The sequence below is a fragment of the Triturus cristatus genome, chromosome 5_2, assembly GCF_964204655.1.
Source record: "Triturus cristatus chromosome 5_2, aTriCri1.1, whole genome shotgun sequence".
Lineage (NCBI taxonomy): Eukaryota > Metazoa > Chordata > Amphibia > Caudata > Salamandridae > Triturus > Triturus cristatus.
The window spans coordinates 772,560,781-773,137,496 of NC_140588.1; the positions used below are offsets into that span (position 1 = coordinate 772,560,781).

The 576,716-nt window shown below is 43.7% G+C and overlaps 2 protein-coding genes across 9 annotated transcripts; one reads left to right on the forward strand and one right to left on the reverse strand.

Annotated features, from left to right (window-relative positions):
* Nucleotides 1-5,985: 5,985 nt before the first annotated feature.
* On the reverse strand, nt 5,986-454,642 carry KLHL13 (kelch like family member 13). 5 transcript variants are annotated; one of them, XM_085607880.1, is made up of 7 exons: nt 454,433-454,642; nt 198,499-198,640; nt 122,583-122,715; nt 104,986-105,182; nt 100,717-101,512; nt 14,124-14,237; nt 5,986-7,537 (listed from the first exon to the last, which is right to left on the reverse strand). In XM_085607880.1, exons 1-7 carry the CDS (start codon nt 454,489-454,491, stop codon nt 7,050-7,052), a joined length of 1,929 nt encoding a protein of 642 aa, XP_085464006.1. In that variant the 5' UTR covers nt 454,492-454,642; the 3' UTR covers nt 5,986-7,049. The 5 variants fall into 5 exon arrangements, with proteins under 5 accessions (XP_085464006.1, XP_085464005.1, XP_085464007.1 ...); XM_085607879.1 differs by lacking the exon at nt 454,433-454,642 and adding an exon at nt 279,266-279,946; XM_085607881.1 differs by lacking the exon at nt 454,433-454,642 and adding an exon at nt 279,270-279,743.
* On the forward strand, nt 384,203-393,630 carry LOC146829246 (uncharacterized). Of its 4 annotated transcripts, none has more exons than XR_014962211.1 (4): nt 384,203-384,795; nt 384,912-392,026; nt 392,187-392,286; nt 392,557-393,630. XR_014962211.1 is itself a non-coding variant. In XM_085607876.1 (2 exons), exons 1-2 carry the CDS (start codon nt 384,250-384,252, stop codon nt 385,560-385,562), a joined length of 1,197 nt encoding a protein of 398 aa, XP_085464002.1. In that variant the 5' UTR covers nt 384,203-384,249; the 3' UTR covers nt 385,563-386,204. The 4 variants fall into 4 exon arrangements, 2 of the variants coding, with proteins under 2 accessions (XP_085464002.1, XP_085464003.1); XR_014962210.1 differs by having other exon boundaries at nt 385,623-392,026; XM_085607876.1 differs by lacking the exons at nt 392,187-392,286; nt 392,557-393,630 and having other exon boundaries at nt 384,912-386,204.
* Nucleotides 454,643-576,716: the final 122,074 nt, after the last annotated feature.

A 576,716-nucleotide genomic window follows, 5' to 3' on the forward strand; every position in this document is an offset into this window, starting at 1 on the left:
TAATTTATAAAAACATCTTGCAGTAAAAGTGTGATAAAGTGTGATAAAGTCTGTTAATAATTCATTAACATGCAGAACTGTTTCACCTCAGTTTTTTTAAAGTGATAGTTTTCAAACATGAACTGAGAAACATTTATTCTTCCCTACACCCGATAACAATGCCAGTAGTTTATAGAAGCGGCAAGTCAGTTGTCATGTGCACCTTTTGGGGCTGTAATTTCTATTATACATGAACAACATATAGTTTATTAAATCAAACACTGGAAAAGGCTTTGTACAGCACATATACTGAAGTCATGTATTTCGTGGTCCTTATGTACTAATGAAGAAAAAGGAGGGAAAGTGTAACAAAATAATTACCAAGGATCACACAGTTTGGTTAAGCAGAGAAGTCGGGATTAATCCCTTAGTAACATCATAGATCAAATTTGTGGCCCCTGGTAAAATGCCTACGAGTACCCATGAACTAAAGTAACCCCCTCAACGCTATGTACCCACAATAAAACAAAGACATTCATAGGGCAGGAGGAATAACCTAAAGAATTAACCTTAAGCAGAAACGTGTCTGGCATTCCAATAATGGATGTGAGGGAGCTAGATTATTTCAGCATCTATGGTAAACTTTCCTCAGAATTCTATTTTATGGGAGTAGTTAATATTGTAGCCTTTATCTATCACGCAGAAAATTACTGCAGCATACTGCATGTTACAAGAAATCATTTATGCTGTTCATAATGGTTCTGGTAACGCTTCGTGCTCTTGTGCTGTTAATGAATGCAGCTCATGTCAGCCACCTGTCTGTGCTGAAATGCAGCTGACAGGGAATTGAGTTCATATTGGGACTGGTTATCAAAGACCCACTGCCAGCGTGGCGCCAGCTCGCCACTCTCACACTTAGAGCATGGCTTCAGTTTGTGGGTGGTGGAATAATAGTAGTGGGCGGTAAGGGAGAATGGCAGATTGCTAGGCATTTATGTTTTTACATATTGGTACGTGGAATGGGGTGATCATTGGTGGGACAGAGTGGAAGGCTAAACAGTGTTTGTGGGTTGAGGCGAGTAGAGGACACTCTAGCATATGACAGCAGGCTGCCAGGTATTTTTTTTAAATGTTTGGGCAGGAAATGGGTCAATGACCAGAAGGTAGTGTATGTGGGTGAATAGGAGGGTAGCAGGTATATACTATTTTGTAGCACGGTTATGAAAATATGGGCTGATGGAGGGGAGACTAAGGTGTGCATGGCGCCTTTCATAATTATTTCACCCTTCTGCAGCTGTTCCATGGAATCAGCAGCGCAGGAAAAGGCAGTGTGGGGGTGTAAACAAAATACAATTGTACAAGAGTATTTGTCTATTACATAGAGATTTCCAGCTCCAGGTTTCAAGCGAAATCATAGAGAAATGGAGCTTTGTTTGTATTATACATCTGATGTCAGTTAGAAATCGTCGTTGAAACACAATCCCACTTACTTCCACTTACCTTAATTTATATAAAAGGTTTTATAAGCATTCACATATGACCTGAGGGGCCACTTGTAAGCACTTGAGAGGAAGGCAAGGAAGAGGAGAATGCAGTGAGAGAGGACATAGAATAAAACTAAGAAGCAATATATATCGGAGCTTAATTTGTAAAAGAGTGAGTGCCGGTGCCCCCAAGCTTTGCTCCAAAGCTCACAGCAGGCGCTTTTAAATATAGGCACTCTGATAATGTAGTCTTGAATTCACCTGCATTTTTAACCCACTACAAGACACACCTCGTCCTTTTATCTCACTCTTGCCAGGTCTTGCATTCCCCTTTTGCCACGTTTACTGCCTTTCACTGCCTCCTCCTTTCCCCTTTGTGTGTTTTCCTTCCATTGGTCTCGGTCAATGTCTGATGAGGAAAAATAAGTGCTGGTGGGTCCCACTGGAAATCCGAGCGCTTCAAATTAAGCACTGATATATACTACTGAAAAGAAGAGAAATGGAGAGAACTACAATGTTCTAGTACTATCAAACTATGAGATTTAAGAGTCCAGTGGTGGATGGAGGTAAACTTCGGTCTTTACCTAGGACTGATCCAGATTTATGGTAAATTGAAGTTCTTTCTTAACAAAAAGGTTTTGAGATTTTTCTGGAATTGAGAGTAGTTTCCTTGCTTTCTAAAGAGGGAATCCGGGTAATACCAGAAACAGGATCTTTTGGATATCTGCTAAAAGACTTGTGTTACATTGGTGAGCTAAGATCACGTAGGTTGGTACATGGAGGCCAGAGATTGCAGTTAGTTCTGTCCTTTTTTAGGACGTGCCTTGCATATGATGCATAAAACCCTTGAATATGATGCTCTGTTGTACAGCAAGCAACAAGCAAGCCCTCATGGCCAATGATTAGGGTTCACATCTTCGGAGGCAAACAGGTACTCGCTGCTTGATTTTGCATCCTCTGCAATTATGAGTTGAGATTTTTATAGATCTGCATAGATACAATTGCAGTACTCCTATATGGATTTGGAGTTTGTTAATTCAAGGAGGAAGATATTTTTTCCGAACACTGATGTATGGAATTTAGATTTGTTTCTACTAAAGAATTTATCTGAAGTTTGAATGACATTTCTTCATCAAAAATGATTTCAAAAAGTGTCAGATTTTGACTTTAGCAGGAAGGATTCCAAGGATCTCAGAATTTGACTTTGGGAATAAGGGTTGCCACAAACCCACAGGCCAAATGAAAGGCAGGGTTAGGTTTGGTTTAGGACAGTTAATGAAGAAGAGGACCTTTGTTCTATGTACCATTTAGACAACGGAAGATCCTCCTCATCCACTAGACTGTGTATTTCAAGCAGAGGAGAAAGTTGGTTAGGTCTATTGAATTGCTTTGTAGTCACAGTAAAATGTGGGACTCATACGCATTTAATAGGAACTGGCATTGGTAATAAAACAATTTGAGCCAGATGACTGATATGCTCTTAACATAACAAAAGTGATGGAGATGAGCTTTTTATGAACGTGCATCAGACAGATTTCCAGACGGATTCACCGGACTCTAATGTTGAGGAATGCTTTGATACAGTCTGACACTGAACTAGAAAGGTATATTCAGCCTACAAAGAAGGATCAGTGCTGCTGGTTGGGTTGCGTCCATGGATTAGAGGATGTTTTCCCAGATATTTATTAGTGCAGATTCTATCCTTCTTCCTGCCTGTATAGAGGTTGTATAGGAAGTCATCAGTTTCCAGTTGATAACTGAAGTTGAATTGTAATTTCCTTTTCCAGAATCTTGATGATCAACAGAATACAGAAAATTAGAGACTGGTCTAAATATGGATAATACTTTTTTTTAATACGAAAGGCATGATTGAAGCCACTATTGCTTGTTGGCTAGAGGCCATTTCAACATGAGAAGCCATTGTGTGGAAAAACAATTCTTGATTCATCCTGCTGCACAAGGGATGACAGAATGGTTTCTATAACTCTCCATATAGTTGTTAAACCTCAAGCCATCAGAATGTGAAAAGCAGCTGCTTCCAGAGCAGAATATCAAGTGCAACTGATTCTTCATCAAAATCGAGGAGTAAATGTGTTTTCAAAACAGTAATGGAGCTGGAACACCTCCATGTTTCACACAAACCTAGAAGAATGAGGTTCCTCTTCCCACGAAGAAAACCACTTTCGTTTAGGAACAATTAGTGCTAGAAAGTGAAATTCTAAATCTCCCAGATTATCACAGAGGCGTGAATCATTGGTATTGCACAGTTGAATACGAGAATCAAGAGGTTCACTTTGAATGGTGAGAAAAAGCAAGCAGTACAAAGTTTCTCACCGTAGGGATCCAAGTCATGTGTGAGAAGGTCATTGCTCCAGGAAAGTGAGGAATCCAGACACATTAAAAATTAACACGACCTCAGTCTTTCCAAAAGCTAGTAATTGCTCACCTTATATTATTAATCCATGATGAATGTTTTGAGGTGTCCTTTAATAAGTCTGTGTTTAAAATTCTTTGCTGAATTTTAAGGAAGATTCAGACGATAAAGATCTTTGTGGAAACAGTGCCTTATGGCTATTTAACATTGTAGTAAGAAGTACGATTGACAAAGTTAAGTTTGCGGTTAAGAAAAGGTAACTGGGCAAAATGAGGTCCAAAATAGTGTTTCAAGCTAAAATAGATATTCGAACAAAAATACCAAAATACAGCTGTGTCAGGCTTAAGAAAGTTATAGTCAAGAACATTTAAAGAGCAACTGAAGATACTTGTGAGCAGACACACTCCACATGTAGAGGACGATAGATGAGACAAACACATTCTCAGAAAAGTACGTGACTGTATAGAGAAGTGTGCGAGGAAGAAACAAATAAATCAATTGCAGAAATGTGTAACAAAGGCAGGCATTAAAGTAAAAGGTAATATTAGTGAAGGAATAGTTAAAAGGTGAGTAGAAATATTTGAGTGTAACTATTTGGGTAGGAACATCAGAAATGCAAACATCTATAAAATGAATAAACATGTCAGGGAAGCAAACTAAATATTAGCTTAAATCCATCCAAAATCTGAGTATATCAGCCATCTCTCTCTTAATGAGCTGCCTACTTTTTGAAGATAGATTATGTTTTAAATTTGCTGCCTTCTTCATGAGCTTTCACACTGACCACTCCATCTGGTCAAAAATTGAACATGTCAGCTATGCAGTACGGACACCTCAGAAAAACGTCTTAAATGATCATTACACCCATAACCAATTATTTTGCAGCTGCACACCCAAGTTTGAAGTTCAATTTCATTGCTGTAAAAGCACCTCCTTTTCTTCATGCCAAGGTCAGCTTAAGTAAATACTGTTCTGGCTGTCTCACACTCCCGTCTCGCTTTAACAACAGGCCCTCTTTCCATCTCTGTAGGAAGAATTATTTGACATGATCAGTAAATATTAGCTAAACGGGAGAATGCCTTATGTTCTTTGTAATGTATATATACACACACACACACCACATAAATTACCTGTTCTGTGCCTTTCTCACAACTGTATATACCTGCAAATATTATTCGTATTCCGCCTTTTCATGTTGTTCTTAGTGCTGAGCCAAATATATTTTGCCAATGGTCCAGTCTTATCTTCTGTCCACCATAACACCACCTAAAAACATTTCTGTTCACAATACAGAAGTTTATATTTAGTCTACATATCGGTATACAGAGGAAGGAGCAAGAGACCAAGAAAGTAATGGAGGGTTGGTAGCTCAGTGAACTACGTCCAGTCCAGAAATCTGCGCCTGACCTCATGGTCACAGGTTCTAAAATAGAGCTTGCCTTACTCTAAAGGGAAATGCAGGTCAAGAGTTTGGGGACATTGTGAAGTTACTCGGCCTTCGGTATCGTTCCTCTATGTAAACCAGTGCAATTTGCTGTATTTTTTTACAATGCATGTGATAGGCTACCTTAGCCGATATTTACTGTGCGTAAAACAAGCTCATTCATACATAGGCACAAACAACTTGTTATATATACTAGGATCATCTTCATTCTAACCACTGAGGTAGGTCAAAACATTTGCATATCAAGCAGCTCGCGGTTTGAAAACACCAGACTCTCCAATGAAGCATCAAGTAAGCCTAGACGCTTGGCACAAAAGAGATTGTGTTGAAAAAAGTTTTTCTTTTAACTAAAATTATACCGTGAATTACAGACGTAGAGCAACTGTATCAAGCATTTGATTCCTTCTTGTAAATGCATTTAAAGAAAGCAGCACGACACTGCTGCATTTTAGCAGAAGCTGATTTTACAGGGCAGCATTCCAGTTTAGCTGCCAAGCCAAGCTGAAATGTATATTTCGGAAAACGGCGTTGGAAAAAGATGACAAAAACACGTTTCTCGAATGTAGGTCAGATCCAGGCTCATTTATGCACTCGTTTCTTAGCAAACGCTGCTTCCCACTTAGATACAGAGAACATGTATCTAGGCAACGGTGATGCAGCAGAATATAAAAAGTGCATTAATGAAGCATCTCACGACTGAATAATTGCAGTTAAAAGTTTTATTGAACAAAAGAAAGAAGGAAAAACAGTAGTTCAAGTTCACTGAGCAAAAGCAGCCCTCCCGCTGAAGCTGCAGGTTGTGCTAAATAACCTTATTCAACTGAGACTGTACATGGTATGGAAGTTATTTCAAAGGTAAAGGGAGAATAAATTCAATCCTTCGATCAATTTGGTCAGTTTAGAAATGCTATTTGTTTAAACTTTCTAGCCCTTAGCTAATTGAATTACTGTAGCTGTAGAAAAGGTCATCATCCGTATACACTAAATTGTCTTATAATTTGTGCTTCCACAACAGCAGAAAAAAAGAAAACGAAAAATATTTCCACCCATTCAAATTGCAGTTCAAATCTTAGCATGTAATTTCAAATCAATTCCCAAACTAATACATTTAGGTGAAACAGGTACAAAAAAAAAAAAAAAAAAAAAAGGGTGGAACCAAAACTGGCGCTTTGTAAAATGATTTCCATTAATTGATCGTTTTAGGCATTTTGTACTTCCTTTGTCACCTAAGCATCTACTTATGCTTCAAAATTGCACAAAATTAGGACATTAAGTGATATGTCAGACGTACTGTGAGGAAAAGGGAGGTAGCTGATTCTCCTTAATGCGTTACGTGGCCTCATTTCATTGTTGGCCTTAACCATTTGCTGTGACACATGAAAAAGAAGACTTCGAAGCAAAAATGCCCCAAAAGTATCATTAACAACGTCATACATCTGCTACATTCCTTCTGTGGTTTGTATTATTGGGCTAACTCATCATATAAGGTACTTGCACCAACATACAATCTTAAAAAGCGTACCTAATTTACACATTTCAAAATGACGACCCCCTTAAACTATTAAACACTTGGCTCTGCGGAACCCATTTTTATAGTTTCTGGACTCTATTCGCAAACATTTTAGGTTAAATTGCAAAAGTAGCCATTGAGTTTCATTTACGCGAATTGTACCAATTATTGTAGGCCACGCCTAACAAAGTACTGAAGAAAACCGAGTCCATGATGCAGTGCAAAAATATTATTAAAGCATCTTAAGAGAAAAGATGTCTAGGGTGCTGAAAGAGGCGATTCTCTACATGGGGACCCTGTATTGTCCTCTGGTGGAAAAACTGTAAGAGTGCACGCTCGAATGCCACCAAGGGATTCTGGGAGGTCAAATACTTTGTGCCATTCATCTTTTTCCGGATCATATTTCTGAACAATTTCCACCATACAACGGTTATTCCAAGAATATCCTCCAACGACATAGATTTTATTCTCAAAAACAGCCACACCAACGTCACTTTGTCCACGTAACATGGCAGCTATCGGAGTCCACTGGTCGATAGATGGTGAATAAAATTCACAGCTTAGTACGTCATCATAATCACTTGTTCCTCTAAAATGATTTCCGCCGATTACATACAGCTTATCCCCAACAGTACACATGCAGTGCAGCCCTCGGACCGTCGTCATGGGAGCCTTCTGAGTCCACTTGTCTGTGTCCGGGTCAAAGCACATCAGTTCCTTTTGGAAAGTATCATGAGTGATTCCACCTGAAACAACACAAATGTGTAAAGGTTAACACCAAAGAACCTGCACATTTTCATACAAGACAAACCTGTGTCACTGTGTTCTCTTCATCAACAGATCACTAAAGTGTTAAGATTCAATGTTAAAAGCAATCTAATTAGCAGAAGTGTTTAAAGATTAAAAACAACTAAGTCTCTAAACTTGTTGCTTCAAAACCTCAGAAAAAAATGTTTAAATTACGCCAAATTCCCAATTGTCTCAATTTTCTCATTGGAGCCAAACTATGAATCATGCTTTCAGCGTGCGGCAGATCAGACATGACAATGGTCCATTAAGAGGTTAAAGGGCCTGTTGAAATGCACTTGAATATAGTCGGGGGGAGGGCGATATTTCCACAATAAGATTTGATCATTTGGACTAAATTGAAGGTCAATGAGTTTGATATGACCATTATCAAAAAGGAGGCCCAATCCTGTCTGTGTACCCCTGAATATCATAGCATAGGAAGCAGAATATCAAAAACCTTCTAATGGTACAATGAAAATGGCAACCCCAATTATTCATTTTCATGCTTTCTAGAACACTAGCCTGTATTGGAAGCCATTTCTTACTGTTGTGAAAGCTAGGCAAAATGTTCAAGGGTGACCCTGCCCCCTTCCACAGGAGAGGGTGAAAGGGACTAGAATGCCCCCGGTGTCACATGTTACTCTAATACAGACTTGTTCAATAGCTATAGTACACTTTGGATCACTGTAGCTTGAGGAGGGGAATAGACCAGGCAGTATCACTGAGGAATGAAAAGTCAATTTGAATAGAAAGACATTCATTTTTTTTCTTAAACACCGTCACATAGGTGAGAATCCTAGGATGCTTTCTAGAGTCTGGACACCCAGCATCCAGGGCAATCTCCCTCCGTGTTTCTTGCGACCAAATCTCACTTGTGCCTCACCTGATCTTTGGTTCCTGATGGATCTGTACACAGGAAGAAGAAACCACAAACATTTGGGGCCGCGCTGCACCTATGCTAGGAAGATGAGCTGATAATCTTGAATTATTTTTTATCTGCTGGAAGAAGCCAATTAAGCCTATCAAATTATTTAACTGGTAGAGAAATGTGAACCAATTCTTTCAGTTTGAAGCAGAGTCTGGCTGCTTGGTTTATGTAGATCCTGTAGCTTTGTGATCTTGTCCTTGTTGTGTCCAGAACAGAATATTTGCAATAGTCACATCTTGCTAACAGTATTGTCCTTGTAAATACAATTCAGTGAGTTGCCTGGATAGGTAGGAGGCTCCTTCACAGTAGCATAATGTACAAATCGGTGATTTAACAACTGTGGAGATTTGGTGATGAAGAAAAGCTATACATAAAACCATACTTGTAGGTTTTTAATGCTTGAGCAGTGTTGTATGTGGCTCTGAAGAACAGCAGACTTAAATCTACTGGTTGTCCCACTCTCAGGATTCTGTAGATGGTGGCTTCCCCAAAAAGTCCCTCTATCTTGCACAGGATTTCAGCAGAAGTTCAGGGTGGAAAATTCTTTAGCTTAGTGGAGAAATATGGGAATTTATGGACAAGTAACCATCGTACAGGCTACCGACAAATCCTCATCAATGTTAAATCACATTATGGGAAAATACTTGAAATGGCCACACGCCTGCTTACATGTTTCTTGCTGTAATTACTAAGGCATAGATTTTAAAGATCTGGATTAAACAGTAACGGATGGAATTAAAATTAAGGCCAGAGAGCTTATATGTCATAATACAGAATCTTAAGAGGTAATATAACCACGAAAGAAGTTTATTACCCTAATCGGCAATTAACAATATGAAGAGAAACGGCAATAACGGACAATTTAAATAATAAGTATTGGGTCATGTTTTTCAAAGCAATGTAGTCATCCTCATAGTTGATGATCAACAAGGTCTTATAAAGGGTTCATTCCGTGAGCCGAAGACAGCGTCAAGGGAAGGCGAGACACAGGCCAGTAGCAGGAAAAATAATGGCTAAAGATACTAATGTTATTTGTAATGTATGTATGATATGCATGTCTGACAAAATATTACAGGATTACAAGCCTGCGAATGCTAAAAACATGGGGGATTGTTGACAGACTGATTGAAAGCCAGTATAGTTACCTGTAAGGCATCATTAATTACAGGGAAATGTTAGGGCCAGAACAATAGAGAAATAACACCTCGTGACAGAGCTGCGGCCCTGTGCATTAACTATACCCTGTAGTTATTACCATTGAAACTTCCAAACACACTTGTAACACGATCTTATAAGGTTGAGTGGATCTGTGGCCTTTTTATCCGACTGAAGGGATACAAAAGGTTTTTGGTTACACATTTCTTTACAAAATTCCTGCTACCTTTTAGCCCTCTTGTTTTTGGATTACTCTCCACATATCAATAAAGTCTATACCACTTGAACACAAACAGTATTCCTTTATCATTTTTAAGAAGACACGTTTGGCCTGAGGATGGAATCTTCTATTCATGTTGAACTAAAGAAATGTTCAGTCACTACTTTTAAATTCGTTTGCATTTTAAAGAACTGGAAGAGGGATTTCTCGGACAAAATGTTAGTTCCGGATTCTGTGCACCTACATATCGTCTCTGATGTTTCAAAAGCAATATATATTGTATAGAAAACGTAGGGTGTTGTGCTATATGGTCAGTGACTCCTGCAGCCATTTGTTTAGTTGTTTATTAATTCATGGCTTTCGTACAGTGATTAAACTGACTGACGGTGATACCAGAGAATTTCACAAAAATAGTGAAAAACGTACAGCAGGCACAAGGAAGAAGCAGAAGCTGTGAAGTGAAGCTCAGCAGCATAAGAAACCATAACAGTCCATAGACACCATAGAACAGGGAATTATTTTAATGGATTTTTGGAACTTAATGAGGGGATGCTCAATGTGGGTAAGAAGCAAAAGAGGGTTTCTCAGTCTTGAATGCGAACGTTTATACCTTTAAATCAATTAACCTCATTTTCAGGGAGATGTCAGGCTCTTTGATATAGACCGCGCCCCCTGGTCAGCTGGTGGGGAATAAACACCCAGAAAGGCAGAAGCAAAGCCATCAAATGATTCGTTAGTAAAGCACAGCATTTAAAGCTAGGGCATTCAATGATCAATAGCCAGCAGAACAACTGACTAACTTAGAAGCTATGGTCCTTGTGCTTCAGGCCAACTACCAGAGTCAGAGAATGACCATCTGGACCTTTTAGTTTTGTCAAGTGTTTGCTTGAGTCCATATGTAGTAGCGGGTTGTAATATTGCCTCTCTAGAGTATAGCATATATGCATGCTGAGGGAAATGCAATGGTAAAATTACCAGAGAATATGCGGGAAGAAGATGAGTAACAGGCAGCATTCACCTAGGACACACAAAATAGCTCAGTATCAGAAGAGAAGTCCCATTTATGCCGAAGCACTTTAACAAGGAATTCACTTTATACAACTGTAAGGGAGCCCTACAGAACTTGCTGAGCGGGGGTTTGCTGCACCTTTGCACAGATTCTTCAGAGTCCGAACTTCAGTTGTTTAATGAATATAAGAGGCATTTTGGAGTGGACAATGGCGAGAGATTTAGGTATCAATCATTGTGTCACGAGGGACCAAAAGGGAGGCAGTAGGTAAAAAGCTATTATTATTTACACAGTATCAATCCACACCATCCATAAGCGAACCAGACTGGAAATACATTAGACAGGAGATAACCCAAGATAGGGTCTGTTGTGTCAGAAATGTGGCATGTGAAGAAGACTGCAAACGCTTCTCTTTGAGGGCAGTAGAAAGGCTAGACATCAGGCTGTTTATCCATGGAGAGGTAAAGCCATCATTTTCGGAACCACTGGACTTTTTCTGGACAGGAAGAAAATTGCAAATGTGTTTTGTGGAGGGAACATGATAGCAGGCCAGAAAGTCTGATCATATAATTGAAGATTATAAATAGGGATATGTGCTCGGCAACTAATACGGCAGAAGTATTTTGTAGGAACTCCCATTGCTCATAAAAAGATGTGGTGGTGGGAGACAGAGAACAATATTATCCAGACTGGAAAAGTAGTTCAGCAGAAATGGATTACAATGGAAATAATTATTTCAGGGTTTAACTGAGTCCCGGAGCAATGGAGGCTGAAAAACCATTGAGCTAACAAGGACTCCCTTTCCTTGGCATAGATTTGCATGCACATAATGTGATGCATAAAGTAAAAGAGAACCATGTTGAACCGAGGAAAGAATACAGCAGATAACACACATGATGTGGCAAAATCAATGTAGCTCTGCAAATTAAAGGGGGATAAAGAAAATGGTGCAAATTCACATGAGATGCATCGAGAAGGCCCTGTTGTGTTTCTCTGAGACCTAGAAGACTAGTGTGGACTTTGAGAGTCCACAATTGTTAAGACCACCGCAGGTTCCTGACTGATTTCTGAATACAATAATTGGTAATTATGGAGGTCACTAAACCCTCCCATTTGAGATATTTGACCTAGGTGGCGTATACCAGGAAGATTGTGGAGGGTAGCACATGCAGTCTTGGAGACATTTACTGGTGTTTGCTCCTCCCTGAATCACAGAGTGAAGGTCCCTGCCATGATCGCCCTTTATCAACTACCAACTAATATCTTCTCGGATACCCATATGGGGAGCAACTTTAAGGAACTTCGCATCCTCTTTGCTTTCATCCTACATTTCTACCCTACCGCCACCTTCCCACGACATTGCATTCCCACAAAGTTTCAGTAGTGGCTCCCCATTTGTATGCTGATCTTCACAATGACTTTGCAAGCACCACCTAATTTTAGGAGGAAGGATGATCCATGTGCCTAAAGCACCCAAATCATCTACTGACATCGGGGAGCATGGACTAATTTGGAGGACTACTAAACAAAGAAAACGCCATACTTCATAAGTTTGACTACTTGAGTTATATCAGCAATGCACTATCTTTATAAAGAAATACTTTGCGGACAAATGAGGGTATCTCCGTGACAGTGGGCTTATGAGGCCTCTACACTGTATCTTCAGCATTGCTTAATTTTGGATGTAAAGGTTTGCAAAATGCTAAAAAATACTAGGTTTAAAAAGAAAATACGTTTCCTACGAGGTCCTTGGTAGTGATATTGCCATCTGCTAGTTGGATAAGTAAGTAGTATTCTTTTGCTCAAATTAAGTGATGTTTACTCAGTCGTGTATGGCATGATGCACAGTTACTCTGCGATTCGATATTTCACTACTGCACTTCTAAGATTCCATTCCATTGTTTTTACTTTCACAGGTTAGTCAGTAGCCTTTAATTGTCTTGGGCTATGGCATTATCATTCTTTGTATGTGAGGTAATATTTAGGACAGGGATGAGAGATTGTCATCACCAGCACTTATAGGAGGACATCTACCATAAAACAGTGAACAGAACATGTCACTGAAGTATTCAGTTTCAACAAATTTTAGGGTTCAATACAGGAAATAGTTGGTGGGACAGCACTGCATTTATACTTTGAACGGAGCTCAACCTTTTATTTACTAGTCGGTGAGATTACGGACTGACCAGGAGAGCGGCTGGTAGCCCGCAAGCTTGAGGGTAGTAGCACAGCCTGGAAAAGCATGATTTTTTTCCCTAGAGGATCCTAGGGTATCCATGCTGATGTGCAACTCCATAGGCAAAGGAGATGTTTTGGCCACCCACTAGATATGCACCTCTCGTTAGATACAAGAGATGCTTAGTTGGGGTCAAGTATATTGTAGATCTAGAAGGTAGTTAATGTTAGGGGATAATAAACTACCTCACACTTTAGAGTGTGAGTGAGGATAGCAATGCAATTGAGCAGGTTATTTCCAAGGACGTTTTAGTTTGACCCCAGTAGCTCCCTGATGGTGTAGATCGACATTATGCTTAAGTTGCTCTGTTTTCTGGAAAATTAGGTTAAAGTTGGCTGGTAGGAATAGGATATAACATGGAAAGGAGGAGTCTAGAACTCCTAGAACTAGATATTGGAGAAGGCTAGAATGGGTAAGATAAATGAGAAATCACACTGTACATCTTCATCGACTATGCAGCTCATTTTATGTTGAAGGGAGAAATGGGAAGGGTGGCTGGGCTGAAGGGCAACAGAGAAGGAACACTATCTGTGGGGGCAGCAACGGGCTAGTAGTTTGACCTTGCAACTTCCCTGGATGGACAGAAATTTAAAGACATTTTCATTTGGTTCTTCACATTTTACTGTCTGCAACTAGGGCTACTGGCAACCAGAAAAGCTGAATGCTCTTAGTGCAAAGCGAGGAGATTTAGATTTTCGGGTGAGAAATGAGGAAAGTAGGGTCAGGTCTGACATTTCTACAGCTAGAAAGAGGACAATATTGCTGTTACGAAGTAGAACTTTGTATGTCTGGTACAATATACACAGCTGAAGTGCCTTGGTCAGCAGAGGAGAAGCAAAGGCCACAAAGATGCATTTGTAGTGAGGATTGAATGTAATACCATGCATTTTTTCTCCGTTGTAAAATGAAGAGTCACAACTTTTAAAACTATACTACACTTTAAATTTTACAAACTGGTAAATGCAAAACGTGTTAAGAATTTAAACCAAATGTACCTGAAATATACATCAATCCTCCAAAAACTGTTCCAGCGTGTCCATAATGTGGCTCATTCATTTTAGCAACATAGTTCCATTCGTTCATTCGTGGATTGTAACATTCCACTGTAGCTGTTGAAATAAACAAAAAATATCTTTATTGATACCTTCAAAATAATGCAAACCAGACTCAGAAGGCCATCAGACATCTGCACATCAGGAGAGAAAATATTTTAAGTTTCACATGGAGGAACTATGGAAATCATTGAGCGGGTAGAAGATTCACCTAGCAATAAAGTGAACATTACAAAATATCAACAATAATTTCTTAAGAAGCCATACTTGGGGACACACGACAGGTCAGGTTATAGCTGGTTCAAAATAGGAATTCATCAGATGCTAAGTGGATAAGGTAATTTCTGATAATGTGTCAGTCAAGTAATGCTGATGAAAAACCGAGGTCAGGATTTGGATGGACTATTACTTTTTCTTAAAGAGGATGGTGTCAAGCAAGGTGGTGTTGCATTTGAACCCACTGAGATCTATAGTTGGGTTATAGTACTTGATCCTTATGTTGACAGTGGGTGGCCAATCTAGAGTATACAGAAATTATAAAATGTCTTTGATATGCTATAGAGATCTTAGTGAGGGAGCAAAGGCACTCTTTTTAAACGGTGAACACAACGAAAATAGACCGCCATATGCATATTAATTTAGATGGTATGAAGCCTTTATAACGCTGTCATTAACACGTAGCTAAGTATCACATATGTACACACACATACATATAAACACACACACATACATATGTTTTACTATAGTATATTTGTTTTCTTTTAGGATGCCATAAAAATGGAGGTTTAGGGATAGATTCAAGGGGTATTAAGGGGTTTTAAGGGTACATGTGTGGGTAATTTTAAGATGTGGTAAGACTTTTCTAGATTTCAGGAGTGGGTAGTTTTAATTAATTTTTAGGGTTCGGGGTAGGATGTGTATAGAGGTTGTAGGGGTTTTTATGGTTCAGGGCTGGGTAGAATATGGGTTAGTAAGGAGTTATTAGGATTCAGGGGTGGGCAGTGTATATGGTAGTATAAGAATCCTATGTCTACAATCAGAAAACATTTAAAACCACACACCAATAAATGGGTCAAAAAAGCAAACAAAGGAAAATCTGAAAATACATTTGTCCACATTCATAAAGTTCCATAATAGCAGTCAGTATGATCATGCTAAAAAAAAGACAAACAAAACATTTCAACACTGTGTTTTATTGCATACATTATGTAAAAGTGCCAAATATGCTACTTTAATTACAAAGTCTCTGGTTTAGCCCAATAACTTGCATAGTTAATGGGTGTTCAGCAGAATACTAGTCTATTCAGTAATACAATAAGGTGCCCTCTAAAAGTGAGTAAGTGAAGGATGTTGGAAAAACAAATTTAGTTAAGAAACAATTTACAGAATTAAACACAAAATTGCTAATGTAATAAAAATGTCTATGATATATCGGTGTAGAACATAGGTTATTCATATTTGTTTATTTATATGAAGGGTCCTACATAGAAAGATACTGTTTCAAAATAAATACATTACCATAATGATGTAAGTTAAAATGTACACATCAGCAATATCAAAAAAGCCCATAAAACATCATGGTATCCAACACTGCCCGCACAAGATAAAATAAACTACTTCGTGGCCAACACAATTCTTTTACAAATACATTTAAGAACCTTTTTAGAAGTCTTATGAGCCAGCTGCCCTTTCAAGACGGAGAAAGACAGTATGCAGCCCTTCAACCGTGCAGGTCACTGCAACAGACCTTTTAGTGCATGCACTGCAACAACTAGAACAAGCATTGGCATAGCCAATAGGTCTCGCTTTTGGGACCTTCTAAGTATTTAGTTATGCAGCACAATATCCTTGGTGCAACCACATCAACTGTTGCGTGGCTAACCACATATAAGTTCCCAAAGGCAAGACCTACTGGCTATGCCAATGCTTGGTGTGGTTGTGTGTGTGGTTGTGTGTATGTGGTTGTGTGTGTGTGGTTGTGTGTGTGTGTAGTTGTGTGTGTGTGTGTGTGTGTGTGTGTGTGTGCGTGTGTGTGTGTAGTTGTGTGTGTGTGGTTGTGTGTGTGTGTGTGGTTGTATGTGTGTGTGGTTGTATGTGTTCGTGGTTGTATGTGTGTGTGGTTGTGTGTGTGGTTGTGCGTGTGGTTGTGGGTGGTTGTGTGTGGTTGTGTGTGGTTGTGCGTGTGGTTGTGGTTGTGTGTGTGTTTGTGGTTGTGTGTGTGACAGTAATACTAAAGGCATCTCTAAATAAAGGAACACAAACATCGAGTTTGTGGAAAGAGAAAGCACGTTGTAAGTCAAACGGGCGCAGCAAAGCATTAACACAACAACAAAACAAACAAGATCACTGAGTGCTGATAATGGATACACACAGCCCATCATCTTAAGAGTTCGATTGCAGCCAATGGGCACTCAAACCTACCCCCTCCTTGTGAGTTGCACCCCATATTTCATGCTGCACCCACCATAGCACTTTGAGATCTAAAGCGCAACATAGGTCTAATCGATTAACCAGTCGCCAACATGCTGTGCATTTAAAGAGAATGTGCCAAAAGTTTCCAGCTTCCTCATCATGTCCTCATGAAAGCGCCAATGAATTAGGGGGTTGTATAAGTGGTGGGGAGGCGTGCGATTATTTTGCAGACAGTATGGTGAAACGAATTGTGCAAGGTTTTATATGTGACTGTGCAAAAACCAATAAACTATGTTTAAAAAAAAAAAATGAAAGCGCCAATGAAAGGACTCCCTGAATGGTGCAACGGACATGAAGCAGCGGCTGCGATCAGAAATAAACACTGTGAACGTTGTCCAGTTTCACAGTAACATTTCCTTAATGTTCTTTAAGTCACAAAACAGTAATACTAAAAGCATCTCAAAATAAAGGAACGCAAACATCGAGTTTGTGGAAAGAGAAAGCACATTTGTAAGTCAAACGGGCGCAGCAAAGCATTAACACAACATGTTCCTTGATGTTTGATGTTCTTTGAACGAGAACATCAAAGGGGCGCTGCGAAAGTGATCGCGGGCGAAAGTGATCGCGGGCGCTTAATGAGCATGACGAGGTTTGCCAGCCTCTGCTCCTAAGCGCACACCCGCGCACATGCACTGTAGCTCTAGGCTGGCCACGGTAGCATTTTTTGAGCCCTCACAAAAAGTCACGCCAGACCAGCGCATGCGCTGGGTCAGGCGAGACCTAAAAACTAAGCAGCATTACCGGATGGTGAAATGTCAGCAAAGCCACAAAGCAGGGATATAGGGATCATGACCGTGATGAGTGGGAGCATGCGGGCGTCTCGTAAAAAAACCTGAACAAAAGGCTGAACTAGCTCCAGCAATTCAACGTGAGGAACTGCATATAAAAAGACTTGCACCTAACAATTTGCATAAGGTGCAACATATTAAAGCAAGAGTAGTTGTGCTCTAGAAACTTAGGGTATAAAACAGAATCAGGTTCAAGATGGTGGAATAACTGGACAGAGAGTCAAAGCTTTCTTCTATGATAACCCCATCATGAGTTAACCTTTTTCTCTCATGCATAACTATGACCGATTCAGGAAGAGTTGGGCTGGATTGTCTATAAGCTGTTAGGATAAACTAAACCGAGCAGCCATAATGTGGTGCTTCACCTAGTTTTGTCACCCCTTGCTTGAGCCTATCACTCGATATCTGAGAGTTTTATTTTTTTAATAGCGCTAACTTGACCCAAGTGTATCAGAGCACTTTACAGTTTGCATAGAAAACATTTACAAGGAGTACACAAGAAAATATAATAGTCATACAAGAAATAATATAGCATACAAGGTGGTGTAGATGGTTGAAAAAGTTTGGAGGTAGCGAGGGAGGGTTGATTCAGAGATTGGAGGAATAGATAACTAGACATCTCTTGAGGTAGCGATGTTCTGGCTCTTGGATGGTGGGGGGGGGGGGGGGGGGGGGGGAGTGTATTAGACCAAGTTGATTATTTTAGGATGGTGTGTTCAGGTATTTGTGGAGAAGAAATGACTTCAGGTTTGTTTTGTTTTTGAAGTTTGGGAATGACTGATGGTTACGTAGATTTGTGACAGCGTGTTCCAAATTTAGGTGCATTTCCAGAGAAGGAACAGGTGAGTGATTTTTCTTTCTTAAATTTAGCCGGAATCAGAAGTAGAGTATTTGAGCTTCACAAGTACTCTTTTGGCCAGCTTTTGATAGTTTGGTTGTGAGATTGTTTTTTTAGTGTAGAGGGTCTTATGGGTTATACAAGCTGTGTTCAATATGCTTCTTGCTTCAATTAGGAAGCCAGTTAAGTTTCTTGAGTGTGGGATTGATGCGAGCATACCTTCTTTCCCCAGTGAGAATTGTCCCTTTAGTCTGTATGGCAGTCTCTGATCTGACTAGAAATACATAGAGGAGTCATTCAATTAAGTCTTTATGAGGCAGTGCAAAATCTTAGATACAATAATTAAGCTGGTCTTTATAAAGTACTGGGCAGAGTAATGTTCTAAGTACATGAGAAGTGATGCTTAAACACGAACATAGCTGTTCTACAAACTAAGGTGGGTAAGGATCAATCTATAAAGTATTAATCAGGACTTACTGATTCACTGACCTAGCACATTTAATCATGAGGCACTGATATGCAAGTGCTAAAAAATAGGATTAAGCATAGTAGTCCTGATGGATCACTGAAGAACACAGAAATCACAATGTTTCTATAATTAAATTTCAAAAGTTAGGAACATGATTGATCCCGACAAAATCTATTAAAATAGGCAGGGGTAATAAAAAGATCCACTATTATTGTGATGAACTAATCATCATTAATGTTGTTCGAATGATGATCAAAGCACAATATAGACTTTACTTTTCCAATCCATACAAAACACCCAGGAGCTGCTCTCCACCTAAACTTGGGAACTACCCAGAGTTCTCTGCTTCTTAGTTCCCAAGTTTAGGTGGAGAGCAGCTCCTGTATAGAGAACCCTACAACACCAGCGACACTCTGAATTTACTCACCTCAAATGTCTGGTTTTCTATCAAACGATTCAAGCATTGGATTTCAATTACAAAATATAAAGATATATATATAGATATATATAATTGTAACATCCTTTAAAGAAAAAAACCATTTTGTTCTTTATTTTATTTCCCTACCACCCAATACCTCTACCCAACGCTAAAGCCTAAAAAATACCCCTACCACCCTTTACACCATACGACTACTAAACCTTTAAAATAACCTTACCATCCGATACCTCTATCCACCCCTATAAACACCCTGGCCACTAAATACCCTTACCCAACCGAAAACCCTAAAAATACCCTTACCAACCTATACCACTACCCAACCCCTAAAATGCCCATACCACCATATACCCCTACCAACCCCTAAACCCTAAGAACACCCTTACCACCCACTATACCCACTCACCTCGAAACCCTAAAATACCCCTTACCAGCCAATACCCCACCCACCCCAAACCCTAAAAACACCCTTACTACCCAATGTCTCAACTAACCCCTTAATTCTAAAAAAAAAAACCTTACCTTCCTATACATCTACCCACCAAAAAACCTTAAAACACCATATAAGCTCTAAGAAATGGGCCTCATTTGTTTGCCTTGTTGTGATGACTATTGGTGAGCTGCTCCATGCTCACTGTTCCATGAGGCCGCCCTGAAGGGTCGGGGGCTCCTTGTGCTTGGAGACTTTGTTTGTGATTTTGATCGGGAGCATGACCCACTACAGTCACCCCACCTACAATAGGAAATGCCACGAGCGTGAAATAAGATGACTGTGTGGAAGGGAGTCAGACGGGATGACATCCCGCTTTTGACCGTTCTGAGGAGCAATGATTTTTTACGAAGACCGACGTTGATTGTGAGCACTTGCAGGAATAAATAAGAACAAACATATGGCTGCATGAGTTATACTGCCACTGAAACAATGCAGGTATTTTGAAAGAACGATTTTTGCACATGCTTAATAACAGATCTACTGAGATTTTATGTGGAACATTTTTAAACTCAGTACAATGCATTGTGGAACCTGTATTTTTTACGAACTGGTCATGTGACATTACGTATTTAAAGCATGCACGACGCACTTTGCTTTTTTAATCATTTCCAACCTGTGATCAAGGCATCCGCCGAAACGCGTAAGGAAAGGAAAATGTGTGCTGCTGCCTTCGGAATAAATGACTTGCTCTAAGAAATGGGCCTCATTTGTTTGCCTTGTTGTGATGACTATTGGTGAGCTGCTCCATGCTCACTGTTCCATGAGGCCGCCCTGAAGGGTCGGGGGCTCCTTGTGCTTGGAGACTTTGTTTGTGATTTTGATCGGGAGCATGACCCACTACAGTCACCCCACCTACAATAGGAAATGCCACGAGCGTGAAATAAGATGACTGTGTGGAAGGGAGTCAGACGGGATGACATCCCGCTTTTGACCGTTCTGAGGAGCAATGATTTTTTACGAAGACCGACGTTGATTGTGAGCACTTGCAGGAATAAATAAGAACAAACATATGGCTGCATGAGTTATACTGCCACTGAAACAATGCAGGTATTTTGAAAGAACGATTTTTGCACATGCTTAATAACAGATCTACTGAGATTTTATGTGGAACATTTTTAAACTCAGTACAATGCATTGTGGAACCTGTATTTTTTACGAACTGGTCATGTGACATTACGTATTTAAAGCATGCACGACGCACTTTGCTTTTTTAATCATTTCCAACCTGTGATCAAGGCATCCGCCGAAACGCGTAAGGAAAGGAAAATGTGTGCTGCTGCCTTCGGAATAAATGACTTGCTCTAAGAAATGGGCCTCATTTGTTTGCCTTGTTGTGATGACTATTGGTGAGCTGCTCCATGCTCACTGTTCCATGAGGCCGCCCTGAAGGGTCGGGGGCTCCTTGTGCTTGGAGACTTTGTTTGTGATTTTGATCGGGAGCATGACCCACTACAGTCACCCCACCTACAATAGGAAATGCCACGAGCGTGAAATAAGATGACTGTGTGGAAGGGAGTCAGACGGGATGACATCCCGCTTTTGACCGTTCTGAGGAGCAATGATTTTTTACGAAGACCGACGTTGATTGTGAGCACTTGCAGGAATAAATAAGAACAAACATATGGCTGCATGAGTTATACTGCCACTGAAACAATGCAGGTATTTTGAAAGAACGATTTTTGCACATGCTTAATAACAGATCTACTGAGATTTTATGTGGAACATTTTTAAACTCAGTACAATGCATTGTGGAACCTGTATTTTTTACGAACTGGTCATGTGACATTACGTATTTAAAGCATGCACGACGCACTTTGCTTTTTTAATCATTTCCAACCTGTGATCAAGGCATCCGCCGAAACGCGTAAGGAAAGGAAAATGTGTGCTGCTGCCTTCGGAATAAATGACTTGCTCTAAGAAATGGGCCTCATTTGTTTGCCTTGTTGTGATGACTATTGGTGAGCTGCTCCATGCTCACTGTTCCATGAGGCCGCCCTGAAGGGTCGGGGGCTCCTTGTGCTTGGAGACTTTGTTTGTGATTTTGATCGGGAGCATGACCCACTACAGTCACCCCACCTACAATAGGAAATGCCACGAGCGTGAAATAAGATGACTGTGTGGAAGGGAGTCAGACGGGATGACATCCCGCTTTTGACCGTTCTGAGGAGCAATGATTTTTTACGAAGACCGACGTTGATTGTGAGCACTTGCAGGAATAAATAAGAACAAACATATGGCTGCATGAGTTATACTGCCACTGAAACAATGCAGGTATTTTGAAAGAACGATTTTTGCACATGCTTAATAACAGATCTACTGAGATTTTATGTGGAACATTTTTAAACTCAGTACAATGCATTGTGGAACCTGTATTTTTTACGAACTGGTCATGTGACATTACGTATTTAAAGCATGCACGACGCACTTTGCTTTTTTAATCATTTCCAACCTGTGATCAAGGCATCCGCCGAAACGCGTAAGGAAAGGAAAATGTGTGCTGCTGCCTTCGGAATAAATGACTTGCTCTAAGAAATGGGCCTCATTTGTTTGCCTTGTTGTGATGACTATTGGTGAGCTGCTCCATGCTCACTGTTCCATGAGGCCGCCCTGAAGGGTCGGGGGCTCCTTGTGCTTGGAGACTTTGTTTGTGATTTTGATCGGGAGCATGACCCACTACAGTCACCCCACCTACAATAGGAAATGCCACGAGCGTGAAATAAGATGACTGTGTGGAAGGGAGTCAGACGGGATGACATCCCGCTTTTGACCGTTCTGAGGAGCAATGATTTTTTACGAAGACCGACGTTGATTGTGAGCACTTGCAGGAATAAATAAGAACAAACATATGGCTGCATGAGTTATACTGCCACTGAAACAATGCAGGTATTTTGAAAGAACGATTTTTGCACATGCTTAATAACAGATCTACTGAGATTTTATGTGGAACATTTTTAAACTCAGTACAATGCATTGTGGAACCTGTATTTTTTACGAACTGGTCATGTGACATTACGTATTTAAAGCATGCACGACGCACTTTGCTTTTTTAATCATTTCCAACCTGTGATCAAGGCATCCGCCGAAACGCGTAAGGAAAGGAAAATGTGTGCTGCTGCCTTCGGAATAAATGACTTGCTCTAAGAAATGGGCCTCATTTGTTTGCCTTGTTGTGATGACTATTGGTGAGCTGCTCCATGCTCACTGTTCCATGAGGCCGCCCTGAAGGGTCGGGGGCTCCTTGTGCTTGGAGACTTTGTTTGTGATATATATATATATATATATATATGTCTGGAAGGTTTGTGGAAGCAGATGCGACTGATGAGGTATTCAGGGTCAGTGTTAAGTAGTGCCTTGAAAGTGTGGTGAGGAGATTGAAATGTCCTAGTTTCTGTAAGGGGAGTCATTTGAGCTCCTTCATGTATAGTGTAACACGAGTGCGGCGTGGGATGTATACACACACACACCTTAAATCCACTTACTTTAAGTTGTAAAGGCATGCATGGTAATGGTATATGTATGGTAAAGGCAGTGCGTGGTAATGCCTGCGTTGTAAAGGCGATTTCCATAGTTAATTAATGATTCTTACCTTATATGTTCTAAAATGCAATGCATATATAGAGGTCTATGTTTAAATATATTTAATATTCAAAAGAGAAGATTCCATGACACTAATGGCTATGGAAGTACTTTATGTTCTTTGTTTTCCAGACTTGTCTCAGGTGCTCATTAAGCCTGGCCACAGAAAGTTAATTTTCAGATGTCTGCACTTCTTCCGATCAACCACACCTTATTGAGCTATGGATATTTGGCATACTGTACAATGGAAATGGAATCTCAAATTGAAGTTTAACCGCCAAAAGAAATGAGAGTTCTAACAATGTTGGGCTACAGTTACAATACAGACCAGACTAGTACTAGCAAGCATTTATCAAAAGGATTAGCTGCACTTTTGTTTTGTGAGCTGTCTTCTGTCTTCACCCAAATAGATTCATATGGCCTCCTTCTCTTCCAACATGCTTCTCTTGGGACTGCGCTTAGATCGTTGTTTTTTGTGGAACTTGATAATTTAACACTAGTCCAGTGACAGAGGTTATTATTTTACAGAGGGCAGAGCAGTATATAATATAGAAAGACTTCTGAAGCATCAGGGTTGCAGTGAAAGCTTGTGACTTCCATTTCTAGACCTCAAAAGCTTGCTGTGGCCAGAACTCTTAACAAGAAACAGAACACCAATATTAAAAGAGAGACTTTGGGTCAAGCAGCCTTCACTTATTGTCTTGATCAGGTGAGCACTTTTCAATCATTGCATGGATGGATGGGTTCATAATAGATGAAATCAGCTTATGCATAAATGTATAGCTGGAGGAGATTTAGAGAGCCGCCCAGGCATGCCTCCCCGCCCCAAGTTTGATGTAGTATTACACACATCACGACTAGCCTGACACTGGCTTACGAGGAGGCACCTGTGAAGTGTTCTCCCCCAGGAGGGTCGTATGATTGCTGCCACACCTTCACATAAGCACAGACAGTGATGGAGCCTAACTTAGAGGCAATCCTTGCCATTGTACCGCTTCAAGCAACAGCCACATAGGGTGATAGGGAAGCCCATATAGAGAGGACTGAGAATCATGCAAATAGAGAACTACTGGAGAAGGAGGAGAATAAAGCGGCCCCCTGCTCCGCCTCTAAAAGGCACTAGTCGACAAATTTATTTTAAGGCAGCTGTTCAAGTTCATTTTCAGGAGGTCTGTGGACTCATGCACTATCCGCTGCGCAACTACTCCTACCTACAGTCCCAATCACTGAAGCTCAGCATCATTCTGTGTCCTGTATGCTCCCCACTGAATGAACCACAGTCTGACAGAGCCTCCATCAGACCACAAATGTATGATCCTATCCCTCCCTCTTAAAACGCACATCCCTGTAAATCTTAAGAGCGCATCAACCAGTGCTTTAAGTAAAACACCAAGTGTTCCACTGATGCAGACACCTACTGCTCTCTGTACTCTTTACCCAATGCTTCAGGGAATCAGAACACCTCAGAGCTCTGCTGTCGCTCAAGGCCCAGAGCTCCACTACCACACAGCGCCATGTGCCCCCATCATGCATCTCAACCTTCGCTCACAAGGTACCCAACACATTTGCACCGCTCCCACCAGTGCGCACAACCCTGCGTTTCACTCACGTACATCAACCTGGGCATCTTGTTGCACTGGATTACATTTGCGTATACAATCTACTGGCAACTTATTCAATGAAGGAAAAATTCTGCATAAGCTTTGCAAAACCTGTGCAAGTCATTATGCAACAGATTTTCAGACATGACATGGTCGGCATCAGACAGCTAATTCAAATTGTGCCGTAGGTCAATGGTAAAACCGATCAGCATTTGTCGAGGAGCAAACCAGACACTTTAACACGAGGCAAAGCAAATAAGTAGTAAATATTTCTTGGTATAATATGTGACAACAGCTGGGATACACCGAAAAGAATATAGTGACTTCAAGGGTATTGCACAAAATGGAACTCAGCATTTGGACCATCAGTTGACTTTTACTGAAGCTGTGAAGTCGGAGTGGTTGAGCTGACTGACGCGCCTATGCATTTAAAGTGCACTGAGGCCAGTTAACATTGATGGGAGCTTAGGGTTAAGTTGTGTGTAACAAAGCGGGCGTGTATTTCGTCAACTGTAAGCATTCTTTTTTGTTACAAACATTAATCCTTAAGCATCCCTAAAAACATAAGACTTTCCAAACTCGTTAAGAAAATATTTTCAAAATGTCCAAGTGATACAAAGCATAGATAGCTACACTCTCCAGTTCATCCCTTACAAGAAAACATAACCCTCGGATTTTCTGGCTGAATTGTTTATTTAAGTGGCACATGCCAAGCAATACCTCTTGGAGATTGGTAAATATAACTTATTTAAAGCTTTCGCTTTTCTCACTAGAGTGACTGCAAATAAAGATGTATAGAGAAAAAAAACTTTTTTCAATATGAATAAGCCTTCATACTGAAATACTAATTCAGAAAAAAGCTTTCTGTACGAAATCGAGGGCATGGGGAGCAGCGAGAAAGAATAGTTCCCTGTGGAGGTTGCATTAAAGAATGGTTAGCATGGCAAAGGTTGGATTGTGCAGGATAGTCTTTTAAATGATGCACCCATCAGGAAACATACAATAAAAAAAAAAAAACATACAGCATGGCATTTCGTGAAGTGCATAAAATAAAATCTCGAGTACTGTCCTGGAGCAACATCACACATAAAACGAAAACAAATATTGGCAAAGCCAAAAATTCACGTTTATAACCTACTGGCTATTCTAATGTTTTTCAACCATACTGTACAGCATTCCCGATGCTGTGCAGCATGACTACAGGAAATAAACGTAAAAAAAGGCGCTATAACGTGACAGTTGCGTCATTTTGTAGACACATGGGCTTACAAAACGATACAAGAAATATTTTCGTTTATTGAAGCGCCAGTGGGAGATGAGCAACGGAGTGTGGGGGAGGCAACACATAGGGTCAAGGTGGAGTGGAAGCAATATGGTAGGAATTCACGTGAGAAAGGAGGAGAGTGCGGTGGGAGGAGGCAACACAGATGGCAGGGTTAAGGAGGGGAAGCAACAGACAAGACAGATGTGGAGCGGGTGGGGGAGAAGTGCACAAGCAAGATAGAGCAATATGGACAGCAGGCAGGAGAAGCACTCTGTAGTGATGAAGGTCCACGCAGGAAAGATGTAGTTCAGGAAGCTTTATTGATGATAATTACATGTAGAATAGTCCCAGTACAGCAGGTAGTAAAGTTCTGTAAAGCAGCCCAGATCATGTGAAGCAGCGACCCCAGGAGCAGCCTGCTTGCTGCTCAGCCCATTCTCAACTGTGACTCCCAACCTCTCAGGCACCCAACATTCCAATCGCATCATCACTCATTCCATGCAGCACACACACAAAAACACACTGAGTGAGCAGGGGATGAAAAGGCATAACAAGAACACGAGTAGGATACTACATAGCCCCCTTTCTTATAAAACGGAATAAATAGTCCTATGTCTAAAAGAGATGTAACAATAAAAACCCAGTAAGGAAAGAGCTGAAAGGAATGCAAAAGCAACAAAGGAATTGAAGTCAAGAAAAGGACAGAAAGGTACGAGCGAAGAGATAGGTGTGGGAAAACAAAGAGTATAACTCATCCTCTCCAACAAGGAAAACAGTAATAAGTCGTAAAAAACAAGTAAAAAACAACAAGTAAGTAAAAGGACAAAGTCGCACCAAAGACTACCACCAAACACACCCACTGGCCAGGCAGGCAAGCAAGTAAGGAAGGACAAGTCACAACGCGTACTGAGAACAAGACTAACACACAGACACCCGAAGAAGAGAAGGAAAGATCTCCTAAGGAAGAAAGAGAAAAACACTACAGAAAAGGAAAGACTAGAGGCAAAGGAAGAATAACAACAATGGTTAAAGTTCAGGTTCAAAGGATGAGAAAGGAATGTAACATCACGTGGATTACTGAACAAGTTTGAAAACAGAGGAGAAGAATAAAAATCCAAACAAGTATAATTCAACCTCCCCCACTTTCATAATGATAATAAAATGAAAATGAGAATAACGTTGCATGTACAACAATGTGATATGATGTAAGCATGACCTTGCAAGAAAATGACAGTAAATGGGAATGAAACCCATGACTGATACCCTAGGAGATGGTAAGGATGTGCGAGGACATGGGACATAACCTCATGACCGACTCCTACCCCGAGGAAAAGGGGTGAGAAACAAATGTGAGTGGGACTGAGACCCATGAAATGATAGCCCTAGAAGGGACAACCCCCGTGTAGAGGTCAACTACTGTGTAATGTGGTAATGGGACTAAAACCCATAAGACACACCCTGTGTGAGGGTAACAAGCGTAACAACAGAAGCTAACGTAAATGGGACTGAACCCATGACCTATCCCCAAGCATAGGGAAGGTTAGCGCTGTGAATGGGACTAACAACCATTCAGCGATGCCCTGTGTGAGGGTGAGAAACCTTAAGTAGCCCATGTAGACAAGTGTATGAGAGCAAATGGGGCTAGTACCCAATGCTATCCCTATGTAGAGAAAAAAGAAGTGTAAGGTATACACATGTGAAATGAACAAATTAACCCCTAGAAGGTGTGTACCCCAAAGTCCATGAGCGTAAAATGATGAGCCCAAAAAACCCACCAAACAATCCCATGCAGGATACATGTGAATAAAGACAGTTGCTGTATGAAATGAACAAAAAGCCAAAACATAAATGGATAATGTGTAATCACAGCCAATCAAACAAAATACTTGAATTACACATCAGAATAACATTACAATTGGTGAATGTAAGTGATTTGGATGTGGGAGTCACCGTAAAGTTGATACCCTCTGATAAAAACATCATAACATTGAAAAAATGTTTACAATGAAAGCATACGGAGGTGTGACTTGTAAGCAGTCAGGTTCACGACCTCTTGTTCTTCATAACAGCTGTCTTTAAATGCCAAACAGGCAAGCAAGTATAAGCCGATGCAGTACGGTCAGGACCTGGACAACCAAACGCAGAAAGTGCTCACGATTCATCACACATACATGAAGGTGGTATAAACGTGTTCCTCAGAAGTGTCAGAGTCCACACATTGGGGTGAACACCCACAGACGACCATAGAGGCAGTACATGGCGGTTGACGTAGTTAGCATAAATCGGAGAAAACATGCCCATAAATGTCATAATGCGGCTGGTGCATGGCGGTACCTCCGGAAGGAAATTCAAGTCCGCCGCTTCCGCGTTGAAGTTAAACACAATATGGCGGCACGTAAAATGCTCAGTACCGGTTGGCTCCCAGCACGTCTTAGCTGTAATGCGTCCCCAGGTGGCAAAGACTGTTACGAAGAATACGTCACAGAGGGTCCCCCTGAGGCACCGCGCGACACCAGCTATCAGGCAAGAAGCACGCGCTCCCTCAAAGTTCGAAAATGAGCACGCAACTGCCAAACTATTAAAACGGCACAACTGTTGTTTGGTAAAAGGTACAACAAAACTTACCACAGTGTTCAACTTACACATACGGCCCAATCTTACTGCCAGTACAGAGAGAACAAAACGCATAGTGAACAGGTCCAGAGTCTATAACTCAGTAAATGTAATTCGCATAAAAAGGCAACACTACCACGCGACGCCAGTCATAAAGTCACTCACCAAATTTGCTCCAGAGCCAGAGTCAATTTAGGCCGCACGTTGTGAAGAATTTGTAGCATGTATAATCTTGAGGTAACACAGTCACTTGATCATATAGTAAAATGCCTCAACTGCACAAAATCACGATAGTAGAACACTGTCGCAGTCAATAGGAGACATACCCTTCACAACAGAGAGTTCACAAGCACGGATGAGCTGTGGTGTTTGAGCCCAAAGAGGTTAACACAGCAGAAAGGCTCAAAGGCCTCTAATAACACATTTTGGCTCTGAGGAGCTTCATGCCACCACACACCGGAGCACCGTGGTGGCAGGTTATTTCCAGCAGCAAACACTGTGTTGAAGACAGGATACATTTGCGCTGCGTCACTTGCTGTTAAAGATAGTGGGAAGAGGATATTCTTTCCAACCTTGTTGATAAACAGAATGATGGAGGTCATGCTGACAGAATCACTGGTAGTAAGATTAAAAGTCCAAAGAAAGTAAACCAGATGAGCACAGCATGCCTGGGCTAGGGCTGTACAATGGTGACGACACTGGTGGGGCTGAGGGGCATAGTGCTTCATCCTAACTTGTTTCTTGTTGTCTTCTTTGGTTTTCAGTGAAGGATTTCTTTCTTCCTTGTTGATGTCCTTGTTGTTCTGTGTAGAATACCCTTTTATTTTCTTAGAAATGTTCCCTTCCTGTGGATACCTCATTGTGTGCTTTGTGTCGAAAGACTCTGTAGGCTCTGTGGCTTGCTCCATCCTCAGGTCCACGTTTGTACGCCAGATTCCTGAGAACCACTTGTATCACGTAGGTTAGTCACCAGCTTGTCGTCAAATAAATGTAGTGATGAAGGTCCACGCAGGAAAGATGTAGTTCAGGAAGCTTTATTGATGATAGTTACATGTAGAATTGTTCCAATACAGCAGGAAGAAAAGTTCTGTAAAGAAGCCCAGATCATGTGAAGCATGTGAAGCAGCCCCACCAGAAGCAGCCTGCTAGCTGTTCAGCCCATTCTCAACTGTCACTCCCAACCTCTCAGGCACCCAACATTCCAATCGCTTCATCACTCCAACATTCCATGCAGCACACACACAAGAACACACTGGCTGAGCAGGGGATGAAAAGGCATAACAAGAACATGAGTAGGATACTACACACTCTTGTAGAGTGCTTGAGACAAAAGAAAAAAGTAGGTCCATAAAAGTGAGAAGGGGAAGGGCTCAAGTAAGCTAGCAATCCTCGAGGGCTGGGACAAATGAGAGATGGAGAAGGCAAGCAGTCAAATAAGAAGCAATCAAATGAGTGACAAGAAAGACAACCAATTGTAAGCAGTTAGGGGGCTGCAAGTTCATAGAAAGTTGGCAATATGTCTTGCAGCAGACAGTGCATGCGGTCTGTTATGCATAAAAGATTGCAGTCAATCTAAATCCAATGATGAACACTGCAGATCGGTGCGAGTGCTGCTTATGAACTGAAACAAGGTGTACTTATATCCATTACCTCGAGGTAAGAGGATTGACTTGTCGTCAACTTATTTTATTTCTTTTTTAAATCCAAAAGTAGTCTCTTAGCACTGTAGAAAATAATTAATAGGAGCCGAAGCAGAGTGCAGCAAATAGTGGATACCAAGAGATTGGACTGCAGAGAGCCATCTTTTTAGAATTTGAGGCGATGGCTCACTACCAATCTACAGATCGATAGTGTTTCATTGCTTCCCTTCTTGAACACTAGTGGCTCTATTTCAATTTAGGATTTTCTAGCGGAAGTCTCAACTTTCAGAGTAGCACAGTTAACACATGGGTTTAGATATCTGTGAGTATTAGATACATCTTAAAAACGACTCCAAACATTATCTGCTTACTTATATGGTAGCAATGAAGCAGTTGTAAAGCATGTGACACACAGCCAGATTTCTTTACGCAAAGGAGAGCTATTGTTCTGTATTTAATGGAGCTTGACAATGTTTGTTTTGGTAGGTCAAAATTGGGCAGGAGAAATACATTAGTACCGTAAAAAAAAAAGATAGACCCCCGCCACCCAAGTCTAACACTGGGAAAATATTAACAGTTTTTGGTTGTTAAAGCAACCTGCTTAGTCTGACTGAGATCACAGTCCAAGACTATTCCAATGTTCCTAACAGAATGAACTAGCCTAGAGAAATAGCCCAGTGATTGAGACCATCATCTGGCATCCCACACATTTAGGGTGCAATTTTACAAGAAACCCACATGAAAGCACTGTCATTCTATTGTGGATGTCTTTTGGTGAAACATCCGGCTTGTGCAATTATTTTCATGCTGGACTTAGATCTGGAATGTGGAGTATAGTGATGGTTATTTTAGTTCTTGCAGGCATTGTAATTACTAAAGATGATGGCTAAGTCAGCACACTTATTTTATTAAATCTATCATCACTCGTTGGAACTTGTGTGGCTATTTGAGATAGTAGGGAGGCGCTGTTGAATTTGACCCTACAAAAGATGTCTTTTTGCTAAATAAATGTGTTACTGTTATACTGGGAGAAGAAAACGTAAGCCTACTATATTTTGCTATCGGATTCATAACCGGGATATAAATAATTGAGTATACTTTAATTTGAACTAGTAATTGGATACAATGTTTACTAATCCTCTAATTAAGTGATCAGATGTGGAATTACTCCTTCGGGAGTCATTTTGTGTTTGCAGTCGCATGTACCTAGTCTCCTGAGGGATTACTAGGTTGCTCTATTGTGTGTAACAACCTTCTAAATGTGTCATTTTCAGAATTCCGTCTTAAAATTTGACTTTAAAAATCCCGGCATCCAACGAGAAGAGACACGTTTTTGTAGAAAAGTTTTGGGTGCCCCAATTTCGTCCTCTGAATTTATCTGCCATAAAGAGCTAAACCTCCCTTACGTTTGTGATTTCATTAGAAGCAGACCAGTTCTATTCTGGTTGAGAATTTGGAGGAATAATGCAGCCTCGCTAACACAAGACATAATCAAAGACTGTCTTAAATGTGATCATGGGCTTTTAATCCCATGGTTAGCGGGAGTTTCAAAATCATTAAGCGCCGTGAATAAAGGTGATCTCTTTGTAGATCCCTCCAGTATTGGATGCCAAGACAAGGTAGAGGTCAGACAAGCACTATATGCACTTTATGAGGCAGAACGGTTGGAAAGGGAAACATTGAAAGCTACGGTTATTAGATATATCGAGAATGACCTGCCCAGGCAACCTCTCCCACTTTATCTCACTCTACCTATGACTAGTTGGGAGAGGTCTCTGTTATTTCGATTAAGGGCCGGCACCATAAAATTCATGCTGGGTTTCCCTTTGGGTTACAATTTAATTATTGACCGCAACCCGTGCCCCTGTGATAGCACCAGTAAGCAGAATGAGTTACACTTTTTATTCTTTTGCAAATTTTACTTAAAATATATCAACTGGTTTTTAACACCTTATTTTAGGAAACACAGACCCCTTTCTCTTATGGAGTCTTGTCAAATGTTACTCTCCCTGGACTCTGAGGAACTGATTTTCCGTACTAGCACCTTTCTAAGACTAATAATCCGTGTACGCAATATGATGGAAAATCCCTGAAAGATTGTTGTTTTAATTCCTTATAAAAATTTTTAGAGATATTGTATTGTATATTGTAATGATGAATTGTTTTTATGTTTGTACTTTTATGAATTCAAGTAATTCGAATAAAGGTCTTTTGAATTGAATTTGACTTTACCATTAAGGATCCATTAAGGATGATTTTAAATTACATTTTGAGTGCAAACAGCATATATCTATCTGCTCCCATTCCAGAGTTAGCACTGTAATAAGATAACCCAGTAAAAGTCAATGGGAGTGAACTACTTTTAAAAGTTTTACACTGACAGGACATGTAAATATTAAGCACACGTGTCCTAATTTTAAAATGCACCCTGCCCTAGGAGCCTTTAGGATTTACCTTAGAAGTCACTTGTAAGTATTAACAAGAATTTGCAATGCAATAGGTCTCGCATTTGTGAGAGTTTGAGCTATTGGCATTGAAAATGACAATGCCTTTTATGTATGTGTTTTAAAAACTTGAAAGCGGTCGTAAACACGCACTTTTCTACTTATAGTTGTTGCTTACGAGAACCAAGGCTGGCAGTAACTGAGCCTCGTTTACTGCCAGACTTGTTTGTCATAAGCAATGACTACAAGTACAAAGGGACTCATTTATGAGGCCCCTTGCGCCATCGGAACGTCACTCTTTGTGACGTTCCGTGGCGCAGAAGCCTGCGTGATATTTATCAGGCAGCACAAAGTCACTTTTTTTGACTTAATGCTGAATGATAAATATCCGTCCCTTAAACACAGTGTTCTGCATTAAAGGGGCGTGTAATGGGTGTTGCTGGGGGCGTTCCCAGCAACATCCATGGCCTTTTGATACTGCCCCAGATTTACGAGAAATCGTAAATCTGAGGCAGTGCCAAAAGCTTACGCCTCCCCAGGGGAGGCGTAAGGGAGGCGCAACTTGGAGAAATAATTTTATTTCCCCTCGTTTTTCCTTTTTATATGTGTGCTGAATTCTGCAGCACACACGGAAAGAGATAAAGACTCTTGTGATTATTTTTTAACAGAAAGGTTTCCATTCCTGTAAAAAATAATAATCCCCGCAACGCAGCCACTCTTGGAACATTGTGCAAAGGTCAGCCAATTGTGCACTGGTGCAGGGGAAAAGGACAGGAATGCTCCGTATCATATAGATACGGCGCATTCCTGCCCTTTTCTTTTGCCGTAGGGAGGCGCAGCAGGCCTGCTCCGCTTCCCTACGGCAAAACCTCATAAATGAGTCCCAAAGTGCTTATTTACACACCACTTTCAGGTTTTCAAAACACATCAATAAAAGGTATTGTCATTTACAATGCCAATAGCTCAAACTCTCGCAAATGCGAGATCTATTGCATTGCAAATGCTTGTTTTTCCTGCCTTGCTTTCACTGTCTGGCTTTGCTGTGCTCTGAAGTCTAATTGGGTGGAGTCTGCGTTATATACAAAATAATATATATAAATAAATGCACATAAAAAAGCAGACATATTGGGTGGAAGTTTATCTAGAGAATGTCTTAAAGGCTCTGCCTACCCCACTGCTGTTGACCCTGTGAACGCGGATGCTTCTCTAACCAGCCCTGCTTTTTAGGAAGAAAAGGCTGATCCTGCCTCATAGAGTCCTGGAACAGACTGGAGCCTAAGGAGGAACTACTGTTCAGTGCACTGGCATTATCTTGGCATACATGCCAACCCTCCCGATTCAAGCGGAAGACTCCCGATTTGAGACCTAGTCTTCCGTCTCCCGATTCATGGTTTCAGAAATCCGATTTTAAGGAATCTGCTGCTTGTAGACAAGAAGGCACAGAAATTATTTATAACCTCTGTCAAGCAATTGTCACCTCGTATCTTGAGCCTGTCCTAAAGCCACATACGAGCCTCTATCACAGGTATAACACAAGCCTCTGCAACCCCTGTGATGCAGGGTGGCCCCATAACCAATCAGGGTGCCCCAATCGACCATGGTCAATGAATATTTGTGAGATATGGGCCCCTCAGCACATTCACAAAGGTGGGCATAATTTTGTGTTACGCCACAGGCCTCTGTAGGTTTAGATGTGGGGCATAGACTGGTGCACGGGCGGGCACTGACAGTGGCATCAAGTGTCTGCTTATGTGCTGCCCATGCCTCCACTTGGAAGGATTCAGGTGACTGGGAGTGGTCCGACTCATCCGTGTGTGCTGCCTGTGTCCTGCTGCTGTAGCCTACCGACCTGCCTGGAGGCCTTCAATGCGCTGTGACATTCAAACACTTGTCACCCTCTCTGACAGGCACTGTCCATGCTCCTGCCAATGCCACCCTACAGAAGCACACTATCTGTTGTGAGGAGCCCACATGTGCCACGATTAGATCTTTCTTAGCCTGCTGCTTCCCTCCAACCCAAACCAACACTCAACCCATCTCTGCTCAGAAATCAGACAAAAAGTAGTTGCACGCCATGCCAGCCCTAATCACGAAATGTGCACTCCAGAGCTCTGAAGTTTTCAGAACCCATTAAACAGTCACACATTCCATGAAGATGTGTTCTTTGTATTCTGGTATTCGTAATCCTGAATTGTATACATTGGACTATGAGTACCAGAATGCAAAAGAAACAAGCTGCCCAACCAGCCCTGCAGGTCGGGAGCTGGAAATGAAAGTGGAAGTGCCGTGGACCGATGGATCCAGGCCAGGGTTTGCCGCCCACCCGCCCGCCAGCCGGGCGAGGTGTCACTTGCACCTCGTGCACATTGGATGAAAGTTTGCAGCTGGTGCGGCCGAGGGAGAGACACACTTGTCTGCGCACCTGGCACCGAGAAACATCACCACCGCCGCACGGCCACACTTCAAAACAACTTCCTTCACCGCAGGAGCCCGTGAGGGAGGCAGGCGAGGCCGAGAAGGAGGCTGGCGTGAGAGAGAGCGAGCCGCGGCGGACCCACGGAACAGGTCTGTGCAAGGATGTGTGAAGAGTGTGGCTGGAGGCTGCGAGGTGCCCTGCGCCCTGGTGCGCACCAGCTCTTGTCCGGGTGGAGAGGCGGATATCGCCTCAGGGTAGCGCTTCCAGCTTGGTGGCTGCAGACGGTGGCAGACCAGCTGCCCCTGTACACATTAGCATTGATGAATGTACGTTTTACATGCGAACTCTCTTCACTTCAAAGCACTTTGTGAACAATACGATTCTCTTGTTTACAAGGCTAAGAAGACAGCGTGTTCAGTGAGTGAGGGGACTCCCATATGGCACAACAGCTAGCTGAAGCGCTTCTAGGCGCTACCAGTCCGACCGGAATGGTTCGAATAATTGTCATCTTCAACACAACTCTGCAGTCGTGGTTTGCTTATCAGACGCTGCTAATATTTACGGATTTAGAAAATTAGGTTCAGCGAGAAAGTTCACTTTTTTCACATGAAAGCAGTTTTGGTCGACTGCGGAAGCTGAGATTAAAACAAGCAAAACAAACCAGTGGTGGTCGCGCACCACAGAGGAGCAGGGCCAGGAATTGAAACGAGTGGTGCGCGCGCACCACAGAGGAGCGCGGCAGCGAGGCGAACGCGCGCTGCTGCGCGTGCTAGACATGGACGGGAATGGATGGAGCAAAGGCGGGACATGCGCCCGCCTTTGCCCAATTGCGTGCCTTATTGTTGTTAAAAAAAACACGCGAAACCCAATGGCAGCCGTGGAAAGCCAGATCACACGCACGAGTGTGTGGTGAGCTTTCAGAACCCCGTACAAGAGGTCTCGTGCTACGCACTGCAACGCTAGGCGCGAGACATAAAAAGGAAGGTTTAGGCCTAGCAAAAGTTTTTTTTGCCAGGTCAAAATGGCAGTTTAAAACTGCACTAATGGCTGCAGTGGCAGACCCGAGACATGTATTAAAAGGCTATTTTGGTGGGCGGCACAATGAGTACTATAGGTCCACTAGTAGCATTTAATACATATAGTACCATTAAATGTGCTACTTATGTGTAGGCCAATTTTACCATGTTTGAAGCAGGGAGCAGAAGCACTTTAGCACTGGAAAAGAGCACACAGTTCCAAACTCAACGAAAACAAAATCAGAAAAACAGGAGGATTGAAGGTAAAAAGGTCTAGGGAATACTACGCCAAGGTTGGCAGGTCTAACAGTGGACTAGTGTGCATAGCAAGTAGGATAGAATTCCAGATTTTAGAAGCGCAGTCAAAAAAGATTATGAAAGTAGGAGTTTCCATGTGGAGTGAGTGAGAAAGTGAGCATTTGCAGAGATTTTTACATTTGAATAATGGTAGTGAGGCGATATTGAACAAGAGATTTTGTGGACCATTCTGACTATGTTCAGTGTACACCTTGCTTAAATTAGTCACTGCTGGATACAAGATAACCTGAAGCATGGAGGGCACAAGCAAGGAGTACTCAATAAAAAGTGAGGTGGGACTATAATAAGTATGTTCTATTTTACTGTAAAGTTATGCAGACTAAGGAACTGTGCCTTAAAACCATGCAAATGCTTTAATGACAGATGTGATACAGTATATTGTGCAACTAGCAGGGTACAGGAATGAAAATCCTGCTTACCCTGTAAGCATCTGTTCTTACTGTATAGTGCTGTAGATTCACATGCTTAGCATAATCCTGCCATCTAATGTTGGGCTCGGATATTACAAGCCGTTTTTCTTCAAAGAAGCTTCGAGCCACTTGCTGCTCTGCAACTCCTCCCTTAGTTCAGAACGCACATGGACACTGACTCCACCTTAGATTGTTTTTCATTCGGCGAGTGAAAGGTGAGAATGGAATGTTCAATGAAAGTATGTATACACAGCATGTGCATGGATATTTGGCAATTAATGTGTTTTCGTGAAAAAAATATGCAATATCACTGACGGCTTTCCTGAAGGAGGGTGGGTGCATGTATATCGACACCACTACATGCTACAAACAGATGCTTTAAAGGCTGAGAAACAATTTCCATTTTCGGAGCATGTGTGGCTGTAAAAATACATGCTTTGTATAGATTGCACAGTAGTTTTCTCCCAGTGGTAGCCAGTGGACAGATGATACAGATGTTTGAAACAGAGTCCATAATCCAGTTTGGCAAACCATAGATTGAAGATCTCATACCTCCACAATCTAGTGTAAGCCATGGAGACTCATCTTCACATGTAGAGTGAGAGGAGGTGAGGGTAGTACATGTTAAGCCCCGGTGTAGCAAGCTTGAATGCATTTGACAATATACCTTGAGATGCCGGCTTAGTGTGGTTAATATTGTACATGAGCATGCTTAACATCTAGAGTGTGTAACACCCTATCTTTTACAGAATCGGGTTGCTGAAAGAATAAGGGCAGTCTGATTAATTTGGAAAGGTTTGACTAACTTAGTTAAGAACTTGGGACTGGTTTTAAGGACTACTCTGTACCTGAATGAATGGTTCTTGAGTAGTAAGAGCTTATAACTCACTGATGCACCGAAGTAACGCCATGTTCCAGGAAAGGAACTGTTAACTGCATAAGGTCTGCACTGATTGCAAAATTCTTGAGTGGAATGATGGACATTTCCAGTAATACCGATTAGTAACATTTATATAGGGCAGACAACTAATCCTAAAAAGATTACTGGACCCTGAGGTAGACATAAGATACTGTAACACTCTCTGCTTATTAAATCAGAAAGCGGGTGTAGACTGAGGAAAGGAGCCAGATTAATTCCAGGGGTGGCTCCTCCGTTATGGCAGAGGAGTGTCGCCCTACTGAAACATAAAATGCTAGTAAATCCAGTTTATTTTTCTTAATGAGTCAATTGCCAGTCTTGCCGCGGCGCCATCTTGACGGAGCATCGCTCAGCTACAGGGAGGAGGAGTGGTGGGTACTATAAGTGCGAATGTCAGTTTGGACAGCTATCATAGGACAGGCAAACTGACATGCACACTTACATTTCTACAACCTAGCAGTGTTACACAGCGGGGTGGTGAAATGGCAGGGGCTCCCAGTTACTGAGCGAGCGTCAAGTCAGCCTGCTAAGGCTATTACCAGCAGGAGAACAATACCGTGATTGGCCCACGGGAGCCTGTGCAGTATGCCCAACGTTAGGAGAAGAGCACCAAGGCGGCAGCGGCAGATAAGTGCTTTAATGTATTATTTTACCCGCAACCTCCTCCCCACCCCTCATTGTTCACGTTGCCCACCACTTTGACGTTAGAGCAGCTGCCACTTCCTGAATTATAGCAGGTTTGGTTTTAACCAGATGGTCAACAGTAAAGTGTTCCATGCTTCTGTTGTCATGACACCCGAATGCCGTTCTCCTAGCCAGACTGAATTTAGGACCATGATAAGGCCGCTATTGGTAGATCTGAGTTCTCTAAGAGGAGTAAATGGTGAAAAGATAAAGAATTCATACAGGTCATTTGATTATTGAAATAAATGGTTTTATGGCACAGACAGAGTGCTTAAGAAAAGAGAATCTTTTGTTCACAGAAATCCAGTGTAATTCATCCAGGTGTGTGGAGATGGGAGCATATATTTTGCGGCCTATGATCAATCTAGCCGAAGCACTTTAAAGAACTTGGAGGTAGTGAATGTGTGTGCATCTAGCAGAAGGGAGTTACAATAGTTGATGCAGGAGATAAGTGTCTATACGATGTCCCTTCTCATTTACCTGGGTATATATGGCAGAATAATTTTGAGTACGTGTAGCGATCTAAATACGATGGCACAAATGGATTTAACACAAACTCCAACATTTAGGTCCTTGTCCATCACAAATCCAAGTTGTGGGCCTGGGGAGCTGGAACTGCCAGTTCTCTGAGGTCTTTGGGCCACCATTCAGCAGACAACTTTTCATATGGCCCAAAAACTAGCACCTCAGTTTTGCCTCCATTAAGTGTGAGAGAGTTTGTATGCATTCAGCTCACCACCTTTTGTAAGTGTGTTAAAACTTCAGAATGGCTCCTCTGATTTCCCATCTAGTCTGACAATCAACTGCGTCTCATCCGCATAGGTGAGGTGTAGAATGAAATCCAAAAGGATTCTATTAACCATGCCAAAGGGGTCACGTTTTGAAAACAGTCAGGCTCAAACCTGAGTACTGAGGGATTCCTCTAGAAATAAGTGTAGGAGATGATCTGAAGTTCGATAGATGAACAGTCTGCAACCTTTCTTGCATGAATGACTTGATTCACTTCAGTACTGAGATGCCTGATCAGAATCAAATGCAAGATGTCAAATGCCGCAGACAGGTTCTATAAGATAACGATTCAGACACCATCTGCAATTCTGATCTGTCTGATGTCAATCACTTTGACCAGGCCAGATTCTGTACTGAAACATTTGTAGAACTTAGACTACTGGATGAAATAAACCACTGGACTGTGTATGGGATTGAGTACCAGGGCTGTCTAGTCTACCTTAGTGCCACTAGGATGATGGTTGTGGAGACCTGGATCATTATTCTGACTAGGTTTGGAATGAGTGAGAAAGGCGGAAAAGCGTAGGCAAATATCACAACCAGTTCTTCCATAGTGCACTGCCCATGGAGTGTGGGTGTGGGTACCCGGGAGGCAAAGCCTAGACATTTGGCATTTTCTGTGGTGGGTTGATGGCAGGGCCCCCTGCTGCTGGAGGACACTTAGAGGTAGAGTTCCTACTCATAGACAGCTAGTGCCAGATTTGTTGTTCCAGAGCAGAGAAGGGAGGGGCGGGGGAAGGAGAGGAGTAGGGTGGGGGTGCCCCCCTGTTTTTGTATGTAATACATCACTGCAATGTTGTCGTTTGTTACAATCTCCACCTTGCCATGAAAAAGTGAGTAGTAGAAGACTTTGAAGATGAAGAGAAGCCAGGTTCCTTGGACAGTCATATCGCCAAGCTGCACACCCAATTTGATGAGCAATGCATTGGTGGTAATAGTCACCTGTGGAAGATGGTCCAAGAAAGGCCTGTTTAGCAATAAGTTGTTGCCGTTCCACCATGCAGACAGCATCGAGTGCTGGCCTTTTACCAACACTAGATCTTCCCACTAACCCTCTGTTTGTGACCACTGACTAGTGAGGCACTGTTGCAGTGAGTGCATGTGAAATCTGGCCTACGGTACAATTGCTATGCAAGATGCCATCATACCCAACAGCATCATTACAGTTCTTACAGTTAATGTGTGAATAAACTGAAAAAGAGGCAGCAAGTGTTGAAATGCCATCCCTCTCAGCTGGTTGGGGTATGCTTTTCCTATGACAGCAGTTATAATCGAGCCAAGGATGGTTTTGGTTGGTTGTGTGTTAGACATCTACGCCTGCTGCTGCTGTTGATCAGCCAGTCATCAAAATAAAGGAAGATGGGGATGCCAGCTCTGTGAAGTTGACAGGCCAGCGCCGCCAAACATTTGTTAAAGACGTTTAGAGCTGTGGTGAATCCAAAGAGTAGTACTTTGAATTGGTACTGCTGTCTATCTACCACACACCAGCGGTACCGGTAATAGGTGGGTTGGACAAGTATGTGGAAGCAGGCATCTCGGAGATCCAACGTGGTCATTAAGTCCCTTTGCTGGAGCTGTGGGATGATGTTCTGCAAGATTGTCATGTGAAAGTGCTCCTACAAGATGTACTGACTGAGCTGCCAGAGATATGGAGGGTAACTTCCTTCTTTGGGACAACAAAATACATTGCGTAAATGCCCTTTTCTGGTTAGTATGGGGGCACTGGCTGGAATTGTGTCCTTTTGAAGGAACGCTTGGACTTTCTCTTCTAAGAGAATAAGGTGATGATGACTGAAGGCACATTGGTGTGGTATGATGGGCGGATGGTGTGGAATTCTAAGCAGCAGCCCTGTTGAATTACAGCTAGCACCCACTGATCACACTCCGATTGATGAGAGAGGAAATCCCTTGGTGTTTCCCCCATTGATCTCCCCACAGGATTTGCATGATTGGGGGAGGGGTGGAAGGCTGTGTGGGTGAGTCATTGTTTGGGAGCTGGTGCTCCTTTCCTAGAGCTATTTCTACCCCTGCCCATGTGCCCCTGTACCCTTCCTCCTAAGTGTATGCTACTGGGCTGGGAATAAGGAATCACCTGTTGTCACTGGAGCCGACTAGCTGGTGTGGTCGTGCCTCCTCCCGTAGACTGTTGCCTACAAATAGTGTCTCTTGAAGAGTTAGGCTAGAGAGTGCCTACAAATTTTGGAATCTCTCGATCTTACTTTCTCCAGCATCACCATCTACTTGGGTTCCAAAAAGAAATTTCCCATTGAATGGGATGTTGAGAAGGTGTTACTGGACATCTGGTTGGAGCCAGAGATGTGAAGTCATGCCTGTCTACAAAGCAGGGATTAATACTTACTCTGCGGGAGGGAAGTGTTCATTGCGTCCACGGCATAGCAGAGGTTTGCACTGGAGATAATTTTCCCCTCTGCATCCAGCTCTTCACCCCTTTCGGTGGGTGTTGTACAAGTGTCTCCATCTTCTACCAGTGCAGCCTGCCATACCTCAACAGCAACTACACTGAATTAATAATGCGCCACCTGACGGCAGTGGCAACTGCTACTAACTTGCCTGTGGAGCTGAGGCGTTTACTTTCTGTATCTGGGTGTACGGCATCTCATGTTGCCTGTGTGTAATGTGTATGCCCTATTTCTGTCAGTATGCACCATCAGGGATTCAGATGGGACCTGACCTCTAATGTAGGGAGGGTTATTGGGAGAAGCCTTGAACTTCAACATTTGTGGTGCTACGACTCTGGCCCTACCTGGATCTTTGAATCTGTCAAGGGTGGACTGGAGCATACCCCGGAACATGGGCCAGAATTGCTCACTGCATTCAGTCTTAGAAATTCTCCCCACAAGAAAGTAGTCTTCATTTCCTACAACATGCATGGCAACGCTACGGTGGCTACCTTTCTCTGAAAGACAGCATGGTGCATCATAAGGTCATGCAGCATAGATGGTTTAGCTTGGTAGGGCTCTAGATCATCAGGAGGCCGTTAATGCAGTCGTCCCATAGGTCACCTCTTCCCCCTGCACTCATACTTCCCCATATGGGATGCCTTGTTCCAAAAAAAAGGAATGTACTGAACCGGTTGGGGGGGAAGGGGGGTTGGAGTGGTGATAGTTGCTGTGGTAGTGGTGCATGCCTAGGAGTGGGAGGTAGTGAAGGTGCACTTTTTAGGCACTGGGTGTCGAGGTGCCTCCAAGATAAAGCTCCCCCTCAAACATTATCCTCTGGTGTTTGGAATTGGAGGCAATGTGCTATATGGCGTCGGGTGAGATAGTTTAGCCAAAATTCTGTCTATCTCAGGGTGAATACAGAGGTAGTTTTGTATGTGGTCTAATTGTTTGGAAGGACTGTTGAGGATGAGAGCCCTAGGGGCCTCAAATGTCTGCATCAAAGGGGTCCTGAGTTATGACTTAATGGCGTGTTTCGGAGACCGATTTCGGCGCAAGGTGGAGATTAAGTGCTCTTCGTGCAAGAGGGCATTGAAAAGGAGCATGGATCGATGTCCTTAAGCGGATGGTGGTTCAGCAAAGAAGACTTGTCTCCAAGACATTCAGAGCCCAAGAACAGTATCGGACCGGAAACTAGGGCCTCTTTCTTGGCTGGCTGAAACATGGATGAGACACTCCTGCGGAGCAGTGCTCTGCCTCAGTGTACAGCAGTTAGACTGTGCAAGGGTTGCTCCTTTGGTCTGGATGGTTATTACAGCTTATGTACCCCCCTCACCCCTCCCCCCGTGCACACACGTGTGCGCACCCAACCTTCTCCCAGTACTCACGGTCTTTTTTTTTTTTGGAGTATGCACCCCCAGTACACACCAAGAGCCCTCACCAGGTGCTCAATTAAAATGATGAACAGCATTAAAGTTACTTTTATCCAAGTGCGCATCAGCACTGCCTGCTCTGTGAGTGGTCTTGGGGAAGGGTGGAGCTACCTGGGGCCATTTAAGTGCAGAAGCAGATAGCTACTGCATACAATGTCCGCCCCAAGTATTTGTCTAGAGGGGCTCAAAGGCATTTCACAGCAGAAGTCTTTTGAATTGGCCACCTGGTCTGGAATTTGTCTCTAAGGTGGCAAAGGAGGCTGTTGTGCATTCTTGCATAAATAAGCTGCTCTGGCGTAGACAAGAGCAGCACATTGTGGCCAGAGTTACACCATGAGGATAGAAACGGTTACTGTGTTTGTACACCATACTTCTGAGACGAAGGCGTAGGCATGAACGTGTGCGTTTAAGTTTTCACTTTGAAGTTTGAGACAGAGCAAATGAGACACAGTGTAGTTTCCAATAATGATGTTAAGAATATGTAAAATGGATTCCAGGGAGTTGATTTGCAGAAAATTAGATGATGTCATAATGTACCACCGTGAACCTGAATTTTTGGCTAAAGCAGATAACATCCCATTTCTTTTAATTTGTAGAATTCAACACAGCTGTACCAACATAATCCTAAACAAGCCAACTTCTAGACTTAATGCTATGACACATGATACAGCTAATAATATGACAAAATGCAGCAGAATTTAAATACTGCATTGCTCCTCATCAGTTTGTGTACATACTAGGGAAGAGTCATAACACTCAGGTTGTAACCGTGGTCACAGTGTGCCTCAACCGGACACTGCCTAGGGAAGCCTGCATGGTTCCCAATTTACAATTGCAGTGCTTCTGTCAGTTCATGATTCATTATTCTGGTTATTTGCTAATGTGCTTACTCAAAAAAGAGTATCTGCAGTGTTGAGCTTTCCTGCTAGTGTGCAAACGTTGTCAAGTACAGTACAAAATAAAAGGTGCATACTTTTTGATGTGCCAAATGGTGATACCCCAAAACAGGTCCCAGGATGCTTGTTTTCGGGGTATGGAGGAGCTGGCCTGGCAGTTCGGGCTGGACTGTTCTCATGGGCAGCAGGGTCAAGACTATTTTGCATATGGCTGGGTCCTAACTTGAATGGCATTGCGAGCAAGAAAATGCTGGATTTAACCCAGATATATGTCAGATTTTTTCAGCATTCCGGCCATCATCTGTTGTTTTTTTTTTAACATGCATATTTCAGCAAAGACGTTCTTGTTCGCACAGGTAGACATCACACCAGCTGCTTTTCTTTCAAGCAGTGTTAAGTGTTACAGGGGCATAGGGAGGGGGAATAGGGAGGCGATGCCTCTTAAAAAAGGAATCACATAACTGGAGACTTGGAAGTCCCATACACTGTTTTTCTGTGAATCAACTGAAGAAAGATTCTCTCCACCAAACGCAATCTGATCAAAATTCCCATTCAAAACTATTTTAGGTCGAAGCCTACCACACAGCGCAGCTGTCTGGTTTACTAAGGACACCTTGGGGAAATTCAGAAAGCTTCCCTGGGAATGCATTCCATCCGTTGCTTACCACTGGCTATGTGGTTTGTAACTCACATTCTCTGGCATCCTATGTGCTAGCTTTCTTTGTTTTAGACTGTTCAGTTGCAGTTTGTCTCTCCAAAGGAGCAAAGCTTTTTCACACTACCTCTCGTTGAATTCTTCCACGAGTGCTCCTTTCTGTAAACGGCCCTGTAAATTGTCACATTTGCTGTGCATTCAAAGACAGAAGTCCAAATGTCAGACTCAATCTTCTGAGGGAGCTTGATGTTTACTTTTCTTTCTATGACTTCACAGTGAGAGGATTTATGTGAAAATCTTGCTGGATACTGAGAATAGGGTTTATTCTACAACACAAGTATTTCAGAATATATCCGCATTATCAAAGCACAAATGAGGCACAATGTTTGTTACTTCTGAAGTGTGCTGGAAACAAATACTTTAATATGATCAAAACAGATCTATACACTAGGTGCACCACTCCACTCTTCGCCACTTGACACTACTCTGCACCGCTCCACACCACACCACTTCACCCTACTCTGAAACAATCTACTTTACTCCACTGCACTCTATGCCACTCTACACCACTACTCTACCCTGCAACACTCCAAGCCACTTCACTCTACTCTGAAACAATCTACTCTACCCCACTCTACACTGCACTCTGCAGCACTCTCCTCTACACCACTCTACTCTGCACCACTGAACTCTATGCCACTCTACTCTGTACTACTGCACTCCATAGCACTCCACTCTAAGCCACTGCACTCTATGCCACGATACTCTATGCCACTGTATTCTACACCACTGAATTCTATGCTGCTCCATTTTAAGCCACTATACTCGGCAAAACCCTACCCCAATGCACTGTAAACCAGCCCACTCTATGCCACTCTACTGTACTCTACCCCATTGCACTCTACTCCACACCACTGCACTCTACTCCACACCAGTCGACATAACTGCACTCTACGCCACATTTCTCAGTGATACTGCATTCAATGCCAATGCACTTTACTCTGCATCATTCCATACACCACTGCACCATGCAGCGCTTACTCTAAGCCATTACACTGTATGGCCCTTTACTACATCACTCTAAGCTACACCAGTCTACTCTGCACCACTTTCCGACACTGCACTCTTATGCCACTCTACACCACTGCACTCTATGCCTCTCTACTCTAATCTGCACATCCCTAATCTATGCCACTGCATTCTACGATGCTGCACTGTATGCACGCTGCACTCTACGCCACTCTATGTCAATGCAATCTACATCAGTCTAATCTACTATATGCCACTTCACTGTACGCCACTTGACTCCACTCTATGCCATTCCAATATGCAACACTGTGCCCCACACTCTACTCTTCACCATTCCACTTTACGACACACCACTCTCCTCTAAGCCACTAACCTTTACCAATTCTGAACAGCAGCCACGCTTGTGTACAACATTGCTAAAACACATTAGCAAAGCCATTAGCTCTTGCGTAGGCAAGACCTATTGGCTTTGCCAATGCTTGTTCTAGGAGTAGTTGTGACTTACTCCTACCCTTGCTTCTCAGAGTATAGGAACTTGTTATACCTACTAATGTCTAATCAGGTGAATTCAATGTGGTCATGGTGGCGTCAATGATCATGTGCATTGTGTACTAGGGGAAGAGTCGCTCAGCATCCAATGACTCAAAGATTCTTCCCAGAAAATCAACTTGTAATGTCCTAGCACAACACTAGATTCATGGAATATGCAAAGCATGTGCATCTACAGCCACACAAGCTACGAACACTTATTCTCACAAGGTATACTGCAAATAATGAGACAACAGTACACACTGCCATCACTTATTGTGAAAGGGGAGAGGAATCTTGAAAAGATGACAAATGTTTAATGACCTGTGAGGTGACAGAGAAAGTACCCTGTATTGCCAAATACAGATTGATATGCTTTAAATTCATAACCACATACTTTTAAATTCTTGCTATACTGTACATTCTGCACAAGTAGGACAGTGAACTTTCCTAGATAGGACAATGAGAAGACATGTCGATGCACACAGTACAACACTGACTTCAGATATCCAAACTGTAATAAACAGTAAATGTAATCTGGCAAGGATACAAAGTCAAGTGAACAGATGAACAGCCAATCACCAAAAAAAGAGTTACGTCACATTGTGAGGACTGAACACACTTTAATGTGTACCGGTCATACTTTTATTCACGATCCAGGTATATATCATTGGACTATTGCTGTTTAAAGCCCACCAGAAAAAAGGGAAAAAACTAATATGAATATCCAATTTATGTAGGTCTGAAAACCGAGGTCATCAGTGAGATTGGTGCCGGATATGTGCAAGGTGAAATGTTTAAAAGTGGTATATACTGAAACTCTGTACTTAATGTAATACAAATGTGCATTTACATGCTTGTATTTGTTTTGTGCTGCTCAATTTCCTTAATTTATATCAGCAAGTGGCACAACAAATCTGAGTGCTGGATCAACGCACTGCAGGGAGAGAAAGCGAGAGCAGGAATAAGCGGCAGCCAACTCTTCCAGCAGCACCCGCATTTCATCCCTGGGATCGAAACTCACTCCTCTCTTTGCTTCAGTAAAGAGGCAGACCTATACAAGGTCAGCCAGGAAGAAGCGCAGTCCTGGGAACTGCAGCCCAAATTAGTCCTTCACAACGTCCCATATGTGATTAGGTTAATCTCATGCGTCTACCAAGGCCTGCAGTCTCGCTTACAAAACAGGTTGTAGTACTAAACATTTTGTCTTAACTTTCTCTCAAATTTCACCTTGAACATACATCAGCTTGATACATCCATCAGTCATGTAGTCCAGTACGTAGTAAGATTGTTGATCGAAATAACAAGTATATAACATCACACTGCAGCGTACAGCCAGGGAAGTACTAGTATGCAATTAGTTTTGACTGATCCATGCAGTTTATGTCAGCTTTGCACCTACACCATAATTGTCAATAGTTTTAATGACTACTTCTCCCCATGCAGTCAATAGCCGTTGGGGAGGAATGGGGGGGGAGGGATGTCATCTGATGTGGGTGGGCCAAGATGGCGGACTGGTGAGGAGCTCAAGAAGGGAGCTCCGCTGGCTATGGATCGCTATTGCCTCAATATCCTTGTTCGCCCCAGCAACATCAACCAAGGAGCTTCATTAGCCTCAGCCACATCAACCAAGGAGCTTCATTTTTCTTTAAGGAAATAAATAAAGGGAGAAATTAAGAAACTCACGTCCTCTCCATGTCGCTGGACAGGATACCGGAGGGTTAGCTGATTGAGGCGTAGCACCGGTCATCTCCCTCAAGGTCATCTTTCACGGGCGAGGTCGACACTGAGAGACGATGAGGCGGACTTCGAGTCAGGCGGACTTCGAGTCAGCCAGACCTCTCGTCGCTAGTGGTGGATTTCTGGAACCTCAGAGTCCAACTCACTTCACCAACGCCTTGGCTGCACCCTGACACACTCCTTGCACGCTCGCGACTCAGTTTACTCCTGTGTGCCCACGATCACAAGGCACGACTTCTAAGGGTCCCAAGCTGCAAAAGCAAGCGCACACCGCATTGCTTGGGACTTCTCCGGAAACTTTTATGTTCCTGTGTTTCCAAACAGGGAGCCAGCTCACCTCGGGCCCTTGGGGTTCAGGACACAACACAAAGCACAGTCCTGCTCAAGAAGGGGGGGAAGGCACAACCCACTGCAATGTCACTTCAGTCGCTTACTTAGTAAAAGCTACAAAGTGCAGGCCAGCCCCTGATCACGAAGCAAGGGTCAGTCCTATCTAGCAGTCTCTTCAGCAACTGCTTCCTTGGCAGAGGTTCTTCTTGATCACGAAAGAGGCCAAAGCCTTTGCAGACTCGACCTGTCCATTTCGCCATTCAAAACTACACCAAATTCTAGGGGTTTCAGTTCTCTTAGTTACACCCCTTCATGTCTTTGAAGTTCTTTGTGATCAGGGGTCCCTGACCCCTCCCTAAATCAGTTCTGGGTGTCTCCCTCTCAGTGTCACCTTTCTCCCTTTGATACTGGGGGTCTGGATCCTTAATCACTCAGCTGGAGATGGGTCAATTGGTTTATAGCACCAGCCCAGGCCTTTTCACCTCCCGGGCTTCTCCTCCCCCCTACTCTCCAGATGCAGGGCAGCCTGGTGCCATCTCAACCCCTCCCTGGGTCAAGACCTCTCCCGGCTCCTCTCACCTCACAGATACAGACAGTCAATCTACATTCAGCAGAGACACACAGAAATGCTTAAAGCACAAACGTAGCCACTTTCTAAAAGAGTGGTTTATGAACACACAGTGACAAAACCACTTCCACAGAAAGATGTGTTATGACACTGTGAGTTCATACATACTAAACCTACAGGAAACTAGGCTACAAAAACAATACCCAGCCTCCCCCATTCTATCCTATGGGCAGAATGGCCTTTCACCAGTGAAAAACGAAATGGAGTGTTTTTCACTGTCAGGTCATAACACACACCTCAGTAGATGTCCTGCCTTTTACATACACTGCACCCTGCCCAGGGGTTACCTGGGACCTACCACAGGGGTGCCCCATGTGTATGCAAAAGGGAAAGTAAGGCCTGACATGTGTTTGCACTTGTCAGGACAACATGCTGACTTAGCACTCTGCGCCTAGGCCCTACACTGAAGGCCTGAGTTCCCTTCTCTGAGCGCCTTTGCATTACTAGCCCCTGCACACACAGTGCACATCACTAGGGACTTTACTAGTAAAGCCAACATTCTAATCATGGCCAACCAATTACCACTACACTTTACATAGGGAACCCTTGTACTTTAACACTGATTAGCAGAGGCAAAGTACCCAAGCATCTAAACTGGCAACTCTATGTCAGGAAAACGGTCTAGGGGGAAAGCAAAAAGTTTAGGGAACTTTAGCCAAAAAGGCCAAGTCCTATAGGAACCTAAGGAATGCCAGCACGGACTTACTCACATCCTCTAGTGTCAACCTCTTGCTTCCCCCTATCTGATGTATAAGCTCTGATATACCACTACTTTAATTCTATGACCACGGTAATAGAGAGTTGCTCCACTACAACTGAAGAGGCTCTCCACAAAAGATTCGAAACCATGGTACGACGGCAGACTCAATGAGGACAGACGTTCCCTAAGATTAATCGAACGTCGATGGAGATCATCACTGTCCCCTGATCACCTTAAGCTGTTAAGAGCTACCAGAAACTCCTACTATAGAAATATCAGAAGGTCAAAAGCAAACTTTTTTAAGGAACCAGTTGGACCAAGCCAAAAATCAACTTAAAAAACTATCTGAATTAGTCAAAGCACAATTTAATGGCTTACCTTACTCCCCTCAAGTTGGACCAAGTGCACTACCCAGCTGCGAAGAATTTGCCTCCTCCTTCACTGAGAAGACGGAAAACATGAAGATGGACCTACATAAGGCCTTTGTAATTCATACTGACACCTACAAAGACACCACATCTCCCTCTCTAGCAACCCTTAAGATATGCACACCAAAGTTCACCCTCAAAAATAACCAGTGGCGTAACGAAGGTTGAAGGGGCCCCCCTGCAAGGTACACAGAGGGGCTCCCGCTCCCAATTTAAGTGGGAGCTCTCAGGCCTGACTACAGTGCTGTATGCCCCGCCCCCGCACCGCGGGGCCTGCGGGGGCCTGTAACACCCCTGAAAGTAATGCCGCATGGTCCTGCTTCAAAACTTACAGTGAAGACGCAATCCTAAAAGCGCTTACGTCATAGAACCCCTCTAACCACTTCATTGATCCTCTTCCAGCAAATTACTTAAAATAGTTCATACCTCTGCTACTGCCACAATGGACCAAGATTATCAATACATCTCTGCTTCTAGGAATTATGCCAGAAAACCTTACATCTGGGAAGGTGTCCCCATCCTAAAAATCCCAACAGCAGACCACACCGACTTAAATAATTACCGCCTGATCTTTAACATCCCAACTCTAGCTAAACTTCTAGAAAAATTTGTATACATCCAGCTGGGCAACTACATTGACCATTTCAACCTGCTCAACCAATACCAATCCGGCTTTCGCGCAGGGCACAGTAGTGAGTCAGCAATGACCCACATAGTGGATGATGCACTAAAAATCCTAGACCAAAATGAAGCCTGTCTGCTAATCCTGTTCGACCTATCTTCGGCATTTGACACTGTCAAACATGACAATATTCTGGACCTCCTGAAATATAGAAAGGGCTTATAAGGATCTGTACTAAATAGGTCCACCTTTTTCCTTCAAAATAGATCCCAAAGATTTAATATCAATCAATACTCATCCATGGCCGTCCCTGTCACATTAGGAGTCCTGCAGGGCTCATCCCTCTCACCTACACTTTTCAACCTATTTATGGAACCGCTCACAGATATTCTCAGGTCCTCAAACATCCACTATCATATGTATGCAGACGATCCACAACTATACTTGAAGGTCACTTCTATGAAGGACATCAAATCTCTCAATTTAAATGTACAAAAAACTCAGATTTGGCTGGCTGAAAACCACTTGAAACTAAACACCCTCAAGACCGATCGCTCCACCCAAACAAACAACCATCATAGAAGAATGGCTTAAACAACTAACTCAAATTATTGACTTCGCGAAATAGCTGGGATTAACACTTGACAGGAATCTAAAAATGCAGAAACATAATGCTGCAACAAAAGGAGCAAACATTCAGATGAACACTATGAGAACATTAAAACCCTTCCTTCCCGCAAATGACTACAAATTGGCAGTACGAGCACTAGCAATCCCCAGAATAGACTATGGGAGTGCAACTCTTTGCAGAACTCCCCAGATCTACAATGGCCCCTCTAAGAGCCTCACTCAACTCAGCGGCCAGGCTCATTGTGGGCTCTGAAAGAAACTGTCCCATTACCCCTCCTCCCTCCCGACCTCAGAGCTATTAACTGGCTACCATTCAAAGCAAGAATTCAACTAGAATTTGCTTGCATGACTCACAAAGCCCTTCATCACAATACCCCCAGTTATCTGGCCCAGAAAGTGGTGCTCTGATGTGGCAACATATCCTCCAGAAGTTACAGCAATCTTCTTCTGAAACCACAATGATTTGCTAAAAAGAAACCATACAACCGGGCCTTCTCCGGAATCGCTCCTAGGATATGGAATGCACTCCCCCAGAAACCCGACTGAATCCCTCTACTGCCGCTTTCAAGAAAGTAGAGTCTCTACTCATGAGTAAACTCACATGAACAATGTATCTAGCCCTCATAACGGATGTTTGTATAGCAAGACATAATTATGGCACACAGAGTCCTTTTGCTCATCTTTCTTCCGTTGTAAAGTGCTCGGATACCCGCATGGGTCATTTTCGCGCTATATAAAACCTTCAAAATAAATAAAATAAAAATCTGATTTTTGTGTATACTATTTTAGGGCTGTTCCCCTTATTCGAAGGCAAGACACCAAGGTGTTCTTGCAGATGCATTTTACAGAAGGGTTATGTCGAGTAACACACTTTCCACAAGTGGTTAATCAAAATCTTGTTTATTACAGATCTATATACAAGGAGCAGACACCCAACATCCACTCACAGCAGTACCCCAGCTCAACTGCCAACCAAGTTTCAACTGCATACTCAACAGTCTAAGTGACCTATATAACATTCTAAAACATAAAACATTCCCCTTTCTTTAAACAATATGAACAACAAAAAAATCACATTTTACCCCCTTTCCTTCCCACCAAAGAAAAACATATATAAAGGGAAAAATTACAAAAGGAAGGAAGACAATGAAGAGAAAAACTAATATTAAATATCCTTATTGTAAAGGAAAATTATCACAAATATCCTTCAGCCACATAGGGGGTTTATATGACGTTTAGACAACATAGATGACAAATCCTCATTCTCCTTTGTAGAACCACCTATTTCAAAATCCCCTATAGGCACTATGGGTAAATCCACAATACCTCCATCCATATTAGAATAATCTCGGTTTGTAATGAACATTCACATTTTCGGGCAATATGTTTTCCAGAGTCACGTGTACTGCTATTGTTTTACTAAAATTGAAGGCACTATCAACATCAAACATTTTTGCCAACCATTCATATTAAAATCAGACATGTTACTGTTATTTCCATTTACAAAATCACATCAAAATTGTCCAAAGGAGGAGTAACAGATACATCCGGTGTTGGACATTTAGCTATTCTCTTCAAGTTCCATACTTTTGTATCCACCTAAAGTACAGCATTTTTTAACACTTTAATTAGTTCAACAGGGTCACAGAATTGAATCTCCCCTTTCAGAACCATCCGACATTTCTTTACACAAACCCACTGACCAACTGCAATCGTACAAGCCTTGACACCATGTTTAAGATCATATTGTGACTTTCCTTTAATCCAGGTAGATTCCATATGGTCACAAGCTTTGTCTTTAGACCATTGGATCACACTAGTTCTTAATTACCATCAAGGATTATATCGGGCCCTCGTGGTTTTACCCCTCATCAATAAGAATAAGACACATGATAAGCCCAAGCAGTTTTCTCTAATTGTACCTCCCACTCATAATAACTTTCCATAGCCAGATGGATGGTGTTCCTAATAACTCCGTTGAAACGCTCAACAGTGCCATTGCTGCTGGGATTATATAGGAAGTGGTTCTATGTGAGATTTCCAACCGCACAAAATATTCTTTAGCTTTCTTGAAAATGATATGCACACCACTGTCACTTTACAAATTAGATAGAATGCCATAGATCCAAGAAAAACAAAATAGTCTTCATCTGCTTTGTCCACCATGTTAACAATGGGTCAAGCTTGAAAGCATGCCAAGTAACACAATTATGAACTTGTGCCCTTGTTTAATTGGACCAACTATTTAACTGCGACAGACTCCCATGGTGGGAAATATATCCATATGAGGTTTCAAAGACTTAGCAGCATGTTTACAGATTGAACATACACACACACAAATCACTCCATTTCCATGTCCATGCCCGGCTACCAAAATTAAGCTTTCACAGTTTGCTTTGTGCTCACAATTAAAAAATGACACTCATGGCATGAATTCATAAGATATTTGGCAGAAATACTCTTTCACCTCTCCAAACACCACCACCTTGCTCAAAAAGTCTTATCCTTTTTTACAAAATGGTCTTAAATTAGCATCCAACCCATGCTTATCTTGCCTTCCATTCCGAATGTAAACCAAAACTTGTGATAACAAATTTTCCTTTTCATACTCCTGTATCCACTGATCTTTCTTTATACTCATAGCACAACTATCCTGCACATATGCAATCTAAGTATCATTCCACATTTCATCCTCACAAATATCCAACTATTGCGGCAATCGGGAAAGTAAATATGAAACTATTTCTTACCAGGCACATACTAATTTTTATAATTATAATCTTACAACCTTATGGATATTATAGCAACCCTTGCAGGCACATTGATTGTGTCTTCAGTAGTAAGAATTTTGATGAAAGACTTGATGACATTTTAGAGTGATAATCTTACCCCACACAAATGCTATAAAATGATTTGCAGCCCATGCTAAGGCATGTGTCTCCTTTTCAATAATTGAGCACTTTTCCTCCGTAGGAGACCATTATCTGAAAGCATATGCGATTAAACACTCTCTTCCATCCTTCTCAACCGGAGTCAGTACTGCCCTAATCCTTTGCACCTAGCGTCAGTGGTGATGACACAAGGTGCTTCATGATCCAAATATTTTAGCAAAGCAACATTTGCTATACACTTTTTTATGCAAGAAAATTCCATGTCACATTGCTTCACCCATTTAAATGCACACATATTCTTTAGTAGCTGTCTACTATGAAATGTATTGGATGCAAACATCTGAATATACTTAGAGGAGAATTCTGCTAGCCCAAGAAATTATCTTACTTTTCATTACTATTTGAGGCTGGTGAATTCTGTATAGCATGTACCAAAGATGGCTTGGGTTTTATTCCTTCTCCATCAATTACGTGACCCAAATAAGTAAAACTGTCCTCAGCAAACGAACATTTAGGGAATTCTATAGTCAAACCCCTCAATTCACAAATGCTTAATACTTTCTTCAAGCTTAGATCATATTCTGATTGATTTTTCCCAAATTGCAGTATGTAATCTTGAAATAATTTTACGTTTTTCATTTCCCCAAAAAGCTGATGCATCAATCATTGAAAGACTGCAGCAGCTGATGCTAAACGAAATGGCATCCGTTTAAACTGAAACAGCCAATTGGAGTAATAAAATCAGTCAATTCTTTGTACTCCTCTGATAATGAAATTTGATGGTATGCTGCTGACAAATCAATTGTTGAGAACCACTTAGCACCTTTTAATAAGGACATCATCTCATTAATCCTTGGTAAAGGAAATTGATTCACAATAATGTTTCCATTTAAATGATGAAGATCCACACAATCTCAATTTGCTGTTGCTACGACGTGCTACCACTATAAGTGAACTCCATGCTGATGCCTCAATAGGCTCAATTATATCAGCTGCCACAAATGTTTCCAATTCACTTTATCCCTCAATGAAATGGGGATATTCCTATGGTTGCATATTTTGGATGCAGCATCTTTTTTTTTATTTGACCATACGCTCAAATTCAATTAAATGTCCATTCTTTTTGCTAAAAACATTTGGAAATGTCCTTAACATTCTTTCTCCCACCTTCATCAACCATCAATACTTGCTTTTTGCAAGTAGGGTCCAATATAAAATGTAGATTTTTATGATCGCGCCCCCCCAAAACAGACAGACCTTTCCTGCCTACATATATAGCTTGTCATACGTATGTCGATTCTTGAACTCTAATTTAAACCAACAAAACCCCACCATATCAATTGCCACTGTACTCTTCAGGAGCTATATCTGTGGAGAATAACTTAGATCCAACTTTCCCTTCAAAACATTCCTCTCAAACACCCTTGTTAATTATGGCGTGAGGAAAGTCAGAATCTGCAAACATTTGCAGATTGACTTCCCCAATCTTCATCTACATCAAACATTCTCGCTATTTGTTTTAGACCAAAAGACATACTTCTTAAACATTTAATATCAACATTTCCTTAATATTCATAGCACTTTCAGATAATTCATCCTCACTCTTCCCCAGACTGTTCTCCACTACAGTCCTGAGCTGTCACACGTTTGACCTGCTTGAATATCTTTCTGCAAATCTGTGCATAATGGCCAATGGTTCCACACCCACTACATTTTTTTGTAGGACATTACTTAGCAAAGCTAAGTGGTCTGAATTTCCACATCTGTAGCATCTTGGTATATTTGTACTTTTTAACTTGCTTCCTTCTACTTTGTATTAAGCTTAATCTTGGACACAATTTCTGACTCCTTAGTCTTAGCCCTCAGAGTACTTGTGCATCTACCAGAAGTGTCAGCCTTCCGAACAATTGGTAGCACGTCATTCAAACAAGCATCTCCATTCACCCATAATCTTTCTTGAATGGCTGGATTACACATGTGCATCTCCACTTAATCTCTAATTAAATCCTTTTGTATTATACCAAACATACTATCCATTGCCAACCTCTTGGATTCACTCACATACTGAACATTAGACTCAGTATTAAGTAATTTACCTTTAAGGAACTTCTATCGTTTAATGCCTATGCACACTTTAGGAGCAAAATACTTATCTAAATTTTCTGTAGCAACATTAAAGACATTGGCATACCTACCATCACAAACAGCTTTATGCATTTGATAAAAATTATTTAAACCTTGCAGGCACAAACAATGTATAAATCCGTTTCTTTTGTTCAGAGGACAAGTTACCATCAACAGTCGCAATATAATTCAGGAAATATTTTTTCCACTTACTCCGTCGTAACAACGGTTTAGCTACTGAGGGCCAAAAGGCATAGTGAAAATGTTTGTTGGCTCGTGGTGAAAATGTGTGTGGAAATTGTTCAGTGCCCTCGCTTCACCAGTAGCCCCTAGATTAGTCCACTGTCCTGTCTTCCCCACTTAATGAAAACAATGAATTAAGGATATGCACTTCCTTCATGCAAATCCCAAAGAAAAATAAAGATTTACAAGCTGGTATAATAAGGACAGATCATCAGACAGCTAAAAAAAAATACTGTAGCGCATGTAAACTGAGAAACACCATGAAAATTGTCGATAACTCTGAAAATAACAATAATATAGCTGCTGTTCCAATCCTAAAATGGCTGCAACGTAGAGGTCAAGCACTGAAACCTTGCATGTGCCGCATAAGCCCGACCATTGTGGTTCCAGTCTTAAAATGGCCACCACACAGAGGTCACGCACCGTAACCTCACATGCGTCATATATGCGAGACAAGTGAAGTGGTGTGCAGACTTGCTATGAAGATGCGCCGTACGAGCCTATGGTACAGTTTCCTTGCCACCACGGAAGCCCACGACTGCACAAGCAAGGGCTCAGGCGCAGAAATGAAACTTTACACACAAGAAACAGTGAGTGCTGACACTCCCACATACTGGAAGCACAACTGCCAATCTCTGAAAAGTAACTGTATGTAAGCAATGATGAACACTTACCTGTAGCCCCCCGGAAAGAAAGAAAGTTCTCACAATACTTTTAAGAGAGCATAGAGAATCCTTCAAATTGTACCAGAATTGTACACTGCCTGCTCCTGAAAGGTATCTTTCCTTGTTACCCAGCTCGTCGCCAATATTGCCGAGTAACACTTTCCACAAGTGGTGAATCAAAATCTTATTATAGATCAGGGACGGCTCCTCCATTAGGTCAGAGGAACATCGCCCCACTGCTTTCTCACGGTGCGAGAAGCAGAAACATAAAATGGTATTTTTAATATCATTTATGTTTCTGCTTCTCGCACTGCGAGAAAGCAGATGTGTATGCCTGGTTGGGGGAGGGCAGGATGGGGAGGAGTGGCTTGCCCAATGCTGTGGGACCTTACTGTTTGGTCGGCCCTCTGGGGCTGACCAAACCAGTCATGCCCACTCCGGATTCTCTCTATGTAGGCTGCACGCAATAGAGCAAATTGCCTCCCCATAGGCGCCCGGCTGGGCACCGTCCTCACCAACTACAACGCTGCCATTGCAGAGTTGTGATTGGCTTAGGGGAGGGAGGGAAGCCCTCCGGTAAGGTACGTTTAAAAAAAGAATTCTCAACCCCCCGTGCGACCCCTCCCACCCGCGAGTCTTGCCGGACGCGACTGTTATAGATCTGTATACAAGGAGCAGCCAGCCAACATCCACTTGCAGCACTGCCCCCTACTCAACAGCCAACCAAGATTCCATTACATCCTCAACAGTCTAAGTGACCTATATAATAATCTAACAAATATAACATACTAACACATAACAGGCTATTGTCGCAGTTGCCCATTTAAAACACATCTGATCTTCAAAGCCATAGTGCTTGTGCGGACTTCTAATCCAGGATTATTCTTCTCTTCGCTAACAGTTGTGCCAAGTCAGCAAATCTCCCCTTAGGTTTTTCAATCCCCACATCTGGAAACATCCACAACAGGCAAACCTCTAGTTTAGAGGCCAATGAGATAAAAATGTACATATCCTTAAAGAAAAACAATTTCAACAAAAAAATCAGATTTCCAAGCCTTTTTGTGATGCTGTTGGTAGTACAAGTTTCTCACTGCCTTTCTCTTAGCCATAATAGGCGATCGGACTATAATTCTCATTCAATACTTGGCCTTTCTGCAAGGTCCACTGAGCGATGATCATATATGTCATAATTCTATGGAAAGTGTGGGAAGGAGACACACAGATGAGGAAACTGCCCTAGACACTGGTGTGTGCATAAGGCACCCAGAGGAGCCCTGTGCCCAGAGCAGCTTGTTTGTGCAGGCAGTGATGGCTGGCAACAAGTGGTCTGGCAGGAAGGTGATTTTTGATTACCATTCAGCAGAAACCAATTGTGAGTGTATCTGAAGTCTGCTTTTTGCTCTGGACCAATGGGTTTTGTGTTTGGGTGTTGTGATACACATCATTTGTCTCTGCTTTTCATGTGTGGGGCTCGACAAGGGTGATAGCAGCTGCACCTCAATGTGGAAAATCCCTTGCAAACTTGAATCTGGGACTGCACAGGAAACAAGCAGTGCGTGCAGGACTCTGTTCACTGAAGCACAAGTGGTGCTTTTTCTCTCTTTGTGGCTTTTTGCTTGAAATTGCACCTTGCTCTTGCATTTCACAGTAATATGACTTGGTTGTACATTGGATTGTGGCTTGATCTCTCTGCTACACTGTTATTTACCAGGCCAGAAAATATCCCAACTTGCGTTGTTTACGGTATGGAATTAAGATCCTTAATTCCAGCAATTCTATTCCACAACTACAGTAAATAAAACTCGATGACTGCTATATATGTTTACATGTTTGCTCTCCTGCTTTCAAGTGCCCTCCCCCACAGGAGCCTAAACCTTTGGAAATCTTTCAGTCCTCATACTCCATTGTAGTAAGCGATACTCATTCCAACTGATATACAATGCATTATTGAAGGAGAGAGCCCGGCGGAATCGAGATATGCACTATTAAGGAGCATAAACTAATGGAGCACTGGAGGAGCATTGGGGAAAGAATCAATGCAGGAGACTGCAGTAAGTGCCTGTGGATCCTAGAGCATGCCTCTCAACCTTCTTAGTCTCAAAGGGGGGTGTGGGCAAGAGGTTTTGAAGGGTGATCCCATTGAAACTCAAGGAGATAAAGAGCAATTTAGTAGGTTGAGAAAGGTTTTTACGGTGGGTGATCCCATTTAGGTTAATAGGAGGCATTTTGCTTCTTTGGAGAATAGAGTTAATCGACAAATGACACTCACTTCCAGGTGAAAGTGGTTTGAGCGGTATATCCTAGAGGGAAAGTGTGCTGCAGAAGTCCAGAGGGTTTGAATAGTGCAAGAAGGGAAGGAGAGCTGCAAGAATAAAGAGGAGGCACAACAGGCATTTAGGCTGAACAAAGTAAGTTCATGCGGGACTTGTGTAATCAATGCAGGAATCAGCAGTGACAGAGAGCTGAGGGTGATTGGACTACACAACCAAGAACAAAGGGCCACTCATGCACCCCTCATACTCTATCAAAATCCTAACTGCACAATACATTGAATAAGCTTCCTCCCATAATAAATAACCTGCACTCCTAAAGACTTCATCCACCCACACATGTCCACTTGGGGACAGTGGGAGGCACAAAAACATTTTGCTCACGAGGGCTCAGCATTATGCATTATAAAGTTTTAAGACCACGTCTCTAATGGGTTACCGACAACAGCCAAGCCATAAAGACGCCACTGGGAATAATTAAAAAAAATTGTCCTCTGTGATTACTACAAAGCAGACTAAATTTTAAAAAACACATCAAAAATGGCAACTGAAAATATACCTAGAAGGCTTGCCAAGAAAACCAGTAGCAACCTGAACTTGACTTTTACTTGCACGCTACAATAATTAGAGTGCTTTATTTAAAAATTTGACGATTAAGTAAGTGAATCCACACATGCACATTAGTCAGAGTGAGCTAATGGTGTCCAGTCATCTGCTAAACCTAGTCTACGGACTTTTAACACCATCCGCTAACAAATAAAACAGCATTCAAGTGTACTAATAAAGGGAGGTCATTTGTGCAGCTGGAAGATTATACAATTATTATGATTTAACAAAATGGATAGCGAGGGAGCATTATTCACCTTGTTAGGGCGGCACCGAGCTAAAGGGGAGGGGTGCAGCGACCAGAAGGACAACGTCTAAAGGTAATTACAGCATACCTAAGTAGCTCCAAGTAATAGAAACTGATCACAGGGAGCTTCTTAATAAAAAGCATGGCTGTGCTACTTTGAGGTTTAATGCAGCCACTGCATTAAGAACCATCAAATTCATTATCTCTGCTGTCTTGTTTCACAAGCTCTTGGATACAAATATGCATACATTGGAGACATCTTTGATGTTACTCACCCCTCCCAAGACTTCTTATAAAGCTATCACCTTAAGAACAAACACACATCCACAGCTATCTTGTGGAACATCCCTGTAATGCCACAATTCACCATCAAAACAAGACTCACCAAAAAGTCACACCAAAAAGCAATAGTGATGAGGAGGAAGAAAGGCTCAACGGACTCCAAAGGATGAATCCTGTTGACCTTCTAGTGTCAGTGCAAGCTTTCCAATTCTATTTTTAGAGCAATAGCTATTAGATTGATGATTCGCTGCCAAAACCTGATGGCTCACACCCCCCAGCCCCCACCATCGCTTCACAGAATCCCAGAGAGCAGTATTTCCAGCCAGCATGTCCTGAGTTCAAGAGCTCTGACTTTGCCCTTGAGAAACATTTCACATTCACAGAACATAATCCCCAAAACAAGTCCAGAAAATTCCTCCATGGACACGTGTATAAAAGTGTAAGAAGATGAAAAAGCATGTTTTGACATTTGGACTAACCTGACTTTTTCAGAAGGAAAAGTAAAATATACAGAACTGATACTGCGAGAAAGTTGGTTTTAGGCAGGCTTTTGAAATAGATCGTGCAATTGCATGGTGAGCACAGTAAGTCTCCCAATTTTTTTTTTATCAGAGTGGATATGTTGAAGTAACTTAGCTGTGGCGCCATATTCCAAGCCAAGTACTAACAAGCTTTTGTCTGGCATATGGAGCCCATTTCTTACTCATCCAGTACAATTCGAGACTGCAAAACAATTAAGCCAGCCTGACTAGCTAATTTATCAAATTGAGACAACTTGATCATTGAGATGCTTAACAGCAGTGCAGATTTAAGAGCATTATTGAACCATTCATCCGTGGTTAGTTTTAGCCAATAGGACGATAATAAAACAAAGCAAATTTAAGAGTATAGCATTTAAATTTGCACAAAAGGATTACCTAAAAAGGATTTAGTCTCTTATGTGTGTTTTTCCGTGCAGCACTGAATGCAGCCACAAAGTGTTCTTATTCACACTCCATAAGCACGCCATGTATTGACTTCCATTCTAGAAATCTTTACAGATCAGGCACGAATATTTAATGGTTATTTAACTAGCAATAGATAGCACTGGCAGCAGTATTTGCATGGACCATTTCTTGTTTCCGTCTAACAGAGGTGAGTTTTCCTAGGTATTCAATCAACTGGGTAAATCTAAAATGAAGTACTAAGACAAGAGTTTTCCTATTGTTTAAAAAAAGTGGTTGGGGGAGTACATGTGGTAGCATGCATGCGTATTATAAACTAGTAACCAAGAAACCAATGGCAAAAATGACCTTTCATATTTGCCTTTTTACACTAAAAGTCCCACAAGAAGTAAACTCCACTTGGCAGTTTGGTGCTCAATAAAACATTCAACAAAGTAAAAAACCTTTATAACTACAGAAGGGCCACGATCCCCTTTTATTTCAGAGACATGACTGCTACAGGTGCGCTGCAGGAATTTTCCATTCTATTTAGATCGAAAGTCAGTCAGTCAGTCAATATTCTCTATTCGGCTGAATGCCAGCCATAAAAGAGAACATCTTAAAAACATATCATGTGAAAAGTACAATATAATCAATGGCAGTATCAATTAAAAATAGCCCTGTGTCAAATCTCTTGTAACAAGCTGATCACTGATAAGTATAAAATCAAAACTTAGCAGCGTTTTGGTCTGCTCAAGACCGGGCACACGATTTAACATCTATATACAAAAACCATTTGAATATTACTACTAATTCCCCTATAACAATTTCATCATGAAAGTATACAATGCAATACTAGTAAAATAATAACAAGAACCCACCGGCCTTACTATACATACAACGACGTATATGCACAATAACCAAATTAATGAAAATCTACATAAACAGCTAGCGAATACCATTGGTGCTTCCTAACCAGGAACCCTCTAACCAGTGGGTTGAATTATGGGGGGCTTGGTTCTTCTCATGCGTATCAACCAAGCACTACCAAGGAATTTTGCTACTCCACACACCATGGCTGAAGAGGTCGTGTCAGTGCAAAGAACCCGCAGGGCCATTTTATGACATCTTAAACCCATCCCCTTGCATAAAGGTTTTAACCATATCCTCCTGGCCACCCTGTAGGCGGGGCAGGCAAAGAAGAAGTGCGCCACGGACTCACTAGGGGCTGCCCAACCCGGGCAAGCCTTCACTATACCTCTTTGGTTATTCCACCCGGAGGTGAAGTCATTTACTGGGAGAATCCCAAACCTGGCTTTTAGGTAGAGTGATCTGTCCAGGGGTTTCTCTATAAAATCGAGGAGCGGTTCGAGAGACCTGAACCATTTAAACTCCAAGAACCGCTCTGTGAGTGTACCCCCTACACCTCTACGGATATCCTCCGTCTGAACCCAGTCCCAGTACAACTTCTTAATGACTGGCTTGGGAGGCGGTGTTTGGCTCTTCCATGAATCACTCAAGCCCAGTTGCACAACCAACTGCCTCAGATTACTCAGCCATTTGATCCTATTACCTGTGTTAAGCTGAATAAGTTCATCTTAAACAGCTGCATAATTTTTAAGCTCCCCGGTCCTTCTCAGTCGAACCCAAAAAAGTAATGGGCGGAGGCGCACTAAGTCTTTGAGGGGACGCCTACCCATGTCAAGACGTAATGGAATTAACGGAGTGGAAGCAGGTAGAGCTACCAAGTCTCTCAAAAATTTATTTTCTGAAATAATTAGCTCCGATATGTTCTCGAACCCCCATAATTCGGAACCATATAGGGCAGATGGTAATACTTGTCCCTCGTAAATTGCGAGAGTTGGTGCCACAGGTTTACTCAATGACTCCCGCTGTTCTCTCAAGACCGTCCCTGAAACTCTTTTAAAATTTAGTGACATTTTGGCCAGATGGTGACTCCAACTCATCCGACTGTTTACCCTGACACCCAAATAATCAAAGGAGTCTACCATCTCCAATAACTCGTCATTAAGCGAGAGATTATTCCTAAATCTCTTAGGAGGGTGAGAGGGCCATAAGCTTTGTTTTAGAGGTATTGATGGTAAAACCTCTGTCACTACAAAACGCACTAAAACGATTCAGGAGCTTTTGGAGGCCTGCTGGGGATTTAGAGATCAAAATGGTATCATCCGCAAAGAGTAGGGTGGGTGTTTTTTCTCCTGCCAGGGAGGGCGCGTCTGCCGGTTCCTCTTTCAGATGGTCCACCACTCTATTCAAAAAGAGAGAGAACAGTGTTGGTGCCATAACACATCCCTGGCGTACTCCCCTCCTCATGGGTACCCTCTCAGTCAGTTGTCACCGGGTGCCCCATCTGATCCTCGCGTAGTTCCCCTCGTGAAGCCTCACATTAAAATCCAAGAGTTGTCCTGGGAAGCCCATCTTCTCTAAAACATCCCAAAGCCTTGCTCGAGGGACCAGGTCGAACGCCATTCTGAGATCTATGAAGGCCAGGTAGAGACTACCATTGTTGATGGTCACAGTCTTCCGTTTTTTTGCGATCTATTGGAAGACCTGGTCCATCGTGCCCACCTTTTGACGAAAGCCGGCCTGAAAATGAGAAAGAACGTGCTCCTCTTCCATCCAGGCACCCACCCGCAGGATAATGACCCTGCCAACCACTTTCTGGATCACGTCAATCAGACTGATCGGTCTATAATTGGCAGGGTCCTCTCTGGCACCCTTTTTGTACACGGTTATCACCTCTGCTCCCTTCCACGAATCTGGCACTGGGTGTCCCTTGGAGATCAAATTCATTATTAGGGCAATAAGTTTGGCCCAAGCTACAGGTTCTTCCAGAAGGAGATCTCCCGGGATTCCATCGGGGCCAGCAGCCTTCTTCGGAGTCAGATGTCGAATAGCCAAAACTACCTCGGAAGCCAAAAAGGGCTCTGCAAGCAACTGTAAGGGAGAGACCCTTCTGGCTGAATGGGAAAGAGAAGGGCACATCTCCTCCCCTCCGCCATACAGAGCAGAAAAGTGCGAATACCATTGTTGACTGGTTATATGATTAACTAATGGTGGCTTGGTGCGCTGCCTGGCCTTATTAATCAAATCCCAAAAGAGCGATGCATCCTTACTACTAGATGCACATTTGAGGTCCTGCCAGTATTGTTCCTCCCACTCTCTTTTGGCCCGCACCATTTCCTTTGCATACTCCTTCCTGGCTACTCTGACCAGAAACTGATTCTTTCTACGTAGGGCAACGGTTAGCTCCTTCCTTTTTGCCTTACACTGGTCAGAGTACCATGGATTACTAGTTTTGGGCGGTTTATTACTCAATCTGCCACTTTTACCCTGGATTAGAAAGTATTTACCTACTTCCTCAATAGCATTCTTGTAGACCAGGGCAAAAAGGGGCTCCTGGGCGCTACCTGTTCCCGAATCAAGTCCCCCCAACTCTGCAGTCAGCTCTTCTATATGCGCCCTAATCCTCGCCAGGTTGTCAGTCTGAAGATGAACCTTGTCCCATTTCAACCTACGGTTACCATTATAAGGGACCACCTCATTTGTTAGCCTCAAGGGGGCACTCATCGAATCTCCATTTAGATTACCCCACCTTAGCTTCATACATAGGGGATTGTGATCACTATCCTGCGAAGGAACCACCTCCATGTCTATTAAATCACGCCACAAAGTGACGTCCAATAAAATATAATCAATTCTGGACGGGCCACTAAGCCTATTAAAAGTCATTGCTCCGGCCCTGTCAGAAGGTGATCTACCATTTAGAGCTCTTAGGTTGTATTCCACTGTGAGGGCATTAATCTGTATTGCCTTGGATGACCATTTTTTAATTGGGGCTAGTGACAAGGCAGGAATGGACCAGCTAGAGTCCTCATCCTCTGTACCCAAGTGATCATCCCCACTAAGGGGTTCAAATGTACAATTAAAATCCCCACCCACAAGAATTTTGGAGGATGGGGGGCAGTTGGCTAATGCCTGTTCTAGAGTCGTAAAAGTACATGAGGTTTTGTCTCCCGGGGTCCCTCTAGAGTAGATATTAAATAAATAAATCCTGCTGTCCTTCTTTTGGCCTGCAAATGAAAGATGCTGAATGTCCCTGCTTGCTAGTTCATGGGTAGAGACATCCCAATTCAGTTCAGTTTTTACCCATACGTGTAAACCGCCTGCAGGTCTGCCCTTCCCACAGCTGTAAGCAGGCGACCAAAAGGTTGCGTAGCCAGATTTGTGGACGGGGAGCAGGCTCCACGTTTCTTGGAACAAACATACGTCAAACTTTTCAATAAAGTTGTTCCATTCTGGAAGAGCCATCTTTTTTTGCAACCCGGCCACATTCCAAGGTATCAAGTGTATAACCTCCTTACCTCTAGTAGGCTTGACAGGGATAACCCCCTTGTTACCACCCAACACACTTAAAGTGGGGTCGATGGTAACTTCAATACGATGTAGTGGGTTTAAAGGTTGACAACTAACACATGTACACCCCAAGGGCAAAGAGTGAATGGTGGTTAGGGTCTTACTAATAACAAGTCCATTGGGAACCGGTAGAACCTCGTTCCCAACATCGGAACCAGTAGCCTCTCCATGAGCCTCAAGATCACTACCCACTTGTCTAGCAGCTCCTACACTACCCCGTGTACCCAAAATGGACTGTGAACTTCAATCACAATCGTCCATACCGGCAAACACATCGAACCTATTCCCTGTCTCTAGGGGGGTAAAGGGTCTCCTGAGGTCCATTCTCCAGTGGGTATTTCTACTAAATCTAGGGGGAACGATGTTCCACCCTTGAGGGTCAGATACAGAATGCCTAGTGGTGGGTGCTATAGGGATCTTGGAATAAGGTGCAGCCTGTTCGCTATTATAGGTTGGAGGGAACACCAGAGATCTAGGGTAAAAATAAGTCAAGGCACGGGGGATAATGCAGTTGTTACCATTTCCCGAGGGCCAGTTCAAAATATAATCAACTATACCTGGGTCTCTAAAATTAATCACAACTATGTCACCCTCGATATCTTTGCATCTGCCTCCAAGCCAGGAGAGTCGCCTAACGTGCAGTATCTCGCCGTTGATGTTCTTATTGATTGGTCTATGTATACTTAACCAGTGCATAATTTTATTTTTCAACTGGGTAAATCCTTCCCTCTTGTTATCTGGCAGTATGGGGACCCCCGTCAGAACAACCACCAAGGGCACAGCTTCTGGGGGTAGTTCTACCTGAGGCCCGTGGTTCGCTAGAACCCTATTTCGACTGGTGTTACCCCCTTCTTCCCACATATTCCCTGTGGGTACCATTGAATTCCCTCTCAAATGATCGCTAACAGATTTAGCAACCGATTTTATTTCATTCAAAGGAGGCACTAGCCTGCGTTGATTAAGTACTAACTGATTAGTTGGCTGTGATGTGGCTTTGCTGGATCGGGGGATGTCCTTAGGTGCGTTAGGGATGGGTAGTGTAGCAGGGGAGGTACGTGGGGAAGCCGTGTACATCTGAGCCTCGACCGAATTAACCTTACAGCTTAATACGGACTCAATGTTTGTCAGCCTTTGCTCCACCCTCTTCAGGCTCTCAATGATAGGCGAAATGAGGGATCTAATCAGGTCACCCAATTTGACCAATGAAGCAATAGGGGGTACTTCCAACTGCAACGGTTCATCTGGTATAGAGGGGGCCTCAGAACTATTCACTGCTTTTACCGGGCCTGCAGAAGGGGAAGAGGAAACCAATTTAGGCGGAATTCCTAATGCAGCCACTAACCCCGATTCAGTTCTATCGGTAGTCTTTGTGTGCTTCCCAAAATCAGAGTGACTGGTCTTGGGTTTAACCATGCCCGCCCCCTCCTTACGTCTTATTTTACTGGGTGGAGGGCCATGAACCTTACCCCTTTCAAATTTCTTTGACGTCTTCCTAGTCGCTTTACCGCGGCTAAGGATCTGTGGTTTAGAGTCAACAAGTGTACTGCTAGAACTATGGGGAGGGGTATCACTAATATCCTGAATAATTGGGGCACAGATTGTTGAGGAACAATCTCGCGGCAAAAGTGGGGCCCTCTCCTGAAAAAAAGGATCATCATTACCACTATGACTACCTCCATCACGTGAAGGCGCCTGGGTGGTAGAGTCATTAGGAGCCCTGAGTTTTAAATTTTCAACAGAGCGACGGCGCTCTGTTCTACGCTCAGCCATTAAAGTCTCCCTCTCCTCAGCCGACTGGACCCGCTTAAAATAATTATCCAGGGAGCCATTTAACAAACCCCCCGGTTTTACCACACTGACTTTGTCCGGGCTCTGGGCCATAACAGCACTGAATCCTCACAGAGGGACGGAGTCAGGGCGACAAGATAGGTTAGTAACCAGGCCCAGCCCGGCCTCACCCTCTGAGGGCCTAAGAGGGCCCGCCCTTTGCCCGGGCTTCGCCCGCGCTGCGTGAATACACCCACGAGATTAAGTCTCTTCACGGGAGGCGGAGTCAGGAGGAAGAGGCAGCAGCAGGAAGGTGGAGGGCTGCTGGACCTCGCAGTCCTCAGGTCAGGGCTCCTTTGCGGCAGAAACAGGCTCCTGAGCGGCTCCCGCGAAGCGGGGGCCGCGAGGCTTAAAGAAGTATCCAAGGGCGGAGTCAGGAGGAAGAGGCAGCAGCAGGAAGGTGGAGGGCTGCTGGACCTCGCAGTCCTCAGGTCAGGGCTCCTTTGCGGCAGAAACAGGCTCCCGAGCGGCTCCCGCGAAGCGGGGGCCGCGAGGCTTAAAGTAGTATCCAAGGGCGGAGGCAGGAGGAAGAGGCAGCAGCAGGAAGGTGGAGGGCTGCTGGACCTCGCAGTCCTCAGGTCAGGGCTCCTTTGCGGCAGAAACAGGCTCCCGAGCGGCTCCCGCGAAGCGGGGGCCGCGAGGCTTAAAGAAGTATCCAAGGGCGGCGTCAGGAGGAAGAGGCAGCAGCAGGAAGGTGGAGGGCTGCTGGACCTCGCAGTCCTCAGGTCAGGGCTCCTTTGCGGCAGAAACAGGCTCCCGAGCGGCTCCCGCGAAGCGGGGGCCGCGAGGCTTAAAGTAGTATCCAAGGGCGGAGTCAGGAGGAAGAGGCAGCAGCATGAAGGTGGAGGGCTGCGAACCTCGCAGTCCTCAGGTCAGGGCTCCTTTGCGGCAGAAACAGGCTCCCGAGCGGCACCCGCGAAGTGGTGGCCACGAGGCTTAAAGTAGTATCCAAGGGCGGAGTCAGGAGGAAGAGGCAGCAGCAGGAAGGTGGAGGGCTGCTGGACCTCGCATTCCTCAGGTCAGGGCTCCTTTGCGGCAGAAACAGGCTCCCGAGCGGCACCCGAAAGTGCTTTCTCAAAATAGAAGTCATGAGCCACTGCTAGGATAGCTTTACGCCAACATATAGCTACCTATCAGGAAACATGTATGAAATCCAGACAAACGATGCTTGGCTACAGTGCACAACATGATCCAGAAGTGTTTGGGCCTAATCACGTGCCATATGACCATGGTAATCTGACTATGAGACCTACATTCAAAACGTTACCAATCAAGTTAGGATCACAGATTCTAACCTTAGGCTCTCACTGCAACTTTGGCTTACATTAAACCCAAAGAGTGACTGTTGGCAGTTAAAGCTTTATACAGTCTGTACTACACTATAGTGAAATATTTGCTTTAGGAAATGTAACCATCTGCAGAATTAATTTCTGGAAGCAAGGACTTGCACGAGGTGCCTAGAATATAGTTGCCGGAACACTTAAGGAACAAACTTAGCATTTAAAAAATGGGCTTGCCTTTTCAATATTCAGTATTTTACAGGTTTCTAAAACGTACAGATTATAAATTATGTCTCAATTGTGCCGTGATTATGTCTAGAATGGACGCGATAAAGGTTCTTGAACAAAAAACACGAGGTTCACCCTCCCAACGTTGTTATTTTACAGTATTAAAACATCTGCGAATTAGATGTCTAAACGATTGTACCTGGGGAGACATTTCTACTGAGCCTTGGCATCTGATCACTATGATAATGGGGTGAATACTCTAGTCCCTTATTTTACATACAGGGAATACCATATTGGTGAGTGGAAATGAGTTTACTTTAAGGACTACAGAAACCTAGCAATATAGAAAAATGTTAAAGCCATGCTAAAGGGAGCCTATAACTAATTTGCTTATGGATTTCACAGAAATACCTTTCAGAAAACATATCAAGCCAATATGTGGTCTATATCACATCTTTGCAGGTGTGATATGCTTAAAGATTACAAGCATGTTCTGCCCCCTCAAAATAAAAAATAAAACGGCTTTGAGGAATCAAAAAATCCTGGCTAGTGCGGACACTGATTAGTTATGAGTGCTTCCCAAACATGTCCAATGAGGAGCTGGTATCTACCGCCAACTTGCTTTGCAATTCAAACCTAACTGGGGCAATTGATTTATTTCCTATTTTTGTATCTGATTGTACTGACCGGCATCACTATTCATTTGTAGGTCAAGCCTAGGCAGTGCTCAGGCGCGGTCTTTAAGACATGCTATACTCACTATGTGGGCTTATAGCCCACCTCTACCTTTTGACTGACATTAGTCAGTGTCCTTTAAAAAACGTTGCTTTTAAGTGGATAGTGGTTCCTTATTGTCCCACCTTTTTCTCAATTGTTAACTCCCATGGAGTATCACCGCAGGAATTGTCCTCTTCCACCTGTGCCACTGTATTTTGTGTCTCTGGAACTTTTTTTTTACATTCAGACCGAGCACTTCCCACTTAGCACGGCACCCGATTCACAGCTGCCACGCTTCAATATAATCAAGTACTTCCCTCATGTGTCTGTTGTGGCATACGCTTCACGAACTTTGAGCGATGGTCACAATGGTCTTTAATATACGCTTTTTGGCGTCTGAATGCTTCCCACTTAGCGCAGCACCAGAGTCTTTTTTATTATTTACATCAAACACTGCTTAGAAGTGACTGCACCTTGAAATACTGGCTTCAGCGCTCCGCACGCTTTCTACACAGCCCCTTTAATTCACAGTCAAGTAATTAGACAGGAGCTGCAGGGAGTGGCAGGGATGTGGAATTCCTATAGCCCAACGCCCAGGACATATTGTTTGGTGTCAAGGGCAACTAGTTTTCATGTGTATTTTGTCCTTGGGGCAAGTAGGACCAAACCCTGCAGCACAAACCCTTTGGCTGCCAGTTTGCAGTACCACATTGTGGATCAGGGAAGGGCACTGTCTGCAGTTAAAGTAATATTTTTGTCCATATGTTAATGCTGTTCAAACTTGTATTTATGTTTCGTTAATTGAAAGCCTGTATTAGGTCTCGCCTGAGCCAGCGTGAATGCGCTGCTCTGCGAGGCATTAAGTAAGGGCTTTCGAGCTCTGAACGCACGCTCGTGCGTGTGCTTTTTTTTTCTTAGCCTGCAATTGGTCTGTGCATGTGTCTTTTTTAAAAACACAGTACGCAATTGGTGCAAGGCGGGTGATTGTCCCGCCTTGTTTGGTCGATGACCTAGGGTCCGCAGGAGCGAGCTTTAACCCCATCTGTTTCCAATTATTGCGTTGGCGTTAACTGCAAACAGATGATGCTCGCGTTTTTTTCTGGTTAAACTCTGCGCTTGTTGTCCCTTTTACTGCTGTCACTTTCAGTCTCCTCACTAGCAACCGAAAACCCTATGGGTATATGTACATTTTTAAATCGCACCTCATTAAATACTGGCGTGTGCAACATATGTTGCGATGTAAGGCCTGTTACGCATTCTTTACGTGTAATTGTCTGCCTGTTGTACACTTTCACCATGTGGAAATTAAAGCTTTAAATCCCCTTTCTGGGTGATATAAAAGTGTTTTGCTCAGAGTCGAAGTTGCCTCCAATGTTCACTAATATCTGCAATAAAGGGAAAGCAGGGCACACGGAGAAGGGTTAGGGCGTGAGAACCCGCCTGTCACAGTCAGAACAATGCGCACTGACTGACATTCCCTACAGTTTCAGAGATGGATTCACGCTGCAGCTTTGTACAAAGACGGGCGGCGAGCACTACATGAACAAGACATTAGTGTGTATTTTTAGATGTAGAAATGTCTGTGTTGCTGCTGGTGTGTCATCCTGAAGCAAAAAGCGTAACCACAGCATCACTCTGCGCCACCACAGCATCACGCAGCACCACCACAGCATCACTCAGATCACTCGGCGCCACCACAGCATCACTCGGCGCCACCACAGCATCACTCGGCGCCACCACAGCATCACTCGGCGCCACCACAGCATCACTCGGCGCCACCACAGCATCACTCGGCGCCACCACAGCATCACTCGGCGCCACCACAGCATCACTCAGCGCCACCACAGCATCACTCAGCGCCACCACAGCATCACTCAGCGCCACCACAGCATCACTCAGCGCAACCACAGCATCACTAAGCGCACCACAGCATCACTCATCATGACCACTGCATCTCAGTGCCACATAATTACACACCACATAATTACACTCTACTCAATGCAACATAAATACACTCAACATGCCAGCCAGTACCACATAATTACACGTCACATAATTACACTCTATTCAATGCAACATAAATACACTCCACATAACACTGTGCCACATAACTGCACGCAACATAATTACACTCTACTCAATGCAACATAAATACACCCCACATACTAAGTACCATATAATTACAAGCCACATAATTACACTCTACTCAATGCAACATAAATACAATCAACATAATACCACTCAGTACCACATAATTACACGTCACATAATTACACTCTATTCAATGCAACAAATACACTCCACATAATACCACTGTGCCACATAATTACATGCCACATAATTACACTCTACTCAATGCAACATAAAACACTCCACAAAATACCACTCAGTGCGACATAGTTACACACCACATAATTACACTCTACTCAATGCAACATACACTCCACATAATACCACTCAGTGCCACATAATTACACGTCACAATTACTATATTCAATGCAACATAAATACACTCCACATAATACCACTCCGTGCCACATAATTACACACACCTAAACATCACCTAAGCATCACGTCAGTCTGCCCTCGGAATCTGGCATCTGTTGATTCTCCCCTAGTGTCAGTCCACTGCTCATGTTCTAATTAAATTACTGTTTTCCAACCTCCACTCCCCCATTATTTATGTCCCACTCCCCCATATTTTTTTATAACAAACAAGCATGAGAACAGGCAGGAAGAACTTGCCAGCAGTGCAACTACAAAAAAACTAAAATACATGTTAAAATCATTTGTTAATCAGGTTGTTCAGTTGTATATAATGTCGTCTTGGTTTGCATAAAAGTAACAAAAATGCTTAACACTTTTTAATATAACTTTTCAGCATGATGCACAGCAGACACAATGCTCTACAACATAGCCAAAAGTTCTGGCTAAACACACAAGGTCCCAAAGGTGAGACCTATTGGCTATGCCAATGCTTGTTATTAGGGCGAGCGCTCAAAGTAAATCTTGTAAGCTCTGACTGCACTACTGACAGTGGTTCCAGTATAAAAATGTGTACACACATTTCCAAAGTTTAGTAATATCAAGCTATGTATAATGCTCCTGGAATGTCTCCGACTTGATGCACATATTTGCAGAAGCTTGAAAGCAAGATTGAGGAGTCTTTGCTTTCAAAATAAAATGTTTATTAAAAAAAAATGAAAGCAGGATTTATTTTTTTTGCTAAACTACTGTAAAATTTCAGATACCATTTCTTTGCAGCATCATTTAGTAATGTGTGTTGATGTATGCTAGTATTTCCCAAAAATATTCATAATGTAAAATCAGTGTAACCAGTTTCAATAAGATTATGTCAATGTGTGAATTGTTTTGGCATGGTTTTTGTAAAACCTTATTGGTGTGGGAGCTGGTGGGCCCTCCCCATTATAACAAACATTGGAAAAAACATTTTTGACTAAAAAAGCACACCCTGCCACAGTAGTTACCAGCACTTAACAAAACTACTTTGTGTGCCGATATGCTCCTTGTGAAAGAGCAGATGGTTGTCACTCAAAGTGCAACCAGCCAATACAGAGAGAGAGACAGAATTTTAAGAAAATCTCCAAAGTGCACCCATGGTGTATGTCCTTACATCAAGTGCAGCTAAATGGCTTTCGTGAATTCCCGAGAATTGACAGAAGTAGGACAAGAAATAGTACTCCTAGAAAATATTTGTGAACTGCATTTTAGCATGAGCAAATATGCATGTGTAGATTTGCTCATGCAAAAATCCGAGTGTTTGCAATTTCACTGTCCCTCCAACCACTTCCCCCTCCCCAGTCATTGTCAGAAGTAGATTTCCAACATTGTTCAGTATGGGAAGAGATTAGAGAAGAGTTGTTGAAAACCCTTAAAACATGCACGTTAGTAGGTTTGCACAGCCTCTAGAGGCCATTCTAACCCTGGAATTATTGCTTACCAGTACCTTCAGCACGAGTATGCGGATCTGCAGAAAAGTGCAACATAAGAGGATTGAAAGTATTCAAACACTACTATGATATGATCCCTGGCATAATCAGAGAGGCTATATCAGAGCTCTTATATAATGAGATTGCTGCCATAATTTGTCACCGCACTACATGGCACCAAAGGGACAAGTGGATTTTATTACAGGACAATTAGAGCTATGAAGCAACCTGCCCCATGGACAAGTAGATATGTTATTAAATTCCACACCCCTGTGAGTGGAGAGGATTCTTCGGTGAGTGCCCTTGTTGCTTGTGTTGACTTTAACAGTGTTTGTTCTTTGTTTTTTTTCTCTTTTCTTTTTATAGTCCTCATTTATCTAGATTTCGCTTCAAAATCAAAAATAAAGTGCATAAACCAAGACCATTAAACTGGTGGTTTTTTTTGTCCCCGGTCACTCCGCAAGGGAGAGAAAGGATGAAGTTCATCTCCGGGTCAACAAATTAGCCACTTGGTTTAGGAGAGTCACTGAATCATGAGTTTTTCTTTAGAGAGGTGCTTTTCTCAGTAGCAGTGTCCCTACCCCCAAAGCAACCTCTTTAGCTTATTGATAATCATTGGGCCATAAAAATCAACCAAAGATCAACAAAGGGAAAAGAAAAAAAAAAGAAAAAAGTAAACCAAGTGCGTGCTTTGTGTGCATGGTACTTACTGATGTGAATTTAAGGTGAAGTTCTCAGCCCAGTCATCCCATATTTCCCAATATTTTGTTTTCTTAACCTGTTTACCCAAACGATCTAGCAGGGATACCCTTTTAACGGAATAAATCCATTCCTCTTCCATAGGGGGACAGGGAAGGATCCATTTAATACATATTTGCCTCCCAACAAGCAGAACCTGTGTGATAAAAGGGCTTTCTGATTTTTGTTAAGATTTGAATATCATCCCCTTTAGGTGTAACGGATGGGAAAAGAAAATCGGACTAGATGCCGACGACCTTATGATATTAACAGGGAATCTAGAGCAAACACTGCCAGAAATATGGGAACAGCTGGAGAGTTTCGGGAAGGTGTCCGGATATATGATTAAAAAACAGAGCTGATGAAATGGAATATTAAATACAAGAGTGACCTTACAAAAAAGTAAATCAGATATTTAGGTTTCCAAATAGTTCATAACATTGATAAAATAGCTCAGGTTAATTTTGATAAAGTTACAAAGACGATAAAATTACAGTTGCAATCATGGGGCGCCCTTTCACTCTCCTTTCTGGGCAAATCCAATCTTTTAAAAATGACACTTCTCCCTAAATTTACTTTTTAGTTTAATAGAACGTTAAAATTCCCTAAGATATGGTTTAAGAAAGTGCAGGGGGCCTTTTCTAGCTTCATTTGGGGAAATAAAAGCCCAAGAATATCGCTAAAGAAGTTCAGAAGGAAGAAAGCTTATGGGAGGTATCGCCACCCCAGATTTGTATTTGTATTATTGTGCCTTCCACTTAAAGAACTTTTGACAACTATTGATGGAAAGCTCAATGTTCTCTCCACTTTTCAAGGCTTTTACGATTAGCTTTGCTTATCAGGCATGATTTTTTCTCCTAAAGTTTGGCCACCCGAGATTCTTCAAGAAGGTGAGACTGAAGATTTTGAGGGCAGCAATTAAGCTATGGGTTCAGGTGAGAAGACTTCTAAATATCCTATATTAGAGTGTTGCGGCACCTATCTGTGTCTCCCCGGGCACCCCGGCTTGCTTGGAGGACACCCTTGCCATTCCACCTCGAGCATGTGGTATATGCACATGGGAGCAACTGATCGTGGACTTTGAATTAATCTCATGGGATCATTTCTCCATGATATGCGATCATTCAGTCTCGAAATTTAAATACTTCCAATTGTCAAGTTGGGTGACATCTTTAGGAAAAGAGCGAGAAGGGGAGGCGGACATGGTGGCAAAGATCCGTTCAAGCCACACAAAGCAGAAAGAAGTTGCAGAGTGGTATTGGCTTCTTTTCCAAAGTGGAGAAGTTATGAATGTCGCCTTCACAGAGATTTGGAAGAGGGATTTGCCAGATGTAGACCTAAAAAAATTAGTATCTATGTCTCTTTTATGGTGACGTGTGAAGTCTGCACCTTTAAAAAAGAGCCATCTTTTCACAGTACATAAAGCATATTGGACACCACAGAAAATGTCCAAAATGGGAAGTCGTGTGACTAAGATGTGTCCAAAATGCGGAGAAGATGGCGCCAACGAGGTTCACATGTTCTGGAGATGTCCCTTATTACAAGTTTTCTGGCAGAAAGTGGGTAAGACCATATCAGATATCATGGGTCAGGAGATGGAGCCAAGTATACCCTCTATAATCTTTGGGGTGGTACCAGAGAATTCTGTTAATCAAATCTTAACAGTGCTTGTTCTTAGTTGTCAAGGAATACATTTTGTAGTTCCTCTGTAACTGGGTTGTGTGGTTTAGTGGCTACACAGGCACCTTTGCCATTTTGACAAGTACCACTGACTTTTATTTGTTTAGCGGTCTGAGCGGTCTCAGGGCCACTGGTAACTTTGTGGTTGTTGTGGCCTACAGGAGTGGCTTCAGGAGCACCGTATGTTTCTTTCACAATTGTATGAAGAACGTCTCTACCTGGATGAAGGACAACTCCTTGAAGATCACACAGACAAAGCTGAAGTTCTGATCTTCAGCAGACACACTGCGCTCTGGAATGACTCCTGGTTGCCAGCGGAGCTCGAAGCCACTACCACGCTGGAAGACCACTCCCACAACCTCAGAATCACCTTTGACAGCAAACTCGCCATGAAACGTCAGGTCAACTCAGTTTCTTCAGCCTGCTTCCACATGCTCTGCAACATCTTCAGGTGGCTCCCCACCAGCACCAGGAAAACGGTGACACAGGCCCTCATCACCAGACAACTTGATTATGGCAATGCACTCTATGCAGGCACCACCACTGAACACATGCAAGGATTCCTGATGATCCAGAATGCTGCTGCCAGACGGATCCTCAACCTGCCCTAGAGGACACACAGCACCCAGCACTTGAAGGTCCTCCACTGGCTCTCAGTCCAGTTCAAGCTTCTGACCCAAGCCTATAAAACCCTCCACGACCAAGGACCCACATACATGAACCACCGCCTGCATTTCCACCGACCGACCAGCAATGTCCGCTCTGCACACTTCTCCCTCGCACAAGACACCACATATCCCCCCGATGCGCAGGATGATCCTTTCCCCACCTCGCCGCCAAAGCATGGCATACCCTCCCATTCGCCTCTCCATCGCACCCTCATTGACCCACTTCAGGAAGTGACTCAAGACCTGGCTCTTCGACTGATACCTGCAGCACAGTGTGCCTGGATGCCCTATTGGGTGATAAGCTGTGGTATACAAGTACTACTTGATATGACTTGATGTGATTAGAGCAGCTCCAGGAGTGGCTGTAGGAGCGCTGTGTATGACCTGCTTGGAGTAGCTACAGGAGCACTGTGTATTTTCTGCTTGGAGCGGCTGTGCCAGCACTGCGATCTGCTCTAACAATAGCTGGGAGCACAACGTTCTTTACGGGGTGTGGCAGCTGTGAGGGTGCGGTTCTGTATTAAATTAGAAACTGCAGGAGGGCCTCACTCTTAGTTAAGTAGGCAGCTGCGATGTCTCAGCATATTTTCGAACAGCATCATCGGCCACCGTATTTATCCCTTACTATCTTAGTGCAAGGAGGAATATTATTTTCCTGGTGTGTAGATGGGGATAAATAATAAACTGGTTTGGAATTTCTCTTACCAGTATTAAGTTCTGCACATCAGCCACTTAGAATTAAGCCTTTACAGAGTTCATCCCAATTCCTCCTTTTAAACCACTTGTGGGATTTCGTTTCACTGCCTGTGCTTTTAGACCTTATTTCAAATGGTATTAAGCAGGAATAAAAAATCTACTGTTCCCTGTCTTAGGGGACACGTTTTGGTCATGCTTTGTGCTGGGAGGATGCATTTAGTCTACTTTCTACCAGGCAGATTAGTGATTTATTATGTAAGTCTCCAAAGTCTATATAGAGAGATTCTATATTACTACCTAACTTGTCTATTCGAGACTTGCGTTGTAACCATGGGGAAACATTCACATGAAATTCACCCGGATCTCCAGAAGGTTATTTCACTGTGTTCGTAATGGAGGTCGACACCATTATCCTCCTGTGACAGAAAGAGATCAGAATACTTTTTTAAGAATGCAGTGCTATAATATGCCTATTAGTGTCAAAGCTTCTTTGTTAAAGAAATACACGTATTTGAATTTTGAAGAGATTATCATATTTTCATTAAATAACACAGAAGCCCATTCTTGGATGTGTGTGGCCGCTACCAGTGGCACGTGAAGTAACAGTAAAGGTTGTAGCACCTAAGATAATGTGCTGCATGGCTAAATACTTATAAGATCCCATAGACAAGACCTAATGGCTATGCCAATGCCCACTGCATGCACAGTCTGCAGTCATAAATGACTGTGAAAGGCATTGTATAGTTTGTGCCTGCAGTTATTAACTTCAAATCAGATGCGTCAGCAATACCAGAAGTCAATATTTTGATTGGCATCAAGGGAGTCAAATTCTAGTAGGGGGACTTCTAGCTAGCAGATGGCTACAACATCATAAGCTGGTTTATTTTATTCATTTTCCTCACATTTCTTAAATACACATAATTATGTCCCTGTATCTTCAGCTTCTAATAAGGAATTAAAAATAATTCCAACCTCTAGTTTCGAGGCATTTGTCTATTGGGGACACTCTAGGTCCGTTCCTTCTGCCTTCTGGTTTACCAAATACTTAAGTCCATTTGTTGTAGTGATTCCAGCTACCTTCAAAGTGCTAAACACTTTAAATTTACTATTACGCTTGAGTTCAAGAACAACCCCTTTCCATTCACTTGTCTATTCACTTATTTAGCATAGAGGCTTCGGACTTCTACAACTGCTCCTTTTATAAGTAAACAAACTTTGCATGCACATATAAGTGTGTTTACAGTGGATATAATTCAAGCATTATATTTAATAAGTATAACATTCCTCAAGTAACAGTATCAATTTTTGTTGGCCCTATTGAGAGGGGCTGTATATTGTTTTGCATACTGTTTTTTCTAGAAATTTTTCAGTGCATGCAAGATGTTTGCCAGTTTATGCGCACTTGAACAGGCCTTTGTTGATTATGCTATCAAGCCAATGATTAAAGGCTTTAGCCCATATTGGTTCAATGGGAAAAGTTACACCAGATTCCACGGATTTAATTTGTAGGCCTGATTTACATTGTTAAAAGAATGTATTAAAAGCAACAGGGTTTTAAGGGTAGATTGTTATTACACTTTGCTAAATCCAGTAGGCAGGTATTTTGTTACATGGAGTATCACAGACTACCGTAGTAGGCAAGGGTTTTGGTGTCCCACCAAACAACCAAAGGGATAAAAGATGTGCACTACGATAATCCTTATTAGGTTCTCTTGAGTGGTATCTTAGATTATTTAGTACAATGCAATTTTGTATAATACGTTTACATTGCAAAGGTCTTCCAGGCTGCACTCCAGACACAACCTTTGTGTAGTGATGCTCCTCACAGCAGGGCTGACTCCAGCCTGGAGCACCCACAGCAGTCACAAAGGGGTGTGAGGGCTATGCACTTTAGTGTGATTAAGGCAGACAAATGTTTGGTTTCACCTAAAGGGTCCCATTCAACCTGCAGCTCCAAACCTACTCACCCATTGCATTTCCAAAAAGGGCAGTGATTCGGGCAGTCAAATCAGCAGCCATTTCCTAATAAAAGTATTTATTGAATTTGTAAATTGTAAAGGAAGCCCTTTCACCATTTCCTCACTCACACCAGTATTTGCATCCCCTGCAGTCCAGTCACTGGAATGCTAGTAATACACTTCCACTGTCTGGGAAGCTGGCCTCATCTTCCATCTGGTGCCAATGCAAACCAGAGACATTTTAATGTATCCCACTCCACTGTATAGTTAAAACTCTGAGTCAAACCGGAGGTGAAACGCCAGGAATACTTTTCAGTGTGTACTTTCCCCCCCCCCATGTATTTTCTTGACGTATCAGTCCAGCCATTACTTTTTACATTTTTAACTCTTCAGCTGATGTACACTCCCCATCCAGTTCTAATGGACCACTTACTTGCTGCTTATTTAATCTGCAGAGTGCCACATCCCACGTGGCCTTTTCCTCTAAACCAGGTAACCATTTTGTAATGCGGTTGTCTACGGCGTATCATTATTTCACCATTATAAGATGACCAGCACATTAGTTCTAAAACTGGTGGCAATGCTGGAACTTTTAAACAACGATAGACTATGTACAATACCACAGCAAGACAGATATCCACTCCTATGTTTAATTTTTTTATTGCAAGAGCAGGCATATTCCAGGTGTGTTTAGATGGCAGCAGTTTTTCTACTTGTATTTTTTTTTTTTTTATCTTGCCTATGTTGAGTTTGTGTATGTTTTTGTGAGTGCCTCAGAGGGGGCGAATGCAAAAATGAGTCAGTGGATGAAGAATGGATGGATGGATTTGAGTGCAAAGAAGAGCACATATATATTGACTTACTGAGTATCTAAACTCATCAATAACACTATAGGCCTATTAATTCATAAGCAAGACCTATTTGTATTGCCAGTGCATGTTTATTGGCTGGTGTTCCATTAATTGACAGAGCCTCCATAGTTCTGGAGAATTGGGTAAAATCTAGATGATTATTCAATTTCTTTACGACAAACTTCCGGATGCGGACCATTACCAAAAATGATGGCAAATTACTTTTTTTCACTTAGTTTTCAATTCTTGGGATTGTCGAATGTGATTTATTTGTTTTGTCATAACACAACACTAGTTTTATACAGCAGGCTTATTACTAAGCACTGCACTGGCATTTAGAAATGTTTGACCATTGGAGCAATTTTAGGGCACACTGCGTAATAGAAAGTGGTCCTCACTCAAGGTCACTGAATAACTTGAAGTTATCAGAAAGATACCAAACCCATGGTCTTATCCAGTACGGTTTTTATTTTTACTTTGTATAAATACAGATTCTCAGTGTGTTTGACCGGTTTTGAAAACTGGTGACATATTTAACCATACCTAACAAATGTTTAGACAGTACAATGTTTATTGGAGGTGCTTGTCTACAGAATTACTTTTTATATGTGGCCAGTTCTCTAAAACACCACAAAGACATATTGAAACTCATTGAAAAGATCTCACATTTCTGACAATTCTCTATACCTATTACTGGACAATTTACTTACATTCGGTTACGCCTTATCTGTTGGAGACATGATCTAGCTGCAGATTCCTTACCTGTGAACTTCCCAGACGTCATTTTTACCATTCTAAGAAGGCCTTTGTTTGCATGTACATTCGTGCACCCACATTACGATGCACCGGCAGTAAGTTTCGCCATGTTGGGATGGTGCATCTGTAAACAAGCATTGGGAAACCTAATGGGTCAGTACTCACCTTCTGAAGGTGAGATCAATGATCTTTGCCAGTGGTTGAGGAGGTGTTAGTTATTGGTTCTTTCTGGGACTGCCGGTGCAGTGTAATACGGATGCACGCATGCACCCGCAAACAAAGGCCATCTTAGAACGGTAAAAATGGCAGCCACGTGCTTGCATATGTGCACATACATTTTGGCACATGCAGGTTGTGACATAACAGAAGCCATTTAGGCCTTTACCATTTTGACATAGCTGACAGACACATACGATCAGTAATCAAAAACGAAATAAGCACTGGCAAAGCTAACAGGTCTGGCTTTTCTATACCATATGCAACACACAGGAAAGATACGAGACACACTTGAGCACAGACAACGTACATCTAAACACAAATACAGAAACCACAACTCAAAAGCAACAGTATGCATACAGATACAAACGCGCTCATCATACACATGAATATCTTGCGTAATGTTTCAATGATACAAGATAAACTGCACACTCTGCATCCACATACAATCATACATGCACATTCACATGCAAGCATACATATAACATATTCGGTAACATATTGTGCACATACACACAAGTACCATGCCCCAAACTACTAGAGCTGTGTACTCTGCTAGTTAAAAAAGTAATTATAGCCCAAGAGTAAATAATGACCGATCAAGAACACAGCTGCAAAACAATAAAACAAGACCTGGCATGAATCCTGGACTAAGTGGGTTGTATTATTTTCATCTGCAGCTGTGAACCCCTTAACCCACACCGGTCATCGTCCAACACTCATGGAATGCCCATCTTGGCTTTGACCCGGGCTGCACTAGCTCCGAATGTTCACTAGAATGAACAGACATTAATGTATCTGTGTGCAGAGGTGTAGTTGAGTGTCTTTGAACTTGTTTTGCATATGTATGTGTTGGTGTGTGCATGTATGAGTGCACTTGTGGATTTCTCCTAATGTGTCTGCTTTTAAATATGGGTGTTTGCTTAGATGTATGCCTTGGACTGCGCATGCACTAGCACACTTTGAGGCAGTGAGGAGCAGGCTTGGTAAGCACCAGCTCTGATGAAGCTTCACTGTCCAACCGGAGGCCTCCTTGAAGGCAGCACTCAGCATTTGCTGGTAGAGAAACTGTATACACTCGTATTAGTGAGGCTTTTGCACTATATATCAGGTAGTTCCTAAACAATAATTGTCCAGAGGGTTTCGAGCTTTGTCCAATACTCACCAGGTTAAGTTCGATCCTGGTGGGACTACTTCGCCCTTTCATCAGTATGAGGTCATTAAATTAGTACCTCGGAGTAGCAAGTTTCTCTTTTATGTTTTTGTAGTGATACTAAAAAGAAAATATGCAGCAAGTGCTGTGCAACAAAATATAATTTATGACTGATACAGTGACTTGCCCAATATATTTCTCAGTGTGCGGTTTTGAAGTACTTCTTGTACAAATATACTGGCAGTCCAAACTATAAATAGCTATATCCAGCTCCCAGATGTGAATAAGATTGCAATGTGTGCTGCTATACATAATGGCTAGTTTTATTTATTAACCCCTTCAGCGCGGCGCGGATTTCCGCGCCACGCTGAAGGTTCCGTGCGCGGGCGGGGCCATGACGGAACGGTTCCGTAATGCGCACAGCGCAACCGACGTGCATGACGAAACCGTTCCGTCATGCGTGTCGAACGGGTTAATATTATGTTATGCAACACAGCTATAAATAACATGGTTAATCTTCAATTTGGATATTGTTAAGTTATCCAAATAACCATCTACAGAAAATAGGCACAGCTGCATCTATGCGCTCGAATGTGTGTTTGGATGTCTGTACATTTGTGTTGCATATAAAGAATGTGGGTGTAAATGAGTGCATATGTGTGCACCTCGGTGTGTTTTTGTTTCTGAATCTGTGTCACTGGGGTCAGTTTGTGTAATCTGGCCCAGCATTACCAAGCAGACTATGGAAAAGCTAGAGGCCATACAAGAGCTGCGCTTGTGGACTAAGTAGGTCCACCCTGTCTGTGTCTGTTGTCAAAATCTGCATTCATAAGGCTGCCTGTAGACACAGAGGCTGCAAATGGCATTTCACAGTTTAACTTAAAGATATGAACATTTATGAGACTCCTTTCCCATGAAAATAAAAAGGAGCCAAACTTTGTCTTCTTTCTTAAATCACTGTGTGGTGTTAGGATTCACAACAGGTGGCCACAAATGGCTTTTATTTTAGGAGAATCATAATATTTTCAGTCAGGGCCAATGCTGCATTTTTCTTATCAGAAGGAGCAAAGTCGTTTATTAGAAGCTTTCCATTTAAATTGTGCTTGTGTTATAGTAAAATATATAGTACCATATATAATGCCAGAGCATTTCGCTAGTTATCATCAACATGCACCGGTGTCTCTTGGCTTATGCGGCCTGTCAGATGACAGTCTCAGTGCCGTGACACGGTGACGCGTATTTGTTTACATTTGCTTCGATGATCCCTCCAAAGACAGCAGTAGCCTAGAGTGATCCTTCTCCCCTTCCAAACCTGTGCCTATTTATATAATGCAGTGTCTAGCGTGTATATAGAGAAAATCATTTGACTATTAATGAAATGGTATGTGCGCTGGATATCGAAATCAGTCATCACGCTGAACGATGGAGGAATAAAAAAGACACATATAGTAAATTAACAATTCAATTCAGGACATTTATAAAGCGCACTACTACCACCGAGGTGTCCCGGCGCTAGCGGCCCGCCCGAAGAAAAGAGAGGACAAGAACAAATTACTTGGCTATCAGATCAGAGTCAAACAGGAACGTTTTGAGATTGCTTCTGAAAGCTGATTCCCAAGGAATGTTATGTTAATCAAACTTCTTAAGCGCAACGGTTACCCTAGGGTGTCCTGGCGCTGAGCACTGCCTAATTGGTTGTTGAGGCAAGGGGGACCTATAAAGTGAATAACCAAGTTTTCAGCCCCTTCCTGAAGGAAAGGAGGTCAGTACAATTCCTAAGGTGGAATGGAAGGCCGTTCCAGGCCTTGGAGCTCAAGCGATAAAGCTCCTACCTCCCTACCTTGCTTTTTTAACTGGAGGAACTATCACTTGTTTTGTTCCTGTGGACCGAAGTGTCCTTCTGGGGATATGCCAAAGACATTTTTGTCTTAAGTAGTCCGGGTCCACTTCCTTAAGGGCCTTAAAGAGCGTACAGAGGACTTTAAAATGAGCCCTTTGTTTTACGGGGAGCCAGTGAAGTTGTTTTAGTTCTTTCTTAACCAAAACAAATTTCGGTATCCCTGTCAGCAGTCTGGCCGCTGCATTCTGCACAATTTGAAGCCTGTTAAGGTGGGTTTTTTAAATGTTCAAATAAAGACTATTACAGTAGTCTAGCCGTGACATGATGAGAGCAGTGACCACTGTCCTAAGACTGTCTTCAGGAAGAAAGACCTTTATTTTCCTTATAATTCTAAGAACCAGGAAACATGCAGAGACCACCCCACTTATGTGATCCCCAAAGGTAAGCCTGTTGTCCATCATCATCCCCAAGTTCTTTGCTTTCCTAGTCAGTGCAGGGCAAGTTCCCAGTTCTTCCGGCCACCAGTCTGACGTCCAGAGGTGTGGATTATTCCCGAACAGGATGACCTCTGTTTTGCCCGAATTAAGTTTCAGACAATTAGAGAACATTCATCCTGAGATGGCTTTCATACAGTCACTGATCCAACAATAGGGCAACCCACTCAACCCCAAGGTATTGGGTGTAATATGTAAACACAAAAAAAATAAACCTTGAGGATTTATTCTGCTCTTGCTAATTATTTAAACAGTCACTGTAGTGAACTCAATTTATCATAACACTCAGACATAGACAATATAGTATACAGAAGACATAATTCATTCTTTTGTAAAATTTTTATGAGAAATTATATTTTGAAATATTTCGTTAGTTTCCAAAAGCAATTTGAACACTGGCAACTAGAGACTACTGTTACAATGTAGAACCTTGACAGTAGTTGTTGACACTTTTTGTATGGATATGTACCACTATTAATTGGTCATACGACACAAACCACTGGTTCAGATAGTTATAACATATATGAACATCAAATGGCATTTCATTGCATCAAAACAGTGTCACAAGCGTCGACGTTTCGGTCTCCTTATCTGAAATATTAATCCACGAGACCATCATCAGGACAGAAGTTGCGCCATGTATCTAATATAAAAATACATATATATAAATACATCAACTTTGTAATTCATACTTTTTTCGATTTTTTTATTTTTTTAAAAAACATATCCGAGTTAAACTTTGAAGTATTGTCAGTACACTGAAGGAAGACAGAAAGACAGGTGTATCCCAGTTATACCACCCATAAGTGTAAAGGTACCCACTCCCTAGTTAACGTGAAGTGAACCAAGGCGTGGAAAAATAATATATAAATACCACTCATCTACCATCACCCAAAAGGTGAAACAAATACTTATATTTGCACAAATATATCCATGAGTACTCATTCCAATGCTCTAATCCTTACTCTTAAATTTGTCTCAAATATCACAGAACCACTAAAAACCAAAGAAACAACATCCAATGAAATGTAAGAGAATAACTTCAAACCAATCACCTAGTACAGAAAAGGCCATCAGGCAAAGACGTTGTGAACTTACTCAAAAGCAACTGCTTGTATCTGTGCTTCTGTATTCTGAAAGCAAGCAGTCAAAACAATCCAACTTAGTATGATCAAATCGTCATTAGTGATCGAGTCAACCCAGAATCGCCCAGCAATGAGGCGTCTGTATTTCTAAATATTTGCGGCGTATACCACTTACTTCATTAGGCACCTGGATAACTTCTCCGGTTGTACTCGCCAAATCTAGTCCGAGCAACAACTCGGATACGGCGGAACCGGTATTAAAACACCTTTAAACCGGAAGTTGTCACAACAATGAAACGGGGATAGAGAATGGATAGAAAACAGAGTGGCCATCTTGGAATGTAGTCCACACCAATGTAATCCACACAAACGGAACGGGAATAGCCAGAAAAATCAGCAGATAAGCAAAGATTGTAAATTTACTTTTAAGTCTCTCAACAATCCCTCGATGCATTGAAATATATTATACACATACAACGATATATAGTCCATCATAAAGATGTCCTGTGCAATGTAATGGCTTATATAAGGTACGTCAAGATTGTACACGAAGAAAGTGCATAAACGCCATAAATTAATATTGGGTGTGTCGCAATAATTATGTAGCTGTATTCTATAAGGTCCCTTAAGATTTACGGTATTGTAACAAGAACCAGTCAATCAACTACATGGAACCCTGAGGTACAATCCACAGGTGTCGAATATACCAGCTAACCAATGAGAGATTCAATATGATTACACATTAGGTAAGCTAGATAGTTCATAATGTAGCCAAAGTTTGCCATTCGATATACGAATTTAATCCCATTTCTACTGTTTTAGCAGACCAAATCCACCTGTTTTCCTTCAATGTAAGTGCTCTGTCCACATTCTGTCTGCGTTTAGTATTCTTTACAGACTCAAGGACAAACCATTTCATATCTGAAGGAGTGTGGCCTTTTTGCATGTAATGTTCCACTAAGGGTACTGCGACAACTTTACATCTAATGCGAGATTGATGTTGTATTATACGTTTTTTGATCTCCTGTGTTGTTTTTCCAATATAGTAAAGCCCACATGGACATTCTATACAATAAATGACGTTTTTTTGTAAGACAGTTTGTATGTTGTCGCAAAATCCATTGTTTATCGTTGATAGCACAGGATTTTACTACAGAGGTTGTAGAGCAAGCTATACAGCTACCACACGGATAGTGGCCAACTAAGGGTGGTAAACCCCAAAGATTAGTCAGGGTAATTGGAACCGGTTCTTTGTATGCTTTTACCAGGGAGTCCCTTAGGTTGCGAGCCCTTTTAAAAGCAAAACGTGGTGTTGCCAACTGTGGTTCTACTTTTTGAATTAGGTGCCAATTCTTTGTCACGATCTTTTTAATAGAGTTTGATTCAGTGCCAAATGTTGTTACACAAGTGATGATTTCTGATGGTGGCAATTGTACATCCTTACTCTGTAAGAGTGCCTCCCGGTCATAGTACCAGGCCCTCTTAAGTGAACGTTTGACCAATCTATGTGGATAGCCCCTTAGTACCAATTTCATTTGCAATATTTTGGCTTCTCTGAAATAATCCTCCCGTCTGGTACAGTTTCGTTTAATTCGAAGGAACTGTCCAAACGGGAGGTTGTCTCGTAAGTTGCGAGGATGATGACTGGTATACTTGAGTAGTGTATTTCTTGCAGTTGGTTTTGTGAATAGGCTTGTAGATAATCTGCCTCCATCATTCCATATCCGCAAGTCTAAGAAATGTATTGCGTGTTCATCATATTCCAAAGTAAAATTAAGATGATTACTTTGTTGATTGAGCCATGTTTCATACAGTCAGTCATGAAATCTTATCCCTGTTTCCCTCTCTTCCCCATCCCTGAGAGACAACACTATTTGCATGTCATCCGCATGGGAGGTACGTTGGAAACCAAATGATCTTATCAGGGCCGCCAACGATGCAGCGGAGACTGAGTGGCAGAGCGTTCCATAGCCTAGAAGCCAAGTAGGAAAAGGAATGACATCCTTGTCTACCTTGAAGTATGCGAGGCATATGGAGAAGCTTTAGGCTGTTGGATCTCAGGGCCCTGAACTGAAAGTACGGGCTCAGTCTCCTCCTCAGATAAAGAGGGCCCTTGTGATTGTAGGGTCTAAAGACCAGTGTGAGAGCCTTAAGCGGAATTCTCTTGATCAAGTGAAGCCAGTGAAGATGTCGTGAATGAGAAGAGATGGACCAATGTTAGGGAGTTTTCAGAATGAGGTGCCGGACAAATTCCGGATGAATTGGAGTCATAGCAGGAAGGCCTGGAGCCCTAAATAAAGACAGTTAGCATAGTCCAGTTTGGCTGTGACCAAGGCAGGGACAACCGTCTTCTGAGGGTCCATCAGAATATGGTAGATTATTCTTCTAAGACATCTCAAGGTGGTAAAGCGAGAAGCCGAGTGAGATTAGACATTTCACATCTTTTTTTAAAAAAAACATACTGAAAAAAGAAATGCAGAGGTGGGAGGACAAAGGAGAAGTGGGAGAGAGTTACTGGGTTGGGGAACAAAATAGGAAGTGGGAAGGGGCCACGAAGGAGAAAGCAAAACAGGCGGGGGAGAAGAACATGAGGGAGACACAAAGGTAGACGAAGGATGCAGGGGCTAGTACACAGAGTGAGCAGCCACGCAAGAGAGCAAACACACAGCAAGCGGGTGAGGAGGAGGAGGGCGAGGGGAAAAGGGAGCGAGCTGGGAAACAAATGAACTCTGATGAGTGGTTAACCAAAACAAAAAAAGTAACGAGTTCTCAAATTCCTTAAAAGTAAGCTGTTGATGGGTTCAAGTAAAGAGGCTATGCTCTAGGGAAGGAGCAAACACAAGTGGGACAAGCAAAACCATAAAAAGCAACAAGCAAAAATGACAATGAAGACAACCAGTTGTAAGCTTTGAGTGGATCTATGCTGTTGTAAGTTCTTGGTAAGCCCACAATATGTTTCTTACCACTAGACAGCTCGTGCTGTCTTAGAGGCTTGCCCTAACAAGCCCCGGCAAAGCCAATAGGACTTGCCTTTGGGACCTATTTGCTTTGTCAATGTTTTTAGTGCAGCATGGCTAAATAGGAAAAAAAGGCTATTATGTCATTCTATAGGCACCACGTTTCGTGCGCCTACATAATGAGGCGGACACTTTGTTTTTTATTTGCCAATTCTACTTGGATCTTCCAAAAAAAAAAAAAAAAAAGTGCAGAAGCATCACCCGTAGGGGTTGAAGCAACATTGAGGGAATGGGAGGGAGATGCAAAACAGAGGGCACGGGGAGCAAACCGGCGAGAAGGGGAGCAACGTGGAGTTGGGAGGGAGTAGACACAATCATGTGAGAAAGCAATGTGGGTGGGGGAGCACACATGGGCAAGCACTTCACAGAAGGGGTGGGGAGAAGCACACTGTTGATAGAGAGCAGCATGGACTGGGGAAGTGAAGTACACTAGGAAGACAGATTGAAAACACATGCACTCTCATGGAATGCTCAAAAAGAACAAATTAACTGCCTGAAAAGGCAGAAGTGGAAGGACATGGTTGCATCCATGCGCCAGGGTCGGACAACACAAAAAGAGGAAGCTAACAAATAAGAAGTAAGCAAATGAAAGTCATAATGAAGCCAACTAATGACAAGCAATGGGTGAACTCAAAGCCCACTGTAAGCTAACACTATATCTCCCAAAAGGCAGCACTAGTACGGTCTAGTAGGAGACACCTAAAGAGGGGAGGGGGGGGCACAGGAATACACTATCCATAACATCAGGCTGCCTTCTGGTGCACCACAGAGGAGCAGCAGGAGGGAAGAGACAGGGTGATTGAGGGTGGAGAAAGATATTGGAATGCTATTGCTAAAGTGGGCAGAGACCAAATGAAGCACACATCCCATTTAGTAATCAGCAGCTGCAAGTGCACCATTTCATCTAGAAAAAGCAACCACAAGATGGTAATGCACTATTACATATGGTATCCACAGCAGCCACAGGCTCGTAATCCACTCTTCCACGTGGTAATCAAATACTTCCACTCACAATGATATACCTGCAGTTAAGAAGCTCTTTTAAAGTCAGCTTGTAAAATGGACAGGTTCACGTTAGTAGGCATGGCTGCCACATGTGAAAGCGCAACAGATAAAAGAGGAACTCAACCGACAGGCCTTGTTTTGATCAGCTTGACAAAACAAAAATGCTCCGCACAGAAGTGGCCTCCACTCTTGGTAGAGAGATTCTGTTTAGGAGAGAGACCGCTGGGCGCTTAAAAAAAGAAATGCTGAAGGCCAGGGGCTAACTGAGGTGGACAAAGTAATAAGGTGCCTTTACCTCCTGCATTAAGATGCAAGAACTCAGTGAGTGCCTGCCACTGCTCGAGGCACTATAGGAATGGGAAGCACCATGTGTTGCATGATATTATCAGCTCTCGGTCACCTGGTATCACTCCGCACACACATTGATAAAATTAGGGGATGCTGTCAAATATGCACGCTATGCTCCTGTTTATTAATGTAGCTACCTGTGAAATAGTAGTAAAATGCTGAATTGCGTTAGAGAGGGAATCACATTCAAACTTTCAAATATATGAGAAACTGAATTATGGCATTTCTGAGAGAAAAATAATAAACATGCACCATCTAACGTTCAAGAAAATATGACCAGACAAGAGACTTTTAGTTACAGCATCGTAAAAGCATGCAGAGAAGAAAGTAGACTAGATTAGATCATTCGTATAAATAAGATATATTAAGAATTATTAATTGACAAAGTACTATTTTTCATTAACAGGTGCTAGAAATGTGTAAATGGTGAACTTTCATGTTGTGGAGTTTTATCTCTAATCATTCTTTCTTTCTTATCATTTATATGTGTATATAACTTATGGGAATTAATATAATATTAAGAATGAACCTGAATAGCATGATAAATTCCGTTTAAATATATCTTTTGTGTAAACGTGTGCACTGAAACAATAAAAGAAAATTGTTGCTGCACATCCTTAAGAGATGATGCACTCGTGAAACTTCCAGAGACTGTATTTTACACATATACAAATTGTATACGCCTAAAACAAGTTTAACACTTTCATTTAAAATTTTACACGATAGTACCGTCAAAGGAAGTAGCGTATTATATTGACATGTGTTATTTGTAACCACATTAAAAGATTTCAAACGCATCAGTGTTATTTAAGAATCATGAGATCTTTATATTCTCTATGAACATATGTCCAATGATCATATATCTTTTACGTTAAATTAGCTTGATTTAATGTGAGCCTGAGTAAAAACGTGAAAGTCCTTTGACTGCTCGTTAGAAAATTGCTCAATATAACCAATAACTTGAAACAGTGTTTTCTTTCCTTAGTCCTCATGTACTGTACAAGATACTCTGATAAATTTTTCGTTACAATCCTGAATAGCTGAAAGGGAAACTGCCCTCGAATTCCCATATGTGCCTTTGCTAAAGGAGCATCGTTTCGATGTTTCACTTATTGGATTGCTTAAGGACTGTGTAATTGTCCCGCCTATTTCTTCTTTATGTCGCCTGACACTCATCCTGTACGCACAGACTAATGAATTGAGTGATCTAATCAGATAAGGTGACTCCAGGAGGTGTCACCCCGTGGAACTTTAAGAATATAATAACGCCCGATTGAATGGACGGGGGCTCTGAGCTGGTTGACAGTTGCTTGTTGGTGCAAGCACACATGCTGATTGATGGTGATGGATGAGTTGCCGCTTATACTATAACGAAGATTTGTGGAACTTTCTTGGTAATTTTGAACTCGCCTGATGTAGACTCATCGGGTTTCCCTTTCGAACTGACACATATGCCGTATGTGACCTGGTGGTCTCTTCCTCACTGGGAGACTGCCTGAACTGGCATATTTCATGTCCATTCTTGATCTCTTGAGCTTTGGTATATCTATTTAGAATTTGCCCGAATTATCTTATGATCTGATGCAAAATTACTGATGCATTTGTTTTACCTTAACCTTTGATAAACTATACTAACATGTCCATATCAACTCAGCTATCATGATCATTTCTATCCAAGTGAGTGTGCATTCTTAATCTGGGTTTATCAATGATCAGGAAAGATCATATTGGAGAGATCTCAGAGCATCAAATACTAATTGCTTTAACAGAGCAGCTCTTCAAGTGTAAGATTTTGGCTTGCCTATGTTTCTTCAGGAGATTTGGGCTTGCTGTGATAATCCGTTACCTTTATAGCATTGTTTTAAGAGCAATTTACACAAATTTAATTTCTAGTTTGCAGCTCAGTTATCCAATTCCTGGTCCTCACTGGATGACTGTTGGGACCCTTATATCGAACACCTCTCGGCACAAAACAAGGTCCATTGGAGGACCAAGAGAGTAGTATAAAATACTGGACAGGAGAGAAAGAAAGAAAATTTGTTTTGTGGGCCCAGTAACGCTACAGCAGTGTTCTTACTTGAATATTCCCTGCGTAACAAGGATTGCCTATTGATGTCTGGGCGATACAAACTGCGCTGTGTCAGAAATAGAACACTTAAGTCTTCTGAAATCATTAATTTTAAGAATCCTTCTCATAACATTCATTTTCGATTTTACTGTGCTCAGTTCTTAAAGTTATACGCACTGCTAATGGAAACTGTACTGTAAGCTTTTCACTATGCGTATAAACAATGCACCACACTGCAAAGTACTTGTGAAATGAGAGGCTTGTAGCAGTATTGGCATGAAAGCATGCATGTTTGGGTGCCGGAAGTAAATATTAAATTAAAGGCGAATAAGGGGGATGCGGAACACAGGAGTTTAGGACAGGCAGCAAGACACACACACACAGGTGAGCCTGGAAAAGAGGGCTGGGTGAGGAGACAGCGATATTCAAGCAAATGTAAACATGAGGGGAAGAAAACGAGAAGCCAATTGGTGGGCAAGGAAACAGTGGCTGGACCCAGCAGGGGAATGCCATGACCAGGGAAACTGAAGTGAACAAAGGACAAGCAGTAAGTCACACCGAGGTGTGAGGCAGGAAAAGACAGAACGGAAAGACCAATTTGAATTGGGGGAAAAGGGCAGTCACAGGGGCACAAGAGGCAGTGCACAACACTGAAGGAGCCGAAGGCAAAGAGAGAGCAACAGGGGGTTAGGTGGGATAGCAGAAGCACAAAATGGACACAGCTGGAAAAAAAGCATACATGCTAGTGGAGTGTTTAGTCTAAATGAAAAAAAATAGCCCCCAAAAATGTAGCTGTGGAAGAACACATGCTCCAGGACAGGGACAAACGCGAGGATGGAAGATCATGGCAGCTGACCAATGAGAAGAAAACAAATCAAAGTGAAAATTAAGCCAACTAATGGTAAGTATTAGGGAAGGCTCTAAGCTCACTGTAAGTTAATAATATGTTACAAAGAGACAGCACATGCACTGTCTAGGCAAGACGCAAAAACATAGGGGGCTCCACTTAGTTCTGCATCCTCTCTGCAGGTTCCCAGATCTGAACATCCACAGACACAGTTTAACACAATGCAAGAAGAAACTACACCCCCAGAGCTATGAAGGTGAATAACAAAAGTAAATAGCTGCAAAAGAATGGCCGTTCTTGGAACATTGAATGAAGGCTACCTATTTTATCAACCAACTTCCTCTCAGAAGAAGGTCCAAACGTAAAAGCAAAAAGCATTTTTAGGTCTCGCCTGGCGTTAGCAGCGCGCATGCGCTGCCCACGACATGCGAGGGCTTCTTGGAATCAATATGGTTCCAGAAGTCGTGTCTCCGCTCCGCCCATAACTTTGATTGGCATGCGTCGTTTGTCGTCAGTCATTATGCCAAACAGAGTTCATTGATTGGACCAGAGGGCTTTTAGTCCCTCCTGGTTGCCACCCAGTCCTCTTCAGGCCCCGCCCACCGGGATTGGATGTTTTACTGGCAGCGTGAGACGGTGGGTTTAATATTTACTTTCGGCACTTTTTTCTTTACTATTGCATGCGTCTTGCGTGTCTTCAGGCGCGGTGTCTTGCGTGTGTAATGCATTTTCTTTATTATACGCTATCTTGTTAGTATACGCTAGTGGCGAGGTGTCTTGCGTATGGGCAGCATTTTGTTACTTGCTTACTGTTTAACTGATTTTTTTTTTGATCGTGAAACGGTGGGTTTAACGGCTTGATTTTCAAGCTCAATTTTTTCTTGTGTGTTAAGCACTTCATAAAGTGCCTGTGTCCTAAAGCAGTCTTCCTTGTGTACTTTTCTCCCTATGCACTTGTGTTGCTCTTTGTTGCCTAAGTGCGTCTTCCTGCCTGTTGCTCTCCCTCGTGCTTCTTCCCATCACCTTTCCACACATTCCGTGTTGTTTCCCTTAACCCCCATTTTGATTCTCCATATCTGTGTTCGTTTCACCTACAGTCCTACTCTCCTCTGTGTTGCTTACGCCCACCCTCCCCGCGTTGTGTCCACTTTCCCAGTCTTCCTTCGTGTTGCTTCTAAGGTCCCCTGTTGCTTGTGTCCAGATTCCCCGCGCTTGCTTTGAATAAAAACAAAAACATTTGCGCGGTTTATTTTTCTTTACACAACTTGGATCGGTAACCAAAAAGAAAGGAAAAACAAGCATTGAAAATGCAACAGGCCTCGCCTTTGATTAAGTTAAAGCCATTTGCTTTGCTAATGATATTGCATAGCAAAGCAAATGGCTAACTTAATGAAAGGCGAGAACTATTGCATTTTTAATGCTTGTTGTTATCTTTCAATAGATAATTGACCACATTCCAGTAATATTTACTCTACATGTAACACAAAGCCATATCGGCATAATTCTTCCACTCCATTTTCTGTCTGAAAGTGAATATTCAAATATCTTTATGTACTAATCTTGGACACCAGGCATCGTTCTTAACTAAGCGCATCAACATTGAGGTTCTTGCCTATCATTATGGCTGGAAGGCATTTTATTTCCCAGATTATACGCACTTGCATAAATGATCATCCAGGAAGAGTACATGCTTTTTATCAGAACTCTTTCTAGATTCTCACCACTCATGCATTTAGGTTTTCTCTTACTTGCAATGTCGATGTATGCCATAAACTATACATGCATAACAATGTCAAAAATAGCAATAGCAATGTTGATGTACGCTATGACAACTGTACGCACAATAATTATTTCGGGGAAGAAAAGCTATGCCGATGAACGCTATAACAACTGTACGTACAATAATGTGAATGTTGGTAAAAATGATATCAATGACCGGCATGTTTTAGGCGCACGCAGTAGCAAGCACTTATCACTGCTGTCGAATTCACCCGAGATGACCTCCCCATCAACACCGAGTCAGAGCTATGTAGTCAGACGGACCCTGTGACCCAAACCCAGGCCCATCAATTGATAGGTCACAGATGGGGTTACAGTCAGCACGAAGACAAACGTGCAACCAGGCAAAAGCCTGATTGATCCCACAGAAAAGCAGCTACACCACAAACGGGTCAGAGGAAATTGGCACCCAAATAAAAACACATTTGGCCAAAAGCTCACGTTCCTAAAATACCACAAAGATAAATGACACAAATAGTTAGGAACAGTCAGCCAATCAGGACAGCACGCACACCACACGTATTGATCACACGCTCCGTATGCTGGATATCTGGACACACACACACTGGCCCACACTAGCTTTCCCCGAGTTAGAGAGCAATCTCTGTGCCGGTTATCAGATGGTTGCACTTATAATTTTTGACTAGGCCTGGACCCACATACTATACAAGAATGTGTAATCGATGTACTGTACTTAAATAAACTGTATAAAATGCTGGCCAAAACCTCTGTACATTGAGACCGTCTTCAGACGCTACTCTATTGATGCTCTCCCGGCCACAGTGTTTAATTAAACCAACTTGTTCCTGTTTAGCAAAATGCCTCTTTTCTTTTCATTTTTTCAAAGTAAATTCATATCCAAGAAACATTTGCAATTCTCAAGATTGGGGGAAAAGCAAGCTTTTCAGCAGCTATGCAGGAAATGCGCCTTTAGATACCAGGAAACAAAACTCTTTCAGTGTCCCTGCCAGAGAAAAGGTCCATGCGCCAAATGCATTGTCCAAATACACCCAAGCCTGAAATCCTAAACCCTAGGTATTTGATTTCACTTTCACCTACGCCCTACATGGTTGAATGACCAAGGTCTGTCCAGCTTGCATTCGTTGGGTATCGTAAAAACAAATCACCTCTCTCCTTGTGTACTTACAACCAAACTAGTATGCACACCCTGTCTGGAGTGTATGGCAGACCAAGATGCACACTCAAAACATGATTCAAAAGTCAACATCAGGAAGCGGCCCTAACGAACAGGACAATGACACAAGATACTCTACTCTTCCGTGGCAGGCAGAGGCAGAGCAGCTTGAAGAAAGATTTATAACCCATACAATACGAATTCACCCAAGGCAGACTGCATGTTATTCAATTATCTAGACAGTTTCCATTATATAGGTATGACCGAAGAGATTAATTATAACAAACATTTTTCAGAGACCTTGCTGCCTGAGAATTGCCATTAGGCAGCCTTTGCATACAGGTTCCTAATGTATTTGCTACGGCCTACATTTTATTGACCAAGAAAGGATGAGTTATGGAGTACAATGATTCAAACCTGCATACTGCAAAGGTATTGCTGCAACGGGATAATTAAACCAGTAATATCTACCTGTGTAAAACTGAGATTTTTGGTCCCCATGTTTCATAATCAGGGAGAAACAAGATCAATGTTCTAATTAAGGCATAAAGTGATGTGGCAGATTGCGACACCGTTAATGTTCCAGATCAAGGTTTATAAAGAAGCAGCACTCTTAGTTTGGATGTTTATATACAATAATGTTGATAGGGTAATAAGCAACCCTGTAAGATAAAAAAAGGATGGCATAATTTAACCAAAATATTTCCCCAAGCACAGAAAGAGCCTCTATGGCAGTAACTCAGCACATCATTAAAAAAATCCTAAGCAAAGTTCAAGCTGAAGTTGGGTCATATGACTGATAAACGAAATGTCGGGTTTTCTAAAATGGAGAGGCCCTTTCTGTAATCTTTCTGAACCTATGAAGGGCTTCTGCCTATAAAATTATGGTAACTTTAGGGTAGACAACTGAGTGGGAACGGGCTTATAATGGCTGATATAAGACTTCTGCTCCAACAATACAATTTTTGTCATTCTGTTTCTCCCTTTTCAATTTACAATATTGTATCCTTAGAGCACGTCTGCCTCAGGCTAAACCGGTCATAAAAGATACTCAATCTCGCTATAGGCCCTCACCTGCGACTCAGGCCTGTAACTCTGGTTCAGGGCTGTTAACAACCAGTATAGCACATGCCAGCGGGCTATGAGATTATATTACATTTCCTAAACTGTAAATTCAGGTATTGGTGTCCAACACACGGAAGCTGTTCATGTGAGATGCAGGTTTAGAAAACAAAACCTTAAATAAATGAAGAATTACTGTGCAATCTCATAAGCTGCTTTAGAAACAAAATAAGAATGCACTGAACGCAGCATCCAACTTCCAAAAAGGCTGGGAAACACAATACTTAATTATCAGATACCAACAACCACAAACTGTTCCACACTTCCTTTCTCTCTTTGAGACCAGGTGACAGCGACATGTAGTAGACGTGTCTGCATGTAATTATTATCCTTATAACACCAAATCTCGAGCTCCAAATTTATAACTGAAGCTTAAACCCAAGAGGTTTACTTACTAACAATAATTCATATTTGCTGTGAAACCGCACGGTCTCGGGACATACACTTTGGAAAGAATTTGCACATAACATTTCTAAACAGGCCTGCCTTATGCAGATGCATTAGAAATGTCAAAGCACATCTGCAAGAGTTTAAAGCAGGACAATACTATAAAGTTCTCTTAAATATTCAACGAAATGAATCAATGTTTCATAATGAACGCAATGTGACAATTCCTGGCATCAAAACAGGACTGTAAGCCCGAATTGCCTAACGAAAATACGGAAGAGTTTGCTTTAATTTAAAATCAGTAGGAAAATAAAATACTAACTGCTCATAACATGTTTTTTGCACAATTCTTTGCTAATGACACCAGCCACACAAAGCAATTAAATGATCATAAAACAGCACCAACTTTTTATGATCAGAAAATGTACTCTGCCTGTACAAACTCACAAGAGATCATAAAATCAGCAGTTTCAAAAATACTCATTTTTTGAAAGAGGCGTTTGAAATCCGAATGGAAATTCGCACAGTGTGAAGGGGAAGCATTTTCAGCAATTGAGTACAAACAACGATTAGAAAGGAAAATCGGTGTTGTCGATTTGTTAGATGATTTGGCTTTTATCCAAACAAACCACTAAACTTTGTGCAAGGTCATGTCCTAGGTTTACAGTGGGTGGGGTGCGGATGCATGAATTTGCATCAATCAGTAAGCTGTGCAAATCAGGACAGATCTTTGAACCACTTCTGCCTCGAGGGCAGCACACTCATTTGTACCGGGTAGTTCTGCGGGAACAGGCTGGTACTCGAAAGGAAGTACTGTTTTTTTATTAATAATACAACCCGTCTCCTCGATACTGCTATAAACACGAATGTTCTATGTATGTACTCTTTCGATTGCGTATATAACAGGCAAGCAAAGCATGACCTTTCCCTCACGCTGAATATTTTAATACAGGCAAACTGCTTCTCTCAGACTGCCCACGCTGCAGGCAGGTTTTTTTTTAATGTTTTAAAATAATTGCACTGCATTTGAAATGCTTCCAAGATTTAAGTAAAAGGCTACATACACGGCCATGCAGAAACATGAAGTGCCCTGCAAGGTTAAATGCAAAAAAAGTTTGCCGCACTGCATATGCGGCTCCACAGTTTCCACTTTGGGCTATAACTTTGAGAGGACATCCCACATATCATTGCAAGCTTGCAATTGGCTTGAACAGCCCAAACTGTTCTGTAAATACTCTTAGGTTATTTAGAAAATAACAATTATTTCAATGAACGAATATGGTAATTAATGCGATTGAACAATCTCATATGGAAAGTTGAAAAAACATCCTTGCTGCGGTTGCCATAGATACTAGAAAATGCTTGAAGTGGCAGGACAACAAGTTTTATGTTTCTGCATAAATTAAATATCTACCAAGAAGATTAAAAAGTATCGGGAAAAACATATGCAATGTTTATTTGCCTTGCTGGCTAATTGCAGGGCAAGATGCGTATGCAAAAGCCTTCAAGCGACAAAAGAATCAGTGATTTAATGTCTGGCTCCTAAGCAGAGTCCAGGGTTTTGTGAGATGATGTTTTTCTACATTCTTGTTTCAAAAAGATGGAAGGACATTTAGCTGCTTCCCATTTTCAGCGACGGAGATTAATCCGCAGGAGAAGAATTGATGGAAATGTCTGACTGGTGCAAATGCTATCCTATCATACAGTTGGGTCCTGCTAACTTGAGGAATGCACATAAACGGTGCTTACGAATGTAGGTGTTACTGGCTCAGCCTTTAAGGCTTTCCAGGCTGTAAATCTACTGTACTGTGAAACCTCTTGCTGTCCAACTGTTGTCCTAATGCTAAATTTAGTATTTAGAAAAGGTAACATGTCATGCCTTAATGTCTGTACAAAGCACCAGCGTGTCTGCTTGAAATGAATTAAAATGAAATGCACCTGACTGCATTAAGGCTTGCTAATGCTAACGCCAAAACGCTTTTCTCGTTCGTCTTAATTTCCAACTTTGATGGCTTCTGCAGAAACATAAATAGCCCTTACAGACTATCTCCAGAAAATGTAGCCACCTACCATGTTTTTCTGATGGGAAATGCACATAAAAAGGAATGCACACGTGTAAAACTGGTTGAAGAAAGCATTTGATTTTTCTATTTTTCAGTGGCCTAATGTTTTAAAGCAGAAACAAAAAAAGAAAACAAGCGTTCAACAAGGGAAAACGTAAGTGGGTGTTCAATATATTTTCTAATCAACGTCACTAGTAGCCCTTTTGAAAATTTTGTCTTCGCTTTTTACAAACACCTAAACATGTCATGTTCTCGTTCGTTCTTTGGTCAAAGTATACTTAACAGTTGTTAAAGTTAAAGCAAAAATTGATCTGTACTCCTTGTGACCTTGGAATTTTATAAGGATAATTTGGTGGAGATTTAAAAACTTTCTGAACACAATAAGTCTGAGATATTAGAAGACCAACAGGATTAATGTCAACCGTGATTTCAGTGCAGTGTGAACTCATATTAGGTTTTGTTTTTCAAAAGTTTCTAACAAAGCAAAGGTTGCATACTTTCTAGAAATAGTTGATAAATGGGATTTAAAAAGCAAAGGGCCTTTTGGCAACACGTGCTATTTTATATAAAGAACAGTCACTATGTGTTTGCGTATGTCGCAGTCCATCAAGACTGAGGACTACATAGAATCACGGTAAGAAAACACTTCCAAGAAAATAAAATCAATTTTATTCAATACAAAAATGTATTATTCTATGTTTAAGAACACAACATTACGAAAGCTACAAACACTTACCCAATTCACCAGCTGCATTTCTTCCACCAACAGCATATAAATGTCCTTTAAGGGCACTCAGGTGAAAGAAGGTGCGCTTCTCATTCAATGATGCCACTTGCATCCACTTATTATATCTCGGATCAAACCTGAAGACTGTGTCCACCGCGGTTTTCCCTTTTGTATCATAGTTGCTCTGACCTCCTACCACATAAAGAAAGTTTCCAATAACGGCAATTCCATGCTGGTACCTCGGAGCATCCATAGGAGCTAAAGATTTCCATTCATGAGCTTTTTCATCGTACATGCGCAGTTCTTTGCTGACAACCAGCTGCTGCCTTAACACGCCACCCAATGTCACCAGATGAGTGCTATCTGAGCGAATGGCAGTTCTCTCAGACTGCATAACTGGCTGCATGAATGGCATCATTTGGTAATTGCTGGCTTCCAAAAGTAGATTTACACAGGTATTGTCAGTCCTCATGAAATCCACAGTTTGGACGTGATTAATAAGATCCTGTGGTGCCATCAGTGGAAATCTAATATTCTTCATTAATTTTGCAGCATATTCCATTCGAGTCTCCTCATACCGTAGCCAACGGCAAGCGGCCTTGAAGAGTTCAAGTTCTGTACAGTGCTTAAGGCTGTTGCTAGAAAGCACAAAGGCAAGACGATCAAAGGGTAACTTCACAAACTCCCCTGTACTTAACAAAGGAGGAAAGTTCTTCAGGATAAAGTTATTCACATATTTGTCCACTTCTGTCAGATTGTAGGTGTTAGCAATACGCCCAACCTCCACACAATTGTCTAAAGAAACCTAACGAAAACAAAATCATGAATTGTTAAATTAATCAGCATAATCTTGCAGTACAATTAAACTCTATAACAAATTTGGAGCCGTACCAATTAAATAAGGTTATTGACTTCACATATTCTTAATCTTGCTTGGTGCTCATTAAGATTTAGGAGATTAACAAATAAGAATACTTTAGAAAAAGGATTTGATTAAGTGTTATAGAATGTAAAACATATGTTACCAGCAACAATTTGGTCATGGGTCAGTCTAAATAACATCTTTAATGCTTAGTCAGGGGGCATACCAATTATATTCGACTAAAGATAGCAAGTCCTTGCTTAGTAATACCAGATGCAAACAAAGTTGTATATGCTGTGTCATATATATTCCCAGAAAATCCATAAAGATAAGTAAAAAAAGATAGCAAATCCACCTAGAATGACGAAATGTGCACTTCACTTTATAGCCAAGCAATTTGAATATATCAGCGCATTTATAGACCACCATCCATTAGAGATTTAGGCAAGTAAAAAGTCTGCCATTAACAAGGAATACACTTCATCGTAAATATTATGTAAAACTACATTGTATGTAGTTCTTATAATTTGTTCCCAAAGAATATCTATCTGACATAACACACAAATCAATATTTGTGTTACCTAAACATTCAAGGCCACACTGCTAGTATATTTTTGTGAGTTCCCGCTCTGTTCCACTACTTGCTAAAAAGAACCAATAGTTTATTTTCACTGGCAACCATTTAATATGAAAATCTGAGGTAAAATGCAGAAAGGCTGTGGCCACGACAGATATTTCAGATTCTGACTACTTTCCCTCCAATATGGAACATCAATAACATTAAGTTATATTTAGCTAATACATCGGAGTTTAAGTTTCTGAGACAATGGTATAGGATATATTGTTTAAGATCATGTTTTAAATTAGAATTGCTTAATTGGAGGGTTGCCCAAAAAATGCTTTAATAACGTTCAAGGTGCCTGCGAGAATCATTATGCTGTCTAAACCATACAGGTGGATACAAGTATATGTAACATTAGATGTCGGAAGCTGGAATCCAGCGATAAATATGCAAGCCTAGGGTACGTTCCAATGAATATATGTTCATACAAATTGCAGAATGTATGATTATCTATCACACAGATGTAGTGAATCTTTTGTACATCATGTACATGATTTAATTTCAGAATGGTGAACACAAGCCACCACATTGTTTTTCATTATGAAAAGAAACGAAATGTGGAAAATTCAGTAGATCCAGGTTTTAAAAAATAAATGCTTATTGTATGCAGTTGTTAAATTTGGCAGTTAGAGCAACAAGGAAACTGGGAATTTAAGACAAATAGTTATGCTCTCTCTAGCAGGTCTGCTGTTTAAGAGTATTACTTGGTATATCAATTATCTACCCAAAATAAAACAATGAAGGACAAGCTATGCTCAATTTCAGAATCAAAACACCTGGCATGTCAACGTGACAAACTCGCTAGTCATAAGAGGTGTCGTAACAAGGCCCAAGGATATCCTGGTACAAAGAGCAGTGCCATCAGAGTAATTAGTGTCCACGCCATTCTCTTGCCTTGTACAGAGCAGATGAAAGTAATTCCTTTTTTAGGTTGATTGCTCAAACGAAATTGTTGCACTGATGCTAAAGAACCATGACTACAGTATCAAGATGAGAAGTCCATCTGCAACTGAAAAACTGCTTAAATATTTAATTTTTTTCCTGGTGGTCTGACCCCAGAAAGAGCATCTTATTGCTTTACAAAACCTGGGTCGATACTCTAAATCTAAAGGACTCACATTTGGTAGTCTCGACTCTGCAAATGAGGGAACAACCCCTCCTAATGGTCCTGCTAATGCACTTATAGCGCAGGCCCGACCTGTATTACATAATGGGCTTTGCAGGCATTTCTTGCCCCTTCTGTAATAACAACGTGCCCCAGATGCAAAGAGAGAAAAGCACATGCCCTTCAAACCCCCATGGAACTTAATGCAATAAGGTCTAAGGATACTAAGGCACAGAAAAGCATTTTTGTTAACTTTAGGCACAAGGTTTATGTTCACCTAATGTAGTCAGAAACTCTATGGAATTTCTCTTTGGCGTTACCAAAGGCCTAATGAATTGTTAAATACGAATTGTGAAATTATTCACATCACTCACCTCGCTCAATTGACTACAGCGGTCTATTATAAGATATTTGAGTGTTGCACAGCAAAAGTAGTACACTCACAGTCCAAACACATGCAAATATTCCTATGTTAGTCTCAGAAAATGCCAAGAGCTCTTTGGGTAAAATTAAGGATTGAGTGTGCACATTGGAACAATAGGGGATAGACAGTAATGGGACTGCACACACCTCTCCCCCCCCCCCCGCCCACCCCAAAGAAGGTGCTGCACTAAAGATGATATCAGCATGCATTAAAGCCACTTACTACCAGCTCAAGGACTCGTTACAATCAAGATAGTTGGAAAGTTGAAAATGCTATGTGTGAACATAATTTGCTATGTCCCAGTGGAAATATCAAGAGTCTTTTAAACTTTTACGATCAATTCCTGTTTAACCTTTCACCAACCAATGTTTCATCAAACATAATGGACAGTGTGTGGACACGTTTTCAAATGATTAAAATGCTTGCAATGCTACACGTCATTTTCCATATTTGGCAGAAGGAGCTCAACACCCCAGTGAATATGAACTTCCTATTAAGATTGGATAGTGTCAATGAGACCAACATGATGAAAGATTTTAGAAAGGCCTCGACAGTCAAATTGTTCGGAATGAGGAGCCTGGAAAAGAATAACTGAAACCAGAGACCACCATTTAACCACAGACTTGATGTCTCACTAGTGCCAACCTGCTTTGCCATATGGAGAGGCTGCCTTACATTACAAGGAGAGCCTAAACTATAAAATCTTGTAGTGTTTAAATCTAAATAATGACTAAATGCTTGTGCTCCTGGGGGTACAAATCCTATGCAGATAACTTATTTCAAATATAAAAATGTTTTTGGTGCCCAACATGCATTCTTCTAGCAATGTCAAAACAGACCACATTGCTTTGTGAGTGTTGTAGCGTAAACATATTGGCCCTCAAATTATTTTATTTTATTTAGTTTCTCTTATCTACTTAAATCACTAGTTGTTTGTGCACTTGCAAACATATAAAATACATTGTTTGACTGGTTGTGTGTGCTTGCAAACATTTAAAATGCATGGAATTGTCCAGAATGCATTTAGAGTAAAATCCTTCACTACAAATAGATTTGTGGGTTAATAGATATTGTGTATGCATATTATCTTGATCCATTATGGGATACTAATTTGGAAGTTCAAGTCAGATGGTGAAGATATCAAAGGTTATAGAGAACTTTTATACTTCAAAAAGTATAATGAGCAGGTCCATCAAGATATTTTTGTATTCGAGGCCACTCAATGCAAGGCAGCAGAAAACAGAAAATGCTAAACCAGGTCTTACCCCAGATATGAGGAACACTTTACAGAAGTCCAGAACAGGCAAAATCTGTAAAAAGCTGGCTGCTTCTAAGGTATCCTGAAGGTTGTCCATATTGAGAGACAACTTAGCAGTATAAATGAAATCAATGATCTTCTTTAAGCCAATTTTGTTCACACCATGAAGTTTAATGCATAGCAGATCTTGCTCCTTCATGCCACCTGCACAAAACATGAATTGTGTTAATAAGTGAAGTACAAAGTAAAATGCCAAAACTGTGTACTGTAAACAAACATAATAGTAAGTTGTAAAGCAACTAAATGGCACATTTAAATAGGAATAACAATCACCAACTCACAGTTCCTCACACCAATCTTTTCGTAAATACTGAGAAATATCTGCAATCCAGGATAAAATACGAAAAACATTTTGGAACAAATATTTTGCACCACAAAAAGCAAATCAGCGAACATATCTAACTCAGAGGAAGCAGTAACTCTTGTTTAACTACAGATAAACTGAAAAAGCTGAAATTTCTCCTAAATTTTACAGTAAACTGTTTACCGATTGTGTCAACAAACTCGATACTATTTACACATAATCAATGACTCAGTAGTTCACAGTTATGTATTTACAATATTAATTTAATAAACAAGGTACTTACCTTTGGTAACACTGCTTTGAAGGGTACTTACCTTTAGAATATTCTCAGGCACCAGGCTAGATCCAGAGAGTTCTTCCAGCAACACTCTCTCACGCCTTTATATGGAGCACCATTTCTCCACTGTGATTCCAGACCACCCAAAGTGTGAAAATGGCAAAATACAAGTGCCAATCTGTTGCCTAGTTTCTTGTGCCGTTCTCCTTTGACAACTTTGGCCGTGGAACACAGAATAAACTATCTGGAACAGTGAGCGGATTCCTAATTCGTGAAGTTTTTAGAAGTTAAGAAGGCCCCTCCACAGAAAGGAGAGGGATGGGGTTGTGTGAAATCTGTGTTTAGATAGAGAATCCTCCAGAAAGTGTGTTACTAAAGTAAATAACGTATTCTTTTGACTAATACTTCAAACCACGGAATCCTTATCTCTAGAATAGCTACCATTGTAGTACCTCCCAAAGGTGGAGGGCTGGGTAGTAGACTTGGACCCAAACAAATCCTACAGAATTGAGCTAAGAGACCTTCCCACAAAGACTGTCTGTCAAGGCACAAGGCAATAGTCTTTAGTAAACATTAGCACCAATGTCCACGTTGCAACCTGGCAGATGTGTAGAACAGACACCCCTTTCCCCAAAGCCCTTGACCGTGGTTGAATGAGACAACAGGCCCTCAAGGAGCTGCTTCTTTGCCAGTGTCTAGCAGATTGCAATACCCAGGTCTAGTCACTTTGCATAGCCTTCCCTTTTTTGCCCAGAGAAACCCACAACAAGCTGATCATTTATACAATGGAGTTTTGTGTGGTTTATGTAAAAGCTCAGAGCACTCTCAGGGTCAGGTCAAGTGAACTTCTTTTCCTCTTAAGTAGAGAGGCAGAGCAAAAAAACACTGGCAGAGTAATGAACTGGCTAAATGTGGAATGAAGTCCCAACCTTCGGAAGGAAAGTCTTTTGCCCTCATTTCAGTCGATCCAGATAGAAGAAGCTGTAAAACCACTGTAATGGGAACTTCTGTAGTTCACTCATGCGATGTGCTGATTTAATAGCAATGACTATGTTGAGATCCCAATTAGCCAATACAAATAGTGTTTATCTAACACCAGTGTGGTTAACTCCCCAGCGAAAGTGTGTATTCCAACTCTGGAAGTGAAATAGGCAGAAGAACTGGTTCTTGTTTTTCACTGCCTACTGCAACTTAAGACTGACTGTCCAAAAGGGTCAAGGGAATGAATAGAAGCCCTCCATGGCATCCCCAAGTCAAGAGGTATTGCTAAAGATGCCCTTTGTTGTGTTAACTGCTCGTCTGCTCCCATTCAGCACATCCCTGCTAGGTGCTCAGCAGTTAGCACCCATTAGCCTTTCCTGGGCTTACAGGCAAGACACTGTCCACGGAGCCAGAGTTAACTCTCCCAGCCAAAGATGTATACATCAGCACTGGAGTGGTGATGACCTCATAACTGGTTTTAAGCCAGTTCTGGCACAAGCAGCCTAAAGTAAAATTCTACAAATCTACTTTTCTGCTTAAGATATCAAAATTCTGACTTCAACATTAAGTCAGATTTTAAAAAACGTAACAATTAATAACAGACTAATATTTTTAGGCCTTTCATAAGTGGAAGTTGAAAATCAAGATTTTAATCCCATGTAGGACTATTTAGGGAGAAACTTAGCCAAGCCTAACAAGCTTTTGGTTTATCTTTCACTGTCAGGGTAAACTAACTCCATTATGTAGTGTGCCGTATTTTTATATTTGAGCGCCCTGCCCAGCAGGGTTACAAGGCACACTTTAGGGTGACTTAACATAAAAACAGAGTTTTCTATATGGCAAAGGCGTTTTCCCCTGCCATGAGACACTGCTTAAACTACATTTTAGCTAGAGCACAGTGGTGCACCTAGCAGATATATATATATATTTGCCATGTATTTGGGTTGGTTTAAAACACTGTAGCCCACATGTGCCGTTCAACTTCCATGCCATTGATGCACTTAAGGCACCATTTACAATGGACTTATAGGGAAGTTAAGTAAAATAAAAAGGCCAATAGGGAGCTCCAGTATACAGCATATGTTTAAAAGGGGACCCACAGGCACTTTCCTACTGTTTAACAATGGTAAGCTCAGAATCTTAAAGCCAGCAACATTTTGATCATAAAAAAATGGGGTGCCCATGAATACAGATTTGCTACAAGCACCTTAGAGAAAATTCTAAAGCTCAGAAATGTTGACACCGCGTGTTGTTGATGGTGCCTAGCAGTTCTAGCCAGGACATGCCCCATTGATCTAAGACGATTTGCACTTCCTCAGGAGAAAGGTGCCATTCATGATCTGTCAGTCGACACCAGCCCAGTTCATCTGCTCCAGCATTTAGGTACCTTCAGAGGCAGGGCGCCTTCCAGCAGAGGATCCAGGATTCCTCTCAGCCCTGCTTGTTGCAGAACCAAATGGTTGTTGTGTTGCCCTTGAGGACCTACAACCACCTCCATTCTGATGAATGGGTGGAATATTTAAGGGCTGCACATAGATCACCCAAAGCTCCAGAAGACTAATACAGAGGTAGTTCGCCCCAGACAGCAGAAGTCTCTGATATCCTCATCTCCTAGAGGGTTCCCCCAACGGAGCAGTTGTGCATCTGTCACCACCACTGGTCAGATTGACATCTACTAGCCACCAATGGTGATCCTGCACCATCACCTTTCAGATTTGAATGGAGTAGGAAATGTAGCTTGGATGTTGGGACTCCTAGGATCTGAGGATTCCCTACAGACCCAGCATGTGCCCTGTGGCGTTTAGGACAATAAGGAATAGACAAGGTCAGGAGGCCAAGAACCCTAAGATACCATCCTTAACGAAATCCAGGACTGATCCCAAAACATTTGGATCATATCCTGACTATCTCTGACTTGCTGCAGCAGGCAAAAGGCTTTGAGCACCACTATGTCAAGAGTTGCCCAGATGCATGGAATGCTCCGTGAGAGACTCCGCAACATCACCTTCAGCAACCACTATTCGAGTTATGGGAATATCCGTATACCACCGCCAACACTTTGGTGAACACCCAAGAGATCAAGGTAAGGTCGAAAGGGAGAAAAGTAAATTGAAAGTATTCCTGGCCTACACTGAACTATAAGTAGAGCCTGTGGGACTGCAGGACAGGTATATGTAAATATGTATCCTGCACATATAGGGACGGAATACACTCCCCTGCATCCAGAGCCGACAGGATCAGTCGGAGGGAGTATTTTGAACACATTATTCCTCAGACAGGCATTCAACCAGGCAGAGGAACAAAATAGGCATGAAACTGCAGTCCTTCAGAGCAAGAAAGTAACACAAATACTATAATATTACCTTTTTGGAGTCTGGTAACCACGCAATTGCACATTATACAACAGAATGGAGAATGTGGAGTAGAGAGGAGAGGGTGTAGCCCCTTTGAACATTCTGAAGAACCAATTATCTAAAATGATGAATCTCCAGCAGGGTAGAAAATGACATTCTGTATCTCACTGGATAAAAATTAACCTGGGAGGCAAACTAAAGCAGATTGGCAGCCGCCGTGGCAGGGCAGGAAGAATTTCAGGGCACGGAAAGAAAGGAACTTACGTCAGCATGTAGAAGTGGCACTTATATGAGGCTCAGCTTCATCACTTCTGTGTTAGTATGGAGTCACCACAGAATTAGACAGTGGTACCCATAGACGCACTGGAGCATTGCTAAAGGAATTCACCTGATCTCGTCAGATGCCTGAGAATATCATGAAGGTGAGGAATCAGCAGTTAGAACTTTCTAGCAGAAATTAGTCCACAAAAACTAGTTTTAGAATAAAATGTTTAAATGGCATGATGGATTCTCGACATCCTTGCTCAGTCCATGGGTATGTCTATTAAATTACGGTGAGCTTGTGCCATTCAACATACTTTGAGAGAAACATGCTATTAGATGTACTCTAAATATTAGAGTCAAAAGTAACAAAAATCTGTGACTTAATTACCATCAACCTAGCATTCTCACCTTATTCCTCATTACATTGCCTCCACTGCAATCTGCATTGAACAGAGACAACACATTCAACCGCCTGAAAAATAGGATGAGTATGGGTAGCCCTTATAACAAAAACCTACTGCACACCTGCAATGCCTTGCTCAATCACATGAATGAAACATTCCTCTCCTCCCTTGAAGCAGATATCACCTCCCTTGAAAATTATTAAACTTCCAAACACACCACTGTCCTCCTTCCCCTCCCCCCACCTAAAGTAGGGTGAACCGCTGCCCCACACTGTAGCGGGCAAAAGAAAAAATGTGAACGAACAATGGCAGATCAATGTATGGAAAGGGCTGGGTGAAAGCTAAGTGTATCATACATATCTAAGTAAAATCAATATGTCTTGGTTAATGCCAGACCTAAAATAAATAAACACATCGAAGAGACAGATTTTTCATTTTATTATTTTAATGGCGGAAGAAGGGAGATGGTGCTCAGATGTTGGCTGCTCTATCACCTACAACAGTATTGTACTGTTTAGAAACATTAAAGCTGAACTGTAATTTTCTAAATGGTAAATCAGTATGGATTTGTGTTCTCAGATGCATCAGTGGTACATTTTAACATTCAAGTTCAAGTGCATTAGACTAGCACTAGAATGCCTCAATACTAAGGATACTTACATATTGCTGTCATATTTCCATAATAACAGAAAAATAAATAATTATTGCAACCTCAAAATGCAAATTCTTTTTCAACATACTTTACTTTTCAAGAAGTGGTGCCTTTCTCAGTTTCATGTCCTTTGCGTACCGCCTCTGCCATTTAGCAGGATCACAGAAACAAGATTTTTGCAAGCCACAATATAATTGATAAAATAAGTGTCAATTTGAAAATATATACTCAACCTTCAAGCAATAAAAGCTCAGCACCGAGGCAGCTAATATGTTCTATGTGTGTCTTCAAAATCTTTATTGTTTTATAAACAATACTAATTCATTAAGATCACAAGGCTGGTTCAGATAATTAGGCCCTCACAAAAGCATCACCAGCAGGCATACTTTTGGGGTAAGATCATCATGTTTAAACTACACTAATCAAATATAAGGTTATTTCCAAATTGTAACACATTGGGTTGTGGTATCGGTTTTCATCTTCATGTATGTAAGTAAAAGGAACCTCACTCAAATATGTTTTCCTCTAGTTCTAGACCAATGTGACTGTGTTCTTGACATCACTGCTGTCCTAAATCTGGGACCACCATAGTTTAAAGGAGGGGTTCACCACCAGTGAAATCAATTTGAAAGCTGGTGTAGTTCTATACCAATAAAATAAGTGCACTATATGTAAAGATCATTGTCAACTTTACACAAATGGACAGCAAGAGGTCAAGATTCCAATAGTTGGTAAATGCTAGTTATGGAGTAAATTCAAGCCAGCACCGACTTCCACAAGGCCAGTAGCTTGTCACGTGATGACCAAATATGCTACATCTTCCCAGTTGATTACAGTCCCTCCATCAGGTTGTGCGAATGGTTCTTATTTCCCCATGCTGACAAATCAAATGCTACCTTTAACAAAGGTTATATGAGGTATTTCTGTAGTTAATATATGCCCAATACTTGGGCACACAATCAGAGATACTTCATCAGGTACTGTGTGAAGTGGTTTTGTTCAATTCACTTATTGCTTTTTTCATGTATGAATAACTTTATACCGATACACAGAGCTTCACTGCTTCATAAAGTAATGATAGGGCTCTTCTGGATAGATATTTAGTTTACAGAGCCTGGTTGTAGGCAAGACAGGAGTTAAAGTAGAGCATGGGTGTCAAGAAGATGGTGTTTTCAGCTCAAGACTGAGGCTGGACAGTCTCAGGTGATAGGTCGAGAAGGACAGCTTATGTTTGCACTCAAAGTCTTTTGAAAAGTGAGCATTTGTAATGGTGTGGTACTTCGATGGAACATCCTTGTGGTGTCAGAATTGTGGATTTTACTCAAAAGACAGTTATGGTCATATGGATGATTTTATAAATTAGGCAACATGACCCGATTAGGATGGGCGGTGTTATATAAGCCAGTGGAGTTGAGTTTGGGAGGAAGACATTTGAGGATCAAATGGGCCTTTGTCATGTGTGACTCTAAACAAATTAACTAACTTAGTTTTTGCTAGCACTAGTAAAACTCAAAAAAGCCGCAATCTTACTACAAATGTTCTGGACAAGAAGCCAGGAGGGAACAGTTTGCCACTGGCATTTTTCTAAACTGGTGGTGAACACATTTATTATTAGTTACAGTTTATAAGACGGTGGAGGAAGTGGGTACCTCAGGAGAGATCTGGCAGATAAGTGCGCTAATGCCATACTAGGGATGGTTTACATTATTTGAAACAATTTCCAGCCTATCTCCTTGATCTATGTAGAAACATCCCGGCAAATGTTAGGTAAAAAATAGTAGCAATTCAATGGATAGATTTATATATAAATAAGATACCACTCTAGGCTCCATATCTGGGTGCATAAACAGGAATACTTGTTTTTTGTACCTGTAAATATGAATCCTCCAGTTAAAAAAAGTGTGAAACCCACTGATACTGCTCATTTATGTAATTTCTTCTGCAAATTTCACCCGTCATGCTATGTACTGTACTGCGTGAGAGTACTTGCTCGAAAGATGGGTCCATAATGAATAACTATACAAGTTGCTTGTTGGTCATGGCAGACTCTCCTAAGTCCTTCTACTAAAGATCGTATCATAGGTATCCAGAAAAAGGATGCCAGTTTTGTAAATAGTCTACAATAGCCTTCAAATAAACTTCTATAGCTGTGTAAACTAGGCCTGTAAGGTTAAGAGGCATTTAATAAAATCTTGTGCTGTTGCCTGAAGAGGATCAATTCCTATTGTAACAGTAGTTAGCCAAACGTTTCTACTTTACTACATCGGATGTTCCTACAGTTGGATATTACACTTCTTTAAAAATAACCACACACCAGCGAGAGGATGCTTTAAATAAACAAATTCTAGGTTTCAATGTGACAAGTCATCAGACTCTCCGACTATAGTTGGAATTACATGATTTCCTACCAGTTGGCATATCAAGGCTGCCTGATCTGGTGACTTGCTGAATGGATATAATAAAATTTCCAGTAGAAAGAAGAACCATAGTTGACACACCAACAGCAAATGTCTCTGAGCAATCAAACCACAGAGCATTATCCAGTGACTGGGGCAGTGGGAATCTGGAGGTATAACATTGGTATTATCTGATGTCGCAAACAGATATGATAGGTCCCCCACTTGTGAAAGGATTTGTTAAGATGTAATTAATGTGCAATTACGATTTATGTTCAATAAGTCTGTGGAATCATTGTACACCCCTGGGCAGATGCTCTGCAGGAACATAAATGTGATGCCATAGCCCAGTCTTTTGAACTAATCCGGATAGCTGAAGAGGATATGTTCCTTCTAATTTTCATGTGTAAAACATTGTTGCCACCTTGTCATGCATGTTAAGACTTATTTAGCATAATAACATTTGAAACACTTTGAAGGTTTGCGGCACTGCCTTAATCTTCTACAGGCTGGTATGTTTTTGGGCTTCGTTCAGCACCACTTGTCCTATAGTATCAAGTTGGTCAAGTAAACCCTCCCCGACCCAATCCCATATAGAATGCATCTGCTGAAATGGTAACATGTGCCCAAGAGTCTGCAAAAGGACTTGCGCAATAAAATAATAGGCTTTGTCTACCTCTGGTGTCTGTGCTGTACTCTGGCAACAGCTCCTAAGCCCCAACTGCCTCTACGCTTTGGCTCGCTAAACACTGTTGCAGAGGATCCACTTGGTATTCGTTATGCCATCAGATATAAAAGTTTTATCAGATTCCTCACTGTCAGAGCTGGTGATAAATGATAAAGAACAATTAATTTCAGAAATTCCATTTGTCACTCCCTCTGCTCTTGAGTAAGCTTTTGCTGCAACTGAGACGAAGGTTGATCCTAAAATGTTTTAATCTGTGATAGCTGTAGAAACGATTTTTTCACATCAGCGGAGAACCCAAGATTTTGCACCAAAAAATGCAGCAGTTACACCTGTGTGAGCCCTTTTCTTAGCAAGGCTGTCAAAGGTTACTAGGTCTCAACTACAACAATTTAACATGGTTTACTACTGGTGCTTAGTCTGCAACATTTATGTACTCCACTGGATGACTATGTACTCCTGTTTAGTAGGTCACTCTAGGCGTAATAAGATCTTTAAGTACTGGGGAATATTGGGAATGTTAGTCTATGAAAGTGGTTTGCAAAGCTCATGGAAGCTACCAAACACACCACAGGTCTCAGAGATGCACTCCAAAAGTTGAAGTACTGATCTTTGGATTCAAGTTATACAGTATTTTAATTTCAATGGTTTTATAATTAGCTTTTGATAAGGTTTCAAACACACATTAAATTGATTTCAATACATCTGCTACAAAACCTTGCTGGAATTCATGAATGAATGCAGATCCATATTTCAAGTCTCTTTTAGGCTGCAGCACAAATAGTCTAATTAAATGGGCTCTTGGACAGCTATTTTAAATTTACTCTCGAGTAGAGGAGTTAAGGACCTTGTCTTCAATTAGTTTTTCCAATTCTCTGATGTGGAGTGCCAACCAGTTCTCAGCACTAGAAAATAGTGTAACACTTTCTCAGTCCTGTTTAGTGTCTCAATCACGAAAGCATATTTCTACTCTTCTGCCTGCACTGCTTTTAAGAAGACCTCAGATAAGAGGATTTGGCATTAAGGCATGTAGTAGTATGTGTATCCAAACACACATTTTCTGTCAAAAACCTAAATACTAATTCCATGCTTCATTTTTTCCCCTTCCAGCTACTAAAGGTAATTTGTTTGTATTTTTACAGAGCCTATGTTCAAAATCAATCGTCAATGAAGTAGAAGCCTACTTGTGAGGTCATTCATGTTGTAGGAGTTTGAGACACTTCAAGTTCATACCTCCTTTGTAATTATAATCTAATTTCAAGGTTGGTTTTGTTGACAGTAGAGCTCTTTTCTGAGTTGTCTTCAGTATGGAGTCAACTCCTTCCATGATCGATACTCATTTGGAATTCCACCTCTGGTGGCAAAGTCAACTCCTGTGGAAGGACTGGTATTTGTTCAAGGCTGATGGTGCTGAACAGGTTTGCTTTGCACACGGCTTTCGTGAAGACTATTGTGGGTGGGCAGTGCTGGCTTCGGCAGAAAATCTGCAGAAACTTTTAAATAATGCCTCTGCTTCTTGAGAATCCAATTGGCTTCAACCCTCTTTGGCCATATCAATTATCATAGATATTCTGCCCACAACCTCTTGATGCTCCTTAAGTGTCTCCATCAAATTGGGGGCGGAGCTTGCCTGGCCTAAAGATGGTCCTGATTAAGCGAGCGCCGTAAGCCGCCACAGCAATCTGGCAATTTATCCGCTGAAATGATACCTGAATCTCGCTCGAAGAACTGGGCAAACTGAGCCATGTAGACGGTGCCCTGAAAGCTGGCAAAACGAAGACGATTGACCCAGACGTTCCATAGAAGGTGGACCAGACGCTACACTCCTTCGTTGCGAGCAAAGTCGCGGCCTGTGAGGGCGGCGCCTTCTGCTGGGACACGACTGCGCGATCTCCCGGCCCTCGTGAATCTCGGCTCAAGGAACCGGCTGGGACCACAACTGGGCCCCAGCCTGGCTGCACTCATTCTGGGCGAGGATGAGGAGCCTGCGGCTGCAACTGAGGACTCGTTGATGCCACGGTGGCTAGTAGCGGATGAGGCCTGAGCTGAAGCACGAGGCGGGTCCCTGGTGTGCGGCCTAATCGGCTGTGGCTTGCTGCGGCAACCAGACAGTGAGTAAATAAAGCGTAAATCCGGTATTTGTAAAGAGCAAACTACTCACCCTTATGGGTCTCAAGGCGCTGGGGGCCATTGTGGAAATTAAGTGAGCTATTGCCCAGAGTCACATGGTGCTGAGCTGATCTGCCGCTGGAGCAGGGGATCGAACCATAGGCCCTGTGTGCCGTAGTTAGCTGCCCTGGCCGCTGCACCACACTTCTCCACCCCCGTGCTGGAAACCTGTGCAAGACTCTGGGGGTGTGAAGGGAAGATTCTGATCCTCGGCCCGCCTGACGCTACTGAATTGATTGCCGGGTGCGCGTGGCCCCTTCCCTCCCGGCAGATCCGATACCGCACTGGGCTAAGAACTTGATTGCGCTGGGACCCTGGATGGGTTTACCATGGAGGCTTGCTCACTAGATGAGACAGCTGTGTTGTCTACCTGCCCCATGAGTGGGACACTGCACTGTATGTCGTGAGGCCCTGTCTGACTCCCTTCATGAGGCGCGTGGTCAGCACAAGAAGGCACTTGTATTCACTGGTGCACTAGCTGGGATTGGAGAAAGCGTAGGCCCTGCACCATTTGCGACGACACAGTGTCGAGCCAAAACAGGGAAACCGGACAAGACACAGCCTAAGCTGAGCTTTGAGCAGCGAAAGTCCAGACATAGGGAGGATGCCACGGAATCTGCTGCGTCGGAGTCTGACACATAATCTGAAGACACCATCGGTGACATTAAAACGATGCTTGCGTCCATGCAGAAAGGCCTGTCAGCGATTGATGCAAAAATAGATACCTTGTCCTACAGAACGGACCGCATATCTGAGAGGGTTGATAAACATGCGGAACGTCTCGACATGGCAGAACGCAGAATCAGCGAAACTGAGGAGGCTCAAACTGCCTAACAGCGCACAGAAACAGATGGAAAAGATTCTGGTCACTCTGCAGGACAGAGCTGATGATTTGGAGGCCAGGTCTAGGCGCAGCAAGCTGCGCATTATTGGCCTTCCTGAGTCCACTGCAACAGGCAACATGGAGGTCTTTATTGAAAAATCACTCACTACTTTGCTTGGTGCTGCTACTTTCTCCTCCATGTTTGTCGTTGAGCGAGCGCACCGCACACTGGGCCCCACGCCTCCCCCAGGTGCCCCTCCGCGGCCTGTCATAGCGAAACTGCTGAACAATAGAGACAGGGATGCGGCACTGAGGAAGGCGTGAGAACTGGGTAATTTACAGCACAAGGGCTCTTCTCTCTCCTTGTTCCTGGACTTCACACTCAAGGTCCACGAGGCTAGGAAGCAATTTGCACCACTGAAGCGCAAGCTGAGAAAGTAAAAGGTGGAATATGTGTTGCTGTATCCGGGGCGGTTGAGGGTGATGGTGAACAGGAAAGCAAGGATTTTTTCCAATCCTCAGTCTCTCCAAAACGCCCTCAAAGACTGGGACATGCTCGGTAAGCGCAGGAAAGGCCAGACGGAGGGGGGCCGGGCAGAAGGTGAGAGTGGAGGTCTTGACGAAAACGACTAATGAGTAAGCTGGGTGCTAGTCCCTAGCAATGAACCACCCTCACGAGATGTCCAACTGAACCGATCTGAGGTTATGGGACTTGAAACTCTAATGGTGACCCCACTAATGAGGATCATCAACTTATATCCTAATTGTCAATTTATAAGAAGATGGGCAAAAATACTGCCCGTCAGCTGTACAAGCCAGTTTCACTGTGATGGACAATTGGTGTCTTCTTGAGCAAGAGACACTCCGCATCAGGAATTTTTCGCTAAGCTCACTAGGAGGGTTTTTCCCTCCTGTGGTAGTCTCACACCTTTTGGCTAGTGGTGGTGCAGAACTGGTACACGCAGGAGTGTTAGCTGGTAACATCCGCCCCAATGCGTTCCACGCCTAATCACGAGTTAATCAGTGTTTGTTGTTGCACAACTGTTGTTCTCTTTACATATGCACTGGTAATAGCTAGAGAGGAGGGAAGCAGACCGCCTATGCCTAGTTGGGGATGGCATAGAGTGGGTGGGGGAGGGGGGGGGGGAGGGTTTTTGTTTTTCTTTTAACAGTTCACAAGAGCATGTGGGTCGAGAGTGATAACGGCAACCTACCTAAAACAGCAGCTATGGGGGTCAGATCATACATTACTTGTACATGACGCAATGTGGAATAGGTCAGGGACATAGGAGTAGCCTGCGGCTACTGACCTGGAATGTGAGGGGACTGAATGATCATAGAAAGTTGTGTAAAATACTGGCGTACTTGAAAAGATAGGAAGTAGACATTGCTCTGCTCCAAGAGACACACCTTGCCCCAAATAGTGCTATGTTGACAAGACGAAGTCTACTGGGTCTGTTCCAGGCTGCTGGATTCACCTCACACTCAAGGGGTGTGCATACTTGGGTGAAGCCTAAATCAGGTATTTTACTTGAGGAGCACAGGGCGGATCCTGCCGGCAGATATGTAATTTCACGATGTCACGGTAGGGTGCAGAGTTCCAAATTGTTAATACATAGGATAACCCTCAGTTCTACAATCCATTGTTAGCACTTATGAATGATTGCCCTTCATTGCCACTAATCTGGGGTGGGGATTTTAATTGTGTACTGGACCCTGCGCTTGACCCGTCGAAGGGCCCCCCTAGGTGCCCATCTGCAGCTGCCAAGGCCACTGCTGCTATTGCGCTACAATTAAATTTGGTAGACATTTGAGGAACCAAGTCCCCGGGAAAGGTGGGTTCACGCACTACTCCGCATACCACGATATACACACTAAAATAGATTAACTATTAACTAATATCGGAGGCGCTAGTGTCCCGAGTGCGGAACTGCACAATATTAGCTCACTCCTTGTCTGAACATTCTCCCATATTGTTAGAGACCGAAATTCCCCCGCGAGGGCCCCCCCTTTCCTGTGGCGATTTTCCCCTTACTCTCTCCTAGACACGGTATTTAAAGCCGAATTCGCTGCAGCCATTACAGAATTCTTTGAAACTAACATAGGTTCAGTCGAACACTTTGCCACGGTATGGGAGACATTTAAGGTGTTCCTAAGGGGGGTTGCCATGAATAAACACTCCGGGGTGCTCCCCTCAATTAGAAATAGACTCGCTTCACTAGAGGACCGATTGGGTGCACTGGAGAATGAGGCACTGAGCAGGAACAACCCCCAGATTGCAGAGTTACTTAAAAAAACACTAGAAGAATACCACAAGGAAGCCAACAGTGAAATAAAGCACATGGGGGAAATACGCATTGGCTAGAACCTATGGCGAGGGAGACAGACCGGGCTCAGTACTGGCGGCAGTGGCTCGCCGTCAATGTGATTCAGGAGTCATTAACGAGTTGATCGATGAGGATGACACTGTACTGAAAGAGCAGGCGGAGACAGTGAATAGGTGCGGCAGATACTACCAGGACCTGTATAGCTCCAAAGTTACCCCAGATGATGCGGACATATTGAACCCCTCAGAATACATACAATTACCCTGACTGACGGATAGTCATAGAGAGTACCTATTGAGGCTCCTGGACGCTGTTGAGATACGAATGGCACTTAACTCCATGCGGGATGGGGGCGCCCCAGGTCAAGATGGGCTCACAGTGTCCTTTTATAAAGCCTTTCGTGACTTACTGGTTCCACATCTGAGCACCCTGTTCCACGAAATGGGTTAGACTGGCATTATGCCCCCCTATATGCGTGAGGCTCTAATTGTAACCATATTGAAACCGGGAAAGGCTCCGCAAGAGTGCCTGTTTTACAGACAGCTATTGTTAATAAATATCGATACTAAAAAGTTTTGCTAAAATATTGGCCAATAGACCGACCCCCCTCCTGCCTACTATGGTGGGCCCTGAGCAATCGGGCTTCGTGCCAAGCCGCACGTTATCATATAATCTACGAACAGTTTTAGGGGCCTTACAACATGTTACACTAGATGTTAAGGCGGCAGCAGTGTTTTTAGACGCTGAAAAAGCCTTCGATTCGGCCGAATGGAAATTCATGCTGGTGGTGCTAAGGCGCATGGGAGTCGGAGAAATCTTTCTTACATTAATCTTGGCCCTCTATAACTCACCCACAGCTCGAGTGCGCTTAGGGGGATGTTGTCTCCTCCCTATCCAGATATCTACTTTATGCTGTGGCTGCAGAGCCCCTGTTGAGCGCACTTCATGAGTACCATGGCAATAGAGGCATACGTTTCCCCAACTACAATCTCATGGTCTCTGCTTATGCGGATGATATGCTATTGTATATACGGGATCCGGACACTAATTTCTCTCCAACAATACGGGAGGTTTTGAGATTCGGCAGCATCTCGGGACTTAAAATCAACTGGGATAAATCTATAATCTTTCCATTAACCTCGGTCACAACGCAGACAGCCTTAGATTATGCCCTTCAATGGACATCAGACCCGGTGAGATTTTTGGGGATACAGGTCCACTCCGATGCGGAGCAAGTCGTTAGGGCAAATTACGGCAGAGCAATCACCAAGTTGGAAGAAGACATAGAAAGGTGGATTCGCCTCCCTGTCTCGCTGGTGGGTCGTGTGTCCTTGATGAAAATGATTGTACTTCCTAGATTCCTTTTTCTCTTTGTCAATATCCCTATTGTTGTCCCCCAACACATCTTTAAAACACTATGGGCTCTAATGGGTAAATTGGCATGGGCTGGTAGAACTCCGCGTATCAAACTGGATATCCTAACTATGCCCTACTAGGCGGCAGGCCCGGGGGGCTGCAGATCTAGAACTGTATTATAGGGCAGCGCAAAGCTCGCGTGCTCACAAATGGATCCACGGTCCGCACAATTAACCCCATCTCCAAATAGAGGAGGTAGCTGCAAGTCCTGACCCACTCCCACGTTGTCTGTCTCAAGCACCTATTAGACGATGCAGTGTGCTAGATTCGGTTAACTCCACCGTGCACGCCCGACACGTCTTACTAAAAAAGCAGGCCGGTGCTTTGTTGTTCTCCCCCTTATGCCCGCGGAATGGTGCCACTGACTTAGTATTAGCTCCGAAAGAGGCGCGCTCAGCTCGCTGCAAAATGCGGATACACGTGATGGGTGACTCTTTTAAGGAGAGTTGAGTGTGCAGAAGGCAAAAACGACCTTACCCCTTTAACACAATATCACTTTATTTGAATCAGTCATGCATTGCGAGCGCTGCTTGGAGATGAGCTACAAGAACCTCCGGAGCTACCCGCCTTCTCGTTACTACTGCGCTCAGAATCTCCCATCAAGCTAGTCTCGAAAATGTATGCCACATCACAAGCTTTTAAGCACACACAATACACTAAAGCTAGGCTGGAGTGGCAAAACGATATTGGGGTGGCACTTACCGATGTAATCTGGCGTTGCTGCTGTGAAGCCATGCAAAAGATCTCACTCAATGGTAGGCACAGACTGGTCCATTTCAAATATCTCAATAGGGTACACTACACTCCGAAGAGATTATTTCGATATGGGCTCAGGGACACGGACTGCTGTGAACATTGTGGGGAGGCAGAGGCAGGTTTTCTACATGTGGCATGGTCGTGCCCAAAGTAGCGGAATTTTGGAAACACATTTTTCACACACTTAGTGCCATCACAGATCAATCCTTCTCCCCAGACCCCCTGCTTGCACTTTTAGGGTACACAAAGCCTCTTAATAAGAACATCAGGAAACTAGTCTCCATGGGTTTATTATTGGCTAAGCGTAGGATTGCAATGCAATGAATGCGTGGTCCCATACCAACTGTAACGGAATGGGAGCAGGACATGCTCCACTGCAATATCCAGTTAGATGTTTATAATGAGCTGTTGCCCCCCGTAGTCGACCAAAAAGTTTCTGGGGTCTATACATGAAATATTTAATTGCAAAACAGGGTGAAAATGAGGACAATGAGAGAGAGAAAGTTGTAACTATGGAGGCCCAGGAAATACAAGCACTATAGTAGGTATTACATTAAATTGAATACGTCAGTTGTATACCAAACAAGGTAGCCGCTTGCACTTAGTCCAGTAGGTTCCACAGACTGCAATATTGGAATACTAGAGAATACTGTCCTAGCTTTCCATCCTTGAAGAAATGTATCGCCACTACTGTGAAATGTGTTAACCGCTGTTGTCGGGTAATTGGCTGACTCATGTATATTGTCTATTATGTTACGTGCATTGTTGTGAACTGGTTTATGAAAACTAATTAAAAAAATTTTTTAAAGTGTCTCCTTCAAATCGCTATTCAAAACTACCTTGCTCTGACTCCCTTTTGGAGTAATTCACCCGGTGTCCTTTTCTCTAGAGCCAAACTTTCTTCATAGAGCTAGATGGGAAATAGCAAGTGCATGCATACATATTTGATTTAGAAGTCAACTGACGGATTTTAGTCGATACTGCATAACGGCAAACTTTGAGAAAAACTTGCAGCATGCTATTTTCCAAAGTAAAATGGGTTTTTAGCACTTTTGCATTATATGCCAAATTGCTGTCCAAACTGTTCTTAAAATTACCAGAGCCCCCCACTTCTGTCAATTTGAAAAAACAGGCAGTATTTGCAGAGAGAAAGCAAACGAGCTATGCAGCACCATTAAAGTGGTGCAAGTAGGTCTCTAATAAAGAGAGAAAAATAGCATATCCTTTATGCACTTGGCGAATCAATAACTGGTCTATCTCTAAAATGCATTCTAGAAGGCTTGTTTCAAGCATAAGCGTTAATCTTCTGCTACAAGAGTTGTCGGAGCATCGTTTCTTGGTCTAAAATTGACTGTACAAGGCCAGCTTGCAGCAAAGTGCTTCCACATAATGTAGGAAGAATTTCTGTAATAGAGGCCCCCTTCCTCTTGACATATGACTAGACCAGTGAACATCTGTTCCTTGATGAATCAAGCCTTTAGCTTCCTATGGAGCAAGTATTGTGTTATGATGAAACAGCAAATTAAATTTCTGTCAATGCTAAAGTATAGAATGTAAAGAGATGGCTTGTTCTCAGAGGTACAGGCCTAGTGAACTGAGGAATAAAATCTGCATACACCAGTAAAGGAAATGCAAAAAGGTATAAGCCACAATAATTTGCCAAAAGAGCCAACTCACACTGGTGCTAAAACATTATGCAGAGCAAGAGCCAAAAAGCTTCAGAAAGGAAACGTTACCTGTGAACATAGCCTTGAAGTAATCACTTGCTGATGCCATCATAGCCCGGTGAACAGGAAATACTTCTTCGCCATCTCCAGGTACCAGTGTCACATCGCACAGCAAGCCCTCTAGACGTAACTGGTCAAAGCCCTAAAACAGTGCAACAAGAAATGGACATTTTAAAAATGCCCACACAATTAAAAGCAAACCAAGAAAATTGCTTGAGAATGGCTCTGAATTTGTCTATTATGCAATTAAAAATGTTATTTAAATGAGTGAAGGTGTTGAATTCATTCTGTTCAGGGACATAACTATGCTTGGGACCATAGAATATCGGCATGTAGGGACTGAGTCACTATACCACCTCAGTGTCCATGAGCCAGAGTCTGACTAGCTTTAGTGCCTCACTTGCCCTCCTAAACTTACCAGAGAAGCAAGGGAACTGGCATGCCAGAGCAATACTTTTGATGGATCGCGGTAAAAGGACACACCCTTTTCCCCTCTCACTTGTACCAGTCCACATTACAATAACCAACAGACATGAAGTAAGTTTAGAATATTTACTTAAACTATTGTGTCCTAATATGCAGCATTCGTGCCACAATTAGAAAACAAATGCATACCAAAAATACTGTTAGCATGGTCAATAAACCATATGGCATGAAAAGCCTTGCCATGTTATAAGCTAGAGTATCCACAACCCACCCTTCCCTTCGCGTCTACTGAAACTAAATGATTATATATCAAAGATCTCTGGGATTAGTGGCGAACCCCGTACCTTGGCACACCCAGATGGACGTTCTACATTTCAGCTGACGTAGCAGTCTTTTCTCAGAACCCTCACTCAGTGTGTTTTCTTAAACTCTTGTGCTCGGTTATATGACAAGGCATATGTGCTCACAAACAGCAGCTGCGTTCTCTTGCTGTGTCTAGGTGCTACTGCCTGACCAGAGAGAATAATGGTAATGTTAAGCAAGGATTTATAGAGCGCACTGCTACTCGACAGAGTGTCCCAGTGCTAGGACAGAAGAGACGAGAGACCTAAAACTCAGAGACCGAGAGGGGCTAATTCATTGAGGTAATTGTTGGAACATCCAAGTTTTTAACTGTTTTCTGAAGGCCAACAGGGTCGTGGTCTGCCTGAGTGATAATGGAAGGCTGTTCCAAGCACGAGCCACCTGCACTTGAAATGAGCGACCGCCACAGCGAGCTCTACAAAAGCTAGGCGCCATAATTAAATGTTGGTGTGCTGATCTAAGTGGTCTGCGTGGCACATAGTAGAGAATTCTTTTCTTGATGTAATGGGCCCCCAGCCCATGAAGTGCTTTAAAAGCGAGAACTAGGGTTTTGAATAGAATTATGCACCGAACCGGTAGCCAGTGAAGTTTCTTCAAATGGTGAGAAATCCGTTCTCTGGTCTCTAACTTGAGGACTGCTCTGGCAGCTGAATTCTGAACAATCCGAAGCTTGTTCAGTAGGAACTCCGGCAGGCCCAGATAGAGGACATTGACATAGTCCAATTTGGAGATGACAAGAGCCTGCACCACCATCTTTCTATGCAGGATCGTTAACAGGTAGAGAAATTTCCTAAGCATTTTCAGGAGTCCAAAGCACGTGCCAGCCACTGTCTGAACTTGTGTTTTCATGGATAGCATGTCATCCATTTTTACTCCCAAGTTTTTGACAGTGTTAACTGCCATCTGGGGGGCGACATTTCGCCTGGCCACCATTGCTTCCAGATATCCAGAGGGGGGGTACCAAAGAAAATAATTTCTGACTTCTCAGGGTTGCATTTAAGTTGATTAAGTTGAAACCAAGCAAACACTTCTGTCAGACAATTTCTAATCTTTTGTCCGTTAAGATCCTCCCCCTTCCTACATGTGAACACCAGCTGAGTATCGTCCGTGTCAGATATAATCTTCGCCTCACCAGCTTCCGCCAAATTGGCCAGGGGGGACATGTAAAGATTAAATAATACTGAGCTCAAAATGGAGCCCTGAGGGACCCCCATGTTCAAAGGAGGAATCCTGGCTGCGAAGGGAGGGGACCAGACCTCTTGCTTTCTATCCTTCAAATAGGAAGCAAACCATTTCAACACAGTGCCCCCTAAGCCACACTCCTGCATTCTCTGCAGTACGCGATTGTGGGGCACGGTGTCGAAAGCTGCCGAGAGGTCCAACAGAATCAGTACAGCTTTCCCTCCCTTAACGAGAGTCTCTTTGATGGTCTCAGAGACCTCAAGTAGGGCCGTCTCTGTACTAAAATTGGAACGGAAACCTGACTGGCTTGAATGGAGAAGGTTATTTACTTCAGCAAAGTTGGAAACCACCAAGTGTGCATATTTTTCTATCGTTTTTGCAAAAAACGGGAGAAGAGAAATGGGTCTATAATTGGAAAGTATTGTTTGGTCTGCAGAGGGTTTTTTAAACAGAGGTATCACTTTCGCACTTCTCAGGAAACTGGCCAGTGCTTAGAGACAGATTCAGGATACTATTAACTGTAGTATTAAGTATCTCAGCCATAGAGGCCAAAAATTTAGCGGGGGGCAAGGATCTGAGGGGGAGCCCAACTTCAGGCCCTTCATTATTGTTAATGAAGTTTCTAAGGAAATAGGGGGAAAGCAAGAAATATCTTGATTTGACAATCGTATAAAAAAATTAGCTAGCTGGTTGATCCGATCCGTGGAGAAGGAAGGATGGTTAGACCCAGCATTAGGTGATGAGAAACTTTCACAATACTGAAAAGTTCTCTACTTTTATTACCAGTGGATTCAATTTTACGTGCAAAAAATGATTTCTTTTCCTCCTAAATCCTCTTGTGATAGGCTTTTATAGTTTTTTTAATACTTTTCTTTATTTTCCATGCTGAACTCTTTCCTCCATGCTCTTTCCAGACGTTTACAGTCCTTTCTATCCTGAATCAACGTGGCATTGAACCACGGAGCAGAGCGTCTATAGGGTTTGAACGGGCATGGGGTCAAAGGGGCTAGAGCCCACGTGCCTTGCTTAACCCAGTTTTCAAGGGATTCTACATCTCGCTCTATATTCCCACACAACACGATTGGATGTCTGGCTAGTTCACCTTTAAAGGCTGCTGGTGCAATTCTATGTAAAGGCCTATATAAAAACGGTGCCTGCCTCAACTGGGTCTGCCGAACTTTAAGTAATTTCTGGACCTTAAAACCAATTAAGAAATGGTCAGACCATGGTAAAGGCTGAGGTGCATTAGTTTGAATAGCAATATTCGCAAAAATTTGATCAAGGGTATGACCCTTGTTGTGTGTGTGGGATAGAACATACGGGAAAAGATTCAGAGCTTCCACGAATTCCAACAGAGAGGTCGTATCGGCCATCTCCTTATTGTCCATGTGGATATTGAAATCCCCAAGGACAAGGAATATGCTATTTACCAGTATGCATCTGTTCTTGGCACGTAGAGCTGCAGAGCTACACACTGTGCATAGATCGCCATCTGGTGTTGGGCCCGGATGTTTGCAGTTGTTTTTCTCTTGGGAAGTCTTTGGAAATCACGTAGTATGTGACTCCTCCTTTGGATCGTATTGCGCATGGGCTTCGGCTCCATCCTCAGATTATTTTTCGCCAGCGGGGAAATGATGGAGCTTTGTAAGAAAGAGGAAAGATGCCCATGTGTGCTGTATCTAAATAAACTGGAACAGATAAAGGTAGCCGGGGAGGCGGGTGGGCGTGTGTAGATCTACATGCCAAGAACAGAGGCATACTGGTAAGTAGCATATTCCGTTCGAGGCATATGAGCTGCAGATTACACACTGTGCATAGATTATATAGCAGTACTCGCTCCTAGCGGCGACCACCAGTATCTGTTGCAGTTGTTTGAAACAATGTTTTGAGGACAGCCTGGCCAACACTAGCTTGTTGCTTAGTTTGCACATCTACACAATAGTGTTTAGTGAAAGTGTGCGGTGTAGACCATGTAGCTGCTCTGCAGACATAATCTAAGGGGATGTTCCCTAAAAATGCTATGGAAGCTCCTATCTTACGTGTAGAGTGGGCTTTAGGGGGAACAGATAGCGTTCGTTTTGCTTTGTGGTAGCAAATCTGTATTCATTTAACAATCCACCTAGCTATCCCAGATTTGGAGATGGGGTTGCCTTTGTGTGGTGGTGAGAAAGACATGAATAGTTGTTTGGTCTTACGAAAAGGTTGTGTTCTCTCGATGTAGTAGAGTAAAGCTCTTTTGACATCTAGGGTGTTTAGAGCTCATTCTGCAATAGTTTGTGGCTGCGAGAAAAATATGGGCAGTTCAACAGATTGATTGAGGTGAAAGGGAGAAATGACTTTAGGAAGGAATTTTGGATTAGTGCGGAGAACAACCTTATTATGATGCACTTGCAGAAAGGGTTCTTGAATGGTGAGTGCTTGTATCTCACTGACCCTTCTGAGCGAAGTAATGGCTACAAGGAAAGCAGTTTTCCATATTAAAAATTGAAGCTCACATTTATGTAGAGGTTCAAATGGAGGCCCCATTAGTCTGGTGAGAACGATGTTTAGGTTCCACACAGAGGAGGGTGGCATTCTGGGGGGAATTATGCTCTTAAGGGGTAGTCTAATAGACGTGTAGGCTAGGTTGTAGAAAGTAGCCTATGATGTGTTGGATAGACACATCTAAGGGATTGACATTATTGTTGTGACAATAGGTCACAAAACTTTTCCACTTGGCTGCATAGCAAGCTCTAGTGGTAGGTCGTCTAGCTTCTTTAATGACGTTCATACAGTCAGGGGGGAAGATTAATGTGAGCTGAGCTGGGTCCGGGTGTCTGATCTCTCCATGGTTCTGGGTTAAGAGGCGTGGAGAGAGGTGTAACTTTTGGTGCGGAACTACAGAGAGTTCCAGCAATGTGGTGTACCACGGTTGTCTGGCCCAAGTCGGAGCAACTAGGATGAGAGTTAGGGACTGTTGCTGTAGTTTGCGCACCACTAATGGAATGAGTGGGAGAGGCGGAAAAGCGTACGCAAATCTGCCTGACCAGTTCATCCATATCGCATTGCCTTTGGACAATGGGTGTGGATATCTGGTGGCGAAGCTTGGGCATTTGGCGTTTTTGTGGGTGGCGAAGAGGTCTATCTGTGGTTGCCCCCACATTTGAAAGAATGGTTGAAGAACTTGTGGATGAAGTTCCCACTCGTGGATCTGTTGTGTTTGACGGCTCAACAGATCTGCAATGGTGTTTTGGACTCCTGGGACATGTTAGGCTAGGAGAAAAATGTTTTGAGGTATGGCCTACCTCCATATGCTCTGTGCTAGCTGAGAGAGCTGCAGAGAGTGTGTGCCGCCCTGTTTTTGGATGTAGTACATAGCTGTCATGTTGTCTGTGCGGACGAAGACAGCCTTGCCTGAGACGTGTGTTTGAAAGGCTTTTAGGGCTAGGAATATGGCCAGTAATTTCAGATGGTTGATGTGGAGTAACTTTTGTTGAGGTGTCCACCTGCCCTGCATGGTGTGATGTAGTAGGTGAGCTCCCCAGCCGGAGAGCGATGCGTCCGCAGTTAGAACTATTTGAGGAACCGGGTCTAGGAACGGTCGCCCTTTGGAAAGGTTTTTGGTGGTCCACCACTGCAGAGAGCGATGGGCACGACCATCTACCAACACCAGATCTGATAATTGACCCTGACCCTGGTTCCATTGGCGTGCTAAGCACTCTTGTAGAGGACGCATCTGGAGTCTTGCATGAGGTACTATGAATATGCAAGAGGCCATCATACCTATAAGTTGCATAAACACTCGGGCTGGTAGAAAGTGTAGTGGTTGAAATTTGGCGCGAAGAGCCTGTATGTTTGCTATCCTGGCGGGACTGGGGTAGGCTAGCGCTCTTGAGGTGTCTATGGTGGCACCGAGGTATTGTTGTTCGTGGAAAGGATGCAGATGGGACTTGGCGTAGTTTACTGTGAAGCCCTTGTCGTGAAGCAACTATAGTGGCGTGAGTGTGTTGTACACACTGGTTGTATGAGTTGGCTTTTATGAGCCTGTCGTCTAGGTATGGGAAGACGTGGATGTGTTGTCTTCTCAGGTGTGCTGCCACTACCGCTAGGCACTTGGTAAACATGTGTGGTGCTGTGGTGACTCAGAATGGGAGTACTTTGAATTGGTAGTGCTGACCGTCCACTACGAATCTGAGAAACTTCCTGTGAGCGTTGTGAACGGGAATGTGGACATAGGCGTCCTTGAGGTCTATGGTGGCAAGGAAGTCGTTCTGGGAGAGCAGAGGAAGTACCTGCTGGAGTGTGACCATGTGAAAGTGGTCTGAGTGTATGTATTGGTTTAGGGGTCTGAGGTCCAGAATGGGTCTTAGAGAGCCATCCTTTTTTGGTATGAGAAAATATAGGGAGTAAACTCCCTTGTTTTTTTGGTGGGTAGGAACTGGTTCTATTGCACTTTTTTGTAGGAGGGAGATCACCTCCTGCTTTAAAAGTGACAAATGTTCCTGTGACATTGGGCGCTGTTTGGGTGGAATGGTTGGGGGGGTAGATGTTGGTTCTAGACAGTAGCCTGATTGAATTATCTGTTGCACCCATCTGTCTGAGGTGATGGTAGCCCAGACAGGAAGGAAATTGTTAAGTCTTTCCCCGACTGGAGAGGAATAGTCTGGGGGGAGTGGAGGGAAGTAACTGGGTGGGGGTGGAGGCAGAGCGGGAGGTGTTAGTTTTGCCACTGCCTTTGTTGTTGTTACCCCTGTAACCGCCTCTTTGGTAACCCCTAGTGAAGGTGGATTGGGTAGGGGCCTTGTAGGAAGTGGAGGCGCTATCGGAGGAGTAGCCTCCGGTTGTGCTTCTAAAGGAGGAACGGCGAAAGGAGCGCGTGGGAGGTTGCGAGTGCAAGGCTCCCATAGATTTTGCCGTGTCTGTGTCCTTTTCCATTTTTTCGAGGGCTATGTCGACATTAGGGCCAAACAGGTGTTTCTCATCAAAGGGGTGGTTGAGGATGGAACTCTGAACCTCAGGTTTGAACCCTGAAATGCGTAGCCAGGCATGCCTATGCAGAAGGACGCTGGTATTTATTGCCTGGAGGCGGTGTCAGCTGCATCGAGGGCACAACGGATGGAGGTATTAGTGATGGTTTTACCCTCCTGAATCAATTCGTTGGCCCTATTTTTGTATTTGTCAGGGAGGTGTTGCATTATGGACTCCAGCTCGTCATAATGTGCCCGGTCATATCTGGCTAGGAGCGCTTGGGTGTTAGCAATGCGCCATATGTTGGCCGCTTGGGACGCCGTGCGCTTGCCAGAGGCGTCCAGGAGTTTAGACTCCTTATCTGGCGTGGAGCCTCACCTGATGCCTGGGAATTGGCACGTTTCCTGGCATTGGAGACTACCAGGGAGTCTAGTGGTGCGGGGCCTCTAATGTAGGTGGGATCTGTTGGGGCGGCCTTATATTTTTTTTCAATGCGAGGGTTGATGACCCTGGCCCTAACCGGGTCTTTAAAGAACTCTGGTGCATGCTTAATAACCCCCTTAAGCATGAACAGAATTGAGGCGGACCTCTGTGCAGTGTCAAATGTGTCTAAGAGGAAATCCTCCTCCACGGGGTCTGTGTGGAGATCAACCCCGTGGTAGTGAGCAGCCCTATGGAGTAGCTGGTTAAAGCCCATTGTGTCCTCTGGGGAGGGGGGAGGTCTGGAAGGGTAAAGATCGTCCTGCGGGACGTTTGGGACGTCTGGGATGTTGTAGTCGTCCCATGGGTCTGGGGAGCCCGTAGGAGTAGGGTCCCCTATTGGCTGGTCGTCCGCTCCGTCCCCTGTATCGTAGCTAATGTCATTATCATCCTCATCTGGAGATGGTGTGGGGGAATGATCGGGTGGGGGAGGCGGAGGAGGAGGTGGTGAAGGAGGAGGAGGAGGTGAAGGAATCCTCAAAGGGGAGGTGGCAAAGTCTCTCCTTTTTGGTGGTGGAGCTGGTGCAAGTTTGTCCAGTGATCTTTTTCTGGTGCTAAGCGTCAAATGCCCAGTCTTTGGATCCTTTACGAGGGTTTTTTGGTAAGGATCGGGTCGAAACAGTTGATCTGCAGGGGGCAGATCCTTCGGTGCCGATGGTGTCGGAGCCGTGGGTTTTTTAGGTGTCGATTCGGTACTGGTTCTTTGTTTGGAACCGCGGGGGTTTAGAAATGTCTTTTGTCGGTTGGTTTCGGCTTCGAGGCTTGGGAGTCGAGGCTCTTCGGTTTCTTGCTTGGCTCCCAGGATGTTATCGGTGCCGACGAGCCGGTGCCAGTCTTCGGCGCCGAGTGCTTCGGTGTCGAGCTCGGCGTGGACGATTAAAGGGGCGTTTCTTTTTCGGTGCCGGTGTCGATGAGAGTTTTTCGGCACCGAGGGTAGGCTAGCACAAGCCAGAGCCGCCTGAATGCTTGGTGGGCCTTTTAACCGGGCCCAGAAGTGAGGTATGGGAAGCAGTCTCTCGGTGCATACCTAGGCCCGAAGACGAAGGCGTGACCGAAGCCTTTTCAATGGCGTGGAGGGGGGTTTGGGGTCGGGGTCGACGTCTGTACTCACGCTCCTCTCTGCCGGAGTGATGTCCTCTATGTCGGAGTCGTCAGCTTCAGAGGCGCTGACGAGGCCTTCTTCGGTGTGCTGTTGTTCGGGAACATCGACGCCTTCTTCGAAGATGTCGTCCTGGATCGAAGTCGACGAGTGAGCCATAGTTCTCCTTGCTCGTCTGTCCTGAATCGTCTTCTTCGATTGGAAGGAGACGCAAGCTGGACAGTCCCTTGCCTCGTGTTCTGGAGAGAGGTAGAGGTTGCACACCTCATGTAGATCAGTGTGGGGAAACTTCGACCCACATCGAGGACCCTTTTTAAATGGCGTCCTTTCCATCAGCCAGGACAGGAGGCCCAGGTAGGCCCGTAGGCCTTCGTCGACGACAGAAATCGAAGACTTCGATCGTTGCGTCACGCCGAGTGTGGAGAACGCGATCGAGACAATACCGTCGAATGGGGAAGGATTGCGTGTCGAACGGGAAAACTGGAACCGTTCCGAACTGGAGCACGAACACCACATCCGAGCCCGATGGCGGAAAAAAACAATATGAAGATGGAGCCGAAGCCCATGCGCAATACGATCCAAAGGAGGAGTCACATACCTCGTGACTTCCAAAGACTTTCCAAGAGAAAAACAACTGCAAACATCCGGGCCCAACACCAGATGGCGATCTATGCACAGTGTGTAATCTGCAGCTCATATGCCTCGAACAAAGGGTTTTAAATCTGGGGGCCAGTGATGCAATAGTACCACCAAAAGTTTTCAAAAAAGCCCCTGCATATCCTGGGGGTCTGTAAATTAGAACACCGGCTAAGCATTGATGGGGGAGGGGGGGAGGGGGGAGTGTGCACTCGAAACTGAGGCATTCTGCCCCTTCTATATCCTCCATAAAAATGGGGGAAATAGGGAGGTCCGTCTTGCTTATAATTGCAATTACACCCCCTTTGCTGCCCACACGGTCTTTCCTCAAAATAGAGTAGCCAAGGGGAATGGCCATGGCTATTGTAGGGTTGGAGTTTTCAGTAAGCCACGTTTCGGTCAAAAAAAGCAAATCTGGCTCTAACAATAGGTCATGAATATACAAGTCGTGTTTATTCAAGGAACAGCAATTTAGCAATAGGGCACTAATATTATCTTGCTTGTCTGTGCCCTCAGTCGAATTATAAAGAAAACTAGTATCTAAATTACTCTCTGAGCCACCATTAGAAACCCCCCAGTTACAGTGGTTACACCTCTGAATAAACACATCTTTAGGTGGAACAATGGCATATCTGCAGCTCATTGCGTTTCTAATATCCATTAGGGCCTCTCTGCTATTACATATAGTCTTCCCAAAGGGGCATGTAAAACAGGCAGAGTGGCCTGCGGCTGGCGCCTCCGGCACGCTGCCGGCGTGGACGCTGCATCCGGTGCTTTGTAGAAGTGAAGCCAAAACAACTAGAACGCTGACCATAGAAGGCGGGTCCGCTCTAACAGGAGGGCACCGCAGCCATGCGTTGCAAATGCTAAAACTAAGTTAAAAACACAGTAAATTCATTTGTTTTCATTCACACTAATAAAAATTCTAAAAGAGCAGTTCCTCACTGGGGCTGAAAGTGCAAAATGCAAAACACATAAAAAATTAGCCGGTACACGCGCCCATGGAAGAGAGCCAAGAACTCGGGCTCAACTGTCACAGGCTGCGCGGACGCTGCATCCGGTGCTTAGTAGAAGCGAAGCCAAAACAACTAGACCGCTGACAATAGAAGGTGGGTCCGCTCTAACAGGCGGGCACCGCGGCCATGCGTTGCAAATGCTGAAACTTAGTTAAAACACAGTAAATTCATTCGTTTTCATTCACACTAATAAAAATTCTAAAAGAGCAGTTCCTCACTGGGGCTGAAAGTGCAAAATGCAAAACACATAACAAATGGAGATTAATGTAATGTCCACACAGGTCAGAAATGTTCGGGAGAATAATATTTTGACACAACCAGAGGATCAATACCAGATTTGAGAGCATTCGAAATTGTCCCTACCACTGTATACAAAAATATAAATGCTTGGACCCTACTGGTTTTGTAGTACGATTAAATAAACAAAGAAGAATAACACTGGAGTTGTTGTGCAGCTTAATCTGTCAATTTAGTACAGATCTCTTTAGACATTGTTCGGATGCGTGGTGTAACCTCTGAAAGCTGCACCAACTCCGTGAGGTGTTCATGGTGCCCATCACCATTGCCGTTATAAATATTTACTGAAAAAAACAAAGGTTAAAGGGGCATCATAGTTACGTGAAAATGTCAGTTAAAATATACTATTTCAAACTAACAAAACCACTAAAATTCAAAAGTTCGATCATCTCAAGTAACTATGACTTGGCCCTAAAGTAACTATAACTTGTGCCCCCACCATCCACAGAATTGTCATCAATGATGTAATTTCAGATGCTGCAGTAGTATTATCAATGATGTCACTGAACATGTCACCAGTGATTAATATAGGCAGTAATTTGGAGTGCATGGTGGGGCACTAGTTAAAGTTACTTTAGGACACGAGTTTAAGATCTAAACTGAGATCTAACTTTCTGCCATTTTTGGTGTAATTCTGTTCAGCAGTTTTTGCACTATCACTGTTCAATTTTCCTATTTTTACCCCAGCCCTCATGACAATGCCGTTAATGAACTTAAAGCAAGTCAGTGGTCATGTGTATCCTATATGTGGCTAGATTTGTATTTAATATGGAGCAAATGTTTTGTCTATTATATCAAACTAAAGTGTTTTATGTACAGCAGACATGCTGAACTAGCGTATTTGAAGGTGCTCTCATATCTGATAAAGATGAAAATGGCAGCTCAGTGAATTAAAATATTTGTCCGGGATCACATAATTTTAAACCAGTTTATGGGTCAAGAGCACTTAAATTAGGCCGAGTAGATTATTTAAGTCACTAGACCTGAAGGTCTAATAAAAGTTTTGTGATTTTTCAAGGCCAGGTTGCAGATCGAGCTAAACCTTGCTAACCCCTCAGCAGAATAACACAGTACCCTCTTCACTATTAAGCAAAGGAGGCCATTCAGCCGGAACAAACCTCAATGATCTCACATGGTATAGTAGTCCCAACATGGAGCCCGTGAAACACCTCAGTTTTACCTGGGAAGGAGAGCTACAGATTTATACAGGACCTCAGGACGCAAAACAAATTACCCTAATGTAGCTGCCCTAATAGATGACCTTTAACTCCCCTATGAAATTGCAATCATAAAGTGTGCCGCCCACCAATCTGCCCATACATTTACTTGCGAAACTGCTCTGGCGGATTTAGCAGCTAGAGCTGTGGCCCCTTTACTTCCCTAGGGTCCTCCGATGCTTGCTCTCCGCTCCCATTGTGAATCCCTAATGGCAACCTTGCAAGAGGTTGCTAAGCTACAAGATAACACATCCGAAGGGGGGAAACAGCAGTGGAGGCCCTTAATATTTTATCAGTTTTGATATTCTAACCTCCTATTAAAAAAATATTTAAACAGAGTCAACATAAACACAGGTTTGCTGCGTCTCTAATGCCTCCCTTTGTTGGGCCAATAGATAGCCGATTTTGTATGCCAAAATTCAGGCATCTGCAGGACACTCTGAAATAGTGGAAAGTTTTAAAATACAAACATAAAACGCAGTTTCTTCCCCCAACCAGTCTTCCCTATCTAGTAGAATTTCATTTGAGAAAAGAAACAGTCTTCCACATACAATAATAATGGAACATTTTACCCACTCAAATGTATTTGTGATGAGACAAATGCTCACAGTTACAATGCAAGATATGCCAATTTGTGGGTGGTTACATATGGGTGAACCCTTTTTTAAAGCAAACGCATTAAAAAGACCTAAACCACAAAACATATTAGCAAGGAACCGTGTAATGCATGAGAAGTTCTCCTTGGTAGGAAAGACTCATTGACATTATGAGTGTTTCAAAGCAGCAGGGTCATTTGCATGTCTTTAACTATAATGAAGATCACAGCATTACGATTTATGAAACATGCTCTGTAAACTAATCAAAATCATCACCCAAGGGATCCTTGGGGATTCTAGTCTACTAGGCCCAGCTCTGCTGCTCCCCTACTATAATTCTAACAGTTTTAAATTAGTCAAGAGATAGCTCTGTAAGACAAATGGTCTGCGATGGAGAAACTGAAAGGTATAAAAAGGAGAGGGCTCAATTCACATACTTAAATGTAAATGTAATCCTGCATGTTTACAAATAAAGTGGAAGTAGATTCACTCTTTTGTCAAATTTGAAAAGGTTTCTGTGAACCCCACAGCCACATGAGAAAATATATATGTGCACATTTGAGAGTGAAAATTCACAAGCACGTACAAAAGCTCTAGTTATTTTTTTTTTTCTCTCAACAGGGAAACTATTTTCCCCAAGGAAAAAAGTCTTCCCCTAGAACTTCCCCTTAAGGGTTTACTCCAGCCCTTGCCATTAATAAATAACCAACTGTTGCCAGGGTGGGAAATGGAGAAGAAATATTTTGTGAATATCTAAACTCACAAGGTTATGAATCTCCTTAAACTTTCTAGGGTATTGATGACCTAAATTCCCACTCAGCTTTCCTGGGAAAAATGTACTCACATGAATATCTATGTCAGACTAAGTAAATTTACAAGTGAAAAACCCAGTTCTCGGAATCAAATATGGCAGTAGATCTGCAGAAAATTTACATTTATAGAAGTCTTACATGTGCAAATGCTTTTTGGAATCAGGCAATTTATGTATGTGGGTTTAATTTCTGCAGATCATAATTAGAAAACATGTTCCCAGGATTCACTTGTATTCTATAAAACTATGAAAAGAGACCACATACGATCATTCTTATGAAGATACTCACACAGCTTAGAAATGGGATGCTAGGTAAATGGGAATTTGTATTCTTCCGAAGATCCAGTGAATGGAATTCTAGGCAAATAGGATTTGGCATTCTTACGAGATGCTGGTTCAACTGCACAGAGTTTAACATAGCAACAATTCAACTACTGAGTAAACAGTCTGGTCTATCATTTCTTAAACTGAAGGTGCTCTTGTTCAGTAAGAGTTTCGCTGGCAGATCCTAACTGAATGGAAAGGGAACTTTTCCCCATTATTATATTGCATACAAATGTAGGCGGTACTCAAATGCAAAGTACTTTCTAGAGCATAGTACTTTAGTTTTTCTGCAAGGAGTGACAGGCCAATGGATTAAGAATCTCAAATGGCCAAACCTCATTATGACTGAATTTGACCCATTCTGTTTTGGGTAGCCAGTGCATACTATTTAAAACTCGAGAGATTAGTTTTCTTCATGTTCTTTGGAAACCCCTCTACATTATTTACAGTTCTGTAAAAGAAAGTATTATTTTAGCAACAGTAGGATTAGAACCTAGGTCTATACCAAAACTGGAAATTTGAATTAAGCATCTTGGAACACTCAGTTATGCTACTTGCCTGTTGACTGCATTTCAAGACTATGAAAGGTTGACTTTAAGAAAACATGGTCTTTAAGGAGTAGTACAATGGATGCATAGCAAGCTTATAGGAAGGAAGGCCATTTAAAACAAACAAATACCTGTAGTAAAGGTTGAGGAAAACGGTTATAACACCTTGCTCATTAGAGCAGTCACCCTAAGGGGATCCAAAATAGTAATTCATATTCAGTCGTCCACTTAACTGTCTACATCATTTTCCCACTACTGTACCAATTTCCACCCTCTATCTGGAGTATAGCAATGTCTCTGCCAGCAACCTCCAAACTGGTCCTTAAACAAATGAGTGGCTTAGTAGTGTACAGCATAGATTGGACCAACTCAGAATCTGTCAATATAAACTCCGGTATGCATTTGGAGTACTGCCAAGCGGAAATAATTTTCTGTCTTGCATGGCCCCTTAAGTTAGCCAAATCATTATTATGCATCATGGAAGTCAGCGTTCTCACAGATTCATGCACAGGTTTTATTAAATGGACGGAGTCATCCATCTTCAGGCCAACATGGTAATTAAGGTCATATCTCACAACTTGTGGAAATTTCATAACCTTCTGCCAGCCCTAGCATTAACCAGGCAAAGGCACATCGGGACTAGGGCACTCATACTACCAGGTAGAATCACTTAGAATACAAAATACCATCTACCATAATTTAATCCAGTACAATGGGATACCTGTATGGCTCCAGATTGCGACATCTGTTGCCTATGTTGAGAAGGGAACAGAGAAGAACTACCCTCTGTAATTCTTCCGTCATCTGAGCTTTTCATAGAAATGCTACTTGCATTCCTCTCGTCATAGATTTTAAGCCTAGCCCACTTTTTCTACAGTTCAACGCCTTAATATTGTATTTTAGCAGATTATTTTTTTCAGTTAATATCTCCATCATATCACACAAATAATTTCAATACATGTCCATCAGACCACAAACCATTTGGTACCCCTCTATATCTCAGTGCTGTCAGGTCAAGATCTCTACCATCCAGTCTAGCAATGCATACTACTTGCTTCACCCAGTAGGGTTTGTTCAATATATATTGATGTTTCAGTCCTGTGTGTGTGCAGTATACATTTCCTAAATTATCTGCATATACTTTTTTTCCATTGAGAACTGTGTACATTCCACCCTCACAAAGGATGCTTGCTAAAGAACCACCCATTTACTTCAGCTTCCATTACATTAGCTGCACTCCTTCAGAGCTCTCTGGTCCCCCTTAGTATGGACTTCATTGGGTTTTCTCCACTGCTCCAACATCATCTCGTTATGGATGCCAATCAATCACACTTGTAACTATTAGCTCTCACCCTTACCCTGATACCCTGATTCCAATGTGATTTAGCTCAAGACGTTTCTTATTTACCTTCCCATTTGCCATAGTGCATCTATGATAATAGCCGCTTCTGGTGGCTCAGTGGACTAATACTTCCAGAGCAGAAACTTCTGTTTAACCTCATGGTGACAGGTTCACATTCTGGCGGGTCTTTCTTCTTTTGCTACTTTAGTGCCAATAAACCAGCCGGTACACATGCGCTATGCAAAAATCTTTAACATAACTTGTGGGCCAAGTTTCTCTTTTGATCGTCTCCCACCTCCCATGCTATCTTGATGCAGCTGCCTTGTCATAACAGAACGTCTTCAAAAGCTGAAGCCTACTGTCAGTCAACCCATCGTCCTCACCCTTGTTGCTTATGCTTACATGCCAACTTGCATCACAAACAACACCAGTAGATTGGGAGAGGGTTTATTAAATGCTCACTGGGAAACAAACCCCCACTAGGAGAATATAAAGTTGGATTGTTAAGCCCTAGTCTGTTTGGTTCAACCCCGCTACAGGGAACCTTCAAAACCACCATTTCATGACATCATCAGGTAAAATCTATCTATCAGTTTTCTCAAAGAAATCCAACATGGAACTCCTCCACAGCGTTTAATCTGTGTTTATTACGATTTCCGCGATAACGGTTTCGGCTATGCAGCCTTTCTCAAGTGTAGGTTCAATCCCCCATTGAAAACAGACTATATAGTCACAACAAACCAGTGACATTGATTGTTCCTCATCATATAACTTAGATAGTTCAATTATGTTGTATTTCAACATATCCAATTTCAGGGTTTTCTTGAGCAGTACTTAATATTTTCTTAGTCAATTGGTATAATATGAAGATGGGTCCTCTCACAATTGTTTTCGCTAATCAGAATTATATTTCCTTATACTGGACATTCATTGTAAATCTCTTATATAATCCTTCTGCCCAAGTGGGCCCTTACATGGAACAATTATCAAGAGACCTCCCATACATATGAACATTATGCTGAAATGGGCAACAACCTAATGAACGAAGATTTCATTTGTCAAACTGATTATCTACGTATGTCTGTTATATAATTACTCTATCCAAATGACCAAGAGTTTTACCAATAATCTTGAATATTAGAAACAATGGGAGAGGTCATCAAATCCCAAGTGTACGTGCATTTTTGTCCCAGAGGCCTTTTACATTACAACTCTACAACTCGGGCGAAACACCGCCTGGATTGCTTGTGTTCTGGTTCAGGGAGTACCTGGCAGTTCCGGATTTGTGACTGTTCCCACGAGGAGTAGGGACAAGAAAGATTTGCATATGGCAGGGTCCAAACTGAGGTGGCATGATGAGCAAAAGAACAATGGGTTAGGATGCAACCCCGAGCGATTGCCAGTGGTTAGACAAATTGCAAGCCTTCCTGCCATCAACTTTTGTGTGTTTAGTGCATAGGCTTTAAAGCAGTTCTCTCAGAAAAGCTGTGGCTAACCTGAGGAAGTTGCAGTAGATTGAAAAAGTATACAGAGAACTGCCTGGCCAACATTGGCAAGTTGGCGGGCTAGCACATCTACACAATAATGATTTGTCAAAGAATGTGGTCCAGACCAGGCAGCTGTTTTACATATATTAAACCAACAAAGGCTTGGCAGCAAGAGGATTCACAATTTTACTTAGGACCTACACTTAAGTGGGGAATAGTTCTCTCCCTTCAATTCCTGGTATTGCATCCAAAATGGTTTAGTCCTAGACCTCTAATTTAAATAAAAATAAAAACAACTATAACAGCCCTGCCTTGGCCTGACAATCACTCCTCCACAGTGAATAAATCAAGAAAAAGTGTGTGAAAATGAGAGGGCACCTCACGTACGCAACACCAGGAAAGTTACTAGCCGGTTCTCGCCAGTATGCCCACGTTTTATCATCATCGGTTGCCCACTCAAAAAAGTCAGGAAATTCGTGTCCAGTGAAAAGGAAAAGGGAACAGATCAAGAAAGAAAATTTACTGTGCCCATCGGAGGAAAAAAGAAAGAAAGAACCCCGTGTATTGCAAAGAACCAGATGTTCCAAGCAATTATTAAGATTGAGTTATAGACTCACTTAAAGTAACCCTCTTTATTCAAACTAGTGAGTCCACCCAAAGTAAAAGCACTCAATGTTGCTAACCTTTATAAGGAAGGCCAACATGTTTCATTGCCACTTGACATTGTTCTGGCAAATTCATCAGGGCATGGGGTTTCAAACATTTGCCTCAACGGACAAATATTTTAGTATTTGCGCAAGGACTGTTAAAAACAAAAGAAGAGACAGAAAAGCGATTGTCTATTCTGTTGTCACTAAAAACGGACCAACCAAATGCATTCATAGTCAGGTATATTGCAAACCAATTGCTCATTCCATATGGGGGTATTTACCATGTAGAGGCCGAGGGCATTCGTACCAGCCTCCACTACACCCAACGGGGTTGTATTGAATACTCTTTCACCGGTTATTTAGAACAGCACTATCGCTAATTCGTGTTCCACCTGTGGAAGGAAAAGAAGTTTTTATTTTTTTTAAACTCCCTTTGTCATTGTCCTCCATACTTCATATCTCACTCTCTCTTATGTTATGTGTGTTATCTACTTTGTATTATGGATCCCTGTTTTATCCACAAGAATCCTTTCGTTACTCATTTAAGCTTGGCTGTGTATTTCTAGGGTCAAAGACCAACTGTACACTTCATATAACACTAGTCGACCTTCGAAAAAGTCTCTGCCCGACATTCATGCAATGATGTGAGGATACAACTATCTATCCCTTTACCACTTTCTTATGGGCCCTGCTATAACTGTGTATGAAGTCGACATACAGCCAACACATCAATTCATCGTGCCAACGTCCGGCGTTGCCCACGGGCACACCAAACACCAGCTGTTTTACATATGTCAGCTACAGGGATGTTCCCCAAGATGGCCATAGAGGCTCCTCCACCCCCCCCCCCCCGAGTGGAGTGGGCTTTAGGAGAAATGGATAAGGTCCTTTTAGCTTTAGCATAGGATGTCTGGATGCATTTTACAATCCATTCTACAATGCCTGATTTAGATAGAGCCTTCCCTTTGTGGGGTTTGGAGAAGGCAACAAAGAGCTGTTGCGTCTTCCGAAAGGATTTAGTCCTGTCAATATAGTACATGAGGGCTCATTTAACACCTACGGTATGGCAAGACCCTTATGCAACTGAGTCAGGCTGAGGGTGAACAAAACAGTAAGTTTAATGAATTGATTTAGGTGGAACTGTGCAAACACCTTAGGGAGAAATCTGGGGCTGGTGCGGAGGACAAATCTATCCCTTTGTACCGGGAAGAAATGTTTTTCCAAGGTTAGTGCCTGAAGCTGACTGACATGCCTGAGTTAGGTGATGGCGACCAGGAATGCTAAATTCTAAGAGAAAAACTGGAGGGGCAGGAGTGGAGAGGTTCAAATGGAGGGCCCAAGAGTCTTCTTCATACAATGTTGAGGTTCCATGTCGGGGCTGGAGGGAAACGAGGAGGAAAGACTGTTGAGAATCTCCATAAAAGCTTAACTGAAAAAAGTGTGTTGTCTGTTCTGTAGGTAGACAGCTACAGCAGCTAGGTGTAGACGTACGGATGTGAAAGCTAAACCACAAGTTTGCAAGTGAAGTACGTTGCAAACAATATCTTGTACTTTGAAGGGGTCAATGTGCTTTGAATGACAATAGCAGATGAACCTCTTCACTAGGCAGTGTAACAGGCATGAGTAGTGGGTCTACGCACTTCTTTGAGAATGCTCATGCATTCGGGTGGAAAATTAAGGTACTCAAATTCTGCGTGAGACGGTCTGGCCTGTTAAGAAGCCTCTCATGACGAAACACAGAGTTCGAGGAGGGAGGTGGACCATGGTTGGCATGCCCAGGTGGAGCCATCAGGATGAGGGTGAGTGACGTCTCCCAAAGCCTCTGAACCACTAACAGAAGGAGAGGGAGCCAGTGTGGAACCTGCAGGTGAACTTTGGGCTTTTAGCGTTTTCTACTGTAGCAAAGAGGTCTATCTCTGGGAGTCCCCAACCCTGGAAGAAGTGGTTGAGGACTTGCAGGTGAAGTTCCCACTAGTGGACTTGTTGCTGAATCCTGCTGAGGAGGTCAACAAAGTTATTGTCCACTCCCGGAAAGTACTCTAGTAGCAGATGGATCTTGTGTCAGGGACCCCACCACCAAATGCTCCGGGCTAGGTGAAAGAGCTGGGGAGATATGGTGCCTCCTTGTTTTTGAAGATAATACATGACTATCATAATGTCTGTCTTGATGAGGACAACTTTGCCAATCAATTAGAGGAACAAAACCTTTCATCGCAGTGAGAACAACTAGCAGTTCCAGGTAAATGATGTGGAGATCCTGTTGTCAGGGTTCCCACTTGCCTTGGACAGTCGGATGCTGTAAGAGCACACCCCATCACGTAATGCAGGCATCCATGTAATGGTCCTCTCTGGAACTGGGTCGAGAAAAGGCAGCCCCTGCAGCAGGTTGGTGGTGTTCCACCATTGCAGAGAGTGACTAGTGGGGCAGCTGATCAACACCAGATAATCCCAATGACCTGCCACTTGGGACCACTGGTGCGCCAAGTTCTCCTGCAATGGACATATGTGTAACCTGGTAGGAGGCCATCATGCAAAGGAGGTGCATAACTGTCCTGAACATCACTTGGTGGCCTGGTTTAAAGATAGGAATTAGTACCTGGAAGGACTGTATCCTGGCAGCATTGGAATAAGCCATGCTAAATTGAGGACTACCCCCAGGTAGGGCTATATATGGAGGGGTTGGAGGTGAGATGTTGTAGCATGGATAGTAAACCCTAGAGGTTTATTGTGAGCGGAGTGCTTTCGCAACGATTTTGATGAGTGGCATTCTTGACGAGCCAGTCGTCCAGATAAAGGAGCACCCTCGGTGCAGTGGTGACCCCGAAGGTGAAGACCTTGAACTGGTAATGCCTTCTGCTGACTACCAACATGATACCAGCGATGTGCCAGGTACACTGCTATGTGGAAATAAGCCCCCTTCAAGTCGAGAATGGCAATGAAGTCGCCTTGTGTAGCAGCGGGATAACATCCTGAACAGTAGCTACGCAGAAGTGCTCTGAAAGAATGTATATTTATTAATGGGCTGAAGGTCCAGAATGGGTCAAAGAGACAATCTTTTTGGGAATGATTAAGTACAGAGAGTATTCTCCCGCGCCCTGCTGATGGTAGGGGACGGGTTCTATGACCCCTTTAAGAAGGAGTGCTTGAACCTCTTCCCTGAGCAGCTTTTGATGTTCTGGGGAGGGTTTGTGTTTGCAAGGTGGAATGGTGAGAGGCGTGGAAATGAGCTCCAAACAATAACTATGTTGGATAATATCCAACATCCATTGGACCAGAGACGATGTTCTGCCAAGCAGGAAAGTACCCTGTAGGCCCCCCACTAGTTTTATATGAGTCGGGGTGGTGGTGAAGCGAGGAAATTCAGGACTTTGGCATGGCAGCTCCTTTGGGGGAGCCATCTTTACCCCTGCCTTTGAAGTTGTTGCCTCTGTAGTACCCTCGTGAGTAGCCTCTGGGAGAGGACTGTTGGATGTGTGGCAGTTGGTATGAGGTGAAGGCCTCGGGGTAGGCGGTCTTTGAACCTCTAAGGTGGGGTGTGTAGCAAAAGGGGCTGCAAGGGGTAGGTGTGTGAAGGGCACCCATCGCTTTAGCAGTCTCCGTAGCCTTCTTTATTTTTCCTGCATCAGGTCAACCTGTAGTAAGAACAGATGTTGGGCATGCAAGGGCAAGGATATGTAGGAGGAGCTCCTCCATTTTATCCCAATGAGCACAATCATAGCTAGAGAGTAGCCCAATGAAACTGGCAATCTTACCTGCAGCATCTACTTGTTTCCTCGCTTTATCTGGTGGAGTTGCATTACCAGTAGTATGAGGGCTAGCCCTCTAACTGGTGGTAGCGATCAATAGAAACCTACCAATAAGTTCATGGTAGGACGTGGAGTTGTCAGGAGGTGAGGGACGGGCACGGTACAGGCTGGGATCCGAGTACCCTTGTGGGTCAGCATCATAGGTGTCTCATGGATCCCCCTCCAGAGGAGTGCCTCAAAGGTATCCCCTCACCCTTGCCCCACCACCCCCAAGTCTGAATGAAGTGACCACTGAGGCAAATAAGGAACAGGGTTTCCTGGAGAAGTGGGTGGGGAGGGTGAGTGCTATGGAGCAGGATAAGGTGGTGATGGAAAAGTAACATGCAAAGAGTGTTGTCGCATTGTCCAATTTCTTACGCTGCTTGTGTGGACGTGGCATGTTCAAGGCTTCCTCAAAAGGACAGCTGGCGTTTGGACGGCCAAGCAGCAGATCACAGTGAGCAGGTGAGTTTATGGCCCACATGGAAATGCACCTTCAAGTGCTTCTCCCGGGTGTCAATCTCCTCCTGAAGTTTATGGCGAATCAGCTCGACAGTCCCCAAGTCGTGTTCGGTCTTGCTGGTGGGCGCGGAGGATCTCAGCTCCGATGCAGATTTTGATGGCGAAGTTGTCGGCTCGACTGTCAGCCCGGCTCCGAAGGCAATGGTAGCCCAGCTGTCTGTCTCTTGTGCTTTGCTGACCCTTCGGAAGGGCTCTAGTCAGCTTGGGATCGGTGTCGAGGGGTAGGAGCACTTTATTCACGGCTGGCTGCGCTGGTAGAAGATTCTCAAATTCCAGATCAAAGCCAGAGCTATCACTGGGTGAGAAAGACTCCTCATCTGCGGTAGTCAGTTGTGAATGGTGTTCCCCCGCGATGTCCTCTGGGTTGAAAAGATCTGGGATGTCGTCCCCGCTCCTAGGTGACATCTCGAGATGTCCGGTCCGATGGTCACAGAGGGTTTTATTAGACCAGAAGGAGTGGCAGGTGTTGCAAGCAACCTTGTTCTATCCAGGAGACAGACACAGATTACAGACCTGATGGAGATCGGTCCAAGTGTGGAAATATGGATTTTTCTGGTCAGTTATGTCCCCTATCTTGGACCCCAACGGTTCTATGTGCATGTTACAAGTACATGTATGTTCCCTCCAGTTCCAGTTATGAAGACGCAAATACATGTGCGTCCACCGTCAACATGTCCTTTGACAGATCCGCCATGAATAGGCCGGATATTCCATTCCTAAATATGAAAGGCCACCGGCTTTATATGGTTCACTTATGCCACTTTACAGTCCAGGCAAGTAGGCCCTGATTCTGTCATCAAAACTCCTCTTGCCTTCTGCCTCTGAAAGCTCCAGTCCAGCCTGCATCTGTGACCATGAACTTTGTCTCATTCTCTGCGCGGCTCACGAAGCCTGACATCAGCCTACTCTCTGCCAAGAACTGTATTTCACCTTCGAATTATCTGCCTCCCCCTCAGCCGATGCATTCCTGCCTAGTAGTTTAAGTAAACATTCTTCCAGTTACCAAGCAAAAAGGCCCATCTTCTCTGTCCTCATGCAAGTAATTCATAGCCCTGTTACCATGGAATATTCCTACCCCCTCGCATTCAGTGTAGACACTTAGACGCTTGTACACGCACGCACAGTCAGTATAGAATAGATTCTGTCCGAGAGTCCCTCTTTTATGGATAACATAGTTCTTTAAACATAGGATGTTAGATATGATTTGGGATTAGGTTGACTTGACCCCCCAGACTTCTCGTCTCCACATATAGAGCTAAATGTCAAGTCCCCGTCACCCCCTAGTTACACGTCAATTACACGTCATACTGCTGCGCGCGCATCTATGCCAAGTATTATCTTATAGATCCACCTATGTATTACATCATAACCAATCATGTTCCTTTTTACTCATTATTACACCCATTTTTCGGTTACGCAGACCAAACGTCAATGTCCTTATCAATTGTTACGCCTACTGTATTCACTTCATTATAATGTATGTACTATAAAAGTTACTTCTTGTCAATAAAGTATGTACTTCACTTCCTGAACCCCCGTGGTGATGGAACTTGAAGCATCCGATTATAAATCGGTCACCGGAATAAAGCCCATTCCGAAACTCTAATATCACGGATTCTGCCTCTCATTTTACTGAGCTATTTTATAATGTTTCTGTATCAAATTCAGTCCCGGTAAAGGAATTTTTATTTACCACATGATGGCGCCCGAACAGGGACACTTCCTCATCTCACGCGCCGGCGGTGAGTAGCAGGCCCGGTCTCCTGCCACAGCTGGACGGACAATAAACGCGTACCAACAGGATTTCCTGTATCTCCCTCCGGTCAAGCGGGGGCGACTGAGACTGCGATCAACACCCAGACGAGGCGGTGAGAAGTGCGAAGTATCCCGACCAGAGCCTAGCTGAGAGAGCAAGATCCGAGGTACACAGAGACCCACCAGTTCGAAGTCAAGCCCAGTTTCCGACGAGGCGAGTCGAGTCCAGTCCGGTTCAAGTTCAAGTTACCGAGGCCTTCCGTTTCCGAAGCTACCCGGTGAGTACCATTACTGGGGAGGCATTTCTGACGTGCACATAGGTTGTGCCGGTCAAGACGGGTTTGGGTACACAAATCCGGTCTGCACTGTTTTAGCAGTGTATCTGTACTGTTTAGCAGTATATCAAGTATTCCGAAGTATCTAGTAAGTGTCAAGAATCAAGCATGGTGATTTAGTTATGCAGACGATCATCATTGTTGTTTCAGTTAAAGGTTTAATGTTTAATGTGTTAGACGTCCTGCATATTGTGGTATGAATGGTTGTCCATTATTGTGCTTTTGTATTTAGTATGTTCAAGATTAAGTATCAGATCAGATTGTCAATATGCCGCTCTTCTCGAAATTAAGACAGATCACTACTAGAAAGGGGGTACTTGAAGAAGCCGTCCCTATTCCTCCTAGGGATACTCCAGGGCACTTCATGTATCACAAACATGGCTTAGACGCTATATTATTTCTTGATTTATGGGTAGACTACACCAAGGGATTACCAGAAAGTCAGAGATGGCCCGCAGCGGGAACCTGGGATGCAGAGTGCATCATGAAAGTCGAGGAAGAGTTATGGAAAAGGAAAGTCAGACAGTCACAGAAAGACGCCGTTGAGCTATGGCGTAAAGAATCTCATAGACGTACAGAAAAAGCACGTAGACAGGAAGAGAAGAGTAAAGAGAGCTCAAACAAAATTCAAGAAAATCTATTAATTGAGGAAGGTATCCGAGTGAAATCAGAACAAGTAGACAGACAAAGAAATGCCCTTATGAATGGTATGTATCCCCTTCTGGCCGAAGGATTACCTAAGGCTACTCCAGAGATACCGAAAGACTTGCCACCCCCATTATTCCCAATCAAGGTACATCCTAAGGGGCATCCTAGAACCGCAGAGGATGTTTTTCTTTCCTCATATTTAGATGACGCAGCTCCCGAGTATGCTAATTCCGCCCCACGTAGACCGCATACCAGGGAGGTCCAACGCCAAGATCCAGCACCCGTATCCCTTCAGCAACAAATCGAGTCACAAGTTCCGGCAAGCGCATCTGTTTCTGCATCTGTTCCTACAGGTACTTCTATAGCTGAGTCCACGCCTATAGTTGCTGTGTCACGTTCGACGAATCCTTTCACACCCGACGCCCCAGACGGGGCCACGGGAGGTGCTACCAATATTTTTTCTACGCCACCTAGAATAAATAAACTTATTTTCCAAGAGTCAGCGCATTCACGTACACCGAAATTCGTAAGTGATCGTACGCTTAAGGAACTTCTTATAGATTGTAGATATGACCCGGTGCTCGGTAAAGAGGACGAAATGATCCTGGCATCATTGCGTATCAGACGAGCCGCAGGGTATTTAGCGAAGCTACCAGGAATGACTGCGTATCTAGATAGAATATATCATTTTGTTCAAACAGGGCGAGATCCAGAATGTATTAACAGAGCTATGGAATACCAGAAAGTAGAGATACAGGGGGAACTGTTGCGTTTCCTCATAAACTGTGTGATCAGAAATCAAGACCGACCGGGGGTAGATCCGGAAGCAATGAAAATTCTTACAAAATGGAGCCAGAATATATCAGAAGGGAGACACGATAAGCAAAATTGTATAATAGCCATGTGCCGAAAGATCCGTAAAGAAATAGAACGCCTACACGAAGAGAGATTAGAGACAGACGAGTTCGAGCAAAGCGAGGAAGAAGGGTCAGGACTGCCCGCCGGACAGTCAGACACCATAGCCTATGTAGGTAGAGGAAGATCTTGTAATAGGAATCAGACTAGATGTCATACCGACCCAATACGTCCGATATGTCCAGATAATGACAGGAATTTCCAAATACCTATAATTAACATAAGGTCTAACGAGCATTCGTTCCAAACCGCCGACAAACTACTCCGAGAACGAAGGGGTTATCATTTTCTCGATTCTATGGATGAACAAGATTTAGCCAGGGCAGCTGTCCATTGGGTGGACAGTCCCGGAAAATATAGTGACGAGACAGTAGTACGCACATTTTTGAATCTCACCCCAGATGAGCAGAGGTTAGCTGGGATTTATATGATTCAACAACTCATTATACTATATCAGAGTCAGCATTCGGACCCTGGTCCCTTACCTGACATATTGACTGAATTGCTTATGAATAAATGGAGAGGTCCAGGTACCAAATTAATTAAAGAAATTCTAACATCTAGAAAGCAGTATATTCTTTTTGTATGCTCAGAGCATGTCTCATTGCCTGTCAAGGAAAGAACCACGTATCACCTGGATAGACAGAATCCCTTACGAGAAGTACACCCAATAAAAGGCGAGGACAATCAGTTTAAACGTGTATTCGTATATACGCCTATATCGAAAATAGAATTGTTAGAAATGAAGAAAGTAGTACCCAGTCATGACAAGGACCCAGCGGGTTTTCACCGAGAAATTAAAGACATGTTACTCATGGGAGAGTATACCTACCCCGACATCATGACAATATTAAAGGTGTTGATGCCTGCTGGCATTTATGAGAAACTCAAGGAAAAAGAGTGGGAGGTAGGTGATCAAAAGATAGACTGGTCAGCATTAGAAGCAGAAGAAAGGGCCCGAGGTCCAGGTTCGGGGCTTGGGGACAAAACTAAAGCACTACCAGGTCTACTAGTACAGGTACTGCCACGTTTATTAACTACGAAAAAGGAAGATTGGGGTACAATTTCAGCCTGTAAACAGAAGCAAGATGAAGACACTAGCGATTACTATGCCCGATTCGAGAAATGTTTTGGTATAAATAGTGGCATAAGAGCAAGTAGCGAATCATACCCGCATCTGTTTGTAACAAAATTAGTGGAAAATGCCCTGCCCCCAGTAAAGAATAGAGTATTAAAATTCGAGAGTACCTGGCAAGGTAACACTCCAACACAAATGTTACAAATGTTACAGTACCACCACAATAGAATTAAAGAGGAACAAGAACATGAACACAGACGCATGAAAGACACGAAAATGAAAATGCTAGTTTCCCAGACAGTTCCAGCTGAAGGACATAAAAAGGGTATGACACATTCCGATTCAGCAGGACCTGTAAAAGGGACATGCAATTATTGTAAAAAGCCAGGTCATTACGTACACGACTGTCCCGTTTTAAAACATAATATCGCCATAGGTAAAACACAAGAAAGATCACGGCCACTAAGACAAGATCAGAATGAACAAGGAGCTACGCAGCATGCCCAGGCCATACCAGCCGCACAACAGCCAATACAGTTTGTGCCAGCTGCACCACCGTTGCCTGCTGCTGCCACACAGACAACAACACGACAAATGTATCAGACTGCACAGTATGAATATCCGGAGTATCAACGTTACGCATGAACTAGCCTAGAGAGGGAAGTTGACTTACCCCTTATCGAGATTCCGGTAGATCAAGAAGGACCTTATGTACATAGTGAATTATTAGGTCAAGATAGAAAAATTTTACTCGATACAGGGGCAAGTCGAACAACTATAAAACGTAGTGAAGTCCCAGGGGCACCCCTCTCAGGCTCACAGAATATTTCCCTTGGTTTTTCAGGAAAACCTATTGTTAATGAAGTGTCACAGCCTCTTCCACTTACGATAGGACCTCTGACCCGAACTACAGATTTATTGCTTACTAAATCATGTCCAGAAAACTTGTTAGGAATAAAAACGTTGAAAGCCCTAGGAGCCATAATATGTTGTTCTCCGGAAGGAGTAAGGTTGTTTTTACGTGATTTTAAAGGTCACTATGTATCTAGAGACATGGATCCCCGACTGCAGACTTTACCTACACATCTATGGGCACAAGGCCCTACTGATGTTGGTTGCATGAATATTACACCATATCGAGTCACCCTAAAGGCAGGAGTGGTGCTACCACGAATGCGACAATACAAGCTACCACCAGATGCTGTAACGGCTTTACTACAAATCATTGACGAGCTTATTGCCCAAGGAGTAGTTGTAGAAACAGACTCCAATGTATGTAATTCACCGATAATTCCGATTCTTAAACGAACAGATCCTACAGCGCCGCCAGTATATCGATTGGTTATTGATCTGCGCGAGTTAAACAAATGCATTGTGCCACAATTTCCTGTGGTCCCAGATATCTCGTCATTATTGACAGCTATTGATTCCGAAGCAACATTCTTTACTGTAATTGATCTCAAAAATGCCTTTTTCAGCGTCCCAATAGATCCGGAAAGCCAATATTTGTTCGGATTTAGTTTAAATGGGCGTAGCTTTAAATTCACCCGCGCACCTCAAGGATTTACAGAAAGCCCCAGCATCTATAGCCAAGCACTGAAACGAGAACTTGACAGTATCCACATGCCAGTTAACACTGCTCTGCTTCAATACGTCGATGATCTGCTGATCACCGCTAGAAGCGAACCTGAATGTGAGAAAGCATCACTGACAGTTTTACAATTTCTAGCCGAAAAGGGGCACAAGGTGTCCCCTTCTAAGCTGCAATTCTGTGTCCAGCGAGTTGTTTATCTTGGACACTCGCTGGACAAGGAGGGAAGGCAGCTTACACCCGACCGCATTCAGTTGATAGCTAACATGTCAATACCCAAGACACAAAAGGAGGTGCGGGCTTTCATAGGCCTCACTTCATATTGTAGACAGTGGATCCCTCAGTATGCATTTCTAGCAAAACCACTCATTCAATTGACAACACAGGAGGCAGCCACACCGACTGTTCTCCCTTGGACTCAGGAACACACACAAGCTTTTGAAAGCTTAAAGAAAGCTTTATGTCAAGCACCCGTTTTAGCAACGCCATGTTACAGAAAACAGTTTACACTCTTTGTTACAGAACGCGAAGGTACTGCCTTGTCAGTACTCACACAGGAACAAGCAGGAGCACACAAACCATGTGCTTATTTTTCTAGTACATTAGATCCCGTAGCTCAGGCTTTGCCTGCATGCCTAAAATCAGTAGCAGCAACAGCTTTAGCAATCAGACAAAGCGATGCCATAGTGTTAGGACATCCATTGACAGTTCAAGTACCACACGCAGTAGAGGTTCTTGTAAATAGAACGCAAACACAACACTTGACTATAGCGCGACTTACAGGATACGAGCTTACATTGTTTCAGCCACATATAGAAATCAGACGCTGTAACACATTGAATCCTGCCACACTTTTACCAGTAGTCGGAACAGACCCACTAGCCCACGACTGTATTGAAGTTATTACTATAACGACAAAACCCAGACAAGACTTGACAGATGTCCCATTGTCAGATCCAGACCTGACCTTGTATGTAGATGGTTCATGCATGAGAACAAGTACAGGAGAGTTAGTAGCCGCCTACGCAGTCACAACAGATACTGAGGTCATTGAAACTAATCGTATAAATACTTTGTCAGCTCAAGCCGCAGAACTTATCGCTCTGACACAAGCCTGTATTCAAGCCATGAATAAAAAAGTCAACATATACACTGATTCACGTTATGCATTCGGAGTTGTACATGACTTCGGCGTGCTGTGGCGAGAGAGAGGTTATTTAACTTCCCACGGTGCCCACATTCAGCACGGACCCCTCATTCATGCATTATTAGATGCAATACATCTACCCACTGAAATATCAATTATGAAATGTAAGGCCCATACAAAGGTTACTGATATCATTTCCCAAGGCAATGATCTAGCCGACAGAACAGCTAAACTGACTGCTCAAACTCAAACCCCCGATATGACAAAGACAATAGCCCCGACACCGACACATTGTATGACAGTTAAAGATCCTACTCTTGACGTAATTGACATACAGACACATGCTACACCAGACGAAATAAAGAAATGGACTGAATCAGGAGGGATCCAAACGGACCAAGGATGGATGATGAAGGAAAGGTCTGTGTGGTTCCTTCCTGATTCAATGGTCCAAGTTATAATTAACACTATACATAGTCCAGCACATCTAGGAGAAAAAGCTATGCTAGACAGCATTCAACACATTTGGTTCAATAAACATTTACGAGCAGCAGCAAAACAAAAGGTCCGTACCTGTATGATCTGTTGTCAGTTCAACCCAGGAAAAAGCGTTCCCGTAGAACAGGGTGGATTTCATACCCCTAATCATCCTTTTGAAGTACTCCAGATGGATTATATCCAGATGGAACGATGTCGAGGATTCAAATATGTTCTCGTAGTTGTTTGTGCTCTGTCCCGTTGGACGGAGGCATACCCGGTTTCAGATTACACTGCCCCGACTACTGCCAAACAGTTGGTTCGAGAATTCTTCCCACGATACGGTTTACCACGTGTTGTCTACTCAGATAACGGCCAGCCGTTCTCATCCGAATTAAAGAAACACGTTTCACTTCTGTTAGGATATCAGTGGAAATTCCACTGTGTCCGACACCCCGAGGCAGCAGGTCTCGTAGAAAGACATAACCAGATACTGAAAATCAGAATGTCCAAAATATGCAGAGAGAAAGGTGTCGACTGGGTAGTAGCGTTACCAGTTGCACTCTTTTACATGAGAATGGTAGCACACTCTCGAACAGGGCTATCCCCGTATGAGGTGATCTTCGGCAGACCACCAAATATGTGGGGGACGCCTATACCACGCAAAATAACTGATGTTGACTGTAATATGCTGACAGATTACTTGGCTTCCTTGATGTCTGCACTACAATCTTCTCGTTCACAGGTAGCTGCAGCCTTTCCCGACAACACTGAGGTGAAATCCCATGACGTTGTTCCGGGTAATCTTGTCTTTGTGAGGAATTTCGACCGAAAGACTCAGCTGGAGCCCAGGTGGAAAGCACCCAAGTTGGTCCTGTTGACCACAAGAACAGCCGTGAAGATCGAGGGCCGCAAGGGCTGGATTCATTCAAGCCATATCAAGAAATTTCATGGACTATCCTCGGATATAGACATTGTGCCCTGCACTCCCTCACAGACTGATACAAAACTCCCTTTTGTTGAACCGAACAAATCTGAAAATTACAAACTAAAGCTTAGGCCCAACCAGTCGAGCAATTTGATTGTTTAAGTCCTCTCCAAGGTGAAGCGGTTGAATTGTCTCTGACATGTATCCCTTGGACCTGAGTAGAGAAAATACCCGAAAAATGTTGAAACGACAGGCGTATTATAAATCACTGCGTAGCCACTGCATAGTGACATTATTAATTTTGTTTTTATTGAGTCTTTTAATAATCATTACAAGTATGTTGTTGCACATATATCACCCTATTTCTAGACATGTTTATAATGTTGCTGCTGAACATTCTTTTAGTGATTTACCTCCGCATGAATTGTCTTATAGACTTGCGCTGCGCAATAACACTTTCATTAGTATGTTACATCATTCCCATCAGACTAGTAATGCCACCAATTGTTGGGTGTGTGGCCGACTCCCTCCCTATCAGAATTATGAAGGAGTCCTGCCTTTCTTTCCACATCCATTTACACATAATGGCTCCTGTGGAGCATGGTTTAGCTTAATTAATTCCATAGACTCAGACACAGCAGTTTACCAGATCATTGGGTATGGGGAAATCTGAACCTAGCTTTACTCAAGGTCTGTTACCCTGACAAGGAGGGTCGCCCCAAAAGAACAGGAACTGATCTAGAAAATGAAGTATATGGATTAGGTAATTTTACACCTAATCTCATGATTCTAAATGTCGTATCTGAAATTGAACTAGTCTTACCCACCATGTCAGTATTCCCAGTGAAGGGTGAATTATGTGTAAGAAAGGTTGGTTCCATGCATATGGGCCATAGTAAATGCACTACTATAGTAGAATTCAGTGATCAAGGAAAATCTTCATTTAGAGCTTCTCGCCACTCCTACTTTATATGTGGTCAGACTGCATATATGCGTCTACCTCTAGATTGGGATGGTACCTGCTACATTGCATTCCTTTTGCCACCTGTTTTCCTAGCTCCTCCTGATTATTACAGAAATATTCATTTAGTACACAACAGAGAACGGAGAGATCTCCCCATTGTCGATTACACTGAGACGGCATGGGACAAGTATGTAGATTTTAATAAAGGCATCTTTCCCTATATAGGTACTGTTACTAATAGTAAGCTGATACGTAGATTAACTAGAACCCTTGAAGCAGTAGTGAATGAGACTATTTCCGCCTTAGGCAATTTAACGGAAGAGCAGTCTGCTATGCGGATTGTTGTGCTTCAAAATCGTCTTGTCCTTGACGTCATCCTGGCTGATAGGGGCGGAGCTTGTAGGGTCATCGGATCAAGCTGCTGCGTATTCATACCAGAAAATTCGCCATCTGTATATAAAGCCATAACTCGCCTTCATAAGATTGTAAGCCAGATACACCAGAACCCAGGCACTTGGACTTGGTCCAGTTGGTTTTGGAATGCGGTATCAGCCTGGGGATGGAGAGTTTTATCCTTCCTAGGTATTGGCCTTCTCATACTATTCAGTTGCTGTCTATGTCTACAATGTGGACCAGCGATTTGTGGTCTGTGTGCCACATCGTGCATTCCACATCAAGATTTTCATTCAAGACCCCGGAAGAAGAAAGAAGAACAAATGATGCTATATGAACAGATCAATGGATTAATGAAGATTGATATCTCTTAACGGGCAAGTAGGGGACAAGGAGGGAATGTGGAAATATGGATTTTTCTGGTCAGTTATGTCCCCTATCTTGGACCCCAACGGTTCTATGTGCATGTTACAAGTACATGTATGTTCCCTCCAGTTCCAGTTATGAAGACGCAAATACATGTGCGTCCACCGTCAACATGTCCTTTGACAGATCCGCCATGAATAGGCCGGATATTCCATTCCTAAATATGAAAGGCCACCGGCTTTATATGGTTCACTTATGCCACTTTACAGTCCAGGCAAGTAGGCCCTGATTCTGTCATCAAAACTCCTCTTGCCTTCTGCCTCTGAAAGCTCCAGTCCAGCCTGCATCTGTGACCATGAACTTTGTCTCATTCTCTGCGCGGCTCACGAAGCCTGACATCAGCCTACTCTCTGCCAAGAACTGTATTTCACCTTCGAATTATCTGCCTCCCCCTCAGCCGATGCATTCCTGCCTAGTAGTTTAAGTAAACATTCTTCCAGTTACCAAGCAAAAAGGCCCATCTTCTCTGTCCTCATGCAAGTAATTCATAGCCCTGTTACCATGGAATATTCCTACCACCTCGCATTCAGTGTAGACACTTAGACGCTTGTACACGCACGCACAGTCAGTATAGAATAGATTCTGTCCGAGAGTCCCTCTTTTATGGATAACATAGTTCTTTAAACATAGGATGTTAGATATGATTTGGGATTAGGTTGACTTGACCCCCCAGACTTCTCGTCTCCACATATAGAGCTAAATGTCAAGTCCCCGTCACCCCCTAGTTACACGTCAATTACACGTCATACTGCTGCGCGCGCATCTATGCCAAGTATCTTATAGATCCACCTATGTATTACATCATAACCAATCATGTTCCTTTTTACTCATTATTACACCCATTTTTCGGTTACGCAGACCAAACGTCAATGTCCTTATCAATTGTTACGCCTACTGTATTCACTTCATTATAATGTATGTACTATAAAAGTTACTTCTTGTCAATAAAGTATGTACTTCACTTCCTGAACCCCCGTGGTGATGGAACTTGAAGCATCCGATTATAATCGGTCACCGGAATAAAGCCCATTCCGAAACTCTAATATCACGGATTCTGCCTCTCATTTTACTGAGCTATTTTATAATGTTTCTGTATCAAATTCAGTCCCGGTAAAGGAATTTTTATTTACCACAGCGAGGCAGCGAGGACAGTAGCGAAATGGCATCAGTTCCCTCAACAGGAGGACATGGTGGGGGGGGGGGGGGGTGGCGGGGGGGGGGGGCGCGGCTGGCAGATGGAAGGAGGCCCCGAAGGGCTAAGGTGAACGGCGAGCCGCCAGGCTGAAACACAAATTGTCATCCCAAAACAAATGGAAAAGAGAAATGCGATGAAGGAAGGAACCTGTGTTAACCGAACAGAGCACCATGACTGTGCCGAGCTGGAGCACATGTCCGAACCAGACAGCAGAAAGAAATCTAACAATGGAGTCGATGACCATGTGCACTAGCAGCAAGAGGAGTCTCAGTACCTTGGGACTCTTAAGACTTCTTCGAAGAAGAAAAAACTTGCACACATCTGGGCCCAAAACTGATGGTAGGAGTATGCATAGTATATGTATCTATAGCTACACATGCCTCGAACACACATATACACATGCACATGCGAAAGGCCTATTAGATGATGATGAACTTAAGTATCTTTTAACAACTCAACCCATTACTCCAACTATTTATGTTTGACCTAAAATTCATAAGAACCTGGAAAATCCTCCTGGATGCCCCATCGTAAGCTCTTGTGGTTCTCTTTTGGAATATACCTCCAGGTTTTTAGAAAATTTCCTTTTTCCCTATGTTGAAAGTTTACCTTCATACATTTGTGATACAACATCAAAGCATACAGCATTCCAACTTGAATTCACCTATGCCAGTAGTCAACAGGAGATAGACTTCTTAGATATACACATCTATGTAAAGGACCAAATAATTTGTACTACTCTTTTCTGCAAACCAACAGCATGTAATTGCATTCTCTCTGAATATAGTGCTCGTCCAAAATCTCTCAAATTGAGTGTCCAGTGTGAGGAATTTTTACATGCCCGGAGAAATTGCTCAGAAGACAATGAATTTCTATCATAGGTAGATCAAATAATTGGTCTTATAGAATGCTAAATCAAGAGCCATGAAAAAGAAAAGGGAATTTCTGCTATACCCTAAAAGTCGAAAAGAAAAGCACAAGAAAGATTACGAAGAAAAAGTGAGATTCATTACACAGTTTAACTCCTCAAGTGGAGTGAATCGAGATGCACTACAAGGTCATTGGAGAGTACTCTCGAAAGATGAAGACTTAATGACCTATGCCTCAGACCATCTAAGTATCACCTATAGGAAGGCATCATCATTCGGGGACTTATTAACACAGTTACTTTCAAAAACCAGAAAACGTAGGCAGTAAAATGCAGTGGCTGAGAGCAAAGTTTTTTTCAAATGTCCCAAATGCAAAACATGCAAATATAGACAAACCCATCAAGAAACAGTGACCTTGACAGCAGAAAAAAATCAAGGAGAGAATAACATGTGAAACAACACATGTAGTGTATGCTCTAGAGTGTCAATGTGAAAAGCAATACATTGGAAGCACTGTAAACAAACTAAAGTGTGAATTCTACAGCACCTAAGAGCAATTACCAACAAAGATTTCTCTTATGCCATATCAAAACATATTTGGAAAGATCATGAGTGTAATTTAAAGAACTTCTCCTTTTATGGTATTGAACATGTCCCTCGGAATTTGAGAGGAGGGGATTGTGAGCTTGTACTGCGAAAGACTGAGTCTAAATGGATAATCATGATGGGAACAGAGATACTGAACTTCACACATTTTTATAACTTATGTACTAAAATATAACCAGTTTAAGTTGGGTCTTCTTGCAACATGGACATAGTGGATATTTGGCCTGTACCTTTATGGTCTCGAATTATTAGAAAGAAAGATATTGAAACCATTTGCTTTTTATTAGTCATGGACATGTAATTGAATGATCAGGGCACTAATTGTTTCAGATACTTTATCAAGTCCACAGTATGGTTTAAATCATGTTTTCTGTAACTCGTACTTGGCACCAGCACTTTAAGTTAGAGTGGAATATTGGATTATTTCTTGAATGACGAAGACAAAGTTGAAAGATGCGTGAAGGAATAACATGTAAACGTTCACTTTATTAGATCTGTACTTTACAATAACATTGAATATGATCACAAGGGATCATAAATACTATGTTATTCCTTGCACCTGCACTTTTCTATAATTCAAAATGATATATTTTGGAATTATATGTTAATGGTGAGAGAAATACTTTGTACTTTCAATTTACCAGTATACTTTTTTTACATGGATACACATGTACGTTCTCATTTATTCCATTTGCACTTTACTCTCAACGATAGACATGGAAATTATGAAATATTAGCGAGAGGAGGCACTTGCACTTTATACAGGTTCTCACACAATGAGATATGTATACATGTGACCATGTAAGAGCAATTGATACTTTACCAGCAAATATGTCTCACCACCAAACTACATAATATACTTTGTCTTAAAAAAACTTTTAAACATATTTCCACAAACCCTTATGTGCTGATAAAATCATGTACTGAATGCTGAACCTAATGGCTTAAGTTAAAAAGATTAGGGGAATGTTCTTCTAATAACAAAAAATCTTGGATGGTGGAGGAGGGGTTGGTCAATCCCCTTTAAAATACACACTTCACTTTTGACTATGTCCCGGACGAAGGCCTCTGGCCGAAACTGTTAGGTCATTTTTTTCCTGATGCACTGATTTTTGCACTTTGTCAAACTGAGAAGTAAAACAATGAAAAAAGAATAAAACTCTGAAGAAGCTACAACCTGGACTGCTCTCTGTCTGCGGATTGCTGCCTTCCTTGGTTACGGCAGTGGTGAATACGAAGGAAATAATATATATCACAAGTTTGCCATCCGGTGAAAATGCACTCCTCGAGCAGTAAATTTATTTTAAATGGGCTGCTTCGAAGGCCGCAAAAACAAAGCAATGCCTGACGCGTTTCAGAAATTATTCCTTTCTCAAAGGCTATGAGCACAAGTACCGGCAACAAAGTTCCAATTTATCCTCTTCTCATTATTATTCTCAGGTGAGTTGGCAAAGTGCAAGGAATAATGGGATGGGTAGTTCTGTATCGCTCGTATGAGCTGCCAGTCTCAAGCGTTTTACACATACTTTTCAATGTTAATGCAGCTCTCACCCAAGTCGCCCACTATTGTCATTGCTACTGATCAACACAATGCAGGCTAAATGAACATTCTGTGGTTCGCTCGGGTCTCGCACGGGTACAGATTTGCGATAGACATATTCACTTAAAAAAACCAAAGGTTACAGGGACGTTACAGTTAGGCTCAGATTTCACTCATACAAACCATAGCAATTCAACAGTTAAAGATAGCTGAGCTAACTAGAAGTTACGCCCCCGCAATGCACTGCTTATAATCTCGCATATTACATCACTCATGACATGGGGTCAGTGACATCGCTGATGACATCTCAAATTACATTACTGGTGAAATCATCCAGAGAGTGTTATGTAAACTGTTCTGAATCTCAAAGATATGTAATAAGCTACAGCATAAATTAAATTACTATTATTATTATTTTGGTACTAGTAATAAGTCAAACTATTTCTAACCAATCTCATCTGAGTGTCTGTCTGACTGTCTGTACGGGTGTGTGAGTGGCTCTATAGGTGAGTGAGTGGGTGGGTGTATAAGTGGCTGTATGGGTGTGTTATGTGGGTTTCTGAGTGGCTATATGGGTGTCTGAGTGGCTGTATGAATGTGTGTTAGTGGCTGTATGGATGTGTTTGTGGGTATGTGAGTAGCTGTATGGGTGAGAGTGGTTGTGTAAGTAGCTGTATTGGAGAAAGTAGCTGTATGGGAGAGGGAACGGGTGTGTGGGTGGCTGTATGGATATGTGAATGGGTATATAAGTGGTTTAGAGGGTGTGAGTGGTTGAATTGGTGAGTGAGTAGCTGTGTCAGTGGCTGTATGGCTACATGAATGGATGTGTGAGCAGCTGTATGGCTACATGAGTGGATGTGTGAGCGGTGTATATTTGTGCTATGCATTTTCTAGCTTACTGTGGCACATTTACTGCACATTAGAGCACGCTAGTTAAAATAAATATTTTAAACTTATTTGCAACTGTCAGGATGTTGTGTTCTGGGGTGTCTAATCAGTTGTTTCTCTGTGAGTGAGTAGGAGAGCAAGTGAGACACTATAGCCAGTCGGTCCTTGGCTCATGGGTACTAAGGTGGTAGGATGACCCTGTCCCTATGCACTACGGTCCTACGCATAGTTCTGTGTTTGTGCAGAATCCCTGCAACATGGCACCGCCAAAGTTTGGTCTGGTACTTATTCACAAGCCCCCTGAGTTGCGCTTATGCTTGTCCACAATACCCTCTCACCAATTCCTGGAGATGTCCGTGGTGGGGGGGGGGCTTCGCCTCCTGCATTTGTAGGGTACACCTATTTCTGTAGGTTATTCAAGCTTAAAGTTTAAAAGGTTTTTTGACCCATTTGCGCTACCATTTTATTGGCTCTTTACGCTTTCACATGGCACAACCGGTTGCTATTATGGCACACAGACAGGCGGCGGTTATGAATTATTTGACTCTGCATGGGATCCCCAATGCGGGGGCTACCTTTATTTTCATGGTTGTAGCGGATCCAGCATACCGATTTGAAGTGTTTTATTCTTGGGTTACATTTCCCACAGTTGATGCTAATGATAATTTTTTTCATACTTAAAGAGCCGCTGCCCCTCCGGTAGCGTATCGTCCTTATGCGATGCTTGAAGTTCAGTTGACGTCATCAGAGCATACTATTTGGTTTAATGGCGCCCTTCCTCACCCTGTCTCTTTTGTTCGAATGGGCCCCTTGTCTATTGATGGGGCTACTGGGCCTGTTTTGGCTGGTTTTACACCAAAACCCAATTATCTCAATGTTACTATCGTGGAGCTACGTCTGATATACACAGTTAGTTCATCTTCATAGAAGAGTCATACAGTTTATGAATTGGGCACTTCAGGCAGCTCCAGCTGGAGCTGCTCCTCCAGCAACGGGTCAGGGTGGAGGACTTGTGATTAGTCCTGTCATGATTAACTCGGCGAAGGGAATATGTCCTCAGAATAGTGAGGACTTACCATTTTGGATCGCACAAAAAATGGAGCAGCTTGAGGCTGTTTTCCACATACGTCTCCTGTTGAGGAACACAGGATCCTTACGATGAGTTTACGCAGTGGTCTGATTCCTCCTTTGTTGGACTGCAACACCTGGGGGACGGAATTTGCTTCAGTGTATACACTGTGCTCTGGCACACCCTCCATGAGCATACTGGCAAGCGTTCTGCAGAGCGTTCTTAAAAGAGTAAAGGATGAACACCGGGCTGGGACGGCTCTGGATTTGGGGATGAAGTTAGTGGGCATGTTCCCTATTGTCTCCGATATGATGCTGGCCAACATTAAAGGTGAAGCATTTTGATTACAGGTGCGCCAACGCCTGGTGTCGGTGGTGGGCGCTGATTGGGAGCGACAGTTGCGGATTAATATTGCGGGTGTATCGTCCTTAGGTAGCAAAAGTTTGGGGATCTGACCATTTACACAGACACAGGGTAAACCACCTCCAGAAAAGGAGGGTCGTCCAGTCTTTCCGAAAAAGACATTGAATAAGAATGTGTGACAGCCACAACAGAAGCCTGGTTCTTGTGCTGGTTCGTCTCCACCCGACGCTCCTGAACGTAGATATAGTTTACGTGATCACTCTAAAAGTAAGACACCTGAGAAGTTCCAGATCTTCGTTCGCCTCATTCCTTTCAGGAATCGTCGGATCAACAATTCAGCGGAGGAGGGAAGACAGGATCACAGACAAGGCGAGTCCACGCAGGTGAGACGTGACCCGCAGCGCCAGTTTGACATAAAAGTCAAGCAGGAGGAACCACTTCAATATCGAGCCCCATTTCTAAAGAGAAAAGTTGCTTCTTTGACTGCAAAGTATGCCTCAGACGATGAGAACCCTCCTCCATGACAGGAGTTGGGCAGTAACCCTCCTCGAAAGCGTGGCGGAGGTTACCATAGTGCAGCAGACACTCCACCACTGACACTTGTGTTGCCCCTCCTGATAGGCTTTATGAAGTGAGGGTGATATTATACGCACGGTTAAAGCAGTCTTTTGGGACAATCTAACATCTTCTTATGATATTTTGCTTTCGGAGGTTGATTGGCCTCTCCCCTTTGTCCTTGCTTCCTCTAGGGAAGAGGAGGTAATTCTACCGTGTTTTTCGCAATATGTCCCAGAGGAGGCTAAAACTGCTCCCTTGGGGATTGCACAGCACAATTGGCTGAGTTACGTGCTTTGGTTTTGGCTCTTGAGTTTGCTGATCCTCAAGTGCCTACACTTGTAGTGTGCAATTGCTTTTACTGTGTACAATCTTTTCATGACAATTTGTTCTTTTGGCAACAAAATGATTTTCAGGATTCAAAAGGTAGCACAATAAAGCATAAAACCCTATGGGTCTGAGTGGCCACTCTTAAGGAATGTTTCCCTCTCACACATGTTATCCATTCATTGGACCATCAGTGTGTGGGAGCACATGCCGTTGGTTATTCAATGGCTGATGAGGCAGTCAAATTTAGTGTAGCCACATGCTCAGTAGCTGCCGTTGCTAGGTCTATGCCTAAAAGTGATGATGACATTTTGGCAGCTATTGCCGCAATGAAGGAGGGGACACAGTTTCCCCAGGGATTCCCTTTGCAATACACTTAGCACTTAATGCCTGATCAAATTCCATTTGTAACCATTCAAGTAGTTGGTGTTCGTTTGATTCCGAACGAGGACCGCAGACTTACTTTGATTGTGGCTGCTCATGAAGGCATGGCTTCTGCACATGCCGGAGTGATAGCGACTATTTCGCTTTTACAGCAACGTTTCTGGTGGAGTGGCTTATACCAGCAAACGTGCAAATATGTTCTTTCCTGTAAAATTTGTCAACAGATTAAATCTTCTACAGTTTCACGACCACCTCATACTCAACTTTTCATTTCAAATCAACCGTTTGGTTGTATTTATCTTTACCACTGTGGTACTTTGACATCAGACAATGCTTTCAAATATATATTGTGCGCAGTAGATTTGTGCACTAGATTCCTTTGGGTTTGGCCGCAAAGCAGTGCTGATGCTCGAACTGTTATGAAAGATTTGCATGTCTTTGTAGGGACATTTGCCTGTGGCACCTTCCATTCAGACCAAGGTCCTGCTTTTGCCTCCAAGGCTTACCAGGATGCGATGAAGTCTTTGGGGGTTCAGGTGCAATTCTCGTCTCCATATCGGCCTGAGGGCAATTCTGTTGTAGAACGGATGAACCGTGACTTAAAGCAATCTTTAACTGCAAGGGTATTAGGTACTGGTTGGGGCTGGTTAACTCATCTATATGGAGTCCAACATGCACTAAATCTCCCGAGAAGATCTCTGGGTGGGCAAACCATATGAAATGCTCTAAGATGTTTGTGCCAAACCGTGATGGTCTAGACGTGGCGGCTGCTGCAACGTTTGACGTAGATAACCACTGTGCTATGTTACAGGATCTACAAAAGAGTCATGACATTCTTGTGAAAACTCATTTGCCCTCATTGACAGATGCAGCAGTGCTGATCCCGGTTTCTGTCTGGTTTCCTAAAGTTGGTGATCTAGTATGACAGAAGGTGGAAAACAAGAAAGAATTTGGTCCCTCGTACCAAATTCCCAGTCATTGGTGTAAAAGGCCCCGTACTGTGCTCTTACCTCCACTACCTGATCACAAGGAGAATCGTTTAATTTCCATTAGACATGTCAAGTTACACCATATGGCCGATACTTAATAGTATGTTTACAAGCATTGTTTCCCTAAATTCTCCACAGCAACTGGAGGGGGAAATGGAGTCTTCAATTGATTTATTGCCTGTTTTGCCTTCTACATCCACAACTGTGGAAAACGAGTATTCTTCCCCACCAGTTGAACTTACAATTGATATTTGATATTACTGATAGCATAATACATTTGCCTTCCAATGAGGAACAGCCCCCATTGTTTCAGCTCAGTTCCAGTGGTTATTATATGGCCAGAGATGATGATTATTATTATTATCTCTCGGCGCCTTGGTGGCACACTGCAGGTTACCCATGACAGCTAGAACATCCATGTTTTAAGCTGTTTTTTTAAACTGCACAAGGTTTGCACAGGCTCGGACCTGGCAGTCTGTTCCAGTGGAAGGGGGCTAGATGAGAGAACGCACGACGACCCATTTTAGTTTTACTGATTTTCCGGGGACAGAGCTGTTTCCGATTACTCTATCTCAATTGGCGCACGGGACGTAGGGCATTAGCTTCTCATTTAGGTACGTATGGCCAGTCCCTTGAAGTACTTTAAACACTATACACAAGAGCTTAAAGACTGCTCTCTTCCTAATGGGAAGCCAATGCAATTGTCGCAAGAGAGGTAATGACGAGGTGCGTACCGGTTTGTTGAGAGCCAGACGTGCTACTGTATTTTGAACTACTTGCAACCTTGATGTTAGATCTTCCCTCATTCCTACTAATAGTGAATTACCGTAATCTAGTCTACTGACTAGAAGTGCCAGCATTAGGGTCTTTCTGGCCGCAAGGGGAATCCACGGGAAGATCATTCTCAACATCCGCATTAGTCCGAAGCATGTGCCTGAGACTGTCTTCACATGATCCTCCATAGAGAGTTTGTCATCGATAATAATGCCCAGGTTCCTTGCCTGCTTTTTTTGAGCTAGGTGCTTCCCCAAGTTCTATAGGCCACCAGTCCGCAGACCACAGTTCCTCAGCTTTCCCAAACAAGAGAATCTCTGTTTTGTTGGAGTTAAGCTGAAGGAAGTTCTTACTCATCCATGTGGCTATTTCCAACATACAGGTCTTAAACTTTGCTCTGGTTACCGTGGGATCCGTCTCAATGGGGACTATCGCCTGAGTGTCGTCCGCATACGAGATCGTCTCAAAACCGCAAGATCTAATAATGGCAGCCAGAGGGGCCACATAGATGTTGAACAAGGTAGGGCTTAAAATGGACCCCTGGGGGACCCTCTTGTCCACTAACTTGGTCTGTGACACAAATGTATCCAATTGGACACATTGTGTTCTGTTGGTCAGAAAGCTTTGCAGCCAGGTTAAGGCCATTTCTCTGACACCAATCCCTTGTAGCCTATCCAAAACTATCCTATGAGAGATGGTGTCGAAGGCCGCCGACAGGTCAAGGAGCACTAACATTGTAGGGATCCCCTTATCCAATGACATCCTTATTGTGTCTGTTACTTCCCACAAGGCAGCTTCGGTGCTGTGACCTGCCCGGAAGCTTGACTGTGAGGGATCCAGTAGATTATTCTGCTCCAAATATCCCGAGAGTTGTTTATTAATCAATGTCTCCATGCCTTTGGAGCAGCAAGGAAGGAGAGAAATCGGTCTATAATTTTGCAGGTCAGCCGGATCTGCCAGTGCATTCATCAGCAGTGGTTTAATGTGCGCCTTCTTCCATTTAATGGGGAACGTGGCCGTGGCCAATGATATGTTACAGACTTCTGAGAGCGAGGAAGATAAGACCGGAGCTAGTTCTGACATAATAAAAGGCAGAGCCCGGTCTAACGGCGAGCCTGACTTTGTGTGAGCTAGTACAGACTCTACTTGCTCTGTGGTAATACAAAAGAATCGAGCCTAGGTAGTGAGGTATCAACCAGGGGAGGGACTGCCCCTTCGATACCTCTATCTACTGCACCCAAGGAGCTATACATTTTGTCGATCTTCTGTTTAAAATGGTGGGCTAGGTCGTCACAAAGCCTTTGCGTAGGCGGGAGGGAGGGAATATTAGCTCTGGGGTTAGGGAACTCCTTAAGAATCTTAAAGAGCTCCTTAGAGGAGCTCTTTGCATCCGATATTCGAATGCCTAAATAATCTCTTCTTGTTGTATTACAGCTCTTTAAATAGGCTCTATGTGCTGATTTATAGGCCAGTTTATCACCCTGCAGCTTATTTTTTCTCCATTTCCTCTCGCTACTTCTACACATGGCCTTTTCCTTTTTAAGGCTTTCCGAGTACCAGGGGGCTGGAGCGGCCCTTTCCAGAGTTCACTACTCTGAGCGGGGCAATGATGTCTAAGGTATCTCTTATGGAAGCCTCCCATCTTTCTAAGGATGTGTCACTCTCAGCACAGTTTTCAAATGAGGGGGTTCTATACGCCGGACTAAACGTGTAACTTTCCTCCATTCCCTGCGAAGATTTTCTCTGCATTGGGACTGGCTTCCTTCTGGCCTTCTAAGAGAATCTTAGTGCCAGATGATCAGTCCAAGTTAGCGCCAGAGGAGGTTCTACTGTTAGATCATAAATATCCGTAAAGATGGTGTCCAGGGTATATCCCAAAGACTCCATGGCCGACAGTAGACACGCAGACTCTACATTGGAAAGAGCCTCTAAATGATAATTAAAATCCCCTCCAAGTAGAAAATTATCTGCCTACAGGGTATAAGGGGTTAGAATTTACAATAGTGATGTGCAGAACATTTCTTTGCTTTCTCCCGGGGATGATAGATTACTGCACCCATCCACCTGGTCCCCTGAAAAGGCTCCAGCCGAAACACCATTCATTCAATACTTGGGGTAGAAACTGTGTCCACCATTTTAATGTACTGAGGAGAGGCATGGCTATAGCCAGACACCCCCCCTTTTACCTATCCTATCTAATGTCGTAACTGTGTACTCTGCTGAAAAGGCAATCGCCTGGCAGGTGTGGAATGGAGAGAGATAACTTTTCTTCTGATACATCTTCATTGTCTTCGTCTGTGGCAGTGCCTCCTACACGGATTTGTGTTTTCATCTCCTGGTTAAAAAGAACTTACCTAGTCCTGCCATGGACATACATCTGGATTGTGTTGTCGATAGTGTTCCTCTTGATGTGGACTGGCTTTGTGACTGTCTTTTTCCTTTTGATTAATGGCCATTACTTACCTGAACGCGCTGCTGCAGACTTGGTTGACGGAGTTCTGGCCCCTCATACTTCATCTCTTAAAATGAAACAAGATCAAGCCCTAGTTCACATTTCGGCTTTCCCAGTTGCTGATGGCATCGTTTGGGTAAAGTGTCATTTGATGGACACGGTCCTACAGAAACCTTGCAAATTCCATATGTCTTCCGGATTTCTTTGAGTGATGTCGTTTTACCTAGAATGCACTCCCGACGATTGGGATGGCAACGCTGTTTATTCACCGTTTTCTGATTTACAATATTACACTGTATTTTATACTGAAGAATTTTATTTAAATTCCGCAAATTATGCAGATTTGTTTTGTTACCAACATTATGGCCATCATTTTTTGCACTAGACCAGTACTTAGAGACTGCAATTTAGTTGCACAGAATAGGAGCATTGCCCAATACCATTTAAGGGGAGTTCAATAACACAGAAAAGAAAGTTTACATATTTTACTGGTTACAATTTATCGGAACCGAAGTCCTATTTTACAAATTAAATATGACCACCTGCAGCAAATACATGCTTACCCACACTAAATTGGTTTATTCTTCGTCCTTCATAACCGAGTTGTCCCTGAAAAGTTATGATTATTGGAAGGACACGATTGATTTATAGTCTATTTGGGTCACAAAAGGTTGGCAGGTTCAGGGTATTGAGTCCATGCATTGTGCATGTTGAATACCGTCTCAGCTAATATTGTTGATTCAGACGGTTCAGCAAACCACCTTCTCCGGTCTGGCCATTGCTAAAAAGTTAAATACTCCCTCAATTCCGTCCTTGGCTGAATATGGCACATGGCATACACATACCAACTACACAATTGAGGATTTCACTGTTATGTTTCAAAACAGTATTTTAATTAATTTGCTATTGACCCTTCGGGTTGGGTGCTGTTGCCCACGAACACCAATACCTGTCATTTGCGCTTCACAAATGCCACAACAGGGTTCACTCAAAGTAGACCCAACCCTTGTTATCCCCAATCTCATACAGATTCCACATATTCTGATGATAAATTATAATGGTTCGGTGGAGGGTTTGGATTAAGACAGGATGAAAATGGTGCTCAAGCAAATTCGCAATTGAGTGTGTTAGATGTGAGCAATCAATACGATGCTAGCAGGTCAGGGGAAACAAACCCAAATAAAAACCCCTGCGAGTGTGTAGGAAAGGACCCACACTGCAAATCAGAACTAAGTCCTGTGCTCACGTTTAGGGTATTGGTTTTAGTGTAAAAACCACTATTCAAAGTACTTTTTGTGCAAAACATTATGGCAGTCGACATCAGAAACGCTTTAAAGCAAAAAATGTTGGCGGACTAGAGCGTTAACCAAACTAAGAAATAACGTGCCTGAAGTGAGTGAGCCTAGCACGAGGGTAAGAAAAAAAACACATAACACAGGGGACTAGAGTTATATTACGGAACATCGTAACAACTCGTCTCCTTAACCAAACGGTGGAAGGAGACGCACTGATATCAGATTAAAATGATTTTGCTGAGTTAAATAGAATGCCGTAAAATTACGGAAGTCTGATGCCAGAAGTGCAAATAGGGCATTACAAAGAGATGTGCAATGGAGAGGAGTGGCGATCTCAACGTCCAAATGGCATAAAGGTAGTAAGGATTGAGGTTTAGAGGGCAGAGCAGGAAAGATGACAGATAGAAGTCAGTGTGTGGGAAGAGGAGAGAAAGCAAAGTTACACTGAACGGTCATAAATCAACATTTGGTACATGTCATATTGATGTTCACGAAAAATTATATATAGAGAGAAAAGAGCACCAATTAGAAATCCTGAGCACACTCTGTGATGGATAAAACTAAACGGTCATAAATAAACATTTGTTACATTTCATATTAATGTTCATGAAAAATGTATATACATAGAGAAAGGTGCACCAATTAGAAACCCTAAGCACATGATGTGATGGGTTTACCAATTAATGGCAGAATCTCAATGTGACCTATCGATAAAGGTAAAGAGCAATATCCAGAGTCTGAAGCTCGGCATCCTTATGTACTAATATGATAGTGGCGAAACAATAAAGAGAAACGGTACAGCATAATGAAATTGAGAATTATACATGTAAGCTTTGTGATGGGTGTGAGAAGTTGGCCTGATGTATGATGTCACTAGTTCTAGTGTACACCTTATATCAGTCCAAACAACCCTTATGGTGATTGGTTGTAAAGTCAACCTTATAGACCAGCTATCCTAGTGGTAGCATGGACAAGAGCAGTCTTAGGCTAAACTCTGAATGGCATGTGAAGCCAGCTGTGATACCATATATAATCCCTTGAATACCAAATGAAAGGACACCACAACAGATATATATATAAAATAAAGTGTATTTATTCTAGTCAAACCCTCAGCACTCTTTATGAGATTAGAGGCAAGTACAACACAGTCTTATTTAAGCATACATTAAGTCACACAGGTAAGTAATACAGTTAGGCCCTAGGGGCCACGCAAACCATATACTAAAGAAGTGGTATAAGGACCACTGTCACGGAAATAGGATAGGCCTAGGCCTAGGGAATCGCTGGGGCTACACTACACTAGCAACAGTTAGGAAGTGGGAGGCCCACGGGATTCAGGTGCAGAGTGGAAACACTCACGCGTAATGCGTAAAAGTCGATAGAATTACTAGCAGTTAGAAATTAACAGTTTAAGGACACTTCTGAAGCAGCTAGAGAGTTGAGACTCGGAAACTAGACCCTAGGGTAGTCACTACCCTTGTGAGCACCGAAGTACCCAAGTTACCTAGCCCACAGGCTGCGGGTGCATAGGTGTGAACTTGCGTCGGGTTTCGTCGTGGACTTTCTATGGATGCCTGAAGGAAAGTTGCTGACAGGCAGTCAGTGAAGAGTGTCCGGTGGATCCCAAGGCTGGGATCAAGAAGAAAGGATACCTGCAAGCAGAAGGGAAAGAGTCAAGGTCACTAGCCAGTGACCACGTGGAACCAGGAAGGAACCAGGCGATGTCGTGAAGATTGCAGGTGAAGGGTGAAGCTTGTCGCTGCAGCCACGGGTACCAGGAGACGTCGAGGACGACCAGGACCAGGAGGCGAGCTGTCCCACGAAGGCTCTTGCTGTCGGCGGCGTCGAAGTCGAACTAGGACTCACCAAGCCTTGGCAAGCGGAACCCACGAAGAACGGAGGACTTGCTTCTGGTGCAGACCAGGAAGGTCTGGGGTGCTTCTCTTTTGCAAAGAAGCGGGAGCCAGTCTGGAGGAGCCAAACCAGCAGTGAAGATTTCAAGGTGTGTCGTCACAAAGGCCGCTGGCCAACGGGCAAGCAACCGGACAGGCGCGGCAAGCAGGAAAATGCAGAAGGGCCCCACGCAGGACTCGTGGAGTGTGGGGGGCTGATCTTCGGTGCAGATGGTGCTTGGGGTTGGGGCTTCTCAATCCCCGGTGCACAACTTCGAGGGTGCCTCAGAAGCTGCGCTGGAAGATACTCGCCACTTTTCCCAGGTAGCCGGTCCCACGTCTCTCGTCGCCTCCACGGATCTCAGCTCGGCTGTGGATGTGGATCAGGGTCGGAGAAGTCTGGAAGTCAAGGCTCTGGTCGGGCTCTGCAGTCGGTCCCTCGTAGAACTTCAGCAAAGCAAAGGGTAAGTCTCTTGATGGTGCCTGTTTGCACAGGGTAGCCACTCTGTGGAAATGTGGATTTTCCTGATCAGTTATGTCCCCTATCTTGGACCCCAACGGTTCTATATGCATGTTACAAGTACATGTATGTTCCCTCCAGTTCCAGTTTCTAAGACGCAAACATATGTGTGTCTACCGTCGACATGTTCTCTGTCAGATCCGCCATCGATGGGCTGGATATTCGATTCCTAAGTATGAAAGGCCACCGACTTTATATGGCTAAGTTACTACATTTTTACAGTTCAGGCAAGTAGGCCCGATTCTGTCCTCAAAGCCTTTCCCTGCTCTCTGTCTCTGACAGCTTCAGCTTGAGCTCGCATCTGTATCCATGAACTTTGTCCTACTCCCTGTGCAGCTAACGGTGCCTGCCTCGGCCAGTTTTCGCCTGCCTGCCAAGAAGCTGTATTTCACCTTCGAATTATCTATTTTGCTCTCCAGCCGATGCATTCCTGTCTAGTGATTTAGGTAAACATTTCCTTTAGCTCACAAGCAAAGGACTCAGCCTTTCCGTCCTCCTGCAAGTGATTCATAGCCCTGTTGCCATGGAAAGTTTTCTGCCCCTCGCATCTCATATAGACACTTAGACGCTTGTACACGCACATACAGTTAGTATAGAATAGATTCTGTCCGAGAGTCCTTCCTTGTGGATAACATAGTTCTCTAAACATAGGATGGTAGATATGATTTGGGATTAGGTTGACTTGACCCCCCAGACTTCTCGTCTCCACATGTAGAGCTAAATGTCAAGTCCCCTTCACCCCCTAGTTGCACGTCAATCACACGTCATACTGCTGCGCGCGCATCTATGTTAAGTATTATCGTATAGATCCACCTATGTAAGATAACCAGAGCCAATCATGTTTCTTTTTGCTCCTTATTACGCCTAGTTTCAATTACGTATCACTATGTTAATTTATCTTATCAATCGTTACGCCTTTTTTGCATTTGTTTCATTGTAAGTGTATGACCTATAAAAGTTACTTCTTGTCAATAAAGTATTGTACTTCACTTCCTGAACCCTCGTGGTGACGGAACCTGAAGGCCGCGACTCGAGTCGGCCATCTTTGATGGAATAAAGCCCATTTAGAAAACCTCTTATACCACGGAGTCTGCCTCTTGTTATTCTGAGCTATTTTACTTTATTTTAAAGATTCCGTATGAAATTCAGTTTAGGTAAAAAAGAATATTTACCACATAATGGCGCCCGAACAGGGACACTTTCTCATCTCACGCGCCGGCGGTGCGTTGCAGGCCCGGTCTCCTGCCACAACTGGACGGACCATAAACGCGTACCAGCAGGATTTCCTGTAAGCTCCCTCCGGTCAAGCGGGGGCGACTGAGGCTGCGATCAACCCAGACGAGGCGGTGAGAAGTGCGAAGTATCCCGACCAGAGCCTAGCTGAGAGAGCAAGATCCGAGGTATACAGAGGCCCACCAGGTTTCTCGAAATCCCGATGTCCAGAGGGTCCGCTGTCCGCAGTCATCGAGTCCTGTCCATTCCCTGAGGCCTTCCGTTTCAAGGAGCTACTCGGTGAGTACCATCGCCGGGGAGGCGTGTTGACGCGCACATAAGTTGTGCCGGTCAAGACGGATTTGGGTACACAAATCCGGTCTGCACTGTTTAGCAGTGTATATGTACTGTTTAGCAGTATATCAAGTATTCCGAAGTATTCAGTTACTGTCAAGAATTCAGCGTGGTGATTAGTTAGGCAGACTGTCATCATTGTCGGTCATCGTTAAAATATTTAATGTTCAATATTTAAAGTGTTTAAATGTCTTGCATATTGTGGTATGAATGATTGTTCATTGTTCACTGTTCATTATTGTGTTTTTCGTATTAAGTGAATTCAAGAGTAAGTATCAGATCAGTTGTCAATATGCCGCTTTTCTCGAAGTTAAGACAGATTACCACCAGAAAAGGGGTGCTTGAAGAAGCAGTTCCTATTCCTCCTAGGGACACTCCAGGGCATTTTATGTACCATAAGCATGGCTTAGATGCCATATTGTTTCTTGATCTATGGGTAGATTATACCAAGGGATTGCCGGAAAGTCAAAGGTGGCCCGCAGCGGGAACCTGGGATGCAGAGTGCATCATGAAAGTGGAGGAAGAGTTATGGAAAAGAAAGGTCAGACAGTCACAGAAAGACGCTGTTGAGTTATGGCGTAAAGAATCTCATAGACGTACAGAAAAAGCACGTAGACAAGAAGAGAGGAGTAAAGAAAGTTCAAATAAAGTTCAAGAAAATCTATTAATTGAGGAAGGTATCCGAGTGAAATCAGAACAAGTAAATAGACAAAGAAATGCTCTTATGAATGGTATGTATCCCCTTCTAGCCGAAGGACTACCTAAGGCTGTTACAGAGATGCCAAAAGACTTGCCACCCCCATTATTTCCAATTAAGGTACATCAAAAAGGGCATCCCAGAACCGCAGAAGATGTTTTTCTTTCCTCATATCTAGACGATGCAGCTCCCGAGTATGCTAACGCCACACCACATAGACCGTCTGGCGGAGGGGTTCAACGTCAGGATCAGGTATCTGTACCCGTGCAACAGCAAGTCCCGACGCAAGCTTCGGCAAGCACATCTGTTTCCGCATCTGTCTCCGCAGTCGATTCTACAGGGGTGTCGACGCCCATAGTTGCTGTGTCACGTTCGACGAACCCATTCACACCCGACGCCCCAGATGGGGCCACGGGAGGTGCTAGCAGTACCTTTACACCACCCAGAATAAATAAACTTGTTTTTCAAGAGTCAGCGCATTCACGTACACCTAAATTCGTAAGTGAACGTACGCTTAAAGAACTCCTTGTAAATTGTAGATATGACCCGGTGGTTGGTAAAGAGGATGAAATGGTCCTGGCATCATTACGTATCAGGCGAGCCGCAGAGTATTTAGCGAGGTTACCAGGGATGATTACGCATCTAGATAACATATATCATTTTGTTCAAACAGGACGAGATCCAGGATGTATTAACAGAGCTATGGAATTCCAGAAAGTAGAGATACAGGGGGAACTGTTACGTTTCCTCATAAACTGTGTGATCAGAAATCAAGATCGTCCGGGGGTAGACCCGAATGCAATGCTTATTCTTACAAGATGGAGTCAGAATATATCAGAAGGGAGACACGATAAGCAAAATTGTATAATAGCCATGTGCCGAAAAATCCGTAAAGAAATGGAGCGTATTCATGAAGAGAGATTGGGAACAGACGAGTTTGAGCAAGATGAAGTGTCCGAATCAGGGAATTCCGCAAGACAGTCAGAGACCATAGCCTATGTAGGCAGAGGAAGATCCTGTGAAAATACTAGATGTTTTTCTGATCCCATACACTCTGTATGTCCAAATAATAGCAGAACGTATCCGACGCCTGTAATAAATCTGAAGTCTCCTGAACATTCGTTTCAAGCCGCAGATAAAATACTACGAGAACGAAGGGGTTACCACCTCCTCGATTCCATGGATGAGCAAGAATTAGCCAGATCAGCTGTTCACTGGATTGACAGTCCTGAAAAATACGGTGATGAGACCGTAGCACACACGTTTTTTAATCTCAGTACAGATGAACAACGTTTAGCTGGAATCTATATGATTCAGCAACTCCTCATATTATATAAGAGCCAACATGCTGACCCTGGTCCTTTACCTGATATATTAACGGAACTACTCACAAACAGATGGAGAGGTTCTAGTAACAAGCTAATTAAAGAGATATTAGTGTCACGTAAGCAGTATGTCCTTTTTGTAAGTCCGGATTCTCTCTCGCTGCCCCGCAGAGAAAGAGCGCCGTACTATATGGATAGACAAAATCCCTTACGAGAAGTGCACCCAATAAAAGGCGAAGACAATGAGTTTCACCGTGTATTTGTTTACACACCCATATCAAAAATGGAATTATTAGAAATGAAGAAAGTAGTACCTAGTCATGACAAAGACCCAGCGGGTTTCCACCGAGAAATTAAAGACATGTTACTAATGGGAGAGTACACCTTTCCTGATATTATGACGATATTAAAGGTGCTTTTGCCTGCTGGCATTTATGAAAAACTGAAAGAAAAAGAGTGGGAAGTGGGAGACCAAAAGATAGACTGGACAGCATTAGCAGAGGAAGAAAGGGGCCGAACTGCAGGTTCAGGGCTGGGGGATAAAGTTAAACTGTTACCAGGTTTACTAGTACAGGTACTGCCACGTTTATTAACTACAAAAAAGGAAGATTGGGGTGCAATCACAGCCTGCAAACAAAAGCAAGATGAAGACACAAGCGATTATTATGCTCGATTTGAAAAATGTTTTGGTATAAATAGTGGTATAAAAGCAAGTAGTGACTCATATCCACATCTATTTGTGACAAAATTAGTGGAAAATGCATTGCCCCCAGTGAAGAATAGAATATTGAAATTCGAGAGTACCTGGCAAAGTAACACTCCGTCGCAAATGCTACAAATGTTACAGTATCATCACAATAGAATTAGGGATGAACAAGAACACGAGCATAGACGCATGAAGGATACAAAAATGAAAATGCTAGTTTCTCAGACAGTACCAGCAGATGGTCACAAAAAGGGTGTGACACATTCTGGTGATTCTGCAGTTCCTGTAAAAGGAACCTGCAATTACTGTAAACAACTAGGCCATTATGTACACGATTGTCCAGTCCTGAAACGTAATATAGCTACAGGTATTGCAAAAGAGAGACCACGATTAGTTAGACCAGATCAGAATGAACAAGGAGCTATGCAGCATGGACAGTCCATGCCAGTTCAGCAACAGTCCATGCCAGCCTCACAGCAACCCATACAGTTTGTGCCAGCTGCACCACCGTTGCCTGCTACTGCCACACAAACCACAACACGACAAATGTATCAGACTGCACAGTATGAATATCCTGAGTATCAGCGTTACGCATGAACAAGCCTAGAGAGGGAAGTTGACTTACCGCTTATCGAGATTCCTGTAGATCAAGAAGGACCTTATGTACATAGTGAATTATTAGGTCAAGATAGAAAATTCTTACTCGATACAGGGGCAAGTCGAACAACTATAAAACGTAGTGAAGTTCCAGGGGCACCCCTCTCAGGCTCTCAAAATGTTTCCCTTGGTTTTTCAGGAAAACCTATTGTTAATGAAGTATCACAGCCTCTACCACTTACGATAGGACCTTTGACACGAACTACAGATTTACTGCTTACTAAATCATGCCCAGAAAATCTGTTAGGAATTAAAACTCTGAAAGCACTAGGAGCCATAATATGTTGTTCTCCGGAAGGAGTAAGGTTGTTTTTACGTGATTTTAAAGGTCACTATGTGTCCAGGGACATGGATCCCCGACTACAGACTTTACCAGTACATCTATGGGCACAAGGCCCTACGGATGTTGGCTGCATGAACATTACACCATACCGAGTCACATTGAAAGCAGGAGTGGTACTACCACGAATGCGACAATACAAGTTACCGCATGATGCTGTAGTGGCTTTGCTGAAAATCATTGATGAGCTAATTGCCCAGGGAGTAGTTGTAGAAACAGACTCCAATGTATGAAATTCACCGATAATTCCGATTCTTAAACGAACTGATCCTACTGCCCCACCAGTATACCGATTGGTTATTGATTTGCGTGAACTAAACAAGTGCATTGTACCACAATTTCCTGTGGTCCCTGATATATCATCATTATTGACAGCAATTGATTCCGAAGCAACATTCTTTACTGTAATTGATCTCAAGAATGCCTTTTTCAGCGTCCCAATAGATCCGGAAAGCCAATATTTGTTCGGATTCAGTTTAAATGGGCGCAGTTTTAAATTCTCACGCGCTCCCCAAGGATTCACAGAAAGCCCCAGCATTTACAGCCAAGCACTGAAACGAGAACTTGACAGTATCCACATGCCAGTCAATACTGCACTGCTTCAATATGTCGACGATCTGCTGATCACCGCGAGAAGCGGACCTGAATGTGAAAAGGCTTCTCTGACAGTTTTACATTTTCTAGCCGACAAGGGGCACAAGGTGTCTCCTTCTAAGCTGCAATTCTGTGTCCAGCGAGTTATTTATCTTGGTCACTCGCTGTCCAAGGAGGGAAGGCAGCTTACACCAGATCGCATCCAGTTAATTGCTAACATGCCAATACCCCAGACACAAAAGGAGGTGCGGGCTTTCATAGGCCTCACTTCATATTGTAGGCAGTGGATCCCTCAGTACGCGTTTCTAGCAAAACCACTCATTCAGTTAACCACACAGGAGGCAGCCACATCGACTGTTCTCCCTTGGACTCAGGAACATACACAAGCTTTTGAAAGCCTAAAGGAAGCTTTATGTCAAGCACCTGTTTTAGCAACACCATGTTATAGCAAACATTTTACACTCTTTGTCACAGAACGCGAAGGTACTGCCTTGTCAGTACTCACTCAGGATCAAGCAGGATCACGCAAGCCATGTGCTTATTTTTCCAGTACATTAGATCCCGTAGCTCAGGCTTTGCCTGCATGCCTGAAATCAGTGGCAGCGACAGCTTTAGCAATCAGACAAAGCGATGCCATAGTGTTAGGACATCCATTGACAGTACAAGTACCACATGCAGTAGAGGTTCTTGTGAACCGAACACAAACACAACACTTGACCATAGCAAGACTTACCGGTTATGAACTGACATTGTTTCAACCACACATAGAGATCCGACGGTGTAATACATTGAATCCTGCTACACTATTACCTGTAATTGGAACAGACCCACTAGCTCATGATTGCGTTGAAATCATTGAAATAAAGACGAAACCTAGACAAGACTTGACAGACGTTCCATTGTTAGATCCAGACCTGACGTTGTATGTAGACGGATCGTGCATGAGAACAAGTACAGGAGATTTAGTGGCCGCGTATGCAGTCACAACAGACACTGAAGTTATTGAGACAAATTGTATAGATACTTTGTCAGCCCAAGCAGCAGAACTTATTGCCCTAACGCAAGCCTGTATTCAAGCCACAAATAAGAAAGTTAATGTATACACTGACTCACGTTATGCATTCGGAGTTGTACACGACTTCGGCGTGCTGTGGCGAGAGAGAGGTTATTTAACCTCCCATGGTGCCCACATTCAGCACGGACCCCTCATTCATGCCTTGTTAGACGCAATACATCTACCCACTGCTATATCGATTATGAAATGTAAAGCACACACGAAGGTTACTGATATCATTTCTCAAGGCAATGATTTAGCTGACAGAACAGCTAAACAGACTGCTCAGAATCGCACATTAGACATGACAAAGCCAATAGTTCAGGCACCAACACAATGTATGACAATTAAGGATCCCGCACTTGACGTAATTGACATACAGACACATGCTACTGCAGAAGAACTAAAGAAATGGACTGAACTAGGAGGGATCCAGACAGATCAGGGATGGATGACGAAGGAGAAATCTGTATGGTTTCTTCCTGACTCTATGGTCCAAGCCATTATAGCTACAATTCACAGCCCGGCGCATTTAGGAGAAAAAGCTATGCTAGATAGCATTCAGCACATTTGGTTCAACAAACATTTACGAGCAGCAGCTAAACAAAAAGTTCGTACCTGTATGATATGTTGTCAGTTTAATCCAGGAAAGAGTGTTCCCGTAGAGCAGGGTGGATTTCAGCCTCCTGACCATCCTTTTGAAGTCCTCCAGATGGATTATATTCAGATGGAACGTTGTCGAGGATTCAAATATGTTCTCGTAGTTGTCTGCGCTCTCTCCCGTTGGACAGAGGCGTATCCCGTATCAGATTACACTGCCCCGACTACTGCCAAGCAGCTAGTTCGAGAATTCTTCCCACGGTACGGTTTACCACGTGTTGTATATTCAGATAACGGCCAGCCTTTCTCATCCGAATTAATGAAACATGTCTCACTTTTGTTGGGATATCAGTGGAAATTCCACTGTGTCCGACACCCCGAGGCAGCAGGTCTCGTGGAACGACATAATCAACTTTTAAAAATCAGATTGTCTAAAATATGTCAGGAAAAAGGTGTGGACTGGATAGTAGCCTTACCAGTTGCGCTATTTTACATGAGGATGGTAGCACACTCTCGAACAGGGCTATCCCCTTATGAGGTGATCTTTGGTAGACCACCGAATATGTGGGGGACGCCTATACCCCGTAAAATAACTGATGTTGACTGTAATATGCTGACAGATTACCTGGCTTCCTTGATGTCTGCACTACAATCTTGTCGTTCACAGGTAGTCGCAGCTTTTCCCGACAACACCGAGGTGAAACCTCATGATGTAATTCCCGGCGATTATGTTCTCGTCAGGAATTTCGATCGGAAAACCCAACTGGAGCCAAGGTGGAGGCTTCCTAAGTTGGTCCTGCTGACGACCAGAACAGCTGTGAAGATCGAAGGGAGAAAAGGCTGGGTGCATTCCAGCCATATCAAGAAATTTCATGGACTTCCTCCTGACACAAACAGTACTCCCCGTGTGTCTTCCCCCATTGACTCAAAGCTACCCTTGGCTGAGGCCAGTAGCACCGAATTCTATAAGCAGAAACTCAGGTCCAGATCCAAACTGTCGGACGATTTGATTGTTTAAGTCCTCTCCAAGGTGAAGCGGTTGAATCTGTCCCGACATGTATCCCTTAGGTCTGAATGATGTAGAGTCCAGAATCATAATGAAACGACATGCTTATTGTAAATTACTGCGTAGCCACTGTATTGTGACTTTATTAATTTTGTTTTCCTTGAGTTTTTTAATAGTTACTGCAAGTATATTGTTGCATATGTATTATCCTGTTTCTAAACGTGCTTTCAATATAACTGATGAACATTCTTTTAGTGACCTACCCCCACATGAGTTGTCCTATAGACTTGCGCTGCGCAATAACACATTCATTAGTATGTTACATCATTCCCATCAGACTAGTAATGCCACCAATTGTTGGGTGTGTGGCCGACTCCCTCCCTATCAGAATAACAAAGGAGTTCTGCCTTTCTTTCCACATCCGTTCACACACAATGGCTCCTGTGGAGCATGGTTTAGTTTATTAAATTCCATAGACCCAGACATAGCAGTTTATCAACAACATTGGATATGGGGAAATCTGAATCTAGTTTTATTCAAAGTCTGTCACCCCAATAAGGAGGGTCACCCCAGTAGAACAGGAACTGATTTAGAAAATGAAGTGTATAAATTAGGTAATTTTACGCCTAATCTTATGATTTTGAATGTCAAATCCGAAGTTGAACTAATTCTGCCCACTATGTCTGTATTTCCAGTTAAGGGTGAATTATGTGTGAGAAAAGTTGGTTCCATACATATGGGCCATAGCCAATGCGTTACTACAGTAGAATATAGTGATCAAGGTAAATCTTCATTTAGAGCTTCTCGCCATTCTTACTTTATATGTGGTCAGACGGCATATATGCGTCTGCCTCTAGATTGGGATGGTACCTGTTACATAGCATTCCTTTTGCCACCTGTTTTCCTAGCTCCCCCTGATTATTATCGAAATGTTCATTTAGTACACAAAAGAGAGCGTAGAGATCTCCCAGTTGTCGATTATACTGAGACGGCATGGGACAAGTATGTAGATTTCAATAAAGGTATCTTTCCCTATATAGGTACCATATCAAATAGTAAGCTGATACGCAGACTCACCAAGACTCTTGAAGCTGTAGTAAACGAGACTATAGCCGCCCTAGGCAATCTGACAGAGGAACAATCAGTGATGAGAATTGTTGTTCTCCAGAATCGTCTTGTCCTTGACGTCATCCTGGCCGATAGGGGCGGAGCTTGCAGGGTCATCGGATCCAGCTGCTGCATATTCATACCAGAAAATTCGCCATCTGTATATAAAGCTATAACACGCCTTCATAAGATTGTAAGCCAGATACACGAAAATACAGGCACTTGGACGTGGTCCGGGTGGTTTTGGAGTGTGATATCAGCCTGGGGATGGAGAGTTCTATCCTTCCTAGGTATTGGCCTTCTTATGCTCTTCAGTTGTTGTTTATGCCTGCAATGTGGACCAGCGATTTGTGGTCTGTGTGCCACATCATGCATTCCATATCACAGTTCTCGTTCAAAATACCGGAAGAAGAAGGAAGAAGAAATGATGCTCCATGAGCAAATCGATGGAATGATGAAGATTGATATCTCTTGAAGGGCAAGTAGGGGACAAGGAGGGAATGTGGAAATGTGGATTTTCCTGATCAGTTATGTCCCCTATCTTGGACCCCAACGGTTCTATATGCATGTTACAAGTACATGTATGTTCCCTCCAGTTCCAGTTTCTAAGACGCAAACATATGTGTGTCTACCGTCGACATGTTCTCTGTCAGATCCGCCATCGATGGGCTGGATATTCGATTCCTAAGTATGAAAGGCCACCGACTTTATATGGCTAAGTTACTACATTTTTACAGTTCAGGCAAGTAGGCCCGATTCTGTCCTCAAAGCCTTTCCCTGCTCTCTGTCTCTGACAGCTTCAGCTTGAGCTCGCATCTGTATCCATGAACTTTGTCCTACTCCCTGTGCAGCTAACGGTGCCTGCCTCGGCCAGTTTTCGCCTGCCTGCCAAGAAGCTGTATTTCACCTTCGAATTATCTATTTTGCTCTCCAGCCGATGCATTCCTGTCTAGTGATTTAGGTAAACATTTCCTTTAGCTCACAAGCAAAGGACTCAGCCTTTCCGTCCTCCTGCAAGTGATTCATAGCCCTGTTGCCATGGAAAGTTTTCTGCCCCTCGCATCTCATATAGACACTTAGACGCTTGTACACGCACATACAGTTAGTATAGAATAGATTCTGTCCGAGAGTCCTTCCTTGTGGATAACATAGTTCTCTAAACATAGGATGGTAGATATGATTTGGGATTAGGTTGACTTGACCCCCCAGACTTCTCGTCTCCACATGTAGAGCTAAATGTCAAGTCCCCTTCACCCCCTAGTTGCACGTCAATCACACGTCATACTGCTGCGCGCGCATCTATGTTAAGTATTATCGTATAGATCCACCTATGTAAGATAACCAGAGCCAATCATGTTTCTTTTTGCTCCTTATTACGCCTAGTTTCAATTACGTATCACTATGTTAATTTATCTTATCAATCGTTACGCCTTTTTTGCATTTGTTTCATTGTAAGTGTATGACCTATAAAAGTTACTTCTTGTCAATAAAGTATTGTACTTCACTTCCTGAACCCTCGTGGTGACGGAACCTGAAGGCCGCGACTCGAGTCGGCCATCTTTGATGGAATAAAGCCCATTTAGAAAACCTCTTATACCACGGAGTCTGCCTCTTGTTATTCTGAGCTATTTTACTTTATTTTAAAGATTCCGTATGAAATTCAGTTTAGGTAAAAAAGAATATTTACCACAACTCCTTGGCCACAAGGGAGATTCTTCAGTCTTCTTCTTTCGTCGAAGGTCCAGAGTTTCTGTTCAAGTTGCAGGTTCAGGATAATCTAATCTCCTGGGGCCCAGCTACCACTCTTATACTAATCTGGGGGGCTGGGTTGCCTGCTAGGTCACGCCTTATGGGTGGGACCTGGGAGGGGGGTGGTTACACCCCCTTCCCTTTGTCCAGTTTCGCGCCAGGACTGGGGCTGGAGTGCCCCAGCACCGGTTTGAACTGGACTATGCATGGGACACCTTGTGTGCCCCAGGCATGTCTCATTCCTTTCAGCCCTCCCTGCCCCAATACACTAAAGTCTGTCTGGGGAGGTGCTAGCACCTCCCCAAGCAGGAAACCTATTGTCCAAGCCTCCCTTGACGGGATCACTCCCAGCAGCAGGAGGTCAGACTCGTGTCTGTGGCAGCAGCATCCATTTTGTGATGCTGAGGCTTTGGTTAGAGTTAAACAGCAAAGTAGGATTTTAACATGTCTCTCCCTCTAGAAGGGAGGAATAATATCCTCATCAGAAATGGTATGGGGGTATTATTCCAAAGTGTTAGACACCTTACACAACATGTTTTGATAAAGCCCAACCATAGTTACCATAACCGTTTAAGATTATAAGGTACTTTAAGAGTATATGGTAGGCTATATCATAGAACAGCTATAAGGACATGGTTCCGAAAGCTGCAGACAGGCTCAGCTCATGCTAGAGCACCATCTCACATGTTACCAAGCACTCTGCCTCCAGGATTGTTAAGGCCTGCCATAGGAGTGGCTGATAGGTACACATGTGTCTATTTGAAGGGTAGATATAGGTATACTATATCTAAGCAAGGGGTGATTACACAACCTTGCCCCAGCTGAGTGATCAGCCAGTTGTGTCTGATTGGAAGGCCAGGCCAGGGGTGGCATAATACATGCTGCAGCCCCTGGGAGGCCTAGGGTACACCTATGCCCTGGGTACCTAGGGTACACTGTACAGGGTCCAATAAGGTGATCCTTACCAATTGGGAATGTACCTAGGGTACATGGGAGTCCATTTTGAAGAGAGAGCAGACAGCCTGAGACCCTGAATGGCAGGATCTCAGGCCAACTAAGTCGAAAAACCAGCTAGACACTAGGCAAAAAGTTGGGGGTAACCATAGTCAGATATCCACCTTCCTACAATGGGTACTGGGTAATGACTACTCGAACTGTGGTACTGCCAAGCCGGGACCAGTTGCAGCTGTACCGTGATCAGATGCAGCAGCTTTTTGGTTTAATGCAATTAAAAACTCTTGACATCGATTATAGGCTGACCTTCCGTTATGCCTACTTCACCTGCGTGTAACCTGGGTCCTACTGTGCCCTTTTCAATGGGCCATGGACATCTGTCTCTCCAATACGTCACACGCTGCCCTGGATTGTGAACTGTTGATGGGTCCGTTGATGGCCCATGACCAGGACTGTTGCATGGGTAGGCGCTTTGTGTACGATCCCTAGCTTGGACCATCATCAGACTTGAGTACCTGTGGTCGTTCACAGCACGTCTTGGATCAGAGTTTCATTGAAGTTAATGCAGATTGCCCAGAAATGCTCCTCATTTTTTATTTAAATATCTTTATTTGCATTTTGTCAAACAAACAGGTTACAGCTGAAGAAGAAAGTGGGGAGAAGGGAGGGAGAGGTGAGGCAGGTAGGGGAGAGATCTTGAGTGAGACAGTGAACAAACAGTCATTATAGGTGCAATAAAGGGTCGGCAGGTATTGCCAAAATATTTGCAAATTGTGATAAACATTAAGTCCATACAGCAGTTGACTGACCACAGACTGCATTCTTGTTGTGGTACATATGTATCAACTATCAGAAGGACCCCCCTTTAGCATGCAGATGGATATAAGAAGAATATTAATTTGTTCTCAACTGTACACATCAATGTCTGTACCTGGTCATCTAGTTCGGTATCAAATTGAAGCAAAATCAGATACAATTTATAATTCTACAATCAAACACAAAAACAAACAAAGAGATCTATTGTCTGATCGTCATGCCCTGGTTAGGATATGTTGGGGAAATGTGTCGCCTTCACAGTCGTCCTTTATTAGATGTATCACCCTGTCCTCCCAGTGATGGAAGGAATTAGTGTTTATCTCTTTCCCTCCCTGACTCGTGTATGTCCCAGGCGTATCTGCCCCCACCACATCAGACCTCGGTTTCATTCAATCCAGGATCCTGGGATCCAGCATCTGTGTCTCGTCCTCCAACCTCTTGTAAAGGGCTATTCCCATCTTCTCTGTCTGTGCGTGTCAAGTCTACAAGTATAGCATCCCATAACTGGGTGATAGGGTATTTACGTAGTCCTGCTATTTCCTCCCTGTGTAATGACATACTTTCCGCCCGTGCCCGTACTAGAAGCGAGTTTCTCCAACTGGCCACTGCGGGAGGGTCGGCATGTTTCCATCTTTTAGTGACTGAAATGCTACTCATATCCAGAAGCAGTCAGGAGCATGTCTGATCATTCGAATTGCTTAATTGTATGGCATACCTTTTTAGTATTGAAGGTTCTGACAGCTTATTGGAGATTATGGCACTCCATTTATCCCGCAACATTTTTGAACCAAAAGATAAGCTATGAACGGATATAGTATTGAGTACAAACAATTTTTTTTCTATCTTCCCTTGTTTAGTTTTTCTGCCCAACATGATTCTGTATTGGATTTGAAAGACTCTTTGGCCTTTCGCCGAGACGCCTTGTCTCTGCTTAACTCAGAGTTCTGTTTTAGGGCTACCAACCTGACCACGGGGAAGGTGTCACATAGCTCATGGGGACATTGTCGTCTTCTCGAAGTTAGCATGAGCGCGCTGCAGACTGTCTGCTGCTTTGCGCACAGTACTACACAAGTTTATTTTGCAAATGCCTCTTTTACCGTTTTCACATGAGAACCTACCGCTGTTTTTTTATTTTTTTATTTATTTGACGAGTTTTATATAGCGCTGGCTAGACCCGAAGGTATCAGAGCGCTTTACATGAGGATCAGTGAGTTACAAGTTACAAATTACATATGTTACAAGAACATAGTAAAACATAAGAAAAAAGAAGCAATGTTACAGTAATTCGTCAGAGAGAGGAGAGGAAGGGGACACAGCGGGAGACGGGGAGAAAAGTGCCCAATGTCCGGCTGGGTAGGTGACGGCCGAGAGGGGGAACCAGAGCCTATCTCCTCTATAGCTGTCTAGGCAGCTCCTCCAGGCATCGGCCATATTGCTCGGTTTCCGAGTACAGTTCCTTTTTTAAAGTCTTGCTGCCACTAGGTCATCTCTGTTAAGCGCTATTTGAGCATATTGCTCCCCTGTGTCGTGTGCTGGGCCCTTCTCAGTTAAAGCGAAGTAGTAGGAGACCTTGTTGGATACTTTTATTGGTGGCATAGGGGCTGCGGCGCGAGTCTGTCCTGCTAAGTGCGCAGCTCTCCTTACAACTCGTGGGGCTCTCGTGTAAAATGGAAGCAGGCAGAGCCTTGCTGGTGGGTTGCTGTGTACTCGGTGGCAAAGCGTCCAGGAACCAGATATGCAGGCACCATTATGATGTCAGGCATTTCAAAAGTTTGATCCAGTCAAGGATGGGAGAGTTGTGTGGGCTTCCCTTGATAACGGTAGAGCAATAGTGAGGGCCGCTTATGTAAGGGGATGTTAGGTCAGCGTGATGAGAGTAAGTACTACTGCAACACAAACTAGGCAAAGAACCACCATCTTCGGGTCAGGCAACACGCTGCTGGTTAAGTGAGGGAAACTCCTGCTTTCATCTCGATTAAATTAATGAAAACGTACAGCGGGGGACCGTATCTGCAGACAGATCCTTGTAGGTCACCGCAGGTGGTTGGCATCTGTTTTGACGGGGTTTAAGAGGGCCTACCACTCACTGGATAGCCGTGATAGTCGGCTCCGCCGTTTTGCAGAGCAATGCTCCGGTTTCACAAAGCAAATTCTTTTCTTCTTCGCTAAGCTGAATTTGGAGTCTCTGGCACTTCAGAGGTGCCGCATGGAAAGCGGAATAGTAATCCAGGTCCGTAGAGTTGAGAATACAAGTCACCTACATTGGCGAACAGTTTATCACGCGCGGACCAGATGTTTTGTTTACAGGGCAGAGCGTCCTTCCATTTCTAAGCGATGCTCGTGTAAGGATTCCGTAACCAGCATCATGGGAGAGGGGGTGGGGGTGGGGGGGGGGGGGGGGAGGTCCCTCGTACCCACGGCTATGCTCCGATCACAGTGAGCGTTGCCATCTTGTCTTGTGGTCCGTGACCCGATACAAGCCAGTACTGCCTCTTGTTGCTAATGTGGCTCAGTTCTGACAGCAGAAATGTGCTGCTTATTTGTTCCGGTGGCAGATTTCGGCGTTATCCTGCGTAACCAATGCAAGCCTGTGTGTTTGCTCCTGTCAGTACCCAGGCCATGTACTGGATAGGGTAATCTGAATGACTAAATGTGTTCGCACTCTGCAGGTTCCTGGGAATTAGTCAGTCTGAACATTGTGAGCAAGGTCAATTAAAAATGCCCGTTGTTATTGTGTTTGTGTCAGGACCTAGCACCAAGACAATACATACCGCCCTAGCTGTTGTTTGGGAATACTTTGATCTTATTGGAATACACAAATAGGTAGCACACACTTAGATAGGGACCTTTCCAGAGAGAAGAGCAAGGCAACACCTATGATGTAGATCTACCATCTATGGACTGAGGTAGGGGGTCTGCAAATAACGCCCAGAGATCTTCTTATATATAATCATTCTGCTTCTATACAAGGGGAGGGACGTTCAGTTATACTGTTTTTTCATAATGACAGCTCCTTTCCTGATTTATGGACTAATTGCTATGCTTACCATATTTGTGTTATGCATTTTCTTGCTTATTGTGGCACATTTTCTGCACATTAGAGCACGTTAGTTAAAATAAATATTTTAAACTTATTCTGGTCTCTGTCAGATCTTTTTCTGGACAAGTACAAGAGAGTGAGAGAAATGGTGTGTCTTGCAATCGCGATTCCAGAGAGAGTCGGGAGTGTTGTGTTCTGGGTTGTCTAATCATTTGTTTCTCTGTGAGTGAGTAGGAGAGCAAGTGAGACACTATAGCTAGTCGTACCTGGGCTCATGGGTATTAAGGTGGTAGGATGACCCAGACCCTATGCACCAAGGTCCCAAAATCATACGCACAGTTCAGTGTCTGTGCAGAATCCCTGCAACACCACTTCAAAATCTTTTTATTGCCCCAGGCAGGTGTTGTTCAACGGGCACGGGTGGTCCCCCGCACTATAGTCAAAATTGCCCCGGGGAAGTGGTGGTTCCTGGGGCATGCGGGTGAGGGTACAGGCGGCCACCCTATATTCTCTAATATTTTATGCCCCAGGGAGGTGGTGGTCTCCAGGGCTTCCAACAGCCTAGGAGGGGGGTTCGTTCAGCCCCCCCTTAATTAAATAAAGCTCTTGGGAGGTTGTGGTCCACGGGGATAATTTGAGCCCATAGAGGGTGGTCCACGTGGCCTTCCTCGTATATTAATAAAAAGCCCCAGGGAGGTGGTGGTCCACGGGGCTCAAAGAGCCTCAGGGGGTAGGCCCCGTGCGCCCCAAGTCTTTTTTGGTTTTTAACCAGTGAAGGCCTGGGGACCTGGGTCTTTTTCAAAATATTCACGGGAGCCCGCGCTTGGTCCCTCTGGGACTCCATAACTATATTTTGGGGGCCAGGGTATTCCTACCATGTCCCCTTTTCTTTGTGTTTTTTTGGGGCGACTAGTCTGCTTCTTCAAGTGAATTTCTATATTTTGTAATCCTATTTCCTAACTATAATGTCCCTGTCACCTTTGTTTTTTTCAGTGAATTTTAAATGTTTTTTTAATGTAAAGTAATCTTCGGCCCTGCACGTTGGTGAGTAGGAAGTACTCCCTCGTTGGGAAAATGTATAGTCAGGGCCACTAGAATTATGCAGCAGGAGATTGCCAAATTATACGGCAGGTTTGAGTAAATTATGCAGCAAGATAATGCTAAATATGCGCAATAATGCCACACATTTTGTAATAGTATCACTTAATTATTAATAATTTAATAATTTTTCAGTTTGTAACACTGTTTAGGCTTTGTCTGCACCTAATTAGTACCATTTTAATACCCAAATATAGCAATAAGCAATCAAAAGGTGACAAGTTCTGGTTTGCAAAGGGAGTTTAATAGCGCAGCAACACGGGTTACTGCATTTTTAGTAACTTTTGAACTGTTTGAGCCTGAAACAATTTTTTTTTAATCTGCTGTTTATGCAGCAGATAATGGATTATGTGGCAAATGAAGCAAATCTACATTTATGTCTCCGTTGGGGATTGCGTGTGTTCTGTACTCGGGCTATCATCGACACAGCACATAAACCCAGTACATGCCCTCAGTGAACTGTTTGCTAGCGAGGGAGTTCTCTGTTCATAAAAATACAACAAAACACAGTTCACAAACTTACATGCTTCTTGTTTGAGCAGTCTACGCGACCATGTCTGCTTGCCTCCTCTGTTTTCTGACGCGCTCTACAACGTATAACTTTATGCCGGTGAAAGATAGGGAGTCACTTCTAGTAGTCAGTGTTTCGACAGAATAGAAACAGCAGACCAGGCCATCAGGCGACTATCCCTCCTTTCATACCCATATGCCTCCTCCTCACCCACCGTCTTCTAACTGCAGAAAAATCTGTCAATATCTGTTTATGAATGAATGAATACGCACTTATCTGAAAGAAACACGTTAGTTAGATTCCTCACCTTAGAATATCCCCAGGCGTCAGACTGGATCCGGAAGATTTTTCGTCAGCAATACCCCTTGCGCGTCGCTAGGCGTCGTCTGCGGCTCCGCGTCCGTCGTCGGCTTCGTGCGCCGGAATTACATCGGAGTACTTAGACGCCGCCCTCGCGCGCTGACGTCAGTTCTTCTTTTTTCCGTGCCAGTAAGCGCAGATCCGGGAGAGCTACCCCTTTAGTCAATTTTTGACTAACTTTTTTGGTCACTTCTCGACTCTGGTGCCGGTAGGATGCCTGGTTTCAAGGCCTGCGACGACTGTCACCGACGGTGCCTGTACTGCTTGGGCCTCGACCACGACGCGGCGTCGTGCTCCGATGGATTTGGCCCTGACCTCGAAAGCTAGGCGGGAGCGGTCCCGCAAGCTTCTCGAGCTTCGCCACTCGGCTCCGCGTCGCTCTCGATCCCGGTCCAGGAGGAGGTCCAAGGATCGGTCGCGGAGCCGCACTCGACATCGTCACTCGTCTGGCTCGAAGTCTTCGGGTAAGTCGAGGCACTCCAAGAAGTGACACCGCTCTTCGGACTCCCCTCGCCGGTCGCGCGACTCGGCCGAGGGTCCGGGTGGTTCCACCCCCGCGGCTCCGCAGGCGCCGCACAAGTCCCCATACCCGACGGTCCCTGGGACTGACGCGACGCCGGCGGAGGTCAGTGCCTTCCTCTCGGCCATGAGGAGCCTGGCCCCGCCGTCGACGCCCGCTGGCGCGCCTTCGGGCCCCGCGGACTCGACTGGGTGACCTTGCATGCTGGCGGCTCCGGCCCCGGCGCCGTTGGAGGCTCCGGCCCCGACGCCGCAGGTCCCCGAGGGGTCCGAGCCTGGGCCCCCGTCGACGCCGGTCGACCTCGTTACGCCTCCTCCGCCGGCGCCGACACCGATACCACCCCCAACGCCGGCTCCGGTCGACGTCGATCCCCGGTTCAGCCCCTGTCCGGTCCAGACGCCGCTAGAGACACATATTGTCTATCGACCGGCTCCGATCATTCCTCCTGTTTACCAGGAATCGGATGACGGGGGCGACTGGGAGGGGTCTGATGACCCTATGGCCCTTCAGAGCCAACCTGCACAGGACTGGGCAGATGAACTGGAGGAGGCCAGTGGGTTGGATACCTCTCCGGACACTGGATTCATCTCTCCTCCGACTGTGGCTTCGGAGGAGGGTGCAGCTTTTTCTGTGGTGCAGCTTTTTCTGTGGTGCTGCGCAAGGCGGCCGAAGCCCTTGGGCTTGAGCTGCCTGCCGTGGCTGTGAGGACTAACATCCTCACTGAGGTGCTTCAGTCTGCCGCATGCTCCACTGAGCCTCTGCTGCCATTCAATGAGGCCCTCACTGACGTTCTGCAGGGCACCTGGTCCAAGCACTCCACAGTCCCTCCTGTGGATAGGAACGTTGCCAGGCGCCACCGCCCTGCTCCGGGCGACCCCTGTTTTCTGTCCCAACACCCCACCCCCGAGAGTCTGGTTATCCAGGCCTCTACCTCCCAATCCTCCTTCCCGTCCGCTCCTCCGGACCGGGATTCCAAGAGGCTGGAACAGTTTGGTAAGAAGCTGTTCTCTTCGCTCAGTTTGGGCCTGCGGCCTTTGAACACCGCCTGTCTCTTGGACCGTTATTCCCACTCTCTGTGGGATGCGGTGGAGGACGTGCTGCCACTGTGCCCGGAGGAGGCCCGGGCGCGGCTTTCCTCGGCCCTGGCCGATGGGAGAGATGCAGCGCGCCATGCTATCCGATGTGCACTCGACACTACGGACTCGCGGGGTAGGGCGATTTCTACCACGGTGGCGCTTCGACATCACGCCTGGCTGCGGTCCACGTCTTTTTCAGGGGATGTCTAGAGCACCCTCATGGACATGCCTTTTGATGGCGCTCGCCTTTTTGGTGACAAAGCGGACAGTGCGCTGGCTCGCTTCAAGGACTCCCGGGCTACGGCCACGTCCTTGGGCCTCTCGGCCCCGCGGCCACAAACTTCCGCTTTGCGTTCCTTTCGTCGCCAAGGAAGGGGCACCTCCTCACGTCCGCCTAGCCACCGGCCGCAGAACCAGCCTGCACGCGGTCGCGGACGTGGTTTCCACCGAGGCGGTACCGGAGGACGACGCGGTCAGTCCACATCCACCCCGGCAGCATCCGCCTCAAAGCCTTCCTAGTCCGAGCTTTCAGGCCCATTCCACGCCAGTGGGCGGCAGAGTTCGCCATCACCTGCTCCACTGGCGTTCCATCACGTCGGACAGGTGGGTGCTGCAAATCGTCCGAAGGGGCTACTCCCTCCCCTTCGAGACGACCCCTCCAGCCATGCCACCGCAGCACCACCGTATCTCGGGGGATCATTTGAATCTTCTCCACGAGGAAGTTTCGGCCCTCTTGGCCAAGGGGGCCGTCGAGCGCGTTCCGAGCCCAGAAGTAGGTCGTGGTTGTTATTCCCACTACTTTCTGGTACCCAAGAAGGGCAAAGGGGGCCGACGCCGTATCTTGGACCTCCGGAACGTCAATGCCTTCCTCCGGAAGGAATGGTTCAAAATGTTGACTTTGGCTCAGGTTCTAGCTGCCCTAGACCCTGGAGACTGGATGGTAGCGTTGGACTTGCAGGACGCATATTTCCACATCCCCGTCCTGCCGGCCCACCGGCGTTATCTGCGGTTCACGGTGGGTCAGGAGCACTTTCAGTTCACCGTGCTCCCCTTCGGCCTTACCAGTGCCCCTCGGGTGTTCACGAAAGTGATGGCGGTGGTCGCAGCTCATCTGCGCAGATCTGGGGTTCCAGTCTTCCCCTATCTCGACGACTGGTTGTTGAAGGCGGGCTCGCCCCAGGCAGTCGTCTCCCACCTCCAGACTACGGCGGATCTCCTGCATTTGCTGGGGTTTTCCATCAACGTGCCGAAGTCACACCTGAGCCCCTCTCAGAAGCTCCTCTTCATCGGAGCGGTTCTCGATTCGGCGCAGTTCCGGGTCCATCCACCGGAGCAGCGGGTCCGGGATATACAGGCCCTGATTCCCATCCTTCGGCCTCTATCCTGGGTTTCGGTCAGGCTAGTGTTGCGGCTTCTGGGGCTGATGGCCTCCTGCATCCTACTAGTGCATCACGCCAGGCGGCGCATGCGGGCTCTGCAGTGGGACCTGAAGTTTCAGTGGGCCCAGCATCACAGCAACCTGTCCGACCATGTCTTGATCTCGGAGGGCACTGCACAGCAGTTGCAGTGGTGGCTCACGGACCGCGATTGGGTCACGGGCAAGAGCCTCTCCCTACCCCTACCGGAGCATGTCGTAGTGACGGATGCGTCCCTCCTGGGATGGGGTGGCCATATGGGAGAGGCGGAGATCAGAGGCCTCTGGTCTCCGGCGGAGTCTCGCCTCCACATCAACTTGTTGGAGCTGCGAGCGATCTGACTTGCACTGAAAGCCTTCCTTCCCTCTGTCCGGGGAAGTGTCGTGCAGGTGTTCACGGACAACACCACCGCCATGTGGTATTGCAACAAACAGGGCGGGGTGGGGTCGTGGACCCTTTGTCAGGAGGCTCTGCGCCTCTGGACATGGCTGGAACACCAGGGCGTCACCCTGGTGGTTCAACATCTGGCGGGCTCTCTGAACGCCAGAGCAGACGAACTCAGCCGCCGGTGCATGATGGATCACGAATGGCGTCTGAACTCCGAGGTGGCGCAAGGTCTCTTTCAGCAGTGGGGAGAGCCTTGGTTAGCTCTATTCGCCACCGACGAGAACGCGCAATGTCAGCAGTTCTGCGCGTTGGAATTTCCAAGGCGGCACTTGCTCGGTGACGCTTTTCGTCGCGAGTGGAGTTGCGGTCTGTTGTACGCCTTTCCGCCTATACCACTTCTGCCCAGAGTGCTGAAGAAGATCAAGCGCGACCGGGCCCAAGTCATCTTGGTGGCTCCGGATTGGGCACGAAGGTACTGGTATCCCGAGCTACTCAGTATGTTGACCGATCCTCCGATACGTCTGCCCCTTCGGGAGGATCTTCTGTCGCAGCAGCAGGGGACGGTCCTCCACCCGAACCTGTCCAGCCTCCACCTCCATGCGTGGAGATTGAGCGGCGGCAGTTGATGCCATTTGACTTGCCTCCTGAAGTCTGTGATATCATTCTGGCAGCCAGGCGTCCCTCCACAATGACGGTATACGCCTGCCGGTGGAACAAATTTGTGGCATGGTGCACAGCAAAGGCTGTGGATCCCCTCTCCGCCCCGCTTTCTGAGGTTCTCCTATTTCTTCTTTCTTTGGCCCGGCAGGGCTCTGCCCTGGGCACCTTGAAAGGTTATCTTGCTGCTCTCTCTGCCTTCTTACGGCTTCCAGATCAGCCCTCTCTTTTCAAGTCCCCTGTAGTGTCACGCTTTCTTAAAGGCATTACTCACACGTTCCCTCCCGTCCCTTTCGTAATGCCTCAGTGGGACTTGAATCTTGTCTTGACATTCCTGATGTGCGCTCCCTTTGAGCCTCTTCACAATTGTCCTCTTCGTCTTCTAACTCTTAAGACTGCTTTCCTGGTAGCCATCACCTCGGCTAGACGGGTGAGTGAGCACCAGGCTCTATCGTCCAAGCCTCCTTTTCTATCTGTTCATCCGGACAAGGTTGTCCTTCGGCCTCGTCCTTCCTTTCTACCGAAAGTGGTGACCCCCTTTCATCTTGGGCAATCTGTCACCTTGCCCACCTTCTTTCTGCCTCCGCATCCTTCCAAAGAGGAAGAGCGGCTCCACCGTCTGGACCCAAAACGTGCGCTCTCCTTTTATTTGGACCGCACTAAACAGTTCCGGGTGGACGACCAGCTTTTCGTTGGCTACGTGGGTGCGAAGAAGGGAAAAGCTGTACACAAACGGACCATCTCCCGGTGGGTCGTTTTGTGTATAAAAATCTGTTATTCCTTGGCAAAAAAGGAACTGCCTGTTGGGCTGCGCGCCCATTCTACTCGGGCTAAAGCGGCTACTACTGCTTTGGGACGGGGAGTCCCTTTGCAGGACATCTGTCAGGCGGCAATGTGGGCTTCGCTGCACACGTTTGCCAGGCACTATTGCCTAAACAGCCAACTCCGGAGGGATGGCTTCTTTGGCCGTTCTGTCCTCCAGGACTTTCTGGTGTGATCTTGGTTCGCAGACCCACCACCGGGGTTGGTATTGCTTGGGTATCTATTCTAAGGTGAGGAATCTAACTAACGTGTTTCTTTCAGATGAACAAGTCACTTACCTTCGGTAACGATGTATCTGTGAGAAACATTAGTTAGTTAGATTCCTCACCGACCCACCCATCCTCCCCGTTCTGCGAACTGACATCTAGGGTTAAGGCTATCCCTTTCAGGGCCCTAGAATTTTTTGGCACCAGTGTCTGTCTCTTGCATGGCTCTGCGTTCCTGGCGTGGAAGGCTATGTACAAGAACTGACGTCAGCGCGCGAGGGTGGCGTCTAAGTACTCCGACGTCATTCCGGCGCACGACGCCGGCGACGGACGCGGAGCAGCAGACGACGCCTAGCGACGCGCAAGGGGTATTGCTGACGAAAAATCTTCCGGATCCAGTCTGACGCCTGGGGATATTCTAAGGTGAGGAATCTAACTAACTAATGTTTCTTACAGATACATCGTTACCGAAGGTAAGTAACTTGTTCGTATAGCGCATGGCTACCCGAGGGCATCCCAGCGCTTAATGTGGCGCCTCAGTCCGCAAAGCAGAAATCAAGGGGAAAGAAAGGTTTTAAGCTGTTTCCTGAAACTAAAGTAGTTTGGTTCCAGGCGAATATGCTCAGGTATTCGGTTCCATAACAGCTGCGTTATATGAAAATCGCTGGCCTCCTGTACGAACTTGCTTAATCCTGGGCACTATAAGTAAGCGTTTGTGGTTGGATCTCAACATCCTATTAGGGTGGCATAGTTGAACCATAGACTGGATCAATGGGAAGCCTTTTGCAAAGATGTCTTTGTGAACAATGCACATCGACTTAAAGCTAATTCTGGACTCAATGGGGAGCCAGTGCAGGCTAGTAAGGGCTGGTTTGGCTGAACTGCGTTTAGGGATGTTCATTAACAGACGAGCAGCACAGTTCTGGACAATTTGTAGTCTATTGGTAGTTCCCTGGGGCGCTCCTAGATACACTGCATTTGCATTAATCCAGTCGTGAGAGTATCAGCGCCTGAACTAACACCCGTCTAGCATCAAAAGGAAGAATCTTCGTTATCATCCTGAGAAGTCCATAACAACTAGCTGCGAATTTACAAGCCTGTTCATTTAAGTCCAATTTACTGTTGAGCAATACTCCCAGACTCTTAATCTGTTTTTTTGGTACAGGTGGGGGGCCCAGACAACTGAGCCAGGATGCATCAATACTAGCAGGGACAGTATGCCCAAGGAGCATGAGCTACACCAATTCAGTCAGAGAACTCATGTAAATGTTAAACATGGTGGGGCTTAATGATGATCCTTGGGGAACTCCACACCGCAAAGGGATATGCTCTGAGGCAGCTTCACCTACGTAAACACAGAAGCAGCGATTTTCGAGGAAGGACTGGAGCCAGTTCAGCGCAACTCCTACCACACCCACCTCCTTAAGTCGTTGAACCATAAGCTGGTGATTGACAGTGTCGAAGGCTGCGCTTAGATCTAACAATATAAGAGCAGCGCAGCCTCCGTCATCCATGATTTTCCTGACCTCCTCGATCACAACAATAAGGGTAGTTTCAGTGCCCTGTTGGCATCTAAAGCCTGTCTGAGAGGGGTGCAGACACTTGTTTTTTTCCAAAAACGTTGACAGGACCAGATTGACATGTTTTTCAGCTAACTTGCTGATTCCTGGCAACATGGAGATGGCCGATAATTGGCCCAATCCTCAGGCTCCAGATTTGTCTTTTTTTAAAGTGCCTTGACCCTTTATGAGATCCAAAGTCAAGCAGTGTCACATTCTGCATGGTCATTTGATTACATCTTCAACTCTGGCAATTATTATAAAAGCTCACACTGCTGTCCAATGTTAGGATACGGTCTCTGCGAGAGTTACAATTGCTAATAATAGTCCTCTTTGGTGTCTGTTTGTAACATATTTTACCACTTCTGTTTGGACTAGGGCTTCCCAACCCTATAACACAGGCCAGGGTCTTTTTTGTATGTAAACAACAACAGGTGACAATATGAGTGCAGATCAAGTTGTCTGACCAACTGACAACTATCTATTTCTTCAACTTTTTTGGGGTCAGGTCAGAATAATTCACCACATTTGGGATCAGTGCCCGATAAAGCAATTCGGACTCAGTAGGTGAAAGATAGGGAGTCACTTCTAGTAGTCAGTGTTTCCTGACAAGATGGATAGTAAGAGAACTAATTTTAAAACCGCTTCATGGGGGAGATCTGAAGTCCTCTTACCTGGAGGGGGTTTGGATCACAAACCAAGAATTTGTTATCGACATACTCATATAATTGATCAACTGTTTATTAAAACACACAAAGAATAAAAAATGTGCACGTTACAGGCCAGTGACGCTATTTTTAATACATCATTTCCACTTACTGGCAGCTAATGAAATTACAGTTTACATATATTTCATGTAGAATTCCGAGGATGTCCTAATGATGCATTTTAACACCACTTGAATTTCTACAAAGGTGGATAGATCCAACTCTCTTGTCAAACGAAAACAAGCATTTTCAAAGCAACTGGTCTCGTATTCACGCGAGTTTAAGCTATTGGCATTGTAAATGACAATGCCTTTTCTTTATGTTTTAAAAACAAACACAAAAAAAGGGCATTGTCATTTACAATGTCAACAGCTTAAACTCGTTTAAATGCGAGACCTATTGCATTGCAAATGCTTGTAATCTATTGACTTGTCAGTCTTCCAACACTGATGCAGCCATCCCCCATGCTCATAGGCTATCAATCATCAGTTCAGTGCACTCTTATTTATCTCAGTATTCATTATGTGCCACCTACGATGTCAATCTCCAATATGTCACACTGCGGAATCCAGTCCTTGTGTTGTAGGATGGAACTGTGCTCTGGCATTTATGTGTATGAAGGGAATATATAGGGAGGGAGAGAGCGAGAGAGAGCGAGAGAGAGCGAGAGAGAGAGCGAGAGAGAGCGAGAGAGAGACACCAAGCATGTCCCATTAATGTTTGGCCAGCCACAAGTCCTGAAGTTCTTCCTTCATCCACACAAAAAGCCAGGAATCGAGGGATACATTTTGACCACACCTCATGTCATTACAGTTGTCACAGTTCTAAACCTTCAGCTATCCTTATTACATAAAAAACCTCCAACTTCTATACAACGTCCAGTGTAATGACCAGAATTCTGGTTATGGAAAACCTGGACTGCTGCAACATGAAATATACTGGTCACCTCAAGAAACCAACTGCTAGACTTTAAAGGCTACAAAGCCAGGTTGTCACAATGTTGAACGACTTCAAACATGACTACATCAAGCCCACTCTAAAAATCAATCTATTGGTCTTTAAAAGAGGCTAGCATTAAATTCAAGGATTCAGCTGTACTATCCACAAAAACTACTGGAATAAAGACACAGAATTGGCTCATCGTTATGCTCTAGGCAGGAACCTCCAGTTATCTTCCACCCACCCTGATATATCAACTATCATTCAAGAAGATTAAACAGATTCCTGAGAGTAAAGGCCCCCAGATTTTGGAACATCCTCAAATCTACTTTGACATCTGAATATATGCAGTTATGCCAGCATCACTTAAACATGAGTGACTTTGTGGAATGTTTCCATTGATGCCTTCAGTTCCATTAGCTAGGAATGCTCTAGCATATTCATGGGCTGTCTAATTTCAACATAGTGAGAATGCTGCTCACATGCATATTCAGATTGATTCAGCTTCTCTACCCAACCTAGCTACTGATTGCAGGGTATTAAGCAGTTACTTTGTTTCAGGATACATCTTAATTTAATCCACAACAGCACCATCAAAAGGTTTGAAAGAGAAGAGCAGAAATCCCAGTATCAACTTGCTGCAGCTGAGCTGAACAAAGGTTCTTTATAAAATAAAAAAACAGCCCTGTCCCAAAACATAATTACTTAAACACTGCATTAGTGTTCCTTTAGTTGGAGAATATAAGAATTCTGCATTCAGTGAACCAAGCCAAAAGTAATCTGGTTAATGTATTCAAACAAAGGTTGTGGTTGATTGACTAAGTGACTAAAATGCATTGAGATGCTTTTACTAAATATATGGCTTCAGTAGGGAGACCTAATAGAGTATACTGTACTTGGAATGACTGTGGAATGACTGTGTCAAATTAAAAAGGATGTGGCACACCCTGTGAAAGCTTTGTCTACAAAGGCAGGTAGTCTGTGTATATCTTTATTTTCTTTACGAATTAACATATTGTACAGTGATCATAGATGGCTGAGATTAATCTAAGGATTCTTTCCATCACCTTGTTACACTAAAAATTAAGTAGCCAATTAAATCACTGCCTAGATCATTTGCATGTTTTTTTTTACTTATTATTGCACCTGTAAAGAGCTTCTGAAACAAAAACTTACTGTCCTGCCTATTAGCCAAAAACAAACAAGAAATTGTTAATACATCGATGTGTCTTGCTTGTGCCAGGCACAACTGTTGTAATGGAAGCTACTAGACCGGGCTGTACGTTTTGCCAGATTTGGTGAAGTACAAGAGAAGCACTCATACCGTATCACTTTAACAAAAATGTAATTTTACCTGTAGTACCACAGAACTGTGCGTATTGCTAGTAAAAAACCTAGTTGTTCCGGTCTTTGAAGACTGAAGATGAGCAGACACTCCCATATCGCTGCTCCCAAGAGACACTTTCATGTGAGGGTCGTCTTCTTCCACTAAAGATCTAAACAAAATGAAAAATATAAACACAATAATAAGTCTATTGAACTTTTAATCTATGATACTGTGCAAAGCAAATAAGTACATCAGATAACATTTTAGAGAATTTGGTTTAATTATTTAGATCAAGAGTCTGATACTTCAACAAGCAGACTTTTTAAGTCTCAGCATTAGCGGACTAATGAAAAAGCTACCTACGGTAATTATCTTTCTAACAATATTCCTGGTGGATAATCTACTTTCCTCACCTTTTGAAACTCCCCAGGCATCCGACTGGATTTAGAAAAATTATAATAGCTCTCCTACATCACTAAATGGCACTAAACTTCATCTCAATGGTAGGGTACACTCATCATAAAAACGACATCTCCTCTATAGAACAGGGAGGTGGGCAGGATCTGTCAGGAATGTGCAGGCAGACCAGAGAAAACAACAGATGGTAAGTAGCATGATATACTGATGGATACTTCTGCATGCAGAGTCCTCATCTTTGGAATCAATACCACAGTAATGGTGGCAGGTCTTAGGAGATAGTCACACCACAAAATCCTGTTGCACAGACCTTGCAAAATATCCATCTATGCAGAGTCTAAGCAATAGTGATTGTTAAAGGTGTGCTTCGAAGCCCACATTGCAGCCAGGCATATGTCAGATAAAGGAAACAATCTGGCCAAGGCTGAAGAAGATGCTTTTGTCCTGGTGGAAAGGGTCCAGATACCTTCAAGAGGATCCTTCTTGGCATGGGCATAGAAAATAATAATCCACAGTACAACACATCTGAGCAGTGTCCCTTTCTGGACAACCTTACTAGTTTTGCACTAACATAACCTACGAATTGTTAATCAGTCTCGAATTTCACGGTCCAGTCTATTTAGCAGCTCTCCAAGGATTCAAAAGATGGAGTCTCTCCTACTCCTTAGTAAGATGAGGCCGAGGGTAAACTGTAAGTAGGGTGATCAACTGACAACAGGGGACAAGATCACCACCTTTGGAAGGGATGACAAATTTATCCTTAAAGGCAGGAAACAAAGATGTGAAGGTGGGAAAGATGGCCAGCACCAGCAGCTCGCTCATAAGTTCAAACAAATGAATGCCCATCAAGGAAAATGTCTTTATCATCAACAGTTTTAAAGGTCAACTATGCATAGGCTCAATCAATCAGAGACCCAATTAAGAAAGTGAGCGAATTAGTTACTTATCTGTAGAATTAGGTTTGCAGCTTCAAGGCTTTTTGAATTTACAGGCTGTGCATTATTCCGACAATGGTGGCTGGGTTCAGAAGTGTCTATTTTCTCTTCCTTTCTTTTTTTTCTTTTGGAAAGCGTCGTTAACACCCATGCGGCAGAGTGACCTTCCCTCATGAAGCAAGACGTTCCGGACACCCTAAAGGCTCCATTGCTTTACCACCACCTTCACGTTTGTTTTATCCGGCGCCCTTGTGTTTATGTGGCTTACCCTGTGCTGTTATAACTGTCCTGTTCTCCCCTTTAACAACGTCCACACATGTTTTCTGGAAGAGGTGTGTGTGGGGGAGGGGCAGAGGAGGGGGGAGTCACATGTGAAGCTAGACAGTCTTCAAGCTGCAAAACTACTCCTATAGGTGTGTAGCCATTTCGTTTTGCAGAGTGACTCTTTCTAGATTCTCATGCTGTGCATAGATTATATAGCTGTGTTCTCCTGTTCCGTGGGAGCTTGGGTAGAAAATTAGAGTGAATTTGAAAACAGGTGTTTAAGTACTTTCTGCCCATTAGCCCAATAGCCACCAGGTGTACTTTTAGAGTGGCATAAGAGAGTCCTTTGCCTAACAAGTACATGAGGTATTTTAGGACTATGGTGTCGTCCATTGTCTTTGGCACACCATTTTCAAAACCTGCATCCCTTCTGAAGTGTTGGTTTTCCTGCTTCTCTTAATACCTTCAATGTTCTTTTTTTTTTTTTATCAGCTGGAGGTATCAGAACTGTATGTCTTTCTTCAACAGCCACACCACTCCCACTCCCACTCTCCCCCTGCGTGGTTAGAATGTCCTGGCTTGTTGGTAATGCCAGCAGTGTTATGTTCCTCTGAAATGCCCATGCCCAAAACTCCTTTGCTAGGGTCGATAGTTCATGTGATCTTGCCAACCCCCACCCCATCCACCATTTGTCGATGGTTGTAAAGCTGTCCTTTTCTATCTATATTAAGCCTGGGCAAAGCACTACACTACGCTCGCGTAGTTTGCGCTACTTCGCACTACGCAAATTGCACGTAGCACAGTGCGAACACGCATAGTGTAGTGTTGCGTAGTGCAGCGGTCATTTTTTGCTTGCTCGCGGTCCTCAATGTCAAGTTGGCGCCCACGAGCAAGCAAAATGACATCCCGGCGAGACTTTTTCCTCGTTCGCGATCAGCAACATCAAGTTGGATATCGCGAGCGTGGAAAATAAACCTCCTGGCGAGATTCTCAACGTGAGGTCAGGTTTCTCATTGCCAATGGTCGCGTATACTCGCGACCGCGACCGCTCGCGATGAGAAACTACCAGTCCGCATTGAGAAAGCTGTAGCTACTCGAGCGGCAGAAAACTACAGCTCGCACTGTGCAAGATGCCGTTTTCAATGATTGCACAGTGCCGGTTGCTTGTCCGCACTGTGCAATCATTGAAAACGACATCTTGCACAGTGCGAACAGGGTACTATGCAGTTCGCGAAGTGCTATGCGTAGCTCGCGTAGTGCGAAGTGCACTTTGCGTAGCTTCGCATAGTGCTACTTCGCGAACTACGCCCAGGGTTAATCTATATCACCTTCACCCCCACTTTGAGATTGGAAGGCTTTGGCTTTAAAGGTTAATAACACTGTTGTGACTTCCAGGATTTTTATATGTTTAACTGCGCTTCTCTAGTTCCACAGGCACCTAATGTCTGTTCAAGTGCACTTCCAACCCAATGTTGGGTGCATCCATTGTGATAGTCACTTGAGGCCGGTGGATGCCTGAAGGGGCTGCCCACTGCAAAGCTGAGGCTGTTCCACCATTGTATTTCCTTGTGTAGCTTTCCTGTTACAACCACTAGATCTTCTCAACTCCCAGTTGCTTGAAACCAGCATCTCTGCAAACACTCCTTGAGTGGTCTCATATAGAGCCTGGTCTTCTGCATCAAAGGTTTCCATGATGCCATCATACCTAGGAGTTTCCCCTCGACAGTGTAGTCATTTGGAACTTCTGCGTTTTGATGTACCTGCTGAGGGCCCACAGATCCATGAAGGGCCTTAATGAAAAATCTGCCTTAGGTACTAGGACGTATGCAGAGTAAACTCCCTGTCCCCCTTTTGAGATTGGTACAGTTTCTATAGCCCTTTTTTTTTTGTAGACCGGCCAGTTCTTTTGTTAGCTGCAAAGTGTATTTGATGCTTTGGCACCTTAACCTAGGTTTTATGTTTGGTGTTCTTCTTTTTTAGCAATTCTATGAAATATCCGTGTTAGATCATGTTGATTATCCATTTGTCAGAGAGGTTTCATCATTTCATAAAAAATCCTTTGAATCTGCCCCCTACCGCTGTTGAGTGGCATGGGTGATGTGGTGTTCCAGCAGCGACTGGATCTGACTCAGCTGACCCTGGAGGAACGCACCCTCCGGCAGTGCTGGAATAGGTGCCAGAGGCGGGCAGCTATAGTCCGCCCGTACGCTCCGGAAATCCCCCTTGGGATGTGTTCAGCGCTCCCGCATGGGGGAGATTGGTCGGGGCTAGCGCTTTGGGAGGAGCTGGGGGTACAGATGGTAGGGGACCTATTCCGCGACGGTGTGTTATTGTCCTTCCAGGAATTGCTGGATGCCCACGGGCTCCCGCAGGGGGATTTTCTGCTCCATGCGGCTTTGGTGGCGAGCATCCAGAAGCATTGGAATATGGGGCTGTCGGAACCCCCGACCGCGGCGGGTTGTCAGTATGTCGTGATGGCAGCAGGGACGGCCAAAGCCATCACATGCTTATACCGTAGATTGTCGACAGAGGGCTCGCAACCTCTGGCCGCACTGCGGGAAAAATGGGAAATGGACCTCGGGAAAACGATACCAGAGACCACATGGTCCACGCTAGTGCGGAGGGCCTGGAAGGGGACTCGGAACGCACGTTTCCAGCTAGTGCAGTTTTTCACATTACATAGGGCGTATATGACGCCGGCCAAGATCTTGCAATACTTTGGTGGAACGCAATCTCCATGCCCTCGGTGTGGGGGAGAGGGGGCAGATTTTCGCCACATGTTTTGGGCCTGTCCGCAGTTGGGCGCTTACTGGGCTGAGATAGTGGACTGCCTGAATCAGGTGACAGACCGCTCTCTCACTCCAGAGATGGGGACTTGCTTGTTGCTATGGTTTCCCCACACCCGCCGCACGAAGGTCACTAGCAGGTTCTATGATCTGGGTTTGATATTAGCTAAGAGAGAATTGACTCTGCACTGGAAATCCAGGGGGGGGGCCAGCTACGTGCGGGGGAGGGCAGCGCTAGTGAGATGGGTGGGGGCGGAGGGTACGCTCAGGGTGCAGATGGCTCGGAGGAGAGACGATGAGAAAGAGTTAGCGACGGCAAGGGCATGGGAACCGTTGGTAGTGGAGCTCCAGGGGCTGATATCTGAGGTGGAGGAAGGAGGGAGCACTTCGGATCGGCAGGAGGCGAGGGGAAATGGGGATTGAGATGGGAAAGGGATGAAGGCGGCCCCTAGACATATACCAGAGGCCTGGATACGAGAGACGAATTGCTTATGCAGAGAGGGGGTGAGCAACTGCAACTGAACTCCTGGGACGGGGGGGGCACATCGGGGGTGAAACGGAGGACAGGGGCGCACTGACATGGGGGTGGGGGGGGACGAGTTGGGAATGGGAGGGGCGATGCTCTTGCTGCACGCGGGGAACCGTGATGTAATGCACAGTTATTGTTGATTTGGAAACTAATAAAAATGTTTCAACAAAAAAATGGGTGATGTGGTGTTGGGTCACTTGGTGGTGTGTGCAGCTCGTCTCAGTGCTGTTCCCCTTTCACAGGTATGTCAACAAAAGAGCTGTCTTTGTTGCCCTGCGTACTGCCACGGTGTTAAAGTGCTGTGCCTCGGTTGCTGCATGGTCAAGGTGGCATGGGACGTTTCTGATTGTGGACCTCCTCGGGAAGGCTTTCTCCTGCAAGGGGTGGTTCCTACCTTCAATGGCCCATTGGGCTGCAGGACACTTCTGGATCTCACTGTGTTCCTCTTTCAGTTTGACGACATAGGTGTCTGCTGCATGTTTCACCACTGCGTTGTACACCAAGATGGAATCTGGCAGTAGATGGCCTCGAGGGATGTATCCATTTCCTCTTCTGGTGATATCTTGCCAGTCCTCCGGTGGTTCGTCCTCACATATGTCCTCTTAGTACTGACCATCATTCTTTTGGCCTGTAATACTAGGGATTTTTTTTTTTTTAACTGTTATAGGTGTTATAGGTGATAATTGTGATGATTTTAAGTAATCAAGCAATACAATTATTTGACACTGGCCATCATGTAATTCTTTGTCATACTTTAATGCCTCCTCCTCCTCTTCCAGCAGTTTTTGTTGCCAGTGGTGGCATCTCTGGTAGCTCGCGTTGTTCGGCTTTGGTTTCGATCCAGAGCGGTGTTTCCTTCAAGGGTGGAAGAGGGATCCTTTAACCATTTAAGGTGTTGACCTCCTTACGGAGGAGGGCCTCTATTTCGGCCTCAAGATGTTTTCTCTTCCCCTCGACTTCAAGCACTATATTTTCAGTGTGATCCGTCGGGGGTCTCTCCTTTGCAACTGAACTTTAAACCTCTTAGGTCAGCGTCTCCCTCCTGTGCTTCACATTGCCACAAACTGCAGCTACCTCCTACACAACTGTAGGATCGGAATACGAAAGTGTGTCCCCCCAAGCGACACCATCTATTCTTTTAGTTCCACTGCCAACAGGACCTGTGTGAGTGAAAACATCTTGAATTTATCCTTGTGGAGAAATCCATTCAAAACCCTTGGATCAAGGAGGTGAAGAAGAAAATAACAAGTGCAAAGCTGTCTAATTTATTTTTCAGGGAATGGCGAAAACTGCTACTTTGTTCAGCAGGGCTATGGCCTTCTGTTGAAGAATATAAACCTGCTCGTCTGACTAGGTTGAGAAAAAGGAAGGAATCAGAGGGGGGGGGGGGGGGAAACTCCTGGAAAGGGAGGAAATAACCCTTGTCTATGATTTTCAAGATCCACGGGTCCATCATGATCGCTAAACAAACCTTCACATGGTGTGATACTTTCCTTATCACAGGCCACACGTTGTTTCCTTGAGGGGAAACTGGAGCGGTTTTGGGGATAATGCAACGGAGAAAGAGCGCTACTGCTGACATGGTCAGCTCCTGGATCCACTGGGCTTCCTATATTGGCAGATAAATTGGTAAGGCTGCTTTTGGAATGGTTGAGAAGGCAGAGGCTGGCAAAAAGGTATAACCTTGGAGTAACCGTAAAACTTGCAGCACTGTTTCAGGAACTGGTATGCAGAGGAAGACAATACAAGAGATGAGGCCCGTCCATGCTTAAAACGCTCAAGGGGCAAATCAGCTTTTCTGCCAAAGAGGCAAGAGCTATCAAAGGGCGTTTACATTAAATATGCCAGGACATCCCCTGAGAACACACTGGGACAAGTCATGGCCTGCCCCTGGTATAAACTCCACAAACTCCAGGTTTGAGAAGAAGCAGTGACCTAACCCTGGAGTGGGATGGGTGTCTGATTTGAAGGAGGATGAGGAATATGGACTAAGAATGGTGCCTGGAGAGCAATGGATGATTGTGTGTACAGTCTGAGGAGGAGGAATGAACTGTCATGCAATTCAGCAACAACAAGGTGGCACTCTGCACTTGTATGTACATTTAAAAGAAGACCTGTAGGGAAGACTTTAAATACGTTTAGATAGTGGCTGAAAACGTACCCAATGGTAGAGTTTGAACAATGCAGTACCACTTAAATTAGCATATGCGGAATCCCAATTACATGCACTAGGGAGACACACCGATTGGGAATTACACATTTTCTGTCTCAGTTCTATTATAGGGGAAAAAGGTTTTAGTGCACAAATTGACCTTCTGATGAGCCGAAGATCATTCTTTCCGGTGAAAACCAACAACTCTCAAGTTACCTTGTGTCGGATATTTGTGGAGGACTGAAGGGCTTTATTAAACTATTAAAATGTACTGCAATACAATATATCAACTGACCTGAATTTCAATAAACTGAAAATTTCAATCAAGGCAGTATTGGTTTACAGAAGAATTAAAGTCACTCTCTTGTTCTCAGCTATTGTTTTTAAGACAATGAAATACATGGTGCTTGCCTTACCGGAAAGGCACCTGAGGAGATCTGATGATGGATATAATTTTAGCAGACAATTGTAGACACACAAAAAATCAGGAAACTACTAAAGGCATCAGTGAAATAGGCAGAAGCAGCAAAGGTTGGGAGAATGAATCCTCAGCGCCAAGCTGCGGGGTGAAAATGCAAGTCAAAAGTCAAGAGGAGACATCATTAGAGTTTAGTGGTACACAGAGATCGTGCATTTATGAAATGGTTATGAAGCAAAGTACACCAGAGCTGCATTGCAAGGAAGGTACAAAGCCTTCAGTAATGCAGTTGGGGAAGAAAGGGTCAGAGGCAATCCAAGGTAACTGTGTGGTGGCAATAACAATCTCAGTCATTAACATACTGAAAAAAATATCTAATGGCTTACACTTTATTAATTTTAGGTTAACTTTTTTCCTTTCAACATATTTTTTGGTTAATTAAGACATTTTAGGTCTGAATTGACAGTGCTGTTGTCGCCAGACCTTATGTGATCAACAGAAAAAGTGCTCTTGGAAGTTTGACTAGAAGAACGGCTTAGATCTCCTCCACATGTGGTTTCTCTTGACTGAATCATTTGATTGGGCAGACGTGTGCTTCCCTGAAAAAGAGTGCTTTTTGCCTCATGATACAGCATATGCTGAATACAGCAGGACTGTGTTGGTTATGGCAGCAAACATATAGGCTTGAGAGGTTTATCATGGAAAGTTATAATAAAAGGCAGAAGACTGCAGAGAATACATCATTACGCTGAATTAAAGCATTCGGAGAGCTATTTTGTTACACAGAATCTCACAGCTGGCCATAGTAGGCAAGGATTTTGTTGTGGATTACTTCCTCTGAGAAATCATGGCGATAGAATACGTGCACTGTGATCATCCCGTTTAGACCCTCTTAGGCAAGAGTTTTTTTTTGCCCCACCAAAAGTAATTTTGTACGCATTTGTAAATGTATGACTGTATGCCTGATGGCTGCCTTGTGGGACACCTTATGCTCAATATGGTAGGCTATATTGATTAAGGTGACAAGCCAGTGATAAAGGTTATAGTCCCGATTGGCTCCCATGGAAAGTTACGTTTGATGCCATGGGTCTGATCGGTTTATTTTTTAATGTAATGAAAAAGGCAATAGAGCAGGCTTATTTATTGTGAAAAGCATTTGTTAAGTAAATAGGCCTTACGATTGTTATCACACTGAATTGCATGCTGTAAACAAGTATTTATTTACAGAGTTGGCAAGGGCTTTGCTGTTGGTCTGCTCCCCCTACGACAAATCCTGGGGGTATACGATTTTCACTGTGATGCTTGTTCGGCCCTTTTAAAAGGGTTTTCATGTTGTTCAGTCAACTGTAAATGTTCTACAAATTTGTGATTTACTTACTGTACACATGATGGTAGCCTTGTGGGGAAGCTTTTGATCAATAAAGTAGGTCTGACGTGATTATGTTGACAAACGGATAAACGTTATAGGTCTAATTACTCTTTGGACAAAGATGCACCAGATGCAATAGGCCTGATCTGTTTATAATGACTGGTTACTACAAAGACAGTAGGTCTCATCTACTTATGAAATGCATGTCAAAGCCAATACGTTTCTAAGGGCAGACTGTTACTTAACTGTGATAAAGTCTAGAAATCAAGATTTTTTTTCTATGAAATCTCAGATTACTTTTTGTAGGCAAGGAGCTTGGTTCTTGCTTGAATCCCTTCGGAATGCCTGACAATATTGTCTGCTAGGACTGCGTTATCAAAAATGTAATTAAAATATACACATATATATCCATACACACACATACATACACATATATATACATAGAAACATACAAACACATGCAGACTTATACACATACATATATACGTATATACACACACATATATAATACACATACATATATATACCCACGTGATCTTTTTAAAAGTTTGGAGAAGTTAATGAAAGCTGAGCAGTCCAAATGGTGGGAGCATCGCTCCTTGAGCCGCTATCTTGAGGTGGGACGAATACCCCGTGGGCTTAGAATCATGCTGGCTCCCAGTTACGAGCAACCGGACCCTAACATGCTCAACGAATGGGCCGAATGTAATCTGGAATCGTCACGCAAGTTGGTAACCATCTTAGTGAAATACGCGGAAAGTGATCGCGCAGCGCTGCAAATCAGAATCGATGAGGTGAATAAAGAAATTCAGGCATTGGTAACTTCGGTCGACTGCACTAAACTTAGGGAAGATATGATTATGCATCTCCGTAAAGAGGAGGAAATTATAAAAAAGCGCAAGGCATTCAAATTTCAGCGCGATAAGATTGATTATCAGCAGGGTCGCATTTTTACCTTCGCAAGGAAATTTGACGCCATCAAAGCCTCTAAAGCACCAGCAGCGCAGTTTTCCTCCGCCATGACTCCGAATGCTACACAATCACCTCAACTAGCATCTTCGGTCTCTGAACTTAGTTCAATACCTGATAGTGATTCTGATACGGAGCGTAACAGAAATGCGGCGCAATTGGGGTTTACCCGGTTCTCTCTGGCACAAGAGGTGGACTGTTTGCGGCAAGACCGACGCGAAACCCTGAGACCGAGGAGGAAAAATCCCAGCAGCGCAAAAGACACAACCAAAAGCGCAGATTACGCCGACAAGCAGGCCGCAAACGCAAAGCCAAAAAGGAAATACAACAAAAGATGGATCAAGTAACCAATGTGTTGCATGATGTTCTAGAGTCCTCTGGATCATCATCAGTTTTAAATCTCACCAGCACTCAGTTAAGTCCAGCTGAGACTAACATCTTACATCTTGGTCTCTCGTTCAGTCCGGCTAGCAACTTTAACTACTCTAAAACACGGATTGATCTGACAAGTTAAAGCTGCAGAAACATTTTTTGCTCAATCCCAATACTTTGAGATCTATTCCTATACCTGTGGTGGGTATGCAACAAGGATTGTGTGCTGATGATCTGGATTTAATGCAAGACCTTCAGCAACTTCACAATGAAGGCTCTAGCTCTGATTTCACAGAGGATCATTTAGCTTTGAATATGCCTGGCCATACTAAATTCAAACCCAAATCTACCTTCACCCCTTTAATGCTGCATGATAACATCGACATCTTTCACAAACTATCTATTTCAGGGATTAAAAAACTGTATTCATCTACCCTGCGTGAAAAATTAAAACACACAGCACAGAACAGTTGCTACTTTCAACTTGTCAGCAAACTACAGGCCAATAACAACATCATTGTGCGTCAATCAGACAAGGGTGGTAACGTAGTGCTATGGCCTAGGGATCTTTACATGGAGGAAGCCTACAAGCAGCTTAATGATTCCCAATGCTACAGACGTTGTGATGCAGCTTCAGTGAAGGCAGCACGGACTGAATTTTACTCCCATCTCGTTGCCTGGAGAAGTACAGGATTACTCAGTCAAGATGAACTTAAATTCCTCAAAAATGACTTTCCAGTAACTCCTGTTATTTATTTTATTCCTAAAATTCATAAGAACATTGAGAAGCCTCCAGGCAGGCCAATCATATCGGCACGTAGTGGTTTATGTGAGAATACCTCTATATATATTGATGCCTTTTTACAGGAGCATGTTAAGGCTTTGCCATCTTATGTGCAAGACACAGGTGATTTCTTAAGGAAAATAGCTGGGTTGATTTGGGACCCCTCATTTTGGCTGATAACGCTTGATGTAACATCTCTCTATACCAGCATCCATCACTCTGATGGTGTAAGAGCAGTCAAACATTATCTGGGCACTAGACCCATGCATATGTCTAACCATAACAAAATGCTGTTAGCTATGATTTCCTTTTGTCTGCACAACAACTATTTCATGTTTGGCAACCAGTATTTCCAGCAAGTCAGAGGTGTTGCCATGGGGGCCTGTTTTTCTCCCAGCTATGCCTGTCTTCACATGGGCTGCTGGGAGGAGCAGGTCCTCTATGGCCAGCACCATGACATACTCTCAAAACATGTAATTCATTGGTATCGTTATATAGACGATATTTTTATGATTTGGCAAGGTACAAAACAACAGGCCCTTGACTTCATTGAGGTGATCAATTGCAATACACTAAATCTCAGTTTCACCTCTGACATTAGTCAAGACAAAGTGTTCTTTTTAGATGTAGAAATCTTTATTGACTATGGCAAACTCATGACACGCCTTTTAAGGAAACCTACCGCTGGCAACACCGTGCTCCATGCCACTAGCCATCATCCAGTGCACCTTATTCGCAGCATTCCCTATGGGGAGATGCTGTGCATTAGGCGTATTTGCAGCACGGAGTCCGATTGCCTCATAGCACAGGAAATGAGCAAATTGAGATATTTAGCCAGGGGTTATTCTACCTCTACAATTGATAGTGCTATTCGCAAGGCTAATTGTTTGTCTAGAGATGAGGTCCTGATTAACAAAGCATCAATAGCCACATCGGTCCATACCAAAGAGCCAGTCAGGTTGATCTTGACGTACAATCGTCAACACCAAGCGCTCAGAAAAATCTTGAAGAAAAATTGGAGCTTGGTTTGTAATGACCCTGTCATTGGGGATCTAGTGGCAGTGAGTCCGGAAATCACGTTCAGGAAAGCTCGCTCAATGAGCGACGCTTTGGTCAAGTCCAGTCCTGAGATAGGCTCCAACACAACTTGGTTGCAGTCTAGTAAGGGCTTTAAGAGATGTCCTAGCTGCAAAGCGTGTAGACACGGTGTAAGTAGGACGCAGTTCTCTATTCCGTTCTGAGACATCCCTCGTTCCATCACGAAACCACTTACCTGCAAGACTGATTTTGCTGTGTATGTGCTGTAGTGTCCTTGTGGCCTGCAATATGTTGGTAGTACCAAGTTGCAGGTCCACAAACGGATACTCCAGCACATACGGGCAATCAATGGAAGTGATGCTTCCTATCCGGTTGTACGCCATTTTAAAGAACTACATGACAATAAAAGCGAACTTTTAAAGTTCTTTGTCATTGATGCAGTGCTCCCCTTGAGACGTGGGGGTAACAGAAAAGCACTGTTGCGTGCTCTTGAAACGAGATACATCTTAGAATTGGATACTAAGACGCCACAGGGCCTCAACTCTAGTGAAGATTTCTACACTTGCCTCTAATTGGGTCTAATATTAGACTTCCCATATGTTTATCTGCAATGTGTGTTGGTCACACCTCCTTCACCAATTATTGGTTTTAAATAATTTTGATTACACATTTCTAACACGTTGTGCATTATGCATGTATTACTGTACAATTTCTCTGCACTTAGACATATTATGATAGTTGTCTAAATATGGACTGACAGTCTAGCATCAACAGGGCAACACTTATAGGCACCATACAGTAACCCCCTTTTTAGGTCTCGGGACCATCCGGTCTGCCGAAGGCAGAACTGGAAGTCGAGAGATTTAATGTTTTGGAGAAGAGGGGCTTGAACCCGCCCCTCTTCTCCCCTGTTCTCCATTGGCTGGCCTCTTCAATGCTGGCCAGCCACTGGAGAAGAGGTCCCGTCACTCCGATCATGCCCCGTCCTTTTCGGATCGGGGGGCGTGTTTTTTGCAGAAAGTCTAATTATCTCCTCCAGCCAATGGCTGGAGGAGATAACAGCAAAACACGCCCCCGAATCCGAAAACGACGCTACGTTTCTCCGAGGCATTTCTGCTCTGCCTCGGAGAAAGGCAGTGGTGTCTTCCGGTGCCCTCGGCTTGTTCTGGGTTATTATCACATACGAGCGCTTTCCAATACAGGAGTTTAGCACGTACACTTTACAAAAATAATCTGATATATTATGGGGTAACGCGTCAGCATATTAAAGAAATACCTTTTTGATTTTAAAGTGAGACGCATTTTCACATGATCTTTGTTGCTTAATTCAAATGCCAGGTATTTTTAGGTTTTCGATCGAGCAAGGGCTCTTAGAGGCCAGCCTGACCCTTGGCTGGCTCTCCCCGTTAATGATTTTCTTGCCCCCTGTACGCACACCTTCACATCTACATAAAAACTGCTTCCCCCACCTTTGGGTACCCTGAGTAGTACTGTCTACAGTTCCCACCCAACCCTCTCTGTACATCCTTACATTCATTCTCTTAAGCATCGCTCATCTTTGAATCTCACGCTGTCTACGGACAGCACAGGACAGCTCGCTTCCGGCTGAACTTTTTCTTCCGGTGTGCTCACCTCTTTGGTACGTCACAGCTGCTCATCCAGGCGAAGCGCTGCCCCTCCCATCCGCTCTTCGTCTTGCCGTAGCGGATGACATCCTCGAAGAGACAGAGCAGGGTGCGAGGGAAGTAGGCAGTGCTGACGCTGCGATGCAGCAGCTGTGCCAGCAGGAAAGCCACAGCCAACGCCAGCCAGAAGCAGGCCACACAGCTCGGCTTAGTGGCCGTCCCCAGCATGGCCCAAACAGCTGTTTCGCACAGCTGAGTGTTACGTATGGTCAAACGTGCCTCGCTGTTTCATTAGCCCGGGGGAAAGTATCAGCGTGGAAACCTTTACTTGTCGCGGGGTTGTGACGAGAGAACGGTGGCCGGGACTGCGGTTACCATGTTTGCGGAGCCTGCAGGCTGTGTGTGATGCTTTTAAATGCAAGCGGCTTTATTTCATTCTGTGTTCTTAACAAGTTAGCAGCAATTAAATAGAAATAGAATAGACTATTAGTTCTTTTCGAAGAGTTGTACACTTGCTCTGCAGTCATAAAACAAAGAGATCCTAGAAATGAGATCTGAGAGAAAGAATACAAAAATATACATTTTGCGAAGTGCGAGAATCGAAACTTTATATACACATAATGGAATATATTTATTATTTATGCGTTTTAATATAGTGTGAACTTTACCCGAAGATAAAATCCACGCCTTCTCGCTGTTGTTTACATGACCCTTTCCCATTCTAAGATGGGTGGTAGGACACGGCGGTCCAAGCAGGTAACTTCGGTTATCGGCAGCCTCCGCCTGAGGCAGGCAGCCATCTTGAAATGGGCATTCATAAGGGTTTTCTCTTATAGTGCGAACTTCTGTCTACAGCAGTCGTTCTTGCCTGGTCAACGCTTATATTTATGTCCTTTAGAACTTTGCTGCAACCCGACATAGCTATCTATAGTGCAGCAGGTTCAGTGGCACCAGGGTGCACTCCGCAGCGGGCTTGTTTGGGGCTTCTTTCTGCAGGAGGTGGGTCTAGTTGCTCCTCTGGCCATGCGCTGCTGTTCCTCCCATCACACCCCTTGTGCTGTGGCTGGCTGCAGTGATTCCAGGATTTCTGCCGTGTTTGGAGAGGGAAAACGACAACAGGAGGATTTGACGGTGGACAGGCTTGTTTTTTGGGAAGTTTGGAGAGAGTTTCGGGTCCCGGAATCTTGCGCCTGGACGGACCACGGAAGGGACAATGCGGCCGACTAGGATTTGGGGGTGAGTACCGGGATCCGCCGCTGGTGTCATTTAACCAACAAGCATTTACAATGCAACGGTCTCGGCATTGTTAATGTTAGAGCTATTGGCATTGCTCATGACAATGCCGTTTCTTTAAATGTTTTAAAAACATAAACAAAAATAATGTCATGAGCAATGCCAATAGCTCTAACTTTAACAATGCCGAGACCATTGCATTGTAAATGCTTGTTCATTTTGGGACAGGCGTCCACAATGTGTTTACACTGTAAATAGTTGGGGTCGTAATATATGTTTTAGCCGACAACACGGTGTAACGATGGCATTGTAGGTCTAACTCAAAACTGTTAGATTATACCCACTGGGGTCAGATTTTTAGATTGCTAATTTTGCACATCCTTTGCTCGTTTTGCACATGTAGGAAAGCAACAACAATTTTTTAAGAAAGACTTTGAATGTTTTTTTACTAAAAACAAGCCTTTCCGAGTTGTTTTACATCTGCTTATATTCTAGAAACACTTTAATACATGAAATTTGTTTTATTAGTATTTTAACCAATCAATGTATATGCTATCACTATGTTGCCCTATTATTATTGTTGGTGACCAAGATTAAGTAATTTTTCTATGTCTATACATGCAGAGTCTGTACCAGCCAATTGTGTCATTTGTTTAATCAGCACTTAAAAAAGCGGGATCGCAACTCCCATGGCGTCATGTGATCAAGGCCTCTGGTAGGCTGAAACGCGTCATGCAGGCATTGCTGTTAACGGAATAAAATAATTTACTCACCTGCAATTTGGGTCGGTTCTCGTCTGTTCCTGCTTTCCCTCGAGATCGCTGGTGTGCAGGAGTGCTCCAGGCGAAATCCCCGAAAATAAATAAATAAATAAATAAATATATATATATATATATATATATATATATATATATATATATATATATATATATATATATATATATATATATATATATATATATATATATATATATATATATATATATATATATATATATATATATATATTCATATATATATATTCTACTGGCGGTCGCCAGTATATAGTTAGGACAGTGTTTCCATAGGAAATCTCAAAATTCAATTTTGAATAACTTTGGCGCCGGTTGACGAATCCTCGCGAAATTTTCAAAACTAATGGGGCGCTCCGTTCAGCTCCTACCCTGAAAGTCTCGGGGTGATTCGTCAAGCGGGGGCCGAGAAAAAAGGGGGTCCCAAAGGGGGTCCCCATGCATTTTTCCATAGGACCTTTAGACACAGCTACAGCCCGAACGGCTGAACAGAATTACTTGAGAGGTAGCCATAAGGTCAAGGAAGTGCCTTTTGCAGGTCTGGTGTAAATCTGTTCAGTATTTCCTGAGAAAATAGCATTTAAAAGCATATCAATATCTATACGCGCGCAGGGTGCGCGCACCGTGCGAGCACCCCAACGTGCGCGAGCGTAATTCTGCTTGGTGGGTACATGTTAGTCAACGTTCGAATCGGTCGAAATCAGGAAGTGTCGGCCGCCATTTTGTTTGTTTTCAGTGCGAGAGTGAAAAAGGAAGGTGGCGAACGTGAAAAGGGGGCAGGGTAGAGAGTTCCTGACCCCGTAGACCTTGTCAGGGGGTCCCTGAAGGACCCCGAAGGCAGAAAAAAAAAATTTTTTTTGTTTAAATTGCGGGGGTGCGCGCACCGTGCGCGCACGGTGAAAAAAGAAAAAAAAAGTTTTTAATACGTAGTTTATTGTAAAATAAATATATATAAAAAAAAAATAATACATAAATAAATAAGCATTTAAAAAAACGTACAAATTCACTGAAAAAACCATAGGTTTCACACACGTTATAGTTAGGTGGATATTTCACTCGTAAAAAACCAATGAAATTCCCCCGTTATAGTTAGTTCAGATAACTATAACTTGCGCGACCGCCACTCTATCACAAGGATGATGTCATCAGTGATGTCATGAGTGATGCCCCTGACCATGTCATGAGTGATGTAATATGTGACGTCATGAGCAGTGGATTGCGGGCGCGCGAGTTATAGTTATCTGAACTAACTATAACGGGGGAATTTCATTGGTTTTTTACGAGTGAAATATCCACCGAACTATAACATGTGTGAAACCTATGGTTTTTTAATTGAATATATATATATATATATATATATATATATATATATATATATATATATTTTCGCAGGAAAAACCATTGGTTTCAGGGGTATTATAGTTAGCTGGCCATTTTACTCGTACAAAACCATAGAAATTCCACCGTTATAGTTAGTTCTGCTAACTATAACCCGCACGCCCGCAATGCACTGCCGATGATGTCACATATTGCATCACTGATGGCATCACTGATGACATCACTGATGACATCATCCAGTGAATGTGGTTTAGTTTGGTATATATATATATATATATAAAACATATTTAAATTTCAATCTGTATTGAAGATTGAGTGGATATATAACTGTCTGGATGGAGGATTTAGTAGCTGTCTCACTGTCTGTTTAAGCGAGTAATTAAAAGTGTCTCACTTAATACATGGATTAGTAACTAAACTATGTGAATGTGTGTAGCACTGTCTCTGTTGTTGTATAACATGCTGCATCAGTTGGTCACGAACTACATGAGTGTGTATATTAGTTATTGATTAGTTGGGTGAGTATTTGCATGGGACACTGAGTTTGTGTGTGGTGGGATGGGGTGTGTGTAACTATGCATAGATGTGTGAATGGTTGATTGACTAGGCGTATAGGTTTAAGAGTGCATGTGGAAACAGTTGTTTGGATGACAGTGTATTTATTTGTGTGTTGGTGAGCGAATATATGTTTTAGTTGTACATCTTTAAGTAAAAAAATAAAAGGCATTGTATGTGAGAGTTGGTGTATATAAATAAGTATGTGTAAGAGTCAGTGATTGTGAGAGTAACTATATGAATAAGTGTATAATTGTAATGGTGATGTTTTAACATATTAACTATGAGTTACTATGTGTTTGAATAAATGAGGTGTTGTTGGATAATTGTGTGAGTAAATGTAAGTGTGATTAATGTTATTCATGAGTAAGTAGGATGACTGCATAACTGACTAAGATGACTGCTGATGAGTCAATGTATATATATGTGTATAAGTGCATTTGACAGTGTTCTATTAATTAGTGACTGTATGTATAAATGATTCTGTTGTTGAATGGGTAGTTGTGTGTGTAGACTTAGGAATCAGTGAGTGGGTATGTAGTAACTGGTATTGGTGTGTCAATGGTTTCAAATATGGTACTCTGTATTTTACAGTGAGTGATGAAAGGTTATACTAGTGTATGATGAGGTGTATCAGACTGTCATGTGAATGATGTCATCAGTGATGTCATTTGAGATGTCATCAGTGATGTCACTGACCATGTCATGAATGATGCAATATGTGGCATCATCAGCAGTGCACTGCGGGCGCGCGAGTTATAGTTAGCAGAACTAACTATAACGGAGGAATTTCTATGGTTTTGTACGAGTGAAATGGCCAGCTAAATAAAAAACACCCCTGAAACCTATGTTTTTTTTCTGTGAATTTCTAAGGATTTTTAAATGCTAATTTCTAACTATAATGTCTCTGAAACCTATGTTTTTTTTCAGTGGATTTCAAAGCTTTTTTAAATGCTAATTTTTAAGAGTGATAGTAGTCATACCTATTTTTTGTACTGATTTTCTACAGTTTTTTTAACTGTTTATTTATAAATATTTTATTCATTAAATAACATATATTTTTCTGAAAATTTGAAGAAAAAAAATCAAACTGAAATATTGATAAATGTTCTTGTTTTCATTTTTTATTTTAATATATTTATATTATTTTCTTTTAAAAGAGTCGCGCACTCAAAGCGTACACATCATGGTGGGTGCGCGCATTCTAGCAGCCCTTTTAGAAAAGTCGTGAAGGATCCGCGTACGGTGTGCGACGGCTGCGTGTTTTACAGTTACATCATACACATTTAATATTACGTGATGTGCGCGATTGGTATGCGACAAGTCCGCGACTCCTCCTCTCGTGCATTCGCGACACATGCGCATTACGGTAGGAGATGCTTGCGCGGTTGCGGGTCCCGCGTGACGTCATATACGTGCTGGGGCGCGTGACTCCCGCAAAAAAAAATTATGTTCCAAAATGATATGTATGTGTCTTTAATATACATATTAGGGCAGGAGATTATCTAAGATATTCATAAAAATATTATATTTGTACTTATAATAAACTTATATTATTTTTAAATATATTTTCGCAAAGTCGGGTGCGTGCATCGTGAGTGGAGAGAACCAGGTCAGCAGAGCTGCTGTAGAGCCAGAGAAACAAGGTCAGCAGAGCTGTTGTAGAGCAAGAGAACCAGGTCAGCAAAGCTGCTCTAGAGCCAGAGACCCAGGTCAGCAGAACTGCTCTAGAGGCAGAGAACCAGGTCAGCAGAGCTGCTTTAGAGGGAGAGAACCAGGTCAGCAGAGCTGCTTTAGAGCCAGAGAACCAGGTCAGCAGAGCCTGCTCTAGAGCCAGAGAACCAGGTCAGCAGAGCTGCTTTAAAGCCATAGAACCAGGTCAGCAGAGCTGCTCTAGAGGCAGAGAACCAGGTCAGTAGAGCTGATTTAGAGGGAGAGAGCCAGGTCAGCAGAACTGATTTAGAGCCAGAGAACCAGGTCAGCAGAGCTTCTCTAGAGCCAGAGAACCAGGTCAGCAGAGCTGCTTTAGAGCCATAGAATCAGGACAGCAGAGCTGCTTTAGAGCCATAGAACCAGGTCAGCAGAGCTGCTCTAGAGCCTAAGAACCGGGTCATCAGAGCTGCTCTAGAGCCTAAGAACCGGGTCAGCAGAGTTGCTCTAGAGCCTAAGAACCGGGTCAGCAGAGCTGCTGTAGAGCCCGAGAACCAGGTCAGCAGAGCTGATGTAGAGCCAGAGAAACCAGGTCAGTAGAGCGGTTTTAGAGCGAGAGAACCAGGTCAGCAGATCTGCTTTAGAGGGAGAGAACCAGGTCAGCAGAGCTGCTTTAGAGCTCAGGGACCAGGACAGCAGAGCTGCTCTAGAGCCAGAGAACCAGGTCAGCAGAACTGCTTTAGAGCCATAGAACTGTGTCAGCAGAGCTGCTTTAGAGCCAGAGAACCAGGTCAGCAGAGCTGTTGTAGAGCCAGAGAACCAGGTCAGCAGGGCTGCTCTAGAGCCTAAGAACTTGGTCAGCAGAGCTGCTCTAGAGCCAGAGAACCAGGTCAACAGAGCTGCTGTAGAGCCAGAGAAACCAGGTCAGCAGAGCTGCTTTAGAGGGAGAGAACCAGGTCAACAGAGCTGCTTTACAGCCAGAGAACCAGGCCAGCAGAGCTGCTTGAGAGGGAGAGAACCAGGTCAGCAGAGCTGCTCTAGAGGGAGTGAACCAGGTCAGCAGAGCTGCTCTAGAGGGAGAGAACCAGGTCAGCAGAGCTGCTCTAGAGCCAAAGAACCATGTCAGCAGAACTGCTTTAGAGCCATAGAACCGGGTCTGCAGAGCTGCTTTAGAGCCATGGAACCAGGTCAGCTTAGCTGTTGTAGAGCCAGAGAAATCAGGTCAGGAGAGCTGCTTTAGAGGGAGAGAACCAGGTGAGCAGAGCAGCTTTAGAGCCAGAGAACCAGGTCAGCAGAGCTGTTGTAGAGCCAGAGAACCAGGTCAGCAGGGCTGCTCTAGAGCCTAAGAACTTGGTCAGCAGAGCTGCTCTAGAGCCAGAGAACCAGGTCAACAGAGCTGCTGTAGAGCCAGAGAAACCAGGTCAACAGAGCTGCTTTACAGCCAGAGAACCAGGCCAGCAGAGCTGCTTTAGAGGGAGAGAACCAGGTCAACAGAGCTGCTTTACAGCCAGAGAACCAGGCCAGCAGAGCTGCTTTAGAGCCCGAGAACCAGGTCAGCAGAGCTGCTCTAGAGCCCGAGAACCAGGTCAGCAGAGCTGCTCTAGAGCCAGAGAACCAGGTCAGTAGATCTGCTTGAGAGGGAGAGAACCAGGTCAGCAGAGCTGCTCTAGAGGGAGTGAACCAGGTCAGCAGAGCTGCTCTAGAGGGAGAGAACCAGGTCAGCAGAGCTGCTCTAGAGCCAAAGAACCATGTCAGCAGAACTGCTTTAGAGCCATAGAACCGGGTCAGCAGAGCTGCTTTAGAGCCATAGAACCAGGTCAGCATAGTTGCTGTAGAGCCAGAGAAATCAGGTCAGGAGAGCTGCTTTAGAGGGAGAGAACCAGGTGAGCAGAGCTGCTTTAGAGCCACAGAACCAGGTCAGCAGAGCTGTTGTAGAGCCAGAGAACCAGGTCAGCAGGGCTGCTCTAGAGCCTAAGAACTTGTCAGCAGAGCTACTATAGAGCCAGAGAACCAGGTCAACAGAGCTGCTGTAGAGCCAGAGAAACCAGGTCAACAGAGCTGCTTTACAGACAGAGAACCAGGTCAACAGAGCTGCTTTACAGCCAGAGAACCAGGCCAGCAGAGCTGCTTTAGAGCCAGAGAACCAGGTCAGCAGAGCTGCTCTAGAGGGAGTGAATCAGGTCAGCAGGGCTGCTCTAGAGCCTAAGAACTTGGTCAACAGAGCTGCTGTAGAGCCAGAGAAACCAGGTCAGCAGAGCTGCTTTAGAGGGAGAGAACCAGGTCAACAGAGCTGCTTTACAGCCAGAGAACCAGGCCAGCAGAGCTGCTTTAGAGCCAGAGAACCAGGTCAGCGGAGCTGCTCTAGATCCAGAGAACCAGGTCAGCAGAGCTGCTCTAGAGGGAGTGAACCAGGTCAGCAGAGCTGCTCTAGAAGGAGAGAACCAGGTCAGCAGAGCTGCTCTAGAGCCAAAGAACCATGTCAGCAGAACTGCTTTAGAGCCATAGAACCGGGTCAGCAGAGCTGCTTTACAGCCATAGAACCAGGTCAGCATAGCTGTTGTAGAGCCAGAGAAATCAGGTCAGGAGAGCTGCTTTAGAGGGAGAGAACCAGGTGAGCAGAGCTGCTTTAGAGCCACAGAACCAGGTCAGCAGAGCTGCTCTAGCTGACACTGATTGACTGAAACTGACTGACTGACAAAGACTGACTACTCTCTACTACTCTCACTCTACTACTCTCACTCTACTACTCACTCTCCACTACTCACTCTCCACTACTCACTCTCCACTACTCACTCTCCACTACTCACTCTACACTACTCACTCTACACTACTCACTCTACACTACTCACTCTACACTACTCACTCTACACTACTCACTCTACACTACTCACTCTACACTACTCACTCTACACCTCTCTACTAACTCTACTACTCACTTTCTAATCTCTACTACTCTCTACTACTCACTTTCTACTATTACTCACTCTCTACTCTCTCTCTACTACTCTCTACCTCTACACCTCTCCACATGCACACATATGCATATATATGCATATGCATATATATATATATGCATATGCATATGCATATGCATATATATATATATATATATATATGTATTACCTACTGGCGGTCGCCAGTAGGTAGTTATAGTTAGGACCGTGTTTCCATAGGAAATCCGCAACATTCTATTTTTATATATATATATATATACACATATATATATATATATATGTATATATATATATATATATATATATATATATATATATATATATATATATATATATATATATATATATATATATATATATATATATTATTATCTACTGGCGGTCGCCAGTAGATAGTTATAGTTAGGACCCTGTTTCCATAGGAAATCCGCAACATTCTATTTGGAATAACTTTGGCGCCGGTCGACGAATCCTCGCGAAATTTTCAAAATAGGTGGGGCGCTACGCTCCGCTCCTACCCTGAAAGTCTCGGGGGGATTCGTCAAGCGGGGGCTGAGAAAAAAGGGGGTCCCAAAACGCGTTTTTCCCATGCATTTTTCCATAGGACCTTTAGACACAGCTACAGCCCGAACCGCTGAACAGAGTTACTTGAAATTTGGCAGAGAGGTAGTCCTCAGGTCAAGGAAGTGCCTTTTGTAGGTCTGGTGTAAATCTGTTCAGTAGTTCCTGAGAAAATAGCATTTAAATCAATATATATATCTGAGCCAGCTTACGGTGCGCGTACCGTGCGCTTATGGTAAGCTTACCGTACGCGTACGGTGCCGTGCGCGATTCTGATTGGCTGTTAGATCTTAGTAAACATTCGAATTGTTCGAAACCAGGAAGCGGCGGCCGCCATTTTCTCTCTCGCACTCTGAGGGGGGGGAGGAAAAACAAAGGGACAAAACATGTAAAGGGACTGGTTAGACAGCTCCTAACCACCTATTCTTGGTGAAAGTGTCCCCCAAGAACCCCCAAGGCCAAAAATTCATTTTTAATTTTTTTCGAAAAATCGCCGATTACGCTTACCGTACGCGTACGGTAAAAATTATTTAAAAAAAAATAATTATCAACACTCTCCCCACCCCGTGTGCAAATGGTGCCCGAAGGGCACCATTTGCGCATTGCATATATTTTTGAAAAAAATGTAAACGCTCACCTTTCACAATGAAGCGCATAATATGTCCTCCATGTGCGTACGGTGCGCGAAGCGCATCGTGCGTACATGGCCCATCCAGCGCAACGTGGGCACGCCACTAACTGCGTAAAGTGGGCGCGCGGTGCGCGTTAAGTGGGCGCGCACGCCACGAATGGCGTAAAGTAACTTAGCATTTAAAAAACCGTACAAATTCACTGAAAAAACCATAGGTTTCACACACGTTATAGTTAGGAATTAGCATTTAAAAAACCTTGCAAATTCAGTGAAAAAACCATAGGTTTCACACATGTTATAGTTAGCTGGACATTTTACTGATAAAAAAACAATGAAATTCCCCCGTTATAGTTAGTGCAGGCAACTATAACTCACGCGACCGCAATCCTCTGCTGATGACATATGTGTCTTTATGAAAAAACAATATTTGTAATATATGTATAGCTAAAATTTAATGGAAGAAGACATGGGCAAATAAGTGTCTAAATACAGTATTAGCATCAGCAGAGGATTGCGGTCGCGTGAGTTATAGTTGCCTGCACTAACTATAACGGGGGAATTTCATTGGTTTTTTATCAGTAAAATGTCCAGCTAACTATAACATGTGTGAAACCTATGGTTTTTTCACTGAATATATATATATAAACATATATATAATCTGCATATCTATATAAATACAAATATAAATGCATGCATACATATACATATATGCATACATATGCATGTTTTGTACATGAAAGTTTGAAAAACACTAATACAAGCAAAGCTAAAAAGCCACCTAATTACAAAAAGAATTGCTTTAACTTAAACGGGGGCGAGACCTATTGCATTTTCAATGCTTGTTTACTTTGGTTCCATCAAGAAGGCATTCAGATGTGTCACACATTTTCCAAAATTCTGAATGGTAGCACTCTAGTTGCTCATTAGATCACTGTATTAAAGCTACTGCTCACCAGGGAAGTCTGCTGCTGGTATTCAAAGTGCATGTTTCAGTCTGCATGTCAGAATGTTTTAATGAAATAGAAGAGGATTTGAGAAGTCACTCAAAATGTGCCCTAATTTTTCTTTCTGCAGCACTAATCATACTTTCTATGGCAAAATGAACCCCCTAATTTTGTTCCTTTTTAAATTAAATGTTTTAAGAGTTACCACTTTATTCCAATCAAGATGGCTTCAGGTGTGCCATACGTTTATCATAAGTAGGACTGTTAGCGCTCTAGTTGTTCTTTGGAACACTCTGGGAAGCTGCAGTAGAACACAAAGGAATCAACTGACAGTCTCTGCCCTTGTTGGATGTACATGCTTTACTGAGAATGTCAGACTTCATCCTCACATGACTGAGAAAGATAATGTGAATTTACAGAAAATATGCTTTCAGTTTAACTTATAGATCACCTTCCAAACCTATATGGGAAAAGCATGAGGAAATAGTTTTCTCTCAAACATGATTCATGATATCCCAGTAGAAGGCTTTTTCACATGGTAAAATCACCTTAGAACATACCACAATTCCTCAAGTGAGTATGGTACCATCAACAAATGATTTATAATGTAACTAAAGTCTTAAAACCTTCTATTAACTGCAATGCTTTTCAATAAGGTGCTATCATGTATATTGGTCCCAAGATGGCTGCCAACACTTTTTGGATGAAGGGCTGACAGCCAATCAGATCTCACGATGAGATGTGTGGTTAGGCGCCGCCCAGATATAGATGTGATTTTACTTTTGGTTTTCTCAGGAACTACTGAACGGATTTACACCATTTAAGCAAAAGGCGCGACTCTGAGCCAAGGTCTACCTTTCTGCCAAATTTGGTGTCATTCCGTTCAGCAGTTCGGGCTGTAGCTGCGACTAAAGGTCCCTATGGAAAAGTGCATGGGGAAAACATGTTTTGGGACCCCCCCCTTTATTTCTTGGCCCTCGCTTGACGAATCACCCCAAGACTTTCAGGATAGGAGCGGAGCGGGCCACGAGTTTGGAAACTTTTGCGAAGATTCGTCAACTGGCTCCAAAGTTACTCTAAATAGAATGTTGCGAGTCTCCTATGGATAATAGGTCCTAACTATAACTACCTACTGGTGACCGCCAGTAGGTAATATACCCACACATATATACACATACATATACACATATACCTGCATATATACCCACATATACATATATATACATATACCCACATATATACACATACATATACCCACATATATACACACACATACATATATACACACATACATACATATATATACACACACATACACAGATAGAAAACAAAGGAATAGCCCACCAGTTATGGCACAGAAGAACGCTCAGTTTCAGGCAGGTGTGCATATGTGATCATATGCAGTCACTCACAGGGCAGGGAAGCCAGTGGCGGAAATGGGCTCACCGACTTCTACATACTTAATGGTGTCTTGGATGGAAGTAGAGCTTAAAAGTCTCATGCAGTGGGCTTTGAATCAGCATTCTTACGCCATTGTTCTGCATGAGACATTTACGCTCTACTTCCACCCATGACACCATTAAGTAAGGTGCAATCGGTGAGCCCATTTCCGCCACAGGCTCTCTTGCTCTGTGAGTGACTGCATATGATCACATATGCACACTTGCCTGAAATTGAGCGTTCTTCCGTCCCATAACTAGGGCGCTATTGCTTTAGGTTTCCTATGTTCTCCTTTTAGATGTCCCCTTTAATTTCTTTCCTTCTTTATTATTTTCATTGTCAGAGAATGTTATAACTGCACAGAAAGTGGTGATGGGCCAATTACTTGCTGTTCATTTCATGTGCAGTACGCAGATTCCCAACAGCCACCATCGCTAAACCAGGCAACCATCACGGAATATTGCCCCAATTGTATCACGTTTAAACCATTCCAAGATGCCCAACACGTTGGATCTAAACATGGTGGCCATGCTGCAACTTCAAAAGAATACACTAAGTACTCGCTGCTATGTTTAATTTTGTTACAGCAAGCATATGCCTGCCAATTTGAAGCAGTAGCATGTTTTCTTTTCTCTACGTTTCTTCTTTTAATTTATCTTGCATATGCTGTTGATGTTTGTGTGAGTTTTGTTGTGGCTGTGCAAGTGGGCGTGTTGGGACAGGACAGTCCTGATTGGTATGCAGGTGTGTTGTTCTGCTCTGACAACCTTACTGCATGTGAAACTAGTACCATGACTTTTCATCAGGCATGGGAGAAGAGGACTAGGACTGTCCATGGCAATATGAGATTCATGACCTTCCCTGTGACCTTGAGAGGCAAGCCAAACGTGCCTTAATAGGGAGCAGTGAACTATTCTCCCTGTTCATAGCTCTCCTTTCCAGTGGTCATATGTCCTGTGCAGGCACCATTCATTTTTTGACGGGTGCCACGCCCCCCGGAAGTGACGTAGGAGCCAGAAGTCACGCCCTGGAAGTCCTGCCCCAGAAGTCCTGCCCCCCGGAAGTCCCAGCCCCCGAAGTCCCACCCTGGAAGTGGGGCAGGTGGCAAGTGCCACGCCCCATGCCTGCCCTGGAAGTGGGGCATGTGTGTGTGCCCTCTACCCAGGAAATGACGGCTGTGTAGGTGGGTCATAGGTGGAGAGTGGGGGTCAGGGGCGCCTAGGTGTAAGCCACTCTAATAGGGCCTACTAGGGGTGTTTAGGGTTATGGGATGCGTAAGCAGAGACTTACCTGTGTGTGCCATGTTTGTTGGGCAAGCAGGGACAAGTCTGGGCATGTTCAGCGGATAGTTGAGGCTGTATGCTGGTGTTGCTTCAGAAGTGGCGAGGTGCGTCTGTGGAATGGGAACCCTAGAGTGGTGCTGGGGTCTTTTTGGAGGTAGACCAGGCCTCCTAAGAGGCGTGCCTAATGCATATGGAGTTCCTAAGTGGTAGACCATGGTGCAGGGCCTAGCCACAGCCCACCAAGGGTGGAAATCCCAATGCCCCCACAAGAGGCGGGAAGCTAGACCGTGAGTTTTCTGGGGCAGTAATTTTACCACCTAATTTTAAATACTCTGTTGTAAAAATGACACTAGTTATGAAATAAAAAGAAAAAAAAGTCATTTAATTTATTCTTTATTTCGGTTTTAATTTAAACCATAAAAGATGCCAAAAAATAGCACATTACATTTTTTAAAGATACAGTCATACACGTTAACACCAAAGAGGGTCCAATTTCAACAATTTTCAAAAACAGGTAGCTCATTACGAAGGTAAAAATACCGATCATCAATTGTACTAATTTAAAAATATATTAATATAAATACATTAAAAACTGGGCTTCATTAGTATCTAAAAGCATTTGAGGGATAACGTAGATCAATCATTGACCCTATTCTAACGAAGCACTATAAGTGACTATCTATGCTTCCTATCAAGAGAGTTTCCCAAAAGAGATCTGTTTTAACAGGATACTGCTTCCTTTAGGATAGAATAGGGTACAATTATCTATGCATTCATTCCTTTAATATAACTTCCAGGTTAGTATTCAATCTATCTGAAGGCATATTTTCGGATACACATATACACAAGCATTTAGAATCATTTAGAGTTTCAGACCTACTTTTGCTCTTATTATTCCAACATTAAACAAATACCTACTAACATTGAAGACAATTTTTTGAGAACCATCAGTTTTCAATATCCTTTCTGCCTTCCGACAAACCCTAATTCCCATGTTTCTACATATGGGTTTAATCCATTTCCTCCTGGCTTTGTCGTACGGAGGGCAGAAAATGCATAGTTCTGTAACAGGGTAAAGTGTGATGCCGCAACCCTATACTGTAAGTTTCCTGGTGCAACATTTTGCACCGTCTAATTTTAAAAGTTTCTGATGTAAAATGATACTAGCTATGAAAATAAAATAAATAAATAAATAAGACGAGTGTTCTGAAACTGTGGCTTCTTTCTACGTGGGAGTGAGGTGTCAGGGTTGATAAACATCGCAATCTTGTAAAGCATGCGCCGAGGGCCTGGTAACATGGCCATGCATAGTTTTGTAAAAGGGTAAAGTGTGCTGCCACAGCCCTAGACTGTAAGTTCGCTGGTGCAACATTTTTTACCGCCCAATTTTAAAGTCTCTGATGTACAGTGATATTGGTTACGAATAAATAACTAAATAAATAAATAAGTAAGACAGACACGTCTTATGCAACTGTGGCTTCTTTCTACGTGGGAGTGATGTGTCAGGCCTGGTAAACAAGCCAGCTTTGTAAAGCGCTCTGAGGGCCTGGTAATATGTAGAGTCATAGCTTTGTAACCAGGTAAAGTGTGCTGCTGCAGCCCCAGAAAGGGCAGGATGAACCGGGGCTTCATAAGAGGAGTCACACTAAAATGCAAGTAAAAGAGTGCTAAGACACATCAATGCTTCTACATGGGGAACAGGTTGTCAGGGACTGATAAGCATGGCCATCTCGTAAAAGAGTGGCGCCGAATACGCACGTGGTGCTCTTAGGCGGGGTAGTGCGTGAGAGCGTCGGTGAAAGTATAACATTTTTAAGGTGCTCTTTTTACACCTTGGGAGGGTGCAGAGACAAAATTGAAGTGCAACACGTAGGTTCTTTCTCCATGAGTTTCCCTCCTGTCTAGGACACGACGAGGCTTCTATGTGGGGAGCAAGGTGTCAGGGACTGATGAGCATGGCAGGCTTGTAAAGAGTGGCGCCCAGGGTCTGGTAATATGCACAGTCATGTTACAGAGCTAACATGGCACAGAGGGGTAACAGCCACACTGATGAAACAAACTTTATACTTAATGTAAGTAGCTATGGAATTTATTTTTAATTCACAAAGCAGTTCTGGTATGTGTTAAAAAGGTTAGACAAGGAATAACTGTAAAAATGAGCATGCATATAGGTATTATTGTAGTACTATGTCATAGAGACCTAACAGTTTTAAGGTAAAAATTACAAAATAAAACAATGTCTTTTATACACATACCTTAAGTGTTGGTGGTCTTCAGGAAATATAGGAGATGGTAGGGCTCCCCAAACTCCTGCGTCTGCTCCATTACAAGGGGTCAGTTGTGGTATGTGCACTTGCTGCTGCTCTGCGCTCTCCAAAGCCCACTTTAAAAGTGACAGGTCCCAGGCCCCGGAAATGACAACGACAATGACAAAAATGATGTAGCTGGGTGTGTGAGAGCCCTCCCTGGAACCAAGGGTTGTGTGGGATGTGTCATGCGTGCTGTGAGAGCATGTTCGAGCATTTAGAGATCAGTGTTAGGTTCCTAGAACCAAGTCTTTTAGGGTTGTGTAAAATTGAGGCCCTAGCGGTGTGTGTGCAAAAGTGTCTGAGCCTTAGAGGGCATGCATGGGCATGTTTAAAAAACAGGTCCGCGGAGATGTGACAGAAGGGTGGCGTTCGCATAAAATGGAGTTGAGAATAAGCAACCAGCCCAAGCCCCCAGCCCTCAGAGGGTTGGTGAAATGGTCGTTTAAAAAAAAAGGAGGAAATCTTCAAGCAGCCCCTGGACAGCGTGGAATAGCCCGAGTGTGTCCCTCCTTAGACCACGGGCTCTAAACAAAACTGTCAGTCGTAGAGGTATTGTGGAGGGAAACTTTTGTAAAGAGCAGATAAGTGTGACCAGCAAACCCAAGGGGTTTTCATGCATCAAATGACCAGAATGGAGCAAGAAGGGTGTATCCCATTTTAGAGCAAGACACGTAAAAAAAACTGTCAGTTATAGTAGGCTTGACGCAGAAAACCTGTGCAAAGGTCAGATAAGTGTCCAGTACGCCCTAGGCTATTACATGTAACATATGACTAGACTGAAGCAATGAGGGTGTATTCCATATTAGAGTAGTGCCTCTAAAAACTGTAAAGCAGAATTTTCTTAACGCAGGAAACCCTTTTAACAGTCAGATAAGTATGGCAAGCACTTAGCAGGTGAGGCTAAGTTAAACCAAACCCTCAACACCTATTTCTGTGCCCACCCCTCACCAGAGTATGGCCTATGCAGAATTAGCAAATGCCCTCCTGACCCAAGTATAAAGAGGCCACTCCAAGCCCAACTCTTTACACTAGCAGTTGCAGAAACAGCCACAAATCATCTATTTTTATGTTTTAGGACCTTAAGGAGAAAAAAGATTGGCACAAAATAACAAGGCACAAAATGGTGCTGCATGCTGTGTTTTGCTGCAGGTAAATAACTAAGGGTGGCACAATGTTATCGTTTTACAGTTTTAAGGGTGTATTTAAAGTATGCTTGAATGCTTTTAATGTGAATAATGGTACGGCATTGAGACTTACGTTTAAAGCATGGCGGGTTTGCATTTAATGTGAATAAAGGTGATGTTTTTGATGCTACACAGGGGTGAGTATAATAATACCAGTGTGTGCGCAACACAGGATGATGCCAAAGTCGTTTATAATAATACCAGTGTGCGGGCTATACAGAATGATATCAGCCTCGGGCATAATAACTCCAGTGTGTGAGCAATATAGGATATTACTAACCTCAGGTATAATAATACCAATGTGTGTGCAATTCAGAATGACATGGACCTCGGATTGCCATTATACCATGGTATGCACAATACAGGATAGTGTCAGCCTCTGGACATGTTGTACACAAGCCAATACTGAACAGTGCCAGCCTGGGATACAAAACCTCAAGGCTGCTCATGCACAGAACAGCGCCGGCCTTTGAGTCCAATGTAACCTGGTTGTTCACAATACATATGGGATACAATAACATGTGCCGTACATTGTATGGAAATTGCAAGTCACAGAGAAGTTCTGTGACCTTATGGAGGGAGGTATTTTATTCCTTATAATACGTGGTCACCCTACTTACAAACTGCTGATGCTTATGTGCAGTGCAAGACTTGGGTTAGAGGAGGAGGCAGCTAGACATTTCGTTGCAAACAATCCTTCTCGCCTTTAGGCTGTGCAGGAGGTAGTGCGAGAGTGAGAAGGGGTATCAGAGCACTTCCTTCTGGGAGGCTTATGGACAGTTTGTTAGCAATGCCTGTCAGGGTTCAACACTCTGTTGTAATGACTGCGCGGATGTGCTTTTTACTGCAGTGGCGTTTACCAATGCAAAATGGGTTTGGGATCAGAGAGGGGGTGGTACTAGGTATGGTCGCTGATACCTTATTTTTAAACAATCTTTATCCAAGCAGGTCCACCTCACTCAAAGTCAAGTTCTCTACAGATTCCACATTTAATTAACCAGGCTGCTTGCTCCTCCATGCCACAATTTCTCCCTGCAAAAGGAATTCCTGACCTGGGTAGAAGGGCCCTTCAGATTTTCATTTAAATAGAGCTGTGGAGACTGCTGTCCATTCTTTACAGTTAATAACATGTAAGACTAACAACCTACATTAAACTGCTGCCACCAACCAAAGGTTTTAATATCCGAGCTAAAAAGATTACCTCCCAGAGAGGTGAGATGTAACATATACCGCATGCCATCCGAGTTTGAAAGAACCTGCTGAGGCTGCACATTTACCCATTGCCAGGGTCACTGAAATTATACGGCAAAGCAGGACCACATTATGTTACATGGTCGACTAAATGATGAGATACAGAAAGGCAAATTATGCAGAATAACGTGCCGTATTTCGTGGCAAAATTATTTCACTATTTTGTCACTTTAACAAAAATTAATACTGATTAGAACTCTTCCTCACTAGTACCAACAGCACAGATGCTGCCTTTGGAAGCGCTATAAGAGGAATTGTTTTTTTTGTAACAAAGGTTTTTTTATTTTTTTTATACAGCGGATGGTTTAAGTGGCAAGTGCACTGTTTCCATAATTATGGTGAAAGGCCGCAAAATCAAATAATTCATCTGGCCCGGCGCTTAAGTGAAGTGATTCATTAATTTTATTGTGCACTCCAGGACTGTACCGACTCCCTCCTGAAAGTTGACTTTTTTGGACCCTTTCGCTGCTTTGCTAAGTATGTAGGTTATCTGGTGTCAAATGCTGTCAGATAATGTGTAGACGTAAGGAATGCTGGTGTTATATGCCCCCACATTTTAGACAGGCTCCATAACTTCCGAGCCATTAGGAAACAAAAGTGGCGGCTAACAGCTACTCTTCCCATGTTCCACATCTAGCCGGCCATGCAGGCGCGGTCCTCATTCAGTAGCTAACAAAGGCTCAGTTGCTGATGGATTACTTTTCAGCAATTATGGTTTTCATTGTTTCCTTAAATCCAATAAAACAAGGCCCGGAAGTACTCAAACATAACTCGTTCCCTCTTATAGATGCTCTTTAAAATCCATATTTGGTTTGTTAAAATAAATCTTTCAATCAGACAATGTTATTGTGCTAAGCAACAATGCTCTAAAATAACACTGTATTAGGACATCTCACCATCATCTTTAGAAAAGTCTAAATATCTCATTCCAATTGTTGAGTGCCTCCAGGCATTTCCTCTTGTCTTTCCTAAACCCGCACTCAAGGGCAGGTTTTATGCTTCTAACTGTGGCGACATGCAGAATTAACACTACATTCCTATCAGGAGTGGCTCCCTTTAAGAGGAAAGGCTGTGGGCCATGGAAACTCAACAGCTCCAAATATCAGCCTTTGAATCGTGATTTCAGGATCCAAGAACACTGAAAGGAACACTTGGCAATCAGAAAGGTTTATTGTGCTGCAATGTTTTCAGCTGTCGTTGAAGCAGGTTTTTAAGGCAAGTGAACAGAGGAATGCAACTCCTCAGTCACTGATAAGTGTCCAAGATACCATGCACCACAAGACATTGACGTTAATCTGCTCCCAATCTAGCCATCTCAAGCTGCCTTGCTAGTTATGCACTTCGGATCGCTTTCAAAGTACAGTAGCCGTGCGTACTCTACCCAATATCAAGATAACTCATACCACTGTGGAAGCAGTTCTAGATAGCAGTTAATAGTGGCATGAACAGTGAATCAATAGCTATCTATCAACGTTTAGAGACAGTATTAGTGGCCGTGTAATGTAATATTCACATACCAACGCAGGGCGGATTACTTGGTTCAAAACAAGAGGCTTTGATTGGGGTACTCTTTTGTAACTCTAGGGCGGATTATCAATATGTATCTTAGAGTCAATTGCGGTGGGGCTTGAGGTCTCTTCCCCATAAAGAATGTTAGGGGAAAGATTTTACTATAGAGCTGTGGTTGCCACCATTGTGGCCTCTTGGCACGAGAGGCACAATTCCAACTAAATGGTATAGATGCAGACATCATATGCTGTACAAATAAAAAATTTAATTTGAGTCTAAAGGACAAGTGATCTTTTAGAGCCCTCATTTGATGAGGGGTGACTTCCATACGGAGGTGGCCACCACCGAAAGGCATAATCTCAGTATCAAGGCATAACTAGAGTTTTTTTCTACCAGCTGACCTGAGTCTGATGAGGAAGCTGAGAATAAGAAGAAAAGGTCTTAAAAATTAAAAGTCATTGAATCATGGATGCAGTCTTCAAATCTTTTTTAACTTTTATGGACAGCGAGTGCATTCTACACAGGGCAGGAGACACAGGGTCGTTCCTTCTCAAACACATATGTATACCTGCTGATGCCATTTAAAGTCTTTGTAACTTGTTGAGTAGAAATTTAGGACTTCGCAAAGAAATGCTGTTAGAAAAACCTACCCTTGACATCACTGTCGCCAGGATAACCTAATTTTGTTGAAGGAGACTTTAAAAACTCAGGTTTTCACTTTCGGTGAAAAAAATCAATGTCAGCACTAAATATATTTGACACTTGCTCATCTTGGGTCAGCTAAGCATCATTTTTGACTAGCAGGTTCTAATCTTTGTTCACAGGCATAAGAGAAGAATCCATATCCGGGGACCACAGAGAAGCTGGGTTCTAACCAGCAAGATCTGTACTAGGCAAGTCTCCCAGATGACTCCCGTATTATGATTAAACCTTCTTCAGGGCAGCATCACCAGATGGGTTCTTGCCATAAAGATTAAGGTGTGATTCCAGTACAATAATAGTAGCACCAAGTTATACCAGCTGACAAGTTGTATACATTTGAAGCCAAAACATGTCGGGAATCCCAATGTTTTCTTCTGCCAAGTGTCAATTTGTATATTTTTGAAGTATTCATTTTTAATAAATAACCGAATGCAATATTCTTTCAAGTGACAAACCATCTCTGCAGGGGTGCTAGACAATCTTGGTTTGGGCAATTAAAACCCACATCAGATAAACATGAGACAGTTAATTGACTAGCGATCCTTTTTTACAATCAAAATAGTTACCTTTGAGTAAAAATCAGAGTTGTGCCTTGAATATATTTAAGAGGCCGGGCTGCAAACATTAATTAAATGTCCTTTCATGGTACCGATCCCCAACGGTAACTGGGATCAGGTTTACACAGACTGAAAATTAACATAAATATTCAAAAAGTCCTATTGTTCCATGCTTCAGGGAGTAAAGGTACTGAAGCTCTGAGGTGGGCCTGATTTCCCAGGGAGATTGTTAATCGCCAGCAGCAAGGAGATTAAGTGGTTCAACATACACTTGGCAAAGATAATGTTTCTGCCATAACATAGAGAATTAATTTACACAATCCTCTGTTACCTCCTTGGGCCATTATTTTGCACCACCAACATGATTCACCATTTTGTCAGCAGTCGCCTGAATTGATCGAAAAGCATCACAATGTCCAAGATGCACATTTTTGAGAAATATCAAGTTTTTTGTCCTTCAGGCAAGGCACTGATCTTACAGCAACTAGGAACTGGGAGTGTACATTAACTGTTTCTGGTAAAAATGGAATAATGTGATGTGCAGTGTGAGGAATTTCACCACTTTTGTTGTGGTCCCCGGCATGTTCCCTGTGACTAGACTACTTGTATTTTGACTCTGCACATTGAGAATTTACTAACTGGGTTCTCTCCGCTTCTGTGTCCTTTAAAACATGGAGAAATATGGAAAGATTGGACATAGGAGTGCTTGTGGTTGCTCGTTAATGCACTTTATTTAGTTTCTCAGCTGCAGGAGTACAACTGGTCTATCTTTTGCACTGAACAAAAACCAGGGCTATGAATATTAGTCGATATATAGTCATGTCCATACCTGCAGAAGTTCAGTTCGGGCATTAAGCACCATCTCTCAAAATTCTTGGACACCAAACTGATCCCGAAGGCCTGGGTAATTTGCTTGGGAACTTGGGAGAGAGCAGATGCTACCAAAATAGATCCTGCTGCTTAGTAATGTTGCATTGACGGTGGCCCGCAGATATGTAGTCCGACATTGGGATAGAGCAGCGTCACCACTGGTAGAGCAATGGATGTGGAATATGGACTGATGCATGCTGGCTGAGAAAACTGTATACCACGCACATGGGTGCCCTCATAAACTTGAGAAAGTCTGGGGCCCATGGAGAGACATCGGGGGCAATGACGGACCTACCAGGGATGGTCAGTAAAGGCTTGGGCTATCTGTGTGCCCGAACCCGGCATCCCTACGAGGTTGAACATTCATGTGGGACAATGTACATTACCGTCCACCTTCTGGCTATACATGACAGAATATGCCTGCTTGTTATTTATGTCTGAACTCAAAGAGCATGTATGTCGATTGGAAATGTGCGCATACCAGGGTCGACATAGGGGTGGTTGTAGTTGAATGTTATCGCAAATAGAAAATAATAATAACGTTTTTCAAATAAAATCTTGGTCTATACTTCACACAAAAATCAATGGTTCATCCACAAAGTTACTCTACCTGACATATTCTAGAATATCAGGGATACTGCATGGCTTCACTAAAAGCATCAAATGCTGGTCTGATTATTGTCAAAATCCAAGACAAATATTATTTTAGAGCACATTTAGCGGTGAAATAATTCTAGTCAAAGTGATGTTTCTGAATTTGTACTATGTAAGGCACTTTATTCAATAAACTAATGACACGCAGGATTGCATACAAGTGACGCATGAAAAGGAACGTGCATGAGTGAGACAGATAGGAATTGTATGGTTTTGGAAGAAAGACGCAGGGTGTGGAATGAAAGCCAGGCAACTGTGTATTCATCTACCCTGGCACTCTGGACCACTGGCACCAGGCTCCTAAGAAACACTTCGGGCCACCAATGTTAATATTTTAACCTATTATGCGCGGTCTAGGCCTGTGGCTCAGGAGCACATCCTGTTTGGTGCAACTTTCAGGAGGGAGTCGGTACAGTCCTGGAGTGCACAATAAAATTAATGAATTATTTGACTTTGCGGCTTCAGCATTTTCACCATAATTATGGATACAGTGCACTTGCCACTTAAACCATCTGCTGTATAGAAAAAGCATTTATAAAAAAAAAAAACCTTGGTTACAAAAAAAATCATCTTATAACGCTTCCAAAGGCCGCATCTGTGCTGTTGGTACTAGTGAGAAAGAGTTCTAATCAGTATTAATTTTTGTTAAAGTGACAAAATAGTGAAACAATATTGCCACGAAACACGGAACGTTATTCAGCATAATTTGCCTTTCCGTATCTCATCATTTAGTCGACCATGTCACATAATATGGTCCTGCTTTGCCGCATAATTTCAGTGACCCTCGCAATGGGTAAATGTGCAGCCTCAGCAGGTTCTTTCAAACTCTGATGACATGCAGTATATGTTACATCTCACCTCTCTGGGAGGTAATCTTTTTAGCTCGGATATTAAAACCTTTGGTTGGTGGCAGCAGTTTAATGTAGGTTGTTAGTCTTACATGTTATTAACTGTAAAGAAGGGACAGCAGTCTCCACAGCTCTATTTAAATGAAAATTCGAAGGGCCCTTCTAGCCAGGTCAGGAATTCCTTTTGCAGGGAGAAATTGTGGCATGAGCAAGCAGCCTGGTTAATTAAATGTGGAATCGGTAGAGAACTTGACTTTGAGTGAGGTGGACCTGCTTGGATAAAGATTGTTAAAAAATAAGGTATCAGCAACTATACCTACTACCGCCCCTCTCTGATCCCAAACCAGTTTTGCATTGGTAAACCCCACTGCAGTAAAAAGCACATCCGCACTGTCATTACAACAGAGTGTTGAACCCTGACAGGCATTGCTAACAAACTGTCCATAAGCTTCCCAGAAGGAAGTGCTCTGATACCCCTTCTCACTCTCGGACTACCTCCAGCACAGCCTCTCGCACTACCTCCTGCACAGCCTAGAGGCGAGATGGATTGTTTGCACCGAAATGTCTAGCTGCCTCCTCCTCTACCCCAACTCTTGCACTGCACATAAGCATCAGCAGTTTGTAAGCAGGGCGATAGAGTGACCACGTATTATAAGGAATAAAATACCTCCCTCCATAAGGTCACGGAACTTCTCTGTGACTTGCAATTTCCATATAATGTACGGTACAAGGTATTGTATCCCATATGTATTGTGAACAACCAGGTTACATTGGACTCAAAGGCCGGCGCTGTTCTGTGCATGAGCAGCCTTGAAGTTTTGTATCCCAGATTGGCACTGTTCAGTATTGGCTTGTGTACAACGTGTCCAGAGGCTGACACTATCCTGTATTGTGCATACCATGGTATAATGGCAATCCGAGGTTCGTATCATTCTGAATTGCACACACATTGGTATTATTATACCTGAGGTTAGTAATATCCTATATTGCTCACACACTGGAGTTATTATGCCCGAGGCTGATATCATTCTGTATAGCCCGCACACTGGTATTATTATAAACGACTTTGGCATCATCTTGTGTTGTGCACACACTGGTATTATTATACTCACCCCTGTTTAGTATCAAAAACATCACCTTTATTCACATTAAATGCAAACCCGCCATGCTTTAAAGGTAAGCCTCATTATTATTTAGCGCCAAGACACCACGGCATACGAGCGCTCTACAAGCATATATCCTATCCTATCCTATCATCTCCTACATTTCCTGAAGACCACCAACACTTAAGGTATGTGTATGAAAGGCATTGTTTTATTTTGTAATTTTTACCCTCTTAAAACTGTTAGGTCTCTATGACATAGTACTACAATAATACCTATATGCGTGCTTATTTTTACAGTTATTCCTTGTCTAAAGTTTTTAACAAATACCAGAACTGCCTTATGAATTAAAAAACAATTCCATAGCTACTTACATTAAGTATAGAGCATGTTTCATCAGTGTGGCCGTTACCCCTCTGTGCCATGTTAACTTTGTAACATGACTGTGCATATTACCAGACCCTGGGCGCCACTCTTTACAAGACTGCCATGCTCATCAGTCCCTGACACCTTGCTCCCCACGTAGAAGCCTCGTCGTGTCCTAGACAGGAGGGAAACTCATGGAGAAAGAACCTACGTGTTGCACTTCAATTTTTTCTCTGCACCCTCCCAAGGTGTAAAAAGAGCGCCTTAAAAATGTTATACTTTCACCGAAGCTCTCACGCACTACCCCGCCTAAGAGCACCATGTGCATATTCGGCGCCACTCTTTTACAAGACGGCCATGCTTATCAGTCCCTAACACCTGTTCCCCATGTAGCAGCATTGATGTGTCTTAGCACTCTTTTACTTGAATTTTAGTTTGACGCCTCTTATAGAGCCCTGGTTCATCCCGCCCTTTCTGGGGCTGCAGCAGCACACTTTACCCGGTTACAAAACTATGACTCTACATATTACCAGGCCCTCAGAGCGCTTTACAACGCCGGCATGTTTACCAGCCTTGACACATCACTCCCACGTAGAAAGAAGCCACAGTTGCATAACACATGTCTTATTTATTCATAACCAATATCACTGTACATCAGAGACTTTAAAATTAGGCGGTAAAAAATGTTGCACCAGCAAACTTACAGTCTTGGGTAGTGGCAGCACACTTTACCCTTTTACAAAACTATGTATGGCCATGTTACCAGGCCCTTGGCGCATGCTTCACAAGATTGCCATGTTTATCAACCCTGACACCTCACTCCCACGTAGAAAGAAGCCACAGTTTCATAACATTAATCTTATTTATTTATTTTATTTTCATAGCTAGTATCATTTTACATCAGAGAATTTTAGAATCAGACGGTGCAAAATGTTGCAGTCTAGGGTTGCGGCATCACACTTTACCCTGTTAAGAACTATGCATAGGCATGTTACCAGGCTCACGGTGTGACTTAACATGTTTTTTTTTTTCAGAACTAGTGTCATTTTTACAACAGAGAATTTAAAATTAGGTGGCAAAATTACTGCCCCAGCAAACTCGCAGTCTAGCTTCCCGCCTCTTGTGGGGGCATTGGGATTACCGCCCTTGGTTGGCTGTGGCTAGGAACTGCAGCATGGTCTACCACATAGGAACTCCATATGCATTAGGCACACCTCTTAGGGGGCCTGGTCTACCTCCAAAAAGACCCCAGCACCACTCTAGGGCTCCCATTCCACAGACGCACCTCGCCACTGCTGAAGCAAGACCAGCCTACAGCCGCAACAATCCGCTGAACATGACCAGACATGTCCCTGCTTGCCCAACAAACATGGCACACACAGGTAAGTCTCTGCTTACGCATCCCATAACCCTAAACACCCCTAGTAGGCCCTACTGGAGTGGCCTAGACCTAGCTCTAGGCGCCTCTGACCCCCACTCTCCACCTATGACCCACCTACACAGCCTTCATTTCCTAGGTAGAGGGCACACACACACCCTACACATGCCCTACTTCCAGGGCAGGCACGGGGCGTGGCACCTGCCCCACTTCCAGGGTGGGACTTCAGGGCCGGGACTTCCGGGGAGCCTGGGGGGACTTCCGGGGCAGGACTTCTGGCTCCTATGTCACTTCCGGTGGGGGTGTGGCACCTGTCAAAAAATGAATGGTGATGAAAGGTATCACTCTATACTACTCACATTGTTCTTTTCCCTTTGTTAGCATGAGCAAGTTGCAGACTGCCCTCTGCTTTGTGCACGTTCCCCTTCAGACACGTTTGACGTTGTGACACACAGTACTTTCACACAGAAAACGCTGTTGTTTTGTGTTCTATTCTTCATGGGATTTAGTCTGAACATATAGAAAAGGTCGAACAATGCCACTCGTTATTCTGTTCTGCTCAGGCCCTAGCACCTAGACAAAGCACGCAAATGCAGTTGTTGTTTAGGTACACATACTTTTGTCATATAGGTATGCACAGATAGGTAACACATACTTGGAGAGGGGCCTTTTCCGGGAAAAGATCATGACAGCACCTGAGATGTAGAATTTTCATCTGTGTATACTAGGGTACGGGGCCTGCTCCTTACACCTAGAGAGCTTCTGATACATAATCATTTTGCGTCTGTAGAAGTTGAGAGAGGTTAGGTTACACTGTCGTATATAATGACATCTCCATTCACGATTTACAGACTACTTGCTATGCTAACCGTATTTGTCTTTGGAATTTTCCAACTTGATGTGGCACGTATAGTGCATATTAGAACTCGATAGTTGATGTGTCCTGTACCCGCGATTCCTGAGAGGGTCGGGAGTGTTCTGGGGTGTCGAATCACTGGTTCCTCTGTGAGTGAGTAGGAGGGCAAGTGAGGCACTATAGCTAGTCAGTCATGGGCTCATGGGTACTAAGGTGGTAGGATGACTCAGTCCCTGCCTACTAAGGTCCTATGATCCAAGCATAGTTCTGTGACTCCGCAGAAAACCTGCAACACAGTTAGGTAGTGGTGATAGCATACCACGTTTTGTGATATACAGTTTGAACAGACTTATCTAGCTGTGCCAGTGAGAGTGTGGCCTACTGGCCACTCATATAAAGTTCTGCTGCTATGAGAGACCCAAAATCTTACGCTGACATTACACGTATAAGTCGAGTATATGTACATGTGCAGTAAGCCTGAAATACATGTGTGGTAGTAGGACTCCATATGTGCGAGTCTGAATACTGAAGCTAGTGGAACACATTTGGAATTCCCTTGATTTAGCATAGCACAAGAAGGAGGCGAAGATAGCTTCCCCAGATCGTGATGGCGTTCTGCTTGCATTCTAAGGGCTGAAGGGTGGAAACCCAGGCACTAATATCAAGAGGACAGAGACAGGGGTATCTTTAGAAATTCCATGAAGACTTTGTTAGCAAGGGGCTGTTGATTAAGTTCTTCCTGAGCACTGCCATTTGGTAGATGGTATAGGTGAAGGGCGGCACTGCAGGTACTTTAGTCCAAGGTTAGTAGTTTCCAGGAAATATTTGCCCTGTTATCTGTGCCATATTGCTGCTTCAGAAAGAATGAGGACAGCCAGGTGCAGAAAGATATTGTAGGCATTCCCTCTAGGAAACAGCCCCTTTGTTACCTGCAGTAAAAAACACCACTTTACACAAAGGCGGTTTTTGGGTAGCAGCCTGAGCAGGCAACCAACCTAGATTGGTTCTTAGGTTTGACAAAGTGAATCTACCTTCCATGTCTGGAAAATGTGTATAAAAGTGAGATTCAAACCAGCACACTTTGTTCCAGGTCCAAGTACTTGTTGACCAAGGAAAGGAGTGCTCTACAGAGTACTTTATGAGCTGCTGTGTAAGCAGGGCAGGTGTCTGCCAGAAAGCTAGTCTTCCAGAGGTGGGAGGACATAATTATGAATTCATCAGTTTCTGCGGGAGGAGCAGCACAACTGCCTGAAGAAAACTAGAAGCGTGTCTTCTGAGAGGGAAGGATTTGTGCCAGGATTTTACAGGCGGTGACTGTCTGGGAAGGAGAAGCCCAGTGTACTCCCAGTGTTCAGACTAAAGAGGAAGTTGGCCAGCTTATGGGGCCCTGCCGAGAAGGGGTTTCAGGGTCTCTTTGTAGAATATCTGTGAAGTAGTAACAAAGACTTACCAGACAGCGTCCTTTAGAGTCGACCTGGCAGAATACCACAGTCCTAAATATATGGTGCTGCCACCACCGACAGGAAAGTTCCAGTGATGCCAAAGTGGAAAGCCCAAAACCAGCCCTATCGCTGTAACAGTTGCAGTGTCAAATAAGGCTCAACCTGGAGGCATCAATACTGACAACTCAAACGTCAGATTACAGCTAACTTTTGAGAGTCTCCACTGCTGAGAACTGGTGCCACTTTCACAGCCTGCCTGAGGAAAATCCATGAATGACCATTCCACACACAACTGTCGCAGTGGTGAATAAGTCCCAGCAGGAAATCTGCGCTCCCTCTATGTATTCGAGACAGCCACCAAGAAATGTCAGACCAGATCACACAGATTTAGCATCATTTCCTACACAGATGTCACCCAGCTCATCCACTCGCTGTCAGAAAACCCCTCCACCACGACAGGCAACTTCCACAAATGTATGTTGAACGTCGCCATCTGGATGAAGGACAACTGCCTCAAGCTGAACACAGACAAAACAGAAGTCCTCATCTTTTGGAACACCACTTCACCATAAAATGATGCATGGTGGCATATGGAACACGCACCCCCAAACCGACAGATCACGCCCGCACTCTTGGCAGCATCCTGGACAGCAAGCTATCCATGAAGCCTTATCAGCCTGCTGGTTGGCTCCCAGTCGAAATCAGAAGGACCGTCACAGACCCTCATCACCAGGAGGGTGGACTACAGGAACACACTATGTAGGAATCACTGCATGTGTCCTGAAGAGACTACAGACAGTACAAAACACCAGCGGCAAGGCTCATCCTCGGCCTCCTCAGACAGACTCGCATAACACCCCACTCAAAAGCTACATTGGCTCCCAATCTAGAAGAGATGCCAGTTCAAGATGTTGACACATGCATACAAAGCTCTGTACAACGAAAGACCAGCATACATCCACAAACACCTGGCCTTCCACCAACCGACCAAACACCTACAATCGGCCTCCCTCCCGGGCGCCCCCAGGATCAGTTGAGCCAACAGCAAAGGACAGTCTCTCTCAACTGGCAGCGAAAGCTTGGAACAACCTTCCCCTGCACCTCAGGACCGCCTCATTGCTCCAGCATTCCAGGAGAGAACTCGAGACTTGATTATTCGACTTTACAGAACACCTTGCAGTAGCTAGCAATCTTTTTTGCTGCGATATATAAAGAACGATTGAGTCATTGACTTATTGAGTGCCTTAAATCCATTAATAACTGAGGAGGTACTTTCATTTGAGTCTGGACCCTTGGCAATGCCAATGTTGGTTGCAATTTTAAAGAACTTTTTTTACATGCACTTTGAACCATCTTTTATCAAGGCCTGAAAAAATAAAATCACAAAGTTGATAGTTTGCCTTGATGCAGAAAAGACTGCTATATTCTGATGCAAATAAACTACAGGAAAGGAAATTAGGAAACATGGGCTGCCAGCAGCTGTGGAAGATCATAAAGCGTGAAGACAAGTAGGTTCATCTGTGTTTTTTTTTTTTTAATGAGATGTTCGCCCTAAGGCAAAACCGTGTCTTTCATTTTATTATGTTATCATTTTGTAACACATGAAGCAGCCAAAAACAAAACTGGCCATATTCCCTGAAACTGGCAAAACAGGGTACATTTGAAATAGCTAACTCTCATATGGTTTACATTTAAAATATTGATTTGTACAAATAATCAGCCAAAATACTACTGTTTTTGGCTGTTAAGAGCACATCTACCAGACACTGCAAAGCTGCCCACTGAGGACAAATGTAGTTGTGCCAACACTCTTATAACAAAACAAAAAAACAGTACAGAGCAAATTCTATGTTCAAGCCTCAAAAATATCTATTTTAATATGAGAAAGCATAAAAGATGGTTCACACTTGAGATCTGTAGGCGAGAAATGTAGAAAGGGGTATAGATTCACATTGTAATGGCAGTGACAAAGCATGCAACCAAGATTTGGCTCAAACCTGGGTCATCTGGCTTTTAAGATGGCATTCAAATATTTGTTCTATATCGTTTTTGGGTACGAGTGCAGAGAATGGAGATGAAGCGGGATTTCACCCAGCAGACAGTGCATAGAAGCAAAAAAGGAAAGCAGCTTTTATTCAAATGTAGCCACATAAGCATTTCTGCCACTGGTCATGTAACATAACATAACATAACAGGTATCAGCTCTCTTGTCAGATAAATAAGAAAAGTACAGGACTAGGCATTATAATTTGATTGTCAATTACAATGGCAAAGACATTTATCTGCAAAACAAAAAAGAAACTGGAGGGCATTTATGGGTCAGCTATGTCCTATCCGGTTTTCTGACTACTCCTGGATGTGGGTTATCAAAAGATTTTTGAGAGGTCGTCTCACCCTCAACTTATCGAGGCATGCTTCATCATTTGACTACCTCTCACACCGGGGTAGGAGCAATGCCGCCCCGCCCGACTGAACCAGGTAAAGCTAATCTATCCCTGGGGGTTCTTATAAATCTCAACTCAGGACACTACACTAGGGCCTGTTTTTTAAGGGGGATTCAGGAGGGGGGAGTGAATATAAAATGTATCTAGAGGTATACCCAAAATATTTTTTATTCGGCGAGTACCACTGGTATGTTTAAAAACACTAAGAACAAATTGGTCATTAGGTGAAATTCAATGAATCACCTCACCTAGAATTTATTTTATTTTTATTTATTTTTTATTTATTTTTTTCTTTTGCAGAGTTTTATAGAGCGCGAACTTGACCCGAATCCAATCAGGTATCAGAGTGCTTTACATAGCACCAGTTACGTTACATTAGGACACACATTCATTCTTTGTTAGGCACCTGACCTAGAATTTGTTTTACCAACATGTTTCGACCTCTATATAAGCCCAAAAGTCTCCGTCTTCTTCAGGGTAAAAACAACTATAAGGCACTGGTGTACATTAAAACCATGCAAATAGGTGAAAACTGAAAAGACTACCAGTCCCTCTAATGATTCAGAGAATACCCCAGTAATATCAAACTGCGGGCTCTATAGCTAAGTGTGGGGTACGCCTCCTCCATAGTCATAAATTTGTCAGAAGGGGCGTAGTATAGTCATCTATCCTTCCCCTCCATCCACTGCTGTAATGTTAGACATTTATCTGCCCATTCAACAGAAAAATAAACAAACACGCAGGACGCTATTACATTCTAATAGAGAAGTGAAATGTCCCTCAGCATAGGGCTTAGGGCCGGGAACCTTGGAATAGCTGAGCCCATATGGTCCTGTCAACTGCAAAACCTCAGGGTGGTAAGAAGCAAAATGATTTAATGTAAAAATCTGTTTCTGCCACTTGGAAATACCTGCATGCTAAACACACCACCATTGTACTGCATTATGCACAAGGACCATAAATGAATATTTGAAAGTAACCAAAACGCTTGTTATGTGTCTCACAACGAACACAATTTTGGCAATGAATAGGTGCATAGATTGACAAGGATTAAAGAAGCCAAGGATGAAGCAGCACTGAGACTGGACTATCATCTCACATGCATTGGCAGCAAGCTGCAAAATAGTCGGCACTGCAAGAAGTGGATACTGTTGTGTAATACTTCAGGTTCTACTGCACTCTCTCTATTATCTTTTAAAAACAATAGAGCCAGACTGAACGTGTACCCAAAATCAAACATTTGATTCTATTCTCACTTTGATCAAGAGAAACAATCACACTCAAGTGTATCCCAGAGACACAACACAAGCGCCAGTGTCCCTAACATCACCTAAGGTCTAGATATTTATGGGAGGCTCAGGGCGCCCCCATCACATTCTGCAGTGGGGGCCCATAATTTTAGGTTAAGACACTGGTGGAGCCCGATACGAAGGAAAGCAAGTCCTCAAAATTAAAAATGAAGGCTACAAAAAGACGTAAATGACATAACAGTAAGAGTAACTATTTGGAACTTTTGGATAGTTAATGCAACTGAAGGTTTTTTCGATTTCCTGACACCTTTATCACAAAAACGTAATCTGTGATAACCTAATCTTTTTTTAAAGAGACTTCTCCACAATAAAGAAGGACACATTCAAGGATCTCAAAAGGTCTGGAGAGGTTTATACGACTTAGTTCCGGGCAACAAGTAGCTTGAGTCAGAAGGGACCGGTCCAGGTTATAACCCTGTACTTGTTTTCCATTTTAAATATCAGACCTATGGCTCTGCTTTGCAATGTTCCTAGTATATTTTTTTGTTTTTAGGGCCACTTTGTAGTTCACTCGTGTTTGATATAGCTCACTGTATAGACTAGCTATATTTTTCAATGCTTTCCTTCAATTTGAAAATATTTTCCCATATTATAGGTGCCATTAGTGTAGAGAAAGAAACAGTTTGATTTGCCTAGACCTGCATCTAACAATAACCAACAGGAGGAGCTCTAGAATGTTGGTTTGTTTGAGGACGTCATTGAGGTTTAAAACCTACTGGACACAATAAACCGGATGGACCTTTAAAAACTCTACTCGCATAAAAACCCTGCAAACAGATGTATTTGGAACTATTTTCGCACATGTACTACACCAGTAAAGCCTACCTAAAGTAGAGTAATGAGAGTGGAAAAACTTAGCAAAAGTTTCTGAACACCAACAACGTTACACTTTTTGAGCATTTACCACATTTCTTATCTGGTCTTCAAAGTTACTCATTTGGGAACACCTACATTCCTGTCACTACCTAACAGGACTGTGGAAAGTCAACGGAGTTACCATACTTACCAATATCATACGCGCAACGTTCATGTTGGGGGGTGGGGAGAGAGATGGTAGAACCACATTTTTCAAATCAGGATCTGCTGATTTCCCAAGTGCAGATGCTACCTTTGATGCACATTTTGACTTGCGAATAAAAAATGTTTCGGGAGGAGCCAAGAACAGCTTTTTGTGTATAACATATTACGTGCTGAAGGACTTCAATTTTCAGCGACCAGTCTCCTTTTAAAACTGTTTAGGGTTTTTTTTTTTTAAACTACGACAATTGTGCTTTTGCAAATGATACTAAGTCAAAGTGTGTCCTTTTTGCCGATGCTAAGAAAAACTCTAACCAAAAATATTAAATAAACCTTAATTGCACAGACATTAAAGTGGTATCCAAAATCTAAAAAGCAAGTATTGTCACCTGATATGGTTTGCTATACACTTCTTATAACCTCAGACATCATCTCAGCCTCTGCTGTTTGTGACCAATAACCCCTAAATGTAGTCTACGCAGGGAACTGTAAACTGCACTGCCTCACAAGTGCTACATACAATGCTTGGCTAAAGCCCTTGACATCAATACCCTGTATGTCCAACAAAATAAGGTTGCCCTGTGCCCTGCATGTAGCACGCATATGGTACCTCAACATATAACGCCTTGTTAAAAACCACTGTGTGTATAGAAGGTAATCTGTCATGTCATATTTGAGGTCAGGGTAATGCAACAGGAGAAAGACAATTTTGACCTCTCATGGCCTATGTACAGTACAGTCTAGTGCAGTCCAATAGGTTTCCAAAATATCACGTCATACTACAGGAAAGCTTTTTAGCAATGCAAAAATGCTTAGCATACATCCATGCTCCACAACCTTGAATGGATGCACGAATATCACAAAATAGACACATGCCTTGGCATCTAGAGGGTTTAAGAAATAACTTTGGTGTGTAATCTATGCAGATTGAAGGGAAGAGTGGGAGTCCAGAGTGCCTATGCATTAGAATTTCAGCATAGATATATGTACTTGCTAACCTATTTTTACCCAATACTGCCTTAGCCAATCAGATGTTTGTAAAGCGCTCTGATACCCTCGGGTCTTGCCAGTGCTATATAAAACTCTTTAAATACAATAAAAAATACTGCACCACAAATAAAGATGCTGCAGCTTTTTACCAGAATGACATTTTTCTGCACATAGAAATTTAGGTAAATTAAGAAATGTAACACATGGCAATTGTTATATCTCAATCGGTTGCCAAGTGATGAAAGCAACAGCATTATTCTTTGCTAGGTCACCTGTCTGCAGTGATAGCTTCAATTAGGTCACAATCTTGTTTCCAAGGAGACTAGCAATATTCTTGTCCATCTTTCTTTTGTGTTTCACCACGCAATGTCAACAGACTTTCTAAACATGATAAATCTTTAAAGTTAGATAGCGAGATTTGTCAAAAATCTGGAGATGCCCAGAAGAACTGTCAGGACATGTAAATGTGAGATATTCTGGCTATCTTCAAGGTCAAGTGCATTATGATTTGAGAACTGTGCAACTTAGAATAAACCAATTAAACTCAGATCAGATCAAAAAGCGCCTGCATTTCGGGCCCTGTGCCATGACGCGAGGACAGACCTAACATTTGAAAAATTTGTAAAAGTAAGAAGAACTATGATAGCTTCCATTTCATCACTGTTGAACATGAACGGAAATATAGAAATGGTAGGATGAGGCTACACAGTACAACATAAAACGGATGCATGTGCTAATATGGGATAAAATTTACATTTCCTGGAATTCGAAGGGCAGAAATTTACTGAATTAACTCGGTGCTTCTGGTAAGTGTGAGACCACTCTTAATTTGCCAAACACAAAAGGGATTCTAACTATGTAAACATACATGCCATGAGTCATTCCCAGTTCGTTTCACTTACCAAATACTTAATCACATGCATTTCTCACTCTTCATGGTCTCTTGAGAGACGAGGAGGAGCAAAGAATATGAGATGGGTGATAGCCTGCCCAAAATGAAAAATCGGTATCACTTTTAGTAGCAAAGCAGATTGTTTCCCAATAGGCTGATGTTAAGGACCCAATGTGGTATGAGGGGGTTGGAAAGAAATAACCTGAAGCACGCTCACACCTAAAGCGGACATGAATGCAATGAGGAAGAACATTTTGAGAGTTCGATGTACTGAACAACTGTGCATTGCCTCTAAAGGAATGGACATTAAAAAAGTAAGAACCAAAGGGCAAAGATGCACTTTGTGCCATCACAAAGGGCTTCTGAGGAAATAAATGCTGTTAAACTTTTAAAAATCACAAAAGAGGATTTAAAACAATGAAGGCTGATCTGGCAACCACAGAAAAGCTGACAGAGCTGACAAGTAGCCTTTGGACAAGGGACAATACAAATAAAAAGATATCTGGCAACTTGGACTGCAGTGGGTCAATCTGGTGAGTGCTGCATCAAACCACAAATTTGTCACAATGACTGACGTACACCAATTTTCTAGAGGGATGCCTAGTTGTCAAGGTGACATCAACAAGCACAGGAGGACGGTCAACTGCTGCTACTCTATTTCCAAGCATTGAGATGCAGCTTGCACTGGCTAAGGATGCAGCAGGCTACCCTTCTCCTGCGAATGAAGATCCTCCTGAAGTAGTAGCTTGACTGGAGGGCAGATCCCCATGCCCAGGAGGTCTGGGTACCACATTCTCCTGTTCCAATCCGGTGCTACTAGGATGACTTGGGCCCAGTCGTTTCATATCTTTTTCAGAACTCTGGGAAGGAAAGGTAGCAGCAGGAAGGCATTTGGGAGTCCTGACCTCAACTCTAGGTGGAATGAGGCTCAGAGAGAGTCTTTTAGTGAGCTCCAGGGCACAAATGGGAGGACACTGCACGTTCAGCAGTGGCGAAGAGAGAGCTTAGGTTCTGCTCATTGATGGAAAACACTGTGAACTACCTTTGGGTGTAACTGCCATCCGTGGACCACTAAACGTCTGTGGCTCAGTTTGTCCACCCTGGCATTTAGAGATCCCGCCAGGTGGTTCATGACCAGAGAATTTCCATGGCAGTCCAGCCTCTTCCAGAGATGTATAGCCTCCTGGCACAGGATCAAGTACCTCACCCCGCCCTGCTTGCTGCAGTACCACATGGTGGAGGTATTGTCTGTGAGCAACTTAATCAGACTTCTTCTCAGTGGGCAGGAAGGTCTTCAAACGAATCAAGCTCAACTCCGACAAAATTATATGCAATCGAGCTTCCACATGAGACCAGATGCTCTAGTCTTCATCTATCCCAGATGGCCTCCTCAACCTAGAATCGATGCACCTGTCACCACTGTCAAATCTGGGTGGGGTAAGAAGAGGGTTCTGTCACTGACTCAATTATGGTCCAGCAAAAACTACTGAAGGCCTTTTGCAGTCTCCTCTAAAACCTGGATGTAATATGACAGTTTCCGTATGTGCTGTGCCAACTTAAACTTCAGGTCCCAGTGAGAGCCTGAATATGACATTTGGCATGTGTCACCAGCAGGACGCAGGAGGCCAGCAACCCTTAGAGTCATCCAGACAGATCCAGGAAACAGGCTGAAACATCAAGATCATAGCCCGAATGTCCTGCACTCTCTGCTGCGAGGAAAAAGCACAAAACCGCACCATATCCAGGTTAGCTCGGATGAACAGGATCGCCTAAGAAGGAGTCAGGTGTGACTCTTCAGCATGTTAAAAGTGAATCTCAATGATGTTAGGATGTATGCTGTCATCTGGAGGTGGGCAAGACGTCCTGGGGTGAGCCCACCTTCAATAGCCAGTCGTCATGGTAGGGGGAAGACTGGCTTGTACCTATAACTGCCGAAGATGTGCTGGGACCACCACCATCACTTGCCTGAACACACTAGTGGAACTGTGAACTAGAAATGTTCCTGCCCACTCTGAACCACAGGCAGCTCCTGTGGGCCTGTAGGAAACTTATATGGGAATAAGCGCCTTGCTGGTCCAATACCACCATTCAGTCTCAGTGGTCTAGGACAGGACCCCGGCTAGTGTAAGCATTTTGAATATGTCCTTCCACAGGAACGCGTCATGAGAGCGACTATCTCAAATAGGATGAAGGCCTCTGTCCAATGGCACAAGGAAATAACAGGAGTAACACCTAATTCCAACTTCCGAGGCAGAACTTTCTCAATGGTCACTTTAGCTAGAAGGGCCTGCACTACCTGCTGCAAGATGGACATGTGGCCCTCAGTCGACAGTCTTGATAGTGGTGGAAGACGCATCAGAACAGAATAAAATGGGAGGGAATTGCCCTGATTGACCAAGTTAGAGGACCATCTTAGCTGACGTAATGGCTTACCATCCGTGAAGGAAAGTGCTGGATCCTGCATTGACAGTGCCATTGATGCGAAGGGAACCAGTGTAGTAAATGGTGCCGGAACCAAAATCAGCAATGTAGTCAGTGCTGAACCCCAAATGGGCGCAGAGGGCATGCCAGATGGGGTATGTCCTATTGGAGGCCCCTGTGGATTCTTGGGGCACAAAGGCGTGTCAGAGGGTACGGAATAAGTGCTGAAAATGCACTGCCTGGCCTCCCTAAAAGCCTCCGCTGGCTGCAGAATCCGAAATTAGCAGAATTTAGACAGCATTCGAACAAGGCCTGGGACAGGCTCCAATGGAGATCTAAAGCGACACTGGGAGGCACGTTGATACCCTTGCACTCACTCTAGTGGGAGTGTGTGGCAGGAAACAGACTATTCCCACTTCGATTTCTTATGTTTCTTCTTTGACTTACCTGAAGATTTGGACCATGCCGCTGGAATGGACTTTCCTTTCAACTGGTCTTCTAATGCTGATTGGCAAACAACTTCTCTTCCCAGTCCCATATGGCCTTCGGATTTATCTGGGTGCAGTCATTAAAGGCCATGAAATTGTGTTCCAACCCCAGGCACCACAGACCTACTTCATGAGGGCCGGTCACAGACATCAGTTTTCGACAGTCCCTACAAAGCTTGAACCGTGTTGTATTAGGTGGTGGCAATTTCTTTTGCACACTGGAAACATTTTGCAAAAAAGGGTCTTGAAAAGACCAAAGAGCAGGTCTGGATTCACTTCTGAAGGCACAAAAAGAAAAGAATGGATGTGAGCGTGCACGGTTGGTGCTTAAATATGATGCCACCAAACGAGCAGTAGTGCTCGAAACTCTTCTGGATCCAATCTGATGCCTGGGGAATACTCACAACGCTGAAAACTGTGATCAATTAATAGTTAAATTCTTCCTCTTGCTACTGACGATTTTTGTCCTGTGGAATTCCAATACCCTAGCTTCCAATAAAAGAAGCCAAACCATTTTGTATCCGGACACTACAATTCATCAATCTATCAGTTTTGCTGTTGACATATTCCAGCAGTTAATTACATGCTTCAAAAGAAGCCATCCTATCCAAGTTGTGATAAGAAGAGAATTTCGCCACAGTTTCATACACACATACATTTCTCATTCTTCTAGCATACAGGATTTTAATTTACTTTGTTTGCAGGGAAAACAAAACTGAAGGTGAATAAATGTTCCTACTGCAACAAGTTCACTCGTTATCAAGCAATATGAGAAATGTTTCGTTAAGAAATAGACATGGAACTGGTTTTGTTATTATAAATTAGGATCTACTCTCATGAAGGAAGCGTTTGCTCTTTGTTACACATTAGATTTATTTTCATGGTGTACTAAAGTAAGGTGATTATACCATACGTGTGCCATATATTTATTATGTAGAAGGGCAGAACAGTATAGTCAATACATAGTACTATTGTTCCCTAAAAGGCATCCAGAATCTGAAGTACATGTTCACTAAATATAAAAAAAACGACTTGAAATACTGTAACAAGCTGCTATCCATAAAACAGGCATTCAATAATTGCAAGGTATTGAGTATTTTATGGGTTAGATTTTTGTGAAAACAAATAGACTGGTTTTAATAGAAAAGCAGGTTTGGTGATAATACGGAAAATAGGTGATTTACTGAAACCTGCAGATATTTTCTGTTCTTTACTGCTTGAAAAATAAACCATGGATTTGTGCAGCAAGTTTGGATGACGTGAGAACATTCTCGTCTATGAACAGCATTTACACGAGAAAATGGCATTGAAGGTGAAAAAAAACAAAGGCCCAAAAGCAAAAAAGTGGAAAATGGGTCAGAGTAAGAAAGCAAAAACAGAAGCAGCAGGTGAGAAAAGTCAAAAGCAGCAAAAGGGGCAAGAAGACCAGCAAATATAACAGAGTGAGATGAGCGAGTTAGAAAAAGAGTAGCACAAGGGAGTGGAAAAGCAGAAAAAGAGGCATCAAAAATAGAGGCAAAAAAAGAGAAAAGGCACTGAGAGGCAAAGGTGGATCAGAAAAATGTGGAGAGAGGTAAAGAGGCAGAGAAAAGGGGTACCATAAGAAGCAGGCAGGAGGTTGGGGAACCTACGGCAGAAGCAGCAGAATAATGAGGGGTCAAAAGGGACGAGCCTAGCTGGAGAGTCGGGTAGGGCCAGGCAACAAATGATGACGGATCAAAGAATGAAGAACTCTGCCAAGATGAAAGCTGTGCATACCTGCTAAAAATGAAAATGAGTTGGAGATGGCCTCAAACGCTTCGAGAGACTGGAAGCCAAAAGTATCTTACTCCTCAAAAGAGATAAGAGGGGCAGATAAGTAAAAACACCCTTATATCTCCATAGAACTCAAATTCTCTCATTAAGGGAGTAGCATTAAATCAATGAGGTTGTAGCAGATAATTATAAAGATGGACAAATCTTGAGAATTAAACTTTAGTTTGAGAAATGGGAATGAGAAAATTAACTCTACAGAAAATGCATTTTACTATTAAGATTTCCCCAATTATACATGAATTCTACGACGTAGTCTTGCTATTAATACAAATACTAGGATTTCACCACAAAGAGGATTCAGAAAAGATCATAACATCATTACCATTACATTTTGAAAAAGTCTCCTTAACAGAATATAGACCGAAATTAACATTTCCAACCAAGACTAAACTGCTACTTCACATACTCTTCTTACAACACAAAACCTCGAAGTGCTGGCTTTAAATTATACCCAGATTATCCAACCGAAGGTCTCTGCACTTCTTGTACCAAAAGACTCCAACTGAACCTCAATGACCATTCAGCAAGGCAAAGACCAATCTGGGTTGCCTGCCTTAAAGGTGTATAAAGGATGCAGCTTAGAAAGAAGAACAGGAATGCTGCTTGCACAGGTTGAAGGAGATGTATATTTGGGACATTTCAATTAGCAATCACGTACCAGAAAAAAGTGTATGGTCGGCTTGATCTGGTAATGCACCAATATTACAGTTGACAGGACCCAGAGGTATTATCTTTCAGTATCGCTCCATATGAGAGAAAATCAAAACCCAACGGGCCGGAACTGGGCTACATGATTTCTTTCATTCTTCCAACAAGGAGATACAAAAATGTATTCCTCTAATTTCTTAATTTGAAAGTGTTATTGTGTCCACCCCTTAGCTAACAAATCCAGTGGCAATTACTGCCAATGGTGGGCAGGAAAATAGCTTGAATTCTCGGTAAGTAAGACATCTTTCTAAAGCAAGCACATGTTGCTTCAGGTTAAGTGCGCTTTTACTTCAAAAGTGGAAAGGTTCAAATGCATATCAAAATAAACACCTGTACCACAAGGAGTGCATTTTGATAATGGAAATAATTAGCCGTGGAAACAGACCACAACAAGCATTTGCAATGCAATAGGTTTTGCATTTACGAGAGTTTGAGCTATTGGCATTTGCAATGCCAATGGGGCAAACTTTCGCAAATGCAAGACCTATTGCACTGCAAATATTTTTTGTGTCAAAGCGCCCCATGCTGCGCTTTCACGTTAATGGAGGCAGTGCCCCTAGGCAAGCAGCATCTAAAGAAAGGGGCATGGCCTACATTACAGTGAAAACTCAGCATGGGGGCTTTGACAAAAGAAAGAAGCATCTGTTTGTCCCTTCTTGGTACCACCTTGTCTGCATTTGTAACCTCCCATAACAACTGGACCTTTTACTTGTCTTGGTACAGGGTCTGCTTTATCTTGACCGTGAGCACTATTTTGTTAAATGATCTGCTCCTATGCCACCCACTGCCAACTTTTCTTTAAAAGGGCTCCAGTTCCGAAGAGGGGTCTCCCCCTCTCACTTTGAATAATAGGATTCACTTATTGAACCTACATATCGAACCTAGTACTCGCTGACCTTATATGTCTCCTCACCCTTAGGAACTGCATACCCATCTTTATACACATTGCCATGGGCACGTATGCTGGACCTGAAAAAAGCCCTATTGTCCCTCCTCTTGTTGTTACATAATATAAAATGTGTGTCACATTATAAAAAGCAACTAACTGGTTACGCAAGCTGTACATTTACAAAACACTAGGCAGCTCCCTATGAAAATATATAGTGTATGAAAAATCTTAAGCCTTCTAGTGCATGATCGGCAAATGCATCAGTCCGCTGAATCACAAAGGAACACCAGTACTGAATATTAAATGTCGCACATTCTGTATGCATAGAAAAACCTAAACTTATATAGGCCACGCATGATTTAACATTTTCCTATATATAACATAATTAATGGCCTTCATTTTAATGGTGCAGGTCTGTAGAATTATTTCTCATATTTATCATGCATTAAAGTACATTTGGACTATCAAGCAACTGAACAGAAAATAACCCTCAATCTTTTTTTATTTTAATTTAAGAGCTGTTTCAACAAATATTTTATATGCATTCTCTGATGATTCGCACTCCCCATGCTTATGACGGTTATATGACCCAGGAAAGTGACGGGTGCCTTATATTCTGTAGAGTACATCAAGATTAATGATAACAGAGAAAAGAAAACTAATTAAACCTCCTGCGCTGTACTCTATTTTATCAATAAAAGTCAATGCATAACAATGTGCAGTGCTGCAGCTGTGCACAGGATAAAAGAGGTCAGCGAAGGACGAGCAGAAAAATGGATACAGCATTGTTTACAATTAAAACCTGTGCATCTTACTTGGGTTGCTGTTTATTTATTTATATCATTTATAGAGCGCAGCTGCTGCCTAACAGGTATCCTGGCTCTATTAGTTGGTCTTGACTTAAGTAAGTGCCAGTTTCTTCAAAGGAAGAGACATGATTTCAGAACATAATTGGGTTAAATACAGGCCACAATCCTGGCAGCAGCAGGACAACCAAGTACTATCAAAAACAAGAGTGCAAGGTACCGGGAAACAGTGCAAGCTTCACTTTTTAACGCTTCCATAGTCCTGCTTTACTCCTTCAAGACCACACAGGAAACCAACTGTGGGTCACAAAAGAGTAATGTGGTAGCGCACAGGGACCTCGCTGGAACTATTTTTTTTAAATGTAGCCCTGGAGGGGAAATCTCCCTCAGCCCTCTTATGACGCGCAAAGGTCAGGTGGTCAGTGTACACCTAAACCTACGCCCTTAAACCTTTTTTTTTCATCTTCAGGATGTAGGGACTGAGCCCCTGATGTTGAAGCCAGCCAATCAGATTGTGGTCTCGTGGTACTCAAGCAGCTGATGGGGTGGAAAAAGCCTTCTTTGATAATCAGAATTTTCAAAAAAAAATTCTTTGCAGTACCGCAGGGGTACTTGCAGGATCACCGTACAGGTATCATTATATTTCAGTGCTTCATTTCTCAAAAACAACTCAACAGATTTACACTAAATCACAAAAAGCATGCTTCGAGTAAAGATTTAGCTTTCTGACAAATTGAATATGACTTTTCTCTGTTTAGACTCATCAATTGTTGCCAAAGTTTTTAGCAAAACAAAACAAACACTCAACCTATGGAAAGTGTGCCCTAAGTATTACTACTCAGTGGCGACCGCATCGGAGTAAAAAAAATAAAACACAATTATATAAATCCTGGTCCTTTTGAATTACTCTTGTCAGGAGGCTATAACTAAATACTAACTGAAGAGACACAGCTCCAGAATGCAGCACTTAACGTCATTTTGGGAACCGGCATTAAAGTACACATAAGTCGTTGTGAAAAAGGGGCCCATGCAGGCGGTGATGCTGGCCAGCACAGAGGGGTCCTACTGGCATGTCTTCATTGGTTAATGTGATACATTTCACAGTAGTTTAAACCATGGAGACAGCAGACCAGATCTTAGAATTTGTAATCCGATTCTATGGAGTACCTAAATAAACACAAGGACATTGAGAAGCATATCAAAATATCAGAAAAACTTAACAGCTGTGCTTCTATAATAAGCGCAACATAAACCTGTTAAACGCAGATTTGTCATATGGGAAAAATATTATAGTGCTGTCCAACATCAACCTCGGATTAGATTAAAAGGATCATTAAAGATTAGTCAAAATATATGGACCACGTATTAAATTTATAACCTCCTGAAAGCCAAAGTAACTAAGAAACTGGAAACATTTTAATTAACAAACAACCGGGCGCCAAAATGAACTCTTGAATGAATAGAAAGGATGCTATTTAGCTTGATGCATGCCAAGCTAGAGGTTTTCACGATATTGACTCCCACGTCAACTTTGAAATAGCAACAAAGTTCTGAGAATGCCTCCCCAAGCAAGCACGCAGCCGAAAAACAGGCCTCTGTGCATCTTAAGCAGTGCAGGCGTGTAACACGCTTCAGGTTGCTGCCAATGTTCAGATAATGAAGCAGGAGAACCCAGAATACATGTCAGGGAAGGAATGCAGCAAATGCAGGGCATTACCAATAGGACGCTTCCCATACCTGCTGGGTGAACTGGCATTGCAGCATTCCTGCCTGAAAGTAGCTTCGACCCTGGAGTCAACAGCAATGTATGAACGCATGGGATACATGAAAGCTTCACCAGGACGCGCCACAGCAGACTTCCTCGAAAGACAGCTTCCTCTCAAGAGCTTCTGAAGGCAGCTTTCGTGGCAACTTAAGTTGTTTGCCACCCCCTTCACTTTTGCTGTCAATTTTCCTGATCCGAGCCACAGGTCCATACCTGCCAACTCACACGGTGCCACAGTGTGACACACGATATCGACTCCCATCACCCGGTGACCCGGTGAGGAGCAGATATCACGCTGTAGCAGGGAAAACGAGCTGAAACCCACAGTAATTAGTAGTTTTCCAGCTCGTTTCAGAGGCTTTGAACTGCCGACGTCCATTCAGGGGTGTTATAACCAGGGTTGGATTGGGATAAAAAAAAATTGGCCCACATTTGCGTATTCCCTTTCAACAAAACACTGCTTCAGCGAAGTTTTATGAAAAAAAAGGGGGTGGGGGCATGTTTTATTAACTTCACTTAGATAAAAAAAATGCATAGATTAGTTCACACTGCTGAGCCACACATGAATGCAAGTGATACCACTTCTGCTCAGGCCCCCTGCCCCCGCTCAATCAGCATACATTAATGGATTGGCCCAGTGAGAGAAAGGGAGTGATACCTCCAGCCATCTGCCTCAAGTATGGGCACTCAGGCACCCACTGGGCCACTGGAGGAATCCTAACAGCTGAGATAGCCCACAGCTACCCAAAAAGGCAGCCCACCGCTGGAACTTGGCTACCGGCCCTTCGGGCATTTCCCCGAGTGCCCACCCTGCCAATCCGACCCTGATTATAACACCCCAGGACATCAGCTCTGTAAGCTTTTTTTCTTGGGTGGGGGAGGTGCGGGGGGGCGGGCTTGGATGCGGGGAGGTGTTCAAAAGTGCCTCCTAGGTACTTCTCGGAACGCGGCCCGCCCCCTTCAAGGCCCCGGTCCCTCCTCACACTGCAAGATTGGTCTTCAAGTTGGCAGGTATGACGGTCTGGCTTCGCTCTAGGCAGGACAGGAGCCGGTCTGGGCAGGAGCAGAGCCATGAAAATATTTGATATGGAAATCATGATAACCTCTTCAAAATTCAAGTGTGCTTATTTAACACTGGAAGTTTCACTTTAGAACATCAAATGATACCACTGTATTAAGAGGCATTTATTAAAAATCAAACTTTTTAAATATGAATTTAGAAACATTCCTGCCCCCTCACCCCTCCCCAACAATGCAACTATTGCTCTAACAGGGAACTCAGTTGTCATGTGTATTCCAATATGTGGTCTAGATACTTATTATTCATAGGTTAGATAGTCGTCAGGGTTTCTATTTTGTACAGTAGTAATGATGATTAATATTATCTTTAGTACATGAATACATATATAGGCTGGTCTGGTATCATTGCAAATTAAACAAATACTGTATGCGTAGAAATGTGTTTATTAATTTTTTCTAGTTATGCCACATTTTCATTAAAAAACCTCCATTCTCAACAATTTGGATGTGATCACTCACCATTGGTTTGACCTCCCTACACACAGCATTCTCCCCCCAGGCCCTGCAGAGCACAGTCAAACTGATGTGTAACAGTTATTTCCACTGTTATGATTACATTGCTTTAGATGAACTTTTTTCTATTCTCTAGGTTCCTTCCGCTCCGATCACTAGTCTATTAATTCGCTGAAAGTTCCATTGCTTAACTGTTTCATGTTAGTTAGAACAAGTACGGATAAACATTCACTGTGTTTGGGATCCTTACATCATATTAGGCCTTTATTACATGTATGGTACACATTATTTCATTGCTTTCTGTAAATCTCAATAAAATCTTTGGAACACAACAAAAGAACACGTCTGCGAACTCACATTGTTGATCCCCACGTCCGCTGCGGGCATGGTGGCCTGCTCTGAGACATTGAATAGAGGCGATAAAGCCTTTTAGTAGTGACTTTTCCGGTGATTCTGAAGTGGTATATTGTTAATAAGGTGGGCCCTGGGGCGACAACGAAGGAGCTCTCTCCCCATACGAAGGTACTGGGTAATGGGAAATATGCACTCTGCAAAATTGGGGAGGCAGGTAGTTCTTGAACTGTCTTGCAGGGAGGCAGGGAGGGGGGTGGGACCGAGGGTTTATTGGGAAAGTTTGGTTTCAAATGGTTTCTTTGTTTCTCAATGTTATATGGCACTCTATTTACTTGTATACACTGCTCAGGCATTACCACACAAGCACCCTAATCGTGTAGCACACATCACCGATACGATCCATAATAACGTCACCTGACCCAGCGGATCCAGTAATAGCACGCCCACAGCACCTACCCATCATATCCTGGAATGTCAATGGGCTTCGAGATAAGCTCAAGCGGGGACTGGTCCTGCAGTATCTAAAGCGTAAAGCACCGGCAATAGCTCTGATACAAGAGACCCACCTAACAGGAACGACATGTAAAGCACTTGACAGATGGGGCTTTAAGCTAGCGGTACACTCGGAGTTTACAAGCGGCTCCCGGGGGGTGGGGATCCTCATTAAAAGACAACACCCGATTATCATAAAACATACATATACAGACGATCAAGGTTGCTTCACGGCACTATCGTGCCAATGGGAGGGACGGGTGATTAATATAGTTTCGGTTTATATCCCCCCGCGCTTCACTCGTTGGCATTACCGGCGTTCAGTGCATTCCTACTCCAGCTCCCCCCGCAGGGTAACTTGATTATAGGGGGCGATTTCAATGCCACGCTGAATGATGACCGGACCCCACCTAGACAATAACACCAGACACGCACCAACTTTGCAGATTTCCTGGACACCATGGGTTTGACGCACACCTGGCGACAATGCTTTCCACAGGCGTGACAATATACATACTTTTCAGGCGCACACAATAGCCTATCAAGAATAGATCACATACTGGCGCCGGCAGGTGAGGTCGGGAACTTCCTCGATGTTGCACATTTACCGAGGGGCATATCAGATCACTCCCTGGTCAGCATTCTCTACACGTGGCATGCCACAACACAACGTCGCATGTTCCCCATCTACCCGGGCATCTAAAAAATTCTGCAATTTAGAAGGGGCTGACTGATACCACCACACACTATTTTCAAGAGAACAAGCCCTCAGTCTCCTCCCCGCTCGTCCTGTGTGAAGCATATAAGACGGTGCTCCGTGGACAGGCGATTTCTTTATAACAAATCACAAAAGAGAGAAAGTCCAGACTTGAGCGGGAGGTGGGTGACCTGGAGAGGGCCCAGGAGCAGGACCCCTCTGACGCAACTGCCCATCGGCTACTCCTCAAAATCCGTGACTCTCTGTCACTCAACATACCATATATGAAGTCGGCGATAAACCCGACAAGCTCCTGGCCTGGCTTGACAAGCGAGCGAAAGCAGACAGGTGGATTGCGGAGCTGGAGACCACCACGGGCGATATTACATCAAACCCTCAAGACATAGTAGACATTCTAGCACAACACTATGAGCAGGTTTACACCTCAAGGCTTACAATTACCGAAAAAGAGGCGGAGGACTTCCTACGTGATGTCCGACTTCCCAAGCTCGCAGAAGAAGAATCCCAATTACTAGAAGCTGAACTTTCCGCAGAAGAAGTAGTGATAGCGATCGGTAAACTCCAGTCAGGAAAGGCGCTAGGCCCCAATGGTATCCCAATAGAATGGTACAAACGTAATACGACGACACTTACACCCCACCTATCGGCGATGTATGTGGCCAGCCTAGATAGGGGGGAACTCCGCAGGACCAACGGACGGCGACGATAGTGGCCATTTACAAACAAGGTAAACCGGTCCCAGAATGCACTTCCTACAGGCCAATATCTCTGATCAACGCAGAGGCCAAAATATTGGCTAAAATCCTAGCCATCAGACTCACACCGCGTCTAGCTACATTGATTCACCCAGACCTATCGGGGTTTATGCCGGGGAGAAATACAGCTTTAAATCTGAGGCGCCTTCATGGCATGCTGGGAAAGAAACATACTATACAAGAGGACGCAATTGTTCTGTCCCTGGACATGCGAATGGCCTTCGATACAGTCGAATGGCCTTTCCTCTTTGACGTCTTCACAAAGATGGGGTTCAGACCTAAATTCTGGTGCTGGGTTAGGCTGTTATATACCACTCCCATGGCGCATTCAGTAGCCAATGGGCATATCTCTAGAGAATTCCCACTGCACCGAGGCACGAAACAGGGCTGCCCGTTATCCCCACTCCTCTTTGCCCTTATACTAGAGCCTCTGGCGGCCTGGGTAAGACCAGACCCGTTCATTCGTGGACCTCGCTGGACGGGAAGCTACGAGGATCAAATATCCCTGTACGCAGATGATGTTCTCCTCTATATGGCCTCTCCCAGGCGTTTGCTCTCATGTCTATTAGATATATGTAGCTCCTATGGGAGGCACTCAGGGTATACAATTATTTGGGCTAAGTTGGTCCTATATGTCCTGCACGGGCCTCTACCAACACTACCAACGGGCTGTGATGTAAAAATAGTGAAGGACACTTTCAAATACTTGGGAATTCATATCACCCATGATTCGAAGGTCTTCATGACTCTGAACCTCCAAGCAATCCTGCAACGACTACAAAGGGACACAAAACAGTAGCAATCTCTGCCTCTAACGCTCCTGGGGAGGGCAGCACTCTTCAAGATGATGGCGCTCCCGAGGTTTTTGTACGCCTTGCAAAACAAGCCTTTCCTAGTCCCACAGTCGTACTTCCGAGCCATAAAAGCGGAAGTCACCAAACTTCTCTGGGATAATAAACCAGCTCGAATAGCTATGACAAAACAGTTCCAGACATGGTACGATGGTGGTATCGCACTCCCCAGCATACAGACGTACTATTGGGCATCCCAATTAACCGTAATCAATCAATGGCTGTATATTCCCCACACGGACCCCGCCTACGGCCTTGATAGAATTGAGTTGGGTGAGGAGGGACTATGTTAAGCACTCTACAACAAAACCCACAGCCCTGACAGGCCCTACGAACCATACACTCCAGATATGGAACTTAGCGCGCAAAATGTTGGGATGGCATAATAAGATTACGCTAGCAACAACCCTCTGGGTCACAGAAAAACTGGGACGGTTGGGGTAGAGCAAAGGCTTCAAGCGCTGGGACGACATAGGAATTACAAGGGTGGGAGATCTTTGGGCACGAGGAAAAATGATCCCCTTCACACTGATTCAGGAGCAGTATGAGATGGCACCCAAGGAGAAATTCCGCTATCGCCAGATCAGACATGCCCTAGGAGGCGGCAATCCCGACACTACCCCGCCCGAGCCCTCACCATTAGAGGACAGATTGCTAACAGATCATATGCACACCAGACCAATCTCGCCGTCATATTGAAAGATCATCAATAACTTGACTGACCCCATGCAAAGGCTGCGAGAGAAGTGGGGGAGGAGGTAGGCAACCTAGTCGATACGGATTGGCAAGAAACATTAGCATCACCCAGAGAGGTAGCAATTACATCAAAGCTACGCCTCGTACAGCTCAAAATCCTCCACAGAATTTATTACACTAGAACCACTCTCTATAAGATAGGCAAAGCCGATACCCACACTCTGTCTACGACAATATGGGGCAATTGGTTCCTTCTTTCACACACTCTGGGCCTGCCCCTCCATAATGCAATACTGGAAATCGGTTTTCAACACCATTACGAGAGTCAGCGGGAACCCTGTCCCTCCGGAGCCCAAACGGTGCCTGTTGAACATCTGGGAGGCAACAGATCTGGAGCAGACATGGGCGACACTAGGAATAATGCTGGCAAAAAGGAACATAGCCAAACACTGGGGGGTAGCTGCCCCCCCCCACACACGCGGAATGGTGCAAAGATATGGATATGTCCATGGTGGCGGAAAAGACAGTATATGTACATAGAGGGTGTCCAAGAAAGTGAATAAAACTGTGGGTGGGCTGGAACACCTACAGGGGAGGAATATGTGAATTGCCAACAGAGACTAATGACCCAGAACTGTATTAAGGTAAAAGAAACCAATACATGAACAGATGCAAGTAATGTCTTAGCAACAAAGACTAACGATGAATACTTTAAAGAACGTAAATGTATAATAATTGCTGTATACCTGAGTGACCTATCATTGCCATTTTTTCCTCAAATAAAAAGAATTAGAAAAAAAAGAACACGTCCGAATTAAATTAGCATAAACCGGGTTGATACAGTTTTCCAGAAATGGGATGGATGGTGCTTAAGTGTTAAGATAATTATGTATATTTTCTCTTATTCTGATTTGCTAAAGAAATGATAGTTTTTCTCACAACACAATGATTTTCCAGTCTTTCAATTTGTTAGGCAACAAATATTTATAAGACCCTCTTGATTTTCGGGGTGAGCCACAAGATTTTCCTACGCTACTAGGTATGCTGCCAAACTTGCTTTTGATTTTGCTGCTCCTTTGGGACATGGAATAATTTCTACATATTCTTTATTACTCTGCATCTGAGAGCCTTCAAGGCATGGACTCTATCACTTATTTTGAATTAATTTTATAATAAAACTCTTTTAAGTTTTACTGATCTAAAACTCATTTATTGAGTAGGCACCATTACTGAATAGAACGGTTTATTCAGCTAATTGATATCTAGGTGGTGCATTGGTGAGCAATTCGACCTGTAGGAGAACCGAGAAAAGGTAACATTTTGGGGTATGGTTTTGCCCCTACACATGGAGCAACATTATAATCTATTAAATCCCACAGCAGGTTTTTGAACAGCAAGTAGTTTGAACTCTCATGTTTGAAGGAGCTCTCATATGATAGTGACCAAAAAAGGGGAAGAAAAAAAAGAGGGAAAAAAACCGGTGAAAAAATATTTATTAAGGACCACACAATTTGGTTAAGTGGGGAAGCCAGGACTGATTCCACATTGTGCAAGTCTGCCACTAAATGGATATTTTTTCCTCACCCATTTTACATCACAGGACACTGCTTTTTATTTCATTCTTGTTGCAGGAGGTTAGAGCGCGATGGCAGGCAGAAGTCACATTAAAAACTCGGCTCCTTTCGGGGTTGAGGATCCAAGAGAACCTCGAGCTGAGACAGAGCCGGGCACTTGGCTCCAGCAATCAGTGTCTCACCCACCTCTAGTTCAAACGTTCTGTTCAACTAAAAGTACAATTGTGCACTTCTCTACACCATGAGACTCACAGTATCAGTCATGAAAGGAGAGCTAGAGCAGCCAATAACCCTAATGAGAGTGGCTAAGATGCTCTCGATTCAACTTAAACCTCTCATACTGCATCCCACCATATGCTAATACATCACCATCAAATGCCAGATTCTGATCTAAGCAGGATATGCTGAAATTACACTTAAATGGCAATCATCGATTCATATACTTTGCTATTAGGTTTGCATGTCAAACACTTCGTTATAAAACTGCATTTGGTGCGTCTCTTTAAACAGTCTTGCCCTGTTTGTGGGCCTGTATTTTATAACAACTTAATATAAGTGGTTACCGAAGTTTGTATACTTTTCACTAGATTCATGGGTACAACACTATTACTAATTGTTTTATCTCTAAATACTAAGGTTATGAGTATTTGTACAGCAGTCCAATGCAGTCAGGCATAGGGCGCTGAGGAGTCAACAGTCTGCATCTGGAAGACTAAAAACTTGAATCAACTAAATAAGAAAAACAAAATTTAACATCAGGCCGAGATTGTTCTACTATTGTGTGGTTACAATAAATCTTATGTAGTTTGTGTGGTCACTAAAGAAATACAGAAGGCTTCCTTCAGATAAATGCTACATGTTCCACGCTTTTAAGTGACAAATACACATTTTTATCATAGGTTTGTGTTTTTGTTATTTTGTGATCGTCTAGCATCACATCACTTTTTCCAACAGTTCAGATGTTATAATCTCAGAGGATAGCTGATTCAGCTTTCAAAGACGTGCCACCGGTAGCATGAATTGATATGTTCCACTTTCAGGTCAATTGTTGCTTTAATTGATTGAGATGGAACATTTTTGCAGTTTGAAGGAAGAGGCAGCAAATTGGAAAGTTATCTCATTAGTCAATAGGCATGCCATTGTCCGGCAGAAGTATATAATAGTAAGGCAATTGATGGTAGAGTGTGACTGGTAAAAAGTCCATATTGAAAATCACTTTGAGAGTTGCATTCAAAAACTGATTACTTTGCTGTGTCTGCTAAGACGTTGCAAAGCACTTTTTCAATGTATTATGTAGTATTGGGTATTACAGTACAAAATGCATACAAGAACCTACATTAATAAGTTTGACCCAGAGTTATTTCCCAATATAAAGTTACTAACAAACCTTGGACATTAATGTTGAAAATAGCTTTCAGTAGTAGATCACAGTAAGCCACGTCAATGATCTAACAAAACAACACATATCTTCAAGTACAAATGGAAATGAAACAAGTTAAATATGCATATGGCAGGACAGCATAAGTATCAGTAACAAGAGGACGCCTTTGGTGAAAGACTTTCTGCAAATCGATAATGCCACTTGATGCAGGATAATATATATAAATTAAAACTGGCAAGTATGGGGATCAAATCTCTTGACCGTGGCTAAACAGTGCACCTCAGTCGTCCCACAATGTCCTCACCACCACACAGTGACTAGTACATTGCCATCCAGTATTTCCTGGGACATTACAGTGCCAAAGGTGGGTGAAATATAATAACATAATAAACCTGAGAGAAAAGCAGCATTTACAAAAATGAAATTGAATTCAACTTACAATTACTCAATAAAAATACTAATTAAAAAAAAGAAGTTGGTTAGTTCCACCCATGAGATGCAATGCGCATACTTGATTCCAACCTTTATTTAAGACCATTTAAAGCATTTAAAAAATCATATTTAAAAACAATTAGTGTAAATTAAATATCAACTTGAATTAACCTCTTCTATGCCCATGACGAGATAGTCTCGTCATGGACCCCGCCCGCTATTGTAACGCCCGGCACAGGAGGGGGAAAGGGCGGGGCACTGAAGGGGTTACAAAAAAAAAAATGGGGCTAGGATATTAAACACGGTCAGGTACTTCTTGACACTCGTAGGCCTGGTGACCGCATTCCATTGCTGGTTCTTGCCCTCACTTGCAATTGTTTATTTTAGTTGCCTAGCAACCCCCAGCATTCACTTGCTGATCGGGTCACGCTGACACCTATTTTTCGTGGCTATACCGCTCCTGTCCACTTGGTCAGCTCCTCCCACCTCCAAGGATGATTTATAGAGGCGGCGGTGCGGACGCACCACTGACGCGCCAGAGGTTTGCCAAAGGGAAGCCCGTCTTTACCCGTTAGCGCCCAACGCCTTGGAATCCCAGCTCTCCTACCTTCCATCGCTACACCACTTCTAAGCTTCTAGCCATGGCCCCCAGAGGACGCACGAACAACTGTCACATCTCATCCCCGAGAAACACAGAAGGACCCTTTGCCTGCAACACTGGAACCCTCACCACTCCTACACAGCCGACCTCCAAACCTTAAATGCCTGTGATGGAGCAGGTAGTGCAAAATGTTGTATACCTCCTCTATTTTTGCATGAAAATACTAATTATATAATCTATTAACTATAATATTATTAAACGAGTATTGCATATATACTAATAAACATTATTAAAACTTGAACTACACATGGGATTTGCTATTTGCATGGCTAAATAACTCTTATAACTAAAATCTGTACGCATATTAACAATAGTATATGTGGTAATAGAATATTGCATGATATATGTTGCTTTTGTGATGTTTGCGTTCCTGATTGGATCGAAGAGGTGAATATTATGGTTTTAAATGTCGCTATATGCGAGATAAATACAAGCACATAGAGGGATTAGCATTGGGTTAACATTAGAATCACCATTTCTATGAATTAATTACTCTTTTGTGTTTGTTTCGCTAAAGTTGGCATTTGGGCCTAAATCCAAAAGGGCCGCTGTCACCAAACGCAGAGGTGGCCACTGTCTCATGAGGCACAGAGTGAGCTGCGCATGTGCAAGAAATCTCCTAAACCTTGTAGCGACCTTTGCACAGTGTCCCCGGTCAAGGAGAGGAACGGGACATTTGCCAAGACACAGGAACAATCAACCTTACAGTAAACCGGAACAAGCCGATACTTCGCTAACCAATGACCTCACCTCTCGAACTGTACTGAAAATCTTGGAATATTGGTCGTACGATATCAACCAGCCAATCACAACTGTTCAAAATTTTAAAATTATATCTTCTTTGACTTGATCCATTATAAAAGAGGGTAGTAGAATAGGGAAGGTTACGCAGATCTTTCTATTTCCATTCATTATTCTTCCACGTTCGTTGTGACGCCTTTCCTGATGATCCAGATGTTGCCCGATCGCTTGGTGACTGCGAACTTTTTCTAAATCTACGAACTATGAAATGCTTGCACGATTTCTGGTCCTTTGGGAAATTGGGACTGTAACTTGCTGAGCAAAGAACTTTGAGCTTTGGCCTGCTTTTCGGACAATTTACGACAAAATTGGCTTATGCAGAGCCAATGAATTAGAGGACTTCAAATAGCCAGATTAGGAAAATATGATGTTCTGCAATTTATCTGAATTAATCAAGAAATTGTAAACTTTGAAGAGACAAATGCAAATATAAATCATTATGAAAAATTTAGATAAACCATTATTGATTAACGAGATTTAACGAGTTTGTGGTTTTTCATTAAGAAAGATAAGGATTCGGAGTCTTATAATGCGTTTTAGCTGGTTCTAAATCACCATCAACCAATCCAACTAATCTGGTCCATTCAACCAAGTGGGAGGAGTGCCTTGATGTTTGAGATTAGGGATCTATAGGCAAAGGATGTTAATGTATATTTTGTAAAATAACTTTTCTCTCCCTATAGGTTACAAGGTGTTTTTCACCCACATGCCCAGCGCTTGAATTACTCATCCCTACTGTGTGTGCAGACTCGTGAGAGAGAGACGTGTGAGTGTTTGGCGTTATGTTATGGTGGGGCACCTTTGACTGTGTGTGTGTGAATGAGCTAGTGTGACGTCGAGTCTGCGACGCAAGGAGAGTATCGGTAAATGTTATTCCTCATTTCCTCCCAGTCTCGCGCTGGATCACCTGCTCCCTTAGAAAGCATGCCACGGGAATCTGGGACACCAGCCCCACTTCCACACCATGAAAGGGGAAAGCTAGAAACAGGCATCTATCAGTGAGGCAAATAACTATTTGCTGGACGATCTTAAAAGAGGCACCAAGGCAAGAGTTGATAGAAGTAGCAGCTGAATGTGAAGACTTTTTAATAACTATAGGAAGATTAATGAGGAATCTCATTACGAAGTTTTCAAATGATGACAGCTTCCCAAGACACATGCATGCATCCGATTCATGAATCCATGTCTTCATAGATACTGAACAGGCACAGGAGAGGGCCTCTGACAGATGGATCCTGAAGTGGCTCTAGTAAGGCTCGGTTATAGGATTTCCCTTTTGGAGTTGCAAACACAAAGTGGGGAGAACATTTGGGAGACTGCTCTGTTAGTAATTGTAAAGTCTCTACCAACAGATATGATTCAGTAAAGAGACCAGTGGAGGGGCAACACTGATCATCAGGACATTTTAATTCTATGTACTCACTAAAGTAGATTTCAGACCTCTATGAACTCACCAGAGAGCCGATAAACTGTTCAAACAAGAGATTCAGACCATTCTCTTGATGCACAGGCTCTCTTGACTGATAATTCTTCTGCAAGTGTGTGCAACATCTGTAAAAGGTCTTTTCTCCATAGTGCCACATGTACTGACTTACACATGCAGTGCTAACGGTTAGAGTGCGGGTAAAACACCACCTCAAGTTGCAGCTTTGTGAAAAGAAACAATGAGTCCACAATTTCCTTTGTTGGATTCATCTGAATATATTAAAAAAATAAGACCAATTTATTTGTAATTCCAGGCAGTTTTCACTGTAAGAATTTCCAAGCACATCAAAATATGTCCTCCTGTTGGACTTTGGGTTGTCCACAATGGAGTTAGCAGCACACCAGAGTACATGAAATGTACACTGAAATGTCCTTCTCTGCTGCTGGAACACTAGACAAGCAGGATTCAGTCACTGTGTAAGAAGGCATCGTGAAATAACTTACTGCACTGCTTATCGCGCTTTAAAGTCTAAAACAGAGCTACTGACATCCAGTTAGCTGTCGTGCTTCCCCGCTCAACTTAGCTGAGAAACAGCATTCTGAGATCCAGAGAGCCTCCTGTTGGGCAATAAGATTGTTGGAGCAGTGATAGGGCTGTCTTACAGCGGTCAATGAGGCCCCTGGAGAGAGACTGAATGTGCCTCTTCTACTCCTCGGGCAAGAGTGCACTAAACTAAGAGGACACCTTTGAACACATTCTCTGCAGGAGTGACACCAGGTAGGGCTGACAGCAGGAAGAGCGCTGGAGATGCAGAAGAGGTGGCTGCTGACACAAAGGCCCACGGTCTAACTAGCATTGCAGACAGAAGCAAGCAATGTTGAGATGGATTGGGGGAGGTAATTTCAGGATCCCCTCATTATGTGCAAATCTGAGCACTGGCCAGATAAGGCTGCAATACTAATTTAATGAAGGTGCTTACCCCTTCTGACTTTCACATTGTGCAGAGGAATCTCCACGGCTCTAGATTTATTAGGGGCTTTGAAAGCGCTGTACTTGTCTTGACACGGTGGTAAAAGAACAAGGAGTTTTCAGACCATGGACTGCCACAAAAAAAAAGTGCATATGGAGAAAGAAAAGGGTCCCCAGGAAGACAATTATCTTACTAAGGAAGACCTATTTTTGCTCAGCTCAATTAATGCACCCCATAAGGATTTTATTAAACTTCGTCCAGACTGAGGGACTTTGGGTCGACTTCTAAGGGTGAAACAGACCACGGAGAGTGTAAATCTTCACTACATCAACAAAAGAGCTGGAGGAGAGAGAGATTAGTTCTCCCTAGAACGACTATATGGATTTCAAAAACTCCACCATAAGCAGTATCTTTAAACTGCAGACTATCCAGCATCATTAATCTGTCAACCAGAGGGAGTACCCGGTTGAGAGTGCTAGGGGGTCCCCTCTTTGAAAGTTCAGAAGTCATCTCTGCCAAAGGATATGTTGTAGTCAGTGGTAGATACGGAAACTGAACTGGTCTACAAAGTGTGCAGATTGCCAATGAGGCAACAGGAGAGCACCGGTGATGGTGGAAGTGTGACAGTGATGACAAATTGGTGCTGAAATCCAGGACTGAGTTTTGGACACTGCGCTATACAGAAAGTGGAGACCTATCAGGATAGTAATATCCTACAGTTTGCAGGTCTTCCCCCAGATACTCTAGCAAGGAAGAAAGAGCAAGTGGCATTAAAAAAAAGACGTAGGTACCAGAAGCATGTAGGCATCAATGGAATAAGGCATCCCACTGGGATGGCAAGGATTAAAACCCAGACCCAAAGAAACAAGGACATGACTCTACTAGAAAAGCAGTGACTTGGGTATAACCCTTTTGTTCACTATGTTGGTAGAACTTGTCTGTTGTGTTTTGTCCATCCAATACTATCCTCTCTTCTCTTGGCTCCCTCTGAGCCACAGTGGTCTGTATACTGATGCAGATCTTTGAGGATGTTAACACATCGATTTTTTTCAACATTCACTTCCTGTTTGGACTCCTTCATCGAAGTGTGTTTATCACTTAAGTCCTGTAAATTGGAGCCCACGATGTCGGACTTCATGGTGTTTCAAAAACGCTGATTAAACCAAGTCTTAGAACTCCAGCAGAGAACAAATGTTGACAATACCTATCATACATCTCTAGACAATGTTTGGTGGTTCGCTGTTCACAGATGTCACATGTTCTGCTCAAATGGAAAATATTTACCTAATGGTGATGTAATGAACAACACTGTGCAATGTCAAAGTGATCGAGTAGTTCTAAAACAAAAACTAACTGTGAGAATTAAAAATTGATTTTTTAATATGGGATTTAATAATGCCCTTTAGTAACACTGGCTTGAACTAATTCTAATAAATAGTATTTAGTTAGGTTCCTAAAGAAAGAACTCTGTTCAATTTTCAACTCACCATGAAAACCTCACGAGGCACATCTGTAAAAGGTTATTTTTTTTAACAAGGTAGTTATTTTATTCCAAGAGCACAGCATCCATTGTACTTTTACAGCGATAAGAAGAATGCCTAATTCATATTTTTTAAATCTATTTTTCATAGGTGGGCCTGGCTTTTGAGTTGATGATAAATATATATGCATATACATGCATACATTTGTACAGCAATGCATACATATACACACACACAGATATTGGTCATGTGATCAAGGTCCTTCTTGGACCGAAACGCGTAATGGCCGACATTAAACAGCTATTGTAAGCACTAAAAATCGGGTCCGTGTCTGCTTGCCGAGAAAAGGAAAATCGACCGAAGGTTGCTCTGGTGAAAAGCAGTTAGTTACTTACTTAGTTACTTACTTACTTAGTTACTTACTTAGTTACTTACACACACACACACACACACACACACACACACACACAAAAAACATAGGTTTCAAGGACGTTATAGTTAGAAATTATCATTTAAAAAACCTTGGAAATTCACTGAAAAAACCACAGGGTTCAGGGACATTTTAGTCAGTTGGACATTTCACCCGTACAAAACGTTAACAGCAGTGCATTGCGGGGCAAAAGGTTTTTTAGTTAGCTCAACTAACTATAACGGCAGAATTTCTCTGGTTTTGTACGAGTAAAATGTCCAACTACAACGTCCCTGACACCTATGTTTTTTTTGGTAAAATTCTAAGGTTTTTAAAATGCTAATTACTAAATAGAACGTCTCGGAAACCTATGGTTTTTTCAGTGACTTTCTAAGGTTTTTTAAATGCTAATTACTAACTACAACGTCCTTGAAACCTATGGTTTTTTCAATGAATTTCAAAGGTTTTTAAATGTTAATTTCCAACTATAAGGTAGTAGTCGCGATTGCAGAGTGGTGCAGAAAGGGGCCTCCGACCAGCACTCAGGAATTCTGCTGCGCAGGACTTACAGGCAGTACCAGGAGGGCTACTTGGCTGCCAAAGTCCCTCAGGAGTAAAGTGGACTTCATCCCCCAAACAGTACTGTGCCAGGAGGTGCGTTTGCAGAGTGGTGGAGAAAGGTGAGCGTGGCCTCCGAAGACCTCTTAGCAATTCTGCTGTGTGGGACTTACTCTGCAAACGCACTTCCTGGCACGCTCTTGGATGGGGATTTATACCCCTTCGGTGCTGGGGGCCCTTGTAGACCAACTAGCCTACCTGATACCTCCAGTATGCCCCAGATAGTGGGATAGCTGACAGGTGGACACAGGCCACGCCGCCTTTCTCCACCACTCTGAAAACGTGCCTCCTGGCGCGTTCTGTGTTGGAGGGTTAAGTCCCACTGAATCTTAGGGCTTACTGGAGGTACTAGGTGGGCTAGTTGGCCCCCAGGGACTCTCGGGATTCAAGGGTTTTAATCCCCCAACTTAGAACGAGCCATATTACATCACTCATGACATGGTCAGTGGCATCACTCATGACATCACTGATGACATCATCCTTGTGATAGAGTGGCGGTCGCGCGAGTTATAGTTATCTGACCTAACTATAACGGGGGAATTTCATTGCTTTTTCACGAGTGAAATGTCCACCTAACTATAACATGTGTGAAACCTATGGTTTTTTAAGTGAATTTGCAAGGTTTTTTAAATGCTAATTCCTAACTATAACGTGCGTGAAACCTATGGTTTTTTAAGTGCATTTGTACGGTTTTTTAAAGGCTAATTTTTTGGTAATTTTTTTTCCTTTATGGTTTTTCACCGTGCGCGCACCCCGCGATTTTTTTCCAGAAAAAAATTAACTGTTTTTTTACCCTTCGGGGTCCTTTAGGGACCCCATGACCAAGGCTAGGGGGTCATGTACTCTCTACCCTGCCCCCTTTTCACGTTCGCCACCTCTCTTTTTCAATCTCGCACCCACAACAAACAAAATGGCAGCCGACACTTCCTGATTTCGACCGATTCGAGTGTTGACTGACATGTAACCACCAATCAGAATTACGCTTGCGCACGTTAGGGTGCGCGCACGGTGCGCGGCTATAGACATGTATGTGCTTTTAAATGCAATTTTCTCAGGAACTACTGAACAGATTGACCCCATATATGCAAAAGGCACTTCCCTGACCTGAGGACTACCTCTCTGCCAAATTTCAAGTAATTCTGTTCAGCCGTTCGGGCTGTACCTTAGACTAAAGGTCCTATGGGAAAATGCATGGGGAAAACGCGTTTTGGGACCCCCTTTTTTCTCGGCCCCCGCTTGACGAATCACCCCGAGACTTTCAGGGTAGGAGCTGAGCGGAGCGCCCCATTAGTTTTGAAAATTTCGCGAGGATTCGTCAACCGGCGCCAAAGTTATTCAAAATAGAATTTTCAGATTTCCTATGGAAACACGGTCCTAACTATAACTATCTACTGGCGACCGCCAGTAGATAATATCAAAAAGTAGCTACTGTAACCCAGAGAAGAAAAGATCTTCCAATGTCCAAAACCTTCTCTATTCTCTTATGTGAATATTTTCCCAGCTAAGGAGAGAGATGCCTGCTTGATGCCGGGCATAACAGAGTATGCTTTTTTGTGTTGTGAATTCAAAAATCAGGCATAATTCCCCAAATGAAGACTAAGTCCACAACTCTGCTCCGTCCTCGTTCCCTTTTGATATTAAATGAACCTTCCCCCCCTCCATCCCTTACAATGCTTGCAAATGTACCAGTCTAAGAAATAGGTTAGGTTTTCTTTCGTGACCATTTTTTAAAGTATATGTTTGAAAACTATCCATACAGCATGTAAACACAAATGTTTTTAAATAAAACTACAGAGGATGGCAAACCCAGTGTGGCTATACGACTTGATGGTGGGTACTGTGGTTGGTAGGATGAGAGATGTGTTACATGGCACACCGTTTGGAACCTCATTAAATGCCTACTGTTCTCCGGATCACAAATCCATACCCTACCAACCGTCCACCTCTTTATGATAGCCAGTTGTCCATTCGACTGATAAGTATAACTGAATTACATTTTTTCTACAATTTCTGATTCTCTGCATGCAAAGGGGCAGACAGCTATGTCATTGCTTCAGCAACAGAACCCCCTCCAGACCATGCGTCACTCAAACTTTTCCCAAAATGGGCACTCCAAAGGAGTCGATTTTGTCCCACATCTGTCAGAGGGATAACACTGAGATTCCATCTCTACCGAGTCCTCCCTTCTCACATTCCCTTTCCATCCACTAATATTACCCTGATGTTCCATGCACATGCATGTTCAAGACAAGTTCTCAAAAACAAACAATGCAAAAACATGAAATAGCACCAAACAAAGGGTTACAAATCCCTTGCAACAACAACGTACAATGCTTTTCTACAAGTAGGATCGAGTGTACATCCATTTAATGAAAGGCTCTTTACCAAGGGTGTCCAATGTGTGTTCACGAAGGGCTAGGACTAGCCAGATGTCAAAGTCTTAGAAATGTCCAACTATGAACAGCATCTACTCAGTAATTACACTTCGAAAAACAACTAAGTGACTTGTTTCTTCACAAGGCAGTTTACCCTCTTTTAACCAGGGTGTCGATATAGCCAGCGAAAAATAATAGTATACTCAAACATTCCAGAAGCAGGAAATGAATGAGCAAAATAGGAGGGAGGAAAGCAGGGGCCAGAGGAGGGCAACTTCTGGAGAGACAAAAATAATACAAAGAATGAAATACAGTACACAAGCATCTCAGGTGAACACATCAGGATAGGTAAGTGCAGTGCAGACTGGTTGGACAAGGGAGTGAATAAACATACTTCAGGACTGTGGTTTTTAACTTGTGGTCCGAGGCGCCTGGGGGGCAGCCAAGTCTACTCAGAGGGCCCACAACTGTTTTACAAAATTCAGTAATATTAAAATGAGTACAAACGAGGACCTCTGATGGTCTGCGAAGTTACTCAGGGAGCCCGCAACGGTTTTACAAAATTAAATATTAAAATTGTTATATTAAAATTGAATATTTACAAATAAAGAAGCAAAATTAAAAAAATGAAAACTATCCGTATCAGATTGAGAGTTAAACAAAATATTTCAATATTTGAGCATTTGTTTAGAGAATACTTGTTTCTGCAGTTTTCTTAATTGTTTGAGATGCATACAATTCATTGATATTACTTAAACCGGTGATACCCAGCTCCCAATAATGACTCAGTGAGGGTCCCCGAATTCCAGCAATGATTCAGTGGGGTCCACAGAGGTCAAAAGGTTAAGAATCGCTGCATAGGGCAAAAGGAAAGATACAAAAGGAGTAGAGGGACCGCCCACAACACAAAATGAAAAGAGGAAGAGGAACAGAAGAATCTGAATGAGGAAGGGGGTGGAGTTGTCAACAACTGCAACAGAGTGAAAATGGGAGGAGAAATAAGGGGCAGAGATAGATTTGGCCACGGGGGTGGCGGAGGAAATAAAAAAGGGAGGGGTGGAGCAGGGGCACTTAGAGGTCCTAATAGTAGACATTAAAAAGCAAGTTAACGTGTTCAAAGAAAAAAGCTTCAAGGAATTGAGTTTGTAGTTCAATTCAATTTCATTCGGTTTCATGAATATAAAACCATAAAGTTATCTTCACATATTAAAGCGTAAAATCACATATTTTTACCTGTCACAAATTAAACACATTCCACGACATTCCATAAAAGATCACTAAATTAGATAAAACTGCAAAATTCATATATCATTATACATAAGCAGTAAGTTAATTAGCTAGCAACATTGTTTGTAGTTATTCAACTTCACAAAAGAAAAAGCCGAAAATCAAGAATTTACTGAGTCCTTTCAGGATAGTCACTGTCTGTGCAAAATTATTCCCATTTACACGTATTGTATGTATATTTATCTCGTCGATATTCGGAATCCTCAGAGCTGATTATTTTACACGAATGTTGAATACCCCTGCTCTAGGCACTGCAAACTACTGCTGCACAACTAGTATCGCACAAAACAGAGAATTAGAGTAAGTGATGTCCAAAGTGGGAAAAGCTAAATCTCACAGGCATGAAATATTTTGAAATCTAAGTTTTTGCAAAAATATAGAATACCCAACAAGCTTTTCATTTTTATTCCTTGATTTACCTGCTAACACTCAAGAGCATATGAACATGTGTAGCGCGACACGGAGTTCATCTAAAATAAAGATTTTTAACCAGCCAAGTTGGATTGGTGGCAAAGTACAACACCATGAATGGCATAGTGAGTGGGAAGAACTGCTTTTGTATCCGTCTTGTGATGAGGTGAGCGTATCTTGAAATGGTACAAAGGAGCACAGCCGAAAATAATTTAGGTGGGTAACTGGAGCTATGTGAATAAAATTGTGAATCGCACTGACTAGGCACTGCATGCACTAGCTCCTTACAACTTCCCTCGTTCATGTCACAGGTGTGGTTTCATAGAATGAGAGAATGTGGTGTAGATGGCAAGCCTTCTAAACAACCATAAGAAACAAAGACTCTGTAGGAGCTGGACAAAAGACCCGTGTTAAGGGAGTCTTAAAAAAAAGTCTTAGGAATATAATGTGCAGTGCTATAAATATATGACGGAGGGTGAAAGACTGAGAAGTGTTGCCATACCAACTTCCAAGACACTGTGGTAAACTGCAGTACACGCTCTACGCCATGGATACTTGAAGCACGGCCCAGGGCCCTGGTCAACAGGAACACTGGGCTGCTCTTTCTTCGACCCAGCACTAACAATCAAAAGATGTTAAATAGACAGGAAATCATTTATGTCAAGGTTAATTGGTGTTAAAGAAAGGACACTAGGGAGTCCTGAGCTTAACTTTACTAACCCCTTCATTTTTAAAGAAATCTTGCAAAAAAAAAGTGTAAAATTATGACATTCAATGCAAAATTAAAAAACGTTTAATTAACATGCAGAACCCTTTCAGCAAAGTTCAACTGATTATATCAGTGCATTGAGAATTAATAATTTAAAGTGGTAGTTTTCAAACATGCATTTAGAAGCATTAATTCTTCCGCCTACTTCGACAAAAACGCCATCAGTGAGCTAAAGAGGCAACTCAGTACTTAAGTGCACTTTTTGGGTAGCCTAAGTTCCTATTATATATGAACAACATTATAGTTTAATGAATCAAACACAGGAGCAGGATTTGAACCGTGCATATTCTGAAATAATGTATTTCACGATCCTTGTATATGCGATAATGCAGAAAAATGGGGCGTTGTGAAATGAAAACTCCTAGGATCACACAATTTGGAAAACTGGGAAAACCGGAATTAATCCCCAGTTTTCTGGTTTCATATTGTTCAATTTAGCCATTAGATGTACATCCTTCGCTTACACCCACCTTACCTACTACCAATCCCCTCCAACCCCCACATCTGACCACCATCCAGCTGGCATCAACGTAGCCATCGGGCATATTATAGAGCAAACTTTTTGGCCCTTAGAAAAATGTTTTTGAGCACCCATACTCGACACAAATCTAGCCTCACCTGCTCTAGTCTTCAGACACTTAAGTAAACTGCACTACATCCCTGAGTGGGAGCACCTTCAGTGGAGAGAAAAACTGAATCTCAAAGCATTACATAGGAGACAAGATGTGTACAGAAAAATGTTAGTCTTCCCTTCAATTTACATATACGACTAGGTGCTCCCAGAAAAAGTATTTTAGTTGGCCAATGCAACTTATTACAATAGCTTATTGTATTTTGGGGAGAATATGTGGTCCATGGAAAGGATGGAATTGACACCAAACTGAAAGGTGTGCAAACAAGTAGAGCCAATGACATGGAAAATAGTTCTTCCTACGAGTCAGTAGCATCATTTCAAAACGAATAGTCTCAAGCCAGTTGCCTATTCTCCTCTGCCCACCATGTACTAAGCGCCTCGCGTTCCTCCACCTGCTTGCTTCTGCCAGCCTGTTCAAGCTCTATAGGAGCCTGTTCCAAGCCTCAGCCTCTCTTATACCTTCGGTTTAACTATTATAAAACAGGCTCACCCGTGGTATACCCATCATAAGAAGTGATTTATGCAGAGTGTTCCTCTCTGATTGGATCATCCAATAGGAGGTTAATGATAACCCTTCTTCCTCACCTAGGTTCATCAATATATCAGTTCAAGAGCTTATCCAAAACAGAGCACAGGCGCACAAAGGACTGCAGCATCAGATCAGACATTCAGGGGAGTTACAGCTACCAAACATGAAAACACTGAGAACTGCCAACACACCAGTGTATAAGAACCAAGAAAAGCATGAAAACCCAGTTGCTGGTGAAGTTTCATACACAAATATATAGGAAATATTGTATTTGGATGATTTGCATTTCACGAGCATTCATTAAACTGTTCTGCACTCGGCTAGATGTTTTATTGGATTGATAGACAAAAACAGAAGTCTCAGTGTCTGAATAACATTCCAGAGCCATCGGCTACTACCTTCCAATACTTTAGCATAAAACAAATCCATAGCAGACCACACTGTTTTCGAAATAAAGACTAAATTGAACGGAGTTTTTGGTTTCATCAATTGTGTAACCATATATCATTTCTAAACGATATGTCTTGGTGGAAGTGGATGTATTCTTCTTGCACACAATATAAATAAAAAATAGTGAATACAATATATTTCATTTTTAAAACCAAAAGAAAGCAGAAACTGCATACTAGACCTTTCTTACACACACACACACACACACACACACACACACACACACACACACACACACGTCTAACAAACGGTAAACATTGAATTATAAATAATATCTTAAATATACCCAGCTCTCACAACCAACAATAATTTTTAAAATGTATACTTAAAAATGCCAAAAATAAAAGCAAGTTTTGAATTAAATGTCAGCATTCACAATTCTTCGCCAAAATAACACCTCTTCCCCAGCCCCCACATTTTTTTTGTAATCTTACTTTTAACTGTAACAATGAAAAAGATATAATCAAATACAAATGGCTATGAACAATCAAAGATCGAACAACAAAAGCATTTCACAACTGGTCAAAAGAAAATCAGGTGTATACAATGTCCAATAAAGGTACCCATTTGACTTTGTTTAAACCCAACACACTAATATACCAGCTGAAAACCTGTGCACAAGCACAATTGTTAACAACAAAAAAAGACAAATTAACTAGTAGCACTGAGAAACCCCTACAATTTGGAAAAATTCTTTAAAAATAAGTACTTAATTAGCAAGTGGTAATCTTTTAAACACATTTAAAGGGTTCGCACGGTTACAGCTCGTTTCAGAAATGGCATGCACTGTCCTAAACGGAGAGGGATGTGGGGTGTTACCGTTTTTAATCAACTAGCAATATACATGTCGATCCTTAGTATATAGACTATAAATATTTTAGTCCGTTCCCTGAGATTCTATTGTGTGTGTTCAGAATAAATCAGGGCTGGTGCAACGTCCTTTTGTGTAACTGCACAACACAAACACCACCACGACAGCACAAACACTGGGTTAAGAAGAAGAACACGGCAATGTGGCTGAAACCTATGGAAATGCTGCAGGCGACAGTAGTGACATTCCCCCTTTCACTTACATATACGCTGGAGACAGCGGCGAGGACCTGGACGCCTTAAGCACGGGCACCGGGAATTTCCACATAGCTGGAGCGCTGGCTTTCCATCTCAATGGCATGTTGTCACCAGGGCACTAGAGTGACAGTAAACAGCGTTTCCATAGCAGGCTGGCGGCGCGGGCTCCCATCCCACACACGACTGCTGCAGCTCCGCCGCTGCCCCCAAATCCAGCTGGCAGTGTGTGCCAGGGGGGCTGACGGGCTTCTCCTTTTAAATCCGCCTGTCCCCTCTGGCGCTCTGACGAGCCTGTCCCGCCTCGCGAGGGAGCCCCGAGCCCGGCAGTGCACTGCAGCAGCGAGCCTCGCTGAGGTGCGGCGGGAGGCGCGCGGCACTGCTGTTCCACCTGAGCGGGGACACTGCAGCACTGCTCCACAATCTGCACCTTCAGCACTAACCAGCCCTCCCGCCCGCCCGCCCGACCCACGCCGGCGCCGAACAAAGACAGAGCAGAAAACAACGTACCTACTCAGAATGCACTTGTCATCCTCCGCGCAGTCTTCCTGTGAGCTGCAACAATGCCAACGTGAGATGAATCTCAGCATAGCCCTGGGCCCCGGCGAACAAATTCAGCAGCCCCGCACCTCCCAGGGCACAGCTGCGGCCAAACGGTGCACGGGGGCCATCGTGAAAAATGCCCATTTAAGACAGGACGGTCCGTCTACTCCAGGTCTGAAGAGGCAGGACACACCGGCGCGCCTAGCCGCCAGGGTAGGCATGCTCTTCCGCAGAGCAGGCAGGCAGCCCTCACTCCCCGGGTCTCGATCCCCGCACTGAAGACGGCGCCGCGGGAGCGGGAAGATCCGAGTCTGTCGTCTGCGGTGCATGCATCGCCCTCCTCGCAGGGACGCTATCTTCGGCAGCCTAATTCGATGCCCCCTCCCCCCTGACAGAGCGCAAATTGCTGGAAGTACTGACAAAGCAGACGGCCGCGCAGGTGTCCAGCTGGGACCGGGCTCTGGAGCGCTGTGGTCTGATGGGTGACCCCCAGGGGCTCCGAAGATTGACAGGGGGGCTTGAAAACCGCGCTGCCGGTAAACAGCAGTTCAGGCACTTCATCAAAAGAGCAGTCAGTGCACGGAGAGTTCAAGGTAACGGCCAAGGGAGCCTCGCAGCACATGCCCGTTCGATAATCCTATCCGTTCTAGGGGGCTTCCGCTAGCTAAAAATACAGCGGGTGCACATTCCCAGCCAGTGCATGCCCGGCTGCTGCAGGCAGGAAGGGTGGAGAAAAATTAAAGTAGTCCACGGAATACTTCGAATTATGGATTCACATGATTGCATTTAAGGACTGATTTTGGAGACGAACACACATGTCCCCTCCCCTCGATCTCATTTATTCGACCTCTTTAAAACGCACAAATGTGCGCAGACCCAGCGATATCAGCTGCATGGCAGGCCAAGCAGAGGGGGTCCCAAATACACTGCTCCCCAAAGGAATCAAGCCAGAGGCAGCAAGAGGCAAGGCTAAGGCATTCGATTATGCTTAAAGCTTAGATTCACGGTACTCACTCTGCACCTCATTCACCCAAATTCCAAGAGATTCTGACAAGCACCCAAACAGAGACGGAAGCTAAAAAAAAAAAAACATGTCCTCCAGTCTGCAGAAAACTCGATCAGTTGAATGGATATTAAGTAAAAAAAATTTTTTACAAGGCAGATAGTTGGAGCCATAGCTTAGTGCCAAGTACCACCCCACAATTAACCTATATGTGCAAAAAGGTATCCCCCAATTAATTTTAGGCCTAAGATGAGGGGAAAAAGGTAAGTACATATGAAAAAACCTCTTATCTCACCTTTCCAATTTCACATGGGTGATTACTCACAAATAGACATTCCCCATAGACAATATTACATTACAAAACCTGATTTCTTTTTAGTCATTTTATTAGACAAAACAATTCTATATTTTTTTAAATATCAAATGTATATCATTTTTATTTATTTTCATAAAAGTATTCACACATGAAGATTAATTCAAACAGATAATTAGATTGAGAAACAAGAGAATTAACTCAGCTTCTTAATGTAGAAAAACAATTTTGAAAAACTCAGTTTTGACAAAACCAATTTTGAAATACCCCCATAGAAAGACACCATCACCCTTTCATTCTCACCTATCATTCTGCTCATACATACCATCAATCAACCACATAAAACAATCACTAAAATACACATCTAAAATGGGATCCTATTGACAAAATTTTAGTCCATAGATTTGCAGGTCTATAATAAACAATCAAAGAAAATTCTTATTCAATATGTAGGCAATTAGTTCTTCTGTAGGACTCCCAGATGTATAATCACTGGTCTACGCACGTTTCGGAGACAAATACAGATTTGTATCTCCTTCTTCAGGACCAAAAATATATATTTCTTTATCATCTGTGTAGCAAACTGGGGGTTCTATATATGGTGTAACGTAGGATTCTCTCTGGCTCAAAAAGGAATAGTCCGTTTTCCAGATTGGTATCGTCCAATACAAATTCTGTTTAGAAATGTTTCCTCTGTTTAGTTTATCTATAGAGGGAGCGATGTATCACAAATGATTAGCATCCAGTCTTTTACGGTTTAAAAGATATTAAGTATCATCACTATTTGCGAACATGATATGATTCCATCTAAGTGAATGGAGCAAATGATTCCACAAAGAGTATGGGTAAGGCTGTTGTTTTCTCCTATAGAGGGTCCTATTTATTGGTATTTCAGTTCACAAGATTTCATTCCGATATCTTTCAAAGATAGCGCCATCCAAGTCACGCCAGTTCAAGTCACGCCAGTTCAAATATATAATTGTTTTGTCTAATAAAATGACTAAAAAGAAATCAGGTTTTGTAATGTAATATTGTCTATGGGGAATGTCTATTTGTGAGTAATCACCGATGTGAAATTGGAAAGGTCAGATAAGAGGTCTCTTCATATGTACCCACCCCACAATTAAACCAATGCAAGTGCCTGCACCCGAATGGAGAAGTTTGTTCCTCACAGTGAGGGATTCTCAGCCAACCGGTCATCCCGGTGAAGAAGCGTTGCCTGGACGAACCTTCTAATGTCAACGGTGCCTCAAACAGGCCTACTCAACTGCACATCCAAGCTGGGCCACTGCCATTAACACTAAAGTATGCTTGTGTCCTTTCGCATTTTGGTCCATCCTCCAAAACCACCTAATGTTCCGAAAACCATTTGTGTCTTTGTACATAAATTCACTTAAGGGACCTTTCAAGACCTTTTGGTGCTATCTTTTTATACTACACCGTATGTTATTTATTTGTACCCAAACTATCAAATAAGGCATTAATCTGGCCAACTGGGACATATAGCAAACGGTCTTACTGGTTCAACATAAAGCAACAAGTGCACTGAGAAACTAGATGTGTGGTCCATTTGACCCACCAAAAGGAAGGCTGTAGAGTGCAGAGTCGAGGTACAGTGGAAGAAGGAGAGTTGAAGTGAGACAACATCCCAAATTGACATATGGTGGAGTGTAATGATAGGCATCATGTCCCACCACAAAAGCACCATTATGGTCCCAAGCTTGGCAGCTAGCCCGGATACCCAAGTACCCCATGGAAGGGATAATGAACAGATCCTTGTGAATGTGCTTAATGAGTTCTACACCTGTTGCAATAACCAGGATACGCTAATAATTGTAGAAGATGGTCAAAAGACCTGGAATCTACATTCTGCCTCGGGTCCAAAAGATTGTGTGAGATGCCAGCATAATGCAAACAAGGCAATAAATGGGTTAGGTATTCAAAGCGGTGTCTGCACCCATTTTTAGAAAAAATTGCATAATTTTGCAAATTAGAAAAATATAAAGGGCATGATTGCCTCAAGAAGATGGGGACCAGACTCTTTCATGCTTGATTAGTCCACCTCCAAGGGTGTATTGGGTTTACACAAACTCTGCAAAACAGTCTCCGTGAGATCAAACACTGTTCTCCTGGGGAAATAAAATAGTGGCTTTTTCTGAAAACCCAGGTGTTTATTCTCAGACCAATTTCGCAAAGAACCGCACAAGCCACGAGGAGCAGGTAGCCAAAGACCTGACTCATGCATAAAGGAAAACCAAAAATGCAGTTGGTACACAAAGCAAATTTCCATAATTTTAGGATCAAATCTTGCCAAATGATCCATATGACCTACGCACCTTTCACTCTGCTTTGAAGGACTAGAAATGAAAATGCCATTAGGACTAAACCTGCATAAGCCCACTTAAGTGTCAACGTCTAAGAGGTCGCTAGATTAAACACAAATATAGATCTTTAAATTAAACACAAACATGTTTTGGTCATTTGTCGCCAAATCCTTAACTGCAGCTGGTCACAAAACCCCTTGCACTTAGTCTAAACAAAGCTGCAGTCATTTTTCTGACGTAGAACAAATAACAGTGTATATCACTAGTCTTAATAGATATCCAAGTTCCATCTTTTAATTGTACATACATGTACGCGAGCAGGCAGCATTGCATCAAGCCTAGTGACAGAGGTGCTGACTTTGGAACTGGAGTACCAGATTTGAATCCTGGAATCATATCAACATACTGTGATTCTGGGCAAATCACTTTATTTCCCAGTGACTTAAAAACATGTTTAATGTAATATAGTGAGCTTGTAAAGCGGTCTAATGCCCTCGGGCCAAGGTCACCATATATAAAATTGGAAAATAAACATACATGACATTTTTTGGAGAGAGAACTGTAGCTGGGCTGCTAGCCTCGACACTCAAAAGTTTCATTAGACACAGTAGCATAGCAAGGATGCCACGAGCGCTCGTGCAAGCAGGGAAAATGGCAGTTTCACTGCTGTTGGGAAGTAAAATACAGCAATTATAAGGGTTCAATGGCCCCCATCAGGGCTCTGGGTCGGAGTGCTACTGCACCAATTGAAGCTACACCTCAGATTATGAGACATTTTTCATAGACTAGATAACTTGTCAAATTTATCCACGCCATGACTGAAAATATCAGCAACATGCACACCAGCCTTTCTATTATTGGTAGCTAAATGCGAAGATAAAATACCTTGGGACCCTTCAGTTACAGCTGCATGTTGCAGCAGCTTCAATAAAGAGCAGAAAGGACCACTACCGTTTTAAACCATAACGCACATCTGACCTTGGTTTAGCAGGCCTCAGAGCCAAACAGACAAAACAATCAGAAAAAAAAAGAATCTAAGTGTCAAAAGCAAAAAGGTGGGGCAAAGCGTAGGGGGAGTCTACTATCCACTCACCCACCATGTAGAATTCACCAACAGCAAACGCATGCCCGGATATGTCATTCAAGTCGCCTTGGCTCTGATAGAGCGTACGGGCACTTTTTATGGGGATGAGCCTAATGCAAAAAGTAACAGTGCTGGATGACTTATGGGACAATATGTCTCTGAACATTGCTTTGTATGGTTCAAGATCACCATTTGTGACAAACATCTCGACAGCAGAACAAGTATTTGACTAATGCCCATGACATGACCACTTAGCTACAGAGGGCAAAGAAAAAGACAGCGTGCCAAATCTCTGAAATAATACGGAAGTCTAGTGACATTTTTGGGATGAAAGAGGGGCGTTCTGAGAAACATCTCATCTCTTAAAAACTGTGCATTGGCACGGAATGCCCTTGTTTTAAACACAGTTCTGTTCCTTATAAGTCCCGTATTTACATGGGGGGGCGGGGGTTGAGGATTATTTGAAGTCTATTCCCCCTTGACACCTACTGCCAGGATAGAAATCAAAGATGATGCTAGTGATGCCAATCACAGAGTGGATTATTGTCAATCATTTTTTCACCAAAAACAAAGCACTGTTAACAGCATGATGCTATTCTCGGCCCGAGCATGCCTCCCCCCTCCTCCACCCCCACCCCTGGGGTTAAATGAGCCTCCCAAGGGAGCCTGCCCCTAGTTTGAAGATCTCTGGGCTAGAGCCACCGGGCGCGACCAACATACAACCTTGACATTCAGGACTCATGGAATCAGAAAAATTGGAGAGGAGAGCAACGTGAGCTGGAAGCATAGAGGAGCTTACCTAACCAGCTGATCATGAAACGTTCCCCAAAGACTGAGTTCCCTTGACCATCCAGAAGGTACGACTGGCACATCTCAACATTAGATGAGGCTCAAAGATGTCCAAGTCTGATTAATAGATATGGAATCGGGTTGTTTTAACACTAGAGAGAACTATATAGAAGTCTACTTAGGCTGACCTGTCACAGGTTAACACATTGTGACAAAGTGCAACACATGGAAGACTGATTTGAGAGATGACCCACTCCAAGAGCTTTTCTGTCAACAGGAATAATGGTGAGTAAACCGTGCAATTGTAAATAAGGCTGCCGTCTTGTAAGCCTGCACCATCAACACCCTTCATAATTCTACTTGCAGAAAGACTTAAGGGTTCCAGCATATTTACATAGAGTTATTTATGCAAAGTTCCTGAAATGGAATCACCAAGCAAAATTGGAAGAGTCCACTAACAACAAGCTTTGCGATATTTAATAGCAGATGCTGGAGACCACAGGCAGTCTCTGGGAGCATGAAACCATCTACTCCAGGTCAGAATGCAGGTTGGGTTTACCAGCAGAGACTTTGAATACTAGTCCAGTAATTGACCCTGTGTTATGGTAGGTGAAGCTGCTGAGGAAGCTCTGCTGACTCGTATACAAGAGCACATGCCAATTAAAAAAAACATAGAAGCCCAGAAGTCCCTAATAGCACCGAACTCTCTCCAAGGTGCATGCAGTCTCTTCTTCGGGCAAACATTCTATTTGAGTCAAGGAAGGTTCTTGCGAGTCTAACGGCTATAAGAACCTCAATAAAACTCACAAAGTAATTTTTTTGTTTGGATAGACTGACGCTTTATACTTCACAATAGACACCATTTTCCAGGAACTTGTCCGTCACATTTCTGGCAGGGGACAAGCACTTTATTCTGACTTCAATTCCCAGCAATACCTTTCTCAGCACTGTTTTTAACTCCATTCTATCCCTCTAACCTTTCATGTGAGGCTCATTCACTTTTCTCCTCCAACTAACTACATCCATGGAGTTTACTATGACAATTAAATGTGATGTTCTACCTTCCCCCTTTCAAAGTTTTTCTTGTTCCCCATACAGCCTCCAATAACTGCAAAATACATGCCACATCACATTTCTCGAAGTCAAAATCTTTATTGACACATTAGACCTCAGCACGTTAAACTACTACAGCACCCAACAACTTTGCTTTATTTTCTAATCCTACAAAGCAAAAGAAACACCCACATTTCTTTAATTGTCTGTAGTGCCATTTTGAGTGTGCACGCAACATCTGCCTTAAACTGCAGCTGGTACATTCTAAGACATGGATCTGTTGATGCGTCTGATGAGCACCCATTACGGAGATGTCCCATGAACTTGCCATTGCTTAGGGACACTTTCTATGAGCCATCATCTTTCCATACGGATTCCGGCTCTTCTAATGCTGATGCACTACTAGATAACACACCTTCAGTGGTGACTGGCGGTTCACATCACATGTGGTCTTTGGATCTAATTAACGCAGCCATAGTGGAAACAGTCTTGGATTCTCTTAACACTGAACGCTTGGATGACATGTTGGGAGCATCCTGATTTTTTTTTTAATTTGGCCACTGTTTTCTTTAAATTGATTTTAATGGTTTTCTTTATATGAAATTTTAGAATGGCATATTTGTTGACGTTTTTAGTTTGCTTGGGTTGTGAAAGTATCTATTATTCATTATATGCTCTATTTTTTTACTAGTTTTATGTAGAAGCTGAGTTTTTCACGGGCAAGAGGAGGGTGTACTGAAGCCTTGGTGGACCCACTTTGGTTCTCCTCTCAGTTTGACATTTTCCACATTTTAGCAGACTTCAACTTCGTTCTGGTGCCTTTTACATATTTTATTTCTACAATATGATTCTAAGTAACGCTGCACAAGCTGTTTGTTTTTAGACAGCCTTTCCTGCGACACAATCCGTACGCTTCGTTAAAGGCTAGGAACATAGAACGAGATATCCTAGTACATATGTTTCCCACTCGGAGACAGTTTCTTACATACGGGCAGATCAATGCATCAGAGCTGTACCTCTAACATAGTGGTTTTATTATATAAGCATTGCACAGGCCCCTAGTGGGTCAGAAGGAACACTCCAGCCATAATGGTCCTGGGGCGACTGTCGTGTTCGACATGCAGGTCTGACAATGCCGATCCAACAAAGAGGATTGTCAATTCAACTCCAGATAGTGTCACCAAGGTATGGGGTCTTAGGCTATCCTAAGAGTTCGGGCAGAGGGTACACCCATTATGCTATTAGAACAGGGTTAGAGTTAGGCAGGGATATTTAGAAATCTAACTGCCATGGTTGAACTTGTGTATTCCTTTCTTTATGTTCACAATGCTGATCACCTTGCTTTGTTTTATCTGCTTAATAATCACAGATCATTCTTTCAATGCAAGATAACGATTGTTTCCATAAATGTATTGAAAAGGTACCTCGTATCTCTCCTCAGTTTACCAAGATCGGTTTCCACGATTCCCTTGGCGATCAAAGGGTCCTGTTCAAGGTTGCCAAAACCCTCTGTTACCCTGGTTGGTTCAGGTGAGGCACTGTGAGCAAGCTAGGATTTGGCCAACAGATTCTGATGATGTAGATCAGGGTTCTCCAAAATCTGTCCATGCCAGATTTTTAGCATATCCCCATTTAGATAAATGGAGTTATCTTAATGATCTGGCATGGAATCGACCCCCCAAGACGGATTTTAGAGAACCCTGATGTAAATGGACTCAGTCCTTGCATTCTGAAGTCCTGTTGCCCTAATAAGCAGTCCTACATTTTCTTAGTGGGAACCATATAACACACTTCTAAGCCACCCTTCTACATAAATTAGGCAACTGTCCGCAATAAAAACCTCTGCGTTCAAATAAGTGTAAGGCCTTCCTCACCACACACCTTTTACAGATCAGGACCAACAAGACCCTGTGTGCTCTATACGTAAACCCAGTTTGAGTTTCATGCGTCTCCTCAACATTATAGCCATTTTCCTTCCTGAATCCTTTCTTTGTTACACTATTCAACTGAACTGGAACCTTCTGGAGTAGTTTCAGAAGAGTCCGTAAACCAGACATATTACCACCACCTGCCACATTCATTGTCACAAACTCTGAGAACATGAGAATTACTTCATGGACACTAATGGAACATGTTTAATTTAACAGCTCTAATCTTGAAGTGCCAACTTAATATCCTTAGCCAAACCTCTTTTCTGTAACAACGTACCCTTTTCCGTATGGACATTATTTGATCTGGTTGAAGTTCTCAGGAGAAAAATATATAAAATGATTAAAGAGGGTGCATTCTTATCCTTTTTGTGTACATATGTATATGGTATTCTTTTATAGCACAAGCCTAGCCAAAAGGGAGAGGAGCACTGTCCATTGGGAACATTAAAGTCAACGAGCAATAGGAGAGGAAGCTGGGTTGGTAACAGTTAATGTACTGTAATGTTCTGCTCTTTAAAGAGGGGCATCTTCAACTCTTTCCTAAACTGGAGCAGAAGGCCTGATGGATATAGGGTTGCTGTTCCAGATACTGAGTGCATAGATGCAAAATACCTGTTGTCTTGTTTCTTTTCTTTATTACACCTCTTGGTCTGTAGTCTGATAGTGCCCTGGCTGTAGTTGTTCTGAAAACCACCAGAGATAGTGAGCTTATCTACAAGATATATTCGGGTGCAGGATGTGATGGCTTTGTAAATTATGCAGCTGGTTTTGAAAACTGTGCAGGCCAGCAAGGGAAGCCAATTGAGTTCCATCAAGATGGGGGTGATGTGATCATATTTCTTCAGGCCCTGGATGAGACTTACTGCAGTTTGGAGGATTACTCTAAGGGTTGCCAGTGTAAAGCCTGGGAGGCCATGGAGAAGGGTATTGCCACCATCCAGATATAAAAGTACGAGGGATCAAACAGCTGTTCTGAAGTCACTTTCTGGAAGAAATGGTTTGACTTTCTTTAGAAGAGAGAGCTGGTACCAGGTCATCTTTGTTTTTTTTCGGAAATGTGGAGGAGCTCACTGTAAGCCTTTTGGGAAACCCACAGAAGATCGAAACATAAAAATAAAAAAACTTTTTCTTTTACCAGTTGCTCAGGAATGCAGTACAGCATTCACATTATGGTACTAACGGCGAGGAAGGTCATTTAATCCCGAATGCTCAAACCAAGAAAAGCCAACAAAGGCATTTTAAGATGGTAAACAAAGGATTTTTTTTAAAGAGACAAAAATCTATTTTTTTTAAAAACTAGGGCCCGGTGCGAAGTAGAATTTCCTAACACATATCCTCCTTTATGCCGACAAAGGTGTTTGTAGCACGGTAAAACCACTGCCCTGACCTCTTCCTACACGTAATGTTACTTTTAAATCTCTTCATTTTACGGTTTACAAATAAAATCGGTGCATTGCCATTGTACAATGAACAGGAGGAATGGACAACATTTCCCAGATACTCTCCATAACCCCAACAAATGTGTTTAAACTCGACACTAAACGGATGATGAGCAGTCTCCTTACATAAAGGTGAAAGCTTGAAAGCTTGCCAGTGATGTATATAGAACTTTACTTGAACATACCACTATGGCAGAGGTTGGAGCTTTGCAACAGATTGTAACGAGCAGATACAATTCTGCCGGCATCGCTGTAATTAATGTCCCAAAGGTCCTCATATCTAATGCAATTACCCAGGATTTGAGTGCAAGAACGAATGAGTTCTACTGGAAATACAGAGCTCCGATCCTATAAGCAAGCTCCAGCTAAGCACTCAAGCCGTCACAGAACAGCACTTACAAGGCCAACATGATCATTCAAATGTAATTGGTATTAGTATTAGTATTTATAGTGCACTTATGTCCTCACCAGCCATTGAAGTGCGTTCTCAGTGGGTAGCATGCTACCCAGTGAGATACCAGTGTTGGTGATTTAGTTAAGCATAATGGTTACAGTTAATGATGTTGCCATCAAGCATCTTGGATCTGGTAGTAATTCTTCTCATGCAAACGTATGACACGTTTATGCCAAATTCCATATGAGGGTATTAATTTAATGCATTCGAGTTAATGATTTGATTAAATCTATCAGTAACATTGCCATCCATACATACATATACAAGTGGTCAGGCTGTTTGTAATCTAGTGGTCATGTTGTTTGCACACATTTTTCATGCATTTGTAAGGATACTTTTTTTGTTTTACATTGGAACAGTTACTATACAATGTATACTCAGAGTGACAGAGGAGTAACCCTTTGGAGGCATTGTTAAATAACCAGGAAGTATTAGAAAGAGTATATCCATTAGTGACAGAGAATTAATCCATTAAAGGCCATGATATACCACAAGGGCGCATTATTTCGACATTTACCCATGAGCGATGGAGGAGAAATCCACCAAGGAGTATTATCTGCAGTATCCCCATGTGCAAGAGAGCAACAAGCACAGCAGAGTCTGAAGGCCTGCAGAACAGGTTCTGTGAAAACCAATGCACTACCAACAGCCTCTCTGTAATAAAAAAAATTAAAATAACTCTGATGAGCCCAGCGCTGGCTGTGCCATAGCACTTTATTTTATTGCTGCATGAGGGAGGGTGGGCCAAGAGAGAACACAGAAGGAGGGGGAGGCAACATGGACGGACAGTATGGGGAAAAAGAGCGACATGAAGCAACCAGCGGTGTCCACATCATGCAGCTTTTTTTGTTAAGGCGGGTGGGGGAGGGGGGAGGCAGTATGGACAGTGGAAGGAAGAGGGCATGCCAACATGGACAGTAAACAGAGGGAGGAAAGGTGGGGGCAAGCCAACACAGACAACCAAGGGGGTAGGGGTTAAGCAGAAAGACAGGAGAGAAACACAGAGAGGGGAGAAGTGTACAAGGGGCTGAGCTGAAAAAGACACACTCTGGAAGAGTGCTTAAATCCAAAGGAAGAGTGCTTAAATTCAAACAAAAAGTAGCATCTGAAGAAAATTAGCAGTGAGAGGACACAATTACATATGTCCATACTGCAGGTGCGGGTCAAACATATGAAAAGGAAGGAAGCCTGCGACAGCTGACCAAAACGAAGCAATTAAATGCGTGCCAGTGTTCATCTTACTAGTGAAAACCTGTGCTGCTATCCATTCATAAACAGTTCAATAACCAGACACCTTAACTAAGCCTTTGGGCCTTACGTGTTTGGCGGGCAGAATACTCCACCATATTACAAGTGCATTATACCATATAGCACTTCTAATATGGCAGATGGGATATCCACCACATTTGTGACGGATTAACTGGGCTAACAAACTCTAAATCAGGCTCCCCGTCTGCATCGTGAAAACTGTTGATGACCTCCATCCAGGAAGGAGAGGACCACCTCTGAATGTACACATCAATGGGCCTAACAGATGTAACTGGCAGGGACATAATCTCTTCTATATTCTGGCATGAATCTATAAAAGGATGTTCAAGCCTGCTAAACGCCCCAATACATTCTACAGCCAGACCCAGATGGCCGAACTTTAAATATTGTAAGAGCCAGTAAGTAGTACCATTCTAGGTTTTGCAGGAGAAACTTGTTCTCTTGCATAGAGTGAAAGGCCCTCAATGCCCACTAACATCTGATGAGGTACTAGTTGCGGAAGAAAAGACTTGCATGGACCAGGTTAGTACAACAAAATAATTTCTACAAAAGTAAAACGGCAGAAATCGGACATAAACATTGGCAGAGGTGTGCATCACAATTTACCAAACAAACAAAAGAATATAACCCACACAACTAACACTCCCCACATACCCCATAAGGTTTGCTACAAATTTAAGTGTCCACATCCATAAGCTTTGAGCTTTCAGAGTAAATGTTCTTCTGCTGTTATGCCCCTTCTTTCAGCATAGTCACAATCCATAAGCAATTTTACATTCTTCCACTTATGATAGGGAGGAACGTCCTGAATGTTTTACCATGCGCTGCTCTTGCCTTATGCTGAGAAATACTCTTAGTGAGCTTACCGGCTGTGAAGTGAGGCTTCTGTAACTACAGTGCTGTTAGTTTTATGGTCTTGCCCTTGTGAGGACTCTGGATAACCCAACAGGCGATGATGATAGTTCAATTCACGTTAATCATGTGGTCTAAATTTTCTGTGGCTTGAGTCCACAGATAGATCAACAACTCAGTCTACGAATATAGTTACTCTTCAGCAGAGCAACAATATGTTTCAGGACGACATACAAACCAAAAGACTTGAGCTCTGAATTAACAGTTTTTAAGGAGATCTGGGCAGATATTCAGATGAGTAGCTAACCTCGTTTTGGTAGCAAGTATCAGGTACTTTTCAGGTCCTAAAAGAGCTCTAAGAAAATGTAGACGTTAAGTTCCCATTTATATTTAATAAAATAAACGGGATCCCCACAATGTAGGTAGATGCATGTACTGGAATTGTGTATTCAGTTTTGAATGACAAGTGAAGTCACGAGAAATCCAAAAATGTGTAAATGTATAGACATTGAGAAATGTATCAAACACCATATGTGCTGATTTGCACTACGGCAGTTAAATCAAATGTGCCCCAATTACATCTTATTTAGAGCAACTTTACAAATAAACAGAGATATTACTATGATGAAAAGGTCAAATTTAGATGAACCACAGAAGACACATAGTAAAATAAGAAAAACAGGTTACTGCCTCACAAACTGCACATTACAATTACTTCACACATGGAAGCAACTCTAATACTCACAAGGAAGCTTCTATTTGATTTTAAGCTACGTCATTTGCAGCTTGTTTTTATTCTTTTTTTTAAAACAAATACACATGAAAAAATGCCATGGCAAGCACCATAGATGCAGATGTGTATAATGTCATGTATTACCATGGTTGATGGACGGGAAACATGAGCCACTCAAGGCTTCACCTATGGTGAGTTATGGCTCTTCACCACACTCAGCAATGGTAATAAATAGTATATTACAATCTGTATTTATATAGGTTCTCTATGACTCTTCTTGTCTTAGAGAAAAGCTGTCTTCCAATCTTGCACAACAAAATGATGTCTCAGTAAAGACATTTCACATACAGCTCTGAGATGGTGGAAAGGCGAACAATGTTGAAGGAATCATACAAGACATCCTGAAACAACAATTCCGAATTCTTATTTGATAGATATGATCGCCCTTTATTCTATTAGAAGTGGAGACTTATTCCCACTACAATCGATCTGTAGGAGTGAGGATGTCGCTGGAAGTCCTGTCGATTTTCTAAAAAAAATGTATCTCTGGTGCAAACTGCTGTGTTATACGTCTTCAGGCACTGCTGTGCAAAGCATTCCATTTTGTGATTCATAAAACTCCAATACCTGTCCCAAAAGAGGCATTTGAACATATAACTGGAAGGACAAAACACGAGAGCTTCTGTAGACAATCCAATGGTTTTATGTACCAGCAATCACATGGCACTAAAAATAACATTTTCAAACTTTAAGAAATAGTGCCACATCTATGCTTTTACTAATGGCAGGGAATCAAGCGTCCATGCCTTAAAACAATACACTGAACTTACCCTGCCTGCTAACACACAGTAGTCACTGCTGCTATTTGTCTAAATACAATTTCCCTTTCAGGAATTTATTAGCACTAGCTAAAAAAAGGGGGGACCCAGGAAGACTTGGGAATTACGCTCAACAATCAAACAAGCATTGGAAATGCAATAGGTCTCGCCTTTGTTTAAGTTAAAGCTATTTGCTTTGCTAATGGCATTGTATTTTAGCTATGTCTTATTGAGTGTTTGTATGGGATATGTTGTGCCTTTATGTTGGTTGAATTGTAATTGATATGTGTGTAGCAGTTTAACGCATAGCGTTAGAAGGAGAAGAGCAGTGTTTAAGATTTGGGACGGAGAGTATAGCATGAGGGTAATGAAGTATAGTGAGGAGGAGAGTAGCATGAGGCATAAGAAAGGGGAGTGGGGAGAGTAGTATGAGGGAGAAGGAAGAAAGCGTGGGTGCTTTAATCCACAGAGTGATTAGACGTGCCTTGCACCACTGCTACACCACCCTAGCGGGCTCCACAGGCACCCATCATGGTTGGGTCTATACTCCCTGCTCCTGTGGGCTGTTCCATTCCTGGTGCACAACACCTGATGGAAAATGACATATCCTGTTACCTTTTCTGCAGTTTTTGCTCCGTTCCATAGTCTGTGTGGCTTACATTGTGGGCCACAGACCACTCCAAAGTTGGTGGGTGAGTGTTGAGAGTGCATCGGCACATGTATTTCTATGCCCATGCATAAGTATAGCAGCATGCTTGCTGTGACGTGGTTTGTGGCTTTCTTCCACGGAGGCCACCATTCACTCACACACTCTCCATACATTCGCACACTAGCGTCTGATGCTTAAACATACTGTCTCTCACTCACTGTCTTCTAATGCACTCCACAGGAGTGCCAGAAACACGCTCCTCACTGATGACGTCAAACAGTCCACTGATATAGGCCTCGGAGAGACAGGCAGTCTCCACTCAAGTACACCCACACAATACAATGTTATCTGTCCACAAATACTCTACGACGCCCCAGACGGATCATAAAGCACTATGTAACTGCCACTGAATGCACTGCAGCAGTGCGCCACTGAAACACAAATCATAGACTGTCATAGGAAGCAAGCACGCAGCAATAAACAAAAGAAGCAGCACGCCAAGAAGAAACATTTTTGGGCTGAGATTGTCTTCCTGGAGAATTCAAAAGCTGTTTATCTCAATTTGTGAAAGCCCTGTAATTGCAGCTTGTTGACCCACGTCGGATGGTATTTGCTTCACAAAAGGCCTCTGCAGGAAAGCAGATATTAACCCTTGCTAATTAGGGTGACATCACTTACAAACTGACCAGATTAGTATGCAGATGGCCCTGCAGCATCCGCAGTACAAGAAGGGCATCTCCTACATCAAGCATTAGGTGCAGATTGCAGAGAGAAACTTCACTTAACTATGCCTTTTGCCCCGCATTCGTTTAAAAAAAAAAAAAATACCAAAAAAACACAATTCGTTGCAGGCGAACATTATTTTATCACATGTCCGAAATCAAGCTTTAATGTCATATTGCATTTTTACAGCTTTGTTAATTTATGAAACTTGCTGCGCAGCACAAATGGGCTCCCTACCAGGTTCCCCTTCTTGTGATCCGCGCGAGCCTGCGCCTCATAGCCAATGGGTATCCTGCTTTTGTCCCCGAAGAAACTCTGGAATGGAGCGTTTTTGAAAGACATCTGCTCGCGGCGAGGGGCTCGACTGAGGAGCCTTCGCAGCTTCCTGCCCACCAACTGACCGGCCTCTACCAGGAACAAAGACCTCCAGAGCTGAGAGGGGAGGAATGTCTGCGGTTATTCAAGCTTGGGACAAAACCAGCTAACGGGGCAGCGCCTTCAAAGACCAGCAGAAGAAACAATTAGTGATTTTCTATGCTCAGGAATGAAATTCAGGGTGTAAGCTTCCCCAGAGAGGCTGCATGCGTTTCCAGGACAGTTGTAAGAAGCCCGAACAGCGCGGTTATACACAGCCACGTTAAAAACACAACCGAATTAAACATGCGTGGCCGAGGCGGACCGCGCAGAAATTAAAAGCACACTGTTTTAATGAGGAGAAACGCTCCCTTTTGACCCGCGTTGAAAAATAAATAACTCAACAAGCGCCGCCGAGGGTGACTTTGCAGCGTGCGTGGAAGCCCCCCGGCCTCAGTTAAAAAACACAACAGACAGAGCGCGGTGTCCCCGAAGTGGACGCAGCGAAAATATAAATAAATTGAGTGCGGTGTCCCTAGCGGGTGCCGCGCTCATTTCGTAAACATACAACTTAGTGCATCGCCCTTTGCAGCCGGAATGACAACAAGCGGCACCAGAAAAATGAAAGGCGCGTCAGCCATTGGTGAAGCTAAACGCCGTAATAGCAAAAAAAAGTGCTTAGCAGCTACTTAAGAGACACTATCCCCTGCCGCAAGTAAACAATCCAATCCCGGTGGGGGGGGGTGGCCAAAAGCAGACAGGGTGGCAACCAGGAGGGACTAAAAACCCTCCGGTGCAATCAAAGAAGTAAGTTAAGCATAAGTAATGACGAGAAACGACGCACACCAATCACAATTGAGGGCGGAGCTCAGACATGACTTCTAGAACCGTATTGATTCCAAGAAGCCCTCGCATGGCGAGAACAGCGCATGTGGGCTGCTAATGCCAGGCAAGACCTAAGAAGGTAGACTGGTGTATTTTTATAAAATGGAATGCAAAATGCAATTTCTTTAGAGTGATACCAAATTGGAATGCCACTTTCTGAATCAAATGTGAAAATTTAGCAGGTCTGAATGACCTATCGTTAGGGGAAACTTGAAATTCAATGGCTGGAAGGGACACATTGGCCACAACAAACAACTTTTCTGTTTTTTAACCACCCACATGTCCGCACTACATTGCTGGTTTGCATAAGCTGCGTAAACTTTATGGAATGCCAATAGGTCAGGCTTAAAATGAATGTTGTATGGTAATATGGAACATTAAAATTAAATAGCATGGGAAGGAATATGTATTTGTGTGAAAGCAACGAGCTGTAAAATAATATTGATGTATGTTAAAGGTCATGTGAAAATTGCATTGTCAAGCTAGACCTAAAAATCTATGTAGGTTAACGGCCCTCCTCCGATCGGTTTTGCTGCCAGAGAAAAGCGTTGAATATTATCTAGTTGTCTAAGGCACTTTAGTAGCATTGCAAGGTCATGTGTGTGCCCCTGTACGTTAAATTCAGGAAGCTAGAAAACAATAATGATAATCACAGCTTTGGGGAGGGCCAGCCCTTTTTGTGGAACAGGTACTCGAAAAGTGGGCGGAGCCAAAGCCCTCTCTAGTAATGCTCACATAATTGTCTGGCAACTGCTGCGCTGTCAAGCCAGACCACAAAAACTAAAGGTGTGCCGATTCACTGGATTGAAGAAGGGATTAGGAGTTATAACAGTATATCTTTATCAGTACCCAGCATGCGGACAGCATTTTTAATACTGGCTAAGCGAAATGTACTGGTATCTTGGATATCTTTGACACAGTGTCACTAGTGCCTGACATCTCAATGTCAAAGAACAGAAATGAGTTAAAAACGCTTAAGGACGGCCTGTTGCATGTGCTCACGAACTGCCGGGAGCTTCGCCTCTGGTTCATTTGACTGTGTGGCGTTGCATTGCGGGCCCTCGGGCTCTGTAGCGGCCGGCCTTGGTGGTTGTAGGCCCTTGTATGTATTTTTACTGTGTAATAAAGGTTTCTTTAAAAAAAACGCTTAAGGAGTCAGGTCAACCCTACTAACTACATGCCCCAACTGACTCGAAAGAATGACAGGTGCTCTGTAGCAAGGATGTGTGCAAAACAAAAATATAATGCTAGACACTTTGGGTCTCTTATTTGGACGTTCCTTTGTGATGGAAACCAGAATTTAGGTTTCCACTTTTGCGCCATAGGTGAAGGTATAGCTGTATCTGGAAAAATTGTTCAGCAATATCCAGAGAAACTTAGATACAGCAGGTGAAAAGTTTCACATATTTGGCATTTAATCAGAAAATAGTCTGTCAGACTGAGGAGCCCAATGCTGGTTTTGTCGGAAAGGCAATAAGTGATTGCTAAATGTAATGAAAATTCACATGAATAACCTGAAACATCTAGCAGGCTCATTCAGGAATAAAAACCCGGGCCTTGTAAAAATAGGAATATTAGTAAGGTTCTGTATAGAAACCGGCTTGGTGGTGGATGACTGCAGCAAGTACCAGAGTGCGTGAAGGATAAATAGTTATCACACGAGTTCCCGCCCCTTGAATGTGTTAATACAGTAGTCGCCCAGAAAGATATGAAACTAGAGATTCCAAACACCTTCTGGCAATATGGATTATTAAACTTGGTGCAGAAGTATGTGAGGAAATAATTAGCAAAAACTGCGATAGTGATAGATAACTAGCTAAGCCTATCATGGTAAGCAACAATGTTGAGAAACATTTGAAAAACCTGTTGGAAAACCCAAAGTCAAAAACTTTCAGAACAGATATGGCTGACAGCCTGAAGGTTTTAAAGGGAGCATTGAGCATATAGTCTATCAGAGGAACCTGTTCTACCAGAGAGTAGAAAATTATACATGTCACTCTGAGCTGCATGACTACGCTGGTGTTTCAGATAGGGTGTGGATCAGACTTGATCCCGCGCACAGATTCAATTCAGAGATGTCATTCTGAACAATCACAGATTTAGCATCCAATTCCAGTCACCTTTTGATAAAGAAAGTTTCACTCAAAAATACATATTGGTTTGTCGGCAACTGAAGAGCACCAAATTTAAGAGCTTACCAATAACAACGTTCTTGCAATTGTGGGATTTCAACAAGGTGTTGCAGACTTCGAGAACGGCAATTAAAATCCCATCAAGCCCAATTCAGGATAACTGAACCCGTTAATAAGTATGATCTCCTTCGAGAGTTTCCAATATTAGAATGCTGCATGGTTGAAGCAGAAGTTTTACTTGAGGAGTAGGTTTTAAAATCCTAAGAAGGACAAAAGCATTTTGTCTTCAGTTCCTTTTACACACTTTATAGATCACACTAACCTTTGCATAGCAAGCTACTCCAAAGATTAGGCGAGTAAAACAGAGGCTGAAGTAGCAGGAGGAGTCACAGTCACAAAAAACCCTTACATCGGTCTGTCTTTCGGCTAAGCCTCAGATGTTGGATTAATTCAGTAAGGCAGCAGGAATGGGTACATCCAGCCCCGTTTATGGGCCAATCTACATGACGAGTCTCTGAAGCTTAAGATTAAGAGTACAAGATGGGCGGTTTGAAGACCTTACATAAGGGTAATTTTCTTATCTTCTCCTAATTGTGCCATGCTGTAATTTAGGGAATCAGAGAGGTCAGCATATCTAGTGTTGATCAGAGAAGCTCACAGGAGGCACAGGTAGTCCCGTAGCTGCGTGACTAAGCCTCAATCATCACTTCTGTTTATTGTGCATCAGCTTCCATTAGGTCACCCTTTAAGGCCTTGTGTTCTGCATTCAAGGAACTCGCACAGGGACTTGAAAGTTGGAAAAGCACCTCCTTGATTCAGGGTTGGGTTGGTAAATACTTGAAGGACATCAATGACTGGAGGAGTTTGAATAAGCTTACACTATATTAAGGAAAAATTACATCGGGCTTGTCTGAATCCATCAGCTCATGTTGCTTAATGAGAATTAGCTACCAGAGAAAAGCCACTGTTTAGAGCCCATCTACTCAATAAAAATAAAAGTTATTTAACTGAAATTGAATCTAGCACGTTGTGCTCGTTTCAGCAGACAAAGTTTTTGTTCCAATCCAAAAACCTCACGGAAAGTCTTTCCTACATATGCGTTTTCTAAACAGGTGTCTTAATTTATAACCCTCACATGCTACAATCATTACTATGGCAAGATTGTCTACTTGATTTAATTTAGTCAACTTATAGTTTGAAATTGCCAATTACAGAACACATCAGTCCCTCTTTTTCTGCCACCTTTGGAAACTCAAATATACACACCAATTTACCATCACTAAAAATGTCTCAAGTGGCACTGCCCTAATCTCACCCGATACTGGAGTCAAGTTTTAGATGACATCGACTGTGCTTTTATCACTTCCATTCTGAGGTTCCCAGCCTACACCATAATGGGACTTCCAAATCCCCTGACTTACCCGTTATGCTCTAATAGGGAGAGGCAAATTGCTCTTGCCCTGTGGGCAGCCCATCCGGTTATGTTCTCTCTCTCTCTGGAGAGAAGATAGTATCCTAGATCATACTTCCTGGTTGCATAAATTGTGGTTTATCCTGGGGATGGAGAACTTGCCCTTGTTGGCAGACCGGGGTTGCACCACCTCCTACTTTGACATGCGGCCACCTTTCATTCAAATCTTTTCCTCAGAGTTTCACAAGTTGACATGCCCGGCCTTTTTGCGGCTCCTTCGACTGATCCCAGATACGACCTCAGCTGAGACCTAGACAATCCCCTGAATCAATCTCACTCTCACTCTCTCTCCTTTCTTTCATGGACAAAGACTTTTCTTTTAGAAGATGACCTTATGTCTGCATTGAGCACTTGTTGGATTGTTTAGCTGTAGTCTTTCCACAATACCTCACTCCATATACAAGTTTTGTATCCCTTCCCTTTAGTTACCCATCCTCTTTTAGAAAGCTTACCTTATTGCAGACTATCTTACTCTGCATTTCAGAAAATACCATTGTGGATTGGCTTATCAAGGTTACCAGTGATCGGCTAGTTGTAGGTGAAAACAATGATGAGTGTGAGGTGGCCTTTACATATGAAGTTATTGTGGGAGGTAAAAACAGTACTAGCGGGGGAGAGCAGGAATTGATAGAAAGTGTGTGGATACAAGAAATAAGTAAATATGTTATTCTGGAGACATAAAGGGTACCTAATGAGTGGCTGACCCAGAGAAGGGCAACCGCGGGGAGAATGAAGTGCATTTTGGGAGATCAAGGATGAACTTTTTGAGTGCAAGGTGATAATTTTGAGAGGGAACAGAATTGTACCCAGGGAAGGAGTACATGATTGCATTATAAAAATTGGACATAAAGGGCATGGTGGTATATCAAGTACGAAAAGAATAATTAAGGAAAATATTTAGTGACCAGGACTGGATGCCATGGTGGACCGTTGGGTAAAGAATTGTAATGCTTGTAGTACAAGTGACAAAGTGGTTAAACCTTTGAACACACCTTGAACAATGGTAGAATTCCGGAAGGTCCATAGCAAAAACTAGGTATTGATTTCATGGGTTTCTTTTTCACATTGTTGTCTAATGAAAGCTATGCGATAGTTATTGTTGACTATTATTCGAAATGACCGGAGGAGAGTATGGTGAATAGTGTGACTACGCATGCGGTGACTGAGTTTCTCGAAGATGTATTTTCACAGGAAGGTGTTCCAGAAGTGGATAATGGGTGCAACTGACATCTAGTGTAATGCAAAGGTGCTTGGTGGATTCTGGTATTAAGCATGTGAAAACATCATTATATCACCCACAAGGAAATGGTCAGGTTGAGCGTTTTAATAGGGAGGTTAAGGAGGCCATCAAATTAGCTCTTGCCTGTGGGTTGCCATGGAAAAAAGCGTTACAGGAGAGATTGTTATCTTACAGAGTTACTCCCCATTCTGTGACAGGAAAAATAACATTTAAATTAGTAACGGGAAGGAAACAGTCTACTTCTTTGGTAACCTGGAGGTGAAAGTGGAGAAATGAAAAATTAAGTATTGTGGAACAAGATTAAGGTATGAGAAAGAGGGAAGAAACGTTGCAGGAACGTACCAAACTGGAATGGAACCGTAAAACTAAATGGCCTGTTGTAAAGTTGGGCGATATGTACATGTGAAGTAGCCAATGTTTGTTGAGAAGGGTGCTGCTAATTGGCCCGAACCCTGGAGGGTGAGAAAAGTGTTGGGTAGTGCAGTGGAATTGGTAGTAGTGCCATGACTTGTGATGTTTTGAAGGGTGAGATGAGTGGTAGTAGTGATCATCTTTTGGGGAAGGATATGGGGTGGATGTATGGAGAGGTGGTGGTGGTGAAGGCGGGGGTCATGGTCTAGTGTAAAGGTAAAGGAGTCTGGAAGGATCGTGGAAGTACAGCGGGAGGTAAGAGTGAGGAAAACTCATGTTTGTTTTGTTTATTACCAGTTAGAATAATTATCCTTTATTGAATGTATTCAGAGTACTTTTACCTATTGTGATCATAAACTGATTAGGTCTGTTTTATCGAAATCTGATCTAATACGGATTATTATTTAGTTATGTATAGTGTTATTTTTGTTTGTTGTTTCTGAGGGCGAAGATGTGTGGGACAGAGATAGGTAAGAGGATATAGAATGCAGAGAGGAGTAGAATAGAGAAGATAGAATATTGTGTGGGGGTCTAAGTGTGACTGTCGGGGTAGATCAGTTGCTGGTGGCCAGTGCTGTAATGCCATATGCCAGTGGCGCTCCTTACGAGGATCTTGGTTATAAATATACTACAATTATCCTTACCGTGTGGGATACCTCTGGCTTTACAACACCTTGCCAACATATGCAGACAGTGAGGCCAATCTACATCCTTACAAGCCCTTCGTCACAGAGAACACTTACTTTCAACTAAGTACACTAATAAAATGGCTACTTACTTCAAAGTTATCAGGCCGTTGTACTTTTATTCCTGATTTAATTTGACATCAGACACATAAAAACTTCATCCGCTCTTAAAGTCGATGCAGTTCTCGAGAGCTCTTGTAACATTATCTGCTTAAGACAATGCACGGTTAAAAGATAGGAATATGGTTCCTTGCAGGCATCACCATGCGGTGTCAGTCAAGAGACAGAAAATGATCTCTTCGGATCGGACAAACAGGACCAGCTTTTGTCCTGGGGTAACGATTTGGCTCCAAACAGGAGTTATGAACATGGTCATAACATTGGGGAACATGAACAGCTGCCCCCCGGTCGGATAAAACCGGGTACTCTTCTCAATAAGACCCATGCAGGGTATACCGCTCGTGTGCTGGCAGTGCAAGCAAGCCTCAACCGCAATCCCCGTGCACCGCTGTCAACATACTGGGTTTATGAAGCCTGGACCCCTGACTACTGCCACCGGGTCTAATTTACATAGTTTTGCCACCACAGCACATACGACATTTGTGATTAGGTTAATTTTCCCTGCATTAGGCAGCGTATCCTACATGCTCGCAAACTGTCTCCCAACACGGTGTTGTCCTTCGCAAGAAAATCCAATAAATGTTTTACAATTGCATTTAGAAACAGAGGCGTTATTCGGAGGAAGCAATCAATTGTGTTCAATTGAAAGGCAAAGCCACTAACTAAAGCAGGGGGATCCATACTGCCCTCTAGCGGCCCAGCAGGACCAAAGCTTACACTGAATGACAAACTGAGCAACAATATTTATTTTATGCGAGTTTTGGTATTGTGTCTTCAGTGCTAGTTTATATGAAAACTGAAATCCCTCGGCGTGAATTGACAACATTCGGTTTTATCTTTTACAAACAGTGAAGCAGAAGTTGGAGAATCTGCTGATTAATAATAACGTGTCTAAAAAACCGTCCCTTGATATTTAAGCGAAGGGAAAGAAGCCGTAGTTTGCATGTACATTAAGCTCCGCATTCGGAACTTTCGATTTCACGGAACCATACCCAATGAACTCATGTTTTCCTGAAATACCTACAGCAGGCACGTATTTTCATTTGAAATCTTTCTTACATGTTGGTAATCCGTAATCTATTGGGGGTGAGCGTAAAACACTGCCTCATCAGTGGCCTCTGGCTTTAACATATCCTATGGTTATCAGTTGCTTGGGGGAGGGGGGAGCTTTAAACTATTTTTATCAAGCTTAAGGAAACAAAAACATTATAATGTTTAAAAACAGGATTACAATTATATATAACTGCAGTTTTTCAGCACTCCATTCAGAAGATAAATGTGTCTGCTGGAGCTCTTCTCATACATTTAAAACAAACATTGGCTAAGCCAATAGGTTTGGCTTGCATTTTGACTTCTGAGTAAAACATTTGAAAAATCTGTTGGACTTGGAAAAAAAACAAAGTAACAAAGAATTGCTTTCTGTGTAGCAGACATCAATGAGATAAATACTTTCATGTGTAATGATTCCGGGTACTTTTGGGATTTAAAATAGTCTCTCATGCACTGCGGTGCAACCACGCCATAAGAGGTGGAAGCATACACCAAACAGCCAAATGCATGAGTTGAGCGAGAAATACTCCTAGCATGAAGTCAAAGGCCACTCCATATATATTTTAAAGACTTGGTAAAAATATCTACTCAGACTGCTGCACAGAAAAGCCAGCCCTTAAAACATATCACTATGTACCCTTTCACAATAACTTGATTCTGCCACTAGGCAGCAGCCCAAAGTCGCTGCCTCAATAGATCATCAACCATCAATTGAGGGGTCTTCAGCAATAAACTAAAGTTGTAAAATTGTGAAGCTCTGGCAAGTTAAAAGCTGTACATGCCTTAAACAATACCAACTGGTAGGATCACATTATGGTAACCTTATGGAAACATATGGAAACATGCATAAACCGTTATTAAACAGCAGATTAATACCAGGTGTAAAAACATGATCAAGTACACGGACCACAATACAATTCACTTACAACTTCTCCTCTGATGTGCCCCTTCTGCACTGGGACTGGGCAAGAAAACATCTCACCCCATGTAAGGCAGATTCCTGCTGAACGAGACCAGAAACAATGAGCAAAACATCCAGGAGAAATCCTGTTTTGTGACAACCATTTGTAAATCTTGATTGACAAGTTAATGTCCACGTTTGTACGAAGTGAATCAATTGGTGGTTCTAGTAAATATATTAAAACTGACCTGCCAAAATATCATTAACTTCGCATCTGCCAGGGTGTCTTCCTACCCATGTTAAATGTTATCTGCAAGGATCACAGATTTATACCAGCCATCGTATCATTCAATTGGAAATATTTGTATTGGGACACCTCTAGTGCTGCCTGTTACATCTCAGCACCTGGGAACTCTTTATGTTAATTCCACTGACACACAAGCTTTGAGTGAGGGCTGCTAATCTTGCTCCAGTGAATACAAGTGCTGTAGGAAAGCTGCTGTGAACCGGATATGCTCTGGGATCTTCTAATTTGCTTGTTTGCCTTAAACTTGATTTGGATATAGACTAGCAACGGTGCATACCTCGATTTGAAGCCAGATTTCCAGCAGGAAGGCGGCTTTGGGTGCTAAAACCTGAGCGTAGAGCTTTCAAGAAAGTTGGCTAAAACGACTGAAAGCGCATGCATCTTATCCTAAACGTATTGCAATAGTAATGGGAACATGATTTGATATTACTTAAATGCATACCAATTCTTTTTGTGGAAAAGAGTGAGAAGGTAAGTTTATAGTGGTTTAATACAATGTAATGACAGCTTGTTGCCAGTCTCAGCAGAGTAAAGGACCAAATCGGTATGTGGTTGGACTAACCTTTTACCCAAAAGATCAAGCTTGACACACACCAGCGGGCACTGTGATCACGCGTGAATTGCTCTCAGAGCCTTAATCTTCCTGGGCCTTTTAAAAAGCGCCACAGTCAAACTCCAACCGGCGAAACACTTTCCAAATCGCACTATACAAAAACTCTGTTTGCAACCAACAGGTGTAAATAGTGGTACGCGCTATTTGCTTTGCCACTAACGCCGTGAGGGGAACGGCCGGATCTTTCCTGTGTCCACTGCCTCACTGCCTGCTTTCTACGATCGGCGCGGTCACTGCCGTCAGGGGAACGGCATCGTGACCAAACGACGGTACCCACGGTCCAGCGCGCCAAGCACGCACCAGGTGCCTTTGGAGGGCGCCAGAGCCATATAAAAACAGCATGCGCCTCCCACAGCGCGGGACGCGATATTTGCTTTGCCACTAACGCCGTGAGGGGAACGGCCGGATCTTTCCTGTGTCCACTGCCTCACTGCCTGCTTTCTATGATCGGCGCGGTCACTGCCGTGAGGGGAACGGCATCGTGACCAAACTACGGTACCCAGGGTCCAGCGCGCCAAGCACGCACCAGGCGCCATTGGAGGGCGCCAGAGCCATATAAAAACAGCGTGCGCCTCCCGCAGTGCAGGACGCGCGCGGGCTCGCCCGGGCAAAGCCCGGGCCAAGGGCAGGCCCGTCCTTGCCCGTCATTGACAGGAAGAGACAGGGCTGGGCCATCCCTCTAATTTTGACTCATCGTGTGCACTTACAAAGGATGAACGTACCTTGCCTGCTACCATTGCCAGTAAGCACTAACTTCATATACATGCTGTGACTTGCAAACGCCTTTGCGGTAATTGCACAAAGACTCTAGGCAATTAATGATCCCCTGTGTCACCCTATTGAACTTTGAGTCTGTGGCAAGGAAAAGGTGGGTCGGGGGTGGCTGGGTTGAGCAATCCCTCTAGGTTTAACAGAGGAGGATTGGGTCCCAGGTCAACTGTGAATGTGGTTGAAGTGGCCTTGAAGGCAGAGACATTGAGTGAACCACAAGCAGGTGGCGACTAGAGGGGGTGCTGAAGGGTCATACGGGCGTTACTAAAAAACTTTCTATAGGGGTCACGGTGAGTGGGTGGCGGGAAGCAGGCAACAGAATATCGCCTGCGGACAAATCATAGAAAGGATGGCAGGCACAGTCATAACACGCTCTACTAAATCCAAGTCTAGGCTGCCCACTCAGTTAAAGTTGCTCCCACAGGAAGATGGTATACCCTCCCCGCAGATTGTACAACCAACGGCAATCGATCGCATGCTACAAAAAGCTATTGGGGCAGTTTCTAGTGAAATTGAAAGAGCAGAGAGACGTTTATCTCTTACCCCAATAATTGAACCAGCAATTGCAACTCAGGCGCTCGATTGTGAGATTGTGGATATCTCCCCTTCTCCTGCTCAGGAGTCTCGTGCCTTGGACTTACCTTGTGCCCAGCAGAATCCTGAGGGGGAAATGGGGGTTCATATCACGGGCACATTACCAGAGGTATGTAGGAAACGCAAAGCTGGCCCAATGAAAACCAGACCAAAGCGATCAAGAACCGGCAGTGCCCAGTCTACCATAAAAACCAAATCTGGGGTAGGGAGGGAAGGCGAGCCAAAGCAATACGCACTCCCACCTATCTGGATGTCGCAAATAGTGGCTGACCTACAATCACACTTAGAAACTTTTATAGTAAGTCAGATTAAACCACTTGTAAGCAGACTAGACAAAATAATGAAGTGAAAAACAGGGATAGGGCACATAGGCCAGTGACAGATACCACTATTATTACTAATGACACTGGACATAATCAAGGCCCTGCAGTAGAAGGGCAAACTAGTAGTTCAGAGGAGGGACAAGCTCCAGCCACACAGATTCTAACTCAAGAGGCCCACATAATGCAGCAGACCAAGACTATTAGCACAAGGGAGAGGGAACTGCACAAAGGAGGACAAGGACAGGACCCTTTTATAATATTAAGGGATCAACTAAGTACCTCGAACATGCCCCAGATAAATCAAGTGACCCATCAATCGGCAAATATGCCTAGGGTAACACCTACTGCTCCCCTCCCAACGATTAACTTACCCCCAGAGGCATGTCACTAGTGGTGATCCTTGTGGGGGTCCCAGAACTAAAAGGTGAACAAAAGGAGTCCCATCAGGAACTAAAAAATAAGATCACACACTGGTTGAGCTATAATAAACCACTGCCAAAGGGGAAAGATGGGGAGATCCTCCTGGTCAGAAGGGTGAACTGGCTTGGAAATAGGCACAAAAACATTACAGGAAACTGTTTTATTATTAATTTCAGGGACAGTAGTGTAGTCCAACATATTCTTAGAGAAGATTTAGTAAACTACACTGGGCATATAAAACCCCTGCCTCTGGAATATTTTTATCCTCGCCAGCTTCCTCAAAATGAGGAAACATGTCATCAGGTAGGACGAAGGGAGAAAACCTACATAAGCTCTCACACAAACCAGAGATATTATGGAGAAAGGTTAGGGATGTGGGAAGGAGGCTCGACTAGTTGGAGAAACAGGTTTTCCCCCCTGTCATCCCTAGAGGATAATGATTGACTAACTCATTACCCCGCCCCATTGTCACAGCAAAGAAAGGAGGGGAAGATTAAAAAGGAGGCGGCCCTGAGGGAGGGAGGGATGAACTCGTCACAGGATCTCTCACCCTCAGTTTACCGGTCTACGGTTAATACAGACACATTAGTAACATCAAGGGGACTTAGAATAGAGGAGCCCGCTGATCAGTTAATCGCACCTACTGGTGACACTTTGTACCCTACTGGGGTGGTAAGGGAGGTGGAGAGAAGTGACACCGCCCAGGGCTACGAGGGAATGAGAAGGGTGTTAAGCACCTCAGGAGAGTCAAACGGGGTGCAGGAAAATACCCAAAGTATGGGTCAGGCAAAGAAGTTAGAAGGTGGTTTAAATTTTATCTCCTGGAATATAGCAGGCTTAGCAAGCAAGTTTAATAACCAGGAGTGGAGGGAAAAGATTGAACAATTTGAGGTAATTAGTCTCCAGGAAACCTGGGTGATTGACAACAGCTCCTTCCACATACAGGGCTATAAATGTTTCTTTATTCCAGCCCTAAAAACTAGCTCAGGTAGACTATGGGTGGTTTGTCCTTGTATGTGGATTTAAGGGTGCAGGGCAAATGGTCTAATATAGCAAGCCCATCCCGTAGTGTACAGATTGTAAGGTTCGAGGGGAAGGATCTTGGAATGATTTTATATAATGTTTACAACACGGGAACTGGTAGGGAGGAAAATCATACTTTGGGGGTATTAGACTCTAGTTTGAGGAAAGAACACCCATATACAATGTTCCCATTTAATATAATCATGGGTGATCTAAATACCCACTTATGTCCTTTTTTCCTCCCAATTAACTCAGATTGGTCACGTTGTCCCTCTAAAAAAGGCCCTCATTTTGCCCATACATCAGTAGGAAGGGACCTGAGTAAAATCCTGATTAACCACGATATGGAACATACTATAGATATGAGGGCCCTGGGGAGTGATGGAACCCTCCCCCCGTCTTTTAAAGGGAGAGGGTGTTCGTCAACCATTGACTATATTTTAGTCTCTAGGCCTCTCAAACGTAGGATTGTGGGAGTTGGGATCGAGTGGAGCCCATTCAGTGACCATAACCCCCTAATAATGGAACTCCAGTATCAGGTCCCTTCTTGGACATGTACTGTGGGGGGCATTGTCGAGAGGGCGACAGATCACGGAAGGCGACTTAAATGGGCCCAAATTGAGAGTGCAGCATTTTATAGAGCCCTGATGGAGCAAGGGAAGCAGCCCATCGAAGAATGTTTAGACCTCGGAATTGAGGGGCCACAATTACTTAATGCATTTGGGAGAATAACTAGCCTGGTTGAAGGGTTTTTGACAACACATACCCCAAAAAGAACCTTAAACCAACCAAGATGGTTTGATAGGGACTGCTCACGGGCTCTCACGGAGTTAAAAAGTTGCCTTAAGCAGAAGCCCTGGGACCCAAATAGGGTAATCGAGTGCAGAGCAAACTATAAGGCGGAGGTCAAAAGGAGGAAACTAGCACTACAGGGGGAAGTGTGGGCAGACCTAAGGGAGGCAGCAGAAAGGAAGGATTTTACGAAATTTTGGAGTATAATTAATAAGCCATGCTTTCATGATAGCCGCACCCCGGAGGTGGGCGCAAATATCCTACCGGAGCAGTGGGTCTCCCACTTTAAGAGCTTGTACAACCATGGGACTGAGACCACTGCCCCGGAGGAAGGCGCTGCCTTGCAGACGCAGTTGGTTGAGTTCACCCTAGCAGAAATAACAGAGGGCATTGAGGGATTATCTAAAAATAAGGCACCCGGCCCAGACGGGTTTCCACCCGATCTGTGTCTCAGTAATGTAGAGTTATGGGCCCCAATTATGACTAGGGTGATAAACGTAGCAATTGCGTTTGGTTTGCCACGATCTTGGTCAACTGCCATCATTGTTACCATCTTTAAGAAGGGCAACAGGGATAACCCCCAGTGTTATCGGCCCATTTCACTCATTGATGTCTCTGCCAAGATTTTGGGAAGGGTAATCCTTAATAGATTAATGGAATGGACCGAAGAAAAAAACATATCGGACATTCAATATGGTTTTAGATCAGGGAGGTCAACTAGTGATCAATGCTTGAATCTCTATATGTTAGTCGCCAAGTACACTAAAACAACCAATGAAACCATCCATTTAGGCTTCATGGACTTGGCGGCTGCTTTCGATCACGTAAATAGGGACAAGCTGTGGCTAATGATGAATCAGCTTGGTATTGACCAGGGCCTGATCACCATACTCAGGGAATTGCACAGGGACACCACAGCCAGGGTACGTTACAACACTGAAGGGGGACTCACCGATTCTTTTGTATGTTCCAGCGGGGTGAGACAGTGGTGCATTCTTGCGCCCTTTTTATTTTCACTATACATTAATAATTTAGAGCAGACCCTGATTAACTTAAACGCCGAAAAGTTTGCAGACTCTAATCAATGGTTTTGTGAAGTTTATGGGAACCCTGGATCTTTCCGTTAATATTGACAAATCATTTGTTATGATGGCAGGTAATAAATCCCGGACCAAGTTTACCTACAGAATTGGGACCCATATATTGGAAAAGGTGCAGACCTTTTCCTATTTGGGCATACTGTTTGATGAGAGGTTAAAATTCACCCCCTTGGTAGAAGAGAGATGTGGGAAATTAATTTCATCAAATGGTGCAATAACTAACTATGGGCGGAGGTTAGGGCGATGGTCCCCAGAACAAGCAATGAACCTTTATAGCTCCATTTGTTGCTCTAAAGCGCTGTACGGTGCCGAAGTGTGGGGCTTCGTAGACATGGAACAACTGCAGCGGGAGGAAAATAAAATTGTGTGCTCAGTACTTAAAATTCCCCAGAGTACTCCAGCTTTTATTGCCCACAGAGAGCTAGGGAGGCCATACATTATAGATACGGCCAAGTTCAGACCCATTTTATCTTGGCTCAATATATGGACAAACCCAGAAGCCGAGATAAGTAGGCAAATAGTGAGAGACTGCTTAGGGAGAGAAAGATGTATGAATATATTATGGCTCAAATATGTCAAGACCAGTTTGGAGAACCTGGGCCACATAGATTTGTTTGTTAACCCGTCAGTGATTAGAGTTCAGGATAAACTAAAGTTAAAAAGATTGTTCCTGGCCCAAAGAAACCTAAACAGAATTTTCAAAGAAGGGAGTAAGGGATCAGTGAATGTGCATAGTTCCGTTAAGACCACCGAGGGAATGGAACCTTATCTGTACCTTATGCATAATGCTCAGGACAGATTTTTAATATCGCGTTTTAGGCTCAATCTTTTACCATATTTATTAGCTGATCCATTAGGCTATACTGTATCGATTGAGCAGAAGGGTGCCTGCGGCTGCGACAATATGTCTCCGCAGGATACCCTTCATTTTGTATTTTTTTGTTCCTTTTATTCAATGCCGAGACGGAGATTCTTAATTGACATCATGAAAAGGGCCAATTTGACTCAAATTAAACCTGCGCTACTGTTTTTACAATGGGCGGCCGACCCAATGACTTTGTGTTGCATATTGAAAGTTGCATTGAGATTAAGAGCAACCAGAGGTCAGATTTAAATTGTGATTGTTATGAACTCATGTACCATTTTTGTGAATATGTTGCCATCCTTATCAGAGTTCTTATGATATTGATTTAATTGTTTTTTAAATGATGAATTGTGTATTATATCCTTTTATGGTGTTTTTAACAACCGAATAAAGAACTACTGAACTGAAGTAGTGGTTTATTGCTAAGTCAATAGCGTGCTATTGCTGTCCAGTGGTTTTAGAGCTGATGATGAGTAAGGTTTCTCCTCAGTGTTGAACAGACCTGTGGCATGTACTACGAGAACCACAGGAACCAATGTAATGCACCATGAATGAACTGTCAATCGACAGTCAGTTAACAAGATGAACACTATTGGAATCAACAGTCTCAAGTTTCACATGATGTGGCCAGATACAATGCACAGACAGCCAAGGCTTCTGACTTACCAAAAGGACATATTTAATTGTGAGTATTCCCAAGCTAAAATAATACCCCCTTGAAGGTGCTCAGAGCCCCATTAATCTAGAGACCACAAAGAACGTGATTTCTGACAACGTATAGGGCCATAACTTGACTGGTACAGATAAGTGAATTTCTTCTGCTGATTAAGTCTTTGACATACACCATGATTTTCTATTTTGATGATCCTCTAGACTCCAACACAAAAGAAGGTCTCTATTGGTACTGAAATGCTAGAATTCTGGCACTTCTTAAAGATTCAACTTTAAGAGGCACTACTGTCCAGTCACTGTCCTCATCCATACAATGTACGTAATGTGCCACCACACTGCAGCTTCACAACGGCATGCTTTACTGCATCAAGTACAAGGGGAGAATGTACACCCTCATGTTGGGTACAGGTTGCCCTTTACAATGCTGAACCAAAGAAAGCCAGTGATCAATCATGTAGGAAGACAGCCACAAATAAAAACAAAATACAAATGAATGCATAATTCCACATTAGCAGCTAAACTGACTGGCTAGAGGGAACAAACCAGAGTGAACACGAATACTTTTTTTTTTAACTGTGCAACCCAGTGTCTCAGTCTCTATTTGTAGATAGATTTGTGGGAAATTTGCATCCTGAGATATCACTTTGCTTATAGAACTCTGAAAGCACATGGGCTTCAGTGACTCCAAAAGCTATATTAGATATGGCTCGGTATTATCAGAATTAAGTTACCACTGAGCAAGAACGAAAAGAATGAAAATTAAAAGAATTGAAAACTAAGGTTATGATGGTTCAGGCCTATGGACCCCGAGTTCAAGGCCGTGGCCAAAATTATAGACAAATGTCTCCATTAGGTCCACCGTGTAGACACACTCCGCTGGGACTGGATCAATGTGCTTATTGCAAAGAGAAGGGACATTGGCGTTCTGAATGCCCCATTTTAGCTGCTGATGGGAGAGGAAGGGGACAAGTGACTAGTAATCGAGGGACTTCAGCTCCCCGACAACAGTCACAGCAGGTTCAAGCTCCAGAGAGGAATAGGTTAGGAAATTTTGATCAGCGAAATAATCAATATTCTATGGAGGATTGGGAATCAGAGGAAACTGTGGGAACACATTTTGCCTAGGACAACGTAGGACAAGGAGGACCAGTGGAGATACCTGTAGATCAGTCAGGGCCTTATATAACAGCCACCATACTTGGGCAGGATCAGACATTTTTAGTGGATACAGGGGCAACACGTAGTGCGATATCTCAGAAACTGGTCCCTGGGACACCCTTGTCTGGCCAAGTGATCACATCGATAGGGTTTGATGGAACACCAACTCCTAGCCCTGTGTCCCAAAAACTACCTTTGCAGGTTGAGAATTTTATCACTACAGCCTCCTTTTTACTTCCCCCACATGCTCCAGATAATCTGATGGGACTTGATCTTTTGAAATATTTCCATGCTACTATACATTGTTCCCCATCTGGAGTACGTGTCATTTTTGGGGAAAAGGCATTACCTAAACAATATAATTTTCCTTTATGTCCGGACCTGGATTCTGTCCCTTCATGTGTTTGGGCAACTACTGACACAGATGTGGGAAGAATGGATATTTCCCCAGTACATATACAGGTTCGGGAGGATGCTTCCTTACCAAGGGTCCCGCAATATAAAATATCAAAAGAAGGTGAAGATGCATTGATGTCTATTTTTGCTGATATGATACGTGCAGGAGTTGTTGAGGAAGTTTCCTTTAATGTATGCAATAGCCCCATTCTCCCCATTGTAAAACGGGGCGATGGAACAGGGGATAAGATTTACAGATTTGTGATTGACTTGCGAGAAGTCAATAAAATAGTTATCCCTCAATATCCTGTTGTCTCAGATATTATGACTTTGTTGACATTAATTCCATCTACAGCTACTGTATTCTCTGTCATCGACCTTAAGAATGCCTGCTTCTCCATTCCTATACATCAGGAGAGCCTATATCTTTTTGGATTTTGATTACGGGGCCGCTCATTGAGATTTTGTAGGGCTCCACAAGGCTATACAGAAAGCCCTAGCATTTACAGTCAAGCACTTAAGCGACAGTTGGATGAACTTCTTTTGCCACCAGGAGTAACACTGGTGCAATATGTTGATGACATTTTGCTAGCCGCAGACACTGTTGAGCATTGTAAAGAAGCCACTCTCTCTCTATTGCATCATCTTGCCGTCAAGGGACATAAGGTCTCTAAGAATAAGTTACAATATTGTCAATCTGAGGTCACTTATTTAGGTCACCTCTTGTGTAAGGAAGGTCGCACTCTGACAAAAGACAGGATTCAAACTATCCTAAAAATTCCTATTCCAAGTACCCAAAAAGAAGTCAGGGCACTTATTGGTATTACTTCCTACTGAAGACAGTGGATTCCAAATTTCTCCCTTATTATCAAACCTCTTTTGTCCCTTGTTACCAAAGACACTCTCTCTCCTCTACCATGGACACCTGAATGTCAGGAAGCATATCAGCAGCTCCGAGCATCCCTTTGTTCTGCTCTAGTGTTGGGCACTCCAGATTATGCAAAACCTTTCCTACTATATGTACACGAGAGAGAAGGATGTGCATTGTCAGTTTTGGCACAACCATGTGGTAATAAGCATCGTCCCTGTGCTTATTTTTCAGCTGTATTAGACCCAGTGGCCAGAGGACTCCCAGGTTGTCTCAGAGCGGTTGCTGCCACAGCAATTTCTATACGCCAATCTGAGGGGATAGTGTTGAGCAACAAGCTTATGGTTACGATACCCCATTCGGTAGATGCACTCCTGAATCAGACTAAAACACAGCATTTGACTAGCGCTAGACTTACAGGCTATGAACTTACACTTTTGGCACCTCACATCACACTTAAGAGATGTTTAACATTGAACCCAGCTACATTGCTACCTTTGCCAGCTGAACAGGCGCATGATTTGCATGACTGCGTTTTCCTAACAGAAGAACAGACTAAGGGAAGAATAGATCTAAAGGATCCATCTTTGTTGAACCCTGAGGGAGAACTATGGGTGGATGGCTCTTGTTTAAGATTATCTGATGGCACCACCTCTGCATCCTATGCCATTACCACTTTACAGACTGTGGTAGAGACAGCCCGTATCCCACAAAAATCTGCCCAAGCAGCTGAACTCATTGCGCTTTTAAGGGCTTGTGAACTTAGTGAATATTTATACAGACAGTCAGTATGCATTTGGTGTGGCACACAATTTTGGTAAGCTCTGGAAGGAACGGGGATTCCTAACCTCCCATGGCTCTAAAATACAACATGGTGAATTGGTAAACAGTCTTCTTACTGCTTTGACATTGCCAAAGAGTGTAGCCATTATCAAATGTAGCGGCCACAAGAATGTTACAGACAGAGTTGGACAAGGAAATGCTTTTGTTGACAAAGTTGCATGAGAAACCGCAAATGCACTCGCAAGTAAGATGTATGTACTACGATCCAAAGCTGAAAGATGGGTAAACATGTATACAGAGATTAAGGACATACAGCAGTCAGCCACTGAACAGGAAAGGACAGAAGGCAAAAGGAAGGAGAATTAGATGATGAGGGATGTTGAAGGTCAAAAGACATGTTAAAATGGAAATTGCCCTATGCCTATGTATTGCCTTTTGTGACTATGGCTTATGGACCTGCTCACGTTAGTGCCAAAAACATCATTTCCCAATTGAATCCAGTCTGGGATAGTCCACTCATCCGGAAAACAGCTGAGCATTTGATTAAACATTGCATAATCTGCTTACAGCACAATCCTGGGAAGGGAGAATCAACCCCTACTGGTGGATTTTCTCCACCTCGGGTTCCCTTTAAAGCACACCTAGTTGAATATAATCCATTTGAACGCTGAAACATTTTAAAATACGTTCTAGTTGTGGTTTGTTCCTTCAGTAAGTGGGTGGAAGCCTATCCCACCAAAGATAACACAGCCTGACAACAGCTAAAGTTCTATTAAAAGAGTTCTTCCCCTGTTTTGGGGTTTGTAGAGTTTTATGGAGCGACAATGGCCCCCACTTCACTGGCCAGATAATCGAATACCTAATGAAGGGTTTGGGTGTAAAACAGAAGTTTCATGCTCCTAATTATCCCCAGGCAGCGGGTTTAGCAGAAAAATACAATGCCACCCTGAAACTCAAATTGGCAAAAATTCAAGCAGCAACGGGCTTTAAATGGCCAGATGCTTTGCCATCTGTTTGTTGCATCCTACACAGTAAGATTGGACTTTTTCCCTACGAGATAGTCTTTGGTAGACCTATGAATGTATGGGGACCCCCAAGACCAAATATGATTAAAGAAATACAGTACCCTGTTTTGAGTGACTATCTTAGAAACTTGACTGAAAACTTGTTTCTGATTCATCAGCAGGTGCGTGAAGCTATTCCAGACAAATCAGAGGGTTCGCCTCATGGTCTCCAACCCAGTGATTTCGTGCTCCTCAAGAACCTCCAGCGTTCTAAGAATCTGGAACCTCGTTGGAGGAACATCGAGCAAGTGCTGCTGGCAACCCGAACTGCTGTCCGTGTCACCAACAGACGTCACTGGATACATGGATCCCACTGCAAACGAATTGCAGCAACTGTTTTCCAGCCAGAAAGCAGAAGTGAGCTAAAGGACATCTTGTAGACTCAGAAAAGCGTTGCTTCTCTGAACGAAGACACCCTGTTCCCAGCTCAAACTGTGCCGCCGGCATCAAAGTACAATTTACGACCAAGGAAGGGAAGGAGCAGAAAGAGATACCGGAGGGCCGATTTCAATTAGAGGAATGGTTCGGCTGCGACACGGTGGGATCCCAGAATCGGTTGAACTAGGTTCAGAGGGGGTTGTGATATGTGTTCAGGGTTGCCTGGACCTGTGGTGTGTCAATACCGAGAAGGAGACATGCAGAGACTGGGATCTAAGTTGCAGTTGCAAAACAAAGACAAGCCTCTGTGTATGGTGACTTTGATCATACTCTTGATAATCTTGGCAGCAGCTTTTTGGACAATGGAGAAAGTGATTTCGACCCGAAACCTATTGCCTACTGCTACTCCTGTCCCCACAGAACACGTGTACTATACCCTTCCCTATCATGAACAAAAGCACTGCATGTCCTACCTCAACAACACTGTTGCATCATACTCGCAACGCTATGACCACCACCAACTGTTGGGTATGCGGAATGATGCCAGCTCACCAGAAAAAGGGAGGAACACCTTTCATTCCCTTGCCATTTTCATATAACGGCTCCTGCAGAGCCTGGTTCACACTGTTGTGGGCCTCTGATATTGCCAACATTACTGACTATGATGTAGGAGGACTCAATGCAAAACTGAACAGTGTGTTACCCCGATGAAGAAGGAGATCCCCAAGTCAAAGGAACTGTATGGGAAATGGAGGAATATCGCAGAGGGAATTCCTCCACCAGATATGTTTTCCCCAACACCCGAACATCCAAGGGTAATGGACCTCCTATTATCGCTGTAACCGGAGCCCGAGCAGAACTTTGTGTGAGCAATATTGGACATATTCCTGTGGGAAAAAGTGACTGTACCACAGTACTAAACATTACTGGAACAATTAACAGTAGTTTTTTGTCCTCACATAATACCTACTTTATCTGTGGAAACAAGGGATACTATGATTTGCAAGTTGGTTGGTCTGGCATCGGTTTCTTGTGTTTCTTACTCCCCCCTGTGTTTTCACCACCTGCCTCTTATCAAAAAGACTTGAAATTATTTAATGACATCTCTTTAAATAGGTTCAAACGGACCATAAATTGTGATGAAGTAGATCAGACCGATACAGCCTTGCAGCAATATGTAGATTTTAATTTGGGACTCTTTTTCTTTGTTGGTGCAGCCCTAAACAGTAGAAAGATTAGACGCCTGACCCGAGTAGTAAAAGCAGTAACTAATCAGACAGCACTGGCTCTAGGAAACATTACTGAAGAACTCCACATTACAAGAATTGTAACTTCAAAATAGAACGGTGCTCGATGTAGTGCTCGCTGATCGTGGTGGAGCATGCCGCATCATAGGGAGTAGCTGTTGCGTGTTCATTCCTGACCACGCCCCTTCTGTCTATGATGCCATTACTAAATTACACAAAATATTTGCAGAAATACATCAAGATCAAGGAACATGGTCCCGGTCTGACTGGTTACAGGGACTTATCTCCACTTGGGGTTGGAAATTGTTAATGGGAATAGCAATCATAGAGGCCATCTTTTTCACTTGGTGTTGCTGCATTCAATGTGCCCCCACAATATGTACAGCCTGTATAGCCATTTGTAATAGTATTAAACATTCCCCAGTCAATGTTCATGAATTGAATAGAGAAATGATTATGCACACCGAAATTTATGAACTAATGAATATTAATGTACACGATTAATGTATGTACTTTCTAGAATGTATTCAGCACAGCTGAAAAGGAAGTACTGTGAAACCTTAAAATCTGAATCTCTTGTTTTCTAATTTAGCTGTGCTTCATCCATGCTCACCTTTGACCTGTTTTCAGCCTGACTCTATCCTTGACACCACACTTGCATTAACATTAGTTGACAAATCTAAGTTGAGACACTGTAGGCTGCGTAAACACGCAAAGTCAGCACAAAAGAACAGTTGATGTCTGCACTGTGGGTTTCGTGTGTATTTTAAACAATGATAAAACTTTAGACAAAGTTTGTTCAGATAAGCCTATCTTGTTATGCAGCTTCAAGACTCAACAATTACACAAGGCACCAAGGTTGTTGATTCTTACCAATTGTCTCATTTGTGTGTTCTTCCCAGAGCTCTATTTATCTCTGGGCGTTCCTGGTCTGTGTTTTTCCATATATAGACCCATGTAACCATCATTCAGTGTGTTCTCTCCTTGGGTATCTTAATGGTACTTGTCGGATGGAAACCCATTCATGAATGATTGAATAAACTATCCATGGTTTGACTTTGCTCCCCTGTCGATTCCTCCTTACTTGATAAGAACCCGTGGCGAAGTGGTGATCCCTGCACCAGCAGGTTAATGAATTAATCTGCTCCACAGTGGTCTTATAGTCTATCCCTTTCCACACTAAAGAGAGAGGGGCCTCACAGACCAAGGGGACAGAACATCATTTTAAGTAGTAAAATAAAATCTCCCCTTGGGAAAACTTTGTCTCATACCACACTAACACCAACAAACCGTGTCAACCAAATAGCATACTTCATAACTCAATATCTATTGTCAAAACAATGACTACAGATGTATAAAAGTGCACAAAGCTTTAATGACGTGTTCGCAAACACTATGCCAATTTATATACAATTAACATTTAATGTATGTCAACAAATGTTCTATAAACGTTTTACACATAGAAAGGTTTAAAAACAGTTTGCATTACAGAAATTCAAGCAAATCTCCCGAGTCAACTCCCCAGTACGGCGCAAAATCAAAACCCATATGGTAAAAAGAAGCGAAAAGTATAAAAAGGTAGAAGGAACTAAGGCGGCAAACATATGCATATTAAATTGATGCTGATCAACTCTAATCATTGATAAGGATTCCTGTGTCAAAGGATTCTGATCTATGGAATCACAATGTTAAGCAGATTCTGCACACAATGTATGCCAATGTGTTTTGGTAGGATTGACAATGTGTTATCAACTTCTTCAGGACAAACCAGAAAATTCTATCTACCACAAATGCTCAGAATGTACAATATTTAAAAAACACACGTATAAATGGTATGAATTATAACAAAGATAAGTTACACAGAAATAATAATATTTCTTTCAAAATCCATTTCATCAAATCCCAGTGCATCACTCACCCCAGTGGTACAGTATTTTAGAGACATATATTTATAAAGGTATTCACTCTGCTGTCATGCATGTCTAAATGGGAATCTTTCATACACATTCCTCATCTCATAATTTTACTCTGAGTCTTCTAGTATCCATCACATGTTCAATACTCCATAATTCCCTCAAGCTGGAAACCACCTAGTTATATTCATAATCACACTCTTACATGGTCAATACTTTACCAAATCTAATCACCACATCTATTCCGATGAGTAATATTACTTACTCGTCAGGAACCCTTGTGTTCTCCCTTCCTTCAATGTATATACACATATAGATAGCTTCAACCCACATCTAGAGTCTGAGGAGTGACCGTCATAGGATCAGCTGATCACCAATCTCTGTCCTCCCTCTAAGGGCTCTCTGATTATTCCTTTATAATACCCATGGAATCATTATTATAATATTACTTTTGAGTCAGTCCAGGACTGATGTACAGATCACCCTGTCGCATAACATTCCTAAGGCACGAGTAGGCTGGCCGCCATTTTGTGTGTTAGTCGTGACATCATTTCATTGTAACGACGCAGACCGAACGCTGCATTCAGATCTCGTCGTCGCTGTTTTCCAAAGCACATCGATTCGCTGGGCTTCTATCCGTTTTCCGCCTGGATACAGTAAGGCACTCCACCTTGCCTTATTTACTTAGACGTATCACTGTTACTGTGAGGAACTTCGCTAGAATATGGCCAGCCGAGGGACCAAATGACTTAGAGTGCACCTTCCATACGTTCTGCTCAGCCATTCTGAAGTCTCTCAGCTGTTTCGGATAACTTGCAGACGTGGCACGATATTTAGATCGGCCCGCTCGGGCATCCTGAACATGTTCAGCTGCATTGGGTTTAATTATCAATTAGCCACACTGGACCCACATTGAACATGAAACTTTACCTCCTTTATAAGGCACAGCGACTTCCGCATTTCTTACATACAGTCCGGAAGAGGAGGATAGGTCCTAGGCGAATATACCTGGCGGTCCACATGAGCGAACCATTTTCTTTAAATAGCACTTTTCTCCATACTTACTGGCACTTTTTGGTTTGTACCAGTTTTTCTTTGTCCGCAGCTAGACGCAGTACTCTGACTCACTAAAGGAGCGTTTCACTTTCGACTATTGGGTAAGTTTAAAACCGTACTTTGACTATATTACCACAGATGTATGAGGAAACCGGTTAGTATAATAGGCTCATGATCAGCTGTATCTAATTTGATGGCCATTACAAAAATGGGGTAACCCATGGTTAAGGGACCTGGGTATAATCTTGATACCAAAAACAATGGTCCTTGACCAATTACTAATACATGTGAGCCAATTACTTCACTTAGTTAAATAATTTTATAATCCTGAGCTCAAAAACCAAAAAACTGTTTTAAAGGAAGAAGCTCACAATATTCAATATACAATTCTATCCAACAAAGAACAACATCCAACCTTTTGTGAATTATAATACATACGTTTATTATTTTGTCATTTGGAAAAAATTGCACGTAGACGCGGTCGAGCTCACACTGAGCGGGAGCTTCTACTGAGACGGACGCTCCGTGAGCTAGCACATACACTGTGCTTCCTGCCTCGAGTGAATAATACGTCTCGATGCCACCAATTAATTAGTGACAGATCCGAACTATATATTAGCGTCTGATGCGCATGAAAAAAAAAACCCCAACAGCTTGGAATAACTACCCTGTGACACGCAGTCCTCCATCCATTGGGAGTCTGGTGACCTCTTTTGAATTGAATTCTTTAATCCGATCAGGTGGTTGATCAATATCATCACCCAGTCAGGTTGCCCCTCTCTGGTCCTGATGAAGATACGCACGGCCAAGGTTTAAATTTCCTAAGGCCTTCAAGACGGGTCGAAACGTCGACGCTTATTCCTCACTACCTGGGACACACATACAGTCCTTCGTGCTAGACCACCTGTTGGGCCTTTTTTGAAATTTAAGAATACGTTTCTGCGATTGATAAATGTGACCAGGTTTATTGGACGGTGAATTATAACTGATCCTTATTGTTGTAAATCAAATGAATGTTTCTATTACTGTGTTTCCATTCCTTGTTTCACTCATTCACCCTTTAATCACTCTCCTTTGACGTACGTTCCCTTTGGAGCAACCTCGTACTGCTTTATTAAAAAAAAAAATCCAAATGACAAAATAATAAACGTATGTATAATAATTCACAAAAGGTTGGATGTTGTTCTTCGTTGGATAGAATTGTATATTGAATATTGTGAGCTTCTTCCTTTAAAACAGTTTTTTGGTTTTTGAGCTCGGGATTATAAAATTATGTAACTAAGTGAAGTAATTGGCTCACATGTATTAGTAATTGGTCAAGGACCATTGTTTTTGGTATCTAATTTGATTACAGCATTATAGTGGAGGGAAAAATCATCACTGTTCCTAGCGCCAAGTCTGTCACGAAGGGGGCCTTTGAACTTGATTTGTTTTGCATTTGATTATTTGGGTAATAATTCCCCTCAATGTTTCAAGCTGCACCAATAATGTTTCAAGCTGCGCCAATAATGTAACTTTAGGACATCATGTGAAACACTGTCAGCCTCCTGAGCATATGGTTGACAGCAGACCCCTCATGGTCCTTTTTCCTTGTAGGTGGACTGAGTCGCTTCAGCAGGTGCAGTATTAACTGTTTCCCTACATTCACTTTTTTGGCCTGTGTTCTTATTTTATAGGGTAGGGACCCGCCTGGTCCTGATGAAACGCCACTGACCCTCCTGGCATTCTAGGTATGAAACATGTCAACATTACTCTACACGCACCATACTTATTAGGGCACATTATCACCTCAGAGAGCTTCTCTGTTTTAGTGTGTCAAGGGACCACTACTTCATTAAAAATTTCTTGGTTCCCTTAGAGACTTAAATCACCCCATCACTCCCTCACCTGCACTCATCATACAGCTTTACGATCAGAAGATTTCCGCGAAAGAGTCTCCATTGAGGGGCCCGCCAGGCATAAATGCCACCGGCATGAAGAGGAGCACCCAATGATGAAACATGACACCCTAACAGGTGTGTGAGGGGACTGTGATCTGATCATTCTGATCCCCGAGATCCAGTTGGTCGGACCCCCTGTTCCACCTATTAGGGTCTATTCTGTTCCCTGCCGGAGGAACTGCCCCCTCTGTGTTTATTGTGCATTGACCTTGAATGAGTATTGGTGCAGGACCTCTCTGAATAGTAGCATTCATTCCTCATTTGAATATTTGTTAAGGCAATGTAAAGACAGGATTGGCAGACTTCACCTGCTGTCGAAGTAAGCCAGAGTAATTTCTGTAATTCCATGCTACTCTTTGATGCGGAATTACTGATTACACCTGCTAACGATACACAAAATGGCACTAACTGCAGAATTACTCTTATTGCGTTATTCTTCATAATCTTGAGAATTTTTCTGAAAGGTCATCTGATTATGCGAGTTACATCCACCCCTAGTTTTGATCTACAACAGTTCTTTTGAATGTCTCAACCTGAAATATTTAAAATTGTTGTAAACCACCGAGCTATCATTTGTCCCTAAAATAAATACAGGGAGAAAGCCAACCCAATGCTACTCAGTGTATCAAACTCCAAAAAGATGAAGGGTTGAGTCAGCCCCACACTGGACCCATGCTCTAATATGGAGATAATTGTCAGGTGTCCTAAGCAGGAAAAAGGGGCCCTGGCAGCAAAAGGAGAGGTAATAGGGGAAATGTCAAGTTTCTGCCGGGCACCGTAAGTGATGAAGAGCAGAGGAGAAAGGAGGCGCTGCTGGGCAGGGTCTGATTGGGAACCCAAAGTAGCACTGGCAAATTTTCAGACCAGCCCCCATTGGTGCATAGCGAGCGCAGCGAGTAAGCCTGAACAATACAAGGGGAATGGAGGGTGGAGGGGATCCGCCCCCTCCCCAAGACAATTTGGCATTCTACAACACATTCTTTTATTATACATTCAATTGTATTCGTTTTTAAAGCATAGTAAAACGATGACATTCAGTGCACCAGGATACGGCAAACTTTATTGGAGCTCCTGAATGATGTCCTCACTATCACCCTCGAACAGTGCCTCCCATCTCTCCATAGCCCCTTTCTCACATGTATTTTATTTGTTTTATAGCGCCTCTCATAGCAGTGTAGAATGTCGGAGCATTTTACATCACACACACATGCAGAGACCATAAACCATACGTGTGTAAATCAGTGTATAGAAAATGTTACATACAACAAAGGAGAGTACAAGGCGTAGGATTCACATCATCCATACTACTAGGCATTTTTTTTTCTTGATCTGGGGAAGCACACACTCAGGATTCAGAAAATAACACAGTGATTGGATTGACTTTACGAATAAGAATTCATCCATGCCCAAACAAACAAACTCTTTTTAGCAAAAATAGGACCATGAAAGACTTGGGGAAAAAAACATAACTTTCTAACCCAAATTACGATTGTAATTTATGAATTGAATAATAACAAAAGCAGTAACCCACTAAGTCATGCACTGTGACAAAATCAGTAACCCACTAAGCTATGTACATAAAATACTGTTCTGTGATCTGCATAGTACAGGTTCTTTGCAGCAGGAATATTAACTCTCTGCACTGCCTTAGAGGAGTCAAAACTGCCGCTAGGCAAAACTCCGATCTCACTCCAGCAGGTACATTAATCAACATTGTGTGTGTCAGCCCATGCTGAGACAGCTCCCGGGCACACACACAGCAGCACTAGAGTACTTTACAGGTCTTTAAAAGACCATTTGCTGGTTAACGAGACTTTGTTCTTTCACCCCTTCTTAGAGCCCCTGCATTCTCACTTTGCCAATTGCTGGAAGACTTAGCCCTACCCGAAATTTTCATTATCCTCCGCCTCCCCCCACCCCCATATTTCACTCTAGTTGCGCCTCGGACTGCTAAAAAACCAGCCCCTAGTAACAAAAGTGGGCCCAGTTCCCAGGGGAACACCCGATGCGCTGTACAGCCAGTACAGCCTTGCCGCCGGGGAAGCGAAATGAGGGTGCCCGGCACTCTGAGTTGAGAAGAGCAGCCAGCGGTAAAAGAGAGGCATAAAAACCACTGAAAAGAGGGGCCCACTACATTAAATAAATACAAATAATTATAAATAACTATTATAATATACAAGGAATTGATGCCAATATCCGAGTGGTCCATTTCTTTGGGTGGTCACAATAGTGAAATTCCACGGGCTAATACCAATGAAGGTGAGCATGCCTACAACCATATGAAATACTGTGGTAAAGTGCTCTCCAAAAGAGAGAGAGAAGGGTGGGGGGGTTGTGGGGGAGAAAGAGACGGCATGAAGAGGGAGAGCATGTGTGTGCATTTTGACATGAGCTCTCACCAGTTTATAGGCGAGACACTGTGTATGTGTGTGTGTTTGTGTAGGTGTGTCTGCATAGGTGAGCTGTGTTTTGATATGAGCTCAGTCTGTAGGCGAGATATAAAAGGATACCACTGAACACCTAACAATCAAATAGGCTTGGAATTTTTTTTATTAAAACACAAAGAATAATGTGAGTTAAACCAGTTGAATGAAAATAACTGGAACGTAAACACAGTATATACAAATTTCTTTTTGCATGTTAATTTCAATGATTAATAGAGCAGGACTGTGTACATGCCAAAATGCTGGTCTGATACTACAGTCCCACTCCTTGGTAATATTAGAACCACTAGTCCCATAATCCCAGTGGTGGGGCTATCGAGATCTGAAAATAGTGGACAGGAAATATCCACCTCAGCACGCAAGCAAGGCCAGCTTCCTAGGAGCGACTTAGAGAATTGTCATAAAGTGAGACCAAGAAGTGCATTTTACAGCACAACGTCCACAAAAAGTGAATAAAAGCCATATGGCCTAAAAGGCGCACTCTCAAAATATTGGAATACTTTCCTGATGTGCCAAGCAGACCTGGCCATCCCGAGGGTGGAGGATATGTCCCCACTGAAGAAAATATTGAACAACTGTGGCAAAACAGTGCAATTTTATGCACAGTTTTTGAAGGAAAAAAAATGGCTAAAAAGTCATAGGCATCAAAGGCAGTACCAAAAAAAAACCTGGGGTACACATTTTTTTCTATTGGTTTCTAGCAACTTTTTTCCAGTCTTAATCAGTTTTTCAGTCAATTTATTTGGAAGGGGCATAGTAAGAGGAGCACAAATGTAATCAGATCTTGCAGACTAGTATATTAGTGCTACGGTTAATGTGACAGGCATGTAATCGGTTCAGAAGTTACACTAATGTTACACTTTCAGACCACACAGAACAGTATTGATAAGACCATAGTGCACTTAGCGCCATCTATCCAGTGCCAAGGAAACCACATCAACAATTTTACCTAATCTCAGCATTAATTACTACACCAGCTTACCGCTCTCTGAAAATACACTAGTTTTGAAATCAAATAGAGAATATGTCAAATTCCAACAGGAAAGTTATTTGTCCTAAAAACATCAGACTAGTATTTTCATCAAGTACTCACATGAAATGCAAATATAGCACTCTATACAAATCTCTGTTACTCTCAACGCTACTGCCACACATCGACTTTATTGTATGTCACAAGCCAACCTCAAATACAAGGAATGGCCATTATATGGCCGCACATTTCACCACTATTATGACAATGACCAGAAATCTGTCAAAAAAAGCTCACATAGTTTCAATGATGGACACTATTAGGTCAACAGCGGGGAAGGCAGACTTTTCCGTTCTTCTAGTGAGAAAAGAGGTGAGCGATCTGTGAGAGGCTCCTTGGATGCCTATTTTGTCCAGCCTTGTGATGAGTGTGTGGTAGAAGACCATATCTGAGGCTCTGAGAGGTCTAGGAGGATCAGAGCCAGAGTCTCTCCTTGGTTGAGTAGGGCTCAGATGTCGTCGGTTGTCTTCTTTAGTAGGGTGTTAGCTGCTCTGTTTCCAGTTTTCATGGAAGGTGGCAGTGGCAATTGAGGTGTAGAAGAAGGTGGTGAGTATGTGGTGGTTTCTGGTTTAGCCTAGGTTGAAGATGTGGCATGATCTATTGGGGCACCTGAGTGGACCAAGTTCATGATGGAGACAATGTCCTCTGGGGTGAGTGGGCTACATTCAGTTAGTCAGATATCTGTGGTGGTAGACTGTTTGTTGTTTTGCTTGAAGAAGTTGGTGACCGTGGGCTTCGTTTTGAAGTATCTGTCAACATTGACAATATTGACGTAGGAGAAGTTTGCAAGGTTGCTGCAGAGGGGTTGGAAAATTATTTGCCAATGTTGAAGAGGTGTTAGCTGTTATTGGAGCTTGATTCGATGCACAAGGCTAGGCAGTTTTCTTCGATTCTCTCAACTGTCTGTGGTAGCAGACTGCCTTGAAGGCGGTCTTGTCCTTGCTTATGCGCCATCTCCTTTCCAGTTGTGTACAGTGTCGTATAGTGGTTCGGAGGTCTTCAGTGTACCCGCTAACCTACTTAGTGTAACTTCTGAGGGTTTTGCTGCCGATGGATGCAACTCTGTCAACACAGTTGGTGATACAATTGTTGAAGTTTCTGACAATTCTGGTTTAGGCTGTAGGAGGAGATAGGGTGGGTGGAGTAGTGGGCGCTGATCCATGTGTCCTTTGAGACTTTGCTCCAGCTGCAGTGGGGGCATGTTGGGCAGACTGGTGGCAGAGGTCCATGAGCTGGTGATACTGAAGTGAATAATGGAGTGGTCAGTCCAAGGGAGTTCCGTAGTGTGGCTGTACTTGATGAGATGTGTGTAGGGGATGGATGAGTTGGGTGAGTCCGATGCTGTTCATACGGTCGAGGAGGTTGGTAGTGTTGATGTCATTGTGGTTGTTGTGATGAAAGTGGAGGATGCAGAGGAAAATGTAGTTGTTGAAGTCTATAGTGAGGGGGCGATTAAGTTGCAGAAAGCTGGACGTGGTCCTGGAGGAGGGTGGGCGAGGGTGCCCCCAATGGGGATTTTGCTGTCTGATTGGAGTCAGAGGTTTAGGTGTTCCATAGCTTAGGTGAAGTCATTTGCTGTGGTGCATATAATGGATTCCTTGTGTATGATGGCGATCCCTTCGCCAGGCTTGTTGATGAGGTTCCATTAGGTACAGTATTGCGATGGGGATGTCTGGTGCAAAAGGGGGGTTGAGCCAGGTCTCAGTAAGGAAGAGGATGTCCAATGTGAGAATGGAGATGAGATCCCAAATCTCAGTGGTGTGTTAACATAGTGTGTGTGTGTTGAGAAAGGAGCAGGTGAGTTGGTGTCTTTGTTCAGGTGGTGCCTCTGGTGTGTTTGGGATGGGGCTGGTCGGTGGGCTGGTATGTATGCTGTGGCAGGGGAATTGGCAGCGGGTGCAGGTGAAGGGTCTTACCGTGGAGCATGGGTCGGCACAGAGGCAGTGTTTGTTGTGGCGTCCAGAGTTGAGGGTGTGGAACTCCGCGATGGTGATTCTGTGGGCGGTGCAGGAGGGCCAAGGGTTGTGGCACTGGGCGCTGACTGGCTTGCACCTGGTGCGCTTTAGGTGCTGTCACGCTGCAGCCTGAATTAAGTTATGTTAAAGTAACTCATAATGCGCAACGGTTGCCCAAGGGTGTCCTGACGCTAGCTCAGAAACATCTATGAACAGAATGATAAATTAGCTGAGATTAGTCCAGTTGTTAAAGAGCCATGTTTTCAGTGCTTTTCTGAAAGAGAAAAAATCTGGGGAGGATCGAATATGAAAAGGAAGTTGATTCCAGGCCTTGGCTGTACAGATAAAGCTTCTGTCGCACCAGGTAGCTTGTTTGAATTTAGGGACTACCACCATCTTCGTTCCCAAGGAGCAAAGGGTTCTGTTAGGAATGTATACACAAAACAGGACCTACCCAGCACAAAAATGTATAGAGTGAACACACTTTCATCAATATCCCTTTCAAATTCAAGACTATTTTGTTTTGATTTCACATGCGCGGCCAACTTCTTGCCATGCAACAATTGGGTCTGATGTCACTCAATTCTTTAAAAAGACCTAAATCGTGTCTGTGTAACAAAGTGAACACACGCTTTGGGGCTATAGTAGAACCTTAGTGACCCGCCTTTTCAACTAAATAGAAACTAGCGGGTTATCGCTGGGTAGCGAGGACAGGGCTCTCCATGACGGTAGGCGGGAACAGTTGGGCAGTAAGAATAATGAAGTTACAAAGACCTGAGAGCTGGTAGCCTTTACCGGGCTCCGAACTCCAAACGGGAGGTTACATATACGGGGACCCAGAGGAGGCCAGTACATTTATAGGAGAAGTTTGAACGAAATGCAAGTTGAGTTAGCTGTAGCAGGTTGTGATGACAGTTAACAGTCTGTAGCAATCATCCCCTAGTAACAGCATAAGCGGCACCTGATACATATGTAGAGTATTTACTGCCGTCTTTTGTGTGAATGTGGGTAATAATTGGATGTACTTGTGTGCCCCTTAGAGACGTAAAATCGCGGCCATTGGGTGACCAGAAAAAGTGGACAAGTACACTTGGACGTAGCATATTCCCATCTAGAAGAGGGGTTGAGGTATGCTAAACATGAGCAACATTCATGGTAAATATTCATGGTGTTGCAGGCACCGGGTCTTTTAAGCATATCAGTGAAGAAACTATTTTTTTTCATAAATACATGAAAGATGTATGTGAGCAATGCGGGTGAAAAAGCGGATTGTGTGTTTTTAAAATGTGTCTTTACCAGGTGCAGATAGAAAGTTCACTGGTCTGAACTAGAAGTACAGAGTGGCCAGTCGACCCTAGCCCTGATGAAATTGCCGCAAATTGATTAAGGCAATGAAACATGTTGGTTTTAAATGAGCAGATACACAGCACAGAATAAAGAGTTATACAGCTAGTGTAGTCTTGCTCGGTTTTAACCCGGATTGACGTGGTTTCTGATCAGACCCCGTCTCTCCCATTTGGGTCGACACTGTTATTATTTTTGAACATAGACAGAAATTAGTATTTAAGTTTAACTAGGCACCAGTTGATGGGATTGATATGAGGTTCTTGATTTATTCCTTTTTCTCCTTTCTGGGCGGCAGTTGCTTATGATGAGAACGTGAGGTAGCAGGCGAGTACCTGTCTGCGTATCCTCTTTGGGGTTACTTCCTTGAGGCACTGCCGGTCCCTCTCCACCTTTTTTCTATTACTGTTGTTCTTGAGTGGACACTATAAATTTACGGTCACCTCTGCCTTTACCTTTCTATATAAATCTTTTGAGGAAATGGGACAATCTGGGAAGCACCTTTTTTTTGTTTTTTTGTTTTTCCACACAGACACGATTTAGGTCTTTTTAAAGAATTGAGTGACATCAGACCCAATTGTTGCATGGCAAGAAGTTGGCCGCGCATGTGAAATCAAAACAAAATAGTCTTGAATTTGCAAGGGATATTGATGAAAGTGTGTTCACTCTATACATTTTTGTGCTGGGTAGGTCCTGTTTTGTGTATAGTTTATGAGTGAGGGGCGACCTGCCCTTTTACCCCCTAAGCTCCGTATTGTTGACATTCTGTTAGGAATGTACCATTTGAAACACTGCCTGAGAAGACATGGGCCACAGTCCTGAAGTGCCTTGAAGGTAGTGGAAGGAGCTTTAAATTGAACGCGTTGCAAATAAGAAGCCAGTGGAGCTGTCTGATTTCATTTCGTACAGACAAAAAATTAAGGTATGCCTGTTATCAGTCTAGCTGCAGCATTTTGCAAGAGTTATAATGTATTCAGATGTTGTTGCTGCATATTAAGATATAGACCATTACAATAGTCAAGTTTTGACAGGATGAGGGAGGTTACTACTATTTTTCAACATTCCTGAGGTAGTAAATGTAATATCTTTTAATCATTCTAAGTGTCAAAAAAGTGGAAGAATTCACTGTATTCACCTGATCCCCAAAGGTGAGTCTGTTCTCTATTAGTACTCCTACGTTTTTTGCTTTTTTAACTGGCGTTGGTAAGGACTTCAATTCATCTGAGCACCATCTAGGAGACCAAAATTTGTAGTTATTCCCAAAATGATCACTTCTGTCCTACCTGAATTTAACTGTGAGCAATTTTCGCTCATCCAAGTCCTTACTGCCCACATGCAGTCATGAAATTTGTCACCTATTTCTCTTCCATGGTATGGCGTCAAAGACACAACTATTTGTGTATCGTTTGCACAAGATGTTAAATGGAAGCCAAGATCTAATTGCTCCAAAGATGATACATACACATTAAATAGGGTAGGGCTAAGCTATGGCCCCTGAGGGACACCACATGGAAGAGAGAAAGGTTTTGAGATGAAGGCGTCCAGGGCCACAATTTGCTTCCTTTCCGTGAGGAAGGAGCGCAATAGCTTCTATACCGTATCTTGGACTCCTATCTCTGTCAAACGGTCCATCTTAAGATCCTGTTGGACTGTGCCGAAAGAGGCCAAGAGATCTAACATTATAAAAGCGGCATTGCCCCCGACGTCCAGGGCCTCTCTGATTTTTTTAGAGGACTTGATAAGAGCAGATTCTGTTCTATAGCCTCCTCTGAAACCATACGGCGTGGGATCCAATAGTTGGTGGTCCTAAATGAATTGGGTTAGCTGAGAGTTCATGGCCCTTTCTACCAATTTTGCCAAGAAAGGAAGCCATGAAATGGGGCGAAAGTTGTTAGGGTCCTTTGGATCGAGATTCAGTTTTTTCAGAAGGGGGAGAATGGATGCCTCCTTCCACGCTTTGGGAAAGAGCCCGGGTTTGAACATAGAATTGAACAGTAAAGAGTATTTTGGCCATTGGTTCCAGGGTCATTTTAATCACTGCTACAGGACAGGGATCAAGTGGCGAGCCTGATTTACCGATTTGGAATAAGTCTGCGGTTTGTTTCACTGAGAGCGGGGCGAATTCAGTAATTGCAGTAGGGAACACCAGTGGGACAGCTATCGTTTGGGTATTCTCATTATCTAACACAGATAGAGCATCACTTGGCGCACCCATGGAGCGATTAAATGTGTGGAAAATGTGTTCCACTTTGTTTAGAAAAAAAGAGGCACTCATCACAAAGTTTGGCTGCTAGGAATCTTCAGTGTGCAGGGAGGGGATAGTTTAGATACCGCCCTGTAAAGTTCTTTAGTGGAATGTTTTGCACCTGTTATTTGATTAGAGCAAAAATCTGTCTTAGTTTTAATTAACAATGCTTTATATGAGGAGAGGCCTTGTTTATATTTCTTTGTTTCCCAGCTGGTATAGCTCTTTCTCCAGCTGCACTCCTGGTGCTTGCAGATGAGTTTCTGCTCCATACATTTGTACGAGTACCAAGGTGCGGTAAGATAAGAGCATTTGGGTTTGGTGTTTTTTTTTCAGGTGCCAGATTGCTGCATGCTGAGTGAATCTAATCCATATACCACGCCATAGCTGCTTCAATATTGTTAGGTAATGAATGGTGAGAGGGAGGTAGAGTGCTGTTTTTCTGAAATGGCCCATTGGTTATATTTAAGGCGTGAGTGATTAGTGGACTGTTGGGAGTAGAGTGAGCGTGAAGCATGTATGGAAAAGGTAGTTCAAATGGGATCGCTAAATGATCTGACCAAGTAAGTGGTTAGGAGCCTATCTGTACTAGATGCGGATGGTTAGAAGAAATACCATCCAATGTATGGCCGACTTTGTGGGTAGGTCCTTGTACCAATTGTATTAACCCTGTACTGCTCATAATATCTATGAGGCCTACAGTATCAAGAGTCCATAATGGACTCTAGATGGAAATTAAAATCACCAAGCATGGTGAAATTATTTGTACAAAAGCCATCTTCCACTAGAGCTCCTAGATACGCAACAAAAGTGCTTTTTGGCCCTGGAGGTCTATTAAGTAAAATTCCCTTAAATGAGTAGTGTTTAGTATGTTGAAAACTGAAGGACAAAGCTTCACAGACAGTAGCGGGAACAGTGGCAAAGGTAGCAGTCAGGGAGTTGTGATAGATGACTGCCAGAGCCCCACCCCTCCTGAGAGGTCTATTCAGGGCGTGACAAATGAACCCTGTGAGAACAGCTTCACCATATCTGGGCCCGAGGTCATATCTATGACAAATGCATTCTTTATATTGTGACTTTCTATTAGCCAGCACACTGTGCTGTGTTGCACTAGCAATCTTGCATTTAAAGGAGTGCAGCGCAATGGATTTTCGCTTCACTTGAGACTGTTAGCAAGATTAGGAAGCGTACTTAGTTTAACTCCTTTGAACGTTATCTTAGGTAAGCGGGCCTTACAGTTATGGCGCATTATTTGAGAAAGACTCAATGGAGTGCATAAGTCTAAACAAACAGACGAGCTCTTACCACTGGCATTTAAGGCGAGTAGTTCACCCTGGTGTACATTCTGGTGTGTATTACTGAGCGCGGTTCAAGGGGGCGGACGGGCGCAGACAGGCTTGCCTTCGGCACAGACGTGCTTTAGCTCAGTTTAAGTAAGACCCCATGTGAGGCCAGGTGGGCGTGTCTAATTATCGCTGATAGCCCGAAGGTTAAAAACTGTTTTCGCAAAGAAACGGAATTTGTAAGCAGGGTCCAGCCACCCCTGACTGTTCACAGGATGCCCTGTTCATAGAGTCCAACTGCTAAAGCAATAAAAACTAACTAGAAAGGGTGAAAATGAAGTAACACATAAAAGTAATAAAATACTGGAAAGAAGCCCTTTCCAATATGGCGCCAAAGTAGTGGGAGCCAGGCACCTCCCAGAGCGCACAACGTGCTATACAAGGAAATTAAAATTGGTTCACCAAGACAAGTCAGTGACCCTGCTTCCGTCCAAGCAGAAGTAGGTTGTGGTATGGGCAAGGCTTCTGTTGACAGGAAAAACAGTGAGCAGGAAAACCCAGGGAGTGGCGGAGTTTATGATCCATTGTGATAATAAATCTTGTGCCTCAAGTAAACTCTGTGATGCTCAGAAGTCCATGTACAAGCTAAAAGTTCCTTCTCAATAACAGAATAGTTGTGTTTGGCTTCTTGTAGCATTCTGGAACCATAAGCAACCATCCATTCCTTCTTCCCTTCTCTCTGCATCAAAACATCCCCAACACCTAAAGCACTCTCATCCAAAGAAACTATGCATTTTTTTTACTGAGGTGCACTTTTGATTTCCTCTTGTAGTGATTTCAAAGTACACCCTTGAACATCATTTCATTCAAACGTTATATTCTTTCTCAAAATCGTCCTTCGATTCTCAACTGTACAGGCATAATTTTGTACAAACTTTGAACAGTTAACCCTAAAAAGGAAGACAATTGCCCTTTGGATTGCAATGCTGGTGCATCACAAATTGCTTTAACATGCTCATCTGGGTGTGATTCTTTCAGCTGAGATGCAAATTCCTAAATCCTCTACCCTGTTGCTCACAAGGTGACATGTATCCATTCGGAGAATCAAACAATTATGTAAAGCCTCCAAAATCCTTCTTACATTTTTGCCTTATTATTTCATGTCCTTCTCAATAACTAAAATGTTGTCATGGAAAGAGACAGCACATTCTAAACTTTCAAGAGGGTTCTTCATAATCCTCTGGAAACACAGCAGCAGCACCCACTAATCCAAATGGCATGCGTTTCTTCTGTAATAAACCCTCCGGTGCAATAAAAGCAGTAAAGAACTTAGTATCTTCATGTAACACTACATGGTTATACGCAGTAGTAAAATCTAAAAGGTGAAAGCTGCAGCTCCTGCAAATGCGGAGACCAGTCACGATTATTTGGTAAAGGATGTTTATCAACCCATATGGTCTCCTGAAGATTTCAAGATATTACAATTGGGGAAACCAATGGGGAAGACTCCGCAGGATCAATGATGTCCTGTAGTAAGCCTTTTAATTTCTATCTCTAACAAGAACATTCCTCACTTTGATTTCATACAGGAGTGACATTTTTCTTGACTATTGTATTATGCTTGGTCTCTAAAAGTTAGCAATGGAAGCAACAAAGTAAACATGCTATGCTCCGTGGAAGGGGCAACCAAGAAGGACAAGGCAAGCCATGAAATCAGAATCAAATAAATGAGTGACAATAAGGCCAACCAATAGAAAGCAATGGGAGGGCTTTAAGCTCGCTGTAAAATCTTTGTAAACGGACTATACTTGTTTTGCAACCAAACAGCTTCAGGTGACTGGAAGGCTTGAAACTAACACGTAAAACTCTCAAATTAGATAGTTCTATCTTCTTGGAAAATGGCCCTCTCTGAAGGGTCACCCCAAACGGTTTACATTCCTCCTCCTCTTTTTCCTGCCTTGTTTTTGTTGGCCTTAGGGCTCTGAGCACTTTACCGCTGCTATCCAGTGCTGAAGTGCATGTGCTCTCTACATGCCAACATTGGCTTATCCACAATTGCCATATTTGATTTATCTATATGTCTGTAGTAGAGTGCACTACCTGTGCCCACGCCCTGTGAATTAAATGCTACTGGTGGGCCTGCAGCATTGATTGTGCCAGCCACACAAGTAGCCCTTTAAACAGGTCTCAGGCCTGCCCCTGCAGGGCCTGTGTGTGCAGATTACACTACCATGTCGACTTGGCATTTAAAATCCCTTGCCAAACCTTAAACTCCCCTTTTACTACAAATAAGTCACCCCTAAGGTAGGCCCTACATCGTCCATCACTCAGGGTGCCGTGTACGAAAAAGGTAGGACATGTACTTTTGAGTTTTGCATTTCCTGGTAGTGAAAAACATATAAAGTCATTTTTCACCACTGTGAGGTCTACTACCCCTCTCATAGGTTAACTTTGAGAATTCTTTATTACACTTTTAAAGCTGTAATTTCTGACTGAGAAGGCGTAGCTCTGTCAAGTTTAATATCATTGGAATGATAATGATGAATCCTCTTTTCTCGCAAAGATGGATTCAACATCACTCTTTTAGAAATGCCACTTTTAGAAAGATGCAAAAAGAACAGTTGATGGACAGATTGCAGAACTATGTCATACATTCACCCCAGTACATCAGCCAGGATAACTTGACTCCAGTGGCATGGAGAGCACGGGACCCACGTCTGTGCATACCCGTCCCACTCGGGTGACAAATGCAAAAAGAACAGTTGATGGACAGAATGCAGAACTAGGTCATACATTCACCCACCCCAGTACAGAGATCTGGGCCTAAATCCATAATTTTTTTGCTCACCATGCCATTCCAGTTTGAACACAGCCATATGCAAATCAGTCTTGACCCTGTGCCTCATGGCAACAGTCCAGCCCAAACTGCCAAGCCAGGTCCTTCCTGGACTGGAAACGAGCATCCTAGGACCGGTTTTGGGGTTTCACCTCTCATCAGCCAGATCCCTGGATACTTGTTTCCGGTCCAGGGAGGACCTGGCTTGGCAGTTCGAGCTGGACTGTTCCCACAAGGAACAGGGTCAAGACTGATTTGCATATGGCTGGGTCTAAACTGGGGTGGTGTGGTGAGCAAAAGAATGATGGATTTAACCCAGATCCTTGTGACTGGGGGTGAATACTTGTGTTGTCCAGAACTCCGTCTAGCAAGTGCTTCTTTTGCATATGCCGCCCTAAGTGGGAAAGGTACGCCCAGACGTGGGTCCCGTGCTCACTACACCACTGGATTCAAGCTAGTCTGGCTGATGAAGGGCGATGCCCTGAAACCAGTCCCAGAATGCTTGTTTCCAGTCCAGGGAGGACCTAGCTTGGCAGCTCAGGCTGGATTGTTCCCACAAAGAACAGGGTCAAGACTGATTTGCATATGGCTGGGTCTAAACTGGGGTGGTGTGGTGAGCAAAAGAATTATGGATTGAACCCAGATCCTTGTGAATGGGGGTAAATGCTTGCATTGTTCAGTATTCCGACCACCAATTGCTTCTTTTGCAATTTTAGGAGGATGGCATTTCTCTGTTCTTAAAGCTCTGTGTGCCTGTAGCCTGTCTCCAATACGTCCGGGGTGGGTCACAGCTGGATTTTGTGCATTCCCGCTAGACAGTCACACACAAAGGAAGGTTAGTTGTGATTGAGTGGCCACCTGCATCCTGATGGTGTCATCCTGGGCAGGAGGCGATGGAGGAGCTGACACACATGAATGGGCAGTGTCCTGTCCCCATACAAAGGGTCGATTTCCCCCTGTAGCGAGTTTGGAGCCAGGGCTGAGAAGGGGGAACCTCTGTGCACTTCAAAACCCCTCTTCAAAGTCACCTCCACTTCAAAGGCACAACTGGGTATAAATACTGGGTCTAAGACCCCACCAAATCAGACAATTCTGGACCTGTAAAGAAACTCTGCCAGGAAAACGGGCTGCTGTGCTGCTACAAGGACTGTAATTCTCCTAGGCTGCTGCTCTGAAAAAACTGGGGGGTTTTGCTGTGCTGCTACCCTCTGCCCCTGAGGAAAAGCTGGGCTCTCGTTTGAACCCAGATTGATCTCAAAGGGTATGCTGGTTTGCCTCCCTGTTTGAGACTTCGGTATATCAAGTATCACCTCCTGCGCCTATGCATGGTCTATTGGAAGTGGATCCAGGTGCTTGCTCCAATGGAACCAATGCTTCCTCTGCTGAATGAAGCAGAATGGACGCATCACAACTGTTGTGGGACCCAGCGTATCACATTCAGAAGCAGCTCATCCCATCAAAAACCGAGACATCGAAAACACTGCAGTGTGAGAAGATAGACACATCCCATCGACTGCGTGGAGAAACCCGGAGCATCAACTTTGGATCCAACGCATCTCTGCATCAGCGCTTCATCTTTGGGACCAGTGCATTGCCATTGTTGTGTGGAGAAAACCGATGCATCACCTCAACTGCAGGGATCAACACCGACACATAGCTCGTTTGCGCTCCACATCTTGCTGTTGCGAGCAGGATCAAGGTACTTCGTTCAGTGGGCATTGTGTGACTCCTGTATCCGGCCTGTGCTCCATTGCAGAAGGCCTAAACTCTTGACCTTGCCCAGGTCCAGCACAACCAGATAACCCCCATAGGTGTTTACTTCTTCTAAGGACATTTTTATTTTTAATCTTTAAAAATGTATATCTCAACTTCTACTAATTGGATTGCTGTGTTTTGTGTCTTGTTTTATTGATAAAATCATAATCTATTTTTCCAAACTAGTTTGGAGTCTTTATTGTGGGGTTTTCACTATTTCACAAATACTTTACACATTACATCTTAGGTCAAGCCTGCCTGCTCAGTGGCAAGCAACCAGAGGGTAAGCACAGGTCCATTTGTGGTGAATATCTGACTTACCTGAACTAGGATTATGATTTCTGCTTGGACAGGGTGCATACCTCTGTCAACCAGAAACCCAATTTCTAACATCTCAAGTGTCTTTTCCCAAGGTATATAGTACTGGTCCATCAAATGCAGATAAGGCTTCTACCTTTGGAAATACCTTTACTTTCACCAAACCTTCCACCCAAACAACATGTGATTATTAACTATTAATTTTTTTCAAGTAATTTAGGCATCTACAGCTATGAACATGGACATTGAGCAGGCTTTTTTGGCTTTTTCATTAACGATGGGTCTGCACAGCTTTCTTGAACACCTTTTGACAAGTTCAGTATTCAGACGACTCCAAATATCCATTGAGTATCAACGCTTAGAACAGATCTCTGTTTCAAGGGCTTCATCTTTTTGGGGATTTCTGCCAAGTCATGCACTTGCTTTAGAAATCAAGGATTAGAAAGTGACAGAAGCAGTCCATTTTGGTGCTCCTCAATTTTAAAAGATATAGTAAGTGCCAGTAAATGGTAAGGCAGCCCAAAATGTTTTTGGGTCGAGCCTAGCAGTGCACATGCCCTGCTCCAGTGTATGGGCGTTCAGCATTCCCATCGTTTTGATTGGCTCCTTCATGTACTTTTTAAAAATCCTTTGTTTTCATTGGTTTATAGCTTACATTCGTCCCTCCTTTTGGTGGTTTGGTCACGCCCTGGAGACTGTCCCTGTTACATGAATTATTTAACAATGGGCCATATAGGTTAGTGTTGCGCACTACTTGTTTTGTTGATTTCCTCTGGGCAGCGCCTACTTTCTGCAGCCTTGCCGTGAAGCGCGCCCATGCCTCAGACAAGCTATTTATTACTCAAAAACGATGCTGTGTTGAATGTGGAAGAGAGTTTTATATCGCAGCTTATGTTCCTTTCTGTTCTCAAAGGTCCCCTATCATTAATCTTGTCTAGGGCGCCCAGTATGTTGCAGCTGCTGGGAAACGGGAAGCCCCTATTGTCTCTACCCACAGGACTCGGATGATGTTAGCAGCCAGCTGCTGGTCCCCGACACTTCTGGCTACTACAGGTTTCTTTTTGGTTTGGGTCCTGGGCCTATATAATTTCAGTCTCTGCTGCTGGCCGTCCCAAGTCCTAGGTTTTTGAGTTCCTCTAAGTCTTCTTGCTGGACCAGGTTTGCACCGCCTGCTATAGCTGGGTGTGCCCAGCCCTTGCTTCAATGTCTGCTCCCTTCGTTATGGTACTTTTATCTGCAATGCTGCCACCTGCTTCTCTGGTCCCGTCGGTAATTCCTCATCCTAAGTGCTCTAAGCAGTGCTGCTAGCTGCTTCTTTAGTCCCAGTGGTAATTCCTCATTCTTAGTCCTCTAGACCGTGTGGCAGCTGCTTGTCTGGTCCCAGTGGTAAATCCTCATGCTATGTCCTCTAGACAGTGCTGCTAGCTGCTACTCTGGGCCCATTGGTAATTTCTCATTCTCAATCCTCTGGGCAGTGCTGCTAGTTGTGTCTCTGGTCACAGTGGAAATTCCTCATTCTTAGTCCTCTAGACAGTGCTGCTAGCTGCCTCTCTGGTCCTAGTGGTAAATCCTCATTCTCAGTCCTCTAGACAGTGCTGCAGCTGCTAATTCCTTATTCTTAGTCCTCTACACACTGCTGCTAACTGCTTCTCTGGCTCCGTCGGTATTTATTCATTCTAAGTCTTCCAGAAAATGCTGCTATCTGCTACTCTGAGCCCATCGGCAACTCCTCATTCTAAGCCCTCTAGGCAGTGCTTCAGCTGTGTCTCTGGTCACAGTGGAAATACCCTATTCTTAGTGTTCTAGGCAGTGTTGCAGCTGCATCACTGTACCCAGTGGTAATTCCTCATTCTAAATCCTCTACAGTGCTGCTAGCTGCTTCGCTGGTCCTGTTGGTAATCACTCATTCTAAGTCCTCTAGACAGTGCTGTAGCTACGGCTCTGTTTTTACAACGTCGTTAGCTCTAACTCTCAAAAATGCGGCACCTATTGCATTGCAAATTCTTGTTTTGAGTTGCCTTTTACTATAGTTGTCTGGTAAGAGAAAGAGATAAGACAAAGGAGAGCCCACTGTTGACCTAATCCAGCTCTAAAATGGATACTTCGGCGAAAAAGGCTTGCAGTTTAAAAACAAGCATTGGCAAAGCACATTGGTCTCATCTTTGAGGCCTATTCGGTTTGTCAATGTTTTCTAGCCGTGCTTCACTGCATTACCGAAGCTGTCCAGCATGGCTAAATAAGCACACAAAAAAAGGACTATGACGCTGCCAGCCGAGTCATTTGTTCCATTTATTTGTTATTATTAGCTAGTTCAAGTTGGATAAGCAAATAAAGAAATGAGCAAAAGAAAATGTATTGAAGTGCGGGTGGTTCGTAGAGCAACACAGACTGCGCCGTGGGGCGGCAAAACAGCACAATATCAGTAAGCAACGCTGGGGGAGCAGAAGCAATGGGTGACAGAAAGAGGGCATGGATGGGGGATGCAACATAGTGGGCAGAGGGAAGGGAAGCAACAAGGAGGGTGGGGTCAATAAGGAGAAGCAACAGCACACAGAAGGAGGTTGAAGGTGGGGGATAAGCAACAGGAACCACCTGGAGCTGGAGGGAATTTGGAGGGCACAGGTGGGAGAAGCAGTGGGCGAAAGCGACGAGAACAGGGCGGTGAGAAGCACGCAAGTGAGAAAGCAATGGGCAGAATACAAGAGCGAGCACAACGTAGAGAGGGTGGGGAGAAGCACGCAGGTGAGAAAGCAATCAGGGGAAGAACACGAGCGAGCACAACATGAATAGGGCTGGGAGAAGCCCGCAGGCAATAGAAAGAAACAGAGTGCTTGGTGAAAGAAAATTCACAAGAGAGACAGTTGGAAAACACACGCACTCTTCTGGACTGCTAAACTGAGTGCTTGAAAAGCAAGCAGTGGAAACATAGAAAGACGCCAATTAATCAAGAGATTGTAAATAGGCGATGCCCTCTGGAAGGGACAAAAAGATAGTCACAGTGGAAATTATTCACGGTGTCTCAACAGCCAATACATGATCAAATAGCAAGAGAAAATATGACAACACCAAACACCATGCTTTGAAGCATGAACTCGCTTTTGATATACGCACGTCACCATGCGTTTTAATTACTGGCAGCTTTCGCGTTTGCATCTCAGGTTGCTGTGTATACGCATTTCGGCATCGTGATGTTATGCTGTGTCAATACACCGGTTACTAACTCTTCCATGCTCGGCACCTCCTTGTGCTGACAGTCCAGAACCAATCCTTACCTTAACTCGTACACTTGGTTTGATGATCTAAATCCTTACTCCTTGCGCAACTCACGTGTATACATGTCTCAATACACCTAATGTCACCCTGTATTGAGTTTTATTTATTCTTTACCCCTGAATAGCTGTGCGCTTTTGACCAACATCACACTGAAGATGTTTTAATGCAAATCCCTTTTTCTTTTTGTTTTCCACGCACCCAGCTACAGGTTACCAATGAACCTAGTGCCATTCTGACTGCTTAATTCAGTCCATCATAGTATACTTCGATCCTATGTTGCACACTCTACACATCATTCCGTGAGTATATGGCCAGCGACTTTGCCCCTTACCATATTCCCCACGACTAGTGTTTACCATGACCCTAGCGATATTTCTCTTTTTTCTGTCTCCGCTACCATGTAGGAGCCGCTCAGGCCCACAACTTTAACTTTCCAGCACGAAGGACCCCTTCTGATGCTGGTAATTTACATTTCTTGATACATGCCCCATGGATTTCCTTCCTGTCCATGACACACCCCAGTAACCCAATACCATTGCCTTTAGGTGCCCCCCCCCCCCTCCTTCGCCTGTTCACCCGTCCTGAAGAAGACCCCACCTCCAAGACGCTCAGTTGGCTGGATCCCAAAGGGGTCGAAACGTTGACTTTTCTTTCCTTTTGCATCAAACCTGGATGACAGTGAAATATTAACTGCGGCAGTTGCTTAGGATTTTGCACTTATTGTGTGTGCCAGAAATCTGGCTGGATAGGTTTCCTACCATTATATGTTGATGTATGTATATGCACTACCTTTCCACTGCACAACCACTTGCACTGATCCCACCCTTAGCACCCGTCACCTCACGTTATTTGCACCTACATTTTAAAGTTGCAGAATGTGTAATAGAGCTTTACTTGTGAATCATTGATCTATTGACAATCGTTTCCTAAATCGATTAAAACACTTTCCTTTACTGTATGAAATTTTTTGGTGTTGTCATATTTTCTATTGCTATTTGATCATGTATTGGCTGTTGGATACACCGTCAATAATTTCCACTGTGACTATCTTTTTGTGTACTACTATTTACCCGAGTCCAGTGGTCTATCGGGTTACCCCATTGATACATAACTCCCTATAAGGGCCAAACACAAAATTGACATGCTCAGACATGAATAAGAAGCAGGCCAATGAGAGTGAAAGATAAGCCAACCAATTGTAAGCAACGGGGGTGGACTCCACAGTCCTCTAGGTCCTTGGTAAATCCACAATAGGACTTGCAACAGACAGCTAATGCTCTGTCCAGTAGACAAGACCTTTAACCGCTGGGCACATAATGGTTTATAGAGTATAAAATCTGCATACAAGGTATTTAAATTAAAACCCAAAGGCGACATGAAGAGAGCAAACAGGTTTAAGTAATTTAAGTTATAGAACAGTGAAGAATGCTTTGAATGCACTGAAACCACATGCTGTTAATTAAATACACAAGGTAAGAGTAACAGCATGGGAAATATTACTTTACCACAAAAAACTATTTCAATGGGTTTAAAAGGAAACCAAATTATGGAGTACATGATATCCTTTACAAAACAATAGTCCTGAGACACAAAAGTGAAAGCCAAAGTGGCACTTGGAAGGAGCCTCTATGGCCAGGAGGGAATGTTTGAAATATTAAGTACAGGGAAAGAGGCAACATCATAGTTAGCCACAGACTGAAACAGTACCAGGAGAGCGAGTTCAAAGTATGGAGAAAGAATTTTGAGTTTTGAGGCGCTTTTTGAAGAAGAGATTACAGTTTCTTTATATCAATAGGTGTGGAGAACTAGAAAGAGCTCACAGCCCCCGAGGACTATTTTTGGGCAGGCACAGTCCTGAGTATTGGGACCTCAAAAACGGTGTGCTATTACTACTGAGATTTATCTTGTCACCTTCCAGGTAGGCAGGGGTTTGCAGTTCAGCTAGTGGAGTTTAAACTGGATTAAAGGGGGATGTGGTGGAATCTCCTAGTAGTGGTAATAAGCTTTGCCATCTAGTTAAATTCTGCTTTGAGCAGTGCAGCAAAGGCTTGGCGCTTCTGTCAGTGTGGCATTGCTTAAGTCCAGTCGAGAAAATGATAGGGCGTATCCCGCGGTTTGCCTGCTAATGCGGCAAGGATGACTCGCCATTCATTTATTTCGACATGCAATCCGTCTTCCCATGTGCAATCAAAGAGTCTTGTCTGGCATGCACCGCATGGTGGAGGGGTTTCACAGCCCTCTGAATTCTTGCTTTTGGGATCCTTTATTTAACAAATAAAAGACAGGCATCTGTTTACAACAAAACCAGTCTTCCTAAAAGTGCTAAATAATAATGCACTATATAAAACAATAAAACAGATTTACAACCGCACAAACCGAGCATGTGATCTAGAACATTCCAGAGCCCTTCCATTTCCTTACAATGTACACAGAGCGGCCACGACGAAGATAATTCGACCCCGAGTCTGACCGCTGCAGTTCACTGGACTGTGAGCATGGATTAGCAGAAGGGGGGGGCGGCATTTTATTTCTGCCGTAAAGTAAAGGCGATGCGCTCTGTTTTTACAGGATCACATTTTTATGCAGTCGCTAATAGCATCAAAAGGTAATTAACGTGCAGTGAGGAGAGAGACATTATTAGATACAGTAACTAAAATCTAAGTACGTTCAACGTACTTAAAAAAACAAAACAGACGCTCGTCGCTAACAGACATAGCTTAATGATGAACCTCGCGTTCGCTGTTATAGGGGCCTTCCATTGATGCAGAAAACTCGCATGATCTACTTGGCTAATTATGCGTCAGTGCTGTTTCAATCTATCACACTACAGAGGCAGCTATCGCCTGAAACAAGAAATACTTTTTTCAAGGTTTTTAGACGACCCAATCTCTGCACTTGAAAAGGTTTCCAATAACCTTCTGCCGCCGACATTTACAAATTTCTCGCACAGTAAAGCTGCGCAAAAAGGGTAATTACAAGATAAGGCAGACAGCAAAAACTGCTAGTCACTGGAGAGCATATTCAGGCTTCATTAGCAGATTTTTCCAATTACTGCTCAGAAACAAAAAAAGACACTTCACCAACGCTGTCAAATAGCATAAACAATATAAAAAGGGCTTCCAAATGTAAAATGTTTAATACTGTCCAATTATATTCGGGCAGTCAAAAATCAAACCAAGTACTTGTTTATAAGTTCTCAATGCTGGCAATCGAGAGCTAATGGTCATCTACTATATTAATATGGCTGCAATAAACGTGAGGGCGTTTTCCTAAATGTATAGGACTTCAATGACACAAGCAGGAACCATTTATTTTCTGGTCACTAAAGGTCAACCTCTGGGATGACCAAAGATCAACTTTAAGGGCGAGCCAAGGTCAGTAAATCCCAAAGTTGGGCTACCTTCTTTACTTGCTTAGAGACAAAGTTATTACACATCAGTCACAAGCCGGGCCTTGTTGTACGTTAATCCCTGCATACATCAGACCTCCAGTGTTTTTATTTTTTTTACAGGGTGCAGAGCAATTTTATTTTGGTCTTCATTTTTGCTCCTCTCATGGATATGGTATAATGATAATCAAGATTTAAAGTGAACTACCTCCACAACTGAATTATTACTGATTTTGAAGTGTTGGCACTATTGTAGCCATTTTATAACTGCAGTAGTGGGCACTGTGATAAATAGGTGCCACTCCGTTTTTTTTGCTTCTAAACAACCTGGTCTATGGACTCCTGCTAGAAGTCTCACTACCCGAGTACCACTCACTGTAAGCTCCATTATAATAGATTGGGAGTGTCAACTGCCACGGTCTGCCTTTTAAGATAAAGGTCTGCTGCTGTGCAGCTAGGATAAAGTCTCTGGCTGGTTGCACAGGAATATGCATGCACACGCTCAGACCAATATCTGTGCACAGGTAGCCTGTTGCAGAAAGAACGTTTAGGGATTGGTGACGACCTGGGTAGGGCTTATGATATCAGTGGGCATTAATAGTGTGAGTATATACATCTGTAGTGAGTACTGAGAAGTCTGTCTGCTTCACTGTACTATAGATTATGGGCGAAATTTACACCACCCTACAGTGTCGCTATAATTGGACCTAAAGACTCAGTCGATTAACCAATTGTATGGAAAATCATGATCCTGAATTCAAATTTGACACGCAGTACCCATATCGGCACTCCTCGTGGCACTTCAAGATTGATAATTTTTCCATGACTTAGCTCTTAATGAGATTCGGGCCTCTGAATGACCCAGATGGACCACCAAGTTAAGTACTCGACTGGCCAACTAGAGGATCAAAGGGCACCATACACAATATGGCCAGTAATTGGGCCTAATTGGTTGGGATAGATGCTTCAAGTGGGAACTAATTCTCGCACTGCACTTTGCCTGGGAAGGCTCAACCCCACAAGAAACAAGCATTGGCATAGCCAATAGGTCTCGCCTTTGGGACCTTATAAGTGTTTAGCCATGCAACAGTTGATGTTGTTGCACCAAGGATATTGTGCTGGATAACTAAACACTTATAAGGTCCCAAAGGCGAGACTTATTGGCTATGCCAATGCTTGTTTCCCTGTAGCAACAGCAGTTCTTTGACAACTGAGAGTGCACTGAAGAAAAAATAAAGGAGATTCACATACAGAAGGAACAATCATTGCTTTAAAGAACTATACATACACTCACATAATACGGCAAAAGCGACTCTGATGATGAATACTTTTATTAGTATTTGGTATTAGTAAAGAGGACAACGTCGAAATGGAATTTTTTAAGGTTGGCAATAGCCAAAGATCACCTGTGAACAATACACACAGAGAGCGTTGGGTGAAACTATTTACGAAATTGGCTTGTTTGGGACCGACTGCCTCCTTCCGTTATTGAAATGGACATAAAAAGCCACAGGCCTACCGGCCCTATTGCCCCACCAGATACTCACTTTTTTGATGTTCCGGTGGCGCAATGTGCCACTAGCATATTTATAAGGCCACGTAAAGCCACTTTACATGGCTTTTCATTACCTTATAAATATGTGCCCCTTTCACTCAGAAAACTGTGTGAAAGAGGTGTTCCATGGGTGTTGCTGGGGGTGTTCCCAGCAATATCCATGGCTTTTTGACACTGCCCCAGATTTACGAGAAATCATAAGTCTGAGGCTGCGCCAAAAATCCATACCTCCCCAGGGGAGGCGTAAGAGAGGCAGAACGAGGAGAAATATATTTATTTCTCCTCTTTTTTCCTCTTTCTATGTGTGCGGCATTCTACAGCACAGATAGAAAGAGGAAAAAGCTTCTCGAGATTGTTTTGGCGCAGGAAGGTTTACCTTCCTACACAAAAATAATTATCCTCGCAAAGCAGTCACCCTTGCACCATGGTGCAAAGGTGCCTGCAGTGGCGCATGGTAGCCCATTGTACACCGGTACAGGGGAAAGGACAGGAATGCGCCGTATCTAGTAGATACAGCGCATTCCTGCCCTTTTCTTTTGACATAGGGTAGCACAGCAGCAAGGCCTGCTGCTCTGCCCTACCCTACAGGCAAAAAACACTTACACGAGGCCCACAGTGTTTTGCGCCCTGTTTAATATTGGCACTGCACAACGCGATCCAGGAGTGTGAGTAGCAAAAGTGGAGTATGCAACTGTGTATAACCGCCTTTGCGGCTCATAGACATCAAAGCATAGACTGTAACGTTGATGTAGACCTAGCATGAACCAGTGCATAGTTCTATGTAGCAGCAAAATGACCGAGGAGTGCACAGCCACAGTCATAAGCCACATTTAATGCCAGCGCTGAAGCAGGAAGAGTGCACAGCAGCAATTCAGTCATAAACCAAGCACCTAAGCTAAGACTGTGGTGCTGAACTAGACAGTGCACAAATGCGATGCTAAAGCAGAAAGAGCACGGCTAGGAGTGCACATAGCACGAGTACACAGAGATTCGCACAACAGAACACACAACTCAAGAGCATGCATTGAAATTGCATTTAGTGCCAGCATTGAAGTAGGCAGTTGCGTCCAAAAAACGTAGTTGATTGGCATGAAAAGGTCGCTGTAAAACTCATCTTACCTGCTGCGGCATTGCACTGATAAAAAGGAAATGAGATTTGTGCTGGCACAATCAGTAACTAAGAACATTTAATTAATATTTGTGAACAGTGAGTACTAGAATAGAGAAACGTTGAGAACAAACAGGGGCTCTGGCGAACAATACAGCAATTATTACCGCACGGTTACAGTTAACACATGCTAAAATGAAAATGTGCATTAACATTGCACTATAATGCTTTATGAAAACACTAGCAGACTTAGTTGTAAAGGAGAAAAGCAAAGTTTTCAGAACTATTTTAGGTGGGTGGTAATTCCTGCAGCTGGTTTCCACATTGCTGTTTGTTCTTTACTGTGCGCATGGGGTCAGGAGAGGGGCAGCGCAGGCCAACGAAACACACTGGACAAAATCTTTAGGAAAAAAAAGCACGCGAGTGGTACGCGCGCGCGCAGCACAGCGAGCCATGTGTTTTGAATTATCATGCCCGTGTCTGGGCACGATAATTCAAAACATATGGCGCCCGAAGGGGCTTTCAGAAGCTCACCACACGCGGGTAACCGCAAGCAATCGGCCATGCTCGTGTGTGTGTGGCCTATTGTTTGCAGTTACCCGCGTGTGGTGAGCTTCTGAACGCCCCTTACAATAAGTCTTGCAGAGCAGCGCATGCACGCTGCTAGGCGAGACCTAAAAGGAGGGCAACCAGACCTCGGGAGCCAGTCACAGGAGGGGCTGCCCTCTGAAGTTGTCCAGGGAAAGGACCAGGCAACTGTGGCAGTTAGGGGCATAGTTTAGACTTTCAGAAAAGGTCTTTCAATAGACCACTTGAAGACCCACCTTGGAAATCCCCAAAATTTAAGCAGGAGGGTTGGGGCATGGGGTGGCGTGATGATGTGTCACTCTGGATTGAGCAGAGGTGTCGAGCTTCTGGAACTTTCTACTTCTGAAAACATGGCAGACCTGGGGGAAATGACGCTGAAAAAATGCCCAGCTGGAGGAAGGAAGACATCGGCCTACAAAGAGGAGGGAAGACATCTAACTCCACTACAAGGATGGATTAAAGGTCTTCTGGTTTCAGTTGACACCCAAAGATTAGGATTAGGCTCTTCAAGGCCAGTGGATCTGGCCTTACATAATATTAGGGACAGTGGAGGGATTGACCTACTGGAAGGAATCCTGGACAGGTCCCCTAGATATCCTGTGGGCTGGTCCTGCTGGAGTGTGACCTGTAGAAGAGGGAGGCTACTGACTTCCACTGCCCCAGGTGCTCTGACAGGGGACAAAGCATACTGTGGGACTAGGAGGGTGCAGGTAGTGAGGGTACTCTGCCTTTGGGATGCTGCTGAGGAAGATCATGGTCTCAGGAGAGGTGCCAAGTGCCCAGACATGAGGTGGGTCCTGTGCAAGGAGAAAGCACAGTATAAATCAAGCTCCTCGAGGATTGCAAAATTTTAGATGTCAGGAGGTTGAAAACTAAACAGTCCTGTGACTTAGGCTGGCCACTAGAAGCAAAAGCACACCAGAGTGATCTAAACGGTGCTAACAGGGATGCAGACAATGAGAGAACATGGACAGTTTCTCCAGGGGACAGAGTTTTAGGGCGGACAAGATGAGTGTCTCCAGCTTGGCACCGTAAAAGCTAATTAGGGAGGCCCAAAGCAACTAGGAAAGAAGAAAATGCTGCAATGTGGGCATCTGTGCCCCCCTTCACTCCCTCTCTAATGTCCTCAGGGACCCCACCCCATAGGGATCAAAGCTTTAAAAAAGAAAACAAAAACATTCCTACTGCACTCTCATTCCATCTGCCTCTGGAGACACCCATATTTCTGGGAGCCAAAGATGAAGCGCCGCAATACTCCTATTGGTATTGTTCCCTAGAAAACTCAGAGCCCCAAGAGCAAGGGGCAGGGAGCTCCCTGCAGCCAGAACTCCGACTGAATTAACGTAGGAGGAAGAACGAGGAAGCAAGGTCCCAAGCTGGCACAGTTCAGTGTTGGCCGAGTTGGAAGCCGGCAGGGTCATGCCTGCTTCGTCTCCCTACACAGCTCAGTGAAGCCAGGGAAGCAGGTGCTCCACAAAGGAGCAGGGGCAACACTTTCAAAGTTGTAATTGCATAAAAAGAAGGGCACAAAGGAAAAGAGAAAAGGACACAGCTGAGCAAGGGACTTCCCCTTTAGTCCTGCAGCCAATCAGCTGGGGAAAATGTGACCCCCAGAAGCCTCTGGGGAACTAAAAAATGTCCACATTTATTCTCTGTGGTGTCCCAGGCAGTGCCGGGCCACCACCAAAGTCGATCAAGGCGTTCTAGGGTTGCAAGAAATGCTGTGACCCCTTAAATTGCCTCTACATTGCTTTTTCCAATAATTGGCTTAAGTCTCCCAGAGGGTCAAATTGATGATCCCATGAGAAGTCCCATTAGTTTTGATGAACTCCTGGAGCTTGGCCTCTACCCTAATGGATGTGGAGTATGGGGACTGTTGTTGGAGAGTCCCAAGGCTGGACTGCAAGGTGTTAAAAGTGAAAGACTCCTGCACACTTTGTTGAAATGCTCTGTCAACAATGAATCACTAAATGTATTAATGAAAGTTATACAAAGGTTTTATTGAGAGGTCATTGAAATGCTTTATTGCTAGTCACAAAATTAACAGAGTCAATAAATGCCCTAATGAAACTTTCTGTAGGATGGTACCATCATTGGCATCTTTAACAGTGTTTATTGGGTATTATAGTATACTTCTGCTTTTAATGATACAGTAACACCCTGACAAAGCCAGTAGGCCTGCCTATGAAACCTATAACTCTTGATATCGTGTCTAACGTATCCGAGTGTATTGTGGTTGTGTTTAGAGGGTTCATGGCTTACTAGGTTTGTAAAATCGCTAGGAAGGTGTATATATCTAAAAAATGTGTAGTTTTGAGTACCGTGTGGATAATCAAGGGCTTTTCTTTTAGATCAGTAAAAAGGATTTAGTGAATGGTTGTTAGAAATGGGGGTCTCTAGTTGGAATGGTTTGCACGTTTGTCCAAATAGGGACCCTTCCTTTTAGTCAGGATAAAGGAGATGCACTACTAAAATAACCCCTGCTCACCCCCTTGGTAGCTTGGCACAAGCAGTCAGGCTTATCTCAGAGGCAGTGTGTAAAGCATTTGCACATAACCAACAGTAATACAGTGAAAACACTACAAAAGGACACCACACCAGGTTTAGAAATATAACCAATATTTATCTGTGCAAAGACCCCAAACAATAAAAGACCAACAAACAGTAATCAAAATATGCACTTTGCAAGAATGACTTTAAAATGCAGTTCCTTGAAGCCAGTAGCTCAGTCCAGGGCTACCGCAGTGCTGAAAACAGAATCGAACAGTTACGGCCGGCGGCGTCGGTGCGGCCCGGCGTTCGTGTCAGCAAACTCGTAAACAGTACCTTTGGTTCTAGCCGACTGTGTCAGTCCGGGCCAGTTGTGGAAACCATTGCGGTTGCGATGTGAAGCGTAGCAGTGCGGCGTGATGTGCCCTCAAGTCGCCGAGCAGGCAACAGCTCTGTGACAGTCATCCAGCGGTGTTGGTAAAACCAGGGCTACGGTGTGGAGTGAGGCGTGCTCATTGCAGTGCTGGTTGCGGTGCTAACAGCTCATGGTGCAAGCAGCAGTGCTGGTTGATGGAAGATGACGTCGGTCGGCCCAGACTGCGGTGTGGGATGAGGTGGTGCCTCATGTGACTTACGAGCAGTGCCCCCAAACAACAGTGCAGTCACGGATGTCGAGGTCAGCATGCAGCGGCGTTGTTGGTGAGTCTAGGGCGGTGGAGTGAAGCTGGGAGGTGCGGAGTGCAGTGCCGACAAGTTGCAGTGCAAGCAGCGGCTCAGTGGCGGCGGTGATCGTCAGTGAGACTAGGGGTGCTAAGTGTGGCTGTGCTTTCTGCGATGCCTTCAGGACACGGAGCCCTTGACAGTGTCGGCTCCTTTACCCCTCTGTGGTAACTAAAACCCACAGTTCCAGAGGCGGTACCCAGAGGTAAGTGAAGTCTTTGCTGTCCCTGAGACTTTGTGAACAGGAGTCAAGCTCTATTTAAAGCCCTTGGAGATACTCTGTGATAAGTGAAGAAAGTTCAATCCAGTCCTTTCACTGCCCAAGGCAGAAGCAGCAAGTGCAGGCCAACACACCAAAGGGTCAGTACTCCTCCTGGCAGTTCTTCCAGCTCTTCTTCTTGGTCCAAGCGAGTTCTAAAGTTCTGGGCCCCAATATTTAGACCCGGTTTCTCTTTGTTCTCTTGGGCAGGGAGTGTCTGTGATCAGTCCAAACCAGCTTGGTCTTCTCTGGCCCAGCTTCCCAGCAGGAGGTGGAGACAGCATTGTCCAAGGCAGACCAGGCTCATTCGGGTGCAAGGAAATCTCCTGCCACTACTCTAAATGCAACCCATGTCTCTTTAGCCCAGCGCTCAAACATCCAGGAAAGGCAGAACACACCTCGACTCCCCAGTGGCTGTCTGAAGAGAATGCACATCCCTAGCCCCTGTCACTCCAAAGCCAGACAGTCAATCCATATCCCAGCAGAGGCACACAGAATGGCTAAGCAAGAAAATACCCACTTTCTAAAAATTGTATTTTCCAAAAGAGAACCTAAAAATCATCTTTACTAAAAGATGCATTTCTACATTCTGAGATCAGGCATACTAAACTCCATTTCTCTATCTTGTCCCAGTGGTAAGATATATTCATAAAATATTACCAAGTATTCCCCATTCTATCCTATGGACAGATAGCCTTTCAAAAGTGAAAAACAAAATATACCGTATTTTACTATCAAGATAAGTCACACACACACCAGTACATGTTCTACCTTTCAAAAGCTGCACCCTGCCCATAGGTGTACCTTGGGCCTACCTTAGGGGTGCCTTAAATGCAATAAAAGGGAAGTTTAGAGCTTGGCAAGTGGGTGCACTCGCCAAGTCGACATGGCAGTAAAAACTGCATTCAAACACTGCAGTGGGAGGTCTGAGATGCCTTTACAGGGCTACTTCTGTGGGTGGCACAATCAGTGCTGCAAGCCCACCAGTAGCATTTGATTTACAAGCCCTGGCACTCCCAGTGCACCATACTAGAGACTTACCAGTAAATCAAATATGCCAATATTGGAAACGCCAATACATAATACAATTAACAATAGGAGCACCTGCACTTGAACACTAAACAGCAGTGACAAAGTACGCAGAGACACTAAACCAGCAAAAACAGTCATAACAGGGAGGTCAGAAAGCAAAAAGACAGGGGAAACACGCCAAAAGATGCCAGGTCTAACAGTGGTGTTTGCTGCGTGCCTGCGGACTGGGGTTCTGATCCACTCCACCTTCTGCTCAATCATTATCCTGAGTGACTAAAGGGCTACAGCAGGGTACTTTTTTACAGAAGACATAAAGGTTATTCGTGAAGGACCCACATCCTTCACAACTAACAACTCACTTTCCTACAGATGTATTTTCAGGACGCAAGAGTCTTAACCTTGCTGAGTCTTGCTAAATATAAATTAGGAGTCCCACCATTAAAAATGATGGTGTGTCCATTTCTCTTTTGGTCACCTTACTCAGAAGCATTTACATCACGTCGGGAGTGGAGGGCAACAAATGCGTGCATGGACATGTGGAAGAAAACAAAATGAGGCAGAGATAGTCTTCAGCATCTGGTCCGTAGAGGATCAGTAATATGAGCTATATATACCCATGTTAGCAAAGGTATAGCAACAGTTAGTGATACTTAGTCACTAAAGACACTTCAGAAGAGTAACTTGGTATACCAGTGCTGCAACAGTAGCCCGGAAAGGAGGTAACTGCTTGGACCTTTTATTTTGATGTCTTTGGTCGTTCTGATTTGATCTCCTGCTACATGAGGCAAGTGTATATTCTACATTTGGGTTTAGGAGAGTTTTAGAATTGAGACTGGTAAAAAAACATGTTTTTGTGCTTCAAACATATGCTTGCCACTGTTGTAAGCAAAGGATGTGATCTTTGTGAACTCAGGAATTACAGGCAAGTAGGAGATACATTAAGAAGAGCCCACCTCGATACCAAGTGGGTTGCGCAGGCCTAGCAAGGGTATCTGAAATGCGAGACGCTTAAAAGAAAGATGTAGTAAATGAATTTCACAGATAAAAGGAGAGCACAAAGCATGGGAGGTTTGTATCATAATGGCTTTGTATGCTTCTAGAAGCAACAGTCATCTTAACAGCTCAGCAGTAATGAACTCAAATCCTTTCCAGATAGCAAAACATCACAATATTGCTTAAGAGACAATAAATGGCACCAGTTGGCAGGTATTAAAAGTAACCAATCAATTCACATAGCGACGTGTGTGACCTGCTCTGTGACCCTATTCACAGAGGCAATCACAGTGGCAGACATGTTACGGCTGGGCTCCTTGCATCTGATGGTTGCCCTCTCAGCATACTGTAACACTGCATGGGCCTCGTGATGGAATTTGTTGGGAGGATCAAGCGATGTGCAGTCATAGCATGAAATGCGGACTGTGGTGGAATGATAGGAGAGACTATAAAAGGCATGCATGAGAGTGGGTGGCAGTGGGGCTGAGTTCCAACATGCTGTGTGAATTTTATAACTGGAAGGAGTAATCTTTCAATGTCACTCTTTACTTTCCACAGACGAGTTTCAATTGCACATAGTAGCAGCACCCAGGCCCAATCAGCAGTCTCCCGTCATAAGGTGTACTGGTAACTGTACCAGAAACAAATCTGATTTGGTGCAATTTTGTGCGGTCTATTTTTTATTTTACAGTTATTGTAGCATCAGGCAAAAATTGTGCAATGCCTTCTGTGATGTTATATAGGGCGAGTGAGTAATGGTCATGTGAAGATACTTCCTGAGAGGAGTGTCAGAGGACATGAGCGGACACAGCAGCTATAATTTTGGAGACATTGTCATGGATGATACTGCTTCTGTTAATTTCCTTTTGGCAATCAGTGTGATTGTTCATGGTGGAATGTCTAGCAAAACAGAAACGCAGTGCTGATCAGCACGGTAGGATTTGAACACTGAATCCTATCTTTAATAACCGCACACAACCTGAATGGCAGGCACTTCTTTCACTTAACCATCTACAAATCCTGCTCTTTCACAGTTATAAGGCCTAGTCTCTGTTGCTCCACTGCTTACAAGTACCACCATCTTAATTTAATATAACCGAACACTAGTAGCATTCTTTGAAAATGTTTTACTCCCGTATCCAATTAAAATGAGTTGTGATGGAAACAAAATGTGCCTTTTTATGGCCTGGCTTGATAGCACAGTTGTCCGCTGACAAATATGTAACCATAACTGGAGAGGGACTTTGGCTCCACCCACATGTTGGGAGCCAGGAGTACACGTTTCGGTTGAGCGGAAGTTGTGTGCTTCCACAAAAAAAATACTTCCCCTCCATACAGCTCTGATCATTTTATTAATCCAGCTGCCTGAGAAATACTTTCAGCAGCACACACGACATTGTAATTCTATTTTAGAATCTTCGATAACTAGATAATTTATGTTGTTTTTCTCTGGCAGCTGCACAGAAGGGAGGAGGGCAATTAATAACCGACATGTTTTTTAGGTTTTGCATGACCGTGCAACTTTCACCTGACATTTCCCTACACCATTATTATTTTACAGTTCTTTGCTTCCGCACAAATACATATTCATTCCCATGCTATTTACTTGTAATGCTTCACATTGCCATACAACATTCTTTTAAGGCCAGAGTTATTGGCATGGCTAATGTTTGGTTCAGCTTTCAACAGCGAACACAAGAAATGTATTCTAAATGTATTATGCAGCCCCTTCATTCTTCCAATCCTCAGCCTAAACACACGCTTCACAGGGTCACTGAACAAAACTCTTCAAAAAGGACTATATCGCAACCACGACACCATTACAGAGATTCTCTATGAGAGGGTAAGCGGCAGGACTGGTTTCTATCGGACATTATGAGAATGGGAAGGCCAATATGCAGCTTTAGAGCCTAAATTTAGAGATTATGGGAGCACCAGACAATATTTTCATCCAACCCGGACTAGAAGCATAACCGCCTGGGAGATCAAAGGGCTAAGTGGTTAGCTGTCCTCTTAAATGAAATAATGTATACTTTTGAAGTGCAATGAGTAAAAACTGCCACCACCTTATTGAACATATTCAAAGGTCAATATTTTATTAATGGCAGACAATCGAATTTATAGATTATGTCTGTGACCCTCGTAAACTTACTTGGATACAATAAGAAAAAAAAACATTGCTTTTACTAAACAGGAACAAGTGCTAGTGGGAACCGAAGCGACACCAAAAAGCTTTCACCAGGCAGTCATAGCCTGTCCTGCTGCAATAGCAACAGGGCAGAAAAGCAAAACCATAATATATGTCTGTACAAAAACATACCATCTGCTAGTAAGAGAAATTACTTATGTAATCTAGTGATGGTTGCGCCCAACCATTAAAAAATAATCTAAATCTGATTGGTGCATGCGTCAAAACTTGTTGAACGTGATTTACAGCACATCATAATGTGCTTGTCATGATACTGATCCCTCATTGGTTGAGCATGCTACCTCTGGTTTTCTAAGAAAGGCTACAGTTTTGTGATATGAGGAGCTGGACTTTAAAGAAATACTTTTTAAAAAGTTGCTTCTTTAGTAATCTGGGAATATGGTTGGCTGCATGTACCATCTTCTAAGCTAAGTGAGCAAAGTGCTTTTAAGTAGTGCTTGTTCTTACACGTTCCATGCCATTTCCTAGCAGCAATCCCCAATAATGCCCAGTTCTGCTACCAACAGTATGCTGATTTCATGTTACAACATTTTAATTTTGTTTATAATGGCAGGCGTAATGCAGATATTTTAAATCGAATACTATTCATTTTCAAAGACGAAAGATGACAGAAATACTCCCCAGTGTCAAGTTAAAGGTTTTCGGAAAAGCACAACTTCCTAAATGTGAAAGATGAATGAAGTGAAATTTTAAAGTCCCCATAACAGAAGCAGAATAATGTTAGCGATCAAATCGACTAAGCCATTCAAAGTTCCTGGATGAGACTGCATCAGCGAGAATTTTCTCAAGATGAAGTGTAGGCCCAGTGGTGGTGAAGACTTATTGCATTACAGGGCAGAGACAAGAACAACCATGACATCTATGCTGGAGGCAGACGTAGTAGTAACCCCCAAGTCAGGTAAGGACCACCAAAATTGCAAAAGCAATAGACCTAAAGTACTTCTAAATACTGAGTTTAAACTTTGTGATGGTCTTGGTCAACAGACACACTAAAATACTGCCAGACATAATGAATGGAGACCATGGAGGATTCATCAAGGAACGCCAACTGTTCGACAATAACAGGACGACGACTAAGTCGAACAGGAGGAAAAGGAAGACGACTTTGAATGCTGCAGATGCCAAAAAAGAAACAATGAGGTTAGGCCCAAATAAAGGGAAGCAGGGGTTAGGACCCAATATTCATAAAACAGGGGGGGCACTCCTACCACAAAAGTTTCAATCAATTAACGTACAGTTCAAATTAAATCTCTGCTTATTCCTTGCATCCCTTTTCTTTGTCGAGACCAATGTCAACCCATTTCGAACTCATACTATTTCAGGGTCTCCTCAGGACTTGGGCTTGTGTTTTATAGCATTGCTGAATTTCAGCCATAAATTGCTCTGGATTTCGTTATAGACATTTAGTATCCGGTATGTGCTTCAATTGGTAACCCAGTGTCGTGATTGGAGTTAGATGGATAAACTTCTTTCCAGGATCAGGGCTTTATTTTATAACAATTTCCTTTCAAATCATTTTCTGTGGTCGTCCGTTTTGTGATCATGATGTGATCCTCATACTCAATACCGCTGTATTATTGTGAGTCCATCTTACTGCATGGAGACAGGGTGTATGCAACTTCCCACACTCCAAACCAGCAAGGAGGTGCAGGGCCTATAGTCTTCCCTCAATACGTCCTCGGACCATAGATTCACAATAATTCAAATGGTTTTAATTTTATTTTATTTTATAGCCGACCCCTTGGAGACAAAAAAAATTAACTTTTCAGGACAAGGGTGCTCATTGTACAGACAATATAGTAGCAGGTGTTTAGAAAAGCATATTCTACCTCTTACTATCAAAGAGCCTTCCAAGTGACTTCCTAAAAAAAGGTTAGTTATAATCACAGAAGAACACGGTTATTTAATGTAGTTCACATACAGAACACTGCTCAAACCCTTCTACAATTAAGAAAGGAGCTGAAAACCAAAGTCTTCAGAGATCACTAGATGATGTGATTCACCATGCATGAGCATCCTGATTCATGGTAAGTGATCGTGACTCATAACTCTGGGCATCAGTGCCTGTTCAGTGGTTCACAGCACTCTATTTATGTTTGTGACCTACAGATTCCTATACATACATATTTTGTGTTGGTAAGCAGCCAACTCAAAATACATTCACTTAAAGAAGGCTATGCTACAACTGACAGATTAGAAGTGACACATTTACACTGCTATCTATTTTCACCCAACCATTGGTAAGCAATGGATTGTGGCAACGACATGGCAGTGCATATTTTGAAATAAAGTTGGCAGACCCAATTGCTGCCCTTGGCCAGTCTAACCCCATAATTGTAAAAGTGGTAACTTCAGGCATAGGTCTCAAGGAAAACAATAGTGGAACTCAAAAGAGCGAATCACTGCCCATCGAGTAAACAAATTCCACACTGGGTTAGAGCCAGAGCAAAGTAAAAATGCTCTGGAAGATTTTTTCTCCACAACCACCCCATATTGAACACCTGCTACACACTAAGAGAGCCCTAACTAGACAGGAATAACACCTCTACACCCATTCACTTCTGAAAATGTTTTCTGTGTTCGAAACCAAACCATTAATTAGAGCAGCACATAAACTGCTCAACACTTCTTAGCAGAGATACAGGATCTGACAAAATGAAACTGCTTCAAATGACATCACATGGATGCTTTCTTTCAAGAGAATCAACCTCAAGTGCCATTGCACAAAGAAGCATCTTGTACTTATTGTTCTCTCTTTTCTTCTGCTTGAATAGCTGATCACTATTTCTACCAATTACTACTGTGAAGGTGGCACCCTTCTGGAAGTATGGTTTGTATTTCTGAAAGGGAATCACCCTTTAATCTAGAAAACTGCTCTCACAGTTGCTATGTTTTTTGAAATTTTATTTTAAACATGTTTTTATTGTAATCGGTGTAAAACCAAGGCACAGTAAAACAGTATAGCTGAATTTTGAACAGCAGAGGATTATCCATTTCCATTGTAAAATCAAGGCAATAACAGTGATGATTCCCAATCACGAGATTAACATTGTATATTATCAAAACTGAACAATAAAAGATTACACTAAACTAAAAAGCACGCAGCGGGTAATTACATTAGTATTCTTCCAAAGACAGTCCCCTCACACCCCATCACAACCCTCAAACAATTGGAGGCTGGATGGACAGGGTGCAGGAGATAACCTGGAGGGGGGGGGGGGGGGGGGGGGGAGAGGGAGATGATAAAAAGATAAGGGGGACATAATTGTAACAACCTCCAGCACGTCATTAGCGTCACACAAAGGCACATCCAGAACTTATCTAAATCCAGCTTTCAAGTCTGCACCCTAACCCTCCACAAGGTATGACTCCTTCTCTGAGGTTGTAGGGGGCAGCTGGGCCACAGTCTATCAGTAGTTTCACCTCATCTAAGCTGTCATTTCTTCCCAACATTTCAAATCCTGTTCTGCACGTTCATCGGTACTTACTAGTGATTGGATGGCACATCTGGGACTCACGACGGGGTGTCAGAAGTACCCCTTGTAGGAAGTGACTGACTGAGGTTTTCACAGGCGCACATGTGACTCCCCTCAGCAGAACCCGCAGGACCTTCAACCACAGTCCCACATCATATGGAGGAAGGTCGCCGGTGCAGACCCACACCTTGGATAAGCATCTGACCGAGCTCCGTTAATTTTATGTAACCACTGCAGTGCAAGTAATAAAACCAGGGGCAGCTACTCCACTAGGGCAGAGGCCCTTCGCCCCACTGCTTTCTCGCAGTGCGAGAAGCAGAAACATAAAATGGTAATAACTTCATGTTATTACCATTTTCTATTTAGTTGAGGGCAGGTGGGCGGGGCTGCTCTGCAAGCAGGGGAGGAGTGGTGTGCCCACTCCTGAGGGCGCAATGACTGTTTGGTCAGCCCTCTGGGGCCGCCCAAACCAGTCATGCACACTCTGCCCTTTCTCAATGCAGGCTGAGAACATGGCCTCCCTATAATCCCTTGGCTGGGCGGCGTCCCCACCAATCACTACGCTGCCATTGCATCGTTGTGATTGGCGGAGGGGAGGGAGGCAGCCTGCTCCCCATTCCTGCCAGAGGCAGGAGGCAGGAAGATGCTGGAACCGGCCAGCGGGCAGTTTTTTGTTTAATGCCGGACGTGACTGAATAAAACTGGGTCAGTTTGAACCGTGCGTTACTCGCCATTCCTTAACCCGAGTGAGCGCTCTCCTCCAGGCACTATCAGAGAGTGGCACAGGTAGAACATTAGTTCAGATGTCACAAACCCCCTGCATGTCAATATGGCAATCTCTCTTGAGAGCCTTGTAAATGCGAGAGATTAATCCCAGAGTTGACCCAGAGTCCAATAGTAACTGTAACGTCTGGGATTTTGCAGGCTCCATGGGAAAGTCTATCCAAATCTCGCGGTACATGCCGGACATCTTGGAATATTGAAGAAATTGGCCATGGTGAAGGCCAAACAGGTCCTGTGCCTCCCTCGTCGTGATGAAAGTACCACTGAAGTAGAAGTCCCCAACTGTGTTGAAGCCACCATCAGACCACTGCAACATATCCATCACGGACTGGATAAAGCGAAAGAGCTTTAACCATCCAAGGGGTACAGTCTAGCATAGGGAGCTCGATGTAACACCCATGCCACGGTATGTTCCCAGTCCACTGTCACCTGTTTGACAATAAAGGGGTGCTCATTCGGAATATCCGCCTTCTACATGTGGCACTGTGGTAGATCCACTTCTGCATCCCAATGCCCCCAAGAGGGTCTTCTCTGCATTTGGGCAATCCTGGCACCACTGTGCTGTGTATTGTAAAAGGCCCCAACAGTAATAAAATTGTAGATCTGGTAACCACACTCCCCTCTAGTTCGGTTTCTAATTTTAGAGTATCCAATTTAACTCTGCTTCTTTTACCAGCCTACACCAGGAACAACAAGAGGCTATTTAATTTCCACAGCAGCTATGTTGAAGTCCATCTTCTTCCCTTTCAAATCACTTCACTGAAAACGGTATGCTTACGTTCCAGGCAGAAATGAGACTCAAAGTGACATGTCCCAGATAGGGAATGCCAGCGAAAAATGCATCCCACAGTGTAGCGTCTTCGGTTGCCATGCCAGGTCAGCTACAAAGCCAGGGTTGGGAAGTCTTAATCTGGCAAGTGACAACTTAGATGTGCTTTAAAACAGAAGCAAGTCTGAACATTCACCCAACTGATTGTCATGGTTTTGGAAACAACCTACGAGCTTCTTCGGGGTAGTTATGAATCAGCTGTACGGCAATCTGTCTTACATGTGCAATACAACATTGTGGCATCTTGGGATCCACATGAATAGCCTTGTCTGCATCTCTACCAGCCATGACCAAATGCTTTTGCACACTCACAACAAAAACATTATCAGATGACACTGTGGCCCTCCAGCTTTTACTGGGAATGGCAAATTATAATTTCCATTAGTAAATCAAAAAGCACTCCCCCTGCCAGCAGAATTTCACTTTTTTCCTGCAGCTGGGAGTCAATCAGTCCTGTCATATACGTAATAACAACAGTAGTGCAGTATTTAGACTATATAGCTGGAATGCCTGTCCTGATAAATCAACATCAATAATCCTTCCCCAAAAAATCCTACACGAAGCATTAGGAAAACATTTTGATAAATGAACACCTCCCAAAAATAAAGCATCCGGTTACCAAAAAGTAACTATTAACATCCCTGTTAATAAAGCTTCTTGTTTAGTTAGTAGTCACCAGGGTTTTTTTTGTAATTTGGGGAGAGGCCCCTTGAGTAAGAGTTGCAAGCATTTTGAAATGGCATCTCCTTTGTTTTCCACCTTTCAAGAGGGCAGATTAGTAATTTTTTGTAGGCAGTGGGGCGCGAAAAAAATACTAGAGACCTTTGGATTTTTCTTTTATTTATGTTGGGGATTGGTCCTTTGGGCAAGGGTGGCTCACCTCTGTTGCCCACAAGTCTTGTTTTCAGCTCCATCTGGGGCAGATAAGACTTTATTTTGGCCAATTAGGGTGGGTATGGGGCAGAAAACCACTATGGACCAGGGAATCGTTTTTGTATGTGGGGGGAGCTTCATTGTGTTTTATATTGTTAACTGTTCCATTTCTTGTTGTCATTTGCATAAGTGACATTAATGTTTTATTTCTCCTTTTTATTCTTGTGCAAACCTTTTGATTTCTTTGGTGGCTACTCCTGCTTGCTGTTTCTGTTTCGCTATTGGTAGATGTTAGATCTGGGGGTCTCTAGTTGGCAGAGGTATACACCTTAGACCAAATAGGGACCCTTGCTTCTAGTCAGGGTACAAGGACACACACGGTAGATAACCCCTGCTCACCCTCTAGGTAGCTTGGCTCGAGCAGACAGGCTTATCCCCAAGGCAATGTGTAAGGTATTTGCACGTAGACACCACAATGATCCCCCCTCCGCACACCACAAACTTAGACCACACAGGTGAGTTATATCAAAAATAATATATCTTTATCTAGTTTCCGCAGTTGAAATCAAGTATCACAGGTTTACACCATATTCGCTTTCTTGGTTGGTCGGGATCGTAAGACGATAGTCTCTAGTCTCTTGCGTGATTCAATACTCACTGAGAATGAATCAGTTCGTAGGCTCTTGGTGTTTAGGCAGCTACGTTGCTCCGGCGGTGTCGCTGCGCTTGTTGTAAAAGCGCTCCTCTGGCTGTTCGGTGCAAGGTTTCCACAACTCCCTCGACGAGCCCCCAGTGACGATGTCGACGTCACCGGAGTCAGCCACTCACAGTGCGGCTTCGTGGAGCAGGGAAGTACGACTCTCGATCTGCTTCGGGCCTCCGGGTCGCGGCAAGGCACGTGCCGATGAGCACGTCGGTCTTCTTGATGCGGCAACCGGTGTCAGGCCCGGGTCAGTGCGGCACTCTCCAGCAAGACAGAGAGCAGACAGCCCACTTCACAGGCAGATGTTGAGAAGCTTGGTAGAACAGTCCCCGGTCCCTGCAGCACACAGCAGCGCAGGGGGGACACAGCGGAGTCTTGAGTTCTTGGCAACCTTTCTATCCCTGGGTTGCGAAACAGGAGGCCAGCTCTTCTCAGGCCCTTGGAGATTCGGTGTAAGACACAGCACACATCAAAGTCTTGTTTGGTCAAGCGGGTAGGGTCAGCACACAGCAAGACCCCTTCTCCTCCTCAGCTTCAGTTGTACAGCAGAACAGGTCAGCCCTTAGAGCACACAGCAAGGCAATCTTCCTTTAGTTCTTCAGCGGTCCGTCTTCCAGCAGAGGTTCCTCTTGATGGTAGAATCTAAAAATCTGTTGTCAGGGGTCCTTTACTTATACCCCTAAAAGTCTTTGAAGTCTTTGTGCAAGTGGGTCCTGAGCCCGGTCTGATCCAGTTCTGGGTGTTACTGGAGCACTTTGTTTTCCTGGCTTCTACTTTCTTTTCAGAGTGAGGGGCAGAGTCGTCAGCCGCCCAGCAGGAGGTGGAGCCAGCACCGTGGCAGGCAGGCACAGCCCTATTCACTCCCAGGTGCTATCTCCTCCCTCCACTCTCCTTGCAAATGTCACCATTCAGCAGAGGGCTGACTCAGCCAACCTCCCGGGGGATCCCCAGCCCCTGTCACTCTCAAGCCAGACAGTCAATCCACAAGCATGCCCAGGCACACAGAAGGGTCAGACAAGAGAACAGCTACTCTCTAAAAAGTACTATTCTCCAACTCAGGATTTAAAAACAACCTCTCCTAATAGAGGTGTTATTAAATGCTGAGCTCAGGGATATCAAACACTCATGTCTTATCTTGTTGCTATGAGAAGATAGGCAGATAGCCACCGGCACCAGCCTCCCCCATGTTAGCCTATGGAGCAAGATAACCTTGCAGCAGTGAACACACAAAATGGCTGTTGTTCACTGCCAGAACATGTTACCTGCACTAGTACATGCTCTACCTTTTGCATACACTGCACCCTGCCCAGGGGGGTACCTTGGGCCTTCCATAGGGATGACTGACGTGTATAAAAAGGGAAGGGTTAGGCCCGGTCAGTGTGGACACTGGCCAGGAGGACATGGCAGTCCGGGGACTGCAGGCAGGCCTGCGGTGGCAGGCCTGAGACACCGTTTTAGGGCTACACAGGTGGGTGGCGCAATCAGCGCTGCAGACCCACTAGTAGCATCTGTCATCACCAGCCCTGGCACACACAGTGCACTTTACTAGGGACTTCATGGTGATACAGATATGCCAATCAGGTATATCCAATCAATATGATATTTTACACAGGGAGCACTTACACTCTGGCACTGATTAGCAGTGGCAGAGTGTCCAAAGCATCTAAACCAGCAAAAACGAAATCCATCACAGCATCAAAAATCCAGGTAGCAGAGGCAAAAGATAGGGGAAAAACCCACGCCAAGGATGTCAGGTCTAACAGTAGATCTACAGTTTGTGTAGTTGAAGGTGTTTGTTATGGAAACTTTTTTGTAATGTTTATTTTAAATGAATATTATTGCTCTGCTTGAATGGTGTTTTTTTTTTTAACTGTTGTAATAACTAACATATTTAGCTTAATGTTCATTGTGTCATTGTGTTCAAATTCACGTTTGGATTTGTACAAGATCTGTGTTGTGTTGTGTGTAAGTTGTGCTTTTTTTGTTTTTCCTTTTTAGTAGGATATCTTTGGTGTTTGCTGTGACTGTGCAGGCAAGGTGCAGTTAATCCTCAGTCTAGCTGTCTGTGGCAAGTGAGAGGTATGTCTTCGGAGTATAAAGCTAATTGTGTGGTTTATATTGATAGTTTTTTTCCCCAGATCATTAAAGGCCAATAGTTATATTTACTGTTTGATAAAGCCACAGTTTGTTGAATTCTAATTTGACAATTTTTTTTATTGTTGTCTTGTTGTGCCAGTAACATTAGTAAGCAGTATGACTGCCCTCAGGCGGACCATCCAGCAGGTTGTTGGTTTGCTTTTTGAAAATGCCTCCAAACATGGTTTTGAGACTCACTTTGCATCTGAGGCAGAGGACCCAGTTCAAGATTCTGGCAGTGAATTTTCTGTCCAAGAGGAATCTTCTATTGATGAATCAGCTATTAGTGCTGATGAATGCTGCTTTTTGAGCAGTACACAACATGCCTGCAGTGCAGCAAGATCAAGATGGCAAAGCAGCCAGGGGCTGGAAGGCTTCCCATTGAAGTGCTGAACCCTGGGTTGCCTCTGACATGGTGCAGCCTGTTGTGCCTGCCTTCAGTTGTATTTCAGGGTGTAGAGTCAATACAGATAACTTTTTACCTATCAATTTCTTCCAACTGTTTATTGCTAAAAAATAATTTGGACAATATTGTTGAGCAGACTGATTTGTATGCAGAACAGTTTTTAAAAGGGACAACAGTGCCACACTTGAGACCCACCCCAGAGTTACCCATTGGACGCCCACAAATTTACATGAGATTAAGCATTTCTGGGATATAACCTTTTTGTTGGGGGTGCTAAGGAAGCCATCACTGTCTATATTGGCCAACTACAGGTCTTGGGAAATCTACTCACTCACTCGCTATGGAGAGTCAGATTTTATCAGGGAGAACTATTTTTAGGGCCAGATGGTCCTTCTGGCGAGCTGGTAAAGAATAGGTGTTCTGTTATCTCAGAAGGTGAATGAGCAATAAAGATGCCTTTAAAACTTGTTTTTATCTTCTCACATTTGCTCTGCCATCAAACACAGAGCTCAAATGTCAGTTTATGTTTTAGAGAAAGGAAAGTAAACACAACCTCCAGGATAAAATAAGCAGCAAAGTTAGCGGACTTTGTAAAGTGAACTCTCAGACAATCATGCTGTACAAAGAATTTTCTTACACACAACATTTAAATAGCCTGTCAATAAACTTTCCATACATCTCAAAATATATTTCAGAAGCTATGAAGCACTTTGCAATTCTGTGTGATGGAAAAAAGTTTTTAATAGGGTGAAAACAAAGCGGCGTACTTTATTCGGTGAGGTGCCAATGATGGACATTTTTGCTGAAATCAGATTTCCATAGATTTTTTATACGCTATTTAGTTTTAGAAGCAAAACTGCATTTTAGTGAGAAGGTTTCTGGTCATTTCAATTGAAAATGTGTGGTTTGTAAATGACAGTGTGCTACCAAATTATGTTTTGGAAATGTATTTATTAAAAGTGAGTTTTTAAACATGAACTGAGAAAAAAGCATTCCAGCCCCTGCCCTGATGACAATGCCATTAGTGAACTAAGAGACAGATTTTGGGTTATGTGTACCCTATATGTGAGCTAGCAAACGGTTAGTCTATTGAAACAACCAAAATAGTTTTGAGTACAGCAGAAATGCTGACCTACATATTTGAAAGTGCTCTCATATGTGGTAATGAAGAAAAAGGATGCTCTGTGAAATAGAATGTTTGCCTAGTAGAATACATTTTGAGACCAGTTTATGGTCAAGTACTTTCCAGTTAGGTCGAGTAGATTATTCAAGTCATTAGACTTGCAGGTCTAGTAACATTTGCATGATTTTTAGGCCAGTACTAGGCCCTTGATGGCAAATACTATGTTTCCAGCAACCGTGAGTCGAGATTGATATTTGCTTCTGCAGTGGAAGCATTTTGTGGATAATGCCACAACATTTTGATAAGATTGCCCCAGTTCTGGCCGTCCTCTCGGGATAAGCCTTGTCCTTGACCATTTATGTTCCAGTGAAAGATATATCTACGGACGAGTCTCTGGTCCTGTTCAAGGACAATTTGTTTTTCAGACACTATATTGCCATCTAGAAAGCAGGTTATGGCATTAAGCTAGATATCTTATGTGAATGTGCCACTGGATAGGAGTATGGTTTCAGTGAGTGCATTGGTAGGGATTCTTCAATTGACCCCCACTCCCCTCTCATTTTTGGGATCTTACCAGAGGACTTTTTAAATACACGTCACCATTTATATGTGGACAATTTCTACACAGGTAAGCAGTTATTTAAGGAATTATTCAAAGTGGGCACTATGGCATATGGCACATGCCACTCTAGCCATAAAGGTTACCCTAAAGAGCTTTTGTGTAAAAAGTTTGAAAGGGCAGAGCAGTGTAATGAGTAGTAATGAATTTCTTGATTTGAAATTTTGAGTCAGAAGAGATGTCCACAAGCTCACAAATATTCCTGATGAAAGCACTTTACCTGTGACTTTTTGGGCCCAGGTAGCAGAAGAGCACAAACCCATGTGCATTTAGGCTACAACAAGCACATGGGAGGTCTAAATAGAGTACATCAAAGGTTGGAGCCTTGCAATGCGGCTCAAAAGTCATGCATCTGGTACAAGAAGTTGGCTGGTCATTTGTTTCATTTGGCGTCCTCCAATGCTTATGTTGTTTTCAAAGATTTTTCTCCAGATTCCAAGAGGAGTTAGTTTCTGTGCATGTTCAGCTGTCTGTAATAGGCAGCCTTGTTGCAGTCCAGAAGAAAAGTGTCCCTAGAATCTAAGTGGTGGATTATGTAGGTAGACTGAAAGATCACCACTTTCCTGAATACGTTCATCCTAAAACCCAAAAAAGACTATCCTTGTCGGAGATGTGGAGTCTGTGTCCGAAGACGGGTATGAACAGATAGTCGTATGTACTGCCACGCGTGTCCTAATCCTAGCCTATGTGTACCCACACGTTTTAAATTGTATTGTGTTTTGTGTTGTGTTGTGCTTTTTTTATTTTTCCTTTTTAGTAGGATATCTTTGGTGCTTGCTGTGACTGTGCAGGCAAGGTGCAGTTAATCCTCAGTCTAGCTGTCTGTGGCAAGTGAGAGGTATGTCTTCGGAGTATAAAGTTAATTGTGTGGTTTATATTGATAGTTTTTTTCCCCAGATCATTAAAGGCCAATAGTTATATTTACTGTTTGATAAAGCCACAGTTTGTTGAATTCTAATTTGACAATTTTTTTTATTGTTGTCTTGTTGTGCCAGTAACATTAGTAAGCAGTATGACTGCCCTCAGGCTGACCATCCAGCAGGTTGTTGGTTTGCTTTTTGAAAATGCCTCCAAACATGGTTTTGAGACTCACTTTGCATCTGAGGCAGAGGACCCAGTTCAAGATTCTGGCAGTGAATTTTCTGTCCAAGAGGAATCTTCTATTGATGAATCAGCTATTAGTGCTGATGAATGCTGCTTTTTGAGCAGTACACAACATGCCTGCAGTGCAGCAAGATCAAGATGGCAAAGCAGCCAGGGGCTGGAAGGCTTCCCATTGAAGTGCTGAACCCTGGGTTGCCTCTGACATGGTGCAGCCTGTTGTGCCTGCCTTCAGTTGTATTTCAGGGTGTAGAGTCAATACAGATAACTTTTTACCTATCAATTTCTTCCAACTGTTTATTGCTAAAAAATAATTTGGACAATATTGTTGAGCAGACTGATTTGTATGCAGAACAGTTTTTAAAAGGGACAACAGTGCCACACTTGAGACCCACCCCAGAGTTACCCATTGGATGCCCACAAATCTACATGAGATTAAGCATTTCTGGGATATAACCTTTTTGTTGGGGGTGCTAAGGAAGACATCACTGTCTATATTGGCCAACTACAGGTCTTGGGAAATCTACTCACTCACTCGCTATGGAGAGTCAGATTTTATCAGGGAGAACTATTTTTAGGGCCAGATGGTCCTTCTGGCGAGCTGGTAAAGAATAGGTGTTCTGTTATCTCAGAAGGTGAATGAGCAATAAAGATGCCTTTAAAACTTGTTTTTATCTTCTCACATTTGCTCTGCCATCAAACACAGAGCTCAAATGTCAGTTTATGTTTTAGAGAAAGGAAAGTAAACACAACCTCCAGGATAAAATAAGCAGCAAAGTTAGCGGACTTTGTAAAGTGAACTCTCAGACAATCATGCTGTACAAAGAATTTTCTTACACACAACATTTAAATAGCCTGTCAATAAACTTTCCATACATCTCAAAATATATTTCAGAAGCTATGAAGCACTTTGCAATTCTGTGTGATGGAAAAAAGTTTTTAATAGGGTGAAAACAAAGCGGCGTACTTTATTCGGTGAGGTGCCAATGATGGACATTTTTGCTGAAATCAGATTTCCATAGATTTTTTATACGCTATTTAGTTTTAGAAGCAAAACTGCATTTTAGTGAGAAGGTTTCTGGTCATTTCAATTGAAAATGTGTGGTTTGTAAATGACAGTGTGCTACCAAATTATGTTTTGGAAATGTATTTATTAAAAGTGAGTTTTTAAACATGAACTGAGAAAAAAGCATTCCAGCCCCTGCCCTGATGACAATGCCATTAGTGAACTAAGAGACAGATTTTGGGTTATGTGTACCCTATATGTGAGCTAGCAAACGGTTAGTCTATTGAAACAACCAAAATAGTTTTGAGTACAGCAGAAATGCTGACCTACATATTTGAAAGTGCTCTCATATGTGGTAATGAAGAAAAAGGATGCTCTGTGAAATAGAATGTTTGCCTAGTAGAATACATTTTGAGACCAGTTTATGGTCAAGTACTTTACAGTTAGGTCGAGTAGATTATTCAAGTCATTAGACTTGCAGGTCTAGTAACATTTGCATGATTTTTAGGCCAGTACTAGGCCCTTGATGGCAAATACTATGTTTCCAGCAACCGTGAGTCGAGATTGATATTTGCTTCTGCAGTGGAAGCATTTTGTGGATAATGCCACAACATTTTGATAAGATTGCCCCAGTTCTGGCCGTCCTCTCGGGATAAGCCTTGTCCTTGACCATTTATGTTCCAGTGAAAGATATATCTACGGACGAGTCTCTGGTCCTGTTCAAGGACAATTTGTTTTTCAGACACTATATTGCCATCTAGAAAGCAGGTTATGGCATTAAGCTAGATATCTAGTGTGAATGTGCCACTGGATAGGAGTATGGTTTCAGGGAGTGCATTGGTAGGGATTCTTCAATTGACCCCCACTCCCCTCTCATTTTTGGGATCTTACCAGAGGACTTTTTAAATACACGTCACCATTTATATGTGGACAATTTCTACACAGGTAAGCAGTTATTTAAGGAATTATTCAAAGTGGGCACTATGGCATATGGCACATGCCACTCTAGCCATAAAGGTTACCTCAAAGAGCTTTTGTGTAAAAAGTTTGAAAGGGCAGAGCAGTGTAATGAGTAGTAATGAATTTCTTGATTTGAAACTTTGAGTCAGAAGAGATGTCCACAAGCTCACAAATATTCCTGATGAAAGCACTTTACCTGTGACTTTTTGGGCCCAGGTAGCAGAAGAGCACAAACCCATGTGCATTTAGGCTACAACAAGCACATGGGAGGTCTAAATAGAGTACATCAAAGGTTGGAGCCTTGCAATGCGGCTCAAAAGTCATACATCTGGTACAAGAAGTTGGCTGGTCATTTGTTTCATTTGGTGTCCTCCAATGCTTATGTTGTTTTCAAAGATTTTTCTCCAGATTCCAAGAGGAGTTAGTTTCTGTGCATGTTCAGCTGTCTGTAATAGGCTGCCTTGTTGCAGTCCAGAAGAAAAGTGTCCCTAGAATCTAAGTGGTGGATTATGTAGGTAGACTGAAAGATCACCACTTTCCTGAATACGTTCATCCTAAAACCCAAAAAGACTATCCTTGTCGGAGATGTGGAGTCTGTGTCCGAAGACGGGTATGAACAGATAGTCGTATGTACTGCCACGAGTGTCCTAATCCTAGCCTATGTGTACCCACACGTTTTAAATTGTACCATATACAACTCAAGTATTGGGAGCATCCATGAGTAAAGGGACTGTGGTCTGAATTACTATAAACCTGTTTAGATACCTGGTTGGCAGTAGTTTAGTTACTACTTGAATGAAAAAAAATGAGTTGATAACTGCACACCAAAGGTAAAGCTAAAATAAAAGGCGGACAGTGTTTGTATACAAATTCTTCTACTAGTGCGTGTTACACGGTATTTGAGGGCTGCCTGTCCCTCATTGAAACATACATGTGAATGGTTAGACAGGCTAAGTAGCCTGGCAGAACCGCGTGCACAGCAAACATAAATGTATGTCTGTCTTCACAAAAGTAGGTTGGGAGTGTATTCAACAACGCTCATACAAACTGTAATACAAAATTCCAAACGAAATGTCTCAATTTCTTTTCATTCAGACATTCTGAATGTATATGCCTGTGTATCAGATATTTGTGATACCAATTTATTTGTATTTATATGATGACTTGATTATCTTGAATGTCTGAATGAAAAGAAATCGAGACATTTCATTTTGTATTACAGTTTGTATGAGCGTTGTTAAATACACTCTCCATTCACAAGTAGTTTAGTTACACCTGTTGTGTATGCAGTCGTAGATGGTATTTCATCATCTACCAATAGGCTGTTTTTTTCTATTGTAAAAAAAAAACAGAATGTGCCGTTTTTAGTTCGATATATATATTTTTTTCTTTCTGTGCTTTGTGTGTGTGATCTGTTCATTGTGGGAATGTTTTAAAATTAAAGTGGTGTGGAGCTTCATGGTGAAGTCTGAGTGTTTTTGTGCTGGCAGTCTATGTGACCTGCCTGCCCGTGCGTGCGTGTGGCCTGCCTGCCCGCGCGTGCGTGTGGCCTGCCTGCCCCCCCGTGCATGTGGCTGTGTTGGCATGTGGTGTGTGTGGCGTGTGTGTGTGTCCTGCCTGCCCGTGCGTGTGGCCTGCCTGCCCTGACTGTACACCCGCCCACCTTGCCTGCCCTGCCTGCGTTTGTGTGTGTCAACTGGCACCTGGCTGTCGATGTGTGTGTGTGTCAACTAACTACTGGTGTGTTTGTGTACTGGCATCTGGCATGAGTGTGAAAGTGCTGGAGTCTGCCTGTCGGGGTGTGTGAACCAGCGCCTCCCTGCCGGTGTGTGTGAACTGTTGTCTGTCTGGGATCCATATACTCGACCAGTATGCATGTACATCTGTGCAGAATCATAAGGAGATACATGCATGAAAGTGGATGTTTACATACAGCAGGATTTGTATGGACCTGTGTATGTATATTTCTACATCTGCAGAAATAAGTGTTTTTCTGGACTTGTGCGTGCATGATGTACTAATGCACTGTGATCATGTTCAGGTGCCCATATGCACATAAGTCTGCGAGTTTGCATGTGTGCACACAGGTCAGCATGCACCTTGCTTATGCATACGGGTTTGTGAAGACATATAACATATGTGTTGTGTTAGTGTGCGTATAATAAACAACAGAAAACACATTCTGATCTAAATTTCCTCTAGCCTGGACCGTGGGCAGAACTGTAAGCTGGAGTATTTAGGCGAGAGACAAAATCATAGCAACATATAAACAGAACTTAGTAAGGCTATTTAAGAGAAAATCCAAAAACATGTAACATAGCATTTTTTGCTATAACACAGGCAACTCCGGTCAAATGGCGAGTTGAAATTCTTGGCCATGGATCAATACAGGATTAGTTTTTCCTACGGAAAAAGTGTTTCTCAATCTACCCATAGGAAAGTTAAATAAAAACCCAGTACATAAATAGAGCTATTAAAAAACACTAGTTAGTGACAATCTGAGAACACACACGTGCACAAAATATTAGCAATTTTAATACAGCTGTGAAGAGGCAGCTGGCTGTTGGTGCATCATCCATATGACGTTCTCACTGTATATTTGCAGTACTACTACCAGCAAAGGCTTTTTTTTACCGCAAGCACCTTAAAACCTTTCAATGTCTGGATATTAACGCTGAGGGCAAATGTTTACATTTCAAAGTTTTGATTCCAATTGAATTCAGTATGTTATGCAATAATTTCGGTGTAGTTTTATTTTTAAGTTATTTGCGATGGTAAACAAGTGAAGGTAACAAAGGAATGAGTGAGCACGTTTTCAATTTTATCTGCCTAAACACTATATAGTTCATGCCCTTCAATATCAAACCTTCCAAATATATATATATATATATATATATATATATATATATGCCAGGAACTTCGTCTTCAAATTCCAATCCACATGGGATATATATATGCGGGACTATGTACGAATTAAGGGAGTTGCCCACCATAGCACGACCTTAACGACAGCCTGTGAAAAAGAGGCGCATCGGCGTTTCGGAAAGCTGCTTATCCTGCCTGCTGACGACATGTGTCCATACCTTCAATAAAGGCTGGTAACCTTGTGCAAACTCGTGTGCGTCTCAAGTGAGTCACCATGTGGCATTAAGATAGATAGATATATATATATATATATATATATATATATATATACACACACACACACGTATATATACACAAACATATAGATATATATCTCTACACACTAAATTAGTACTGGATTACAAATCATAAAAAAAATTGTTTTCTATTGATAGCCAAAGAAACAACTACTGTTGAACATACAATAATGGCAGAAAGGCCACCATGTCATAAAATCTCACCAATTCTGTGGATTCAGGGTTACATGTGGAGAAAAATCTTCTTTGGGTAATGGCATTTTTTTGGGTGTGGAAAAATAAATGCTACCCTGTTTATAACTTGAACAGTTTGACCAATAGAAACCAAATGGGACACCAAACCTGGCACACAATTAGATGTCCTGCTGTACTCTGTCTCCTAGAGTTTGGAGCAGATTGGTCAAGGGGGGCTGATTGTAGGGGGATTAAGGATGCAAAAATGATATTTTAATCGAAGTGTCAACTAGAGAAGCGCGACTGTGCTTATATAATTTGCAAACTACTATCGATAAAAATGTGTGCGAAAAGGAGAGAGAGAGAGAAAAGAAAAAAAAGACCCAACAGGTAACCATGTAATATGGTCCTATACAACTTATTCCACAGGATCTCCTCTACAGTTTACTCAACAGCTCTTGAACACAGACCTGTGGGGACCCAGCCACTGTGGGGTCTCCCATAAAGTGAAACAGAGAGCTGCCTGTTACCTCCTGCCCAAGAACAAGCCTGAATGTCCTCCTTAAGCTCTGCTGCTCTGCCATGCCTTGGTCATATGGTAACCAAAGATTTTTTAAGGATCGGAAATTCCATTGGAAATCCACAACCAAGATCCAAACACCATTTAAGTAAAGATACTATCTCTGGCCTTCAGAGTAACTTGCCATCGCCCAGACTGTTCCTACCTGCACAAACCCTAGCAATAACAGGATGCTGAAAGCAAGTTGAGAGCCCAGGCAGACCTACTTGTCACCTACTGAAGAGAGTTAAGTTCAGCTTCTCCAACAGTGAAGAACCCTTACCTGATATGGTCTTGAAAGGCTAATTGCTTGACCAGACAGATCAATAAATATTTGCAATTTAACTTCAGCACTGAAACTAGCCTCCAACCCTAATCCAACAGTATGCACTTTAAGTGGCTATTTTGAGTCAGTCCCACTAAAACACTCCCAGTATTTTTTATGTAATCAGACTTTAGCTTCCTTTCCCATAAGCTTTTAATTATTCTCCTATGACAAAAGTGATAGAGGATGTTAAAGTCAGAATTCTCCAATTTTCCTTCTTCAATATTTAAGAATCTATTCACATTTTCTGAACAGGTTTTTGCACTTTAGGAACTTGCAGTACCAATCTAAATCTTGTTTTTCGTAGATTTATTATGTTACACACCCTTAGAGAAAAATACCTCTGGGAAACATAGAAGAGAATTAAAGTGAAAAGGGAGAGCAAAAACTAACAAACAAGATACTAAACTAAAGTGAAAAATAGTAGTCATCTGACCAAATTTTCATGTCTGGCTTGAAGACGGCCATCTGCCAAAGCAAATTTAAATGTCAGCACAACATAAAACATCGGTTTGCAGGTCAGCCCTCTTTAGGCATCGACTTGATAGGCTTTTCCGCATGTTTTGGTACTAGCCCATTTTGCCAACACAGTTATGTTTTTGTGGTTACAGTTTGCATTGCAAGTGCCATACAAAAAAGTCCCCGGTTCTGCAACGACCATGGCAAAGCAATAGATTAAATCTGCTGTCCTGTGCAATCTGGAGTATCATTTCGGCTTTACTAAATGTTGTGCCTGCAGATGTTTTTATTAGGAAGGTATTATTATTCCCCAGGCTTCTCCCTGCCACCTTTCAAGTATCTATGTGGTATTGTATAGTACGAACCTAGCAAAAAGGCAGCGGAGCACTGTACATGGCTGTTAAACCTGGCATCTTTGGCGTATTTTTTTCTTATGACCACTTGTTTTCGACTGTATGCTGCATTTTGTTTCTGAACTCTGGGGACTTTACCACTGCTGAACAGTGCTAAAGTGCAAGTACAACCTGTGTAAATTATAATTATGATAGGTTTTCCAAAATTGGCATATTTGATTTACTGGCAAGTCCCTAGTTAAGTGCACTGTGTGTGCCCAGAGCCTGCAAACCAAATGCTACAAGTGAGCCTGCAGCACCAATTGTGCCACCCACATGGGTAGCCCTGCAAACAGGTCTCCAGCTTGCCAAAGCAGTGTCTGTGAGTGCAGTTTTAAACTGCCATGTCGACATGGCAAGTGCCCCCACTTGCCAGGCCCAGACTTTCCCTTTTTCTACATGCAAGGCGCCACTAAGGTAGGCCCAAGGTAGCTCCATGGGCAGGGTGCAGTGTATTTGAAATGGTAAGGCATGTACTAGTGTGTTTTACATGTCCTAATAGTGAAATACTGCTAATTTAGTTTTTCACTATAGAAAGGACTCTCTCCCCATAGATTATCATTCGAGCTGCCTAATAACCTTTTACAAGTGTAACTTCTAATTGGGAAGAGATGGAGAATTGGAGTTTGGGGTCCCTGAATTCACAATTTCAAAACACATGTTTTACTCAAGGTGGTATTTATATTGCGTGTTTGGAAATGCTTTTTTTTTACGTGGGCATTTTTTTGCTTTACCATTCTATGTCTCTGCCTGCCTTTGGAATCCATGTCTGGTGTAGACTGACAGTTGGGCTGTTTGTGCATTCACTCTAGACAGTCACACGGAGGGAGCAGAGCTGTGCCCTGCATATCCTGATGGCACATCACCAGACTGATGGGGCTTTCTGAGCTAGAGTGGTGGAAGGAGTGGTCACTGACACCTGAATAGGGCTGTGCCTGTCCTCACACAAAGCAGTCTCCACCCCCTTGTAGTATGTCTGGAGCCACGTCAGGGAAAGACAGCACTACAGAGACTTTCCTTTGAAGTATGCCTACTTCAAAGGCAAAAAAGGGTATAAATACTAGACCTGTGATCCCACATTTTAAAGCACTTCTGGACTAAGAGGAGATTCTGCCAAGAAGAGCTGGAGAAGCTGTAGGAGCGCAATTGCCACTCTGCTTGTTGCTGTGTTGGGCTGGCCTGATGCTTGCTGCTTCTGTATCCTGTTTGCTGAGGTTCTCTAAGGGCTTGTGTGTGCTTGCCACCCGTTAAGAAGTCTCAGGGCATCAAAGACTTCACCTGCAGCCCCTGAACTAATCTGCAGGGAGTCTTGACCTGCCAGGTAGTGTAAATTCCAGTACTGGTTCCTAGGAGGTGGTTCTGCGACAAAGAAGTCTTTAAATCCACGCATCGACCTTCAGCGCCTATTTTACCCGCCGCAGTCTTGCCGTGCGGTTGAAAAACCAACGCACCGTCACAGTATGGCCGAAAAATCGACGCAGTGCGTGCAGCGCGGTGATAAAGATCGCTGTAGCAAGAGTCCTGAGCACCGTGTCTCTAATGACCGAGACAGCCACTCCAAATCAGACGCAGACCCTGCTGTGCGGTAGAATTGACGCATCACCTCGCCTGTCAGTAAGGAATCGACGCGTCACCTCCCATGCAAGTAAGGAATCGACGCATCACTTTGTTTTCCAGTGCTTCATCTCCCCTGCACCTGTTTTTGTCTCCCATTTTGACGCATCCCTGGTACTTTGTCATAAAAGTCATGCAATCATAGTGTTCAATGGACTGAACAATTAGAACCTTTTAAAAGTTATATCTTTGCTTGAGTAGGTTGGATTTTTGTTGTTTTGGTCTTGTTTTTCTTAAAGATTGGTTATTTTTATAAACTGGTGTGGTGTCCATTTGTAGTGTTATGGTTTATGTACTAATGCTTTACACATTGCCTCAGAGATAAGCCTGACTGCTCGTGCCAAGCTACCATTGGGGTGAGCAAGGTTTATCTTGGGTGTGTAACTCCCTTATCAGGACTAGAATAGGGCCCCTATGTGCAAGCCACTGTCAACTAAAGACCCCCATTTTTAATAATTGTAAATGTAGAGCTATAATTGGAAAGTAAATATAGATGGAGAGCAGGATTCTGAGAGGGGGCGTGGACAATTTACCATTTCATAACAGAGCTTTGTAAGGAGGTGTGTATTCAGCCGTTTCCTAAACTTTAAAAGGTTTAGATAACCCTTGGAGCACAAGGGGTTGTCATTCCACAATCTATGGGTCATAGAAGTTTCTTTCTTGCACGTTTTGATTACAGGTTGTTTGTGTACTAGCTGTGAGAGTGGTGCAAGCTACTGGAGACTGAGCTGAGTCCGCCAAATTCAGAGGACTGTGTCATGATGGCTTTGTAGATGATGCAGCTAGGACTGAAGGTGATGCACACCAACAAGGCCAGCCAGTCCCATTTAATTAATTTCAAATGAGACCATATTTCATCAAACTCTTGATGGGGCATGCTGCTAAAGTCCTCCCCATGGAAATTACCTAGCACACTTGCACCAACACATGGTTACAATACCGCAACCATAAACTCATCTGCTGCTGGGCCACACATATCAAACTAAATGTGTCTTCCAGTGGTCCACTTGCTACTCCTGCCTGGTCATGTTAAATCAATAAAGCACTGGTTGCTCACAAGCTGCAAGGGTCAAGTTTCTGGAACTTAGTTCTTCTCCTTGCACTAGTTACCCTCCGCATCTGGATCAAGGAAGTCCGGGCAACAGTGCTAAATGAAATGGAAGCCTTCTTACTGTTTCTCTCTCTGTTCAGTAGTGCACATTAGGAGGCTTCTGCAGTGAAGTGTGCACTCTATTCCTGTTTAAATCCCTCAGATGCAGCACATGTGCAGACATTTTTACCATTTCTGGCATGTATTGCAGCAGAGCCTGTGCACTGCTTTCCGTGATGAAACTGGAAAAGTGAACTATTTCCCACGGCTCCCTCTGCCTTCTTATGCAGTGCGCCTGCTGCATGTTTACTTCGGTAGCAAAAGGAGGGCAGTCTCTTCATGCTGGCTGATGCCTTGGGTCAGGAGGATGTGGGCTTTCATGGCTCAGAGACAAGCACCCAAAATTGGGAACGTTCTCCACCCAGATTCTTAGGTGGGGAACTCATCACTGGGCAAGCACTCGGTCCAGCCAATTTGCTCCTAGTCCAACATGTATACGCTTTCTTAGCAGTCAAACCAACACAGATGTGCTAGCAGCATTGCCACATACTGCCAGTTTATTTAGGGGTGTTACTATGGCTCACCATTCTCCATCCACTCCCTGGTGTTTAGTGTCTGAAGCTCGATAGTGTTTACTGAATGGATTCATTTATGTGCTTTGCAGGACACCCGGTCTTTAGACACTACTGTTTGTGAGCACGTTTACAATTGGAGAATACCTCTACATTACAACACTTTTACGAGACATGCAAGCTCACGCAAAATAAGGATATAGGCAAGCAAGTTTTTGAACAGTCACTCTGGCCTGCAGGTGTCTTCTGCCTCTTTAACAATGCAAATGAATGTAGTCATGAGTGAATTTGCACGCATCCCCTAGTTGTTTTTCAAGAGCTGTAACTGACATACCAACGTGAAACCACCTGTCTTGAAACTTCATTATCCTCAGGTAGCTGTATAAGTATAGATAAACCACCTACTATCACCAGGGCTTGAAATGGAAAAATAGAAGTGCAGGTACCCTATACCGGAGTATCTGTTTGTTTCGGAGAAGTGGCAACTCTTTCCAATGAAATGTACTGCACGTCTGCGGAGAAGTGCAGGTACCCTCCCTCTCAAAATAAAAAAGTGCAGGTACTCAGTACCGACCCATTTAAAGCACTGACTAACTGAACAGGTTAATTCCAAACTTAAATAATTCAATATGCAAGGGAGGATATAATTACCTATATTGTTTCCCCCAAAAATGACCTAATCCTATACTGCGCATTTCGTTCTTGTAAGTATGGTACATTGTACGGCACTGCGATGCGGCTTTTCGAACTGTTAACAGCACTACTCTTCAAGGCACTAAGCTGCAAATGGGCTTTTGTAATGAGCTCATGTTTTATGATTACGTAAATGACAGATGGCAAATCTGGCTGATAAGTTAAGAGCTGGCGACATAGCTGTGTGTTTGTGTGACCAGCAGGCCTGACTCAGGCTTTCATCCTTCCATGGCTGATAAATTGAGTTACATTTGGATGGATATTATTTGTGATGCCATGACCCGGCAAGTCAGCAGTAGCAGGTGCTAAAGCAAACAAGCATTAAGCACTGGCAAAGTCATTAAGTCTCTGCCTTCAGTGGCATTTACCCAAACTTTTAGTTTTGCCCATGCTGTTCCACATCAGTAAAAAGAAAACAAATGCTTGTTTGCCAAAACAAAAAAGCATCAGCAAAAAAAGTACTGATTTATAAGCATACATACATCATCATCATATGGGCACGGATGAGTCACGAAGCTGTGGCAGCCCTTAGCGCGATGCCATATGCACATGTGTGTTACCATGTTAACCATTTTTTTTGTTTTAATTAATCGTTATAACATGACGGACACCCATCTTGACCAGGTAGAATTAAAAAATAAATAAAAAGTGGGCTAAAGAAAAAAAAAATTCAAAGAAAAAATGTATATATGTATATATCCTTCCTGCAAGTGGCAGCACGTATCAGAATGAAGAGGTGTTTGTTTGGAATACAATACGTGCTGCCACTCGCACGAACGATACACCCGTTCGCAATAGTTCAGCATGACTTTAGTGACAATTTTGGATAACATGATAACTGCTGATCGCTTGAACCACTGCTGCTGAGGATAATTTCACACACGTCGATATGATGTCGATCATTACTACAATAAGAGGTTATGGGTTATAAAAACTTTACCAGCGGCGAGGCACGGCAATTGCAGCAGAACGAGGGACACAGTGTTTTGACTTTAATGTATCACTTCCTGGCTGGAATAACAGAAATGTTTTGAAAATAACCAGCGTTCCGATAAACTTAATACAGTGGAGCTATAAATGTCAAGAAGCAGGGGCAGCAGTGGGAATGGGAGCAATCGAGGAGCTGTGTGGATAGGCAATTAAATAACATTTTTTTTAAATTAAAAAAATCAGGCAGGATCGGGAGGAAATGCAAATGGTGAGCACCAGGGTGAGAACAGGGCTGGGATAATAAATGGGAACCAGCACACATAGGACAGAGCAAGAAGACACATGCACACCAATGGAGTGCTGGGAGCAAAAGGAAACAACAAGCTCCCAGAAGTGGAGCAGCAGACGTATACAAGTCATCTAATCAAAAGAATGGTAGAGAAGTTATGCTCCAGATGAGGGGCAAAAAACAAGAAGAGGAAGGAAAGTCGTTAAATAAGATACAAGCAAATGACATTGACAAGAAAACCAACCAATGGTAAGCAATAGGCAGACCCAAAGCCCATTGTAACTACTGGCATTTTCCACAATAGTTTTTCAATAACAGACAGCTAAAAGTGATCTAAGGGTGAGCCCTTAAAAAAAGTTGCCTTGCTATAGGTCTCAGTAAAATTACCTCTTTCTATGGTCATCTGTTCAAGTCATAACTTGTTCATTGGACTGGATGGAGCAACTTATACTTTGTTAATATTCTTTGATTCATGCTTCTTCTGCGACCCTCATAAAATATACATTGTATCAAATAGATTGCAGTGGAAAATTAAGAGGACTTTCATTTCGAAGAGACATCTACCTTATTGCAGATTCTAAATGTTAGCTTTGAGGCTACAAAGTTTCAACCATTCATTTATTTGTGGCTAATGACTGGTGATTGCTCCTTTAGCACAGCCACTAACCCTGGGTTTATAAGGTTGATGTCTCAAAAGCTTGCATCCCATCCGGAGACACAGAGACCAATGTAATCCCAAGTGGAGCTTGTAATCACAAAATCAGGCCAATTGAAACATGGCTTGCAATCCTTTCTTAAGCTGTTGGGATGTGGGAGCAGCTAAGCTCGGGAAACTTCCATAAAAATAAGCATTATTAAAGTCAAGATGTCTTGCTTATAACTTAAAGTGAAAACCAGAGCTATTGGCTTTAGAAATGCTTTTTCTTTTTTTTGCAGTTTTATATAGCGTGAACTTGACCCGGCGGTATCAGAGCACTTTACATGAGCACCAGTTGCATTACAGATGGACACATTAATGTTTAGGCACAGGGAGATTACGTGATTTGCCCATATGATGTTTGAGCCTCCTGCCAGACTCGAATCTAGTTCCCCAGCTTCAAAGTTGGCCGCCCTAGCCTTTAAACCACACTCTCTCCCCATCTTGTTGATGCAAAATGAAACAGGACTCCAGCAACAAAGAAAGGATAAACGGATTTATTGTTTAAACCTTATTGCTTTTTAAGTCGAACCACAATCAACACTAAAAACACTGTAAAAGGGAGGGTGAAGCAGTGATACAGTAATAAGACTGAGTTGCAGAAAAACATTTCCGCCCACCCTTTCATCTCGCCTCAATATCTTGCAGCCACTCTTTGCTCAGTCAATTTTACTTAGCAAGCATTGGCAAAGCCAATAGTTTTGGATTTAATGTGCCACCACATGTAAACACAGGCATTTAAAAATGTCAGTTACGTCAGGCAATTTAACAGTGTTCAATCGGGGAAGGCAATGGGGCCCAATGGGATCCCTATCGAATTCCTAAAAGCGACAGCTTCACTTTGTAGCACCCCAACTAAGAGCAATGTACAACGAAAGCCAGAAAAAGGAGTCTTGCCGGAAGACCAAAGGTTGGCTTCAATTGCGGTTATACGAAAGCCCGGGGAAACCCGCTGATAGCTGCGGATCTTATAGGCCGATCTCTTTATTTAACATAGAAGTGAAAGTCCTGGCCAAACTCCTGGTGACACACCTGATCTCGAGGATCCCTCATTGGTTCATGCGGATCAATCGGGCTTTGTACCGGGCGGAAATACTGCATTAAATATCCGACATCTTCACAATGTATTAGGCCTCAAACAAGTAATAGAAGATGATGCAGTGATATTGTCGCTAGACGCCACAATGGAGTTTGACTCTATAGAATGTCTATTTTTCTTTTAAGTGCTTCGGCTCCTAGGATTTGACCGAAATTCATGAATTAGATTAGACATGCTAAACACGGATCTTAGGGGTCAGGTCAGGGTCAACAACCGAATGTCCAGAACATTTTCTCTTAAAAAAAAAGAGTACAAGACAGGGTTGCCCCCTGTCTCCCCTGATCTTCTCACTTATACTAGAGCTTCTGGTCTCCTGGGTACGGGAAGACCCACTGATTATGGGACTGAAATGGACCGAGGAGCATGAAGATCGGATATCTCTATACGCCAATGATATCCTACTATATCTGGCGTGCCCCTATAAGTCGATACACAGAATCTTAAATATCTTTACAAATTTCAGTAAATATTCCTGTTACTCGATTAACTGGCCTAAATCAGTGATTTTTGCGATTTAGGGGTCGATTCCGAAACTCCCCAGGGGTTGTGAAGTGGAGGTGGCTACTGAAGGATTCCGCTACCTCGCCGTTTATATAACTCCAGATCCCCAGACCTTCTATGATAAAAACCTAGCCTCCCTCTGGAGAGACTGCGTACTGATGTTAAACACTGGAGGTCACTGCCCCTTTCCCTACTGGGCAGGGCTGCCCTCTTTAATATGCTCACTCTCCCCTGTTTCTTATACATCCTGTAAAATTGCCCCTGTAGGGTTCCCGATTCCGATTTTAAAAATATAGAAAGTGAGGTCAGAACCCTACTATGGGATGGAGGGGCGGCCCGTATAGCACTTCATAAATTGACAAAGGGTTGATATGATGGGGGTATAGCACTCCCGGATCTGCGTCTCAACTATTGGCCTTCACAGCCGGTAGTCGTGAACCACGCTCCCCTTTAGACCCAGCATATTTGTTGGATAAATATCAAATGGGCTGGGAGGGCTACTTAGGAGCCCTTTACTCACAAGTCCGGAAAGGCCAATATATGGGCCCGACAGCCCATACGGTGGAGATCTGGCGTATAGCAAACGGACGTCTTGGATGGCCTGGAGTACTGACTCAAGCCACACCACTATGGTCCACCCAAAAACTAGGATTGCTCTGTAACCAGCCTGGGTTTGATCAATTGGACACTATTGGTATCTCCACCATAGGCCACTTGGTGAAAAATGGGAAAATATTAACATTTGCGGAGCTGGAGGCAAAATGCGAATTGGCCTCCAGGGAGGTCTTTCGTTACCTGCAGGTTTGACGCACTCTTAGAACATAACTCGCTGATTTGGCAAATATACCGGAGTCATCCCCTCTAGAGGACAGACTGCTATCGGAACCAATACTAGAGAAAGCAGCATCATTAACCTATAGGAAACTATGCAATAACTTACCTGATCCGTTTCATGCTCTTCGTGAACAATGGCAGGCAGACGTAGGGCACATTGAAGATGATGACTGGCGAAACTGCAATGATGTCTCCGAGAGAAGCAGCCATTCCCCATAGGCTCCGACTCATCCAATTAAAAATATTACATAGAACTTATCTTACAGGGGTCACATTAGCGAAAATAGGGTGTAGGCGAGATATGTTGCGTCTCCGCCACTCTTATCAGGAGGCCACCTATTACCACACTAAATGGGAATGCCCCTACGTTTACACCCTATGGGAAAAGACCACAAGACACCAGCAGAGAGCATTGGGTGAATTGTGTACCTCGCCGACTAAGGAGATGGAACTGCAGGAAAAAAAATTGGGAAGTGACAGGAGGGCAATTGATTGATTTTACAACTGCTTTATAATATCTTTATACATGATGTAAATGTACTGAAACATGTGCAACCAACAGAATTGTGACTCACTTGCATTGTTAACTCAATTAACAAATCTTTTAAAAAAAACTAATAATGTCAGCTACATGTGTGGGGATGCAAAAATTGAGTGTATCACATTAAAACCCAACCTGCTGGCTTTACCAATGTTGGGAAAAGGGATTGCTTTCTGTGGAGAAAAAATGCATATAGGAGATTAAGAACTGAATGTGAAAAACAGCACAAGTGTGTGTGTTTTCAGATGAAATTAGGGCCTAATGTACTCCCATGGAATAACTGATATGTGGAATGATATATCAAATAGCAAACAGCATGAGGGGAGACAGTAATACTCATGTACTGAGCAAAGCACACATGTGTTATACAATCGGTAACAATACCTTCTACAGACAGCTGCACTGTCAAGCTAGACCCCAAAAAATTAAGGAACTATTGTTAGGTCAGTAGTTCAACTGGATTTAAAGTGGGCTTCCTCGGTAATGGAGATTAAAAAGAAAAAATATATATTTTAAGAGCTTACAAAAATACCTTGGCTTTGAATAAATAAGCTGCGTGCATCACTTTTTTTTTTTCAACAAACCAGGATTAAGGAACTACGAATTTCTAAATACAAATGCGGCTTTCTTCAAGTACAAGTAAATGCAGGGATGGATTGGTAATGCAGGCTCTCGTGCATGGGCCGAAGGGCCGGTGTCTCAGTGCACTCTGAGGGCCGGTTTTGTTTTCCCCTTTCCCGTTCCACAGAGAGCACTGACAGGGAGAGGAAAACAGCCTCGCCGTTCAGGGATGAACAGCAGTAGTATAGGTTGTATACTACTCGTCACCATGTATTTTTTGACAGGTGGCCACGCCCCTTTGACCACGCCCCTTTGGTCCGTGTGTCTATATTGGACGCGTTCCAAGTCTGATTTTAATCGGGTTTTTAATCGGTCCTTATAACGTATTGATAAGATTATAGCATTTTATTGTTTTATAGGTCGTTATTTTGTGAATCATGGCTTATAAAATGATACGGCGATGAAATAAAAAAAATAAATAAAAAAAAAAAGCGTATAAAACGATAAGTTAGGATTTGTGAATCAAGGCTTATAAAATGATACGGCGATGAAATCATAAAGCGTATAAAACGACCACGCATGCAGGAGGGTTGCTAAGAAGTGGGGGTAGTGTGAAATACGAGTCTACAAACATACCGCGGGGCGTGTCTAGTATGTTCACAGAGGATATAAGCCAGCATTCCGAGGACCGTGTGTTAAGAAACCCCCGCTTTTTGCCGACAAAGAAAAGCTCGAGCTTTAAGACAACTTTGAGAATGTCTTGCTCTAGCGTGGAAGCGGGACCCCTTGGAGAAACTATAACAGCGATGCTGAAGGAAGCGGCAAATGCTGCAGACGACGCTGCAGAACTCGACGATAGTGATAAGGAAAATTGCGCGCCAACAACGCCTGCGGGTACTACGTCGGAGATGTCGTCGGCGATGCTGAATAAAAAGCCCGAGACAGACGTCGAGGCATCGGCTATGCCGAATATAAAGCCCGAGACCGGAGCCTGCGAAGAGGCGGTTGGTGGCGTTGCTAAAATGGCGAGCAATACCTCCGATGCTACAGACGGCGGTGGAAGAGCGGAACCAAGTGAAGATGACGAGGGTATTGACCTGCAAGAGCCTGAACCCGAGGACTCCAGCGACTGTACAGAGATGGATTCCGGAGAAGAATCTGTAAACGAAACAGAAAAGTGCGAAGTTGGAAAACGAAAAGTAAGTACGAACCGCAATTTTTCGGCAAATCCTCTGGGGTGTTTAAGAGTGTGATGATGAGGCGTGTAGTTGTGAGGAAGGCTGAGGTCGAAAAACCCCTTTTTTCTTTTTATCAGCAAAAGAGAGGAGGAGGAGCCCCAGGCGACAAAACCGCTAGCACGACTATGGAAGTCACACAGCCATCGCTACGTTTTTCATGTCTCTGCTGCTCAAGACAGAAAAAACTTGCCGTAACGCATAAAAACTGCAGCTGTAAGCGCTTAGACGCAATTGTACAATTTTGTCGTGGTGAAAGTTGGAGCACGGATCGATATCGCGGACTTTTGACAGCGATAGCCGCGATCATAAAATTGTGCTTAAAGGCGGGGTGGTACGACGAATGCGAAGGTTGTAAAATTGACGACCCGAGTCAGTTGCATCACGACTGTCTCACGACGGGTGATGAATATGAAGACAGTTTGATACGGAAACTATGTTACAAGCTGGACCCCTATAAGATTATGGCGACGTTGGGGGCGGTCTATGGCTTGAAAGAAATGTCAGTACCCGAAGATTGTAGTAAGATGATTGCGAATGTTTTAAAGTATATTAAGAGAGTACAGTCCCCATCAGAGCATGTGAAAAGTATGTATGAAGCGGGTGATGAAGACATACGCTTGATAATGAAACAGCATTTGAGAAGGAAGAATTACCGTAGATATTTTAAGATCAAGTATCTTTACAGGAGTTTAAAACCGAGGAACATGACATTTCTTAATGTAGAGTAAATGAAAACATGATGATCTTCGCGATTGCTACTATTATGTATGTGTGTTTTTCCGTTGCAGGAAAGTGTGTTTCGACACATGGTTGAGATCGGCGTGCGACCGAGCGTTAGATGCCTGGAAGACGCTTTTTATTTTCTGATCAGAGCAAAGATGGCGTACCCCAAACCAGTGTTTCGCCCGACCGCGCTATGTCGTAACAAGCGATGTGAAATCATCGAAGAGCTTGAAAAAGAACTGGGTCAGAAACCTAGAGGCTTTTACGACGTTGAAAAGAGCAAAATCTTCTTGGGCGCTGACGACGTGCTCGAAGATTGCATCGACAATTATATCAGGCGGACATTTTGCACCCTAGGAACTACTCTGAATAAGAAACAGTTTTTCAATTTCATGAATACAATATCTGATTTGTTTTGTCGAGCCTTCTTGAAGGGGCGTGGGGAGGATGTAAGAAGACTGGTACCGTTCATAGCTAGCAAAATCCAAATATTGATTCTACGTCACGAGTTTTTGAGAGCATTGTGTTAAATATCTATGTTTTTATCGTTATTATCGTTTATAGCGCTGTACATTCCTATATTACCAGTTTAAATCATACACTGTTTAATTCGTGTGTTATTAAATAATCTACTATTGTAAAATAAACCGGCTTCTAGTTCTGATTATTTGATAAAGAAAAATAATAAAACAAAAGTGAATTAATAGAATAGGGGGGCGGGAGTAGGGGTTGCGGTATTTTAGTTCAAGAAGCGCTACGATGCAGAAGCTTTTCAAAAGAGTTTATTACAACCCCTCGAAAGTTGGTAGTTTTGGCGGTGTAGAAGCCTTGTACAAGGAGAGCAAAATCCACAACGACGGTGTTAAAAGAACACAGGTACGCGACTGGTTATCGGGCGAAGATGCCTACACGCTACATAAGGGGTCGAGAAAGCGCTTTCAAAGACGGCGTGTGATAGTCAGCGGCTTAAATCATCAATGGCAGGCGGACCTTCTAGACGTCCGTGAACATGCCGCGGTTAATGATGGTGTAAAATTTATATTAACGGTGATAGACGTACTGTCAAAGTATGCATTCGCCGTTGGCCTGAAGGAAAAATCGGGGAGCTCGGTCACAAAAGCCTTTGATTACATTTTCAGCAGCGGGAGAATTCCTAAAAAGTTACAAACAGATAGAGGAAAAGAGTTTGAAAACAAGACGCTAAAAGCTCTGCTGAACAAGTATGGTGTAAAACATTTTGTTACAAACAACGAAGTGAAGGCGGCGATTGTAGAAAGATTCAACAGAACTCTCAAGGCACGAATTTGGCGGTATTTTACAGCGTACAACACATTTCGTTATATAGATCGTTTACAAGATTTTATTGAAAGTTACAATCATAGCTATCATAGAACCATTAAGACGTCCCCTGTAGAAGTATCCCCGCAAAATGAGTTGAAAATTTGGAGAACTGTGTACGGGTCCGTGTTCACCAACAACCCTGTTTCAAAAAACACTCTCAAAAAAGGTGATCATGTTAGGGTATCTAGATGCAAGGGGGTATTTCAAAAGGGGTATGAGCAGACTTTTACAGATGAGATCTTTGTGATAGACAAGATTTCCAAGCATTCAGGCGTTACAGTTTTTAACTTAAAAGACTATGCTGGGGAGGAGGTCGAAGGGTGTTTTTACAAAGAAGAGCTGCAAAAAATAAAACAGGATCAAGATCGTGTGTACCGTATTGAGAACGTTTTGGCAAAGAAGGGGCACGGGGCACAAAGACAGTGCCTAGTTAAATGGCGGGGATGGCCTGATAAATTTAATAGTTGGGTCTCTGAGAGTGAATTAAAGGATATACAAAGTCTACAACAGCGGATATAGGCATTTAGGTACCGCGGAAGCGCCATGGAGGTCGGACCTTTTTATCTGACGCTCCCGAGTAACGCGTCTTTGGACACTTTCCCTAATAACAAAATTTCAAATTTTACGGTGAAACTAGCAAAACCTATTCATCTACAAGGAGATTGGGAGGTGGCCCTAACAGAAATTCAGTACCCGCACACGTGGGACACTTTTGAAACAGAGGATGTTAGATTTACGGTGGTACGCAAGAAGGAAAGCGCCCACGAACTTTCTTTCCCGCCGGGGCACTATGACAACATACGAGACATTGTAGAAGTAATGAATAAATCCATTGGTAACATATCGGAACTTGTTGACCTTAGATTAACGTATGAACCACGACTTCGAAAAGTGCAGTTGAGGAATGCTCAAGACTATGGTATTTTGGTGCGTGAAAAACTGGGGAGAGTGTTGGGGCTGACGCCTAACGTTCACCACTCTTCATCAGCGGGGAAAGCCTACACGGATGTACACGGCGGATTTTATATGATGTTTGTATACTGCGACGTGATAGAGCATCAGAGAGTGGGGGATAGCTACGTGCCTCTCCTCCGGTGCGTGGAAATCACAGGCAAGAATAATAGCATGATAAACATCATTTACACCAAAAGAGATTATGTACCGATCAGCAAAAAACATTTTCACACAATAACTTTGGAACTGAAGGACGATTTGAACACTAATATAAGATTTAAAGTGGGTAAAGTCATAGCGAAGCTTCATTTCAGGCCGCGACGTGGTGAAGTGTACTAGAATAATGATTTTACCTGAAAATTACGGCGACGCGTCGCTCTATAGGGATTACTATAGAGCACAAGCCGGCTCAGGCCTCCCGGGGTTCCACGGGGCACCTATTATGTACGGGGCGGGTGTTGGCGGTATATTCAGAAGCCTTTTCAGAAAAGCAGTACCGCTTTTAAGAAGAGGGTTCCAGTTGGTAAAACCGCACGTGAAAACCGCTGCAGCAAATATTGCCCGAGACGTCGCAGGGCACGTTTCGGGGGCGGTGATGAAAAAGTTTACCAAAACGGGTCAAGAAGGCTCAGGTTTAATCTATCTCGAAAGAGGAAGGAAGAGAAAAAGGGGTGTATCACTAAGGGGGCCGCCCGCGTTCCTTCAAAGCGTTGTGAAGCGCCGGCGACCGGCTCAAAAGAGTTCGCTTAAGACCCGGAGAAGACACGGAAAAAAACGAGTCTCTAAGGGCAACATATTTTAAATCGGACCATGGCCTCCGTCCCTTGCGGTTCCCAGGAATGCACAAAGTCAGAGTTGGACCTATTCCAAGTACCACCAACGCAAACCAGCATTGAAAGTTCTCTATATGTCGAAGTACCGCCACTTTCAGCCCTGTCAGACACAGCCCCCTTAGAGTTCTTCATAGCTCGGTCGGATGACTACCTGGACCTTTCAGCTACCCTGATTTATCTGTCGTGCAAAATTACTAACGCAGACGGATCCGATTTGGACGCCGCAGCCCGAGTGGCGTTTTCTCCATACCCCATAGCCTCACTTTTTAACCAACTGGATGTGAGCCTCGGCGACCGGCTCATCAGCCAGTCAAACAACACGTATCCATACAGGGCTTATCTCGAAACGGTACTTAATTATGGGGACCCCACTTTAAAACGCCAACTTTCTGCAGGTCTCTTCTACAGAGACACCGCTGGAGAGCACGAGGACACGACTTTAAACGGTGCTAACGCGGGATTTAAGAGCAGAGCTAGCTTTACAGCCCGAAGTCGTAAAGTGGAACTGATTGGGCAATTACACTGCGATTTATTTTTCCAAGACAAATTAATGCTTAACGGTCTAGATGTGAAGATTAAACTGATTCGAAATAAAGACACTTTTTGCTTAATGAGCGGCGACGCAGAAAATTACAAAGTGCATATCTTAGCGGCGTCACTATTTGTGAAACGTGTCAAAGTGAGCCCGGTGGTGCGTTTAGCTCACGCCGAGACTCTGTTAACCAGTAATGCCAAGTACCCCATCGAAAGAGTGGAGCTCAAAGTGTTCAGCATCCCAGCCGGTGCGCTACTATCGAATACTGAGAATATTTTTTTCGGATTTTTGCCAAGAACTGTAATAGTAGCGCTGGTCGATAACGCAGCATTTAGCGGTGAATATGGCAGAAACCCCTTTAATTTCAAGCATTATAATATATCTCACAGCAGCCTCTCCGTAGACGGCCAAGCTATACCGGCAAAACCATACACGCCGTCATTTGGAACTGGGGGTGTGGCTAGAGAATATTTGGGTGTGCTGCAAGTTGCTGGGAAGTACGCATCAGACCGACCCTTCTTTGTGGATCGTGTAGAGTATTCGAAAGGCTATTCTATGCCGGCTTTCGATCTATGCCCTGACAACGACGTGGGTGGCGGCCATTTTTCGATACAAAAATCAGGCAATGTACGTCTGGAGCTCCGTTTTAGCGCCGCTCTACCGTCTACTATAAACCTTCTGATTTACGCTGTCTTTCAGAATGTTATACAGATTAACCATAGGCGAGAGGTGCTAATCGACTATATGTGATGAATACGTGGCAACTGGAACGTTTTCTCGCCAAAGACGAGACGGCAAAACATTCATTTTTAGGTGTATTCGCAGCTGACACTCTACCAATGTATCTGGGTAATCGCCAGCGACCGCTTCATTTAATAGTCAATACAGACGGTAAAGATCAAAGGGGTCGACACTGGTTAGCAATATTTCTAACAGAAAAGGACTCTGAGTTTTTTGACTCCTATGGCGTGCCACCAAACAGTTATCTGTACCCCAATACCATATGGCAATTTTTAAAAAGAAACACTTCAGGCCTAATAACATTTCATGAAAACCAGATTCAGGATGATGTATCATTTACCTGCGGGGCACATTGTTTGTTTTATTTATTTCATAGATGCCGTGGTGTAGACTTTGAAAGCATTTTAAAAATGTATTCAGCTGATTTGAAGGCAAATGATGCTCTAGTAACAAGGTTTGTGTTGAGGCAATTACGCAGATTGAAAAGAGGCCGTGTAAATAACAGACCGATGCAAAATTGTATTTCATTCACTGATAATATACATGTTTACAGTGTTTATGATAACTAGCAGACATCCACAAGGTCTATTTTACGCTCTCATTGGACTTTTAAAATCATATTTGTACCGAACATTTTTACTCTGTGATATAAAATGTATCTAAATAAATTGCATGAAAAAAGCCCTTAACTTTACGTGTCGGTCTGACTTTTTTCAGCACCTAGATGCCACGTTAATGCACCGTGGTTTATATTCATCCTGAAATGCTTAGACAGGCTATTGTCCACATATGGTGCCTGGTGTGCTGTCGAGGTTTGCAAAAAATATGAATAAAAAAAGGGGGGCCTAACTTTACGTGTCGGTCTGACTTTTTTCAGCACCTAGCTGCCACGTTAATGCACCGCTGTTTATATTCATCCTGAAATGCTTAGACAGGCTATTGTCCGCATATGGTGCCTAGTGTGCTGTCGAGGTTTGCAAAAAATATGGATAAAATAAGGGGGGCCTAACTTTACGTGGCGGTCTGACTTTTTTCAGCACCTTGCTGCCACGTTAATGCACAGCTGTTTATATTCAACCTGAAATGCTTAGTGGATTATACCGTTTAATTCTCGACACACGAAGACATACGTGGTATTGTGAGTTGTGGCGGGAAACTGTCGGGTTTTGGGTATAAAAACGTGAGGTCTGCAAGAACATTCAGGCTGGAGCTCTCAGGAAAGCTACGACGCTCCAACCAACGGCGCTGGTGACACCTTCATTCTCCCACCACATCGGGCGCTTGAAAAGCTGAAGCCCCTGAAAGATTTCACCACCTGATGACTGAGCACCGTTTCCATTTATGAACATGTCTGAGGACCAAGAATTGTTGGTAAGAAGATTGTTTTATGTTTTTTATATAATCCTCTAGCTCTTTTTGAAGTTGCGCTTCTATTAGCGTCATCTCTCAAAGGTTAAATGCTTTTTTATCAGGGATGTAAGCTTTTTTTCCGGCTCAGACTGTCACACTAAGACGAATTAGACCGAAGTCCCGGGCAATGTTCTAACATGTGGTTCTAATTAAGTCTTTCGCTCCTCTGTCAAAAGGTTTTAAGCAATAGATAAAATTAGGTGAAACTCGGGGTGTTTTGAATTAACTGTAACTGCTAGTCAGGAACCGTGAAAGATGCATAAAAAAACAAAAAGTGTGTGTGTGTGTGTGTGTGTGTTTGCGTTTTTTTTTTTTTTTGTTTTGCCGGACCCCGTCTGAAATGCTCTAGCATGTGGTTCTAATTCAGTTTTTCACGTCGTCGTCAAAAGACTTTTAGTACTGTTACAGCAGCTGGCATTTTAAGCAATAGGAAATATGACATGACTCTCGGTGTGTTTAGATTTTGCACATGCTCTTACCTCAAAGACTATCTGCTCATTGATCCGTGTTTTTAAGTCAAGGACTAGTCCGCCTCCTTGCTTTACAGATCATGATTTAATAACGCCCGAGGTCTTAAATAATGTCACTATATAGCCTGGGGCCAGCGAGCCGGGGTTGAGCTGCGGCTTGAAAAGCAGCTAATTTGACAACTAAGGTCTGGGTCTATTTCTGCGGTCGTGTGTGTGTGTGTGTGTGTGTGTGTGTGTACTTTTGTTTGCATGAGCTTGTAAATACGTATAGCGGTGCTTTCAAGTAATTTAATTTAAACCGATATAGGAAATGTGTTACAGCTGTTTGCATTTTTGTCTTCGCAGGAAGTGGCCGAGGCGGCAGACGCACTTTTATTCGACACTGCGCTTGAAGGCCCTAATCCTATCGCAGCCAGTCAAATTTGCGGCTTCAGCGCGCATGCTGGTAAGAATTAATTCTCTTTTCTACTGGTAGTATGTTCTACCATAGACCATGCTGATGTGCGCGTGCTTGTGCGTGTGTGTGTGTGTGTGTGTGTGTGTGTGTGTGTGTGTGCTTGTGTGTGTGTGTGTGTGTGTGTGTGTGTGTGTGTGTGTGTGTGTGTGTGTGTGCTTGCGCTGCCACTCTCAGTCTAGTTGTAGCACTGATGACTATTGAGGACTCTTCCGACTGTTCATTGCTTGAATTAAAATTGTGTTTTTTGCTCTTACTTAGATAAAACTGATGATGCAATCTCCATCCAACACGTGCAGCAATCAAATACACAACAACCGGTTGTACAAAGGAGTTCAAGGTTGCCGCCTGACGATCTGAAAAGCAAAGGTCAGAAGCGTAAAGAAGCGAGGCGGCGAGGGCCACCACAAACATTGCAGGGTGGTTTTGGGGGGAGTACTGTTGGGGGGCCTGCATTGCATGAGTTTCCACCGGTGTCTGTAAATGGTGGCGGTTTGAGAAAGAGACACTCTGGCTGTAAAGAAAAGGGTGATCAAAAGCGCAATAGGAAAGCGAATGCTAATGATAACAATTCTGCTACTCTACAGACCTTCCAGGTTTCGAATTCAAACACGCCTACCCCTGGTTGCGTTCTCCCCAGCCGAAATTCAGAACAGATTCTAGGTGTCACAACGCACCCTTGCAGCGATACTCCGGTATTAGTGCACCCCCCACCTACTCCTACCCCCAAGTCTCACTCTCAACCATCAAAGAACTTGCATGCGCAACCAGCAAACGCCATTATTCCCCCCGATGAACAAGAAATAATTTCGCTGCTTGACGATGATGACTGTTGGGGGGAAAACGCGAATGTACCCGTTCAACAAAACAGATCAAAAGCAGGGCCAGCTGTACACAGCGAATGCTCCAAGAACCCACGCTCACAAGGGGGGTGTCACACAGATGTTACAATAGGAGGAGGACCCGCCATCACCAGTCCCCCAGTAAGGTTCGCACCAGGTGCTATTCACCATAATTTAAAGACTGAAATTGCCCACAGTGCTGCAGCAAACGGGGCGTCCGCAGCGGCGCTACAAGCTCCTAGACATAACCCCACACCACCCCTAAACATTACCGCAGTAACATCAGCATGCCACGATATTTTACCTTTAATAACAAACCTTAGGGGAAGCACTCTTAACACAGCATCTATCTGCGAAGCTATTATTTTTGCTTTAAGTAATCGTGATACAGTAGCTCAGATACAAGCCATTGAACGCATCAAAGCTGGCATCGTACGTATACAGCAAAATTTAGAGAAATCACTTTCAGCTGCTTTAGTAACTGCTCAAAATCAGCTCGAGACCTCTGTCTCCTCGCGCGCCATAGATGATGTCCTAAGTGTCAAAAAACCACTTAACGTTGAGATAAAGACACCACTTGACCCCCGCAGTGGGGCTGCTGCTGTTAAAGCTTCACTTCCCAGCGACGCGGCTGTACTTCAGGCAATTTACGCCATTTTTCCCCTAATAAATACCCTAGAAGGATTAGGCTTGAACTCTGCACCCGTCAGTTCATCCGTTTTTAATGTTCTACGTGTACAGGAAGCTTCCGGACATATCGGCGGCATAACAGATGTCAAACTAGCAGTAGAGGACGTGATCCAAAATACTCAGACTTCGCTCGCATCTATTTTAGCAGATGCCCAAGCCAACCTTGATTCCTTGAGTCTCGACTCGGGAAACTGATAATGACCCCCAAAGAGCATAGGTCGCCGAGAAGGTCTGAAACTACAGTCGCCAAACGTAAAGAGAAATGGTTAGCCGCTAAAGTAGTCAGAAATCGGTTAGCCAAAAACCTAAAAAGAGCCAAAAACCATTTGAGAAATATACGCCGTAATATTCAAAGCAACAATGGGTATTTACCACCGAGCCCCACGCAGTTAGAGCAAACACCTCAGAGAACAGCTGTCGCTTGCGATAATTCTAGCATCAGTAACAACCCTGCGCCGGTGTTTTTAGAAAGCGTGCGACAATATCAAAGAGTTATCAAAAAATTTAGAGCTATAGAATTTTATGAAGAATTTCGTTTTGTCAATCTTCATCTCATAGATTCTATTAGACTGGCCCTAGAAGCGGTTATTAACTCTATCCAACTGCTGCTGGACCAAATGGCCCCAGACATAGGCCCCAACGATTATGTACAAATTCGCCTGAGCGGCGGTGGTCTGGCTAACTCTTTTTACACTCGCAGGCTACCGCATCACGACCTAGATGCCTCAGATTTCTTAAACAAAATTGTTGACATGATGAATAGCAATGCAGAGATTCTGGGGTCACAAAGTTTAACACTTGTTGTGACTGTGATAAAAAGTAGGGGCGGCGGTGCCAGACGGGCTCTAAATTCTGTATTGTTTACTAAGATCATTCAAAAGAAACGTCGATGGTTGATTGATTTGAACAACACAGCTGGAAATTTGTGCCTGGCGGGGTGTTTGGCAGGGTTATTGGCTCACGGTCAATCTACGGATAGAACGTTGACAGAGCAGGCACAGTTAATGCACGATGCCCTAAACATCCCCCCAGATACGGATGTCTCTTTGCAAGACATAGAAGCATTTGAAAATTACTTGGGTGTGACGATTAAAGTATTATATCACGAAGGCGGCTGGCGTTATTTCACCAGCGGTACCGCCAACAAATCTAAAATTCTGTTTGTTCTTTTACATGAAAGCCATTTTTACGGTGTGAAAGATATAAAAAAATTCCTCGGCGCTAGGTATTACTGCGAATATTGCCATTCGGCCTATACCCACAAATACAATCACTCGTGCGCAGACTTCTGCAAAGCGTGCGTTACGAACGATTGCCATGACATTGCCAACGATCTCCAAAGGTGTCCGCGGTGTCGACTGTTTTGTCGTTCTTCGGAGTGTTTAGAGCGTCATCGTGCTTTAGCCGTGGCGGGGGAGGTGAGCTGTCTCAGCAAAAAGTTGTGTGATTCGTGCGGTCTCTACGGCCCCGAAAGTCATGAATGCGAAGGCCTTGAATGCGGTGTCTGTAAAGCCCGGGTGTTTTCATTTGATTCACATCTCTGCTTTATGAGCAGACTCAAACCGCCGACCAAAACAAATGATTATATATTCTACGATATGGAGTGCCGTCAGGAAAATATCATTCACGAGCCAAATTATATTTTTGCCAGACATATTAATGGTGAGCCTACTTGGGAGTTTTCAGGTCCTACATGCGTCAATGATTTTATCAACACATTCATTACACCCCGATTTCAAAACTATAGTTTTCTCGCACATTTCTCTAAAGGATATGACTGTTATTTTGTAGTGAAAGCTCTAGTGCTTGAAAAGGTGGCAATGTCACTGATCACTCAGGGAGGAAAGCTCATGTGCGTTACAACCAAAGTACTCAATATCAGGTTTATAGACTCTATAAACTTTTTGCCCATGAAACTCAGTAAACTTCCACAGGCAATGGGTTTCCAAGAGTCTAAAGGGTATTTCCCGCATTACTTTAACACTTTGCAGAACCAAAAATACGTTGGTGCTATGCCCTCAGCAGAATTTTACGGTGTAAACTATATGTCACCCTCTGAGAAAACAGAATTTGTGTCCTGGTATGAATCGAACAAAGATCGGGAGTTTGATTTCCAGAAGGAGCTGTCTCATTACTGCCAACAAGATGTGAACATTTTAAGAGAGGCGTGTATCCGCTTTAGAGAAGGCGTCATTGCCATGTCTAGCAAGCAAATCTTGGTGAACCCGGGTCAGGCCAATGAGTATGCCTATGTTGACTTCATCGACCCCTTTCAGTACATCACTTTAGCTTCAGTCTGCTTGGCGATGTTCAGATTTTGTTTTTTAAAACCTTACACATTAGCGTTGCTACCTCGTGATAATTATCACAGACAGCAAAAGAGATTCTCAACACCCGCTATTCAATGGTTGATGTATTTGGAATACAGTGAAAAAATCACCATCCGTCACGCTTTGAGGGGCGGGGAGCTTAAAATTGGGTCCTATTTTTTAGATGGTTATGCCAATATTGACGGGGTCCCTACTGCCTTTGAATTTAATGGTTGCTTTTTTCACGGCTGTCCAATTTGTTACGCCGGAAACGATTTTAACAAGATGACCGGTTGTACATATGGTCAGTTGCTTAACCGCACAACTATTAAACAGGAGTTTTTAAAAAGACGCGGCTTCAACGTCAGAAGTATTTGGGAACACGCGTGGCGTGAGCAGTTAACATGTAATCTAGATCTGCAGACTTTTATCAAGGATCGTGACTTACCCGAGCCCTTGAAACCGCGTGATTCTCTCTACGGAGGACGAACCAACGCCGTTACTCTTTATCGAAAGGCCTCTGGTGATGAAAAGATTTTTTACTATGATTTTACCAGCTTATACCCCTTTGTTAACAAGACAAAAGTCTACCCTGTGGGACATCCTAAGATCCTTTATAAAGATTTTGGAGCCCCTCAAATGTATTTCGGTCTAATCAGATGTAGAATTCGTCCGCCTAGAGGACTTTTTTTCCCGGTGCTTCCTTACAGATTCGAGGGAAAACTATTATTTACCCTGTGCCGCTCCTGCACAGAAGCCAGACAGACCTTCCGGTGTGATCACTCTGATGACGAACGTGCTCTGACCGGCACCTGGTGCACCGTAGAAGTGAATGTAGCTCTGAAAAAAGGCTATGTGATAGATCGCATTTATGAGATATGGCATTTTGAAAATGTTTCTAGTGATCTGTTTACCGACTACATCAACTTGCACCTTAGAGACAAGCAAGAAGCTTCGGGTTACCCCCAGTGGTGTAGTGATAATGCCGAGAAACAGAAGTACCGGAGGGAATATTTTCAGAAAGAGGGTATTCGATTGCGCTCTAATAAAATCCATGTGAACCCCACTAAAAGACAGATTGCTAAACTGTTTCTCAACTCTCTATGGGGAAAACTGGGGCAGAGAGAAGACCGCTCAGAAACTACTCTAGTGACAGAGCCGGATGAATTTGATCAGTACTTTTTTACTTCCTACTGCGAGGTGTCATCTTGCGAGTTCATAGATGATGATACCGCTTGTGTGTGTTGGCGGTATACCAAAGAACATTACCCGCCTTCATGCAACGCTAACATATTTATTGCCAGTTTCACCACCGCTTATGCTAGATTGGAGTTGTACAAGCTCCTGGAGTTGCTTCAAGACCGCTGTCTTTACCACGACACAGACTCTGTGATTTTTGTGAGCAAAAAGGGCGATGTTAACCCTCCGGTGGGTGACTATCTGGGGGAACTCACTAGCGAAACACCTCCCGATGAACACATCACAGAGTTTGTTTCAGCCGGCCCCAAAACCTACGGTTACCGCTTATCAGGCGGTAAAATCTGCTTGAAGGTGAAGGGGATCACCCTCAATGTTCAGAACCGCGAAAAAGTAAATTTTCAAAACTTAAAAGAGCTGGTCACTCAATATGCCAAGCACGCCGAAAGAGGTGAATGTGTTCCAGAAGATGAAAGCTTAGTAGTGCAGCACCCCTGCATTGTGAGAATTAAAAAACGTTGGGATATTGAGACACGCCCGCTTCGCAAAACGTTGAGGGTTGTATATGATAAGCGCGTTCTTAAAGAGGACTATAAAACCCTGCCCTACGGCTTTTAAGAGTTATGCAGCCTCTGTGTAAACACGGGGCTAGCGAGAAAAAGGACTTTCCGCTTTTGGTGTGTATAGTTTATTAGAGGTTGTTTAAAGTATGGATATTAGATTGCAACATCCGTTCTCATGCATCCTCGCAGGTCCTTCCAATTCTGGTAAAAGTTACTTTGTAAAAAAACTTTTGGAAAATGCGCATCAAATGCTGACCCAGCCACCCACCAACGTAGTGTGGGCCTATTCCTGTTGGCAGCGGCTCTATCAAGAACTCGCGCTAAAGCTTCCACACCTCAAATTTGTCGAGGGGCTCCCCGCCGCCTTAAATGATGACATTTTATTTCCACCCTCTAGTGTTAATATGTTAATTGTAGATGATCTAATGGCCTCTGCTTGTGACAGCGGTGAAATTGAAAAAGCTTTTACTCAGTATGTTCACCATCGTAATCTTAGCATTTTATACATTGTGCAAAACGTCTTCTGCCAAGGTAAGAGCTCACGAACCATCGCTCTGAACACCAAGTACATGGTGCTTTTCAAAAACCCCCGAGACAAGCTTCAAATAACGACTCTAGCCAGACAGATGTACCCGGGTCGCTCTAGTTTCTTTCTAGAAGCCTTTGAGGACGCCACTCAGAGCCCCTATGGGTATCTTTTTGTAGATTTAAACGCCGGCACGCCGGAGGATTACAGATTAAGGACCGGGCTTTTCCCACCGGATCTTCCTGTTGCTTATACTCTAAAAAAGTCCTACCCGGCTATAAAAAGAAGATAAATAAAAAGCAGCGCTCCAGTTTAGAGCTCCAACACACTCATGACCATGTCCAGCCGGATAGCGCGCAATCTAGCTCTTTTAAGACTGTTGGTTTCATCATCCCCACAACAAAGGAAAGCTCTTCTATGCTCCGCGTCTGACGATTTAGTAGCAGCGATATCGGAGATAGCCCTAAATACCTTGAAGGGCAATGTCCCTTTGAGTCCTCAACAGATCCGAGTGCTTAAAAAGAAAAGTAATCTTGTTAAAAAACTGAGCAATAAGAGGATCTCTATTAAAACAAAAAAAAGTCTTGTCAAGCAGTCTGGGGGCTTCATAGGATCGCTGCTAGGCATTGCTATCCCGCTTCTCTCGGGCCTGCTGCGCCGCCGGTGATGGCTCACATTGAAAAAATGTATCTCGTTCCTAAACATCAGCTAGACAGAATGCGGAGTCCCCCAAGCGCCGATACCGACATTAGAAAATCAGCCACGGATCTGTTGGACGCTGAGATGCGCGAAATTCTTCATCGTAGTGATTTACCGGTGCACGAGAAAGCTAAGCTTTATACCGCTATCCTTCAAAAGTATCTGAACTTTGTCCATCATGGTAAAATGGAAAAAGAGGGCCTGACTTTATTCATGCCTGAAAGTCAAGAGCCACCCGTTTCACCGGTCAGAGAGCCAGAATCACACGCCTTTAATCTAGTTAATGAAATCCTTGACAACGTTAACCCCCGGCACAAAAAGAAAGCAGAATTACTTCTTAATAAAATTCATCAAAATAAAGACATCGCTTTCTGGAATGATAAGGGGGAACTTCTTTATAAAGGTAATGTTATACGTGGTTCAAACCTGCATGATTTGATCAGAGGCGCCACCCAAACACACTCTTTTGCAAATAATAAAGCGCCTGTCGGTTGGGATGCCTTCATGCAGAGCCTAGCAGAACTGAACATTCCGACATCGGTGCTAGGAAATGGTGGTCATCGTATCCACTTAGAAGATTTAAAGAACAACGCCGTTGCACCATTTGTTATCCCTTCTCCCCCCGCATCACCATTTTCACTGACCCCTCGAAGAGCACCGACGCTTGCCCTCCGTGATACCGCTGACAATGCTCACGAACCCGTAACAACACACGGCCAAGCACTCCCGCCAAAAAAAAGAAAACACTTCGCGAGATTGCCATGGTTGTCTGTTTAGCACCCGTGACTTATAATAGAGACCTATGCTTTTTACTGGGTAACTAAATATTTTTTTATGTAAATACCTCATCTGTATCACAACATATAGTTTTTGTATAATTTTATGCCCGGTGGCCATACTGCGTATTACTGGTTGATGTTAATACGCTATGGTTTCTTGATTTTTATGTACATCATTTTGTTTTCAGTGTTGATACTGTGATTTATATGCCAAGGTGCATAATGTATTTGCTAACTACGGCTACCTCATTATTCAACTATAAGCTTAAATATGTGAATTCTATATTTATATATGTATTATCGCTATCCGTGATTATTATAAGTTAACAACGATAAGCTGTGATTCCTCTTTTAAAAAATTTATGTAACTTCCGCATATTTGATGTCTGCTGTTGATACTGTGATTCATATGTCTTGGTTTATAATGTATTTGAGAACTACCGCTACCTCACTATTCAACTATAAGCTTGACTATGTGTTTTCTATACTTTACAAATGTTTTATAGCTATCTGTGATTATTACCGGGTACCAAAAATATGCTGTGATTCCTTTTTTTAATGTAACTTCCGCAGATTTTATGTGTGCTGTTGATACTGTGATTTATATGCAATGGTGCATATTATATTTGATAACTACCTCTACCTCATTATTCAACTATAAGCTTGATTTTCTTTTTTTTTTTCTATTGTCACTAAATGCTGTCAGTATATGTAATTCCATATAATGAAACTGTAATTACATAAAATGTGATTTTCTGTTATGTAAAAAATGGTTTCAATTAAATTGTAAATATTGACCCAAAATAAAACTTCTCCGAGCTTTCATTTTACATTTAATAAAAGCAATTTGTTCTAAAACGCGTTATTATTCTTTTCAATAATGTGATGATGGGAAATGTATAAAATATCATTTTAATTCGTAGCTGCACCCCATATATCCGATTACTGAGCCCCCATAAACACGCCTAAAGCAAGACATGCCCGGGCATGCCTGGTTGTTTTACACGCTTTATGATTTCATCGCCGTATCATTTTATAAGCCTTGATTCACAAATCCTAACTTATCGTTTTATACGCTTTTTTTTTTTATTTATTTTTTTTATTTCATCGCCGTATCATTTTATAAGCCATGATTCACAAAATAACGACCTATAAAACAATAAAATGCTATAATCTTATCAATACGTTATAAGGACCGATTAAAACCCCGATTAAAATCAGACTTGGAACGCGTCCAATATAGACACACGGACCAAAGGGGCGTGGTCAAAGGGGCGTGGCCACCTGTCAAAAAATACATGGTGACGAGTAGTATACAACCTATACTACTAACAGCTGTGGCCTCTCCTTCATCCCCTGCTCTGCCCAGCAATCATGCGGATGGTGGGCTGGGAAGGGGTGATTCTGTGCCAGAATCGGACTCCCAGGGGGCCAGGTTTTGCTCAAGCCATTGAGCCATTTTCACCTCGGCCCCACTGGGGCCCACACAGCCCTGAAACAGTGTATTAACACCTCGCCCACAGCCCTTCTCATTCAGGGCATAGTGGGCGAGGAAGAATGGGTCTCGCTGTGTGGGCCAGGTGATGTTGGGAACTGGCACCATCGTCACCTTAGCCTCCTCCCCCCCCCCCCCCCTCCCCACTCCTATGGATGGCCAGCAGCAGTGTTTTTGCTTTATCCCCTCTCCTGCCAGGCCATTGACCCGATGCAGTGAAGGGCTGGGGAGGGCTGAGTAATTTACAAATAGTTGGGGCCTCGCCGTTTTTCAGGTGCTCCTGCGCTGGAGGGCTGGGGAATCATTTTTTTTTTAGGAGGAAGGGGTCTCGCTGCTTTTCAGGTGCTCCTGCGCTGGAGGACTGGGGAATTTTTTTTTTTAGGAGAAAGGGACCTCACTGCTTTTCAGGTGCTCCTGCCATGGAGGGATGGGGAATAACGTTTTAGAAGAAAGAGGCCTCGTCATTTTTCAAGTACTCCTGCGCTGGAGGGCTGGGGAATAATTTTGTAATAGAAAGGGGCCTCGCTACTTTTCAGGTGCTCCTGTGCTGTAGGGCTGGGAATAATGTTGTAATAGAAAGGGGCATCGCTGTTTTTCAGTTGCTCAGCTTGTAGGACATTGTCACCTTGGCCCTGTGTCCTTCCCAAGAACAATATCCCCCACTTGCATTTCTTGTGTGTTTCATGAAAGGGCACGCCCCGTGAATGTGGGCCAAATTGTGATCCCAATCCGACCCTGAGTAAATGAACAATGTTTTAATAAGAAACTGGAGCAGATGAAACAACGACTTCAGCATTGTCCAGAGCTATGTACACAGCACATTACAGCGGTGTATTTTAAATCTAGAGGATTTGAGAAGCCATTTTATTTTTGCTTACTACACAGCACGAGCGCCGTGATTTACACTTCTTGTACCACTTTGGTACCTGAACTATCTCCTGTAGCAGTTGCTATTGCATGACGAAGCACTACACATTATACCTTGAATAATACTTGGAAAACCAAAATAAACTTTCCAGGAAACGGAAAAGAAACAGCTTTACTGTTGCAGTCTTGTTACACATTCGACCAGAATTGTTCCCGAGTCCTTGTCTGCTGAAAACAACACTTAGTATCCAGAAGCTTAACACAGACAACGTGCCCCACGCGAAGCGCTGTAGCAGAGCAGATACTCCCACGGCGAGAGGAGGAGGGCGCCTTCACCCCGGCAAGAAAAACAGCATCCAAATTATGAGAAATACAATAAAAGAGCACCTAGAAGACCATTTTTGTTTAATACCTGTAAACGGGTTTCTCATACAGTAGTGACTGCAAGACTCTTTACAAGGATCTCATCCCATTATAAAAAATGAGAAACTCATTGTACCTCACAAAATGCGTAGCAATGAACCAAGTAGGACATGTATAACTAGGTCTTGATTTTGGGTTGGAAGCAAAAAGTAAGACACCAGTGGCATAATGACATACTGGGTGCGGATTTCCGGTCTGCGTGCCGGTGCACGGGTGAGTGTGCCCGTGGCAGACCGGGACTCTGCTCAGTGATACAAATGTGCTCTTCCCAAAGCAAGCAAGAGCAGGGCATTAGTGAAAGGTGGACCTGCTGCTGGAAACCGCCAGTTTGCCTTTCAATGCAGCCATGGGACCCGGCCTCAGTTCAAAGGTACTTCCGAATTGCAGTGTAGCGTCGGAGTGCAATGCATGGGGGATGCCTGAAGTATCTCACGGAAAGCACCTTGAGGGCCACACCGGCTGTGCGCCATCAAACACACAGAGTGGACAATCGGGACACAAAGACATACACTCATGTCCCCATTCAAAAGAGAAAACCCCCTAAGAGGATCCGACGGTGCACATTTTGCATCATCAATTTTACAGACTGTGCTGCACAGAGGCGCAACTAGAACGAAATTTCGGGGGGGCTAAGAAAACATTTCGGGGGGGGGGGGGGGGGGGCTGAATCTTTAAGCAATAGGCAGCGTGGAGCTGCAGGGGCTCTTAAAAGGGGTGAAACAACTGCGAGGCCTCATCAACATGCAAATGGTCTTTTAAAGACCTGTGAAGTGCTCGGGTGCGGCTGTGTGTTTGCACGGTAAGCTGTCTCATCCCGAGTGCCACACACGACGGGGGGAGGGCTGAAGCCCTTTGAGTCCAATGGGTGTTGTGCGCCCGGTGCTGCACATGCATCCGTTCCGTAACACCAAGCTGCTCAGGTGGAACAAAAAGCGTGCACAAGTGTCTATTGCGTCTGCGGGCACTATATGTACTACAGACAGAGGTATATCTCACAGAGGGAAGCAGAACACCTTGAATGTCTGACATTCATCAAGATGTGTGATGTCCCTGAGGGGCCGCGAAATACTCGGTTTACATCTGGTTGGTCCTACTTAATGCCATAGGTTGTTAACGTTTTGCACAGTGGTATTTGTAATAGATAATAGGCGCATATGGTGAGTACACCTGATATCTGTAAAATTCTTAAATCCGTGACGGTGCTAGAGGGTAGGGGAGAACCACCAGCCTCCCTAAAAACTGCGGTCAGACCACATAGAATCAAGATAAGGGTACCCAAGCACACGTAAAATCAAGGTCATAACAGTTAGAATGTACATAAACAAGTAACACAAGTAGATCTTCGTCTCTTTCTTTTGAGTTTCTTCGATTTAATATTCTTTTTCTCAGAGTGTATTTCACAGTCTTCAAAGTGGTTCCCAAGCCAACACGTGTTTCGTCGCCTTTAGTAGTTTTTTACATGCGACTTGTTCACAGCTAGGTACAAATTGATATGGTAATTACATTAGTTTATATGTTATTACAAGATGCAAACATTTGTAAACAACGTAAACAAATGTGCTCCCAGGGTAGGTGTAAAAACTATGGGTAGATTTATCCATAGGTGGTATCACAAGGCTATAGTGTACTATCAAACACCGTGAGGTATGGTGAGCACTAGCCTTATCATATCAGTTGGTGATTGTCAGATCTTCTACAAAACTTGCGTGTGAGTGACATATGTGAGACAATCCTATATATGCTGGAACTTCATTCCAGTCAAAAATTAATCAGATATCGCATGCGGTATGAACAGTCCATTAAGTCAGAGAACACAATAAGTATGCTGACTATTGTCGTAAAGAATTTATGAATAGAAATAGAAAGTGTGCCAAATGGAAGGAGCAGGTGAGGCAAATAAAACAACTGACCTGAATACTGTTTTATATGCAAAATCTGTAATAAATGTAATCAAGATAAGAAAAAGTGTCACTATTTCACCCAGAAGAAATTCTTTAACCTCCCCCTCCCTCGTCGTTTGATTGTATGACCTGGAATTATCGTCATACTAGACGTATGTATATGAATTTGGACAAGAACTCGTCCACTACTCCAGCATTTTACAAAGTGTCTATATAGTTATTAATAGTGACACTTTTTCTTATCTTGATTACATTTATTACAGATTTTGCATATAAAACAGTATTCAGGTCAGTTGTTTTATTTGCCTCACCTGCTCCTTCCATTTGGCACACTTTCTATTTCTATTCATAAATTCTTTACGACAATAGTCAGCATACTTATTGTGTTCTCTGACTTAATGGACTGTTCATACCGCATGCGATATCTGATTAATTTTTGACTGGAATGAAGTTCCAGCATATATAGGATTGTCTCACATATGTCACTCACACGCAAGTTTTGTGGAAGATCTGACAATCACCAACTGATATGATAAGGCTAGTGCTCACCATACCTCACGGTGTTTGATAGTACACTATAGCCTTGTGATACCACCTATGGATAAATCTACCCATAGTTTTTACACCTACCCTGGGAGCACATTTGTTTACGTTGTTTACAAATGTTTGCATCTTGTAATAACATATAAACTAATGTAATTACCATATCAATTTGTACCTAGCCGTGAACAAGTCGCATGTAAAAAACTACTAAAGGCGACGAAACACGTGTTGGCTTGGGAACCACTTTGAAGACTGTGAAATACACTCTGAGAAAAAGAATATTAAATCGAAGAAACTCAAAAGAAAGAGACGAAGATCTACTTGTGTTACTTGTTTATGTACATTCTAACTGTTATGACCTTGATTTTACGTGTGCTTGGGTACCCTTATCTTAATGCCATAGGTTGTCTACTGGATAGCACAGAAAAACACATGCCATGCTTGAAGTCGTACTGTGATAAGTAAAACAAAGTAGTAAATAAACTTAGAATTCTAGTCCATTTTACAGACCCTCTGTAAATAATATAGCTTCTTTGAGCTTTAAATAAATAGTAGCATTGGCTAAGCCAATAGTTTTCACCACGTACAATGCGAGCGCCAAGCTGGTGGCTTTGGTAATGTTTGTATGTGTAAAGTACTGTTCAGAAGAAGAAAAAAAAAGTGTGTTTTTGTTATGGAAAGCAATAAAAAAAAAATGTTTGAACGAAAAAGCAGAAACGTATTTTATGGTATTTGGAAGCTGTATTCGGATTGTAATGTTGAGACATTTTCATAAATGGTATGGTCAACTTTGTACATACTGTTTAGAAAGTAAACTGTAAACTGAGGAACACAGAGGAATGTTGTGGGTGAAGTGGAGGAAAGGGAGAGTGATACTGGTGATGAAAGTAAAGGCCACAGCTATGAATCAGCACAGTCCATAGTTGGGAACAGAGACAACTAAAACATATGGAATCCTGCAGTCGGGTGGCCAGTATGCGACGGGCCCAAGAGCAAGGAAGTAAATGGGCTCCTGCCTGAATTGTGAAATAAAGAAGTAATCTTGGTTCATGTTTTTTTTTGGGGGGGCGTGTCACTGCACCTGCTGCACGAGGAAGCTACAGCTCAGTAAAAGCAGTTGCGTAGGCTAGGGATGGGAGACAGAGGCATGTTTCGAAGGGTGAGAGCATTGAAAAGAACATATCTTAATAGGTGTGGTTATGAAAATGAATACTTAATATTTTTAATGCGTTAGAAGGGGATGGAGTGTAATTGGTATAGCACATAATTCAGCCATCATGGAAAGTAAAGTGAAGAAACATAAGTAGCATGTGACTGTAAGTAACATTTTATTTGAAGCGATGACTGCTGAATGGTTAAAAGAACATGACGAATGACTATGAAGCTTAGAAGTGGAAAATGCAAAGGAGAGGTAGGGGTTAAGGTTGTTTACAAATAACGAATGAGAAAAACCACATGTGCAGGGTGAGATCATAACCACAGGGTAGAGAGACAAGTGGAGCACAGCAAGAGAGAAAAGCAGAAGTGTTAAATGGCGTGTACTGAGAGGAACAGGAAATGCAACTCTGATGTTTTTGAAATATAAGTATTCGCTGGGAGAAGGGTGAAAAAGAGAACAGGAGAAAGGAATGCACTCTCATGGGGTGCTTTCACAAAAAAAAAAGTTCCCAAAAAAGCAGACACTTGTGGAAGGATAAAACGAGCCAATCAGAGACATAGTAAACATGTTATTCTCCAAAGGAGGGCCAAACAGGCGAAGGATGGGCTAAAACAAACAAAAATATCAAATAGAAAAGAAGTAAAAGTAGAAGTGGCAAAACAAAAAGTATGGGAGGAGTTGCACTCCAAGTTACCTCGCAACATGTCCTCAATAAGTCTTTCACAACCAGACAGTCTGGCAGGCTTCACCCTGAAAATGTAACTTTTTGTGAGACTTCTAACAAGTTCCACATACCAAATGACATAAACCTGACTACCTGTGACTGGATACTCAAAATCTGTGCATTAATGCATTGAACACGATTAGTGCTGCCATACAAATGACAGAACATATACATATTATACCAACAGTTACAATTAATGGGATTAAATCAGCCCAACCAAGTTCCTGTAATAAAATATGAAATTTCTTTGTATAGTGCTTTTTGCCCTTCCAAAGCACTGAAAGTAATGTGTCTTTTGATATTGCACAGCAGGACTGAACTATTTTCTGCAGGCGCTGCAATAGTCCACTGAACAATAGCAGCAGCTTATTAAGGGGCTTACCATCTAGGAAGTAGGCCACTTGCAGCAGACACAAGGCTGGATGTTAAAGCAACTGCATTAAACGGATCAAACAGCAGCATGCTGAAATAAGACAAGAGGAGATCTAAAGCAGTCATCTACCTTAAACCTCTGTGTATAGGAGCGCTTTATAGAATGATTGAACCACCCAAAAGAAATGCACATAAAACAAGTCCATCTTAAATCAGGGCAAGAAATATCCTGGACAAGGACACAAAATTAACGTTGCCAAGCACATAAGACTTCTTATCTACTAGAGACTACTCAGATGAGTATCTAAAAAAGCAACTGGCAATTGTTATGACCAAAGGTGACACACTTCACAATGCCTGAGACGATTTGTGCTTCCTGAAGGAGCTGACAGAATTCTCTGCTAGTGTGTGCTCAGAAATAAATGGAACGTGAAGTTAAATTTTTGAGCAAAGGGAACGTTAAAGGAAGGTACTGGGGAGATTCCATATGCCTCGATAAGTATATGGGTAACGCCAGGGCAAGTTATCACACCTTACACTGAAATTACATTTGGGGCTATCTACAGCAGCTAAAAGCTCACTTGACACCAACACCCAAAATGGTAGGTTGTTGGAAGTCTTATAGTTTGTGTGAAGGAGAGCCTGCACAAACAGGAATGTATGTTTTGCTACAGATAAAGAAAGTTACTGTTTGTTAATCCAAAGAGTGGGTGAAAATTCACAGGGCGAAAGACAGCATGCAATTCCATGGATAAGAGCTAATCCTCTGAGCAAGTGTAACTCATAGCTAGGGAACAGAAGTGGACTTACTATTCATAAAATTAAGCAGGTCAAGCAATTAACAATGCCAGAGCTCATGCTCAACACTGAGGGTGAAAGAGTAATGTCCTATTTGCCACCCAGGAAGCACCTAATGGAGACGATGACGAGCGGGCTGCGTTACCTCCATTTTGAGTAAAATCACGGCAGTCACTCCACTATCCTGTTTAGAAAAGGGAAAGAGAAGCATACTTCTTGGTCATCAGTGTAAGTACAAAAATGATAGCAGCAAACAAATGTACCTCCAGGAAGTGCTGGTACGACATGCTTCCAAAGAAAAACAAGCAATGGCATAGCCAATAGGTCTCGCATTTAGGACCTTATAAGTTTAGCCATGCATTTTTGATATTGCTAATAACAATGCCTTTTATTTTTGTTTTCGTTTTTAAAACATAAATAAAAGGCATTGTCATTTACAAAGCCAACAGCTTAAACTCGCGTAAAATCGAGACCTATTGCATGGCAAATGCTTGTTTTTTATGCATCAAGCAACCTCACCTCTCTTTTGAATTATTACCTGCCTTTGGCTTTTCATTTTATTTACACTATGTGTGTTTTAATTCAAATTACAAGATGACGAACTTATGTGAATGTTTTTTGTGTACACAATTGAATGCGAAAAGATTTGAAATATGTGAGGCATACACTTCCAATCGAATGTTCGTCATGGCAAACATCTTAAAGAAATGCCGTCCTTCATTCTTTAAACCATGCTTGGCTTTACAGAATGTGAAACAGGCGGGCCACATCAATCATAAATTTGCAGTCTTTACAAGATCGTTTGCCAGCAAATGGATCGCGATACCAGTCAAGGGCAACATGTAATCATGGGATGTATTGAAGCAGTCGCTTTGCAGTATTCGTCAAGTGACGCGTCAGTCATGAAAAAGAACACACCCACATTTGAGGGGCACATCAGTGCTAGTAAAAGTACACGGTTGAGAAAACGACAAAATTGCCTTTTGGTATGAATATATTTTGAGACTGCCTTGTTTTTGTGTATTTCCAGATACTAGGACTTTTGCTTGGTACCAACATGATATTCTACTGTAAAAGGGCGGCCTCCTCAGAACTGTAAAAAGAGGACAAATTGGGGTTGGCGGGTAAAATGTAGCAGCTCATGTGCCAAATTATCTGCACACGTGAAAGTAATTGTAAGTGAATATCTGTTTTGCATAACACACATATATGAGCAGTAAATTCTAGCGCTTCTTCAAATGTGTAATAAAACGTGAATTTGAGGGGGCGTCTCAAATACATCTCCCTACCAGTGAATCTTCTGACCATTGTGTCACCTACCACTAACTGCAAACTCTGACTATCACATCGGCACAGATAAGCAGAATTTGTTATTTTGTGTTCCAGGTTATGAATAAAAAATGCAATTGAATGAATTTAAATGTGATTAAAGTACACTGATGGTAAACCATCCTTTGTGAAAAGAACAGCTCACAACAAAATATTTCTGTAATCCTGCTAAATACAAATTAGGGTACATGGAAAATTTATGACTTCAATTGCCAGCGGCAACCTCCTAAAAGTTGTGGGAATTTTCGTTATTTATTTATTTTTTTCACATTTTTGTTACGACATTTCTACACTTGTCACTATTCTTCAAAAGTAGCATTCACGGTTTATGAGCCGACGAAACTAAGGTAAACCTTGCCTCGTACTGTGTATTACACCGAATAAGTAACAAGACGCGAGACGCGCTCTGTGGCGGGGGAGGGGCTGTTAACTAAGAGGGGGCGCAGGAGGTGAGCCTGCGAGTGGTGCACGCGGCAAAGGAAAGCCATAAAGGAAAGCCAGATGGCGTCTGATCGGGAGCGGAGAGGATCGCTCTATGGCATCAGCTTCATTCTACCAAAAAGCCAAATGCTTCCAAAAACTTAAGTGAGCTCACCCTCCCTAAAAATGTGCACCACACGTCAAATACACTTAGGATCATCGGCCCTAACATCTGACTACAGTCACTTTGGAAAGTCAACACGCTGAGGTGTTTAGTTCAGAGCAGGAGAACCAACATGGACCGCTCCTATACAAAAAGCAGCCCCTTGATGGGGAAGTGATGACAAGTATGTGAATATTAGCATGTTGCGTGTGAACCAGACGTGTGTGATCAGCACATGGTATTTCCTTGTTGTACTGCTCTCCAGAAAAAAGCTAATGCATCAAAGCCAGGGATCTAACCCTGTGCAACAAAACACCCTTTGTGAAAAGAACAGCTCACAACAAAATATTTCTGTAATCCTCGCATTAGCATTTTATCGGATATTGCACTTTTAATTCAGCTTTTGTTACGAAAGATGTAAGCAGTTGCTAAATACAAATTATGGTTCATGGAAAATGTATGACTTCAATTGCCAGTGGCAACCTCCTAAAAGTTGTGGGAGTTTTCGTTATTTCTTTCACATTTTTGTTTACGACATCTCTACACTTTGTCAATATTCTTCAAATGTATCATTCACGGTTTATGGGCCGATGAAACTAAAGTAAACCTTGCCTCATACTGTGTCTTACACCGAATAAGTAACAAGACGCGCAGCCACGAGACGCGCTCTGTGGCGGGGGAGGGGCTGTTAACTAAGAGGGGGTGCAGGAGTGGTGCGCGTGGCAAAGGAAAGCCATAAAGGAAAGCCAGATGGCACCTGATCGGGAGCTGAAAGCTGGCGGCGGCACGCGGGCTCGCACGTGTAACCGCCAGCGCTAGGCCAACAAAAGCGTGTGGCAGCACTTTGAAAAGCCACTTACTAAATGTCTCGCAGCGCATGCGCTGGCTTAGGCGAGACCTAAACATGCGACTTCAGTAAATGGTAACAGAATAACTAGAGGAAAGCAAAAGGTGCACATGCGAACTTCCAAAGGATAGGACTTTCCAGGGAGAATATCTCTAAGCTCCAAAACCACAAATTCAGAAAGAAGCCGGCTGAACAAGAAGACTCTTATTCCACAAAAGTCCTTTTCACATGCAGGCAGACCTAACTTTAAGAATGAGTTGTGTATGAGAAAGTTAACAGATCTAGCAGTAAGGAGAAGCTTCCAGAACCTTGTCGTCAGAGACTTAAGGCCTTTAAAAAAGAAACACACACACACACACACACACACACACACACACACACACACACACACACACACACACACACACACACACACACACACACACACACACACACACACACACACACACACACACACACACACACACACACACACACACACACACACACACACACACACACACACACACACACACACACACACACACACACGCATACACGCGTTACCATCCTTGTGGGGACTATGTGTGAATACCTGCCTTGTGGGGACTAACCTTTCCCAATGTTTTTAAAACACACTAATAACAGAAGAATGTTAAGAAAAAATTCATGATACAGGATCCTGCTTCAAATTTGCAAATATATTGTTATTTAATCATGCGCACTGCACCATCCTTGTGGGGACTTGAACATGTGCTACCATCCTTGTGGGGACCTAGTCGGTAACACTATTTGTGATTGAATACAGTCAAAGGCACATGGCTAAATGTTTATTTTATCAACAATATACACAAACAGCATTATAATATATTCATATATGAATTTCTGCATATATACTAGGTGAGTACATTACATACAGATTATGTTAATGTGCCAGAAAATATCATATCATGCTTAAAGAAAGACACTTAAAGCTGTATTCAACCTATTTATTAGTGCTTAAAAACATCTTAGGAGATAAGGGAACTAACACATATGGTCAAGTGGAACGCGGAGCTTCATTAGCTGCTTACATTTTTGCCAAAATAGATGTTCAAGTCCCCACATAGATAGTGGGTGAAGATCATTGTGTTTAAGTCTCCATAGAAATAGTGTGTACATTCAAAGCTTAAATCCCATTATAAAGAGTGTGTAGCTAATAATGTTCAAGTCCACACAAAGGCTGTGTGTAATTATAGGCATGATCCCCAAAAAGATGGTATGTTATTATAGCAATGTTGAAGTCCCCACAGAGATAGTGTGTTATCATAGAGATGTTCAAGTCCCCACAAAGATAGTGCGTTATTACAGTGTTGTTCAAATCCCCACAAAGATAGTGTGTTTTTATAGCGATGTTTAAGTCCCCACAGAGATAGTGCATGAAGTTGATTTTGTTTAAGTCCTCATTAAAAACGGGCCCGATTCACAAAGGTAAACTTAGACAAAGTCTAACTTTACTACTTTTTAGTGTTCACAAAGGTAAATTTAGACCAAAAATAAAACTTTACTACTTTTCAATATTCACGAAGCCTCATCAGAGATTGTGAAGCTGATGATGTTCAAGTCAAAGCAAGCACAGGGAGATGATGGATGGAGTGCTGAAACCTTCCAGTCACTCACCTCCAGTCGCAGATCTGGGTTGAATCAACTATCGTTCTTTAGCACAATTCGCCACCCCAGTTCAGACCCAGCTATATTCAAATCAGTCTTGACCCTGTGCCTCATGGGAACAGTCCAGCCTGAACTGCCAAACAAGGTCTTCCCTGGACCGGAAACAAGCATCCTGGGACTGGTTTCGGGGTAAAACCCCCTCATCAGCCAGGCTAGATTGAATCCAGTGGCAAAGTGAGCAAGGGACCAACATCTGGGCATACCCTGCCAACTTAAAGCAAACAAAGCGTTTGCAGGGAGATGATGGACGGAGTGCTGAAACTTTTCAGTCACTCACCCCCAGTCACAGATCTGGATTGAATCCATCATTGTTCTTTAGCTCACTTCGCCACCCCAGTTCAGACCCAGCTATATGCAAATAAGTCTTGACCATGTGCCTCATGGCACCCCTGGTGCTTAAAGTGGAAACAGAGCTTGCGTTTAGTTACAGGAATGCTCAAGTCCCAACAGAGATGGTATGTTTTTATAGTGATGTTCAAGCCCCACAAAGATAGTGTGTTATTATAGTCATGTTTAAGTCCTCACAGAGATAGTGCATGAAGATGATTGTGTTTAAGTCCTCATTAAAATAGGGTCCGATTCACAATGGTAAACTAAGACAAAAAATCTAACTTTTCTACTTTCCAGTTTTAACAATGTAAACTTAAACCAAAAGTCTAACTTTACTATTTTTTAGTATTCACAAAGCCCCATACAGAGAATGCGAAGCTGATGATGTGCAAGCCAAAAGAGAGCTTGCGTGTAATTACAGGAATGCTCAAGTCCCCACAGAGATGGTGTGTGACTATAGTATTACCACAGTCGCCAAAGAGAATGTGTGTGATTATAGACATGCCCAGGTCCCCACAGAGATAGTGTGTGATTATAGAGATGCTGAGGTCCCCACAGAGATAGTGTGTGATTATAGAGATGTGGAAGTCCTCACAGAGATAGTGTGTGATTATAGACATGCCCAGGTCCCCACAGAGATAGTGTGTGATTATAGAGGTGTTAAGGTCCCCACAGAGATAGTGTGTGATTATAGACATGCCCAGGTCCCCACAGAGATAGTGTGTGATTATAGAGATGTCCAGGTCCCCACAGAGATAGTGTGTGATTATAGACATGACCAGGTCCCCACAGAGATAGTGTGTGATTATAGAGATGTCCAGGTCCCCACAGAGATAGCGTGTTATTATAGACATGCCCAGGGCCCCACAGAGATAGTGTGTGATTATAGACATGCCCAGGTCCCCTTTGAGGTAGTGTGTGACTATAGAGATGTCGAGGTCCCCACAGAGATGGTGTGTGACTATAGTATTACCATGGTTGCCAAAGAGAATGTGTGTGATAGACAGATATGCCCAGGTCCCACAGAGATAGTCTGTGATTAATAGGATGCACAGGGATTGCACACAGAGATAGTGCATGATTTTAGTCATGTACAAGTCCTCACAGAGATATTGTGCGATTGCATTGATGTTTAAGTCCCCACAATGATAATGTGTGATTACAGTCATATTCAAGTCTCCACAGTGATATGTGTAATGATAGGTATGTTGAAGAACCCCTACAGATCATATTGGTCTGGTGGCCTATTAATTTAAGGAATCCACTTGAGGGATATGTGTTGACCACTCTCTCGCATGTTTGAATCCTGGTGCTACCACTCAGCCTTTGTTCCTTCGAAGGTCTATAGAGTAAGTACTATTTACTTGGATAACAAAAAACATATGGGTCAGATTTACAATAACTGGCGCATCCCTGCATATCAGCAGGGATGCACCAGTTATTGTGCGCCACGGCTCCGCCATCATGGATGTGCCGCATTTACAATGCAGCGCACCATGGGGCAAAAACGGACATATGCGTGACGCATCTGTGACGTAAAGGAAGTGCATTGCTGGAGTTGCGTCACAAGCGCGACGCAGCTCCAGCAAGGCTCCGGGGTGCACTATCTTTGAAATGCTGCGTCAATCCTTACGCCTTCTTCAAGCAGGCGCAGGGTTTTGACGCAGCATGGGCTTAAAAGTTACTGAGTGAAATCATGTAGATTTCACTCAGCCACTTTTAGGAGGCATACCTGAGACTGAACGCCCCCCCCTGCGCAGGAACGCCTACTCCTGGTGCAGGGCTTTACAACGTGACGCATCTCCCAGATGCGTCACGTTGTACATACCCCGCAGCATGGCGCTGGTTTTGCGCCGCCGCTGCGTCACAAAAGTGACCGACGGCGGTGTAAAAGAGGCGCAAGGGGCTTGTAAATCTGCCCCATGGTATTAAGCAACAAGATACGCTCAGGTGTGAATGTGCACTTTATATACGCACATAAGATGATATGATGTGATAATAGTGGTACTCAAACCCCCACTATGATAGACTGGAATTATCCCATATCTACGAATCCCACTTCAAATGCAGCATTAACTGATTTAACCTGTGTTCATCCAGGAAGGTTCACACTTCCTTAAAAATCCAAGTATCTGAGTTCTCATTTTGTTTTCTAGCCCCCATTTTATCAACTCTAGTCTCCATTAAGAATATAAAACTGTATTTCTGATTGCCATAAACTCCCCATACTGATTTGTTCTGACACTTTAGGATTAATACAATAAAGAGATACATTTATAGAACTGGCACATCTTTATATTTTTTGTCTCTATAATTCAAGAATGAAATGATCCTCTCCTCACAAAGCATATTCTTCATGTGAGAAGTGGGATTTTTCGATTGTTAGAGGCGTGAGGTGGCATCGCCTCAAACCAGCACCACTGGCGATTGGGAAGCACTCCGGAATCCACAAAACCCAGATTGCTATATATATATATATATATATATATATATATATATATATATATATATATATATATATGATTGAAAAAGGATTCCTGAAAGCCGAAACGCGCATATACAAGGTATATGTGCACATATAGCTTGTTTAACAAACTTCAAACATTTACTGTGTTTAGGAACACAAATTCTGTAAGTGGATTTCCAGAATGGATCTAGCAGTCCTTTGTGCAAGAGTAGAAAAAAATCAAGTTGGCAGTGATACATCCGCCTTTTTATGGGAAGATACATTCTCAAAATGTGCCCTGGTGAAACATGGGAAACTTTCACAACGTTGAAACATCTATTTGTTCAGTCTTTTATATTTGGAGTGTAAAATAGAAATTCTTAAACAAGGCTTAGGCATTCTCAAAAGTGCCCATGTCAGCTACAAGGGACTTCCTCAGCTTTGATGGTTGTGTTATTTGAAAGGCAAATCATATACAACAGTCTTACAAATTGTATTCGTGAACTGAGCTGGTATAGAGAAAGTCACTTTGGCTGACATACAGCTGTCTATTTCATGGAAATAAAAACCTCAGAATGTGCCTATTTTAATTACAGGATTCTTTCACACTGTTAACAAAAATCTTTTGAGTAGTGAGCCTAAATGTTGTACTTCGGTGTGTGTGAGGTATAAAACTAGGCTTCCTAAAAGGAGCCGGTGAATCCTTTGTTCAGGAATAGAGAAGGACAAGTTGATATTCATGCACTAGCTGTTTTTGTGAGAAAAGAAACCTTAGATTTGTGCCAATGTTAAAGACAGGAGTCCTCCACAAAGTTGAAAAACTTGTTTTTGGTAGTGAGAATTTTATATATACAGTCTTAAACACTAGGACCTAATTTATGAATAGTGTTGCATCGCTGCGTGAAAGCAGTGATGCAACACTTTTCAGTGTGCCCTCCTTGTGACATGATGGATGTGCCGCATTTATTGTACGGTGTACCATGTCCCATGGAATGACAGATACGTCAGGAATCCTGACATATCTGTCAGCGTGAAACCCACGCATTGCTGGAGTTGTGTCATAAGCATGATGCAACTTCAGCAATGAACGGGGGAAGCCTATTCCCATTGCACTGTGTCACCCTTATGCCTGCTATGAGGCAGACATAAGGTTGTGACACAGTAGCGTCCTAGAAGTGGCACAGTGAAATCTGATAGACTTCACTGTGCCACTTCAACTAAGCTTTTTGCGGGGGAACACCCACCCTACATACATTATACCCGACGCAGGTATAATGTGGCACAGGGCTTTATAAAGTGACGCATCTGCTTAGATGCGTCACTTTGTAAATATGGTGCAACATGGCACATATTTTATGCTGCTGCACCCTCACAAATAGTGACGCAACAGCGGGGCAAAAGTGTAACAAGGGGCTCATAAATAAGCTACGCATTTTGCAATTAGGTTTGTGGTCCCTTTATGCCGGAGTGGAAAAAATGACTAATAGTTCTGTAACTACACTTTACATGAAAAAAGGGACATTTTCAAAATGGGCACATGTTAAATATGGTGAATGAAACAAATATGGATTCCAAAATATCATGTGACATAAATATGTTGTCAAAAATATCACCACTGCAAAAATATAGTGTAACAGAATATCAAAATTAAGAATGCAAGTTTTATTGTATACAATTTGATAATGAAGAAAATTGTAATTAATATTGTGGACTTTAGTATACTTGTAATAAACATTGTTTTTTATTAAATATATGTATATACTTATAATATTAGTAACATTTTATTACTTTAAATATAATTTGCATTTTTAAATGAGTAATTGAATTTTTAAAAGATAATTAGATGGATCAGGTGGCTCATTGGAATAATGTGTCCACTTCAGGGCCCTGTGTTCAATCTCATGATCATAGGTTCAAATCCCGGCGGGTCCACTCAGCCTTTCAACCATCTGAGGTCGATAAAATGAGTACCGTTGGGTAACAATAAACATCTGTTAGTGCTAAGGTGCCTAAGAGTGTATGTGTGATATAAAAATACCTATTTTAAGTAGTTTATAATTTAGTAGTGGGATATTGGGTTTTTCGGGGGAATATGGTGGGAGGTTAATAACATTTTAACTAATTGTTTTTTAATGTTAAGTAATGTAAGGTAAAATCAATATATAAATGATCAGTATGTAATGTTTTAATTGTTTAATTCTTCTTTCATTTATTTGGGTTTAATTTCAGATTTTTAATTTATTTATTTTGAATTGTATAATTAGTTCTACCTAATTTAGCAGCATGTTCAGTTTGTAGGGGAATAGGGTGAGAGATTAAGTGAAAATAGTTTTCTTTATTTATAAATCATCTTTTTTTCATTGAATATTTAAAATGAAAAAGATGTTTTATTTGGAATATGCAAGAAACAATTTGTATTATATATCAGCAAGTGTATATTATATTCGTTATTTTTATATGTTTCATTTATTTAAATGTTATCATTTTATTTATATTTTAATTTATCTTCTTGGTGTTTGCGGTTTTTTGAGTAGTAGCGAGAGAAATTATTTTTACATATGTTTATTTAAATATTTCATTTAATGATTCATTTATTTAGTCTATTTATAATACATTGTGCATTTTATTTACATTTATACAATATGTATTTTCTAGTTTAACTATGGTTAATGATTTTATGTTTTCGGTATTTAAATATTTTTTTTAATGACTGTATTGTAATGGTATATGTAATCTTTCTGAAGTACAGCACTTTCTCTACTGCTGCTTAAATTGGGGTGGGAACAGTAAATCTAGTCCACCCAATTCCTATGCTTTCCTTATTATTGCTTAATTGGGGCGGGGATAGTTAATATAACCCTTACAAAATCCAAAACTTTCCCTACTGTTGCTAGGATGGAGTGAGAATAGTAAATATAACCCCTTTTAAGTCCAATACTTTTCCTTCTGTTTTGTATATATTGGGGTGGGAATAGCAAATCTAATCCCTCTGAAGTCCAACACTTTCCCAGCTGTTGCTTACATTGCAGTGGGAGTAGTAAATCTAACCTCTCCGAAATTCAGCACTTTCCCTGCTTTTGCTTAGGGTGGAATGGGAATAGTAAATTTGACCCCCTCAGAGGTTCAACACCTTCCCTACTGTTGTTTAGACTGGGGTAGAAATGGCCATTTGAACCCCTCTGAAATCCAACACTTTCCCTACTGTTACTTAGATTGGAGTGGAAGTATCAAACACCGACTTTCTAGAGGACTTGCTCCATTCACAGCGAAGCTTTGCCTGGTAGCTGCTGCTGCCCCTGTTGCTGCTGCTGACCCTTGGTCGAGACCCACGTCCACCCGCAGGCCCCTGCCTGTTCCTCATAACTGGTGGTCTAGTGGTAGAGCATCACTGCTCTGCTGCTGGGCTGTCCCTCTGCCTCTCTTTTCTGATTTCTGCCTTAGAGCCTTTATTCAGCTTTATCCTTTTTTACCTTTTTCTTCTGTTTGTTTTTCAATCTCGTCCCTGTTGTGGTAATCCCCATGGCTCGCCCTCTCCAGTGACCCTTCCCGCTCCCACATTTCCTGCCACCCAGCTGTTTAGCCCCTCAGCACAACTGAATGGCAGCTGCTGACGTGCCAAAAACAGGTCCGTGCGTGGACCATCCACAGCGCCTGGTATCCTGGTTCTCGGACCTTCCACCGCTATGACGCCAGCACCCTCCTCGCCCACAACTCAGGACGCCATACTGCCTGCCACCTCGCATCACTGAAGAAGACCCAAGGACCCTTCTACTGCCAGAACTGCAGCCACATCCTCACCTATGCCAGCATGCCAGATCCTCTTGTCGCCCAACCGACCAACAGCACACTCGACCGACTCAACTACATCCTCTTCAATGTGCAATCCCTCCACAAATCCGCCACAGACCACCTCGACGTCGCCTCTCCCGACATCACCTTCTTCACGGAAACCTTGATCAACCTCTGATCCGGACCGGACATCGCCATCACCATCCCTGACGGCTACAAAATCACCTGCAAGGACTGCACCAGCTGACCAGGAGGAGGCATCACCATCATCCACGAGATCACCCTACGACTGACCATGCACTCAAACGACCCAATGACAACCATCTTGAACCTGGACCTTGAAATGTTTATTATGTAATGTTTTAATTGATTAATTGTTCTTTCATTTATTTGGGTTTAATTTCTGATTTTCTATTTATATTTTGTATAGTATAATTAGTGATTGCTAATTTAGCAACATGTTCAGTTTGTAGGGAATAGGGTGAGAAATGATGCTGTTTTCTTTATTATTTTTTGTTATTTAAATATTTAATTTTTAAATGATTATATATTTTTTTCAATGAACATCTGTGCAACAGTAGGGAAAGCATTGTGTTTCAGAGGGGTAACATTTACTATTCCCAATCCAGTCTTTGCAACAGAGGAAAAAGTGTTGGGCTCTCAAAGAGTAATATTTACTATTCCCAACATAGTCTGTGCAACAGCAGGGAATTCATTGCACTTCAGAGAGGTAACATTCACTATTCCAGTCTGTGCAACAGTAGGGAAAGTATTGGACTCAGGAGGGGTAAAATTTACTTGTCCCACTTTAGTCTGTGCAATAGTAGGGAAAGCATTGGGCTACAGAGAGGTAAAATGTTCTATTCCCGCTCCAGTCTATGCAACAGTCGGGTTAGTAGTTCACTTCAAACACATAACATACATGAAACACAACACTAATAATTTAATAAAGATCTTAATATAAACTTTATTAACTAACCAAAAAATATATAAATATATAAAAAAAAACAATTAAACAATTAGCATAATTATTAACCTATTTAATAATCAATTATCAATAAAAAACAAATTCGCCATTATTTATTACTTAAGTAACTTACCACACTATACCCCGTGAAACCTAGCAGCCCACACTTAATGCCATAGTCAATTGCTAACTGAATATTAATTAATACATAATTATGTAATCATTAATCAATCTGTTCTTAATTAAGAATTATATATTCATTACTTTGTTAATTACCAATTAACTTTCCACCCTATATCGCTACAAACTCACCAACCTGCTCAAATAACGTACAAAATAGCATTACAAAATAATAATCAATTGTATATTAATAAAGTGTTCATAAAATGTTAATTATTACTTAACTTCCCACCCTGCACCCCTACAAACCCAGCAACCTTCACCTGATAAATAACTTGGTAAATGATTTAGATAATTATTAATCAATTAAATATTGATAATACATTTATTATTATTATTAATTACTTAATTATACTTAAATAACTTCCTACCTTGCAGCTCTACAAACCTAGCTACCCACTACAAGAGTTTCAAATTACTCTTATAATTACATTAAAAATGAGAAATCACTTAACTTTATAATCTATATTTAAAAATATTATATATATATAACAAAGATATTCAAAAAAACAATATTTTTACAACTATATTATTGAAAACGATATTTACAACAATGATATTCTTGAAAACTATGGGGTCTATTAGGATGGCGGTCGGAAGATCAGCCCGACCGCCATGGTAGCAGGAAAAGACCGCCCGCAAGGACCGTAGCATAACCACCGGTCCGATTAGCATGCACCGCAGTCGAAATCCGACCGCGGCGGTACAATCTCAGGCATTAACATTGCGGCTGTTGCTGCTACCAGCAGCACCGCTGTGATCTGAAAAGGAGCATGTCATGCATATCACTGCACTGCATGGCAGGCACTTTAAAGTGCCTGCCACCTGGTACAGGGACATGTGGGGGGTACCATGGGTACCCCACTGTGCACCCACACACCCCCAACACATTGGGGGACCCCAATGGGCCCCCAGAGACATTTTCTGCATGCCTGTCAATGGCGGTCCCACCGCCACGGAAAGGCTGGCTACTGCCGGCATCATAATCAAGCCGGCGGAGCCTAGCCCTGCTCCGGCACTATTGTAGCGGTCCAGTTCCACCCACTAGGCAGACATGCGGACTGGTACTGGCGGAAAAGTGGCGGGCAGAAAATCTCACCGCCGTGGTCATCACCGCCATGCTAATGGGACCGGCGGTTTTCCGGGTCTCGAGCCCGGGTGGATATCCGCCTCCTGTCCGGCAGTTGCCACCACCGGCCCGACGGCGGTCATCCATCCGCCATCCTAATGGACCCCTATATTACTTATCTAAAAAAAAAACGATATTCTTGACAACTATATTTTTGCGTCACGATATTGTTGTGTCACAATATTTTCTTCTTGATATTTCTGCATCCAATATTTCCAACTCAATATTTTGTCCGAAAACTACTTCCTGTTACTTTAGGGAGCTTTCCAATGCAAATCAGGATTTGGGTTGAAAAGTAAATCCCACCACAACAGTTTGCACTGGGTTTGCATCACGTTGGGTCTAAATCACATTTTGAAACCGCCTACCTTATACTGTAATACTATTTTTAAAATATGACTTACATATTCTCAGTGTTTTCAGTCACAGGCTGGGACTTCAGAGCACTATAAATGTCACTTTTCAACAGTTCACCAATCAGAATTTTGTTCTGTGGGTAGTTACACAAACAGAAATCTGATTGCATTAGCGAACTGAGCTTTTATAACATAAGACAGTTGTTCTCAACAATCACTTTTATAAAGTTCCCATATTTTTTTATGCACTTCAGCCTGTCAATGAACTGCAAAATATTAGGGCCATATATATTACCAAGTCATGCACTGCAGCACAGCAAGTCACCTTGCTGTGCTGCACTGCGTGACAAGGAATGGGCAGGAATGCACCTTTTTATAGCAATAGGTGCATTCCTGCCTTTTCCCCTGCACTGGCACTCTTCTTTTGGCTGCCGAGCCCCAGCGCCGGCACCCTTGCCTGCGTTGCGTTGAGGATTGTTTTTGTGCAGCACCTTCCTTCACTAAAACAATTCCCTGAGGCTTTTTCCTCTTTCTATGTGTACTACAGAATGCAGTACACGTAGAAAGAGGAGATAACTAGGAGAAATAAACATATTTCTCCTTGTTATGCCTCACCTGGGAAGGTGTAGGTTTTTGGTGCAATCCCCGCTCTACTACTTCTGGTAAATCTGGAAATACATCAAAATCAATGCATGTTGCGTGGGAACACTCATGCAACACCCATGGAAATGGCTCCATGGCGCATAGTAATACAATGCAGCGATTTGCGCTGCATTGCATTACGCAAGATTTAAGGAGCCACTCAGGACCACACATGATGGCCTGGCATGACTTCATGAATCTAATTTGTAATTTGCATCGCTCTTGCATGAGTAAAGCAAAATGGCTTGTAAATATGCCCCTTAGTATGAAGCTGTCACTGAGGCACCATCTTCAGCGCAGCTAAACAACTGTATAAATGGTGGAGGCTGCAGCTGCCCAGATTAAGACACATGACGGAGGAAATGGGGAGAGCTCTTCTCTTTAGAAGAAAACTTTCTGCAATGATACTTGAAAAGAACAAGCTGTCAGACACAAATCCCCTACATGTTGCTCATGCTAGCAGTGACAACAGGGAGGACATTTCTCTTACACCTATGAAAAGGGGCATTTCTGACCCACTTATGCTGACTTTCAAACTCAGTCTAGAATTTGCCTAGCACCAGTAAGTTTGTGGGGAGAAAAAATGAAAAATGTCTTATTTCAGAAACACTTAAAAATGCTACCTTCTCTACACATGCATTAGAGACTTATATACAAAATTATATATATATATATATATATATATATATATATATATATATATATATATATATTCACTGAAAAAACCATAGGTTTCACACATGTTATAGTTAGCGGAAATTTTACTGATAAAAAACCAGTGAAATTCCCCCGTTATAGTTAGTGCAGGCAACTATAACTCACGCGACCGCAATCCTCTGCTGATGCTAATACTGTATTTAGACACTTATTTGCCCATGTCTTCTTCCATACATTTTTAGCTATACATATATTTCAAATATTTTTTTTTCATAAAGACACATATGTCATCAGCAGAAGATTGCGGTCGCGTGAGTTATAGTTGCCTGCACTAACTATAACGGGGGAATTTCACTGGTTTTTTATCAGTAAAATTTCCGCTAACTATAACATGTGTGAAACCTATGGTTTTTTCAGTGAATTTGCAAGGTTTTTTAAATGCTAATTCCTAACTATAACGTGTGTGAAACCTATGGTTTTTTCAGTGAATTTGTACGGTTTTTTAAATGCTAAGTTACTTTACGCCATTCGTGGCGTGCGCGCCCACTTACCGCAGTTCGTTCCGTGCGCGCACGGTGCGCTTTGCGCACCGTGCGCGCACAGTAAGCACGCGGTGCGCTTCGCGCACCGCGCGCCCACTTTACGCAGTTAGTGCCGTGCACGCACGGTGGGCACGCGGTGCGCTACGCGCACCGCGTGCCCACGTTACGCTAGATGGGCCATGTACGCACGATGCGCTTCGCGCACCGTGCGCACATGGAGGACATATGATGCACTTCGTTTTGAAAGGTAATATTTTAATTTTTCGTAATTTTTATAAGCCATGCACAAATGGTGCCCTTCGGGCACCATTTGCACACGGGGTGGAGAGAGTGTTGTTAATTTTTTCTTTTATTATTTTTGTTTAAAACATTGTGGTTTTTCATACCTCTAATAAGCCCTGCCGTAAGCTGGCTCAGATATATATATTGATTTAAAGGCTATTTTCTCAGAATCTACTGAACAGATTTACACCAAACCTACAAAAGGCACTTCCTTGACCTGAGGACTACCTCTCTGCCAAATTTCTAGTAATTCTGTTCAGCCGTTCGGGCTGTAGCCCTGTCTAAAGGTCCTATGGAAAAATGCATGGGAAAAATGCGTTTTGGGACCCCCCTTTTATCTCAGCCCCCGCTTGACAATCCCCCCCGAGACTTTCAGGGTAGGAGCGGAGCGTAGCGCCCCACCTATTTTGAGAAATTCGCGAGGATTCGTCGACCGGCGCCAAAGTTATTCAAAATAGAATGTTGCGGATTTCCTATGGAAAAGGGGTCCTAACTATAACTACCTACTGGCGACCGCCAGTAGGTAATATATATATATATATATATATATATATATATATATATATATATATCCGATTATAGTTGCATTCCTTTTTAGAAGTAAACATCCAGCACTCCCAAGGTAAAATCTGGACACTCGGTCTCTTTTATTTAGCGAACGAGATATAACATCAACGCGTTTCAGCAGACTCACGCTGCCTTGTTCACAATGTCTAAGCGCCATTTTTTTGTCAATAAAATACATCTCAATTGGTGAACAACATCAAAGAGGGACCCAACACATTACATCTCGAGGTCTACTCTTTACACTTTGGCAGCCATTTTTTAACATGTTCATTCTTATACATTGAACACGTTTTTTATCGTTAGAAGAGTTTCTTTCCTCCTTTAATGTGTTCTTAAGAGTCTTATTAACATATGATAATGTTCTTTGCATCTAAAAAGATTTTTTGCAACCAATCTAATGACTTTAATTTTTATAATTAGCAGGAATACTATTCCTTGCGTTCATTCTTGTTAATCAGTTATGATCGATCCTATTTATACATTTCAATTAAAATGCATATTTCTTAAAGTGCAAGTGCAAATAACATTAAATTTCATCATTCATATTCGGCAAGTGCCTTCTCCATTGAGTGCAAAACTTGGCAATTCAAAGTGCTAGTGCTAATGTGCAAATTACGCAACTATTCCTGCAATTGAACCAGCACATTAACATTCTCCCAACAATTCAAAAACCTGTGCAAATAATTCTTCTACTGATAAAGAGAACCCAAGAATTTATACATTTAATAAAATAAAAAAGACAAAAAAAAGAAAATATTTCTGGTGATTAATATCACACAGTCTGGGATTTAAAGTGCAAATGCTTATGTAAACTTAGGCAACGATTAAACATAAATGCCTATTTACTCCTTTCAACCTTACACACTTCAATGCAACAAATAGGGATTATTACAACATGCCCATACATATTTGGCAATATTTGAACCCCAAATAAAATATCTTTTTTAGTAGAGAAATTAATTGTGTTGTATTCACCTCCATACAGATAGATATTCACCACTAAAAACAAAAAGGGCAAAAAAAACAGATCATTGATGATTTTACGTGTGTGCAGATTCCCATTCTCTATTTCTCTTCTTCTATCGTAGGACAAGCAAGTATAGAGATCCTCATCTACATTCAACTCCTGTGGTTCTTTGCAGTTGAACTCTAGAATAAAATATGTCTCTAATTTTCTCAGTTCTTTTTCTCTGTCCCCCCCCCTCTCTTCGTCCTGGGGACTTCAGCTATGCAGGTATATTGCAAACACACAGGGTTACTCTGGTGATGGGTCTCAAAATGTCGTGCTATTGGATATGTCCTGTCTTGATTTACGATTGCCATCCTATGCTGCAAAATTCGTTTGTATACAGGTATGGTTGTACTTCCTATATATATCTTAGGACAAGGGCATCGTAATAGATAAACAACAAAGCTAGATCTACAGATCAAAAAACTTCTAATAGTCACAGTTTTATTTAAAAATGTTTTTAAATCAGTGGAATTCATGCCATGCTGGCACGCTTTGCATTTTGAATATTTTCTAAAACCTGGTTTCTGATGTAACCAAGTTGGAGCATATCCTTTTCTTTCTTGATATTCGCTCCTGACAACCATGTCTTTCAAAGATTTAGATCTTTTATAAGTAATGTCTGGATGTCTTTTCACTCTGGAACCTAATACAGGATCATTTCTTACTAAATACCAGTGTTTATTTAAAATAGATCTGATTTCTTTATGTTTCACATTAAACGGTGTTATAAATCTAGAATTATCTTGGTTTTTATTCACTTCTGTGAGTTTCTCCCTTTGTTTCGTTCTAGATGTAAATGTAAATGTAAATGTAAATGTAGGTGTACTTGTAAAGCGCACTGTGACTCCATGGAGTATCCTGGCGCTGAAGACCGCTGGGGAACCCGTCCTGGTTTTCCCTGTGAGATGGTCCCTTTCTGGGTATCTCCAAGGTGAAACCAGGCATCCCCGGCGTCTGTGGGGGGCCGTTGTAGAGATGAGGCAAGCTTAATGCCCAGAGTTGCCGAGTGTGTTCCTGGTTAGAGTAGGTACCGAGGCGAGAATTATCAAGTCCGTTTTGACCCTGGTCCACGACCCTGCCGCGTCGGGAATTGAACCCTGGTCCCTGGCCGATTCTCTGCTTACGGGTCTGCCGCCTCTAACCAGTGAGCCACACCTGGTTCAAACAGAATTTTTTGTCTGTCTAAGTTTCTTGCCTTGGTTGAGGCCCCCCTTATAACAACCGGGGAGTATCCTCTCTGAATGAACCTACAAGTCACATCCTTCTCAATTCTATCATATTCCTCCTGATTGCTGCATACTCTCCTCGTTCTATAGATTTCCCCAAAGGGGATACTCCTAATTAATGTAGTTGGGTGAGCACTTTTCGCATGGAGGACTGTATTCCCAGCAGTGGCTTTATGGAACACTGAAGTTTCTAACTTTCCTCCTACCGGTTTTACCCGAATATCCCAAAAATCTATGGTCACTTTACTACAGTGACCTACAAACTCTAGGTTTAGGGAATTTTGATTGAGGTCCTCGATGAACAGTTCTATATCTGTCTCCGTGCCCTGCCACAGCACGAAGACGTCATCAATGAACCTGACCCATAATAGTATGTGTTACGACCAATGTTCTTGGGGACTGCCTCTGAGCACCTGTTCCTCCCACCAGCCAAGATGTAAATTTGCATAAATGGGGGTGAAACAGGTGCCCATCGCAGTCCCCTGTTCCTGCTGGAAAAGATCATCATCAAACAGAAAGATATTTTTTGTTAGGCACCATTCCATTAATTCTAGAATCATTCTATTGTGTCTCAGAAATCGAATTGGTCTCCTATTTAAAAAATACTCTGTTGCTTTCAAACCATCTGCGTGTCTTATACTGGTATATAATGTTGAAATATCAAGTGTTAATAGTAACATAGTGTCCACATCCCATTGTATATCAAAGATACATTTTAAAAAATCCGTTGAGGCCTTAATGTATGAAGACAAGGATTTCACAATCGGATTTTAAAAATAATCAATGTATCGTGAAACATTTTCAAATAAACTTCCACAAGACGAAATAATTGGTCTCCCTGGTGGATTGGTGAGACTCTTATGCACTTTGGGGAACATATAAAATACCGGAATTGTTGGTTTCTCTCTTTTAATGAATTTAAACTCTTCCCAACTCAGTAAACCTTCCTCCTTCCACACATCCAGTCTTATGAAGAATTGTTCTTTCACTTTATCATATTCCTTCATACTTATCCGGCTGTAATAATTATTATTATTCAATTGGCTGAGGGCTTCTTTTTTGTATAATTCCCTGCCCCACAGCACAATATTTCCTCCCTTGTCCAAAGGTTTAATCAACACTCCATCTTCTTTTTGGAGTTTATTCACTGTCTTGTGGAAAAACGCTTTTTTTGGGCACATTTTCTTTTCCTTTTGATTTACTGCAGTATATAGTTGTTTCAAATCCTTGGTTACATTCTCCCCAAAAATATCAAGATTGTCTCTTACAGATTGGGGCAAAAATTTGGATGGTGGTCGAAATGGAGTATGGTCCCCCCTGTCCATCCCTGTAATAAACGATATTGATTGTTCCTCACTTTCTGGTAGATTATCATCATTTACCAGTGCAAATTAAGTCTGTCAAGGTAGGTACATCATTTATATTCAAGAAGGTTTGATCATTTGAGGATTCTGATGTTTTTTCCTGCAATAACTGATTGACACCACGTTGATTTAAATGCATTTTTGAGAATTTGAGCTTTCGGATGAAGCAATATAAATCCAGTCTGGTATTAGGATAATTATATTCATTGTTACTACAGAAAGACAAGCCCAGTTTTAAAATCGATTCTTCATCTTCTGTTAACTTCATGGTACTCAAATTAATGACCGTTGTATCATCCATTACTTCTTGATTTGTTTCCTCGTATTGGAGCGCAATGATCTTTTTATTTGCCAATCGTCCTCGCGACCGGGCACGGCTGCTAAACATCCAAACAAACATCCAAACGACAACAGGTTACCCCTTGTGAGGATGCCCACACTAAAGGTTACCCTCTGTAGCTGAGCATTTGCAGCAGAAACACCTTCATGCGTTCAATCAGATAAATGCATCTCTGCGCGTTTCAGACTTTCCGTCCTTGTTCACGAGCACAACGATGAGACACACAGCAACTGAAATGTAAAATACCTGATTAGCCTTATTGTATTCTCGCCCCAATGGGCATGTTCTTGTGCCCCAATGAGTAACTGTCCAAGTGCATTCTGGTTTTAGCAATGTTTTACATAAAAATTAATTCACAGTGGATGTTGCCGTCTGTCCAATAACGTAAATAAATTCCACAATGTGTTGATTAACAACTGAAGGGCTGGATTTGCTGCCAATACCAAAGTCACTCAAGCATGAGCCTTCAGTTCTAAAGTGGCGCCCAGACCTCTGAGCGCCGTAGATCCGCGTCTCAGCGACGGGTCGTCCTCGTGACCGGGCACGGCCGTTAAACATCCAAATGACAACAGGTTACCCCTTGTGAGGACGCCCACACTGAAGGTACCCTCTGTAGCTGAGCTTCTGCAGCAGAAACAGCTACATGCTTTCAATCAGATAAATGCGGCTCAGCGCGTTTCAGACTTTCCGTCCTTGTTCCCGAGCACAACAATGAGGCACACAGCAACTGAAATGTAAAACACCTGTCTAGATTTATTGTATTCCCGCCCCAATGGGCGTGCTCCTGTGCCCCAATGAGCAACTGTCCAAGTGCATTCTGGTTTTAGCAGTGTTGTACATAAAAATTAATTCACAGTGGATGTTGCCGTCTGTCTAATAACGTAAATAAATTTCACAGTGGGTTGATTAAGGGCTGGATTTGCTGCCAATACCAAAGTCACTGTAAATATAAATAACCAAAAGCCCCTTTAGAAAAATAATGCTGGAATCAATGTCGAAGTTGGCATTGTGAAATCAGGCTCTGTGATTTTAATGTCTTACTCCTTGTGATTATATTCATTTTTGTATTAAAGGTTATGACGATTGTATCAGGAAAAGCGGCTTAGAAAACAGCAGTAGGATGCTGTGATGGGAGTCCATTTTTTGACAGTGTTTGCCCTCATCTGGGCATAGTACATACTCCAAAAATAAATGCATGTGCTGTATGTGTGTGTGAAGGGCTCACAGAAAATTAATCTATCTCACTGACCACAAGTTACAGTGGTAACCTGAACAGACGAAATTATAAAACAAACTTTGTTAGAACAATTTTTTTTTTTGATAAACAAATTTTTATTTTCATATAAGCATCACAATCAAAAAGGACATATAGCAATTTGAAGAAATTGGCATCAACAAGACCTGTCACAGAATCTTTGATAATCAATCGCATGATCCCCCTCCCCCTTCCCCCCCTTCCGCTCCAGCCCAATGTAATCCCTCCCCTAAAACAAGCCCCCAAGCCATTTCCCCCATATTTTGCGAAACTTTTTGGGGCAACCCCGGGCAGCGTACAGTGTCCGCTCCTGTGCCGCGCACCAGTCCACCCCCTCCTCCATTTAGCCCCTTTGGGTGGGTCAATCTGCTTCCAGGCGGCCGCAATATCCCTTTTGGCCACCACCAGAGCCGTAGTCAGGAAGTACTTCTCATTACGGGAGCCATCCAGCCCCTCCGTTATTCCCAACAGAGCCAACCGAGGGTCATGGAGGACCTCCCATCCCAGGACTTCAGTCAGTTCAGTTTCAATCTCGGCCCAGAAGCTCCCCAGTCGAGGGCAAGACCAGACCATGTGAAAGAAGTCTGCCGGATCTACCCCGCACCGAGCGCATGAAGCCGCTTGGCACAGGCCCGCCCGAAACAGACGTTCCGGGTTCAGGCATGCTGCATGAAGATAGTAAAGCTGGATAAGCCGCAATCTAGCCGACGTGGTGATCGTCCTGGGCGCCATAAGGGCGTCCCTCCAATCACTCTCGTCCAGAGGACCCACCCATGCCTCCCACCTCCGCCGCAGTCCGCTCCAATCCACTGGGGTCTTATTGACCAGGGACCGATAAATACGGGATATGCCCCCCCCTCCCCAGACATCCCAGCATCACTTGAGCCTCAGGCAGGCTATGGTCGGGGAGCTTGGAATCCAGCGTGACGTGAGGTTGGAGCGCATGGCGCAGTTGGAGATACCTATAAAATTGCGAGGAATGCAAAGAAAACCGGCTCCGGAGCTCTTGGAAGGAACACACGTGGCTCCCCCGCCAGACATCACCCAGGCAGGAGATCCCCAGGAGGTCCCAGTTGCGGAATCCGTCGAGCCCCGACACTTCCCGCAGCCAAGTGCCATGCCAGAGCGGTGTAACCCGGGTCACCGCCTGTCCCACAGCATGATTCGGCGTCCCGGGTTGAGCCCCACTTCTCCTCACCTCCGGCTGGTGGGCATCGGGTAGGAGTCCCGCCTTCCTCCCGGGAGGGGGGCCCGCAACAGCAGCGGAGACGCCTCCTCCCGGCTGCCGGAGCACCCAGGCCTAGACACCTCGTGGGCGCCGCGGGCTCGAGTAGCCGCTCGCCCGCGCCCAGGGACCGGGACAGCAGCTTCTTCACACCGGCCACTCACGGAGACGCCGGGTGCAGCACGCGCCGGGTGCAGACGCGCCCCAAACTCAAGCCCGGGAGAGTCGGGCGATTCAGGACTCCAATGCGGCCAAAAGAAGCCGGCCAGGGCAGACTAGGGCGGAGTAGGGAGTATTTACGGGGTCCGGCGCCTGGAACTTCACCGCGGAGCGGCCATGCTAGTCCGGCGCCAGCTAGCGCTCCTGTTAGAACAATTTTTAATGAGTTTTTGCTATTTGCATTTCTTAAATGTACATTTTTCTTTATTTTATGCAGTATAAATAATTCCGAGCTGAAGGATCCTCTGTTTGAACGTAGCTCAGTTCTGGTGGCATCAGGGTGTAAAGGTGTATTTTTAGCAGCAGAACCCATTGCCCAATCATGATAATGAGCCTTTTGTTATCTGCTACTGTACATTTTCACCTCTGCAGCTGGGCATCCTGAAGTCTGCTTTCAGCTGATGCAGATAGTCCAACTTGCCTCCTCTCTGGCAAAAGCCTTTACTAAGCTAAACAAAAACCTAAACGCTTGAGGTGATGAACAAAATGAGTAGAAAAAATGATTACTTCTTTGAAGCATTTTTTTTTTGTTTTATAGCGGTGGACATTCATTTTTACATAGAGTCCATAATCCTCAAACTGGATGTAGTTTCACCAGTGCTATTTCAAGGTATTGGTTTTTGCAAGAGAGTACAAAGTTTAGAATAGTCCCAAACATGTTGCATCTCTTTCAAAAGTCTGGTGACTTGACTTTTGCGGCATTTCTGTATGAACAAGTAGCTAATGCACAGAAATGTTCTGATGACTGTTTTATAAAAGACAGAACAAATCGAAGCCCGAAAGCATGAACTCGGGGTTATCCCTATACTGAAGGCAATATTTTAAATGTAATTGGGATGTGCAGAAAAATGAAGGCACACTTTATTACACATTCAGCAATGGATATGTTTTATAATAATCTACTGATTTTATCTTGGGCTAATTTGTGGACTCATTAGAGACTAGTGCTGTAGCTGTGGCTATGTACTGTGAGGCCACGTACAGTGAACATAACAAACGAGTTGAATTTCAAAGTGTTATAAAAAAAACTGTCAGCACCTGTGTCAAATTGGGGCCAAACAGTTAAGCTCAACAACCTTGTGCAATTGTTGGTGCTGGCCCAGATCATCTGTACCAGGTAACAAAAAAGCAGCATGAAGTGATTTATGTGGTAAAGCATGGTGTGCAGAGGTGTCTCCCTTGGAAAAATGAAACTCTTTTCAACACAAACTTCATATTTTGGCTTATCAATCGGAGTCATACCAGGCAGAAACACTCAACAGAATCTCACATAGAAACCTGCATAGGCATCACCGGTGTGGTGGAGACGTAATCACAACTGTTCAGTTGTACTTACCAAACCCCACACCATTTTTTCCTCTTGCCATCTCCTGCATGGATATTTGAATACATTGGATGGTGTTTCCCCTCATGTGTGCTATATATGCTGTGGTCCACTTGAGTCGCTCAGAATTTCTCCATCACTGACCTAATCCAGGAATCGGCTCCTCTGCCTCCGGGCACAACCACCCTACATCACACACTAACAGGTTCCTCTGCCAGGGCTCACTCCAGGAAGCATGCATTGGTCTTAGCCAGAAGCATTGATGAGTAGGAGAAATTCAAGACTTAAGTCAAGAATTCTAACTTGTGCTTTAGTGGTTACTGAATTCAATGCCAAAAAAGAAGATATATTGGCCAGTCTACTACTGCCCCCACGATGATCATGAGGTAGGACAATAGTGTAGACTGAGCTATCACGTTACGATCTATAGAAGGGTGAGGTCATGGAATAGAAAAGGTTTTAGGTCGAGAGCTCTTATTTGAGGAATGCCAGAAGAACATGCTGCATTACACTAACATTTAAGTCACCATGATGTATAACAAAAGATGGGGTTGATATGGTTGGAGGTCTGAGATATCCGGCATTTTAAATAGGATCTTGAGCAAAAGTCAGTCTATTACCTCTATATACCTTTTCCATTAGGTTGTTGCTCTTAGTGCTACTGTAATAAATGTCCATATTTCCCATAAATGTATGGCTCCTGGGTCGGAGGTGTAGCTCTCGCCTCCTCAATCATGGACTTCACCAGGCAGAAAACGCACTGCATAGAAGTTGATATGGATTCAAGGTTCTGTACCTGTTCTTGTTCATTTCCTATCAGTTTTATGGCTCTTTTTGGATAGTTACAGAAGTTTCCTGGGGTTGAATGTATTGAGAGCGTTTCTCTTGAGACAGTAGCATACTTTCTTCCTTTCTATCATATCATTAAACCTGTTGTCCATCATTTAGGTTCCTCAGCACACAAGTAGTGTATGATTTTAAGTTTGACAGACAATACCTTGTTCATCAAGGTGGCAGAAGACAGTACCTCCTCCATCCTGAAGGACTACCGCCCATCAAATTTAGAAATGACTGCTGGCCTATCAGTCATCTCTTTACCTTGTTATGTTAAGTTAATTAATTATCTATAGAGCTGGAAAACCTGAGGGTGTCTTAACGGTAGCTCTAAATGCAGTGAAAGAAAAACTGAGAGATAGCAGAGACTTTTCAGGGTTTTCCTGAACGTCAGCAATTTAGGCTTGGCTTTGATTTGTAAAGGAAGTATGTTTCAAGCTGTTGTTGCTCCCAACACAAAGTTTCGGCCACCCCAGGCTAAGCGTTTATATCTAGGCATGAGTGCAGATTTTGCTGAAGCAGCCCTTAAGATTGAGTAGGAGTATTCCGCTTGAAGCGGTTTTTAAAAAGTCGTGCCTAAAGCCGGGAAGTGCTTTATAAGCAATGCAAAGAGCTTTAAAGGCAACTCTCTGCCTGATGGGCAACTAGTGAAGTTTCCTCATAGATTTAGCCACCAAATGGTGTTTTGTGATTTTCAACAGGAGATGGGCGGCCACATTGTGTAGGATTTGAAGTTTGTTAAGTAAATTTTGATGAGCATTGAGATAAAGACCATTACAATAGTTTAGCTTGGATAGCACAAGGGATGCAATTAGCTGCAGAATCTGGCCCCAGTGCCGGAGGCCTCGTTGGCCAGAGAGACGAAAACATTTGTGTCATCAGCTTAAGATGTAAGAGAGAAACCAAAAGATTGTACTAGCTTGGCTACAGGGGTATCATAGACACTGAAAAGCTTGGGGCTGAGCAAGGGCCGCGGTGGAACCTTTCTAGGAAGAGAGTAAGACAGTGAGACAAAATCAACCAGTCGAACAGACTTTTCTCGACCATGGAGAAACTAGTTAGGCAGTTCCAGACTGTTCCAATGATTCCGATGTTGGCTAGGTGCTCCATCAGCAGCCTGTGGTTAACAGTATCGAAAGCTACTGACAGATCAAGTAGAATCAGGGCCACACTTCCCCCCCTGGTCTAGGAACAGGCTGATCTCTTCAGTGGCTTGAATTAGAGCCTGCTCTGTACAGTGGCCGCTATGGTAGCCAAACTTAGTGGTGTCCAACATGTTGTGGGATTGAATAAACTCAACTTGAGTATTCAGCACTTTCTCAATGAGCTTCACTGGCATACGTAGACATGAGATGGAACGATAGTTGTTTGGATCAAAAGGGTCGAGCGAAGGTTTTTTTTTATTAATGGAAGCACTGACGCTTTCTTCCAACTAGAAAATTAAATAGAAGATGGTCATTAATTTCAGCACAATAGTCTCAGCTGTTAGTGTGGCAATCCTAGATGGACAAGGGGATCCGGATCCGATTGATTTGACCAATCTTGTGAGCTCATCTTTAGATGGAGGAGTAAACACATTACAGGTAGTACCCACATCAGTGGAGTTTGAGCTGGTCATGTCACAGTGGGAAGTAGTGGGCAAGGTCGAGAATCGATTGAAAACTTCTACAACTTTCTGTAAGAAAAGGTTAGCCAAAATATCGCAGAAGGTTTGACTAGTGTTAGTGAGCTTTACCTGCTTCAATCCTATTTGTGAAGTAAGAAGTTCTTTCTTTAAAAATCAGAGGCTTATAGTCACCAAGCCATTTCTTGTACTTGACCCTTCCTTCATCCTTGTAATCTGATCTCTACCTTTTCTCCTGTCTCCTATGGCTCTGTTTGAAGCAATCAATTTTGTCTAACCAGTGTGTGTACTGTGAAACAGCTGTGTCCAAGTCATCTGAGTGGGCTGATAGTGATTCCTCTAGCAAATTAATTAATAGGTCTCATTGAATTTTGCACAAAGCATGAGAAAATATTGTGTTTGGAGTGATTTAGGGAATCTGAGTTTAATGTCAAATAGGACTGCATAGTGTTAGGTCCAGGCTAAGGGAAGAGTATTGACATTGCCCCAAGAGGTGTTGTTGATAAAGAGACCATCTAAAGTATGTCATGTCAGATGAGTAGGACCTTACACCAGTTGTGATAGGCCAAGGGACGACATAGTTCGGAAAAGTGCTGCTACGTTGGTATCTCACAGGGCATTGAGATGACAATTAAAATCATCCAAAACTGTATAGTCAGTTTAGAGAATGTTGGCTTCTATCAGGAAACTCCTGATTTGAAATAAATTGAGGGCCAGCTGGGTGAATAAACAATGGTCTCATTGAAAAACTCAGTTCGAAACTTCAGCGCTAAAGGAGACGGCCTTACAGTGAGGTGACAGTAATAAATTACAGCAAACCAGTAAATTGGTTCTATATATAATCGCTAAAACGCACCTCGTCCCAGCTCCTGACTGGTCTGTTTGGACGGTGGATGGCAAAACCATCAGGAATGGCTGCTAGAATTTCCCTGTCAGTTGAGGAGCCGGCCCAGGTTTCGGTAATAAAGGCAAGAGAGGGTTTATATGTTTCGATGAAAGGTAGAAATTCAGTACTGTGTTTCACCAATGACCTAGCATTGATGAGGACACAAGACAGTTTTTACTGGGCTTATTGTACCTTAACTGATGTCTGAAGGAGGTCAAAGATGGTGAACAAGGCTCAGCTACTGGCGAGCCCAAATGTGAACCGTAAGTGTGACAAATGTGATAGCCTTTAGTTATATAAGAGAGGGGATCCAACTGGCAGCAAACAGCGCATTCACCTGAGAGTTTAATAGCGAGCAGCGCATTCCACATGTAGATCAATTTAGGCCGCAGTTCTGGCCTGAAACAATAAGGGGGACTAGCGCTCAAAGTGATCCAGGCGTGAATGGCCCGGATGGGCGCGGACGGGCGCAGAGGGGTGCAGACAGGAGCGGGAAACATCCTAAACAACGAAGTCTGAATCACGACTTACCTGAACAACGAAGTCAGAACAACGAGGATTCCCGATCAACTAAGTGCTTAACCACGAATTCCTGAACCACGACACTCCTATACCACGTCTCAGACTTCTCCGCCTCTAGGGATGTAAAACTATTTGATAAGAAGGCGCAGCAGATTCATTTCATGCAGTTGAACGAAATTACACTTTGTTGTTTCATCTTAAGCTCAGCATCTGGCCCGCTTCGTGGAGAATATTTATCTATCGCGCTCAGGAAGTATCACATATACTGTTCCCGCTTTTTAAAACTGGTGTCATATCTAATAAAAAGCAAATTTCACAGAAATGAGACTTCTGCTCCCTTGAAAATGGCATCTTACTCAAGCATTTGACTTGAAAAACGATCGTGGCATTACTTATCCATCAAATGAGATTCATTATTTCACAAAATGTATTTCATTTACACAAAAGAAAGTCAAATTCCGTTTAAATGTGTTTTCACTCAAAATGACCGATTTGATATGTATGTAAAAACTTTTGAAAACAAATCTGTTTGCAAAATAAAATATTTGCACAGTAAATGCATCTTTCTTACTGTCTAAAAAAATATGTTCAAGGAAAGCCATGTCACATCAGAATAATGAAGTTGTGAAGTGCGTAAAATGGCTGTAATACTATCAATTGAAAATTTGGGGAATGCATGCATTCCATTTCTAACGAATCTGCTGAGGTAGGCGCAAGATCGCTTCAATCAGGATTGCGGAACTAGTGCTTTCCGGAGATGAAGAGAAAAGGAAGCAATCAGAGGGAAGTAAGATAAAAAAAAAGATTTATATAGTTTAATAGCATGGTGGGTAGCTCAAAAGTAAAGTAAGATCTGTGGGAATTGTTAAAAAACAGAGGATTGAAAAGAACAAAATAGAAAAAATGTGCAAAGAGGAATATGGAAATTTTCGTGGTTCAGGAACTCGTTATTAAAAATGTAGTTGTTTGGGTTGGCTCGTTGTTTAGCATTCGTGGTTAGGGAATTCGTGGTTTAGGTGGTAGTTGTACAGTCATACATCCGACAGGAGCAGAGGGAGCAGTCGAGATTGCCTTAGGCCAGCAGCGTAGGTGCGCTTTGCTTCCCTGTAAGTAGCCTGCCATAGACAGGTAGAGAAGTACAATAATCCAAAACATTTATTCATTGCGATTGTGGATGCACATCCATTGCAGAGGAATCCAAGTAAGAGATAATTGAAATGGTAAAGTAACCCCAAGAAATCTCACAGGGATAGTTTTGAAGCTGATAAAGGAACTTTGATAGAGACTAAGGGTGGGCGACAATTTCCGTTCCGCTTGCGGAAATTGCGAAATTTCGACATTTTCACATTCTGAGCGTAACGCGAAAATATCGAATCTTCCGCGATCTGAGGTGGAACAGAAATATGCAGGGCAGGGTTCATTCTGGCCCGATGCTCTTGTCATTTTAAACCTCAACAGGAAGCACTTACAGATTTAAATAAAGCAGGTGCCCGAGTTGAAGGTCAAATTCGCATTAAACAGCACAAAAGATTTGTGAGCACTGTGGAGGCTAGGCAGGTGTGCTTTCTCCCTATATCTACTGTCAACAATTTGCTGTAATCCTTGAAGGAGGTCTGTGCATCCATGAGTTTCTCGAGCGCAATCCCCGTGTAGTTCCTGACACCAGGAGGTTCTGTCTCCTCATCTGCTGCTCTGGTCAGTCTCTGCATGTGAACTGCATAGAAGCCCCGCCGTTTGGCCCCAGCCCACACACCTGCGGCGTGCAACGTCTTCCTGCCCTTTCCCTACTATGATGGACAGCTCACTCGAGGGACCCCGGCGCCCATCGGTGCGGTGGCAAAACTTACAGACACACATGGTGGCTGGAGAGACAACTCTTCTGGCCCTTTACGCAGCTGTAGTGTAGGAAAAGCACTATACATTTACCCACCAAGGTAGCACTTACTGATTAGCCAGTAGAAAGTACTCCAGTTGAGTAGAGGTATTGCACAAAACGGTGGCATCTTCTTGGATAAATGTGCAGGGCAGGATTCCTTCTGGCACGATGCTCCTGTCACAAAAATTAAACCTCAACAGAAACCACTTACAGATATAAAAGCAGGTGCCCGAGTTGAAGGTCAAATTCAGTAACACATTAATCACCCCAAAATCTCCGCGAGCACGTGAAATTTCGCGTGTTCGCAAAGATTTTTGCCATTTTGCGAAAGGCAATTTCGCAAATTCCACCCACACCATCTTAATGAAAGCGATCAGTGACAGGGAAAAAGTGCAATTTCTCTAACTAAAATGTTCTCATTTGATTTCTTCAATGTGTACCATGCTTCTGGAGTGAACACCCATGATTACAGGATGCTAGAGGGGGCTTACACATAACTCACAATCACATTGCTTTGACTGTGAGGTATGAATTAGCAATAAATACCTGAAAGCGCTAGGTCTTTGGAGGGCACTGACAAGAGCTATATCCCTTTCAGTGTGTGGAAATGCACAACAGCATTGCAGTATGGAATTACTTCTTATGCAATTTTATATAGCGCAAACTCAACCCGAAGCTATTGGAGCGCTTTACATGGTTACCAGTAACATTGCACAGGGTCGCATTCCTTTTTTGGGGGATTACGTGAATTTTCAAGAATTACAGAATGTTGTGGCAACGCAAGACATACTCTCCCAATTAATCTTTAATGACAAATAAACCTCTGTGTGCATTTATGCTGGCTGCTCTGAATTACACTTCTTGCTTTATTAATGTTTACAAACTCGCTATAAGAGGTAGGCTGGGATCAGTCTCTGGATGCCTAAACCTTGTTCTGCTCTCGGTGTCCGAGTCAGTCGCATCTCATGTTGCCTTTCCCTGCAAAGGTGTCGTCTTTTCAGCAGGGCCCATCCCCCAGTCTGGGAGAGTTTCCTGTTTCAGGTGACTCCAGCGCACTGGCCTCTTGACGGGCTAATGGCCCCTTTGTTATGCGCGAAGGTGAATCTGCATATCTGTGCCCGGCCATCCTGAAACCTTACAGGTCTTTCTTCAAGGCCGCCAGGATTATCATTCCGAGGGGCAGAGGAAATGCTATTCAGACTGGGTAAAGTGATTCTTCAGTGAGCAGACTTGTAAAAGTGTTTTGCTTACATCCTTGCGCACAAAGTTCACAGGTATTTTTTCCAAACCATTTATTTCACGGACTCTGCTTTCATAAAGTACACATTACTTGAAAGTTCAGGAAAGTCCAGAACATTATGCAAGCAAATATCTAATAAATCGTATATTACTGTTCCTGATTTCTCGCTCAAAATGGTCGAGAATGCTTTAAAACAGGCAATAATACTACTGCAATTTAAACTCAGTGCTAGTGCAAGTTTTGAAGAGTAGCTGATATGCGCTTAATAAAAGAAAAACACCTTTTATCACAGGTTTGTACATGTGCAAATGTTTTAGGACAATATTACTCCATTTAAAATAAAAATGTAAGCTAAAATAATTCATTAATTTTAAATGCAAATGATATATTATAACAAGTTCTGTCCTTTTCTTGATTCCTTCATACCAATGTAAACTCTAATCCTTTTTTTAACGCAAACGCTGTATTGGATTACAACTGGGGCACACATTTCTCACCCCAAGAATTTTTCCAGACGGAATTTTCAGCAGGAAAAATGTGTCACGAAACTTGCTGGCAAATGGTGCATATTTTGTGTTTGTGTAGCAAAGTGGTAAACATACATTTTGTTTGTTACTTCCTCCCCCAGTTCTGAGTGCAAAACGGAGAACACTGTGCACATTACTCATCAGTAATTACGGTATCCCTTGCTTGATTTATTTATTCATCTATTACTTTTTTATGCAGCATGCCTCTTATCGAAGTGGCATGTTAGTGCACTGTGCAAACAAAACAAATCAAAGTATTTTCTCCCAGATTAGCACTCACATTAAAATAGGAGCAATAGGCAGGGCTTTAAGTGGGCAGTTTTTTAAAGGAGGCCTCGAAATGGGTCTCTCTCTGGCTCTGTTTTGTGCCCTGGCACAGGTGGCTCGTTTTTTTCCAACTGCTGTGACAGCAGGCACATGGATGTGCGTGTGCTCACACTGCTCACTTCTCACTAGTGGATAAGTTACGGCATAACGTCATGCCAGGTGAGCGTTGTACAGGAAGGGAAATCCTTTAAAGAGAGTCATTTTCTCTCTGGATTTCCCTTCTCTTTTTAAAACTCCGGAGTAGCAACATTGTCGTGGTGTCACAAGGGCTTTAAGTGGAAACTTTCGGAATATTATATACAAGCTATAGTTGCTGCTTATGTATCTTATGCAACTAACAACCATTGACAAAGCCAATAGTCCTAACTTGTAGGTATGATGTGACTTGTTGTATCATATCTGGACGCAATGACAGAAATAGCAAAATGCAAGTCGGGCGGCAGAGATTTTTAGTTTACGTGTTTTAAGTCACGCCCTTAATTACATTGACCACACCCCTTTGAGAGAACCCCCATGTTTTTTCATCCCACTTAAAGGCATGGCAATAGGTTAAATCATGGGTTAACTTGATATGATTTTAAAATGAGTGTGTTTCTGATTGTCCAAACGGTGAAGGGTGTACTTAAGTAATATGCAGGGTTGAGGGGACAAGGGGCTACAAAGTATTCAACAGCTTTCCAGCCTGACATCCAGCACCGCAGCTCCATGGTGTCTGCTGTGTCTAACCATGCACCACCAAGTATCCTTGTGGCAATGAAGAGGGCAGCCCTAGCCCAATTGAGCTTTCAGCAAGGGTGGGAGCCCTACCTGATGATCCTGGATCAGTTACACGGAATCAGGAGGTTTGTAGATGGTGCATCCCATCATGTGTAGAAGCGGTGTTCTCTGACGAGATGTCAGGAGTGTGTGCTCCACAGAAGGCCACCAGTAACACCCTTAAATACCCATTGATTAATGTATTTTTTCAGTCAAAGCAGGCAATAGGAACAGTACTCTTAGGTGATTTTCCATTGTTGATGCCTTCAACACTAATGGATGCAGTGAGACACCTGGCTAGAAAATGCAGAGCGGTGTGCCTTGAGCGCTCCTGAAATTTCAAGAGTGGCTGGAAAAGCAGAAAAAAAGAATGGTCTGAAGAGATGTAAGTCAGAGGATGTGATAGAGACACAGCACAGTTGGACATGTACATACAGTCTAGTGAAACCTAGGATATTGCGGAGACTGGATAACACCACTTGAACATGAAAGAAGCCCCACGCTGGGATGAAAAGCCTGAGGGTGGGATGCTATCTACAGGCCGGCTTTGGAGCGGTGCAGCTGGTGAGAGCGCACCGAACGATGAGCTAAGGGGTGGGCTGTGTTTAGAAATAAGGTATGAGCTTAAAAGCACCTGCTGTAGAGTTCTTTGTGTGTACATCAGTTTTCAGACAACAATAAAAATGTCAAGATAACTCTGGTGATTAATCTTCCTGCTGGAGAGAGTTCAAAGTTTTTGCTAGTGGTAGTTTTGATTCATCTGAAAGTAGAGCAGAGTTAATATTGGGGGTTGGGCGTAACTCGCGTAATTCAGTGTAGCATAATCAAGTGGAATTATCTAAAGATTCTGTGAGATTATGCATGATGAGGATTCATTGTCTCTGTATAATGAGTGTGATGTATAATGCTCTGACAACCTACACTAGTATGAGTAGCGCAATAAAACAAATGTGAGAGAGGGGCTATGAAGAGATGAGGGGCACATTTGAAGGGTTGTAGTGAAGTCATCCATGCAGAAGGAGGTCATGGGGGGCACCAAAAAAGACTGTTGGACCAGGCACCACCCGCACTGAAGTTGACTCTGGCTAGCTAGTCCACCAGAGGATGGTCAGAGTCTTGGAGTGAATTGACTTTGTCATAGCGAAAAAAGACAAGGGCTCTGAATACTGGGCCTGAATAGCCCTTTAAGTTATTTGCAAAACATGATCAGAATAATTTACATTATATCACAGTGCAGTGCACCATCATTCTTTAATTGGAGATAAAGATCACATGGCAATAGTGAAGTGTTCCAACTCACATAGATTTTAAAAATGCTCATAAAACCGCTAACAATTTTCAGACACAAAAAGACTAAATTCAATAGCAGCATCATGTAAATAAGTTTTTATGTAGAGAAAAGGTTAATTTACATTTAAAATATTTGGATAAATGAAGGATTATGGAGCTTTCCCTTTGAAATGTGCATCCTTTACGCTTCTAGTATTTATTTCTGGTGAGCAATGTGTGTTTAAAATGCAAAGTGTGTTTAGAACTGCAGTACCACCTCCTGCCTATGGGGGCAGAGCTGAGCAAAAATATAAACACACTTGATGAAACACAGGTCCCCACAAGGCAATTTTTTCAAAAGTTCTAAAAATTGACACAGATGTTCCTGAAGTCATTTTTAATCATTTAGAAGACATTACCTTGTGGGGACCTGGGTTCAGGTCCCCACAGTGCAACCAAGTCCCCACAGCGTGAGTGTGTTATCATGCCCAAGTCCCCACAAGGATAGTTAGTAACTAACACACACACACACACACACACACACACACACACACACACACACACACACACACACACACACACACACACACACACACACACACACACACACACACACACACACACACACACACACACACACACACACACACACACACACACACACACACACACACACACACACACACACACACACACACACACACACACACACACACACACACACACACACACACACACACACACACACACACACACACACACACACACACACACACACACACACACACACACACACACACACACACACACACACACACACCAGACTAGAAATCCCATAAAGACACACATCAAAGAAGTCAATTCTTGTTTTTAACCAAACTTTTAATGATTGTATGGCCGAAGGCCAGAGGTAGTGTTTCCTGGGGATAACCAAACAATGTACAGCTGAAATGGAGGATAAGGGCAAAAGAGAAAGAACAACATCTAAATGTAGCTATAGCAAGAGGGATATAAGCAAGCATTTGCAATGCAAATAGGTCTCGCATTTGTGAGTTAGAGCTATTGACATTGTAAATGGCAATGTTTTTTACCTACACGTTTTATTTTTGGAGTGAATGTATGTAGTGTGCAAAATCCCTTGGAAAGGTCCTGCACTTCGTAATACATAAATTGAAAAAGACGCAAAGTGTGGATTGTGTCAACAATTGCTTGGCACGTACCTCATGGGTGAAGTGTCGCCACACATGCACGCCGTGGTTCTTTACTAATGCGAAACTCATTAATAAAAGTAGTGTTTACAGACTAACGATCGGGATCGGAGCATGTGAATCCGAATCCCGGCTTCTCTTTAATTTTCTAGACTATTTGACTCACTCTCCTGTGTCTTGGTTATCCCCCAAACACTGGGAGGCAATGAAGTTTGCCAAGGGGCCAGGGGCAGGGGGGCTTTGGGGGTACATGAAAATGTATTCATTGCCTAGTTGTCAAAGGTCGCACAGTGCTATTAGTTAAAAGTGTGCAGATTTCGTTAGGATATTAAGAGTACTTTACTCGCATCTATGAGAAAATCGACATTAACTAAACAAAATGCCAGAATGCGTGTCAGTTTTCACAGTGTTTTAGACAGTACTGGTTGCTTAGTTTCATGGCAATAATTTTTGTATTTACTCTTTTACACAGCATCCAAAGTAGGTTACCTAACCCCAAAGCCCTGAGTTGTTAAATGACCCATAGAAGGGAGTGTTTTACAGTTGAGCAAATGTGTCCAAATGTAATTTTGGTAGTGCCATGGAATGATCAGCCAATGAGGTACTCGATGAGCAGGTTTTTAACTACATGTTCAAAACGTACGGTATTGTGGCTGTTGTTTGTTTGTACACAACCACCTCTCTGAATGTGTTTATTAACACAGAGCTTCATCTACCAGACAGTGCTCACAGAGGGGCGACTAAAGCACAGAACAAAATGTATTCATTTATCCTGGGTGTGAAGGCACCCGGAAGTCTTAGGTGCCCGCCCGGAGAGGCTAGGGTTCCCAGCGCTTCTACAGACTCTGCCGTGCTCCTCTGCACCAGCAGGGCACAGCTCAGAATCTGCCACTTCTGCTAAGAATAGGTGAGGGGGATGAGGTATGGGCATGCGGGAGTTGCCGGCAGAGTCTGACTTGAGGCAATGGAGACTGACTTTGTCTGTCTGTCTGCACCATCTACCGGGCTCGCTGTCATGTATCCATTCATCTCTCTTTGTTAGAGGTGCGTGAGCCAATATATTAATTAACAAGTAGAGACAGCCAGAGAGGAGCCAAGCGTATACAAGCCAGTGGGCGAGCCGTGAAAATGATCGGCATGTTAATCATACAGTAAACATGATGTAAATGTGCGATAATGTCTCTTCAGTATTAAAAAAAAGTGCATTTCTTTAGCACATCACCTCAGTACACAAGATTATAGCACTGAATTGAGAGGAAGGTATTAAAAGTGCTATTTTTAAGCATGAGTTAAAACACTGCCGCTCCTCCCGCCCGACAACAATACCATTTGTGAACCAAGAGGCGTCAGTTGCCATGCATACCCCGAATAATGCCTAAAGTCTTATTATATTTAGAGTAACATTAAAATCTAGTTCATTAAACACGAGAAGTTTTTATACAGCAAGCATCTTGAACTCGCATATTTCAGGGTGGCAATAATACAGATAAAAAAGGAAGTGCCGGCAGAAAATAAAACACGAACGGGAGTGGGGGGGGGGGTGAGAAGTCACAGACTGAGGGAGTGGGCGGTGGGGAGACAGGGAAGAAAATAGTGTTAGGAGTAAAGGGGCCAATAGCGGGGGAAGGATACAAATAATGAATGAGGAGGGACTAACAAGCCTCAAACCAATCGGAAGGCAGCATTTAAGACAAAAGCCAATGGGCAGAGAGTGGGCGGAGCTTCCACGAAGCTTCCACACTACAGTATATACTGCATGCCTCGCAAAGCGATGGTAACACATTCGCGCTGCAACGCTAGGCGAGACCTAAAAGAAAATAGTGTCAGGAGTAAAGGGACCAATAGCCGTGGAAGGATACAAATGATAAATGAGGAGGGGCTAACAAGCCTCAAACCAATAGGAAGGCAGCATTTGAGACAAAAGCCAATGGGCAGAGAGTGGGCAGAGCTTCCACGAAACTTCCACACTACAGTATATACTGCATGCCTCGCAAAGCGATAGGTGAGACCTAAAAAGAGAGAGAATAACTGCAAGAAAGTCATATTGGAAGGAGACAGGAATAAAGAGGTAGAATGAATACAGAAATAGACGGGAGGGACAAGAATGGAGAGATGAAAAGTGAACCGAGGAAAATACGGTACTTTAACAAAGCATTAAAACATATATATTTTCCTTAAGATTGTCAGCAAGAAAAGTAAATATTTCAGGCTATGTGGAGTTGCTCTTTGCTCTTTAGCAACAAATCCACTATCAACTTATTCATATGCACATTTTTCAGAGTTGCAAAATAAAGGGGCGTGTCACTTTGTAAGTAGAATGGGGCAAGTAGACTTATAAATTCCCAACCATGCTTGACAGGAATTTGCAGGGAAGGTGCAGCCTTCAAACATTTATAATACAGAGCAATCATTACAGTCAATTCTGCGGCAGTCACTCATAATTAGAAACTCAAAAGAAATTCTAGAAGAGAAACGAGATGGAACATGTTGCAAAACACCACTGTTGCATTAAATTTGTGATTCCAACAACCGGAAAGCAACATTTGAATTCAAGCAGACCTGTTTACTGGCCCATAGTGTAATAAAATTGATTACACATATTCCTTTATTTTATAAAGTTGTAAAACAAATTCGTCACACGGTCAACGAATGAATATAGGAACTAAAGTGTTTAAATGCCATTCTCAAAGCCCAACAAGTATTCACAAAGACAACAGATTGGGTAGGGCATGCACGCAGTCCAACACATCAAAGCTGACAGTTCACTTACTGTCCTGTATAGCACCAAGAAACGTTGCATGAGTGAACGCAATCAGTATGCATAAAATAACCAGCAGACAGCACTGTTGAATGAAGATGACATAGAAACAAAGATTTGTATCAGAGGACCATTGGGTGATAGGTACCAGAGGAAAGCCAAGTTGTGCATGAAAGGCAGGGGATGCTTTATATCAGTACTTTCAGTGGGCTTGGGGTCAGCCCATTGCTCATCACTGGTAGGCTTTCTAGTCAATCTCATATGCTCGCTTCTTATTCAACGGCTTTCCTTCCTCTTCTTGCACTTAAAGCCTTTACTAGAGCATAGTTTCTCAACCATACTTTCAACTAGAGGTCTTGTTTCCTTTCACTGCTCACATTCAACAATTGCTTTCAACAATCCATGGAAGTGCATGTGCTTTCTTGTTTTCGCCCTCATGTGGTATTTTCCACCCTCAAATCCCACCCCTGTGCCCTCAGTGTTGTTCACCTAACCTGCTTTCTTCCACCTAGGTGAGCCTAGCTGAATACATCCCCCAGCAATTATGGTGGAAGCACAAAGAAAGCTGCTGACCCAACAAGGCTGATCAGTAGACGGAGGCAGTTTTCTGCTCCAACCAAGAGATCAGTTAAAGCAAATAGACTTTTGTGGTTCTCGACAAAAGGGGAGAATAAACCAGGAGACCCTCTGCAGCACAGGTTTCTTCTGGCTTCGCCCCTGATCCGCTTTCTGTTGCTTTTCCTCAGATCAGGGGCATGCTGGTCTAGTCTTCTTGGACAGTCTCTCCTCCTACAAAACCAGATAGACCCTTTGCTTTTCAGCAGGCAGAAAGGCTTCTAGGCACTCTTCAGACTCTTAACTCCTCCAGCAGAAAGTACAGACTTCAAAGGGTGCGCCTCACCTATAGGAGACTGGTTGTCAGCAGACACCAATCCTGGTCACACAGCAGTCAACAAGAACTCTGTGAAGCACTCCCTTCTCTGGTCATGAAGAACTTGGAACTGGAAGGAAGTAGAATGATTTGGATTCCACTTTCATACACACTCTTTAGAAAGGGAATAAGGAACCCATTGCCATAAATGTCATAATGGGTTTGCTGTGTTGTCTTTCTCAGAATGCTCACCAGATACAGCTTTTGTTTGAAGTGAGGTTTCTCAAAGCAGGTTGCACTGGAGCTGTCTCCAAACTATAGCATCCAAATATGAGCACAATCAAGTCTTAGGTTTCTGCACCTGGCTGTCATTGGCCTCTCTGAAGCAGTAATCATAAATAGGCAAAAGGCAAAGCATTACTCAGTAACTCCCTCACCTTTAACTACAGAAGACACAGTCCCACCCTTAACGCATACCATCTACCAAATGGCAGTGCTCATTAAGAGCTAAACAGCAGCCCCCTGTTAACAAAATCCTAATGGAATTTCTACTGGTAGTCCTGTTGCTATGCCCCTCACTTCATTGTCTGATTACCTACCCTCTTGTCACAGGAATGCGCAAATACACTTCCACTGTCAGGGGAAACTGGTCTCATCTCCAACTTGTGCCATGTTAAACAGGGGCATCCAAAATTGATCCCACTGGCTTCATTACCCAGAGCCCTACCTGCACTACTACTACTACTACACGCACCTACACATGCATTTGACAAACACAGAATGTCAGCACACAGTTCTGGGCATTCATGTAAAAGCAGAACTGTACAGGAAAGGCGCAGTAAGCCATACTCTAAATTCAATAAAAAGGTCTTGTCACACTACCAATCACAAGGCACAGCAGGCATACTGCTACTACCGCTTTATGTGCAACACCAGAACAGAGACCACAGTCTTCTTTTCAATATGAAAGTGTGCTTGTGGCATCTCTCCAGGTCACAGAATATGTTTGAACCTCGAATCATCAACGAGAGGCCTAGGATTCGGCATACATGGTAGATTATCATTATGACGGGGCCAAAATTCTAAGTCAGGATACCAGATACAAATGCCGTAAGTCACTAAGGGCAGGGAAACATGTCCCTGTACAATGCAGGGGGATGTTATTGGCAGAACCATAAAAGGAAATGCATTTTTTAATGTTTTTTTTGGTGTGGAACAGTGTTGGTAAAGCCAATAGGCCTGTGTCGGAAAAGCCAAAAAGGCAAACACTACTAGCTTTGCCAATGTCTTTTTTATGCTTCTGTTAGAAATGGGGTTTCTGGTTGGCTAGGTTATACACCTAATCCAGAAAGAACCCACCACTCTAGTCAGGGTAAGGGAGTTACACATACAAGATAACCACTGCTCACCTCCTTGGTAGAATGGCAGAGCAGTCAGGCTTATTCCAGAGGCAATGTGTAAAGCGTTTGCCCACCACACACTAGGCAACCCACAAAAAGAGACTCTATACAAAGTTATATAAAAATTGCCTTTGATTATACATAAAGCACATCAGACCACAAATACACAAATCACTTTGCCAACCAGGCAACTGTCATAACATCACAGGTTAGCGCAATCAAGTAAATACTTATAGTTGCACACTTTATAAAACCACCATCACTGCACATATAAGGCAACTTCCTGGAATGCTAATCGGTATCCTGATACTGTAAGGCATAAAGCAACACATCACATCAGGCAGGAATATGAAGCAGTTTGATTGAGGCATAACACAAGAATTACCAGCATATCACCATAATCACCACTGGGGAGAGGATGTGACCTTGGCAGGGACGCTCAACATCCTGTAATTCTAGGCAAAAAACGTAATCTCCCCGTGCCTAACAAAAAATGAATGTGTCCTTCTGTTAGCAACTGGTGCTCATGTAAAGTGCCCAGATACCTTCGAGTCAAGTTTGTGCTATATAAAATACTGGGGGGGGGGGGGGGGGGGGGGGGAATGAGAGCATAGGGTGCAGCAGACCTGCACTCCTATTACATTTTATATGGTTGTTAAAGCTCCCAACGTAGGGCCCAGAAGCGATTGTGTTTCTCATATGGTTAATACGGTACTCTTGGGCCAACTGTAGGGCACGCAAGCTTCTTCATGCCCACTACAGCTAGTCTGGTTACTCACAAGGTCACCAGACAACTCAACTGACACAGCTAGGGTCCTCCGTCGAGGACGCTCCCCACACTTCTAATCAACAAGTGCACCCAAAGCAAAGGGGGAGGGCCTCACTGGGTCCACAGACCTCTGAAAAGCACCAGGCGGCTGCCCGGGTCCATGCAGGGCAGTGGCTGTGCTCTTTTGGTGGTCCGGTTTATCAGCTTCACAGGAATTCCATTACCAGCGGCGTTCTCTGGTGCAACCAACGGCGGCTCCACGCTGGCACGCAGCGTCGTCTCTGCTGACGTGCTGTCCTTGCCCGTCCAGGGCCTCGCTAAGGGGATCTCTCCTGGCACGGAGTGCTGGGCATGTCTCTACTCCGGTGGACTGTCTCAGGCAGGGATCCCCTCACCCACCCTCTGCAGCCTCAAGTGCAGGCTCAGGGAGCGCTCCTGGCATCAGCCGGGGGGCCGGGGCTGAACGTGCTGGCTGCGGTAGGGAGTGTGACCTTCCAAGCGTTCACCTTCCACTGCCGTAGGGTCAGCGAACACTGCGCCGGCCTTTTTAGATTGGAGGGGAAAGCAAACTGCGCACAGCCCGCGCAGACTCCTCACTTGGGCACGGCACAGCACAGCCTCAGGCCAGAGAGTCGGGAACCAGCAGCAGCGCATCACCACACACTCGTTACATTTTGAAGTCTTTCATCAGAATGAAATCCAGCGATCCACATGCACTGACTATTTTTCACACCCTATAAATAATGGAACCTGTTGTACTGTTGCATTGTTATTCACCAGGTGTAAGAAATAGCACCTATACTTGTAATATGGCCCAAACAACTGTAAAAAAATGCAGGGCAGCAGATCTTTTCCATCTACGCACCTAGTGTCTAAAACAACATCCTTTTATTCATAAGGACCGCTCCAACACTGCTCTAATTTAAGAGAATTGAAAACTCACCTCTTCAAAGAACACTACATCCAGATGCAGTAACAGTCCAATAACCAGTTAAATTTCCTACCAGTTGTTGAATGTATGCTTACCTTTGAGCCCATAAAGTGGGCTAGGCCTATGCTATACAAATACCACATAAGTATGCACTTAATCGCATATGCAGTAACTGCAATTTCCTCAACTTCTGTTGCCCACAAAGAATTTTCCGTTGGTCAAGAACATTTACACATATCATACAAGCGCATGTGCACTTTAATCTTCTCAGTAACAAGTAGCTATGGCAATTTCCGTGCCATTTGGCAAAGATTAGATAATTAGTTTTCATCGAACTGCACTAAATTTGGCAAGCTCAAAGCTTAAGTTTTGATGGCAACTTCACCTCAGAATAAAGTTTGAATACAAAAATGGGATTTTCACCTTATCTATTGAGGCAGGCGTGTGCTTCTCTAACATACATACATATACACAGGTTTATACATATAAATACACACATATGGCACAGCTCACATTAGAATGGTTTACTTAGATGTATACTCTAAACCAAAATCAAACTCTATTGCCGGTGACAGATTATTCTCTCAAAAGCTCCTTCTACGTGTAAAAAAGTATTCCACCAGTTTCTGAAGATTCAATTGGACCTTCCAGCCAAACAGACAGTAAGGAGTCCATGGACGTAATCGACAGACTCGCACATGCGCAACTTTTGACCCGGCCCCTCATGTGGAAGCAGCCCTCTGACTGGAAGATAGTCCCAGTCGAGCCTGGATGTCCACTGGCTCTGTTTGGTAGAAATAACGATTGGCATGACTGAAGACAAAAAAGTAGTTGATTTGGAAAGGGGTCAGGAGAGACTGTGAGATTGACAATAAAGAATGGTTGAGGATTGAGAGGTTAGAGACGCAAATATAAGGCAGCGGGTTGACAAAGAATAGGGGAGGCTGAAAAAGAGCTATAAGAGAGGAGGACCTAATATTGATGCTGCAGATAGAGCAAGGCTATGTTCCCCCTTTAATGAGTTATGCTTTCATTTTATTAAAAATGTCCCGATCCATAATGAAATGCTAATACAATATGAAAGTTGCAAATATGGACAAAATTATTTCCAATAAAAAATGTGGCTTTATCTGCACATCCAGTGTCCTGATATGGTATGCTACCCAACACGAATTGACATCCAATTACTTATTCTCATTGAAGCATGTTTATTATAGTAAAATAGAGACGAGTGACTAGGAATTTGGAATAAAAGCATTCATGTACATGCTGATATTTAATAAAACTATGTCCCAAACAAAACAATGCGTCCAAGTAAAGCTTCTTTGGAGAAAAGAAAGACACACGAGTAATAGACAGACAGCACAGCCTGGCAAAAAAGTAACCAAATAAAATGTACTTTAAAGAACTTTTCACAGGAATAGAAACGCAAATTATAAAACTGCTATAATACTAAGCAAATAAGGTCAGCATTGAAAATATCTCACGGCTCAGTGTACGCAGACGTGAAAGAGTAGCTCATCCCCATAAAGAAGGGGGTGGCTGTGCGTGAATTGTTGGGCTTTTCTTATATCTAGAAAAGCAACTACATATCATCTTTACCCAAAAAAACTACACTTTGACCTAAACACCCTGGTGAACACAACAGTCGAATTGTAAAGCGCATGCTTAGAACCAAATATTTTCTTGATAAGACCACCACGGTACCGTCCTCCAACTCCATGACTCTCTTTATTAAAATCGTAAGGGTGAAAGGCAGAGTGACGTGTCAGGGTTCAAACATTCGACCACTTGGTTAAAATAGGTACATGCGGAGCCAATCTCAAGGCCATGTTGTGTTGTGTGCAGAGTAAATATTTGGTGTCGAAGAGTAAAAAAAGTATAAAAGAAGGCCTATTACTACACTTCTGCATTTATGTGTGTGATCCCTCCCTTTCTTCCAGCTGATGTTCCATCAGCATAGAGTTACCATCTTTCAAACGCAAATACATAAGGACGTTTTGCGGTATATAAAATTAAAGCAGACCGACCGTAAACTAGCAGCATTTGCGTTCCTGCTTCAATTTGTAAAAGGAAAACGTGTATTCTATGGGCATGTACGAAAATGAGCTCCAAGTGGGCTACTGTAGGGAGGAGCGGGAGGCACTCCTTTGTAACAGTAAACACTAGCCAATTTGTCTGCATAATCCTCTGGTATATAACATTGGAGCAGCCCCGGGACACCTTCGCAGAACTCCACTCTCGGCTTGACTACGCCAACGCTCTGTATTTGGGTACCCCAAGATACCTAATTAACAAATTACAGACTATTCAGAATGCCGCGGCTAGACTCCTGTTTAACATCTCAGGACGGTCGAGCGTCAAAAAACATCTTTGTGACTTACACTGGCTGCCAGTCCTCCAAAGAGTAAAATTCAAATCCCTGATTTTGGCCCACCGGGCTCTGCATCATACGGGTCCTCTCTACATCCAAAAGCGGTAAAACAGACTGTTGCGCTCCGCCACCTTGCGCCTAGTGACGGTATCACGCTTCCATAGGGCCCGTCTGGGTGGCCAATCTTTCTCAGTGAAAACAGCCATGGCCTGGAATGCCTTACCTTTGAAGCTGCGCGTCATCCAAGACCTTAGGCTTTTTAAAAAGCAACTGAAATCTTTTCTTTTCTCTGGGGCACTCTAATGTTTCCTCCTCAAGGTTCTGCAAGCAGCATTCGCGCCAGGACACTTTTTAAGTATTAGTGCGCGTTATAAGTACTATATAACATAACATAACGAGTTGCAAAACAAATATCATGCAGACACCTCCCTTGGAAGTGGGCTTGGAACGTCTTCTACGGTTTCCTTTTAATGTCTGGTTTAGGTTAGTTTAAATTAAGTAGAACTGGGCTTAGTTACAGCAAAATAGTTAATGCTGTACTATTCATCCCACGGAGCATGTTGCCACTTTAGATGAAAGGTATTTTAGGATGTTGAGGAGCGACAAAAAGAAGTAGCAAGTATTCCCATACATTAAAAAAAATGTATGTACCACATAAAATACTTAGTGGGCCGCTAAATACATTACACTACGTAGCATACCTCAAAAAACAACCTACATAATTAGACCTTCGTGGCTTATGTGAAGGCAGCAACTTTCATATTCCAACCATTCGACAGACTAACAAATGATGTGGGTTAGATAAACACTTTTTCCAACTTCATAGGCTGACATTTCAGGGGCAGGCGGCAGAATGAACTAAGTTCTATTTATAAACACCGCCGGGCAAATGAGCTGTGGAGAGTGTAGACGTGGGTCTGACAGCTGTGGAAGCACGAGTGTGTTAAAGTGCTGCCAATAAGAAACTCCTCTCTAAACTGAATCACGCTCATCCGAAATTAACACGAACTCCCATGACTGCCGGAACAATGAGCCTGCAGACGTGGGTGGGGTGGGTGTTACTGTTTGATCACTTGGACATCTCAGGGGCACCAGTGTGTGAACTCTGGATACCTCCTTGGGTTTCCGAAACTATCAGTCCAGCAGCGAGTGCGCGACCCCTACCCACCGGGACTAACGTCAGCATTATATGCTTACGATATTCAAGGGACTAAACACATCAAATTCACATGGGAACCAGGAGATAGTCGTGTACCAGTGCCCTCCGAGCCCCGACCACGGTAGGAGGACCAGGGACTTTACCAGCTGGGGCAGACTGCGTACAGGTACTACTCCTTTTCCGTAGGTAGATGCATCAGGGCTCTCTTTAATTGTTTATGTTTTAAGAAGTTTCCCTGACACAACAATGCTTGAACTACTTAAACGTGTCCTTAGCATACTTGACCTGGAGGAAACATAGTAGAGTTCAGGAAAAAAAGCGTCAATGCATTTAATCAAAAAAAAATAAAGGATAAAAACAGGATTGTCAGTCTTTCCAAATTATGGTCGCTACAGCTATAAGGGTGCTCTTCTACAGGAAACGCGGGGATTAGTTGAACTACATAAGCTGCAACACACTGGGAGAGATGTTTAACTAGGTCCAGAAGCGTCCGCTGTGTTTACACCTGCTAAGAATCTCCCAGGTTCCGGGTCCTGGGACGTACAAAGTTAAGCGCTCAGCAATGAGGTTCTTCTCCGTACTGTGGGCGGGATCTTCCAAGGCACAGGGGCGCACGTACCTGTCAAGTAATAGCGCAGACATCAGCTCCCCCCCTCTGTGCTGGGCGGGGTGGTCCATGCCCGGGTTCGCTCGCCCCGCCCGTAGCGCCACAAGAAACGGCAAGCGCTAAAGCCCGCCGGGACGCTCCCTAGAGCAGACTTCAGAACCCATCACAGGAAGCGGGCCAGCCTCGGCAAGTCACGTGCTCACAGACGTCATCGGCAGACTCGCACATGCGCAACTTCTAAGATTGAGCCGGCCCCTCTTGTGGCAGCTAACCTCCGATTGGAAGACGGCCTCAGTCTAGCCTGGATGTCCATTGGTCCCGTTTGGTAGAAATAACGATTGGCATGACAGAAGACACAAAAGTAGTTTATTTGGAAAAGAGGGATGAAAATAAAGACTAGCTGCGGATTGAGAGGTTAGAGACGTGAATATAATAAGGCAGCGGGTTCACAAGGTATAATGGAGGCAGAAAACGAGCTATGATAGAGGAGGAACTGACATTCATGCTGCATATTGAGCTATGTTCTCCTCTTTAATGTGTTATGCTTTCATTTAACTCAAAATGTCTAGGTCCAGATTGTAGTACTTTAAAGTACTTTTTCTTACTCGGATGTGGCAGCTTTTCCGTTTGTTTAGCGTGCAATATGCAGTATGCTTACGTGGGACATTGGGAGGGAGGGAGGGGGCAAGCCAACGGGAGACCAGTTTTCTGTGTGTGTAAAAGGCCGCTTTATTGAAACAGGTGCATATCACAATTTCATCACCTTGGCAACTGCCTTCCAAAACTAAAACCTCACTATACATGAATATCCTGACCCCTTGTTCCCCCCCCCCCCCGCCCCTATGATCCACACATCAGATCCCCCACCCCACAAAATACAACATAACATTCCATAACAATAATATTACACAATCCTACACAATCTAGCATTTACAAATCCTAACCTCCCCTGACCCTAATCCCTACCTGCCTTTGTGCTACTGTAACTAACCAACCACTAATCTAAACTTATCCTACCTGGTTACCCTTTCCCTGCTCCTACTCACAAACTACCAACATATAACAAAAAACTACAGCCAATCCCGGCCAACTGTCAACCACCCCGCCTGCACCTGTTCCAAGCGACAAATACAACTTATCCAAAACCCCATGTACCTGTTCCAACAAACGCTGCCAACAAAAACCCCCCAAGATCATAAATAAAAAAATAAGAAAAAAGCGCCCCCCAAACAACCCCAGAACTGTGTAGGTAGGGCGTGGACAAAAAGCCTCACTAAAACAGCGCTCCCAGCCACCAGGTAGGGAGGGGGCAAGCCAACACGAGTCCAGTTTTCTGTGTGTGTAAAAGGCCGCTTTATTGAAACAGGTGCATATCACAATTTCATCACCTTGGCAACTGCCTTCCAAAACTAAAACCTCACAATACATGAATTTCCTGACCCCTTGTTCCCCCCCACCCCTACGATCCCTACATCAGATCCCCCACCCCACAAAATACAACATAACATTCCATAACAATAATATTACACAATCCTACACAATCTAGCATTTACAAATCCTAAACTCCCCTGACCCTAATCCCTACCTGCCTTTGTGCTACTGTAACTAACCAACCTCTAATCTAAACTTATCCTACCTGGTTACCCTTTCCCTGCTCACAAACTACCAACATATAACAAAAAACTACAGCCAATCCCGGCCTACTGTCAACCACCCCGCCACCCAGGAAAAGGCGGGTGGGTAGGCGAAGACGCCGCCTCCCCCTTTTTCTGCCCCCCCCAACAACCACCCCCCTTTCAACGTCTATGGACGCCCAGCAATCTGGCCAACACTTCCCTCAATTCCAATAAGTACAAGTCCATACCCAGCCGGGATAGATGGACCCCATCATCTCTGAAAAACTCCGGCGTGTCATACCTAATATCTTTGTGCGCAACCCTGCAAATCCCCGACTGCCGACAAAATCTCACCATTTCCGTATTCAGCTTACGCCAGGCCTTGTCCACTGCACCCGGGTTAACCACCCCTCTCCAAACCCTGCGAGGAACAAATTCTGCCCAGACAATTGCACAACCAGCCCACTGACCCATAATCAAAGCCAAGTCCCACTTCATACATCTCATAAGTGCCAGACCTGTTTCCCATACCATATCGTTCTCCCATAAATGAAGTACCAAAACATCAGGGCAACTACCAGCCACCAAAATCCCATTGAGAACTTGCGGCAACTCCTTCCAACGCGTACCACCCCTGCCCCACCAACACACAGAAAACAGTTCTTTATTAAACCCCAAACTTTCCCCTAAATAGCTGGAGCAGGCCTGGAATTTGGCCCACTTCACAAAGGAATGGCCGACAATCCAAATAGACATCTCCCTGGCGAGGGGACCCATCACCGATCCTGAAACGAAAAACATAAATGAACAACAGGAAAACAGGAACAACCGTGCTATAACCCCCCAGGTATGCTGCGCACATAACGCCGATAGCAGTCAGAAGACCACCTACCCAACCTCATGATATCCCCTCTCCCCCAGCTTCTATTGTTTACTTCCAACGCCGCTCCAATCCGAAAAGAATGCGTCCCAAAATCTTTCCCCTCAATCCCCAGCCTACCCAGCGCTGCGAGGCTTTCACACCTCGTCCGTCCCCATGCCTGAAGACCAAACCCCCCAAATCCCCCGCGAAAGACCTCCACCTCAAACCCCACCGATAAGGGCAAGCCTGCGGAGCATCCCCTTTTGCAACGAAACCCATTTTCCCCCTCCTCTCTGATCCGTCTTTGATTTTCTCAGCCATATGTTGACCCTATCTTTACTGAAAGACACCTCCCTCCAAGACAGCCCCTGATCAGCTTTGGTTCCCAACAACTCAGAGACCCGAAAGGCCCCGAAAAACATCCAGGACATCAGTGTGGAAAAAAGGACAACTTCCACGTCGTCAAAACAAGTCCCAGGCAACACCCCAATCACCCTCTCCAAAAGTTCCCATGACAAAGGATTTCGCACCTGGGTTACGCGGCCGCATTCACGGGCCCAACCTTCCAACATGCGCATCCCAAGTTCCCCCGCGGAGGGTGCATAGCCCCACAATAATTTCCCGATGAAAGCAATCCCCGCCAGCTTACCCGCTATTGTGACCCTCGTAAGACCCTTCTCAACCAAGTCCAAGATAAACTGAATCACATCTTCCTGTCTAGCCACCAAAGAGTCCCGCTGCCGAGCGCCGGAACGCAAAAATTCCTCCCATGCTGACCGATACGCCGCTTTCGTGGATCGAGCCAGGGAACCTAAAACCAGTTGCAACATCCTGTGTTGCCTACGTACCACAAATGCTGCGGCAATCTGGTCGGGGTCCTGTCCGCGTCCTTGGCGAGCCCACATAATCTCCCCCACTGCGAACGAGACAAAGCATCCGCAATGTCATTGTCCACACCTGGCACATGCACCGTGCGAAAAGCAATATCATGCTTCAAGCATCCCAACACAAAAACCCTCAACAATTTCAGGACTTGTTCATCCCGGGCAGAATGGCGATTCACAATGTGCACTACCACCATGTTGTCAATTCTGAAGGTTATTTTCTTGTGCGCCAAGAGTTTGCCCCATAATGTGATTGCCACCACCAGAGGGAAAAACTCCAAAAAGGCTATGCTCCTGCTCCCCTCCAACCACTCCTGGGGCCTGTGCTCGGCACACCACCTCCCTTGCCAGTACGAACCAAAACCCGTGCTCCCCGCCGTGTCCGAAAAAATCTGTACATCCCACAACATGTCTGCCTCCCTCATCAAGGGTATGCCATTGAAATGTTGCAAGAAAATCTGCCACATCCTCAAGTCCTCCCGCACCCCCACTGACAGACGTACATGATGATGCGGAGGCCTCTGCCCCACCAGTGCCCTGCACAGTCGCCTACAAAAAGTCCTCCCTACTCTGACCAGCCGACAGGCGAAATTGAGGTGACCCAGCAGTACTTGAATGTCTTTCCCCGTGACCTTATGTTTTGCCAACATTGTTGCCAGCAGCCCCAACATTTGCTGCTTTTTGTCTGTCGGAAGGCGTGCCTCCATCAACTGTGAGTCCAATTCAATCCCTAAGAAGGACAGGGCCGTGCTGGGTCCCATTGCCTTCTCCGATGCCAACGGCACGCCCAGTTCCCTCATGATCTCATTGAAACTGTCCAGAGCCCTCTGGCAGTCCGCGGAGCCTGAGGTGTCAACAAAAAAGAAGTCATCCAGGTAGTGCGTAACTCCTTGGTGACCCGTCCGTTCCGTAAACAACCATTGTAGGAACGTGCTGAAACACTCAAAAAGTGCGCATGGCATAGAACAGCCCATCGGCAATGCCTTGTCCACGTACCAGTGACCGCCAAACTGGATGCCCAAAAGATCCCAGTCATCTGGGATTACTGGAAGCAGACGGAAAGCCCACTTAATGTCGCACTTTTCCATCATTGCTGTTGCGCCCGCGGTCACTACTAGTGACATGGCTACGTCAACAGATGAATAGGACACCGTGGCCTCCCGCTCGTCGATGAAATCATTCACCAAACCTCCTTCAGGCCACGACAAATGTTGAATGAGACAAAACTGACCCTGCTCTTTTTTAGGCACCACTCCAATGGGTGACACAATCAAATTTGGTAAAGGCCACTCCTGAAAGGGACCCGCCATGTGGCCCTCACGCACTTCCTTATCTAGCTTGTCTTGCACTACCTGAGAGTGCTCTTTTGCCTATTTCAAACTGTCCGCCCACCATCTCGCCCTCGGTCCATCGTACCCCAGTCTGAAACCCTCCAAAAAACCCAATCTCAAACGCTCAGCAGCCTCCACAACCAGATACCCCTGCAAGGCTGCCAACAAATTGTCTACGTTAACCGGAGAACGAGCCCTTTGGCCCAGGCCCCTTAGCTCCTCGCCCCCCTCCCAACTGCTGCTGCCGCTGACCCCCTGACTTAAACCCTCCTGCCTGCCACTGCTGTGACCCTTGCTGCTGACCCTGGCCGCCCCAACAATTGACCAGCACGTGCCGTCCTCCGCACCCTGAGCAATCGTGCCGGAAACGGCAATACTCTCGGGTGCACAACCCCTTGTTATAATCCCAGCAAGCACCTTTCGTCCTCTGTCTGCTCCCCCCACCCCATCTTGGGTGGGGCCACCTCAAAAGGGCCGACAAACGAGCGGGAGCCCGCTGGCTGTAAAAATGGTTTTCTCAGACCCAGCTAAACCCATAGTGTGTTGCCACAAATCCGTATCGAGCTCTCCCCATTTAGCCTCCGGGTCCCACGCCATGCGGGCCTGGAACTTCTTATTGTATTGCGCCCATGCATACCTGCCCCCCGTAATCTGAGCCTTCCTGATCACATCCATGTATTTGAACATGGCCACAGACCTTTCAGGGTATTTTTCGCAATAAACGCTGGCATAAATGAGAAACACTACCGTCCAATTCTCAATCGTCAACGGCACTTTCGGCCATTTTGCCAACTCAAATTCTTCCTCTTTAGAGCCCTCTTTTGCCCGCACTTCTCTGTGGAGGAGCTTAAGCATTTCGAAATATTCCCCTTTCCATAACCGTTCTTTGGTGGACAACATTAGATGAGCGCCCAAGGGCTTTGTAACACCCATGTATGGCAACCGTTTAATTTTCACCTCTTTGCTCTCCAATTTAGTCTCCACCTCCCCGTCTGAATCTCAATCGTCACCTTCTTATCCGTCACGCCTCCAATGTCTATGGACGTCTTACCTGTGTCCTCCACTGATCCCTTACCTGAGTCCTCCGTTCCTACCCCAACATCCACCACATGAGCGCCCATGTTAAACCTACCTCCTGCCCCCTCCTCCCTGTCAGGTCCACCCACGCCCACCGACACCATCACAGGACGCAAGCGCGATGACCGTTTACCTGGCGCCAAGGACTCCGTCCGCCATTCCACCCTGCGTCCTGGCAAAGGGGCCGACCGCTCCTCCCAACGCGATGTCCGACCCGTGGGCTGCGCCTGGCGTTGTGACACCTGTAAAATACTATGCACAACATTACTCGGCCCCCCATTTCCCTCATCTTCAACATCCCGCACTTCTCCCTCCTCCATACTGTCCTCTTCATAATCCAACTCCTCCTGCCTAGCACCCCCAGTGCTCCCCGCTGGTGGCGCAAAATGCACCCTTCGTGAAAAACAAAAATCTTCCTCCTCGGCGCTCCGTCTTCTGCGTTGTCCCCCGGGACGTTGTGAGCCCATGGGTGTTGGGGCCTTCAAGCCCGTCCCGGTCCTACTTATGCCAGCCGCGCCGGGATCCCCCGCCGGTACTGGTTACTCCGCCGAGACTCCACCCTCCCTTCTCCTTGGTGCCAATGGTCCGCTCCCAGCCCAACCAAGTCTGGCACCCCGCGATGCTCTGTGCATTGCTCCACCGCCTGAAGCAAAAAAGTATGGTCTGGTGTGCTGGGCCTACCTCTCTTCTCTCTGCCATCCCAACCCCTCTTACTTGCGGCTCCTAAAGTGCTAGCTACCCACGCCCGCCCTACCGCACTTAGGTCTACCACCTCCTCAGGCTCCCCCCATCCCCTTCTCCGTCACTCCATTCCAAACCCCCTGCCACAGACCCCCCCGAAAACTTGGCCCAGCCTCCTCCTCCCCTAGGTCGTATCCCGACCACCTCCGCACCCCCCCACCACTAACCAACTGCGCCAAAACCACCTCACCCCCCCTAAAACCTCAGGCCCCACTCCCAAACTGACCCAGTCCAGCCCCACATCCCCCTGTGCCCCTGAAACCCCTTCCGCCCACGACAAAAAAATGTCCAGACCAGCCCAGTCACGCTCGCTCCCCTCAGAATCTATCAACAGAGGAGAAACCCCCCTGTCCGCCCCACCCCCCTCTTTCCCTACCCAACCAGTGACCCTCAGGCCCCCTCCAACGCCTACCTGCCCCCCTGATCCCACCCCTTTGACAAGTTGGGCCTGCACTCCCAGTCCAGACCTCCTACCCCCTCTCCCAGCAGCCATAGAGGCCTGACTACCCCCAACACCTGAGGAGAACTGGCTCTCCTTGACCACGTGTATCACAGCCCCCCCCCCCACTGCCTCTGTGATTAAACCGTGCCCTGCTGCCCGCTCGGGGCCGCTCTCCTCATATATGAGCGGCCCCTCTGTGCTTGTGATCTCTAGGGGAAGCCATGCGACGCGCTCCCCCGCCGATCTCTAATGCTCCTTCTTCACCACCTTGCTGGTAGGTGCAACTAGCTCCAACAGCTTGTCCTGTATAAAGCACTTCATGCGCCGCTAGTAACAGATGTCACCATTTTCCATTTTATGGTGCACATTTTACAACCTTCAGGAGGATGGAAGACTAAGCGGATTATGTCAGGATTCGAAACTATGACCTGTCGGTCTCATCTATAAGTAAATGTTTTATTTATTTATTTAGTTTGATTTTGCGATTCACTTTATATGTCGCCGACATGGTATGGGGTATCAGGGCACTTTACATATGAACGTTTAATAACAATGTGACGAAATATTGAGATACAGCGCAGAAAGAGTGAGTAATTGACAGTCGATGGTGTATGGGAGATCATAGATTTAACACACGTGCCTTTCAAACAGAAGAGTCTCAAGTGCCTTATGAAAGGTAGCATCGCATGGAGTAATACAGAAGGTCGGAGGAAGGAAGTACCAGATTTTTGTAGCGCTTCCAGATAATGATTGGTTCATGTGTCGTTCTCGCTTGAAGGTGGGAGGCTCCAAGGGAAGGGTTTGTAAGTTTCTTGAACCCCACTTTGCGGCCATAATGTTCATTTTTCCAATTAGGTAGATGGACAAAGAGGAATGCAGGACCTTGTGTGTGGTGCAAGCAGTTTTACACTTGTTGATCTATTTCTTCAGCATACTGATCGTGGTATCACTGCTCGGAAAAGAGTGAAGCACGATACGGACAGATAGAAAACACTCCTCTGTTGAATAAGACATGGACTTGAAAACGTGTTGTGTGTGGTAAGACAATTGTGTGCTAACAGTGCATATGACATGGATGGCAGGCCTGACTGCACGTGCACATGGCATTATTAGAGAATGCATGTTATAATTGTAGGGGCTATAAAAGTGGACAAACTGAACCATATGATTAGCAAATATGTACTTGACTGCCACGTTCTCAGTTTAAGAAGTCAGTGTTTTTTAAAACTGTTCAAATTAATTAATCAGAGAGAGAAGGATTCCACTTCTCTGGTGCAGACGTTAATGTTGTGGCTGCAAATAGAAGATGACGTTGAAGAGATCAGTGCTGGAAGGGAGAAGAGAAGAAAAAGAAACATTTACAATGCAATAGGTCTCGCAATGACATTATTTTGAGCTATTGACATAGTAAATAGCAATGTCTTTAAAAAAATTAAAAGGCATTGTTATTTACAATACCAAAAGCAACACCTATTGCATTGCATAGCACGGTGTCCGTGAAGACGGCGCCGCGCTTATTCATGTAAAGTTGGGGGGGGGGCGGAGCCCTGTGGTGACTCACTGGAGAGCGCCTTGAGTGCTGTGCCCAGAAGTTCCCTAAGCTTTGTTTTTTTAGGGTGAGGCCAGAGATGATGATGTACATGCCCAAGTCCTGGGAAGACTTATGGAAATCGGTCAGTAGTGAGAATGGAGAGACGAGTGAGTGGGTGAATGGCTGAGTGAGTGAGTGGGTGAATGGCTGAGTGAGTGAGTGGGTGAATGGCTGTGTGAGTAAATGGCTGACTGAGCTTGTGGAGTTAATAGGGTGGTGGACGAGTGAGCAGGTGATTGTGTTTAGCGGTGGCTGGAAGATAGGTGGAGAGGATGATTGAAGAGTAAATAGGTGAATAAGTGGGGGATGAATATTGGGTCGAAGACGAGTAGGTAGGTGGATCAGGAAGTAGGCAGATGAATGTGTGAGTAGCTGAATGGGTAAGTGAATGAAAGAGGGGGTGAATGGATGAATGAATGAATAATTGGGTGAGTGAGAGGGTGGAAGAGTAGGTAAAGCTACATGTGGACGAGAAGATTGCAATACAATACAATGAGAAGTGTGAATGGGTGAGCTTCATAAGATTCTGGCTTGTGTAGTGCTGGGCTCTCCTCTGGTAGAGCGGATGGGACGCATGGCAGATATACCTACGCCTGTGCACAGACGAGCCGTCTTGCTGCTGCTGGCGAAAAGATGTATGGCGCTCTGCTGGGGGAAGGTTCCCTGCCAAAGCGGGTCCACCCGGGTGAGAGATGCCATTTGAGGAAGTTAACCACAGAAATATACAATACGTTGATCCCTGAATGGGATTAGCCAAAAGACATTTGGGAACCATTCTGAGATTATTCTACAAAATATTGGATGGATTAAATCCTGATAGCAACCAGACTTAGATAAAGAGTTAGGAATTTATTTTCCTATGTCTTGTTTGAGGGCCACCAAACATACCGAGGCATCATGAGGGCCCCAAGCATAAGTGGGCATTATGAGGGCCCCTAAACATACCTGAGCAACATAAGGGTCTCTAAACATAAGTGGCCACCATCAGGGCCCCTACACATACCGAGGCATCATGAGGGCCCTTAAAGATACCTGGGCATCATGAGGGCCCATAAGCCTACCTGGGCTTCGTGTGGGCTTCGGGGTGAGGGGAAGGCACGTGTTCAGGCAGAACCTAGGCAGTGCCCTTGTAGTCTGTGGAATGTCTGGGGTGGGGGGTGATAACATTCGGTGTCTGCGCCAATTTGACACTCCAGTAGACTTCAGTGGTGCATTGCATGGAGGCTTTGTGAGGGACACTGCCTGGCTCACATCACCTCATGCTCCCTTCACAACTCTCACATTAAGTATGTACTTCAGCCGGGCAGAGGCGAAGACATTAGGACAGCACCACGGGGGAGCCTCAAGAGGGCCCCCCCCAGGGTTACAAGATCTGTGTGGACACCGAGGTCCAGAGTCTTTCAGACAACCTTAAAGCCCTTGGTAGGAGTTCACCTGAAAGGTAAGCCCCACCCACTCCCTCCCGCCCCTCCTTGTGACCCCGCATGGCCCCCACTTCCACCTGCCACCTACTCACAGCGGGGGACTCTAAACAGGAAACTCCCTGACACCAGGGATACATTGCTGAAAGGTACCTGGTGCTCCATGGCCACGTGGTGCATTCCCATTCAGGGGACCAGACCATGGAATGCCCAGAGCTTTAGGGGCGGTTCCCAATTTCAGCCCCGGTGCCTCGTTTCACCCCCACACCCCACCACCCTCTGGTACCCAGGATACGTGCAAGGACACACTCTGCTTGCTGACAGCGTGTGAAAATCGAAGTGAAAGTCCAGTAGAGAATGCAAACGTGGAGATGGGTGGGAAAACACCGGTTTCTGCTCGTTATTCCCCATTATCTTTTAATCTATGATAATAAAAAAGAGATGAAAACAGAAGAGGAGTAAACAGAACAAGAGATGGAAACAGAAGAGAATGAAATACAGGAGGCAACTGAACGTGAGTGAGACAGAGAAGATGTGCGGAAGAAGAGAGATGAAAACAGAAAAGGAGGTGAGGGCAGAAGAGATGGAAATAGAACAAGAGAGATGGAAAGGGGGGAAAGGCGATTGACCCAAAGAAGAAGAAATGTAACCAGATGGAAAGAGAAAAGAGAGATGTAAAGAGAAGGAGGGATAAAAAAATAAAAGACAGAAGGGAAGGAAAATGACAAGGAGCTTGAACAGAAAAATTGAACATTTAGAAGAGAGACGGAAACAGACTGAAAGAGTGACGTAGGAACGAGGGAAAGAAGAAGAGATGTAAACAGAATACAGTCGATGGAGACAAAAAGGGGCAGAATTAGAAGAAGACGGATGGAAACAGAAACCGAGAGAGATGGGAATAGAGAGACAGAGGCAGATAAAAAAAATGGAATAAAAAGACCTGGAAACAGCAGAAGAGATAGACATAAACAGACAGAAAGAAAAGAAAAGAACAAAAGTAATCAGAAGACATTAAAAAACGAATGGCTCTTCGCATGAAGAGGCAGAGAACAGAGGAGAAAACATCTTCTTTCCTTGAATCAAACAGGTGATAATGGAGACAAACACACACAAGGAGGCAAAAAGGGTTTTAATGGAAGGATGTCTTTATTTCTTTAACTGTTCTTTCTTTCCAGCAGGCTTTTTATCATCCCGTCTTCTGGTCTCCGTGGCGGTAGAGCGCGGGCCCGGCACCCCCACCCACCCGAAGGCTTTAGAAAAATTACAACAATTGCAAAATGTGGTGGACAATGGGCGCAATCCTAGTCTGCACGGACAGTAGGCTGGCGCGATTCACGACGCAGCTTCACTTTGTCTCCTTGCGCAGGAGGCGCTGATGTTCCCTCTGCCTGGAAATTGGAGCGAGAGAAGTAACGGGAAATTAACACCCATTCAGCGCGTTAATTCAGTTTGGGCCAAGCTGGGGCGAGGGACCCAGCGAGGGGGGGCTTGTTTGTTAAGAGAATCATGGCGCGATTTATATGTGCAGAATGTGGAGGCAGTGCTCTGTAGAGCATGCACAGAATGTGGAGGCAGTGTGCTCCAGAATGTGTGCAGAATGTGGAGGCAGTGCTCTGTAGAGAGTGCACTGAATGTGGAGACAGTGCTCTGTAGAGAGTGCACTGAATGTGGAGGCAGTGCGTTCTAGAGTTTGCGCAGAATGTGGAGGTGGTGCTCTGTAGAGCGTCTACAAAGAATGTAGAGGAAGTGCGCTCTAGAGTATGCACAGAATGTGGAGGAAGTTCTCTCTAGAGTGTGCGCCAAATGTGGTGGCAGTGGGCTGTACAGTGTGTGCAGAATGTGGAGGCAGTGTGCTCTTGAGTGTGTACAGAATGCCGAGGAGGTGCTCTATAGAGCATGCACAGAATGTGGAGGCACTGTACAACATGTGCAGAATATGGAGGCAGTACACTCTAGAGTGTGCGCAGATTGTGGAGGAAGTGCCCTCTAGAGCATGTGCAGAATGTGGAGGTGGTATTTTGTAGAGCAAGCACAGAATGTGGAGGTAGTGCTCTGTAGAGCTTGCACAGAATGTGGGGGCAGTGCACCTTAGTTTGTGTGTAGCATGTGGAGAAAGTATACTCTAGAATGCATGCAGAATGTCTCAGCAGGTTTTTACACGTCCAGGCACTACTAGCACAGTTGCTAGTCTTCACATTGGTAGTACAAATCACAAACTCGACCGCCACAGTCTTTCACCTCTGCATTTGGGGCCATCTGTTTCTAATTAGCGTGGAGGAGCGCACTGCCTCCAGAGGTCTAATTAGAAACAGATGGCCCCATAAAGATAAGAAATAGCTTTGCGACAGCCAGCAAGCAGAGAATCCAGTCCGGATGTGCCGGACGAAAAGGAGACAGGGCGGTAACAAATAAGCCTAATTTCTAATCGGAGGCCAGCGTTTTGAATAAAGAATGACTCCAGCCAATGGGATTGATGGGTGGGGCTTCAAGCCCCCTTCTGAAATCTTCTTGATCACAAGAGGTCTCACAGAGCGAGAAGCGTGTTGCGCTGCAACGCTACGCGAGACCTAAAAACATTAGTTTCCATACCTTACATGTGCTTCGAAATGCGGGCATTGTTTATGAATTTGTGCAGCAAAGCAGGAGCAGCTCACAAGTAACCACCTCCTTGCTCCTTAAGACATTGTTAATGATAACGGTACATAAGGTACTGGTGCAAAGGTGGGGTTAGATGTGTGGACCATTTCCTAAAGGGAGATTCTGAAGTGCTAAATTCTGAGTACTGGCCTAGGGACAGCATAAGGTATGCACATAAACTGTAGATAGTGTGGAGTAAAAAAGCTTAGTGAAATTAATACAGCCATATCAATTGACTGGCTGGCAACATCAGGTAACTTTGGGGAGTAGACTAACAGATTGTGATGAAATAGCATCATGTACCTAACTTTCACCCTGATATGTTTATTTTCTGCTGAGTTGATAATAATAATTATGATCATTCTCGCACACATGATTTGTAGACAAATACTGCAAAATATGTTATTATATGCAGTGAAATACGCAGTGATTTGTGGTGTGTCATCACCTACAGATACGAGATTCGTTAGCAGGTTTGTCTAACTCCTAACATTCACCTACTAAGAGAGCATAACTCCTTAAAGGAGGCATGAGTGACACCTATTAGTATTGTCAGGTACTGCTGACCCCCCCTCATTCTTTACCTCAACCCTTGGGGTGTGTGGACCCTCCCATCCCCAATGTGGTCCACCGCCCCTCTTCCCCCAAGGCAACAACGTAAACACCAGTTTTGGATTAAGGGTCGTAAACCCCGGCCGTATTTTGCTAAAAAACAATAAACAAACATTAAAACATTATTTACATCATTTTTACAATACGCAGAAAGTCCGGGCCATTACATTGATATGTACAGTGTGTCATTTGGCTAGCCTTAACATGCTTCTAATACATAGTCATTCCTATCATAAGCTAAGTGATTAACAACATTATCTTTCTGCGTATCCCTGTTTGAGCCTACGGCAAGGTCAATGACTGGTCCAAGATCCAGATCAAGCTATGTCCCTCCCTCCTACCGGAGTGACCTTGCGCAGTGGGCCCAGTTTGCTGGAACGTTATCTCACCCGGGGACCTCCTACGCCCTCAACATTATCTCCATAAGGGGCTGTGCAGTTATGCCCAGCTTACATGCACCCTTGCGCATGTGCGGGGGTTGGCCAAGCCAACCAGCCTATCGTAAGCGTAACTTCCCCTCCCCCCACACCCTTCCAGCCTACCGGCTGTAACTGCCCCTGGAGTTCCATGAGAGACCATCTGTCCCCACCGAGGCGTTCCCATTTTGACAATAGTGATGCCTGCTAAGGACGATGAACTATGCTCACCAATCCTGACCTTACCGCCACATGCCAGTATAGTTGCCCGACTATCTGGCCCCCCCTCTGCCTCCAGAAAAGTTGCTGCGTGTCCCCACTAACCATGCAAGTAAATTTTCCAAGAACAACTCATTACCTTGTTTAGAGAGGTGCACGCCATCCTGTAGGATAAACGTCTCCCCCCCCAGATGCAACCATGCGCTATTGTCTGGAGTTTCGGGGATCGAAATAATTTATCAACCCGGTTGTTGATTCTCTTTACTGGATGATTCAGGGCCCACAGTGACTCGCCCCCCTCCCCACTGAAATCTGGGAATCATGTGTGACTAAACCAGTTTTGCTTCCGGGCATCTCTTTGCCAGCCACCCCACTTTTGTAATCAGGGCCTCCACTACACCCTTGCTGCCCTTCCTGCACCAGATCATTATCCCCTAGGTGCAAGATAATCGCTGCAGGAGGTACCTGAGTCTTGTCCATCAAGCATACCAACATAAGCCTAAGCTGGCCAAAGCGTAGACCTCCTTGCCCGTGGAAAGAAACATTAAAACCGGCTGGCATGCTCTATGCGCATAGTTTCCTGCAAAGAAAAATAGTTTCAACCTTCTTACATATGAGTGACCAATAACCCACCCGTCCATTTCTTTGTGCCCCCAGGCGGGCACCTGGTGCACAACAGGGGCTGACGGGCGACAAACCGCTACAAGCTTCCCCCTGCGGGACAGGACGTAGAAACTGCAAGTCAAATCAGGAAGAGAAAAGACAACCGTAATTGAAAAGCCACAACTCTAGAGCATATGCAGCAGCACGTAGCGCTTGTAACAGTCTGAGTGTCGTACTTTAATATTCGGGACCGCGTAGGGGACAGGGCCCTACCCCTGTCTATCTTGGTATTAGCGAACCGCAAATGGTAAATGCGGCATGTACGAGTGCTTTATATATCGTTCTAGCTATGAATGCACTGTGTACACGTTATTCAGCTTCACTACGCGGGTTCCATTTTGGAAGCAGTGGCCATCTTGTCATTGCCCTCACATAGGCTATGATGGAGTTAATACGGGCCTCACAGTACATGGGCTTTCCCTCTGACTTCTCTGTGACCTGGGCAGCTGGCTCTGCTGCCCCCGGGTCAAACCGGTCTCACAAGCTCCCCTTCCTCCGTCCACCTGTGATTAGCATCAGGGTTTGACCCGTCATAAAGCCCTTTCATTCTATACAATCCCCCGGCTAATCTCTTCTACACCTGCTTGTTCCTGCTTTATGACTTGTTTCCCAAAACAGGAGATGCTCATGTTTATTGGGGGGGTCTCTTTACATCAAACGTGGGATCTGAACCTTACTGTGTAAATCATTGTGGGCTGGCCGAACTGGAATGTGGGATGGTCATCATGACTCTGCTTTTTCGTTTGTAATGTATACCTTTATATGACCATATCGTAAACCAAGGAATGTGTGCCTGGAGCATGATATTTTGTACTTAAGGAGAAGTCCGTTCCTATGATTTTCAGCAGTCTCCTGAGAACATACACGCTGTTGTACTTCTAGGATACCTGTCATTGGTCTGCAGCCAATAAACGATTCTTTGACTTCACCCAGAAGACTCTGTGTTTCTGTAGGTCCGGAACAGGGTGAACCCAGAAGTCATAGGGTGTGTGCCCCTGCACCGCTGGGTCTAAAATACCCAGTACTTCAGTTTGGCGCCCAACTCGGGACGATTTCAGCGGTACCAGTCCAAGCCAGAGGTTCGTGAGGAGCTTCGTGTGGAAATTCCGGAGGAAGGCCGCCACTTCATCGACCCCTGCATGTCGACGTGGTCCGAAAGTCTTTTCTGCGAGGTTCTCCGCGTCCCGACGGCTACGAAGGACTGCTGCCCTGATTAATCGACCTGTTTTGGACCCTTGACGAGTTTGAGAGAGCGAAACAATCGAGAGAGTCTTCTGGTGACGCCATCGATCAGCAATATTCAGTTAAGTATAAGTGGAGCGTCTCCCATTTGTTTTGGTATCCTTCGGGATCATTTGAATTGGTACTTTGGAGTTTGCAAACGCCAAAACCAGAGGACTCGTGTATTCACGAGGCTATCGTAATTGATAATCCTTTGACGTTTGGATCTAGACTAGTGAGCAAAGATGCCTGGTTCTGGACTATTTGGTAGATTATTCTGTTTGGGTTGTGGAAAAGATTTCCAGCTAGAGGAATCATGTCCGGTTCCTCCGGTTGGAACTCCAACTTATGAGCTCTATGTAAAACATGGCGTAGGCCCCATTGCATATAACGAAGTGTGGATCCACTACACCAGGAAAGATGGTGTTTTAAAATGGCCCCAAAATGGTAGTTTTGATACTGATATTTTAGATAATCTGGAAATTAAATTGTTTAAGAAGAAAGCCCGGCCGGCGATGTTTGACTCTTTCCGCTTATGGCGAAAGGAAGCCAAACAGAAGGAAATTAAGTTAGCGAAAAAGAATAAGAGAGAGAGAGGTATGTCAGTAATGCAAGCAGCTGTACAATTTAAAGACAATGAAGAGGAGCAAATGAATGAGCAATTGCACAGGCAGCGTAAGTTAGGGATTGACAAATGTTACCCAGCTTTGCCACATTCTAAGCAGAATGAGTCAGAAGAAAAGGAGAAAGATCCCCTGATGTCACATTTGTTGAGTTCGCCACCCCCGTATGCTCAAACTGCCACGGCGCCTCCCCAGCTTGTAAATATGCCGCCTCCAGTGCATATACTGCAAGCCTTGCCGCAACCGCCAGTTGCTTTGCAGCCAGTTCCTATTCCTGTAGCGCAGCCCTCTCAAGCGCCGCCAGTTGTGCTTCCAACTGCCCCCGCACTTCCTGCGACTTTGCCTAATTCAGCAACTGCCTCCCCTAACACTCTTCCTTCCACCACTCCAGTACCTGTCTCTACATCCTCTTTTCTTCCCTCTGTTTTTCCCCCTGTTCTCGCCTCAGCTTCTCCTTCAGCGTGACAGCGCTTAGCTAATGTGGTTACTACATTAATGTCTCCTCTCTTTGGGTCATCTGGTGCAACTCCTGGTTTACAGCGTAAGCAGTTGCGCAGCCAATTGTCTAACCCCGATGAGAAAAAGGTAATAGATCACATGGCGCGTAGATGGATCGTTTTCCCTTCACTGTATGATGTGGAATCAGTTGTCAACATTTTCCATCAATGGGATGCCCCTAAACAGAGATATGTGTTCGAGAAAATGTGCGAAATTCTCTGTGAAGAATTGGAGGATAGTGGTAGAAATCCGAACCCGCAGGAATTGTGTAGAGTGAGGTTCGATTTTGGAACTGGTATAATTGTGGACCGCGAAGTAGATAAAGCAGTTGCGGTTGTATTGTCCTTTAGGAATGACGATTGCCAACAGTCATTGTTTGAACAAGAGGTCCTTGTGGGGAAAAAGGCAAAAGCGCGACAATACCCTATGAGAGAAGTTCCCCCGGTATGGAAGGAAGCGGTTGCAGCTGTCGGTGGTAACCCCGCTGTGGCAGCGCATTTCCAGCGTGTTTGGGTGCATGTTCCATGGAAGCGCTCTGAGGTGTTAGCGCTTAAGCAGTCCTTGCCTGATCCCCGTAAAAACCCAGCAGGTTATTATAAAGAGTTGTCACAGACGGCAGGGTCATGCATTATGAATCTGGCCGATATAGACATGTTGTTTGGCAATGTTGTTCCACAGCCTCTATGGGGATCAATTCGTAATGTAGATCACAATGCAGAACTAGGGGATACATGGACTAACATTGTTGCTGCTGATGCTAGACAAACTGGTGGTGCGAAACCAGAACCTTTGGTAGCTGAATTGCCTGGTAGAATCATCACGTATATGAAGACAATAATGCCTGCGATGCGCGTAAATTGGGACAAGTTATCTGCATGCAAGCAGAAGAAAGATGAGACAGTGTCAGACTTCCTTACTAGGTTTGAAGAAACGTTTATTGACCACAGTGGGCAGGATATGAGTACTGAGGGTGGCCAACGGCTGTTTGTGGATAAGTTTGTGCAGAATTTACTTCCTGACCTGTGTAAAAAGTTAAAAGATTCAGAAAGTTCTTGGGCTGTTTCTTCTTCAGCGCAAATACTGGCTACTGCACAGTATTATGAAAATAGAGATAAAGACGAGAAAGATAGAACGGAGAAGAAAACGAAGGAACTGAAGACAAAGGTCCTTTTACAGCAGGCCTATCCGCCACGTGGAGGTGGTAATAATTATAGGCAACCCCAAGGTGTCTATCACCAACCCCAACAGTTTCAGACAAACCAGCAAATGAACGGGTATTACCAACCACGTGTCCCTGTAGGTCCCAACCAATGTTCATACTGTAAAGAGGAAGGTCATTTTAAATACAGTTGCCCTAAATTAATGCAGCGGAACGGTAATATGTATGGCGCAAGAGGTAGGGGTGGTCAGCAAGCTCCTAGAGGCAGAGGGCGTGGAAGTGTTCCCCAGAACGCGCGTCCTCTGCCGCCTCAAAGTACCATCAATAGCTTTGATCAGCAAGCTAACGCGACTAGTAATACGGCACAGTATTATAATAATGATTATTATGCAGAGGACGGTGATGCAGAGAATAATGATTACTAGGACAGCCATAGACAGAGAGAGGGAGTTGTTTCAGTGCCAGTGGATCAGAGTGGACCGTATGTTGAGGTGACTACAGCAAATGTAACGGAGCCTTTTCTGCTAGACACTGGTGCTGCAAAGAGTTCAATCATGCATTCAAAACTCCCTGGCGCACCTTTGTCTGGCGATATAAATGTTTCAGTAGGTTTTTCTGGCGCCCCAGTTAGGAACCCGATTTCCAGTCCCATGTCACTTTCTGTTGGACCTTGCGAGCTGAAAGCACCCCTGATTCTGACAACAGGTTGTGGTGAGAATTTGCTAGGATTAGATTTGTTGAAAAGATTGCACGCTACACTGTATTGTTCTCCTTCAGGAGTACAACTTACATTAGGTAAGAAAGTGATTTCCCCAATGTATTTGTCTAAAAACACGATGCCACCTGAATTGTCATCCCTTCCGGATGCCCTTTGGGCTACTGGTCCCAATGATGTGGGCCTCTTGGAGATACCGCCATATGTGGTGACTCTAAAGGCTAATGTCAGACTGCCACGTATTCCCCAGTACAAGATCTCTAATGAAGGGCAGAAAGCATTGTTAGACATTGTCAGCGACTTGATTAATAAGGGTGTGATAGAAGAGACAAGAGGCAACGTTTGCAATAGCCCGATTTTACCTGTCTTAAAACAAACGGACCCTTCACAGCCACCTGTTTACAGATTTGTGATTGATCTTAGAGAGGTTAATAAGATTGTTGTGCCACAGTTTCCGGTTGTCCCTGATATAACTGCCTTGTTAACGATGATTCCAGCCTCTGCTGCATGGTTTTCAGTGATCGATTTGAAGAATGCTTTCTTTAGCATCCCAATTGCAGAAGAGAGCAGAGATATTTTTGGTTTTAGTCTGGGAGGCCGAAGCTTCCGCTTCAAACGCGCTCCCCAGGGCTACTGTGAGAGTCCATCCATATATAGTCAGGCTTTGAAAGCGCAGCTTGATGCACTTGTTTTACCTAGTGGCGCTATCCTGATTCAGTACGTGGACGATTTACTGATCGCCGCGGATACTGAGAAGATCTGTAAAGAAGCCACATTGTCACTGTTGCGCCATTTATCCGCTTTCCATCACAAAGTGTCTCTCTCTAAGCTGCAATATTGTCGACAAGAAGTGACCTACTTAGGTCATCTCTTATCGAAGGAGGGAAGGAAACTGACCCCAGAAAGAATTCAAGCTATTGCACAGTTGAGTGTGCCAAAAACACAGAGAGAAGTGCGTGCTTTCTTGGGCATCACTTCATACTGTAGGCATTGGATCCCTAGTTTTTCTTTATTGGCAAAACCTTTGTTAGCCTTAACATGCAAAGACACACCGAATCCTATCCCATGGTCTGAAGAGTGCCAGAAAAGTTTTGTGGAATTGCGTAATGCATTATGTTCAGCACCTGTGTTGGGTACTCCCGACTACAGTAAGCCTTTTACATTGTATGTTTACGAGAAAGATGGATGTGCGTTGTCAGTGTTAACACAGCCTTTTGGCGACAGACCGCGCCCATGCGCATACTTTTCATCTACCTTGGACCCTGTAGCAAGGGCATTGCCAAGCTGTCTGAGAGCGACAGCTGCTGCAGCGATGTCTATCCGACAATCTGCTGGTTTGGTAATGGACAACACATTGATTGTCATGGTTCCACACGCTGTAGACACATTATTAAATAGGACCAAGACACAACACTTGACTAGTGCACGATTATCGGGCTACGAACTTACACTGTTAGCTAATCACATACACATAAAAAGATGCAATACGCTGAATCCAGCTACATTGTTGCCAATTCCAGCAGACTCAGATGAGATTGAGCAGCATGACTGTCTGTTCAGAACAGAAGAAGAGACGAAAGGGAGAGTAGATCTAAAAGATACTCCCCTGACTGAGTGTGATGGCACTTTATGGGTAGATGGGTCCTGTTTTAAGCTCCCTAATGGTGACACGACTGCTGCATATGCTATCACGACTTTACACACAGTCGTGGAAACTGCACGAGTGCCACATAATTCGGCCCAAGCAGCAGAATTAATCGCCCTCACGAGAGCATGTGTGTTGTCTGAAGGAATGAGAGTGAACATATACACAGATAGCCAGTACGCCTTTTTTGGCGTGGCTCATAATTTTGGGCGTTTGTGGAAGGAGCGTGGGTTCCTGACGTCGCATGGAGCTAAAATTCAGAATGGCAAGTTGGTGAATGATCTCCTTGAGTCACTGACCCTACCGTTGCAAGTTGCGATCATGAAATGCAGTGCGCACAGGAAAGTCACAGATGATGTTGGACGTGGGAATGCGTTTGCTGATGAGACCGCAAAAGAAACAGCACAGAATGTGAAGACTAGAATGTATGTTGCAGGTCCCGCAAGATGGGTTAATGATGTTGGAATGTGTGAAAACACAATAGAGAGTGTGAAGTCGCTTCAAGCTGAAGCCACAGAGGAAGAGTTAAGCAAGTGGAGAGAAAGTATGGGTAAGTTGGATGAGAATGGTTGTTGGATTGATCTGACAGAACATAGGCGATGGTTGTTGCCTGATGCATATGTGCTTCCAGTGGTTACTATGGCACATGGAATGGCACATATCAGTACGAAAGGTATATGCAAGTTGTTGGCTCCAGTATGGCAGAATGCTGGGATTCCCAAGTGTGCAGAGAACGTGGTCAAGAATTGCATAGTATGCTTGAAGTACAACCCTGGTAGGGGAACCCCAACTCCGGCTGGTCACTTTGCACCCCCAGCATGTCCATTTGAAGTTTTGCAGCTGGACTTTATTCACATGGAAAGATGCAACAACCTGAAATATGTACTGGTGGTTGTTTGTGCTTTCTCAAAATGGATGGAGGCTTATCCTCTGAAAGATAACACTGCCCTATCCACAGCCAAAGCCCTTGTGAAGGAGTTTTTCCCTAGGTTTGGGATGCCAAGAATGGTGTGGTGTGATAACGGAAGTGAGTTTGTGGGTAAAGTGATGAAGAATGTATGTGAAGGGCTAGGGATAAAGCAGAAGTTCCACGCTGCAAATCACCCCCAATCAGCTGGATTAGTAGAACGCTACAACGGAGCCTTAAAGCTCAAGCTGGCTAAAATCCAGGCGAGCACCGGTCTTAAATGGCCTGACGCTCTGCCTTTAGCACTCCTGTCCACCAGAATGACCATACACTCACGAGTGGGACTTAGCCCTTACGAGGTCGTCTTTGGCCGCCCGGCTAATGTATGGGGCGTGCCAAGACCGGCGAAATTTAGCGAAATAGAACATCCAGTACTGCTCGATTACCTGTATGATTTGACTGTTAAACTGCGTGTTTTGCACCAACAGGTACATGATACCCTTCCCCAAGCCTCTGAACCTCCTGGACACCCTATCAACCCTGGTACGCGGGTGCTAGTCCGAAATTTCCAGCGCAAGAGCAACGACGAGCCTCGCTGGATCGGCCCTCATCTTGTTCTTCTTTCGACAAGATCAGCAGTGCGAGTGAAAGGGAAGAAGCACTGGATTCATGGTACCCACTGCAAAGTAGTCCCCTTGCCTCTGCCATATGACCAGTGGGTCAAGGAGGGTATCGCCGACTCAGAGACAGACATTGTACCTCGCTTTGTACCATTCAGTGACGCACGCTTAAGAGGCACAGTTTCAGACCAAGAGAGTGACAATATTCTGCAGGAAGCTGTGCCACCATCAAATCGACTGGACACCACTGAGCCTGAACTTTTGTTTCAAGACCAAACAGCACCGGGCCGTCTCCGCTATAATTTGAGACCTAGGCCCATGGACAAATAAAGATTTCCTCATTATTTCCCTTTTGACATTTTTGCTCTCCCATCTGAAGGACTTTCTTGATTTTTGTTTTTCGAACCACCATCCGGGTTCTGCCGCAGGGTCGCGGTGCCAAGATTTTGGGGTACAGGCCGAAGACGCTAGGTCGACGGTTCTGGTTGGTCTAGGGCGTTTCCCTGGACTGACAGGCGTACTCTTTAGCAGAAGAAACTCATCCACCGCGAGCGGCCCGAGTAGAGGATGGAGTTTTTTAAGATGGAGAGACCGATTGAGGAAATGAACTTTAACGCAAGGATGTGCAGAATTGTAAAAAGTAAATGTTTTGTCTTTTTGTGCCTTTTTACACTGTGTAGCATAATATTGTTTATTGTAGGATTTGTGTTTTTCTCCGCTCAAAAGCCCATTGAACCCACTCAACAGCCTATATCTCTTTCTACTGCCTCCTCTCACTCTTTTCACCCTTTGCCTGAGCACGAACAGACCAGACGATCAGAGTTCGTAAATAACTCGTTTATCCAGCTCTTGCACCAGCACCAACTAGTAATGAATACGACCAATTGCTGGGTGTGTGGGTTAATGCCCCATACCATTAACAAGGGTATTCCCTACCTGGTGCTGCCGTACAGTTACAATGGATCGTCATGGGCATTCCAAACCATGTTTCTCTATGCTCTAGATACATACTCCCCTCGCCAACCGCGTTCCATCAGACCTATCACCAATAATAAGGCTTTGATGAAAGGAGTGGCCGATATGAGTAGGGATATTAATGCATACTCATCTATTCCCAAAGAAGAGTTGAGACCTTATGTAGAATGGAACGCGACGGGGTATAGTATTAGTCTGGGTGAAAGACAGCGAAAAATCTCATCTCCAATCTGGGTCGTACCCCACATGGGTCGGTTCTGCTTACAGGGTAATGGTCAGAATCCTAGAGCTCAACTGGGAAGAAGTGACTGTAGTGAAACGTACACTTTCCCGTCACAGTTTTCCCCTGCGTTTTTGGCTGCCAAGGGCACCTATTTCATCTGTCATGACCGAGCATATACATGGCTGCCCCCTGATTTCTCGGGCACATGTTATATTGCGAACTTGCTACCGCCGACATTTACTGCTGCCTCTGACTATCACAAGACCAGAGTTGTGAGAGGTGTGATTAGTAAGGAGGATACTGCCGGTCAAGAAGCAGGAGACTTCTTCTTGGGTTTCCTGCCGTTTTGGGGACCTATGGTCAATAGTAGGAACCTGAGACAGCTGACTCGTGTGGTTGAATCCACTGTCAATGTAACGGCTGGTGCCCTTAGTAATCTGACAGCTGAGCTCCAAGCGGATCGCCTTATGACTCTGCAGAACCGCATGGTTCTAGACGTTATTCTTGCAGACCGCGGTGGGGTATGCAAGGTCATCCAATCCAGTTGCTGCATTTTCATACCAGATAATGCTCCAACAGTGTATCAAGCCATCTCCAAACTCCATAAAATATCTGAAGCCATACACGTGGATAAGGGAGATTGGTCACTAGTGGGGTGGTTCTGGGAATTGATATCTGCCTGGGGTTGGAAAGTTCTAATGGTCGTTGGAATGATCTTAGCCATTCTTTTCCTGTTCTGTCTGTGTATACAGTGTGCTCCCGCGATATGTGGTCTCTGTACTACCTTATGTGTAAGGAAACCTGTATCGAGGGACGAGCTAAGTAATAGGATGATGCTACAGCAACATCTCCATGACTTCGTGAACATTGACCTAGACTCGGATTAAGATGAGTATAGTGATTGCCTATGTAAGGGCAAAAGGAGGGTCTGTCGTACTTTAATATTCGGGACCGCGTAGGGGACAGGGCCCTACCCCTGTCTATCTTGGTATTAGCGAACCGCAAATGGTAAATGCGGCATGTACGAGTGCTTTATATATCGTTCTAGCTATGAATGCACTGTGTACACGTTATTCAGCTTCACTACGCGGGTTCCATTTTGGAAGCAGTGGCCATCTTGTCATTGCCCTCACATAGGCTATGATGGAGTTAATACGGGCCTCACAGTACATGGGCTTTCCCTCTGACTTCTCTGTGACCTGGGCAGCTGGCTCTGCTGCCCCCGGGTCAAACCGGTCTCACGAGCTCCCCTTCCTCCGTCCACCTGTGATTAGCATCAGGGTTTGACCCGTCATAAAGCCCTTTCATTCTATACAATCCCCCGGCTAATCTCTTCTACACCTGCTTGTTCCTGCTTTATGACTTGTTTCCCAAAACAGGAGATGCTCATGTTTATTGGGGGGGTCTCTTTACATCAAACGTGGGATCTGAACCTTACTGTGTAAATCATTGTGGGCTGGCCGAACTGGAATGTGGGATGGTCATCATGACTCTGCTTTTTCGTTTGTAATGTATACCTTTATATGACCATATCGTAAACCAAGGAATGTGTGCCTGGAGCATGATATTTTGTACTTAAGGAGAAGTCCGTTCCTATGATTTTCAGCAGTCTCCTGAGAACATACACGCTGTTGTACTTCTAGGATACCTGTCATTGGTCTGCAGCCAATAAACGAATCTTTGACTTCACCCAGAAGACTCTGTGTTTCTGTAGGTCCGGAACAGGGTGAACCCAGAAGTCATAGGGTGTGTGCCCCTGCACCGCTGGGTCTAAAATACCCAGTACTTCATGAGGACCACCTCCCAGTCATCTGTACTGCACTCCTGGAAAACCCCCGGGCCACCGCTTCAGTGGCAGCCCCTATTCTGAAAGAGTGGGTCCCAAAATTGCCTGGGTTTAAACCGGCCTTCTTGATGGCCATGCCCATGACCCTTCTAAATTGAAATGTAGTGAGCGGGGTCCCATCTGGGTGAATTAACAAACGGCCGCCCCACGCCCCTTAGCCTGTGTTCCAGGAATGCTTCCAGATTGGCGATGGGGCAGCAAGCACTCCCTTCCACCATTCGCAACACCACACCCTCCCCTTTTCCTTCCTGATCGGTTTTTTGACCTAGGAAGGGATATGAACGAGTCTACTTGCACTTTTACGTGGCTGAACTGCAAACACCACTGCCAGTCCCTTTTATATTTTTACACCAGTTCCCCAATCCTGAAAGCACCATAAAATGCCAAGGAAAAGGCTGCTTTAAACAAGAGTGTCTCCCCTGCTGATGAACAAACTAGACTCAGCACGGCCAGCAGTCCAGCCAAAATGTCAATAGCTATCGGGCGCCTCACATTTGGCTGTGAACCTTGCAGGCGCTGCCACCCCTTCTGCGCTTTTCTTACTATAAATGTGCTAGTGGGGTCACCACTGCCCTTTATTCTTGCGAAAAAGGAAATTGTCACTATATGCTGCTGTGCCGATGCCACTGAGCGCCAACCATCCTTCATCGCTCTCAAGTAGGAAAACACCGACCCAGCATCATGCCAGGTCTCCACCCAATTTCCCCTGAAAAATTGCAGTAAGCCCCAAACCCCCCTTCATATGCCCTCCTGGTCCTGGGTGCTAGGCTAGCTGCCTTGAGGTCCTGTAATTGGGGACACCAAGCTGCCAAAGCTGGTCTGGGAAAGGCTTTGGGTTTTCTGCCGCTTCTGGGTGGTGGGACCTGAACACCTGCATCTTAAAGCGCGTCAGCAGCATGATTAAATACACCTGGGACATGTTTTGCTTTAAACAGCAGATTCAACCTCATGCACACCAGTATTATTTCCTTCAACAATCACAGGATCATCTTACTCTTTGCTGATTGCTGATTGATGCAGTCCACCACAGACGTTGTCAGACCAGAAGACTACAGACTGGTTTCTCAGCTGTTCTGGCCAGATGGACAATGCCACTAGGATGGGAAACAACTCCAGGAAACCAATGTTCCCCATGAGTCCAGTTTCCACCCACCAGGCTGGCCAGTGCAGCGCCACCCATGACGGACCTAGAATGGCGCCAAAACCTTCGCTACCTGCTGCGTCAGTCATCAGCCCTATCTCCAGACTGGATCTGGGTGGGCTGGACCACATCACCTTCCCATTGAAATCACACAGGAATTCCATTCAAATCCGCATATCCTGCCTCACCTCACTGAATAACCTGGTGTGGTGATGTTTTTCTTTGAGACCTGACATAGCCCCTGCAATGCTGCGTGAGAATGGGCGTGCCATGGGAATCATTTTTAATGTAAAATTTAATTGTCCTACTGTCTGCTGAAGCTGGAGCGGTGTAACCATCTCCTTGAATAGGCATTGTTGCAATGCTGACCTGAATGATGAGATTTTTTCTTTTGGGAAACGTGACACCCCTTGCATTGAGTCCAACTCTATCCCCCAAAATTTGATCTCTGTGGTTGGCCCAACAGTCTTACCTTGCGCCAAGGGCACCTCAAAATCATGCATGAGTGCATAAAATTTCTTCAGCACCCAGGCGCATTCCTCAGAGTCTGGTGCTTCCAAGAAAAGGAAATCATCTAGGTAATGTAAGACTGACTGGTGGCTCGTCACCTGCCTGAAAACCCATTCTAAAAAGGAACTGAACTTCTCAAAATAAGAGCAGGAAACAGAACACCCCATAGGCATGCATTTGTCCATGTAGTACTTCCCTTGGAACTGAAAACCCAGCATGTGGAAATCTAGCGGATGTACTGGCAAAAGGCGAAAAGGTGATTCAATATTAGATTTTGCTGAGAGTGCACTAGGTCCCAGCCCTCGAAGCAGCTCAATCGTCTGATCAAAGGATGCATATCTGACCGTGCACAACTCACCATCTATGGCGTATTTCAGTGATTGGCCCTTGGTTGCTGAAAGATTGTGAATCAGACGGAACTCCCCCCACTCTTTCTTGGGAACTACCTCCAATGGGGCGCACACAAAACCCTCCACCGGTATGATGACAAATGGACCCGCCACTCTGCCCAACCGTATTTCCTTTTCAATTTTTGCTGCTGCCACCCCATTATTGGATCTCACCGATAATTGGTTCTGACAGTGTGACACACCTACGTAGCCTGGGGCAGGGATTCTGAAACCATCCCTGAAACCCTTCAGTAAAATTCTAGCTGAAGTGTGGCAATTGCACTTATTCAACCATGGGATCAGAGCGCTGGTTATGATGAGGGACAGGGCCTTGCTGAGGGACAAAACCTCAATCCTGCTTTTTCCCTCCTTTGTCCTTTTATTTTTTAAAACACTTGAACTCAGGGTGGGAGGTGTGGCCACAGAAGGAACATGCGTGCTTAAACTTACCTGATGCTGGTGCTTCTGATGCTTTCTCCTTCACCGCGTCGAACGGCGTGCTTTCTGCAAGAGGATCTTTTCCAGTTACTGTGGGCGATGTTCCACTAGCCATTGCACGCTCTGCCGGTACTGTCAACCCCTCTCCTGACTTAGCCCCTGCAAACTGCGCCACCAGCTTCTTTGCTTTTTCCCGAGCGCTCTCTTCGCTACGTAATGTCTCAACCCCTGCTGCTGGGGTCCAGGTACCTTCCTTCTCTAACCATGGGAAAACTGCTGCCAAACTAGCTACCAAGTCAGACTGCCCTGGCGCAACTCCTGATGGGCCCCCTATTGTAGGGATGATTGGGGCCTGAGGCTGAGGAGTGGTACCTGATGTACCTGGTTGACTACCCCCATAGGGGTGGTACCTGATGTACCTGGCTGACTATGCCCTGCGGTACCAGGTGGGGACGCTTGAGGTCTGAGGCGTGGGATTGCTATCAGATGTACCTGGCTGACTAACCCCTTCAGCACCCTTTGGGACCACCACAGTTGGAACCGGCACACAACCTACTACCTGCGGCACTGCCCTGCTGGGGTTAGTGCCGTAGCCCCCTCTGCTCCCTCCACCCTCAGTGGTGATGGGACAGGTGTTCCCCCTGTCCTGGCTCTAGACCTTTTAGGCACTGGAGGAAATTCCGCCTTAGGGGCCACTGCCGACCGTCTGGGCCTGTCCTCTGTCCCGTCCAGCCCATCCACTTTGTTCCTCAGCTCAGCTATGGCTTGTCCCATGTCTTCCATTTTTTGCATCATGGACTCCATAAACTTATCCATGCCCGAGCGCTGTTTGCTCCTCTTTGCCTTAGGGGCCATTGTACCAACAGGTTTCACCTCCTCTCAGTAGAAACCTAAAAGCGATACCCTCTGGCTACAACTCCTTAAAATTCTAAGTAACACAGTACCAGAAAAAATGACTCCTAACAACCCCAGCCTACATAGGGTTTTAAAGCTGTGCACCAATTCTTCAAAGTACTGGAAAAAAAGAGAAACACAAGGGCCCTCTCTTGTGGCTCTCCCACAACACAATGCTTAGCAATCAAAAAACACAGCCCCTGATAAATATATATGCCTGGACTAAACAGTGCCAGCACCCTCAGGCCCCAAACCCCATCACCTGAGAGAATTCCGGAGCCAAGGTTCACCTACCAAATCCCCCAGTGTGCCTGGATACCAAACACCAGCTGGAGCCACCACCGCAACGTCAATCGTGCGGGGCCGGCGAGTAAAAACTCAGCCTGCGTGGCTCAAAGCTGGCTCAAAAGGCACACTGGTCAGGGGCAGGCTGAAATCTCGACGTGGTGATCAATATGCCGCAAAAACTCTCCTGCTGTAGGCTGAAGGGGCAACGCTGAAGGCTCCCACCAAAAACGCTGACCGAAGTGTAGAGAAAGCCCTGTAAAATGACAAGAAGGTGGGGGGAAAAAACGAAGAATGGCTCCTGCTCTCACCGCTGAAATCCGATAACCTGCAGGGGAAAAACAAAGAGAAAAACGATCTACGTTCGAGCCTCAGCTCAAGGCTCTTGCGTCCCTTCAATGCTGTGGAGCGGCGGTGAAAGAGACCGATCTCATCGCTCCACAGCCTTTTATGCCCGTTTGTGACTGGGAGCCGGTTAGAAACAGCTTCCCGACTGTTTTCCACACAACTGCAGACAAAGGGCGGGGGACGCCCACGTCACTACCATGCGCGGCACAGCCCCGCCCCTTGCCTGCCTGCGTGGGACCCGCCCGACCGCCATACTCGGTGGCGTGCCCGAGTCCGGTCCCACCTCGGAATTCGCCTTTTCTCAGAAAAGGCTACATTTCTTTTTGGGGAAAAGGAAGTTTACTGGGTGTGCCATTGTGGGCCTAGCCCATCTGAAAGCCCACAAGCCCAAAAATAAGTTACATACTGTGAGAAATTGAGTCGGTTGAGTGGGGTGTGAGCTCTTATGAAGCACAGCCACAATCATTGTCTGGGTGAATGACTAAAAGTCACTAAATTAACCTGTGCTTAACCATCTGGTAGCTTGCCACAAAAGCATTCAGGCTTAACCTAAAGGCAATGTGTAAAGGTTTTAATGCAGCACTTAAACAGCTTAAGAAAAATCCCACATTAATTTAGACAAGTAGTGTAAATATAATAAATTATATGACACCAAAACCACAAATATCCAATCATTAGAACCATTGTTATGAATTTTGTAAGTTTATAGTGCAATTTTGCACCTAAAAGATCAGAGTGCCAACCATGGCCATCTAGTCGCACTAAACTGGGGCAAAACTGAAAGTTATGGCCGACCGCTATTTCAAAATTACCCGAAGTGGCTTGTGCTCGGTCTCCGCTTACCTTCAGACTTAGAAGAATATTAGAAAAATGTCTGAGAAGGTAAAGTTCAGCAGGGCAAGGCATCATGCGGTGTCTGTGGAAAGGCGTTGTCTTCGGGGAGCCGCTTGATGAAGTTGCGATGAAGAGTTGTATATTCGGAAGTAGTCTCTTTTTTGTAAGTTGAAAATCTCCAGCGGGACAAAGCTGCAGGCTGTAGCCGAAGAAGGCTTCACAAGGCCTGATACCCCTTCTGAAGGATTTGCTGCTGCAGAAAAGAATGTAGTGGGAACTACCGCAAAGTAGGGTCGACTGGCGATGCACCTTGGGAAGATCAGTGAGCAGGTAGGTCCCGTCCTCCTCTCAGTTTTCAGAGTGCTTTTTGACTGAAAAACTTCCAAGTCCCAAGTTGGAATTTGGGATATCTGGACAACTTCAGCTCCACCTCCACTTCCACCTCCAAGGGTTCAGGATTAGAGGGGCACAACACGGAGGGCCAGGACTCAACAAGGCTGGGTCCATGTGTGGGTTCAAGATGGAGCCTTTTCCGTCTCTGAGGATCTTATCAGGAGTCCAGGCACCTAGCCCTTGGAGTCACTCTAGTGGTCCTGGGCTCAAGTAGAATAGCAGGTCTCAAGCAGCTGGGCTCTCCTTTGAGGGCTCATGGCAGGCTTCGGGCAGCAGGGCAGTCCTCTTGGTGCAGCAGGGCAGTCCTCTGAAGTACATAACAGACCACAGGCAGCAAGGCCATCCTCTGAGAGTCCTTCTTGGGGTCCAAACACGAACTGAAGTTTGGGCCTGAGAGCACTAATTGTATACCTGGTGCCAGCTTTGAAGTGGAGGAAACTTCTAGAGATTTCCCCCACAGATGATGTGGGAATTGCCGCCCTCCCTTCCTTGGTCCTAGGATGTCTGGGGTTACAAAAAGAATGTGGATACACAATTCCTTGTGTGTGGGCTGAGGCAGCTTTTTTGAAGTGTAAGTGGGGCCATGCACAGCTCCCCTCCTCTCATCCTGTCAGGATGATGCATCCTCCCAACACCCAGTGGCCCTTTTGTGTGCTTGTCTAGGAGGAATACAGTAAGGACAACCACACCCAGTCATGTAACCCAGGAAACAGGTTGCAAGTACCAAATGGTTAGGACAAGAAAATACCTAGGGGCCCATTACGATGGCGGGCGGACAAAGTGGCGGGAGTAAATGGCCGTCCGGCGAGGTGTTTTGGCAGGCGGATCGCCACCTGACGATCCGCCCGCCATGATAATAGGCCCCCAAGTTTCTAAAAGTGCCATTTTCAGAACTGTGACTTAAAATCTGACTTACCATTAAAGAAGATTTTAAATGACAATTCCTTAGACTCCAAATATGAAATGTTTCCTGTTCCCAAGCAAAAGGTATCACTTATTAAATGTAATAAGGCAATCCACGGTTATCCTACGATGAAAAACGATTATGTGAGTTTTTCACTACCAGGATATGTAAAACAAAAAAGTACATGTCCAACTTTTTAAATACAATTCACCCAGCCCTAGGGGCTGTACAGGGCCTACCTTATTAACAAGCATTTGCAATGCAATCGGTCTCGCATTTGTGAGAGTTTATGCTGTTAGTGTTGTACATGACAATGCCTTTTATCTATGTTTTAAAACCCAAAACATAAATGTTAGACTCGGGGGTCTCTGGTTGGCGCAAGGTTGCCCTTGTGTCAAGCAGGAACCCTCTCCTCTACGTCAGGGCGCAGGATAACCCCTTGTGAATGACCCTTGCTCACCCTCTAGGTGCGTGGCGTGAGCAGCCAAGGCGATTCCTCAGGCGTTGTTGGTTAAGCACTTACAATCACACACAGTAAATACATCAATCCCCCCAGAAACGGACACCAATATATGGCTTCAGTAGGGAGACCTAATAGAGTATACTGTACCTTTATTGAAAGCTATCCTAGTGGTAGCTATGGAGAGCAGCCTTCAGGCTAAGTCTTGCAGGAATATAAAGCAGCTTGTTTTACACACCCTCCTAGTCTCTTTATGAGGCTAGAGGTCAAAACACATAAGTTACACTTCAAAGAGTACTGTAAAATAGCACAAATACACGTCAGGCCCTAGGGGCGAGCCAAACAATATACTTAAATAGTGGTATAAGAACCACGACTTAACTAGACACAAGGCCTAGAGCCTGTAGAATTGCTGGGACCCCAAGGAACCACCCAAGGTAGTGACACAGGGGACCCACGGGGGCCGTGTGCAGTGTGAGAACACAGCCACGAGCTCCCGTTAGCTTCTAAGGGGAAAGTTGTGGTTAGATTTTTAAAGATTAGGGACACTTAGAAATCAGTCAGTACCAAACCCTATGGGACTTAGGAAGTTCTAGGGCCAACACCCACGGGAGCACCAGAGTACTCGTGCTACCTTACCCAGGGAAGCCGGGTGCATAGGTGTCAAATGGTGTCGGGTTGCGTCGTCGATTTCAATGGGAGCTGGAAAAGAAGTGCTGCTGCCGGGAAGATGCAAAGTGTCCGGAGAGATCCGAGCCTGGATCGAAGTCGAGAAGAACCTGAAAGCAGAGCGGACAGAGTCTGGGTCACTTGCCAGTGACCAGGAGGATGATAGGCGGATGCCCACCGATGTTGGGTGATTTCAGGTGAAGAAGGTGAAGTTTGACTCATCAGCCACGAGGAACAGGAGGCGTCAAGGACAACTAGGAGCTAGATTCTAGCTGTCCCACAAAGGATGTTGAGTGTTGCAGCATCGGTGCCCGGATTGGACACAACAAACCTTGGCAACAGCAATCCACGCAGAAAGGAGAAAGATGCTTCGGTGCAGACCAGCAAGGCCTGAGACCACTTGGTAGGGAGTCAGGGCACGTCTGAAGCAACCAGGGAAGCCCAAAGAAGATCAAAGTTTCCTTCACAGGGACCCACCAGTTGACGGACCAAGGTTCGCGAAGGAGCCTCAAGAGGAAGCACAAAATGGTGGCCCACCGGTCACTCAGGATGACTAGGCTAACAATCTTCGGTGAATTCTCTGCTCAAGGTGGGGGCTACAAGTAACCCCAAGCACGACTTCAAGAGATGTCGAGAAGTCAATGCACTTGCAAAAGTGCACGGTGACCAGGAGTTCCGGCTCCACACTACTCACGAGGGCTGCGGGTCTCAGCTTTGGTAGGGACTCAGGTCGGCCTCTGAGATGTCTGGAAATCCTCTTCCTGGGCTGCAAATACTTCGGAGTCCGGCGGGAGCTTCGGAGATGCAGACCGGCAAAATGCTTCGTTGGTGCCTGTCAAGCAGGGGATTCACTCCTTGACCCCAAGGGAGATTTCTTCAGTCCTCTGGTCTTTAGTAGAGCATTGAAGTTCCAGGATTCAGCTTCAGAGTTTCGTCCAGGGATATCTAAAGTTCTGGTTACAGAGGTTCCTTACTTATACCTAAGGAAGGGGTTGGGCTAGCTCTGGGGACCCACCTATGAGAGGGTTTGGAAAGAGGGGTGGCTACACCCATTTCCTTTGTCCAGTTTCACGCCAGAGCAGGGGCTGGAAGCCCCTGAACCGATTTGTGCTGTACTATGCACAGGGACACCAAATGTGCCTCCAGTGCAGGACTTCAAAGCACTCTGAGAGTGCTCCCACCCAGCCCCAATACACATAATCCTGTCTGGGAGGTGGTTACACATCCCTGTGACAGGAAACCTATTGTCCAGGCCTCCCCTGCCGGAGTTTTGGTGAGCAGCAGGAGGCCAGACCCGTGTCTGGGGCTGCAGTATCCATTTTGTGATGCCAGGGCTCTGTTAAGTTTCTAACGGGTATGCCAGTACTGCCATGTCTCTCCCTCTAGAAGGGTAGGATCATCTTCTCACATCAGGAATTGATGTGGGGGTATGATTCCAAGGTGTTTGACACCAAACACCACATGTTTCCGTGCAGCCAGTCCAAAGTTAGCATAACCCTTTTTTGATATAATGCACTTAAGAGTATATGGTCAGGCTGCACCACTGACAACCCCGGAGAAGGAATTCCGAACGCTGCAGAGGGGCTCAGCTCATGCCTGGAGCAGACTTGTGGTGTCATTTTGAAGGGCTTTCCAGGGGTGGCACAATACATGCTTCAGCCCCTGGTAGGCCTTAAGGGGAAATATGCCCTGGGTACATAGTATACCATATACTAGGAACTCATAAGGGGACCCCAGAATCCAATCTGGAGTGTACCTAAAGTAGATGCAATCAATGTAGAGAGGAAGCAGCTAGGCTGGGGCCCTGAATAGCAGGGTCCCAGCCAGACTAAAGTCGAAAAACAGTGAAACACCAGCAAAAAGTGGGGGTAAACATGTGAAGCAGATCCTACTCTCCTACACAGCCTATCTTATAATGTGTGTAATACTATTTTGATATGACTTGCATATTCATAGTGCTTTCAGTTGCAGCCTCGGATGTCGTAGAGCTATAAATAAACATGTAACTATTCTCCAGTGCAGCAACCAGAATTTAGTTCTCTCTCTTGTTACATATAGAGACGATGACATCTGCAATTAACTCATTAACCAACTGACCACACCCAGAACATCAAGAAAGAGTTGCCCATCAAACTGCACATCAGAAAATGCTAATGTGGAGCGAAAGTGCCCCCTCAATGTGGTTTGAGAGTTCAAGCACAGAAGAACCCATCACCACTGGGTGATCAGGTTTGAACGTAGCAAATATGAAAAACACAGGCAAATTCGGGGATGCAAAATGCCCCAACATCAGTAGTATGAGCTCAAACTTCACGCTCACCACCAATCAGTGTAAGAAAAGGTTCAGCACAACAACATGCTCATAAACTGAATTCAAGTAAGACTTAGTGTCACGATAAAAGGCGAATAGTTGAGGATGCACAGTATCAGCAATCCCAGCACTAGTAAACTTAAATGTAAAATGGTTTGAGCAGAATAATTGCCCATCACCACCAAATTTTAACATCACACATCTGTCAACATATCCCAACACCATCAAATGCCAGTAAATAAAACTTGGATAACAGTTTCCCAACACCACTGGCACAAAACGTAAGAGAACACTATAAAAGACATATAACGTGTGTGTAAAACACTCATCCAAAATACCCTTGAAGACACAAGCACAAGGTACACAAATCATACCTTCATGTAAATCACCTGCAGAACCAATTAATGCAGTACCGCACCAACAGCACATGAGAAGATCAGCAGCAGTGAAAACATAAGAAGAATGAGTAACTGGATAAATAAGAAAGAACCAGAAAATATCACATGTGCATCATGTGACCACAAAAATTCAATCAAAAGTACCCCCCAGAAAAGAACTGCAGAAAAGCATTCAAAATATTTCTCACGGCTTTGCGTATAGATCCTTACAACACGCTCCTCTCTACAGTAAAAGCAAAGTACTAGATAAAACTTCAGGTGTCAATGAAAGTAGGAAGTACAGCACGGGGAGTAACTTCCGCCGGTGAGCAATTACTCACTCGAATAGTACAATCACTCAGGTCGGTACCACAAACTCTTGCCATCAGCCGCGGGTTGAAATAAATCAAAAACTGTACATGAAAGTCCACCTCTGGACTGTGGACCAGTACAGCAGTCATTCCATCAAAATGAATTTCCTCTGCACTTTTGCAGTTTATTGACAGCCACCAGGGATGTGACACAGTATTGATTAGACATGCCGACAGGCTGTGCACATCATCAAGCAAAGACGGGAATCCATGAAGAAGGGTTGTGACAACTACGTCAAAGCCATTGTGCAGCTCAATTGAACGCCACGCAGAGGGAAAGCACCCAGCCTACCTTGTGGCATCTCAGAAAGGCAGCACATTCACCATCACCATAACAACCACCGCCGAAGAGAGGTTAGCGCTCTGCAGGTTTTGCACGATTCAGTGCTCGCGGCCTTATCAAATGATTACTCACAAGGCGTAACCACGTTCAAGCATCCGAATGGCAGGGAGTCTTCACAATATTTAAAAGTAAATCCAAGTATGCGCCACAATGGGAACGAGCCCAAATCGAGACAAAATATGTATTTTCCTTTACGTGCCATGAACTAGCACGCCATGCGCCCCACGAAACAGATATATTGCGGGAGCTTCTTTGGTTTGAGAAATAAGAACACCCAGATTACAGGCTCAGTAAATAGCAGTACTCCCAGTTACAGTTGGCTCTCATATGTAAAAAAAGTAAGGTTCAAAATACTCACAGCCAACTCACCGTAAATATTTTTTCACTTAGTATTAGTCGCCCCTGTTCCAGTTCTTACTGACTCCAATGTGATATCAGCGCAGCAGTGCTTGTTCAAATGTCCTGGTCTGAGGCTGTCTGATGGAAAGAGACACCGGTGGGGCTCCCAGGCACATTTCCGTTTCACAGGTTTCAAAAAGGGTCTCTTAAAAGTACTCTTAAAAGTCTCTGTAAAGAACTTCAATGCACGGCGTGAAGAAAGTTCTTTATTAATTTTCACCAACACAGGCTCCGAACGCGGAGCGCAATGTAGAGCAGCTGCTTAAAGGATCACCAGCTGTCAACGGTCAGCTGGTGAGGTCAAGCAGCAGTACGGTGTCCTCGCAGGGACACACAAGCATGCAGACATATATGGTGTCCTAGAGTGGACAAAGCTAACTAAACATAACACATCCTCCTTCGGAGGAACAAAGAAAGAGAAGGGAAGGGGGGAGAGGAAGGTGGAAGGGCGGGAGAAGAAGAGGAGAGGAGAGGGAGACGAAAGATGCACAAAATGCTGCATTGCATTTCATAAGAGCTTAATCACAAACGTAATCACTGAGTTTCAACGGTGGTAACATTCTCCTCCCAAACCTGCTGGTACTGACAAGGGGTGACTCATAGCGCCCAGGAGTGGGGGGCAATAATCTGACCACCCTTCTTGAGTTGGTGCCCAGGGTGGTAGCAAGCACCATGTCAGCTGCGGTTGGTGCAGCCGTGTTGGGTGTCTCAGCACTTGAGGTGAGGGGCTCGTGTTCAGACTCGCAGTCAGACAAGTCTGATAGGGCGTTGTTGTGCTTGCTAACACAGGTTTGTTCACTGCCAGATACCTTAAGAGGTGTATTGCCAGGGTTCACTGAGGTAGGTTTGCACACCGAGAGGGCAGAGAAGTGCCAGACCCTAACGTCGCTCAAAAGGGCAGAGTTACAATACACCTTGCTTACAGGCAGGGGTGGGGAGTACTTGTCCTGCCCTTTTGCCTATGTGCCCGCTTCTATTAACCTTTACCATGTCCCCAACAGAGAGTTGCATCGGTGTGCAACTGTGTCTAAGATCATACCGGATTTTGCACTTGTGCTGCACTTGCTCAACTCTCTTTCTTACTTGGTCGGTAGACCAGTGCACTCTTTTTGTGGCTAATGTTCACCCCACGTTGTCTTTAGTGAGGGCGGTCCTACCTCGCATGAGTACGAAGGAGCTGTGGTCAGTGGTGTCACAGGGTGTAATTCTGTAGGCCCACAAGGTCTTAAGGATCTCTTTTTTCAGCTTAGCTTGTTGCTGTTGGCCAGCTGGATGATACCCTTGAGAACTCTGTTGAAAAGTTCCACTGCGCCGTTGCCGGCTGGGTGGTACACCGATGTAGTTTTGTGCTCAATTTGGTTTCTTAATGTGTATGCCCTGAATGCATCGGACATGAACTGTGGCCCATTGTCGCTGACAATTTGTTATGGGAGCCCTTCCTGTATAAACACGCCATCTAAGAACTCAACTAGAGTCTTTGAATCAGCTCTGGTGGTAAACTTGAGTTCGGGCCACTTGGTAAAATGATCTATGATGACGATTATGTACCACTGTTCTTCATGTTCCAGTACAGGTCCCATGATGTCCACCCCTACCCTTTCCCATGGCATGGCCGGGCAGGTGATGGGGTGAAGAGGTGGTCTAAGGGTTAGCTGAGTTTTGTCTGAGTGCAGACACATGCTGCATTCTCTAACCATCCTTTCTACCTCAATGCTGACACCCGGCCACCAGTAGTTTTCCTTCACCCTGTTTTTACACTTTACGATACCTAAGTGTCCTTCATGGCATAATTGCAGAATACGCTTTCTTAGTGTGGAAGGGGGGACTACTCTACCACCCCTTAACAGCAAACCATTCTTGTGTGACAGTTCGTCTTTGTCCTCATAAAAATGTCTCAAAGTTTCGTAGAGGTTGTTCTTGTGTGACCACCCTCCTGCTAACATCGCATCGCAAATGTCTTTGTCCTTTTCTTGTTCAGTAAACCAATCTTCCTTTGAAATTCCCTGGAAACATTCTTCAAGGCTGGCTATACAATACTCTTCAACTTCTGTTGGAGTGTCTTGGTCTGCAGTTCCCACGGGCATCCTGCTCAGGAAATCTGCTACCACATTTTTCACCCCTGGAACGTATTGAATGGAGTAGTTGTAATCAAAAAGGCGCACAGAAAAGCGAGCTCACCTGGGTGATGCTGTATACAGACCTTTCGTTGTGAACACCTTGGTGAGTGACTTATGATCAGTGCATAAGCTGACTTTGTTTCCCCACACAAAATGGCGAAAGTGTTCCAACGCCCATACGCATGCCAATGCCTCTCGTTCGATGACAGAGAATTTCTCCTCCGTTAGGGTCAAGGACCGTGATGCAAATGCAAGTGTACAATCTGCTCCTTTGTTGTCCTTTTATGTTAGAACTGCTCCGAGTCCCTTTGAACTTGCATCAGTGGTGATGGTGTTATTGAGTAAAGGGATAAATCCCTGCAAAGGCATTGCATTGCATAATTCCTTTTTAAGTGTGTCGAACGCATTTTGACAAGTGCCACCCCACTCAAATTTGCTCTTTATTTTCAGTAATTGTCGCTGATCATAGGTTTTACTCGAAAAGTTCTTAATGAACTTCGCATAAAATTCTACAATACCCAGGAATGACCTCAACTCTTCCTTGTTTTTAGGTCCGGAGAGTTCTTTATTGCGTTGAGTAAGTCCTTCTTTGGGCTGATTCCATTACCGTTGATTTCATGTCCCAGGTAATTCACAGATTCACACGCAAATTTGTATTTACTATATTCTGCTGTGAGTCCCTTAGCCTCCAAGATTTCTAGCACTTGTTGTATTTTCTCGTTGTGTTCTTCCCTAGTCCTTCCCATCACGAGGATGTCATCTTGGAACATCAATATTCCTGAAACTCCCTTGAAAATAATGTTCATAAGTCTTTGAAACATTGCTGCCACGGATGCTAGACCAAATGGCACCCTTGTGAACTGGAAACACCCAAAGGGTGTGGTGAAAGCAGTGAGTTTTTTGCTGTCGCGATGTAGTGGAACCTGGTGATACGCCGACTTTAAGTCGATAGTCGAAAACCATTTGACTCCCTTTGTGGTAGCCAGCATTTCACTTATTTTGGGAAGGGGAAATTGTTCGCCGACTATGTTTTTGTTGAGGTCACGGATGTCCACACACAACCTCAAGTTACCGTTGGGGCGTTTGGCCACGACCAAAGGCGCGACCCATTCAGTGGCCTCCACCTGTTCTATGCTGCCCTCCTTTAGCAGTTTCTCTAATTGTGTTTTGACCTCATCCTTAACTGCAAACGGTAGATTTCTGGTCTTATGTACTACGGGTGTAGCCTGTGGTTTTACTTGGATCCTATGTTGGTACCCCTTCAAGGCTCCAATCTTGCCATTGAACACTTTAGGGTACTTGCTTAAAAGGGACTTGCTGTAGTCGTCTGTTCCTTGGACAACTAGAACAGGGTCAGATTTGCTGGGGTCAAGGATAATGCCTAAATGACCCTGATCCATCCATCCCAGTACTGAGGGACCAACTTCGGATACGTACAGTTTTCCTTCTGACTCCCTCCCTTTGTATGCAAAGTTAAGCTTCCTGAATCCACATACGTTAATCGGCTCGCCAGAGAACGACTTTATCGATATGTCAGCCTTTTCTAGGTGGCTTCCAATGCAAGGTGAGAATTTTTCTTCCCAAATTCTGCTGTTTACAATCGTGTAAGGTGAGCCTGAATCAGCGACAATGCTGATTTTTACCCCCCAATGGTCAAATCACAGACAGGTTTCTTTTTTTTCGTGGCCTTACTTGCACTGATCTCGTTTACCTACTCGTCTTCTATGCTGAGGACACACATACAAATGTCTTCCTCATCTGATATTTTTTGGTGGCACGCATCTTCTTCGTTAATGAGTTTGACAGAGCGTGTATTTCTCCTCCGGCACACCTTTTGGAAATGTCCTATGACTCCGCAGAACGTGCACTTCACTCCTCTAGCAGGACATTTCTTGTCATCTGCCCAATGTGAGTTGTTTCCGCACCTATAGCAACGCTTCTTTTCATTGTCCATATGTTTGTTGTATATGGGTTTGGTTGTTTTGTTGCTCCACGTCTGTTTTGGGGTGCGTTTAACTTGTGTCACCTTGCTAACGGTACCGCTCTCCTTTTTCTCATTGCATTCTGATATAACTGCTTTAGCGCAGCGACGAGTCAGTTCCGCTTTTCTAGCAATGTCCATTATGTTTTGGAGAGGGTACTCCCCTTTGGCCCATAAATTTTCCTGGATGTTAGCGTTTGACCCCTGCATTACTTTGGTCTCTGATGAATTCGTCATGCGATGCGCCAAAACGACAGTTCAATGGCAAGTTTTTGAGTGCGGACACGTAGTCATCGACGCACTCTTCTTTTCCCTGCTTCCTGTGGAAGAATTTATATCTGTCCACACCTATGCACACGTTAGGCTTGTAGTATGTATTTAGGTCATCAATTGCGTTTGCGTAAACATCATCCTCACTTTCTTCTCTTGCCTTTTTGTTTATGCTGTTGTAAATTTTGATTCCACCAGCCCCAAGACAATGTGACAAGAGTTTGTATTTCTTTTTAGGGGTAAACTCATCATCATCCTCAAATTGCGAAATGTAATTATTGAAATACTCCCCCATTCCTCCCATTTGAGTAAAGGTTCACCACCACCTGGTAGGAATGACTGTGGGGGGGGAGAGATTCCATAAGTAACCAGATGCCATATTTGTTTAAAAGGAAAGCGTTCAGGTATGGCGCTGTAAAGAGGGAAAGTGTATCAATGTTTGAAAGCTTTTTTTTTTTTTTTAAACAACTGCCTTTTTTTGTTGTATTTGAACCAATTGTAGTCTGTATAGTAACTGGAGAACAGCCAATGAGTAAACATGCAATTGGAAAGTGTTTTTTTAATTGCTCGGTATCTTTGCATTGTGCACATGTGGTACAGTTTAATCCCTTTCTTTTTTTTTTTAATGCAGTAATGCGCCAACACAATCTGCACCGTACCTGTATGTCCGCGCTTGCTTCCGATCTGTTAATATCACCGTTAAATTCGGTTTGAGTCTGTTCTGCGCATACGCGCGATGGGCCAGTGACTGAAACTGACTGTATTGTTTATTTTATCGAAAGTTCAAGATGGCGGCACGCAATATTGCGTGATACGTCAACAAATGAGCTTGACTGCTGACTTGATTCCTCCTAAGATGACCTCCAAGTCCCTGTGTAGTGCGTCACGCCGTAGCTTCCATCTGGTTGTGACGTAGTGCTACAGCTGGCAGTTGGAAAGTTCGTCGAACTGTCACTTGCCTACTGAGGAGACTCTTTCACGTCATGTTCGTTGTATACGTTGGTAGATACTTGATAGTGCTGAACATTAGTTTTCTGTTAGTTACATATTTCAGTACAGTCTTGCTAGTTGTATTCTGGTGTATGCAGTATCATCGAGCAAATTAAACTCTTCACTCACGTAAATCTTTCTGCTCATCACCCTCCACTTGCATGAATAACATTTTTAAATTCCACGAACTTTTTGTACTGTTGTCCTTTGTGATCCTTTAGCTGAGGGTATTCTTTACAATGCTGTTTTGTCCATGTATTTGTATTTTCATTTTGCAGTTTCCCTGTATGTAAGGTGATAACGACGTCGGTAAAATCTTTGCAGAAAATCTAATCCTGACGGTGTGTTCCGGTGTTGGTGATCGTCGCCACTTTGTAAAGAACTTCAATGCACGGCATGAAGAAAGAAGGTAAGTTCTTTATTAATTTTCACCAACACGGGCTCCGAACACGAAGCGCAATGTACAGCAGCTGCTTACAGGATCACCAGCTGTCAACTGTCAAACATCAACGGTCAGCTGGTGAGGTCAAGCAGCAGTACGGTGTGCTCGCAGGGACACACAAGCATGTAGACATATACATTGTCCTAGAGTGGACACAGCTAACTAAACATAACAGTCTCTCCTCCCCTGTTGCAGTAATGATGACTCCTCTTTATTTTCAGTAATAGTCTTTTCTCAAAAGTAGGTCCTTTTCCCCTCGTCGCCTGTCTGGAATGCAAGAAAGAAAATACACTGAGAAGATGTTTTATCCAAAAGGTAGATTTATTCTTCAGTTCAATCAAGACAGGAACATTAAATGATAAGTTAGTTGTAGGAGTATTAGCCCCACCGGTAGCAGCATCCCAGCTCCTCAGCCCACATACACCAACTGACAATTCACTCAACTGTACACACAGGAACAGTCTTTGACATCACTTACACAGTGGCTGAGCAGCAGGGTACAGAATATAGAGAAACATAAATGAGAACAGGATACCACAGTAGGCTTTTGGGCGGACATTCAGAGATCTCTCCTTCAGCAGAGCATAATAAATAATACTGGAGATTCCCCATGACTGACTCCTCCTTTATTAGAAGATCTTTTAAATTCAGCTTTCACAAGGCAAGTAAACATGCACATTTCGCAACAGCGCAGGTTTGCACAGGCCAGGAAGATTCCACATCTGAAAAGGTTAATGCACTAGCCCATTTGAATGCTTTAATAGAAATTTTGCCTGAAAAAAAGGATTTTAACCAGTTGACATTTTAAAATATCACAATTTATTTTTTATTTTTTGTACTTTAACTAAAAAGAAACTGAGTCAGATAAGTTTGAAGATCAGATAAAAGCTGTTCTTTAGATAAGTGACAGAAGTAATGTTTCGCGTGAAAACGCTATCAAATGATATGCTGTTTCCTATTAGCTGATAAATTACTTTTGTGTCTTTTCACAATTCAGGATTATATGATAGCATCTGGACCTTGAAAAGAAGTCCAACGTAGTGGCATTCAACAAAGGTAATAGCCATAATCAATAGAGGAGCAGTGCCCCAGACCTATCTCCCAACAGAGGTGTGTCCTTTACCCCAAAAACCCACCTCCTCTTGGGAGAAGTTGCCAATATACAAACTGAGGTGCATTTTGAGAGCTAATCTCCAGGGGGTGAGGAAGACTGAGGAGGGGTTTAGTGAACAATTATCACTCCCACAAAATCTGGTTTTCTGTTGGGCAGCCTTGACACTGCGCACCAGTCATTGTTACTCGCCTAAACTATAACTGGCAAATCTTTGTTTGTTTTTGAGGGTTGTAAATGTTAGTTCTTGTCTCACTCTGTCACCTATCACTTTAAACTTTGTTTTGTCAGAGATTTTATTTTTATCATACGCTAAATGTTGCATGTGTAACACCTTCTTCAGATGGGCAACCCCACTGCTCATGGCACACGCAATGCACAATGGGGTAGTGCGATAGGCTTGGCCTAACCCCTGCACAGAACCTCTTGTTGTGTGCAGAGGAGATTGGGCTCAGCACTTTGTCTCTGGGCAATCTGATTTTTTTTTTTTATATTTCTTTAACGTTTTTGGTAAGAAACTTTTTAATGTCTTTTTAAACTTTTATTTATCAGTGTTCAAATACTTTAATCTAACTGTTTATTTTGTCAAGTAACATTTATTTATTTATTATGTCTTGTTTCACAACTGTAAAAGATGACGAGGTCCAAAAGGTGAGTAAAACTTGTAATTTATTCGATAGAGGCACAGTACATCTTTGAATCTCGAAGGACTGCAGTAACTGACAACTAGGAGCTCTGGAACATGGAACAAGGATTGTACACGCAGGTACATGGTTCCATACTCCAAGGAGGGGAAGCACAAGAAAAGAAAGGGGACAGGAGGAAAAGATGTAACACATCTCATTCCAGTAAAATAACAATAAAAGGGACCCCTTAAAGTTCTCAAGGGAAATGAGGTGCTTATAACCAGAGAAAGAGAGAGAGATTCCCTTGATTTAACAATTTCAATTTCGGTGGGTACTGTTAATTCAATGGAGAAATTAAGTACTAAATCAATAGTTCTATATTGTCACAATATTTTATTAAAAAAAAATGTATATATATATATATTGTATTTGATTTGTTTCCAAACACATACAATAAAATTCAATCTCACAAAAATTATTACAATATATAAAAAAACATTTTCTCACTAAAACAATCTACATTTCATATTAAACAACAGGATAAATGAACAATAAATCACAATTATGACCAGCATAATAGAGACAGACATATACGTAAGACAAAAAAGTTACTGTTCTTTATGGATGCACATCCCATTGGACTTCAAAACATAGCTTCTTGATACATTGATATAATCAGTATTTAATTGCTCTATGTTGGTCCTTGGATTGTGCCTTCAACGGCGTCGACGCGTTTCGATGGCCTCAAATTATTCGTACCATCTTTATCAAGACACAAATTTGTCTATCACTTATGGTGAATCCTAAATAAGACAAACATACATAGTCATATATAGTCTAGATTTCTATGTATAATGCTCTTGTTCTAACATATATTCAGACTATTATCATTTTGCAGTAAGAAAAAGGGTTATCTAAGACATACCATATTCCAACACAATAAAGTTATAATTTCTAGGAGAAAAAATATAGAAAAGTTCTCCATTTGATACAATTATGTCTGATGTCTCCCCTTGCCTTTATTATACATTGCTTACGTCAAGGTATTTCCTATGGGGTCTCTAGAAGTTCACGTGCTATCAGCTATTCACCTGTTGAATCTCGTTACACCAATTATCACCCACTTTACTAGTCCATTGCTGTATTGGGAACTGATTACAATATGCGAAATGTCAGATGTGCAAATATGAGTCGGTTGGAATTACCGATACTGTTCCGGCCTTCACACTCATAACAATGTTCTGCCTAAATATCCACATATTTGTATATTAATTATACGCCTAATTGATCTCACCTCGTTGTTTTTTTTTTTTTAAATCAGGGTTTTATTTATAATCTTTCGTTTAGCGGCTATGCAGTTTTCAACGATTATTGGTCCGATGTCCTGTCTTTGGTTGCTTATGACGACCTCCTTCTCTCATATGTCTAGATGGAAAAAGGGAAATACGACTTTCTAATTTCACTATATATTTATAAATTTTTTGTCCTGTCCCCTATTTTTATCTACTTTACAATCTAATGTCAGTTATTATTTACCTTTAGTTTCGTCTAGATCTTTATTCTTCCTTCCTTCTTATATTCCGTTTCTCGGAAATTAATGTAAGGTTCCGCGCACTGTGAGGCTTTCGTTACTCTCTTTCAGTCGGGCGGATCTGACAAAATAAGCATAAAATCGTTTTTAGAAACTAACGATCTCCCTTGGACATAGTCCCCCTCTCTAAAGTTACTGGTTACAATATAATTCCTGCATCGCTGTCCTTACCTATATCACGATGACATATGGTCCAGAGAACGGGCGTCGGGTTCAAGATTTTTCATCTATTTGCCGATATCAGCTTCCTTATTTAAATATTGTACTGTGCTTACTGATTGGTTCTTCGTAACCACGTGATACGGGTCTTTTTGCCGCTTCTCCATTCTGGTTTGTGATTGGATTATTTCAATGCCTAATTCCACCCAACTCTTTCTTTTTGTTAAAACTTTATTGATACCCGATTTTCATGTCGTTGACTATTACTACTCTCGTACTATATAGTAATCATACTAACGATATGTGTCAATAGAATAAGTCCCGAATTTTATTAAAACATATTGAACATCAATTACATCTATTCGTAAGGGCTCGTGTCTTCCAAAGAATCTGGCAACAAAGCTGGCATTCTCTGTTAGTCCTATGACAGTTATGGACTTGTACTTACTCTGCCTTGCATTTAAATTACTTACTTCATCGGAAATGCTAGCGTTACCTATCAGTCCTGTGGCAGACCGTATGCCTGAACTCACTATCCCCTGCCTCTCCTCCCTGGTTGTGGAGTTTGTGAGGGGGATAGCTGGGGGCTATTGTTTAATAGCAGCCTAGGTTACTATTCTAGTTATCTGATTATGTTAAAATGAGTTTCATCCAGTCTTCTTTCAAATTTAAGCCTCTTTCCACTGTGTTGAGGTAACATATATACCATTGTTCTCTTATCTTTCTTTTTTGGTCTAAATTTCCCCCCCTTCTATTGATCACAATTTTTTCCAATATGAACCATTTGAAATCGTTACAGTCATGGTTCATCTTATGAAAATGGTCTGTTAGTGGGGCATTTTCCTTTTTCATTCTGATCGCTGATTTGTGTTCCAACAGGCGTATGCGGAGTTCTCTACTCGTTTCTCCTACATAGCCTAATCCGCATGGGCAGATCAAAAGGTACACAATATTTTTACTGCGACAGTTATTTAAAGTTCTAGCAAACAAATTCTTTCCTGCAAAAATGATCTTTTTACCTTCGAAACACTGCGCACATATAGAACAGGTACCACATTTATTGTTGCCACAGGCTTTCTCCCCTGTCAGTGTTGTCTGTTTTTCCCCTTTAACTTCATAAGTTCTCACCAATGAGTTTCTAATGGTTTTGTTGCGTCTAAAAGAAAAAAGTGGTTTATGTAACTGAGTCTCTGTGCCATTGTTTAAAATTTTCCAGTTCCTATTTACTATATTTTTGATTTGATTACTTATATCTGAAAATTGTGTAACAAAAACTATTCTTTCTGAGGCTATATTTACTTTCTCTTTTTTGGATTCCAACAGGCAGTCTCTATCGTAGAATCTAGCTCTTTTGAGAGAGTTTTTGATTAATTTATTTGGATAGCCTCTTGCTTTTAGTTTTGTTCTCAATATTTCAGCATGATGGTAAAAATCATTGATATTCGTACAATTTCTTCGCAATCTTAAAAACTCCCCAAATGGTATATTGTCTTTCTGTGAGTGGGGGTGATTGCTGGTATATTGTAGGAGGGTATTCCTATCTGTAGGCTTAGTGTAAAGTTCTACCTGTAGTTCATCATTAACGTTCTTAATTTTGATATCTAGGAACTCCACACTTGAATTACTGTAGTGAGCCGTGAACTTTAAATTGGGGTCCCCCAAATTTAACCACTCCAGAAATTCATTTAACAAAGTGCTGGTACCGTTCCATATGAAGATAATATCATCTATGAAACGGTACCAGCATGTCACATTTTCGAAGTATGGGGCTATCTCATTAAATATATGTCGTAGTTCGAACTCCCCCACATACAGGCAGGCCAGACTTGGGGCGCAAGTAGCCCCCATGCTGGTCCCTTTCGTTTGCAGGTAAAGTTTGTCTTTGAAAAGAAAGACATTGTTTTTTAATACCATTCTTATACAAGACATAATAAAGCCTTTGTTGCCTCCATTGAGTTCTTCCCCATCTAAAATGGTAGAAATCACCTCTATAGTGTTGTCCTGAGGAATGTTAGTGTACAGGGCTTCAATGTCTAGGGTGACCAAAATTTGGGTCACCCCATTGAAGCCCTGTCCCTCAAACATTGAGATTGCATGAGCCGTATCTTTGAGATAAGACCTTTGTTTTTGTACTATAGGTCTCAGAAAAAAATCTACTTATCTGCTTAGTGGTTCTAACACTGATCCAATGCTGCTCACAATTGGTCGCATTGGTGGGTTGGATACACTTTTATGGATTTTTGGTAATCCATAAATTGCTGGAATGACTGGGTGTGAATTCAATAAGAATTTGTATTCGTTTTCACAAATCCAGCCTTCTTCTTTGCCTGTCATTAAAAGAGTCTCTACTTCTTTTTTTAGGCTCGCTATTGTGGTAAACTTCATTCGTTGATAATGATCTTTCACATTCAGGAGTTTTCTCATCCTTTCTTCATAATCTAATGAATCAAAGATAACCACTCCTCCGCCTTTATCGGGGGGGGGGTTATAATTATTTGGTCACAGTTCTGTAAGGTTTTTAATGCCCTTCTCTGATTTGTTGCCATATTATTATGATGGTTCTCATTCCTAACAAAATAAAAGAAGAAAGGGAGGAAAGAAGGAAGAAAAAAAAAAATAAAGACGAATATCTATTAACAAAATAATCAAGACAAATATCTGGCAGGTAGCAACCTGGGTCTGCTATTACCTATGACTCTGGATGCTACAGAATGAGCTGGATGAGAGGAGTTGCAATTAGAATTGGGAGAGTCAGACAACGGTAAATTAACATCTCTGTCTGTGCTGAACTTAAAAGTCTTACACTTGGCAACTCTCCTCACATTCCACACTCTCCCATCCTGGGTAATGACACTGTTTTTGCAAACCGTAACAATCTTGATGGGATGACCAAACTTGGAAATCCGTTTTGTCAAAAAAACTAGTTTTTTAATCCTAACCCACTCTCCTACAGTAAAATCATGTACCTTCATTTTCAGATTCATTTTCATTTTAGATTCAAACAAATCTTTCATCTTGTTTTGCTTTTCTTCCACATGTTTAGCGACAAGATTAATATCAATGCTGTCATCAACCTTGTTAACTTTCTTAATCCACCAAGGCCAAATATCTGAGGTAGGTTCTCTGCCCTTCAAAAGTCTGAAAGAGCTCACCCCTGTCACAGAAAGGGGAGTAATACGGTACATCCACAACTTCTTCCTTACCACATCCCTCCAAGGTTCACTGGACATGCTAGCAGATTGAATACCATCCTTAAGAACACGGTTAAACCGCTCCCCTTGGCTGTTCTCTTTTGGTTCGTACAGGGAAGTGGTCACATGCTTAATGCTACACATATGGAGGAAACTCTCCATCTCCTGAGACGTAAGTTGTACCCCGTTGTCTGTCACTAGGACTTCGGGGAAACCCTCACGAGCAAAAACTTCTTTAAAAAATGTAATGATGACCTGAGTGGAGGCGATAGCCACAAACTATACCTCAGGCCACTTAGAATGATAGTCTATCATGACAAGGGTGAAACGGGCATTAGAAGGCAAATGTCTAAAAGGACCTGAAACATCAAATGCTACTTTTTGCCAAGTACACTCAGGCCAAGAGACAGAATTTAGAGGGGCAGAAGAAACCTGGAGCATCTTGTCACTACTGACTCAGTCTGGACATTCTCTTACAGCTCTATCAACCATTTTGTCGAGACCAGGCCACCAAAAATTGGCCCGGATAAGGCGCTTCATGGAGGACATACCTTGGTGTCCCTGATGTGCAAGTGATAGAATTTTCTTTTGCATGGAAACAGGAGGAATCATCTTACCTCTTTTAAAGAGCAATCCACCATCTTCTTCAATCTCACTTGAGACATGACAAAAAGGAGCAATTTCACTGTTGACAGATTTTTCTCTGGGCCAACCCTTCTTCAAACACTCAATAACCCGTTGACACACAACATCATTATTCATTTCTGTCACCCTCTCAGATTCTGACAAACACACATTTTTTTGAGAAACAACATCTTTGATGGTTGCAACTATGTCCACCTCTTGTTCATCAAGAGATACCCCAACATCAGAACAAGATAATCTGGATAAGAAATCGGCAGTAACATTGCTCTTGCCGGGGACATAAACAACTTCAAAATCATATTCCTGTAACCTGGAAGTGAGACGAGCAATGCGAGCCGTAGAATTCAACCCCCCCCCCAGGGGATAAGATACCAACCAGGGGCTTATGATCAGGCCTAAATGTAGATCTGTTTCCCTACACATAGTTGCGGAAATGTTCAATGGCCCAAATGCATGCTAACAATTCTCTCTCTATGAACGCTTATCTTCTCTCAGTAACAGAAAGAATCCTAGAAGCAAAAGCTACACACCTCTCCTCTTTCCAGGAGTGCTGGCTAAGTACTCCACCTAAACCGTAAAGGCTAGCATCAACGGTGATAACAATTTTTTTGTTGAGGCAAAAGGACTTAAGGGTGGGGGAATTGACAATCTCGATTTTTATTTGTTTGAAAGCTGTCTCTTGTCTCTCAGACCAGATAAACTCAGTGGACTTCCTGGTCAACTCTCTGAGGGGCTCCATCGTAGTGGCAAAATTTAGTATGAAAGTGCTGTAATATTCACACAAACCCGTGAAGGAAAGAAGTTTCTCTCTATTGTGAGGGGAGGGTACATTAATGATGGCATCTACTAAAGACTTTTTGGGTACTACACCATCTCCTGAGAGAGTATGACCAAGATATTCCACTGATTTGCAAAACAACTTACATTTTGCAGCCTTAAGAGTCAAACCACACTTTCTCAATCTTCGGCAGACTTCTTTTACATGTTGGGAATGATCATCCTCAGTTTTAGAAAAAATGAGGATATCGTCCTGGAAACTTTTTTACAAAATTGCAGACATCCTTAAAAATATGATACATGGCCCTCTGAAATACAGATGCAGCTGATGCCAGCCCAAAAGGCATCCTCTTGAACCGAAATAGCCCACGAGGTGTAATAAAGGCGGTGTAATGTTTAGAGACTTCAGTTAGTTCAATTTGGTGGTACTAAGACCTAAGGGCGAGTGTGGAAAAAATACAAGCACCATCCAGCATACACACCATTTAGTTTATGTTGGGAAGAGGTTGACAGTCGGCCACTAAATTGGCATTTAGCACCCTCATATCAACACATAACCTAATACTCTTGTCAGGTTTTTTGGCTAAAACTATTGGAGAAACCCATTCAGATGACTCAATCTCCTCAATGATGCCACCCATGACCATGTCATCCAACATATTCTTCAATTCAGCTCTAATGCTGATGGGTACCCCCCTTAGCTTCTGCTTACTAGGTATCGATCCTTCTTTTACTTTGATCCTGTGGCTGAATCCAATAAGTTTTCCCAGATTTTCAGAGAACAGAGTAAACAATTTAATAAAATCAGAAAGAGCAGAGGTAAGTGCTAGAACAGACACGGGCTCCCTGTTCCTGGGGTTCAATATAATACCCAGTTTAGCCTGGTCTCGCCACCCTAAAACATTAACGCCTTTGACCGCTACATAAAGTTTGATCATAGCCGTGTTCTCTTTAAATTCAATTAGTACTTCTTTGAACCCTATGAAATCAATAGTAGAGCCATCTAAATTATATGCTACAATATCAAGTTTGCACAAAGAGTTTAGGTCAAACAGATCCCCAAAGGATTCTAAACAATTATCCTTAGTGATGATGGTGCAAGGTGACCCAGAGTCTGCCATTAACTCCAGTTCCCTCCCCAGAACATGTGCCAAACATTTGGGGGAACAAATCTTGTCAACATCAGAGAGGTCAAATGAATCTTGAATGGAAACTACAATTCCAGACTCAAAATTTTCCTTGGCATGGTCACAACTTGAAGTATCACAAGATACACAAGAAATGTTCCCTTTGGAAGAAGATGGAACACTCTTTCTTTTGTCAGGAACACCCTTACTGGTATCTTTGCACATCTTGGAAAAGTGCATTATTTGCCTATAGCAGGACATAGTGGGAAAGATGCCAGATGCCCCGGATTTTCACTCCTGTAACAGTAGAAATTATTTTGGTTAAGGTTACTCTTGTTGATGGATAAGTCTTTACAAGTGGTGGAATTGACACTGTTAACTTCACTGGAAGTGGGATTTTTTGCCTGTTTGTTAAGTGATTTCATCCACTTTTCGGATTGGTCTAATGCCTTGGTCGTACTGATGGCAGCCTCTAAATTGGGGTCTCCCATTATCCAAAGTTGCTCCTGTACTTTTTTGTTTCTCACATGGACAATGATTTAGTCTCGGATCATCTTGTCAGTTATTAAACCAAAGTTGCAGTGCAGAGACAGGGCACGGAGAGCGGTTAAAAATTCGTCAAAAGTCTCTCCCTCTTCTTGGATCCTAGTATAGAATTTAAATCTGTTTAGGGCAACACTAGTAGTTGGTTTAAACCTGTTCTCAATCCATAAAATAGCCTCATCGTATACATTACAATCGCCACCAGATCTAACAGGTGGTAAAGTTCTATAGACTAACTGTCCCTCAGATCCTAGACAGTGGAGGAAAATGTTCTTTTTCCTCTCAAATGTTCTTTTTCCTCTCTGCAGACATGCGTTCACCATCAATAGCCTTCAAGTAGGTGATGAATTCTTCCTTCCATCTTGTCCATGGAATAGGCGGTTCTCCCTTATTTTGTCGAAACTTTGAGGGAGGATCAAATTGCATTTTAATATCTATAGTGGTAATAGACAATAAAGTAAAAACGCTTGTTTAAAACTGTGAAAGTGAGACTTTGTAAACAAAATTATTATGACTAAAAGTATAGTGTAGCATTCAACAAAATTATTATGACTAAAAGTATAGTGTAGCGTTCAAGAAATAATTTGAAATATAGAGGAAAATATAAGCAGGATATATGGAGCAGGTAGTGCAACATTTTGTATACCTCCTCTATTTTGCATGAAAGTATTAATTGAATAACCTACTAATAATAATTTACTAATGGTGTGCTGTGATTTATTATAACTAACCATTTGCATACACAAATTACACGTGGGAACTTGCTATTTGCATGGCAAAATAACTCTAATAACGTACGCATATTAATAGTAGTATATGTGGTAATTAGATATCGCATGATTTATGTTGCTTTTGTGACGTTTGCATCTTTGTGGAGGACCGTAAAGGTGAATATATTGCTTTAAATTCGCTATATGCTGGGAAAATACTAATCCATAAAGAGATTAGTAAGGGTATAACATAAGAAGCATCATTTCTTTGTATTAATTATCCTTTTGTGTTTGTTTCGCTTAAGTTGACATTTGTGCCTATCGCAATATGGCAGCAGAAACCGAGTTCAGAAGTGGCCACCGTTTTGTGAAGCGCGTAGTCTACTGCACAGACTCGGCTGGCTCCGTGAACTTCCTAACGACCTCTATACACTCTGTCCCTGTCAAGGATAGGATATTGGTGGACTGCCAAGACCTCGGACATTAGAAACTGGTATAAAAGAACAATGGATTCATACAACTAGAAGACAAAACTTTGCAACAATCAGTATTGGATCATCACCGGAAATGTATCAGCAAAATCCATGTGAACCTGGACTGTCCAAAAATCGGACGTTTGCCCCCAACCAATAAAAATCATTCTCCGCCCAAAAATGTTTCATGTTATCCCGAAATGTATTATAAAAAGAGTAGTAGAATAAGGAGGGATTATCACATTCGGCGGTTACTGCACACCCTCTTTGACCCCACAGGCGATGACGGATGCTGGCACTACTTCTGGTCCTTTGACGATCTTTGGGACTGTAACGTGCTGAGCAAAGGACTTTCGGACTCTGAGCTCTGGCCTGCTTATTTGGACAATTTAAAGACAAAGCTCGGTTATGCAGAGCCAATGAATTAGAGAAAACCCAGATAGCCAGAATAGGTAAATATGATGTTCTGCGATTTAAATAAATTGATCTAGAAATTCTAAACTTTTGAAGAGATAAATGCTAATATTAATTACAGTGAAATTTTAGATAAACAAATATTGATTAACAGAAATTATGAGTTTGTGGTTTTCGTTAAAAAGAATAAAGGATTCTGAGTCTTAAATATGTTTTAGCTGGTTCTAAATCACCATCAACCAATCCAACTAATTGGTCTGTCGACCAAGTGGGCGGAGTGCCTTGATGTTTAGGATTAGGAATCTATAGGTGGTGAATGTTAATGTATATTTTGTAAAGTAACTTTTCTTTCCCTATAGGTTATAAGGTATTCCCCCACATGTCCAGCGTATCGTTCCCCCTCCTGTGTGCAGACCTGTGAAAGAGAACGATCTAGTGTTGGTGTTATGGGCCCCACCAATGAATGCGTGTGTGAATGAGTTAGTGTGACAGCGGGTCTGCGACACAGGGAGGATAACTGTGCTCTTTCTTTTTTCCCCCCGGCTTTGCGCTGGATCAGTTTTTCTGGTAGCAGAATGATGGTTTTATTGCATTGGTTTGGTGATTATTGCTTATAGATTTGATTATTGCTTATTGATTTAGACCTCTTGCTGCCTGGACCATCTGCTACACGGACCTTTGCCTTTTGGAATCCTGTACTGGGCTGCTGTTTAGTTTGCTGCCCCACTGCTCGCCGGACCCGCTTCGCGGGTCCTGCATCGCAGAGGAAGTCGGCGGGGGACTTGTGCTTGTGCAGTGGCTGTGACGACTGGGGAGTCTTGGGGCATCGCTGCAGGGCTGCGAGCGTCTCTGCAGGGACTCCATCTCCCAGGAGTCCCTGCCTGGCCAATCTGCATCACCTGGCCCGCTCGCCCGGCTAGCCCCGCCCCCTGTGCACAGGTTGTTGTTAAAGAGCTTTCCTACCCCTACATCTGCGGGACCTCTTGCTGCCTGGACCTTCTGCTACACAGACCTTTGCCCTTTGGAATCCTGTACTGGGCTGTTGTTTAGTTTGCTGCCCCACTGCTCGCCGGACCCGCTTCGCGGGTCCCGTATCGCAGAGGAAGTCGGCGGGGGACTTGTGCTTGTGCAGTGGCTGTGACGACTGGGGAGTCTTGGGACATCGCTGCAGGGCTGAGAGCGTCTCTGCAGGGATTCCATCTCCCAGGAGTCCCTGCCTGGCCAATCTGCATCACCTGGCCCGCTCTCCCGGCTAGCCCTGCCCCCTGCGCACAGGTTGTTGTTAAAGAGCTTTTCTACCCCAACATCTGCGGGACCTCTTGCTGCCTGGACCTTCTGCTACACGGACCTTTGCCTTTTGGAATCCTGTACTGGGCTGTTGTTTAGTTTGCTGCCCCACTGCTCACCGGACCCGCTTCGCGGGTCCCGCATCGCAGAGGAAGTCGGCGGGGGACTTGTGCTTGTGCAGTGGCTTTGACGACTGGGGAGTCTTGGGGCATCGCTGCAGGGCTACGAGCGTCTCTGCAGGGACTCCATCTCCCAGGAGTCCCTGCCTGGCCAATCTGCATCACCTGGCCCGCTCTCCCGGCTAGGCCCGCCCCCTGCGCACAGGTTGTTGTTAAAGAGCTTTCCTACCCCTACATCTGTGGGACCTCTTGCTGCCTGGACCTTCTGCTACACGGACCTTTGCCTTTTGGAATCCTGTACTGGGCTGTTGTTTAGTTTGCTGCCCCACTGCTCGCCGGACCCACTTCGCGGGTCCCGCATCGCAGAGGAAGTCGGCGGGGGAACTTGTGCTTGTGCAGTGGCTGTGACGACTGGGGAGTCTTGGGGCATCGCTGCAGGGCTGCGAGCGTCTCTGCAGGAACTCCATCTCCCAGGAGTCCCTGCCTGGCCAATCTGCATCACCTGGCCCGCTCTCCCGGCTAGCCCCGCCCCCTGCGCACAGGTTGTTGTTAAAGAGCTTTCCTACCCCTACATCTGCGGGACCTCTTGCTGCCTGGACCTTCTGCTACACAGACCTTTGCCTTTTGGAATCCTGTACTGGGCTGTTGTTTAGTTTGCTGCCCCACTGCTCGCCGGACTCGCTTCGTGGGTCCCGCATCGCAGAGGAAGTCGGCGGGGGACTTGTGCTTGTGCAGTGGCTATGACGACTGGGCATCGCTACAGGGCTGCAAGCGTCTCTGCAGGGACTCCATCTCCCAGGAGTCCCTGCCTGGCCAATATGCATCACCTGGCCCGCTCTCCCGGCTAGCTCCGCCCCCTGCGCGTCACATACTTTCTATATTAGTGGCGTCTGCTTCCGCTGCGCGGGAGCGCGCAGGAGCGTCCCGGGAGAAGCCCGGGACAAGGGCGGGACCGTCTGTGGCCGTCCGTGGTCGGTTGTGGTTGGTTGGTCCACCCCCCTCGATCTGTTTTGTTGTGTTTGTACCATAGCCTCATTTTGTCTATAGGGTGGTATTGTGGATTTTTGCTGGTTTTGTTTGTATTTTACCATCCATGGGTGTTTTAGCCCCCCTATAAAACATGCCCTTACGTTCAGGGAAAGAACGTTCTGTGAATTTGCAGACATCTAGTGGGGTGGTATCTGGCCCTCTAGATGCCTTTCTAATTAGAGCAACGGGCATTTTGGAAAAGGAGATAGCCTTTGCGGAGAAACGGCTTTCTCTAGATCTTATTACTGGGAAACGCTCATCTCTAGGTCACATTGCCTTAGCGCAGGGATACTCATAGTACGGCCCGCGGGCCGCCAGCGGCCCGGCAAGCCTTTCTTGGCGGCCCGCGGACCTTGCAGACATCGTACCCAGACATGCCAACCCTCCCCATTCAGGCACGAGACTACCGATTTCAGGTGCACTAACCCGACGTTCACAGCAATTCATTTCCTTCCTGTTTTTATCGCGCCCTTCAGCTTGCCAGAAGGCCGCTCTGAGACAAGCCGCTCTAAAATTACTGACAAGACAGGCAAGGATTGATTTATCTCCAAGGAGAATTCACCACAGGCTGAAGCCTCGGAAAAGCTAATAGACCCGGGACACGGCCACTCACTTATTTTGGAAATCTGATTCTTTTCTCAGGGGTTAGAGGCCTGTGAAAGACCAGGCCCTTCCCTTCTGCAGGAAGGCTTTGGGGCGTGGGATGAGTGGTGCAAGTACTTTCAGTGCTCCTGGCAAAACAGAAATCTGCCTGCTGGAGTGCCCCTTCCACATTTACAAAAACCCGATTCCTCGGGGGTCTCAGCTGACAGGGCTTGCATTGTGTAACGTGCTAATTATTCCAGCAACAATCAGAGTGGCGATGCAGGGGCTCTAGAAGGGGTGAAAAACCAACAAAGCCCCATTAACAAGCGAATGGTCTTTTAAAGACCTGTGAAGTACTCGGGCCGGGGGGGGGGGGATGTGTGTGTACCTGGAAGCTGTTTCAGCCCGCTGGGCTGCCACAGGTTGAGGGGGTGGGGGGGGTTGTATGCATTGCCAGCAACCTGCCAGGCCAGTGCACAACACTTGCATCACCCTCTCTCTGCCTGCCACTGCGCTCAATGCTTCTGAAAGGTAAGGAAAAAAAACATGCATTATGCGTTTCAAATGTCGGATTCTGCAGCAGCACACCTCCAACGCCCATGACAGTAACCCGATTCAAGGCCCCATTCTCCCGATTTTTTTTCAGAGATGGAGGGAGAGCGAGCGAGGGAGGGAGGGAGACGGAGGAGAGAGGGAGACGGAGGAGGGAGGGAGACGGAGGACAGAGGGAGAGGGAGGGAGATGGAGGGAGACGGAGGACGGAGGGAGACGGAGGGAGACGGAGAGGGAATAAGAGGGAGAGAGGGAGGGAGAGATAGAGGGAGGGAGACGGAGGAGGGAGGGAGACGGAGGAGGGGGAGGGAGAGAGAGGGAGGGAGACAGGGAGGGAGGGAGACAGGGAGGGAGGGAGACGGAGGAGGGAGGGAGACGGAGGAGGGAGGGAGACGGAGGAGGGAGAGAGGGGGAGAGAGAGGGAGGAAGGGAGACAGGGAGGGAGGGAGACAGAGGAGGGAGAGAGGGGGAGAGAGAGGGGGAGAGAGAGGGAAGGAGACAGGGAGGGAGAGAGAGGGAGATGGAGAAGGGAGGGAGGGAGACAGAGGAGGGAGGGAGACGGAGGAGGAAGAGAGGGAGAGAGAGAGGGGGAGAGAGAGGGAGGGAGACAGGGAGGGAGGGAGACAGGGAGGGAGGGAGACAAGGAGGGAGGGAGACAGAGAGGGAGGGAAAGAGAGAGGGAGGGAGGGAGACGGAGGAGGGAGGGAGGGATACGGAGGAGGGAGAGAGAGGGAGATGGAGGACAGAGGGAGAGGGGGGGCGGAGGACGGAGGGAGATGGAGAGAGAGGGAAGGAGAGGGAGAGAGGGAGAGGGAGAGAGAGGGAGAGAGGGGGACAGAGAGAGAGGGAGACAGATGTTTTGAAAGGTTTTTTTTTTACTCTAGCTCCGCCCCCCACTGATCCCGCCCCCACTGACTCCACCCCTACCAGTGCGGCCATCGGCCACTAACCACACTGTAATTTTGGCCCCCGACAGACAGTTTGTGAGTACCCCTGCCTTAGCGCCAAGCCCCCAAGCACCCGCTATGAGCGCCATCCAGATATCGGTTCCCGTTCTGGTGGATGTTCATCCCGTGGTGGAGGGGAAGTTTTTGAATTTATCAGTTAGCAATTCCCACACCAGTGTTTCGCCTGGTAGTGGGGGAGGGGATAGTGTGCTATCAGCAAGCCCAGCCTTACTGGACTCTACTAACGGGGATTCACAGATGAACATACCTGGAAAGAGAAAGAGAAGGAAGGGCCGCCAGAGGGGGGGGTGCAACTAAAAAAATCCCGAAAGTAAATAGTACACTCCAGCCCATCAGTGCTCCGGAAACTATTACCTGTGATCAGTCCCCTATGATCATAAGCAATTCTCCTATTTCCCCCTACGAATCACCTAGGAACTTGGCTACCAGTTCCAGTAACAATTGTAAAGATGATGGCCTTATAAGCAAAATAGAAATATTATTAAAAACACTTATGCTTCCACTATTAGAGCGCACTAGACTTATGAACTCGAAACTGGACGCTCTTGAGAACCTGGTTAATGGTGATATGGCATGTTAAACAAGCTAATAAATGCACAAAAGGTATCATCCACTTTATCTGATATTCTAAACCCCCAAGCAGCCGTAGGTACTATCAAGCAGTCCCTTCCAGCTACTGCTAAACAATCTAATACCCGAACTGTTTTAACCAACTTTGCAGGCGTGGCCCCTAGGGGAGGGAGCTCAAATACTAATATAACATCTAATAGCAAAGCAGGTGTTGCTGCACAAGTCTTGCCCACCACGAAGGTTAGCTCAAAACCTACCACATTGTCCAAACCAAGCACCTCCAAATCCACTGCTGCTGCCCCTGCTTTGAATTCTTCAAGGGGTGGTTCCAAGTCGATCTCACATACTAAGTCAAGCAATAGAGTACAGGGGAGTCATCATAACAATCAAACTAATCCCGCTGTGGCCCCACATAAGCTTAACAAACAGGGTCCCCCCTGCACTGATTTACCCCCTGAGGCCACTCCTTATACGATTGTCTTAACAGGCGTCTCAACCCTAAGGGAAGATACAACTGAATCCTATGGGGATCTTAAAAACAAGGTGGTCTTTTGGTTAAATAAAAACAGACCCCTTTCCCCGTCCTCTGGTACAGAAATATTGAGTGTGAGGAGAGTACACTGGGTGGAGCACTGTCCGAAGGACCTGGAGGGGGATTGCATTGTGATAAATTTCAGGGACCCTTGGGTGGTGGACCATATACGTAGGGATGCTAGATTTGGGAGGATGGGCGACGTGCAGTCTTTAGGCCTCAGTTATTTTTATCCCAAAAGAAACACAGTGCCCTTTTTCAACCCCCTAATGTCCAGAAGAAATGTTGGGAGTGTACCGGTTGTTAGGCTTCCATACTCACCTTTTCTCCCCCAATTACACAACCGTTTCGAACCACTCTCTGGCCTGGAGGGTATCGATTGACTTAGTCCCGAACCTGGCAGAGGGAGTCATTGTAGCATCCCTACTATTGGGGTTGCATGCCTATCCAGTGAGGATGATGGGCTTTATGAGCCGGTCAAGGTCCCCGAGCGAGTGCTAGGGGGTAGTGCGTCGGTTGGTTTTCCACCACCCGAGGGTGGGGAGACAATATCAGAGCATGGGGACATGAATCGAGCTGCTCCAACCATGCTGGATTCTTCACTTAAAATAGCCTCATGGAATATCGTTGGCCTAAAGGGACGAATTGGCTCAGAAGACTGGACAGATTTCATAGACAACTATGATATCTTATTATTTCAAGAGAGTTGGGCCCCTGAACCGATATTTCGGGAAGGCTTTCTTAATTTTTTTAAACCAGCAATCAAAGGTACTAAGGGTAGAGCTTCCGGGGGCCCGGTAATCTGGGTTAAGCAGTCCATTAGTTATAGACCTGTGGAAATTTTGGTTAATAACCCGATCTTCTGGGAATTAAGTTAATCAAGGAGAAACATCGGGAAATCATTGTTATTAATATATACGCTCGAGGACATCCCGGTGGGCGATGTCCGGTCATCTTAGAGGAGCTGGATTCTTACCTTGAACTTATTGGGAGGGATAAATTAATACTTATTGGGGGGATCTAAACTGTACTTTCGAACCCCTGTTAAGCGATGATGGGGATTTGGGGTCTGAGGAGGATGCTGTGTGGAATATCCCATTCCTGTCATTAAATAATATCAAAAAGGCCACAGAAGCGGCTCTGCATTGGGCAGGGCTGTGTTTGGAGTGGGGTCTGAGAGCGGCTAATGGTCGCACGATATCTGACAAGGCTGGTAAATCCACATTTGACAATGGGATTAGCCAAAGTAGAATTGATTACATTCTGGTTAAAATAGAGTACTGGTCTCTCTTGGAAGACATGGCCGTCATTGACCGTCCCAAGAGTGATCATAACCCCTTGTCCTTAAGTATAAAGCTCCCTGGTGGACTTGTTAGATCCCCTGTAGCCTCGTGCATCACTGCCGAGGCTATTCTAACCAATGATAGAAGAAGGGTTAAATGGAGCAGGGTTGTGGAGGACCCCACCCTGCTTAACGGCATATCATTGGAAGTATCATCTACCTTGAATGCCATAGTGAACCTATCTCCGAACGAGGGTGTTATCCACCGGATTAGTGATTTGCACGAGCAGTGTTTTATTAAACTCAAGGCCCTCCTTACCTTACCACCTAAGCTAGGGAAACTAAAAACTCCCAGTTCTAGTAGGAAATGGTATAATAAAAAATGCAGGGAAGCTCATAGTGGGCTAATAAAAGCCATCAAGTCTAGGGTGACCACCGATATTAAAATGGCTCGCCAACGGTATAAAAAGGTCCAGTGGGAGGCGAAGAGGGAGTGGGACGAAGCCCACTGGACAAACTTGCTTGAGGCTTGCCTTTCGTCTAACCAGACTAAGTTTTGGGAAGTCGTGAAATGGGGCAGGAACCCCGACTCCCAAACCCCTGCAAATCATGTACCAGTAGAAGCATGGGTGGACTTTTATTCAACCCAGTTTAGGGACCCAGACTATAAACCTCTTGTTGACCTGGGGATCTGCGCGCCTTTGCCGCCCCCCCCCCTGTCATCCCCGGTGTTTACGAATGATGACTCCAAGACTGCACTTTGTTCGGTTCAAGCGGGAAAAGCCCCTGGGATGGATTGCATCCCGGCAGACTTACTTAAAATCGACCCCCACCTTTGGGTTCCCTACGTTACTCAGCTTGCAAATGCCATTGCTAAGGGGGCTAGGATCCCTGAGTCCTGGAAGGGGGCAGAAATTCTTCCTATATTTAAAAAGGAGGACCACTCGGCTCCCAGAAACTACCGCCCCATCAGTCTCATTGACTCACTCCAGAAAATTGTTGCCAGGATGGTCCTCGCCAGGGTTCAGGGGTGGATGGAGTCGGAGAGTATCCTTTCTCCGATGCAGGCTGGCTTTAGATCAGGTACCAGCACCATTGACCAGGTCTTCAGATTTATTCTGATATACTGGAAGGTGGTGCTGTTGGGCGGCGGGTCTATCTCCGCCGCCTTTGTGGACCTAAAGTCCGCCTTCGATCTGGTGCCCAGGGCAAAATTGTGGGCTGTTCTGGGCACCTTAGGAATGCCACAAGAACTCCTTGAACTCCTGGTAAGATTACACGAGGGCAATTTTGCTAGGGTGAGGTGGGGAGGTCAAGGGCAGGTGACGGATAGTTTCCCCGTAACACGTGGTGTCCGCCAAGGGTGCGTTTTAGCACCTACCCTCTTTTTACTGTTTATTGACCAGGTGGTGAAGTTCTTTGCAGACACTCCTACTGATGCACTGACCCTGGGTGGGACTAAATTTCCTTTGCTCATCTTTGCAGATGACACTTTAATCCTATCAAAGACGCGTAAGGGCCTCCAAACGGCCCTAAACAGATTTGAGGATTTTTGTAAATTAAACGATCTGCAAATAAATGTGAGCAAGACTAAATTTATGGTTCTAACAAAAAATCGCCCCATAAAGAGTTGTGTAAGCATGAATGGTGTGGGTCTGGAACAGGTGGAGGTTATGACTTATTTAGGAGTAACTCTAGACTCTCGGCTACGTTGGAAGCCCCAGGTTGATGTTCTTCGCTTAAAATTTGCACGCCTCACGGGCTGTTTGATCCAGGAGCAAAAAATGTCTCTTACCAAAAGGGTAATACCGGCACTTAAGATCTATGACGCAAAAATTAGTTCAGCTATACTGTATGGGGCTGACCTGTGGGGTTTTTTGGACCTATGCCCTTTAGTAACAGTCCAAAACAAATTTTTGCGTAATTTGGTAGGACTACCCCAATCCACCCCAATCAAACCTCTCTTGTTGGACATGAGTTGTAAGTCTATCAAAGAGATGGCACGATATCGGTTGGTTGCGTTGTGGAGACGTATTTGGATATCGCCGGATCTAAGTCTCTTTGCTACTGAACTTGCGGAAGTAAGATCTATCCTGGGTTCTAGCAACATCTCTTGGTTCCATGAAGTGAAAAAAATCCTGGATGAAATGGGTCTTATCCAACTGTGGGATTCCCCGGGGAGTTCTGTTTTCCATTCCAAGCAAGCCTTCAAGTCACTGTACTGGGCATCAGTTAGACATCAATCCGTTGTGTGTTACGATGGCGCTTCCCTTTCTGGCAGATTTCTGGTGCATAAATTAGATCCCTCTCTGGAGAATTACTGGGATGTTATCACCAAGAGTCTGGACAAAAAATTATACCACCAGTTTAGAGTAGGTTGTTTGCCAGTAAGGTCTTTTTCCAAAAAATGGGCTGGTAGTTCGAATGAGTACTGCCCCTGGTGTAACGATCAAAAAGAGAGTGTGGGCCACTTCTTCTTTGCTTGTCCCGCTTATCATGCCCCAAGGTACAAATGGATTAGGCCCATCTTCCAACAGATGAACATCAGTAGATGCATAGAGGCATTGTGGGCCCTAAGAACTAACACCTCAGAATTGGTTGTAATTGGGGTAGCAAAGTACCTAGGGTGGGCTTGGGTTATTAGAGCCAGACATTCTTAATTATCCTGGTTTTTCAATTTTAACATTGGGTGTTACTCCACTTTATACTGCGTCTTTAAATACTGTTTAATTCTTTCTTAAATCGTGCATTGCTATGCACTAATATGGTGTTTTAAATAATTTGCATGTATGATTGATTGATCTTAATATCTTTTTATGTAATTGTCTTTTATGATATAACAATCGAAATAAAGACGTATGAAACCTGAAACCTGATTTAGAATATTGATTATTGATTGTGGATGTTGGATAAGTATTGGTTTGTGTATTAACACTCTATGTTGAGTAGTGTTGTGTTCCATGTTGGTTGATGACTTCTGGGATGTAGGAAGTCGGAAGTTTGTAACGATTCCGTAGTAGGGCAAAGGGGAAAACGTGTGACGATTGAAGTTGCACGACGCATTGTCTGAGTTCGATTCGGTAACATCATCGTGTGTTGCCATTAGGGACATTTTCTGTATGAGAGAAGTGTATGGTAGCGAAGGTCATCTGTGAAATTTTGGTCTTAAGTACCAGGAGTCCAAAGGCACTCTGATTACGCTTATCACTGGAAAAGTAATAGGTGTTATCTAAGCTTGAAAGAAGGGTAAAGTAGAGGGATGTGCCACTTTATTAACGAATAAAATAATTCTGTAGTAGGGCAGAGGTAAGCGCTGCTCTCAGGAAAGACAGGATTCTGTGTGAATGAAGTACATTTTCCGTATGAATGTGTGTAAATGAAATAGCATTCAGGTTAATTATGAAACTCTGGTTTTAATTCTCAGAAGCATTGGGTCTCCAACAGGTGTTTTATTTCTGGAGAAACGGTTAGCTAATGCTTGCTAGAAGGGTAAAGTAGAGGGTAGCTACTTTATCAACGGATGTAACGATTCCGTAGTAGGGCAGAGGTAAGCGCTGCTCTCGGGAAAGACGGAATTCTTGTGAAAAAGGTCAAGACTATTCTTTGTTAGCGAAACAGACAATGGTGGCGTTTTTATGTCGTTACTAACAGAATTTTAGTAAAAGTGAATGTAAAAAAAGTTTGCCGATAAATTTTGTAAAGGAGGGGTCAGCAGAAGCAGGAGCAGCAAGAAAAGCTGACGTCAGAAAGACCGCGCTGGGATTGGACAGTCGGTATGGGACATAGACGCTCCGGATTGGTGCGTTAGTGTGAGTCGCGCTGGGATTGGACAATTGCAAAAGTGACATAGACGCTCAGGATTGGTGCGTTAGTGTGAGTCGCGTTACGATTGGATAAAACAAACAAAACAGTCGTAGAAGAAATCTAGCGATACAGAAAAGAGAAAATGATGTATTACCATCTGCCAGAGAAGGAGAAAAAGTCCTAGTTCGGTAAAATCAAGAACTTATTTCAAAAGGACCAACCGATTGTGACTAGAGAGGGACAGTTGCTCCCTCCAGCGAAATCACCTGCATCTTTTATGATTACGAAATATGGTTATCATACATGTATTTGGTTAGACAATTGGGCAAAATATACAGCAGATGATGGAGTTTTGGCATTTCCAGAACATGGTTCATTTAATTTAGCGGTTTTGAGAAATTTGAGAGAAAGAATGATGAAATTAGAACCGAGACCTAGACCTACACAGTTTGAAGCATTGATAGAATGGGAAGATGAGATGTATGACAGAGAACGGCAACGAAGTGGCGGAAGGTATAGATATATGTTTGGTAGATCATATGGACAAGAGAATCATGATGAAAGAATGAAGAGATGGCGAAGTGCAAATATGACTGATGGGTTGTTTCCTATGAGAAATGTTGAAGAAACCACTAGTAGAAAATGTACGGAAAAGAGAAAAAATACAGGATCAGAAAGTTATAAGTATGGTGTGCATGAGTCGGTGGATGATGTGCTGGAAGACATGTTTTATAAAAATCCACCCCCGTATCAACCAAATTCCACATTGACACCGAGTGCCCCAGTAAAAGAATCGCCACAGAATATAAAATTTGAAACAGTACCACATGAAGTAGGAAGAAATAATCCTTTCAGAGAAACAGAAAATATTCAAGTTAGTAAAATGGCAAATGAAAATACTTTAGAATTAACTGAGAAGATTAGAGAATTAACTAAAAATATAGAAGCCGTAACTGTTCCTGTAACAATAGGACCTGTAATGCCGATTTTTGATAAACAAAAGGATAGTGAGCATTGTCTGATGATTCCTTATAATGGAAACAGAGAAAATGAAATATAAAGACGAGATACAAGAGAACATTTGTGGGGGCAAACTGTAGGAATTTCTGAACAAAGTGCTCCTAAAAATTTGACAGTAAATCAGAGTTTAGTAAATAGAGCAATAATGACGACAGAGTCAGTACCAGGATCACCAAAAGGATTAGAACAGACACGAAATGAAATGATTCCTGTAGGTCCTACTTCTGATGAATTAAGTGAATGGCTAAGAAGTTTACAACAAAAAGATGCTGAGCCTAGACCTTTAGATGTGTCCAAATTAAAAATAGTATTAGAGGAATTAATAGTTGGAACTATTCCTACAGACAAATTAAAAAACTATCAGGATGAAGAATTAATGTTTGTATGCAAAAGTATAACGTGGAGAGCCAGGAATTTACATGAAAGACTTGAAGAAGTGGCAAATGAAATGGGAATTGATTTTGAAAAGGTAAAGTCATTACAAAAACCATATAGAGTAGATTTTTCTGAAAAAGACATTGAAAATTTAAATACGACAGGACGAATGATTCAGATTAAAGATTTAATCATATTACTGAGAAAATGGGGCGATGTAGACAAATGGAAGAGTAGATTGTTTAAAAAACGAGACGATGCAATGGATAAAACGTTTGCAGCTTACCCAGTAAGAGAAAAAGAAAAGGTAGTTACTGAATGTCCCATGAGAGAGATTCCAGGTGGAGGCTATGTACATGTCTCCTGGACTAGACAAGATATTTTGTCATTTACCAGTGATTTTCCACGACTGCGCGAAAAGCCAGTCGAGTGGTATAGGCAGGTAGACAGGTTCGTAAAATTATCAAAAGTTCTATGGATTGATTTGAATAGTCTTTTTGACATAATAGTACCAGCAGATTTATGGACAGAATGTAAGCTAATGATTAGTTGGCCTACACAAGAATACCCTAGAGATCCAAAAACAGGTGCCCCTGATCCTGAAGTAATGAGAAAATATGAACAAGTAATTACCTTTTTGAAAAATAAAGTACCTCCTAAAGAAACTGATTGGGTAAAAATTGATAGAACTCATCAAGAAGCGAAAGAATCAGTACATGCTTACTATGAAAGGCTGATCCTTGCCTTTTAACAGTATAGTGGTGATGAAAACTTGAGTGAAAAAGATTTGAGTCATTTTGTATATCGATTTGTGTACGGGTTACGACCTGAAGTAAGTGAAATGATTAAACAACATACAGTAGATATGGCAAAATAAAAAGATAGATGAAGTACTAAGACATGCAAAATATTTTAGTGATGAAATTGAAGCAAAGCAGTGTAAATTAAAAGAGAAAGCCATGTGGGCTCAAGTAAAAGTGGCAGGAAGATAGGAAGCTCAATTGATTGAACAGGCAACTGGTACGGGTATGAAACCAAAATGTAATATTGGAAAAGACAATTTAATATAGATGAAGCCAAAAAGAAATGGCCATGTCCTAATTGCGGAAGAATAGGGCATTGAAAATCCGAGTGTAAATTTCTCCCGAGTGCTAATGGTGATAATGCATCGTTGAATTCACAGGTGCAGAAAGAGGTGAGTTGTCAACCGCAGCAACAGCAGCAGGTTGTTCCCCAACAGAATCAGGCGCCAAACCCGCCTTTTCCACAGAGCGTAAATCATCAGAAATACAGTAATGAGACAGGATTCTACAACGAAGAACAGGTAACTAAGCTGCCGCGCGCTAGTGCTGTTTTGCAGTATTGGCTACGACGCGATGAGAGTGAGTCAGAAGAAGGTTATTAACGGTGCCGAGGGGAGGAAGAGGAGTGCGTACTTGCCGCAACTCTAGAAGTAGACCAGACAGGTCCATTTGTGGATGGAAAGGTAAATGATGAAAACATAACTTTCCTAGTAGATACTGGTGCTAGTCGTTCAACTGTTAGGTCAGCTGATGTTAAAAATCTTCCTCTCTCGGACGAAACAATCCAAGTAGTTGGAGTATCCAACAGACAGATAAAAACATATCTCACTGATCCAGTAAAAGTTAACATAGGGAAATTTTCTGAAATGCACCGCTTTGTCGTGTGCGATTCAAACCCTATAAATTTACAAGGGAGAGATTGGCTTTGCAAGATGAATTGCACCATATTTTGTACTCCTGATGGTATTGCATTTGAGACTCCAGATGAAGATGTACTGTATAAAATGACTATGGCTAATATGGAACCTGAGATTACCGAGGCATTTGCTGTATTTAACCCCAAAGAGCTGCCTCAAGAGTTGAAAAAGACAGTAAAGGCGGAGGTATGGGATTTCACAGGAGAAGATGTGGGATTAATGAAAAATGTAGATCCTGTAAAAGTTGCTGTAAAAGAAGGAGTAAGCTACCCAAATATTCTCCAGTACAAATTGACACCCAAGATAATTGCAGGAGTTACTCCTTTAATAGATAGAATGATCAAACAAGGTATTTTGAGAGAAATAATGAGCAGTCCATGTAATTCACCAATTATGGGCCTGAAAAAGCCTAATGGAACATTTAGAATAGTGCAAGACCTGAGAAAAATAAACAAAATCGTTGTGTCATGTTGTCCCATTGTACCAAATCCATCTGTGATTTTGTATCAGATTCCTCACGATGCAGAATGGTACACCGTAATTGATCTGTGTCATGCTTTCTTTTCCATCCTATTGCATCCTGACAGTCAACAGATTTTTGCGTTCCGGTTTGGCAAACGTATTTTGGCATGGTGCCGAATCCCACAGGGGTACACAGAGAGTCCCTCAATATTCAATCAGATATTGAAAAAGTCTCTAAAAGTTTTAAAAACACGAGAAGCTTGTGTAGTGGATACCATTGCACTGCTGAATCATTTGGCAGATGGAGGACTTAAAGTATCCCCATCGAAATTGCAATTCTGTCAGAAAGAAGTACAATATTTAGGCCACAAAATTGAAAAGGGACTGAGAAAAGTAACTGCAGATAGAATCAAGATATTAAAAGGAATGAGAGCCCCAATGACGCAAAGAGAAGTGAGAATGTTTCTTGAAATGGTTGGATATTGTCGTCAGTGGATAAGTATCTTTTCCCTGATTGCAAAACCTTTGGTACGCTTGACGGGAAGTGATGTAAAAGACCCCATTGAATTAAATCAAGAGGAATTAATGGCTTTTAAACAATTGAGAGACAGTTTGTGTGAAGCACCAGCACTTGGTATGCCTTACTATGAGAAAGAGTTTGAACTCTATTGCAGCGAAAGAAATGGATGTGCGCTTTCTGTATTAATACATGGAAAACTAAGGAGACCAATTGCATATTTCTCAGCTATATTAGACCCTGTAGCTGTAGCATTGCCAGGTTGTTTGAAAGCTGTAGCAGCCACTTGCAAAAGTTTGGAACAGAGTGAAGGAATTGTGATGGGCTATCCTGTGAGAGTGTTTGTACCTCACGATGTGGCAATCCTTTTAACAAGGAGACGCACCCAGTTCATGACGCATAGTCGTCTGACTAAATATGAGAAAGTCATCTTAGGTGCAACGAATGTGAGCCTGGTGAGATGTCTGAATGTGAATCCTTCAACGTTATTACCTGATGCTGAGAATGTGGAAGTCAGAGATGATGTGGATCACGACTGTTTGGAAGTGCTTGACTTCTGTACCAAACCCCGACCTGATATAAAAGATGTACCTTTGACAGAAAGTGACTATGTGATGTTTGTGGATGGATTATGCTTGAGAACAGATGAGGGAATTCTGGGTGCAGCATATGCAGTATGCACAGTAGCAGCTGTATTAGAAGCATCGTGTCAGAAAGGAGTAAAATCAGCCCAAGTTGCTGAACTATTTGCCTTAACAAGAGCATGTAAGTTGGGAAAGAATGTGACAGTGACTGTGATAACCGATAGTCAATATGGCTTCGGTGTAGTGCATGACTTTGGCCAAATTTGGTCCCAAAGAGGATTTTTGACATCGAGTGGAACTCCTACAAGGAATGCTGGTGTGGTTGGAAAATTGCTTGAGGCGATACAGCTGCCTAAGCAGTTAGCTGTTGTGAAGTGTGCAGACCACACAAAGTTCAACGATTACGTATCGGCTGGCAATCAGTTTGCAAATGATATGGCTCAATATTGCGCACGAAATCAGAATTCCATTAATAAGGGAAGAGAAAGAGAAATGACTTCATGCCCCTTGTTGTTTACTAACACTGTGAATACATGGGAAGAAGTAAGGCAGTTGCAGGAAGAAGCAGGAGACGAGGAAATGAGACAATGGGTAAAAGTAGGATGAGCACCACGGGAAACAGATCATGTGTGGGTTTATCGGGATGGAAGACCAGTTATGCCTTATAGCATGGTGTCTGCCATGGCACGGATGTATCATGGACAAGCACATGTAGGAAGAGATGCAATGATCAGACTTTTTAAACACACATGGTATAACACAAAATTTAGACTTGTAGCTGAAAGTCTTTGTCAGAGATGTCTTATATGTCAGCAGTTCAATCCTGGAAGGAAAACAGTGGTAAGTCTAGGAATGATAGGTCGAGAAGGAGGGCCTTTCACCAGAATGCAGATTTACTTCATTGAAATGCCCCCCTGAAACAGGTTGAGGTATGTTTTAGTGATGGTTTATCTGTTCTCTCGATGGGTGGAAGCATACCCAACGATAAGAAGTGATGGAAATACAGTAGCCAAGCTATTATTGAGAGAGTTCATTCCTAGGTTTGGTTTTCCAGTCACGATTGAGTCAGATAGAGGAAAACATTTCCATAATGAAATCATGAAGTTAATTTGTGAAGCATTGAATGTACAACAGAAATTACATTGTGCCTATCGCCCAGAGGCTTCTGGTGTGGTGGAACAAGTAAATGGCACCATTAAAAACAGACTGTGAAAAATGTGTTTAGCCACAGGTTTGAAATGGCCTGATGTCTTGCGTCTGGTACTCATGACTATTAGATCCATTCTAGATAGGAATACAGGTCTGAGTCCCCATGAAATTGTCATGGGAAGAGCAATGCAACATGTTTTCATACCAGTCAACAAGCTTTTGCCTATATCTGATGACTTGGTGTTGGATTATTGCAAGGGGTTGGCTGATTCCATTCATTCTGTGTTCCATCAGTTTGGATCAGATGCCACCACTCTTGAAAAGAAGCCAGCGCATGATTTGAGCCCTGGGGACTGGGTGAGAATAAAAGTGCACAGAAGACGAAACTGTTTGGTCCCACGTTGGGGAAAACCACATCAAGTGATCTTGACTACGACAACAGCAGTAAAGTGTGCTGGAGTAAAGAACTGGATTCATGCTAGTCACACCTTGCGAATTCCAAACCCAGTGGATAACAAGGAAGGAGAATACTTTGAAGAATCAGATACAAGCTCTGAATCAGATACTGAAGAAACAAGAATGAGACAAATTCCTGAAAGGCGGGAATCAGAACAAAGTCCAGCTATTGCACCAGAGAACCTTCCTTTAAGAAGAAAGTTACAGATTTCTGACACCAGTTCAGAATCAGACACTGAACCTGTTCAAACACACAAAAGTGAGAGTAAAAACAGTGAAAAGACTGTAACAGAAATTCTTGATAAGACAGTCCCGAATGAAAGTTCAAGAGAAATTCCACCTGAAGTAATAAAATTAGATGGTAAGGTACCAGATACAGAGAGTGAGGGAAAGATTTTTGCGGAAGACCCCCGAGGAGTTGTAGTGAACTCACACATCCAGTTAGAGGAAGGAACGGTTAGTCAGCAGGAAGATTGTGTGGAAGAACCACGAGGAGGGACAGAAGTAGGTAACAAAAAAGAAGTGGTGGAAAGAAGAACTACTGAAAGTAAAAGTCAAGTTGGAACTGAATCAGAGGACAGTGATGAAGAAGTACCAGAAGGTTGAGTCCTGAGAAAGAGAGCATGGAGAACTGAGAAAAATGAAAAAGGAAGTAAGTTGAAAAGGCCAGCAAAGGATGAAATTTGGCCCAAAAATATAAAGAGATTAAGATACAGATTGACACGAGTACATTCATCTAGGGCTGAACAGGTGAATGAAGTGTCTAGCCAAGAGAAATTGAAAGATGTGGAACAAACAACAGCAGAAGAAAATAAGAGAACAAGAAAACCTAACCAGGAGTATAAGTCGCCGGAATGGTCATATGTGGCACTGCCTGAAGTAAAGGAAGAGGCAGACAGTCAAGGGGATCTAGAGGTGACTGTACCGGAAATCCTGAGAGTTATCTTGTCCGACATCGGAGAAGAGACGGATGTTCAGGAAATTCTGCAACAAGATTGCGAAAGAAAAGTGAAAGACGATCAAATGCCAAACTGAAAAGATAAAAGTATTCAAAATGGTGAAACAATAAATTACTGGAAAAGACATAAACTGAAAAGAACCAGGTAGGTGCTTAGAGCCTTGGGTTAGACAAAACTAGTTGTGAAGTAGAAGAGGCTAAGTCAAAAGACACTGATCATTTTCGAAATGGCAAACACAGAAAATAGAACATTTAAATGTGTGTTCCTTAGAAGATGGTTCAAAATGTGTTGTTGTACAGGATTACTAATGCTTCTGTGGAGTGCGTTGGCTTTAATGGTTTCATTTAAGATTACATTTAGAAACAATAGAAGGACATAGTGAGAATAAAACTAATATAGAAAAGATTCAGAAGGTATATCCGACTAAAATAGATAGAAATTATTTACATAAAGACAGGTCTATAACTGATTTTTCTAACAATGTATTTTCAAAATTACTATACGAATATGTGAAGACCATGGACATGAGGGATTGCTACGTCTGCATGCAATTGCCGGCGTCTGTATCTGAAGGAGTGACTTACCATCACATTCCAGTAACATATGGAATAACATGTAGTGTACTAGCAAGTTTGTTTTACAAGATAGGGAAATTAGAATATTATTTTTCAGATGTAGATAATGTATTTTCACAAGTACCTGTAGTTAATAAGTTGAATAAAGTAAAACCTGCTAAAGTGTTAGGAGAATTTTCTTAGAAACTAAAGAATTAACATTAGAGTCACTATTTGGAAACAATCTAACTTGCAGTTTAAAGAAGGAAGAGAAAGTTTTCTTGGATATGGTTGAAGAAAGGAGATAAAAAATGCAAAGGAAGGTACCTGAGGGAAAAGAAGAAAAGACAGTCTGGGATGTTGAAAGAGAAAAACATTTAAAAGGAGAAGCTAGTCCAACAATGACTTTGGATTGGCCTCAGCAAGGAAAGTTGTGTATTAGAAGGAATCAAACTGCATATGATAACTATTTTGTAGGCGCAAGTGATTGCCATGATACTTATAGAATCATGGGTGGATGTGGATTTAAAGGAGGAAATGATCCAGTTTTTCCTGGACTCTATTTTATCTGGGAGAACAAAGCATATCATCGATTGCCAGATCACTGCCAGATCACTGGTATGGCACATGTTATCTAGGCTTGGTTTTCCCAAAAATATTCCATGTGGGAAGAGGAAAAGATGGTGCACATGAGTTAGGTAGTCAACTAACAAGTAGAAAAAGAGAATCTTGGTCAGAAATTGTAGGAGACATTTTCGGAGCGTTGATACCAGCAGTGGGAATATCTCTGAATGCACACAAAATTAAAATACTATTAACAGTAGTGGATCGCTTGTCAACAAGCACCGCTGGAGGATTTTTATTGGTAAATACTGAAATGGTTGCCATGCGTACCATGGTAATGCAAAATCGACTTGCCCTTGATATAATTTTGGCAAAAGAGGGTGGAGTCTGTGGAATGCTGAAAGTTCAACATTGTTGTACTTACATTCTGACGAAAGTCAAAATTTGAAGACATACAATAAGAATATAACTGATTTGCATGAGGAAATTGCTCCACTGGAGGTTGAAGGTATTTGGGAAAAGATTGGGAAAAAGTTTTCTGCTATTATGAACTTTTTACTAAAGCTAGGTAGTACCTTTATTGGTAAAATATTATTTCCAGTAACATGTGTGATTATTTTAGTATTAATTCTAAGACTAGGATGTTTATGTAACAAGAAAAGAAAATTACGAAAACACATAAAAAGGGAAACTGTAAGAAAGAAAGAGAAAGAAAGAAAAGAAAGTGAATTTGAAGAAGTAGAATTAGAAGAGTGGAAAGACAATATGTATAGAAAAACAAGAGCAGAAGAGACAGGTGAAACAGTTATGTGAACTAACAAAATAATTAAAAGGTAGTGTGGTGATGTTAAAAATCACTAAAGGGGATTGATGGAGCAGGTAGAGCTACATTTTGTATACCTACTCTATTTTGCCAGAAAGTATTAATTGAATAACCTACTAATAATAATTTACTAATGGTGTGCTGTGATTTATTATAACCAACCATTTGCATACACAAATTACACGTGGGAACTTGCTATTTGCATGGCAAAATAACTCTAATATCTAAAATACGTACGTTTATCAATAGTAGTATATGTGGTAATTAGAAATCGCATGATTTATGTTGCTTTTGTGACGTTTGCATCTTCATGGAGGACCGTAAAGGTGAATATATTACTTTAAATGTCGCTATATGCTAGGAAAATACTAAATACATAAAGGGATTAGTAAGGGTATAACATTAGAAGCATCATTTCTTTGTATTAATTATCCTTTTGTGTTTGTTTCGCTTAAGTTGACATTTGGGCCTATCGCAATATGGCGGCAGGTACCGAGTTCAGAAGGTGCCACCGTTTTGTCAAGCGCGAAGTCTACTGCGCAGACTCGGCTGGCTCCGTGAACTTCTAAACGACCTCTATACACTCTGTCCCTGTCAAGGATAGGATATTGGTGGACTGCCAAGACCCCGGACATTAGAAACTGGTATAAAAGAACAATGGATTCATACAAGTACAAGACAAAACTTTGCAACAATCAGTATTGGATCATCACCGGAAATGTATCAGCAAAATCCATGTGAACCTGGACTGTCCAAAAATCGGATGTTTGCCCCCAACCAATAGAAATCATTCTCCGCCCAAAAACGTTTCATGTTATCCCGAAATTTATTATGAAAAGAGTAGTAGAATAGGGAGGGATTATCACATTCGGCGGTCACTATGACTGCACACCCTTTTGACCCCACAGGCGATGTCGGATGCTGGCACGACTTTTGGTCCTTTGACGATCTTTGGGACTGGAAAGTGCTGAGCAAAGGACTTTCGGACTCTGAGCTCTGGCCTGCTTATTTGGACAATTTAACTACAAAATTCGGTTGTGCAGAGCCAATGAATTAGAGAATACCCAGATAGCCAGAATAGGTAAATATGAAGTTCTGCGATTTAAATAAATTGATCTAGAAATTCTAAACTTTTAAAGAGATAAATGCTAATAATAATTACAATGAAATTTTAGATAAACAAATATTGAATAACAGAAATTATGAGTTTGTGGTTCTTCGTTAAAAAGAATAAAGGATTCTGAGTCTTAAATGTGTTTTAGCTGGTTCTAAATCATCATCAACCAATCCAACTAATTGGTCTGTCGACCAAGTGGGCGGAGTGCCTTGATGTTTAGGATTAGGAATCTATAGGGGGTGAATGTTAATGTATATTTTGTAAAGTAACTTTACTTTCCCTATAGGTTATAAGGTATTCCCCCACATGTCCAGCGCATCGTTCCCCCTCCTGTGTGCAGACCTGTGAAAGAGAACGTGCGAGTGTTGGTGTTATGGGCCCCACCAATGAATGCTTGTGTGAATGAGTTAGTGTGACAGTGGATCTGCGACGCAGGGAGGATAACTGTGCTCTTTCTTTTTCCCCCCCGGCTTTGCGCTGGATCTGTGCACACACTGCAACTAAAGGAAAATCGTTACTAAAATACCACAATGTACATTGCTGATGGTGTGCTTGTCACCGCAGACAAGCAGCAGTTAGAAGACGTAATGATATATATATATAGTGTGCTTGTCACTGGGCCAGTAGATAGTAAGGCATAAGAAAGGTAAAGGTGTGCCTATCACCGATGAAGAACAGGCTCTCCTACCTGTTTAAACAATGAAAGGTGTGCTCATCACCGTGCAAATGAGAACACGAGATAGAGCTCCTGGCTCCTGTTTGTAACCGAGTGGAAACTGTAGAAAACTGGTTACTAGAGTTGCAGGAATCGAAGTTTCCAAAGCGTGCGCAGTGACTGAAATCGGACCTCCGAATATCCGTGTAGTTAAAATTGCCGGAAGATGGTAAACTCTGATAGATCCTCTTAAAATGGGTTAAGAAACCCTGCTCCAAGATGGCCGCGGGCGTGATGACGCACAGCGTGCTCAATTTAAGGAGTAAAAAGAGGAAAGCGGTAGAATTACTGCAGCTAGTCAACAGTGTGACGCGGAGAATGAACAGACGTCACAAAGGCTGGAAACGTAGAGACGGGTGAACAGTCTACACAATGGCCGTTGCTCTCAGAAAATGGAAATAATGTCAAAATTCAGCCAACAAGGCGCAGGAAGGCTGACAAACTCATGGTTTGGACAGCAGTGGTATCAGCAGTCAAGCGGAAACAACGGTGAGGCACTGAAGGAGGAAATACAGCAAGCACACAAGGACGGGTCCAGGAAGACGTCGCAGCACCTGTGCCTCTAGAAAAGAGTAGCTAGCGAAGTCTTCTGTCACCGGCGTAACGAAAATTGACGGGGCCTCCCTGCAAGGAACGTGAAGGGGCCCCCTTTGGACTCAATTAAGGAGCTCTCCGGCAAGAGTGCTGTGCTGAGGGGGGCCCCTGGAGCTTGGGGCCCCCCCGCACCGCGGGGGCTGCGGGGGCCTGTGTTACGCCCCTGTCTTCTGTAGATCGTCGCCAAATGTAAAAGATGACTAGGTCCAAAAGGTGAGTAAAACTTGTAATTTATTCAATAGAGGCACAGTACATCTTTGAATCTCGAAGGACTGCAGTAACTGACAACTAGGAGCTCTGGAACATGGAGCAAGGATTGTACATGCAGGTACATAGTTCCATATTCCAAGGAGGGGAAGCACGAGGAAAGAAAGGGGACAGGAGGAAATGATGTAACAACAACCCTTTGTGTTTTTTCTTCATATGGTGTGCCATGGCTCTAGGAAATATTCTTTTATTTGTCTCCGCAGAAGCCACTACTTTTTTAGAAATTGCTTACAATATGTAATGCAATTCTTTGTGATGTTGTCACCCTCCTCTCACTGTTATCACTGTACTTCCAAGAGTGCCGTTTCTTCACCGTCTGCTCTCTGCTATGTTTGCTGGGAAACTGCTTGAGCTATAAGGTTGGGACATATAGCGTGCAGATGCCTAATCATCCAACTAATGACCATATAGTATTGTGCTGCTTCCGATGTTGATGCCAGCACAATTAGGTCATCATCCTGCCATGATCCATGTGTGGAAAGGCCTATGGATTGTGTGGTTGGTGACTGCTGCTATGGGGTTCTGTCTGATGTCATGATGCAGTCTGATTGCCTGCACAGCCGTATTTCTCTGTAAAATACCAATGTGGTAATGATGTTCAGAAAATTCATTTGATTTTTTTTTAGTAAATGCTATTGGCTTTTTTGTTCGGTAGAATGTCTCTTTGGTACCACTGTGCTACCACAGGACTAATAGGGCCAATGATAGACTGCTGAGTCATTCCCGCAAGGCCTTTACTTTCCTATCCAGCTCCCGCTGTAGTACCATGCTACCTGAAAAGTTTAAGAAAAAGTTAGTTTACTATGAAGTGGTCATTTTAAAAAAAAAAATTGAGCCCAGGGGTTCCTGATAGGCCCAATTAATTAATGCATGTTGTTTTCATTTACATTTCTGCATTTGTTAGGTGTTGCTATAATGTGGCACAAAAGAAATTATGCTGTGGTACCCTTGACTCACAGTAAACCCATATCTGATTGGTTGATATGACTGTATTGATGCATTGTGAAGGAGTGCCCATCCCATTGCTCTCCTTAGGGATTTGCACTTGAGTTTATCTATATCTTGTGCACATTCCTGCTTCTCTTTTTGTGATTTGTCTATTTTTTAAGGGGTCATAAATTCTACAATTAAGAAAAAATGACATCTGGAGGAGACCAGAGACCCCCCCAAAGACCCTCAGGATAGAGAGCAGCCGCCAAGGACCTCTGCGGAGTCCACTGTTTGGCAGTTCTTTTCTATTCCACTCAGAGAAAAGAATGTGTCTGTGAAACTGCTAACATGCAGGTAATGCCAGAAGTGGTTCAGTGGGAGTATCGGTAAAAAGTGCTCCTTTGGTACTTCTTGGATGATGAAGCACCTCAGTGTGTGGTGCAGCAGGCTTCTGCATGTTGCATTGAGGAAACAGTAGGAATCTGAGAGAGGATCAACAACTTCTGCTCCTCTTCCAAGTCTGCAACCTGGTGACTCTCTACCATCATAAGTCCTGGACCCTCAAAAATATATGTACCCTTTCATGCGAACACAGGGTTGAACTTGTCTTTGTGCCGCAAAATAATTCCTATACGAAAACATAGTGAATTCACTACATGACAAGCAGGTGGCCACACACCAGCCCGACTACAAGTATTTATTTTTGGGTTTTTTTGGACACAAGTATTCATACCCATTTTTTTCCGATTTTTAGTTAAATCCCCAAAACTGAAAGATTACAGAATTCTTTTTACAAAATGCTTTATGGTTTAAATCTTTTATTGGCATTTCAAAAATATACAAAAAGGCTCCAACCAAGGAAAATAACATCACCTTGCTCGGTCCCCAGGTGGTGAATGAATCTCTCAGTTCCTCGCTATACACTAAGTCAGGCTACAACCAACTTGGGGACGCCATAGTAATCCCTAATAAGGTATCATGGAGCAAATAATAAATCTAAGAACCCCCCCCTTACCCCAACCCCCTCCCTCCCTGTGTTCCACGTCCATCCGTCCCCCATCCCTTCTCATTCTCAGCAGCATCCAATCCCTACCCCTCTTTCTGTCCCTCGGATAGTCGCAGCAAGCGTAGATAACGGGGACAAGTGACTTCCCTAAACTCGGTGGCCAACAATGACAAGAAGGGCCTCCACAACTCCCCATATTTGGAGCCCTCACCAGTTAGTGTTAGTGTGAGTTTTTCCATGCCCAAGACATGCCACAATCGGTACAACCAGCCAGTAAAAGTTGGTGAGGTGTGGGAACGCCAATCAGTGAGCACGTTCTGTATCGCTGAACCCAGCGCTATGGCCATTTGTCTGCCCCTACGCGACTTAAGCGGGTATGTCAAAAGATTTGGGAGACCCAGCAGTACATACGCCGGGAAGCTCGATATCGCGGTGTCAAAATGCTTGTCCTCTTCATCGAGCACCTGAGTCCAGTACACCCGAACACCCTCACAATCCCAAAGCAAGTGTGTCAAGGTACCTATCTGCCCACAGCCCCTCCAACAGTACACATCCCTCTGCTTGTCAATCGTGTGTAGGCGCTCTGGAGTATAATACCAATAGGTCGCCACCTTTGTGAGTGTGTCTGTGAGTCCCATGTGGTACGCTGAGTGTCGGGCCCTGTAATATATTCCCTCCCACTCCTCATGAGTCAGAGTCCTACCGAGCTCCCTCTCCCAACGCGTCCTCCCTGCATTGTATGTGTGCGCGAATCACCTTTGGAGCATTCTGTAGAGGTCCGAAATTAGTTGTTCATCAGATGAGCGCGTTATTAACCATCGCTCATACTGGGAGAGCCGCCTGTCTGCCAACGGTCGGACCTGTCCATCCAGCGCCCAATGTCGGACCTGGAGATAGCGAATTCGTTCAGTTTCTGGTAACCCATAATCCTGCCTGAATTGCTGGAACGAGCGCATCCCCTCCGTGCCATACATATGTTAAAGAAAACGGCAGCCCGCCGGCTTCTACCTGTGGAAGGCTACCGAGTCCGTTCCGGGAGTAAAATCCGGATTGTCGAATAGGGGAGTAAGCGGGGAGGGGAAGGTGGTGAGATCATGAGCGACATTCGTGCGATCCCAGATTTCCAGGGGAACGCGGTGATGTGGGAGGCGTAGAGGTTGGGGGGCCTGTGCTGTTTCTGCAGGAAAGGGATTTCCTGCAGAGGTCGGGCTGCTACCGCCTGGTCTTGAAACAGCCAGTGTTTTTCCGATTCAGAGCGACTCCACTCCACCAGATAGCGTAGTTGTGCGGCTCAGAAATAGAGTTGGAGATCAGGGATCCCGAGCCCCCCGTCCTCAGGCGCGAGAGTGGACAACGACCTCTTCATGCGTGGCTTCCGCCCATTCCAAATGAACTGGGCCAGCTCCGATTGTGTCTGTTGGATCCAACCGGCAGGCGGGTATAGGGGTATGGTGCGGAAGAGGTAGAGGATCTGTGGTAATATGGTCATTTTAACCGCCGAGATCTTGCCTAGCCACGAGAGGGGATAGTATTTCCACTGCCCCAGCTCTTTGCGGATCTTCCGGCGCAACGCAGCATAGTTGAGATCCACCACACGTGAAAGCGTAGGAGCCAACTGGATCCCCAAATAGGGGATCGATTCCTCCGCCCACTGGAAAGGGAGCGAACTCTCCAGGTATTCCCGGGTGGAGGGAATCAAGGAAAGGTCCAGAGCCATTGATTTGTCCGCATTAACCTTGAACCCCGCCACCCGTGCAAAGGCATCCAAGTCTGCCATGCACGCCGGTAGTGCCTCTCGCGGGTTTGATAGAGAAAGTAGCACGTCATCCGCATATAGGCTAATGGTGTGAACATGCCCCCCGAACTTAATCCCGGAAATTCCCGGGTTTTGCCTGATCTTCTGGGCAAGGGTCTCCATATACGCAGCAAAAAGCAGCTGCGACAGCGGACACCCCTGCCTTGTGCCTCGCGTTATGGTGAAGCTAGCGGACGTGTGTCCCTTCACCCTGACCATTGCCGATGGGAATTTGTAGCAATTAAAGATATGGGTGCGGAATTTCTCCCCCAGCCCCATCCATAGCAAGACCTGTTCCAGGTAGGGCCAGTGAACACGGTCAAACGCCTTTTCGGCGTCGATCGCGAGTAGCATGTATTCTCCCGATGTACGGGAGGCCTTCTCGACCAAGTGGATGACGTGTTTCGTATTGTTGGGGGCTTGACGTTCTGGGATGAACCCCGCCTGATCCGGGTCGATCAGATTTGGCATACAAGGTGCCAGTCGACTGGCCAGGATTCCCGAGTAGAGCTTAAGATCGACGTTCAACAGGGAGATGGGACGGAATGCTCCACAGCGAGTCCGATCTTTCCCCGGCTTGGGGATGACTGCTATGTGGGCCCCCGCGGTCGAGAAGGAGTTGAAGAGCCGGGTGAGAAGGGGTGCCAGCAAAGTGCAACACTTCTTATAAAAAATGGCGGTAAATAGCCGCGATCACTTCCTCAGAGCGTATGTCTCTATCCAGCTGGTCTGCCTGGACCTTGGTCAGAGTGGAAAGCTCGACCGAATCCAGAAAGGCCGCCCCGTTGTTGGCGGACAACCCCGAGCCATCGTACAGGGCAGCATAGTAGGCTCGAAACGTTTCAGCTATGTCCCTGTCTTCAGTGACCCGCATACCGTCCTCCCGGCAAATCTCGCGAACCCCCTGGCGCCTCCGGACCTCCCGAAGCTTGTGTGAGAGTAAGCGTCCGCACCTATCTCCTCCCATATAGAAAGCATGTTTTAAACGGAGGGCAGCGTATTCCGCTCTATCCTGATCAAGAGCCGTCAGCTGCTGCCGGATGGCCCTCAGTTGCCGCCATATCCTAGGGGCGCCCGTCTTCTGATGCATTTGCTCTAGCTCCTTAGTTTTTTGTGTAAGCTCCTCTCGCTTGCGTCGCCGCTCTAAGTTGTCGGCCGCAGAGATAGCAATAAACTCCCCCCTTAGGACCGCCTTCAGTGCCGCCCATTGTGTCGCTAATGTCGTGTCAATGTTGGTGTTGTGTGCAAGAAAATCTGTGATCGACCTGCGGGTCTGTCCCAGCACTTCCTCCCGGTGTAGCAGGGTGTCCCTAAGGCGCCATATCCTATCTGGCCGTACCACAGGCGGCAGAGTCAATGTAGTAAACACCGGAGAATGGTCAGAGAACTAGGCCGCCCCCATCTCCACTGCCACTGCCATCTCTCTAACCGCGGACGATACCAGGAGGTAATCCAGCCACCCATATGTTTTATGTGCATGAGAGTAATAGGAAAACTCCCGGTTCTGAGGATGAAAGCTACGCCACAAATCTTCAAGCCCCAACTCTCGTAATCGGTCAAGGCCTTCCGCAGAGAGCGCCCCCGCTTGATGCGTACGCTGACATGATCTATCGCGTATGTTATCAAAAACGAGATTCAAATCTCCCCCCAAGAGAATATGCCGATCGCTCGTTGCCGTGACCTCCGTGAGGGCGGACTGCAAAAAGCGCTCCTGACCCTCATTGAGAGCGTACATTGAGCCAATAGTAAAGGTCAAGGCACCCAAGGCAAACCTGTAGGTCAATAGACTTCCTCTAATTTCGGCCTTCTTCTGCAAAACCTCCCCCCTAAAGCGCTTAGCCACCAGGATCACAACTCCCGCTGTCTTGGTAAGGCTAGAGGAAAAAAGTTGGACCGGGAACCTGCGGGACCGGAGCCTGTGACAGTCTTGGGCTAATAAGTGGGTCTCCTGAAGGAGACATATATCGGCCTGCGAGTTCTCTAGGCAGGACAGCACAGCTCTACGCTTAACCGGGTTGTTAACACCCCTACCATTGAGTGTTAATACTTTAAGTGTGTGAGGTGCCAAGTGCTTCGGCTATTAATGTCAAAATACGCCATGCAAAAGGCGCGGCTCGCGCACAAGGACTGCACCAAGGACACGTGCACCCCGCTCCCTGCATGCTAGCGGCCCGCACAACCCTACCCCATGATGGACGTGGAACCCCCTTCCCTCTCTCAACCAACCTCCCCCCAACCCTCCCCGAACATCCCAACAATTGAACAGCAAAAGTCCAGAACCAGTGTCCTCCACTTTCCAGTGTATGGTGATGTAGGGACGTAAGGTACGGCGACACAGTGAGATGGTCCCTCCCCCACAGGTGGCACGTTCAAAGATCCAGCGGTATGGCCTACCGCAGCCATCACTCAGCCTCACCGGGCGAAGTGCCACGCAGACCTGCGGAGACTGACTCTAGTGCCGCTTGCTGTCCTCTGAGGATCTCCGCCACTGGAGGTTTCTTAGTGCGTTTACGACAGCCCTGTCGGCGCCAGCCAGGCCCGTCACCGCTGAATCCGCCGGGCCTTCCTCCTCCCCACTGTCCTCCTTCGGTAAGTCCACCCCCAACAGTTTTGCCGCCTCCGACAGGGACCGTAGCTGGTAGAGTGTGCTGTCGATGCGGAACACCAAGCGAAAGGGATGGCCCCAACTATACTGGATGTTGCGTTGTTGGAGATGCGCCGTGATTGGCTTGAAAAGTCTGCGTTTGTGAAGCGTGAGTGCCGATAGATCCTGATACAGCACTGGTGCATGATCTCGAAACTTCACGGGGTGTTGCCGACGGGCGTTGCGTAATATGTCCTCTTTGGTGCGGTAGTCTTGTACACACACTAAGATGTCAGGCGGACTGGCTGCCACAGGTCGCGGGGGGCCCACCCTATGCGCTCGGTCAATTCGCAGCTCCGTTTCCAGCGGACGATCCAGGATATGATTAAAGAGCACCCTTCGTGAAGGCGAATAGGTCTTTCGAGTCTTCGGTAATTCGCACCCCCCAAATGCGTATATTATGGCGTCGAGACCGGTTTTCCAGATCTTCTACGTGCGACTGAAGATCCACCTGTTGGTCATGGATCCGGAGGATTTCTTGTTGTAGCGCCGCTAGTTCCGTGTCTCGGCCATCACATTTATCCTCCAGCGTGGCGACCCGTTCCCCAATACTGTCCACATCCCTGCGTACTTCTTTAAGCTCTGTTGTGAATTCTTTTTGAAGATTTTGGATGTCAGTTCGCAGGCCAGTGAACATTGATTCAAGAAATGACTTGGTGATCAGTTCAGATCCCTCCGGCTGCACGGGCGGGAGGCCCGCCGCGCCCGCCTCCATGACGCCCGCTGAGGGCTCCACCCGAGGCTTCTTGAACAGCTCTTTCAATGTCTTGTCCCTGCGGCCCTTCGGGGGGACCATAACGTACTCCAAGCTCCTCCGCTATCTCACCCGGGAGGAGGCTCGGCTCTGCCCGACAACCATCCAGCGCCGGCCCCTCGTCCACCTCAACCGACTCTGTCGCCTTCACTACCGAGTCTAATCCGGCGGACCTCCCTCCGGCCGTCTGCCACGCCGGTCTGGAGTGTGGCCCCCGATAGCGCCCCGGAGTCGTGCCCTCTATGACCCTCCTCTCGGTCACTACATCGTAGTCAAGCGCCTACCGGGCGCCAAGCGCCGTCCAGTTGCGTCGCTCCCACGCTGGTTATAGAGGTCCAACAGCTGCCGGTCCACCAGGGGGAGCGAGGACCCAGAACGCTTCTCCGTCCCTCAGATGTGCTCCCCCCTTCGGGTCTCCTCGCCGCAGTCGCTCCCCTCAGGGGGTCTCCGCCGGCCGTCCGGGTGTCCCCACCAGAAGGGCCCACCACCAGACAACCTCAATGCTATTTGTCTCGCCACGCGGGCCCAGTGGATCTCTTCCGCTGTGTCCAGTGCGCTAGGAGCCCGTGATCCGTTGGACACCTCACCAGGCTCACCTCCAGTGGCGGCACGGGCACTGCCCCAGCCCAGCCGCATGCAGTTCCCGCCTTCCAATGAAACTTTCTCCAGGTCGGCACAGGGGCAGAAAGCCCTCAATGAAAGAGTCAGCCCCCCCACAAGCTCCGGGTGTCCAACCAGCAGCGATGTCCACAGTGAGGGGCTCAGTACCTCCGGGGCTCCAATCTCAAGCCTCCGCTCGCTGACTCTGCCGGCTCTGGCCTGCGCACAACTCCCGTGCCCCACCAGTCGGCGGGCGGCTCCGCTCCCAGTGTCCCCGTTGCCCCGTGAGGCCGCTCGCTGCTCCACTGCTTGGCCCCACACACTTGCGGGGCTCCCCGGTCTCCACCGCCGATCTCCGGACCCTTGGGCGTGCCACCGAGCCCTGTGCCCAGAAGAGGGTGCCGCCAGTCCCCTGCTAATCGCCTCCGCTTGTCCCCCAGCAGCGCGACCACTTGCCTGCCCGGCGCTGGGGTCCCGTCAGGGTCTTGGGGCTCTGATCCGGTCCAGGGTCCTCGGGCTCCGCAGCTCCTCCGAGGCGGCTGATCCCCGTCCCTCCACTCCGGGACTGCCGCGCCAACTCCACGCCGGCCGGTAACACCGCTCCGTAGGGCCTCACGTTGCCTCCAAGCTGGCCCGCCCCTCCGCTCTCCGGGTGAAGGGCGCCGAGCCCCCCACACACTGGGCCAGCCGGGATCGTCCCCCAGCATGCTCGCTTCGCCTGCCTCCTCCCGGGGCCCGCGTGGTAGCAAGCCGACCCCGGGTGCCTCCGCTCGGCTACTGTCACAGCAAGGCCACTCCTCCTAGCAGCGGGGCCTCGATCTCCCCGTACCGCTCCAGTCTTGACCCTGTGCCCAATAGAACAGTCCAGCCCGAACTGCCAGGCCAGGTCCTCCATGGACTGAAACCAATCATCCAATGGCCTGTTACGGGGTTTCACCCCGCATCAGCTAGGATAGCTTGACTCCATTGGCATGGATAGCACAGCACCCACATCTGGGATACCCGTCCCACTCGGGTTGGCAAATGCAAAAAGAACAGTTGATGGACAGAATGCAGAACAGTGTCATACATTCACCCCACTACAGAGATCTGGGCCTAAATCCATCATTGTTTTGCTCCGTCCATCAATTGTTTCTTTTGCTAATGTTGCTCTAAGTGTGAAGGGCATCAGACGTGGGTCCCGTGCTCACTACACCACTGGATTTAAGCTAGCCTGGCTGATGAAGGGTGATGCCCTGAAACCGGTCGCAGGATGCTTGTTTCTGGTCTAGGGAGGACCTGGCTTGGCAGTGCGGGCTGGACTGTATCCACAAGGAAACAGGGTCAAGACTGATTTGCATATGGCTGGAGCCAAACTAGGGTGGTGTGGTGAGCAAAAGAAAGATGGATTTAACCCAGATCCTTTGGACTGGGGGTGAATGTTTGCATTGTCCAGTATTCCGTCCATCAATTGTTTCTTTTGCATATGTCGCCCTAAGTGGGAAGGGTGTACCCAGACGTGGTTCCCGTGCTCACTAAACCACTGGATTCAAGCTAGCCTGGCTGATGAAGGGTGATGCCCTGGAACCAGTCGCAGGATGCTTGTTTCCGGTCCAGGAAGGACCTGGCTTGGCAGTTCGGTCTGGACTGTTCTCACAAGGACCAGTGTCAAGACTGATTTGCATATGTCTGGGTCCAAACTGTGGTGGTGTGGTGAGCAAATGAATGATGGATTTAACCCAGATCCTAGTGACTGGGGGTAAATGTTTGCATTGTCCAGCATTCCGTCTATCAATGGTTTCTTTTGCGTATTCAGGATATGGGCATTAAACAATACCCATCTTTCTAATTGGCTCCTTTTGCTGTCCTTTGTAAATGGCTGCTTTTCATTGGTTAATTTGGTCACTAGTCTCTCCTTTTTTACTTTTGTAACCTCCCATGAGTACTGGCCCTCTTACATGTGGTGTTACTCGTCATCTAATTTATTAGCGTCCGAGCACTCTTTTTTTTTTTAGTTTAACGCTCGCTCCCCATCCTTGGGTACAACAAAAAGTGCTAGCCGCACAGCCACGCTTCAAATATTATAATTTTATTACAATGCACCAAACCGCCCTTCAGATTTAACAGGGCAACCGTGCACCTTTCTTTTGTGCTGCACAGCTCACCTATACCAACTTTTACAACATTCTTTCTTTTTTTTCCAAGGCCGCAATGTTGGTTTTTAGTTTAACCCTGGCTCCCCCTCCTTGGCTACAACAAAAAGCGCACAGCGCAATGTTACTCTTTAAATATTATATTCAGGCCTCTAAAATTCCTCTTTCTCCCTCGCTATAACGAGCCAATTTTTATACAGGCGAAAACTTTCAGGGGCTTTACAAGTCCACTCGGTCGAGAGGGGTGAGAGAACAATTACATTAATGGATGGGAGCAGTGTCGCTGCTCCAAGTTCTTCCTAATTAAAGCAGGAGGCTTCTACATCTCTATACCAGTAGCATATCCAACTTTCATTGAAATAAATGTGGGCTTACCTTTTACTGCTTGATTCAGAGCAGCTGTCACTCAAAGCGGATCTTTGAATAAAGCTGGTGGTAGTGGGCGGTAGTGGGCTGTAGCAGGCAATGTTGTTCTTTCTCATGTACATCTGCATCCCGCTTCTCTGCATGGAGTTTCTCAAAGTGGCATGTCACACTTGGCCCCCAATGACGTTGGTCTTTAGTTTAAACCTTGCCCCCCTCCTAGACTACAACAAAAGCACATGCCGTGATGTTGCGCTTTAAATACTATATTCAGGCCTAAAGAATTAATCTCGCTAGCTATGGCGAGCCAATTGTTTGCTGACCGAGAACTTTCTTGGGCTGTACTAGTCCTCTGGGTCAAGGGAGCTAAAGAACAATTAATTAAATGGATGTGCTGCTACTCCGAGTTCTTTCTAATTAAAGCAGGAGTCTTCAACTCTTCTATACAGGCAGCACAGCCCACCCTCGTGTGTCATTCAAAGCTGATCTCTGAATAAAGCTGGGAGTAGGGGCCTGTAGCAGACAATGTTGCTCTTTCTCGTGAACATCTGCGGCCTGCCTCTCTGCATGGAGTTTTTCAAAGCGCCATGTCACACTTGGCCCCATGACTCTTTGGTGCTTCAATTTGATGCAAAGCTAAGAGCCTGTGGCTTTGGTCAGCAGCTCAGCTAGCTCCACAGCCTCCTCGTCTCTGCTGAGCTTCTATTATCAGGCTGAAGTAAGCCTATTCGGTACTGGCAGAGTTAGACCAAAAACAAGCATTTGCAATGCAATAGGTCTCGCATTACTGAAAGTTTGAACTATTAGCATTGCAAATAATAACGTTTGGTGGATTGTAAAAAATATCCCAGCAGTAGCATGTGTAAGGGAGCAGTACCTTATATAGCTAATAGAGGTCCCTTTACAACTCCACAGGGACACCTTGTAACAGCCTGTGGTAATGCACCCTTTTTGTTGCTTTGTGGATTTTATTTTATTAATTATACTACTGCTGGGATATATTTAAACAAAAAAAAAATACAACCATCATTAGCAATGCCAATAGATCAGACTTGCAGTAATGCGAGACCTATTGCATTGCACATGTTTGTTGTATGTACAGTAGCAAACAGCACATATGGAAAGCTGGCAATTTATGGTGAAATGAGACTTTCTCTTTATTATGCTTGCCTTGAGCAGGTGTTATGTTTTGAATAAAATCCCTGTGTATTCATATTAGTACATATGGATTTGCATCACAATCATGGCGTCTATGGAAAAGTGAATCCTTTCCAACACTTTGCGCTGTTTTCATGTTAGGTAACTAACACAGACCTGGTAGAAAGGGTATATGAGTCTCAGGGGCAGACTTTCTAAAATTGTCATCATAAAAGTGACACATCCTTACAGACATTTTGTATTAGAGATTCACTTTCCAGTGCAAAAATTGTATTTGAGCTTCAAACTAGCTCAAAAGGGGAAACAACCTTTACCATGCAGTCTTTACCACAAATTGCCTTTACCCCACATGTGCCTTTATTATGCATTCCTTTACCACACATGCCTATACCACACATATTGGTATGTATAGGTAAGTAATTTTAAAGAGTTTAAAAATAGCTTTCTGGGTTTCATTTTTATTTAATGTGTAATTTATGACATGTAATTATAAAATAATTAAAAAAAATTAATAAGTTTTATGCTTGGAGTACAAACATGTAAAATATTGTTACAGTGATTGAAAACAAATGACATTATGAGATATAATAAGTCTTAGGCACAAGTGTACTAATACCCCTGTAGTAAGTAGTAATACACAGGTATTAATCATATTTTTTTAAATTAGTACATTTATTGTCTACATAAATTAAATAATAATGTATTATCCGTTTTAGGCATAAGATGCTGGGGACATGGTGTAGTGGGTGGGGAAGTGTATAAATATTCAGGTTTTAACTATTAATATTTGAGTATTCATTTTTAAAATACAGTGCATTGTACAATTTATTGATTAAGTACATTAAATCATAATGCATAGTAAAGTTTAGGCAAGGGGTGCAAGCGATATAGGGGTATTTGGTCGAGAAGTGTATTACTAATCAGGTATTAAGTATTAATACTTGAGTATTAATTTGTAATATGTAATATATCAATAAATGTATTGATTGAATAAATACATAATAATGTTAAATGCATTTTAGGCATGGGATGCAAGGGATATAGGGATATTCTGTGGGGGAGTGTATTAATAGTCAGTCTTTGACTATTGACACTAGTATTTATTATTAAAATGCAATGCATTATTACATTTATTGATTAAATAAATTAAATAATAATGTATAATAAGATTTAGGCATGGGATGTGATGGATATAGAGGTAGTGTGTGGGGAAGTGCTTTAATACTCAAGCAATAAATATTAATACATACATGTTCATTTTTAAGTGCATATTAATAGTAAATGTATTGATTAGATAAACTAAAAACCTTTATATTATAACTTTTAGGCATGGGATTGAAGGGATATAGGGTTACTGGGTAGGGAAGTATATTAATGCTCAGGTATCCGCCTGCCCTATTATGATGCATGCAGCCTGAACCGTCAACCGTATCGACGGATTGTGTCCTGCCTGCGCCTGGCAGACTGCAATGTTGGCGATGAGGTACACTTTCAGCAAAGCAGCATAACAGTGGCCATTGGATGGGTACACATACAACACACCTGATGCTCATTGGCCAAGTGGATAGACCTGCAAATCACACTATACAACACACACCATTTCAGACCATGATCCTTTGACACTCCACTGTAGCATAGCAAGGCAGAAGCCAAGTTTTTGGTGAGGATAGGAAGCCCTTTTTTCCCCATCCTGTTACCACTCTCCACACACTTTTGTTGCACATTATTCACATATCCCTTGTTTTTTTTGTTTCTTTTTTTCATTGTCACTTGCTTTAATTTGTAGTTATGTCACACCCACAACAATACACGTTTTTCAGAAGCATTGTGGATTAAATCATAAGAGGGCCTAAGTCCAACCTCCTGCTCTCAGTAAGAAAAGGGAAATGTGGTCCAGAATAGTCAACAGAGTGAATGCTGTTGGTACCACCTTGCGCACACAGGAGGAAATTAGGAAGGGGTATAACAACCTGAGGGGGAAGGCGTGTTCTATGGCCTCCAAGCAACGATGGAGGCCCAGAAGACTGCTAGTGGTGCTCCGAGCACCATATTGTAACACTTTCCCTGGTAGAAGAAGCTCTTGGCCATCCTATACTCTGAGGGCTTGACAGGAATACCTAGGGGAGTGAATTCTGGTAAATTACACCTCACTAACTATCACAATATCTCAATGTCCTGTTTGCTCTCAACTCAGCTTTTGCCATTGAGTTGTGTACCTGGTTTCCTAACATGTAATCCTCAGAGTATCAGAGATGTAGATGTCTTTATTAATTTGTATTGTTGCATATAAGATCACATGTATCAATCCCCATTACATGGCACATGTTGGAATGCTGTCTGTAAGTGTATTACTATAAAAATATAATTCTAGGACCCATTATATGTGTTAACATATAAATGTATGGTCCATCCCAACTGCATTTTGGCAACAGGTATGTTATGCTAACCATTTGGGAATTATTAGCAAGTAGAGATTGAAATGACTACAACTACCATGAGGCTCTGTTTCTATAACTCAAAACAAGATGAAATTATGATTTTGCCCATTCTCACGTGTCTGACATATTACAACTGATGCTCAGTTCTCACGGACTGAGCATTCTACATACAATGCTGTAATCAGAGACATGTCTGCATACTTAGCTTAAGGTTGTCCTGGTCTCCTCAACTGAAACTATTGGTGTCATGAGTGACACCATACCAAGTTTGCAGCTCAAATATTGGAAAGGCTTGAAGGTAACTCGGCTGATTAGAAGTGGCATGTGACCCATTGACTATGTACTGCTCACATGATGACTAATGCTAAATATACAACCAAGTTGTGTGATCACCTGTTTTGTACACACCTAGGCCTTGGAATGATCAAATACACATTACCTCCCCACTGTGTTGCCTTAAATGTTTGGGAGATGTCATATTTATTCCTTTAGCCAAAATTCTACATCTCAGGACATTTAATGTGCTGTTTAGCCCCTTCGCCGCGGCACGAATTCCAAACCCCCCCAGCGCCGCCGCCATGCTCATGACGGAACCACGCCGTCATGAGTCACGGGCGAGCTGTGCTCATGACGGAGTGGTTCCGTCACGACTCCGCCCACTCGCGCTAATCGCCCGCACAGGCGTGGAATCAGCGCCGCGTGGGCGGAGCGGCCGCCAACGGCCGCAGCATGACGGAACCACTCCGTCATGAGCACACGGCGCCCGTGGCTCATGACGGAGTGGTTCCGTCATGAGCAGCGATGTGGTTAATTCAAGTACATGTATTTAATGGCTCCAGATGTCAATACCACTGAAATATATCACAATAGTAATATCTACCTATTTTATTTTTCTTAGGTTTCTACTTACTGTGTCACAAACCATTTGGATGTAAATACCACAATTCCACCAAATACAATGTTCTCTATTTCACAACAGGTCAATCTAGCAGAGCACCTCTCCAGAATTTGGCCACCGAAGAGACTCCCACTCAGGATCAAGCGATCAGTGTTGACGTCACTCCTGGTGATCTGGATGTGGATGACGGTGCTGGTCCATTTTGTCATACTGGGCAGATGGCAACAGTGAGTCTCACTGTGCACACACCAATATATTCCACCCCAGCTGCAACACCTCAACCAACCTCAGTCTCCCCAACCTGTGTACCTAGCACTGTTACATCCATTGTGTACCCCCCAGTCCTGGATCGTGAGGTGACAATCGCCAGCCCAGCTTTGAGAGAAGCCAGGACCCAGTGGGAGAGGGCACCCTGGGCCAAGGGCACAGGCTCATGGGAGGATTACTGTGGGCCAGCTGAGTGAGGCCACTGGGACCACTCACACCCAGGCCAACATCGACCAAGTATTTGGAGTATATCAGGACTCCCAAGGTGTGATGGGCCAGGTACCAACCAAAATCCGAGAGATGGAGCAGTTGCAGAGGGACATACACCATGAGATGTAGGCCCATAACACCAACATGGGTTCTTTCATAGGGGTGATGTAGGACATCAGCACACACCTGTTCTGGGCTTTTCCAGCACCATCTACCTCTTCCTGTGGTCCAGCAACATAGGGCTCATCCACATTTGCGACAGCCACAGAAAGAGAGGCCCTGCCAGAGGAAGACACACCTGGTTGAATGTTCTGGATCATTACTTAGGAAAATAATACCAGACCTGCCATGGGACTTGACAATTACTAGGGCCCACAGGGTCCAAGCACAAAGGCAACCCAATGCTAAATATCCATGTACAATATTATTGAATTTCTCGGACTGCAGAATAAAAGAAAACATTTTAAGTGCTGCCATTGCAAAAAGATCCTTTACCACAGCAGAAATACAGCAATATTCTCTGACATGTCCGCAGCTTCTGCGCACAGGCGGAAAGATTTTGTGAAGATGATCGATTAATATAAAGGAAGAGGTGCAGCAATTGTGCAGCAGTTTGAAACTCAAAGTACTGGCTAAAGGCAAATTCTATATTTTTTCAGACCTTCACGGAGCTCAAGTACTCCTTACAGAGTTGCCTGAGGGACGGGTATAAGACACTCCCCTATTTCCCTTAGACCTAATCAGAGGGTCAAGAAAGGGGCAGGAAAATAGCAAATTAACTTGGATCTTTGGCTGTTATAAGGGTGGACAGGGATGAGCCATAGGGTGCATAGGGATGCAACAAAATGGCATCCAACAGAAGGGGAGGAGGGAGGGAATAGTGGGAAATTCCGTCCTTTGAGGGAGGGTGGAAGGGAGGGAGGTGGAGCAGGGGGAGGATTTACAAAAAAGAGAGTTCTCATGCGTATGTCTAAAAAAGTTAATCTTTGACTTTAAGCATCATAAGATCATTAGGTCCCTATTTGTAATAGAAATCACAATAAAGGTTAAACAAGATAGGAAGACCTACGGTGCCGGTGCCCTATATCGGAAAACCAGAGGCCCTTTAAGATACTTTCGACTGCCATATGTTGATCTATAAGTTTTTGGGTAGATCGCGCAGGCATTCCAGCAATCAGCTATTAAGAAGCGCAATTGGTAAAATTCTCCTGCAGGATAAAACGGTCTATGTCCATATTATATTAGCCGTGATATGTGTATAGACTTCTTAAGGAATACAGGTATAATACAACTATGGCGTACGCTGGTAGTCCTGACCTACCCATGCGATAATTCTAGTAAGAATCTATACATAGACACTGCTTTTGCTATTTTGCACATTTTTTTTGCACTTTAAGATATGTTGTTTTAGAACCCAAAACGGGTGCGATCATACTCAGCACGCAGCACTGTATACAGTCTTGCGATTCATAGAGAATTGATGATTAGTGGTATTTTAGATATTTATGTCCTGCGCCAGTGGTTTTCAATTGATGCTAGCACGTGTCACTTTATGTATCTTTGGTACGGTAATAATATTGTGATCTATTTATATCTGTTGCACTTTAGACCTTTCTACGGATGTTAGTCACATTTGCATCTATCACTTTTTAGGTACTGTATGTATTGCTGCTAATCATGTGTTATTTCTTGCGCCTTTTTTGTATATTCTTGGTACTGTAAATGTTAGTGATGTGTATCTGTTATGGGTTTTAGATTGTTATCTCCTACAGACACTATCGAGTTATATCAGCACTTGTCATTTTGAAAATTTTCAGCATTGTGTCGTAGCTATCTTGTATGCTACTTCTTGTACTTTTGAACTCCGTCTGTATGCGAATATATACCTATATTTTAGAACGGCAGTATCAAATACAAAACTACATGTCATCGAGACATATAGGGCTGGGGGCTGTCTCTGCATGGTAGCTGGCAGAGCCACTAGCCAAATTTTGACACAACAACCATGAGTAAGGGAAACTTAACGATTCTCTCTCTTAATGCTAATGGCCTGAATAATAAAGCCCAGGCAATTGAAACTTGGTTTAGAAGACACAATCCGGATGTAATTTTTTTACAGGCAACACATTTCCGTTGTGCATCTGATGCGAGTAAAATCTTTCAGAAATGGGCTGGTTTCCAATGCTCAGCGAATGCAGGATGTGCGCAGAAGGGAGTAGGAGTATATATAGGAAAGCATGTACACTTCCTAGTTAAAAACACTCAGCCAGACCCGGGGTGCAGGTTGGTGCCTATACATGGAACTCTAGATCAGTCAAATCTAACCTTGGCCACAATCTATGCCCCAGTTTTTGATAATCCTCAACCCCTTCTACAGCTGAAGCAGGCACTCTTGTGTAGTCCCGGCCCGATTGTATGGGGAAGCAATTTTAATATTTATTATACATAACGAGATTAATATTTTTTTTCTAATAACACAGATTCAGCACCAATAAAAATAGTGTGGGATGCATTTAAAGCTACTTTACGTGGGATAATTACTTCTGAAGAAATTCCGCAGCAAAAGGCTAAAAAAGAAGAAAGATTAAAAATCGAGGCGCTCTATGCACAGGCAAATAATGATCACATGAAACACAGAAATTTTAAGGATGTGGGGTATATGGCGGGTCAAGGTTTGCCACCCACCTCTCTTGCCAGGTTGTGACAGGCCCAGCTGGACCTCAGCTATCCTTTTGGTCAACCACTAAGGTCCTGCCACCTCTTGCGGCAATGACGGACACGACGATGTGCGACCCCCAAGTCACTGACATTCTTGGCGTTGGCCAGCCACATCCTTGCCTTCTCATAGGAGTTGACCTGTAAGGATGACATGGTGACAGTCCCTTAGTTTACTTGCGTCATGTTTCTAAGTCATACACTACTACACATAGGTCATGGTCAGATTGAGAAAAATACCTATAGGGAATGCATGTGACATCATGATAACTCTCTCCCATGAAAACAGATATGATATGTTTGCTCCAGTACACACACTTCTACAGATGTATACCTGCCCAAAACAGTTCCCTACACACTGTTAAACTTTGAAAAACCCAAATTAAATTGTTTTGCACATGAGATTCCTAATGCTAGTAGCACATGGTAATTGCACATGGCAAAGGGCAATGCACTATTATCCTCACTTACCTGCTCCTCTAGTTTGCCATACATCTGGGGGTGCAGTGGCAGGAGTGTGTCCAGCAGGGCCTGGTTCTCATCCTCAGACAAAGCTGGGGCCCTGGGCTGTGTCCGTGCCATAGTGGCTACCAGAGGCTGTGGTAACAGCAGCAGAGAGATGGGTAGTTCCAGGAATGAAGCAGGTAGTACAGGCAAGTGCAGTCTGTAGGGACCAGACAGACTTACATATCAACAGCAGAGGCGGTATCAAATCCCTGCATCACAAGTGATAGGTTCGCTTCGGTCGCATTGTCCGAATCGGTCCAATACTTAACATTGCTTGCAAACGACATGCCTACCGCAGCGTTCAAGTACTCTGCATCTGACCTTGATTGACTTTGATACATTGGTGATGGGAGGTAACCGAGTCAGTTTCCACGTGCTGATGACATGAACCCAAACGCGAGCTGGTCACCATAACAATTAACAGCCAATGGCTGTGAACGAATCGGTCCGGATGCGGCTACTGCGTCCTGTGAGTACTCACCTGTGTCTTTCACCATAACAACCAACAGCCAAAAGGCTGTGAACGATTCGGTCCTGATGTGGCTACTGCGTCCTCTAAATACTCATCCGTGTCTCTCACTATAATAACCAACAGCCAATGGCTGTGACCGAATAGTTTCGGATACGGTTACCGCGTCCTTTGAATAATCTTTCGTCAGAGAACACACTGCTGACATTGTTGTATTTTTGTCCATTGGATGTGTGGATGCACTTTTGAACTTATAACAGTGATTTTTAAATGGATAAGACGCACTCCCATGAGGAGCACATGACAGACTGTTTTATTTGCACATACAAGCATGTTGGGACAGGAATCAAGTTATCCGCATAGTATTAGTCACAGTGCCCATTTTTGTTTGTGTGGATGTACATGTGCATTATTGCCTTGTCACTGCATTTGTGTACTGTATGACACATTGTGCAATTGTTGTCATTTCAGACTGTAGATGTCTGTTGTTTAAGTAATGACTAAAGCTTTTACCATTGGATCAGTAGACAGTGAAATTATTTTGCATCTTCAGCTTGTTTGTGTAATGTGAATTGCTACTCTTTCTGTGTGACCAAAACTGCAGTGTATGGCAATGTTACATTTTTTAGCATCCTCAACATTGAAAATAGTCTGTCTATAGGATTGTATGTGTAATATAGACATGACTACATGACAGTGTCCAACCTGTGACATTGGTGGGCATGATTACATATGTGAGATGGTATGTATATCAGGTGTCACACATCTCTTGCATTGCATGTTCCTATCCTGTCTACCTATTAAACATGTAATTGTTCATGAAAACATAAAAGTATATTAATTTTTATGTGGAACATTTGAGTATGTGATACTTTCTCACATTGATGATGTCAGACACTAGTGATTTCTACATTCTGTGTCACCATACCTTGGTACAATGTCTGGGTAGGGTGCTGATGCTGTGAGATCTAATGTATCTAATGTCATCCTTTTTAATTGGAATTTGTATTTCAAATCATCTGCGGCTTCAGTTGTGTTAAAATTTCATGTTCAGTTTGTCTGAATACATGTTGCATTGCACATTGTGACCTGACACCAACTGTGCTTACACTGTACACAGAGGTATCGCAGACGACCTTCAGTCCACAGGCAAATTCCAGACCTAACGACCATGGAAGAATGTGACAACATCAGGAAGTACCGATTCATCAAGCCAATCATTGAACATTTGTCTGTGCAGTTGTCACCTTATCTGCAGCCTCGTCACCCATGTCCTACAGCACTGACACCAAAACTTAAGGTTATGGCTGCTTTACATTTCTTTGCCACCGGTTCGTTTCAATACACAGAGGCAACATCTGATGGAATGTCAGCGACCATGTTCAGCCGTGTTCTTCATGATGTTTTGGGAGCATTGCTGCTTTACCTGGAACACAACATTAAGTTCCCCACACCTGGTGATTTGGCAGACACCAAGGGTGACTTCTATGCATTGGGAGGGATACCCCATATAGTTGGCTCGATTGATGGGACCCACGTTGCATTGGTACCACCACTGGCAAATGAGGTGGTGTTTCGCAACTGTAAACATTACCACTCCATCAATGTGCAGGTGGTTTGTTTACCAGACATGACCATCTCCCACGTCTGTGCACGTTTTCCAGGATCTGCACATTATGCATAAATCATGAGGAACAGAGCCATCCCCCGTTTGATGTCTCAGCTACAACCTGACCATGCCTGGTTTGTTGGTAGGTGGTGTGACGTGTGTGTTGTGTGTAGATTGTATTTCAGATAATGCTCTGTTAACCAACATCTGAATCTATTATCTGTTTTCAATGTAGGAGACTCTGGGTTCCCCAAACAACCATGGTTACTGACACCACTCCGTAACCCAGATACCCTTGCAGAAGTGTGGTATAATGAGGCCCATGGTAGGAGCCTGCGAGTCATTGAGTGGACTTTTGGCCTCCTGAAGACAAGATTCCACTGTCTTGATCAGACGGGAGGAACCCTACAAAATGCACCATTGAAGGTGTGCCACATCATCACCGTTCGCTACATGCTCAAACCTGGCTATACGGAGGGAAATACCACTCATATAGGGCGACGGAGACCATCAGCTGCCAGCAAGGGATGATCCTGGGCTGGGTCATGATGACAGTGAGGGTGATGATGGTGTGGATTTAGGACAACAGCCCATCCAGAACTTTTTCACCTGAGTGTAGGTATGCAATGACAGTAGGGGACGACCACAAGTGTTTGTTGTTGTGTTGCAGGTGGACAATGTATATGTATGCTTGTGAGTCTTTGAAAATTGCCATGATGTTAGTTGTATGCTAAGTTTTTTTGAGATGGAAAAGGTAACATGTAGTGTGAATCATAGCTAGTGGCCACATTGAAAATCTTGTGCTTCAGATAAATTTTTTTGCTAAAGTGAACAGGCTTTGCCCTGTGTGCCTCACTCTGTTCTGTGTTTCTCCTTACTAGGGTACTTTGCCATGTCAACCTGCAAGTTGTGATGTCACCAGACCACTGATACCGTGACCTAGTCAAACATTGGGCTGTTTTGTAAATCCATGGCACGTACTTCCTTTTGGACTGATGGACATTTTTCTTTTCTTTAAGAGCATTATGTCACTGTCTGTTGTCCTTTGAAATTGGGTTAAGGCACACGTTTAGATCAGCAAAACAAACCTGTGCTACTCAATGAGTTGTGCCTTGTCTGTTTTCACACATCCAAAGGTTATTTTGAAACTGAACATGCTAAATGATGCACTGGTTTGCTGATAATGTTTGCTTATTTTGCTTGATAATGGTGTTAGTAATTTAAGCAATAGATTTGCATTGCATCTGTAACATGCCTTACAGGTTGTGTCATGACCTGGTGGTGTCAATCTATCATGCTGTGACAGGGTACATATACTCCCAAGCCAGTAATTTACATCTTTAAAGTGATGTGTTACCAATATTGTAGGCACTTTTGTCATTGATTTTGTCAACAACATTTCAAATATTACATTTTGCATTCAAAGTCACGACATGGCCACTTTCTGTTCCAAAGCACTGGGAGGCCTACTGGTAGCCATGCGCTCTGCAAATGTCAATTCATTCATTCATAATGTGATGAGAACAGTCAGCATCATGGTGGTGTACTCAAACAGAAAAGTAAATAATAAGTGCAGATAGCAGTTGGTAGTGTTTGTAGATGAAGTATTCCAAAGTGGATCCACAGTTATTTTAGGCCATAGTACAACTTAGGCCCTCCAGCCAATGTGGGAGAGTACAGTGACAGTCAACAAAGTGAATGCTTGGCATATAATGGAGGATATCAGGAGAAGGTAGTCACTTCCTGGGGGTGATGCGTACCCATCTGTCTCTCACCGTTTTTTCTTTGGACCCCCGACTCCACGTTTTTCTGGTGGACCCTCAGGTACAGGCAGCAGCGGTGCATGCTGTTGTCCACCAGAGTCCACATCCCTCCCTGTGGCTGGTGCAGATGTTGTTTCAGTGGATGTGGTAGGCACACAGGGAGGTGTGGACATTTTTGACATTTTGGTGGCAATCTCATAGTGGGATGCCTGCTGCTGTTGGATGGTCCTGATGATCCCAACGACCTGGCCAAACTCTCCTTGTAAATCCTCATATGCATGGAGGATTCCTGGAGAGATTTTGGGTCTCCTCTTCCTCAGCACAAACTGCATCATGGTGCCGGTCCACATGGCCCCTCCCACCATCCCTAACCACGCGAGCAGGACCTGTTGGTGCTGGCAGAGAAGACGCGGAGCCTCCTTGATTGTTGGCATTGTTGTTGTTGTTGGGCAACTCAGGGGTGCCCCGTGTTGCTGTGCTGTTGGTTGTCTCCTGTGGAGAAGTGTAGCTCACTGGTTAGAGGAGGCATACCCTGAAGCAGAAATCAGACCCGGGACCTGGGTTCGATTCCCGACGCGGCAGGGTCCAGAGCCCAATTGTCCACGGACTCGATAATTCTCGCTTCGGTGCCCACTCTAAGCACGAGTTCACACTATGCAGCTCTGGGCAACAAGCCTGCTTAATCTCCACAACGGCCCCCCGCGACGGGATGCCTGGCTTTCACCTTGGGGATGCCCAGTACGGGTTATCTTACAGGGAAAAACCAGGACGGGTTCCCAATGCAAGCGCCAAGATGCCCGTAGGGTGATAGCTGCGCTCTATAAGTACATCAATCAATCAATCAATCAATCAATCTCCTGGGATGCTGTGTCAGTTCAGCTAGGGGTCTGCTGAGGCGGGAGTGGTTGCAGAGGATCTGGATGTTGCTACCACTGGTGTTGTGGGGTGACCCAAACCAGAAGGGCCAGGTCTGCCCTCGTCGTCGTAAGAATGATGAGAGTCATCAACGCCGATCAGGGCTCCTGGTCGACCTGACTCTGGGCGTGGCTGACCTGGATGGTTTCAGTGGTGTCCCCAGCTAGCCCTGTGGGTACAAACATAACACAGTGACTGCTGTGAATGTCCACTGCCCCTCAAATAATATACATTACAAAGGCTACTGAACCTAATGATGAGTTACTGTAGATAGATTGTTGTGGGATGACTATGTATTTTGAACAAGGGGGGGGTTGAAGGACATATCCAGGTATGTGCATAAATGGGCCTGTTTTATTTTACATTACATCTACAAAGACATTGACTGGTCCCTGACACCCTGTGAATGACACAGCTGTGTTTAAGTTGTCCACATCTTTACTTTCACAGTGAGATACATACACTTTCTCTCCCTATGTAGTACTTTTTTGTGCCTGTCTATTGGTCTTAGTGCATGTCTTTAGCAGTCACATTGGTGTGGCTGCCTACACACTCATATTCAGTTAGCCCGAAAGACGTGTGAAATGAGTAATTGATGGCCTTCCTGTGATCATCTCAGGGTACACATGTGAATGTCTGTGAGTAGCAAAATTGTGTGACTGGTTATAGTTTTGGCTACAGAGATCATGTACTTTGTACATTGAGTCCATGGACAACTGACCTTACAAACTCAGCTTTCTACATTTTTCTGGCAATGAACTATGAAAATCTGATGTATGACTGCTTGTTCTCTATTTGTGGAACTTACACACCTCCTCCCACCCAGCCCCACCAACACATCAGGAAGAGTGTTGTCCAGACAATGATTGTTAGTGTATTTGCAAGGTATTTTTTTTTTTGCAGAGTTTTATATTGCACGGACTTGACCCGAATCGAATCGGGTATCAGAGCGCTTTACATAGCACCAGTTACGTCACATGAGGACACACATTCATTTTTGGATAGGCACGGGAAGATTAAGTGATTTGCCCAGAATCACAGGATGTTCAGCGTCATTGCCGAGACTTGAACCCAGTTCCCCAGATTCGAGGTCAACCGCCCTAGCCATTAGGCCAACTCCTCTCCCCAACTTGAATCCAAATTCCAAAAAAGTCCTTGTGCCCCAAACAGCATGCCCCAGTGTCAAGCATCTTGGTAGTGCACTTCCATTCACTGTCATGTAGGCATAGTTCCAGATGGAGGTGTAATTCTGGGTGGGTGTAGGAGTTTTTGCCATAACTCCAACTCCCACCAGGCTTTGTCGTTCATCCACTTTTCCCACCCAGAGACAACTGACCACATGTCAGAATGGGTTCTTGACAGTGATTGGAAATGCATTATCAGGCTGTGTAATGCTTGCCATACACAAAAAGGAACACAAGAGGGAAATAATAATCAGGTTGCCCTCCACTCATTAATATCATAATACACAAAACCTGATTATACACCAAATCTTTTCAAGGACACAAGGGGCAGCTTAACATTATCTCTGCCCAAAGGCTGGCTTCATAAAAATGCCTGGTATACCAGTATGAACTTTGATAGCAACCACCTGGTAAATATATTATCACCTCCGATTTGCATGTGTTAACTTCTGGGCAATGTTGCCAGTTAATAATTTTAATGTATTTTCAATGGTTGGCACCATCTCTCTTTTATCGTTTGTCAACCACTATAGGCTATGCTTGAAATACCAGTGAAGTGAAGACAGGTCCCCGAGCCCTGATGGAATTGCCGCAAGTAATCGGCAATGAAATATGTCGGCCTTTCCTAATTGAAAAGGTCTAATACATACCGTTCTTTTAATCTGAGTGTGCTCACGGCATTCAATAAAGTATGTATATCTGCGAGTGAGTCACAACTGATTTTAGCTTGGAGACGCAATTTTCTTCTTTTTCTTTCCTTCCTATGGGGTCCAGTTGGCGTAGAATGACACAAGCACTTACTGTGCATTCTCGCACATGTTTTTCTTTTTCTTCACCTCTAAATATTAGGACACTATTTTTCTTTCTAACACGGTCATGAAAGTTACCAAGGATGAGAGCGTTAGCAAACTGGTGAGTACCAACCAGCAGCTCCCTTGGTGATGCTTATGTGAGGTACTTTCTGACCTCCCACACTTTTTTCTTTTTTCTTCTTGGTCGCACTCACAGGAGGAAATGCTGTTTGGTGTATTGACAAACAGTTAAAATTGAACACTCGGATCCAGATGTGACTGGCATTTTTATGAAGCCAGCCTTTGGGCAGAGATAATGTTAATCTGCCCATGGTGTCCTTGAAAATATTTGGGGTTCTTGTATAATCAGGTTTTGTGCATTATGTATAACACTTGCGCCTGATGTCTGATTTGGCACAAATCCCAACAGTGTCTTGTGGTCCACACAGCAGTCCACAGTGTCATATCTTACAAGTACATGTCCTATTACTGTCAGGTATGCTTAGTTCCGGGTGCACTATTTGTGCTTGGTGGATAGAGTGTGAAGGGCAGGGCCTGCTGTGAGATGTAGTCAGGGCTCACACTCCTCTAACCACCCATTCTAAACAGCCCACTGAGGAAATATGAATTTTGTGATCAGTTATGTCCCCTATCGTAGACCCCAACGGCTCCATGTGCATGCTATAAGTACATGTATGTTCCCTCCTGCTCCAGTTTTGAAGACGCAAATATATGTGTGTCCACCGTCAACATGTCCTCTTTCAGATCCGCCATGAATGGGTCAGATATTCCATTCCTAAGTATGAAAGGCCACCGACTTTATATGGTTCACTTTCCACATTTTACAGATTCAGGCGAGTAGGCCCGAATTCTGTCATCAAGCCTTTTCCTGCCTTCTGCCTCTGAAAGCTCCAGTCTGAGCCTGCATCCGTGACCATGAACTTTGTCCTACTCCCTGCGCGGCTAACGGTGCCTGATCCACCATATTGCCTGCCAAAAACTGTATTTCACCTTCGAGATTATCTCCTTCGCTCCTCATCCGATGCATTCCTGTCTAGTAGTTTAGGTAAACATTCTTCCAGCTCCCGTGCAAAGGGCCAAGCCTCGCTGCCCTCATGCAAATAACTCATAGCCCCGTTACCATGGAATATTCCTACCCCCTCGCATCTAGTGTAGACACTTAGACGCTTGTACACGCACTAACAGTCAGTATAGTCAGTATAGAATAAGATTCTATCCTAAGAGACCTCTCTTTTGGATAACACAGTTCTTTAAACATAGGATATTAGATATGATTTGGAAGTAGGTTGACATAACCCCAGACTTCTGTCTCCACATGTAGAGCTAAATGTCAAGTCTCCTTCACCCTCTAGTTGCACGTCAATCACACGTCATGCAGCTGCGCGCGCATCTCTGCCACATATTTCTGCTGACATTGCAGGATTCTTTTATGGATCCACCCACTTGTAACATCATGTTTAAATGACGTATTTTAGTTACACCCATGTTTAGTTACGTATGTACAGTTTATCTGAGTTATCAGCTGTCACGCCTCTTGCATCTGTTTCACTGTAATGCATTTTCTATAAAACCGCTTAACTGTCAATAATATATGTTCCTTCCTTCCTGAACTTACGTGGTGATGGAACAGAAGGCCCACAATTCGAATTGTGTTCCTTTTTATAGGAATAAAGCCCTTTTAAACCCTCTAATACCACGGATTCTGCCTCTCATTTTACTGAGTTATTCTTAGACAGACTTTACCGCATAAAAAATAGTACCGGTAACGAAATATTTACCACATAAATTGGCGCCCGAACAGGGACACTTTCTCATCTCACGCGCCGGCGGTGCGTTGCAGGCCCGGTCTCCTGCCACAGCTGAACGGACAACAAAAACGCGTATCTGCAGGATTTCCTGTGTCTCCTTCCGGCCAAGCGGGGACGACTGAGGCTGCGATCAACACCCAGACGAGGCGGTGAGAAGTGCGAAGTATCCCGACCAGAGCCTAGCTGAGAGAGCAAGATCCGAGGTATACAGAGACCCGCCAGGTTCCGAAGTTCCGAGTCCAGTCGAGTCGAATCCAGTCCGGTCCAGTTTCAAGTTCCGTTCCGAGGCCTTCTGTTCCGAGCTACCCGGTGAGTACCATTACCGGGGAGGCATTTAACGTGCACATAGTCTGTGCCGGTCAAGACGGGTTTGGGTACACAAATCCGGTCTGCACTGTTTTAGCAGTGTATCTGTACTGTTTAGCAGTATATATAGTATGTTGTGCATATAAATAGGTATTATCCAGTGTCAGTATAATGTCAGTAACTAGTTTCTTATTAGTTATCATTGTTCGTTAAAACCTGTTAAGCGTTAAATGTTTTAAATACGTTCTATATATATTGTGGTATGAATGACTGTTCATTATTGTGTTTTCTCGTACAAAGTGTGTTCTAGAAACAAGATCTAAAAATGCCGCTCTTTTCGAAACTAAGACAAATCAAAACTAGAAAAGGTGTACTCGAAGAAGCTGTTCCCATCCCACCGAGGGACACTCCAGGGTACTTCATGTATCATAAGCATGGCCTAGATGCCGTATTATTTCTTGATTTATGGGTAGATTACACCAAAGAATTACCAGAGAGTCAGAGATGGCCCGCAGCGGGGACCTGGGATGCAGATTGCATCATGAGAGTAGAAGAAGAATTATGGAAAAAGAAAGCCAGACAGTCACAGAAAGATGCCATTGAATTATGGCGTAAAGAATCATATCGACGTACAGAAAAAGCACTCAGACAGGAAAATAAGGGTAAGGAGAATTCGAATAAAGTCCGAGAAAATCTATTACTTGAGGAAGGTACCCGAGTAAAATCAGAACAAGTAGATAGACAAAGAAACGCTCTTATGAATGGTATGTATCCACTTCTGGCCGAAGGGTTACCTAAGGCTACTCCGGAAATACCAAAAGACTTGCCAACCCCATTGTTTCCGATAAAAGCACATCCCAAGGGGCATCCCAGAACCGCAGAAGATGTTTTCCAAACGAAGAAAAGGCCCGAGCTGCAGGAGCAGGGCTTGGGGAAAAGACTACAGCATTAGCAGGATTATTAATACAGGTATTGCCACGTTTATTAACTACGAAAAAGGAAGACTGGGGTGCAATCTCAGCCTGTAAACAAAAGCCAGACGAAGATACAAGTGATTTCTATTCCCGATTTGAAAAATGTTTTAGTATAAATAGTGGTATAAAAGCCAGTAGTGAGTCATACCCACATCTGTTTGTGACAAAATTAGTTGAAAATTCTCTGATACAAGTTAAGAATAGAGTATTGAAATTCGAAAGTACCTGGCAAGGTAATACCCCATCACAGATGCTACAGATGTTACAATATCATCACAATAGAATTAGAGAAGAACAAGAACACGAACAAAGACGTATGAAAGATACGAAAATGAAAATGCTTGTTGCACAGTCAGTTCCAGCTGATAGTCATCAAAAGGGTGATTCCGCAGGCCCTGCGAAAGGGACATGCAACTATTGTAAACAACAAGGTCATTATATACACGATTGTCCAGTCCTGAAACATAATATAGCCACAGGTAGAACCCATGAGAGACCACGTCCACCTAGACAGGATCAGAATCAACAACAGACGCCTCAGCAGGCACAACCTAGGTTAGCTCCGCAACAGGCAGCTCCACAACAAATTGTAGTACCACCACAAGCGCAGCCTACTGCTGCAACTCAAGCAACAACACAACAAATGTATCAGTATGCACAAACAGATTATCCCGATTATCAGCGATACTCATGAGATAGCCTAGAGAGGGAAGTTGGCTTACCCCTTATTGAGGTTCCTGTAGACCAAGAGGGACCTTATGTACACAGTGAACTATTAGGGGAAGACAGAAAGTTTTTACTTGATACAGGGGCAAGCAGAACAACTATAAGACGTAGTGAAGTTCCAGGGGCACCCCTCTCAGGCTCACAGAATATTTCTCTTGGATTTTCAGGAAAACCTATAATTAACGACGTAACACAACCTCTTGCACTCACAGTAGGTCCATTAACACGTACAACAGATTTGTTGCTTACTAAATCATGTCCGGAAAACTTGTTAGGTATAAAAACATTGAAAGCTCTAGGAGCCATAATATGTTGTTCTCCGGAAGGAGTACGACTATTTTTACGTGACTTTAAAGGTCACTACGTATCCAGAGACATGGATCACCGACTGCAGAATTTACCTACACATTTATGGGCACAAGGCCCCACTGATGTTGGTTGCATGAACATTACACCATATCGAGTTACACTGAAATCAGGAATAGTACTACCACGAATGCGACAATACAAGTTACCACCAGATGCTGTAGTGGCTTTACTGCAAATCATTGACGAGCTCATTGCACAAGGAGTGGTTGTCGAAACCGACTCCAATGTATGTAATTCTCCGATAATTCCGATTCTTAAAAGAACGGATCCAAAAGCTCCACCAGTATATCGATTAGTTATTGATCTGCGCGAATTAAATAAATGCATTGTACCACAATACCCTGTGGTCCCAGATATCTCTTCATTACTCACAGCTATTGACTCAGAAGCAACGTTCTTCACTGTAATTGATCTCAAGAATGCTTTCTTTAGTGTCCCAATCGATCCGGAAAGTCAATATTTGTTCGGTTTTAGTTTAAATGGACGAAGTTTTAAATTCACACGCGCACCTCAAGGATTTACAGAAAGCCCCAGCATCAATAGCCAAGCACTGAAACGAGAACTTGACAGTATCCATATGCCAGTTAACACTGCCTTGCTTCAATATGTCGATGATTTGCTGATCACCGCTCGAAGCGAACCTGAATGTGAAAAAGCGTCACTGACGGTTCTGAAATTTCTGGCTGACAAGGGGCACAAGGTGTCCCCTTCTAAGCTGCAATTCTGTGTCCAGCGAGTTGTTTACCTTGGGCACTCGCTGTCCAAGGAGGGAAGGCAGCTTACACCCGACCGCATACAGTTAATCGCTAACATGCCACCACCCAAGACACAAAAGGAGGTACGGGCTTTTATAGGCCTCACTTCATACTGTAGGCAGTGGATCCCTCAATATGCATTTCTAGCAAAACCACTCATCCAGTTGACAACACAGGAGGCAGCCACATCGACTGTCCTCCCTTGGACTCCAGAACATACACACGCCTTTGAAAGCTTAAAGAAAGCTTTATGCCAAGCACCTGTCCTAGCAACACCATGTTACAGTAAACAGTTTACACTCTTTGTGACAGAACGCGAAGGTACTGCTTTGTCAGTACTCACTCAGGAACAAGCAGGATCACACAAACCATGTGCTTATTTCTCTAGTACATTAGATCCAGTAGCTCAGGCACTTCCAGCGTGCCTGAAATCAGTGGCAGCAACAGCTTTAGCAATCAGACAAAGCGATGCCATAGTGTTGGGACATCAATTGACAGTACAAGTACCACACGCAGTAGAGGTTCTCTTGAACCGCACACAAACACAACACTTGACGATAGCAAGCCATTGGCACATGATTGTGTCGAAGTCATTACTATCACGACGAAACCCAGACAAGACTTGACAGACATCCCTTTGACAGATCCAGACTTGACATTGTATGTAGATGGGTCATGTATGAGAACAAGTACAGGAGAGTTAGTGGCCGCTTACGCAGTCACAACAGACACTGAAGTCATTGAAACAAATTGTATTAACACTTTGTCAGCTCAAGCAGCAGAGCTCATCGCTCTGACACAAGCCTGTATTCAAGCCACAAATAAGAAAGTCAACATATACACAGATTCACGTTATGCCTTTGGAGTTGTCCATGACTTCGGCGTACTGTGGCGAGAGAGAGGTTATTTAACTTCTCACGGTGCCCACATTCAACACGGACCCCTCATTCAAGCCCTATTAGACGCGATTCATCTACCTACTGCAATATCGATTATGAAATGCAAAGCCCATACAAAAGTTACCGATATCATTTCTCAGGGTAATGACCTAGCTGACAGAACAGCTAAACAGACTGCTCAGAATCAGACTCACACAACTGACATGACAAAGACAATAGTTCCGACACCAACACATTGCATGACAGTTAAGGATCCCGCCCTTGATGTAATTGATATACAGACACACGCTACACCAGAAGAAATAAAGAAATGGACTGAATTAGGAGGGATCCAAACAGATCAAGGATGGATGACGAAGGAAAAATCTATATGGTTTCTTCCCGACTCAATGGTCCAAGTCATCATTAACACTATACATAGTCCAGCGCACCTAGGAGAAAAAGCTATGCTAGACAGCATTCAACACATTTGGTTCAACAAACATTTGCGAGCTGCAGCTAAACAAAAAGTTCGTACCTGTATGATATGTTGTCAGTTTAATCCAGGTAAAAGCATCCCCGTAGAACAGGGTGGATTTCAACCTCCTAATCATGCTTTTGAGGTCCTCCAGATGGATTATATCCAGATGGAACGATGTCGAGGATTCAAATATGTTCTCGTAGTTGTCTGTGCTCTTTCCCGTTGGACAGAAGCATACCCGGTTTCAGATTACACTGCCCCGACTACTGCCAAACAGTTAGTTCGAGAATTCTTCCCACGGTACGGTTTACCACGTGTTGTCTACTCAGATAACGGCCAGCCGTTCTCATCCGAACTAATGAAACACGTTTCCCTTCTATTAGGATATCAATGGAAATTTCACTGTGTCCGACATCCCGAGGCAGCAGGTCTCGTAGAACGCCATAATCAAACTTTGAAAATTAGATTGTCCAAAATATGTAGAGAAAAAGGAGTCGATTGGATAGTAGCCTTACCAGTTGCGCTCTTTTACATGAGAATGGTAGCACATTCTCGAACAGGGCTATCCCCGTATGAGGTGATCTTCGGTAGACCACCAAATATGTGGGGGACGCCTATACCTCGTAAAATCACTGACGTTGACTGTAATATGCTGACAGATTACCTGGCTTCCTTGATGTCTGCACTACAATCTTGTCGTTCACAGGTATCCGCAGCTTTTCCCGATAATACTGAGGTGAAGCCCCATGACGTGGTTCCTGGGGATCTGGTGCTGGTCAGGAACTTTGACCGGAAGACCCAACTGGATCCTAGGTGGAAGTCACCGAAGTTAGTTTTACTCACCACAAGGACAGCCGTGAAAATCGAGGGAAGAAAAGGATGGTTGCACTCGAGTCATATCAAGAAATTTTATGGACTACCATCCGATATAGAGACTAAACCCTGTATTTCCTCAAAGACAGACTTAAAGCTCCCCTTGGTTGAGCAATCGAACTCAGAAATCTATAAACTAAAATTGAGGTCTAATAAGTCAGACAATTTGATTGTTTAAGTCCTCTCCAAGGTGAATCGGTTGAATTTGTCTCTGACATGTATCCTCTAGACCGAAAAAGAGAAAGAAATCAGCGAAAGCAGCTGAAAAAGCAAGCGTATTGTAAATCATTTCGTAGTCATTGTACAGTAACATTATTAATTTTGTTTTTTCTAAGTCTTTTGTTCATCATTGTCAGCATCCTATTGCACATGTATTACCCTATTCCTAAGCGTACTTATAATATAACTGCAGAACATTCTTTTAGTGAATTTCCTCCGCATGAGTTGTCCTATAGATTTGCGCTGCGCAACAACACATTCATTAGTATGTTACATCACTCCCATCAAACCAGCAATGCCACAAATTGTTGGATATGTGGCCGACTCCCTCCCTATCAGAACTATAAGGGAGTCTTGCCCCTCTTTCCCTATCCGTTCACACACAATGGCTCCTGTGGAGCATGGTTTAGTTTGATTAATACCCTAGATTCAAATTCCGCAGTTTATCAAGACAACTGGGTATGGGGAAACCTGAACCTAGCTTTACTTAAAGTCTGCTACCCTAACAAGGAGGGACTTCCCAAAAGAACAGGAACTGATCTAGAAAATGAAGTATATGGATTAGGTAATTTTACACTTAACCTCATGATCCTGAACGTTGAATCTGAAGCTACACCAATCTTGCCCGCCATGTCAGTATTCCCAGTAAAAGGGGAATTATGTATAAGAAAGAATGGTTCCATACATATGGGCCATAGTAAATGCACCACTGTAATAAAATTCAGTGATCAAGGCAAGTCTACATTTAGAGCTTCCCATCATTCCTACTTCATATGTGGCCAGACCGCATATATATGTCTACCTTTAGATTGGGATGGTACCTGTTACATAGCATTCCTTCTGCCACCTGTTTTCCTAGCTCCTCCTGATTATCATAGAAATACCCATTTAGTACACAATAGACAGCAGAGAGACCTCCCAATTGTCGATTACACTGAAACAGCATGGGAGAAATACACAGATTTCAATAAAGGTTTCTTTCCTTATATAGGTACAGTCACTAATAGTAAGCTGATACGTAGATTAACCAGAACCCTTGAAGCAGTAGTGAACGAAACTATTTCCGCCTTAGGCAATTTAACAGAAGAACAGTCTGCCATGCGGATTGTTGTGCTTCAAAATCGTCTTGTCCTTGACGTCATCCTGGCCGATAGGGGCGGAGCTTGTAGGGTCATCGGATCAAGTTGTTGCATTTTCATACCAGAAAATTCACCGTCAGTATATAAAGCCATAACCCGCCTTCATAAGATTGTAAGCCAGATACACCAGAGTCCAGGCACCTGGACTTGGTCCGGTTGGTTCTGGGGCGTGTTGTCAGCCTGGGGATGGAGAATCCTATCCTTCCTAGGTATTGGCTTTCTCATACTATTCAGTTGCTGCTTATGTCTACAATGTGGGCCAGCGATTTGTGGTCTGTGTGCCACCTCGTGTATCCCACATCCAAGTATTCGTTCGAGATCCCGGAAGAAGAAAGAAGAACAAATGATGCTATATGAACAGATCTATGGATTGATGAAGATCGATATCTCCTAAGGGTCCGAAGGGGACAAGGAGGGAATGAGGAAATATGAATTTTGTGATCAGTTATGTCCCCTATCGTAGACCCCAACGGCTCCATGTGCATGCTATAAGTACATGTATGTTCCCTCCTGCTCCAGTTTTGAAGACGCAAATATATGTGTGTCCACCGTCAACATGTCCTCTTTCAGATCCGCCATGAATGGGTCAGATATTCCATTCCTAAGTATGAAAGGCCACCGACTTTATATGGTTCACTTTCCACATTTTACAGATTCAGGCGAGTAGGCCCGAATTCTGTCATCAAGCCTTTTCCTGCCTTCTGCCTCTGAAAGCTCCAGTCTGAGCCTGCATCCGTGACCATGAACTTTGTCCTACTCCCTGCGCGGCTAACGGTGCCTGATCCACCATATTGCCTGCCAAAAACTGTATTTCACCTTCGAGATTATCTCCTTCGCTCCTCATCCGATGCATTCCTGTCTAGTAGTTTAGGTAAACATTCTTCCAGCTCCCGTGCAAAGGGCCAAGCCTCGCTGCCCTCATGCAAATAACTCATAGCCCCGTTACCATGGAATATTCCTACCCCCTCGCATCTAGTGTAGACACTTAGACGCTTGTACACGCACTAACAGTCAGTATAGTCAGTATAGAATAAGATTCTATCCTAAGAGACCTCTCTTTTGGATAACACAGTTCTTTAAACATAGGATATTAGATATGATTTGGAAGTAGGTTGACATAACCCCAGACTTCTGTCTCCACATGTAGAGCTAAATGTCAAGTCTCCTTCACCCTCTAGTTGCACGTCAATCACACGTCATGCAGCTGCGCGCGCATCTCTGCCACATATTTCTGCTGACATTGCAGGATTCTTTTATGGATCCACCCACTTGTAACATCATGTTTAAATGACGTATTTTAGTTACACCCATGTTTAGTTACGTATGTACAGTTTATCTGAGTTATCAGCTGTCACGCCTCTTGCATCTGTTTCACTGTAATGCATTTTCTATAAAACCGCTTAACTGTCAATAATATATGTTCCTTCCTTCCTGAACTTACGTGGTGATGGAACAGAAGGCCCACAATTCGAATTGTGTTCCTTTTTATAGGAATAAAGCCCTTTTAAACCCTCTAATACCACGGATTCTGCCTCTCATTTTACTGAGTTATTCTTAGACAGACTTTACCGCATAAAAAATAGTACCGGTAACGAAATATTTACCACACCACCATGAAGCATGCTTACCTGACAGTGAGTGGAAGTGTAATGTCTAAATGGCTGACACTGGTGCCTGTTGTCTGACATGCCTGCAACACCATGCAGCAGTGTCAGCCACCTTGCCATAACACTTCCCCTCACTGTGAGGTAAGAATTGGCCCAGAGTAGGTATCATGGCTGGGTGTGCGGATGAATATTTGCAATGGTTAGAAGTCGCATCAGGGCTTGTCCCACACACACCTTCCCACCCATCTGCAACAGCCTACCTGTAACTCAGCTTCCCTGAAAGTGAGTGTGAATGTACTTGCATGATATCTGTCACTGATGACTGGTGGCTATTTGTCCACTACTCCCAGCAGGGCATAGTTGTCCAGACACCAGTCCCCAGTGTCAGACATTTTGTCAGTATATTTCCACTTACTATCAGGTAAGCATGGTTTCTTGTGGTCTATTTGTGCTTTTTCGGAGGAGTGTTTGCCCTGAGTCCATCACCCATCAGGCTCTGTCCTACACACACATTCCTACCAATCGTAAATATCTTACCTGTGACTCTGCTTCCGTGACAGTGAGTGGCAATGTTATGCCAAGATGTCTGACACTGGTGACTGGTTTCTGATTTGTCCAAAACTCACCAACAGTGCCTTGAGCTCCAAACAGCTGTCAGCACTGCCAGTCATCTTGCCAGTACATTCTCATAGTGTGTTAGTGACAATCTGTTCTATGTGGGCTTGTAGCTCTGGGTTTGAGGAGGAGTGTTTGCCTTGACTTCAACTCCTATCATGCCCTGTCCTCCACAAATCTTCCCAGCCAGACCAAACGGCAGACTTGGAACAATGTAGTCCCTGACGGTGGAAGGAAATGTACTGGCAAGATGGCTGACACTGGCAACTGGTGTTTGGAGCACATGGCTAAGATGTGAGTAGTAGTCAACTCTGACACCAGGCAGAAGTGTCAGACATGTTGTAAGTACACTACCCCTCATTGTCTAAGCACCACTCCATCTGGTGTGCGTTTAGAGCTGTTTGTGAAGGTGGATGTGGTCACAGGCCTGATGGAACTTGTAGTCGCAGCAAACACTCCTCCCCACACACAGCTCAAACAGACCCACTGGAACTATGCGACCCTCACATTCGATGGCAATGTACTGGCAAGATGGCTGACACTAGGGACTGGTGTGAGGAGCACAGGGCCATGATGGAAGTTGTGGTCCGACTGACATCATGCAGCAGTACCAGCCATCTAGCTAGTACATTTCCACTGACTGTGAGGGTCGCATAGTTCTAGTGGGTCTGTTGGGCTGTGTGTGGGGAGGAGTGTTTGCTGCAACTACAAGACCCATGGTGCCTGTGCCCCTACCCACTTTCCAGCCATCGCAAACAGCCTACCTGCGACTCAGCTTTCCTGTGAGTGAGAGGAAAAGTACCAGCCAAGATATCTGACATTGGTTCTTGTTGTTTGACTTGACTACAACTCCCCTCAGGCCTTGTGCTCCTGGCACCATGTAGCAGCGTCAGCCTTCTTGACAGTACATTTCCAGTGACTGTGAGGGTCGCATAGTTCCAGTGGGTCTGTATGGGCTGTGTGTGTGGAGGAGTGTTTGCTGCAACTACAAGTCCCATCAGGCCTGTGCCCCCCCCCTTCCCAGCCATCCCAAACAGCCTACCTGTGACTCAGCTTTCATGTGAGTGAGTGGAAAGTACCGGCCAAGATGTCTGACACTTGTGCATGTTGTTTGACTTCACTACAACTCCCCTCAGGCCTTGTGCTCCAGACACCATTCAGCAGTGTCAGCCATCTTGCCAGTACATGTACAGTGACTGTGAGGGTCACATAGTTCCAGTGGGTCTGTTTGGGCTGTGTGTTGGGAGGAGTGTTTGCTGCGACAACAAGTCCCATCAGGCCTGTGCCCACAACCCATTTCCCAGCCACCCCAAACAGCCTACCTGCGACTCAGCTTTCCTGTGAGTTAGCAGAAAAGTACCGGGCAAGATGTCTGACACTGGTGCATGTTTTTTGGAGCACAAGGCCTTGGTATGATTTTGTGAGAAGTATGTACATGGTTATAGTTTAGTGCATTTTCAATTTAATTTCAGGTATTTTAATTATCAATCTGATATACACATTACATGCTCTAAGGATCTAGTTTTTTTATATGTTTATACGGTCCTTTGTTTGTCTGTATCCTATACAGTGATGTCTCTAGGGGTGTAATTAATAACTTTATTTGACTGTGGATTTTGTACTCACCGGACTCTCTTGTTCCTGGTATTCCATAGATGCCCTCTGGTGGAAGGATGTCACGTACCTTCTCCTCTCAGGAGGTGAAGTGTACGGGTTGTGCAGGAGGGCCACTGCAAGTCTGCTGGTTTAGGGCGTGTTCCCTGCCCATCAGCTTCTTGACCCTCCTTCGCACATCATAATGCCTGGTCCTGATATCATCCATTGTGCGCAGGCAAGGTGCTTGAGCATTCACCTTGTTAACTATCCTCTCCCACCTCTTATTTCTCTGGGAAAGGGGGGGTCTGTTGGACTTGGTTCCCAAATAACTGTGGCTCTACTCTGACAAATTCGTCTACAAGTACTTCAAATCCTTATCTGTAAAATGTGGCTGCTTCCTTTTGGCCATGGGGAGGGTGAATGTGTAGGTGAGGATGAGTGTGAGTGTAGAGGTGAGTGTGAAAATGAAAAAGAGTGTGTGTTTGTGTGGTTTTGTATGAAATAAAATCTGTGCAAGTTGTGCGGTGTGTGAAGTGTGAGTGTGTGAGGCAGAGAGCAGGGAATGTGTGGTGGTGACTCCTTGAACCTATTGGCAGTTTTGGCAAAGGCTCATGGCCATGGTGTTGGCCCTTTATATAGGTGTATTTGTGGCTGTGGCTTGTATTTTTTTTGGGGGGGGGAGTTGCCAATGGTTGTTTTGGCTGTTTTTGACTCCCCCCCCCCTTGACATTTGATACACAGACAGACGCGGTTCTGAAACCGAGTCTCATGCAACGTCATCTGCTCACGTTTTAATACGAGTCAAATTCGTGACCGGCATGATGTTCTTGAGCGTTTACAAACGAGTCAGTCGCATCGGTGCTGTTTCCGGATGTTTTGTTCGGATGGATAGAATTCCGTACGACTCGATTGGGTTTAACTTGGGATGGATTCTACTCTGTTGCTTGGAGGGCTCACAGTCAAGTAGTTCGGAAAGCATTCCAAATCCGATTTGATCGGAATGCTTTCCGAATGAGATCAGAATCAGTCCCTCTGTCAGGAGGTAAAGATCCTCTGCTACCACGTGCTTCGCTCGTGTTTACAAATTTGAATCAATGGAAAACCTAAAACAAAACCAATATAAAAATAAATGACCAAAATTATGGCTAAAACACATAATTGTAGAGCTGTGTCTTACTTCTTTCTTTAAATTACAACACCGTCATTTTAGAAAATGGCAGAAAGGTTGCTCTGAGGAATTATTTTCTGTCTTTATAGGACCTATTGACCCCCCCAAAACCTATGTTTCGACATCAGAATGAAGTATGGTTCCTGAAATATTACATCATCACTGCACCACATCCGCCATTTTTATAAATGCCATACAGAAAAATTTGGCCCAGATTAGCAATGTCCACCAAAGCTGAATTTCTTCTCTAAAGATAGAAAAACACAAATCTAAAATGAAAATCTCCGGACAACAATTTTTTTATGAAGGTATATCAAGGGCCCAGGACTATGTGTCTCCAAGTGCAAAAGATGTTGAAGCTCCTGAGGACCTGTCCATTTCTGGTGAACGAGCCACCTCTGTATGAGCAAGCCTCTGTGGAAGCATTGATCTTAAATATCTCCACATACCAATAGTGCCCATGCTGTACTGTTTTTTGTTCCTCTAATAAACTCCTTATTACTAAGTTTACAAGTTACCATCTTACCAGGCACTTTTTCTCTCCTGATGCAGTGATGCCAAGGTCCAGGGATCCCAGTTCCAGAGGAGATTGCCCAATTTATATGTAACTTGTTTCTTACGGAGATTGACTCGAGACACTGGACCTCTATGGTCTCAGAAAAAGTACATGCGTAAAGTTATGAGTCAAAAAGCTCCTCCTTAATTTGGTTTGAAATTAAGATAATCAGAGTAATTTAATAAATACAAATTATTATTTTATTTGTTCAGACATAAGTTTCTGTTTCAAGTGATCCGATCATTCAAAATATATCCTGTATTATTTTGTTATTTTGTTATTTCTTTCTTCACATTTCAAGCGAAGTGAACAATCATATTTAGTGGGAAGAACAGCGTTTGGGATTATCCCGGGACTATGATTCTCATAAAAATATTTGATTTGTTGTATTGTGCAGCATCTCTGAAAAATGAAATGTGAAGCTAATACGCTGTGTCACATCCTTGAATAACAAGCTTTGAAAAAGCCCTGGCCCGATTTTGAGCCATTGGGTGAAACACGTGTCGGCTGTTCACTTCGCTCTAAATATGATTGTTCACTTCGCTTGAAATGTGAAGAAAGAAATAACAAAATAACACAGGATATATTTTGAATGATCGGAACACTTGAAACAGAACCTTATGTCTGAACAAATAAAATAATAATTTGTATTTATTAAATTACTCTGATTATATTCATTTCAATCCAAATTAAGGAGGAGTTTTTTGACTCATAACTTTACGCATGCACTTTTTCTTTCCTGCTCTCATTAAAAAAAATTGCCAAACAAAAGATTTTTGGGCAGGTTGAGCAGCTTGAGGTGGTGGAACTGCTCCTGTCTGCTCATCCAAGTCAGAGAAAGACATTATAGTTTCTCAACAAAAAGATTCGCAAAGTGGAAAGACAACAAATGTGGAAGGTCTGCCCACACCAAAAGCCAAAACACAAATAGAGGGATTCTTCTTTTTGCAAGTAATGGCATTGATGCAAACCAATCATATTGTGTTTAATGGGTGTGTCTTAGCTCTTGCAATCGTCTCACAAGTAGGTCACTGGTGTTTTCCGGGATTGTAAAGAAATTACTGTATGTTTGCAATGGTACTATATATAACTTTTTGTTAGTTCCACAAAATTTAAAGTGTCAATCTTCGCTCAGAATTACAATAAAAAACTATTATCAATAAAATTTCAAATATACCATCTTGCAAGCAGTCCGCGAGAGCCAAACAGGAAGTACAGCCCACTCGGACTCCACACAGAGGGATTGTGTGCTTCACTCTCACAAGTCGTTCGAGGGAGTCACTTATAAATAAAACAAAATATATATAATATACATGTTTAAATGGCAATCTTATTAAAAATTAGTATTGAATACTAAATCAACACAATTCTATACACTATGAAACAAAATGTATGACTGTAGCTGCTTGTGAGAGTAATGACAAGCCTATAAAAATTGAGTTGAATGAATAATACTAATGGTATATATTATTAAAAGAAGTGATCACCCTCTTTTTATTCAATCACTTCTTTGATGTAAAAACACCTACACAGACTTTGAACAATTTTCAGTTCAATTATTATTGAACTTCATGAGAAGATGTCTTAATGTGACACTGACAATGACTGAGAACATGGACAACCTGAACTGGAATATTGTCTTATCACACACCCTATTACACTCAGACATCATTCATTACTGAGATTCCAACAAACAGTGCACTCTCTTCAGCAATGGTACAATGCAAACTATTCCCTTTGGAAATAATATGTGCAGACAGGATACATCCTTTAGTCATCCTAGCATATTTACATTGAAAATGAAAAATGAATTTAGTTTTTAAAAAAACGTTGAAATTCACTGAAAACTCCAAAGGTCAAAGTAACGTTATAGTTAGGTGTGATGAAAAGATCTAATTGTGTTTTAAAGAAACACCTAGAAATTCATTGGAAAAAAACACAAAGGTTAAAGTAACATCATAGTTAGGTATGATAAAAAGGATCTGTTTCTTTTTTTTTAAAACCCTTAGAAATTCACTGAAAAGACCAAAGGTTAAAATAATGTTATAGTTAAGTGACTATGTCAGTGACAACATTAATGTTTTGAACAAAAAAAAAAAATCCACTAGTTATGGTTAGCAGAGCTAACTACAACTTGCACTCCCTCCATGCACTGCTTATGAACTCACATGTTACATCACTCATGACATGTGCTATGACATCATTTATGGCATCACTCATGACATCTTCAATGACATCATTGATGACATCTCTCAAGACATCATCCAATGAATGTGTTAGTTTGATTCATAGTTTACATGGAAGCGAGCAGCTAACATATTACTTTTCTGCCTAATTGTGTACTGCCTGTGTCTGCCTAATGGATCTAAGTATTTAGAAAACACATTATTAGAAATGGGGGTGTCTAGTTGGCAATGGCTGGGCACTGTTCAAGTAGGGGCCCTTCTTCCTAAGTCAGAGTAAGTGAGCTACACCCTTTGATAACCCCTGCTCAACCCTGTGGTAACGTAGCACGAGCAGTTAGGCTTATCTCAGAGGCAGTGTGTGAAGCATTTATGACCATACACAGTAACACAGTGAAGAACACTACAAAGGGACACCACACAAGCAGTTATAAAAAATAAGTATCTTTATATAAAGACTTAACACAAGACCAATAACAGTAAAAATCCACAATACTAGGAAAATAGGGTTACTCTTAAAATGCTGCAAAAATAGTTCAAAGTGTGAAAAGAGGAGTTCAGGTCAAGGCAGTGGTCTCTGCGACCCTTTTACTCACAAACTACCTGGATTCTGTAGCAAAGCAACCAAAATGTCGCTAAGGAGTTGTAACAATGATTTTCCTCATGCGTGACTAGCGATGCGTTAAATCCTTGCCGCAAGGGAGGATGATGCGCTGATCTGTGTGCAGGACAAAGCGACAAACTTCTACACGCTAAGCCGGCGATGCGTTGAAATCCTTGCCGCGAAGGGAGGATGATGCGCCGAGCCTGTTGCGTGGACGATCTTGTTGCAATGAAAAGAAATGGGGCCCCGCGCGGGAGCGACGATCCTGATGCGATGCGATAAAAATGGCGAACGCTCGGCGTCCGCGCTGCGATGTCGTGAAGCGATGAACTTGATGCGATGATCTTTGGTTAGCGAGCACTTGGAGGCCCGCAAACATGCGATAATCTTCGGGTTAGCGAGCCTTTGGCAGCCCGCAAACGTGTGATGCGATGATCTCCGGTAGCGAGCACTCAGCGGCAGCAGCATGATGATCTTTCTTACACTCTTCAGCTGCGGCGGCTCGCTAACGGGCGTTAGCGACGATTTTCAGCACTCTCTTCTCCACAGTAGAACTAGAGGCCCTGGAACTCACAGGAGCCTCACCTGCAGATAGAAATCCTCGCTGGGAGGAAACAGGAGGCTGGTGGTGGAGTCTGATGTGCTTGAGACTCCAGCAGGAGGCTAGCTCTCTTCTAGCCCTTGGGTGATTGCTGTAGCAAGATAAAAATAAAAGTTCCTTCAAAGTCCTTTTCCTCTTCTTCCAAGTCCAGTAGTAACCACTGCAGGCCAGTCCAAGAAACAGCACACAAGCACAAGGACAGTCCTCTCCTGCAGATTCCTTCAGTTACACGGACAGAGGTTCTTCTTGTTGTCCAGGAGCAATACAAATTGTAGGGGTTTCAGCACAGATATTTATACCCCAAAAGTCTTTGTTCTCAGAAGCTACAAGTCACGGAACCCAGCCAGAACCAGTTCTGCCCAGCCCTGGAGCACTTTGTTTACCAGGCTGCATCCTTCCTTTCAGAAAGAGGGGCTCTGCCATCAGATGCACAGTGGGAGGTGGAGCCAGCATTCACCTTGCCAGGCACAGCCCTATTCAGGTCCAGGAGCTACCCCTCCCTTATACTCCAATGCAGATTTCTCTATTCAACCCAGGTCTGACTCAGCCTGCCTTGTCCCTCCAAAACCAGACGGCCAATACACATAACAGCAGAGCACACTGGAAGGCTTAGGCAAGAAAATACCTACTTTCTAAAAGTGGTATTTTCAAACACAGAACATAAACATAAACTTCACTAAAAGATGTATTTTAATATTCTGAGCTCAGGCATACTAAATTCGTTTTTCTACCATGTTCGGTGCGTCAGTTAGGACTATAGAATGTAATAGCCAAACCTCCCATTCTGGCCGATGGAGAACAGGTAGCCTTACAGTAGTGAAAAACGAAATTGGGTGTAATTCACTTCCAGGACATGCTACACACATCAGAGCATGTCCTACCTTACACATACAATGCACCCTACCATAGGGGTGGCTTACATGATGCCAAGGGACAGTTCAGGGGCTGGGAAGTGGGTGCACTTCACAGCCAAGATGGCAGTTCTGGACTGCACGCAGACTCTGCAGTGGCAGGTCTGAGACACACTTTACAAGCTGCTTCTGTGGATGGTGCAAACCAGCGCTGCAGGTCCACCAGCAGCATTTGGTTTACCAGCCCTGGGCACACACAGGCCACGCTACTAGGGACTAACAGGCAAACCAAATAAGACAATCATGGATATACCAATTCACATGTCATTTTTACACAGGGAGCATTCGCGCTGTGGCACTGAATGGCAGTGGCACAGCGCCCAGAGCATCTATTACCAGCAAAAACAGAGGAGACAACAGCCAAACATGGAAGGGAGAGCTACGCCAATGGTGCCAGGTCTAACACACATGTGCTTCTAATACATCATAGGTGTGTGGAGGTATTGAACATGTTATAAATCTTTTATTTAAGTGTAACTTTGTGTGCAGATGACAGCTGACGACTTGTGTTCAATATGTTCCCACAGACGTTTTGGGGTCTGCAGAAGAAGTTTCCAACAGGACAAAGATTCTGTGTAGTAGATATTAGGTATTGTGTTTAAAAAAAGATAAAATGATAGATAGATAGATAGATAGATAGATAGATAGATAGATAGATAGATAGATAGATAGATAGATAGATAGATAGATAGATAGATAGATAGATAGATAGATAAACTTGTGCCTTAGGATTTATTTATAACCATAAGCCAAACAAAAAGGGAGTGTTCGTCTCTGAGGACCACCTGATGAAGGAACCTGCCTCTCTGACTGTTATATTTCACATTTCATAGTCACAATGACTAAAGGTCAATTAATCAATCAATCAATGAGTAGTTGTATAGCATGGGTAATCAGTTGTGGATGGGGAGCCACTGGAGGTTCCTCAGCTGTTGAATGTTGTGGATCCATTTGGGCAGGTTGAGGATCAATCTGGTTGTGGAATTCTGTATCGTGTGGAGCCTTCCCATGAGTTTGGTGGTGGTTTCTGGTCACAGTGCTTTGCTGTAGTCCAGATGGCTAGTGATTAGGGCTTATTTTGTGGGGAGCCATTTGAAGAATCTTCGAAGCAGGCAGGGGAGACTGTTTTGATCTGTCATTTCATGGTGAGTTTGCTGTCCAGGATGAAGCCGAGGTTGTGGGTGTGGTCTTTTGGTGTAGGGGTGGGTCCGAGCTCAGCAGACCACCAGATGTCGTTCCAGAGGGAGGCATGGTTGCCAAGATCAGCACTTTGGTCTTGTCTGTGTCGAGCTCAGCCGCGGTCGGTAGTAGGAGTACCTGCAGGGCGGTGACGTGGGGAGAGGGAGGGGCAGGGTGGGGGGTAGTAAACTATGGATTACGGAGGTTTACAGGTAACTTAACATATAAATTAATAAAATGAATTTCGTTGCGTGCACTGCATCCCCAAACACGATGCAGTGCACGCAACGAAATTCGTTTTATTAATTTATATGTTAACTTACCTGTAAACCTCCGTAATCCATAGTTTACTACACCCCAGCCTGCCCCTCCCCACGCCACCGTCCTGCAGGTACTCCTACTACCGACCGCGGCTGGTCGAGCTTCAGATAGTTGTCCTTCATCCAGGCTGCAATGTTCTTCGTGCAGTTGTGGAAGTTGGTCTTGGTGGTGTTGGGGTCTGCTAAAAGAGAGAGGATGAGCTGGGTGTCGTCGGCATAGGATATGATGTTTATATCGTGGATTTTGATGCTGTCGGCTAGAGGCTTCGTGTTGGTGTTGAAGAGGGTGGGGCTGAGGGATGAGCCTTGAGGGATGCCACAAATGGAGCTAGTGGGTTCCTAGGTGAAGGGGGGAGGCGATTCTCTGCCTGCATCCCGTGAGGAATGATGCAATCCATCTGAGTGCTTCTCCGTGGTTATAATCTGCTGCAGCCTCTTGATGAGTGTGTGGTGTGAAACAGTGTAAAAAGCTGCAGAGAGGTCGAGAAGAATTAGGGAAGCTTCTTCTCTTCAGTCAAGTAGGGTGGAGATGTCTCCGTGGTGGCATTCAGGGAGGTCTTGATGCTGTGGATGGCTCGGAAACTGGATTTGGAATCGTCTAGCAGGTTGTTTCCATCGAGGTGACCGGTGAGCTGACCGTTGATGACCTTCTCCTGGACTTTGTCAGGAAACGGGAGCAACGAGATGGGGCAGTAGTTCTGGAGTTCGCCGGGGTCTGTGGAGGGTTTCTTGAGGAGAGGACTGACCTCTGCATGTTTCCATGCGTTAGGAAAGGTGGCTGTGCTGATCGATGCATTGAGGGTGGTGGTGAGTTGGTGGCTGATCTTGTTACTTCCTAGGTTGAAGAGGAGGTAGGAGCAGGGTTCATGGGTGCCCCAGAGTGGATGGAGTTCATGCTGGCTATGGTGTCCAGTGTGGTGAGCTGTTCCCACGTGGTGAGATATCGTTCGGGGACGGCTTCCATTGGAGAGAGGAGGCGGTGGAAGTCTGTGGGTTGTAGCTTGAAGTTACTGTAGATGGACTTGGTGGCTGTTGGGCAGGAGAACTCTCTGACAATAGTGAAGAGGTCCTTGGTGTTGTTGGCATTAGCCTCGATGTGGTCTGCAAAGGAGTCCTATTTTGCGTCTTTGAGTCTGTGGTATCTTTGAGCCGGTGGTATCTGTGGAGGGCTGATACTTGAAGGTGCCATGGTCTGTCTTGTCTCTGCTGGTGCGCCATCATCTCTTCATGTGATGTGGTCATTGTACTTGATCAGCAAGGGTACCTGAGGGTGTTTGTTGTTTGTGAGTGCTGCAGTCCTGGAGTGAAAACCGATTTCTGCAAGTTACTCCATGCACATAGGTTCTCTGAATTAAAATCCTTGCCTGCGTACGTCATAATTTCAACCTATTTTTGCAGTATCTCACAACTATCTCACAACATAAACTAACAACTTTCCATTCATAGTCAGTTAGTACTGTGGCCAGCGTCTTCGCTGC

Excerpts from the sequence above, each read along its gene's own strand:
- LOC146829246 (XM_085607876.1), top strand. The coding sequence starts at position 384,250 with ATGTTCACAGAGGATATAAGCCAGCATTCCGAGGACCGTGTGTTAAGA. Across the intron at positions 384,796-384,911 it reads GCGAAGTTGGAAAACGAAAA|CAAAAGAGAGGAGGAGGAGC; the intron begins GTAAGTACGAAC and ends TCTTTTTATCAG.
- KLHL13 (XM_085607878.1), bottom strand. The coding sequence starts at position 278,861 with ATGCCATTGAGATGGAAAGCCAGCGCTCCAGCTATGTGGAAATTCCCG. Across the intron at positions 122,716-198,498 it reads ACAGTTCTGTGGTACTACAG|GGCTTTGACCAGTTACGTCT; the intron begins GTAAAATTACAT and ends GCACTGTTTTAG. Across the intron at positions 105,183-122,582 it reads CTTCAAGGCTATGTTCACAG|GTGGCATGAAGGAGCAAGAT; the intron begins GTAACGTTTCCT and ends TGTTTTGTGCAG.